The sequence below is a fragment of the Triturus cristatus genome, chromosome 5_2 (genome assembly GCF_964204655.1).
Source record: "Triturus cristatus chromosome 5_2, aTriCri1.1, whole genome shotgun sequence".
Classification (NCBI taxonomy): Eukaryota; Metazoa; Chordata; class Amphibia; order Caudata; family Salamandridae; genus Triturus; species Triturus cristatus.
This window is the reverse complement of record NC_140588.1, coordinates 1,116,787,777-1,117,351,068: the sequence shown is the minus strand read 5'-3', so window position 1 is coordinate 1,117,351,068 and position 563,292 is coordinate 1,116,787,777. Positions and strand designations below refer to the sequence as shown.

Genomic DNA, 563,292 nt, shown 5'->3' with positions numbered 1-563,292 from the left:
CGAGTTTGCGCCATATAAATCTGCCCCAAAAAATTATATTGCATTTTAGGCTCCACTATTGATCCACGTCAACTATTGTTCCCTTATTTAAAAAGGGTATCCTTTCAGAGCTGAGATGTTATCGACCCATCTCGCTCATGGAGTCCACTGTTTAAATTATTGGCAGAGTCGTATATAACAGATTGCGAGAATAGGTTAGTAATAACTATACACTAAACACTTGTCATTTTGGATTTAGGGGGTGGCTAGGCACAGTGGAGGAGTACCTAGATCTTATCTTTATTGTAGGTAAATACCCTTTAGGCAAGTACTGCCTGCTGTCCTTAGCATTTGTGTCCTTGTCATCCACCTTGGACAAGGTTAACTGCAACAAGTTGTGATTCATCCGTCTCCAATTAGATTTAGGATGAAATATTTTTTATTTTCGAACAATTAAGCAAACCACCTACAACCGATTCCGGGCCGGCCGCGAAGATCAAATGTTCACCCAGGAGCACGGCTTAAAACATCGGAGTTGAATGAGCATGATAATACACAACATGTCGCCACATATGGGAAACAGAGGAAAGAGGTCTCCCAGGTTAATCATAGACAGCTGAAGATATCAATGGCTGTAGCACAGTATTGCTGGGAGTGTTGGGAGGCTTTGCATGCCAAGAAAACAATAAAACAAAGAACATTTGAATTTGAACACAACCCACCCCCACCCTCCCCCATTCTGACTAGACCAAGCTAAGTTTATGAAGTTCCTGATTAAAACTGCTGTGAGTCAGGGACATGGGGACTATGGGGCCCGACCTCCCCCTGTTCAAGAGGCAGTGGTGTAAGAATACACAAGTAGGCTGGACAGGTCAACTCCCTGAAGTCTTTGGACAAGATGGTAATAAATGGAGACCATATCTTCACGTATGTTGTGGGGTCAGCATTGGAGGCCATCGATAATCTTTCCAAACCCAACAAGGATCAAAGCTGGTGAAGCCATTGTCTGTGATCAGGGATTTTGTCCGAACCCCAGTTTATCAAGAGTTACCTGTGCGCGGCATTAAGGGCCAAGGCTATTTGTCAGCATTGAATGGACCAGATTGGGTATGTGAGAGCATTGGGGAGCCCCAAGAGTATGTACGCAAGGAATCAAGGGAGCTCAGTGTTGAAAGTGCTATCCATATCATTCAGAATTGATTCCCAAAATCTTGTGAGCCTAGGGCAATTCCACAGGATGTGTATCAGAGTCCTTGGATTGCCATAACCTCGCCAGCACTTACCATCGCATAGCACATTCCATGTCTGAATGCGTACAGGGGTATAATATCAATATGAGCTGATTTTATCTGCTGTGTGGTGCGTCCTATAAAATATGTCTCCCCAATCTTTGTCATTAAGACTACAACATAGTTCTGCCTCCCAACGGAGCTAGCCCGGGGTCCTATGACTGAAGGGTACCTTAATTAAGAGGCAGTACATTTCTGAGATAAGTTTCTTTGAGGAACAGCCACTTCTTGAAATTGGTCATAGGTCTGATAGCTTTAGGGTTCATCACTGTATTGTGCAACCTGTTTGTTCTCCCATTGTAACTGACAAAGCTCTCTGGGTGGGTGAAAGAGGGGGAGTGTCAGAAAGATGAAAAGGGCCCAGAGCAGGACGTTCATTTTCACTATAGCTATTCTACCTAGCCAGGCTAGAGAAAGGCATCTCCAGTTAGCTAGGTCTGTGTGAATTGTGGTTCTGTGTCTAGAGTAGTTGGCATGTACAGTTTTAGTGAGAATCTGAGTCAGCACCAATCCCAGATAGGGGAAGCCCTGCCTTGTGCCCTTCTTCACCTGGAACCTGCTGGAGCTCACACCATTGACCAGAACTATTGCACTAGGTGTGCTGAAAATGCTATGCCCCCAGTTCATAAATTGCTCACCCATCCCGAAGCGAATAAGGGGAGAGAACAAGTAGGGCCAGTGCACTCTATCAAATGCCTTCTCAGCATCAATAGCTAATGAAAGAGCCTTTTCCCGGGAGTGCTTGACTTTGTCAATGAGGTGATACACATGCTTGGTGTTATTTCCACATTGGCATGAGGTAATAAAACTAGCCTGATCTGGATCAACAGGCCAGGCATCATAGGATTAAGGCAATAAGCCAGGATGCTAGAAAAAAGTTTTGTATCTACATTGAGCAGGGATATCAGGCAGTATGATCTGCACGGCCGGGGGTCTCTCCATGGTTTCGGAACCACAGAGATCGAGGCTTGCAACATGGTAACTGTCAGAGTACTGGTATCTGAGAAGGAGTTAAAAAGGCATGTGAGCAGGGGGGGCCAGTTTGTTACAGAACGTCTTATAAAAGGTGGAGATGAGTCCATCCGGGCCTCGTGATTTTATTGGCTTCAGTCATGCAATTGCAGATATCTCCACTGATGAGGTTGCGTGATCTCCCATGTATAAGTTAGCATAGAACGCCAGAAATTCCGCCATGATGGCTGAAGCATCAGATTCCACTAAACCCAAGCATGTTTGGATGTTTTTTACTGTTTTTGCGTATTGTTTGCTATGTAAGCAATGAGCTAGCATCTATCCCCGTTTGTTAGACCATATTTAAACTTAATGCTTGAGACAAAGCATTGCATGTTAAGCTCTGTCTAAATCAAGGCGTTTGAGCTGAAGCCTCTTCTGTTCCAGTTTGAGCCAGATTCTAGGAGCCCCGGTGCGCTTATGGATGGACTCTAGTATCAATACCAACTTCTTATCTTTCAAAGCCTTGTTGTCATGGGCTGCTTTTGCTATTAAGGCACTTCAGACAACCAGTTTAAGGCCTTCCCAAATTGATGACAGGGGGACCTCACCGGAGTCATTAATGGTCAAATAGTCAGTGATCGTCTGTCAATTGAAGACACCACTTCAGGATAGTGCAACAGCGTTTCACGTAAACGCCATGGTGACCGTTGGGAGGGGGACAGGTGAAGTTATAGTAAGTGTGATTGCCGCGTGGTATGACAGGGAGCGGGGTTCCATGGAAGAAGCCGTTATATGGTCCAATGCTGAGGAAGTAGCTAAGAAATTATCTAGGTGGGCATCGGTTTTGTGCGCAGCTGGATAGAACATGCAGTCCTGTTCATCAAGATGTTGTAGACACCACACATTGCATAGTCCAGAGTCAGCCAGGCAGTCCAACCCTTCAGGGGAAAGGACCTCCGCATGTCCAGTTCTTTGCCCAGAGTGATCCCGCCCCTGTCCATGACTATATTGAAATCTCCTCCCACCAAAATAGCCTGATCTGGGGACTGAATGACCCCGGTAAGCGCGTCAATGATCAAGTTCTCCTGTTGTTCATTGGAAGCATAGAGTGAGACTATCGTAAAACGAAATGTGCCTATTTGCACCCAGATTGCTAGCATGCAGCTCTTGATCTCCTGACATATACCCAGGATCACCCCTTGGAAGCATCTGGAGAATAGGATTGCCACTTCCCCCTCTTCCCCCTCGCCGGTGACCAAAATTGGTGTGGGAATCTCCTAGAGTGCATTCTGTAAGTGTCTTGCCCGAGCAGATGCATCTCTTGAAACAAACAGATGTCACCTTATGAGTGTTCTAAAAAGGAGATGTTTGCAGACCTCTTTGTGGGGTTATTATGCCTTTCACATTAAGACTGAGGTATTTTATCTTCAGGATGTAAAAAGGACTTAGCAGATGTTAACTGGAAACACAAGGGGTTTGTTGTAGAATGTAAGGGAGCCAGACAACCGAGGTAAGGTCATAGCGATTCGGTGGTGTATCGTCTCGCCCCCCATAGTCATTCAGAAGGGGAACCCCCTAACAAAACCTAAACAAGAAATAGGAAATTAGAAGAAACTTGAAGTCCATAAAGTCTTTTGTGACTTGGAAGTCCGGGTCCGAGGGGTAACCAGGGCACATCGTGCCAACGTTAAACGGTGTTATTTAGCACACCTGCCCCCACCCTATGAGAACATCCCTTCTGCCCATGCATAGTACCTTATGAGGGGAGTTCAACGTCAGGCCTGCTCCTGCCAGGGAGGGAACGCAGTACTTCAGTCCTTTCTTTGGCTATCGTGGCTGAGTCAAGGCGATGGAGCACAGGTCACAGGCCTCGCCTGGAACCGCGGCTGTTCCTTCCTTGGACTCTCTCCTCCATCAGGGGGCATTAAGGATCTGAGGCAGGAAGTTCAAGATTATGGATTTTGCAAGCCTCCGCGAGGGAACGCAGTAGATAGGTCCTGCCATTCAGCTGAAAAATAAGATGAAATGGATGGCCCCAGGAGTATGAGATGCAGGGTAACTGGCAGAAATCCTTTCCGTTTCAGGAGGGTGGATGCTGCCAGGTCCTGGAATAGCTGAAGAAAGTGGCCTGGGGAGGCTGACTCTGTGACATCGGTCTAACTTGGTAGGACTTGACTCATTTTCTCCAAGGATGCTTCCGAAGAGGGCTTGGACATAACCTTCGAGGTCCATACCTTCTGGGCCCATGGGTGATCCCTAATGTGTGTGTTGTTCCTTCTCGACCCGTTTCCAGGTCTTTGGCTTTGGCCTGAAGATCTAGTTGCTAATCCTGCAAACAGATGATTTCCTGTTGGAGGGCTTCTATTTCTGCATCCCTGGTTAGGGAGCTCTCCTCAAGTGCCACCACTCTTTCCACCATTTCATCGATATCTCGACACACTTCCCTGATTTCTGTCATAAGATCCTTTTTAACCATCTGCAAATCTTCACACAAGGTTGCGAACAGCGCTTCCAGGAAATCACGGGTCACAAAACTCTTAGGGTTGTCGCCTCTGCCCATATGCTTAAAGTCCTCCATGGGCAATTTTTCTTGTTGGGATTCCGTCGTGTTTTTAAGCAGCATGTCCTTGACGGATCGGTCTTTTTTTACTTAAGCTGTGGCCATATCTCCTGTACCCAGACATAGGTACCAGAAGGTGATAACTACAGGAGGGGGCAGCCAAAGTCACAACCAGAGCACAATCCAGGGGAAAAAGGTCACAGGGCTACAATGCACCACACAGCATCCTACCCCAGCTCTCCACCAAATGCAAGAGGCACGTGTCCAAGAGCCACTCAGTGACCCCCAGGGTTGCATCCAATGGACCCCGGCGAGGCTGGAAAGGAAATTAATGCCCTCGCTGCAAGAACAGTCCAGCAGTCCTATACCCCACTGGGGTCTCAAAAGGTGGCTCAACACTATTGTTGCTCTCTGTGGCAGGAGGTGACTGAGGGCGATGACTTTGGGGGATCCCAGGGCCCTAAGAATGTTGCAGATTGTCAAGATGGGGGGTGGCCAGAATGTGGAATGCGCTGTTGAGTGAAGCTGGCTGGGTTGTTGGCCAAATCGCAAACAGGACTCACCCACGATTGAAAGCCTAAGTCCAGGGAACTGCCCCCGCCCAGGGAGAGGGCCTCGGTGTGGCTCGACGTGCTGCCGAGGGCCTGGGGTGGTCCAGGCTGTCCACAGGAGAACCTCTGGGCAAATTCTAGTGGCAGAGTGCTGCCTCCCTCGGCCCATAGCAGGCCCCTGGCCTGACGCCTCAAACTCGCTCTGGCAACTGCACCAGTGTATGTAGCTGAAATCAATATGCTTTATTGCAGTCTGTCGACCCCCCACTGGGGCCCAAGGGGTGCTGTAAATTTTTAAATGTGAGAGGCCGGCTGTCGGGTGCAGTATCAGGGGAGCAGGCACCCGGAGGTCCAGGCGTATGTAGGGCACACCCACAGTCAGAGGCCTAAGTCCCAGGGATAGCCCCCTGAGGAGTGGGCCTTCAACTACTTTCATCAGAGTTCGGGTGTCTGCAGAGGTCCACACGCTGATGCGATGACCTCTGGGCCAATGCCACAAAGTAGCTGCTCCTGCTTCAATCACTTAAAGGCTAAAGGCCAAGGTGCCACGGCGCACTGGCCGATGCTTAGACGAATTGCGTTCAGGGTGGGGCACAGGCCTAAGCGTCGATCTGCCCATGGGTGCCACCATATATTTACCCCCCCTGGTGCTGTCCAAATCCGGGGCAGTCAGCCCATGCTTCACAATACGCAGTCACCCCAGGTGCTTACTAACTGGGGGGCCGCTGAAACCTCTGCCCCTCTCTGCTGACACTTAAGGACTGTACAGCGCGCTTTCAGTGCAGGCTGCATTGCAAGCAAACTTCAGGCACCATCCGACGATCACTAATGTGGCTTTGGCTGGTCCCCGGGAGTTCAGGACTCGCCCCAAAAGCAGTTAAAGGGCTCACTGTGAGTATATCCAGCCGGGTGGATTGCGATTATGGATACTTTGTCCCCGGCAGGAAAGGCCATCAGCTCACCCCTCCATCTTGGCCACACCCCCTCAAACTAGAATTAGATGTTGCATATGTGATTATTATTTTAACAGAACTTCATGATAATTTGTCAGCTATGGATAGTTTTGGTCCTAGAAGAAGGCTATGGGATCTTGTTTAAACTTTGTGGGATGTGTTTCAGGGATGTGTTCTCACCCATCTTCAGTTTATTCCATATATTAATAAACTTAGTCCTGTATTAGCCTCTGCCTACTTGGACATCCCGATGGCAAACAGTGTCCCTAATCCTGCATTATTATGTGCGGATGATCTGACCTTTGATGGCTTGTACACTGAAAGTTCTGTGATGACTAGTTAATTCTTTTACACAGTTCATGAAGGAAGGTGCCTGCATTGCACGCAGGATTGCTTTGTGCTGGAAGGGGCACATTCCTGCACAAAAGCAATCATGGGAGGCATCATCCTCTTTCTATGTGTGCTGCAGAATGAGGAAGAAACTTAGAGAAATAGAGCTATTTCTCCTCTGCACGCCGGTGTATGTTTTTGGTGCATTCCCAGGTTTTTAGGCTCTTGTAAATCTGGGAGTTGCATGGGAACACCCACACAACACCCAAGAAATACCTCCTGAGGGCAAAATATTGCAACATAACAATTGCACTGCTTTTTGTTACTCCAGATTATTTCAGCCGCTCACAGCAACTCAAAGTGGCTTTGCTTGGATTCAAAAATCTGTCTCAAGGTTTGCGTCACTCTTCACCACATTGCGCAATGCAGGAGCGAGGCGAATGGCCTCATGAATAGGCCCCTAAGGGAGCATGTTTTAGGGTGGGGCGCTTTTTGAAGTCAGCAGTTCATTGTAGAGAGCCAATGCGTTTGTAATTCTCTGGGCTTGCGTGCTTTATTTGTCAAATTACTTATGAATGTACATTTTTTGCATTTTCTGAAACTGGTAATCAACAAAACAAAGACATACACTATGGTATGTGGGCCTAAATTAAAGAAATGCTAACGTTTTTAAATTGATATTACTCCTGTAGATACTGTCAACATTTTCGCTACCTGGGAGTAACTTTTTCAGGTAGTGGTAATGAAATAGCTAATGTTCAATCAAAGATGAACAGGAGTGCACATGTTTTTTTTAGGTCTCGCCTACGCAGCGCGCATGTGCTGCATAGGAAGAAACCTTTGGAAATCGGTCCGGTTTTGCAGGCAAAAACGTGCACGCGTTGCATTGCTTTGAATGGCAACGCGTGCACGTCTGGCGATTGCCTTGCGGGAGCAAGCGGCACCGTCTGGTAGCAATTATCGTGCTCGCTCCCGCAAGGGAAACACTGCCTGCTCTTGGCCGCACTCCCCCCCACCCTCTACTTGCGCGAGGAACGCGCGCTTGGTCTACGAGCCTTTGTCACCCACTCCTGACTTAAACATGAACTACTGCTAAATATCCAGACAGTGGATCTGCTTACTCGTGGAAAGAGTGAGCCTGCCTCTAGCAAGGTACAAGTAACCAACATTTCTAAATCCAAGAGGCCAAGTTCCGTAAGGTTGCAGAATGCTCAGAGAGACCCGGGTCTTTGGAGGGTTGCAGCTAGCGCTGAGAGGCACAGAGGTCCGGAGCTCCGGACGGTCGCAGGCAGTGCCGAGAGGTGCACGAGTTCCAGAGGGTTGTATACGTAGGTCGCGCTCAAATGCACAGCGGCCTGTAGCTCTGGAGTGTCAGAGGCAGTACTGAGGTTCAGAGGTCTGGAGCTCCGGGGGGTCACAGCTAGCACTGAGAGGCCCCAGATGCAGCACTGCAAAGCCGGCGCTGTGTTAATTACAAAAATCTGCAGACAACATTGTTCCCCCCCTCCCTCACCCATCTACCTTAACTCCGGTTGCAACCTGTGTCTTAGTTTTATTATTTTATAACGCCCCCTTTTGTTGCGTTCCCATGCTAATCTATATATCTACATATATTTTACGCTACCGCAGGATGAGATCTAATGCATGCTCTCCTTTCCGACAGCCTATGGTACTTGTGTTCACAGGGGGTAGACTGTGCGTGGTAGGAAATATTAGATCTGCCGAGCTTTGTTTGTGTCCGTTATTCTTTGCGTGCCTGCTCTTTTCCAGTTCATGAAAAGTATGGCCAGCGTTCTCACTTATACGGGAAAAGTATGGCCAGCGTTCTCACTTATACGGCTTGGTGTAAACCCCTGCTAAACCTTCATGTTTGCATTCAAGCCTCCACTAAGCTCTAATTATCCAATGCCGTGGGCGACAGAGTGTACACAGAACCACCCAGACGCCGAAGAGAATCTCTTTACACAGCATCATAAAACATTCCCACACCCACTAGGGGCACGTGATGTTTATTTACAAGGAGAGCGGATGTGCGTGTATATGGTCGCTCTTTTGTTTTCCTTGCTATGTATGCTATTTTTTAGGGGGTTCGATGTTCGTATAAATGTAATTGCAGTTGGCCCAGCAGAGATTTCTTCATGCACATTGTAACCCACTTACAGCACATTTCTACATTTCAATGTGGAATTGAAGTGAAATGAATGTAAATACATTTTTTAATTTATTTATTTTGACTTTATTTTTATTTTTGTTTGTTCTCGTCTACTGAATGCATTACTTACTTGTTTAGATTTGTGACAAAATTAGGCAACTACCTAATCAAGAATATGCTTGAAATGTATAAGGGTAGATCTCTTGCCACCACCGTGTATGGTGCAGGGTTGTGGTGCTACCACTGCAGTCAGGTATTTCAGCGTGAAGAAAATTCCTTCCCAAAGCGTCTTGTAAGTTTACCTCCTTCAGCATCCATTGAGATTATACACTGCAAAGTAGAATTACAGTACCTATAGGATTTGATGTCATTGCGAACATCGCTGCTATGGAGGTCCATCTGGGCTAAAGATGAGACACATTTTACAAAGTCAATTATCACGGAGTGCCTATCTCTTGATAAAACAATGCGCATTCCTATGCTAAGATATATCAGTAATACATAGGGCAAGCTGTTCAATCTATGAATTCAGTTGAATCCTGTACAGATGATTACATTAACTAAACAAGTTTTTAAGGACGTTTTTATGAACTATAAAATGAAATCTTGTATGTCCGGGGAAAAATCGACTTTTAAATTTTACCAATCGATCAAGCCTAAGAAGTATTTTCAAAACTATTTAATCCAGGTTACAAAGCCAACACATCGTTTTAAATTGACCAGACTTAGACTTGAAATTGTACACCATCTAGTCGCTTTCCCTGTAATGAAATCCTGCCCTCATGCTTCGACCCCTTGTCCATGTGACGAGCAGTCCAAGCAAAGCACAGTTCACTTTACGCTCTATTGTGATTTTTATTCAAATTTTAGGCATGACTATTTAAAATCGATATTTTAAAAACAAAATGTTAGAACGCATAAAGTTGCAATTAAATTATAAGCTGATCTGGATGATGCAGGAGTTTGTTTGAATGTTGCCTTATTTATTCTAAAAGCTATAAATGTGAGGTAAAGTATTGCTCCCTAAAAGCTAATATGCATCTGACAAGGACTCGTATTTATGTCATTTGCTGCTAAAACCTTTTAAAATGTCAGTTTTTTATCCATGCACTGTTATATTATAACTGCTTTTATGGTTGTCTGTAAACACCGAATAAAGCTTAAATTCAATTGAATGGAACTGAATTGAATGGAGTTTTCATATTTGTATGTACTGCTAAGTATGCCTCTGACACCTGAATAAAGAATGATTTGATTAATTGAAGTTGTTTTGAAATTTTGCTTGTGAAATGACTTTTGTTGTTGCACGTTGTTTCTGTTTTAAATATTGATATAAATTATGTTATTTTGTAAATTTTTGTAGCAAGACAAGTTAAGGTTGTTATAAGCAATTACATGTTTTATTTTAAATTTCAATCTTATAGTATTTCCTTTACTATGTACTATTATTTAATTTTTATTATTAGTTATCAATATATTTTTTTAAATGATTAGCAATAACTATACTCTTTAGTAAAATAAGTTTTGGGGGATTAATTTTGTACTCTTAAATGTTGTAGTCAAATTAATTATTACATTTTGTAATAAAGTAGTTTACAGTGCATCTATCTATCTATCTGTCTGTCTGTCTGTCTGTCTGTCTCTCTGTCTGTCTGTCTGTCTGTCTATCCATCCATCCATCCAACTATCCATCTATCTATCTATCTATCTATCTATCTATCTATCTATCTATCTATCTATCTATCTATCTATCTATCTATCTATCTATCTATCTATCTATCTATCTATCTATCTATCTATCTATCTATCTATCTATCTATCTATCTATCTATCTATCTATCTATCTATCTATCTATCTATCTATCTATCTATCTATCTATCTATCTATCTATCTATCTATCTATCTATCTATCTATCTATCTATCTATCTATCTATCTATCTATCTATCTATCTATCTATCTATCTATCTATCTATCTATCTATCTATCTATCTATCTATCTATCTATCTATCTATCTATCTATCTATCTATCTATCTATCTATCTATCTATCTATCTATCTATCTATCTATCTATCTATCTATCTATCTATCTATCTATCTATCTATCTATCTATCTATCTATCTATCTATCTATCTATCTATCTATCTATCTATCTATCTATCTATCTATCTATCTATCTATCTATCTATCTATCTATCTATCTATCTATCTATCTATCTATCTATCTATCTATCTATCTATCTATCTATCTATCTATCTATCTATCTATCTATCTATCTATCTATCTATCTATCTATCTATCTATCTATCTATCTATCTATCTATCTATCTATCTATCTATCTATCTATCTATCTATCTATCTATCTATCTATCTATCTATCTATCTATCTATCTATCTATCTATCTATCTATCTATCTATCTATCTATCTATCTATCTATCTATCTATCTATCTATCTATCTATCTATCTATCTATCTATCTATCTATCTATCTATCTATCTATCTATCTATCTATCTATCTATCTATCTATCTATCTATCTATCTATCTATCTATCTATCTATCTATCTATCTATCTATCTATCTATCTATCTATCTATCTATCTATCTATCTATCTATCTATCTATCTATCTATCTATCTATCTATCTATCTATCTATCTATCTATCTATCTATCTATCTATCTATCTATCTATCTATCTATCTATCTATCTATCTATCTATCTATCTATCTATCTATCTATCTATCTATCTATCTATCTATCTATCTATCTATCTATCTATCTATCTATCTATCTATCTATCTATCTATCTATCTATCTATCTATCTATCTATCTATCTATCTATCTATCTATCTATCTATCTATCTATCTATCTATCTATCTATCTATCTATCTATCTATCTATCTATCTATCTATCTATCTATCTATCTATCTATCTATCTATCTATCTATCTATCTATCTATCTATCTATCTATCTATCTATCTATCTATCTATCTATCTATCTATCTATCTATCTATCTATCTATCTATCTATCTATCTATCTATCTATCTATCTATCTATCTATCTATCTATCTATCTATCTATCTATCTATCTATCTATCTATCTATCTATCTATCTATCTATCTATCTATCTATCTATCTATCTATCTATCTATCTATCTATCTATCTATCTATCTATCTATCTATCTATCTATCTATCTATCTATCTATCTATCTATCTATCTATCTATCTATCTATCTATCTATCTATCTATCTATCTATCTATCTATCTATCTATCTATCTATCTATCTATCTATCTATCTATCTATCTATCTATCTATCTATCTATCTATCTATCTATCTATCTATCTATCTATCTATCTATCTATCTATCTATCTATCTATCTATCTATCTATCTATCTATCTATCTATCTATCTATCTATCTATCTATCTATCTATCTATCTATCTATCTATCTATCTATCTATCTATCTATCTATCTATCTATCTATCTATCTATCTATCTATCTATCTATCTATCTATCTATCTATCTATCTATCTATCTATCTATCTATCTATCTATCTATCTATCTATCTATCTATCTATCTATCTATCTATCTATCTATCTATCTATCTATCTATCTATCTATCTATCTATCTATCTATCTATCTATCTATCTATCTATCTATCTATCTATCTATCTATCTATCTATCTATCTATCTATCTATCTATCTATCTATCTATCTATCTATCTATCTATCTATCTATCTATCTATCTATCTATCTATCTATCTATCTATCTATCTATCTATCTATCTATCTATCTATCTATCTATCTATCTATCTATCTATCTATCTATCTATCTATCTATCTATCTATCTATCTATCTATCTATCTATCTATCTATCTATCTATCTATCTATCTATCTATCTATCTATCTATCTATCTATCTATCTATCTATCTATCTATCTATCTATCTATCTATCTATCTATCTATCTATCTATCTATCTATCTATCTATCTATCTATCTATCTATCTATCTATCTATCTATCTATCTATCTATCTATCTATCTATCTATCTATCTATCTATCTATCTATCTATCTATCTATCTATCTATCTATCTATCTATCTATCTATCTATCTATCTATCTATCTATCTATCTATCTATCTATCTATCTATCTATCTATCTATCTATCTATCTATCTATCTATCTATCTATCTATCTATCTATCTATCTATCTATCTATCTATCTATCTATCTATCTATCTATCTATCTATCTATCTATCTATCTATCTATCTATCTATCTATCTATCTATCTATCTATCTATCTATCTATCTATCTATCTATCTATCTATCTATCTATCTATCTATCTATCTATCTATCTATCTATCTATCTATCTATCTATCTATCTATCTATCTATCTATCTATCTATCTATCTATCTATCTATCTATCTATCTATCTATCTATCTATCTATCTATCTATCTATCTATCTATCTATCTATCTATCTATCTATCTATCTATCTATCTATCTATCTATCTATCTATCTATCTATCTATCTATCTATCTATCTATCTATCTATCTATCTATCTATCTATCTATCTATCTATCTATCTATCTATCTATCTATCTATCTATCTATCTATCTATCTATCTATCTATCTATCTATCTATCTATCTATCTATCTATCTATCTATCTATCTATCTATCTATCTATCTATCTATCTATCTATCTATCTATCTATCTATCTATCTATCTATCTATCTATCTATCTATCTATCTATCTATCTATCTATCTATCTATCTATCTATCTATCTATCTATCTATCTATCTATCTATCTATCTATCTATCTATCTATCTATCTATCTATCTATCTATCTATCTATCTATCTATCTATCTATCTATCTATCTATCTATCTATCTATCTATCTATCTATCTATCTATCTATCTATCTATCTATCTATCTATCTATCTATCCATCCATCTATGCTATTTTGTCCCTAAATTGGTGTTTTCTTATTGAGCATTTCATAATTATATTACATTTGTAAAGTTGCTTTCCTTTAGGTTTTAGGTACGTACGTGAGTATTCTCAGTATTTTAGATCAAGTGTGTTTTGCATTCTGAGAACGTTTTCCTTGATTTAACTTATGTTTTTCATAATGCATTTATAAATGTGTCTTTGAGGTTTAGTCTTTCTCTCTCTCTCAGACAGTACAATAGTTTTAATACAGAAATGCCATCTTATCCTTGTGACTATCTGGATTCTGTATTTAGTGTTTTTATGCCTTTGTCTTGCAGTTTTTGAAGTTGCACCTTCTTAATTAAACTGCTAAAACTCTCAGTATCAGTTTCCATGGCTCACATGTCTGTTTCCTTCATTTTTAGAGCAAGTGTTCCCAGAAACCCCGGCTCAAATTAAGGTGCCCCTTTTGTCCCTAACTCACTCCCTCAATCACTCTGTGAAGGCTCCAAGAGCTCTGTACTCAGCCCCCTGCCCTCTTGACCCTTAAATAAAGCTCCCTCCAACATTTATGGTCAAGTGAGTGGGTGTGTGAGTGGCTTTATTGAAGATAGTCTATGTGAATGACTGTATGGGTGAGTAATCAGATATGTGAGTGCTTGTATGGATGTGTGAATGGGTATGTGAGCGGTTGTGTGGGTGTGTAAATGAGTGAGTGTGTGAGTGTTTGATTGGGTGAGTGAGTGGCCATGTTCAGAGTTTGTATGGGTGAGTGAATGGGTGTGTGAGTGACTGTATAAATAAATAAATGGGTTTGTGAGTAGATGTATGGGTTAGTGCGTGGCTATGAGATTAGCTGTAGGGGTGAGTGACTGGTTGTCTGAGTGGTGATATGGGTCAGTGAATGGTTGTGTGAGGGGCTGTATGAGTGAGTGAGTGGATGTGTGAGTACATCTATGGAGGAGTGAATGGGTATATGAGTACTTGTATGGCTCTGTGAGTTGGTCTGTGTGTGTGTGGGAGTACAAGAGGTTGTATGGGGTGTGAGTATATGTGCGAGTGTTTCTGTGGATGATGTCATCACTGATATCATTTAAGATGTGATCAGTGATGCAATCAGTTATGTCACTGATCAAGTCATGAGTAATGTAATGTGTAAGGTCATAAGCAGTGATTGAGGTGGCGGAAGTTATAGTTAGCTCAGGTACTTGTAACTATTGATTTTTACTGGTTTTGCACAAGTAAAATCTAAGCATAACTATAACTTCCCTTTAATATTTGTTTTTTAGTGAATTGTAACCTATGTTATTTAAGTGAAATTCAAAGGTTCTTCAAATACTATTTCCTAACTATGATGACCCTGTATCCTTTAGTTTTTTACCTGAATGTCCATGATTTTTTAACTAGTTGTCATATCTGCAGAGTGGTAGAGAAAGAGGGAGGGGCCTCTGACCAGCTTTCAGGCATCCTATTGTGTTGAGCCTACTCGTGGTAATAGGAGGGCTTCTGGACCCTAAAAACCCTCTGCATTCAAAAGGACATTATCACCCAACCAGCAGTGTGTCAGGAGGCACATTTGCAGAGTGGTGGAGAATGGGGGAATGGCCTCCAAAGACCTCTCAGCAATTCCTCTGCGTGGGACTTATCAGAGGTAGCAGAAGGGCTTGTTGCCCCCAGGGCACTCTAGAGCTGAGGGTACCTTTTCCCCCAACCAGCAGTGAGCCGGGAATCACAGTTTGCAGAGTGGTGGAACAAGGGGGCATGGCTCCCAAAGTCCTCTCATCAATAGCACTCTGTGTGACTCACAGGAGGTAAAAGAAGGGCTTGTTGGCCCCTAAGGACCCTCAGCATCCACGGATATTTCATCCCCCAACCAGCAGGGCACCAGGAGTCATGTTTGCACAGTAGTGGAGAAAGGGGGTGTGGCCTCTGAAGTACTCTAAACAATTCAACTCTATGAGACTTACTGGAGGTATCAGGAGGGCTTGTTGACCCCCAAGGACCCTCCGGAGCAAAGAGGTCTTCATCCCTTGACCAGCACTGCACCAGGAGGCACTTTTCCAGAGTGGTAAAGAAAGGGGGAGTGGCCACTGAAGACCTCTCAGCAATCCCGCTATGTGGGACTTCCTAGAGGTAACACGAGAGCTTGTTGGCCCCCAAAGGCCTTCTGCAGGCAAGGGGCTTTATCCCCAAGCAGCAGTGTGACAGGAGGCACATTTGCAGAGTAGTGGAGAAAGGGGGCAGGGTGTTTTTACTTTTTAATGTGTATTTATTTTATCAGGAGGGGGGCTGCATGGAACCCCTCCCCAGGCCAACTTTGGGTCGGGGACCCCATCCCCCATCTGCTATCCCCGAGGCCTGGCCTTTCTCTTTTTATTTATTTAATTATATTAAAGGGAGTGGGCTCCCATCCCTGCCTGATTCTGGCCCAAAGGGATCCCATCCCCTGTGGCCCGGCCTCTGCTGTGGGCACCCACTCCCACCAAGGGCACCTACTTTTCACTAATGGGGACCATGAGGGAGCCTCAATGCTCTCATGGTCCTAGGCAGGTTTCTGCATCCTGCAGGAGAAAGCATTGCTTTTGTAAAGAGGGAGCTGCTGAACATAAAGCACACTCTGTCCAAAAGCAAATCTGCTCTGCTTTCAGGAAGCTAGAGCATTTTCATTTGCGATGGCTTGGCAGGACTGGTAATACTCATGCCAAGCCATGGCAAACTGCAATGTCCCAGAGGTGCGCACTTGGGCACATTGCAGGAGCTGGCTTTTGGAGGTGGTGTTCCCCATGGCCACCTATGGCGCTAGGAGGAGGGTCCTCTCCTTTTTTATAATATGCCCCAGGGAGGTGGTGGTCCCCAGGGCAGCAGGGAGTCCATGTGGCCCCTGCATCAGTTGGCATTAAAGCCCAGGGAGGTGGCAACCCCCAGGGCTGTGCGGGTTCTGTGTGGGCCCCCACATTTTGCAATCATTAAGCCCAAGGGAGGTGCCAATCCTCAGGGCTGGAGGGGTCTGAGAGGCCCCCCACGGAAAAACCCTCCACCACTCAGCAAACGCGACTACTAGGTAAAATAAAACTGAAAAATTAACAGGGTAAAAAACAAAGGTTACAGGGACATTATAGTTAGAAATTACCATTTAAAATTCAACAGTTATGGTTAGGTGAGCTAACTATAACTCACACCCCTGCAATGCACTGCTTATGACCTCACATCTTGCATTACTCATGACATGGTCAGTGACATCACGTAAAATGTAAATGTAAATTGATACTTGTATAGCGCACTACTCACCCGCAAGGGTCTCAAGGCGCTTGTACGAATACCGCTGTGGAACCCATCCTGGCTTTCCCTGTGAGGCGTCCACTCCTGGGCACCCCCAAGGTGGAGGCCAGGCATCCTTAGCGTTGTGGGGGCAGTTGTGGAGATTAAGCAAGCTATTGCCCAGAGTTGCAGAGTGGGACTCCATGATTGGAATGGCACCGAGGCGAGAATTATCAGGTCCGTGGAATATTTGAGCCCAAGACCCGCCGAGGCGGGGAATTGAACCCTGGTCCCGGGCTAGACCTCTGCATCAGGGTCTGCCGCTCTAATCATTGAGCCACACTTCTCCACTGTGACATCACTGATGACATCTCAAATGACATCACAATGACATCATTTATTTGTTTTTAATTTATTTATTTGAAAAGTTTAATATAGCACTGGCTAGACCTTAAGGTATCAGAGCGCTTTACATGAGATAGAACAGTGCATCAAAACATTGTTACATAGTTACGTCAGTTACTTATTAACGCATACACACGTCTTATGGGGAGTGGAAAGGTAGAGGGGAGAAGGCGAACAGAGGTAAGGAATGCACATAAAAAACACAATGGGGAGGCGAGGAGAACAATGTTCGAAGTCCTGCTGGGTAGGTGCCGGCCAAGGGGTGAACCAGAGCTAAACTCCTCTTTAGAGCTAAACTTCTCTTTAGCTGCAAGAGACAGCTCCACAGGGCATCAGTCAAGGTTGCTTGAGCACCGCGGAAAATAAAGACAAGTTCAGGTTTCCGCCCAGGAGGCATCGTCAAAAGTTCCATCAAACGTATCAGTTAAGGTGTTGTTGGAGGGTAAATGTCTGAACTGGAGGTCTCGTTAGGGTTCATTGCCTTGTGATTGGTGGTTTTGTTACTCAGTTGCAGGTCGTCCTCTTTAAGGTCATGCAGACCGGTAATCATGGCTGTTCTCCAGTAAGAGCTTCTTGAATCAAGAGCAGTAGAAAGTATGCCCCTAACTTCGAGGAGATTATGTTTCCCTATTAAAATTTCTGTAGAGGGGAGACAGAGACTCCCTCCGATGTCCACAATGTGAATCGCGGATTCAGAAGGACTACGTGCTCTCAGATGTGCTCCCCATTATGTAGCGCATCTGCTCACTAAAAGGGGGGTGATTTGCCCGCAACGGGATGGTGAGCAAATTAGTGCCGGTGACAATATATTCCCCAGCCAAGGCTCCGTCTCTGGTGGGGGCCCAGTCGCTGGAGGGCAGCGGACTCAGTTTCATGGGCCCTTCCCCCTCCGTTTGTATTCGTACCTTGCTGATGGTGCAGGCAAGTGGTATTCCCATCCAGGAGTTCTCTCCCCCGGTCAGCTGGCAGAAACCTGCTTCGAAAGAGGGCAGGCCGCTATTGGATGTAATAGTGGCAGCCGGCGTCATGGCTGTCAACTTCTCCTGGCCCCGGGATGTTTTCTCACAATTCCCCGGGTGCCATATTCGTTCGTTTCAGTGCAGGGATGTCGCGGATCATATATTGGCGAGGTGGGAACACAGAGAGGCGGTAAAGTATTCAGAATGATCTGCCAGTGTTCTGATTGCAGAATTGTTAAATTAGGCAGAATTAGGACGCGGCGAGGTGCCTCTCAAGATGCCGGTATGTGGGTTCATCATGGAGCTTCAACACCGAGCGACCATCATGGCCATGGCTCCTCCTCCTATCTCACATTAACACAATGAGCTAGAGAACAGGCTATACTTACCCCCATGGTTAGTTTGTTTGCAGGTGAGGGTGTATGTGCTGCAATGTGTGCTCCTCAGTGGACTCCTCAGTGACTTGAGTGACTCTTCCACAGAACATCTGATGTACCTACTTACATCCCAATAAAACCTTTCATACATCCACTCCAACTTCCACACTACCACTTTCAAAGCCATTGATGCACCCATACCAGTACTTACACAGCCACTCACTGATTCATATGTCTACACACACAACCACTGTTAGAATTGGCATCTTTTAGCATGATTCCTCTGAGTTTTTGCTTTCTGCCCTCCCAGTTTTGACTCTGTTTTTGCTGGCGTAGTGTTTCTGTGCACTTTTCTCACTGCTGATCAGTGATAAAGTGCAAGTGCTCCTTTGGTAAATTGTGTTATGGATTGTTTTTTCCATGATTGGCCTAATTGATTTATATGTCAGTCCCTAGTAAACTCCACTGCGTGTGCCAGGGCCTATAAATCAAATGCTGCTGCAGCACTGGATTTTGCCACCCACCTAAGCAGCCTGTAAAGTGTGGCTCAGGCCTGACATTGCAGACCCTGCGGGCAGTCTGGGACAGGTCTTGTCTTAAGTATATAAAAATATCGGATATTTTTTCTAAACTGGTGTGGTGTCCTTTTGTAGTGCTTACACTGTATTACTGTTAGTTATGTGCAATGCTTTTCAAACTGTCTCTGAGATACGCCTGACTGCTCGAGCCAATTTACCAAGGGTGTTGAGCAGATGTTATTTTAGGAGTGTATCTCCCTTATCCTGACTAGGAAGAAGGGTCCCTATTTGGACAAAAGTGCAAGCCCTTGCCAACTAGAGACCACCATACACCCATTTCTAACAACCACTCAGTCAACCACACAGCTACTCATACATCAACTCACTTACTAATACAGCCACTGATATATCCACTCATACACCCACTCATGCTGCAGCCCATCTGCCCCCCTATTTACAGCTCATGTGTACTGTCGGTCAAGTATAGAGCTATCACACACCTTCTCACTCATCCAAACAGTCAATCACAGAGCCACTTAGTCAGCCATACAGTTACTCACTTACTTACTCTTGCAGATCCTAACATGTACTCGCTCAGCTATACAGCCACTGACAGAAGCACACACACCCATACACCCACTCACATATTCACTCACTCACCCATACAGTACCCCATAACTCACCTATTCTGCTTTTCACATACCCAGTTACTTGCCTATATACAAACGAAACATCCATGTACCCACACTGCCATATAAACACTCACTCACCCATACAGCCCCATTTACACATACTCCTTAACCCATACAGTCACTGATTCACCCACTTACTGAACCATGCAGACAGTCACACACCCCCTCACCCACCCACATAGACAGACATACACCCATACAGACATCCAATTAATCACCCATACAGCCACTCATACAGCATACCCTCTCCCAAACCCTTCCAAACACCTAGACACAAACTGACACACTGACACAAACATTCACAAAACTGACTCACTCACTTATACATTTACTGAGACACCTAATCAATTAATTATATAGTCAGTTACACAGTCACTGAATCATCCATACAAACACTTATATGCCCAGTGATTCTTCAATACACTTTACACTTTGGTATATGTATTTAACACATACACTCTTTAAAAACTCTAAAAAGTCATTGGATGATGTCATCAGTGATGTAATCAGTAATGTAATTTGAGATGTCACTGACTATGTCATGAGTGATGTAATACGTGAGATAATAAGCAGTGCATTGCGGGGGCCTGAGTTACAGTTAGCCCAGGAACTGGAACTGCTGAATTTCAATGATTTTGTACGAGTGAAACCTGATCCTAACTATAGGCCTGGGCTAAATTTCCGTTCCGCTCGCGGAAATTGTGATAATTTGACATTTTCACGTTCCGCGGAGAGCGTGAAAATGTCAAAATTTCCGCATTCTGTAGCGTAGCGATAATTTGTTTCTTGCTCGCGCTGTAAAATAATACATTCTCGCGCGCGCGCGATCACCTTACCTGAATCCCCGCATTCGCCGACAAGTTTTCCCGACCTGGTCGCGTTCTCCACGAGATGTTGGATTGTTGGTAGCCATTTTCGCTGTCTCGCGACAGTTCGCGCCCGCAGTAATGTCATTGGTCGTGCGATCACGTCTTTCTTCTCGCGATCATGCACCGCGAGAAGAGTGAAAACAAGATGGCCACGCCTGCGAGCAACCGCATGGGTAAGTTGGCGAGCCGCGACCACGCAGAAAATACCACGAACGGGCGGGAAAAAAACTTCTGCATCTTCGCGATATTTCCGCGTGTTTGCGGAGATTTTTAACATTTTCACGATAATTTGCGAAAGTCACTTTCGCAAATTCCGCCCACCCCTACCTAACTATAACATCCCTGTAACCTTTGATTTTCTTAAATGAATTTCTAAGTTTGTCTTTATTCCCTTTTCTATCTGTAACATCCCTATAATATCTGCTTCTTCAGTAAATTTCTAAGGTTTTTTAATTGCTAATTACTAACTATAAAGTCCCTGTAATTTTATTTTTTTTGGTGAATTTCAATGTGTTTTTTTAACTAGTAGTTGAGTTTACAGAGTGGTGCAGAAAGGGGGCTGGGTCTCCGACCAGCTCCTAGGCATTTCACTGCATAAGATTTACAGGAGGTGCCAGGAGGGCTTCTTGGTCCCAAAGGTCCTTCAGGAGTAAAGTGGATATAATCTCTCAACCAGTAGTTACCCTTGAGCTGCGGTAGCAGAGTTGTGAAGAAAGGGGGAGTGGCCTCTGAAGACTTCTTATCAATCCCGCTGCATGGCACATATGGGAGACAACAGAACGGGTATTTGGCCCCAAGAACATCCTTGGGGGCCGACTACCCCTCTTGTTACCTCCAGTAAGTCCCACACAGCCGAATATCTGACTGGTTATCGGAGGCCTTGCCCCCTTTCTAACCACTCTGTAAACATGCCTCATGGTGCTCTACTAGTAGGGGGATGAAGTTCCTTTGGCTATCGAACGTCCGTGACGGTCAACTAGCCCTTCTGATACCTCCAATAAGACTCACACAGCTGGATTGTTGAGAGGTCATCAGATGCCATGACCTCTGTCTCCCACACTATCCAAACCAGCTCCCTGGCATTCTACTAATTGGATTAAGAAATCCACTTTAGTCTTGAGGCCCTCAAGAGTAAAGTGGAAATCATTACCCAACCAGCAGCACAGCTGGAGGCACATTTGCATGGTGGTGGTGAAAGGGTACAGGTCCTCCAAGACCTCTCAGCAATCTCTCTGTCTGGGAGTTACTAGAGGTAACAGAAGGAGCACCTTGACCCCATGGACCCCCATCATCATAGAGTACTGCATCCCCCAACCACATCTGTACAGGCAGGCAAGTTGGCAGAGTGGTGGTGAATGGGGCATGGCCTCTGATGACTTGCTGGAGGGTTTATGCTTTTATTACTTTAAGGGAGAAGAGCTCTGTGGCCCACCTTCCCTAGTCCATTTTTGGACCCAGGGGCTCTATACCCCAGAGCCAGAAATGTTTTCAATGGGTGAGGAGGTCTTGCGGCCCCATTCTTTGGCCAATTTTGGTCCTGTGGACCCCATCCCTCAGGGCCCAGCCTTTTCTTTTTTCAATTTCAAGGGAGGGGGCCGAGCCGCACTATTCCTAGGTCAATGTTAGCTCAGAGACCCAATCCTCTGGGTCCTGGCATGAAGTGTGGGTACCCAGGGCACCTACATTTTACATGTTGGGGACTGTGGGAGGAGCTTGAAGGCCCCCACCATTCCTGGTCAGCAGCCTTTCTCCTGCGGGTGCCAGCATTGCTTTTTACGCACAGGGAGCTACTGACATGTAGCTCCCTGTGTGTAAAAAGCACAATGCTCTTGCTTGCTCAAAACTGTATACTGTTTACTATAGCATAGCGGGAGTGGTTCTCCCACCATGCCATAACAAACTGCAATGTCCCAGGGTGGGCAACCCCAGGACATTGCTGGAGTTGTCCCATGGCGTGGCGGTCCCCAGGGCCAATGACAGCTCCAGGATTGGGGCCATATAGACCCCATCCTTCCTTGAATAGGGCCTGCCCCAGGGGGCTGGTGGCTCCCAGGGCTGGGAACAGCCCAGGAGGGGGGCCACAGGGATGTACTCCCATTTTTTAAAATTACAGTTTGGTCCAGGGGAGGTGGTGGTCCCAAAGGGCCGGGGAGTCCATGAGGCCTCCCCACATGAATATTTTAAAGCCCTGGGGAGGTGTGGTGTCCAAGATGGGGTTTCCTCGAGGGAGGTGGCAGTCCCAAGATGGCTGCCAACACTTCCTGGTTTTAAGTGTTGGCAGTCAATCCAATCTCAGGCACGAGATCAGAAGGGGTTACTGATCCACCACAGCCCTCAGGCCACCTGTTCCACTAATTTGCGTTAGGCATCCCACTTGGGAGGTATATTTCTGGACTACTGGTTACATGATTCAATGGGGCTCACCTGAGCCAGACTTCCTGTTTAATTAAAATAAAAGGTGGACTAAATGACTTCCTGCTTAATTAAAATAAGAGGTGGACTAAATGTAGCCCAGTTGTTTGCCGCATTTGTTTGCTGGGATCCATGATTAAGGGATACTCTCTCCCGAAACGCGTCGGATCAACGCTTTGAAGGGGGTGTGTACTGATCTCCACTTACCTGGCAAGGCCTTGAATCCTATCTACCCGGGAGTGCTAGCCACATGGGTGTTCATATATATATACATATATATATATATATATATATATACATATATATATATATATTTCCTACTGGCAGTCTCCAGTAGGTAGTTATAGTTAGGACCTATTTTCCATAGGAAATCCGCAACATTCTATTTGGAATAACGTTGGCGCAGATTGACGAATCTTTGCAAAAATTCGCAAACTTTTGGCCAGCTCCGGTCCGCTCCTATCCTGAAAATTTGTCAAGCGGGGGACGAGAAAAAAGGGGGGTCCCAAAACTCGTTTTCCCCATGCATTTTCCCATAGGACCTGTTGACGCAGCTACAGCCCGAACTGCTGAACGTAATTACACCAAATTTGGCAAAGAGGTAGCCCTCAGTTCAGACTCGTGCCTTTTGCTTAAATGGTGTAAATCCGTTCAGTAGTTCCTGAGAAAATTAGAGTTAAAAATATAGATATATCTGGGCGGAGCCTAACCACACATCTCTTCGTGAGATCTGATTGGCTGTCAGTACTTCATCCAAGAAGTGTTGGCAGCCATCTTGGGACCAATATACATGATAGCACCACATTATAAAGCATTGCAGTTAATAGAAGGTGTTAAGACTTTAGTTACATTTTAATCATTTGTTGATGGTACCATACTCATTTTAGGAATTGTGGTGTGTTCTAAGGTGATTTTACCATGTGAAAAAGCCTTCTGCTGTGATATCATGAATCATGTGTGAGAGAAAACTATTTTCTCATGCTTGTCCCACAGAGGTTTGGAAGGTGATCTATAAGCTACACTGAGAGCATATTTTCTGTAAATTCACATTATCTTTCTCAGTCATGTGAGAATGAAGTCTGACATTCTCAGTAATACATGTACATCCAACAAGGGTAGAGACTGTCAGTTGATTACTTTGTGTTCTACTGCAGCTTCCCAGAGTGTTCTAAAGAACAACCAGAGTGCTAACAGTCCTACTTATGACAAACGTATTGCACACCTGAAGCCATCTTGATTGGAATAAAGTGGTAACTCTTAAAACATTTAATTTAAAAAGGAACAACATGAGGGGGTTCACTTTACCATAGAAATTATGATTAGTGCTGCAGAAAGAAAAATTAGGACACATTTCGACTTCTCAAATCCTCTTCTATTTCATAAAATAATTCTGACATTCAGACTGAAACATGCACTTTGAATACCAGCAGCAGACTTCCTGGTGAGCAGTAGCTTTACTACAGTGATCTAAGCAGTAGAGTTCTAACATACAGAATTTATGGCAAATATGTGACACATCTGAATGCCTTCTTGATGGAACCAAAGTAAAAAACTGAAAGTATTTCCTACTGAGGAGACTGCAGTAAATGAGGAAATTAGGAAACTTCATAACAAATAAATCTCCCAAGATGGCCACCAGAGATAAAAGAGCCCAAATGTAGCTCAAATATCACCCAGATGTAGCCCAAGTATAGCCCAATGACCGAATGTCTCAGAGTGATCTTAAAAACAACTAGAGCGCTTACTGTCTTACTTATGACAAAAGTATGGCACACCTGAAGCCATCTTGAGTGGAATAAACTGGTAACACTTAAAACATTTAATTTAAAAAGGAACACAATGAGGGGGTTCATTTTGCCATAGAAATTATGATTAGTGCTGATGAAAGAAAAATTAGGGCACATTTTGAGTGACTTCTCAAATCCTCTTCTATTTCATTAAAAAATTCTGATATGCAGACTGAAACATGCACTTTTAATACCAGCAGCAGACTTCCGTGGTGAGCAGTAGCTTTACTACAGTAATTTAATGAGCAACTAGAGTGCTAACATTCAGAATTTATGGCAAATGTGTGACATATCTGAATACATTCTTGATGGAATCACAGTAAAAAACTGAAAGCATTTCCTACTGAGGAGACTGCAGTAAATGAGGAAATTAGGAAACTTCATAACAAATAAATCTCCCAAGATGGCCACCAGAGACAAAAGAGCCCAAATGCAGCACAAATATCACCCAGATGTAGCCCACATGTAGCCCAATGACAGAAGTGTGCAAAACACTTATTTTTTGTGTATTTGCAGTTTTATATAGTGCAGACTTGTCAGGTATTGGAGTGCTTTACATGAGCATTGGTTACATCACACAAGATTTAATTCATTTTGGTTGTAAACATGGGGAGATTAAGTGATTTGACCAGAATCACAGAATGTTGAGCTGAAGCAGAAACTCCAACCTGGTTCCCCAGTTGCAAAGTCTGCAGCTCTGGAAGTAACCCCACATCCTCTCCCCTAGGTGCAACATTTAATCAAGTGGTCAACTGGATAAAAAAACATAAAGATTACAAATAATTTAAAAGTTCTTTGTCGCTGTTTGAAAACTCAGAACATATGTCCTCATTTTAGATTTTTAGAGCACTAACCATAATTTGGATGCAAATAAGACCCTCTCATATATGTAATTTCTAAAGGAAATGCTTAAGGTATTACAGTTTTGATTACATCAAGATGATGTCAGGCGTTCCACACTTTTGTAATAAAAATAGAATGTTAGCAATCTAGTTGTTCATTGGGATACTGTTGAGAGGCAGAGGCCAGGGGCACGGACTCTGAAAATTGAAGGCAGGTAGGAGAGTGCAGAGGCAACAATTTGACCACACTGGGCAGGCAGGAAGGGCAGTGGCAACACAACAGACTATGGAGGGCAGTGGAAAGGGGGGCAGAGGCAACAAACCAACAATGCAGGACTGGCAAGAGAGGCTGTGGCAATATAATAGACCATTGTGGGAAGAAGTAAGAGACAGTGGTAGTACAACCATTCATGCCAACAGACCCATTTCAGCCAGGAAACGTCCAATGTTTTCAAGCTCAAATGGGCTTTATTTGATCTGTCTCCTGTCTACAATCTCCTCTTTTTCAATGTAACTCAAAGGTGAAAATCAATACCCCAGTTTTTTTCAAAATCTCCCTCTTACCAAGTTCAAAATGTTCGCAAGTATGGTACATTGGATCATGGTAGGCAGGAGGAATTGGGGTAGGGACATGGACTCGGATAATAGAGGACAGGAGGGACATGGAGAGGTGCAGCAAACTGACCCTACAGGGCAGGCATCAGGGTTTGCAGCAGAACAATACATCACACAGGGCATGCGGGACGGGAGTGCAGCACAACTATCCATTGCTAGCTGACCATAATGGACAGACAGGAGAGAAATCTGCAGCATAACAGACCATAAAGGGCAGGAGGGTCCCATCAGGGGCATTACAGACGAACAGACGAGGCAGGAGGGAGGGAATAGGGGTTTGAACATGGAAACAGAGGGCTGGGTGCAAGGGGGCAGGGCAGGAGCAGCAATATGACCATGGAGGTCAGGCAGGATGGTCACTAGAAACAAGACAAACCATGGAGAGCAACAGGAGGGAAGGTGGGAGGGGGTCACAGGCAGCTAGCTGACCACACATGGAAGGTGAAAGGGGCCATGGCAGCACAGAAGACCATGCATAGCAAGCATGAGGGTTAGTGGCAGCACAATGGCTATGATGGGCAAGAAGGAGGGTGCAGGGGCATGCACAAAGGACCATGGAGGATAGAAGTGAGGGTCAGGACCTGGGCACAGACAAGAGAGTTCAGGGGAAGGGGCCTCACAACAGACCGCGCGGGGCAGGCAGGAGGAGAAGTTGCCTCACAACAGACCAGGGAGGGCAGAAGGGTGTGGCAGTAAAATGGACCATGGAGGACAGGAGGAAGGGGATAGGGGCATGGCATGGGGACAGGCAGGGTGGAGGTGGCAGGGACAGGTTACAGTCATCTGACAATGCTAGGCCGGTGGGAGGGGAGTGGCATCTCCACAGAACACTCAGAGTAGATAGGAGGGGCAGGTCCATGGAACATGGTGGGCAAAAAGGATGGAGCAGGGGCATGCAGAAAGACATCGGAGGGTAGGGGGAAGGAGAATAGGGGCAGCAAGCTAAGCACAGGATGTCAATGATGGGCGATAGAATTGGGCAATGGGGGCAGGAGGAATGGACTGGTACATCATACTAAATGGAGGGCAGTGGCAGCACATCAGACCATGCATGGCAGGAGGGAGGAGGCTAGTCCATCGATTAAGACAACAGAGGATAGGGAGGAGGTGGATGGGGCAGCAAGCTAACTGTTCAGAGAAGGTGGGTATTAGGAACTTTATTGTTTTTAAAATGTGTGTCTGTGCGAACTACTTAAAATATGAACAAGTATGCAGCATAATCTCACTTTTATTCAGGAAGAAGAGGACGTTTGTGACTTTGACTCCGGGCTCACTTGGCAGAAACACCCCCTGACCCTCCACCCCCATCACAAAATGTAATGTCCGTGAAAAGGGTAGGTGGACGCAGTGATATATAGAACATAGTCCTGAGAGCACGATTGAAAATGAAAACTAGATATAGTTTATGGTATAAACTATGCACCAAAAAGTGTGATATAAGATGAACCGGGGCTTGAAATATAATATGCAATACATTGTGCGCAATGACCGATTCATTGGAGAGCGCGAGATACCACAGGCACTAGCGCGTGCTATGCGATATGCACCATAGAGTGTAATATGCACAGGGCAGTGTTGTGTAACCTAACTAGTCTCTAAAGTTGTAATATAAAATATGTGCTGGGGAGTGTAATGTTGCATATGCACTGTGATACAGATATGGATCCCAGATTGTAATATGTATGGCATAGCGCTGTGCGTTATAACATAGGCATAGAGGAAGGCACGTTAGATGGGGCAATATAACCCGTGCGAAGACAAGTGTAGCATGACATATTCACGTGGTGGTGTTACAGTGCACATGGGCTAGAGAGTGTCATAGCATACGCACTAGCTGGTGGAATACAACACAGAGGTGTGTGGCACTCGGTGGGCCTCTAGCGGGTGTAACAGAGTATTGGGCTCAGCCAGGAGCACGCTGTGAATCTCAAGTGAGGTTCGTCTCCTTTCCAGAGAGTAAAATAAAAAGTATTACACATCCGGCGGTGGATGTGTGTTTTATTAACTGTGAGGGGGGTTTCTTGCATAGTTTGGTCGAATTTTTGTCGAATCCCCTTTGAATGGCTTGGTGTGTGTGTGTATTAAATGTGCCAGTCAATAGCTACCAATGTTTGTATAAATAAACGACAAGGGTGTCTACTTGGAGAGTACCCACCAGCGGGGGCGCCAGGATTAGGCACGGTAGGGCATCAGACACGTCAGAGCTTCACTAGCAGTGTAAATACATTCCACGTGGATTCATTGTATGATTGGTCGCCTTTTAATGAATATCACGCAAATTGTCATGGTGATAGGTACACACTGTTTGTCCAGCATGTCCTAGATGTTTCTATAAATATATATATTTTTTAAATATTATTAAACAATGGCCGGCCCCGGGGGATGCGGTCCCCGGGGCCATAAGTGGCCTGAGGAGGGGGGCAATGCAGCCCCCCTCCTAAAGAATTAAAAAAAATAAAAAAGGCCATGACCCGGGAGTTGGGGTCCCCCGGGCCGATTAAGGCCTTGGGAGGGCCACATTAATATTTTTCAACAAAATAAATTAGGGTGCAGGCCCTGGGGGATGGGGTCCCCAGGGCCAATAAATTAGAAAAAGAAGGGGGGCCTCACAGCCCTCCTACTTAAAAATATAAAATAAATAAAAGACCGGCATCGTGCCGGAGGCCACGCCCCCTTCTTGCAGCACTCTGCAAACACGCCCCCTGGCCAGTTGTAAGTTGGGGAATTAATTCCCCTTCAATACTGAGGGTCCCTGAGGGCCAACTAGCCCAACAGGTATCTCCAGTATGCGCCAGGGAGCTGCGTTGCAGACAGGTGTTCTGAGGCCACGCCCCTTTTTACACCTCTATGCAACGCAGCTCTGTGGCGCTTACTGGAGGTACCTAGTAGGCTAGTTTGACCCTAGGGACCCTTAGGATTCAAGGGGACTTAATCTCTCAACGTAGACCGGCCACAGGGCGCGTTTACACAGTGGTGAAGGGAGGGGACGGGGCCTGAGGTGACATGTGCAAACACACCCTGTGGCGTGTTTTAAGTTGGGGAAATAATTCCCTTCGAATCCTGAGGGACCATGGGGGCCAACTCGTCCACCAGGTGCTTCCAGTAAGCGCCACTGCTCTGCGTTGCAGAGAGGTGGTGCAGGCCATTCCCTTTTTTACACCTCCCTGCAATGGCGCTTACTGGACCTACATAGTGGGCTATTTTGCCCCTAGGGACCCTCAGGATTCAAGGGGACTTAATCTCCCAACTTAAAAAATGCCCACAGGGCATGTTTACACAGTGGGGAAGGGAGGGGACGGGGCCTGAGGTGATGTGTGAAAACACGCCCTATGGCACGTTTTAAGTTGGGGAAATAATTCCCCTTCAATCCTGAGGGCCCCTGGGGGCTAACTAGCCCACCAGGTTGTTCAAGTAAGCACCACTGAGCTGCATTACAGAGAGGTGGACCAGGCCGTGCCACTTTTTACACCCCTCTGCAATGCAGCTCTGTGGAGCTTATTGGAGGTAACTAGTGGGCTAGTTTGACCCTAGGGACCCTCAGGATTCAAATGAACTTAACTTAAAAACGGCCACAGGGCTTGTTTACACAGTGGTGAAGGGAGGGGACGGGGCCTGAGTTAACGTGTGCAAACATGCCCTGTGGCGCGTTTTAAGTTGGGGAAATAATTCCCCTTCAATCCTGAGGAAGCCTGGGGGCCAACTACCCCACCAGGTGCTTCCAGTAAGCGCCACTGCGCTGCGTTGCAGAGAGGTGGTCTAGGCCGTGCCCCTTTTTACATCTCTCTGCAACACAGCTCTGTGGCGCTTACTGGAGGTACCTAGCGGTCTAGTTGGACCCTAGGGACCCTAGGGACCCGAAGGATTTAAGGGGACATAATCTCCCAACTTAAAACGGCCACAGGGCGTGTTTACACAGTGGGGAAGTGAGGTGACGGGGCCTGAGGTGACGTGTGCAAACACGCTCTGTGGCGCGTTTTAAGAGATAGTTTTAATCCCCTGCCCTATTATATACTAGGGGCTTACAGAGGAGGTCATGCTAATCACAGGGGGACCCCAACGCATAGTGTTCCCTAGTGTACGTAGGTGTTTTCACTGTATTCCGAGTGTCTTTTAACATAGCACTGGCTCTAGGACTGGTTAGTCAGACTCAGTTACCACCAGTATCCGTCTGAAAAAGTTGAGGGTACAGGATGATTTTGCAACAAGGCTTCTTTCTGCTCTTCTGTTTGTTCTTTCTGCACGTTATCCTTCTTCCTGCACTTTTCTTCGTCTTTGAGGACTTCTGTTGCTTCTTTCTGCATTTCTTTTTTTTCTTTCTGTGCGTTTTCTCTTCTTTCTTCACATGTCCTATCTCTGTAGGCATAGTTAGAAATTAGCATTTAAAAAACCTTTGAAATTCACTGAAAAAACCATAGGTTTCAGGTACATTATAGTTAGGAATTAGCATTTAAAAAACCTTAGAAATTCACTGAAAAAACCATAGGTTTCAGGGGCGTTATAATTAGCTGGACTTTTCACTCGTACAAAACCATTGAAATTCCCCCGTTATAGTTAGTTCAGCTAGCTATAACTCGCGCGTCCGCAATGCACTGCTGATGACGTCACATATTACATCTCTCATGACATTGTCAGTGACATCACTCATGACATCACTGATGACATCATTGATGACATCATTGATGACATCACTGATAACATCATCCTTGTGATAGAGTGGCAGACCTCCTCTCCCCCTAATATAACCTTTTTATACACACATTCAAAAATAGAAACTAAAATTTTCAAAGCAATGGACATACCAATACCAGTTACAACAACCTATTCAGTAATTCCAAGATCCACATACACATCCACTCATTCACCAACAGTCCTATACAGTCACTCATACATGTACTCACTCATCATATATACTCATACACCTATACATCCTGTTACACAATGCCACTCATCCATAGAGTTACTCACACACATAGTCACTCATGCTAGTAAAGAATCAAACATCCATTTACTTGCATATACAGTTATACACACACCACCACACTTCCTTCTACAGAAACTTACACATACTTAGTCTTTTAAACAATCACTTATAGAAACACATACTTATTCATACTGGAACTCTTTCAATCTCTCACTCTCACATATACTCACTTATATACAACAAAAGTCGTATATACTAGTTTAAAACATATGTAGTTACTCATAAAGAAACTATTGAGACAGTCATTCACTCACTAACACACCCATGCACACACTCATCCACCCATAAAGTCCTGCACACATGCTGTCTTCAACACATATAAACAGTGAGTCACTCATTCATGCACCTATGCACTACGTAATACCCCCCACCGAACCATACAGACACTCATACTGATACTCAAAAAAACAACTAATAACCTATATAGACACTCATGTAGCTGCTCACCAACCCATGCAGCCACTTATATACAAAGTGAGAGACTGCTACAGATATTTACATATTTAAACATTACTCACCAAGCCATGTACACTTAATCAGTCAGTTATACAATCAATTTTTCAAAAACAAATCATCCATTTAGACACTTATATACCCATTTATTATTCCATCGACCTTGAGATATACATATATAAAACATATGTAATTTTCAGAAAAACACACATTCACTGGATGATGTCATCAGTGATGTCATCAGTGATGTCATTTGAGATGTCATCAGTGATGTCATGAGTGATGTCACAGACCATGTCATGAGTGATGTAATATGTGATGTCATAAGCAGTGCATTGCGGGCGCGTGAGTTATAGTTAGCTGAACTAACTATAACGGGGAATTTCAATGGTTTTGTGCGAGTGAAAAGTCCAGCTAACTATAACGCCCCTGAAACCTATGGTTTTTTCAGTGAATATATATATATATATATATATATATATTCACTGAAAAAACCATAAATTTCAGACATGTTATAGTTAGGAATTAGCATTTAAAAAACCTTGCAAATTCACTGAAAAAACCATAGGTTTCACACACATGAGGTTCTAATTTTATCCTTGAAGCATTTAACGTCAGTTTTGTATATGTGCACAACTGCTCATTCTATAAATTAAATAGCAACACATAGCTATTTTAGCACATCACATTGTTCATTTCTGGATTTTTCCTAAGTTTCTACTTAACATTAATTAACCAACATTTTGCTTAACAGACTGAAAACATCAGAAGACCCACAAACACATATTGAGCTCATTTCAGACATAAACGGAAAGGGGGGTCAAACAGACAATACAGCGTGCTTTAGCCATTTTTCATAAATAGCGCCGTCGCAATTTACTTACGGAAGTTGCACTAATGAGAACACCACATAGACATTTAAACACACAGTTGACTTGCAAATCAATACGCATGACAGAAAGAAAGAACAGCTCACAGACTATACTTGAACCAAACCATTTGCAAATACTAGTTGTAAGTCATATTTACAAGAAACGCTTCTCAATAGTATTCCAAAAGGCTGCATAAACAGCCCAACAGAAAGATGTATGTCCAAGAAGTAGTGAGTGCGCTCAATTCACTAGCTTTGCCTAGCAGAACACCACACAAAATCGTTCTGCATATCTTTATTCATGAAACTGCGCAGAACGAAGGATCCTTGTTTTGTATTATGTCATATTTTAATTCCCTGGGGATACAAAATCACCAAGGAAGAAATATGTTTTCAAATCTAACCGATTTTAACTATGGTACCGTCCAAAAAAGCAACACATTTTTCCATGTGAGCTTACAAACAGGCATGCAACTAAACCAAATGGAGAAATATCTCCTCATTACCTGCCTACTCAAATTGCAATTCGCATATCCAAACCTATACAAACCAAAAGTTGGCCAACACAAATTTCTACATTTCAAACTTGCTAAGATCAGGCATCTTATAGCTCACTAATCTAACTTCAAAATTCAAGGGGTTATCTCTATCAATACACTCGCAAATATACGAGACCCTTGGCTATGGTAATTGCAATGACCAAATTAAAAACCAAGAAACCAACCCCTCGGCTTTGGTAATTGCGATAACCAAATCAAAGACCCAAAGAACCAAAGGAGTGGGAGCGACCCACTTATACTTAACTCTTACTTTTATTAATCAAAAGGTTATCCAAATTTTAACTGTCAAGTTCTTCATAACAAAACGTCTTTTATAATACTCACGCCAAAAAGGGTTCTAATCGTACTTTTACCGTACGCGCTCGGTGAGCTTAACGTGCGCGTACGGTTGGTCATGTGATCAAGAAACAACACTTTTGATTGGTTTAAACTACTTTCAGTTCCAGAATGTTCCTACACCACACCCATTCCCCTCATTACTGCTTGTGATTTCTTAGGAGAAGGAGCTGAATTGTCTTTGGGATACAATGGCAGAGCAGCAGTCCTCTTCTGAGAGTGAGCAGGGCAGCATCATCATCAGACAGAGAGAGAGGAAACAGAAGAGTTCTTTTATTTGGGTGTATTTTACATTTCCTGAGGAGCAGAAAAAGGTAAATGCTCCTTTAGTTACCTGCTCACTTTGTGAGCGTGTGTTATCTAGAGGTAATCCAAGGAAGAAGTATTCCTTTGGTAATTACACTATGTTGAGACACCTTAGGGATGTTCATCCAAGGACTTTTGCTCGACATACTAAAGCAAACCCTTCAGTAAGTCACCCGAGCACATCCGCAGAAGCTCAGCCGAGTACATCTTCGGCAGCTCAGCTGAGCACTTCCTCTGCGGTGGGAGCATCACCCTCTTCTGCTCCTCTGGAAACGAACCCTCGATTTCAGAGGGTACAAATGAGGTGCACCAGATGTTATGGTCTAATTGTTCATGGGGAGACCAGTATTTCCCTAATAAACAATAAGATAGACCAGCACATCTGTGGTCCTTGTTAATATTCCCATTCTTTCTTTCCTCTGTCCCTGTATTAACACAACGGCTCTTTTAAGAGCCAACCTTACCTCACAACATTTTTTTACATTTTTTGATACATTTTTTAATTTTTTTTTTTACCGTACGCACATTTAAAACAAAAAAAAAAAAATGTCACCCTACAAGGTCCTTGAGGGAGTACAACGGAAATGAGAAAAACAGAGAGAGGAGAACACAGCAGATTATCAGAGTCAGAATCTCAGAGATGTACACCTCTCTCCTCTCACCAGAACCAGTAAATGGCAATGTTTCCCTCTCTTTTTTCACACATATACATGTTAATTACAAATCTCAGTGCTTCCCACATTTTTTCAAATGAAATCACACATTTCTATTGCTTGAAAACTTCAACCCTTTTCCAAATGAACCCTTCCCCCAACTTGACTTCTGCCTGCTACCATAGCAACAGCTCAGGGAACACTGGTGTAAGCAGAGAGGTCAGAAGTTCAGCACACAATGTTTCTATTCCAAGAGCAAGATTGCTTCACCTGTCAAACCTAACAGCAAATCCAAATTAATCTTCTGTGGGAACACAATTTTCTGAACCAATACAAAACATGCTTCTAAAAATGTACACATACAGCCTAGTTTTAACTGTAAAATGGTTTGAATCAGCCAATGAGTTCTTTTTATTAAAAAAAAATATGTATGCCTCCATTTTACAACTGTCTTTCATTTCATATTGCCATTCTACTGAAAGACACCTCCTGAGTGCATCCAGATCTCCTTGAAAGATGTTCACAGTGTGGATTGTAGGTCACAGCTATGTTTTCTGGAGTGAAAAGTATGCAGAAAAAAGAGGTATGGTGAGAGACCTTGCTTTGCCAAATGTAGACATTAAATGGATTGGTCAGAGAGGGTTAAAGTGGCACCAATTAATGCCTTTGGTGAAAACCTTTCTACATCTCCCACAGCCTAACCTTATTATTGTGCACTGTGGTGGAAATGACCTAGGCACTTTAACTGGGGTAGGTCTGGAAATGCTTGTTAAGGACACCTTTGTGCAATTGATGTCGCTTTTTCCTCAATCTGCCTTTGTATATTCTAATATATGCCAAAGGCAAAAGTGGAACTGGTCCAACCAATTTTGTCCACAGATTGACAAAGCAAGAAAGCACATCAACAAATCTATTTCTGCTTTCCTCAGAGACTATGGTATGGGTTCTATATACCACAACAACTTGCGTTACAACATGCAAGGCATTTATAGAGGAGACGGTGTACATTTCACTGATGAAACAGAGTTGTCTTCTTGAACTTTAGACTCTGCATCGGTACTTACTTGTAGACTTGTAGGTACCACAAAAAAAACACTTCATAAACACAACGGCTCTTTTTAGAGCCCCCTAATATCTAAACACTTAAATTTGATTTTTACTTCTATTTTTTTATTGTTTTTTTTCTGCCGTGCGCGTACGGTAAGCTTACCGTACGCGCACCCCGCGATTTTTTGTAAAAAATTTTAAATGTATTTTTCATACTTTTGGGACCTTCTTGGACCCCCTGACAAACGCTAGGGGGTCTGCAACTCTCTTCGTTGCCCCCTTTTCACGTTCTCCACCTTTGTTTATCAGTGTGAGACACACAAAATGGCGGCCGACACTTTGTGATTTCGACCGATTCGAATGTTTACAGTCATGTAACCACCAATCAGAATTAAGCTCGCGCACGGCAGCGTGCGCGTACGGTAAGCTTACCGTACGCGCTCGGAGCGCGCTTATAGATATATATATTGATTTAAATGCTATTTTCTCAGGAAATACTGAACAGATTTACACCAGACCTGCAGAAGGCACATCCCTGACCTGAGGACTACCTCTCTGCCAAATTTCAAGTAATTCTTGAAATTCTTGAATGAAAGGTCCTATGGAAAAATGCATGGGGAAAACGCGTTTTGGGACCCCCCTCTTTTCTCAGCCTCCCCTTGACGAATCACCACGAGACTTTCAGGGTAGGAGCGGAGCGGAGCGCCCCACCTATTTTGAAAAATGACTCATTCATGAGGAGGTATCGTATTTAAGGTGCCAAGTGCATAATTCAAAGTGTCAAATGTTTCATAGACATAAAATATAGTAAAACTTGTATGTCAAAGAGACTATAGTCCATTGTGTAAAATACATATGAACCTAAAAAAACATATTTAAGAATATTCATGTCCTTATTTGTTAAACGGCAGAAGGTACAAATGAAAAACAAATATAAATGTAAAATACATTATATGCGCTTAAAGAATTTTTCAAAAATGTTAATTGTCATCTTTCATTCGTAAATTACTGAGCAATATGGCCTTATTCAAATCGTGATAAGTTTAACATCATAGATATAAAATAATTGGACCCCAGTGGGTATATAAATATGATGATAAAACTTAAGACCAATGTTGACTGGCTAAGAGACGGCTAAAGTAATATACATTGTGATATACCCATATAAATATATATAAGTGTCTAAAAAGATTTGATATATATACACAAATAAATAAACACATAAATATATAAATACATAGCCAACATCTCTGTATAACTGCAGTTGGATATCAGAAAATACATGTATAAAAAATCAAATAAGATCCAACATCAGAATCAATAATGCAGTAATACCTTGTCCCAATATATGGACATTGCCAGCACTAGCCGAATGAATAAAACTGCGCATATTTATTTACAATTTGTGCAACCACTGCCTAATATGACAAATCTATAATGTGACGCTAAAGATTATGAATGTTAAATGATTAGTGTAAATAATTTGGAAAAATAAAAAATGAATAATTATGTGTACCTCAAAAATTACACATGGTAGGAGCAGGCATTGTGGGTAATGGATCTAAAATTCAAGCACTGTGTTAAAATTCCAATGGTTAAACAGACTATGTTATAGGCATGTGTAAAAATCCTCACTAGCGTTGAGCCCATTGGGGGTCTTGGTATCTATGATCAGACTGTAACAAGTTTCCAACGCTCGAAGGCGAGCTTCATGATCACCGCCACGTCACAGTGGCATGATGGAATCAATCACAAAGTATCTAAGGAGTTCCGAGTTGTTATTATGGAACTCCTTAAAATGACGAGCCACCAGATAAGTAGTGTCGTTACTTTTGATGGCCCTTATGTGCTGGAGTATCCTCTTGTGAACCTGCAACTTGGTGCTGCCAACATAACGCAGGCCACAGGGACACTCCAGCACATAAACTGCAAAATCAGTCTTGCAGGTGAGCAGCTTTGGAATGGAAACGGGGGTATCTTTGAACGGAATAGAAACCGATATTTTGTTCGTGCCCTGCCTGCAAGCTTTGCAGGTGGTGCATTTAAATAACCCCTTCCTGCAATTGATCCAGGATCTATTAGTCAACAATTATGGGCTGCTTTTGACCAAGGCATCGCTCATAGATCTAGCTTCGCAAAAAACGATGTCTGGTGTAGCAGGCATCATCCTGCCAATGACAGGATTATTATGCACCAGGGTCCAGTGATGTCATCAGTGATGTCATTTGAGATGTCATCAGTGATGTCATCAGTGATATCACTGACCATGTCATGAGTGATGTAATATGTGGCGTCATTAGCTGTGCATTGCAGGGGGGCGAGTTATAGTTAGCTGAACTAACTATAACAGGGGAATTTCTAGGGTTTTGTACGAGGGAAATGTCCAGCTAACTATAACGCCCCTGAAACCTATGTTTTTTTTAGTGAATTTCTAAGGTTTTTTAAATGCCAATTCCTAACTATAACGCCCCTGAAACCTTTGGTTTTTTCAGTGAATTTTAAAGGTTTTTTAAATGCCAATTCCTAACTATAACGTGCATAAAACCTATGGTTGTTTCAGTGAATTTCAAAGGTTTTTTAAATGCTAATTTCTATCTATACCTTATATCTAAAGATATCATGTTTATTGTTTTTCATTGGATTTCTATATTTGTCAAATTCAGTGTGTCAATTACATTAATTATATTTCTTTGAAATTCTTTTTTATCACCATTTTTTAAATGTATTTTTTTAATTAATACTTTTAAAAACTTAAAAAGATTATTTCTTTTTATTGGGTTTTTCAAACTTTTTTTTATATTTTTAAAAATATTCCTTTAACTATGTTCAAAACTTTATTTTATATATTTTTTCTCCATGTTTTTGGATCCAAGCACCCTATGCGCACCGTTCTCGATCCCTACGCGTTAGCATCCGCGCATGGTATGCGTTGGGTACGTGTTTAGTGCGCGATCGCAATGCGACTGGCACGTGACTCCCAGCCTATACGCGACACGTTCGATGTACTTAACGCGACGTTTACGCACTTCCGCGATGCGTCATCTGCGTCTATGACTCAGTAGGTGCGCGGATCCCGCGAAATATTTAACATTTAAAAAAACATATATATATATATTTCATGTGAATATTAATTGAAGACAAATTCTAAACTAGTCTTAAAACTAATATATTTTTGCATCTAATCCTATAATTTTTTTTTATTCAATTTCGCGGATGCGCGCTGGGTGCGTGCTGCCTATGCGCAGGGTGCGCGGATCCCATGTGACCTGCAAACTTCCTGTTCTAACTATTGAAAGACCCCACCCAATTCAATCATTCTTCTTTGACCTTTTTTGGAGGAGCATCTCTTTGCAGAGAAGAAGATTTTTTAGACTAAGTTTACACTTAGTTCTAACTTTTTTCATCTAAAAATGGCTTCAGGGCAGCAGGCATCACCTGCATCTCCTCATACATCTGAGGATGAATTTTTGGAGGAGGCACCACGCAAAGAACGTTTTTCTTCAGTGGTGTGAACATTTTTTACTTTTCCCGAGGGGCAGAATAAGACCAATGCCACCTTGGTCACAAGTAAGATTTGCAAAAGAGTGCTGTCGCGAGGGGATCCTAACAAGAAATACTCGTGCGGCACGGCTAGTATGATGAAGCACCTAAGGACCCTTCATCCAAACAATCTTGCACGAGAAGAGTGTAAACAGATGAGAAACACTCCTGCTCCTGCGCCTTCCACCTCATCGCAGCAGAGCACTTCAAGAGTGCAATGCGACTTTGTGCTACGGTGAGCAGTCGATCGATCTCATCTGCCGCCGGCAAGAAAGTCACATTTGTTAGGTTTTTTTTTAGTTTTCTTTATTGTTCCCTGAAGTTCATTGTTTGGTTCCTCCTTTTATGTTTTGGTTTTTTTTTTACAAAAAATCACAAAATTGTTGGAAAAACCAAAAAAATAAAAAACAAAAAAGAAGAAAAAAAGAAGTTCTTGTAAGAACTAACTTTCCTGGTTTAAAAAAAGTCCTACATTTCTTTGTTAGTGTGTGAAAGTTTAGATGAATGTATGTGTAGTATGTAATTGACTGAATGAATGCATTAGTAGCGTGTGTGAATGTATAAGTGAGAACTATGAGGAAGTGCTGCAGCATCACACAGTAACCTCTTTAACTGCAGTGTACTGTAGTACTTCCAAAGCACAGGGATGCAACATATGTACATAAATACGTTGCAAATCTATGCTTCTCTCTGCACGGCTGTTTAAACTGCAGCCATGAGGTGACACAGGCACCCTTGCACCATAGTGCAAGGATATCTGTGTCATGTGCTGTTTGTTTTTGTTCAGGAAGACACACCTTCCTGCACAAAAACAATCAGTAAAGGCATTTTTCTCTTTCAATGCATGCATTGAAGATATAAAAATGTGGAGAAATGAAAACAATTCTCCTTGTTGTGCTTTCCTACACCAATTTTAGAATGGTGCAGCATTCACACACATATCGAGATGTATGATTTCTGATAAATCTAGACATGTGTCTTGTTCTATGTGTATTCAGTGCAATCATGCACAACAACACTTATAGAACACCCTTTCAACGCAAAGTTGTGTGCATAATGAGGTTGTATTTACATGGAGTGTAAAAAGTGCACAGAGTGCCTTTTCCTCTCTTTGTAAATATGAAAGAGTGTTTTGCGCAATAACTATGTTACAAAAAGTGACATATTTCCGGTTTTAAAATTCCTTGCGAATGATAGAAGGTAAGCACAGAGTTTTGTCTGCAAAGATGTTCAAAGAAGAATGAATGAAATGATTGCGGTCCTTCAATAGGTACAATGGGAAATATTATGAACCCCTCAAATCTCTTTTTTTGCAGGTCACATGATATCTGATTATGGTCAGATTTCAAAACTACATGGGTATAAACAGAGGGTTTTTAGAAACGTGTTTCAACTTTGTAGCTTCTTGCAGACCTCCTCATTCTGCATATTGAGACTTAGTTAAACTTACCTTCACAGTAATAGGAATAAAAAATGGTATACATTTTTTTCAGATTTTCATTAAAATCAAAATTCATATAAATTGCTTATTTTAAAATTTGGATCTGTGGAAGAAAAGGAAAAAAAATGATAACTTGTAATAATACATTTTTTACAACACAGCATAATTTCCACAAAGTATTTTGTTTGCCTTTTTTGCTGTTCTCAGAATATATTGAATTTCACTAAAAATATTGATTTCAATCGTATTCATCACTTAACAGCTTGCAAAAAAAAAAAAACAATCAGAAAGATTGTTAAAAAAAAAACAAGATGCTATTCTCAGCAAAATACCACAAGATACAAATCAGGGATATATAAAATGCTTACGGCCCACAAAATTTTATAAGTTTAACTTACAAAAACTGTAAATGTTTCCGCTTTAAAATATTCACCGAATCTGAGGATACATTTTTGGAGAAGGCACCACGCCCACAACGTTTTTCTTCAGTGGTGTGGACATTTTTTACTTTTCCCGAGGGGCAAACAAAGACCAATGCCACCTTGGTCACGTGCAAGATTTGCAAAAGAGTACTGTCGCGAGGGGATCCTAACAAGAAATACTCGTACGGCACGGCAAGTATGATGAAACACCTAAGGAACCTTCATCCGAACAATCTTGCATGAGAAGAGTGCAAACGGATGAGAAACACTCCTGCTCCTGTGCCTTTCTGAGTTTCTTTTCTTTTTCTTTTTTTTTCCGGCATGATTTCTCTATTTTTACGTTGAAAAACAGTATCTGTAAAAAAGAATCACAAATAAATGTATATTAATAACTTTCAAATTTATACTATTTAACTATAGCCCTGAACCACAAGTGTGACGATTGTTAAAACACTACATGCATAGTGCATACTACTTTGAAGCAGTTCATGCCCTAAAGTGTACCTCACTAAAAGACTACATGCTAACTGACTGAATGATTACAGTACTATAAGGAGACACACTGGGTGAGTGACATGGTGTTTGCTAGAAGTGTATGAATACTAACTAGGGAATTGAAGGTGGTTAGAGGACTGCATGCATACTGGATAGGCATTTGAAGCAGTCCATGTGCTAAGGCCTGGCTCAGTGCATGAATACTTAGGCACTGACTTAATGATTAGAGTACTGCAAGGAGAGTACCTTGGTGAATTTATAAGTGTTTGGGTTTTGGCACAGTGAATGGATTAGTACATGGTGCTGAATGGGTCACTAGAGGACTGCAAAGGCAGTCACAAGTGCTGGACTATATGGATACTGACCACGAAATTGAAGGTGTGAAAGACATGTGTCTAGGTGGTTACAAGACTACATGCATAGTGCATAGGGGTTTGAAGCAGTCCATGTCCTAAGGCCTGGCTCAGTGTATGAACACTTAGGCACTGACTGAATGATTAGAGTACTGCAAAGATAGTATCTTGGTGAATTTATAAGTGTTTGGGTTTTAGCACAGTGAATGGATTAGTACATGGTGCTGAATGGGTCACAAGAGGATTGCAACGGGAGTGACAGGGTATTTCCTGGAAGTGTATGGATACTGACTAGGGAATTGAAGGTGAGAAAGACAATTGTGTAGGTGGTTAGAGGACTGCATGCATAGTGGATAGGGGTTTGAAGCAGTCCATATACTAAGGCCTGGGTCACTGAATGAGTACTTGGGTACTGACTGAATGATTAGAGTACTGCAAGGAGAGTGCCTGGGTGAATTTATTAGGGTTTGGCACAGTGAATGGATTAGTACATGATGCTGAATTGGTCACTAGAGGAGTGCGAATGGAGTGACAGGGTGTTTGCTGGAAGTGAACGGATACAGACTGGGGAATTGAAGGTGTGAAAGATAAGTGTGTAGGTGCTTAGAGGACTGCATGCATAGTGGATAGGGGTTTGAAGAAGTCCATGTGCTTAGACCTGGCTCAGTGCATGAATACTTAGGCAGTGACTGAATCATTAGAGTACTGGAAAGAGAGTGTCTTGGTGAATTTATAAGTGTTTGGGTTTTGGCACAGTGAATGGATTAGTACATGGTGTTTACCAAAAATCATTCACTACTGTGGAAGTGGTAAGGGAACTGCACACAATCTACATATTTCAGAACTGCACTTTTGTGTCAAAGCCTAACTCATTTAATCAACGCATAAGCAAAGACCGGCTTCTAATGCTTCTAAAACTTGACAACATGACAGGTTTTAAAAAATGTATCTGTCAGAAAATACATGATGTTACCAAATGCTTCTCTCACAGTGATTCCCAAATGCACACATACTCACTGTGTGATTCTAGACAAACAACACTATCCCTTGCACGAGAAAAAAGAGGGGTCCCAAAACGCGTTTTCCCCATGCAATTTCCCATAGGATCTGTTGTTGCAGCTACAGCCCGAACCGCTGAACGGAATTACACCAAATTTGGCAAAGAGGTAGTCCTCAGTTCAGATTCGTGCCTTTTGCATGAATGGTGTGAATCCGTTCAGTAGTTCCTGAGAAAATTAGAGTTAAATGTACATATATATCTATGGCCGGGGAGGATCCGCGCACCCTACCCGCACCGTAAGCGCACCCTCCCCGAACGGAGCGCACTCCCTCCCAATCGCGCGCAGAATGCTAATTGGCTGTCGAGTGTCTGTCTACATTCGAAACCAGGAACTGTTGGCGGCCATTTTCTGCCTCAGTAGAAGCGAGGCTGAAGAAGCAAGGGGAATAAGTGTGTAAAACATATTAAGGGGGCAGAGTGGAAATACTCTGAACCTCTAGAGGTGCTTAGGGGGTCCCAGAAGGACCCCCTGGGGCCCCCTTTTTAAGAAAAAAAACGGCGATTTGTGCGCAGGGTGCGCACATCCTATCGCATTTGGTGCATGGATCCTCTCGCGTTAGGTGCGCGGATCCAAAAACATGGAAAAAAATATATAAAATAAACTTTTAAACATATAGTTAAAAAAAAATATTTTGAAAAATATTAAAAAATATGTTTGAAAAACCCATTAAATTCAAATAATATTTTTTAATTTTTAAAAGAATTATTTGAAAAAATAAGTTTAAAAGATGGTGATAAAAAAGTATTTAAAAAAAACATAATTAATGAAATTGACACACTAAAATTGGAAAAATATAGAAATCCAATTAAAATCATTAAACATGATGTCTTTAGAGATAAGTTATAGATAGGAATTAGCATTTAAAAAACCTTTGAAATTCACTGAAAAAACCATAGGTTTTATGCACGTTATAGTTAGGAATTGGCATTTAAAAAACCTTTGAAATTAACTGAAAAAAACAAAGGTTTCAGGGGTGTTATAGTTAGGAATTGGCCTTTAAAAAACCTTAGAAATTCACTGAAAAAACCATAGGTTTCAGGGGTGTTATAGTTAGCTGGACATTTCCCTTGTACAAAACCCTAGAAATTCCCCTGTTATAGTTAGTTCAGCTAACTATAACTCGCGCCCCCGCAATGCACTGCTGATGACGTCACATATTACATCACTCATGACATGGTCAGTGACATCACTGATGACATCACTGATGACATCTCAAATGACATCACTGATGACATCACTGATGACGTCATCCATGTGATAAATTAGTGCATCTTCTCACACCCTAATATAACCTTTGATACACCGACTCAAAATTTCAGACGGCCATTTTGAAAACCATAGATACTCCAATACCAATAACTACATACCCACTCATTAACTCTTAGGTCTACATACACCTCCAGTCACTCACCTGTACAGTCACTCATACTTACAGTCACTCCGTACAAGACTATCATATGCATTTATACACCTATATAGACACACACACACCGCCAATCATCCATTGAGATACTGACACACCTAGTCAGTCGTGCAAATAATTAAACACAGTCCAATTTACTCACCTATACAGTTAAACACACTCAAGTTCACTTACTCATCAAATAGTACCACATTCTTACGCTCTTATGCAATCATTGATACAAGCACACACTCATCCATTCAGCCACTCTCACAATCACACACTCTCACATATACCCACTTATATACTCTTACACACATATATACTGCCTTTCACATATGTAGTTAGTCACACATGTACCACTGAGATATACATTCAATCCCTAACACACCCATACATACACTCACCCGACCATACAGTCCATCACAGATGCACTCTTAAAACCATGCACCCATAGAATCACCCACTCACACCTCTATGCATAGAGTCACACACACCCTACCCACACAAACACTCAGGCACCCATACAGATACTCAGACAACCAATCAATAATCCATATAGACACTCATATAGCTATTCACAAAACCATGCAGCCACATATACACCAACACACAGACACATACAGACATTCACACAGTTTAGTCACTAGTCTGCAGTAAGATACATTTAATGACTCACTTATAGACTCAGTTACGCACCTAGAAAATCATCTATTCACACACTTGTACACCCACTCATTCTTCAAAAGACCTTTCCCTATATATATTAAACATATTAAAACTGTACAGAGACACATACACACTGGATGATGTCATCAGTGATGTCACTGACCATGTCATGAGTGATGTAATATGTGATGTCATCAGCAGTGCATTGCGGGGGCGCGAGTTATAGATAGCTGAACTAACTATAACAGGGGAATTTCTAGGGTTTTGTACGAGGGAAATGTCCAGCTAACTATAACGCCCCTGAAACCTATGTTTTTTTCAGTGAATATATAGATAGATAGATAGATAGATAGATAGATAGATAGATAGATAGATAGATATGTACCTAATGGATCTATAAGACATGTTAATAATTACATGATTATACTAATCAGTACCAGAATCTTATTCTAAATGAGCTCTACCGAAGGTTCATAAAGATCTACAATGGCCCCCTGAAAGACCCATAGCTGCATCCATAAACAGTCTTCTTGAGAACTGTTCAATTTATTTGGATTCTTTTCTTGCACCTTGGGTAAAGAACCTTAGTTCCTACATTGGAGACACTCAAGACTTCCTAAGAATAATTGAGGGTGTTAAATGGGAATCAAATATGTTGCTTATTACACTTGACATTACCAGCTTATATACTTGTATTAATCATAATCAAGGTATCTCATCTGTTAAGTGGTTTCTAGGCAAACGTCTGTTAAAGTAAACATAACAAAATGCTTTTGAAAATGTTGACTTTTTGTTTGGAAAACAACATATTTATCTTTGCTGGCCAACTATACAAGCAACAACGCGGTACAGCGATGGGCACGTGCTTCACCCCCAGCTGTGCGAAACTTTTCGTTGGCTGGTGGGAGGAGCACGTGGCCTGGAGGGAAGTACCGGAGAGGTGGATGGATCATGTGGCATTTTGGACCCGTTACATAGATGATCTTTTCATCATATGGAAAGGTTCACGCTCCTCGGCTGAGAAGGTAAGGTAATACTTTATTGTACAGTTAATAAAAACCATTACAAACCAACGTCAATAAAAAAGTTTTTGTGTCTGTAGCAGCATAGAAGATTATATTAATACTGTGGTAAGATATAAAAGGCTAAAATTAAAAAACAATTACTAAGTCTAAAACTATAAAACCATAGCGGGAAGGGAGATTAGCCCACTGCTAGATCAGTTCTATCTTTACCATTGAGGAGCTTTACATAATTGAGCTGGCCTGCTTTCCTCTTCAAGATGCATTTAGTTGTTACAGTTCGTAGTCTGGATGGGTAGCAAGACATTCTCATCCCCATATGCTTATTCTTTGTGGCATTAAGTTCCAGTGGGCTCCTAGGTGCCAATTGGGCCCCCATTATGATCCGAGTGTTTTGGCTCTGAGGATGCAAGTGATGCACTGGGTTCCATCAATTTAGCTGTTTCAGTTTATTCTTTCTTTTTATTAAGGCGGACTTCTGCAGCTTCAATCTCTTAAGGATCTATTGGTTTATAGTCACTATGAATCTAAAACTAGATCCAAAGAATCAGTAAATGGTTTCTATCCCTGCATGAAATGCAAGGCATGCAAATATAGCTGCAAAAAACCGACTTATGAGTTCTCAGGGAAAGGTACAAAGATCTCTAGAACTATCAATAAGCTATTGAATTGCAATTCCGAATTTATAATGTACTGTTTGGCATGTTCCTGCAAGAAAAAATATATTGGTAGCACCATAAATGCAGCTAAAAAACACGTGCTAGAGCACATGCGGGCGATAGCCAAAAAAGACAGAAACTATCCGGTGGCTTGCCGCTTTGAGGACTGTCACATGAGCAATAAAGATCTTTTAGCTTTTTACTGTTTGGATCAAATACCCAAAAACAAAAGAGAAGGAGACAGGATTAAAAATCTACGTGCCTTAAAATCTAGATATATCATTGATTTAGGCATAATGACCCCTCAGGGTGTTAACAATGATGAAGAGCTGTGGGCTCATTTAGAATAAGATTCTGGTACTGATTAGTATAATCATGTAATTATTAACATATCTTATAGATCCGTTAGGTACATATCTATCTATATATCTATATCTATATATCTATATATATAGATATTTATAATTCTGTTCTGTTTGGAATCAAGTTTCCCACCATATTACGGAAACAACACATGACGTAAATACCAAGGTGGGATTAAATGAAAGGTGGGCCATTGTGTCTAATGTCCCCCTTCAGTCTGTTTTCTGTATAACTTCTACTTTCAGACTGTCACTTGATTTCTAATAGGTTCTTTCATCTGCGAATTGTAAACTATAAATATTTGTCTGGATAAGAAAAGAAAAGAACGTGTATTTTTTTTAACGTTTTTAGCACTAAGTGATATTAAGCACTTAAATTGATCTAGCTTCCTCTCTGCAATTCTGTTATATCAAATCTTTGTATATATATATATATATATATAGTACATGAGTAACCCTCTTGTTTTGCATTGTGAATGCCCATTCAGGGCATGATGGTTTGACAGAGTATCCCCGCTTTTATAAAGCTGTGTAAAACTGATGAAATTTATAACAATGTCAATTCCAAATGAAAAAGAAAAAAATTGTTTGGATAGACATAAAAAAAGAGATAAATATTATTCATAAAATATAAATGAATAATTTTAAAGAGGGGATGCCAATTGTCTTGTTCAATGCACACGGAGGAAAGGAAAAAACAACACTCATGTATTTTCTGTTGATGCTGCACTACATGCTAAGATGGCCGACATGAAGACATTGCATTTAGCATATATTGTGCCATCTTTTGTGTTTACCATTACATTTCATTGCACTTGCACTTTTGTAACTTTAAAATGGTGGTACTTTACATAACTCACTGACATTGACAAAGCTAGAGCGACGAAACGCGTCTGTCAGTGCTGAGGGGGGGATCCTCAATGAAATAAACACACATTTTCACGGATTTGGCGTGTCTGCTCCTGTTTGTGTCGGCCGGCGCATAATGTGGCTCTGACGGTGAAATACTGTGTAACGCGGCCCACCACCGCGTACAGAAGGCACCCAGGACGTGTGGATGCGATGACAAAGGTGAAACTTTGTGTCTGCCTATATATAATATATATATATATATATATATTTACTGAAAAAACCATAGGTTTCAGGGGTGTTATAGTTAGCTGGACTTTTCACTTGTACAAAACCATTGAAATTCCCCCGTTATAGTTAGTTCAGCTAACTATAACTCGCGCGCCCGCAATGCACTGCTGATGACGTCACATATTACATCACTCATGACATGGTCAGTGACATCACTCATGACATCACTGATGACATCTCAAATGACATCACTGATGACATGACATCATCCTTGTGATAGAGTGGCAGACCTCCTCTCACCCTAATATAACCTTTGATACACACATTCAAAAATAGAGGCTAACATTTTCAAAACAATGGACATACCAATACCAGTTACAACAACCTCTTCAGTAATTCTAAGATCCACATACACATCCACTCATTCACCAACAGTCCTATACAGTCACTCAAACATGTACTCACTCATCATATGTACTCATACACCTATACATCCTGTTACACAATGCCACTCATCCATAGAGTTACTCACACACATAGTCACTCATGCTAATAAAGAATCAAACATACATTTACTTGCATATACAGTTATACACACACCACCATACTTACTTCTACGGAAACTTACACATACTTAGTCTTTTAAACAATCACTTATAGAAACACATACTTATTCATACAGGAACTCTTTCAATCTCTCACTCTCACATATACTCACATATATACACCAATAGTCACATATACTAGTTTAAAACATATGTCGTTACTCATAAAGACACTATTGAGACAGTCATTCACTCACTAACACACCCATACACACACTCATCCACCCATACAGTCCTGCACACATGCTGTGTTCAACACATACAAACAGTGAGCCACTCATTCATGCACCTATGCACTACGTAATACCCCCCACCGAACCATGCAGACACTCAGACTGATACTCAAAAAACCAACTAATAACCTATATAGACACCCATGTAGCTACTCACCAACCCATGCAGCCACTTATACACAAAGTGAGAGACTGATACAGATATTTACATATTTAAACATTACTCACTAAGCCATGTATTCACTATGATACACTTAATCAGTCAGTTACACAATCAATTTTTCAAAAACAAATCATCCATTTAGACACTTATATACCCATTTATTCTTCCATCGACCTTGAGATATACATATATAAAACATATTTAATTTTCAGAAAAACACACATTCACTGGATGATGTCATCAGTGATGTCATCAGTGATGTCATTTGAGATGTCATCAGTGATGTCATGAGTGATGTCACTGACCATGTCATGAGTGATGTAATATGTGACGTCATCAGCAGTGCATTGCGGGCGCGCGAGTTATAGTTAGCTGAACTAACTATAACGGGGGAATTTCAATGGTTTTGTACAAGTGAAAAGTCCAGCTAACTATAACACCCCTGAAACCTATGGTTTTTTCAGTGAATTTCTGAGGTTTTTTAAATGCTAATTCCTAACTATAACGTGCCTGAAACCTATGTTTTTTTCTGTGAATTTCTAAGGTTTTTTAAATGCTAATTTCTAACTATGCCTACAGAGATAGGACATGTGAAGAAAGAAGAGAAAATGCACAGAAAGAAACAAAAGAAGTGCAGAAAGAAGCAACAGAAGTCCTCAAATACGAAGATAAGTGCAGGAAGAAGGATAACGTGCAGAAAGAACAAAAAGAAGAGCAGAAAGAAGCCTTGTTGCAAAATCATCCTGTACCCTCAACTTTTTCAGACGGATACTGGTGGTAACTGAGTCTGACTAACCAGTCCTAGAGCCAGTGCTATGTTAAAAGACACTTAGAATACAGTGAAAACACCTACATACACTAGGGAACATTATGCGTTGGGGTCCCCCTGTGATTAGCATGACCTCCTCTGTAAGCCCCTAGTATATAATAGGGCATGGAGATTAAAACTACCTCTTAAAACAGGCCACAGGGCGTTTTTGCACACGTTAACTCAGGCCCCGTCCCCTCCATTCACCACTGTGTAAACACGCCCTGTGTCCATTTTTAGTTGGGAGATTAAGTTCATTTGAATCCTGAGGGTCCCTAGGGTCCAACTAGCCCACTAGGTACCTCCAGTAAGTGCCACAGAGCTGCGTTGCAGAGAGGTGTAAAAAGTGGCACGGCCTGGACCACCTCTCTGCAATGCAGCTCAGTGGCGCTTACTGGAAGCACTTGGTGGGCTAGTTAGCCCCCAGGGGCCCTCAGTATTGAAGGGAAATTATATCCCCAATTTAAAACGTGCCATAGTGCGTGTTTGCACACGTCACCTCAGGCCCCGTCCCCTCCCTTCACCACTGTGTAAACGCGCCCTGTGGCTGTTCTAAGTTGAGAGATTAAGTCCCCTTGAATCCTAAGGGTCCCTAGGGTCAAACTAGACCACTAGGTACCTCCAGTAAGCGCCACAGAGCTGCGTTGCAGAGAGGTGTAAAAAGGGGCTTGGCCTCAGAACACCTGGCTGCAGCGCAGCTCCCTGACGCATACTGGAGATGCCTGTTGGGGGCGCGTTTGCAGAGTGCTGCACGGAGGGGGCATGGCCTCCGGCACGATGCCAGTCTTTTATTTATTTTAGTTTTTTAAGAAGGGGGGCTGTTTGGTTCCCCTTCTTATTCTAATTTATTGGCCCTGATGACCCCATCCCCCAGGGCCAGTCTCCTAATTATATTTTTTTGACCCCAATCCCCAGGGCCGGCCACTGTTTTTTATTATTTTAAAAAAATATATATTTATAGACACACCTAGGACATGCTGGACAAACCGTACGTACCTATCACCATGACGATTTGCGTGATATTCATTAAAAGGCGACTATGCATGCAATGAATCCACGTGGAATGTATTTACACCACTAGTGAAGCTCTGACATGTCTGATGCCCTACCGTGCCTAATCCTGGTAGACACCCTTGTCGTTTATTTATACAAACATGGGTAGCTATTGACGGGCACATTTAATACACATGCACACCAAGCCATTCAAAGGGGATTCGACAAAAATTCGACCAAAACTATGCAAGAAACCCCCCTCACGGTTAATAAAACACACATCCACTGCCGGATGTGTAATACTTTTTATTTTACTCTCTGGAAAGGGGACGAACATCACTTGAGAGTCACAGCGTGCTCCTGACAGAGCCCAATGCTGTGTTACACCCACCGTTGCCTGCCGAGTGCCACACACCTCTGTGTTGTATTCCACTAGCTAGTGCATATGCTATGACACTCTCTAGCCCATGTGCACTGTAACACCACCCCGTGAATATGTCATGCCACACTTGTCTTCGCACGGGTTATATTGCCCCATCTAACGTGCCTTCCTCGATGCCTATGTTATAACGCACAGTGCTATGCCATACATATTACAATCTGGGATCCATATCTTTGTCACAGTGCATATGCAACGTTACACTCCCCAGCACATATTTTATATTACAACTTTAGAGACTAGTTAGGTTACACAACACTGCCCTGTGCATATTACACTCCAAGGCGCATATCGCATAGCACGCGCTAGTGCCTGTGCTATCTCGCGCTCTCCAATGAATCTGTCATTGCGCACAATGTATTGCATATTATATTTCACGCCAGGTTCATCTTATATCACACTTTTTGGTGCATAGTTTATACCATACACTATATCTAGTTTTCATTTTCAATCGTGCTCTCAGGACTATGTTCTATATAACACTGTGTTCACCTACCCTTTTCACGGGCATTACATTTTGCGATAGGGGGTGGAGGGTCAGGGGGTGTTTCTGCCAAGTGAGCCCGGAGTCACAGTCACAAACGTCCTCTTCTTCCTGAATAAAAGTGAGATTATGCTGCATACTTGTTCATATTTTAAGTAGTTCGCACAGACACAATGTTTTAAAAACAATAAAGTTCCTAATACCCGCCTTCTCTGAACAGTTAGCTTGCTGCCCCATCCCCTTCCTCCCTATCCTCTGTTGTGTGAATCCATGGACTAGCCTCCTCCCTCCTGCCATGCATGGTCTGATGTGCTGCCACTGCCCTCAATTTAGTATGATGTACCAGTCCACTCCTCCTGCCCTCCATTGCCCAATTCTATGCCCCATCATTGACCTCCTGCTTAAACTCTGTGCTTAGCTTGCTGCCCTATTCTCCTTCCCCCTGCCCTCCGATGTCTTTGTGCATGCCCCTGCTCCATCCTTTTTGCCCACCATGTCCCATGGACCTGCCACTCCTATCTACTCTGAGTGTTCTGTTGAGCTGCCACTCCCCTCCCACCTGCCTAGCATTGTCAGATGACTGTAACCTGTCCCTGCCACCTCCACCCTGCCTGTCCACATGCCATGCCCCTATCCTCTTCCTCCTGTCCTACATGGTCCATTGTACTGCCACACCCTTCTGCCCTCCCTGGTCTGTTGTGCTGCAACTGCTCCTCCTGCCTGCCCCGTGTGGTCTGTTGTGACGTCCCTTCCCCTGAACTTTCTTGTCTGTGCACAGGTCCTGACCCTCCCTTCTATCCTCCGTCGTCCTTTGTGCATGCCCCTCCACCCTCCTTCTTGCCCATCATAGCCATTGTGCTGCCACTAACCCTCCCACTTGCCATGCATGGTCTTCTGTGCTGCCATGGCCCCTCCCACCTTCCCTGTGTGGTCAGTTAGCTGCCCCTGACCCCCTCCCACCTTCCCTACATGGTCTGTGTGTATGCCATCACAGTCTCACTGTTGCTCTTCATGGTGTGTCTTGCTTCTAGTGCCCATCCTGCCTGACCTCCATGGCTATCTTGCTGCTCCTGCCCTGCCCCCTTGCCCCCAGCCCTACTCCCTCCCTCCTGGCTTGTCTGTTCCATTGTAATGCCCCTGATCCGTCCCTCCTGCCCTTTATGGTCTGTTATGCTGCAGCTTTCTCTCCTGTCTGTCCATTATGGTCAGCTAGCTACCATTGCCTCTTGCCCCTCTGTTCTCTGTTGTCCATGTGCATGGTCCTGTCCCCTCCCTCTTTCTTTCTATGGATTGTTGTGCTGCACTCCCGTCCTGCATGCCCTGTGTGGTGTATTGTGCTGCTGCAAACCCTGATGCCTGCCCTGCAGGGTCAGTTTGGTGCACCTCTCCATGTCCCTCCTGTCCTCTGTTATCCAAGTCCATGTCCCTATCCCATTTCCTTCCATGATCCAATGTACCATACTTGCGAACATTTTGAACTTGGTAAGAGGGAGATTTTGAAAAAAAACTGGGGTATTGATTTTCCCCTTTGAGTTACATTGAAAAAGAGGATATTGTAGACAGGAGACAGATCAAATAAAGCCCATTTGATCTTAAAAACATTGGACGTTTCCTGGCTGAATCGGGTCTGTTGGCATGTATGGTTGTACTACCATTGCCTCTTCCTTCTGCCCACAATGGTCTATTACATTGCCACAGCCTTAAAGGAGGGTAGATTTTGTATCACAGGGGGCCCCTGGCCCATTCTGTCCACACCTGAAGTATGAGACCCTTGTCCTTGCCCTGCCAGCTGCATTTGTAGGCCGTATTAAATTGACCAGCGGGTCCTGTGTTGCTATATAATTATCCTGAGACATCCTTACCACTCAGCCAGCATAAAACCCCTGTGTAGGCCCTTCTGTTCAATATGTAGGCCTCTTTGTTAAATTGACCATAGCTCTGCAATTTTAGTGTATAGTAGTCCGAAGGCAGGTCTGCGAGGCCTTCTGATCCAAACTAGTAGCCCCCACCCTACCCGAGTGCTCCGTGCTCGGTATCAAAGTTCAACATCCCCCTGAAGCTGTCGACATACAGTAGGCTGCATCCTGGACTGGTACTTGCTTCCTGGGCAGGTTTCCCGCTTTTAAGGAAGTGGCAACCGCAGAGCGTCAAGTTAGGAGAACTGAGGAGATTTTATACATGAATATATTGAATTCCCGTACAATACCCATTATTTTCTGCTTGCTCTATGGAACTTACGATAAGCGATTGGCCTGAGAGACTGACCTTTTCACCCAGTCCATTGTCAGCATTAAGTGGGTAAATGACGAAATGTCTGGTAAAATCTGCAGACGAAGCTTTTGGGTAGCATACGTAGGTAGATGTAGCGTGCAAAGGAGCCCACAAAATGATATAAAAAGGGAGCACCCACAGATATCGACGGACTACCTCGCCGTCTGTATGTAGGTTAACAGGCAGTGCAGGTTTTCCCCAAGAGCTGGGAGCTCTTGTCTTCCTTTGCTTAAAATGTCTTGCTCTGCTTTGCTTGAAGTATCTTATTCTATTTTACCTATATGAAATGTCATGTTATGTTTAACCATTGTTCTCTTTACTTTTGCATTTAAAAGATTTTGTATTGTAATTGCAGGAATGCTTGCTCTAAGAGTAAACGTGAGTGTTCCTAGGTAACATTTTCCTTGGTGTGTCTTGTTTCCCATGATGCATTTATAGATGTGTTTTCTCTCTCTCTCTGTCAGTACATTAATTGAGATACAGAGAATATTATGACAGCTGTATGATTATCTGGATTCTGTATTTTGTACTTTATGTCTCTATTCTGTGGTTTCTTTGAAGTTGCATCTTCTCATTAAACTGCCATTGTATTCTGCCTCCAATTCCATGTCTCATATGTCTGTTTTCTTCATTTTTGGAGCAAGCGTTCCTAGGCACCCCGGCTCAAATTAAGGTGCCCCTTTTGTCCCTGACTCACTCTCCTGCTCAGTTCTGTGGTGGCTCCCGGGGATCTGGGGACCGCCCCTAGCTTCCTTGACCCGTAATAGATCTTCCCTCCAACAGCCTCTCTTGCAAGTCCTGTATTGTTGGTTTGTTGCCCCTGCCCCCCTTTCCACTGCCCTCCATAGTCTGTTGTGCTTCCACGGCCCTTCCTGCCTGCTCAGTGTGGTTGAATTGTTGCCTTTGCACCCTCCTACCTGCCTTCAATTTTCAGAGTCCGTGCCCCTGGCCTCTGCCTCTCAACAGTATCCTAATGAACAACTAGATTGCTAACATTCTATATTTATTACAAAAGTGTGGAACGCCTGACATCATCTTGATGTAATCAAAACTGTAATACCTAGAGCATTTCCTTTAGAAATTACATATATGAGAGGGTCTTATTGGCATCAAAATTATGGTTAGTGCTCTAAAAGACTAAAATAAGGACATATTTTCTGAGTTTTCAAATAGCGACAAAGCACTTTTAAATTATTTGTTATCTTTATGTTTTTTTATCCAGTTGACCACTTGATTAAATGTTGCACTTAGGGGAGAGGATGTGGTGTTACTTCCAGAACTGCAGACTTTGCAACTGGGGAACCAGGTTGAAGTTTCTGCTTCAGCTCGACATTCTGTGATTCTGGTCAAATCACTTACTCTCCCCATGTCTACAACCAAAATGAATTTGTTCTTGTGTGATGTAACCAATGCTCATGTAAAGCACACCAATACCTGACAAGTCTGCACTATATAACACTGCAAAAACACAAAATAATAAGTGTTTTGCACACTTCTGTCATTGGGCTATATTTGGGCTACATATGGGTGATTTTGGGCTACATTTGGGCTCTTTTGTCTCCGGTGGCCATCTTGGGAGATTTATTTGTTATGAAGTTTCCTAATTTCCTCATGTACTGCAGTCTCCTCAGTAGGAAATGCTTTCAGTTTTTTACTTTGATTCCATCATGAAGGTATTCAGATATGTCACACATTTGCCATAAATTCTGAATGTTAGCACTCTAGTTGCTCATTAGATCACTGTAGTAAAACTACTGCACCATGGAAGTCTGCTCCTGGTATTAAAAGTGCATGTTTCAGTCTGCATGTCAGAATTTTTTAATGAAATAGAAGAGGATTTGAGAAGTCACTCAAAATGTGCCCTCATTTTCTTTCTTCAGCATTAATCATAATTTCTATGGCAAAATGAACCTCCTCATTGTGTTTCTTTTTAAATTAAATGTTTTAAGTGTTACCAGTTTATTCCAATCAAGATGGCTTCAGGTGTGCCATACTTTTGTCATAATGAAGACAGTAAGCGCTCTAGTTGTTTTTAAGAACATTCTGGGACATTCTGTCATTGGGCTATACTTGGGCTACATCTGGGTGATATTTGGGCTACATTTGGGCTCTTTTGTCTCTGGTGGCCATCTTGGGAGACTTATTTGTTATGAAGTTTCCTAATTTCCTCATTTACTGCAGTCTCCTCAGTAGGAAATACTTTCAGTTTTTTACTTTGATTCCATCAAGAAGGCATTCAGATGTGTCACACATTTGCCATAAATTCAGAATGTTAGCACTCTTTTTGCTCATTAGATCACTGTAGTAAAGCTACTGCTCACCAGGGAAAACTGCTGCTGGTATTGAAAGTGCATGTTTCAGTCTGCATGTCAGAATTTTTTAATGAAATAGAAGAGGATTTGAGAAGTCACTCAAAATGTGCCCTAATTTTTCTTTCTGCAGCACTAATCATACTTTTTATGGAAAAATGAACCCCCTCATTTTGTTCCTTTTTAAATTAAATGTTTTAAGAGTTACCACTTTAATCCAAGCAAGATGGCTTCAGGTGTGCCATACGTTTATCATAAGTAGGACTGTTAGCGCTCTAGTAGTTCTTTGGAACACTCTGGGAAGCTGCAGTAGAACACAAAGGAATCAACTGACAGTCTCTGCCCTTGTTGGATGTACATGTTTTACTGAGAATGTCAGACTTCATTCTCACATGACTGAGAAAGATAATGTGAATTTACTGAAAATAAGCTCTCAGTTTAGCCTATAGATCACCTTCCAAACCTCTGTGGTAAAAGCATGAGAAAATATTTTTCTCTCAATCATGATATCCCAGCAGAAGGCTTTTTCACATGGTGAAATCACCTTAGAACATACCACAATTCCTAAAATGAGTATGGTACCATCAACAAATGATTTATAATGTAACTAAAGTCTTAAAACCTTCTATTAACTGCAATGCTTTTTAATGAGGTGCTATTATGTATATTGGTCCCAAGATGGCTGCCAACACTTCTTGGATGAAGTGCTGACAACCAATCAGATCTCAGGATGAGATGTGTGGTTAGGCTCCGCCCACATATATATATGCTTTTAAATGCTATTTTCTCAGGAAATACTGAACAGATTTACACCAGACCTGCAAAAGGCACTTCCTTGACCTTATGGCTACCTCTCTGCCAAATTTCAAGTAATTCTGTTCAGCCGTTCGGGCTGTAGCTGTGTCTAAAGGTCCTATGGAAAAATGCATGGGGAAAACGCGTTTTGGGACCCCCCTTTTTTCTCGGCCCCTGCTTGACGAATCCCCCCGAGACTTTCAGGGTAGGAGCGGAGCGTAGCGCCCCACCTATTTTGAAAATTTCGCGAGGATTCGTCGACCGGCGCCAAAGTTATTCCAAATAGAATGTTGCGGATTTCCTATGGAAACAGGGTCCTAACTATAACTACCTACTGGCGACCGCCAGTAGGTAATATATATATATATATATATGTTAGAATCCGGGGTCTCTGGTTGGCGCAGGTATGCACTTGCGACAAGCAGGGAACCTTTCCTCTAAGTCAGGGCAAAGGATCACCTCTTTAAAAATAACCCCTGCTCACCCTCTAGGTAACGTGGCGCGAGCAGTCAGGCTAAATTTCCAGAGGGCATCCAGGTTAAGCGTTCAAATTGTCCCACACAACAATCACCTCCCCACCACACAAAGTCACAAGGCTGTATTTATCAAAAATATGGTTCTTTATATAAAAGGTCTTCTTTCAGGCAGGTTGCATAAATACAGTTCACTTGGCAATATTATGTTCCAGTCACTTTTGTAGGCTTAAGGGCAGTCCATAGATCTTAAAAGGCCACACTTGGGTTTCAAAGGAAGTCTTTAGAGTATTCCTACGCTTTGTAGTGCTTTCAGCTGCTTCTTACCGCTATTTTTCAGCCGCCGTGCCGTTTCCCACGCTTCTCGCGTGAGACGCGCAACTACCGGCCTTGAACCACACGGGCCGTACTCCAGAGAGGGCGCGTCGAACGTACGCAGGCCAAAGCTCCCGCTACTCGCGTGAGCGCCGCTGCGGGCTTCACGGAAGGCACGGTCCGTGCAGGGTGATCGACCCCTCCTTCCCGGGTGACTTTGTGAGGCTGATCCGGTTCACTCGGAGCACCAGCAGGCAGGTGAGAGGCGAACGGCCTCACTGGGCAGTTCAGGGCGGCGAAGCTCAAGGTGAGAGCAGACCCGCTTCCGATGCTGGGCTGGCAGTAGGCTGCGCGTCAAGCACGCATAGGGCGCGAAATACTCTGTTCATTGGGGGCAAATGTTCGCTGCGGTCTGCAGGGGTTGCACACGAGTGTCCCACGTCGCGTCTGGGTCCCGGCTCCTCCGTGGACCTGGATGCTTCGTGGGGGCACTCTTCCGCGGCGACACACCTACCCACGGGGTCAGAAGTCGAGGGCAGCCTCGGAGGCACTTTGTCAGCGCGTCGCGCTGTCGGCTGAGTTCAGGAGATGCTCTGTGCGTCGCAGGTCCTCACAGGGGCCTCCACACCCGGGGGTCGCAGAGGCTCGGCGCTTGGAGCCTGGTCAGTTTCTTCTTCGCTGGGCGAGCTACGGCTCGGGGGGCAGTTGCTTGCTGGGCTCGGGCCAGTCAGGCCTTTACGGTGCTCACAGCAGCCCCGGTGGGCGGCAGTCGCAGTGCTCAGATAGAGGGGGGGCACACAGGTACTCGGGGGCCAGCGTTCAAGGCCACCTCCAGCAGCTCCTCTTCTTCTTGGAAAGTAGCGCCCACTGTTCCTGGGGCGCCGATCAGGGGGCAAGTTCACACGCAAGCCCTTGGAGAGTGTTTGCAAAGGCACAAGTTGAGTTCAAGTCTTTTTCTTCAGGCTTTCTTTCTCCTTCCAGCAGACAGGCACCCACTGCAGGCCAGTCTCTCAGGCAGAGAGACAGTATTCCTCCTTCAGCTTCTCCAGGTCCTTCTCCTTCAGGCAGAGTTTCTTCTTGGCGCAAACAGGATCTAATTTCTTAGGAGCCAGGCTCCTACTTTTATACACCAATTCTTTTGTTCTTTAGCGCCAGGGGGCCTGGGCCTGGCTCAGTCCAGTTTTTGGAGCACTTTGTTGTGGTGACTCTGCGCTTTCCTTTCAGCAGCAGGGCAGAGACATCAGCCGCTCCACAGGGGGCGGCGCCGGCTTTGTGCTGGCAGAGCACAGGTCTATTCAAGAGTCAGGGTGTACTCCTCCCACCCATCCTGGTGTAATCTCTCTACCCACCACCTGGCAGCCAACCTGTCTCTGGGGTTTCCCCAACCCTGCTCCTTACTGTTGCTAGGCAGAACACACACACACACAGCGCAGAGGCGGACTGAATGGCCAGATCAGTAAATACTAACTTTCTAAAAGTAGTATTTACAAACACAGGATATTAAAATAAACTTTACTAAAAGAAGTATTTTATTATTCTGAGTTCAGGCATACTAAACATGACTTTCTACCATGCTCTATGAGTCCACTGGGATTACAGGGTGTAGTAATTCCAGCAGCCCATTCTGGCCTATGGAGAGCAGGTAGCCTTCAATAGTGAAAAACGAAAATGGCTGTAATTCACTATTAAGACATGCCACACACATCAGGGCATGTCCTACCTTATGCCTACAATGCACCCTGCCCTTGGGCCTACCAGAGGGGTGACTAATATGTAGTTAAGGGAAGGTTTAGGGACTGGCAAGTGGGTGCACTTGCGCAGTCAGCGCGACAGTACCAGACTGCGCGCAGGTTCTGCAGTGGCAGATCCTAGACACATTTTACTAGGCCGCTTTTGTGGGTGGCACAACCAGTGCTGCAAGCCCACCAGCAGCATTTGTATTTACAAGCCCTGGCACTCCTGGTGCACTTTACTAGGGGCTGACAGTAAACCAAATGAACCAATCATGGACACCAATCAATGTATACATTTTTAAAAGGGAGCACTTGCACTGTGGCACTGATCAGCAGTGTCACAGTGCTCTGAGCAGCTAACACCAACAAAACACAATGAGGCACATCAGCAAAAAGTGGAAGGGAGACTCACGCCAAGGTGCCAGGTCTAACACGTGTCCCCTCCAGCTGAAATGTGGGGGGAACTACCCTACCCCAGGGAGTTCCTCTTCACTAAGGCGGAAAAACCTGGACAGACCGTCAGCATTGGCGTGATCTGTGCCAGGGCGATGCTCCACCGTAAAGTCCATACCCTGTAGGGAGATGGACCACCTCAACAGTTTTGGGTTTTCACCCCTCATTTGCATCAACCATCTGAGGGGCCTGTGGTCGGTCTGAACCCGGAAGTGAGACCCAAACAAGTAGGGTCTTAGCTTCTTCAGCGCCCAGACCACAGCAAATGCTTCCCGCTCTATCGCACTCCACCTTTGTTCCCGTGGAAGTAACCTTCTACTAATAAAGGCTACAGGTTGGTCCCAGCCCTCCTCAGTCATCTGTGAGAGAACAGCCCCTACACCATGCTCTGATGCGTCTGTCTGTACTAGGAATTCTTTGGAGAAGTCAGGAGCCAAGAGCACGGGCGCCGTGCACATGGCAGTCTTCAGGGTGTCAAAGGCCTTCTGACAGGTGTCAGTCCATATCACTTTTCTGGGCTGCTTCTTCGAAGTCAGCTCTGTCAAGGGGGCAACGATGCTGCCATACCCCTTGACAAACCTCCTGTAGTACCCCGTGAGTCCTAAAAAGGCCCTCACCTCCGTCTGGGTCTTTGGGGGCTCCCAAGCCAGGATGGTTTCTATCTTGGGTTGTAGGGGCGCCACCTGGCCGCTCCCCACCTGGTGTCCCAAGTACACCACGGACCCCTGCCCGATCTGACACTTGCTTGCCTTGATCGTGAGGCCTGCCTTGCGCAGTGCCATCAACACTTCCCAGAGATGTTGCAGGTGTTCTTCCCATGTGCCGCTGAACACTGCGATGTCATCCAGGTATGCTGCGCTGAACTCGGTCAGTCCAGCCAACACCTGGTTGACCAACCTCTGGAAGGTGGCAGGGGCATTCTTCATCCCAAATGGCATGACACGGAACTGGAAATGCCCATCTGGTGTGGAGAATGCAGACCTCTCTTTGGCCCCATCAGTTAAGGCGATCTGCCAGTACCCAGACGTTAGATCAAACGTGCTAAGGTACCGGGCAGCCCCTAACCGATCGATGAGCTCATCAGCTCTGGGGATGGGGTGCGCGTCAGTCTTCGTGACTGAATTGAGTCCTCTGTAGTCCACACAGAACCGGAGTTCGGGTGTGGCACCCGGCGCTGCAGCCTTTGGGACCAAGACCACTGGGCTGGCCCAAGGACTGCTGGAGGACTCAACCACCCCAAGAGCAAGCATCTTTGAGACCTCCTCTTTGATGCAGGCTCTGACCCGGTCAGTTACCCTGTAAGCCTTGTGCTTCACAGGTAAGCTGTCTCCTGTATCCACATCATGGACGCACCAATCTGTGATACCAGGAACCAGGGAAAACAGGTCAGGAAACTGCCCCAGCAGCTGGCGGCAGTCATCCTGTTGCTCAGGGGTCAGGGTGGGTGAGAGGTTAACTCCATCCACTGACCCGTCCTGCTCAGAGGCTACCAAGAGGTCAGGAAGAGGTTCTGACTCCTCCTCCGTCCCATCGTCGGTGGCCAAGAGCATGCCCACTTCGGACCTCTCCAAGTGGGGCTTGAGGCGATTGACATGTAGGACCCTTAAGGGGTTCCTAGGAGACTGCAAGTTCACCAAGTAGGTGACAGAACTCTTGCGCTCCACAATCTCAAAGGGACCTGTCCACTTGTCCTGGAGTGCACAAGGCTCCACAGGGGCAAGGACCCATACCTTTTGACCAGGTTGAAGCTCAACCAGAGTGGCATTCTGGTCGTACCACCGCTTCATTTCCTCCTGGCTGGCTTCCAGATTTGCCTCAGCAAGTTGCCTGAAACGCCTAGTCTGGTTCCTGAAGGCCAGCATGTAACTAAATACATTCTGGGGAGGTTTCCTGGGAGATTGCTCCCAGCCTTCCTTGACCAGACTCAGAGGTCCACGTACAGGGTGACCATACAGAAGCTCAAAGGGACTGAACCCCAGAGACTTCTGTGGCACCTCACGGTACGCAAAGAGAAGGCATGGTAAGAGGACGTCCCACTTACGCCTCATTGGTCCTTCAAGGCCCATGATCATGCCCTTTAGGGTTCGGTTGAACCGCTCAACCAACCCGTTTCCTTGTGGATGGTAAGGGGTGGTGAACTTGTAGGTCACACCACACTCTTGCCAAAGGGATTTCATATATTTCGATATGAAATTGGTCCCCCTATCGGACACCACCTCTAGAGGGAATCCTACTCGTGAGAAAATCCCCATCAGTGCTCGTCCCACCACGGGGGCCGTCACTGTCCTCAGAGGGATGGCTTCAGGGTACCGGGTGGCATGGTCCACCAAGACCAGGATAAACCTGTTGCCCATGGCTGTCTTGGGGTCCAGTGGCCCCACAATGTCAATCCCCACTCGCTGGAATGGGGTACTGACTACAGGGAAAGGTTGGAGTGGAGCTTTCAGCTTCCTTCCACTCTTGCCACTTGCCTGGCAAGTCTGGCATGTCCTGCAGTGAGTATCAGAACTCCTGCGCATTTGGGGCCAATAAAAGTGGGTGACAAGCCTTTCAAAGGTCTTGTCCTGCCCCAAATGCCCTGCTAATGGCACGTCGTGAGCCAGCCCCAGTAGGAAGGTTCTGAACTTCTGGGGTACCACCAGCGCACGGGCTGACCCAGGTTCAGCAACCTTAGGCTCTGAGTACAGGAGGTCGTTCTCCCAGTAGATCAAGTGAGTTCCGGACTGATCACCATTGGCCTGGGCTGCAGCCTGCTGCCGCATACCCTCTAGAGAGGGGCACTCTTTCTGCTCCCTGCAGAATTCCTCCCTGGAGGGGCCTCCTTCTTGCTGCCAATGGGTCAGCTCAGGCAGGTCCCCCAGTTCGGCTATCTGTTCCCCGGTAGGCTCCAGGGCATCCCCCTCAAGGTCTGCTTCCTCCTGGGCCGTGGGAACTTCAGGAGCCGGTTTCCCGTGCCTCCCTTGCCCTCTCTCTAAAGCCGGTTCCTGGGCCTCTCCCTCAGGCTCCAGGGTCCCTTCAACACCCCTACTGGCTGCCATTGACCGGGTGGTCACGCACGCCCAATCAGGTAAACCCACCATCCGCAGATGGGCTGTCTTCTCCACCTTTTCCCAAGGGGAGCTCTCTAAGTCATTCCCTAGGAGACAGTCTACAGGCATGGCAGTTCTCACAGCGACTTGCAGAGTACCAGAGACCCCCCCCACTCAAAGGGAACTTGAGCCATTGGACAATGACTCTCCGTGTTGTCAGCATTGACAACCCGACAATAGGCATGGGGTACGACCTGCTCTTGAGATACCAGGTGCTGCCGCACTGCAGTCACGCTGGCTCCTGTGTCTCTAAGAGCCTCTACCTTCTTCCCATTGACGGTCACCACTTGCCCATATTTCTTAGTGTTAGAGGGCAAGTTGGCTTGGGGGACCATCTCACTGTCTCCTAGTGAGACTAAGGTCATCTGGACGGGGTCCCACCCACCTTGGACTTCTACCTCCTCCCCAAAGGCTACTGTAGCCACTTGCCTGGGTGGAGCACCAGTGGGTGCGGGTTTCACATATTGGCGACACTTGGGATCACTGGCAAAGTGACCTAGTTCACCACATTTATAACATTGAGGGGGCCCCTTGGGAACAGGTTTACCTGTCGGGGCCCCTGTCTGCTTCGGGGTCGGGGGAGGCTGAGAACCCTTCTGCTGGTTCCCTTGGGGATTACTTTGGGGGCCTTTTTGGAACCCTTTCTGTTTTCCCTTGTCCCCCCCATTCTTCTGCTGGGGACCCTGCCCACTCTTGGCGGAGTCTCCCACGGGACCCTTGTGGACCCTGGTGCTGAGCCAGCGATCCGCCTCCTCAGCAAGCTTCCTAGGGTTAGTCAGCTTGCTATCTATCAGGTGTTGGCGTAGCTCAGGAAAACAATTAAGCGACAAGTGCTCCCATGCAATTAGATCAAAGAGACCTTGGTAATCATCTACTTTACTACCCTTCACCCAGCCATCCAGTGCTCTGCAGAAAAAGGTCACATACTCCACATACGTACCCCCCGCAATCTTGGTACACCCCCTGAACCTCTGCCTATACATTTCAGGAGTTAGCCCATATCTGGTCATTAAAGCTTCTTTCATGTGGGGGTAAGAATTCTGCATGTCTAAGGGCAAATCTAAAAGTGTGTCCCGCCCCTCACTGAGGAACCGCCCCCACAACCCCGCTCCCCAGTCTTTCTCAGGGACCCGGTGGGAGGACATGGCTACCTCATAGGCCCGGAACCATTGCCCTATGTCATCATTCCTGTAGAACTCTTTAACTACATCTTTTGGGATGTACTCCCTTGACTCTACCTGCACCGGCGTTGCGCTGCCACCAGAGGGAGTGTTTTCCAAACTCTTCTCTTTTATTGCCAGTTCCCTCATTCTGGCGTCGTGCTCCATCTGTAGCTTTCTTTCTTCAAGAGCCATCTTCTTGCTCTCTAGCTCCATTTGGCCATTCAATTTCAACTTTGCCAAAGTAACCTCATGATCTCTTGCGGCCTGTCTGTCTGCCAGCTCCTCTGGCGACAGGCCTCTGCCAAAACTGTGGACACTCTCTGCTAGCTCCACTGGCACAATCCCAGGTACAACATCATCCGCTGCATTCCTTGATTCCATCCAGGCTCTCAGCGCCTTTTGGAGTTGTCCTTTGAGCTTGCACCCTCTGTGTGGAACCTTGAGTTCCTTGCAGAACCGCTGGAGTTGGGTTTTGGAGTAGCTGTCCAGTTTTGATGCATCCCATTCCTCTTCCATTCCAGAGGCTTCAGATGCTGTTTTCTCTGTGATGTTTGAGCCCGGCATGGCTTCAAACGCAAGGGATCTTCTTTTTTCTTGGCAAGCGAAATTAAAATTCTAAAAGTTCTGTGGCTTAAGCTACTGGACTATCCACTGTGCAATGGTTAGCAATCACTGCGCAGACAATAAGAACGCAAATCCGTAAATCCGCACCGCTGCCACCAATGTTAGAATCCGGGGTCTCTGGTTGGCGCAGGTATGCACTTGCGACAAGCAGGGACCCTTTCCTCTAAGTCAGGGCAAAGGATCACCTCTTTAAAAATAACCCCTGCTCACCCTCTAGGTAACGTGGCGCGAGCAGTCAGGCTAAATTTCCAGAGGGCATCCAGGTTAAGCGTTCAAATTGTCCCACACAACAATCACCTCCCCACCACACAAAGACACAAGGCTGTATTTATCAAAAATATGGTTCTTTATATAAAAGGTCTTCTTTCAGGCAGGTTGCATAAATACAGTTCACTTGGCAATATTATGTTCCAGTCACTTTTGTAGGCTTAAGGGCAGTCCATAGATCTTAAAAGGCCACACTTGGGTTTCAAAGGAAGTCTTTAGAGTATTCCTACGCTTTGTAGTGCTTTCAGCTGCTTCTTACCGCTATTTTTCAGCCGCCGTGCCGTTTCCCACGCTTCTCGCGTGAGACGCGCAACTACCGGCCTTGAACCACACGGGCCGTACTCCAGAGAGGGCGCGTCGAACGTACGCAGGCCAAAGCTCCCGCTACTCGCGTGAGCGCCGCTGCGGGCTTCACGGAAGGCACGGTCCGTGCAGGGTGATCGACCCCTCCTTCCCGGGTGACTTTGTGAGGCTGATCCGGTTCACTCGGAGCACCAGCAGGCAGGTGAGAGGCGAACGGCCTCACTGGGCAGTTCAGGGCGGCGAAGCTCAAGGTGAGAGCAGACCCGCTTCCGATGCTGGGCTGGCAGTAGGCTGCGCGTCAAGCACGCATAGGGCACGAAATACTCTGTTCATTGGGGGCAAATGTTCGCTGCGGTCTGCAGGGGTTGCACACGAGTGTCCCACGTCGCGTCTGGGTCCCGGCTCCTCCGTGGACCTGGATGCTTCGTGGGGGCACTCTTCCGCGGCGACACACCTACCCACGGGGTCAGAAGTCGAGGGCAGCCTCGGAGGCACTTTGTCAGCGCGTCGCGCTTTCGGCTGAGTTCAGGAGATGCTCTGTGCGTCGCAGGTCCTCACAGGGGCCTCCACACCCGGGGGTCGCAGAGGCTCGGCGCTTGGAGCCTGGTCAGTTTCTTCTTCGCTGGGCGAGCTACGGCTCAGGGGGCAGTTGCTTGCTGGGCTCGGGCCAGTCAGGCCTTTACGGTGCTCACAGCAGCCCCGGTGGGCGGCAGTCGCAGTGCTCAGATAGAGGGGGGGCACACAGGTACTCGGGGGCCAGCGTTCAAGGCCACCTCCAGCAGCTCCTCTTCTTCTTGGAAGGTAGCGCCCACTGTTCCTGGGGCGCCGATCAGTGGGCAAGTTCACGCGCAAGCCCTTGGAGAGTGTTTGCAAAGGCACAAGTTGAGTTCAAGTCTTTTTCTTCAGGCTTTCTTTCTCCTTCCAGCAGACAGGCACCCACTGCAGGCCAGTCTCTCAGGCAGAGAGACAGTATTCCTCCTTCAGCTTCTCCAGGTCCTTCTCCTTCAGGCAGAGTTTCTTCTTGGCGCAAACAGGATCTAATTTCTTAGGAGCCAGGCTCCTACTTTTATACACCAATTCTTTTGTTCTTTAGCGCCAGGGGGCCTGGGCCTGGCTCAGTCCAGTTTTTGGAGCACTTTGTTGTGGTGACTCTGCGCTTTCCTTTCAGCAGCAGGGCAGAGACATCAGCCGCTCCACAGGGGGCGGCGCCGGCTTTGTGCTGGCAGAGCACAGGTCTATTCAAGAGTCAGGGTGTACTCCTCCCACCCATCCTGGTGTAATCTCTCTACCCACCACCTGGCAGCCAACCTGTCTCTGGGGTTTCCCCAACCCTGCTCCTTACTGTTGCTAGGCAGAACACACACACACAGCGCAGAGGCGGACTGAATGGCCAGATCAGTAAATACTAACTTTCTAAAAGTAGTATTTACAAACACAGGATATTAAAATAAACTTTACTAAAAGAAGTATTTTATTATTCTGAGTTCAGGCATACTAAACATGACTTTCTACCATGCTCTATGAGTCCACTGGGATTACAGGGTGTAGTAATTCCAGCAGCCCATTCTGGCCTATGGAGAGCAGGTAGCCTTCAATAGTGAAAAACGAAAATGGCTGTAATTCACTATTAAGACATGCCACACACATCAGGGCATGTCCTACCTTATGCCTACAATGCACCCTGCCCTTGGGCCTACCAGAGGGGTGACTAATATGTAGTTAAGGGAAGGTTTAGGGACTGGCAAGTGGGTGCACTTGCGCAGTCAGCGCGACAGTACCAGACTGCGCGCAGGTTCTGCAGTGGCAGATCCTAGACACATTTTACTAGGCCGCTTTTGTGGGTGGCACAACCAGTGCTGCAAGCCCACCAGCAGCATTTGTATTTACAAGCCCTGGCACTCCTGGTGCACTTTACTAGGGGCTGACAGTAAACCAAATGAACCAATCATGGACACCAATCAATGTATACATTTTTAAAAGGGAGCACTTGCACTGTGGCACTGATCAGCAGTGTCACAGTGCTCTGAGCAGCTAACACCAACAAAACACAATGAGGCACATCAGCAAAAAGTGGAAGGGAGACTCACGCCAAGGTGCCAGGTCTAACAATATATATATATATATATATATATATACACATTGCAATGCTCCTGGAGCTGCCAGCACTCATGGGCATTGGCCGCAGTCATGAGGGTGGGCTCACACAAATCAATCCAATACTCCTAAAGAAGGACCAATACTCATGGAGTACTTGTAAAATTCTTTATTTCGAAGAGCCCAAAGAGCAGCCATGTTTTAGCTATGTGCCTATGTAAATGTCTATGGGACTTAATTATACACATTTATGCGTCAATTCATTGGCTGTTACTTTTCACAGCAATTTAATACGGACTATACACTGATTTGCTCACCTCATCCTAGCAGCAGCCATCTGAACACTATTATTATTATTTCTTTTCATACTGGGAATAAGTATCGATACTTATTTGTCACTTGCATCTTTACTTAGCTCCATCTTAACATATGCTCTTCATATATATTCTTTCTTAAACTGTACACAAACAATTCATTGTCATAACTTGTGCTGCACTTTGTTATTGGTGTTGGCTCTGGTAATTTGCCATGCATTAAAAATGATCTGTATAGTCTGAGCTGTGCCTGGTATTACATCTTTAGAGCATTACGACACTACATAGTTTATTTGTCTTCTCACAGTGGTCCAGTGCCATGAATATCTGCATATCGTAATTTGAAAGCATGTGTCTAGTTTGAAATTAGAATTAGCATATTTAGGATAACCATATCCCCACATGAGCTCGTTTATAGATGCTTGTAACATATTCAAACCAGGGTAAGGCTTAAGACATTCATTCTGCTCTGAATGGGTTCTAGGTTAAGGGCTCAGTTTATATCTCAAATCACAGCTTAGGACTTATATTATGTTTGAAGAAGGTCCTGAACCATTATTATGCCCTGGATGGGTTTACAGACAATTGCTCATGGTGTGATTCAAGTTTAAAAAGGATATCCTACCTCTAACACATGCAGTAAAATAACATGAATATTTAGCCCTGGATGGATTTTATCTTGATAGAACCACCACTGTCTAGATACTTTTGTGATAATTCATATTGACATATTCAAAATAAAAATAACGCACCCACGAGCCTATTGCTAGAAACTCAAAACATATTCTAAACAGGGCAAAGCTTAAGACAATCAATACACCCTCTCTGGGGTTCTGGACCTATTGCTCAATAAATATTTCAAACTGAGAAAAGGCCTGCTTTCATCCCAGTTTGCTGCTTATAATGCTTTAGAATAAGGTCCTGAACCATCAATACACCCGGATGGCCTTACACCAATTGCTCATGATGTGTTTTTATGTTTAAAAAGGACACTCAACGCTACTATTGCCACCTTTAACAACTTTGAACAAAACAAAAAAATAAACAAAATACAGAAAGATATAAAAGAATTACAAAAAAGATCTGACTTATCCTTATCTATCAGACACATTTTACATCCCTACCAACCACCGAGAAGTAGAAACTGGGGTAGATACAGAAACAATTAGATCATCACTTTTTTAGATTCTTCCAACACATCCATTGAAGACACAGACCCGAGTGAGGGCACTAGCACCAAACACCAACAGAATAGAGGTCACCCACCACCACTCATCCCTACCATTTTTTTAGGTGTGCCCCGCAGACCTGGCCACCAAAGACAAAACTATGACTTTCAGTACGCGGGGGAACGACAAACCTGTCGCAAGTTTTACCAATGGGGTCCCCAGCAATGATAACTGCACCACCTTTAATTAATCCCCTACACACTCCAAGGTTGAACGCCCTGACTACGTCAGCCACAGAAGCTTGTGTGAATAACATCGACACCGACCATTCCTTGACATTGATGTTCCCTTCGGAAGTGCACAAGGGTCATTTGCAATCTTTCACAAGCGATCAGACTACTATTCCCATTTTCAACTTATCCAAAAATATTTGATCTACCAATGAAATTGGTATCCTTTCTAAGGGTCTTTCCTTTGTCCCAGCAGACCGTAGTAAATTTTCAAACTTCAGGAGGACTTACTCTTGTTTTTCAGATGCATTCATGTGAAGCATTTTTTTATAGACAAACCAGACACTGATAAGCCCTATGAGAAACAATTTAATTTACCATCTACCTTTCTCCCTCCTACCTCTAGAATGCCACCTGAAATCTTGAGCTTTGAAAGACTTGTGATGCATGAGGTTAGGGATCTACAACACCAACCTGAGTTTGTCCCTTATAATTTGCAACTTTCAGAAAAACATGCCATAAACAGCCTAAGTGAGAATAAAAATATAGTGATAAAACCTGCCGATAAAGGCGGTGGCTTAGTTGTCATGGGCCTAGAAAAATATGATGTTGAGATCCTAAGGCAACTCAATAATCACGCACATTACCAGGTTTTGACATCGGAACCACACCCTAACATCCGTGACAGAATACTAACGGTTACCAATCAGGCCCTCGACTTATCCATCATTTCTAAAAAGGAGCACGCTTTTTTCAACAACCCCTACCCTAGAACACCGGTGATCTATGTACTGTCGAAGATCCACAAAAATCATGCTGAACCCCCAGGCCGCCTGACAGTATCTGGATGCGGCTCAGTTCTAGAACCTCTCGGCAAGTACATTGACTCCATCTTGAAGGAGTTTGTCCCCCTCACTGACACTTTCTTCTGTGACAGCACCCACTTGATTGATATCATTGAGGATTTCCCATTCAATGTCAAGACGGACCTTATGGTCGATCTCGACATTGAATCTCTGTACACCAACATTCCCCATACTGAGGGTCTCACTGTTATTAAATATTTGTTGGATACCCGTCCCAGACCCTTTTGCATCCCCACTGATTTTATCATTGACCTTCTTCACATTGCCCTTACAAACAACTATTTCCTCTACAATGACACCTTTTATCTCCAAGTGAAAGGAGTTTCAATGGGTGCTTCTTTTGCCCCTAATTGCGCTGTCCTTTATTTAAATCACTTAGAGACTACACACATTCTATCCACCAAAACCCTTTTTTGAATAAGATCACATTATGGCGTCGCTATTTTGACGATATCCTTCTACTTTGGCATGGCCTAAGTGATGACCTAACAGCGTTCATCACCTGGCTCAATAACTGTCCACCCCACCTTACTTTTACCTCTGACATAAGAAGAAATGATCTACCCTTCCTAGACCTCACTCTACACGTAGAGGATGGCACCATCGGTACTACACTTTACCGAAAACCCACAGAGCGTAATCCATTGTATTTTGACATTTTTGCTTCTACCTTCATTTCCCCAATAAATTCGCCCCACGACAAAACCGAAGACAGCCTGGCACACTTTAATCAATCCACCCTGGCTGCCATCGACCAGTTTGCCCCGAGAAAAAAGAGCTCATCCAAACCGATATCCCCCAAGGCTATATGGTTCTCTCCTGAACTCCATAAAGAAAAAAACAGGTGTAAAAACCTTGAAAGGAAATAGCGCCACACCAACCTTGCAACTAACAAAGAGAAGTACAAAACCGCCCTGGCCCTTTATCACAAAAATATTAAACGCACTCGCAAACTTCATATAGCCCTCCAACTCAGCACAGCTAAAAACACCCCCAAAGCTATGTACCAAATTCTAAAAACCTTCACCCATCCCATAGCATGCAAGACTGCAGAAGTCCCCTCCCAAACACTTTGCGATAAAATAAGTAACCACTTCATACAGAAAATCAACACCATTGATAACAACATCATCTCTTCAAAGAACCCCCCATCTTCAGACACCGCCCCAGATATCCCCCTCCACTCTCCACCCAACCTCACTACCCTCCTAAACTTCCCACCACTTACACAGGAGGGCACCGAGTCCATAATGGCTAAAATAACATTCGGCTCCCCCCTGGACATTATACCAGCCAAGATCATGGCATCCTTAGCAAATCAGCTCTCTCTTCTCATCTGTTCCATACTAAACCAATCACTGGAGGAAGGACACTTACCCCTTTCCTGGAAAGCTGCTCAGATCATCCCCATCAGGAAAAATACTAACTTCCCCTCGGAAAATCTCTCTAACCTCCGCCCCTTCTCCCTCCTCCCTAACCTGAGCAACGTCTTAGAAAAACATGTGAATAAACACCTATCCGACCATATCGAAGCAACTGGCTACCTTGCCCCGGCCCAATCGGGCTTTCGTCCAAACTATAGCACGGAATCTGCCCTCGTGGCCGTCACTGATAACATCAGGTGCACCCTAGATCAGAACCAGCCCACCCTCCTTGTGCTATTAGACCTCTCGGCAGCGTTCGATACGGTCGATCACCAGACTCTGCTCACAAGATTTAGGGAGACAGGAATCGGGGGGATGGCCCAGAAATGGATGACCAGCTTCCTCTCCAATCGCTCCCAGACTATTAAGCTCAGGCCCTTCCGGTCTAATCCTCACGGCCTAACCAAGAGGGTGCCACAGGGTTCTTGCCTAAGCCCGACTATGCTCAACATATACATAGCTCTCCTGGCCACTTTACTAAGACACTATGGATTCATCCCAATATCCAACGCAGATGATACAAAACTCACATTCTCCTTTAACTAAATCTCTCAGACTGCCCAATCCACATTCTCCTCCGGCATGATGGTCATATCTCGCTGGATGGAAAGCAACTTCCTCCAGCTGAATGCTGGAAAGACGGAAGTTATGCTCTTCGGAGATGCCCCTCTCCTGTGGACCCCTCAGGGGTGGCCTCCAGAACTGGGCACCCCCTCCACCACGGAAACCTCAGTCAAGAACCTCGGGGTGCGCCTCGAACAGTCCCTCTCTATGAAAAAACATGTATCCCACACAGTGGGCTCATACTTCCACATCCTGAGCATTCTAATGAAAGCTTTTCCCTATCTCCCCGACTCCACTAGAAAGACCCTGACCCAGACCCTAGCGCTGAGTAAATTGGATTACTGCAATGCGCTCCTGATCGCAGCCAATGAGGCCTCACTAGACTGCTTGCCGGTGATACAAAACACCGCTGCTCGCCTGATCTTAAATGCACCCTACAGATCAGCCTCTCTCCCTCTCCTCCATCAACTTCATTGGCTGCCCATTCGACAACGCATAAAATTCAACATATGCTGCCTCACCCACAAAGCGATTTGGGGAAACGGCCCCTCCTACCTGGCAGAGAGACTCCACCACTACACTCCACACCGGTCCCTGCGCTCCAGCTCCAAATCGCTCTTAAAAGATCCCAAGATTAAAAAAGTAAGAACAGGAGGAAAATGCTTCTCCTACCAGGCCCCTCGCATATGGGACCAACTCCCGCTTGCTTTACAACAATGCCCTGACCACTGGAAGTTCAGGAAAGCTCTGAAAACTGCCCTGTTTCTAGCCTGAATCCTCGATCAATGCTTCACTGCTACTCCCGAGCACTGAGATACCCTCCCGAGGGTTGATTCAATGCGCTATATAAACAAATAAATCAAATCAAATCATATCATTGTTACTGTACTCTAGTTACCATCCCCGCAGTTTATGCGATGGCTTACCCTATGGACAGTTTCTCCGCATCAGGAGGAATTGTAAATGGTGTAAAGACTACTTCCGTGAGGCTGCCACCCTATCTGAGAAATTGATCATTAGAGGATATCCCAAACACATAGCCAAGAGGGCCTTGAAGAACCAGAACCTTTTGGACCTGGCGGCGCAGGGTACGCCTTAATCTCCTGGGTTCCCCTGCTTCAGCTAACAGAGACACGGGGACACTCTGTCGGCGTAAAAGATCAGATTTTATTAGCTGCAGCTAGTACAGTTGTCCTAGAAGTACACACGGTATGTTCTCAGGAGACTGCCACTTCACTCCGTGGCGCACAATCTTATATAGTACATAGATAACATATACATTAACAAAGAACACACCTAAAACATACATGGAGGACCAATAAGGTAAAGTTAAAGACGGAACGTGTCCGATAGGAAAGGTTGAAAAACAAAGATATCGAGTAACTCGAAGAAGCCTCTCCTCCAACGGTGTTTGCTATCCCTCCCACAGGTTAAGGTATTAACATGTCTGTAACTGACTTGCAGGTGGCGAGATACGTTCGTGTGTTTTGGAGGACAGTTGTGAAACAAGAGAATACGAGCGGCGGACAGCGAAGGCCAGAAGATAAGATAAAGTCAGGAGAGAATAGTTTGAACCAACAGATAGTTAAGACAGGGATTAGAGGAACCAGACAGGGATTAGTGTACTCGGCCAGTCTCTAACACCAGCTTCGTAAACAGAGGCACAAGGCTATTTTGACACAATATTACAGGAAAAGCAGAAAAGACTTCGTTCGTCGTGCTGCCTGAGTGAGGGCAACACAAAATGGCTGCAGAGCACAAAATGGCGGTTCAATGCGATCGTGATCGAAAATCGAATTTCCTCAGACCCTCCTTTTGCCAGAACTCAGGCAAGATACATAGACTCACGTCAATCTGAGTCGATGTCGATGGCCATGAGGTCATCAAGCTGTTGCTGTAACATTATTCTAATATTCTCTGTTCTTTGTGCTTTGGGTTCTAGGATGCACATAGTAGCACAAAGGTCGCAGATGGCGGGACCACAGTGCATACAAAGACAACAAGAGAATATGATGGCTAAAACCATACCAAGGAATGTTAGCACTTTCCAACCCCATTTGGACAGTAGTCCCCAAAACCATCCCAATACCGATCAATCTCCTTCGTCCTGAAGAACAGACTCAGAGATTATATGTAATTTAGAGATGGCCTGGTATACTGTCGGAGCGTCATCAGGTATATAAATACAGCAACTCGATTTGATCAATTTGCAGACTTCACCACGATCTGCAAGAATAACATCTAGGGCAACTCGGTTCTGTAAAGTCATAAGACGATCCGCCTGTAGTTCCGCTGTAATTTTACTTAAAGCTCCTACAGTAATGTCTATAGTAGTCTCTACGACACGAACCGGTTGCCTCATATTCCTGCTGTTTGCCATAGGACCCCAAAAAAGGAAGAAATCCCTTTAGGAAGTCTCCTCCCTCTTGACCTGCTGTGTCTTTGGAATCAATAATTTCTCTGCCATATCTGTTTTTATGAAAATTTGGAGAAGCAGTTTATGTCGGGGGAAGAAGAAAAGCTATATAGCAAGTACCAGAAATACCAGTCGGCAACCACGTATAGGCTCTATCATGACAGATGAAATATGTGCCCTGAGATGGCACTAATGGCGGCGAATTCTGAGAGGAGTGGATGTAAATATGAGAAAAAAAGCTTTTTCTCTGTTCGGGGTTAGTAGTTTGGCCATTGATTTGCAAACAGAAATTGCCTTGATGAGGTACAATCCAAATCGGTGGAGATTTTCCTTGTTTAACCTTATCATTAAGACTTGTGATGTAATGAGTGACATTCCAATTAGCGTATGCTTTTCTCTCATCAATAGCAATTTTGCTATTTTCCATGATTTTAGCCATAGCTACCATTCCCTTTATCAATGAACTATGACTGAAATCTGGTCCACCAATATAAGAACTGACAGGTCGTTTGAATCGGCTTTGATAGGCGTTAGAGAAAATTACAAAATAAGCCCAAGCGGAACCTTCATAAGAGAATGGAAGGACTAAATATGTCATCCCTTTTTCTGTGGTATGAGGCATTAATCCACACACCCAACAATCGGTTGTATTAATTACTAATTGGTGTTGGTGTAATAATTGAATAAACAAATTGTTGTAGTACTCGATTCTTCTTACGAGTTCATGTTGAGGAAGTGTATGAAAGAGATGCGTAGAGATAGTAGAATAAGAAGGCACAGTACCAGAAGAAGGGACAACTTTTTGCTGCATAGCATAAACAATCCAACCTATACATGCCAATAGAATACACAATAATATGAAAACACATAAGGTTACACTCCAACGACTGTATACTATTCTACAATGATTGTCCTTCATTTTTTTCTTTCTCTCTCTTTCGCCTAATGTAGTTTCCATCTTCTAAATGGATGCTCACGGCAATCTTCCTTAATCACTTGATTATGATTGTCTGCCGTCCTATGACACTGCAAGTCCTGCAGGCCTATTGCCACTACTCAGGTCACAACCAAGACTCCTACCGTGACCCTGCAACCGGGATAGAAACTACATAGAAGAGAGATTCTCAAATGTTCTTCTTCAGTCTGGGTCTCAAATCGTAATGGGTCTTATCAGGTACAGTCTGATCCTGAAACAATGTTCGTGGATTTGTGGTGTTCAGACGAAGATGCGGTGGTACAGCTTCTTGGAGTATGTCGTCGTTTTCTTTTTCCGACAATGTTCCATTCAAACGTGCATCACTAAAGGGTACAAATCGGGAACCTTCTCGCTTTCAGAGTCACTTATACCCTTACGGACGCACTGATCAAAGGGCAAAGGCAAAGGAACCTTCTTGCAGTGTTCGCTGTGAATCCAGATTTTCTTTCCTTTGACCTTCACTGCTGTACGGGTTGTTAGAAGAACCCGACGGGGCTCCCTCCAGCGAGGCTCCGAATTCTTCGTCCTTTTAAAATTCTTCACACAAACCCAGTCACCTGGTCGGATGGAATGACCTGAGTCTGTGGAAGCCTCTGGCAGAGCGCTCTGAACCTGTTGATGCAGAACACGCAATTTAGTTGTGAGGTCATGCAAGTAATCAATCAACATTGGGTATGGCAAGTCTGAATACTTTTTAGGGCGAGGGACTCCCCATATATTAGCTGGGCGCCCAAAAACTACCTCATAAGGGCTAAGTCCCAAACGAGAATGCTCAGCCGTTCTGGATAAAAGAGCCAAAGGTAGTGCATCGGGCCAACTAAGGCCTGTACTAGCCTGTACTTTAGCAAGCTTGAGTTTGAGGGTGCCATTATAGCACTCCACTAGACCCGCTGATTGTGGATGGTTTGCCGCATGGAATTTTTGTCTTATACCAAGACCTGCACAAACCTTTTGCATGACTTGGCCCACAAATTCGCTCCCATTGTCACTCCAGACAATGTGCGGCAAACCGAATCTAGGGAAAAACTCTTTTAGAAGTACTTTGGCTGTAGATAAAGCAGTATTGTCTTTCAGGGGGTATGCCTCTATCCATCGGGAAAAGGCACATACCACCACTAGAACATATTTGAGATTTTTGCATCGTTCCATGTGAATGTAATCGATTTGCAACACCTCAAATGGATAGGTCGGAGGAGCAAAGTGACCTGCTGGAGTTGGAGTTCCCATTCCCGGATTGTACATTAAGCAAACAATGCAATGTTTCACTACATTATCTGCACACTTCGGTATTCCCTCGTTTTGCCATAGTGGAGCCAGAAGCTTGCATATTCCTTTCGCACTTAGGTGGGCTGGACCATGCGCCATAGTAACTACAGGTAGTACATAAGCATCTGGTAACAGCCAACGTTGATGCTCGGACAATTCCACCCAACACCCCATCTCATCTAACATTCCTGTACTTTCTTTCTACCTACTCAATTCTTTCTCTGTAGCCTCTTCTTGAATTGATTTCACACTTTCTACTGTATCCTCATACATTCCTCTTTCTCTGACCCAATTTGCAGGGCCCACAACATACATGCGACTTGTAGCATCTCTAGCTGTCTTTTTCGCTACCTCATCTGCAAATGCATTCCCGCAACCAATATCGTCAGTAATCTTCCTGTGTGCACTACACTTCACAATTGCTATTTGGGTAGGCAAAGCAAGTGACTCAAGAAGATCAGTCACCAACTGACCATGTTGTATCTTAGTCCCGTGGGAGGTAAGGAATCCCCTTTCTTTCCACAAACGTCCAAAATTGAACGCTACACCAAAAGCATACTGACTGTCGGTGTACACGTTCACTCTTTTTCCTTTGGATAACACACACGCTCTGATTAAGGCTATCAGTTCAGCTGCCTGAGCTGAGTTATGTCGGATGCGAGCTGTTTCCACGACTGTATGCAAGGTAGTAACAGCATAGGCTGAAGTTGCTTCTCCATTAGAAAGCTTAAAACTAGAACCATCTACCCATAGCGTTCCATCCACATTCACTAATGGCGTATCTGTTAAGTCAATTCTACCTTTTGTCTCTTCCTCAGTATGAAAGAAACAATCATGTTGCTCCTGAACACCTTTCTCTTCTGGAAGAGGCAACAGAGTAGCTGGATTTAAAGTATTACATCGTTTGATGTGCACGTGACTAGCCAAAAGCGTCAGCTCGTATCCAGTCAAACGAGCACTCGTAAGATGCTGTGTTTTTGTTCTGTTTAGCAAAGTATCCACTGCATGTGGCACCATAACAATGAGAGTATTATCTAGTACTACTCCAGCAGACTGTCGAATATAAATTGCTGCTGCTGCTGTCGCTTTAAGACAACTAGGCAATGCTTTAGCTACTGGATCTAACGTAGCCGAAAAATAGGCACCTGGCCGCTGTTTATCTCCAAATCGCTGCGTTAAAACTGACACCGCACTACCTTCTCTTTCGTGAACATAGAGCGTAAAAGGCTTACTGTAATCAGGAGTACCTAGTACAGGAGCAGAACACAAAGCAGCACGTAAATCAGTAAAACTCCTCTGACATTCGTCAGTCCATGGAAGGGGCTGAGGCGTATCTTTCAAAGTGAGTGCCAACAAAGGCTTGGCCAACAGGGAGAAGTTAGGGATCCACTGCCGACAATAGGAAGTAATGCCCAGGAAGGCACGTACCTCTCTTTGTGTGGATGGCACAGACATTTGCGCAATAGCTTGGATACGTTCTGGGGTTAATCGTCTTCCCTCCTTTGATAAGAGATGACCCAAGTAGGTAACCTCTTGGCGAACATATTATAGCTTAGAAGGTGAAACCTTATGATTAAGATCGGATAAGTGTTGCAACAATACAACCGTCACATTCTTGCATAGATCCTCTGAATCAGCAGCGATTAACAAGTCGTCCATGTACTGAATGAGAGCAGCACCAGACGGCAAAGAGAAAGCATTGAGATGACATTTCAAAGCTTGACTGTAAATAGAGGGACTTTCACAATAGCCTTGAGGTGCGCGCTTAAACCGGAAGCTTCGGCCTCCAAGAGAGAAGCCAAAAATATCCCTACTTTCTTCGGCAATGGGAATACTAAAGAAAGCATTTTTCAGATCGATAACAGAAAACCAAACCGCTGTAGAAGGTATCATCGTTAACAGCGCAGTGATATCTGGGACAACAATAAACTGTGGTATAACAATTTTGTTTACCTCCCGAAGATCAATTACAAAACGATACACAGGAGGCTGAGAAGGATCAGTGCGTTTAAGAACAGGAAGAATAAGGCTGTTACATATGTTACCTCTCGTTTCCTCAACCACATCTTTCTGAATCAAGTCATGAATGATTTCCAAAAGCGCTTTTTCACCTTCAATGGAAATTCTATATTGAGGAACACGTGGCAATTCAACATTGGGCTTGAGAGTGACAACATATGTTGGAATTTCAAGACAACCAACATCATTTGGACCCGTAGCCCAAAGCATTGTAGGAAGAGAGAGCAATTCAGGAGGAAATTGATCTTTTGACAAGTACATTGGAGAAATCAGTTTTTGTCCTAAGGTGAGATATACACCAGAAGGAGAACAATATATCGTTGCATGTAATCTTTTCAATAGATCCAAGCCCAATAGATTCTCGCCGCAACCATTCGTTAAGAGAAGCGGAACTTCTAAATCATAAGGTCCAATTGAAAATGCAAAGGGCAAGAAACCAGATTGCGAACTGGGGCGCCAGAAAAACCTACAGATATATTTGTTAAGCCAGACAAAGGTGCCCCAGGGAGTTTTGAATGAATGATAGAACTTCTCATCGCACTAGTATCTAAAAGAAATGGCTCTGAAACACCCATTGTAGTGACATTAACATAAGGTCCATTCTGATCTACTGGAATCGACACAACTCCCTTACTTTGTCCATGGCTGTCCTAGTTAGCATGAAGACTTTCATTCCCGTCTTCAATGTAATAATCCTCATTGTAATACTGTGTAGATCGAGCGTTTTGCTGATCAAAGTGGTTCACGGAACTAGAGGGAGGAAGGGAACGCTGTTCTTGGGTCAATATACCTCGACCTCTACCTCTGTTTGCTGACTGGAGGCCTGCACGACCTCTTGGAGCAGATAGTGTCCCATTTCGCTGCAATAAAACCGGACAACTATTCTTAAAATGACCTTCCACTCTACAATAGGCACATTGATTAGGACCTAGCAAAGGTCGCGGAATATATGGCTCAGGTTTTTGATACACCCTCTGAAACTGCGGAGGCTGTTGAAACTGGGGCTGAGCATAACGAGGTGGATAAGCCAGTTGCAAGAGAACCTTAGTTTTCAATTCTTTAGTCTTTTTCTCTTGCTTACCTTTTTCTTCTTTATCTCTATTTTCATAATATTGAGCAGTAGCCAATATCTGAGCTGAAGAAGAAACAGCCCATGAACTTTCGGAGTATTTTAACTTATGCGATAGCTCGGGAAGCAAATTAAATACAAACTTATCTACAAATAACCGCTGTCCACCCTTCGTAGTCATGTCCTGACCACTGTGATCAATGAATGTCTCCTCGAAACGAGTGAAGAAATTCGGAAACACTCTCGTCTTTCTTCTGCTTACATGCGGCTAGTTTATCCCAGTTAACTCTCAAGGCAGGCATCATCGTTTTCATTAATGTAATAATCCTACCAGGGAGTTCTGAAATCAAAGCCTCAGGCTTCGCACCACCCACTTGGTCTTTATCTGCGGCAATTATAGCATCCCAGTTTCCACCTAATTCTTGGGCATGATTCTCTTTACGAATCCTAGCCCATAACGCTTGTGGAACTACATTCCCCATCAACATATCGATATCTGCTAAATTCATGATGCTGGCTTCAACAGTTTGTGACAATTCTTTATAATAACCTGCAGGGTTTTTACGAGGATCCGGTAGAGACTGTTTAAGGGCTAAAACTTCAGATCTTTTGCAGAGGACATGTACCCATATTCGTTGGAAGTGAGCAGGAATAGCTGGATTAGCACCTACTGCTGCAACCTCTTCTCCCCATACCGGAGGAACCTCTCTCATTGGATAATTTTTCAGTGTCAACCTAACTGAAGGATCGGAATCTAGAAAAGTCTGTGAGGTAAATAAGGTTCTATAGGAAACAAGTGTCTTTACAGCGTCCTCAACCTTAGGACCCACAATGAGTCCCTTATCAAAATCAGCCTGAATAACAGACCCTGAGGAACCGAACCCAAGTCTATATCCTCCCATCCTTTAATAAGAGGATCACACATAGCATTGAAAACATATCTCTGCGTAGGCGCATTCCACTGTGAGAAGGTAGGCAAAATGTCGGGTACACTATAACGAGGACCCTTCTCAATCCATTTACGAGCAAGAGAGTCCAACTTTTCTCGTTCTTCAGAAGCTGGAAACTGACTACGAGACTGTCTTCGAGAAAAAGCCGGAGACACATTTAATGCCTCAAAGAAAGGTGATAAAAGACCAGAGACCGTTTCTGTGAGTCGTTTACGCATAGACGGAGAATTGGACATAAGGATAGGGGACAAGGTATTAGGCGAACTAACTGAAGGGAAATCAGTAATTACCGGAGGATCGGAAGGCGAAGAAGATGAAGGTAAAGGAGTCGAAGGCGAAGCTGGCAAAGGCGGCAATACTTGAGGGGGCAAATGTGGAAGAGCCGGAGCAAGCGGAGGCGCAACTGGCGGCTGAACAGGCTGTAACAACGGAGGTGCATTAGCACCTTGTACATAGGGCGGAGGCAATCTCAATAGGTGAGACATTAAGGAATCTTCCTCTAAATCCTTTCTTTTATCAGAGGGGGAAGCTGGCAACATCGGATAGCATTTATCTATCGCCATACGATGCTGTCTCTCTGAAATTTCCTTCGTATTATCAACTTCATCATCTATAAACTGTTCAGCAGCCTGTATGATTGTCATCATTCCCTGTGCTTTCTTATCTCGTTTTTCTTGCTTAATTTTTCTCTGTTTGGCTTCCTTACGCCAAAGGCGGAAAGAGTCAAACATTGCCGGCCGGGCTTTTCTTTTAAATAAAATAGCTTCCAAATTATCTAGTATGTCAGGCTCAAAGCTACCATTTTCTGGCCATTTTAAAACACCATCATTCTTCGTGTATCGGATCCATGCCTCGTTAAAGGCAATGGGGCCAACACCATGTTTAGAATAGAGCTCATAAGTGGGAGTTCCAACCGAAGGAATCGGACAAGAGTCCTCCAGCCGGGAATCCCTATTACAACCAAGACAACAAAGTTTCTCAAACTTAGTCAGACCAGGCATGTCGTGATTTCACTGGACTGTTCACAAACATCAAGGGGGTTAAATACTTAACACAGCACAAATGTACTTACCCCTCGGCTTCGGTTATTGCAATACCCGAATCAAAGAACCTAAGAACCAAAGAACCAAAGAACCAAAGAACCTAAGGACCAAAGAACCAAATGTGGGAGCGACCCACCAATACTTAACTAAGATGTCTTCTTACACCAACAGAGGCCCCGTCTATCGTCTCGCCTTACCATACATCATCGAAAAGAGGGCCAAGGCAGGGCGACAGTCAGGGCAGCAGTAATCAGTAGCCGTCAGGAAGGAGTAACCACGCTGCAAAAGACCTTCGGACCACTTTCGACATACAGGGGTCGCTTGACGTGGCTCGCAATTCCTCCAGAATTTTCTAGCGGGGTTCCTCATGACCTTCAGGCAGAACCACTACCTCTGAAGCCACCCCGCGTTGGGCGCCAGTTGAAGAACCAGAACCTTTTGGACCTGGCGGCGCAGGGTATGCCTTAATCTCCTGGGTTCTCCTGCTTCAGCTAACAGAGACACGGGGACACTCTGTCGGCGTAAAAGATCAGATTTTATTAGCTGCAGCTAGTACAGTTGTCCTAGAAGTACACACAGTATGTTCTCAGGAGACAGCCACTTCACTCCGTGGCGCACAATCTTATATAGTACATAGATAACATATACATTAACAAAGAACACACCTAAAACATACATGAAGGACCAATAAGGTAAAGTTAAAGACGGAACGTGTCCAATAGGAAAGGTTGAAAAACACAGATATCGAGTAACTTGAAGAAGCCTCTCCTCCAACGGTGTTTGCAATCCCTCCCACAGGTTAAGGTATTAACATGTCTGTAACTGACTTGCAGGTGGCGAGATACGTTCTTGTGGTTTGGAGGACAGTTGTGAAACAAGAGAATACGAGCGGAGGACATAAGATAAAGTCAGGAGAGAATAGTGTGAACCAACAGATAGTTAAGACAGGGATTAGAGGAACCAGACAGGGATTAGTGTACTCGGCCAGTCTCTAACACCAGCTTCGTAAACAGAGGCACAAGGCTATTTTGACACAATATTGCAGGAAAAGCAGAAAAGACTTTGTTCGTCGTGCTGCCTGAGTGAGGGCAACACAAACCTCAAAGAGAGCTTGGTATAACCACAGAGAAATACTGCTGACACCCTCTACCAAACGCATAAACTCATACATTCCATTCGTTTCCACCTACAGCCCCTGCAGCAATAGGGTAAACAAGATAATCAAAAATATTTGGACGGTTACTTCGCAACATTGGACCATTCAAAGAAAATCCCTTGTTCTCATAAAAAAGAGGCAACAACCTCGCAGTCAAACTAGTCTAGGCTATCACTTGGCCCCAAAAAGAAAAAGGCCTGCAGTCTGTGACCACAATGTGGGGGTTGCCCCCCGTCATTGGACACTATAAATGCCAGATTTGTAAAGTCTGTGATCTTACCAGCAACACAAAAGTGTTTGTTACCCCGATCACACCTACCAACTCAAACAGTTTTCTAATTGCCGCACTACTAACGTCAGCTACGTGATATGCTGCCCCAGTGACCTGCTATATATAGGCCAAACCACCCAAACTGTTAAACAGCAGATTGCTCAGCACAAAAACCGCATTAGATGCAACGTTGAAACAGCACCACTAGTGACACATCTCAAAGAATACAATCATTCTGAAACTGATATGACATGGCAGGTCATTGACCGCCCCAAATTGCCTATTCGAAGTGGTAATCTACAACTTCTGCTGAATAAATGCAAGTGTAGGTGGATTGCACATTGTAACTCAGTGACCAATGGGCTCAATTCCCTTGATGAGTGGATTACACTTATTGCAACCCCCTAGAATTCTTTATTATCCAGATCCATCCTAACCACACTTATATGTTTAATTACTATACTTATTTACATATATGCTGAATTTCTGTCTGTACTGAATGATTATTACATGCGTTGTCACTATCACTATTTTACATGCACAGTCACTACCATTCCTATGTTGCATAATTTATTTTGTTATCCTCTATGTGATATCAACGAATGCGTCCTTCTCTGCATGCTGTTTTTTTAAATAATTGCATCCTTAATAATAGACGTATCATAGTCACTGCAATTTTCCGATAATAAAGACTGATTGGCCATCTTGATAATCAATTCCCTTCGATATCTACAATACATGATTACATATGTTTTTGTTTCAACTCATATATCGCATTACATGGCCTAATTTGCATTGCCTCTTATAATATTGATATCGTTCCCAAGTTACATGCCAATTTACAATCATGTCCTCTTCATTTGTTGCTCAGAATTTTGTACTTGTTCTCATGGTTGAATTTGTCCTTTTTCTATGTCAAATGTTTTAGTTATTATGCTGTATGACATGCCACTATTCTCTTTATGCCATGACTACTAATTTGACCATTTATGTTTACTTTCTACAATTGTAAGATCGCTATATGTTCTATCCATTAAGGTTTTAATTGACACAAGATTTGTCACAGCCTTTGGGTGTCTTTACCGGCCTCCATCTTGCTACAGGCGCTTCTTACTCCTTACTGTCCCCCAGGGGGACCTTTCATTGACGCTATACATGCTACAGCAGTTCAGATTGCTCACGCCACGCTCCAGTTTACCGTGGTGATAATTACACCCGGCGCCTCCTGCAACCCCTGAAGACTCTTTACTCATCGCTCCTGATTTATTCTCATTTGCAGCCCGATTCAAACCACCAACTGCCACGACACTTCATGGCACCCTGCGCTTCGTTATTCATTTCGAACCACTGCAGCTTGTTCCTCGACAATTGCTAATGCCCAGGTAAAGGTACACAATTTACGTTCCGAGTTGTACTCTATTTATGCCCCCCTCCCACCGGTTCACCTAACTGGCCCCCTGCCCTTTCCATTTTTATCCTTTAGGTTCAACGCGCCTCCTTATCCTCCTTGACCAAGTTGGAATTTGTTTGTATTTCCAGTACAATACACAGGTACTTGATCTTGCCCTTCTCTTCCATTTAGGCTCACACACTTCTCAGTCCCTCTTCATCCCTTCCTGATCCAGTATGCTCTTTTCTTCCCCAGCGACCGCTTTATTGATTTCCACTTGTCGCTTCCTTGAACAGCGATTACTTCACTTCATGTTACCAGGTAATTCTTTCCTAGTTACCAGCCTGGCGCCTTCCTTCTCATCTATTTGGGCTTTCCACATTTTTACCTCTCCTCTTCTCTTTTTCCTTCTTCTCACACAGCACTACTTATGAACTTTGTAACCAACGTCCTGATGATGACCACAACTTAGACTGGTCGAAACGCCGTCGGTTTAACAGCGTTAACCGTGGCCTCTATGGGGTCATTTGCAACTAATATCGAAATTATATTTCCCTTTATCCCAATTGTATATATTTTTGACCCCTTATAATTATTTGTGGCTCACTGTTCCTCGCCGTCCCACGCTGTCCATATCACTTGTGTCACTGCGCCGTTCACTGTCACTAACACGTCCAGTGCACATTTGGTTGTTTTGGTTACCTCAATCCAATTGTAATGTAGTGCTGTTTAACTACCTGCAAATAACAACCCGCTTTTTCTAAATCTTATGGTCTCTCTCCTTTTGTTTTCCCCTCCACTCACAAGACTACTTCCTTTAACTGTCTTTTTAAATGATTACCGGTTGAGACATTGTTGTTTTGATATGTTTCTCTTTGTTCGGCACAACTCCCCTTAGGGGATCCTCCACTCCAGTTTCCTTGGGTTGTTACTCCTGGCATGAAGCAAGAAGTTCCATGCTGTGGGCTTCCTGAAGAGGCATACACACATCCTTCTATCTGCCACAAATACTCTTAAATCAAGGAGAGTAACAGACTCTGCACTGATCTCACTTCAATCTTAAGTTTATATTATTATTGTTTACAATCAAAATACACTTTAGCACACACTGTCTGCTTCCTCTCTAAATGATAGAAATATCATTTATGTACTGGGCCCACATAATGTTATTGTTATTGTTATCGACACTTATAAAGCGCTCTATCAGTCTGTCACCCAACAGGTACCCTGGCGCTGTCATACGTGTGCCCAACTGAACCCGTAGGACATAGAGCAAAGTTGGCAGAAGGTAGCTAAGACAGTGAAATGAATCATGCTCTGGGATAGAGCCATATCTTCAGCCTTTTTCTAAACTGAAGAAGATCTTCCAGCTGTCTCATCTCAGGTGGGAGATTGTTCCACAGCCGCGCAGCTGCGGTGCTATAAGTCTTACCTCCTGATTTTGTTCTTTTGAATCTTGGCACTTTCACCTGCTTGGCATCAGAAGAGCGAAGGCTCCGGGTGGGGGCATACCAAGCAAATTTTTTCTGCATTGGTTTAGGTCCAGCACTATGCAGAGCCTTGAACACTATGCAAAGTAACTTAAATTGTACTCTTTGCAGTACAGGGAGCCAATGCAGTTTCGAAAGAGTCTGAGAGGCCAATGATCGTTGTGGCCTTCTCAAGGCTAGCGTAGCTGCCATTATCTGGATCCTCTGGAGTATCTCAATCAAATATCTTGGGGACTGCAGCAGCAAGGCATTGCAATAATCCAGTCTGTTCAAGATGGTACTTCTTACTATCAGCGCTCAAGCCTGTGCTGGTAGTAATGGCAGAATCTTACGGAGGGCTATAATAATGAAGAAGCAGCTCCCCACTGTTTTATTTACTTGTGTTTCTAGGCTCAGTCTGTCATTGAACATAACTCCCACGTTACAAACTATCTCAGAGGGAGCCAGTGGGGTGGCTGTGGGTATGGGCCAAAAGTTAATAGGAAGTGGGGGCAGTCTAACCGGCTGCACAGTAAAGGACTTCAGTCTTATCAGCATTGAATTGTAAGGAGTTCTCTCTCAGCCAATGGGCAATATCCTGCATACAGGCGTGAAAGTCTTCCAAGGATATAGACTGGTCCCCCTCTAGTGATAGAATAAGTTGGGTATCATCTGCGTAGTTAACAAGGTTGACATGATAAGCCCTTATGACAGCAATCAGAGGGCTCATAGAGATGTTGAACAATATTGGACTAATCGCAGATCCCTGAGGGACACCATGCAGAATGTTGGTAAACTCGGATTGATAGGGGGGAAGGCCACTGCCTGTCACCTATTAGATAGGTAAGATTGAAACCACTTTAACGCTGTGCCCACTACGTCAACCTCTTCGAGTCTGGTCAGAAGGACCTCATGGTCGACAATGTCAAATGCGGCAGACAGGTCAAGCAAAATCAGTATAGCTGATTGTCCCCTGTCTGCTCTCATTCGAAGTTCATCCAACACGGTCACCAGAACGGTCTCTGTTCCATGTCCAGGATGGAGGCCAAATTGCACATTCTCCAGAATGTTATTGGTTTCTAGTAACTTGGAGCGTGTCTTACTGACCAGTCGCTCTAAGATCTTTACTGGGTAGGTTATAAGAGAGATGGGTCTGTTGTTTTTTGTGCAAGGTGGATCAAGCGTTGTTTTTTTCAGAAGTAGTGTCACCAATGCTTGTTTCCAGCAAGCCGGTACTGACCCGCTGGTCAAGGATTGCTTACAGATCTGCCAGAGTATCAGGAACAGTTCTGGACCCAGTTCCTTCCGAATTTTGTGTGGTAGTGGGTCCATAGGTGATCCTGAGGAGACACCCAGAGCTGCTCTGTTAAAATCCTCCACGGAGAGTATCTCAAGGTGGTCTAGGGAGCTCGGGATCTCCATCCCTTCCCATTTCATCTTTTTTGTATATAATGAACCTCTAGTATTACCACTGTGATCTTCTTCCTCAGGCATATTGCCCATTTTGAGTCCATCAATGATCTTTCTGATTTTGTCCTCAGAAAAGGTTGGTAGGCTATCACAGAGGTCCTGAATAGGATGAATTTTGTTTTTAGAGCAATCCAGGTTGCAATATCATTCATTATTTTAAAAATACATCTTGTGCTGTTGAGAGCTTTCAAAATGGTATCTGCAAAGTACTCTGCCTTCGCTATTAAAATTTCTATTTTGTAGTTAATTATTGCCACCTTCCAGACGGTTTTATCCTCATCTGCATAAACCGTTCTCCATTTCCTCTCTGCCTGATTGCATCCCTGTTTCAAATTTTTTAATTTCTCATTAAACCATGGAGCTGAAGGTCTACCTATTTTTTAATGATTTTTTAAAGAGGTCCAGCCTAAAAGTTATCTGTGGACAGAAAGCCACATAGTTTTCTACCACCTGCTTGTGTACATCAAAGCACCCATTAAGGGGGAATACAGGGGATAGTGTTGCCTTTTTCAGGAGCCCCTTCCAGTCCCTGCTTAGAAAATTATTCACCGCACTAATGGCCGGGACGCTCATCTTCGGGTTATATACCCGGAATTTGATCAGGTGGAGGTCAGACCAACCCACTGGCAAGATTTCCACTGCTCCTATGACCTGCTTTTCGGAGAAAATTAAATCTAGTATATGTCCTCCCTTGTGTGTTGGCTCAGTGACCCATTGTTGTAGGTTTAGGCCTTTACAGGATTGGAAGAGAGTATTGTAGCCTGAGTCCAGGATTCCATTTAGCCACAAATGAAAATATCCCACAATGAGCAGTCTGGAGTGAGTAATCGCCATATTGCTAAGGACCTCAATCAGCGCTTGCTGTTGTTGGAGACCGAGAGCCCCGGGAGGCCTATAGCATACTATGCCAGTCAGCACATGTCCCTTAGGATCCTTTAATGAAAATCCTAATAGTTCAATGCCCTCTATCTCATTGGGGCAAAGTCCCATACCTTTATAAAAATAATGCCTACTCCACCTCCCCTGCCACTAGTTCACAGTTTATGAAATACTTTAGATCCCGGCGGGCAGGCCAGCCCTGGCTCTAAATCTGAGTCAGGGTGTGTCCATGTCCCCGTCATAAATAATGCATCCAAGTCATGAGTTTCCAATAGTAATTGAGTCTCCAAGTGTTGTTTAGACAAGGATCTGACGTTAAGCAGACCACATATAAAGGTATCTCTTCTGGTAAAGTCCGACTTAAGTCCCGCAGTCTCCTCAAGCTTGTACTCTCCCATCCCACCTCCAATCTCACCTATATCCCGTTGTTCTTTGCTTGTATAGCTTATGAGGTGGTATCCTTTGTTAGTTGCCTCGTGCAACCCCAAATGGGCAGCATGGCTGGCGATGTGCGCGACCGGTGCGCAGCCAGGCGCAAACGGGCTTGCCTTTGGCACACAGGTAGCGCACCGGCGGCTCCTAGGGGGGCTGGTAGTATGTTTATGGATTTTGGGCAAATGGTAGAAAGTTGGGGTCTGAGGGTGTGGGCATCTCAAATATTGATATTCTTCCACATCTATAATTCCTCTTTTATACCATTGTAGTAGCATGCTGGGAAAAGCCAACATGTGTTTTACATACTCGTCCCTCTGGACAGGGAGATAACACGATTCATCACTCAATTGTTGCAATGCCTCTTCAAAATTAAACTCCTTTGTTGAGTAAGACTATTTTGCTCCCTTTGTCGAGGATTTAATTACAATGTAGTCATCTTTTCTCAGGATTTCCAGTTCTGACCATTGCTCATAGATATATATTCACAAAAGAAGATTAAAGTAACTTTATAGTTAGGGGACTTTCTCAGTGATAACGTTAATGATTTGAAGGAAAAAACATAGAAATTTAACAGATAAAGTCAGTAACACTAACTATAACTTGCGCCTCTGCCATGCACTGCTTATGACCTCACATATGACATAACTCATCACATGTTGTATGACATCATTTATGATATCAGTGATAACATCTCAAATGACATCATTGGTGACATCACAGATTACATGTTATGTTATGTTATGTTATATGTGATTTGTACAGCGCACGGCTACTCCAAGGAGTGTCCCGGCGCTAGAGCTGACCACAGACAACCAACAAAAAATGGGAAATACCTGCCCTTAGAGGCCAACCCCAAGAAGAAAGAAGGGGGGGGGGGCTAGAGCGTAAAAAGCCACGTCTTCAGATTACGTCTGAAGGACAAAAGATCAGAATTCTGACGGAGGGAGATAGGAAGACCATTCCAAAGGCGAGAGGCCATAACTTGAAAGGATCTTCCTCCAGTCCGTGAAAGCCTGAATTTAGGAATTACGGCGAGAGACTGAGAGGAAGTTCTTAAGGAACAATGAGGAGTATAGGGCTGCAATCTATCTTGTAGGTACGGGGCTCCAATCCCGTGAAGGGATTTAAAAGTCAGAACCAAAGCCTTAAAGTCAATTCTTTTCTTCACTGGAAGCCAGTGAAGTGAAGACAACAATTGAGAAGTATGAGTTCTAGGCTTGATGAGAAAAATAGACCTGGCTGCCACATTTTGGATAGTTTGTAACCGACTTAATAAATACTCAGGAAGACCCAGGTATAGAGAGTTTACATAATCAAGTCTAGACAACACCAATGCCTGTACCACGGTTTTCCGGTGCGATATAGGGAGAAGAGGAAGGAAGTTTTTCAGCATCTTTATTATCCCAAAGCAAGTGCCGGTGACAGTTTGAATTTGCGTCTTCATGGAGAGAGCGGAGTCAAATTTAACTCCCAGGTTCTTTACGAGTGTCACTTCAGAGAGCCGGGGGGGACATGTCATGTGGCCACCAGGAAAGCCAGGCTTTCTGAGCTTGGGGGCCAAAAATAATAATTTCCGATTTGTTGGAATTACATTTTAATTGGTTATCATTAAACCAAGTAAAAATCTGCCCGAGACAGTTTCTAATACATTCCCCATCAAAATCCAAACCCTTTTCACAGGTGAATAGTAATTGAGTATCGTTGACGTAAGATACTATTTTAGCTCCGTATTTTTCAGCCAAAAGGCCAAGGGGGGCAATGTACAGATTAAACAACGTGGGGCTAAGGATAGATCTCTGTGGAACCCCAACATTCAGGACAGGAATTTCGGCTGAGAAAGGTGGTGCCCACACTGTTTGACTCCGATTGCCAAGAAAAGATCTCAACCATTTCAAGACCAGTCCTCCGATCCCGCCCCTCTTCAACCTTTGAAGTAAAAGGTTATGAGGGACGGTGTCGAAGGCCGCGGAGAGGTCGGACAGCACCAACACTGCACTGCCGCCCCTATCCAGCACAGCTTTGACCGTATCAGCCACCTCCAGCAGAGCTGTTTCTGTGCTGAAGTTGGCTCTAAAGCCGGACTGACTAGGGTGGAAAAGATTATTAACTTTGGAGAAGTCAGTGATAACTTTATTTGCAAACTTTTCCAGCACTTTGGCGAAAAAGGGTAATAAAGAAATAGGTCTGTAATTGTTAACATTGTTGGGGTCGTCCTTAGGTTTTTTCAAAAGAGGTAAGATTTTTGCGCTTTCCAGGTTTGCGGCATAAGACCCTCCTGTAAAAGAGAGTTTAGGATAATATTCACCGTGGGATTAATCACTTCTGCAATAGCTGAAAGATTTTTAGAGGGACAAGGATCAGAGGGCGAGCCAGACTTAAGGCTCTTCATAATAGAAAGGGACTGATTGAGGCTGATATTAAGGAATTTCGTTAGACTTATGGCTTGCCCCTAATCCGGAGTTTTTTCTTCACCAGAATTCCTCCTAAAAGAGTTTTGGATGTCCATAATTTTCTCATGAAAAAATGTGGCCATCCGTTTGGTCCAATCATTTGAAGGAGTGAACAAGCATCTCGTGGAGGAAGGGGAGGAAAAGTCCTTTACGATTGTGAAGAGTTCCCTACTCTTGTTAGCTGCAAGATCAATTTTTGTCATTAAAAACGATCTTTTCTCCTCATGTACTTTCTTATAATATTCCTTCAGGGCTAGACTGTAAATTACTTTATCTGCAGGATTATAGTGTCTACGCCATAGCCTTTCCAGATGTTTACAAGCGCTTTTACTTATTTTTAAGGTAGTAGTAAACCATGGTGCTGAAACTCTAATAGAATTTTTCACCTTCATTTTGGGGGGTGCCAGAGTCTGAGCCTGATGGTTTAACCAGTTTTCCAATAAGGATACATCTTGATCCGGCTGACCACACAGTAGGGGAGGGCACAGACTTAAAGCCTTCTTAATTGCCTCAGGTGTTATCAAGTTAAAGGCTCTAAAACTACTCCGGAGAGGAAACTTTCCTGTGGGCCCTACTTTATTGAGCTCTTTCCTAATAGTGAACTTTATTAGATAGTGGTCTGACCACGTCAGGGCGAGAGGGGCCTCAGATACAATCTCCACAGAAGAAAAGACCTGATCTAAAACGTGTCCTTTTTCATGGTGGCTTGTTTGAGGTTGGGGATAAGATTAAGAACGTCCAGAGATTCGTACAATTGCATAGTAACAGGGTCGTGACGTGAGCCTTATCCATGTGGATATTAAAGTCGCCCAAGACTAGACACTGGCTATAATAATTAGCCGCAATAGAGGCCGACAACTGACCTATAGAGTCAAGAAATCCATTGGTCGGGCCAGGAGGCTGGTATAGCAAAACTCCTGCTATTGTTTGATGAGCTGAAATATTCAGTAAAAAAAACTGACTTTCTGCACTGTCTAAATCGGGTAGATCTAGAGAGATACAGGTAAGGGAGTTTTTGAAAATAATAGCTAAACCGCCGCCCCTCCCCAAGAGGCAATCTTTCCTCATAATTGAATACCCAGATGGAATAGCATTAGCAATCGTGGGATTCGAGGTTTCCGTGAGCCATGTTTCGTCAAAAACATAACATCAGGATTAGAATCGATAAAAACATCATGAATCTGAAATTCATGTTTCTTCATTGAACGAGTATTTAATAGGGACAACTTTAATTGGTTGTCCTTGTGTTCCTGGACAGAACCCTGTATCGTAGATGCGTAGTGTTCATTCAGTGGTTCCAAACCACATCGAGGAGTCCAGTCACAGTCATTACATCTCAAAACCAACTCGAAACATCATGAAAGCTTTTATGTACACAGTGCTCTATGAACAAGAATAGCTTTAGAGCAGTGGTTCCCAAACTTCTCATTCCTGAGGACCTCTATTGCGTCACAGCTGGAAGTCGGGGAGCCCCAAGCAATTTGTATGATTTAAATGTGAAACATTAAAACTGTAATTCGAAAAAAATAAAGACACGTGTGCACATCAAACAAAAACTAGACTTGAAATACTAAAGATTTTAGTATTTTTATATTAAAAATATTTGCAAAAATTGAAAAGTCTTAATGAGAAGGTCGGTGCTGCATCTAGCAACTAACTTTTCATTGTTTGGTATTATTTGGCTGCCCGAGGCTCCTCCTCCTGCAAAGCCTGGACTGGAAACCTAAAGCTGCTCTGGCAAATGTTGTCAGACTAGTCCCCGTACAGTGCACACCAAGTGCATCGAGTGAGCCTGACCACTACAATGAGGCTTTGGGGGGGTCTCCCCATAGAAACGTTGGGGGGAAATGGTGCATTTTACAAGACATTTGACATTATATAATGAATTGTATTAGGTTTTAAAGCTTAGTGAATAATGACCTTACTATGCACCAGGATACTACAATCTATTGTCAATCTTCAGTGATTGACAATCCTCAATGATTCCCTCACTACTACCCTCCAACTGTGCCTCTCATCTTTCCATAGCACATGTATGTAATTTATTTTATAGCACCGCTCATACCACTGTAGATGAGTTAATAGAAAAGGTTCAATAAGGCAAACGGGACTACAAGGTGTAGGATTCGCAAGTCATCAATGCTGGTAAGCGTTTTTTAACACCTTGACCGCAAATTCCGCCGCAGTGGTGATGATTTATTGAGTGGGCGGCGTTCGGACGGCCCTTGGACGTCCTCGGCACACGCCCACTGTGATGTCGGACAACCGGGGGCCGTCCGACGCATGGAAGTGGTTAAGAGTGCTTGCTCTGGAGAAGCACACACACAGGATTCAGAACATAACACAGGGGTTAGCGTTGACTTTAATAATAAGGATTTATTTCTACCCAAATAAACCTTTTTAGCATCATCAGGAAAATGAAAGTCTAGGAAAAAGCATAACTTACTAACTTGTACCATGCAGTTTGCATGCAGCTCTTTGATGGCAGTGCTAGATTATGATTGGAATTTGTGAACTGCACAATAACAAAATAATCTCTGTGGCAAAAGAAGGAACCCACTGAGCTCTACACAAAACAAAATACCGTTTGTTTTAATGCATGGTAGACATTCTGTGCAGCAGGCATATTAACCATCTGCACTTCCTTAGATGAGTCAAAGCTGCCACTGGACAAAACCCCCATCTCTCTCCAGCATGTACATTAATCACCGAAGTTATCTTGACACTTTTATTGCTGCCCAAAAACTGTTCATTATACAAGGAACTTTGCAGTGCTTTAAAAACTGCTGTCTGCGGACCCCCTGGGTATGTGTCTGCGGACCCCAGTTTGGGAACCACTGCTTTAGAGCTCTAAATGTAATTGCAAAATAACTGAAAAGAAATTAGCAACAATTTAAGTGGAGGAAAAGGAATGATATAATGACTGTTGCCCCCCCATGGCCTGACACAAGCTACACCTGATTCACCACTTTTCCTTTCTGAATTTCTGAATTGCACCCTATATCACACCCAGGGGTTGCGTGCATCATTGTCTTTTGCCCAGCAATACAAGCAGAGAAAAAAAGGAGAACACATCTCACTTCTTTTAGATGCTACAAGTGTGGAATCGATAGCAGTGCTAAAATGTTTGTGACTAAAAAAATAAGCTTTCAGATGTTAGCTATATATCACACTCAGAGCCTATGGGTACTGATTTGCCACTAAGCCCATCAGTCTAAGCTATCTCTTGCTAATACCTGAGGACCAGGTGAAACCTGTTCTACTCCAAAGTTCAGGCCATCACTTGCAAACACGCATGGTTAAGCAGACCCTGTTCAAATCCCAAGGTCAGCCAATCCCTTGCTAAAACCCGGGGACAAGGTGGACCCCGGGCTTCATGCCCAACGTCAGGTAGCTACCTTTGATTTCTACTTGCATGCTGACAATGGGGAAAAACGAATGTGGTCTACGTGCTTGTCTTAATTTGATGTATGCCACGTTGCGAGTAAGGATAAGATTTAGTTTCTAACCTTATAACATCTGTCTCCAGACAGACCTCCAACCCATGGATTCAGCAGAACTTCTTATCAATTATCAGTCAGTCATAGTTGGTACAGCGTAGCTACTCACCCACAAGGGTCTCAAGGTGCTGGGTGGGCAGCTCCATTGAGTGCTGAGGTCATCCAAAGAGTTATGTCTTGAGGTCCTTCCTAAACTGGTGAAGTGTGTGGGCTTGCTGGAGGTAGAGGAGGAGGTCATTCCAGGCCTTAGCTGCTAGGTAGGAGAAGGGCTTTCCTCCCATTCTGGCCTGGTAGATGTGTGGGACAGTGTCCAGAGAGAGTATGTCTTTTGGGTGTGAGGAAGGAGAGGCGGTTCTTCAGGTATATTGGTCAGGTGTTGTGAAGGGTCTTGCATGCATGGGTGAGAAGTTTGAAGGTTATTCTCCTTTTGACTTGGAGCCAGTGGAGACTCTGGAGGTGTTGGGTGATGTGGCTGCGTCTGGGGATACTGAAGACCAGTATGGCTGTTACGTTTTGGATGGTTTGGAGTCTACAAAGGATTTTCTTTTGATTCTGGCATAGAGAGTGTTGCTGTAGTCCAGTCTGCTACTGATGAGAGAGTGCATGACAGTTTTTCTGCATTCAGATGAGACCCACCTGAATGTCTTTTGAAGCATGCAGAGGGTGCTGAATCAGGTAGATGATACTGTGATGATCTGGCCGTTCATTGTGAGTGATGAGTCTAGTATGATTCCGAGGTTTTGTGCGTGGTCTTTCGGGGTGGTGGATTTTCGAGGGCAGGGGGCCAACAGGAGTCGTTCCATGTGGAGAGACTAGAGCCAAGGAGTTGAGTTTCAGGCAGCTGTTCTTTGGTATTGTGGATGTTGGTGAGGTTTCTGTCTTGGAGGGATTTTTTCCTTGTGGATTTGATGAGATGTTTGTGGTGGCTGCTCTGTAGAGGGTGGATGATTACATATGTTTTTGTTTCAACTCATATATCGCATTACATGGCCTAATTTGCATTGCCTCTTATAATATTGATATCGTTCCCAAGTTACATGCCAATTTACAATCATGTCCTCTTCATTTGTTGCTCAGAATTTTGTACTTGTTCTCATGGTTGAATTTGTCCTTTTTCTATGTCAAATGTTTTAGTTATTATGCTGTATGACATGCCACTATTCTCTTTATGCCATGACTACTAATTTGACCATTTATGTTTACTTTCTACAATTGTAAGATCGCTATATGTTCTATCCATTAAGGTTTTAATTGACACAAGATTTGTCACAGCCTTTGGGTGTCTTTACCGGCCTCCATCTTGCTACAGGCGCTTCTTACTCCTTACTGTCCCCCAGGGGGACCTTTCATTGACGCTATACATGCTACAGCAGTTCAGATTGCTCACGCCACGCTCCAGTTTACCGTGGTGATAATTACACCCGGCGCCTCCTGCAACCCATGAAGACTCTTTACTCATCGCTCCTGATTTATTCTCATTTGCAGCCCGATTCAAACCACCAACTGCCACGACACTTCATGGCACCCTGCGCTTCGTTATTCATTTCGAACCACTGCAGCTTGTTCCTCGACAATTGCTAATGCCCAGGTAAAGGTACACAATTTACGTTCCGAGTTGTACTCTATTTATGCCCCCCTCCCACCGGTTCACCTAACTGGCCCCCTGCCCTTTCCATTTTTATCCTTTAGGTTCAACGCGCCTCCTTATCCTCCTTGACCAAGTTGGAATTTGTTTGTATTTCCAGTACAATACACAGGTACTTGATCTTGCCCTTCTCTTCCATTTAGGCTCACACACTTCTCAGTCCCTCTTCATCCCTTCCTGATCCAGTATTCTCTTTTCTTCCCCAGCGACCGCTTTATTGATTTCCACTTGTCGCTTCCTTGAACAGCGATTACTTCACTTCATGTTACCAGGTAATTCTTTCCTAGTTACCAGCCTGGCGCCTTCCTTCTCATCTATTTGGGCTTTCCACATTTTTACCTCTCCTCTTCTCTTTTTCCTTCTTCTCACACAGCACTACTTAAGAACTTTGTAACCAACGTCCTGATGATGACCACAACTTAGACTGGTCGAAACGCCGTCGGTTTAACAGCGTTAACCGTGGCCTCTATGGGGTCATTTGCAACTAATATCGAAATTATATTTCCCTTTATCCCAATTGTATATATTTTTGACCCCTTATAATTATTTGTGGCTCACTGTTCCTCGCCGTCCCACGCTGTCCATATCACTTGTGTCACTGCGCCGTTCACTGTCACTAACACGTCCAGTGCACATTTGGTTGTTTTGGTTACCTCAATCCAATTGTAATGTAGTGCTGTTTAACTACCTGCAAATAACAACCCGCTTTTTCTAAATCTTATGGTCTCTCTCCTTTTGTTTTCCCCTCCACTCACAAGACTACTTCCTTTAACTGTCTTTTTAAATGATTACCGGTTGAGACATTGTTGTTTTGATATGTTTCTCTTTGTTCGGCACAACTCCCCTTAGGGGATCCTCCACTCCAGTTTCCTTGGGTTGTTACTCCTGGCATGAAGCAAGAAGTTCCATGCTGTGGGCTTCCTGAAGAGGCATACACACATCCTTCTATCTGCCACAAATACTCTTAAATCAAGGAGAGTAACAGACTCTGCACTGATCTCACTTCAATCTTAAGTTTATATTATTATTGTTTACAATCAAAATACACTTTAGCACACACTGTCTGCTTCCTCTCTAAATGATAGAAATATCATCTATGTACTGGGCCCACATAATGTTATTGTTATTGTTATCGACACTTATAAAGCGCTCTATCAGTCTGTCACCCAACAGGTACCCTGGCGCTGTCATACGTGTGCCCAACTGAACCCGTAGGACATAGAGCAAAGTTGGCAGAAGGTAGCTAAGACAGTGAAATGAATCATGCTCTGGGATAGAGCCATATCTTCAGCCTTTTTCTAAACTGAAGAAGATCTTCCAGCTGTCTCATCTCAGGTGGGAGATTGTTCCACAGCCGCGCAGCTGCGGTGCTATAAGTCTTACCTCCTGATTTTGTTCTTTTGAATCTTGGCACTTTCACCTGCTTGGCATCAGAAGAGCGAAGGCTCCGGGTGGGGGCATACCAAGCAAATTTTTTCTGCATTGGTTTAGGTCCAGCACTATGCAGAGCCTTGAACACTATGCAAAGTAACTTAAATTGTACTCTTTGCAGTACAGGGAGCCAATGCAGTTTCGAAAGAGTCTGAGAGGCCAATGATCGTTGTGGCCTTCTCAAGGCTAGCGTAGCTGCCATTATCTGGATCCTCTGGAGTATCTCAATCAAATATCTTGGGGACTGCAGCAGCAAGGCATTGCAATAATCCAGTCTGTTCAAGATGGTACTTCTTACTATCAGCGCTCAAGCCTGTGCTAGTAGTAATGGCAGAATCTTACGGAGGGCTATAATAATGAAGAAGCAGCTCCCCACTGTTTTATTTACTTGTGTTTCTAGGCTCAGTCTGTCATTGAACATAACTCCCACGTTACAAACTATCTCAGAGGGAGCCAGTGGGGTGGCTGTGGGTATGGGCCAAAAGTTAATAGGAAGTGGGGGCAGTCTAACCGGCTGCACAGTAAAGGACTTCAGTCTTATCAGCATTGAATTGTAAGGAGTTCTCTCTCAGCCAATGGGCAATATCCTGCATACAGGCGTGAAAGTCTTCCAAGGATATAGACTGGTCCCCCTCTAGTGATAGAATAAGTTGGGTATCATCTGCGTAGTTAACAAGGTTGACATGATAAGCCCTTATGACAGCAATCAGAGGGCTCATAGAGATGTTGAACAATATTGGACTAATCGCAGATCCCTGAGGGACACCATGCAGAATGTTGGTAAACTCGGATTGATAGGGGGGAAGGCCACTGCCTGTCACCTATTAGATAGGTAAGATTGAAACCACTTTAACGCTGTGCCCACTACGTCAACCTCTTCGAGTCTGGTCAGAAGGACCTCATGGTCGACAATGTCAAATGCGGCAGACAGGTCAAGCAAAATCAGTATAGCTGATTGTCCCCTGTCTGCTCTCATTCGAAGTTCATCCAACACGGTCACCAGAACGGTCTCTGTTCCATGTCCAGGATGGAGGCCAAATTGCACATTCTCCAGAATGTTATTGGTTTCTAGTAACTTGGAGCGTGTCTTACTGACCAGTCGCTCTAAGATCTTTACTGGGTAGGTTATAAGAGAGATGGGTCTGTTGTTTTTTGTGCAAGGTGGATCAAGCGTTGTTTTTTTCAGAAGTAGTGTCACCAATGCTTGTTTCCAGCAAGCCGGTACTGACCCGCTGGTCAAGGATTGCTTACAGATCTGCCAGAGTATCAGGAACAGTTCTGGACCCAGTTCCTTCCGAATTTTGTGTGGTAGTGGGTCCATAGGTGATCCTGAGGAGACACCCAGAGCTGCTCTGTTAAAATCCTCCACGGAGAGTATCTCAAGGTGGTCTAGGGAGCTCGGGTTCTCCATCCCTTCCCATTTCATCTTTTTTGTATATAATGAACCTCTAGTATTACCACTGTGATCTTCTTCCTCAGGCATATTGCCCATTTTGAGTCCATCAATGATCTTTCTGATTTTGTCCTCAGAAAAGGTTGGTAGGCTATCACAGAGGTCCTGAATAGGATGAATTTTGTTTTTAGAGCAATCCAGGTTGCAATATCATTCATTATTTTAAAAATACATCTTGTGCTGTTGAGAGCTTTCAAAATGGTATCTGCAAAGTACTCTGCCTTCGCTATTAAAATTTCTATTTTGTAGTTAATTATTGCCACCTTCCAGACGGTTTTATCCTCATCTGCATAAACCGTTCTCCATTTCCTCTCTGCCTGATTGCATCCCTGTTTCAAATTTTTTAATTTCTCATTAAACCATGGAGCTGAAGGTCTACCTATTTTTTTATGATTTTTTAAAGAGGTCCAGCCTAAAAGTTATCTGTGGACAGAAAGCCACATAGTTTTCTACCACCTGCTTGTGTACATCAAAGCACCCATTAAGGGGGAATACAGGGGATAGTGTTGCCTTTTTCAGGAGCCCCTTCCAGTCCCTGCTTAGAAAATTATTCACCGCACTAATGGCCGGGACGCTCATCTTCGGGTTATATACCCGGAATTTGATCAGGTGGTGGTCAGACCAACCCACTGGCAAGATTTCCACTGCTCCTATGACCTGCTTTTCGGAGAAAATTAAATCTAGTATATGTCCTCCCTTGTGTGTTGGCTCAGTGACCCATTGTTGTAGGTTTAGGCCTTTACAGGATTGGAAGAGAGTATTGTAGCCTGAGTCCAGGATTCCATTTAGCCACAAATGAAAATATCCCACAATGAGCAGTCTGGAGTGAGTAATCGCCATATTGCTAAGGACCTCAATCAGCGCTTGCTGTTGTTGGAGACCGAGAGCCCCGGGAGGCCTATAGCATACTATGCCAGTCAGCACATGTCCCTTAGGATCCTTTAATGAAAATCCTAATAGTTCAATGCCCTCTATCTCATTGGGGCAAAGTCCCATACCTTTATAAAAATAATGCCTACTCCACCTCCCCTGCCACTAGTTCACAGTTTATGAAATACTTTAGATCCCGGCGGGCAGGCCAGCCCTGGCTCTAAATCTGAGTCAGGGTGTGTCCATGTCCCCGTCATAAATAATGCATCCAAGTCATGAGTTTCCAATAGTAATTGAGTCTCCAAGTGTTGTTTAGACAAGGATCTGACGTTAAGCAGACCACATATAAAGGTATCTCTTCTGGTAAAGTCCGACTTAAGTCCCGCAGTCTCCTCAAGCTTGTACTCTCCCATCCCACCTCCAATCTCACCTATATCCCGTTGTTCTTTGCTTGTATAGCTTATGAGGTGGTATCCTTTGTTAGTTGCCTCGTGCAACCCCAAATGGGCAGCATGGCTGGCGATGTGCGCGACCGGTGCGCAGCCAGGCGCAAACGGGCTTGCCTTTGGCACACAGGTAGCGCACCGGCGGCTCCTAGGGGGGCTGGTAGTATGTTTATGGATTTTGGGCAAATGGTAGAAAGTTGGGGTCTCAGGGTGTGGGCATCTCAAATATTGATATTCTTCCACATCTATAATTCCTCTTTTATACCATTGTAGTAGCATGCTGGGAAAAGCCAACATGTGTTTTACATACTCGTCCCTCTGGACAGGGAGATAACACGATTCATCACTCAATTGTTGCAATGCCTCTTCAAAATTAAACTCCTTTGTTGAGTAAGACTATTTTGCTCCCTTTGTCGAGGATTTAATTACAATGTAGTCATCTTTTCTCAGGATTTCCAGTTCTGACCATTGCTCATAGATATATATTCACAAAAGAAGATTAAAGTAACTTTATAGTTAGGGGACTTTCTCAGTGATAACGTTAATGATTTGAAGGAAAAAACATAGAAATTTAACAGATAAAGTCAGTAACACTAACTATAACTTGCGCCTCTGCCATGCACTGCTTATGACCTCACATATGACATAACTCATCACATGTTGTATGACATCATTTATGATATCAGTGATAACATCTCAAATGACATCATTGGTGACATCACAGATTACATGTTATGTTATGTTATGTTATATGTGATTTGTACAGCGCACGGCTACTCCAAGGAGTGTCCCGGCGCTAGAGCTGACCACAGACAACCAACAAAAAATGGGAAATACCTGCCCTTAGAGGCCAACCCCAAGAAGAAAGAAGGGGGGGGGGGGCTAGAGCGTAAAAAGCCACGTCTTCAGATTACGTCTGAAGGACAAAAGATCAGAATTCTGACGGAGGGAGATAGGAAGACCATTCCAAAGGCGAGAGGCCATAACTTGAAAGGATCTTCCTCCAGTCCGTGAAAGCCTGAATTTAGGAATTACGGCGAGAGACTGAGAGGAAGTTCTTAAGGAACAATGAGGAGTATAGGGCTGCAATCTATCTCGTAGGTACGGGGCTCCAATCCCGTGAAGGGATTTAAAAGTCAGAACCAAAGCCTTAAAGTCAATTCTTTTCTTCACTGGAAGCCAGTGAAGTGAAGACAACAATTGAGAAGTATGAGTTCTAGGCTTGATGAGAAAAATAGACCTGGCTGCCACATTTTGGATAGTTTGTAACCGACTTAATAAATACTCAGGAAGACCCAGGTATAGAGAGTTTACATAATCAAGTCTAGACAACACCAATGCCTGTACCACGGTTTTCCGGTGCGATATAGGAAGAAGAGGAAGGAAGTTTTTCAGCATCTTTATTATCCCAAAGCAAGTGCCGGTGACAGTTTGAATTTGCGTCTTCATGGAGAGAGCGGAGTCAAATTTAACTCCCAGGTTCTTTACGAGTGTCACTTCAGAGAGCCGGGGGGGACATGTCATGTGGCCACCAGGAAAGCCAGGCTTTCTGAGCTTGGGGGCCAAAAATAATAATTTCCGATTTGTTGGAATTACATTTTAATTGGTTATCATTAAACCAAGTAAAAATCTGCCCGAGACAGTTTCTAATACATTCCCCATCAAAATCCAAACCCTTTTCACAGGTGAATAGTAATTGAGTATCGTTGACGTAAGATACTATTTTAGCTCCGTATTTTTCAGCCAAAAGGCCAAGGGGGGCAATGTACAGATTAAACAACGTGGGGCTAAGGATAGATCTCTGTGGAACCCCAACATTCAGGACAGGAATTTCGGCTGAGAAAGGTGGTGCCCACACTGTTTGACTCCGATTGCCAAGAAAAGATCTCAACCATTTCAAGACCAGTCCTCCGATCCCGCCCCTCTTCAACCTTTGAAGTAAAAGGTTATGAGGGACGGTGTCGAAGGCCGCGGAGAGGTCGGACAGCACCAACACTGCACTGCCGCCCCTATCCAGCACAGCTTTGACCGTATCAGCCACCTCCAGCAGAGCTGTTTCTGTGCTGAAGTTGGCTCTAAAGCCGGACTGACTAGGGTGGAAAAGATTATTAACTTTGGAGAAGTCAGTGATAACTTTATTTGCAAACTTTTCCAGCACTTTGGCGAAAAAGGGTAATAAAGAAATAGGTCTGTAATTGTTAACATTGTTGGGGTCGTCCTTAGGTTTTTTCAAAAGAGGTAAGATTTTTGCGCTTTCCAGGTTTGCGGCATAAGACCCTCCTGTAAAAGAGAGTTTAGGATAATATTCACCGTGGGATTAATCACTTCTGCAATAGCTGAAAGATTTTTAGAGGGACAAGGATCAGAGGGCGAGCCAGACTTAAGGCTCTTCATAATAGAAAGGGACTGATTGAGGCTGATATTAAGGAATTTCGTTAGACTTATGGCTTGCCCCTAATCCGGAGTTTTTTCTTCACCAGAATTCCTCCTAAAAGAGTTTTGGATGTCCATAATTTTCTCATGAAAAAATGTGGCCATCCGTTTGGTCCAATCATTTGAAGGAGTGAACAAGCATCTCGTGGAGGAAGGGGAGGAAAAGTCCTTTACGATTGTGAAGAGTTCCCTACTCTTGTTAGCTGCAAGATCAATTTTTGTCATTAAAAACGATCTTTTCTCCTCATGTACTTTCTTATAATATTCCTTCAGGGCTAGACTGTAAATTACTTTATCTGCAGGATTATAGTGTCTACGCCATAGCCTTTCCAGATGTTTACAAGCGCTTTTACTTATTTTTAAGGTAGTAGTAAACCATGGTGCTGAAACTCTAATAGAATTTTTCACCTTCATTTTGGGGGGTGCCAGAGTCTGAGCCTGATGGTTTAACCAGTTTTCCAATAAGGATACATCTTGATCCGGCTGACCACACAGTAGGGGAGGGCACAGACTTAAAGCCTTCTTAATTGCCTCAGGTGTTATCAAGTTAAAGGCTCTAAAACTACTCCGGAGAGGAAACTTTCCTGTGGGCCCTACTTTATTGAGCTCTTTCCTAATAGTGAACTTTATTAGATAGTGGTCTGACCACGTCAGGGCGAGAGGGGCCTCAGATACAATCTCCACAGAAGAAAAGACCTGATCTAAAACGTGTCCTTTTTCATGGTGGCTTGTTTGAGGTTGGGGATAAGATTAAGAACGTCCAGAGATTCGTACAATTGCATAGTAACAGGGTCGTGACGTGAGCCTTATCCATGTGGATATTAAAGTCGCCCAAGACTAGACACTGGCTATAATAATTAGCCGCAATAGAGGCCGACAACTGACCTATAGAGTCAAGAAATCCATTGGTCGGGCCAGGAGGCCGGTATAGCAAAACTCCTGCTATTGTTTGATGAGCTGAAATATTCAGTAAAAAAAACTGACTTTCTGCACTGTCTAAATCGGGTAGATCTAGAGAGATACAGGTAAGGGAGTTTTTGAAAATAATAGCTAAACCGCCGCCCCTCCCCAAGAGGCAATCTTTCCTCATAATTGAATACCCAGATGGAATAGCATTAGCAATCGTGGGATTCGAGGTTTCCGTGAGCCATGTTTCGTCAAAAACATAACATCAGGATTAGAATCGATAAAAACATCATAAATCTGAAATTCATGTTTCTTCATTGAACGAGTATTTAATAGGGACAACTTTAATTGGTTGTCCTTGTGTTCCTGGACAGAACCCTGTATCGTAGATGCGTAGTGTTCATTCAGTGGTTCCAAACCACATCGAGGAGTCCAGTCACAGTCATTACATCTTAAAACCAACTCGAAACATCATGAAAGCTTTTATGTACACAGTGCTCTATGAACAAGAATAGCTTTAGAGCAGTGGTTCCCAAACTTCTCATTCCTGAGGACCTCTATTGCGTCACAGCTGGAAGTCGGGGAGCCCCAAGCAATTTGTATGATTTAAATGTGAAACATTAAAACTGTAATTCGAAAAAAATAAAGACACGTGTGCACATCAAACAAAAACTAGACTTGAAATACTAAAGATTTTAGTATTTTCATATTAAAAATATTTGCAAAAATTGAAAAGTCTTAATGAGAAGGTCGGTGCTGCATCTAGCAACTAACTTTTCATTGTTTGGTATTATTTGGCTGCCCGAGGCTCCTCCTCCTGCAAAGCCTGGACTGGAAACCTAAAGCTGCTCTGGCAAATGTTGTCAGACTAGTCCCCGTACAGTGCACACCAAGTGCATCGAGTGAGCCTGACCACTACAATGAGGCTTTGGGGGGGTCTCCCCATAGAAACGTTGGGGGGAAATGGTGCATTTTACAAGACATTTGACATTATATAATGAATTGTATTAGGTTTTAAAGCTTAGTGAATAATGACCTTACTATGCACCAGGATACTACAATCTATTGTCAATCTTCAGTGATTGACAATCCTCAATGATTCCCTCACTACTACCCTCCAACTGTGCCTCTCATCTTTCCATAGCACATGTATGTAATTTATTTTATAGCACCGCTCATACCACTGTAGATGAGTTAATAGAAAAGGTTCAATAAGGCAAACGGGACTACAAGGTGTAGGATTCGCAAGTCATCAATGCTGGTAAGCGTTTTTTAACACCTTGACCGCAAATTCCGCCGCAGTGGTGATGATTTATTGAGTGGGCGGCGTTCGGACGGCCCTTGGACGTCCTCGGCACACGCCCACTGTGATGTCGGACAACCGGGGGCCGTCCGACGCATGGAAGTGGTTAAGAGTGCTTGCTCTGGAGAAGCACACACACAGGATTCAGAACATAACACAGGGGTTAGCGTTGACTTTAATAATAAGGATTTATTTCTACCCAAATAAACCTTTTTAGCATCATCAGGAAAATGAAAGTCTAGGAAAAAGCATAACTTACTAACTTGTACCATGCAGTTTGCATGCAGCTCTTTGATGGCAGTGCTAGATTATGATTGGAATTTGTGAACTGCACAATAACAAAATAATCTCTGTGGCAAAAGAAGGAACCCACTGAGCTCTACACAAAACAAAATACCGTTTGTTTTAATGCATGGTAGACATTCTGTGCAGCAGGCATATTAACCATCTGCACTTCCTTAGATGAGTCAAAGCTGCCACTGGACAAAACCCCCATCTCTCTCCAGCATGTACATTAATCACCGAAGTTATCTTGACACTTTTATTGCTGCCCAAAAACTGTTCATTATACAAGGAACTTTGCAGTGCTTTAAAAACTGCTGTCTGCGGACCCCCTGGGTATGTGTCTGCGGACCCCAGTTTGGGAACCACTGCTTTAGAGCTCTAAATGTAATTGCAAAATAACTGAAAAGAAATTAGCAACAATTTAAGTGGAGGAAAAGGAATGATATAATGACTGTTGCCCCCCCATGGCCTGACACAAGCTACACCTGATTCACCACTTTTCCTTTCTGAATTTCTGAATTGCACCCTATATCACACCCAGGGGTTGCGTGCATCATTGTCTTTTGCCCAGCAATACAAGCAGAGAAAAAAAGGAGAACACATCTCACTTCTTTTAGATGCTACAAGTGTGGAATCGATAGCAGTGCTAAAATGTTTGTGACTAAAAAAATAAGCTTTCAGATGTTAGCTATATATCACACTCAGAGCCTATGGGTACTGATTTGCCACTAAGCCCATCAGTCTAAGCTATCTCTTGCTAATACCTGAGGACCAGGTGAAACCTGTTCTACTCCAAAGTTCAGGCCATCACTTGCAAACACGCATGGTTAAGCAGACCCTGTTCAAATCCCAAGGTCAGCCAATCCCTTGCTAAAACCCGGGGACAAGGTGGACCCCGGGCTTCATGCCCAACGTCAGGTAGCTACCTTTGATTTCTACTTGCATGCTGACAATGGGGAAAAACTAATGTGGTCTACGTGCTTGTCTTAATTTGATGTATGCCACGTTGCGAGTAAGGATAAGATTTAGTTTCTAACCTTATAACATCTGTCTCCAGACAGACCTCCAACCCATGGATTCAGCAGAACTTCTTATCAATTATCAGTCAGTCATAGTTGGTACAGCGTAGCTACTCACCCACAAGGGTCTCAAGGTGCTGGGTGGGCAGCTCCATTGAGTGCTGAGGTCATCCAAAGAGTTATGTCTTGAGGTCCTTCCTAAACTGGTGAAGTGTGTGGGCTTGCTGGAGGTAGAGGAGGAGGTCATTCCAGGCCTTAGCTGCTAGGTAGGAGAAGGGCTTTCCTCCCATTCTGGCCTGGTAGATGTGTGGGACAGTGTCCAGAGAGAGTATGTCTTTTGGGTGTGAGGAAGGAGAGGCGGTTCTTCAGGTATATTGGTCAGGTGTTGTGAAGGGTCTTGCATGCATGGGTGAGAAGTTTGAAGGTTATTCTCCTTTTGACTTGGAGCCAGTGGAGACTCTGGAGGTGTTGGGTGATGTGGCTGCGTCTGGGGATACTGAAGACCAGTATGGCTGTTACGTTTTGGATGGTTTGGAGTCTACAAAGGATTTTCTTTTGATTCTGGCATAGAGAGTGTTGCTGTAGTCCAGTCTGCTACTGATGAGAGAGTGCATGACAGTTTTTCTGCATTCAGATGAGACCCACCTGAATGTCTTTTGAAGCATGCAGAGGGTGCTGAATCAGGTAGATGATACTGTGATGATCTGGCCGTTCATTGTGAGTGATGAGTCTAGTATGATTCCGAGGTTTTGTGCGTGGTCTTTCGGGGTGGTGGATTTTCGAGGGCAGGGGGCCAACAGGAGTCGTTCCATGTGGAGAGACTAGAGCCAAGGAGTTGAGTTTCAGGCAGCTGTTCTTTGGTATTGTGGATGTTGGTGAGGTTTCTGTCTTGGAGGGATTTTTTCCTTGTGGATTTGATGAGATGTTTGTGGTGGCTGCTCTGTAGATGGTGGATGATTCTGGCATGTTGTTGTTTCTCCATGTCTTTTCTAGTTGTCCACAGGAGCGTTTGGATTCCTGTAGTGCCGGGGTAAACCAGGTGGCTTTTTTGATGTGTCTTTCTGTGACTTTCTTGAGGGGGCAAGTGTGACGGTGCAGTTCATGATTCAGTGGTGGAGGTCACATGCTGCGGTGTTGGCGTCCGGCATAGTCAATGGTGGGGTGCTGCTGAGGGCAGAGGTGAGCTGGTTTTTGGTGCCTTTGTTCTAGCTTCTGCGGGGAAGGTGGTGGGCGTGCTTGTGTACTGTGGATTTTGTGAACCAGAAGTGGATGCAGTGGTGATGTGTCCACAGGAGGTCCGTGGTATGGTTGTAGGAGAAGCTGTTACTTACTGCATGGATGCTGTCAAGTGTGTGTCCCACTGTGTGCGTGAGTGCAGTAACCAGTTGCTTCAGTCCTAAGTTGGCTAGGATCTCTAGGAGGGAGGCAGTGTTTGGGTTGTCTCAGTTGTCCAGTTTACATCTCCAAGTAGGATGTAGTCTGTGGAGGCGAGGGTGGGGGATGCGATGAATTAGTGATGGCATTAGTGAAAGGAGCATGGGGGCCAGTGGGCCTGTAGATGAGCATTCCACGAAGAGTTGTTTGAGGTTACGACTGGATCTGGAATTGGAGGTGCGGCATGAGTATCGATGTGTCCTCTGGGATGGTGGTCATCACACGGAGGATGCTTTGTGTGTACAATGGTGATGCTTCCTCCTGGGTGGGTGCGGCTGTCCTTGTGCAGGATCTTGTATCGGGCAAATAGGCGTTTTGGAGGTCCCAGATTGCTATGGTGTGCTTGTGTAGAGAAAGTAGGTTGAGGAGAATGCAGTGGAGAGTCTTGTGAGTGGTGAGGTCTAGAAGGCTGGGGCTGCTGCTGGTATCTGGAGGTGGCTGATGGGGCAGCGGTAATTAAGACAGGAGAGAGATCCTTGGGTGTTGTTCTGCCTCAAGAGCTGGCAGTTGTTTCTGCTTCCAGGGTTTAGAGCGTGGTGGGTGCAGGGTCACTGACTCTGGTTGTGGTTGGGTCGCAGCCAGGCTTGCCTTTGGGTGCCAGTGGCACACCCACTGCACGTGGCTCCCTTTAGGTAGGGATGAGTGGGTCAGCTGGGAGGCGGGGTAGAGACGCTGAGGGGGAGGGGCCACATGGGCGGCAGCAATGGGGAAAAGCTCAGGGAAAACAGCGAGCACAAAGAAAACAATAAAGAGAAGGAAGAGAGCAAGATGAAGCAGAGAGGCAGAGAAGGAAGGGAAAGGTTAAGAAATAAAAGCAATAAAACATAAAAAATATGAGAAAGAGGAATTGGAAATAGGGGTAGAACAGTGTTCTCCCACTAGACCACCAGGAATGAGGTGCAGGCAGGTGCATGAGGGTAGAAGAGGGCCTTGAACACCCTACAAACAAGAGCTCAGGGGTTCAAGGGGCAGCACTGGGTGATGGAGCTGCATGGGGTAGAGCAGTCACATTAACCTGCTCACAGATCTTTTCGTGCAGATGGATCCATTTGGGCCGGGGTTCTTCCTGCGACACCAGTCGGGCTCGATCAACCATTATCTCCTATCTGCCTCACCAAAATGTCAGTCAGATATGAATGTACCTTAAATGAATGAAAAGACAAGAGGGTTTGGCAAAACAAGAACACGTTGGTTTAATTAAATGCTGCGGCCGGGAGAGCCTCAACAGAGTGAGCCTGATCAAAGTCTCTTGATGTACAAAGTTTTGACAGCTGTTATATACAGTTCATGAGGTACAATAAAACAATTTTATATATTCCATAAAGAATGTTGTAAATAAACAAGTGCAGGCATCTCATAAAGACACAGGTGGCTTTCAACCTCAGGGAGAGCTAATGTGGGCCTGTGTGTGTATCTAGATGCCCGGCATGAGGAGCAAGTGATCACTACACGTGGTGTGCATGTTATTTTCTGTCCTGATTGGTTGAGTATTACTATCTATGTGACATCTAGCTTTGAGGTATTTGAGAGGCGTGTGTGTGTGTCACAGGACCTGTGTAACCACATATATCTCACTCAGGGTTGATGTGGAGGTTCCCTTGGATGAATCAGACAGCAATGATATGAGTTCATTGGCACTCCAAAAACTAATATGGCAGTCACTGTTATCATTTCTATCGACATCCTTAATATTGTGTATACAGTTGTCATAGCATACATTGACATTGTTCTTGCTGTTATTGGAACAGTTACGTTTTTTTAAGTCATAACGCACATCAACACTGTTTCTATTAGCAACAGTATCATCATTTGTGCATTAATTGTGCCATACATTGTTCTTGATATTGAAGGTGTTAGCGCCATTGTGCGGGTACAGGTTATGTATTACATTGATGTTATATTGACAGGTATTGGCATGGTCCTGCTCGCACAGTTTATGGCATACATTGATATTGCCTTCACTGGTATTGTCATTGTCGGGTGTGCACATATCATGGTCCTGCTTGCACAGTTTATGGCATACATTGATATTGCCTTCACTGGTATTTTCATTGTCGGGTGTGCACATATCATGGGATTTATTGACATTGTAATCACCCATTCCAACACACTATAAGTGTGGGTATCCATATTTTCTAGTGCCAGGATTAGAGCCTTTATTTCTGCCAGCTGTACTGTGAAGTCATCAATATGTATGTATCTGTATCTTGTATTGGTAAAGCGCAAACTAAACACCCCTGGGGTCTCAAGGTCCTGGGGGCCGTTGGGGAGATTAAGTAAGCTATTGCCCAGAGTCACAGGCTGCTGTACTGCGCTAGCACTAGAGATTGAACCGTGAGTCCCATGCTCCGTAGTCAGCTGCTCTGGCCGTTAGATCACACCTCTACCTTAAGTGACTAAGTGACTATGTTTAGGTTTTCTAAGGAAGGAATTCTCCATCATGCATGCACCCTTTCACAATTGTGCACCCTGATGAGTATTGATGTTTTGTCCCTACTGCAGGATGGCTAGAACTATAAGAGGCAGGATGTAATCATAGTGTTCTAGAGCATTATGTAATTAGGCAGAGGATAGTCTTGCTTGTTTTGCAGATTTGTAGTATAGAATCAAATCTGAAATCTACATCTGTTGGATGTAAAGCTTTAGCTTTTGGAACGCTTGATCTGGTGACAGCCTCTAAGGTCGGTATCAGGGTCACTCCAATTAATCATTTACCTTGAGCTAGAATTGCTCTCTCACCACTTGGATGCTTGTTTATGGTCCAGGGAGGACCTGGCTTGGCAAGTCAGGCTGGACTGTTCCCATGAGGTACAGAGTCAAGACTAATTTGTATATATCCAGGTCTAAACAGGGGGTGGCAAGGTGAGCAAAACAATGATGGATTTAACCCAGATCTCTTGACTGGGGCTGAATGTTTTGATTTGTTCTGCATTCTGTCCATCAATTGTGTGTCTTTTGCTTTCTTGCCATAAGTGCACCAGGTATGCCCAGACGTGGATCCCGGGCTCACTGTACCACTGGATTAAAGATATCCTGGCTGATGAGGGGTGAAACCCGAAAACCGGTTCTAGGATGCTTGTTTCTGGTCCAGGAGGACCTGGCTTGGCAGTTTGGGCTGGACTGTTCCCATGAGGCACAGGGTAAAGACTGATTCGCATTTGGCGAGGTCTAGTCTGGGGGTGGCATGGTAGGCAAAAAAGAAAGATTTGACCCAGATGTCTTGACTAGGGGTGAATGTTTTGATTTGTTTTGCATTCAGTCCATCAATTGTGTGTCTTTTGCTTTCTCACCCTAAGCATGCTGGGTATGCCCAGACGTGGGTCCCAGGCTCACTGTGACACTGGATTCAAACTATCTTGGCTGATGAAGGGGGAAACCCCAAAACCACACCTCGGATGCTTGTTCTGGTCCAGGGAGGACAAGGCTTGGCAGTTCGGGCTGAACTGTTCCCACAAGGCACAGGGTCAAGACTGGTTTGCATATGGCATGGTCTAAACTGGGGTGGCATAGTGAGCAAATGAATGATGGATTTAAACCACATCTGTTTACTGGGGCTGAATATTTTGATTTGTTCTGCATTCCGTCCATCAATTGTGTGTCTTTTGCTTTCTAACCCTAAGTGCACCAGTTATGCTCATATGTGGGTCCTGGGCTCACTGTGCTGCAGGACTCACTCTATTGTGACTCACAAGGGGTGAAACACCGAAACTGGTCCTAGGATGCTTCTTTCTGGTCCAAGGAGGACCTGGCTTGGCAGTTCGGGCTGGACTGTTCCCACGAGGGACAGGATCAAGACTGATTTGCATATGGCCAGGTCTAAACTGGGGTGGCATGATGAGCAAACGAATGATGGATTTAACACAGATCTCTTGACTGGGGGTGAATGTTTTCATTTGTTCTGCATTCAGTCCATCAATTGTGTGTCTTTTTCTTTCTCTCAGCAGTCAAATGCATTTCGGCATTAGTGTATAAATGTTATTTATATGCAATTGGTGATGCCGACGTGTTTCGATTCCCTATGTGGTTTGTGGGACACCTGCCTCCCAGAAAGGTGGTAGAGTGAAGCAGAGCGTGGACTGGTTTATCTGATTGAATAGAAAAATTAATTTGCACATTGCAGGAAAGAAGAGGCAAGTTAAAATATGGAAGGCACGATTTGCGCCAGACGGGCGGTGCTTTTATGGAAGGTATGAGAATGCTTGCTGTCGGTTAAATGTAAACCTAGTTGTACTTTGGTTTGACGACTTTCGCCATGATATGTTTTCTTTGATGCTTCCTTTCAGCTCTCAGTGGGATCAATATCTGAACATATAGCTTAAACACAGCTGCTCCGCTGCAAATTTCACAAAGCGGTAATAAGAGTTACTTCCTTTAAACTTCACACAGAAACGGACCGCATTGAGTCTCTTTGCAATCGGCTGTGAAGGTCATCTAATGCCCAGTTTCTCTCTCCTTGGGAATCGAAACACATCTGCATTACACAATGCGGGGACTTTAGCTTTTAAGTAGGTTCCCCCCAGTAGAAATGTTATTTGACTTGTCTCACTACAAGGCCTCATGTCTTTTTCCCCGTGGATAGCAGCTTCTTGAATTTGTTACACAATGTGGATGCTAAAGGTTGTCCTCACAGCTGCTCCATTTCTGAAATAAGGCTGGTGATATAATGTTCAGATAATTGTTGTTATGTATCACGCTTCATGTATTATTTGTTACATCACATTACTTCATCACAAAGTCTGTATGTCTTTGTTTTATTTGTTGCCTTGATATGTATAATTTACTCTAATTTGCTCTTGACTGAAAATGTATCTGCACTTACCTGACCCATGATTAAATGTGGAGTAAAGTGTACAGAATGGAGTAGCAAATAAATGTTTTCAAGCCAATATCAATTGAATTGATGGCCTTTAGTCTGTTAAATTGGTTTAGCAGCATTTGAATGTGACGGCTAGGACACCCCCCACCTTTTTCTTAGTGGATTGTGTTTTGTGGCATGCATTAGTTGCCACTATCAGGCACATGCATCAAAGGAAAAACCGGTCGCAAACGGACAGATTCTCAGAATCTGCCCCTTTGCGACTGGTATTTTTGCATTTGGGATGCATCAACCCAAATGCAAAAATCGCAATTGAAGGAATCTCTAAATTGCGATTACTTAAATTGCGATTGCATTTAAGGAATCCCAAATTGAGATTCCTTAAGTGCAATGCATTAAAGTAAGAAAATTAGCGATTTCGCTAATAGGGGGAGCAAATTACCATGAAGTTCAACTTCATGGTAATTTGCAAAAACTTTGAAAAATGCACTTTTGTGCATTTTTCAAAGTTTCATGTTGCGCACACACATGCCCTTATGGCATGTGTGTGTGCAACATATGTGCACAGATCAATTTCAAGGGTGCAATAGGGTGTCATTTTGATACCCGTGCACCCTTGAAATTGCATGAGCAATTTGCGAGTACCTACTGGTACTCGCAATTTGCTCATGCAATCTCCAAGTCAATCCTATGGGCCTGGAGGCCCATAGGAATGATTGGGACGGCATTCCTTAATTGCGACCCGCAATTTCCGAGTCGCAATTATGGAATGTGTAGGGATCGCTATTTTTATAGCGATTCCGACATGCATAGGCTTTTTGCAATTCCTTAATTGCGATTCCTTAATAATCCCAATTAAGGAATCACAAAAGCCTACGTTGATGCATGTTCCAGTATATTGATATGGGGCATCTTTATTTGTGCACTTTCTGCAAGATTGTTGAAATATACTGATACATTAGGATGTCTTTCTTTAATTTTATGTGTGATCACACTTTATACTTGGAATCTCAGTGTGTCATGATGAACAAATATGAAACATTTCTAGATTTGGATCAGTCTAATGTGGACCACTACAAGACAGAAGAAGCCTATCATTTACGGAAACTAGTCAGCCCCACCACACTGTGTTACAGTTTTAGAATTAAAGAATGACTTTGGTTTTTGTTGAATCGTTATCTCTCTTGATCCTTACACACTTGTCATTTGGGTGTGAACTAGAGATATTCTCTGACATGTTCACTCTAATCCATTTTCGGATGGTACAACTTTGGCATCGTATGACTCAAGAGGCTTGATCATTTCTTATTATGTTTCGACAAACCCTTGGAGTTTATGATGGCTTACATTATCGTCTGCTTATTCATCATACATAGACTCTGGTCATAATGTACTGTTTTTATAGAGACATATGGGATTATGCTGTGTGAGCATTTCCCTCTGAACAGAACGTCAGTATTCGCACCACATATGCATCAAATGCACTAATGATGTACACAAATATTTTGAAAGGATTTGTATAATTGTCATGAGTGCCTCTCAATGTAGCTTTGAGAATGTATAGAGAGGACTTTCTATGCGAGTATTTTACACCTTTATATGTATTTTTTATTTGTTTTATATTCAGAGCATCATACAGCTGTGATTACGACATAGTTAAGTGCAAATTCTGGTACATCCCCATTCAAATTATTTTGTCCCCTAGGTGGGGGAGCAAATACCTTTATATGTATTGTTAAATGTGTCAATAGTTTTGTCTGTTATTCCTCATGGATATTTTAAATATTATATATCCTTTCTCTGTAACAACCATTGAGAATACATGTGCATAGATGTTTGAGACTGTGATGAAATTGTTTCCATGTCTTTATGTTATTCTTATGTGTATTGTCAAATATGTTGATAGTCATGTTAGTCATGTTTACAGCCCTGAAGAAGTCCGAAGTGTGGGCGAAACATGTTGGCTGTACAGAAATGTTCATGTTTTTAGGCAAGAAAGGAATATAGAAGGAAAGAATTTAAAAAAAGAACAAAGACCTCCTGCATCGTACTTATGTTATCTATCAGAACACTTGGAATATTAATATTGTTTGAAAATCTCTTTATATTTGCCTCTCTTGCTCTAGTTTATAGGTTCTGGTGAACTATTATGAATTCTGCTGTGCTGTCCAGCATTGTCAATGTCCATTCTCTGCTCAGAAGCAGAGTCCTCATTATCCAGGGCACGCCTGACCTTAAGCACAGCTACATTATTATTTTTGAAATGAGGCTTGGAAGACGTTGCTTTATCTTCTTGTTTAATTATGTAATCAACAAGTGTCGTAAGTCCTTCTTCATTTTCACGTGATCTTTCAATCTGCTCTCTGACCATCCACCTCTCTCCAACCATTTATCGGATGACTCCTGAAAGGAACAAGATGAACGTGCATCAATATCCTGATACTTGTCAGGTGGTCTAATATTATCACGGTTTGTAAAATGATAATGTTTTTCAGTGGCTTCCTGTTGAGGAGACCCACTCTATGATATAATTTTGTCTTTAGTTTTTTTGTAGTTTGTCCCACCACTTGGTTGAAGAGTCGGGTGCTGGCTTAGAGTTATCCTTTTCAGAAATGCTCTTCAATTGTGGTTTACCAGTTTAGGATGCCAAATTATCTCTACCTAGTGTAGCATAGCTTTCTTCTTTCAGCTTTTGCTGCGCAGGAGCCAAATATCACATATGCTGGCATGTAGCCAACGCTGCTGCTTCCCCCTTTATGTTGCTTAAAATAATGCGGATAGTGAGGCAAAATTGTTTCAGTTTCATACCCATGCCCCATACTCATTCTGGATCTTTTTTACCACTTCAGCCAAAGCAGCCAGGGAAGGGGTGCCATGCATTGTACAGTTTTCCACAGGGGAAACCATCCCCATCAACAAGCAAATAGTTAAAATTATTTGTTTTTATAGCAGGCCCATATGGGGAAACACTGCGTCAAGCTGATTTGTTTTTGTGCAATCCAGAACGGACCCTTCTCCCGTCTGATAGGAACTTTATCTATTTAGCGTTTTCGAACTGATGTCCAGAGTAGACATTTGCTGTTGTGCAGCTTGTGCAGTGTTAAGTGTTAATGTTTGCATAGCGAACTGTGTATTCTATATCATTACTAAATCTCTGTATAGTGTTCACACCTCTGCTGCTGGTTAATTATAAACATTAGGATGCAGTGTGTAGCCGGCTAAGACAGGTCATGTTGCTCCCTCATTGCTGGGAGGACCGAGTCTAATGTTTGCTGTGGTGTGTGGGAGGATACCTTTAAACTAATTTATATGTTCTAGGTATGTTACAGGTATATATATCTCTTCATGTGGAGTACAATTGTCTGATATTTCATTCTCAGTGTAGGTGTGAAATAGTTGGGTTATGTTGTCTGCAGCTAGGAATGTAACCTAAGAATGGAATACCTCTGTCCTAAATGCTTTATGTGCCTCAACCACAAAGGTCCCATCTTCAGCCATAGGTGTGAGATCATGTTGTAATAGTTTCAGAGGAACCATGTGTCTGCATTTCTCAGCAATGTTTAATCCATGAGGATTTTTGTTGTCAGACATAATTATAAATGAATTGCATAAAGGGTAACAGAGTGGGAATTAGATCCTTTTAAGAGTTTGAGGTTGAACAGCCTACATCCAATACAGTTACCTATTCAGCTGACGAGGGCGTTCCCTACCACCATGAATGTCTCCAGTTAGGAGGTAAGTAGGGGTCTCTGAGAAGGCAAGATTTACTACTCAGTTGAACCCTAAAATAAGAACCCAACCAACGTTGATGTCACCATGTTGTATAGTTTCCACTCTATGGTAGGATCTGCATGTTTGTGGACAGCATAGCATTCACCCCCTCAGGATATGTCATCAAATGGGCCAGCTAGCTCACCCTGCCACCATAAGCCCCCTAACCCTAGGCAGGTAGCAAATGGTTCTGGCAACCACTGAACATGACCACCCTGATCCCCAGGAATTGTGATAACAGATTTTGAACCTTTGCTAAGTCACTTGTGCTTTCTTTCTCTCAGAGAAATATACAGGAATTTCACAGAGGAGTGTTTTCAATATTTATTGAGCTAGCGTGATTCCCCAATAAAATATATGTGTTGCAATTGTTAATAAACAGAAGCAAATTAAATTTACGAGAAGTATTAGAACAGTGAACAAAATGAAAAGTTCCACCATCGTGTTAAAACAATGTATATATGCAAATAAATCAAACAATATAGATTTCTTGCATACATCTACTATGCATCCTCTAGCCTAAGTGTTTAAGGTGAAGCATTAGCATGTAGGGACCTCACCAATGATAGAAAAGTATTACTCTGCCAACACCCGGAATCAGATGTTTATTTATAACAAAAGGCATTCTTGACTTGGGCAAAGATCTTGTTCAGGCTGCAATTGATTATGTGTTATAGATAGCTCTGTTGCAATACGTTTTAAACAAATAATCACATTTGCACAATGTATGTATTAACCTTGAATGTGATATGTCAAGGCATCATGATGGTGTTAATACAAAGTTGGTTTGTAAGCAAATATAATTTCCTTGAAACTAATATGCATTGCCATGGTTGTAAATGTGTGGGAAAAAGTCATTGTGTGAGAGTAAAGGCAACTTTGAGAAGAAACCCTTGTACATGTAAAAATGGCTGTGTTTTCCTATAGGCCTAGGTCAAACCTCCCCACTTTGGGCCCCCACTCACGCTTAAACAGGTGAACTGTGCCCACTTGTAACCTCCAAGTGCCCCCTCTATTTACACTGTGTCCCCCACCAGTCCTTGCTCTATATTCCCTGTAGCTCAGGGCCTAACATGCCACACATGCGTCTAGATTTGGACCTACGATGTAAGGCTTAAAGTTCTAGGTCCCCATCAAGTCACCAGTCAAATGTCTCCCCGCTGGTACACCTTTGATCCTATTCTTTCCCATTCATCCCCTTGCCAACCACAGGGTTAGGATTCTAGCCTTCCAAACCTCCTATCCATCCCCCATCCCTCCCCCCTTGGTCCCTCCTTGCACGGGGTCCACACTTTTCCAAACTTTTTTCCATTTTCTTTTCTTCTTCCTCTCTCTCTTTTTCTCTTCACCTGCCCCCTCTTGGACTCGTCTTCTCTTCTTCTCTCCTCCCTGTTCCCTGCCCTCCTCTGTGTTTTGCCTCTTTTCCTCTTCTCCTCTCTTCCTTCCTTGCCCCCTCCCTCTTTCTTATACCCATCCCATACTACCTGTGGCCATGATGGGTCATCCCGTACCCCAACATACCTCTCCTTGAATGTGCCTGGCCTCACACACATCACTAGACACAAGAAAATACCAGCATACCTCCAGTCCAAGTGTGTGGATGTGGCCCTACTCCAGGAGACCCACCTGTCACCAGAGGAGGTGGAGAAGCTGTGGCATGACTGCGTAGCCTTGAAAATGCAGAGTGGCAATCGTCCTATGGAAATCCCAGCCCTTTATGTTGCTCAAGTCATGGATCAATGCAGAGGGTAGGTCTCCTTTATTCAACTTTGTCTCTGTGGTAAGATGCTTTGCATAGGATCTGTATATGTGCCAATGGGGCCCAAACATCAGTTCTTCCTCCAGCTCCAAATGAAAATAGATGCTACCCACTGGATTGTGGAAGGGGACGGGAACCTGGCCCTAACCACTTGACATGGGCAACAATGTGGGCCGGACCATCATGGTAAACATGCCAACGGACCATGTCCTCATCGAGCACTGGCGCCTTTCCCACCCTTTGGGACCGGGAGCACACCTTCCTCTTGCCAGTTGGCATGCAATTCTGCTTAGGCTCCTTCTTGGTCTCCGAACTGATGGTCACTCTCTCAGGCAATCAGTAACCTCATGAGCCACAGGGTCCGTGGGGAGGGTGGCTTCCCGGCAGATATTTATAAATTGACAAAAGGAGGAAATGGTGGACTCCCTTCATGAGGCCTTCCAGGAGGTGGAACAGACAGGATCCCCTGGCCTCATCTCGAACATGGCCCTGATCGTCATCCTCCCCAACCCAGAAAAAGATCCCCTTCTCTGTGGCAGCTATAGACACATCTCTCGTCTTAACAGGGTCATCAAGATCACTCAGGTGGGGTTTGTTCCTGGGCTCACATTGTGCAACCATCTCTGCATTTTGGCCCATGCTCTGTGCTCCACAAGGGACCTTCACCAAGTGACCCTTGCCCTTTCCCTAAATTCTGAGAAGGACTGCACAGCAGCACTATGACTTCCCGTCCAACAGGTCAACTGCAGGGAGTTCCACTTGGACTCCTTTCTAGTCCAAGGGGAGATGTGACAAGACTGCCCGTTGTCACCCCTTCTCTTCCTCCTGACCTTTTAACCTCTAGTGACTGCCATTCTCCAGTCCCAACTGTTGGTGGGGAATCTCATCCAATCTCTGCCAGAACGTATGTTGACCATCTCCGACTTTGCAGAGAGCTCAGGGTAACAGGATAAATTGGGGGAAGAGCTGAGTCCCTGCCAATTTCGTGAGTGACCACATATGCAGATGTATTCATCTGACACTTTCCGTGGAATTCCTCCCGCCTCAAATGCCTGCAGATTCACATCAACCACCTGTCTGTCCCGCGAGTGAGGCAGGCAGTCCAACCCGCCTACCTTCTCCATTCCTGATCTGAGGAGAATCCAACGCTATCCGCCAAAATGGTGAACTTCATGGTAGACCAGATCCGGGCTATCATGGACAAGAAGGCTAACATTCAAAACATGTCAGTGATTGCACACGTAGACCCCTTGTCAGCAAAGCTGGAATCATCACTTCTGCAAGTGCAGGCAAGACTCGTTTCACAGACACCAGAAAGAAAGAGCAAGAAAGATGCATCACCATCGAGTCAAAGTAAGTGCAGGAAACTGAAGAGTGTTACCAGCTTCGGACACTAAGAGTTTAATTTCCCATTAGGAGCCCGCTCTTTAAAACGGTATTTTCCAACTGTGGGTGCCTGTTACCCCAGGTGGTGCAACATTTTATTAACCGGGTTAAAAGCTTATTTTTGGTTCAATTTCTTCCCCTGCAATACTGTATATTCTCAAGATGGCTGACAGGGGAAAAGCTCTGGCCAGGAGGTTACCTTTTTTGACTTTGTCCACTGGAATCCACCCCTCCTTGGACCTTTTTGCACACTTGGGCTTCTATAGACCATTGTCCTCTGATCCACCAATTTTTCCACGAGTGGTGGAGTAGAGTCTTGCCGGTGGCAGTGGCAGGCTCTATCCGCTTGCGCTGTGTCATCTTGGAGCTGTGAGTTCAAAGGCTAACGCTGCTTCACAGCGTGATATTTTAAAATTGTACAAGTCGCTACATTTTAAAAATCATTGTGTGTTTTATTTGTAATACCTGTTTCCTGATACTCACCTCACTGTTAACTCCCGCCCCGGTCCGCCGCGTCCATTATGGGCGATTGATGCGGAGGGTGAGGAGGAGCCAGCACTTCCGGCTCGAGCGGCCAGGTTAGCGCTCTAGTTGCCCCTACTGCCTATTAATGTGTGTGGGCCAGCGACCGCGCAGCGGACGCGTGCAGCGGGCGCGCCGGAAGCGCGCCGAAGTCGAGCCAAAGTCTAGCCCGTCTGCGCCCGTCCGCGGCCGGACGGGGCGCGGGGCCAGACACCCTGGCCTCCACATACAGTATGATCAACATACTTTGTTGAATCTCCGCCCTACTACACCTCTACCATGCTTACACTCTATGCAGGCTTTATCACTACATAACTGCTCCATGTGCCCTTTTACTCCTGAAATGGGCTCCACAATAGTCCCTCCAAAAAAATTGATAAAAGCCGCTCTGCTTAACTGTAGATCTCTCAGTAAGCACTGCAATCAGATCTACAACCTACTTGAGGATGAGGCATTGGATATACTGCTGCTAACTGAGACCTGGCTTGGCGAATTTTCTGACCCAGACATCATAGAGGCGTTGCCTCCAAGATACTCTCTCGCCAGGCTCGACAGGCAGGAAGGTAGGGGTGGTGGAATAGCTATTGCTGTTAAGGCCCCACTGGAGTGCTCCCTACTCCCCCTAACTATTGACCACTGCGAAGCTGCTTCATTTAGTATTTCACTGGGACCTCAACATTCCCTTTCAGGTATTCTTATATATCGACCCCCAGGTAGACTATTTGATTTTACAGCTAGTCTAGTAGAGGCGACAGCACATCTCGCCCTGAGGAAATCCAAACTCCTGGTTCTGGGCGACATGAACATTCATTTTGATGATGTCCAAGATAAGGACGCCTCCTATATAAAAGATGAATTACTCTCCCTGCAGCTCACTCTTAAGAACCAAGAGCCTACCCACAAACAAGGTCATCTGATCGACCCCATATTTGGTAATTGGAATGGAGTAGAAACGCTTCCTCCAATACCCGTGCCTTGGTCGGACCATCTTGTCATTCCCTTACGAATTTGGCTGTCCGAGCCTGAAACTAGGAGTGATAGTACGCAGCTTTACCAATGTCGTAAGTGGAAAAATTTCAACATAGATACTTTCATCGACATTCTTGCTGCGGCTGAACCTCCTGGAGGGTCAGACTGTGAGGCTGCCTATTCATGCCTAAAGAACCATGTCATAACTGCCCTAGATAAGACTGCTCCTATCCGCAGTTCACGAATCACCAGGCAAACTAGAAAACCTTCCCCGTGGTTTACTTCGGAACTTCAGGTGGCAAAATCCGCCTGTAAAAAACTGGAACGAGAATGGCGCATTAACTTCTGCCCCAAAGCCAAATCTCAATATAAAATAGCGCAAGCAGGATATTACAAACTTATTCGTTCCTCTAAAGCACGGTATTATAAGACCCGCATTGGAGAGGCTGAGAACTCCTCAAAGGAGCTCTTTAAAATCTTTAAGGAGATTTCGGTAGTATCTAGTGAGAGTAATACCCAGAATGACTCTGTTGAAGCATGTAACGATATTGCGAGATACTTTGCTAGCAAAATTACTAACATCTATGCTAATTTTTCAAAGGATCTGCCCTCGGGCTCTGCGTTCACTGAGAATCTGGAGATCACGCAGGATATGGCATGCCTTGATCGCTTTACTGTTCCTTGCACTAAAACCTTAATGAACATCTGTATAAGCATTAAGTCAGGGTCCCCTCGTGATCCTGCGCCTCCTAAGATCTTAGCAGCTAGCCTTAAAGTCCTGGAGCAACATTTTAGATATATTCTCCAACTCTCCTTTTCTACGGCCTTCCTCCCCACGGAGTGGAAGCAAGCCATTGTGCTTCCTATAAAGAAGAAACCCAACCTAAGGCAGGATACCCTTGAAAACTTACGGCCTATCTCGCTGCTACCGTATCTGGCGAAGGTGGCCGAAAAAATAGCTAACAACCAACTCATGGCCCATCTAGAGTCGAATAAGGCCTTCCACAGCTCTCAATCTGGGTTCAGGGCAGGTTTTTCCACAGAAACCGCCCTTCTGAGAGCAACCGAAACTTTACGTGCAGGTGCGGACGCGGGCCAGACTATGGCTTTGATTATGCTTGACCTTAGCGCCGCGTTCGACACTGTGGCACATTCCATCTTGCTGCAGTGTCTGAACAAAGCCGGGGTCACCCAGGAAGCGCTGGGCTGGCTTAAAGCCTTTCTTACAAACCGATGCTTCCAGGTTCAGAGAGGCATACATCGCTCTAATAGTATAACACTAGAACAGGGGGTACCTCAGGGCTCTGCCCTGAGCCCCACCCTGTTCAATCTCTATATGGCCCCGCTGGCGGAAGTGGTTGAATCGTACGGCATTGAATTAGTTTCATATGCCGACGATACCCAACTCCTGCTCTCCCTGTCTCAAGCACCCTCCACTGATGCTAACAACTTTAAAACCTGCATGCAGGCTCTGGCAGGCTGGATGACCCAGCATTGCCTAAAGCTTAATGGTTCAAAAACGGAGGTTCTGGTAATTGGGGGAAGGGAGGCGAGCTGGACCAAGGAGTGGTGGCCATCATGCCTGGGACCGCTGCCTACTCCCTGTAAAGCAGCTAAGAATCTGGGTATCTGGGTTGATCCCAGACTTTCTTATGACAACCACGTACATAAAGTGGTTGGGAAATGCTTTGGGATAATGAAGACCCTGAACCGCACCCTAGATCTTCTCCCCCTGGAAGCCAGGCGCATCATGACCCATGCTTTAGTGACCTCGAGGATAGACTACGGCAATGTGCTCTTGCTTGGAACCTCACAAAAAAATTTTAGGAGACTTCAAGTACTCCAAAATACAGCAGCACGCCTAGTCCTTAGACTTCCGAAAAGGTCAGCCTCTATGCCAGCCCTAGCCACTCTGCACTGGCTACCAATAAAAAAGAGAGTCCTATTTAAAGCGCTTCTAACCTGCTATAGGATTATCTCTCACAAAGCTCCCTCTTATATGACAGATCTGGCTATTCCATATGAGCCTACTAGAATTCTCCGCTCGGGGGGAACTGGTCTGCTTAAAATTCCCCGCGTCAAGAAAGCCAGAATGGGCGGATGCTCCTTTCGTGTTATGGCTGCAAAAGAATGGAACTCTCTTCCCATGAATATCAGGCAAGCGGATTCAGAGCCCTTATTTAGGAAACTTTTAAAAACCTATCTGTTTTCTTCCTAAACTACCCTATCTTGGCTCTGACTTTTCTCCACAGCGCGGGGACACGCCGAGATGGCGTCACCATGCGCTTTACAAGCTTCTTTATATATTATATATTATATATAATATTTCGTGACCTACCTCTGAAGCCTTTGTGGAGCCTGGAGTGTTCTGCCGACCGTTGGAGACCTAGCATCGTGGCTGATGCCCAGTGGAGCTACCCTGATAGTTATAGGGGAGATTGGCAGTGGATCACCCCTCAGCCATCACCTACCCAGCCAGCCATCGGGCACACTTACCTTTGTCTCTTCGTTTGTTGTCTCCTTCCTGCCCCGACCTTTCCGACGACACACTGAGGATTCAGCCAACAGCGAAACCAGTTTTAGCACTGCCATTTCCGATGGAGATGCCTGGGTGGCTGTAGTGCAGATGGGCTGAGGGTCAGCCCCCGGGGGGTTGCCTGCTTTCCGAGCTTTGCTGCTTCTGCTTGTCCCTTGCTTTGCCTTCTGTAATGACATCTGGGAAGCATGAATTATGTTTTTCCCCCGGCAGGTGTAGATCGGAGGGAGTTCCATGGCACTGCTGACTATTGCCCCATAGCTTGTTTTCACCTCTCGAATCAGGGGAGGCACGGCCTCCTGACCCCCTGTTGTTGCCCCCCTTCTCCGGAGCGACTGCCGCGGAGCCGGATCTGACTTGGCGTCATGCCAAACTTTGACTCTGCTGCCTTATAGCCCGAGCATTTTCTCGTTTGGCGACCCAACTGTGTTTGGCGATCCCCAGCCCCTTTCACTCCTTGCTCCTGTGGCTGCCGCCCCTCCACTTCAACACTGCTCTGTGGAGCGAGCTCCCTTGTGATTTTGTTGATTGTTTTTTGCGTTATATCGTCATTTTGTGACTTTGCCGACGGTGCCCGCGACCCGGGCCCTCCATCTTGGCAGGTCCAACCATTTCACATGCTGCAGGACTACACCCTTTGTCCTCCTAACAAACCTTTACCCAATTTGACCCCCCCCCCCCGGTCTCCCTCTCCCCTCTTTTCTTTTCAGTCACTGGGACTCCGTATATTATGTGCTGATCCGCCAGACAGTTACTTTGACTTTTCTAATTGTTTTCTGGTTCCCTTTAAGTACTTCTCTCCTTGCCAATTCCACCTGGCCCAATCTTCTTTCCTACCCATTTTTTTCCTTTTCCTCCTTTTCTTCTATACCCCATTGGAGATGTGTATTTTTTTTATATGCTATAACTACTCATGTTATTGTGCAACACTGTTTTTTCCTGTCTAGACTTTGCTCGTGTAACTGATTTAATTTTGTAAGTCAGGCATCCTCATGTAAAGTGCTCGGATACCTCAGGGTCTAACCAGCGCTAAATAACACTGTGAAAATAAATAAATAAATAAAATAACTAAACAAATAAATAAATGAGGGCCTGAATTGAATGGTGGCAGACAACCTTGACCCAATGCTGGATCGCACAAGATTGCACTGTGAAAAGTGGTCCCACCCATGTTTCTCACTGTGGGCGAGAGGACATGGTTAAGGTGGTGACACTGCAGCACTTCACTTATGTCTTGGGCATGCTCCCTCCTATTATGCCCCTCTTGCTCCTGCACTCGATGGACAGGGATGTCAGTTATTTTGTCTGGGGATTGTTCCACCCCTGTTTGGCCAGTATTTTGGCCTCATAGGCCATCGTTCATGTGGGGACCTTGGTCTGCCCTAGTTGAGCATTACACCACGACCTTGCACCTGGCACAGTTCACCGAAATGTTCCCATAGGCCTCAGAATCTCTGTTTTGTGTCTCAATTGAGAGTACCCTCCTGGGTTGTATCCCATTTACTACTGTCAGGCCTCTATCCCCGCCTGCAATAACCCAATACCTCAGGCCATGGTCAAATCCTGGCCGGGTGCCTTCCACCTACTCTCAGTGGACACCTATCTCCATGAAAAAGTGGCTCTGTGGTGTAACGCCAGCCCCTGCATCAGTCATGAGGTACTATGGTGAGTAGCAGGAACCCTTGCCCTCCATCCGGTATGCCCCCAAGGTACCCTCAAGTCATTCAATGCACTATGGAAGGAGCTCGGCCTCCAACTCAGTTAATACTAGCAGTACCTACATTTGTGTCACTGCTTCACCTCTCGAGGGGGCCTATCCTTTCTGGGGTTGATGTCCACCATCAACAGCCTCTAGACCCAACACTTAAACTTGACACCCTTGCTGGACAGCTTTCATACCAAATAGCAGTCCCATCTCCAGGTGGAGTATGAACATGAGGACTGGGCATAGCTGCTGTTAGCCCTGGAAAATGGAGCCAGGAGGCCTGGCTGAAGTTCTGCTTTTTAAAGCTATTGATGGGTAGCTACTCCACTCTGACTGCTGGATCTGTGACAATCCCCACTGTGATCTGGCCCATGTCTTCTGTGACTGCTTCACAGTCTCCCATTTCTGGCAGGCAGGTGTCATCATGCTTGTTGAGGGTCTGTTGATCCCTGTACCGCTGACAAGCACATGATAGTTCTTCATGACTTCATAGACTCTCCAAACGTGTCTTTTTGTGAGTGCTGGTTGCTCCCAATGGCCTGCAGGACAACGCAGACACCTTTCTCTCCATCTAGGCACCATGTCTCCAAGGGGCCAGGGGTGGAATGCCTTGAATTCCCTAAATCAAGTGCATGATGCATGGTCCAACAGAATCTTCTGGATTTTCCAGTCTTTGACATTATTATACATTTCTTTATTTGCATTTCAAGAAATATGACTGTATACAGATGTTTGCAGAAGAAACGAAAACAGCACTTTCACATTTCGGATCAGTGCCTCTCCTTGGACCATAGTCACTCTTGTGGTCTTGTCTCTCCCTGACCCAGCCCCACTGTGATTCCTTTTGTACTTTTCATGTATGCTTTTCTAGCCCTTCCCTTCTCCTCACCCGCTACTTCTCTACCTTCATCCCCCCAACCTATTTTCCCTTTCTCTTCCTTCGACTTCTCTATTTTGCCTTCTCTTCCCCTACTCTCTTTTCGGCCTCCCCTCCTGTTTCTTACCCATCCCCCCACCTTGGTGCTGGGGCCCCCTACTTCGATCATTACGTCTACCTCTACTACTTCTTTTCCTGTCCCTAATTCTACTTCAATCAATCAATCAATCTGTAGATTTGTAGAGTGCTTCTTGTCACCCGAGAGGGTATGCACGTCCTGGATACCTCTACTCCCCCTCCTGCTTACACTTCATCTTTCAACTATTCTACCTCTTCCTTTCTCCTCCCTCTCTCCCCATTATTGCCACCTCTCCCCATCCCCTTCTCCCTTTTTTCCTCACTATGCACCTTGATCCGCCAGCCCCTGATTAGATGTCCTGGTCCCGGATTCAATCGCTGCACTCTGTGCTACATTTGTATCATGTATGCTCTTGTACGCTCTGATGCCTAAGGGTGGCCAAAGCATTGCACTACCTGTTGTATCCTGTTGTTACCCCCCTATAACATCTGAATAAATAATTGTGAAACCAAAAAGCCTTTGAGCTGGGGGCTTCGCACTGGTGTGGATTTGCTCCTTTCTAGATAATCAAGGCCAAGTGGTTTGGATGCCCCCATTTTCATATGGTTACAATATGCTTATATTTTAAGCAATTTACACAAAATAGGAGGGGTGAGGGTAACAGACTCACCTACTCAGGACCCCCAAGCAATAATTGTATACACCAGAAGCAGTAGGGAGCGTCTCTGTGTCGTGGTGACAGGTGCCGTGTGTCTTAATACTGCCCTCACTCACACAGTTGTGTGACATGCTTCCTCATAGGGCTGCTACAAAACACCCCTGTGTAGCCAACACCTGGGGTGGAGCAATAGGGTAGGAGGAAGACAAACAAAACACAAAAGTGAAACAAATGATTTCTAAAGTGACTGAGATCACTGGAAGTAAAAGTGCAGTGTTGATTAAAACTAGCTCGGGGGTGTCGCTGTGCCTATACTTTATTCCTGGACCCTGCGGCCAGAATTAAAAACATGAAGGATGGTGGTGATTGGGAGATGTAATGTGCTCCTTGCACTCCTCCTTACTGCCAAATCGTCAACATGGTTCGGCCCTATATATGTGCCCCTTTCTTTGGGGTCACACCAGCCTTCTTCAGGACTCTGCTGGTCCCAGATGAGCCGTCCGGAGGAGCACCCAACTTGCTGTAAGTGTGACTACAGGGGGTCTCTCCTTGCCTCTCGCAATTTTTAACATGGTGTATGGGTAAATTCAGACATCAACAGAGTACTGTCAAGGGAATACCTCGGTACCTGGACAAGGTTTTCTGACACCCTCATATCTCAACTCGAGGTGAGAGAGATACACAGAAAATCTGGGACCTGCAGAGTCCTGAAGAAGGCCAAACAAAGGGGCACATATTGACGGCCGAAACATGTTGACAATTTGACACCATAATTCACATTTTTAATCCTGGCCGGAGGGTCCAGGAATAAGGTATAGGCACAGCACCACCTCCGAGCTAGTTTTAATCTACACTAAATATTAAGTTCTATTGGGCTGATGTTTAAGCTCTACTTTGACCCCTCTGGTGGAATCCTTTGGAGTGTGGATAGTTCACTATGAAAAGAATATAAAGTTGTATCTTTCAATACACAATGGATACACGGGACGCTTTCAATAACTGCTTGGGAACTGTTTTTGGATGGATGTGGGTCAGCAGTATTCAGTGTAAGACTGATAACATTGAAATCTTGCTGCTTGGCTCCCTCACTCAACCTAGTTGTAGGTACTAGTTGTAGGTACCTACCTGCACCTACTAATAAACCATCTTTCAAAAAGTAGTTTGATGTAGTGGTTACAATACTAATGTAACTCAGGGGAACCTTTGTCAAGCTTTCACATGTCTTGCAAGGGTGTCTGTGTTGCAGGCACAATTGATTTTGTGCAGGAAGGGACACTTTCCTGCACAAACACAATCCTAAGAGGCATTTTCCTCTATATGTGTTGCAGAATGCAGTACACATAGAAGGAGGAAAACAAATAGGATAATGATATTTATCCTTGTTACGCCTCACCTGGGTGGGGGGGCATGTTGACACATTTCCATGTCTACTGGTAATGGTAAATCTGGGAAAGAGGCAAAAATCTGATGCGCGGTGCAGCGCTGATCACCCATGAAATGTCTCCCGGGGCACAAGGCGGCCTTGCATGGCTAAATAAATATGCCTCAGTTGTTGCATTACCCTTGCTCCCCCATACAAGGGTGATGCAACTAAATAGTAAATATGCCCAGCAATATATATAGCATGCAGTTTTGTGACCCGTGATCTGTCTGAAGAATGTCATATTATTAAGAGGATGGGAAGGAAGGGGTCTTGTCCTTTGCCCTATCATTGTGTCTCATGGTGTGTACTTGCGGCCTGACCTTGTTTATGGAACATCTTGGAGAGGTTTTTTCTGGTGATCTGAATGATAAGAAAGTGACCTCTAAAGTGGTCTTGCATCATGTTTTGAGTTGGGTTGGAAGACAATGGCTTGGGAAAATAAATGGATTGAGTAGGGGACCAACGATATTTGAGTTTGTCTTCATGGAGGGGTCCACTTTCAATAAGTCCGTTGAGGCTGGTGTCACTTTTGGCATCATCTTTTGATAATAAGGAAAAATCTTTCTTGGATCCCATCAATCCAATAGGGGAGTCCTCTTGAGTTTCCTATTATTCCAGGTCACTCCTCCCAGAACATATGTTAACTTGGAGATAGAGAAAAGTATACTTCAAGGTAGGCTCCAGGTTGAAGAAACTTCTGGGGTGGGCAACAGAAATAAAGCCCTAGGAAAGATAGGGTCCCCCCCCTGAAGTGGACCTAACAAGGTTCTGTGATAAAAAGGCAAAAGACACCTACATGGTTGACATGTTTATACATTGTGGAAATGTACATTAATTATGCAAAATCTGTGGGGTTGTTTGTGGAAAGTGATGTGAATAAATGGAAAGTGAATAACTGGAAGTGTCACGTCAATGATTACAAACTCTAAATAGAGATTTGTTTGGGGATTTGAGCATAGAGGTCACATATCAAAGATAAGGGATAGTGTTCATGCACCAGATACAGCCATTGATACATTTGACTGCTGATTTTGGGTGACGAGATGTCACAATAATAGCAGCATGAATTAAGCAACATACCAGGATAGTTGACGCCAAATGGGGTCGCAAACTATGCACCAGATATGTATTACAAGTATCTATTTTTTTATATTTAACTAACCTATGTGCTTCTAGGTTGGTTTGTAGAATATCCAGGGCAGTGTGTTCCAGAACAACAAGATTAAAGAATTCTAGTTATACAGGTCACTATTTACAATAATTGTGAACACCCTGTGACTGGTTACAAACACAGGCATGGTGACCTGTATTTCTGTTTACATTTTCTTTTTTTTAAGTGGTCCATGTTCAGTAACCCATTCCATGCGAACGACGGGCAGGAGCCATCGTGCACAACGATGCTCTTGTGCGCAGGATGGCTCCCTGCCATCCTGGCACACGGCACTGGAAATCCCTCTGGTGCAGACATCAGAGGGATTTCTTTTTCATCCCCAAAGTCTTCAGGAGCTGGGAAAGAGCTCTCTCAGCTCCTTCAGGCTCATTTCAGTTTCACTTTCTATGTGCTCAGGGGGCTATATCAGCCCCCTGAGCACGTAGAAAGACAGGAAAGGTATCATTGGAAAGGGGAGAATTTCCACTTTCCAATGGTACCCCTCCCCAGTGGATCACTGCTTAGGGATTGCCCCAGGAGGGCGATCTCCAAGCAGGGATCCACCACGAGACACTAGGGAGGGGGAAGCAGCCCCTTGGGCAAGAGCCTTTGCTCCCCCCCCCACAAATTGGCCAAATTCAGTCTTTCTGCCCTCTGCCCACTGGATGCAAGGGATTTTTTTTTGTCAATTTCAATGAGGGTGGGGGCTGCCAAAAACGGGCATGCCACTGCCCCCACCCCCACCACAACTACAGCCTTTCTGCCCCCCAGGGGGCAGAAAGGCTTCCTGTAGATCATGCGGAGGGTGTTGAAGCAGGAGGAGGAGACAGCGTTGATTTGCTTGGTCATGGAGAGCGAGGATGATTTCCAGGTTGCGTGGGTGGTCGGTGGGTGTCGGGGCTGCCCCCAGTGCCGTCGGCCACCAGGAGTCATCCCAAGCTGAAGGGTTAGAGCCGAGGATGAGGAACTCCGTCTTGTCCGTGTTCAGCTTCAGTCGGCTGATCTTCATTCTGTCGGCAATGGCCTTCATTCCTTCGTGAAGTTTGGATTTGGCAGTGATGGGGTCCTTGGTGAGGGAGGGGATCACTTAAGTGTCGTCGGCATAGGAGATTATGTTGAGGTTGTGCTGTCGGGCGACGTGTGCTAGCGTGGCCATGTAGAAGTTAAACAGTGTCAGGCTGAGGGAAGATCCCTGGGGTACGCCACAGATGATTTCGGAGGCTTCGGATCGGAATGGGGAGAGGTGGATGCTCTGGGTTCTGCCGGAGAGGAAGGAAGTGGTCCATTCCAGAGCCTTGTCTCAGATCCCTATGGAGTGGAGGCGTGGGTGTAGTGTGGCAGACAGTGTCAAAGGCAGCGGAGAGGTCCAAGAGGAAGAGGGCCGCGGTCTCACCGTTGTCCAGAAGGTTCCTGATGTCATCGTGGCAGCGATGAGGGCAGTCTTGGTGCTGTGGTTGCGTGGAACTCTGACTGGGAAGGGTCTAGGATTCTGTTTTCTTCAAGGTATTGGGTTAGCTGTCTGTTGACGATGTTCTCGATGACCTTGACCAGGAACGGAAGCAGAGAGATTGGCCGGAAGTTCTTGAGGTCTCTTCGGTGTGCCTTTGGTTTTTTGAGAAGGGCGTTGATCTCGGCGTGTTTCCAGCTCTCTGGGAAGGTCACGGACTCGAGGGAGAGATTGATGGCGTTGCGCAGATGGGGTGCGATGGATCTGCTGGCTTTGCTAAAGATGTGGGAATGGGTCTGACAGGGTCTTGATGGTGTTATCGAGGCTCACGTTGGCCCCGGCTAGCAGGGGGTCGTGGTCGATGGTGTGCTGAGAGTCAGTTGTGTTAATGTCTGTTGGGGCTGTCTGGGTGTTGAAGCTGTCGTGGATGTCTGCTATCTTGTGGTGGAAAAGAGTGTCGAGGGAGTCACACAGGGCTTGCGACGGAGGGATGTCGTTGCTGTTGGAGCTGGGGTTGGAAAGTTCCTTCACGATGTTGTAGAGCTCTTGTGTGCGTTGTTTTTGATGCGGTCTTTGAAGGAGGTCCTCTTGGCAGTCCTGATGAGGTGATGGTGGTTGCGGATGGTGTCCTTGTGGGCTGTGTGGCAGTCCGGAGTCAGCTCACGGTGCCATTTCTTCTTTAGTTTCCGGTAGGCTCGATTGGAGGCTAGGAGTTCTGAGGTGAACCAGCTGATCCTCTTGTTGGTGTCTCTGTAGGAGGGGTTTTTCAGCGGGGCGAGCGTGTTGGCACAGTCGTCGATCCAGCGTCTGAGGCTGTGGGCAGCGTTGTCTGTGTTGGAGGGTTCGGTGGGTGGGCTGAGAGCGAGGTTTGCATGTAGTTGGTCTTCGGTGATTTTGCTCCAGCAGCGGCGGGGATCTGTTGGGTGAGGTGGTGTGTGGTGGGTCTCTGGAAGGTGAAGTGGATGCAGCTGTGGTCAGTCCAGGGGAGTTTGGTGGTGTGGCTGAAGGAGACTTGGGAGCTTGAGGAGAAGACGGGGTCGAGCGTGTTGCCGGCAGAGTGGGTAGGTGATGTGACGAGTTGCTTTAGTCCGAGGTTGGCGAGGTTATCGATCAGGGTGGTAGAAGCTGGGACGATGGTGATTTCAGTACCACAATCCCTTTTTTGATACCATTTGCAGGGAAAAAACAGAAACTTTCCTCTGTAGCCCTTTTTTCCTATATTTCCCCCAAAAACACAATTTAGCTGTATTTTGGCTAATTTCTGGTTCCCCTCCAGGGGAATCCACAAACCCTGGGTACCTTTAGAATATCCATGATGTTGGAAACAAAGGACGCAAATTTGGCATGGAAAACTTATGTGGTCAAAAAGTTACAGGGGCCTAAGCGCGTACTACCCTGATTAACCCAAAAAAGGCTTAGCACGGGGGAAAAGGCCTAGCAGCTAAGGGGTTAAAGGAACCAGTGGTGCTTTAAAAAATAAAACAAAAGTTTGTGTTTAGAAAAACATCAGGGGAGCAGGTAGTGGTATGCGTCACAAAACTCATGTCATTAAAAATAGCTGTTTTGTGGTTGCTTTGTAAATTGTAGAGTCTCTAACTGCAAAATTGTTTAGAACATCTGACCCAGATGTATTGTATTTAAGGCTCAGTTTCATGGGATTAATATGTTGAACGAGTTAGAGCCAGACTGGGGTGAGAGAGGCTTCCAGTTTGGAGATTGTTAGTTGAGAAACTCCTTAGGTCTTGGGCCCATGCCACTGAGCTCACTGAGACCGGATGTCATGTCCTGGTTGGCCTGGTACAGACACATTGATTTTCTGTTCATTTTATGATGTTTACAAGCTGAAGAGTCAACACCTAAAGGAGCATCAGACGAAGCTCAGCACACACATAAAGAATATCGCCTGGAGAAAAAGCGTACTTTGCAAACAGGTTTCACTGTTCAAAGCAGGGTTGTGTTTAATCACACCCCTGCAGAGTATTCACCAGTATAATTAGATATTTGTACGATGGACATGGAGGGGGAGAGTTGTCTTTGGAGGAAAGAAGAAGGGAGCTGTGCTTGCTCTGCGCAGAGCACAATCCGTGCTTCTCAGAGCCATCACTCTGGGAGGTGTGGTGCAGTGGCCAGAGCGATTTACTCCGGAGTGTGGGGCTTATGATTCAATCCCCAGCGCTGGCGGAAGATCAGCTCAGCATCATGTGACTCTGGGCATTAGCTCGCTTAATCTCCCTGACGGCCCCCGGCACCTTGAGACCCTTAGGGGTGATATGGTTGTGCTTTACAACTATGAATTATTATTATCACTGCCTCTGTGGTTAGGATGTTTGACACTGAAAATCCACAAAAGACATGTTTTCGTAATTGTTGTGCAGCATGAACCTCATATTGCAATAGAGTTGCCACTTTCAGTGCCATAATCAAGTAATGCTTAAGAAGTTCTCAGCTATTCATTTGACCCAAACAGATGTATCCAAACCTAAGGATAGCAGAGGTCCCATAGAGCAGACCCTGTGACCAAGCTGGATTGTATGAACTGTTGCGGTGGCGATGAAGCACCCTGGTGCTCGCAATACATAGGGAGGGCAATCTTTGCTTTCCTTTTATTATTCACTGTTATGCATTCAATTAGACAGATTGTTTCAGTTGTTCAAATCTGAACTACACAACCAACAATTCACAATGTAAACACATTAGAGTCGCGACAAGAAGCTTTCGGTGAAGCTTATTTGCTTACCATGTCTACTACTGATTTGCATCATACCACATACATGTTTGAATGAATATGAGAGTGAAATTAAATTGGTTGCTGGTGGGATCACTAGGAACTGATTACAAACACACAGGGGCATACTTACCAATCTTTCAGGCAACACAGGGCAGCAATCTAAGTTGCTGCATTGCATTCCAGGGAGAGAGAGCAGAAATGTAAAGATATGAAACATTTCTGCTCCCTCGTTAAACTGGCCACTGTGTGCTGTCTAGTGCAATGCAGACACCCTTTCACTATAACGCAAGGGCACCTGAGTTACATGCAGAGTAGCTTTTGTGCAGAAAAGGACAGCTTCCTGCTCAAATATAGTCCCTGAAGGCATTTTCCTATTTCCTCTGTGCTTGCTGCTGAATTTAACACACATGGAAAGAGGGAATAACAAGGAGAAATAAATTATGTTTTCCTTGTTCTGCTCATTGGGAAAGGTACAGCATTCTGACCCATGCTCAGGTTTACTAGGGACTTCTAGGAAAATGTGGTGTGTCCACGTTGAGTTTTTGGCTGTTTTTTGGTCGCGGGCACTAAATCTACCCACACAAGTAAGGTACCATTTTTCTCTGAAGACTTTGGGGAATGCGGGGTGCTTGGAATTTTGTGGATCTACACAGATTCCAGAACTTTCCACTATACAAATGATTGATTGATTGATTGATTCAGGGACAAGCAGAATTTTGTCAGAAAATCAAAATGTAGTTTTGGCATTTTTCTGGGACATAGCCTATTTTTGCTATTTTTTGTGCTCTCAACCTCCTTCTAGTTAATGGAAGAAATGGGTATGTGAGAAATGTGAGGAAAAAGTGTTTTTTTGGGACAAATTCTTAGGTTTGCAAGAGATTCTGGGTAACAGAACCTGATTAGAGCCAGTCAAGTCACCCCATCCTGGATTTCCCTGGGTGTCTAGTTTTCACAAATGTATAGGTTTTCTAAGATTCCCTAGGTGCCGGCAGAGCTAGGGTTAAAAAACTACCACTAAGTACTTTGCAAAAAAAGAAAATTTCTCCCAGTCAAAATGTGGTGTGTTCACATTGCGTTTTGGGCTGTTTCCTGTTGTGGGCACTAGGCCTACCCACTCAAGTGAGGTACCATTTTCTTAGAAGACTTTGGGGAAGACTTTGGGGAATGTGGGGTGGGTGGAATTTTGTGGATCCACGCAGATTCCTAAACTTTCCACCGGAGAAATTTGAGGAAAAATCGTTTTTGGGAAAATAAATTAGGTATGCAAGGGATTCTGTTAACATAACCTGGTGATAGCCAGTCAATTCACCCCATCCTAGATTCCCCTTGGTGTCTAGTTTTCAAAAATGTATAGGTTTGCTAGGTTTCCCTGGGTGCTGGCAGAGCTAGGGTTCAAAAACTACAGCTAGGCACTTTGCAAAAAAACGGTAATTTTTCAGTGTGAAAATGTGGTGTGTCCAGGTTGTGTTTTGAGCCATTTCCTGTTGTGGCACTAGGCCTACCCACATAAGTGAGGTACCATTTTTATCGGGAGACTTAGGGTAACACAGAATTGTAGAGCAACTTTTATAACCTATTGACTTTCGATGCATTTCTGCCTTCCAAATGAAAGACAATGTGTAAAAAAGACGTAATTTTGAAAAATGACCTATAATTCTCATGCTAGTATGGGTACTGCCAATTTTGGAAATGTGCAAATATCTACTGTTTCTAAACTCTATATTTTGTTCCCATTTCAGAAATACAAAAGTGTCTTTCATAGCGATTTTTCCATGTATACATTTTCATAAAAATAATTGTTATATACCTGGTACATAATACAAAAATATTGCAAGACGCTGCTCAGTTATTGGCTCTTGGTTTGTCGGGTTCTTGGTGAACCTACAAGTCCTATATATCCCCACAACCAGAATTATCCAGCGAATGTAACGATATATTGCTTTTAAACCGTTGTCATAATTAGATGAAGTTACAGGTGAAAACGTAGACATAAATGGCTGTTTTTTTCAACTACATTTTAATTTTTCCTATATTTAACTGTAAGATTCTATAAAGAAACCTTGAAGGATCTACACAAATGACCCCTTGCTAAATTCAGAATTTTGTCTACTTTTTTAAAATGTATCAAATTCTAGGATCCATTATTGCTTTCATACGCATTTCTTCCATTAACTGGAAGGAGGTTGAAAGCACAAAAAATAGCAAAAATAGGCTATGTCTCAGAAAAATGCCAAAATTGTGTAAAACATTTTGATTTTCTGACAAAAGTCTGCTTGTCCCTGAATCAATCAATCAATCAATCAATCAATCAATCAATCAATCAATCAATCAATAATTTGTAGAGCGCACTACATACCCGCGAGAGTCTCAAGGTGCTGGGAGGGGGGGCGCTACTGGTCAAACAGCCAGGTCTTGAGTAGCCTCCTGAAGGTCAGCAGGTCTTTGGTTTGTCGTAGTCTCAGTGGGAGGGTGTTCCAGGTCTTGGTGGCGAGGTGGGGCGAAGGATCTTCTTCCGGTGGTTGTTCTACAGATGCGAGGGACGGCGGCAAGTGTGAGGTCGGCGGAGCGGAACTGGTGGTTGGGGATGTAGAAGGAAAGTCGTCTGTTGAGGAACGCTGGTCCGGTCTTGTGGAGTGCCTTGTGTGCGTGAAAGAGGAGCTTGAAGGATATCCTCTTGTTGACGGGGAGCCAGTGCAGGTTTCTCAGGTGGGGGTGATGTGGCTGGGCATGGTACATCGAGGATCAGTCGTGCAGTGGCATTTTGGATGCGTTGCAGTCATTTGATGAGCTTGGTCAGGGCTCCCGCATAGAGGGCATTGCCGTAGTCGATTCTGCTGCTGACGAGGGCCTGGGTGACTGTTCTTCTTGTGTTTGTCGGGATCTACCTGTAGATCCTGCGGAGCATGTGGAGGGTGTTGAAGCAGGAGGAGGAGACGGCGTTGATTTGCTTGGTCATGGAGAGCGTTGAGTCGAGGATGATTCCCAGGTTGCGTGGGTGGTCGGTGGGTGTCGGGGCTGCCCCCAGTGCCGTCGGCCACCAGGAGTCATCCCAGGCTGAATGGTTGGAGCCGAGGATGAGGACCTCCATATTGTCCATGTTCAGTTTCAGTTGGCTGATCTTCATCCAGTCGGCGATGGCCTTCATTCCTTCGTGAAGGTTGGATTTGGCAGTGATGGGGTCCTTGGTGAGGGAGGGGATCAGTTGAGTGTCGTTGGCATAGGAGATTATATTGAGGTTGTGCTGTCGGGCGACATGTGCTAGCGGGGCCATGTAGATGTTACACAGTGTCGGGCTGAGGGAAGATCCCTGGGGTACGCTGCAGATGATTTCGGAGGCTTCAGGTCGGAATGGGTATAGGCGGACGCTCTGGGTTTTGCCAGAGAAGTAGGAAGTGGTCCATTCCAGAGCCTCGTCTCAGATCCCTATGGAGTGGAGGCGTGGGTGTAGTGTGCAGTGGCAGACGGTTTCAAAGGCGGCGGAGAGGTCCAGGAGGAAGAGGGCAGCGGTCTCACCGTTGTCCAGAAGGTTCCTGATGTCATCGTGGCAGCGATGTGGGTAGTCTCGGTGCTGTGGTTGCTGCGAAACCCTGACTGGGAAGGGTCTAGGATTCTGTTTTCTTCAAGGTATTGGGTCAGCTGTCTGTTGACGATGTTCGCGATGACCTTGGCCAGGAACGGAAGCAGAGAGATGGGCCGGAAGTTCTTTAGGTCTCTTTGGTGTGCCTTGGGTTTTTTGAGAAGGGCGTTGATCTCGGCGTGTTTCCAGCTCTCTGGGAAGGTCGCAGTCTCGAGGGAGAGATTGATGACGTTGCGCAGATGGGGTGCGATGGATCTGCTGGCTTTGTTAAAGATGTGGGAATGGGTCTGACAGGGAGCCGGAGTGGATTGTGCTCATGGTCTTGATGGTGTCATCGAGGCTCATGGTTGCCCAGGCTAGCAAGGGGTCGTGGTCGATGGTGTGTGGAGAGTCAGTTGTGTTGATGTCTGTTGGGGCTGTCTGGGTGTTGAAGCTGTCGTGGATATCTGCTATCTTGTGGTGGAAAAAAGTGTCGAAGGAGTCGCACAGGGCTTGCGACGGAGGGATGCCGTTGCTGTTGGAGCTGGGGTTGGAAAGTTCCTTCACGATGTTGTAGAGCTCCTCGCTATTGTGTGCATTGTTTTTGATGCGGTCTTTGAAGGAGGTCCTCTTGGCAGTCCTGATGAGGTGATGGTGGTTGCGGATGGTGTCCTTGTGGGCTGTGTGGCTGTCCGGAGTCAGCTCACTGTGCCATTTCTTCTTTAGTTTCCGGCAGGCTCGCTTGGAGGCTAGGAGTTCTGAGGTGAACCAGCTGGCCCTCTTGTTGGTGTCTCTGTAGTAGGGGTTTTTCAGCGGGGTGAGCGTGTTGGCACAGTTGTCGATCCAGCATCGGAAGCTGTAGGCAGCGTCTTCGGTGTTGGAGGGTTCGGTGGGTGGGTTTGCATGTAGTTGGTCTTCGTTGATTTTGCTCCAGCAGCGGTGGGGATCTGTTGGGGGCGGTGGTGTGTGGTGGGTTTCTGGAAGGTGAAGTGGATGCAGCGGTGGTCGGTCCAGGGGAGTTTGGTGGTGTGGCTGAAGGAGACGTGGGAGCTTGAGGAGAAGACGGGGTCGAGCGTGTGGCCGGCGGAGTGGATAGGCGTTGTGACGAATTGCTTTAGTCCAAGGTTGGCGAGGTTATCGATCAGGGTGGTGGAAGCTGGGAAGATGGTGATTTCAGTACCACAATCCCTTTTTTGATAACATTTGCAGGGAAAAAAACAGAAACTTTCATCCGTAGCCCTTTTTTCCTATTTTTCCCCCAAAAACACAATTTAGCTGTATTTTGGCTAATTTCTGGGTCCCCTCCAGGGGAATCCACAAACCCTGGGTACCTTAAAATATCCATGATGTTGGAAAAAAAGGACGCAAATTTGAAGTGAAAAACTTATGTGGTCAAAAAGTTACAGGGGCCTAAGCGCGTACTACCCTGAATAACCAAAAAAATGCTTAACGGGGGGAAAAGGCTTAGCAGCGAAGGGGTTAAAGGAACCAGTGGTGCTTTAAAAAATAAAACAAAAGTTTGTGTTTAGAAAAACATCAGGGGAGCAGGTAGTGGTATGGGTCACAAAACTCATGTTATTAAAAATAGCTTTTTTGTGGTTGCTTTGTAAATTGTAGAGTCTCTAACTGCAAAATTGTTTAGAACATCTGACCCAGATGTATTGTATTTAAGGCTCAGTTTCATGGGATTAACATGTTGAACGAGTTAGAGCCAGACTGGGGTGAGAGAGGCTTCCAGTTTGGAGATTGTTAGTTGAGAAAATCCTTAGGTCTTGGGCCCATGCCACTGAGCTCACTGAGACCGGATGTCATGTCCTGGTTGGCCTGGTACAGACACATTGATTTTCTGTTCATTTTATGATGTTTACAAGCTGAAGAGTCAACACCTAAAGGAGCATCAGACGAAGCTCAGCACACACATAAAGAGTATCGCCTGGAGAAAAAGCGTACTTAGCAAACAGGTTTCACTGTTCAAAGCAGGGTTGTGTTTAATCACACCCCTGCAGAGTATACACCAGTATAATTAGATATTTGTACGATGGACATGGAGAGGGAGAGTTGTCTTTGGAGGAAAGAAGAAGGGAGCTGTGCTTGCTCTGCACAGAGCACAATCCGTGCTTCTCAGAGCCATCACTCTGGGAGGTGTGGTGCAGTGGCTAGAGCGATTGACTCCGGAGTGTGGGGCTTATGATTCAATCCCCAGCGCTAGCGGAAGATCAGCTCAGCATCATGTGACTCTGGGCATTAGCTCACTTAATCTCCCTGACGGCCCCCGGCACCGTGAACCCTTAGGGGTGATATGATTGTGCTTTACAACTATGAATTATTATTATCACTGCCTCTGTGGTGAGGATGTTTGACACTGAAAATCCACAAAAGACATGTTTTCATAATTGTTCTGCAGCATGAACCTCATATTGCAATAGAGTTGCCACTTTCAGTGCCATAATCAAGTAATGCTTAAGAAGTTCTCAGCTATTCATTTGACCCAAACAGATGTATCCAAACCTAAGGATAGCAGAGGCCCCATAGAGCAGACCCTGTGACCAAGCTGGATTGTATGAACTGTTGCGGTGGCGATGAAGCACCCTGGTGCTCGCAATACATAGGGAGGGCAATCTTTGCTTTCCTTTTATTATTCACTGTTATGCATTCAATTAGACAGATTGTTTCAGTTGTTCAAATCTGAACTACACAACCACAATTCACAATGTAAACACATTAGAGTCGCTGACAAGAAGCTTTCAGTCAAGCTTATTTGCTTACCATGTCTACTACTGATTTGCATCATACCACATATATGTTTGAATGAATATGAGAGTGAAATTAAATTGGTTGCTGGTGAGATCACTAGGAACTGATTACAAACACACAGGAACATACTTACCAATCTTTCAGGCAACACAGGGCAGCAATCTAAGTTGCTGCATTGCATTCCAGGGAGAGAGAGCAGAAATTTAAAGATATGAAACATTTCTGCTCCCTCCTTCAACTGGCCAGTGTGTGCTGTCTAGTGCAATGCAGGCACCCTTGCATCATAACGCAAGGGCACCTGAGTTACATGCAGAGTAGTTTTTGTGCAGAAAAGGACAGCTTCCTGCTCAAATACAGTCCTTAGAGGCATTTTCCTATTTCCTCTGTGCTTGCTGCTGAATTTAACACACATGGAATGAGGAATAACAAGGAGAAATAAATTATGTTTTCCTTGTTCTGCCCATTGGGAAAGGTACAGCATTTTGACACATGCTCAGGTTTACTAGGAACTTCTACTTTCTACTTGCTTTAGAGACTCATCCTTGTGTTTGGAGCTGTTCTGGATTGGAGTACCTTGTGGAAAGAGAATGGAAGCTTGGTTTAGGTAAATGAAAGACACAATACAATTCCTGACTTTCTTATTGCGAAGCCTAATCTTTGGTTTCTAGGACAGTTATCAGTCAGTAGTAGAGTACTATCTCTCTGTTGGACCTGGTGTGTCACAGATCTCAAATAATATTACACTTTAATTGCATAGTCAAGGTCCCCCTTTTTTATTCTCCTCTTTCGTATGGTACATTTTCTGCACAGTTAAGCAGAAACCAGGATGCTGCAGATAGATTTGAGCACACAATATGGCAAACCATTGTCCAGTCAGAACTGTTACTCAGAAAAAAAGAGTAGAGAAGAAGCTCATGAACCCTATCAGAATATTGGACAATAATATATTCATTGGGGAAAAAAATGTATCCTGGCAAGCATGTATGGGTTTACCAATGCACATTACCGCATCAAGAGAATAGTGAAATGCACAGTGGTAACTTTTCTGCAAGGGTGGGAAGTACTGAACAAGGTGTGATATAAGCAATATTTAATACCCACTATTATGCCTGGTTGTCCACGTTTTCCAGTGGCAATTCGCAGATGCCAATCACAAGCTCGCCTCCTGCCTGCCTAGGGTGAAGTGTGAACAACTGCCAAGAAGGGAACCAATGGAGGTCTGCCCTAGGAAGAGGTGTTATCTCTCCCTTGCCAGAATCCACATGAGGTGAGAGCCTAAAAGATGAGCTTTATAGGGGAAGCAGCCTCTTAAGATCAACTGGTAGACACACACGAGTAGGGCTTCTCTTTTGTTGGGTAGATAGATTGACATAGGGTAAAGACAGGTGGAAACAGCTGCCAAACCCTTTTTTGCGTGGGCGTGTAGCCCTCAGGTAGTCACACCTCTAAAATGAGATATTAAGCTCCATACAATGAGAGAGGGGTTCTGCCATATTGAATGTGGGCAGAATTCTGGGCTAGTTAGTTGCCACACATTACAGGAAGTTCGTATCAGGCAGGAAGGGACCTCATGGTCCAGTGGCTGGAAACTGCTGCATCCCAGAGGGCCTTTCTGGGCATAAATACGGCACTCCTGGCACCTAGACCTCAGATCACATATGGACTGCCCTCCTGTACCCTGGACCTGGCAAGAGAAGGTACAACATAGACTGGTCTGCACTTGCTTATCCCTGGGCTAGCAAAAGAGAACTATGACTGTGGTGCTTAGACTGAGTACGAGTGATCCGACCCCCATACAGACGTGGTGAACTGTTGGCTGACTTCCTGTTACAACTCCAGGGCCACACAAGCTGAAGAGGCCCACCTTGGCTAGTGAGTAGCACAAACGCTTGATCACAACTGACCGGATATGTGCAGCCTGGAAAAGCAAGTCCCAATGCTCAAACATTGCACCAGTTGGCTGGACCTGGGGAAGTCATCGGAGTGTAGTTTGTTCACCAAAGGATGAGCCTCGCCTACTTCAAAGGTAACAGCTAGTTTTGTTGGGACTGGAGAAAAGTCTTCCAGTGGCAATTGGACTTTTGATAGACTACAAATTCCAGGCACATTGACCCGTATGGCCAAAGTGTTTCCACCAAGACCATCGACTGAGGAGCAGCCTCATTCAGCCCCTTGTCGACTGCACAACATTCTCAGCATCCTACGACATCTTCATCTTTCTTGAATCAGGACCACTCCATTGATGTCTATGCTGGTTCGGTCATAGAGCTTGGCACTGGGCTTGAGACGGCTTTAGTGGCAAGATAACTACTCTACAATTGCTCACTGCCCACCGCGACTTGCTTCCTACAGCAGTTCATTGCCTAAGTAGGCCGGAGTAACCAAACACAACGTTAGAAAAGTTTCACCAAATTTCCAAATCCTCTGCTAACCACAGTAATTGCCAATGCTTTTTTAAATTTCAAGTAAAAAGCAGTGGTTTATGTTTTGCTTAAAAAATCTATAACGCAAAACCCCTTGGGTGGAATCTTCTCATTTTGGTGTATAAAAATTCATTAAAAAAGATCTATTTTTATAGATTGGTGTAAGATTTATTTCACATTGTGTGACTTTCCAATTCAGTTGTTTTGTTATTTCTAAATGTTTTCCACTTGTTCTTTGTTTTTAGTCTAATTGCTCAAAGCCACAGCTACCCAGGGTTGAATTGAAGGTTTTTCAAATGAGCATAACCGGACCCAAAATGATATCATGAGTGCCTCACAACCACACCATATAATACACCACTTTCCTCATAAACATGAACTATAAACAAGATAAAAACAAGTATATCAGACATATTCAGGGGGAAATAAAGGTACCAGTCATCATGGTTGAATGAGCTGGCAACTGCCAGAAAAAAGCAGTCCCTATCTCGCTGCTGGAACATTCCTGTTGCATGTCGGGCCGGGAGCAAGAACACTTCAACTTTGGCTGCCGGAAAGTTGCCCAAGGAGAGATATGCAAGCCTCTTGTCATCAAATAATGGAGAATCCTGAGCAGTCATATCTGGGCTGATGTTTTGCCTTGTTAGACAGGATATAACGCTGCATGTGAAGTACTGGGTATTTTAGACCCAGCGGTGCAGGGGCACACACCCTATGACTTCTGGGTTCACCCTGTTCCAGACCTACAGAAACACAGAGTCTTCTGGGTGAAGTCAAAGATTCGTTTATTGGCTGCAGACCAATGACAGGTATCCTAGAAGTACAACAGCGTGTATGTTCTCAGGAGACTGCTGAAAATCATAGGAACGGACTTCTCCTTAAGTACAAAATATCATGCTCCAGGCACACATTCCTTGGTTTACGATATGGTCATATAAAGGTATACATTACAAACGAAAAAGCAGAGTCATGATGACCATCCCACATTCCAGTTCGGCCAGCCCACAATGATTTACACAGTAAGGTTCAGATCCCACGTTTGATGTAAAGAGACCCCCCAATAAACATGAGCATCTCCTGTTTTGGGAAACAAGTCATAAAGCAGGAACAAGCAGGTGTAGAAGAGATTAGCCGGGGGATTGTATAGAATGAAAGGGCTTTATGACGGGTCAAACCCTGATGCTAATCACAGGTGGACGGAGGAAGGGGAGCTCGTGAGACCGGTTTGACCCGGGGGCAGCAGAGCCAGCTGCCCAGGTCACAGAGAAGTCAGAGGGAAAGCCCATGTACTGTGAGGCCCGTATTAACTCCATCATAGCCTATGTGAGGGCAATGACAAGATGGCCACTGCTTCCAAAATGGAACCCGCGTAGTGAAGCTGAATAACGTGTACACAGTGCATTCATAGCTAGAACGATATATAAAGCACTCGTACATGCCGCAATTACCATTTGCGGTTCGCTAATACCAAGGTAGACAGGGGTAGGGCCCTGTCCCCTACGCGGTCCCGAATATTAAAGTACGACAGACCCTCCTTTTGCCCTTACATAGGCAATCACTATACTCATCTTAATCCGAGTCTAGGTCAATGTTCACAAAGTCATGGAGATGTTGCTGTAGCATCATTCTATTACTTAGCTCGTCCCTCGATACAGGTTTCCTTACACATAAGGTAGTACAGAGACCACATATCGCGGGAGCACACTGTATACACAGACAGAACAGGAAAAGAATGGCTAAGATCATTCCAACGACCATTAGAACTTTCCAACCCCAGGCAGATATCAATTCCCAGAACCACCCCACTAGTGACCAATCTCCCTTATCCACGTGTATGGCTTCAGATATTTTATGGAGTTTGGAGATGGCTTGATACACTGTTGGAGCATTATCTGGTATGAAAATGCAGCAACTGGATTGGATGACCTTGCATACCCCACCGCGGTCTGCAAGAATAACGTCTAGAACCATGCGGTTCTGCAGAGTCATAAGGCGATCCGCTTGGAGCTCAGCTGTCAGATTACTAAGGGCACCAGCCGTTACATTGACAGTGGATTCAACCACACGAGTCAGCTGTCTCAGGTTCCTACTATTGACCATAGGTCCCCAAAACGGCAGGAAACCCAAGAAGAAGTCTCCTACTTCTTGACCGGCAGTATCCTCCTTACTAATCACACCTCTCACAACTCTGGTCTTGTGATAGTCAGAGGCAGCAGTAAATGTCGGCGGTAGCAAGTTCGCAATATAACATGTGCCCGAGAAATCAGGGGGCAGCCATGTATATGCTCGGTCATGACAGATGAAATAGGTGCCCTTGGCAGCCAAAAACGCAGGGGAAAACGGTAACGGGAAAGTGTACGTTTCAGTACAGTCACTTCTTCCCAGTTGAGCTCTAGGATTCTGACCATTACCCTGTAAGCAGAACCGACCCATGTGGGGTACGACCCAGATTGGAGATGAGATTTTTCGCTGTCTTTCACCCAGACTAATACTATACCCCGTCGCGTTCCATCCTACATAAGGTCTCAACTCTTCTTTGGGAATAGATGAGTATGCATTAATATCCCTACTCATATCGGCAACTCCTTTCATCAAAGCCTTATTATTGGTGATAGGTCTGATGGAACGCGGTTGGCGAGGGGAGTATGTATCTAGAGCATAGAGAAACATGGTTTGGAATGCCCATGACGATCCATTGTAACTGTACGGCAGCACCAGGTAGGGAATACCCTTGTTAATGGTATGGGGCATTAACCCACACACCCAGCAATTGGTCGTATTCATTACCAGTTGGTGCTGGTGCAAGAGCTGGATAAACGAGTTATTTACGAACTCTGATCGTCTGGTCTGTTCGTGCTCAGGCAAAGGGTGAAAAGAGTGAGAGGAGGCAGTAGAAAGAGATATAGGCTGTTGAGTGGGTTCAATGGGCTTTTGAGCGGAGAAAAACACAAATCCTACAATAAACATTATTATGCTACACAGTGTAAAAAGGCACAAAAAGACAAAACATTTACTTTTTACAATTCTGCACATCCTTGCGTAAAAGTTCATTTCCTCAATCGGTCTCTCCATCTTAAAAAACTCCATCCTCTACTCGGGCCGCTCGCGGTGGATGAGTTTCTTCTGCTAAAGAGTACGCCTGTCAGTCCAGGGAAACGCCCTAGACCAACCAGAACCGTCGACCTAGCGTCTTCGGCCTGTACCCCAAAGTCTTGGCACCGCGACCCTGCGGCAGAACCCGGATGGTGGTTCGAAAAACAAAAATCAAGAAAGTCCTTCAGATGGGAGAGCAAAAATGTCAAAAGGGAAATAATGAGGAAATCTTTATTTGTCCATGGGCCTAGGTCTCAAATTATAGCGGAGACGGCCAGGTGCTGTTTGGTCTTGAAACAAAAGTTCAGGCTCAGTGGTGTCCAGTCGACTTGATGGTGGCACAGCTTCTTGCAGAATATTGTCACTCTCTTGGTCTGAAACTGTGCCTCTTAAGCGTGCGTCACTGAATGGTACAAAGCGAGGTACAATGTCTGTCTCTGAGTCGGCGATACCCTCCTTGACCCACTGGTCATATGGCAGAGGCAAGGGGACTACTTTGCAGTGGGTACCATGAATCCAGTGCTTCTTCCCTTTCACTCGCACTGCTGATCTTGTCGAAAGAAGAACAAGATGAGGGCCGATCCAGCGAGGCTCGTCGTTGCTCTTGCGCTGGAAATTTCGGACTAGCACCCACGTACCAGGGTTGATAGGGTGTCCAGGAGGTTCAGAGGCTTGGGGAAGGGTATCATGTACCTGTTGGTGCAAAACACGCAGTTTAACAGTCAAATCATACAGGTAATCGAGCAGTACTGGATGTTCTATCTCGCTAAATTTCGCCGGTCTTGGCACGCCCCATACATTAGCCGGGCGGCCAAAGACGACCTCATAAGGGCTAAGCCCCACTCGTGAGTGTATGGTCATTCTGGTGGACAGGAGTGCTAAAGGCAGAGCGTCAGGCCATTTAAGACCGGTGCTCGCCTTGATTTTAGCCAGCTTGAGCTTTAAGGCTCCGTTGTAGCGTTCTACTAATCCAGCTGATTGGGGGTGATTTGCAGCGTGGAACTTCTGCTTTATCCCTAGCCCTTCACATACATTCTTCATCACTTTACCCACAAACTCACTTCCGTTATCACACCACACCATTCTTGGCATCCCAAACCTAGGGAAAAACTCCTTCACAAGGGCTTTGGCTGTGGATAGGGCAGTGTTATCTTTCAGAGGATAAGCCTCTATCCATTTAGAGAAAGCACAAACAACCACCAGTACATATTTCAGGTTGTTGCATCTTTCCATGTGAATAAAGTCCAGCTGCAAAACTTCAAATGGACATGATGGGGGTGCAAAGTGACCAGCCGGAGTTGGGGTTCCCCTACCAGGGTTGTACTTCAAGCATACTATGCAATTCTTGACCACGTTCTCTGCACACTTGGGAATCCCAGCATTCTGCCATACTGGAGCCAACAACTTGCATATACCTTTCGTACTGATATGTGCCATTCCATGTGCCATAGTAACCACTGGAAGCACATATGCATCAGGCAACAACCATCGCCTATGTTCTGTCAGATCAATCCAACAACCATTCTCATCCAACTTACCCATACTTTCTCTCCACTTGCTTAACTCTTCCTCTGTGGCTTCAGCTTGAAGCGACTTCACACTCTCTATTGTGTTTTCACACATTCCAACATCATTAACCCATCTTGCGGGACCTGCAACATACATTCTAGTCTTCACATTCTGTGCTGTTTCTTTCGCGGTCTCATCAGCAAACGCATTCCCACGTCCAACATCATCTGTGACTTTCCTGTGCGCACTGCATTTCATGATCGCAACTTGCAACGGTAGGGTCAGTGACTCAAGGAGATCATTCACCAACTTGCCATTCTGAATTTTAGCTCCATGCGACGTCAGGAACCCACGCTCCTTCCACAAACGCCCAAAATTATGGGCCGCGCCAAAGGCGTACTGGCTATCTGTGTATATGTTCACTCTCATTCCTTCAGACAACACACATGCTCTCGTGAGGGCGATTAATTCTGCTGCTTGGGCCGAATCATGTGGCACTCGTGCAGTTTCCACGACTGTGTGCAAAGTCGTGATAGCATATGCAGCAGTCGTGTTACCATTAGGGAGCTTAAAACAGGACCCATCTACCCATAAAGTGCCATCACACTCAGTCAGGGGAGTATCTTTTAGATCTACTCTTCCTTTCGTCTCTTCTTCTGTTCTGAACAGACAGTCATGCTGCTCAATCTCATCTGAGTCTGCTGGAATTGGCAACAATGTAGCTGGATTCAGCGTATTGCATCTTTTTATGTGTATGTGATTAGCTAACAGTGTAAGTTCGTAGCCCGATAATCGTGCACTAGTTAAGTGTTGTGTCTTGGTCCTATTTAATAATGTGTCTACAGCGTGTGGAACCATGACAATCAATGTGTTGTCCATTACCAAACCAGCAGATTGTCGGATAGACATCGCTGCAGCAGCTGTCGCTCTCAGACAGCTTGGCAATGCCCTTGCTACAGGGTCCAAGGTGGATGAAAAATATGCGCATGGGCGCGGTCTGTCACCGAAAGGCTGTGTTAACACTGACAATGCACATCCATCTTTCTCGTAAACATACAATGTAAAAGGCTTACTGTAGTCGGGAGTACCCAACACAGGTGCTGAACATAATGCATTACGCAATTCCACAAAACTTCTCTGGCACTCTTCAGACCTAGGGATAGGATTCGGTGTGTCTTTGCATGTTAAGGCTAACAAAGGTTTTGCCAATAAAGAAAAACTAGGGATCCAATGCCTACAGTATGAAGTGATGCCCAAGAAAGCACGCACTTCTCTCTGTGTTTTTGGCACACTCAACTGTGCAATAGCTTGAATTCTTTCTGGGGTCAGTTTCCTTCCCTCCTTCGATAAGAGATGACCTAAGTAGGTCACTTCTTGTCGACAATATTGCAGCTTAGAGAGAGACACTTTGTGATGGAAAGCGGATAAATGGCGCAACAGTGACAATGTGGCTTCTTTACAGATCTTCTCAGTATCCGCGGCGATCAGTAAATCGTCCACGTACTGAATCAGGATAGCGCCACTAGGTAAAACAAGTGCATCAAGCTGCGCTTTCAAAGCCTGACTATATATGGATGGACTCTCACAGTAGCCCTGGGGAGCGCGTTTGAAGCGGAAGCTTCGGCCTCCCAGACTAAAACCAAAAATATCTCTGCTCTCTTCTGCAATTGGGATGCTAAAGAAAGCATTCTTCAAATCGATCACTGAAAACCATGCAGCAGAGGCTGGAATCATCGTTAACAAGGCAGTTATATCAGGGACAACCGGAAACTGTGGCACAACAATCTTATTAACCTCTCTAAGATCAATCACAAATCTGTAAACAGGTGGCTGTGAGGGATCCGTTCGTTTTAAGACAGGTAAAATCGGGCTATTGCAAACGTTGCCTCTTGTCTCTTCTATCACCCCCTTATTAATCAAGTCGCTGACAATGTCTAACAATGCTTTCTGCCCTTCATTAGAGATCTTGTACTGGGGAATACGTGGCAGTCTGACATTAGCCTTTAAAGTCACCACATATGGCGGTATCTCCAAAAGGCCCACATCATTGGGACCAGTAGCCCAAAGGGCATCCGGAAGGGATGACAATTCAGGTGGCATCGTGTTTTTAGACAAATACATTGGGGAAATCACTTTCTTACCTAATGTAAGTTGTACTCCTGAAGGAGAACAATACAGTGTAGCGTGCAATCTTTTCAACAAATCTAATCCCAGCAAATTCTCACCACAACCTGTTGTCAGAATCAGGGGTGCTTTCAGCTCACAAGGTCCAACAGAAAGTGACATAGGACTGGAAATCGGGTTCCTAACCGGGGCGCCAGAAAAACCTACTGAAACATTTATATCGCCAGACAAAGGTGCGCCAGGGAGTTTTGAATGCATGATTGAACTCTTTGCAGCACCAGTGTCTAGCAGAAAAGGCTCCGTTACATTTGCTGTAGTCACCTCAACATACGGTCCACTCTGATCCACTGGCACTGAAACAACTCCCTCTCTCTGTCTACGGCTGTCCTAGTAATCATTATTTTCTGCATCACCGTCCTCTGCATAATAATCATTATTATAATACTGTGCCGTATTACTAGTCGCGTTAGCTTGCTGATCAAAACTATTGATGGTACTTTGAGGCGGCAGAGGACGCGCGTTCTGGGGAACACTTCCACGCCCTCTGCCTCTAGGAGCTTGCTGACCACCCCTACCTCTTGCGCCATACATATTACCGTTCCGCTGCATTAATTTAGGGCAACTGTATTTAAAATGACCTTCCTCTTTACAGTATGAACATTGGTTGGGACCTACAGGGACACGTGGTTGGTAATACCCGTTCATTTGCTGGTTTGTCTGAAACTGTTGGGGTTGGTGATAGACACCTTGGGGTTGCCTATAATTATTACCACCTCCACGTGGCGGATAGGCCTGCTGTAAAAGGACCTTTGTCTTCAGTTCCTTCGTTTTCTTCTCCGTTCTATCTTTCTCGTCTTTATCTCTATTTTCATAATACTGTGCAGTAGCCAGTATTTGCGCTGAAGAAGAAACAGCCCAAGAACTTTCTGAATCTTTTAACTTTTTACACAGGTCAGGAAGTAAATTCTGCACAAACTTATCCACAAACAGCCGTTGGCCACCCTCAGTACTCATATCCTGCCCACTGTGGTCGATAAACGTTTCTTCAAACCTAGTAAAGAAGTCTGACACTGTCTCATCTTTCTTCTGCTTGCATGCAGATAACTTGTCCCAATTTACGCGCATCGCAGGCATTATTGTCTTCATATACGTGATTATTCTACCAGGCAATTCAGCTACTAAAGGTTCTGGTTTCGCACCACCAGTTTGTCTAGCGTCAGCAGCAACAATGTTAGTCCATGTATCCCCTAGTTCTGCATTGTGATCTACATTACGAATTGATCCCCATAGAGGCTGTGGAACAACATTGCCAAACAACATGTCTATATCGGCCAGATTCATAATGCATGACCCTGCCGTCTGTGACAACTCTTTATAATAACCTGCTGGGTTTTTACGGGGATCAGGCAAGGACTGCTTAAGCGCTAACACCTCAGAGCGCTTCCATGGAACATGCACCCAAACACGCTGGAAATGCGCTGCCACAGCGGGGTTACCACCGACAGCTGCAACCGCTTCCTTCCATACCGGGGGAACTTCTCTCATAGGGTATTGTCGCGCTTTTGCCTTTTTCCCCACAAGGACCTCTTGTTCAAACAATGACTGTTGGCAATCGTCATTCCTAAAGGACAATACAACCGCAACTGCTTTATCTACTTCGCGGTCCACAATTATATCAGTTCCAAAATCGAACCTCACTCTACACAATTCCTGCGGGTTCGGATTTCTACCACTATCCTCCAATTCTTCACAGAGAATTTCGCACATTTTCTCGAACACATATCTCTGTTTAGGGGCATCCCATTGATGGAAAGTGTTGACAACTGATTCCACATCATACAGTGAAGGGAAAACGATCCATCTACGCGCCATGTGATCTATTACCTTTTTCTCATCGGGGTTAGGCAATTGGCTGCGCAACTGCTTACGCTGTAAACCAGGAGTTGCACCAGATGACCCAAAGAGAGGAGACATTAATGTAGTAACCACATTAGCTAAGCGCTGTCGCGCTGAAGGAGAAGCTGAGGCGAGAACAGGGGGAAAAACAGAGGGAAGAAAAGAGGATGTAGAGACAGGTACTGGAGTGGTGGAAGGAAGAGTGTTAGGGGAGGCAGTTACTGGATTAGGCAAAGTCGCAGGAAGTGCGGGGGCAGTTGGAAGCACAACTGGAGGCGCTTGAGAGGGCTGCGTTACAGGAATAGGAACTGGCTGCAAAGCAACTGGCGGTTGCGGCAAGGCTTGCAGTATATGCACTGGAGGCGGCATATTTACAAGCTGGGGAGGCGCCGTGGCAGTTTGAGCATACGGGGGTGGCGAACTCAACAAATGTGACATCAGGGGATCTTTCTCCTTTTCTTCTGACTCATTCTGCTTAGAATGTGGCAAAGCTGGGTAACATTTGTCAATCCCTAACTTACGCTGCCTGTGCAATTGCTCATTCATTTGCTCCTCTTCATTGTCTTTAAATTGTACAGCTGCTTGCATTACTGACATACCTCTCTCTCTCTTATTCTTTTTTGCTAACTTAATTTCCTTCTGTTTGGCTTCCTTTCGCCATAAGCAGAAAGAGTCAAACATCGCCGGCCGGGCTTTCTTCTTAAACAATTTAATTTCTAAATTATCTAAAATATCAGTATCAAAACTACCATTTTGGGGCCATTTTAAAACACCATCTTTCCTGGTGTAGTGGATCCACACTTCGTTATATGCAATGGGGCCTACGCCATGTTTTACATAGAGCTCATAAGTTGGAGTTCCAACCGGAGGAACCGGACATGATTCCTCTAGCTGGAAATCTTTTCCACAACCCAAACAGAATAATCTTCCAAATAGTCCAGAACCAGGCATCTTTGCTCACTAGTCTAGATCCAAACGTCAAAGGATTATCAATTACGATAGCCTCGTGAATACACGAGTCCTCTGGTTTTGGCGTTTGCAAACTCCAAAGTACCAATTCAAATGATCCCGAAGGATACCAAAACAAATGGGAGACGCTCCACTTATACTTAACTGAATATTGCTGATCGATGGCGTCACCAGAAGACTCTCTCGATTGTTTCGCTCTCTCAAACTCGTCAAGGGTCCAAAACAGGTCGATTAATCAGGGCAGCAGTCCTTCGTAGCCGTCGGGACGCGGAGAACCTCGCAGAAAAGACTTTCGGACCACGTCGACATGCAGGGGTCGATGAAGTGGCGGCCTTCCTCCGGAATTTCCACACGAAGCTCCTCACGAACCTCTGGCTTGGACTGGTACCGCTGAAATCGTCCCGAGTTGGGCGCCAAACTGAAGTACTGGGTATTTTAGACCCAGCGGTGCAGGGGCACACACCCTATGACTTCTGGGTTCACCCTGTTCCGGACCTACAGAAACACAGAGTCTTCTGGGTGAAGTCAAAGATTCGTTTATTGGCTGCAGACCAATGACAGGTATCCTAGAAGTACAACAGCGTGTATGTTCTCAGGAGACTGCTGAAAATCATAGGAACGGACTTCTCCTTAAGTACAAAATATCATGCTCCAGGCACACATTCCTTGGTTTACGATATGGTCATATAAAGGTATACATTACAAACGAAAAAGCAGAGTCATGATGACCATCCCACATTCCAGTTCGGCCAGCCCACAATGATTTACACAGTAAGGTTCAGATCCCACGTTTGATGTAAAGAGACCCCCCAATAAACATGAGCATCTCCTGTTTTGGGAAACAAGTCATAAAGCAGGAACAAGCAGGTGTAGTAGAGATTAGCCGGGGGATTGTATAGAATGAAAGGGCTTTATGACGGGTCAAACCCTGATGCTAATCACAGGTGGACGGAGGAAGGGGAGCTCGTGAGACCGGTTTGACCCGGGGGCAGCAGAGCCAGCTGCCCAGGTCACAGAGAAGTCAGAGGGAAAGCCCATGTACTGTGAGGCCCGTATTAACTCCATCATAGCCTATGTGAGGGCAATGACAAGATGGCCACTGCTTCCAAAATGGAACCCGCGTAGTGAAGCTGAATAACGTGTACACAGTGCATTCATAGCTAGAACGATATATACAGCACTCGTACATGCCGCATTTACCATTTGCGGTTCGCTAATACCAAGGTAGACAGGGGTAGGGCCCTGTCCCCTACGCGGTCCCGAATATTAAAGTACGACACATGAACTATGTGGTCATCTAGAATGCCACTTACCAAGGCAATCTCTTTGAATTACATGTTTCATGCATTTGAAGTGGTGAAATCCTTAAACAACCCACTTGTGCAGCTGTGATTCCAAATGCCGGCAGCCCTAGCAATCACTTTCTATAATTGGGTATGCTTTGTGGGTCATTCTAATGGAAAAGTGATGCAGCACATAAAGTCACCTTACTGCACTTGATTGTGTCACAGGGAAAGGGCGGGAATCTCCTGTATTTATCATACTATGGCACATTCCAGTCTTTTGTCCAGTGATGATGACCAATGAGCTGCATAACGCTAATGCAGGCGCCTTTGCACCATGGTGCAAGGGTGCCTCCATTGCAGGCACCTTCCTGCACAAAAGCAATCACCAGAGGAATATTTTTCTTTCTATATGTGCAACCAAGCTCTACACACTGACAATGGGCTTTACAACTCTCTTTCTCCAGGTGGAGGTGATGCTAGTAAATTTTATTCCATGTGTACACCACACACATTCTATTAATCCAATGAGCTCCACTCATCTTTAGGTGTGCATGAGGACATGATGCCACATAGAAATTGGAAGTCACAAGGAGAAATAAAGACATTTCTCATTGTTTTGCCTTCCCTGGGAATGGGTAGCATTATGGTGCATTGCCAAGTTTATCACTTCTTGTACATCAAGGAATGGGTCAAAGTCCATGAGAGTGCATGGGAATGCCAGGGCCCATTTGAATAGAGAGAGGCATAAAGCAGCACTGCGCAGGATAGTTCTGAGCCAATTCTTTTACCTTTGTCCTATAATCCTCCATACCTTTGTATTTTTAGAATAATCTGATTAAGTTATAGGTCAAAATATATTGCCTTTTAACCACATTCCATCACAGGCAAAGATAGATATTTGATAAAGAAGGGCTAGTTAGTCCATCCCTGATACAGAACCCTAGATAGCCCTATAGTGTAAGGCCTCCAAATCTCTGGTCCTGGCAAAGGCCATAGATTAGAATGGGATGTTCCAGGCTGAAACATGTCGACCCACTGATACACTAGGTGCCATGTGTGGAAATATGGATTTTTCTGGTCAGTTATGTCCCCTATCTTGGACCCCAACGGTTTCATGTATAAATCACAAGTACATGTATGTTTCCTCCAGTTCCAGTTATGAAGACGCAAACACATGTGCGTCCACCGCCAACATGTCCTCTTTCAGATCCGCCATGAATGGGCTGGATATTCCATTCCTAAGTATGAAAGGCCACCGCCTTTATATGGTTCACTTATGCCATTTTACAGTCCAGGCAAGTAGGCCCTGATTCTGCCATCAAGCTTTTTCTGCCTTCTGCCTCTGAAAGCTTCAGTCTGAGCTCGCATCTGTATCCATGAACTTTGTCCTACTCTCTGCGCGGTTAACGGTGCCTGACTCCAGCCTGTTGCCTGCCAAAAACCGTATTTCACCTTGTGATTATCTGCTCCGCTCCCTATCCAATGCATTCCTGTCTAGTAGTTTAAGTAAACATTCTTCCAGCTACTGAGCAAAAGGCCCGGCTTCTCTGTCTTCATGCAAGTAATTCATAGCCCTATTACTATGGAAGATTTCTGTCCTCGCTTCTAGTGTAGACACTTAGACGCTCGTACACGCACTAACAGTCAGTATAGTCAGTATAGAATAAGATTCTATCCTAAGAGACCTTTCTTTTTGGATAACACAGTTCTTTAAACATAGGATGTTAGATATGATTCGGGATTAGGTTGACTTGACCCTCCAGACTTCTGTCGCCACATGTAGAGCTAAATGTCAAGTCCCCTTCACCCCCTAGTTGCACGTCAATCACACGTCATGCTGCTGCGCGCGCATCTCTGCCAAGTATTTCTGCTGACATTGCGAAATTCTTTCATGGAACCACCCTATTATGACATCATATCTGATGACGTTCTTTAGTTACACCCAGTTACACCCACTTTTGCTACGCATGTATGTTTTATCTTTACTATCAATTGTTACGCCTCCTCCATCTGTTTCACTGTAATGCCTACTGTATATAAATGATTACTTGTCAATAAAGGGGGTTCTTCACTTCCTGAACCTTCGTGGTGATGGAATATGGAGCTCCTCAATTTAAATTGATTCTGTAATAAAGCCCGTTCCGAACCTCTAATACCACGGATTCTGCCTCTTATTTTACTGAGCTATTGTTATAGATTTTCCGCATCAAATTAAGTCCCGGTAATTAAATTATTTACCACATAAATGGCGCCCGAACAGGGACACTTTCTCATCTCACGCGCCGGAGGTGCGTTGCAGGCCCGGTCTCCTGTCACGGCTGGACGGACAACAACGCGTACCCACAGGATTTCCTGTATCTCCCTCCTGCCGAGCGGGGGTAACTGAGGCTGCGATCAACACCCAGACGAGGCGGTGAGAAGTGCGAAGTATCCCGACCAGAGCCTAGCTGAGAGAGCAAGATCCGAGGTATACAGAGGCCCACCAGTTCCGAAGTTCCGAAGTTCCGAAGTATCGAGTCGAGTCCAGTCTGGTCCGAGTCCAGTTCAGTTCAGTTCCGAGGCCTTCCGTTCCGAGCTACCCGGTGAGTACCATTGTCGGGGAGGCGTTCTGACGTGCACATAGGTTGTGCCGGTCAAGACGGGTTTGGGTACACAAATCCGGTCTGCACTGTTTCAGCAGTGTATCTGTACTGTTTAGCAGTATATCAAGTATGTCTAGTATATGAAGTCAGAATTATCTAGTTAGTATCGAGTATTATGCTTAGTGAACGGCCATCATTGTTGTTCATTAAATGTTAAATGTTAAATGTTTTTTAAATACGTTCTGCATATTGTGGTATGAATGACTGTTCATTATTGTGTTTCGTTGTATTAAACGTGTTCAAAATTAAGGTATCAGATTAGGTCAGTTCTCAAAATGCCGCTCTTTTCGAAATTAAGACAGATCAAAACTAGAAAAGGGGTACTCGAAGAAGCTGTTCCCATTCCTCCTAGGGACACTCCAGGGTACTTTATGTATCATAAACATGGCCTAGACGCCATATTATTTCTTGATTTATGGGTAGACTACACCAAGGAATTACCAGAAAGTCAGAGGTGGCCCGCAGCTGGGACCTGGGATGCAGATTGCATCGTGAAAGTAGAGGAAGAATTATGGAAAAAGAAAGCTAGACAATCACAGAAAGACGCCATTGAATTATGGCGTAAAGAATCGTATAGACGTACAGAAAAAGCACGTAGACAGGAAGAGAAGAGTAAGGAGAATTTAAATAAAGTTCGAGAAAATATATTAATTGAAGAAGGTACTCGAGTCAAATCAGAACAAGTAGACAGACAACGAAATGCCCTTATGAATGGTATGTATCCTCTTCTGGCCGAAGGACTACCTAAGGCTACTCTGGAGATACCAAAAGACTTGCCACCCCCATTGTTTCCGATAAAAGCACATCCCAAAGGGCATCCAAGAACCGCAGAAGATGTTTTTCTTTCCTCTTATTTGGACGACGCAGCTCCCGAGTATGCTAATGCTGCGCCACATAGACCGCCTGCAGAGGGGGTTCAACGCCAAGACCCTCTTCCGTCTGTACCTCCACAACAGCAAACTCCGACACAAGTTCAGGCAAGCACATCTGCTTCGACATCTGTATCCACACCTATAGTGGCTATATCACGTTCAACGAATCCTTTCACATCCAGCACCCCAGGTGGTGCTACCAGAGGTACATCAAGCATTTTTTCTACGCCACCCAGAACAAATAAACTTTCCTTTCAAGAAGTAGCCCACCAACGTACGCCCAAACTAGTAACTCCCAACACGCTCAAGGAACTTCTAATAGACTGTAGATATGACCCTGTGCCCGGAAAAGGGGACGAAATGATGCTGGCATCATTACGTATCCGACGAGCTGCAATATATTTAGGGAAGCTACCAGGAATGACTGCACATTTAGAAAATATATATCATTTTGTTCAGTCAGGGCGAGACCCTGAGAGTATTAACAGAGCCATGGAGTACCAAAAGGTGGAAATACAGGGGGAACTGTTACGTTTCCTCATAAACTGTGTGATCAGAAATCAAGATCAACCAGGGGTAAATCCGAAAGAAATGCAAATTCTTACCACATGGAGTCAGAATATATCAGAGGGAAGACATGATAAACGATCATGTATAGTAGCTATGTGCCGAAAGATCCGCAAAGAAATAGAACGAATACACGAAGAAAGATTAGCAGTAGACGAACCTGAACAAACCGAAGACGAGGAAGAATTAGAACTGCCCACAGGACAGTTAGAAACCATGGCCTATGTAAGTAGAGGAAGATCTTGCAATAATACTAGATGCTTTACTGATCCGATACGTCCGATGCGTCCAGATAATAACAGCAAATTCCAAACTCCTATAATAAATATAAGGTCCCCCGAACATTCATTCCAAGCCGCTGACAAATTACTCCGAGAACGAAGGGGTTATCATATACTCGATTCTATGGACGAACAAGAATTGGCCAGGTCAGCCGTTCACTGGGTTGATAGTCCTGGAAAATATGGTGATGATACACTAGCACACACGTTTTTGAACCTCACCCCAGATGAACAGCGTTTAGCTGGTGTCTATATGATTCAACAACTCCTTATATTGTATAAAAGCCAACATTCCGATCCTGGTCCCTTACCTGATATATTGACTGAATTACTCACGAATAAATGGAGAGGTTCCGGTACTGAGTTAATTAGAGAAATATTAGAATCCAGAAAGCAGTATATTCTTTTTGTATGCCCCGAACATGTCTCACTGCCCATCAAGGGAAGAACGACGTATTACATGGATAGACAGAATCCCTTACGCGAAGTGCACCCGATAAAGGGTGATGACAATGAGTTTAAACGTGTGTTTGTATACACACCCATATCCAAAATAGAACTATTAGAAATGAAGAAAGTGGTACCCAGTCATGACAAAGACCCAGCGGGTTTCCACCGAGAAATTAAAGACATGTTGCTCATGGGAGAGTATACCTATCCAGACATTATGACAATATTGAAGGTATTAATGCCTGCGGGCATTTATGAAAAACTCAAGGAAAAGGATTGGGAGGTGGGAGACCAGAAGATAGATTGGACAGCATTAGAAAACGAAGAAAAAGCTCGAGGTCCAGGTTCAGGGCTCGGGGACAAGATCAAAGCACTACCAGGTTTACTAGTACAGGTACTGCCACGTTTATTAACTACGAAAAAGGAAGACTGGGGAGCAATCTCAGCCTGTAAACAAAAATCAGATGAAGACACTAGTGATTTCTATTCCCGATTTGAGAAATGTTTTGGTATAAATAGTGGAATAAAAGCAAGTAGCGAGTCGTATCCACATCTGTTTGTGACAAAGTTAGTTGAAAATTCCTTGCCCCAAGTTAAGAATAGAGTATTGAAGTTCGAGAGTACCTGGCAAGGTAACACTCCGTCACAAATGTTACAAATGCTACAGTACCATCACAATAGAATAAGAGAAGAACAAGAACATGAACATAGACGCATGAAAGACACGAAAATGAAAATGCTAGTTTCCCAGACAGTGCCAGTTGACAGTCATAAAAAGGGTATGACACAGTCCAGTGTTTCAACAGGTCCTGTAAAAGGGACATGCAACTATTGTAAACAGCCAGGTCATTATGTACACGATTGCCCAGTTTTAAAACATAATATCGCCATAGGTAATACTAAAGAAAGACCACGACCACTTAGACAGGATCAGAACCAACAAGGAGCTCCGCAGCATGCACAGGCCATGCCAGCCCTGCAACAGTCTATGCCAGCTCCACCACCGCAGCCTATTGCTGCTACACCAACAACGACACGACAGATGTACCAGACTGCACAGTATGATTACCCTGATTATCAACGATACTCATGAAACAGCCTAGAGAGGGAAGTTGGCTTACCCCTTATTGAGGTCCCTGTAGATCAAGAAGGACCTTATGTACACAGTGAACTATTAGGCCAAGATAGAAAATTTTTACTTGATACAGGGGCAAGCCGAACAACAATAAAACGTAGTGAAGTTCCAGGGGCACCCCTCTCAGGCTCACAGAATATTTCCCTTGGCTTTTCAGGAAAACCTATCGTTAACGAAGTATCACAGCCTCTTCCCCTTACGATTGGTCCTTTGACACGAACTACAGATTTATTGCTTACTAAATCATGTCCAGAAAACCTGTTAGGTATCAAAACATTGAAAGCTCTAGGAGCTATAATATGTTGTTCTCCGGAAGGAGTAAGATTGTTTTTACGTGATTTCAAAGGGCACTATGTGTCCCGAGACATGGATCCCCGACTGCAGACTTTACCGACGCATTTATGGGCACAAGGCCCTACAGATGTTGGTTGCATGAACATTACACCATATCGAGTCACACTAAAGGCAGGAGTGGTACTACCACGAATGCGACAATACAAGTTACCCCCAGATGCTGTAGTGGCTTTACTGCAAATCATTGACGAGCTCATTGGCCAAGGAGTGGTTGTGGAAACCGACTCCAATGTATGTAATTCGCCGATAATTCCGATTCTTAAACGAACTGATCCAACAGCCCCGCCAGTATACCGATTGGTTATTGATCTGCGCGAATTAAATAAATGCATAGTACCACAATACCCCGTAGTCCCAGACATTTCTTCATTACTGACAGCCATTGACTCCGAAGCAACATTCTTTACTGTAATTGATCTCAAGAATGCCTTCTTCAGCGTCCCAATAGATCCGGAAAGCCAATACTTGTTCGGATTTAGTTTAAATGGACGAAGCTTTAAATTCACACGCGCACCTCAAGGATTCACAGAAAGCCCCAGCATCTATAGCCAAGCACTGAAACGAGAACTTGACAGTATACACATGCCAGTCAACACTGCCCTGCTTCAATATGTCGATGATCTGCTGATCACCGCTAGAAGCGAACCTGAATGTGAAAAAGCCTCACTGACGGTTTTACATTTTTTGGCCGAAAAGGGGCACAAGGTGTCCCCTTCTAAGCTGCAATTCTGTGTCCAGCGAGTTGTTTACCTTGGTCACTCGCTGTCCAAGGAGGGAAGGCAGCTTACACCAGATCGCATCCAGCTAATTGCTAACATGCCAATACCCAAGACACAAAAGGAGGTGCGGGCTTTTATAGGCCTCACTTCATATTGTAGGCAGTGGATCCCTCAGTATGCATTTCTAGCAAAACCACTCATTCAGTTGACAACACAGGAGGCAGCCACATCGACTGTTCTCCCTTGGACTCAGGAACATACACAAGCTTTTGAAAGCCTAAAGAAAGCTTTATGTCAAGCACCCGTTTTAGCAACACCATGTTACTATAAACATTTTACACTCTTTGTTACAGAAAGCGAAGGTACTGCTTTGTCAGTACTCACACAGGAACAAGCAGGATCACACAAACCGTGTGCTTATTTTTCTAGTACATTAGATCCCGTAGCTCAGGCTCTTCCTGCGTGCCTGAAATCAGTGGCAGCGACAGCTTTAGCAATTAGACAAAGCGATGCCATAGTGTTAGGACACCAATTGACAGTACAAGTACCACATGCAGTAGAGGTTCTCTTGAACCGCACACAAACACAACACTTGACTATAGCACGACTCACTGGTTACGAATTAACATTGTTTCAGCCACATATAGAAATCAGACGTTGTAGTACATTGAATCCTGCCACACTGTTACCAGTAAACGGAACAGACCCACTTGCACATGATTGTATTGAAGTTATCACTATCACGACGAAACCTAGACAAGACTTGACAGACGTCCCATTGTCAGACCCAGACCTGACGTTGTATGTAGATGGGTCATGTATGAGAACAAGTACAGGAGAGTTAGTGGCCGCGTATGCAGTCACAACAGATACTGAAGTTATTGAAACAAATCGCATAAATACCTTGTCCGCTCAAGTAGCAGAGCTCGTCGCTCTGACACAAGCCTGTATTCAAGCCACAAATAAAAAAGTCAACATATATACTGATTCACGTTATGCATTCGGAGTTGTACATGACTTCGGCGTACTGTGGCGAGAGAGAGGTTATTTAACTTCTCACGGTACCCACATTCAGCACGGACCCCTCATTCATGCTCTATTAGATGCAATACATCTACCCGCTGCAATATCAATTATGAAATGTAAAGCTCATACGAAAGTTACTGATACCATTTCCCAAGGCAATGATTTAGCTGACAAAACAGCTAAACAGACTGCTCAAACTCACACATCTGACATGACAAAGACAATAGTTCCGACACCAACACATTGCATGATGGTTAAGGATCCCGCTCTTGACGTAATTGACATACAGACACATGCTACACCAGAAGAAATAAAGAAATGGACTGAATTAGGAGGGATCCAAACTGATCAAGGATGGATGACGAAGGAAAAATCTGTGTGGTTCCTTCCTGATTCAATGGTCCAAGTCGTTATTAACACTGTACATAGTCCAGCACATCTAGGAGAAAAAGCTATGCTAGACAGCATCCAACACATTTGGTTCAACAAACATTTACGAGCAGCAGCTAAACAAAAAGTCCATACCTGTATGATCTGTTGTCAGTTTAACCCAGGTAAAAGCATTCCCTTAGAACAGGGTGGATTTCAGCCTCCTGATCACCCTTTTGAAGTCCTCCAGATGGATTATATCCAGATGGAACGATGTCGAGGATTCAAATACGTTCTTGTAGTTGTCTGTGCTCTTTCCCGTTGGACAGAGGCATACCCGGTTTCAGATTACACTGCCCCGACTACTGCCAAACAGTTAGTTCGAGAATTCTTCCCACGGTACGGTTTACCACGTGTTGTCTATTCAGATAACGTCCAGCTGTTCGCATCCGAACACGTTTCACTTTTGTTAGGCTATCAGTGGAAATTTCACTGTGTCCGACACCCCGAGGCAGCAGGTCTCGTGGAAAGACATAACCAGACCCTGAAAATTAGATTGTCCAAAATATGCAGAGAAAAAGGTGTCGATTGGGTAGTAGCCTTACCCGTTGCACTTTTTTACATGAGAATGGTAGCACACTCTCGAACAGGGCTATCCCCTTATGAAGTGATCTTCGGTAGACCACCAAATATGTGGGGGACGCCTATACCACGCAAATTAACTGATATTGACTGTAATATGCTGACAGATTACTTGGCTTCCTTGATGTCTGCACTACAATCTTGTCGTTCACAGGTAGCTGCAGCCTTTCTCGACAACACCGAGGTGAAACCCCATGACGTAATTCCAGGGGATTTAGTTCTAGTGAGGAACTTTGATCGGAAGTCTCAGCTGGATCCTAGGTGGAAGTCGCCTCAACTCGTATTGCTAACGACGAGGACAGCCGTAAAGATCGAAGGACGAAAAGGCTGGATACATTCAAGTCATATCAAGAAATTTCATGGACTACCGTCAGACGTAAACGACACACCTTGTGTGTCTTCCCCGAGTGACTCTAAACTTCCTTTGGTTGAATTGAATAACCATGAACAATACAAACTAAAACTTAGGTCTAACAAGTCAGGCAATTTGATTGTTTAAGTCCTCTCCAAGGTGAATCGGTCGAATTTGTCTCTGACATGTATCCCTTAGACCTGTATAGAGAAAGAAACAGAAGGATAAAGTTGAAACGACATGCATACTGTAAATCACTGCGTAGTCATTGCACAGTGACGTTATTAATTTTGTTTTTCCTAAGTCTTTTAATAATTACTGCAAGTATATTGTTGCACACATATTATCCTATTTCTAGACATGTTTACAATATTACTGCTGAACATTCTTTTAGTGAATTACCTCCGCATGAATTGTCTTATAGATTTGCGCTGCGCAATAACACTTTTATTAGTATGTTACATCATTCCCATCAGGTTAGCAATGCTACAAATTGTTGGATATGTGGCCGACTCCCTCCCTATCAGAACTATAAAGGAATTCTACCTCTCTTTCCATACCCGTTCACACACAACGGCTCCTGTGGAGCATGGTTTAGTTTAATTAATTCCCTAGATTCGAATTCTGCAGTTTACCAGAATAACTGGGTATGGGGAAATCTGAACTCAGTTTTACTCAAAGTCTGCCACCCCAACAAGGAGGGACTTCCCAAAAGAACAGGAACTGATCTAGAAAATGAAGTATATGGATTAGGTAATTTTACGCTCAATCTCATGATCTTGAATGTCGAATCCGAAGCTACTCCAATTTTGCCCGTCATGTCAGTATTTCCAGTAAAAGGTGAATTATGTGTAAGAAAGAATGGTTCCATACATATGGGCCATAGTAGATGCACCACTGTAATAGAGTTTAGTGATCAAGGCAAGTCTACATTTAGAGCTTCTCGCCATTCCTACTTCATATGTGGTCAGACGGCATACATACGTTTGCCACTAGATTGGGATGGTACCTGCTACATCGGATTCCTTTTGCCACCTGTTTTCCTAGCTCCTCCTGATTATCACAGAAATACTCATTTAGTACATAATAGAGAAAGGAGAGATCTCCCAATAGTCGATTACACTGAGACAGCATGGGAAAAATATACAGATTTCAATAAAGGTCTCTTTCCCTATATAGGTACAGTTACCAATAGTAAGCTGATACGTAGATTAACCAGAACCCTTGAAGCAGTAGTGAACGAAACTATCTCCGCCTTAGGCAATTTAACAGAAGAGCAGTCTGCTATGCGGATTGTTGTGCTTCAAAATCGTCTTGTCCTTGACGTCATCCTGGCCGATAGGGGCGGAGCTTGTAGGGTCATCGGATCAAGCTGTTGCATTTTCATACCAGAAAATTCGCCATCTGTATATAAAGCCATAACTCGTCTTCATAAGATTGTAAGCCAGATACACCAGAATCCAGGCACCTGGACTTGGTCCGGTTGGTTTTGGAGTGTATTATCTACCTTTGGATGGAAGGTCCTATCCTTCCTAGGTATTGGCTCTCTCATACTATTCAGTTGCTGTCTATGTCTACAATGTGGACCAGCGATCTGTGGTCTGTGTGCCACATCGTGTATTCCACCACCAAGATTTCATTCATCACGGAAGAAGAAAGAAGAACAAATGATGCTATATGAACAGATCGATGGATTAATGAAGATTGATATCTCTTGACGGGCAAGTAGGGGACAAGGAGGGAATGTGGAAATATGGATTTTTCTGGTCAGTTATGTCCCCTATCTTGGACCCCAACGGTTTCATGTATAAATCACAAGTACATGTATGTTTCCTCCAGTTCCAGTTATGAAGACGCAAACACATGTGCGTCCACCGCCAACATGTCCTCTTTCAGATCCGCCATGAATGGGCTGGATATTCCATTCCTAAGTATGAAAGGCCACCGCCTTTATATGGTTCACTTATGCCATTTTACAGTCCAGGCAAGTAGGCCCTGATTCTGCCATCAAGCTTTTTCTGCCTTCTGCCTCTGAAAGCTTCAGTCTGAGCTCGCATCTGTATCCATGAACTTTGTCCTACTCTCTGCGCGGTTAACGGTGCCTGACTCCAGCCTGTTGCCTGCCAAAAACCGTATTTCACCTTGTGATTATCTGCTCCGCTCCCTATCCAATGCATTCCTGTCTAGTAGTTTAAGTAAACATTCTTCCAGCTACCGAGCAAAAGGCCCGGCTTCTCTGTCTTCATGCAAGTAATTCATAGCCCTATTACTATGGAAGATTTCTGTCCTCGCTTCTAGTGTAGACACTTAGACGCTCGTACACGCACTAACAGTCAGTATAGTCAGTATAGAATAAGATTCTATCCTAAGAGACCTTTCTTTTTGGATAACACAGTTCTTTAAACATAGGATGTTAGATATGATTCGGGATTAGGTTGACTTGACCCTCCAGACTTCTGTCGCCACATGTAGAGCTAAATGTCAAGTCCCCTTCACCCCCTAGTTGCACGTCAATCACACGTCATGCTGCTGCGCGCGCATCTCTGCCAAGTATTTCTGCTGACATTGCGAAATTCTTTCATGGAACCACCCTATTATGACATCATATCTGATGACGTTCTTTAGTTACACCCAGTTACACTCACTTTTGCTACGCATGTATGTTTTATCTTTACTATCAATTGTTACGCCTCCTCCATCTGTTTCACTGTAATGCCTACTGTATATAAATGATTACTTGTCAATAAAGGGGGTTCTTCACTTCCTGAACCTTCGTGGTGATGGAATATGGAGCTCCTCAATTTAAATTGATTCTGTAATAAAGCCCGTTCCGAACCTCTAATACCACGGATTCTGCCTCTTATTTTACTGAGCTATTGTTATAGATTTTCCGCATCAAATTAAGTCCCGGTAATTAAATTATTTACCACACATGGATCAGTGACTCATCCATTGATCACAGGTTTTGTTTTTAGTCCGATCCCTATCCTTTTTTCAGCCAATAAATATTTTCCTACAGGATAAAAGGTCATTTTAACTCAATAACCACTGTCAACATCCAGACAGTGTCCCTCATGGTGGAGAATGGGACTATCAAGTGACATAACCTATGTTGATGCTAGCCATCACACCACACTAAGCAGTGATTACATACACCACAAACTGTTAACATGTGGTTGAGGGTCTCCAAGACCCTATCCCTGAGACTCTGATATTGAGACCTATGTGGTTCATTCTCCCCTTCTTTTGATTGAAAAGGAATATCACTTGGAAACTGGATGAACTTCTGCTTTTTTCTACCTCTATTGTGTGATTCAAACAATGCCCATGCAACTCCTTCCCGGGGCAGAGTCACTCAATGCATTGATTTGCGTTGTGTTGCATTATTCCAGATTTATGAAGCCACTCAGGGCCATGCAAAGTGTCCTTGTATGGCTTCATGAATCTCATTTATTTATTGCATCATGCATGCATGATGTTATGCAGTACAAGTGATACAGAACTGTCCTCATATATATGGCCCTGGTGTTTTCCCCTTCTGAGTCCCTTAGTGAGCTCAAATGTTTCCCAATAATTGGTAAAAAGACAGAGAGAGAGCTCAAACTAGGATGGGGTATGCTAGGACCTTCAGCCCTCCATAGACTATGCTGTATGTACAATCTACTCATGAGGTAAGTTTTGCATAGATGGCCTTTCCAGAGTGCTAATTGTGTACAGATATCAATGCCCTTTTCTAACAGAACGTTTAATAACAGCTCTGCATATTGCTACTACTGATGCAGAAAGCCATGGAGATGCATTTAAGGAGAGCAGATTGTAGACATTGATCCATGGAATTCAGAAACTCATGAAGGAAGTGACAGAGGTGTCATGGATTTCTTAGATTGCTGCTTTGGGAAATATTGTTCATCCTTGTTGCTTGTGGCATCATGGACAGAGAGAGGGAAGCTTCTAAACTGTTTTTTTCATGGGCGCCTAGCCCTCAAGTAACCACACCTATTGGGTGGGCTACCAAGCTCCACACACTGCCAATGGGTTTTACATCTCTCTTTCTCTAGTTGGAGGTGATGCTAGTAAATTTAATTCCATGTGTACACCACACACATTCTAATAATCCAATGTGTTCCACTCATCTTTTGGTGTACATGAAAACATGATGCCAGGTTAACAGATTAAGTATGTTCTTCAATTTGGGACTATCCATTTGTAGAATATACATTCATGAGAATGAGCTTATTTTAGCTGTTTCTTGGGATAGGGCCTATCCTTGGAGTCATCTGTAGTCTGTCCGTGGATATATGGACCCTGTTCTTGAGCAGGTCTATCCGAGAAGGTTAGAAGACTGTTGTTGTGCAAGAAGACTCTTTGGTAACAGCTTAGTGTGGGAGGCACAAGACTTTTGTTTACCAGGACTCTTTGGGGGTCATTAAGACAGTGTGCATTGTATTTTAGAGTGGAGCATCTAAAGGTTCCATGTGAAACATGTCCTTGCAGTGAAATGGCCCAAAAGGCTAGCTGTCCCCTAGCAAAGCATTGTGATACAGTACTACATTTATTATTGCTATCACCACTTAGTTACCAGCTACAGAGCTCATTCTTGGATTGTTTTAAATATGTTTAACCAAATCAATTCATTGCTGAAGTTGGAATTGTAATAAATATTTTCAAACAGTTATTTTCAAAAAAGTGTCTGTTGCCGGCCTAGAGCCTCCAGAGACCCAATGCCTTCTTAGCTTTCAGCTATCACCAAGGAGTTGAACAACCCTCTTAATGAGGCATGAACTTTCTCCTGGAGCTGGGATGAAAGCTTTGGGTGTGGGGAGGTGTTCTAGTTCTTTGACAGGCTGACTATCTGGACTGTGGCCGGAAAATTAATTAACTTCAAAGGGGTCATCCCTGTCACAAGCAGATATATCTTGTTTGGCCCTTCATTTGTTCCTGTACCCTGTCAGGCAGGAGGACCTGTGGGTGAGGAGCTGCGTCTAGAAGGGACAACAGGGGAGAGGTTGCTCACTTCCCTAGCACAGGCTGGACAAAGGCAAATACATGTCCTGCCATCTAGGATTCAGATCTAGGATTAGAAAGGGGCACTATGGAGTTGTTTGAAGTAAAACATACAGTAAGATTAAAAACATGAGTTTGGTGACCCCTGGGAGCTTTTACCTAACTGGGGAGCAGCAAGGTGTGTCCCAGAGATATAGGCTAGCACTGTGAATAGCTGGGTATAACCATCCCTACTGTAGTCCACTCAGATCACTTCTCGTCCTGGTAAAAAAAAACAGAAGAGGACTAGACTTGCTGTCTGTGACCTGAGGAGAGGCTTTAAGACTGGACCTTTTTCCCTCCTGTATCCAGGACAAAGCAGTCAGATGAAACTTGGAAGACAAGTACATTTCCCTCTAAATGTTTTAGGCAGGGAAAAGGTAACTTTCTAAAAATACATCTTGCTTAATTGTTATTACACTTTTGATTTTCCAATTGAATTTGACTTTGAATAACTGTTGAAAAGAGTATTTAAGTTAAATGATAATCTGTTTCCTAACTACAATTAGCATTATTAACTGCAATAATGTAATTCAGTGTTTTCCTATAGAACAGCCAACATTGCTGGAGTGAAAGGAAATCTTGGGCTTTTTCACTGTAAGGACATGTTTAACATTAAACATATAGATGTCCTACTTTTATATACCATGCCCCATGCCTTGTGGATAATAAGGCTTACTTGGTGGTGATTTATAGTTTTTTAATAGGTATCATTAACCTGTCAAAAGCGGTTATTCTGATTTGTTGAATGTTTAGTTTAAATTTGCAACAGCAAGAATATAAATGGTAGACCTGCAGTACTGTTTGTAATGTCACTGTAGCTGATGGCTCAAAGGTGCAGCAGTTCACTAGTGACATTTAACTTTCAGTTCCTTGGTACACATTGTATCAAACATTAGGGGCTTATAGGTCAGTTAAGTATGATAGATCGGATATGGAAACGTAATTAGGTTGAAAGTTAGAACACAAGCACTTTCACCCCTGAATAATCAAGGAGCACAGAGCTGTATTATCAGCAAAACTAGTCAAGGCACATATCAGGAGTTATACCCTGCAAAGATGTTCATTCTCTACCCCTCTTGTGTCCTACCCAGGATAGTCTGACCGCTGCACTCAATACCCGCAATACTGGAAGTGTAAACAGGGCTATAGACCTACCTGTGGTAGCCTGACTCCTGCACCTAATGCGCCGCCTGCTATGCTGGCAGTGTAAACAGGGCTATAGACCTACCTGTGGTAGCCTGACTCCTGCACCTAATGCGCTGCCTGCTATGCTGGCAGTGTAAACAGGGCTATAGACCTAGCTGTGGTAGCCTGACTCCTGCACCTAATGCGCCGCCTGCTATGCTGGCAGTGTAAACAGGGCTATAGACCTACCTGTGGTAGCCTGACTCCTGCACCTAATGCGCTGCCTGCTATACTGGAAGTGTAAACAGGGCTATAGACCTACCTGTGGTAGCCTGACTCCTGCACCTAATGCGCCGCCTGCTATACTGGAAGTGTAAACAGGGCTATAGACCTACCTGTGGTAGCCTGACTCCTGCACCTAATGTGCCACCCACAATACTGGAAGTGTAAAGAGGGATATAGACCTACCTGTGGTAGCCTGACTCCTGCACCTAATGCGCCGCCTGCTATACTGGAAGTGTAAACAGGGCTATAGACCTACCTGTGGTAGCCTGACTCCTGCACCTAATGCGCTGCCTGCTATGCTGGCAGTGTAAACAGGGCTATAGACCTACCTGTGGTAGCCTGACTCCTGCACCTAATGTGCCACCCACAATACTGGAAGTGTAAAGAGGGATATAGACCTCCCTGTGGTAGCCTGACTCCTGCACCTAATGCGCCGCCTGCTATACTGGAAGTGTAAACAGGGCTATAGACCTACCTGTGGTAGCCTGACTCCTGCACCTAATGCGCCGTCTGCTATACTGGAAGTGTAAACAGGGCTATAGACCTAGCTGTGGTAGCCTGACTCCTGCACCTAATGCGCCGCCTGCTATACTGGAAGTGTAAACAGGGCTATAGACCTACCTGTGGTAGCCTGACTCCTGCACCTAATGCGCCGCCTGCTATGCTGGCAGTGTAAAAGAGCTCCAAACCTTGCTAGGGTAGCCTGACTGCTGCAACTACTCTGCCACCCACTATAGTGGCAGTGTGAGCAGTGCTCCAAACCTGCCCAGGGTAACCTGACCGCTATAACTAATGTGCCACCCGCTGTAGTCTGACTGTTGCAATGTAACCGCTGCATTGTGCTGAGGCAAAATAACCCTTTTTGACATGAAAAGTCATCTCTTTAAATAAGTCAACACTATGTAGGTATTGTTCCACATAAGACATGGTGCATGGTGTTGGAAAGTGAGACAAGTAGAACATTTATATCATGTCCCTACAATGACGAGGGACACAAATCTATTTTCACTGCTGCAGAGTAACGATTAAAAAATATAAGGGGAAGTGTAAAGTGGAAAATTACCCTTTACCTGCCTAAACTGTCTGCGGCCTAATTTGCATTCATTTATGCCAGTTCTTAGCCTGTTCTCAAACCCAAAAATAGAAGTGAAAGAGGTGGAAATATGTCACATGAGCTGACTTGAATGGTGGGAGATGACTCCTCTGTACTTTATATAATATTCAGAGTGGGGCTTTGGGCATCCTGTGACACCACTCTGTCAAATCCCGCTTGGCAGGCCGGTTGAGCCACATGCAATGCTTGTGGTGTATTGTCTTTGTCTGGCCGCTGAAGGGACCTGATTTTGTCTGACCAGACTGCTGCCTCAGTGTCAGGGCCGGTGCTCTTCTGAATCGCTCGGGAGCAGAATGTCGCTGTTCCCAATGCCCCTTCCCAGCTTTCTGGACCACACGCCTTTAGATAAGAGTTGGCCCAAGAAACCTAAGGGGGGGAAAGGGGATGGGACAGAGAAGAGACAGTCACTACGTCTTTTTCTTTCTTGAGTGTTGTCGCTCTTTCTATCTTCCACTGCGGTGACAGTAGTGTGTATACTGTAAAAGAAGTAATCACATTAGTAAGTACCCTATTCTTACACTCTACTCTATCTATGCTCAGAGTGACCTTTCCTCTCTAATACCCACCCTGTCTTTAGTGACAGATGCTCCTCTTCTGTTGTGTGGGGGTGGTGTTGTCTTGGTGTGAAGTTACTGTAATGACAAAAGTCCTTTCTTTTAGAGTTGTCTTACTCTCTCTACTTATCTCATTGTTCCTTATTTCTTTTCCCTCCTATAGGTTCTCTTACCCAAGATACCACTGAAGGTGCCTCAACTGGATTCTGGATTGGTGAGTACTTCTTCTTAAAACTTCCTGAGTAACTGCTATCATAGTTTTCCTTTCCTTTGTGTCTGCGTAGTCGTTACTCTGTACTTCCGTAATTCTTCCTAATAAGGAGATTCTGTGGTGTACCCCTAACTAGCTACACTCGGGTATGCTCGGGTATGCTCTCCTCACAAGGACTTGGTTCTGTGTACTGTCCTGTTTGACGCTCTGAGGTAAGCTGTCTGTGCAATTTATGAACTCTCCGCTGTGATACAGTAAGCCGGGCTCACTTCTCTGACAGAAACAAACTGGAATTTCTCCTGTGACGCTATAAATAGTTATTGTCGCTGAACATTCTCCTCATGATATATCGCTCTTGTGGTTTGTTATGTATTGTTGCCCTGAACAACGATTCAAAGGGGAAAGGAGGAATGCTCGCATTTGCTTTTCCTTCTCTCACAAGTTTTTTGAGGAAATAACTCTTCAAAAATATTCCGCGCTGAGCAACAGAACAGTCTTACTGAATTTTCTGGAACCAGGAACTCGACTTTTCTACTACTTGACGAATATCTCTCCTCACAAGCGCGCGGCACACAACAGGTGACTTTCTCTCCTCATGACTCCGGTGAAGTGCGCCTCTCCACCGGGCTGACACCTGGATCCTACTGATTACTATGGAACGCTAGAGCGCTAACCTGCTGCTCAAGCGTTCCAACTGCAGCGGCCATCTTAGATTCTGGTCTTACTTTATTTGGCTTAAGGTTCGCTGTTGAGTATGGTCTGCTGGTCCTGACACTCAGCTGTGTTGTGGGTGTTTATACTGCTTCAAACTGGAATTTAGTTTTAAATGTGGAAAAACAATAGGATTGCCATAGTGCACACCCCACTCACACCCCCTACCTCACAACCCAAATTTAGTATGGCCAAAGTTCTTTGACATTTTGGATTTGCCCAGACACATTGCATTCTGGGCCAATTTGAAGAAATGCAAACAGGAAATAGTAAAAAAAATGGGTAGATCATGGACTGAGAATTTATTCCATTAGTCAGAGAGGAACTAAGAGTGTCTTAGGGGGTCCCCTATCACATGCTGGTGAACCCTACAAAGTTGGACTCTTACCTAGTCTTACTCAGAACACTTCTGGGTATGTGGAAGAAAAAAAAAGAACTGGACCTGCAGTCTGTGACCTGAGAGGAGTCCTGAAGGACTGAGTCAGATCACAAAGCAGTGGAATCCTGAGTTCAGTTGACTGACCTCCTGTATGTTTGTAGGGACATCAGAATGTACAAGATGCCTTTTTCCTAAAATGCTTTGGTGACGAGTGGTAACTGGACTAGGACTGAATGCAAAAAGTGTAGGTAAATCAATACTTTTCTTAAACTATGCCGGTCACACTTGGAGTCCAACAAGGATCCTCTCTTTTCCCACTTCAACCTATTCATGGAGCAACTACCAGAAATGCTAAGGGAATCCAACATTCACGTTCATCTTTACATGAATGCCATCCAGTTGCACTTGAAAATATCATACCTGAAGACATCCAATTTCTCAATAGTATTCTTCAAAATCCCCAAAACTGTCTCACACGTAACCACCTCAAACTTAACACAGAGCCAGATGAGAGGACCATAGCCTCCTCGCTGGATTGTAGAAAAGAATAGGTTAAGCCAGGTGTCCCAGACCAGTATCTTGGAGAGCCCGAAACATCATTACCAAGACTTTAAACATAGTTCTCTTCCACACTGGGAGCTAGTGCAGAGAGGAAAGATGACTTGAGGACCTTGCTTTCTTAGGTAAATTCTATAAGAGGCGTGCAGCTGGGTTCGGAACTGCGTGCAACCTATGGAAAACATATTCTGGAAGGCCAAGATATAGGACACTAGCTTAGTCAAGGCGAGATGTGATGAGAGCCCGGATAACTGTTTTCTAGCAGTAAAGGAGAGAAGAAACAAAACATTTGTCAATGCCCTTAATATGCCAAACCGCACACCAGTCACTGTGCTAATCTGGGGTAGGAAAGATAGAAACCTGCGAAACTTAACTCCCAGATTCCTGACCGTGTCTGTGTGGGACTTAAGTGAAATGAAAGCTAATAAGCATGCTACAAAACTAAAACCTTTCCTCCCTCAAAAAGACTTCAAGTCGGCCATGCAATCACTCGTGATCTCCAGACTGGAATATGAAAGTGCTACTCACCCAGGCCTGGCTAGAGCCCCAACAGCCCTGTTAAGGGCCTCACTCAGATGTGCAGCAAGACTCATTACTGGGCAAAAATGTTTCAATCATATCTCACCTGACCTGAAATCCCTCAACTGGCTCCCTTCTGAAGTAAGAATTAAACTAAAAATGTCATGTATGATGCTCAAAGCTCTGCATTTCAACACCCCAAGTTATCTCGTCAACAAGCTTGAGCTGTCTGGATACTCTAAAAGGACCAGCACCTTGCTGCTAAAGCCAAAACATTTCAGCAGGATGAAAACCTACAACAGAGCTTTCTCTGGTATCTCCCCCAGAATCAGGAACTCTCTGTCCCCTGATATAAGACTGACTCACTCTACTACCTCATTCAACAAAAAAGTCAGCTTCTGATATTGAACAAATTCTTGTAATAGATAGTTAGATTTCTGACTCTTGACTTTATTGTTCTCCTATCCCATATGTACTTTTACTGTGCTTAAAGATTTGTATATCATTGTATATCATTGCATCATTTACTTGTAAAGCGCACGGGTCACATTTGCAAAATGAAAACCTTTTCAAATAAATAAATACCAGCACAAACCACTTGGAACATCTTAGCAATGCTTTTCAATTCACCAACTATTAAAATTTCAGGAAGCCTAGTCAATTTTCTTTTTCTGCACTCGGTGGAGGAATTTCAGCACTCGGGCGGAATAGCCACACAGAGCTTTGCAGAGTGTACACCATGTGCAGATTCAAACCCTGAGACTCTACACTCACAATTTTACGGGTTGTAAGTCCCTTTGTGAATCAGGCCCAGCATGTAGTAGGGAAAAGTCCCACCCTCATACATAGAGATGATGGTCCACCTCTTGTGCACTTAGGTAGGTGGGGACTTACTTTTTTAGTTTATGGGGCGGTAATGGCAAACTGTAACACACCACTTGCTTCTGCAGCACTGGTACTAAATGTGTGCCAGTGACTCTGCAAATCATGTTTAACTACCCTCTGTACCTTTCCTGCCATGTATACCTTCATGTTCTTCATGCATACCTTCATGTTCCACCCTCTGTACCTTTCCTGCCAAGCATACCTTCATGTTCTTCATCCGTACCTTCATGTTCTTCATGCACACCTTCATGTTCCACCCTCTGTACCTTTCCTGCCATGCATACCTTCATGTTCTTCATTCATACCTTCATGTTCTTCATGCATACCTTCATGTTCTTCATGCATACCTTCATGTTCTTCATTCATACCTTCATGTTCTTCATGCATACCTTCATGTTCTTCATGCATACCTTCATGTTCCACCCTCTGTACCTGTCCTGCCATGCATACCTTCATGTTCTTCATTCATACCTTCATGTTCTTCATGCATACCTTCATGTTCCACCCTCTGTACCTGTCCTGCCATGCATACCTTCATGTTCTTCATTCATACCTTCATGTTCTTCATTCATACCTTCATGTTCTTCATGCATACCTTCATGTTCCACCCTCTGCACCTTTCCTGCCATGCATACCTTCATGTTCTTCATTCATACCTTCATGTTCTTCATGCATACCTTCATGTTCTTCATGCATACCTTCATGTTCTTCATGCATACCTTCATGTTCCACCCTCTGTACCTTTCCTGCCATGCATACCTTCATGTTATTCATGCATACCGTCATGTTCCACCCTCTGTACCTGTCCTGCCATGCATACCTTCATGTTCTTCATGCATACCGTCATGTTCCACCCTCTGTACCTTTCCTGCCATGCATACCTTCATGTTCTTCATGCATACCTTCATGTTCTTCATGCATACCTTCATGTTCCACCCTCTGTACCTTTCCTGCCATGCATACCTTCATGTTCTTCATTCATACCTTCATGTTCTTCATGCATAACTTCATGTTCTACCCTCTGCACCTTGCCTGCCAAGCATACCTTCATGTTCTGAGGTTACCATTATTTATCTGTTGTTAATTGTTCATTTTATCTAACATGGTAAAGGGTTATTCAGTTCATTGACCCCTTTCCCTTGTTCTTTGATGCCTGTAAACTGGATTTTGATTATGAATGTCCTTTTGAAAACCCTAATAAGGAACATAAATAACATATGAAAGAGAGGTATGAGGTGGACTCCAGATTTAATAGCCTTGGTGTTAAGGAACCACAACATTCTGGAGCCTCAACAGTGGACTTCTGAGAAAAACTTTGGGCACTTTTACAGATTAAGGACTTTGTAATGTATTCATTTTACAGAACCATCCCATATAGTGAAAAACACTTCCCTAGCTAATAAGATGTATGCGCTATCATATTCGATGTAGCGGTATTAGGTGCCTAAAAGAACGCATTTAAGATTGTGTTCTACACAGTAGTAATAAAACACCCACTACTCAGAATGTTAGAACTGTTTGAGTGTGTATTTCCCCAAAGATGGCTCATGAGTGTGTGAAAAGATAGATGCCTGAAAGAATAAATGAAATCATTCATGTATGAGTGAATAAACAAGTAAATGAAGGGATTTACAATAGCATGGACTTAGAGCTGAGAAAGTGAGAGGACACTATCATGGGAGAAGAGCTTCTCAGGGGGTTGCATAAAGGAATCATGCTTGTGATTACCACACATGCAGTTACAACGCAGTGGTTACCACATGTCACCATTTCCACGCATATCTTAACTCAGAATATGCCTTTACCATGCATGCCTTTAAAACACATTTAGTTGCAAAGGCTTGATCGGTAAAGGCAGATGTGTCTTAAAGGTTAAATGTGGTAAGAGTACGCACTTTGCAACCACTGGCACCTGCCACGGCCCCTCCCACACCCAAGCCCAATCCACCACTCCTCCTCTCTTCCCCAGCCCTGAGCACTAAAAATGGGACCTCAGCCCTAAAAAATGACCTCAACCGCAGCCGTGAGCCCTAAAACCGTCCTCCCGGCACTAAGAACACACCGCAGCCCTCCACCCATAGCCCTAAGACCCATCCTCTGGCCCTGAAACCTACTCTCCAAGCCACATCCCAATCCCTTCGATGTCCTGACACCTTTGTTTTAAACACACCTTCCAATCATTCCCTCCAAAGCTAAAGGGATGACTACCTGTACCGTGCACATGCCTTTACCGCTTTTACAATGAACATCGTAAAATCATGCATGGTAAAGGCATAATTGGTCAAGTCAAATTTGTTAACACTTGCGTTGTAATGGCATGCATGGTTGAGACCACATGGTAAATGCTGCATTCCCTTAAAAACCATGAAACTGCCAAGAAGGTGTCTCCCCGGAGTCAGGCCCCTGGCACACTAGGTGGCATTTGTTGGTCAGTGTGGATCACTGTGAGGGCTGGAGAGGCGTCCAAAGACAGGAACCGCGAAGAGCTGGTGTTGGGGTGTGAGGGGTCAGCTTCGGTCCCTGTGCAACAATGCCAGCTGAAGAAGCGTTGATATGTGACATTCATATTCCATTCTGAATCCACCAATACCAGTGCCAGGCCTCAAGATATGAATTCATCCAGAACTTTGCATAAGCCTCAGTCAACCAGGATGGACAGATGACAGAGCAGAGGACCAGAGGAAATGGAGCAGTCAAAGGACTGGAAAGGGCTCACTCACCAAGAGTAAAATCAAAGTAAGCTTGCATTTCCCTCAGCTGTGGGATGTCTCTGCAATTCTCTTCTTGAAGGTTCTAGATATTCTCATGATTTTTCTGATAACCAGTCCGGCCCTAAACTCTTCTAAGGTTCACATGGAATTGAAGGAAGAGGTTTGTCCCCAGTGGACAGAGAGCGCCTTCCCAGCTGACTCCTGTGGCGCTGCCTCCATCACGGCTGAGAGGATTCCCCCGAAGAGACCTTTATAGCAGTGGCTTACACATTGCTACACACAGCTTTGTGATTTTGTAAACTTCTAATTAGTATATGACTCAAGAAAAATGATTCAAGATAAAAAACTCCAAAAATCGAAACATTACAAAAAAGGAAATAATGGATGGCGTTTGAAGAAAATAACATTTACTGTAGCAGAGGGACAGTGAAACAGCATCACTCAGGTGATGGGACACTTCTTTCTACTTGCCTCACTTTGTCTGTCTTATGATTACATAATTATGTTTGTCAAACAGGATGAGCAGTTCACAAGCTTCAGTCAGTTGCGAACTGTCAACAAGCTTTTGGGCACATGACTATTAAAGCTGATGTATGCCTGTTTTCAATAATCTGCAATTTAAATTATTTAGTATAAATCTGGGTGCACAGGTCATTGGATTATTTTGTCACTTTCTATCATCCAGAATGGCAACTTTTGCTGCCCTGAAAGAGATCCATGTCCAGCACCTGGATCCGAAGAAAGTGGTTGATTTCTACACGGGGAAGGTGTCCCAGTTCGAGAGAGATTCCATCAAGTCGCTACTTGTTCGTCTGACTAAAGCCTTCTCTTCGGGTGAGCGACCCTTTGCACCCTCATCTTTGCTTCAGTTACTCTGTAGTTGGAGAGGAGCTACAGAGAGGGAAACATCGTTTACAACGCGGGGATTACATCGCAATGCCATTACATCGCGGTTTTTACAACGCAAGTCGTTACAACGACTTGCGCTAGATGGCGCTCTAGGACAAGGAATAGTATAATTTACTATCCAACACCTTCCCTACTGTACGTAGACTGGAGTTGGAATAGTAAATTATACTACTCCTAAGTCCAGCGCCCTCCAACGCAAGTCGTTGTAACGACTTGCGTTGTCAAAACCGCGATGTAATGTACCGCGATGTAAATGTATGCGTTGCAACGTCATACAATCTACAGAGAATATGGATACATTTCAAATACAGTCAGAAGGTTTGGAGAAACATTTCTGTTGTGGAAACATGTTATTCATTGAATGCTATCCAAGACTGGGGGAAATCTCTGTGGTTCAGGAATCTTGAATTACCTTGGAAGGGATTGAGAAATTAGGCAAAGTACAGCAAAATGTTGTTTTTTTGTTGGAAAAAATGCACCAAGTGCATCGAGTGAGCCTGACCACCACAATGAGGCTTTGGGGGGCTCTCCACATAGAAAAGTTGGGGGGAAATGGTGCATTTTACAAGACATTTGACATTATATATTGAATTGTATTAGCTTTTAAAGCTTAGTAAAATATGCACCAGGATACAACAATCTTATGTCAATCTTCCGGGATTGACAATCTTCAATGATACCTTCACTACTACCCTCCAACTGTGGCTCTCATCTCTCCAAAGCACATGTATTTAATTTATTTTACAGCACCGCTCATACCACTGTAGATCAGTTAATAGAAAATGTTCAATAAGGCAAAGGGAACTACAAGGTGTAGGATTCGCGTGTCATCCATGTTGGTAGGCGTTTTTTAACATCTCGACCGCAGCACGAATTCCGCTGCGGTGCTGGTGATTTATTGAGTGGTCGGAGTTTGGACGGTCCCTGGCCGTCCTCCGCACACACCCACTGTGAGGTCAGACGGCCAGCGGCCGTCCAACGCATGGAAGGGGTTAAGAGTGCTTGCTCTGGAGAAGCACAAACTCAGGATTCATAACATAACACAGGGGTTAGCGTTGACTTTAATAATAAGGATTTATTTCTACCCAAATAAACCTTTTTAGCAGCATCGGAATAATGAAAGACTGGGAAGAAGCATAACTTACTAACTTGTACCATGCAGTTTGCATGCAGCTCTTTGACGGCAGTTTATAGCTCACTGTGCTAGATTAGGATTGGAACTTGTGAACTGCACAATAACAAAATAATCTCTGTGGCAAAAGCAGAAACCCACTGAACTATGCACAAAACAAAATACAGTTTTTTTAATGCATGGCAAACATTCTTTGCAGCAGGCATATTAACAATCTGCACTTCCTTAGATGAGTCAAAGCTGCCACTGGACAAAACCCCCATCTTTCTCCAGCATATACATTAACCACTGGAGTTATCTTGACACTTTTAATTGCTGTCCAAAAACTGTTCATTATACAAGGAACTTTTCAGCGCTTTTAAAACTGGTGTCTGCGGACCCCCTGGCAATGTGTCACGGAGCCTGGGCCTCCGCGGACCCCAGTTTGGGAACCACTGCTATTACTGTTACATCTCGGGACCCTTCTGCTTGTGGAGATATATGAGGCTTGTAGGTACACTAAGAACCCGAGGTACCCACAGCCAATTAAAATGTTGGAGTGAAAAATTGGTTTCAAGGAAGAGATGGAGTTTAGAAGCTGTGTTTTTTTGTGCACTCTGAATTTGTGGGTACCCGTATTAGCATGTCAATGAGAGGGCATTGTTCAAAATTACTTCTTTTTTACACACTGTCTTACATTTTGGAGGCAGAAATGTGGTAATAACACTTGTTCTACTTTTCTGTGTTCCCCAAAGTCTTCAGACAAAAATGATACTTCACTTGTGTAGGTAGGCCTAGTGTCTGTGACATGAAATGGCCCAAAACACAACTGAAAACTGACCTTTCTTTTGCAATGTGGCTAACTGTGGATTTTGGGGCCTAGCTCAGCCGAAACCTAGGAAAACCTAGCAAACCTGTACATTTTTTTAAACTAGACAACCAGGGGAATCCAGGATGGGCTGTCTTGTGTGAAGAATCCTAATTTTAAGGCTTTCGGTATTCACAGAAGGCATTTAGGAGTCCTAAAGTTAGGACTCCTAACTTTTGTGAATACCGAAATGAGTAAGTGCCTTCTGTGAATACCAAAATGAGTAAGTGCCTTCTGTGAATACCAAAATGGTAGTAAGTTTAGGATTTTGTCTTAAGTTATTTCTGTGAATCGGGCCCTATATTTATAAAAAAATATATAGCGCTTAGAGCTCGCTGTGCTATCCCCTCAATCTCTATGTTCTTAACCTTTCCCAGTCACCCACCCTTGTCCCAACCACACAAGTGAGGTATCATTTTACTCTTGAGACCAAGGGGAATGCTAGGTAATATGAAACTTGTGTCTATGCAGTGTTTCCAGACAGAAATCTGAGGAAACATTTTGTTTTTTAAGCTAAGTTTGAGGTTTACAGGGGATTCTGGAAACAAACATATTGGGGGATCCATGTAAGCCACACCTCCCTGAACTCCCCCGGGTGTCTAGTTTTCAGAAATTTCTGGGTTTGGTAGGTTTCCCCTGATGGCCACCTTGCCCAGGACTAAAAACGCAAGTGCACCCCCTCCTGAAACCAAGTAGTTTTGTGATAGATAATTCTGATGTCTAATGTTGTTTTTTTGTTGGAAAAAATGGGAAAAAGTATGTCTGTTTTTTCTTTTGCACAGGCATCAACAAATGGTTTGTGGTGCTAAAATCACAATCTTCTCAGCTTTCAGGAACAAGCATACTTTTGTCAGAAAACCAAAAATTACTACATAGTTTTGCAATTTTACTGGGACATAGCCTATGTTTACTATTTTTTTATGCTTTCAACCCTCTTGCAGTTAGAGGTAGAAATGAGTGTGAAACAAGTAATGAACCCTGTGGCTGTACATTTCTACGAGGTAGACAAAATACTAAATTCAGCAATGGGTCATTTGTGTAGATAGAGTTGAAATAAAAGAATATTCAAATTTAGTTGAAATAAAAAACTGCCAGTTGTGCCCACATTTTCACCTGTAACTTTTTCTAACTATAGTAGATTTTTTAAAGCTATATTCCAGTGGTTCCCAAACTTTTCATTCCTGAGGACCCCCATTGAGTCACAGCTGGAAGCCGGGGACCCCCAAGCAATTTGTATGATTTAAATGTGAAACATTAAAACTGTAATTCAAAAAAAATAAACACACGTGTGCACATAAAAAAAAACTAGACTTGAATTACTAAAGATTTTAGTATTTTTATATAAAATATATTTGCAAAAATCGAAAAATCTTAATGAGAAGGTTGGCGCTGCTTCTAGCAACTAACTTTTCATTGTTTGGTATTATTTGGCTGCCCGAGGCTCCTCCTCCTGCAAAGGCTGGACTGGAAACCTAAAGCTGCTCTGGCAAATGTTGTCAGACTAATCCCCGTACAGTGCACACCAAGTGCATCGAGTGAGCCTGACCACCACAATGAGGCTTTGGGGGGCTCTCCACATAGAAAAGTTGGGGGGAAATGGTGCATTTTACAAGACATTTGACATTATATATTGAATTGTATTAGCTTTTAAAGCTTAGTAAAATATGCACCAGGATACAACAATCTTATGTCAATCTTCCGGGATTGACAATCTTCAATGATACCTTCACTACTACCCTCCAACTGTGGCTCTCATCTCTCCAAAGCACATGTATTTAATTTATTTTACAGCACCGCTCATACCACTGTAGATCAGTTAATAGAAAATGTTCAATAAGGCAAAGGGAACTACAAGGTGTAGGATTCGCGTGTCATCCATGCTGGTAGGCGTTTTTTAACATCTCGACCGCAGCACGAATTCCGCTGCGGTGCTGGTGATTTATTGAGTGGTCGGAGTTTGGACGGTCCCTGGCCGTCCTCCGCACACACCCACTGTGAGGTCAGACGGCCAGCGGCCGTCCAACGCATGGAAGGGGTTAAGAGTGCTTGCTCTGGAGAAGCACAAACTCAGGATTCATAACATAACACAGGGGTTAGCGTTGACTTTAATAATAAGGATTTATTTCTACCCAAATAAACCTTTTTAGCAGCATCGGAATAATGAAAGACTGGGAAGAAGCATAACTTACTAACTTGTACCATGCAGTTTGCATGCAGCTCTTTGACGGCAGTTTATAGCTCACTGTGCTAGATTAGGATTGGAACTTGTGAACTGCACAATAACAAAATAATCTCTGTGGCAAAAGCAGAAACCCACTGAACTATGCACAAAACAAAATACAGTTTTTTTAATGCATGGCAAACATTCTTTGCAGCAGGCATATTCACAATCTGCACTTCCTTAGATGAGTCAAAGCTGCCACTGGACAAAACCCCCATCTTTCTCCAGCATATACATTAACCACTGGAGTTATCTTGACACTTTTAATTGCTGTCCAAAAACTGTTCATTATACAAGGAACTTTTCAGTGCTTTTAAAACTGGTGTCTGCGGACCCCCTGGCAATGTGTCACGGAGCCTGGGCCTCCGCGGACCCCAGTTTGGGAACCACTGCTATTACTGTTACATCTCGGGACCCTTCTGCTTGTGGAGATATATGAGGCTTGTAGGTACACTAAGAACCCGAGGTACCCACAGCCAATTAAAATGTTGGAGTGAAAAATTGGTTTCAAGGAAGAGATGGAGTTTAGAAGCTGTGTTTTTTTGTGCACTCTGAATTTGTGGGTACCCGTATTAGCATGTCAATGAGAGGGCATTGTTCAAAATTACTTCTTTTTTACACACTGTCTTACATTTTGGAGGCAGAAATGTGGTAATAACACTTGTTCTACTTTTCTGTGTTCCCCAAAGTCTTCAGACAAAAATGATACTTCACTTGTGTAGGTAGGCCTAGTGTCTGTGACATGAAATGGCCCAAAACACAACTGAAAACTGACCTTTCTTTTGCAATGTGGCTAACTGTGGATTTTGGGGCCTAGCTCAGCCGAAACCTAGGAAAACCTAGCAAACCTGTACATTTTTTTAAACTAGACAACCAGGGGAATCCAGGATGAGCTGTCTTGTGTGAAGAATCCTAATTTTAAGGCTTTCGGTATTCACAGAAGGCATTTAGGAGTCCTAAAGTTAGGACTCCTAACTTTTGTGAATACCGAAATGAGTAAGTGCCTTCTGTGAATACCAAAATGAGTAAGTGCCTTCTGTGAATACCAAAATGGTAGTAAGTTTAGGATTTTGTCTTAAGTTATTTCTGTGAATCGGGCCCTATATTTATAAAAAAATATATAGCGCTTAGAGCTCGCTGTGCTATCCCCTCAATCTCTATGTTCTTAACCTTTCCCAGTCACCCACCCTTGTCCCAACCACACAAGTGAGGTATCATTTTACTCTTGAGACCAAGGGGAATGCTAGGTAATATGAAACTTGTGTCTATGCAGTGTTTCCAGACAGAAATCTGAGGAAACATTTTGTTTTTTAAGCTAAGTTTGAGGTTTACAGGGGATTCTGGAAACAAACATATTGGGGGATCCATGTAAGCCACACCTCCCTGAACTCCCCCGGGTGTCTAGTTTTCAGAAATTTCTGGGTTTGGTAGGTTTCCCCTGATGGCCACCTAGCCCAGGACTAAAAACGCAAGTGCACCCCCTCCTGAAACCAAGTAGTTTTGTGATAGATAATTCTGATGTCTCCTCAATAAGTTGTGGTCACTTCCCTGCCGCAAATGCTTGGCCCACCCACACAAGTGAGGAACCATTCATATTGGGAGACCTGGGAGATCACTGGGTGGTAGGAAATTTGGGTCACCCCATTAATCCCACAACTTTTCCACACTGAAACATGGGGAAAATGTATTTTCTTTAGCAAAATATGAGGTTTACTGGTGAATCTGAGTAAGAAAATGTTGGGGGTTCCACACAAATAATACCTCCCTGAGTTCCTCCGGGCATCTAGTTTTCAGAAATGTTTAGGCTTGTTGGCTTTCTCTAAATGACCGCCGATCCCAGGACCAAATATCATCGCCATCAAGTAACAGTCCAACCAGGACTCCTAAACTGAGAAAAATCCTAATTTTAAGACTTTCGGTATTCACAGAAGGCATTTAGGAGTCCTAAAGTTAGGACTCCTAACGTCTGTGAATACCGAAGTGAGTAAGTGTCTTCTGTGAATACCAAAATGAGTAAGTGCCTTCTGTGAATACGAAAATGGTAGTAAGTTTAGGATTTTGACTTAAGTTAGTTCTGTGAATCAGGCCCAACCTTTATTGAAAGCTATACTAGTGGTAGCTATGGAGAGCATCCTTCAGGCTAAGTCTTGAAGGAATGTAAAGCAGCTTGTTTTACCAGTCTATAATCTCTTGAATGACCAAATGAAAGGACAACCACACCAGGTATATATTTAAAATATATGTGTTTAAGATAAAACACACCCCTCTAGTCTCTTTATGAGGCTGGAGTTCAAAGTACTTAAGTTACAAGTCAGTATTCAAAAATAAAAGCACAAATACACGTTTGAGCCCGAGGGGCATACCAAACCATATACCAATAAAGTGGTATAAGAACCACGACTGAACTAGACACATAGCCTAGAGCCTTTAGAAGCATTTGGTCCCCAAGGAACCACCCGAAGAAGTGACATATGGGACCCACGGGGGACACGTGCAGTGTTAGACCACAGGCGCGAACCGCTGTTGACTTCTATGGGGAAAGTCGCGGTTGGAAAATTACAAGTTAAGGACACTTAGAGGATGACTACAAGCAAACCATTTTGGACTTAGAGGTGTCTAGGGCCAACACCCACGGGAGCACCAGAGTACTCGAGTTACCTCACCCAGGGAAGCCGGGTGCATAGGTGTCTTTTGGTGTCGGGTCGCGGTGTTGTTTTCAATGGAAGCTGGCAAAGAAGTGCTGCTGCCGTGAAGAGGAAAAGTGTCAGAAGAGATCTAATCCTGGATCGAGGATGGAAGGAACCTGAAAGCAGAGGGGACAGAGTCTGGGTCACGTACCAGTGACCAGAGGCACGATAGTCCAATGCCCACAGATGTCTGGTGCTTCAGGTGAGTTGTCGGGTGTCTTGACTCTTCATCCACGAGGTCCAGGAGGCGTCGACAATGATCAGGAGCTGGATTCGAGCTGTCTCATGAAGTCTGTCGAGTGCTACGGTGTCAGCGTCCAGAATGGACCCAAGAAGCCTTGGCAACGGCAAGTCAAGTGGAAATAGTAGAAAGATGTTGGTGCAGACCAGCAAGGTCTGGGGGACTCACCCAGCGAGGGTAAGTCAGGGCACGTCTGGAACAACCAGGAAAGCCCAAGCAAAAAAGGAGTTGCCTTCGTGGGGACCCACTAGCCAATGGGCTAGTGATCACGAAGGATCCTCGAGAAATCGCACTGGAAACTGGCCAACGGGTCACACGTGGAGTGGAGGCCAAAGATCTTTGGTGCAGTCAGTGCTCAAGGCTGGGGCTACTCAGAGCCCAAAGCACAACTTTGAGGAAGACCAGGAAGATGATGTACTGGCAAAAGTTCACGGTGTCCAGGCGTCCTGGTTCCACATCACCCACGATAGCCACGGGCCTCAGCTATGCTGTGGACTCAGGGTAGCCTCGGCGAAGTCTGGAAATCCACCTCTGGTGATGCAAAGACTTCGGCGTCCGGAAGGAGCTTCAGAGGTGCAGCCCGGACAGTTGCTTCTTTGGTGTCTGCCAAGCAGGGGAGTCACTCCTGACCCCAAGGGATATTTCTTCAGTCTTTTAGTCGAAATAAGAAGTCGAAGGTCCAGGATATATGTTGCAGAGTTTTATTCAGGGTAATCCAAAGTCTCAAGGACAGGGTTCCTATACTTATACTAAGATAGGGGGTTGGACATACTTTGGGGACCCACCTATTGGAGGGTTTGGAAAGAGGTGTGGTTACACCCATTTCCTTTGACCAGTTTCATGCCAGAGCAGGGGCAGGTAGCCCCTGCAACCAGTTTGAACTGGAATATACACAGAGACACCAAGTGTGCCCCCAGTGCAGGACTTCAAAGCACCAGAGAGTGCTCCCGCCCAGGCCCAATACACATCTGCCTGTCTGGGGAGGTGGTTACACCTCCCTTTGACTGGAAACCTATTGTCGAGGCCTCCCCTGCTGGAGTTTTGGTCAGCAGCAGGAGGCCATACACGAATTTATGGCAGTGGCATCCATTTTGTGATGCCTGGGCTCTACAAAGTCTTTACCAGTTAGACCAGTGGGTACATGACTCTCCCTCTAGAAGGTTGGAATGCTACCCCAGCTGCCAGAACTGGCAGAGGGGGTAGTATTCCAAAGTGTTTGACACCAAACACAACATGTTTCTGTGCAGCCAGTCCAAAGTTAGCATTTACCCCGCGGTTATAATGCACTTAAGAGTATATAGTCAGGCTGCATCACAAACAGCATCAGAGGAGGTACTCTGAATGCTGCAGAGGGGCTCTGCTCATGCAGGGGTACCCTCTCACATAAAAACCAAGCACTCTGCCTTCAGGATTGTAAAGGCCTGCCATAGGATTGACTTATAGGATTTAAATGTGTGTGCAATGGTAGTGGCATAGGCAGGCTATACCACAGTAAGGGGTGCATGCACCACCTTACCCAGGCTGCAGTAGCAGACCTGTGGTGTCATTTTGGAGTGCTTCCCAGTGGTGGCATAATACATGCTTCAGCCCCTGGTAGGCCTCTAAGGTACCTATGCCCAGGGTACATAGTATACCATATACTAGGGACTTATAAGGCTCTTCAGAATCCAATTAGAGATGTACCTAATGGACATGGAAACCATTTTAGAGAGGTAGCAGCTAGGCTGGGATCCTGATTAGCAGGGCCACAGCCAGACTAAGGTCGAAAAACTGTGAAACACCAGCAAAAAGTGGGGGTACCCATGTGAAGCAGATCCTACTCTCCTACAACTGCACAAACTTATGTTAAAATAAAACACAGCACAACCTTAGATTAAAGTAAAACATAACACAGCTTGTGCTAAAATAAAACACAACACAACCTTAAATTAAAATAAAACATAACACAGCCTTATTTTTTTTACAAGCACAATACACATATATGTTAAAAGAAAACACAGCACAGTCATATGTTAAAATAAAACAAAACAAAACACAACCTTATATTAAAATAAAACACAGCACACCTTGTGTTAAAATAAAACACAACACAACCTTATCTCAACATAAAACATAACACACCCTTATGCTAAAATAAAACATTGTTAAAATAAAACTAAATATAACCTTGTGTTAGAATAAAACCTTGATAAAATAAGCAAATAAACAACTTTCTGTTAGGATAAAACAGAACATGTTCTGAAGGTTGAAAGACTAACATATGTTTAATTGAAAACTATCAAAAGGTTTAGCAAAAAATCAGATGGCCATTGTCACTGCATCTGGCTGGAGCTCACCCAAAAGCCCTTTTAGACCTGTGATGCTGAAACTCATGCAGCTTTGAATGCTTCTTAAACACATGTCCATGGAGAATACACACATTGCAGAACCTGTTACTTCAACAAAAACTAATGAACAGGAGGTGGGATCTCCTCACGGAGAGAATGTGGGAAGTTCTTTACATGAGGAGAACGACTGATCAACACACTGCTGAATTCAGCGTTTTCCCAAAATCATATTTCTGTTTGCCACCCTTCAAAGTGATGTTATGCTGTTCTAAAAGATGAAAGATGTGTGCAGATGGACGACAGCCAGGGTCGGATCAGTAAGGCGGGTACTTGGATCATTGGAAATGGGCTGGTATCGGAGATGCAGCTACAAGCTGCTTTTTTACCCAGAGTGGTGGCCGATTTGAGCTGTGTCTCTGCTGTTCAGATGCTACCAGCAACCCAGGCTGGGACTGAATGTCCTTTCTGGAGGCAGATGGTCATCTTTTACCTCCCTTTTACCAGCAGGGTGGAGGTTTCATTCTTAGTCTCTCGCTGGTTTGGCCCATTAATGAATGCAGATTGAGTTGGGGCGGGGCCGGAGCAGAAGTGGCCTCACTTATATTCATGTGTGGTTCATAATTGAGTCCTGGGAACATTTGTCTTTTTTTATCTTAGTGAAGTTAAGAAAACATGCCTGCTAGACAACCTCGCCAACCTCGGACTCAAGCAACTGGTCAACACCCTCACCCACTACACCAGCCACACGCTTGACCCCATCTTCTCCTCGAGCAACCACATCTCCCTCAGCCACTCCACCAGACTGCACTGGACCGATCACAGTTGCATCCACTTCAACTTCAGGAAAACCATGACTCACTTCCACTGGCAGCAAGCCCCCCGTAGATGCTGGAGCAAGATCACCACCGACCAGCTCACCACCTCCCTGAGCCAAAACCAACCCACCAACATTACGGACCCCAATGAAGCAGCCCGCAACCTCACACAGTGGATCACCAACTGCGCCGATGCCCTTCACCACTGAAGAACCCTCCAAGCAATCCCGACAGCAAGAAAGCCTCATGGTTCACCGACGATCTCAAAGACTCCAAGAAATCCTGCCATACCCTTGAAGAAGCCTGGCGCCACGACCAGTCAACAGAAAACATGACGGCCCTCAAGAATGACATCTGCAAAAACCACCAGCTGATCCGCACCACCAAAAGGACATCATTCAGAGACCGACTGGACAACAACACCCACAACAGCAAAGAACTCTTCAGCATCGTCAAAGAGCTCTCCAACCCCAGCAACAACGACATCACGCCATCGCAAGAACTCTGCGACTCACTCGCCACGTTCTTCCACCGCAAGATCACCGACATACACGACAGCTTCAGCGCCCAGACTGCATACCCAGCCACCGAACCAATGCCCCCCACAACCACCCTGTGCACCTGGAACCCCGTCAGCACGGAAGACACCACCCTCACGATGAACACCATCCACTCCGGCTCCCCAGCCGACCACTGCCCACACCACATCTTCAACAAAGCCGACTCGATCATCGCACCCCATCTCCGGGACATCATTAACAACTCACATCCGCCACATTCCCGGAGAGCTGAAAGCATGCAGAGATCAGCGCCCTCCTGAAGAAACCCACCGCGGACCCCACAGACCTCAAGAACTTCCGTCCCATCTCGCTCCTCCCCTTCCCCGCTAAAGTCATCGAGAAAACGTCAATAAACAGCTGACCACCTTCCTCGAGACGACGGCTCCCTCGACCGATTGCAGTCCGGATTCCGAGCGAACCACAGCACCGAGACCACCCTCATCGCAGCCACCGACGACAGGACCCTGCTCGACAACGGTGAAACTGCCACCCTCATCCTCCTCGACTTGTCGGCCGCATTCGACACTGTCTGCCATCGCACCCTGACCACCTGCCTCCACCACGCCGGGATCCAAGGGAAGGCCCTGGAATGGATCACCTCCTTCCTCTCCGACAGAACTCAGAGAGTCCGTCTCCCGCCCTTCCGCGCAGCGGCCACCAAGATCATCTGCGGCGTACCCCAAGGATCCTCACTCAGCCCCATGCTCTTCAATGTCTACATGAGCCCCCTCGCAGCCATCGCACGCAAACACAACCTCAACATCATCTCCTATGCCCACGACACCCAACTGATCCTCTCCCTCACCAACGACCCGCCACCACAACAGCCAGCTTCCAGGAAGGAATCACGGAATGGATGAAGCTCAGCCGTCTGAAACTGAACTCAGACAAAACGGAAGTATTGATCCTCGGACCATCCCCCTCCGCCTGGGACGACTCCTGGTGGCCCCCTGCTCTGGGCACCACCCCCAAGCCCGCAGACCACACACGCAACCTGGGTTTCATCCTTGTCTCCTCCCTCACGATGACCAAGCAAGTCAACGCCATTACATCTTCCTGCTTCAACACCCTCTGCATGCTCCGAAAGATCTTCCGGTGGATCCCCACTAGAACCAGGAAGACAGTCACCCAGGCCCTCGTCACCAGCCAACTGGACTACGGGAACGCCCTCTACGCTGGGATCACCGCCAAACTACAGCAAAGACTCCAGCTCATTCAGAGCGCAGCTGCTCGACTCATCCTGGACATTCCCCAACACAGTCACATCTCTGCTCACCTGAGAGACCTGCACTGTCTCCCCGTCAGCAAGAGGATCACCTTCAGACTCCTCACCCACGCACACAAGGGTCTCGACGACGCGGGCCCCGAATACCTCAACACCCGCCTCACGTTCTACACACATAACCGCCAGCTCCGCTCCACCAGCCTCGCCCTCGCCACCGTCCCACGGATTCACAGAACCACCACCGGAGGAAGATCTTTCTCCTACCTGGCGGCCAAGACGTGGAACTCTCTCCCCACCCCCCTTCGACGGACCCAGGACCATCTCACCTTCAGGAAGCACCTCAAGACCTGGCTTTTCGAGCAGTAGCGGCAACCCCCCTCCCAGCGCCTTGAGACCCTCGCAGGTGAGTAGCGTGCTCTACAAATGTCCTGATTGATTGATTGATTGATTGAACCCCCACCTTCTTTTCCTACTTAAAACATTGAATCAGTGTTTTGCGAAAAGGAGAAACCTGCAAATATGGCCCACTTGTTTTTATGGAGCCCGGGCGTATTTTTGATCCAAATCCAACCCTTACCAGAGCACATGAAGTGGCTTCTAGACCTGCCGGAATCATGAACTTCACTTGCATCATGAACACTTCAGGGTAATAAAACCAATGCGAACGTCTAATGTACAATCAAACCATACATACACCTCGGCAATGTTAGTAAAAAAAAATTATTCAATGTGTTTAAAAACATAATAATAACATATTTAGGTATATTTTCTGACATAGCACACAATAAACTGATGACAGAGAAATTATGTGGGGTCAGAGACTTGGGCAGTGTTTAGAAATGTACTTTAGAGACCAGATGATGTGGGTTCGAGCCTTCTGTGATAGACACCGAGGGATCAGTCATCAGGTGCTCCTTTATGAGGCTGGGGATATTTCGTGACCCCTGCAGGTGCCTGAAAATGCAGAGATAGAGGATGTGAGAGGCAGGGGGGCCTTCTTCTTGAAATTACATTCCTCACCTAGGTTTTGTTCACTTTTTGAAGTGGACATATCCCTTGAAGAGGAAAACAATGTTCCCATTTGAAGAATGACATTGGGGAGGGTCAACTGGCCTCCTTCCAGTAAGGTCATTAGCCTTCAGGCACTGAGCAGAAGTTGTACCCCTGTTGGTTACCATCCGAAAGCTCTAATGACGAGTTGCACAGTATGGAGAACATGTGAGTTACTGGGTACAGCATTACCATTACTGGCCGCTATTCCCATCTGGTAATCTCAATCTTCAGGAAACAATAACCTCTATGAACCTATGAGGGACTGCTCCATCATTATGTCCTGAAGTATCTTATAGTCACAGCTTCAGATCTAGAGAACCTACCTGACCAAGCAAGGGGTCTAACACCATGCTATGTTATGTTATATCACGTTATGGCATGTCATGTTATGTTTGATTATGCTATGTTATGTTACGTCATGTCATGATATATCATGAGATGCCATATCATGCCATGTTATGCTAGGCTAAGTTGCGTTTATTTATTTATTTTATTTTAGGGAATTTATTGAGCGCACGTTCACCGAAAGGTCTCTTGACCCTGAGTTGGAAGCTGTCCCGAGATACAGTCTAACAAAAGGCCTGAGTGAACAGCCACGTTTTCAGCTTTTTCCTGAAACACATATAAGGCCGCGTTTGTCTGATAACAATTGGTAGAGAGTTCCAGAATTTGGGGCGTAGCATAGAAAAACGTGAACCACCCATTCTCTTGCCCTTAAATCAGCAGATTCATCGTAACTCATCTAAGGTTCTTTTTGGGGAGATACGGTAAAATCTTTGTATAAATAAAGTTGGGGGCCTTATCGTGGAATGCATTGAAAAGCATGCAGCCTGTCTTAAACATGGACCGCTGAACCACGGGAAGCCACTGAAGCTGCTCCATCAATGGCTTCGTATGGCCGTGTCTTGGTTGCTGAAAGATCACTCTGGCAGCTTGGTTCTGTATCAACTAAAGCCTGTGAGTTTGCTTGGCGGGAGACTTAAGTAGATAGCATTTGCACAATCCAGCCTGGACATATTCATGGCCAACATGATCACCACACTTGCTTCCCTGGTACCGAATCACAATTTGGAGTCTAAGGCTTTTTACAGAGTCATTAGGGATAGGTTGAATGCCTAATGTAACTGGCCGTGTCCTGTTGTCAAATGGTGGAGTCTGTTGTGTGATATGACTATCTCTGTTTTATCAGAGTTGAGTTTGAGAGGGTTATAACTCACCCAGACTTTGATGAATAACATGGTCTCGTCTATTGGAAAATCAACTGCATATCGTCTGCATAGGCTAAGGCCTTAACCCTCCTACTTTGGGGAGAATGGATCGAGTGCAGATATAATGGTTGAAAAGGTGGGGGGACAGGGAAAAGCCTTGTGGTACCCTACAGGTGGTATTGACCCTGGCCGAATGATAGGAGGGCAGCCTAACAGACTGGGTGAGATCCGTCATCCAGTCCAAGGTAGTTCCACCCAGACCTGCCGCTGCCATTCTATCCGCTAATATTGTGTGATCCACAGTATCAAATGCGCACACCCCTCGTCTGCTCCCTCCTTCAGGTCATCCACTACACTTAGGATGACTGATTCGGTCAAGTGTGATGGCCGAAAGCCTGCTTGACGAGAGTTCAAAAATGTAATCTCTTCAATGAAGGCGCATAGGAGTTTTGCTACGCGTGCTTCAAGTATTTTTCCAGGATATGAGAGAAGCGAGATGGGTCTGTAGTTGCTCATTTGTCTGGGATCTATTCTGACTTTCTTTTGAAGCAGGAATAACACTGCCTCTTTGAAATCCTGTGGAACCACACCTTGCTCCAGAGATACATTTAGGAAAGTGAGGATGGTATCTGGAAAGCGGTTGAGAATGACTTTTTGTATAGAAGGACAAGGGTCTCTAGGTGAGCCAGATTTTACTTTGTTACTTAGTTCATTAAGACGGTCTAGGGTTATGTTCTGAAAGGTAGCGAGTGTTACCTAATTTGTGAATTGCTGGTGTGATTTCCAGTCCTGTGAACTAGGAGTGATGGAATCTTTTATTGTCTTAATTTTTTTCACAAAGAAGTCATTCAAATCGTCACATAAGGCCTGAGAGGGAATGATGGCAGGTGTCACACAGTCCGGGTTGGATAGTTCTTTAACTATATTAAAAATGTCTTTTGATTTATTTTCTGAGCTTAGTACTCGGCTCGTAAAGAAGGCTTTTTTGTCTCCAAAATGGCTGCTTTATAGTCTGTAAGAGCTTTTATATATGTTTTCCTTGTTGCAGGAGAATAGCTGCTCCACCTTTTGTGTTCAGCCTGGCGAGTTTATAGCTTTGCCAATTTCAGATCTGTGGTGAACCACTTAGAGGGCTCATACCACCTCAGGCAACTCTTTTTCCTTTGTAATGGGGCATGAATCTCACTCGCTCTTAATTGCCAGGTAGTAATTGCTGTCTCAAACTCATCAACATTGTCTATTCTAGGCGATAGCATATCTTCCAGGGTATTATGGAACTCTGGCAAACTGATACAATTCCAGTTCCCAGTTAGTAGTTTATGGCCGGCTAAGGGTTTAGCTAAAGATAGACCACTTAATGTAAAATGTATTAAGTGGTGGTCTAACCAAACACATGGTTTAACAGTTAAGCTGTGGAACAAGAGGCTAGTGGTCCATAGCTGGTCTAATGAATGCCCTTTAATGTGTGTGGGCTCGTTTATGTGTCCTTCTAGAGTCACATTCTTCAATAGGTCAGTTAGCTCCTTAGAGCCCAGCTCCCCTCTTCTTCATGTGACCAACAATTCAGATTTCCAACTAACAATGTTTTCACATAGTCTATGGTTAAAGGGGCAATATAATTTGCCAGTTTGCTGGTGAATCCCCCCATTGCAATAGGGGGGGCAATAAATCAGGACACACATCAATGTGGACATCGGAGAGTTTAAATATTTTATCGTGAGGCTATCCACCTATGACACTTCCAATAGGGCAATGGTGGTGACAGAAAGGTCCTTTTTAGGTCTCGCTGAGACAGCGAAAGCTGTCTCTTTGAGACATTTTGTAAGTGGGCTTTCAAAAGTGCTACCCACATGGTTTTGCTGGCCTAGGGCTTGAGTGCATGATGGCGTGCACATGCACAGCTGCTCCTCTGCTCCTTGCATTCCCCCCTCCCTTCTCACCCAGCCCTTTGATGCTCTGCTCAATTACTTTCACTTTTGCCGCTTTGACCCTTGCATTCCCCCCTCCCTTCTCACCCAGCCCTTTGATGCTCTGCTCGATTACTTTCACTTTCGTCGCTTTGATGTTTGATCGCAAACGCGATCACTTCCGCTTGGCATAGCCTCTACTCGTTCTCTTTGTCCTCACATATGCTCTTCCCTCTATGTTTTTCTCTCTGGTCTTACATGTGCTATTCCCTCTGCATTTTAACTCTGCCCTCACATGTGCTTTTCCCTCTCTATTTTTCTCTCTTTCCTCACACACGCTATTCCCTCTGTATTTGTCTCTCTTCCCTCACATGTACTCTTCCCTCTGCATTTTTTCTCTATGCTCTCACATGTGCTCTTCGCTCTGTATTTTTTTCTCTGCCCTCGCATGTGTTCTTCTCTCTATATTTTTCTCTCTGCTCTCACATGCTCTCTTCCCTCTATGTTTTTATCTCCGGTCTAACATGCGCCCTACCCTCTGTATTTTTCGCTTTGCTCTCACATGAGCTCTTCCCTCTCTTTTTTTCTCTCCTCCCTCACATGGACTCTTCCCTCTGTATTTTTCTCTCTGCCCTCACGTGCTTTTCCCTCTGTATTTTTCTCTCTGCCCTCACATACTCTTCCCTGTATGTTTTCCTCTTTGCCCTCAAGTGCACTCTTCCCTCTGATCACATGCATACACAACTATGCACACATACAAACACACACATGCATTTACACACACATATGAACATATACAAACACACACAGACATGCATAAACATATGCATATACATGCACACCAACACACCAACCCCACATACACATATAAACAAGCACGCTCACCAACATACTCAAACACATATACATACACACAAACATGCATACACAGACATAGGTATACACACAAACATATGTGTACACATCCATGAAGACAAATGAACACAATGACACACCCATACTTGCACACCAACACACACATGCATACACACACATATACACATACAAACACACACACATGCATACACACACAGATATATACATATAGACACACACACTATGCACACACACGCATCTCCTGTACTGTCTCAGGGGAAGAGTCGGTGTCAGCTGTCTCCTAGAGGGAGATCTCGCATGAGACATTAAGACTCAGAGACATGTGGCGGTGGGGAGAGACAGACATGCCTCCCTTTAATTGTGTTGTTGCAAGATGGTGACTATCTTCTGCCACTGGTGCATTCAGATAAGCAGCAGGAAGTTCGTCGGACACATGCACTGGTTTCAATTTCGAGAAAGTGGGGTGAACGTTTCACAGATCGGGAGTGTGTGTCAATACGTGTTTCTCCTTCACGGCAAGGCCAATCAGTACGTTTTGTTTAACCGTGTGGTCATGAATCCTTTAATTGCATAAGTGAGCGGGTATGGATGTAAACAAAAATGTAACACTAATACCACATTTTCTGTCACTCTTGTGAACAGGTTTGCGGTGAATGTATGAATGAGAATGGCGTTTTAGAATACGTTGCATGGAAAAGGGTCAACATGGTGTATACGTGTTTTTTGGTGTTTTAGTTTATTTTTTATTGCATGGTTAACGTCATGATAGACTGGATTCGGATGCTTCATTGCAGATCAGTTGTTTGGCCCGTGGTTATTTACGAGTTTGGAAAATACTTTTGTATTGTTTCGATTCTTTTTGTCTCTGCCCTATCTCTTGGCTGCGTCCTTACTCTCTCCACCTCTTTGCTACATGTTCTCTTGTAATGTTTTTCCCCAACTCTCCTCTTTACTCTCTCTAATTCTTTTTTTGCTCCTTTTCTGTCTCTGTCCCTTCTCTCCTCTTTCTCTCCCCACCTGTCCCTTCTCTAACCCCACTCCTCTTCCTCTGCCCACCCCCCAATCCTTCTCTCTCGCAGTACTGCAGCATAGGCAGCACCAGGTCTCTGATGCCTTCTCAGTGTTGCCCCTGGGGGTGGAGGAGGTAAGTCAGCCCCCCAAGTGAATCCCATTATCAACAGATAGTGAACCTCTATTTACCAACAAGTACGGAGTGGTCTCAGGTGACGGCTGATGTGAACAGTGATCTGCTTTCGGCCCCGGCAGGGCCTGTGGGGTGGGGGCGTTACCTTACACTAGGAGAGGAAGTAAAAGTGATATCCTCCCCTCCCCCCCACTCCACCACTGTTTCTCCTCACCCTCCACCTCTCTCTCTCCTCCACTTCTGATTCCCTTCCAACTCGGTCTCTCCTTACCCTCCACCTCGGTCTCACCTTACCCTCCACCTCGGTCTCTCCTTACCCTCCACCTCGGTCTCTCCTCACCCTCCACCTCGGTCTCTCCTCACTCTCCACCTCGGTCTCTCCTCACCCTCCACCACGGTCTCTCCTCACCCTCCCCCTCCGTCTCTCCTCACCTTCCACCTCGGTCTCTCCTCACCCTCCACCTCCATCTCTCCTCACCCTCCACCTCCGTCTCTCCTCACCCTCCAACTCTGTTTCTCCTCACCCTCCACATGTCTCTCCTCACCCTCCACCTCACCCTCCTCACCCTCCACGTGTCTCTCCTCACCCTCCACGTCTCTCCTCACCCTCCACGTGTCTCTCCTCACCCTCCACACGTTTCTCCTCACCCTCCACACGTGTCTCTCCTCACCCTCCACACGTGTCTCTCCTCACCCTCCACACGTGTCTCTCCTCACCCTCCACACGTGTCTCTCCACACCCTCCACGTCTCTCCTCACCCTCCACATGTGTCTCTCCTCACCCTTCACACGTGTCTCTCCTCACCCTCCACACGTGTCTCCTCACCCTCCGCCTCACCCTCCACATGTGTCTCCTCCTCACCCTCCACATGTGTCTCCTCCTCACCCTCCACAGGTGTCTCCTCCTCACGCTCCACATGTGTCTCTCCTCACCCTCCACACGTGTCTCTCCTCACCCTCCACACGTGTCTCTCCTCACCCTCCACACGTGTCTCTCCTCACCCTACACGTGTTTCTTCTCACCCTCCACCTCGGTCTCTCCTCACCCTCCACCTCGGTCTCTCCTCACTCTCCACCTCGGTCTCTCCTCACCCTCCACCACGGTCTCTCCTCACCCTCCACCTCCGTCTCTCCTCACCCTCCACCTCGGTCTCTCCTCACCCTCCACCTCCATCTCTCCTCACCCTCCACCTCCGTCTCTCCTCACCCTCCAACTCTGTTTCTCCTCACCCTCCACATGTCTCTCCTCACCCTCCACCTCACCCTCCTCACCCTCCACGTGTCTCTCCTCACCCTCCACGTCTCTCCTCATCCTCCACGTGTCTCTCCTCACCCTCCACACGTCTCTCCTCACCCTCCATACGTGTCTCTCCTCACCCTCCACACGTGTCTCTCCTCACCCTCCACACGTGTCTCTCCTCACCCTCCACATGTGTCTCTCCTCACCCTCCACACGTGTCTCTCCTCACCCTCCACACGTGTCTCTCCTCACCCTCCACGTCTCTCCTCACCCTCCACATGTGTCTCTCCTCACCCTTCACACGTGTCTCTCCTCACCCTCCACACGTGTCTCCTCACCCTCCGCCTCACCCTCCACATGTGTCTCCTCCTCACCCTCCACATGTGTCTTCTCCTCACCCTCCACAGGTGTCTCCTCCTCACGCTCCACATGTGTCTCTCCTCACCCTCCACACGTGTCTCTCCTCACCCTCCACACGTGTCTCTCCTCACCCTACACGTGTTTCTTTTCACCCTCCACGTGTCTCTCCTCACCCTCCACATGTCTCTCCTCACCCTCCACGTGTCTCTGCTGCACACCACACACTGCTGCACGCCTCACACTGCTGCACGCCTCACACTGCTGCACGCCACACACTGCTGCATGCCGCTGCACACCACACACTGCTGCACGCCTCACACTGCTGCACGCCACACACTGCCACACACTGCTGCACGCCGCACACTGCTGCACGCCACACACTGCTGCACGCCGCACACTGCTGCACGCCACACACTGCTGCACGCCACACACTGCTGCATGCCACACACTGCTACACAAACCATTGCTGCACGCCACACACTGCTGCATGGCACACACTGACGCAACCGGCACACTGCTGCCCGCCACACACTGCTGCACACTGCTGCAGTACTCACTGCTGCATACTGCACAACACTGCTGCACGAAGCACACTGCTGCACGCAACACACTGCTGCACGCCGCTGCACGCCACAGTGCTGCATGCCTCACACTGCTACACGAAACACTGCTGCACGCAGCACACTGCTGCATGCCGCACACTGCTGCACGCCGCTGCACGTCACAGTGCTGCATGCCTCACACTGCTACACGAAACACTGCTGCACGCCGCACACTGCTGCACGCCACACACTGCTGCATGCTGCACACTGCTGCACGCCTCACACTGATGCACGCCGCACACTGCTGCACGCGGCACACTGCTGCACTCCACACACTGCTTTTATGCAAGTTTATGCTACTGACATTGTAAAGACAATGCCTTTTATTTGTTTTAAAACCAAAACATAAATAAAAGGCATTGTAATTTTACAATGCCAATAGCTCAAACTCTTATAAATGCGAGACCTATTGCATTGCAAATGCTTGTTAACAACTGCTGCTACACCGCCTCCTGTTTCTTCAGGAGGTCAGTTAGTGTGGAAAAGATGGTAGTTGCCAGGTAGCGCTTCTAATATACCAGAGGTAGATCCCATAGCTAGCCATGTTTCTGTGAGCTATAATATCTGGGGCTTCGGTATCTAAAAAGATTGCAGATTTATGGTTGGTGCTTGCCATGGCACGTGTGTTTAAATACACTACATGGATCTCTTTTCGTGCCAAGGGCTTAGTCCTCGCTGTTGCGCATTCGTGCTGATAAGGATGGGGTCCATCGTCCGGTATGCCTTGGATGCCAGAGATCACCGCACTGTGGGATTGCATTTCAAGTTTAGGATGCTTCGAAGGTTGCAGGTTTGCTTCTGATAACCCGCACTGTGGGATTGCATTTCAAGTTTAGGATGCTTGGAAGGTTGCAGGTTTGCTTCTGTGGTACCCCGCACTGTGGGATTGCATTTCAAGTTTAGGATGCTTCGAAGGTTGCAGGTTTGCTTCTGTGGTACCCCGCACCGTGGGATTGCATTTCAAGTTTAGGATGCTTCAAAGGTTGCAGGTTTGCTTCTGTTACCCCACACTGTGGGATTGAATTTCAAGTTTAGGATGCTTGGAAGGTTGCAGGTTTGCTTCTTTTACCCCAGACTGTGGGATTGCATTTCAAGTTTAGGATGCTTCGAAGGTTGCATGCTTGCTTCTGTTACCCCGCACTGTGGTATTGCATTTCAAGTTTAGGATGCTTGGAAGGTTTCAGGTTTGCTTCTGTTACCCCACACTGTGGGATTGCATTTCAAATTTAGGATGCTTGGAAAGTTGCAGGTTTGCTTCTGTGGTACCCCGCACTGTGGGATTGCATTTCAAGTTTAGGATGCTTCGAAGGTTGCAGGTTTGCTTCTGTTACCCCGCACTGTAGGATTGCATTTCAAGTTTAGGATGCTTCGAAGGTTGCAGGTTTGCTTCTGTTACCCCGCACTGTGGGATGGCATTTCAAGTTTAGGATGCTTTGAAGGTTGCAGGTTTGCTTCTGTGGTACTCCACACTGTGGGATTGCATTTCAAGTTTAGGATGCTTCGAAGGTTGCATGTTTGCTTCTGTTACCCCGCACTGTGGGATTGCATTTCAAGTTCAGGATGCTTCGAAGGTTGCAGGTTTGCTTCTGTTACTCCGCACTGTGGGATTGCATTTCAAGTTTAGGATGCTTCGAAGGTTGCAGGTTTGCTTCTGTTACCCCGCACTGTGGGATTGCATTTCAAGTTTAGGATGCTTCGAAGGTTGCAGGTTTGCTTCTGTGGTACCCCGCACTGTGGGATTGCATTTCAAGTTTAGGATGCTTCGAAGGTTGCAGGTTTGCTTCTGTGGTACCCCGCACTGTGGGATTGCATTTCAAGTTTAGGATGCTTCGAAGGTAGCAGGTTTGCTTCTGTTACCCCGCACTGTGGTATTGCATTTCAAGTTTAGGATGCTTGGAAGGTTGCAGGTTTGCTTCTGTGGTACACCGCACTGTCGGATTGCATTTCAAGTTTAGGATGCTTTGAAGGTTCCAGGTTTGCTTCTGTGGTACCCAGCACTGTAGGATTGCATTTCAAGTTTAGGATGATTCGAAGGTTGCAGGTTTGCTTCTGTTACCCCGCACTGTGGGATTGCATTTCAAGTTTAGAATGCTTCGAAGGTTGCAGGTTTGCTTCTGTGTTACCCCGCACTGTGGGATTGCATTTCAAGTTTAGGATGCTTTGAAGGTTGCAGGTTTGCTTCTGTTACCCCGCACTGTGGGATTACATTTCAATTTTAGGATGCTTCGAAGGTTGCAGGTTTGCTTCTGTCACCCCGCACTGTGGGATTGCATTTCAAGTTTAGGATGCTTCGAAGGTTGCAGGTTTGCTTCTGTGGTACCCCACACTGTTGGATTGCATTTCAAGTTTAGGATGCTTTGAAGGTTGCAGGTTTGCTTCTGTTACCCCGCACTGTGGGATTGCATTTCAAGTTTAGGATGCTTTGAAGGTTGCAGGTTTGCTTCCGTGTTACCCTGCACTGTGGGATTGCATTTCAAGTTTAGGATGCTTCGAAGGTTGCAGGTTTGCTTCTGTGGTACCCTGCACTGTGGGATTGCATTTCAAGTTTAGGATGCTTGGAAGGTTGCAGGTTTGCTTCTGTTACCCCGCACTGTGGGATTACATTTCAATTTTAGGATGCTTCGAAGGTTGCAGGTTTGCTTCTGTCACCCCGCACTGTGGGATTGCATTTCAAGTTTAGGATGCTTCGAAGGTTGCAGGTTTGCTTCTGTGTTACCCCGCACTGTGGGATTGCATTTCAAGTTTAGGATGCTTCGAAGGTTGCAGGTTTGCTTCTGTTACCCCGCACTGTGGGATTGCATTTCAAGTTTAGGATGCTTCAAAGGCTGCAGGTTTGCTTCTGTTACCCTGCACTGTGGGATTGCATTTCAAGTTTAGGATGCTTCGAAGGTTGCAGGTTTGCTTCTGTTACCCCGCACTGTGTGATTGCATTTCAAGTTTAGGATGCTTTGAAGGTTGCAGGTTTGCTTCTGTTACCCCGCACTGTGGGATTGCATTTCAAGTTTAGGATGCTTTGAAGGTTGCAGGTTTGCTTCTGTTACCCCGCACTGTGGGATTGCATTTCAAGTTTAGGATGCTTTGAAGGTTGCAGGTTTCACTTCCGTGTTACCCTGCACTGTGGGATTACATTTCAAGTTTAGGATGCTTCGAAGGTTGCAGGTTTGCTTCTGTGTTACCCCGCACTGTGGGATTGCATTTCAAGTTTAGGATGCTTCGAAGGTTGCAGGTTTGCTTCTGTGTTACCCTGCACTGTGGGATTGCATTTCAAGTTTAGGATGCTTCGAAGGTTGCAGGTTTGCTTCTGTGTTACCCTGTGCTCAGGCAGCAGTGGGGGTCAAATGGACTTTACGCACACCATCCTGAAGTGTAAAAATCTTTGCAGCTTGAGGGCATTGGTGTTTTCTGTTATCAATTCTCATATGATACGTGCAATAGAATGTGAACATTGCAACCACCTCCATTGACCAAAGAGAAACCCATGCAACATTTCTCATGTAACTGTCTAAATTGACGTGTCCCACACCATCTATATTTCCTTCACCTTCTTATCCTTTCCTCTCACCCCATGGGTTTCGGGGAGGCAGTCTGTCAGTCATGGTCATTTAATCAGGGTCCAGCAACCCTAAAAACACCCAAGCCCCTGAGCCCTGAAAACGTCCTGACAACCTTTTTTAATCTTTTTTTTCTTGAGTTCGGCTTCACCCCATTCCCCCGATGTAAGGTAGCTGTCTGATATGGGAAAAAATGCAGGTGCACTCACTTTATCAAAGGAGGTTATCATGCCCCACCATACAGCAATCCACCCGTTTGGTGCATCTGGGCCTCTTCCTGCTACCAGTCTGGATGTCTCATTAGACCTTTACCAGGGAGCGGACCTGTCCGTATGTGCTGAGTGTCTCCTAGGACTCTTTTCACCATTGTTCGTCCACTGTAGGGATATATGTTCCAGTACCTCTCTTTATTGAGTACGCACTCGCTGAAATATGGGGTCGGGAACTCCTCTCTGTCCCATTTCCCTTGGGTCTAGGGTGTTTAGGAAGTGTTCTAGATCAGTGGGTCCTTCATATTCTCTGGTTCACCCCTCCACAGTTATCAGCCTTGTGGCTAGCTCATTTCTGATGCCTTGGTTTGTGTCTTGGTTTGTTAGTTCTAAAACTCTGATTCCACTTGAGATGTGTTTCTTGAGAGAAATGTGCAGTCAGATACATCTGTTGATTCTTGCATTGGGCTTTTTTTTACATTTTGCATGATTTATGCTTTTCACGTTCAATTTTCTTTGTACCTCTTTTATTTTAATATCCATCTGAAAAGTGTGGGGCGTGGGTATAATGCATGATTTACAAGAGAGGTGAGTGCTGTTAGAGTGTTTCTATTCACGGTTACATCAGTTTGGCACTAAATCTAATTATGAAAATTTTTCCAACCAGGTGGTGTGGAAGGAAAGACTCTGATCATGTTGTCCATTGCTCCTTTCCTCCAATACCTCCTTCCAGTCGTTGAGTGTTTCACAGAGATCATTATTGGTGGCTCGACTGATAAATGCATCTCAGAGATAGAAAAATGGAGGACAAATGCTCCTGGGGCTATTGACTTCAGCTATGCTGCCAAGATTATGTGTGAGATTCAAGGCAACAGGTATGTGTTCTGTACTGATTGATGGATTATAGCCTATGTATGTATGAAAGTGTAAAGGTCTGGGCTGACTTCTACCCCTCCAAATGAATGTACAGTTACACTTTTCTGCCACTATAAAACATGTGTGACAGCATGCTTGGAAATCCATACAAGGTGCACATGCCATTCAACTTTTCGGAGTTTGGCTATTCCCCATGTTTGGGAAAGTACATAGGGGCCTATTTAACAAATATTCATGCAACACAATTCCACATGCCACCTTGCAGTGCTATATGAAAAGGAGAAGGCAAGAATGTGCGATCTTTAACATTATGTGACATATTCCGCTCTCTGCCTGCTCTTGTGTACAAACTGATGCCTAATGACAATGCAAGTACCCCTATGCCATGGTGCAGGGGTGCCTGTGTTGTAGAATGTAGAATGCAGTACTCGTGGAAAGTAAAAAATGAGGTGAAATAAATATTTTTCTCCTCATTATACCCCCCTGTGGTGAGAGCACCCATGCTTCACACATAGAATGCCTCTCTGGGGAAGACAAACAAATGGCAGGGACTTGAGCAGTCGTGTGTTACTCCACATTTACCTGGACATGCAGGGCCATACAAGGTGGCCCTCCGTGGCTTGGTAAATCTCATTCTAGGTTTTGCATCACCCTCTTGCCCCCTTACGCGATGGAAAACCATGATGAATATGGCCCTAATTGTGCAATTTCACAAATTGGGAGAGACAACTAAATGTGCAACAACAATTTTTTTCCCTGCAGGCTAATCACTGTGCCAGCAGAGAACGTTTTTTGAGAGAATGTTGTTGTCATGCCTTCAGGATAGGACAATCACTAGGATTATACGGTTGGAAAGTTATATGATTAATGCTGTCCTTATCAGCTCTGGGAGAGACTTCTCTGGATCAGAACCCAGAAGCGATGGGGTTCCAGCGTGTGGTGTTATATGAAGGTGAGTTGTACACGATGGGGCACTAAGGGGAGCCTTAGACCACCACCATCAAGTGGGACATTGCCAGTCATGGGTTTCAGCGTCCCAAATGAGATCTTTGATGTCTATGGAGTGCAATGGCGAAACCGGAAACAAGAGAGGGAGCATATGTAGGACACATGTGAATGTGGACAGGCTTACCACCATGACAGATCATGTCCTACTACATAGCGAGAGATTAAGGAGTGTACATTTGGTGTATTCAGCCCAGGCACAACCTATGTAATCTAGTGTCATGCGTTCCAGGCGCCTTTTAACATAGACTCTCAGGCATTTGAGGTGAGACGGCTTTCAGAGATATTGATAGCCCTGTACGGCAAACATCATAGTTGTCTTGAAAGGGGTAGGGCTCTACTCTTATATCAGTTAACCCTACATCCAGCCATCTCTGGAAATGCTGCAACAAGACTCAAGAGGGCTGGCAGGGAATAGAGAGGTCAGTAAAGTCAACAGGATGTCGTCTGTGTAAAGAAGCATGGATGAAGGGCCTCATGGTGTGGGTATGCCCGCAATGTTTGCTGATTTGTGGATGACTTTGGCCAGGGGCTCAAGGACGAGTAAGAAGAAGAATAGGGAGAACAAACACTCCTTTCATGTCCTGCATCATCCCGTAAAGGATGTTGATAAGAAACCATTGCGTTACCTGGGAGAGTCATATCATCCCAGAACCATGCTAAATAAGTTGTCTCCTTAACCAAATTTCTGGAAGACCGCAAAGAGATCCCCCCATAATATCCAACCAAATGCCTTTTGAGCATTAAGGGACAGGGCTAGCGCTCTTCTGGCAAACGTGGGTCAAAGGTGGTTACGGGACATTCATCCTGGGATGAAGCCTACTTGCGTGGTGTGAATGAGGGTGGGGTTAACCTTTTTAAGACAGGTCACTGTCATGCTGGCCAGGGTCTTGGTAAATATAATAAGGAGGAAGATGACTGTGGGGGCGTCACAGGATGCCAGATCCTTCCCTGGTTTGGGAAGTCCTGTTATTATGGCGTTTTTGGATATTGGCATTAGCCTGTAGGCAGCATAGAGAGAGTGTACTATGTTAGGTGCCATTCATTTGTAGAATTCGGATTGGAAGCCACCTGCCCCAGGAGCCTTGCTATAGAGCAAGGTAGCGATAGTTGTGCAACGTTCTCCCAGGGAAACTCACCCGAAAGCAGTCCAGGCTTTCCTTGTAAGACTGATGTCTCTGAAGAACCTGTATATATGTGCCTCATCAGAGAAGATCTCAGGGGCTTGGAGGTCTTTATAATATTCTGCAATGGAGTCTGCTATACCCTAGGGGTATATGAAAAATTGACTGACCCAGCTCCTTATTGCCACAATGGCACACACTACCTCTTATTTGTGTTTCAAGCATACTGCCTGCTCATTGTGATGGTTTGTGAAGTGCAAACTCATCTTTGAAGGTGAAGATGGCATTAAGGTCCTTTTTGGCCTTCTCCAGGACACCTGATGGTGTCTGTAGGACATGATGAATCTGATCAAGTCAGGTCACAGATTACTCTTCTCAGTGAGATCTGTTGACTTGTTCTTTGTTTATTATGAAGGGCTGCATCACACATGATTTGACTTCAAAGAGTTCCTTTCACTGCTGCCCACAACATCTGTGTGAATACAACCGGTGCTGAATGATGGTCCAAACACGTTTTGAAATGGGATTGGAGGAGCATTTTCCTCTCATGCATCTTGTAATACGAGGTGATAGGGAGGCCAGATTTTAGGATCGGATGTCTCAGTTCCAAGTAAAGCAGTAAACTTGTTGGGGATTGGTCCGAGAGTCCACCATCAAGAATGTGCACATCCACAGCCACTGGAGTGAGGGATTGAGATATGAGAAAATAATCTAATCTGATTGAGTGCCGTGAACAGGGGACAAAGAGATGTATGTCTTCTTGGCCAGAATGAAAGGGCACCAGACATTGAACAATATGTGATCCAACAGTGAATCCCACAAGACTGCTCTGTCTACTTTTCTGGCCATGCACGTCCCAGCTACCTCTCCATACTCATTGACATTATGCTTGTCTTTGACCCAGTATATGTCGGTAACATGCACATTCTACCATGTTGATGCTGTATGCTGTTTGATCTTATTTCAGCCAGTATACAACAAATACAATTTATACAGAAGTACCAGGGGTATTGAAATTCAAATCGAATATATGTTCTACTTTATCCTGTCGATGAATTGATAGATATTATGCCCCCAGCCCCTGGCTGTGCAAAAGTAGAGTCATTTGATTTTGAATATTATTAAGCAACATTTCAGGAAAACTGCAAAAAACTGTGAGTAATTACATTAAATGCAAATCCTCATATTTTAGCACAAACTGCTTTTACCATTCCAGGTACAGTATTGCAGCTGTGGACTGGAAAAATGCCACCCAAGCCATCCTGGGATGGATAACAGCCTCTCACACATTTTTCATTGTTATTAAAGATCATCTGAGAAATATATAAATAGCTTTTTCCAGACTTAAGGGAGCAACCAGTATAAACTAGCACAATGCATTGTAGGGTTTGCAGTTCACATAAATTATGCAAAATAAAGCAAAGAACCAGGGTAGGGATACTCACCCCTCCATCCTTTGTAGGGGCTCCCAGGGAAACAAAATAAAAAAAGAAAAATAGTTTTGTAATCAGCCGTCCCTTCCACTGGATTGCAGCATAAAACAAAAGGAAAACGCAGACTGGTGTTTTTTATTTCAAAATTTAAAGCCCCCTTGGTTGGCCAGGGACTGTGGGTCATCATTCTAAAATATTTGGTGAAGAGGGTGTGAATGGATCCTCCTCACTGAATCACTCTTGAGCCCTGGAGACCCTTCCTTCATCCCCCGTGGTTGAATATTAAATAAATGTGAGGGGGGCATGAGGTCCACTCCTCGACCCACTATTGGAACCTGGGACAATGCAGGGGGTACACAAATTTCAGGGAAGGGGGCATACGTGCACCTCCCTGTGCCAGTAGTGGGTCCTTTTATCCCACCCACTCAGATCTTATACTAAAAAAGAAGTGGGAGTTAAGCGACCCTCTCCTCCTGAGCAACTATTGGGCCCCCAGAGTCCACATGCGCCAGGGTTGATCTCTAAAACAAGTGCAGGGGGCATGTGGACACCCTCCGCAAGTCACTTATGAGCCCTGGAGACCGCATATTTCAGGGCCAAATTACTTTAAGAAGGGAAGGGGCTCATTGACACCCTCTGCGTCCTAGTACTGGTTCTGGGGACATGATTCTTCACAGTATCCCGGGGAGCATACCCCAAGACTCTGTGGTTCCCTGACTGGGGGAGCGTGTGCATACCCTGCCCGCAGTTTTTCTGGACTGGGACCTCAACTTTACTCCCACCTACCAGGAGAGCTAGCTGCTCCCACCTGGGAAGCAGCTAAGACAACATGCCTTATACTGCTACCAGCCAGTATGGTGCTTGCTGGGAAGCACGCTTAGGCCACAGGAGACCTGAGGTTCCCCTTGTGACCTACAACACCACTTTGTAAAGCTTTCACACACTAGCACTGTGGGGACTGTGCTATTGTTTCAATAACTACATCAATATTACTTGTACACACCATCACAGTGAGGATTTTAACATTCTTAGAATCATACACTGCTTCTGTGGGGACTTGAACATCATTATCTACACATGCTAAGTCTATGGGGAACTTAGTCCATGCATGTAGCCAGCATCTCTGAATAGAATATGGTACTATTATGATCACGTCAGTGGGCAGCATCAAACACCATCCCTAGGTAGACAGTAACATGTGGTCTCATAACTAATGAAGGTGAGCACACTTAGTTGTTTACATTTCTTGATTCCATCCTTTAATGCATCCATGTGTTAGTCCTCAGCTCCTAATACTTTTGACACTAAGCATAAAAGGTACACACAGTCTGAATTCCCCTTTTGTAATCCTCCCTTATTTAGGATATTTTCAGATACATTGTTGATATAACCCATCTATTGTGTACTCCTAGGATATGTGCCACCATTCAATTAAGAATAGATTATGATGGTATTTTTGTATATTGCTCATAAAATAAATACTTAGCCCTGTGACCGTGGCTGTATTCCAACACAAATGATAACTATGGCATAAGCTCCCACAGGGATGGTAACACACATTCAAGTCCCCACAAGGATGTTTCTATGTGCTTGTTTAAATAACAACATATTTGCACATTTGAAGCAGGATGCTGTATTATGAATTTCTTCTTAACATTATTCTGTTATTGGCATATTTTTGAAACATTATTCATTGTTTTATCAACAATGTACTCTTGCATACTAGTTTACTTAAACGTTATAATTGCAACTGAGCTTCAAAAAATGTACATGTGATAACAAAAAAGACATGGTGGGCAATGTGGAATATGGTACACACTTTCTCTCTGTCTCTCTGTATATATAAATGTATTTGGGTATATGTATTTATATTTTCATATATCTATTAGTTTTACATCGTATAACCTCATCAGGACCTTCTTGGTATAAGCATGCTATTTATTCAACAGTTTATGGGAAATATCCTCTTTCAGTGTTATAGAATATAACTTAGGGACATGAGATCAACCAATGTGTGATACCTGCTATTAACTGTACATATATCTTCATTTTTAGGGATGCGTGGGCTGAGAAGCTAGACATTCTGAAAGAAAAAATCAAACAAGTTCACAAATATGATCTTATCAAATGCAACCCCTTTTCTCCCACCTCCGTGCCCCCGGCTGACTGCCTCTTTTTAAAACATTGCTTGGAGTGTGAGGTGACCAACGAAGAAGAGTTCAGGAGTTCCCTAAAAAATGTATCATCGCTGTTAAAAAATGGAGGTTGTCTCATACTTATGGCGTGCCTTGAACAAACATATTATTTGGTTGACGGCTTCAAGTTTCCAAATCTATCCATCAAAGAAGGTTTTGTGAGGAAAGCTCTTGAGGAGGGTGGGTATGAAATTGAGGAGTCAGAGGTGCTGCATAGGACAGTTAATCAGTTATATGATTTGGCAGATTATACAAGTGTTCTTTATGTTAAGGCCCAAAAGAAATAGCTCCTTAGTCTACTGATGAATCTTAATTGAAAAACATACATGACAATCAGCAGAGGAAACTTTTTTCCATTCCCATTTTTGTAAAACTCATTAATGATGGTACCAATTGTACTTTACTTTGTCCCTCTTTTCTTACTGCTTAACTATTTACACTTTATCTGTTATTAAATTGCCTTCCTGCTACCAGGTTCTGTTTTATTTAATTTCATCGTACTCTCCACCCCAAATTCATGTGGATTGTTGCTTTGATAACTTTATTTTCAATACATTTTATAATTGTGTCATTTTCCAGTTTCTTTTGCATATTGAATATTTTGTGTTTCTTTTGTAATGCCGTAATTTTCCAGTGCTACGTCTATGCATTTTGACATCATTTATTGTTCTCCTAGCACTTGAGCCCTCTGTCAAGAATTAATGTGCTCATCTGCATCTTAAAATACTTGCAATGCTATCTAGAGAACCACCTGTTAAAGGTTTGGTAAACAGATAACAATAACACTGATGTTTAATCCTTTATGGGGCAGATTAGCTGAGATTTCTGCTAAATCATAGCTCAGATAGTACTAGTGGTGGCCATAACTCATGTAAATCAGTGCAGTATAATTGCATGAAATTGCCTGAAAATTCTGTAAGGTTATGCATAATTATGCAAGAAGAGTAACTCTGCGTTGAGTGCTATTTCTTACAGAGCATTTTGTGCTAATATAACGCAGCTACATGCAACAAAACAGTAATTGCGACCACACAGTCGCTCATTCTCACTAAATATGCTCTGGCTCTAGGATTTATCCTCCCAAAATGTCTTATAATAGAGCAAGCAGGAGTAATCACATATATCACTAATTTTGTGTCAAAGAGTAACAGGTATTTACCTAAATTAAAAGTGGTATTCCAGAGTGCGATATCAAAGACACAATTATAAGTGACCCTGTGTGACTACTAAATTAAAGTCTGCACAATTACTCCCAATTACTTGCTTTTTTATTAGGTAATACACATTGGTGGACATATACAGCAGGGATCATTAATTCTGGCCACCCTCTATCTCACACCTAACTACATCTGACTCAGAATTGGGGCCAAAGTTTTCCACAGACTATGCCATTCAATGTAGTCTACCTCCAGAATTATGATCTCTTTACCTAAAGATGCGGTTCCAGAAGAGGACATATGGAAATGAGCAGCTATTTTCAGAACATGAAGACGAAGAATGTAGAAGCACTGTAGTGACCCTGTGCACCAGAAGAATACACCATCAAGATGCTGTCAGCCTGATGGAAGAGGAATAGCTCCAAATATCTCCTCCTAATGTTGCCTTATTGCGTTTTATGTACCGTGCTCTAAAGCCAGACAGGATTCCATAAGAAACCTTTCCAAATGTGCTATTATCATTCACATGAAAGGGCTGCTAGACTGTTGTGGGGTACAACAGGGCCTGAGTGCGAAATCGCCATTTTAGTTACATGTTCACATTTTACATACTTATCCAATGGTAACTTTCTACATGCGGTGCACGTACACGGTGGCATACATAGAATTGGTTCTCCAGGCAGTACATTTCCTGGAATGCTTATTATCAGGTGCCTGGTACACTCTGCTCAAGGCTAGGGACATTGAGTATGATAGGTGTCCGGATGGATACAGCTCTGAGTTGCGAAGGCAAACAACTACATCAGCACTGCATCTCTGACATAGTGTGATTACAACAGTGAGTTTTTCTTATATCAACCACCTCAGAGCTTCATGCAGCAGGGGTAGGACTTCCATGGATTATCCTGGACTCTGTGACTGAGACACAATTCATGGTTGTTCAGTGCATATCTTGCCAACGGCGGCCTACATGCACCAGAATGGCTGACTGATACATCTTACGCAGGTCATCCAAAGAGATCTGGCCGAGAGTACTCTCGCTGTGATCCTGATAATATAGGTAGGATCAGGGTAAGAGTATTCATAGATTTAGCTATGTATTATTATGCAACCATATAATCACACGATATTTTCATTATGGTTGAATTGGTAATCTTTTTCATGATTCTTGTAAAGCTAGAGACAATGCAGCTCATGTTTACACAAGCATGCCATTGCTTTAATAAATGTTTGAAGCAAACAATTACTACATTTATTAAGTCTTTCTCTGGGTATGCTTGAGTGATAAACAAAAGGGTATAATTATTTTCACAGTTCCCATGGGGACTCAGAGTAGTCATGTGCTGAGGTTGCAGGTACCATCTAGTAACCTGTTATGGTTAGGGTTCTGGATAGGTCACAGTGAGCAAGCTCGGAATAAGGGCAACATTCTCTGATGGATTGGACGGACTCAGTCCACATATTCAGACGTTTGTGTTGTTGTAACACACAGTCCTACTTAATTCAAAGGAACTATACAACATGGGGTCACCAACGTTTTAGGTCAGATACCTATTTCATGGGTCTCCTGAGTAGGTCATACATGTGCTCACACTCCTTAGTCACCTTATATAGAGACATCAGTGGTTTTAGGAATTACACACCCCTAAGCTAAATAGAAAACCCTATTTCTGTCTGTAGGTTGTTCAAACTTGAATTTTAAAAAGGATTACTTCACTATAGTCATTACCTTCTCAGATTTCGATTAATTAAATATGTTGATGCAGCACCAGTGTTTGTTCCGCTTAATTGCAAACAAGTAGGAACACAGAAGTTACAAAAGCATGGGCTCCCTCTCACAGAGATAGATGTTAACCTTTGTGGTAAAGGCCCAGCCAGCATACAAAACAGAGGAATTCCATTCATGGGTCACATTTCTTGCAGCAGATGCATATGAACAAACGTTCCACTAATACACTGACCCTGTAGCATCAGCTAATGAAGACTTACAGATAGCATTAATATTTCAGGAACATACAGATAAGTTCCATGGCGCCTTACCATATCTATTACATAATGCAAGATAGGCCCTCTCAGTAATGAGGGAGAGACCTGGCTTGTCCTAGCCGGATATACACCGTACCCAACATTAGGTCCATTAACAGTTGTAGAGCTCTGTGCTCTATACTCAGGATAAGTTAGATTATACAGAATACTAACACAGTTCATTATGAAAACAATCACAGGAGCCCCAGTGAAGGCCGTTCAAGCTGCACAGCCACATATGGCAGCACCTGCAATTAGTTCAGTGGCTTTTAACACAATAATGGATAAAATCCCCACCAGGCGGGAGGAAATTCCATTAAGGATTGTACAAAAAACAAACCAGCTTGAAGCAGTATTTTCCTATGCCTAAAGGGTAAAACTGTTTTATGACTTAATACTTCCAGACTTCTCAAGCACATATTGGACACCAGAACAAACACAGATTCTGTAAAACACTGCAAACAGGCATGTTTGCATTCAGAATCTTAAACACATGTGTAAACACAATACATTTGGTGATACGTATAGAATTCTTACAATGTGCTTACCATTTGGAATGGGCCCCTAGTTGATGAATGCGGCTCATGTGACACAGTTAATGCTGCAATATATACCATAACACATGGTGCACTATCAGTAGTTGTCTTGCTTGAAGTAAAAAAACAGATTCAAAATTAATAGGTGGCTGCCCTGGCCCTGGACATGGGGAGGAAACATATTGGCTACTATGCCACAGTCCCCTCAATTATTTAAGGCAACATTAAAGTGAAAGCAGCAACTTTGGTGTTACGCTATTGCCTCACACAAGTTCCATTAGTGGATCAGGAGTGCAAATTACAAAACATTATTACTGAAACCTATACCTCTACAGGTCAAGAAAATGTGGGGGCCAGACCAATAAACCACAACTTTTAAAGATAATTTAAAAGAGGATAACTTCAAACAGGTAATTGAGTGTTCTAAAACATGCTGGCATAAACAAACTAAAAAAAGAAAAGATAAAGTCATCAGGTGGATCTCCCCAACTGAAGTCCTCTGCAAAGTATAATTACTTGGTCAGCTGTGAAAAAACTAAACAGCCTGATGTGTATCAGTATACTGATACTTGTCCTTCTCATTCCTTTCAAGACTTACCCAACAAATATTCGGACAGAAGAGGCCTATCAGAGTGTAGACCAGAGAAGTATAATAAAGCAAGAAGGGACCCCAAATGTTAATCTGACATTATCATAATAAATGATGAAAAAGTCTCAGTTCAAACAGAATAACGCAGCAGATATTTCTGTCTGCTATACCACACTTCTTCAGAACAAGGAGTGGTCATTGGCACTGCTACACAGTGCAAGAGAGGTCAATACAGTTTGCCAGACTCTTCAAGATTTTCTGGCTGTAAAAACAAATAATAATTTCATATCAATCAATCAATCAATCATGGGTTTGTTAAATCGCGACTACTCAACCATAAGGATCTCTAGGCACTGGGGGGAGTGGGGTGCAGGTTCCAGTCGATCAAGGAGGGAGTCTGTCGAAGAGCCAGGTTTTGAGGTTTCTCATGAAGATGGGGAGTGATGTTTTTATACAAGTGGAAACACCAGATCAGCAGGTTAGCTTTTTATTTGGACATTCAAATTGTGGATGATATCACTTATACAATTTTTTGGGAAAATGCACTAGGGCTGAAAGGGATTGGAAGAGGAAGATATAAGAAAATCATCTTTTTCAATCCTCATTCCTAAAGCAATTAAACAAGTGCATGCCACGGGGTGGGTGTTGCACAAGCCCCGGCATTATACAGCAATCATGTAGGCTGGGAAAAAGATTATCCTTATCCAATAAATCCTATAAGGTCCAGTCCACATGTACAACCACAATATCATATTAAGCACGAAATGAAAGCTCCAGTTAGAAGAATTCTAACACAGCTAGACTATAAAGGCATCATAGAGCATGTATCTTACCAGTAAACAGTCCTTTGTTCCCAGTGATGAAACCAGACCATTCACATCACCTAGTCTTAGACTTCTGACATCTTTAAGCAGTCAGACATGCACATTTGCAATGCAAAATACAGACAATGCATCACTGATAAACAACAAAGTGTGTACAAAATACAAGCTACTTTGGATATATATCAACTTACATTTTCTTCCAAAACATTGCATCTGAAAGCAGGGATTTAACAACATTCTGTGCATTGGGGTACCAGAAAAGATTCTATTGACTCCCTCATGGGCATAAGGACAGCCCTGGTCTGTTTTCTGCCCATGTAACATAACTTGTACAAGACATTGACACAGAAACACTGTCTTGTGTCAATGACATTTACCTTATGGATGATGATTCAAAAACACACTTAGCCAAAAAAGACTGCATAGTAATGGAATTTTCTAAAAAAGGCTACAAACTTCCAGAAAACAAAAACTGCCCAGTTCTATTCTTGGCCGTGGGATCAATCAATGTTGCCTCAACAGGTGCCAGTTTCTCTCCACCTTCATTCTCATGTTCCATCCAAAGGGAGGAGCTAAAAACTCTGATTGTCAGCTCTCTGTTTTTTGTTCTAAAGAACAGGACACGTAAGCCTAGGCGGACATTTATATTTACACCAACAAATGATCTTCTTCGCATGTTGTTTAATTTTCTTCTTTTCAATTTTCTTTATATCATCATTTCAGTGGGAAGGATGCATAACCATGGTTTACAGGGCTAAACACTATCACTGATTCCAAAAGTTATACAAGGGTTTCCAATCCCCTTCAGGAGCCAAGTTAAAACAACTCTAATTGTTAAGTATCTCTATCGAACGTTTGCCAGTGAAGAAAACCTACTAGTGTTTTTTTGTTGTTGCATTCCTTGGGAATTATGTGGTTAGCTGTTTTATTCCCTTGCACCCGATGTGCTACAAATGTCTTCTCCTTTCCCTATTCAATTGCACTCCATGTCAAAGTTAAAAATTCTAGAAAGCAATATCGGGAAAGGGAAAGAGAGCGAAAGAGGGAGGGAAAGAAGAGGATGAGTTATGGAGAGCGTTTGTTCCCCTTCAATGTGCTGTTCACCTATAGACCGGCTTAAGGATCTGCCTTAGAAGATTAAGCTTATCTTCAAGTTTTGGCTTTAGAGGGAAGGAACCTTTTCACTGGACTTTCAGCTTGTCATTACAACTATCGAAACAGAAACTCTAAACAACATTTTCATATTCCAAAATTAACAGTGTCATGTCTTTTAACTTCTTGGCAGTGCGGAATACTAAGTCTGCGACTATAGGGAAGGTGTAACGCGCAAGGACAATTGTATGACTTTTTTCCTGTGCTTTAGCTAACAGCTCTATTAAAAAATATGGAAAAGACAATACATGTTCTTGGAGGTCAACAGTTTCTCGGTGCTTTCAGTGGTACTCGGTGCACACAGTCAATGAGGTAATGCAGAAATGTTGATTTATCATCTCCCATTTCATCTCTCCCTACCAAATAAATGACCACACTCTCTCTTCTAGTCCCGGGTCAAGCCAATCAGACCTCTCTGGATCCCAGCTCTGCAGAGGTTTGTGCATCTAGATCTAGTTTCTCAGTCTGCATGCCTCTTTTTAACAGTCTTATGTCTCCCCTCATGGTGAGTAACTGTTCACAATATCTTTGAGCTAAGTACCTCTGCCCACTACTGTACCACAGACCTCTGCAAGGGCTTCAGTCTTTCCCAGAGTGTCATCCATCTTTTCATTGGAGAGATTCAAACTTGAAAGAAGGCTGTATTTACATTGATTTTCTCAACATTACTTTTTTTTTTTATACATTTTTATTGAGGCAATCTCACATTTCAAATACAAACATATAATATATAATTCAGATGAGGTAAATAAAACTCCAATTATTCCTACAGAGGTTAACTTACAATTCCTTATGAAAAGATTACTCACATGTGCACAGGGAAAACAAGAAAGGGAGAAAGACTAATTATAAAGAATAAAGAATAAAATAAATGAAAGAAAAAAGAAAACAGGAGAAAAAAAAGAAAGAGAAAGGATGAGCAGAACAACATTAATTTCATATTATTCATTCATGTATTCAATCATTGGACCCCAGATTGACAATCCAAGTTTCTACTTCTGTACCCCCTTCAACGCATATAAACTATACTCCAGATTGAAAATAACCAAAAATCTAGGTCTCCAAATTGCAAAATTTGGAACCTCTTTTTGAAGCCATAAAGAGGCTATGCAAATCTGGGCTACCCCCACTGCTATGAAAATTAAGTATCTAAAATCAAAAGCCAATTGTCCTTCCCTTACATCCCCCCTATACCCATTAATAACAGACAATGCCATTTTAATTTTAACTCCCGTGATTTCTGAGAGAAACCTTTCACTATGATCCAAAAGTTGAGTCAGTTTCCTACATGTAAAAAAAATATGCATAATATCCGCCCCATCCGTCCCACATCTAAAACATTTCCCATCAAAGAGCCCCCCCCCCCCCATTTCAACATCTTAGCAGGGGTATGGTATAGATCAAAGATTGTTTTAAAATGTTGTGTTCTTAAATTGGCTGATATTAAAATTGTCCCTGCCATAGCAATTGATTGTTCTATGCATTTTCCTGTTATTTCTACATCTTATGTTTTGGGTTTCCAAATCACCTCTCTGTATGTCCAAAAGACACCTGTAAATTACCCCTATACGTTTTTCCCATCAAACAGCCTCAACTAATAAACATGGCTCTATTATCATTTGTTTTTTCAATAGAAAGTCCCTCATCTGTAGAAATGAAAAAAATTCCGTCTGACAGAGTTTAAATTTATCAGCTAACATCTGAAAGGAGAGCAGATCTCCATCTTTATATAATTTACCTATAGATATAATTCCCTTTTCCTTCCATATTTGAGCTACTCTGTCAGTGAAGACAGTAGGGAGTAAGATGGGTGAATTTATTGGAGTGTAGAAACAAATGCCCTCAATTTGTAGCTTTTTCCGCACTCCTCTCCAAACCTTGTGGGCAGCAATTGCTACCTTAAAGCGCGTCCTCTTAAAATAGTTATAGTCTAATTTTTTAAACAAACAATTTCTTACTTCTGCCCCTAATCCCATCTGATATATGGAGGGGTATCTGCAGGGTTAATAATGTCTTCGCCAGTAAGCATTTTCCTGATGTTTTGCAAAATACATGTGTAATAGTACAATATGAAATCAGGTACTGCCCATCCACCTTTCTCTTTTGTTAAGGACATATAGTGCATCGCCCTTCGCGATTTCCCTTGGGCCCAAAGAAATCTCATACAACACGATTGTAGTTGCTGTAGCTGCACCTTAGATAATTCCAATGGGACAGACCTAAAATAATATAAAACTTTAGGTAAGATTACCATTTTTAGGACATTGCATCTTCCCACCATTGAAAGGGATAAACATTCCATTTTATCTAGTTGCTTCTTAACACTAGAAAGGATAGCATTCCAATTAATTTTAACCAATTCGTCCAGACATACCCTGATTTTAATCCCGAGATAACTAACTTCATCTGTCACTCTGGGGTCTTGAGAACCGGTGCATAATATTTGTGTTTTAGATGTATTGAGCTTGTATCCAGAAATCGTTCCAAATTTATGTGCCATTGATTCAATCTCTGGGATTTTTGAGGCCGGGTCTTTTGTTACCACCGCTACGTCATCCGCATGTGCTAATACTCTCAGTTGTTCCGTTCCGCATTCAACTGCTTTAATTCTTGGGTTACGTTCTAACATGGTAAAGAATGGGTTTATATATAAGGCAAATAATAGTGGGGAGCACAGGCAACCCTGCCTCGTGCCTCTTGTTATATACACCGGTGCCGACTCTACCCCACTGATGCAGATTCGAGCTTTAGGGGTCTTGTATAAAGCTTGAATTGCTTGAACAAAGCCATGGCCAAACCCCATAAATTGCAAAGTCCCTCAGAGAAAGCTCCAAGACACACGGTCAAAAGCTTTCTCAACATCTACTACCCTATTGATGTGATTTACCGTCCCCCTCATAGGTATAAACCCGTGCTGTCTCAGAGATACTAGTGGGGTGATAACATTAGCCAGGCGAGTAGCTAAATTTTTTTATATATCTTCCAATCGGCATTTAGTAGAGAAATTGGCCGATATGACCCTGGGAGCTCTGGTGGTTTATCCTTCTTTCTGAAAACAATAATATTTGCTTCTTCCCTTGATGCGGGAGCTGCCCCCATCTGTGCCTGTTGCAGAGTGGTCAGTAATTCAGCTTTTAATTCCAGGGGTAACTTGTCTGGACCCGCAGCTTTATCGTTATTAAAATTATTTATTGCCGTTTCTAATTCTTCCATCGTAATAGATTCATCTAGAATCTGCGCCTCTGTTTGTCCCAGTTTGACACACTCTATATCTTTAAAGAATGTATCTATAAACTCATCCCCTTGATTGTTGTCTGTATATAACTCTTTGTTAAACAAGTGAAAAGTTTCAAGTATTTCCTGTGGGGTTTCCACTATGTTACCTTGTGTATTCCTCATCCTTAGAATTCACTGTGTCACCTCTTTAGACCTTAACCTTTGTGCCAAGCACCGCCCAGTAGTTTCAACAAATTCATATCTCTCTCCCTTAAACTGGTTATATTTTAAAGCAATTTCTCTACTCCAGTGAAGGTTCATTCTTGCTTTACATCGAGCGACCTCTGCTTGTGACTGGACAATATCCCCCCCCGTTGCGATCTTTCGATTCAATGCTATCTCTGCCAACCTAAACTTCCCATAGAGATCTTGAACCTCAGCTCTAAGTTGTCTCTGCTTATGAAGCCCATAGCTCAGCATCTCCCCCCTAAACCCTGTTTTTAGGGCATCCCAAACAAATGATTGTGAAGTCGAATTATTATTGATTTCCAGGAATTGACGAATCCAATCTTTCATATGATTTATGTAATTGATATCTTTTATAAGTTTATGATCAAACGAAAAAGATCTCAGTAAAGAAGCATTACCATTACAGCGGATTGGGATATCTATCACTAATGGTCCGTGATCTGATGTGATTGTTGGGTAAACTTGTATGCTGGCAACTGTTAGTAATGTCGGTGGTATAAACAAATAATCAAATCTAACCACTTTATTGTGAGGATAAGAGAAACAAAAAAGTAAAGCCTGGGTCTGTTATACCATACATCTTTCAAACCATGATCCTCCACCAAATGTTGTAACCCCTTGAAAACTCTTGGTTTCCTGCCTGTATAGCTTTCCCGTCCATTCTGAAGGTCATGCCAATTTAGGTGAATATTGAAGTCCCCACATAGAATCAAAGGGGTAGGCCATAAAGATAACTCTAAATTAAGACCTTCTAGCACTAGGGCTTCGTCCAAATTAGACCCATATACCGAACAAATAGTAAAAGTTAGATTCTCCCCTCTTACATTCCGCGATTGCCCAGCGGCCTTGGTTATCGACCATTGTTCTACCAGTGCTTTGTATCTCCCTTTTTGCGAAAATAGCTACGCCACGAGTAGTGGTGGACTGTCGTGTACAGGCAAGTACTATAAACCCCAATGTGTGAAGCATTTAGGACCATACACAATAATGCAGGAAAGACGCTACAAAATAGACGCCACAAGCAGTTATAAAAAATAGTTATCTTTATATAGATTAAACACGAAACAGAGAAATGCTCAAGGAACCACAATGTACGTAATTACAGATTTGTCTCACGAGTGATGAAAGCACTTGTGCATGCGGGTGGAACAAACTTGGTTCGGGCCGGGATCTATGCAACCCGGTGATGCACAATGTACAAGGTATTTAGGATATAAAGGGGCACGGGGCACAGCTCCTCAGGGAAGGTGCGGGATGGCAGGTGGACCCCCAGCGGCCACAGTTCCTGGGAGGTGGCGATCCGCAGCGTGCACTCACGATAATCCTGGGGATGGGTAAAACTGGCACCCAGCGGTGCAAGCAGAAGTTGGCAAGGCTCTTGATGTGGGGCTAGCGTGGGCACTCAGCGGTGCAGCTCTTTAACTGCACCGGCCCACGATAGCGATAGCGATGATTCTTGTGGCAAAGTAAGGATGGGTACTCAGCGGCACAACTTCTCAATGGCGGCAGCCCAAAACAGTGATAGTAAGGACTCTTGTAGCAAAGCCAATGCGGGCCTGCAGTGACACAGCTCCTCGGGTGCAGCGGCACTCAGTGGCTGTGGTGGTACTGATTCTCGTAGTAGGGCAAATGCGGGCCTTTAGCGGCACAGCTCCTCAGCGGCATCGGCCCTCAATAGCGACAACAAGGTTTTTCGTAGCAAGGCCAAGGTAGGCACTCAGCGGCACAGCTCCTCGGCTGCTGTGGCCCACAATGGCGTCAACAATGGATTTTACAGCAAGGCCTATGCGGGCACTCAGCAGCACAGCTCCTCGGCTGCAGCAGCCCACAATGGCGATAGCAATAGTTTCCGTAGACAAGGCAAAGGTGGGCACTCAGCAGCACAGCTCCTCAGCTGCAGCTTCCCACAATGGCGATAGCAATAGTTTCCATAGGCAAGCAAAAGCGGCGTTCCCCACAGTAGATCCAGAGGGCTTGGATTTCTCGATAGATGCCTCACCTGTGAGTAGGATTTCTCTCAATAGGAATCCAGGCTGCTGATGAATGAAGTCTAATTTCCCTGAGACTTCGGCAGGAGGCAAGCTCAATTCAGGCCCTTGGATGGTTGCTTCAGTGGATGGCTGAAAGTTTCAAAGTCCTTTCCCTCTAGTTTCTACGGCCAGAGGTTTGTCTTTGCATTCCGAAGTTACACACCACAAAGGGGTTTCAGCCCAGATCTTTATACCCCCAAAGTCTTTGTTATTGAGAAGGTCACAAATCACTCAACCTGGCCAGAACCAGTTTGATATTGACTTGCGTCACTTTATTTACGAGGCTGCATCCTCCCTTTCAGGGATAGGGGCCCACCATCAGACACCCAGTGGGAGGTGGAGCCATCATTCACCTTGCCAGGCACAGCCCTGCTCAGATGAAAGGGGTCACCCCTCCCCATACTTCAATGGCAGATTGCTCTGTTCGACCCAGGTCAGCCCCAGCCTGCCCTGGCCCTCTAAACCAGACGACCAATACACATACCAGTGAAACACACAGAAAGACTTAGACAAAAAGATACTTACTTTCCAAAAGTGGCAGTTGCACATGCAAAATATAAAGACAATCACTACGCCCAGAACATCTAACATCAGCAACCATGAAGAAGACAAAAATGACAAAAATGGAAGGTGGACCTACGCCTATGGTGCCAAATCTAACACTGAGCTAATGGCTTGCTAATACTCATAATTAGGGTGTCCGGTTTTAGATTTAAACCTATAATACCTGATAAAACCTCACCAGATAAACACTGAAAAAACACCTGCACAACCACAAACTAAATGCCATTCAAAGAAAGAAAAAAAGAGAGTAAAAGAGTCCTGTGTTTCTCCCTGAAGGAGCCAATACAATGTAACTTTGTTATACAAGCTAGTAGTAAGACAGACTGGGTTAACATTATTCTGCTTGAGTTTTGTTGTTTAGGGATGCCACTAAAATAGTGTTTCTTCTTTTCTTTGCTTTTTTCAGTTGTGTGGTCTTTGGTCTAAAGATGCAGGGTTTAGAAGCATGTTTTAGGTCTTGCAACTTGGATAGTGGTGAACACATGACACCAGACGTTTGGAAAAATGAAACGCAGTGTCACTTGGAATGCTCTGCAAAAAAGGTTCTTTCCATGTTCAACAAAGATTTAAATTATATTCTTTGTGTTTGCAGTGATTCATCTATGTGTATGATAAAGTTGTGTGATGACCTGCCCTGAGAATCACAAACTTCAGGTGCACCAGTATTGGCATGGAAAGCTATGTCAGTGGCCAGAGTTAACAAATTGTGTACTGGCTGTTTTGGCATTGCCCGTCTCAAGTGTCATTGTTGAGAGGGCCTTTTCACAGAAGTATTGTATGGTGTACTACAATAATTTAAGTTTCAAAAATCTATTTGGACCTCATATACTCTAAACGTACAGTGTCTATATACCATGAGCTATCGGTGCAGAAAACAAGCAATAATAAAAGCAAAACGTTCCATAAACAACGGAAAAACACTGTTTCTGTTGTTTTTAATGGCACAAAAATGTGTAACCACTGATACCCACTGTTTTTTTAAGGTATTGAAATCACTTGAAAACACTGAAAAAACCCCACCAGAATTTACCAAAAATAGAAAATGAAAACTGGAAAGCCTACTCATAATAGAGTACTGAGGTGTTTTTCGGAAATTGAAAATCTTGTGGAAATTGATCCACACAGTATTCCGAAGATTACCATGCTGGATGCATACTATCCAAAACAGAGTGTCTTTATGAAATACTTTAAAATTATACATACAGAAATATTCTCAGTGAAAACATAGGAGATGGTGAATCTGCTGTTGTTGGATGTGAAGGATGTTTGGCCAGACATAACAAAGGAAATGTAATAAACCATTAAAAGCTAAGTTGGTAAACTCAAGACAAAAGAGAGTTTTAGAATTTAGCCCTGTGGCAGTTGTTAAAGCCAAAGTGAACTGAAAGTAAGCTACTTGGAGAACTTGACTGTTATGAAGATTCATCCAACTCTGTGAGAGATGAAATTGAACAAGAAAAAATCAATGCTGCTGAGAAAGCAAGAGAGAGTTCTCAGAGCAGCCACAGTTCATTACCTGAAAGACAAAATCTTCTTGGACAATCAATCATTCAAAATGAAGCTGCAATAGCCATGAATGAGGTGGAAAATAGAATACAGCAGGCAAGACTAGAAACTGCAGATGGAGAACAACTAATATAGCAAATGATAGAGATCAGAAATAATCTTTTGAGGAAGTAAAACGTAAAGTAGAACATGGATTTCTCCATGGGTAAAACGTGTGTGTATGTTCTATGTATAAACCAGTTCTATTGTACATAAGTGGTCAAGCTGGAACTGGGCAAAGCTTATTGCTCAAAGTACTGACACATTATCTGCAGAAGACAACAGATTCCAATGTGTCATTTGTATTTACTTTACCAACAGTCTTAGCTGCATATAATAGTTAAGCAGTTATCCTTCATTGATTATTAATGCTGCCTGTTGAACACGACAACAAATTACAATAGAAAAATGTTATCTGGTGATGCTTGTCATGTAATTGCAAGAGTATTAAAGAAATTAAAGCTACTAATTATTGATGGAATAAGAATAGTGTCTACCCTAATGATAGCTTTTATACTTTTAAGAATGCAGCAAATTTTAAAAACTGATTACCATGTGCTTTTTGGAAGAAAACACTTAATATTCTTTGGAGACTTGCCACAAATAACTCCAGCCAAAGGACAACTTGTATTCAAGACACTACTAGATGATGAAACAAGGAATTCTCTAGAAAGTATTGGAAATGTAAACATTTTAGGAAAACTTTGAATACAAAGATGAATTATAAATCTGCGGCAAGCATCAGGTATACAATACAGAGATATACTAAACGACATAAGAGTGGGAGTTCTCACTACAGAAGGAAAAAGAACGTTGAAAACCCATCTAATCAAAAATCTGTCTCCAACTAATGTTTCAACTACAGAAGTAATCTATCATTTTGTCAAGAAACAGAAGTCTATTGTTTGTTTGATGCCAACCCTTGATGAGTGCAGTAATTTCAATTAACTAATATTGCAATTTTAAAAAGAAGAGCTCATCAAAATTAGACCAAAAGATAAAATATAACATTAGGGAGTTACAGTGCTATCAACAGAAAAACTGCAATCAAAATTGGATAGGTTAGAACAGACTGTGTTGAAACTGTAGGATTAGAAAACAGTTACATAACTGTAAAAATTGTTGTGTAATCTTACAACATAATTTAAATGTTGAAGAAGGGCTAGTGAACGGTGCAACGGGTAAAGTGATGACAGAAATTATCTGGCTTACTTAGTTAAAAAATGTGAATATATTGCTGAAGTTAAGCAGATTGGTAGATGCGTTGTATGTTTCTTACGTGTGAAAGATTTGAATGTCCAGCAATACCAGTTCCCAGTAGCTTTAGCGTATGCAGTAACTATTCACAAATCGCAAGGTCTAAGTGCAGATACAGTTCTTGTTAAAATTGGTAGTAGTGTATTCAAACAGGGAATGCCATATGTAGCTTTGTCATGAATTAGAACATTGTCTGGTTTGTTTCTGATTTATTTTAATGAGAAAAAAGTAAATGCTGACATGAGCCGTGTAAGGGTGTATGATTGGTTAAGAGCTCAATATGCTCCTCATTTAGGCCAGTATTCTGTGTTGATAAACAGCTAGTGTGTCCAAAGCATAAAATATCAGCTGAAGAGAAAGATAAATAAAACAAAAACACAACAATACTGTTAAATGTATTATACCATTTGCCTTATTTTTCATATTCTATTAAAGAAAAAGTAGATAAAAGAATGCCTTCACAACTATGTAGTTACTTGAAGAATTAGGAAGTGACATAACTATTAAACATTCTGCTTCTGGAATAAGAAATCTTACAGATTAGTGTACTGGATTAGGAGTGCATTCTAAAAATCTTCAGAAGGATGCTCAAGAATTCATAATGTAATGTTAGGACTATCAGATTAAGAAGATGTGAATATCAAAGAATGATTAGGTTAAACTTAACCCTTTCCCTTCTAGTCCTCCCCCGTGCTAAGCCTTTGTTTGGCTATTTAGGGTAGTTTGTGCTTTGGCCCCTGTACCCTGAGGATTCTAAAGGTACCCATAATTTGTGGATTCCCCTGGAGGGGACCCAGAAATTAGCCAAAATACAGCAAAAACATTTTTTCCAATGGGAATTGCTGCAGTTGAAAGTATGTGTTTTTTCCCTGCAAATGGCATCAACAAAAGGGTTGTGGTTCTTAAATTTCCATCTTCTCAGCTTTCAGGGACAGGCAGACTTTTGTCAGAAAACCAACAATTTTATACAGATTTGGCATTTTACTGGGACATGGCCGATTTTTCCTCATTTTTGTGCTTTCAACCTCCTTCCAGTTAGTGGTAGAAATGGGTACGACACCGATAATGGATCACAGAAAGCTATACATTTCTGAAACTTCTCAAAATTCTGAATCCAGCAAGGGGTCATTTGTGTAGATACTTTAAGGTTTTCCTTTATAGAAACTAACAGTTGAAAATAGAAAATATTAAAATTGAGTCGAAAAAAACTGCCATTTGTGCCAATGATTTCACCTGTAACTTATTCTAAGTATGACAGATTTTTGCAAGTAATATATCTTCACACTGGACCCAGGTAGTTGGCATATATAGGATTTGTAGGTTCGCCAGGAACCCGAGGTACCCAGAGTCAATGACTGAGCTGCATCATTCAATGGTTTTTCATTGTGTACCGGGCATATAGCAATTCATTTGGTAACATGTAAAGAGTGAAAAATAGGTACCAAGGAAACCAATCAATTTGCAAAATGGGAACAAAATATAGAGTTTATAAGCAGTGTTTTTTTGCACATCTCAAAACAATTGTAGTTACCCACACAAGCATATGAATTAGAGGTCACTTTTCAAAATGACTTCTTATTATTTACAAATTGTCTTACATTTGGAAGGCAGGAATGCAAGGAAAGTCAAATAACACTTGTTCTACTATTCTGTGTTTTCATCAATTTAGAAATAAAAACGCTACATCACTTGTGTGGGTAGGCCTAGTGTCTGTGACAGGAAATGGCCCATAATGTTATGTGGACACATCAAATTCTTTCAGTAAAAAAATTACCCTTTTTTTTCAATTTCCCTTACTGTGGATTTTTTAACCCTAGTTCAGCTGGCACCAAGGGAACCCTAGCACATCAATACATTGTTTAAAGCTAGACACCAAGTGATGTCCAGGATGGGGAGAAGTGGCTCTCACCAGGGTGTGTTACCCAGAATCCCGTGCAAACCTCAAACTTTGTTAAAAAAACACATTTTCCTCACATTTCTGTGATGGCAAGTTCTGGAATATGCTTGGAACCACAAACTTCTACCACTCCACATTTCCCAAAGTCTCCCGATGAAAATGGTATCTCACATGTGTGGGTAGGTTTAGTGACGCAACAGGAAACGGCCTAAAATGCAATGTGGACACACAACATTTTTACAGTGAAAAAATACCCTTTTTTTTCAAAGTGCCTAGCTGTGAATTTCAAACTCTAGCTCTGCCTGCACCTAGAGAAACCTAGCAAACACGTAACTTTTTGAAAACTAGACACAAGGGGAATCCAGAATGGGGTGACTTGTGTGGTTCTGACCAGGGTATGTTACCCAGAATTCCTTGCAAACCTAAAACATTTGTTGTAAACCAAGCTTTCCTCAAATTTCAATGATGGAAAGTTCAGTAATCTGCGTGGATCCACAAACTTTCACCACCCCCCATTCCCCAGAGTCTCCAAATGTAAATGGTACCTCGCTTATTTGGGTAGGCCTAGTACCCAATGACAGGAAACAGGCCAAAATGCAACGTGCACACACCAGAATTTTTACAGTCAAAACTGACCCCTTTTTTGCAAAGTGCCTATCTGTGGATTTTGAACCCTAGCTCTGGCGGCAACTTTGGAAACCTGGCAAACCTATACATTTTTGAAAACTAGCAACCTAGGAGAATTAAGGATGGGGTGACTTGTGTGGCTCTCACATAATGTTTTCCTAACCAGAATCCCCGGGGATGATTTCACTTGGTAGACCAAGGGGAACTGTTGGTGGTAGGACATTTGTGTCTTTACTGTGATCCCACAAAGAAATGTGAGGAAAATTAGATTTTTTTCCTGCTAAATTTGAGGTTTGTAGGGGGTTCTGGGTAGGAAAACATTGAGATATCCATGCAAGTCATACCTCCCCAGGACTCCCCTGGTTGTCTATTTTTGAGAAATTTGTGGGTTTGGTAGTTTTCCCAGGTTCCCCCTTGCAAAACCAGGTTGTTTTGTGATAGATAGGTAGGCGGTAGGCATCAGTGTTTTTGGTCCGGGGCTTTCAGACATCTATGGAAACCTAAAAAACCCAGACATTTCTGAAAACTATACACCAATGGGAGTCCAGGCATTTGTGGCTTGCGTTGATTCATCAACATTTTACTTCCAAGAATCTGCTGCAAACCTCAAATTTAGTGGGAAAGTTGTGGGATCACCGCAAGGCACAAATTTCCTACCAATCAGCGTTTTTCGCAGTCTCCCTTTAAAAATTATACCATACTTGTGTGGATGGTGCCAAGTGCCTATGACATGGAAGGGCTAAAAATGTGTAGAGATTTAAGGGGGGCCCAACGCGGGTCCAAACGTGCCGTTTGTGTATACATTTTTAGGTTGATGCTACTTTGGGCACACATACAAATGAGGTATTGTTTTTCACGGGAGACCAAGGGGAATGCTGGGTAGCAGGAAATTTAGCCTTCATGTGATCCTACAACTTACCTGCATAGAAATGTGAGGAAAATGTGACTTTATATGTAAATTTGAGGTTTCTGGGTAAGAAAATGCTGAGGTATCCATGCAAATGTATTTTTCTGTCTAAGCTGAAGGATCAAATAATACCACTCTTCAAAGAATTCCCCAGTGCTTATATTTGAAAAGACTCTTGTCACGCTTGCTTGAGAAAGTTAAAGAGCTTGATTAATTAAAGTAACTTAGTAATTTTCCTTTTCACCCTGTTTGTTAAATTCATGGGAAAGAGATTAGTCATCCACTTGTCAGCAAGGTTAAAAGGGTCAACTAACTCTTAGTTGAAATTTATTTGTGTTAAAGAAATCTCCAGCTCCTAAATAAAGCAAATAAGATGGAAGCACAAGCTTGCACAGACAAATTAAATTAGCACAGTTTCCTACAATTCATTTAATTAACTACTGAAAAGGAGTTAAAGAGAACCCTATCCTTTCTTCTATACTAAAAACTTGTGAAGAGCTCTTTTATTCATTCAGAAGAAAAGAAGAATTAAAGCAGCCTAATAAGAATTGAACTGATAAGATAAAGGAGCGTCATACACAGTGAGTACAGTAGATGAAGGGCAGAATAAATATAATATAATATAATATAAATTTTAAAAAAAAAAGGAATACTAAGCAAACACTTACCGCAAACTTTCTTGCATCATAGCCACAAGCCAGAATCTGCTGCAGGACGTTCCTGAAGTAGAAAAAGAAAATAAACAAGCTAAGTAAAAACTTTTTATCTCAACCAGACAAACATCACAAGAAGTAAGAAGAGTAGCAAGCTTCCCAAGTTTCCCGGGTAACCTAAGTTATCTAATATAAAAAGAGAAGTTGGTCACAAGTAAGTGCTCAGTAAATGCTAAAGTTGAATTGTGTGCAGGTCTGCAAGAAGTAAGAAAAAAAAAGACCTTGCAGAACAGGCAGAACACAGGAAGCTGTCTCTTCTCTGTCCCCAACCCCTTTCCCCCCTTTGAACTTACCTGCGATGGAATGCTAAAAGGCCTAGCATGGAAGGTTCTGAGAAGGGCATTGTAACTAAAGTCATTCTGCTCCTGTGTGGTTCAATAGAGGAAAGACATTGGCCCTGACACTAGTGGGCTTTTGCCCCCCTGGGGGGCACAGAAGGTGCTAATCCCCTATCTTCCTCCTGGGGGGGAAAGATTGTTTGGGGGTGGGGGCATTAGCATGCCCATTTAGTGCAGCCCCCACCCCTATATACATTAAAAAATATCCCTGGTGCCTAGTGTGCTTTTTGTCTCCTAAGCTATTGGCCCCATCTGCCTCCCGGGGGGGGGGGGGGGCAGAAAGGCTGTGGTATGGTTTGGGGTAGTGGGGGCATTGGCATGCACATTGTGAGCTGCCCCGCCACTAAATACAATAAAAAAATGAATCCATGGCATCCAGTGAGGTTTCTGCCCCTCAGATGGCGCATCAAGGCTATTGCCCCCATCTGCCTCCCAGGGGGTGCAGAAAAATTATGGAAGTTTGCAGGGGAGAGTGGGGACATTGGCGTACCCACCTCAGGCAGCCCCTACCAATAAATACAATTTTTTAAAAAAGAATCCCCGGCATCTAGTGGACTTTCTGCCCAGGGGCTACTGTCCCATCTGCCTCCCAGGGGTGCAGAAAGATTGTGGAAGATGGCAGGAGTGGGGGCCTTGGCATGTCCATATCGGGCAGTCCACACCCCTAAATGATATAAAAACAATAATCTCTGGCACCTAATGGGTTATCTGCCCCCGGTATGGGCAGATAGGGGGCTACAGCCCCATCTGCCTCCCAGGGGGGGCAGACAGACTGTGCAAATTTGTGGGGAATGGTTGGGGCATGAGCATCTCGGGCAGCCCCCATCCCTAAATCCTATAAGTAAAAGTATCCCTGGCATCTAGTGGACTTTTTGCCCACAGGGGCAGAAAGACTGAATAGCCCCAAAAAGATTTGAGGGGAGCAAAGGCCCTCCCTCGTGTCCAGTGGGTGGATCCCTGCTTGAAGACCACTCGACCGGGGCGATCCCCTAGCAGGGGTCCACTAGGGAGGAGTACCATTGGAAAGGGTAGATTCTAGCCTTTCTATGTGACTGGGGGGCTGAGATAGCCTCTTGAGTATGTAGAAAGGGGAACTGAAGTTTTGGTAAAAGAGAAATGACATCAGTGCACCGTGCACGCTGATCGTCATTTCCCTGAAACCAGCAGAGCAGCCTCAGCTCCTGAGGTTGTTCAGGGCTCAAAGAAATCTCTCTGGTACCGGCACAAGCGGGATTTCTAGTACCATGTGCGAGGACGGCCGGAAGCCATCCAACGCACATGAGCACTGGTCTGTCAGATGGCTGCCAGCCATCTGACGCACCGAAGGGATTAAATATTGATCCATCAGTGTGAAGATTGTGAATTCACATCTAGCGCTCAAATCAATTTGGGATGATTCTTCTACTTGGCATTACCTGATTGTAAAGCTCTGCTCTTTTCAAAATATAGCTAAAAACACCCATCATACTATGATCTGTCCAAACTGCAGATCAGAACTTAGGTATACTTTGGTACTACAAAGGTTTGAAAATATGTCATAGTTATGCTATAACTTTGCAGAGTGGATGGTACTAAATAGGAAACTGAAATACAAACTTTATAGCTGGACAAATTTCCATTTTAAAAAGAAATTTCACAACAATTTCATTCATATTTTATGTAGGAGTTAATATAACCTTTGAACACTACACAATACATTTATGATTTCAAACAGGATGGACAGTGTGCAATAACATACAAGTAAAGACTACCTAAAAATTACTCATAGCTGCTATTTGTAGAACTAAATTTGTAAGGACAATTTAGGGAAAAAATGTAGTATTGTGTTGACTATATGGATTATGTGTTTCTGAGATATGATTCGGCCAATTAGGGTTTTGTCTACAGCAAGCTGTTAGAAATGAAAGACTCTTTTTAACTGCAGGAAAAGTATTTATAAAACATTATATTGCTACATTTAGTTTCAATAGATAAAAACTAAATGCAGGCTCTATAATACCAGCAGCCTTAAGTTGAATCTAAGAAGTATCTTCACCAATTGAAAAAAATGACCGCTTTTGTTTCTGCTACAGAAACTTCTAGGTAGTACTGTGTGTTATGTTTTTCTTACATGGACCACAAAAGTTTTAGACATCATTTGGCTCAACAGGGGATGATGTTTACAAAATGATATCCAAAATGAAGACTGCCTCATAACTGTTGTACATTTTATACCAAATTTAAATAACATATAGTTGCTTTTGTTAAGGTATTAACCTGTCAGCAAGACAATATTAACCAACTTATAGTGAATGGAACGCACATTATCACATAGATATAAGGATGAACTGTCCTCATTTTTTTTTTTTTTTACAATCCATTGTTTGTTTTTCCCTACGGTTTGATGATGATTCTTAATACAGACCACTGCTGAAAGTGAAGAAGTATGAAAGCTGAAAACAAAAAGAGTAAACTATTTTACACTTTTTGGAGAAAACATATTATATTTTGCTTTTGTTGTCTAATGTTGAAAATGAAACCATGAATAATTTTTCTTTGTTTATATTTTTTCACAGTGGTTATAGATCGGGATTTATTATAGCGATGGATTAATCGAGTCACTACTCATCCCATCATCCAGAAACTACACTTACACTCATTCACCCACACACTACATATGCACTTATTCAAACACCCAGGCACTACTGATGTACTCATACAGTCTACAAATACACTCATCTAAACATACACACTACTCATGCATTCAATCACCCAGGTAGAAACCATGCAGTCTTCCAGTCACCCAAGCACTACCCATGCACTCGTAGAATCTCCCAGGCACTGCCCTTGCTCCCATCAAATCACCCAGGCACTACTCATGTACTCATCTAATCACCCTAACACTACTCATATACTCATCTAATCACAAGGCACTCATCTAATCAACTGGGTACTACCCATGTAGTAATACTGTACCCATACACACATCCAATCACCCAGGCACGTTTGCAATCCCCCATATAGTACCATGCAGTCATGCAATCACCTCAACACTACGTATGCACTCATCTTTTATGTCGTAAAGTCTAGTCCTGTGATATGTACCCCTATTACATACATTTGCCTCGTCATACCTGGTGCTTGCTGCTACTGCCGCCAGTGGTCTTCCCGATCCCTCGAGCCCGCGAGGGGGAGGCCACTTACCCGGAGGGTGCCAGAACAATAATTCCTAGCAGTGCAAGCGGCACCTGTGCCGCCAACATCAGCTGAACAACCCAGGAGGCGCTTAAATTGTGGCTGGGCTCCCGCAGGCGGGAGCCTCATCATGCCTGCTGCTTGCCGCAACTGCCGCCAGTGAACTTCCCGGTCCCACGAGCCCATGAGGGGGAGGCCACTTAACCATACGGTGCCAGAACTATCATCCCAGCAGTGCAAGCGGCGCCTGTGCCGCTAAAGTCAGCTCAACGCACCAGTAGGCGCTTAAATTGCGAAGCCCGGGCCAAGGGCGGGTCCATCCGCTCCCGTCAAAGCCCGGATAAGGCTGGCTGGGCCCACTCCCTAATTCTAGCCTATTGGCTCAAACTCCAACGTTCATTCTCTCCCAGGAACTGTTGCAAGTGAACCACTGGGACTCTGGAGAAGCCTACCAACTGGCAAGTAAGACACTCAACTTCTCTCTACCTTGACTTGACTTGAGCATTATTGGACCATGGCTAAAGTAAGGCGGGTGGATGAGAGGGAGGGTACACCAAGGTCTATGCAGAACTCAACCCTTGACAGTTTTTTAACGAGTGCTGCAAACGTTTTACATAAGGAAATACTTGTGGTTCAACGTCGTCTATCAATAGAGGGGTGTCTGATATATGCCTGAAGCAGGATGTAATGACTGATGGGCAAAAAAGGGTAACTGTATCAGAGAGTCATATTTTAGAAGAATTGACAAATGACCTAGTTAGCCCTGAGTTGCCCTCGCATAAATCCCAAGGATTAACAATATCCGACCCCCCTGCTAAAAGAAAGAAGACGCTTAAACATTAGAGCCTGAATCAATAGTATACACTAGATCAAAGAGAAAACAGAGAGAGGTCCCCACTGGGGATAGTAATATGACTATTGACGTATCATCAGTTGAAATAAGCCCCCCCCTCCCATGATTCTGTCCCCCACAATTGTATCCCCACAAGACATCAATGTCCTTAAAGATGGGCTGGATGAAATAATGCAAAAAAAATTATCACACATCCTGAATAGGCTTGATAACTTAGAAAATAATGTGGAAAGTGTAAAAAAGATACTTTCATCTCAAACCAGGGAACCAATTAACTGGCTAATTAGGCTCTGTGTCTGAAAACCAATGAGGAAATGATAAAGGGGGTGAAGCTACCAGGAAAGTTAGCAATAAGGCTGAAAGGCACCATGACAACTTAGTGCAACCTTTAGTGAAGGCTAGGGAGCAAACGAGCGACCAGGCCAAACTAGTAGATAATAGTAGGGATACTTCCACGTGACACAAACATGATGGAGACACAGATCCTACCAGCACTAGTTTGACACGGAATAGGAAAGAATCGGTCTTACCCAGGCAGTCAAATATAATATTGAATGATGCTCCTTTATTCAAAGGGCGCGATAATGTCATAATTCTTCATCTTCCTCCAGACTGCTATCCTTATGTGATGATCTTAACTAATGAACCACCACTTAGAGGAGAGAAAAAGGAATCTTTTACTCAACTAAAGAATAAGGCTTGTCACTGGCTCACACAGAATACTGATCTTTCTAGTTCCGGCTTCCATGATATCCTTTATATTCGTAGAGTGCACTGGGTTGGTCCCTTACAGAAGACAGCAAAGGGAGAATGTGTTGTGATTAATTGTAGATCACCAGACCTAGCAAGGCAACTACTCAATAGCTGGAGGAAACAACCTAGACAAGAACCATATAAAATTGAGCTTCTTCTATAGGCATTTCAAGCAGACCAGGCCAAATCCCCAACAAATTGTCCATCCATTTTATAACCTAGTATGACGGCAATTCCACTCCCCCCTGGAAGTCAGTCATAGATTTGAAGCTCTCACTGACTTAGATAGTCCCGACTGACTAAATAGAGAGAGAGAGGGGCCCGTTAGATAGTGCATACTAAACCATGTTGAGGGAAACACAGTCAGCGACAACACGGAGGGCAAGAAATTAGCTACTACCCCAACCACAAGGTACAACACACATGAAAGAGCCCAGATACCTATAAATGGTAACTCTTTACCGAGACAATGGCAATGGGGAAGTGAGTGTAATGAACAAGCTCTACTGATTATATCATGGAACATTGCATGTATTGGATCTAAACTAAATGACCCAGAATGGGGTAGGATGGTTGATGGTCACCACATATGCCTATTGCAAGAAACCTGGGCAACAGAGCTGGTACACAGGGTGGGGTTCACAACATTTAGCATCGAAGCCAAACCATCAAAGGTGGGATGACCCGTGGGAGAGCTGATAATCTGGGTCAGGACAATGTTGAACTGTAGAATCAAGAACCTGAAAGTAGATTCACAGGTGATTCTAGGTATTGATTTGTCATGGCCAAAAATGAGTGTCCAATTCAGACTGATTAATATCTACAATAGGTTCAGCATCCAATATAAGTCCTCAGAAACAATAACAAAGTTAGTTGACTATCTAGAGAAATGCAATGGAGGCCCTTCTCTCATTCGTCCAGGTGATTTAAACACGATTTATGAACCGGTGGAGTATATTCCTATATATATAGGAAGAAGAGCAAGCTAGGGGTGTTATAAAATTACTTAATCCTCCCATTAAAAGGCTCACTTAAGTAGGCCAGCAGGTACTGTCCCTTACCCTTGCACAAGAGGTGCATGCCTGTAATGGGCGGACACCAGCTGATGAGGAATTTACTTTCAAAAGGGGTAGTACAAAAAGCAGGTTAGACTAAATCATGGTGGACCTTGACATGTGGCCTTACGTCAAGGATATGACTTTTTTAAACCGTGATGATGGTGACCATAATGCCCTCCGTTTGGAGATAACTGGCCTGCCAAACTTCGAGAGACAAATCCCTAACAACATAGCACCTATTGTTATGATGAACAATAACAGACATATTAAATAGCCTAGTGTGGTAGCTGATGGGCAATTAATCACAAAAAATTATGATGAAGTGGCCCAGACCCTTGCGGTACTCAGCGATTTAGACCACAATGAAGATGAATTCATTTTAGTTAGTTACCAGAAGTTGTCCAATAGCATTAAGCAATATTTTTTAAATCTATTAGTTTTAAGACTTTAAACGAAGCAATGCCCCATGGTACAATGAGGACTGTAGATTAGCAAAGGCTATCCTAACAGAAAAAGAAAAACATGGAGTTCAAGAGGCCATCACACATTGTAGGAAGTCCGATGAGAGGGTACAGGCTGGAGCAAAAAAGAGCTGGGAGGCTAATAACTGGTGCACATTGGATGAGGCCTCCAAACAGAAAGATGGCCAATCGTTCTGGCACCTACTTGCTAAAGTCTCAGTTAGGAAGGACAGTGAAGATGATTTTTACATCCAGCCACAGGTTTGGGAAGATTATTTAAAAAAACATTATACTAGATTGGATCTTTCGTGTTAGAAAAAGAAACCATGGTAGCCTTAGGGGAAGTCAACTTGGCGTCAACAAAGGAAATTGCTGAAGGGTTTTCCCTAAAAGAAATTACAGCAGCAATCAGCCTACTTCAGGCAGAAAAAGCTCCTGGTTTAAACTTGTACAAAGCCAAGCCTAATATTTGGGGCACTATGTTTCAAAAGGTTTTTAACGCCATCCAGCGAGGGGGGATATTCCCGCGACATGGAAAGGAGCAGAAATAATACCAATCTTTAAAAAGGGAGAGAAAGGGGACCCCTCTAATTATAGACCGATAAGTCTTATAGATGTCTCCCAGAAACTATTTTGCAAAGTTATTCTGCTCCGTATCCAAACTTGATGGAAGATAATAACATCATCTCCCAATAACATCATCTCCCACCTGCAGGCTGGCTTTAGGTCATCTACAAGCACCCTAGATCAAGCATTTAGATTGTTGTTATTAATTTGGAAGGAAGTTATTTTCTTGAAGGGTCATCTATGTATTGTTTTAGTTGACCTTAAAACAGACTTTGACTCCATTGATCGTAATAAACAATTCCACATTAAGGAAACTAGGACTGCCACATGATCTTCTCCAGTTACTAGTTCGCCTGCATGATGGTAATTATGCAAGAATAGGGTGGAAGTCAGATGGCAGCCTTTCAAATAGTATTGGAATCTTCAAAGTGGTACGCCAGGGGTGCATGCTTGCCCCAACCCTAATAATTAATGGGCTGATCCAAGAGCTATATGGTTGCGGAGGCGATCCTCCTAGACTAGCGGGAAGTCTCTTACCCTCCTTGTTGTTTGCAGATGACACACTCCTTATTTCTAAGACTCCGAAGGGTATCCAAAACACCTTAAACAAGTTTGCAGAAGCTTGTAAAGACTGGGGCCTTGAAATGAATTGTTCTAAAACTAAATATATGGTCTTAAACCCCTATAATCGTTCAAGGGGAAGTTGATATTGGGCACCCAACAATTAGAACAGGTTAAGGTCTTTGACTACCTGGGAGTCAGAATTAGTGACAACTTTGCATGGATTCCCCAAACCCAAAAGAATGAGTCGTCATCACAACTAGTGGACTGCGCAATAGCAAGGAGGCTAAGAAGTTCAACCTATCGCCCAATTTCACTTGTATTTGAGATACGTAGGGCCAAAGGATTAGGTGCAGCTTTGTATGGTGCCGAACTGTGGGGCTTGGAGAACACTAAAAAGCTAGAGGTAGTGGAAAGCAAATTCCTCAGGGCAATACTTAGTGTTCCAATCAACACCCCATTTTTACCACTGCGCCTTGACCTAGGAGTTTAATCTATTTCACACTTTGCTGTTCTCAGAGCACTGACGTTTTGGATCAGAATTTGGAATAATAATATGAAGATCCATGTTAAAGATGCAGTGGTGTAACTATTAATCTGACAAAGACAAAAAGGAGAATTGCTCTGGTTTGAGAGGGTTAAAGAATGGTTGTATCACCTGGGCCTGGATAAGATGTGGGTGGCCCCTCTGCTAAAGAAGAGGTGCAGGGATTTTATCAACTCCTCTAGTAATCATGACACTTTCACTTTGCAATTTTTAAATGTTAAGACTTGTTTTAATTTTGACATGTATATGAATGAAATCGAACCACCACAGGCACGAGCACTTTATATGCAGTTCAGGCTTGGGACTCTTCCCCTAAATGCTTCGAAAAGCAAATGGGCCAATGCTACTATCACTTCTATGTGCCCTATGTGTCGGTCTGTACAAGAGTCAATCGAGCACTTCTTTTTTTTGTGTCCTGCATACAGTAACATAAGAAAAACATGGATTATCCCAGCCTGTCGATTGCTCTCCTTTTCACGCCCATTGGAAGCGTTACGTATATTTTGATCGGACACAACGCAGCGGCTTGTCTTTGCAATTACAAGATACTTGTTATATGCCTGGTGGCAGAGATTGAAAGCTGTGCTGTGAATTATTGCCTGAGATGGACTCATTTGAACATGTCTTCTTATGTTTATATAATTATTTCTAAAACTGTAAATCCAAATTCTTTTTTTTAACACTGAACGTGTTTTAGGCATGGCTACAAAACCAAAATTTGATGAAATATTTTATTTATCTACTAGGGGACAATGTGTATTTGTATTCTGTTTATGCTGTTTTATGATCATGCTATTGGTTGATTAATAAACTACTACTACATGTGTCCCATCCACACAACAATAACGATTCTAAACAGGTGACCTTTTACCTAGTAGTTTGCTCCTGTCTCTTCGACACCAGGCTCTCGGTACTCTACCATTATCCATGTACCTGACATACATAAACATGTCCTGAGGCACAACAGAATTATTCTGTATAAGGGTCACCACTTTTTTCATCCTTGGGAAACAGAAAGCTGTGCTTGATCGCATTTGGTTAGAAAAACATTGGTGATTGTTTTCAAAACATTTATGATTGTTTTCAAAGCATCCATGATGGTTTTCAAAACATATTGATTCTAGAAAAAACCCTGGAGTCACCACTTTAGTATAAAAGACCCTACTCCCCCATACAAATTAGAGGAGAATTCCATCCAAGCTGAAACGGAATCCTGCATGCTGAATCTCCGACACACAGCAGTCTGACTTCCCTTGCAGGGTATCATCCTCAATGCAGAGACTGGGTCCTTCATTCTCAACCATCAGGTGAGGGGGATGGTTCTTCCCTAGGGGTTTCAACGCTGCAGATACACATAGCAACATGCATATACATGCTATACATACAGATCTTGGCTGGGTACATTTAGGCAAATTACTTAGGGCACGCATCTTAAGAATATGCAAGTGCTACTGTTTTTATCTGAACTGCTTATATTCATCTTATTAGCACTTGGTAGAAATGTATCTGCTATTTACTATATCAGTTCTGGCAATCTCTTTTGTATGATTCTGTCTCCTGATTGTTGCTACACATATGTTTTACACAAGACTGACGCTGGACCAGTGTATTTTCTGAGAGTAAGCAAGCACAAGTGTCTGAGCGAAACGTATTGTACTTTTTTCCACGGATCCCTGAGGAATCAGGATTGTCATTTTCTGTGGTTGCCAGAGACTACCTTCAACACAGCAGAATACAGCGGGGTGGTAGGTGCACTGTGGAGCTAGTTGACATATCATGTGGAGAAGTGTGGCTCAATGGTTAGAACAGGCAGACCTTGATGCAGAGCTCTGGCCAGGGACCAGGGTTCGATTCCCGCCTCGGCGGGTCTCGGGCTCATTAATTCCTCTGACCGGATATTCTCGCCTCAGTGCCTATTCTAATCATGGGTCCCACGCTGCAACTCTGGGCAATAGCTTGCTTAGTCTCCACAATGGCCCCCACAATGTGAGGGATGCCTGGTTTCACCATGGGGGTGCCCAGGAGTGGACACTTCACAAGGAAAACCAGGAAGGGTTCCCTTGCGGTATTCGTACAAGCGCCGGGAAACCCACTGCGGGTAGCTGTGCGCTATACAAGTACAAAAACATTTACATCCTGTGGGGGTGTCCGGAAGCGGTTGGGACACCAAGACCTCAGTTTAGGTGATCCAAAATGTGCCGGTCCTGGGGGACTCCTAGGAACTACACAACACATCCAGTCACCCAGGCACTACCCATGAACACATCCAATGACACTTGCACTACCCATACACTCATCCAATTACCCAAGCACTACCCACGCACTCATCCATTCACCCAGGAACTACCCATGCAGTCATCTAATTGCCCAGGCAGTACTGATGCACTCATCCAATCATCCAATCACCGAGTCACTGCCTATATGCAGTTATCCAGTTACCCAAATAATACCCATGCAATCATCAAATCACCCTAGCACTACCCATGCACTCAGTCAATCAGCCAGTCATGACCCATGCACTCATCCAATCACTCAGGCACAACCCATATATTCATGCAATCAATTATGCACTACCTATATACTCATCCAATCAACCAAACACTACCCAATCAGTGATTCAATTGCCCAGGCACTACCCGTACACACATCCAATCACCAAGGTACTACTCAGGCATCCATCCAATCACACTGGCACTACCCAGAGACTCATGCAATCACCCATACACTACCCAAGCACTCATTCAATCACCATGGCACCACCCATACACCCACCCAACCACACAAGACCTACCTATGAACTCATCCATTGACACTGGCACTACCCATACACTCATCCAATTACATAAGCACCACCAATGCACTCATCGATCCACCCAGGAGCTCCCCATTCAGTCATCGAATCACCCAGGCAGTACTGATGCACTCATCTAATCATGGAGGAACTGCCTATGCAGTCATCCAATCACCCAAATGCTACCCATACACTCATCCAATTACACTAGCACTACCCATACACTCATTCAAACACCCAGACACTATCTATGCACTCATCCAATCACTCATACACTACCCATATATTCATGTAATCACTCATGTACTACCTATACACTCATCCAATCAACCAGGCACTACCCAAGCAGTGATTCAAGTACCTAGGCACTATCCATACACACATACAATCACCCAGGTACTACTCAGGTATAGATCCAATCATCCTGGCACTACCCAGATACTCATGCAATCAACCAGGCATAACCCAAGCAGTGATTCAATTGCCCAGGCTTTACTCATACACATATGCAATCACCCAGGTAGTACTCAGGTACTCATCCTGTCACCCAGATACTGTCTATGCAGTTATGCCATCACCTAACTACTACCCATTCAGTCATCCAATCACCCAGGCACTACCCATATACTCATACATACTGATGTACTCATAGATTCACCCAGACACCACTCTTGCATGTATTCTAACATTCACAAACGACTTACACACTTATTCAATCATCCATGCACCACTAATGTACTCATTCTAACATCCAAATACCACTCATTCATCATTGAATGTATCTTTTTTTAACAAGAAAATGTGGTTCAGAAAACAAATTTTGTTTTTTTAATTTTTCATTTTTTATATTTTTTTCAAAAATAAAATGGCAATGAAAATAACGTAATTATAAGCACTAACTAAAAAGTTGTAGTTGGAGTGCTGCAATAAAAAAAACAAAAATAAGGAAACTGCTAAATTACATCCACAGACTGATCCCCAGCTGCTACAATGATGTTATGTTATGTTAGGGGCACTTCTAGAGCACGCGACTCACCCGGGGGCATCTTGGCGCTATACTTAGTTATTCACTGAGAGGGAAAAAGTAGGAAGAAGAAGCCACGACAAGTACTAAGGATTGAGAAATAGAAAAGTTTTCAATTTTTTCCTAAAGATTGAGAGAGAGGGGCAGTTTCGAATGGCGATAGGAAGCGAGTTCCAGTAACGCGGCGCGAGACATGAGAAAGCCCTCGCCCCTTGATGGGAGCGGCGGATTCTGGGAATCTTCAGAAATTCCATGGCGTTAGACCTTAAATTAAGAATGGAGGTCTTTTTTATTAGTTTGTTTGCCAAGTATTTAGGCCCTATACCGTTCAAGGCTTTATAAGTAAGGCAACAGTTCTTAAAGTGGGATCGTTTCACAATCGGGAGCCAATGGAGCTCTAATGGGAGAGGGGCTGATGGCGTACCTGCCGGACGATCGAGAATCATTCGGGCAGCGGTGTTCTGGATGACCTGTAGTTTCTTTAACGGGACAGGCCAAGATCGGCGAGCATAGCGTTGCCGTAATCGAGGCGACAGATCACCATTGCCTGAACTAGAGTTCTTCGGTGCTTGATGGGAAGATAAGGGAGAATCTTCCGTAAAAGCCGCAGGCTAAAATAACAGGTGCTGGTGATTGTAGCTACATGGTCTTTCATCGAGAGGGCCTGATCAAGTCTGAACCCCAGATTCTTCACTACTTGCTTAGGAACTGGGGCCGTCCCAAGCTCTTGCGGCCACCAATCCTTGGACCAAGAAAGAGAAGCTTTCCCTACTAATAGAATTTCTGTCTTGCGCGGGTTCAACTGGAGAAGATTCTCGATCATCCAGTTTGAGATAGTGGTCATTCCTGCTGCAAAGCGTAGGTGTTCTGACGTTGCATTTGGGTTGATTTTAAAGATAAGCTGGGTGTCGTCCACGTATGAGATGATCTCAAACCCACAGGATTCGGCTATTTTAGCTAAAGGGGACATGTATAGATTGAATAAGGTAGGGCTGAGACATGATCCCTGAGGGACGCCTCTATCCAGGCCACGTTTGTTTGATCGGAGTGGACCTAGCATAATTGTTTGATTTCTATCTGCCAGGAAGTTTTGTAGCCATTTCAGAGCTTGATCTTGTATGCCACAGGAACTCAATCTCTCCGACACCTTAGAATGGGATATCGTGTCAAATGCTGCGGAGAGATCTAAGAGAACCAGAATGGCTGATCCTCCCGCATCCATTTCTAGGCTCAGTGAGTCAGTAACTGCAAGAATAGCAGTTTCAGTACTGAAGCCTGGCCGAAAACCTGATTGCAATGGGTCTATCAGATCATTTGATTCGAGGTAGTGGCTCAGCTGTTTATTTATAGCTGCTTCAAGTGATTTTCCCTCAAGGGTAATAATGATATGGGCCGATAGTTAGCGAGCGTGAGGGGATCAGCTGTCGGTTTTTTCATAATGGGGCGAAAAAATGCTTCCTTCCAGATGGAAGGGATAATGCCCGACTCAATGGAACTATTGAAGATTGCTTGGACTTCCGAGGCACAACACGGGGCAATAAGGGCCATGATTCTCGGGGGGCACAAGTCACTAGGAGAACAATGATGTTGCAGTCCTTGCAGAAGGTAGTGAAATGTTTTACTTCTGGTGACATTTCACTGCAAAACAAGCAATATTTGTGACGACTGACATCATCGCAACTATCTGGTATCATCGTGAACAAGGAAAATGCTTTTTAAATGTACTTTTTGCTATAAATATATACAAAGGGAAAAGTTCAATCAAAAGCTTACTAAACAGCTAGACTCAAACTTTATATAAAATATGCCTATATATGTGTTTTCCACTTCATCAAAAATATGCAGTATTCATTGTGTGACCTTGGCAACCAAAAGTATTTTTAAAATAAATAGATGATAAATACAACAATAAGTGGTGCACAATGCATATGTAATGTTCAACAACTAATTTTGGAAAAACAATACAAGGACAATATATTTATGAGATAGAATTTAAAAAACATGGAAATTCACTGAAAAAAACAAAGGTTGCAGGGACGTTATAGTTAGGAAATAGAATTTAAAAATCCTTAGAAAATCACTGATATTTAGGCTGTCCGGTTGTAGGTATAAACCTATAATAACTGATAAAACCCTACCGAAAAGGAAATAGCCCTCACCAGTGTTAACCCATAAACACTGAAAAAACACCTTCACAACCACAAATAAATGCCTTTCAAAGAAAGGAAAAGACAAGTGAAATAGTCATTTTATTTCTTCTTCCTGAAGGGGCCAATACAATGTAACTTTGTTATACAAGCTAGCAGCAAGAAAGACTTGGCTTATATTATTCTGCTTGAGTTTTGTTGTTTAGGGATGCCACTAAAATAGTGTTTCTTCTTCATTTTTCTCTTTTCAGTTTTGTGGCCTTTGGTCTAAAGATGCAGGGTTTCGAAGCACGTTTTATAAAACTGTAGAGAATCATGAAATATCGAAACCATATTTGATATTTTGGCTGCATTTGATTTTTTCAATGATTAGTAAAATGGCTGGTTTCATAACAATATTTCACAATTTTTGCCATCATATTTACCCACAGAGAATGTGTAAAAACCCTTGATACATCAGTCCCCAGTTTCCAGTGATAGCAGGTGCATTGCCAACACCTCAGGCTTTAAACATTCAATGCAAGGTACAGTGACAAGTACATGTGAAAAGAGTGCTATCACCAAGCATATGGGATAGTGGTGAAAACATGACACCAGACCTTTGGAAAACATGGAATGCAGTGTCACTTGGAATGCTGCTGCAAAAAGGTTCTTTCCAAGTTCAACAAAGATTGGAGAGATATCGCTTGTATTTGCAGTGATTTAGCTACTCATATGAAAAAGTTGTGTGATGACCTGTCAAAATCGATTCCTAAGCTGAAGTGCTTCCTTCTAAGACATCCTTGCCACTTGTTAGATGGTATTCTGAAAGTTTCTACAATCTTCAGAATTAATGAAGAATTCTATTGACTTTTTAGTCCATTCTGGTGCACTGTTTTGTTATGCACGAGAAGTAAAACGCGAATATTTCTCATTTTGTGCTTTGTGTGACATCAAAGAAAGAGTCATCCCAACTCTGTCATTTAGCTGATGGTTCTCATTCCAAAGGGATGTGAATGCTATAATATCCATGTGGCAACCGTTACAGACGTTTATCTGGGAGATGATGGCAAAGGCAAGAAATGGGAGGATCTGGGGCTTATATTGATAGTGATGTGCAAAAAGTACACTGTACTGCATTCTTAGAATTTTACAGAAAAACATAACTGCTGTGGGGGACATAATAAAAAAACTAGAGTCTGAAAACACCCTTGTCTGCCTAGTGTTTAGCATAATTGGAGTATATGAGAAACATTTCCTTAAGAATAGACTGGGCGACACCTTTAGTGACTTTGGCACTGCAACATGTTCCATGTCAGAGTGCTTGCTACTTGGTAAGCAAAGCAATGGTGAAGAGCAATTCAGGAACATTTATTTTACAATGTATGAGAAATGGCTGCGATAATGAATAGAAATGTCCCTTTACCCACCATGGCATTTGAAGTCAATGAAACATTACTGTGGTACTCTGTACAAGATCCATTCCGTAAAGGGGAATTTTTGTAGTAGTTTCAAAAGTGCTGCTTCATTTTTCACCGCTTCGAATACTCTGAGGGCATAACCGTCCAGTTCAACGCAAATGTCGCAGAACCTGTCCATAGAATCACAATCTTCAAGTGCACCAGTATTGGTATGGAAAGCTATGTCAGCGGCCAGAGTTAGCAAACTGTGTAGTGGCTGTTTAGGCATTGCCCGTCCCAAGTAACAATCTTGAGAGGGCCTTTTTCACACAAAACGTTTACATGGGAAGGAAAGAGGAAGCACACATGATCTAAGACTCAGTGAAGAAGTATTGTATGATATACTACAATAAGTTTAATTTGCAAAAATGTATTTGGACCTCATATACACTGTACGTGCACTGTCTATGCTATTAGTGCAGAAAGCAAGCAATAATAAAAGGAAAATGTTCCATAAAGTCCATAAACATCGTAAAACACTGTTTCTATTGTTTTTTATTGCGCAAAAATGTGTGACCACTGATAACCACCATTTCTTAAGGTATTGAAATCGCTTGAAAACACTGAAAAAACCCCACCAGAATTTACCAAAAATAGAAGCTGAAAACGGGAAAGACTACTGATATATATATATATATATATATATATATTTTTTTTTTTTTCGCCAGTAGATAGTTATAGTTAGGACCGAGTTCCCATAGGAAATCTGAAAATTCTATTTTGAATAACTTTGGCGCCGGTTGACGAATCCTCGCAAAATTTTCAAAACTAATGGGGTGCTCCGCTCAGCTCCTACCCTGAAAGTCTCGGGGTGATTCGTCAAGTGGGGGATGAGAAAAAAGGGGGTCTCAAAACGCGTTTTCCCCATGCATTTTCCCGTAGGACCTTTAGTCGAATGTACAGCCCGAACGGCTGAACAGAATTACTTGAAATTTGGCAAAGAGATAGTCCTCAGGTCAGGGATTTGCCTTTTGCATATATGGTGTCAATCTGTTCAGTAGTTCCTGAGAAAATTGCAGTTAAAAGTACATAAATATCTATATGCGCGCACCGTGCGCGAGCGTAATTCTGATTGGTGGTTAGATGTCAGTCAACATTCGAATCGGTCGAAATCAGGAAGTGTCCGATGCCATTTTGTGTGTGGCAGTGAAAAACAAACGTGGAGAACGTGAAAAGGGGGCAGGGTAGAGAGTTCCTGACCCCCTAGCCTTTGTCAGGGGGGTCTCTGAAGGACCCCGAAGGGTGAAAAAAACATTTTATTTTTTTTTCCAAAAATTGCGGGAGTGCGCGCACGTTGAGCGCACGGTGCGCGCATGGTGGAAAACCCTTAAAAAAAAAAACATTTTAAACGAGCCATTCCATATTACAGGATACAGTCAATCTATAACTATATACATAGGTAGTTTATTGTAAAATAAATATATAAAAAATATAATAATACATACATAAATTAGCATTTAAAAAACCTTACAAATTCACTAAAAAAACCATAGGTTTCACAACACACGTTATAGTTAGAAATTAACTTTAAGAAACCTTGCAAATTGACTTAAAAAACCATAGGTTTCACACACGTTATAGTTAGGAATTAGCATTTTAAAAACCTTTCAAATTCACTGAAAAAACCATAGGTTTCACACATGTTATAGTTAGCTGGACATTTCACTCGTAAAAAACCATTGAAATTCCCCCGTTATAGTTACTTCAGCTAAATATAACTCACGCGACCGCAATCCACTGCTGATGATGTCAAATATTACATCACTGTATTCACTAAGATACTGTTAATAAGTCAGTTATACAATTAATTTTACAAAAAAACATCCATTTAGACACTTATTTGCCCATTTATTCTTCCATTAACCTTTAGATATACATATATAAAAAATAATTATTTTTCAGAAAGACACATATTCACTGGATGATGTCATCAGTGATGTCATTTGAGATATCATCAGTGATGTCATGAGTGATGTCACTGACCATGTCATGAGTGATGTAATATGTGACTTCATCAGCAGTGTATTGCGGTCGCGCGAGTTATATTTAGCTGAACTAACTATAACGGGGAAATTTCAATGGTTTTTTTACGAGTGAAATGTCCAGCTAACTATAACATGTGTGAAACCTATGGTTTTTTTTTCAGTGAATTGGCAAGGTTTTTAAAATGCTAATTCCTAACTATAACGTGTGTGAAACCTATGGTTTTTTCAGTGAATTATATAGATGGATATATATAGATAGATATATACTTTAAGAAACAAAGGATACAGGGTCGTTATAGTTAGGAAATATAATTTAAAAAACTTTAGAAATTAACTGACAGAAACAAAGGTTACAGGGACATTATAGTTAGGCTCAGATTTCACTCATTTAAAACCAGTAAAACTTTAGCAGTTATAGTTACCTAACTAACTATAACTTACGCCTCTGCAATGCATTGTTTATGACTTCACATATTACATCACTCATGAAATGCTCAGTGACATAACTGATGACATCACTCATGATAGGTTATAGAAAAAACGGATAAACAGAATAACACCAAATTTAGTAATACACAAGATATAGGTTTGCAGTGTGTGCTTTTTTGTGAATTGGTGTACATCCATTGAGTAGTTTCTGATATATAAAGAGTAGCAAATAATTGTATATGTTGGCAGCTGGGCTCACCAAAGCCTCTGCGACTCTAGTTGGAGAGCCAGTTTAAAAATGGAGCATTCTGATTGGCCCAGGGAGCTTTATTTCCCATTAATTCCATTGGGAGGCATACTCCTGTGTGAGCAAGCAATCTGATAGTCTACAAGCAATATGAGTCCCCTGTCCTGAAGTTCTTAAATAAAACAAGTGATACATGGGGATATGGTAGGGATTCCCTGACCCATGTGGGGAACCCAGAATGACTGCACTAGGGCCAAAATAGAAAAAGAAAACAGCAGAAAATGCTGCAATCCTATGCAGGATTGTAAAGAACTCAAAATAAATGGCCACCAGGTCACATTACATGGTGTAAGCCCAGGATGTGTTTAGAAAGGGGAGAGTGACTGCATGTACCCTTCTCTGAGCCATTAGATGGACCAGGGGGCCCACCCCATGGCCAATCTTATTATTTATTAGAAGGGGGCTGCATGACTCCCCTCTCTGTGACTCAAGAGGCCCAGGGGAACCACCCCCAGGGCAAAAAGTATGTTTATGAGCAGGAGAGCGTTAAACCCTGTCCCTGATTCTAAGAAGGCCTTGGAGAGTCCACCTCAGGTCCAAAAATACACACATTGTGGAGGGGACCACACAGCCCCTCTCCTCAAGTCTGACATTTTAACTCCCTCCCTGAGCCATTAATGGCCAAGGAAACACATCCCTGTGTTGGCTCAGCAGCCATGTATGGTCACGCTTGGCAGGAAAAATTATAAATCTCCCCCAAGTTGGAGCCCATATCAAGTCTGCTCTCAGCAGATGGGAGCTTTAAAAATGCTATCACCTGCTGGGAGCGGACTTACAATCAGTTTACCTGCCTATAGTTGGGAACAATGCTGGCTCCCCCTGAATGCTCAAGCCACGGGGCTTTGGTCTACCCTCTGGTGTCCAACAATACTATGGTGTGTGCCCTGGGTTGGCACCAGGGCACCCACATTTTACTGCGATTGGCTCCAGCGAATGATGTCCCTGGGCCAAAATAGGTTAGGGGAATGGGGCCACCTGCCCCACCCCTTAATTATGATTCTGTGTCCTGAGGGTAGAAATCAGCCGGATGTAGGGATCCACATGTCCCTCTCCCCCTTGAAAATTGCTCCGGAACACAGAGGATAGGGTCCCAGAGGCCAATTTTAGCACAGGGAGGAGTATGACTGGATGATATTGGTGTCTTTATGCTCCCCATAAACATTGTGCCAGACTCCACAGGGCATGGGGTCCCTGGGGCTGAAATACACTTTTATCTCACTGACACCTCTCCCCAGTCTAACAACTGGGCACAGTAGGCTACGGAGAGAGACTGGACTCTCCTGTGATAACCAGTATGTAGAATAGGGTTTAAAGAGACACTGCCTCTCCACGCATCTTTCCCCAGGCTCAACAGCATGCATAGTGGAATCGGGAAGATAGCAATACCTCACATGTAGGATATTACTATTCCATGGTAAGTATAACAGGTACTGGCCTCTTCACTGAGACTTCGCCCCAGGAAAATAACGATCTATAGTAGGGTGTGGAAATGGATTTGATTGTCCAGTCACTGTTCTCCAGAGGATGACAGACATATGCAGGACTATGTTGGGAGACATTCTCCTTCCCACTAACACCTATCTCCAGAATGACATGGAAGTGCAGCGCAGTGTTTGTTGGCAAGGAGTTTCCTAGACCAACAGGGACATGCAATGGTTTCTGGGAAGGGAGTGACCAGTCCACTAACAAATCTTGCCAGGGTGAGAGGTGCCTATAGTAGGGTTTCAGAGAAATGTATATCTCTGCTCATACCTCTTCTTATGATGACAGGTATGCATAGTAGACTGTGGGGAGCAAGTGCAGTATTTGCTGACACAGCTCTCTTGCATATGTTTTCCTAATTGTCCCCTCTCCTGTACCCTGTGCTTTCAATGATAGGTGTGGAAATTAGGCTCTGAAAGCGAGTTTACCGCTCTGGTCACAGCTCTTCCCAGCATGAGTTATGTACAAGTAAGGTGTAGGGGTGAAATGACTGCTATCTTGAGAAGTCTGCCTTTCAAAACAACTATAGCATCTATGATATTGAAGCACACTCTCCTGTTAGCTGAGACATATTCACAGAGTTACCTATGTGCAAATTGGACTGTGATTACCTCATAATGATGAATGTCCATAGTATAAAACTGAGAATCTTCTCTGAAGAAAACTGTGTCTTGCACAACTGCTATCCATATTTGATTGTGGGGACATACACACCTCTCTTTCAGACATCTCCCAATGGCAACAGTCATTTGTAGTATCGTGTGCACCGCAGCTGATCGGAGTGCATATTAGAGTATGAAAATGCACTTCTCTGAGTGCCAATACCTCTCTTTTCTATCAGACGTCCCTATACTACATGGTGGACGAGCACGGATCTCTCTACTGACACCTCACTGTCGCATGACAACTTACCACGCCTGCATAAAAAACAATTGGGTTCTCTCCATTACCAAGTATTATTAGAATAAAATAGGTGCCTACTGCCTTAGAGATACATATACATGCAGCAGGATATTTACAGTTCCCGAAGATTGAACTGCCAGTTTTGGTGATTATTGCAAGACTAAAATAAAACTGAAATTTACAACAAATATTAAGGAAACAATTCAAAAGTAACTTTAAACTTTTCTGTTAAAACAAAACAATTTAACAACAATCAACAACTACCGCAACTATATTTGCAAACTATATACACAACTAATAAACAAACAACTATATATAAAAAAAAATACACTCATTAGCAGGTGCCAATGTCTCACCCCATTTTGGGTTATTTGCCTTCTAGATTTGGATTCATGCAGCATTTACTTTCAGTTTTTAAGCCACCTTAGCCTGACAAACAGTCTTCCATTTACTTGTATTATATTAGCAGACTGGGTGTCAAGAAGATCTCAGCAAGGCAACATATGTATAAATTGCAGGCCACAAAGCCTAGTTCATGCAGGGTAAGATCATGCAATTATACCACACATCTGTTCAGTCACTTCCATATCCTTCTAACCTGAAAACACTGTGCTTCAAAAGTATTTATTGATGAATAATCCTGCTTGTGTTAACAAAGCTGTATCTCCTGCTTATGTAAGCAGATAATCATTTCCTCAGAAACATTTTCCTCCTAAAAAAAGACAAAATAACAAAAAATAAGAAAGTTATATACTAATCAATAAGTAGTAACAATGATGCATCACTATATCGTCTAACTTTTGCTTCATTTTTCACACTGATTAACATATTTATTCTAGTGCACCAGTACTCCTGGAAAATATCAATCCGTCAACCGGTCAATTTTTGTATTTTTGCAATTAAATTATAATATGCTATGAACTCAGATTCAATAACAGTGCAAAGATCAACGCATTCATCTTCACTAACCTTTGCTAACATCCATCACAGTGTTTCACACTAGACATAGCAATATCGCCAACCAAACAAATCATAGTATAAAGTATATGAATAGTGAGGTTCAGAAAAACACTGGTGCTTGTTTTTCCACATGCCACAGTCTTTATGTTATAATTTGAGAACCACCGCTTCCTTGTCTTACAAGTACATACAGTTGTAACACTTCATTTTTCAACACAACCTACAAGAGATATACCTTCCCCAAACAGCTTTTCACATTTGCAAATGGTGTAGAATAGGTTTATCAACATTAGTTCACTTACTGAGACTTCACAACAAAGTTTATAAACTATAATATTAATTAAATGAACTTCAAGTTATTTATTATATGCATATGAAGACCACAGATTTTTTTAGCTCCACATAAATTCACTTCTGCTGAGCACAACTGAAACAGACATCTTTTTCCTCCAAAGCACCAGGGAGAAACTGGGATAAATCTAGTTCTGCACCCAATCACATCACAGCATTTCTTCAACCATGGTAACTATTGGTTGAGCCGTGGTCCTTTTTTTAATTCTCCCCATTTGATTTTGTCTCTTGCGGGATCATAAAACACTTCATGGCAGGTCCAGTCATTTTCCATGTTGGTCTTGTGAGTGTCCCACATGATTGCACGAGCCTCATGCAGCAAGCCTCACCCCCAGAAGCTTGGACTCTACTCTCACGACACTGTCCTGGGATTGCAGATTACTAGTAAGGAAACAGTGGTATGTGTTATGTGTAAGGGTATAGCCTCTTTACTGAGATAACTTTCTTCCCTCTCCTTTCAAACCTTTCTCTCAAATGAAAAGTATGAATAGAAGGGTATATCGAGGGATTGGCCTCTCCGCTGAAACTTGTCTCTTGTATGGCAAGTGCACATAGTAGGGTGTGTGGAGGACTAGCTTTCCTTTCAGACCTTTCTCTCAGATGATGGGTGTGCTTAGTAGGGTGTGTGGAGGGTCTGCCCATTCCTTTTAGACATCACTCTCAGATGATGGTTGTGCATAGTAGGTTTCATTGAGGGACTGGCCTCTCCTTTCAGACCACTCAGATGATGGGTATACATAGTATGGTGCGGGAAGGCACTGACCTCTCTGCTGAGACCTCTCTCAGTAATGATTGATCCTTATAGTGGGGTGTTGGGAGATACTGGCATCTCTTTTCAGACCTCTTGCTCAGATGATGGGTATTTGTTGTAGGGTGCGTAGAGGAACAGGCCACTCTGCTGAGACATCTCTCTATAATGATAGGTGTGTATCGTAGGGTGTGGGGGGACTGGGTACTCCTTTTAGACTTCTCCCTCAGATGATGGGTGTATGTAGTAGAGGGTTTAGAGGGACTGGCCTTGCTGCAGATGCCTCTCTGTGTAATGATGAGTGTGCATAGTCTTCAATTCTCATTGACTCTTCATACAATGCATGACATATGCAAATCCTATCATAAAATATTCATGTAGTGTTCCGTTGTAATGGCAAATGTAACATAGATTGTTTTGTTCTGTGTTTCTGTTGTAGCGTGACGCAGAAACTTTTTTGATCTGTTCAACAATATATAATGATGTTCCCCTGAAGAAGGGTTTTTGAACCCGAAATGCATTGAGAGTTGCATCGTAATGTTGTTTCCATGAGATACAATCATTGAATTGTCTTTAATCAGCAATTGTAATGTACAACATTTGTTATCGGATGTACCTACTATGAAAGTCACATAGAGACATCTTTTGAATTGATTTGATTCACTTGTATTGAAGAGAGAATACAAGCATACTTAGAAACTTTATGTTAAGTGTTTCTTATTAGGTCTCATTAGTTTTGAATATAGATTGAGATAAAAATTATTTAAATTGTTGAAACCTCAAAGGACACAGGCAGTGCACCTCACAGGTCTGGGAAACCGTGTCTTTTTCATTGGAAGAATAGATCTCTCATTTTACATCTCTCTCATAGATGACAGGTATGCATAGTAGGGCCTTTCAGCAAAGACCTCACTCTTTAATGATACGTCTATGTAGTAGGGTGTGGGGAGATACTGGTCTTTCTTTTCAGACATCTCACTCAGATGAAGGGTGTTCATAGTAGGGGGTGCGGAGGGACTTTCCTCGCTGCTGAGAACTCTTTCTGTAAAGATTGGCCTATGTAGTAGGGAGTGGAAAGGAACTGGTCTTTCCTTTCAGACCTCTCTCTCATATGATGGGTGTGTGTAGAAGGTTGTATAGAGGGACAACCTCTCTGGTGAGACCTCTCTCTGTAATAATAGGTGTACATTGTAGGGTGTGGGGAGGGACTGGTCTCTCCTTTCAGACCTCTAGCTCAATTGATGGTTGTACATAGTAGGGTGTGTGGATGTCCCTTAGCTCTACTCCCCAACCTTCTCAAACCAATAACCATAAATGGTAGAGTCTTATAAACATCATTTCCAGTAAAAGCATTCCTACAGTAACAAATGTGCATGGCAGAGTGTATTCAAACATCACCTATGTCTTCCTACATTTTATGAACATGTGAAAGTCTAGAAAAGTCTAGCAAGAAGAAAATACTTTATTTTTGATTAATACAATCATTACAAACATGAAGTATAAAATAATTTAAAATGTGCATGGGACATACTTGAATAGATTTGGTCAATCAATTTTATTATCTTCCAGTAACAAAAATACATGATACGTTGCAGAGTATAAAATAATATCGGAGATACATTACTTTTCAATTCTGAGTTTTACACAGAACACAAGAGACAAAATTAATACATTAAAATGTCATAGATAAAGTGCCATAGTTAAAGTGCAACTGTGCATTTCTTTTCAAGGAATCCAAAACAACATTCTTTATAATTAATTTAAAAAGGTGACAACCTCCTCACAAGGGAACCTACACCGAACAAACAATTAATTTGAGATTGGGATTTTACCCAGATATTGCAAACAATTAAAATGTTTTAAAATTTCAATTTCTATGCCATACGTGCAAATTCAAGATCAAATTGTGGGGATACAGTTGACAACCAGCATATTTAGTACAGACAGCATCATCAAGAGAAACCGATTATTAGTTATACAACATACCTATAATATCAGGTGACACACTCTGAAGTTAACTTTTTTCTGCAATAAGAATAAACTTTACAAACTGTGCGGTTAGACGGGCCGATTTCCCAGAGAGACAAGTTATGATTGCTTGTCTACATGTTCTCAACCCAATTTAGAAAAAAAAAAAACTTTAATAGGGCTTTCCTCTCTTCTAATAGTTGAGGACAAATAGATAGAATATGCAAGAGAGATTTATTATGAAAAACACATAAACCTACAGCTGTTTGTGGACCAATTTTGTTCCCAGGTGGGAGTTCCGTCCTTTTGTGGGATATCTCCCAAATTGTAGCACCATAAATTTAAAAGGGTAATAAGATACGATTGTGGTTCCACTTTGGAGAATGAGTTAATAACAGACTGAGCATGTATTTTTTTTCGCAAACTCATCCTTATCCAATAGAGTCACCAGGAGGTTAACTGATTGATTTAATGTCTGTCTAAACACAGCTTTGTTTCTGGCTACATTTTCAAAGGGATGAGACTTAAAATCGTTTAGGCTCTCCGTTCAATAAGATCTCCATCCCCCAGCGTGCTCATGCCTCATTATTTCCTGCTAGCAATGGTTTGTGTTTCGATTTAAATGCCCGTACATAGGTTTCCCTGAATCATGTCCTTATATAGGCATAATTCGCATTGCCCTTATTTAGGCATAGAATCCCAGTCCTTATTTAGGCATTAGCCATGCTCTCAAAATACAGGCATGGTCACCTACATCTGTCCATCCCACATCACAACGAGTTCGTAGAAACCAGACCCTTAAGCCATCGGGACTTTCCCTAGCTAGGATTATTGATTTCTCCAAGAACTCATCTACTATGCATGAACTAATATTCCTTCGGGGTTCATTCATGACGTCTTCCTCTGCCCGACTTTACGTCAATGCTAGCATTCCTAAGCACCTTCCAGGTATAAATATACCTTCTGTTACCATGGCAAGCACCGCTCAGCTCCACTTGCCTTCACAGCTCGATATGACTTTCCACGGCAAGTTTGGAAGGAATTTGAGTTCCCGCCTGACGCACTGACCAGAAGCTGTCATCCCTGCTCGCAGAAAATCCAGCTTCCAGTGTTCCGACTCCCTTTGCAGGGTGTTGGAGTTTGAGATTCGGAAAGAGATTCCCATCTCTCTCGTTTAAAGGTATGGAGCTGACTAGAATCTAGAGGGACTCTTGGCAAATAAACTTAATATATATCATACCATAGAAAACAGCACCTACTTCTTACCTTGTACTACATTTAGGTTAGGTACACTGAGGTAAAACTATTTAGAAGCATCAGACGAGTATTCATTTTTTAGCCTGTGTTATTTATGTATGTATATATGAACATATGTCATAGCTAAAAGACAATGTTATTGCAGTATTATTTCTTATTACTGCTTACGCTGTGGGTATTATACCTTGCTTACTGTCTAATGATTGTAATAGCTCATATATCTTACACGAAAAACAAGACTGTTCAATAAATCCTTTTATTGAAACGCCCGTCTATCTATTTCTGTGTAACTGTGAAGAAACTAAGCATGCACGATAAACTGAATGAAACTGTTATGAATTGTTTCCATGATTCTGAGACACGTTCCAATTCTAAGGGAAACAAAGTTATCATGTTTATGCGGTTGTCAGAAACTATTCCCTTCTTGTTTATTCGAGACGTATCTAGTGACCTCTGAGTTAGCTAGTATACAAATAATTAAGTTTAATGTACTCGATAGAGGCCTAGGCAAAAACTATAATTTATATTATTTCAATGTGCAGAGCCTATAAGGGAAATAGGAATTACACTACATGGCGCCCAACATTTGGTAAGGCACTAATTTAACGCTAGATACTGAAGTAACTCAGTCGTGCTTTTCTCAGAGACGTCTAATCATAATTCTCCATAAGACGTCTGGAGTGGGTAGGGTTAATATCGGCCATAGCTGAGTAGGGCGAGAATCATATGCATTAGCTGTTTGGTTTGTTCAACATTGAAGGAGACAGTGTTCCAAAATATTGTGCACCTTATCTTTGTTCCCTTGAAACTTGTTCTACATTTTTCATTAAACAAATGTCCCTTAACGGGGAAACAGAGGCTATGACTGATCCAGTCGTAACATCTTTTAATACTACAGGTTTACATGAAACCGATAAGGGTGTTATAAATATCCCTCTAAACTTAAGGAGAGCCATCACTCTAAAACCTATAAAACATGGCCTAACACCAAGAGGTGGTAGAGCAGTTTTTGTGATAGAGGCACATGAATCTTTTCAGACAGAGGTATTCTATTCATGTATTACATTCCCAGAATCAAATCCAGTAGCACATGTGTTTCACTTCTTCAAAAAGGATGAACCACCTGAGGAATACATTCCCTTCAAGGATGTTGAAATTCCACTCACATACCAGGAGCATCAGCTCTGGTTTAAAGGCACCCTAAAACATTACAATCACATTACCAGGCTCGGTCCGCTGGGTAGACCAGGAGCAACATGGCCGATTTTAGCCAGCTACACACCTCAACCTGACATTGAAGCAATGTCAGATGAGAAATTACTCACTCAACTAAAAGAGTTAATAACAATTTACAGACAATTAGTCCAATATGGCATGTGGACTTTTACAGTCCAACCACAAACAACCATTCCAAATCAAACTCCTCATCATGGGAATACACTAAAAATTACTCTACAGATGTTACACGCAGTCATGGGTGAAATGCCCACAAAACATGAACAAATTCCTTTCTGATAAGCTCAAAAAATTACTCAAATCGAAGCAGTATTTCCAAATACTAGCCCTTATGAGGAACACAGAATCCTAACAATCTGTCTACCAATGGGGATCCCACCACATCTGGAAGCCTGCACCACTTGGGGCACAGTCTTTGCTGCCATCTATACTAAAACACATGGTGTTTCATCTATTGTGGTAATACCTGATGTCCTGAAACAAATTCAAAACAAATACGGGGCAGAGCCTGCTCTGAATTTAAGTATCAAATTTCTAAAGAACTTCAACCAGGTCTCAACAATATTATCTAATATTAAAGGGGAGGCAGCAGCATTGGCGATCCGCCAACGATTAAGGGAATTTGATGTAACAGAACATCAACAAGAGCTACCCAGAATAATAGTAAAAATCCTATGAAGAATTAGGCAGAGACAGTTTAGGTGGAAAACCAGTTAAACCACAACTGTTTGAAGGTCCTGAGAAGGACTTAATTAAACACAATCCTACATCTTCTAAAAAGAAGTGGGAAATGAACAAATAACATTCAAAAGAGAAACGTTCTCAATCCCGAGGTAGGTATCCTCAAAAGGAGCCCTCTGAAAGGAGGTATAACTTCAGGAATAGGGATAATTTGAAAAAACCTAACAGGTATCAAGATACTGATACACGTTCCTCTCGTACCTTTCAGACATCTTAACAGACATCCAAAAGAAGAAGATGGTCAGATCACAAAGAAGAACGCGTGAAGTCCAAAGACGATCAACTCATTCAGAAAAACAAACCAAACCTCAATTCACTAAGAAAAAGGTAGCAGGTCTGAAGATCAGACATGCCGAAAATTCTGAGAACACAACTCAAGAATGGAGAATGGGCTCAGACAATGCTGGACAGTGCAGCAGAAGTAACAATAGCTCGCCAGAACCTGAAGGAACTTCTGGAGATAGTGGACTTGAATGAGTACTTCACAGTTGAGACTGTAGACACTAGGGTTAGTTCTCCACAAAAGTTATATGAAATAACACTATGGATGGAGGGAGACATAAAAAGAAAAGTGAAAACATTCTTTTGGGAAAAGCTTTCAAGGGGTTATGACCAATGTTCCCTCTAATTTCTTTCCTCTGTGTGCGGCAGTGGAGGATCTCTGTGCGCTGCAACCATGGCTATGTGTGCCAGGAACCAGACCGCGCGTATGCGCGGCGCCAAATGTCACTCAGAACGTTTACTTTAAAAAGTGAAAAGATGGTGCATTTTCACACATACAGTGCCACAACTCCCATTGTTTTTCTGTAGGTTATTAATCAAATATTAAGAGAGAAAACAGATATCAAAAAGTGGAAATATTCTATTGTGTTAATATATCTGGGCGTGTGTGTGTACCAATGAGATTTCTAAAACAAGTTGTCTTCTTTTTTGCTCTTTCCCTCGATTTCCTCTCTGCAGTGAACAGTCCCTGTATGATCATCCACCTATAACACGTACCTAGTATCCAGAGATCCATAATGTCTCTGAATTTGATTATTCTCAAATACATCAGACATTTCATACAGCAGCATAAATAGTGCAATACATTTGTAAAAAAAACGAAAAACATTTATAGTGTTTCAGAATCAATTTAACAAAACCATGCCTTTCTTTGTGAATGATCCCTGTTTTAATTAAGTCATTAATTTGTTCTTCAGAATCAAAAATTCTGGGCAAATCACTTAATCTCCCCGTGCCTAGCAAAAATGAATGTGTTCTTGTGTACCGGAACTGGTGCTCATGTAAAGCGCTCCGATACCTTCGGGTTAAGTTTGTGCCTTATATAAGTATGGGAAAAAATTGATTATACATGAGCAGGTGTCCAAAATATGCCAGTTTGTGCATTTGACCAAATTTAAAGTGCAGCCACAATACCACATCTCTGACCCATGATTATGCCCACTATTTCCAGATCATTTGAAATGTACTTCTACATAATGTGCACGTGCAGCAAAGACAACACGCTAGGCATCACAGAATATCACTTCTGCTTAGTTTTGTGAATTAGGCTTGCTTCATTCATGCATGCATTATGATTTTTCGGAGTCTATAAGTTTTCGTTGATTGCAGGGAAGCTAACCTTAAGGGATTGTATATCTAATTTTAATTAAGCATTATTTGAACTTCCAGGTAATCTTAAAATAAAATCTTGTGGTCAAACAACTGTACGCCTCCCCGCCAACCAAATTCCAACCATTGTACATATCTTTTGCATTCATTCCATTTTTTGACTTGATTCTGTATTTTTTCAACCATAAAAGTATACGACACATAGGTGGATATACATATAATGAATACATTTAAAAATCCAGTTAAAAAAAGACATCAAAACTTTAACTACCAACCAATCATACATTACAAGTTCAGCTCCATAGAACAAATTTATGAAAATGTATACTAAAACAGCGAATCTCAAAGTTGAGCTATAAAAAGCGACATATCTAGAGACATAACAGAGTCCGCACAGGGAGATTAAGTGATTTGCCCACAACCACAGGATGTGGACGCGACCTCGAGGCTCGAACTCTGGCACCAAAGTTCATCAGAATGCCACAATAGTCCCCGCACCGCGCTTTACTAACAAAAATAGTAGAGCCAGTTTCAAAATACAGCGTGTACTTTCTGAAAGTACACGTTGTGTTTTTAAACTGGCTCTACTCTTTTGTTAGTAAAGCACGGTGCGGGGACGATTGCGGCCTTTTGTTTATGTATTGATGGTAATCAGAACCCCTTCACGGGCTGTGATTACCATCAATACGTAAACAAAAGGCCACAATCTGCCCCGCACTCTGCAGCCACAAGCCCCCAAGCCGCCACAAGCCCCCAAAGCGATACCAAAGGGGATGATGGACGGAGCGTTTGAGCAAATCAAACACTCACCCCCAGTCAACTGATCTGGGTTTAATCCATCAACATTCTTTAGCTCACTCCACAACCCCAGTTAAGACATGGCCATATGCAAATCAGTCTGACCCTGTGCCTCATGGGAACAGTCCAGCCCGAACTGCCAAGCCATGTCTTCCCTGGACCGTAAACAAGAATCCTGGGACCGGTCTCGCGTTCATAGCCCTCATCAGCCAGGCTATCTTGAATCCAGTGGCAAAGTGAGCAAGGGACCCACGTCTGGGCATACCCTGCCAACTTATGGCAAACAAAGCGATACCAAAGGGGATGATGGACGGAGCGTTTAAGCAAATCAAACACTCACCCCAGTCAACTGATCTGGGTTTAATCCATCATCATTCTTTAGCTCACTCCACCACCCCAGTTCAGACATGGCCATATGCAAATCAGTCTGACCCTGTGCCTCATGGGAACAGTCCAGCCCGAACTGCCAAGCCATGTCTTGCCTGGACCGGAAACAAGCATCCTGAGACCAGTTTTGGGTTCATAACCCTCATCAGCCAGGCTATCTTGAATCCAGTGGCAAAGTGAGCAAGGGACCCATGTCTGGGCATACCCTGCCAACTTAGGGCGAACAAAGCGATACCAAAGGGGATGATGGACGGAGCGTTTGAGCAAATCAAACACTCACCCCCAATCAACTGATCTGGGTTTCATCCATCATCTTTCTTTAGCTCACTCCACCACCCCAGTTCAGACATGGCCATATGCAAATCAGTCTGACCCTGTGCCTCATGGGAACAGTCCAGCCCGAACTGCTAAGCCATGTCTTCCCTGGACTGGAAACAAGCATCCTGGGACTGGTTTCGGGTTCATAACCCTCCAAGCCGCCACAAGCCACCAAGCGCGACTCTCTTCTCTTGCGGGACATCCTGGCTGCGTTGTGCGCGCTCCATAGACGGCAGTGCGCGATGACATCAGGGGAGATGCGTGTACGCGCGCCTTAAAGGGAACGGTGGTTATGACATGCTTCTAGCAGAACTGGACTGGCCACCAACATTTGTCTGGGAGTGCCCACATGGCAAGGACATCGTTATGCCAGCCTTCTCCAACCATGTTCCTATACATTTAAAATATACATATGCTAGGAAATGGGCAACAGCCCAGGCCCCGGCATTATACAAAAATCATGTAGGATGGGATGAGGACTCACCTCACCATAAAATCCAATTAAAATGTCCATCTACTGCACAAAGACAGTATCCAATTACGCAAGAAGCTAAAAAAGAGGTCAGGGAGATCTTAGATCAATTTGAATAGCAAGGGGTGCTTGAAACATGCACCTCATTGATGAACAATCCTTTGTTTCCTGTTTCCAAACCAGACACGCACATATCATCTAGTTTTGGATTACAGACCCCGGAACACTTGTTCTAAGACAATTGCAGTGCAAAATGCACACAGTATAGAATTAATGAATAACATTGTGCGTAAAAAATATAAAACCACATTAGATATTTCAAATGGTTTATTTTGTCAAAACATAGCACCTGAAAGTAGGTAATTGACAGTTTTCTCAATAAAGGGGACCCAGGGTCACTTCTGTTGACTCCCACAAGGGTTCAAGAATAGCCCGGGGTATTCTCAGCAAGAGTAACAGAGTTACTACAAATTTACGATGACGAGGCATTGTGATATGTCGATGATATCTATCTGACCGACAATGACCTGGATAGGCACTTGAACAGGGTAAATACCATTTTACTGCGCTTTGCCTCTGAGGGCTACAAATTCAATTTAAAAAAAATCAAGAATTGCCCATCTCAATGTCCGTTTCCTAGGATATGAGCTTTCAAGTGAAGGTAAAAGCCTGGCAGCTAACTTTTTAGAATAATGTGCGCTGCTCCTAACCTCCAAAAACGCTGAAAATTTACAGTTGATTCTAGGTTTCCTAAATTTTGGAAGAACGTACATTCTAAATTACACAGGAAGGGTTAAACCTCTTTACGAATTAATCAAACCTGATTTCAGAAACACAGGAAAACACAGATATCCTACTTACACTACAAGCTGACATGGTAGCAGCAAATCACTTACAAACACGCGTAAATACACGCAATTTAGTGATCTAAATAATTCGGGTCAATGCGGATTCACGTACTGTGGTAAATAAAAATTCCTTTACCTGGACTGAATTTGATACAGAATCATAATAAAATAGCTCAGTATAATGAGAGGCAGAATCCGTGATATTAGAGTTTCTGAATGGGCTTTATTCCAATAATCGATTATAATCGGATGCTTCAAGTTCCATCACCACGGGGTTCAGGAAGTGAAGTACATACTTTATTGACAAAAAGTAACTTTTATAGTACATACGTTATAGGGAAGCAAATACAGTAGGCGTAACAATTGATAAGGAACTTGACGTGGTACCTGCGTAACCGAAAATGGGTGTAATAAGGAGTAAAAAGACACATGATTGGTTATGATGTCCTGCATAGGTGGATCTATAAGATAATACTTGGCATAGATGCGCGCGCAGCAGCATGACGTGTAATTGACGTGTAACTAGGGGGTGAAGGGGACTTGACATTAGCTCTACATGTGGAGACGAAAAGTCTGGGGGGTCAGGTCAACCTAATCCCAAATCATATCTAACATCCTATGTTTAAAGAACTATGTTATCCACAAAAGAAGGACTCTCGGACAGAATCTATTCTATACTGACTGTGCGTGTGGGTACAAGCGTCTAAGTGTCTACACTGAATGCGAGGGGGTAGGAATATTCCATGGTGACAGGGCTATGAATTACTTGCATGAGGACAGAGAAGATGGGCCTTTTTGCTTGGTAACTGGAAGAATGTTTACTTAAACTACTAGGCAGGAATGCATCGGCTGAGGGAGAGGCAGATAATTCGAAGGTGAAATACAGTTCTTGGCAGAGAATAGGCTGATGTCAGGCTTCGTGAGCCGCGCAGAGAATGAGACAAAGTTCATGGTCACAGATGTAGGCTCAGACTGGAGCTTTCAGAGGCAGAAAGCAAAAGGAGTTTGATGACAGAATCAGGGCCTACTTGCCTGGACTGTAAAATGGCATGAGTGAACCATATAAAGCCGGTGGCCTTTCATATTTAGGAATGGAATATCCGGCCTATTCATGGCGGATCTGACAGAGGACATGTTGACGGTGGACGCACATGTATTTGCGTCTTCATAACTGGAACTGGAGGGAACATACATGTACTTGTGACATGCTCATGTAACCGTTGGGGTCCAAGATAGGGGACATAACTGACCAGAAAAATCCATATTTCCACAGTACTTAACTTTTAATGAAGGTGAAAAAGTACCAACTGCATACAAATCACATTTATATACACAAGCGGAAATGCGATTCACTTCAACAGAATTCTTTTTTACAGCAGTTCAAACCGCTGTAGCAAAAGAAAGAGCCCTAGCTCAGGGGAAACGCATTATTGTTGTTACTCCGGTACCAGCCTTAGAGGCAGTTACAAAAGCGAGCATTCCAAATGCAAAAGCTTTACATCCAAGATGGATACAATGGGTTAATTCTCTTGCTGCAACGGATGTTGAATAAGTTTTTGATCCTTATTTAAAAACACAAGCATTCCTGTAATATGAACACAAATGTCCTCTGCCTATTGAGATTCTCCCTCTTGACCAGTATGAATTTATAATTTATACTGACGGATCAGCACAACCCGCTACGGAGAGTAAGCAAGCTTACATTGCAGCATGCGCGATCGTTAAAGGTTGTATACAAAATGGTACATTCCGACCGATGATCACAAAAACAATATCTCTAGGAGATAGTACAGCTTAGCGAGCTGAATTATAAGCATTCAAATTGGCACTTGAGAATACGGAACGCAAATTCCCCACACTTATAGTGTGCGATTCTTTTTACTGTGTTCAATCCTACAATAAATATTTACAGAATTGGCTTCAAACTGGTTTCAAAGATGCAATAGGTAGCACAATCAAGCATAAAACGCTTTGGGAACAAGTAGTTCAGTTGCAAGACGGACTACAAAATACTCACGTGATACACACGCTGAGTCATCCACGTGATGGTGTTCACATTGCAGGGAATTCATTGGCTGACGAAGCCACAAAGGTGGCTGTGCAAACGGCTTCCGTAGCTGCGATCACTCATTCAAAAACGAGAATAGACAGTGAGATATTGTTGGCTGACAATGCTTCAAGCAAAGGCAGTGGTGCAGCGTTACCTAAAAAATTTCCACTCAAATACTCGTATATAACTGATGCGAACAACGTTCCGTTTGCTCGAATCCCTGGAGTGAGAGATAGGGTAATTTCAAACATGGAACGTAGAGCAGCTTTGATTTATGAAGCACATCTGGGAGAGGGTCTGTCACATCAGGAAATCTCTAGAACTATATTAATATTAAAAGAGATGTACTGGTGGCCTGGGATGAACACACTAATTAACATCTTCATCAATAACTGCATAGACTGCAATGGACAGGGTAAAGCAAAATACCACCAGACATCAGACTACGAAGTAGCCTGCCCAGTACAGACACCATTGTTAGACAGCATCAGACTATCTACGTGCAGGCGTCCTCTTGGACAAATGCAATCCCACAAACACTAAGTCATGGTTACTATGGATGTTGCCTCAGAGCTCGGCTGACGCTCGAACTGATTTGCGAGTCTTTATCGGCACACAGGCAAAAGGCATGCTACACTCTGACTAGGGCCCTGAATATAGCTCTCTGGCTTACAAAGAAGCCATGGCCAGTTTGGGCGTTGCATTGCGCTACTCCTCTCCATTCCATCCTGCGGGAAATTCTGTTGTGGAAAGGAAAAACCGGGACATAAAGCGGTCTATAACAGCTAGAGTATTAGGTTCGGGTAATGGGTGGGTCAAACATTTTTATGGGGTCCAACACTCATTAAACAATTTGCCAAGAATTTCTCTAGGGGGGTCACTCTATATGAGGTCCTATTTGGGACAAGAATGTGCGTTCCTGATCTCGAATGTAAAGGCACAGTGGTGAAAAATAAACCATTTGATATCAAAAATCGTTTTGCTGTTTTACAGGACTTAAATGAACTAAGATCAAAACAAAGCAACGTGTTCCTGAAACTAATCACCACTTGGGAAAATCCAGACGTCCCAGCAAGGCCTGACTGGATCCCAAAGCTTGGGGATCTAGTCAGAGAGAAGATCGCGGACAAGAAGTAATTTGGGCCTTCTTACAGACAACCCATACCTGCCCTAGCCATCCACGGAACAAGAACAGCACTTCTGCCACCCCTTGCTGGTAAAAAGGAGAACTGCGTCTGGCTATTTCATTAACTTTGAAATGTTTTCTGAGGATCCAACTAGAAATGACACCATCCAAAAGAACTTTCAAAGAACAAGCACAAGACTTCTTTCATCACTTGAAAAAGACTTATCTGATTTCACAATGTATTGAACTATAGATTATTTCTGGAATACTGCTCTTTCTGCTTTAGCTAGCTTTAGTAATGACTCTGAGCATGCTGATAAATGGAAGATATATTCATATGGACACAGGAAGCAAAAATGTGAACTTACTTTTGAAACCACACAAATTATCCCATCGTGAAGCAAGAGACTTGTCAGCAGTGAGCATCACAGCCATTCCTATACAAGATGGTATAGTTTGGGACACAACGGATTATGATATATTCGGCCCGTCTGAACTTTTGAGGATTCCACACTTATTTAAAATTTCATTAAGTGACTTTATTACCTCCAGTACCTATTCTGATGATTGGGACTTTGATACTGTTAATAACATAATGTCTGATCTGGAAAGGTCTTCTGCGTTCTCTAACTATGAATACTTAGAGGGTTCAATACACTATGAACAGCTTTTTTGTTACAACCACTATGGTCATCATTTCTTGCATAGATCTTCAACACCTAAAAATGTAATTATGTATAACCAATGGGAACATTGTCCTACACCACCAAGGGGTAGCTCAAAAATGTTTTCAATGAAGTTTCCATATTTTTCAGGGTACAATGCATCCAATCCAGAAACGTTTTACTTTAAAAATGTGAACAAAACAGGAACAAAAAATATGTTAACCAATACGAAACAGATTTATTCTGCAGCCTTCATTGCCCAAAAATCTAGACAGGGTTTTAAGTTTTGGAAAAACACAATTGACAAAAAATATGTCTGGGGTACAAAAGATTGGCAAGTACAGGGGATTGAAGCTTTGTTTAGAGCCTGCATCATCCCACAGCAGATAATGTTTTTGAATGACACTGTCCAACAAACGTCTTGCCTTGGGTTAGCCAAGATCAAAGACATGTACCAACCCCAGCTAGTAATAGCACTGAACAGGGAGCGGTGACAGTAGACAAACTTTTACAAAACAACAGATCAGATTCGGAATGGAAAAAATGGTTGCTCTGGCCCACAGACACAAACATCTGTCAAGAAAGATTCCCTAACAAAATACAGGGTTTTGATATCAATAGGCAAGACTCACGCTATGTTCAAAGACAGCATCCAGGGTTAGTAAAAACATACAGTGTAGAAAAATTATGCCTTTATTGGCTACATACATCTAGACTAGAGGATGTGAAACAACACTTATCTTTACTTAAGGAAGACGCAAACCTTAGGGATTTTTTGCTAGGTCCAAGAAAACTGTGTCAAAAACATTTCATATATGGCGGCATCTATGCTGCTTATAATGAAATATGGAAGGTTACCCAAGCAGACGTCGCAGAAAGAATAGGAGAAATTGATCATATTAATTTAGAGAAATCTCTTTTTGTGATAGACAGTGGGTTAACAACTCTGTCATCCAGGATATATCCTCTGCTATAGACATTGTAGAAAAAGATTTGGTCCTGCTGCGACAAGGCCAGTCTCAATTACGTTCTATTCTGTTATTATGCTAGTCGCTACAAAACTTGCGTTCAGGCGATGTGCCTTGGCGTTTCATCAACACGTCGTCTCTGTTTTCAAAATACAATCTCACTGATAAACAGATCGAACTGGCACAAAGGGGAGCAAAGTATACAGTGCTGAGCATTGAAAAACTGGAAAAACTGCCATTTACGGTAGCAGAAAAACCAACTACAGAATGGATCATTCAGGGCAAAATAACTCTGCCTGTAACAACTTTCCATTTTCAGTATTACCTCAAACACATGCCAACAGGCAAATATGAAAGGTAGGGTAGAGAATACATCGGGAAATTCTGGGATTTACCTTACACACACAGATGTTGGAGTGGGGGCGTGAAGTGTTTCTTAGCGGTATACCCTGTGAAAATACACTGAGCGGTTCACTCATATGTCGGGATATTAGTTTACACGGGGCCTGTAGTGGTTCCACTGCAAATTTATCCTGCCACCTGCAAGGTTCACCGGCCGCTGTGATTAATTCTAAGTTTGGACAACTTTCAAATGGGAGTTACCTCATGTTGAATGATCAGAACTGTTGTGGCATGTTGCCAGGTATCCCATATCTAGTAACGGATAATTCCAGCGTCACTTGCTGTATGCAAGTCTTGTTCTCCCAAATAGACACAGTCAGGGAGTCGACTTTATGGCCTTCACTGAACATCTCTTCTATACGAATTGATACTTTAAGCAGAATAAAAGCCATTCTTTTACAACAAACCGTGCCTTTGACCTTGGCCAAAGAAACCTATAATCTACAAGTTGCTAGAACTTCGACTGAGATATAGGCTGCACAAACTGCCCTGCACATTTCACAGAAATGTTAGGATGTATCTTAAACATGTCTGATATGAGCATATTGTACATGTATTTAAGACCATATGTTCAGGACTGTTGACACCTTTTCAAGCGGGTCTTCGGAATCATTCCAAACTTCATGCACTCGGTGTTTGGTGGTCTGCCGCTAATTCTAGCACTCGTTGCAGGAATCCTATTATTATTCCTATTACTACGCTATGGCAAGCCTATCCACCAGCATCACTCCCTGCGACTTGGAGAAAGCTCTCCTGGAGAGGAAGGGCCCGATTCACAGAATTAACTTAAGACAAAATCCTAAACTTAGTACCATTTTGGTATTCACAGAATGCACTTACTACTTCTGGTATTCACAGAATGAACTTACTACTTTTGCGATTCACAGAATGGATTTACGACTACTAACTTTACGTCCGCACTCGGGCCAGAAATTCCGTCCCGGAGGCGGAGCTTCCGGCCCAGAGGCGGGGCTTCCGTCCCGGAGGCGGGGCTTCCGGGCCGGAGGTGGAGCTTCCGGCCCGGAGGTGGGGATTCTGGCCAGTGGCGGAGATTTAACCAAGGCCAAAATCTCCACCGCAGGGCCGAAAATTGCTGAAGACATTCATTAAAAAATGTACTATAGGACGGGACTGGGCCCTAAAAAAACAAATCAGAGCAAGGAACTCCACCTATTCCCGACCTGCCAAAGAATATTCCCAGTTCAGACTTGGTTACACTGTACCTCCATTTACCATATCGAGGATGACCCAAGTACGCTAGCATCTTTATGTAACAGACTTTAACATGTATCTGGCTATCTTTGCAGGATGTGGCACTGGCCATCCAACACAGCTCAGGCAGAAAAGCCCAAGGTCTATTTAGTGAAATGTGTGATTGAGACATGGTGCCCCCTCATTACTAGCACATTCAATTCCTTCTTAACAGCTAATCTATTGCACGTTCTTGTTCCACTGCCACAATTGTGTCAATATTCAAAAAGAGTGATTGCATGTGTCCTGAGTTCTACCGCCCTATTTAACAATACAATAAAAGTTATCGGCAGAGTAATATATGATCAATTACTTAAGTATGTAGCTAAAAATTGCATTTTGTTTCCATTTCAATTTGGATTCTGACCACACTAATGCACTAATGAGCAATGTCTGAACCTGCCTTTGTTAATCTCTAAGTATGCCCACTCTAGGCACTGCCCTATTTACCTTTCTTTTATGGATCTGTCAACTGCTTTTGAGTCAGAGACCAGAGTCAAGTTGTGGATAATGTTGCTGGATCAAGCAGTGGACCCTCCTTTGGTAAACGTCCTGTATTCGCTACACACTCCGGTCTATCCATGGCATAAGCAGCAGGATTAAGTAAAATCTGTAGCCTGCAATGTGGCCAATGAAAGAGGCAGCAGCCTACTGCCTAAATCAGTGTTTCTTAACCTTTTGGCTTCTGTGGACCCTCACTGAATTGTTTGGAATCTGGGATTTATTATTCAAATCCTGAGACCTCCATCTAAGCAATTTTGATGATTTGTACTGCAAAAAAATACTCAAAAATACCGAAGCAAACATTAATTGAACAGATACACAGATGCCTAAATATTTCAATTAATTCATGAAAAAATATTTTAATAAACAATTCTTTTATTAGATATTTTGGAGCTTTAAATTCAATTTAGTCCATTCAATGTCCGCAATGTTCTCTGTTCGATGCACTTGCACTGATCCCATAATATCAATCTGATGCTCCCAAGTAAATTTCAAATTCCTTCAAATTTACAAAATGTTTTAAACGTTTCTGGTTTACAAATTGCTTTTTTATTTATATACACATAATTAATGAGTTTAGAATATTTAATTTTCTAAGCAGCCACAGACCCTATAAGTAGGCATCACAGAACCGTAAAGGTCCCCAGACAACAGGTAAAGAACCCCGGGCCTAAATTATATTTTCAAGTAAGCTCAGGTATATTTTCTATTTATGTATTTTGCGTATTCATATACTGCATACTGTATGGTGGAGCAGGACACTCAGAGGCAAGGAGGAGAAGAAAGGATATCAAAAGCGAGACAAGGAGGAAGGGAAGAAGGACCTGAGGAAGGAGAGCAGAGAAAAGTGAAGCTGTGAGGAAAGGAAGGTGACATTTGAAAGTATCTCAATTAGCTTTGACATTGAATTGCGGACTCAACTGCTATCCAGTTGTATAATGTAGAGTTAATGGGTCAGATTTTTAACAGACAACAGAAGGAAAGAAGCATTTGAACAGTTCTGATTTCAGTACACAAAGTGTTCCAGAAGGTGGAGGCAGCTCCTTAGAAGGAGTGTTGCAGAGCATTTAAGGGCAAATGTGAGTTAAACTTGAAAGCAACTGGGAACTAATTGAAGAATGATCCTAGCTAACCTTGGGAGAAATTCACTTTAACATGTCTCCATGAATTAAAAAGTGAATGTTTGTGTGAATTTTATGTGAGCCACTGAATATGCTTTAATTGCTGTCCATGTTCAGCTCTTGCACAGACCTGATACGTTTAGACAATCTGTGTCATATAATGTTCTAAAAGGATTTTTTTTTTTTTTTTTTTTTTTAAACCGTTTATTGCAATCTCAAATATATACAGGTATGGGCCTACAACCTTCCGGCCGGCCGCTAGAGTGACAGGAGCATATGACATACATACAAAAAGGCTCTTGGCGTTGCAGAGAGGTAAATCAGGAGGTATCAATGACGTGGGCCACATGACTCCGAGCCCACAATACGGTTTCATTTTATAAGAACACAACAACACAAAGAACCACACCCGCAAGGCAACCCACAATCCGAAGTAACAGTACGTGCTCCTTAAGTGGGGGACCCCAACCATCCACAAGAATCTAAAGAGGGGAATGGGAACAGATCAGGGACTGGGGAACCCTGTGCCCGGGGCCGGGGGAGGGGGTCAACTAGGGGGACGGAGCTGGTGAGGCAGCCGGCAGTAGTGGTGGCTCACAAATACCCCAGCGGTATGCGTTCCAGGGGCCCCAAACTTTCACCCACGCCCCAGGCTTACCTCTCGCCACATACACCACCTTTTCTCGGAACATGCACCAATCCATGTGTTCTTTCCAGGCCGACACCGCCGGGGGCCTCTGGGATCCCCACAGCTGCGCGATATCACGCTTAGCTATCATATATCCCAGAGTCACCCATCGTGTCTGCGGAACCGAGTAGTCAGTTGGTTCCCACACATTCAGCAAGCATCTCCTCGCTTCAGGCAACAGCGCGACACGCGTAACCACTCGCAGGACCTCATGCACACCACGCCAGAATCGCTCCACCTTCGGGCATTCCCACAGAATATGCAAAAAAGTCGCCAAAGCACCACACCCACGCTTACACAGCCCATCCTCGGCATAGCACATACGCAGAAGCCTTGGCCCCGTCATGTAAACCCGGTGGAGGATCTTTAGCTGGACGAAGCGAAGGCGAGCCGGTATGGCCACCTCCTTCGGAGAGGCCACCGCGGACATCCAGTCCTCGTCGTCCAACTCCAGCCCATCGGCAACCCAGGCCTCGCGGAGGCCAGTCAGCAAGCCCGAGCGATCATTAATCAGTTTTTTGTATATGAGGGAGATCGTGCTGTCCGGAACATGGCCATCCAGCACTCTATCCTCCAGGGGGGAAGACTCCGGAATGGAGGCGACGTCTGGGAAGACGGAGCCCAGTGCGTGACGGACCTGCAAGTACCGAAAGTATTCACTGCCCTGCAGCTGAAACTCCGTCTGCAGCGTCTCGAATGTTTTAAATCCCCCCCTCGTCCAGAGATCCCCCACTGTACTGATGCCGATCGTGTCCCACTTCTCGAAGCCCTTCGAGGTCCACAGGGAGCCCAACCTCTCAGACGCATATAGCGGTGACGCCCGGGTCAAACGGTCCTTCCACCCCATAGCTGCGTTAGCCGCGTGCCATACTCGCACCATGACACGCGTAGGTCCCGTCAGGCGGGGGTCGGGCGCGCCAGAATAGAGCGCTCGATTGTAGTCGCCACCAGGCAGGAGCATCTTGTCCATTTCAAATGCCGGGTTTAAGGCGGGCCCGTAGAGGCCATGATTAATTGCAGCTAGCTGGGAGGCCCAGTAATACCGTTTAATATCCGGGAGGGCAACCCCCCCGTCGTACCATGGGAGCGTCAACTTCGCCAAGGCAATACGCGGCCTCCCGTCCCAGAACAGGCGACGCTGTAGACTCTCCACCTCACGGAAGTAGCGCGCCGGGACCAAGTCCATAGTGTTCTGGAGAGCGTATAGGAAGCGTGGCAACGACATCATCTTAAACAATGCCGCCCGGCCGAGCGGCGAAAGCGGCAGGCGCCGCCAACGCGCGACGTCCTCCTTCAAGTGCTGGAGGGGGGGAAGCAAATTCCGCTCGTAGCGGGCCTCCGGGTCCAGAGTAATATAGATACCCAGGTACCGAAACCCCTGAGAGGCAATCTGGATCGGACAGTCCCGCGGGAGGACGGGAGCCTCCCCGGAAAGCACATACACACATGATTTAGCCCAGTTGATGACAAGGCCTGAGTTGCGGCCGAATGAGCGCAAAACATCAACCAGGACAATCAGTGATTTACGCGGGGAGGCGAGGTACAAAAGGATATCGTCAGCGTATAGGGACACGCGGTCCTCATACTCGGGGGTCCAATGGAGACCACGGATGGAAGGGTGCCACCGCAGCCACTCCGCCAGGGGTTCCAAGGCCAGTGCAAACAGGAGAGGCGACAAGGGGCAACCCTGTCGCGTGCCCCGTCCCAGCGCGAATGGGGCCGAGACTCGTCCATTCACCACCACCTGCGCCAATGGGCCCGAATACAACAATTTGACCCAGTTGATGAATCCCGGTCCAAATCCAAATTTCGCCAGCATCGCCCAAATGTATGGCCACTCGAGTGTATCAAACGCCATGGTGGCGTCCAAGGACGCCAAGATGGCCGGCTCCCGCACAAACGGAACACGCGCGAGCACCCCGTGCAGGCGCCGCAGATTAAGGGCCGTGTTGCGATGGGGTATAAAGCCGGACTGGTCCTGGTGGACCAGATCGCCCACCACGCCGACCAGCCGGTTGGCGAGCACCTTGGCGAGGATTTTGGGCTCCGCATTCAAGAGCGAGATAGGCCTATAGGATGTGACCCGTTCTCGGGGTCTCCCCTCCTTGTGGATCACCACGATTGTAGCCAGACGCTGGTCCGGCGGGAGGGAGCCCCGCGAGTGGGCCGCCAGGAACATCGCGCGGAGGTGGGGTGCCAGTACATCCGGTCGCAGCTTATACAGCTCGATAGGGATGCCGTTTGGGCCCATGGCCTTGCCAGATGCGACCGAGCGTATGGTCTAAAAGGATTTAAGTATCTCATTGTCTGAAATATTCTAACATTTTCACCTGAATCGTTTTAGTGTGCATGTTGAACAAAGTACCAAGGTCTGCATAAAAAGGAGTTCAGTAGTGATCTACCTCCGGCAAGCAGGACCATTCTTTTTATCAGCGTGACCCGATATACCTTGTGAGCGCTTTTTGGTGCTATTTTCACAAAACTCTTTGAAAAATCATAACTCTAGTTCTAGTGAATGGATTTGTGTCTCTTTGGTGTCAGATAATGTATTTACATGTACTCTATTTTCCTAAATTAGTTGGGGATTTTTATTGTGTTGTGTTTTCACTTTATTACTGTTGCTGAGCTGCATAAATGCTTTACAATTTGTTAACCCTAACTGCTTTTTGTTGCAAGCTATCCAGGATTAGGCAAAGTTTAATTTAGTGACTTTTTATGATTCACCCTGCAAGGGATTGTGGCTGTTGCTTGATGAGGACACACACCTAGTCAACCAACAACCCAATTCAACATGTTGGTGTTAAGTGGTGGGGTTCAGGACTTGTTTGTGCAGTACCATACAGTGATTTACACAAAATCTAAGTTGAATGAATTGACTTTTTTAAATTGTTGTTGATTGTCAATTTTATTTTCCTTTTTCCAAATATGAGTCCTGTCTCACATTCCTGTGCCTGTGAGTTTTGCCTGCCAATATGGAGTTGAATATCAATGCCATTGAAAGCTCCATCACGGCTGAGCTGAGGATGTTGTGCAGGGAGTGGGGACTGAACATCCATGACCGTCACCCAAAATTGGAATACCAGATTGCCCTTAGTGCCTGGGAGAAGGTCCACAGAATGCAAACTGCAGCACAGGAGGATGATGATGAGGAGAATGTACGTGATGAGGAGAAGGATGTATTAGATTCTGAGGAGGACTGCTTTACAAAAGCTCTAGGGCTGAATAGAGAGGAGTTTGTTTTTTCCTTGACCCCTGAACCAGAAGAGTGTGGGAGACACACAGCAGTGAGGTTTCCTAATGGGCCCAGTACAGGAAGTAATATGTATTTCCTAGCCCTGCATCCTAAAGTCTAGGAGTACAGGAGAGTAGGAGGGAAGTGCCAGCTTCAGCTGGCCGGGCTTGAACTAGCTGAATAAGCTGCAAAGTCAGAGGTTGAGAGGATCCTAGCTCTGAAGGAAAAAAAGCTAGCTCTGGAGGAAAACAAACTATTATGGGGTGATGAACTGAATCTCAAGGAGTTGACCTGAAAGTGAATAAACATCTGAGAATCGAGAAGGAAAGGGTTACTCCAGTGTCCACCACAGAGGTGTCAGTCCACATGCCACTAGAACTGGTGAGGAATTACATGGTGGGAGATGGCATACCTCGATGGTTTTCTGCATCTTTGGGAGCCCTAAGGATACACAAGGTCCCAGAGGAGAACTGAAAGCTTTTGGAAACACATGCCTACAGTGGGGAGGGACACACTTCACACACTTGAGGTGGGTGACAAGATAAAGTATGCCCCCATGAAAGCCATACTTGTTGCTAAGTTTGAACTGACTCCTAAAAAGTACTGTCTGAGTTTCAGGGACAGCAACAAACTCCCAGGCCAGTCCTGGGTAGATATTGTGGACTTATTGTCCAAGGCAGTGGGTGGTAAAGGCTAGTGAGGTAAACACTTTTGAATGACTTTACAATCTAACTGCAGGATAGAACATGTTCAGTTATTGTTTGCCAGAGTTAGGGCATCACCTTGTTGACTGCATGTTTACTGATACTACGGAACTTACAAGGGAGGAAGACTCTTGGGTGAGTATGATGGTGTTTGGAAAAAAAATCAAGATAAATAAATATCATGTCAAGAATATCAGGAGTTCACATATATTGTGAACAGGTAAGCATATTGTTTTTAATGTTGTTTTCAATATATTTGTGAAGAATATTGATGTAGGAAATAATGTTGTAAATAATGAAGTTTCTTAGAGCCTTCTTATGACTACAGTGGTCCATGGGATGGCCACAGTCGTAGTAACCGTCAGAACACCACCACAATGCAGAACTGCCTGCAGTATTATAAGTATGGCAATCAAGGCTCCTGCAGCATTCTGGTAGCGATTCAAGGTCAAAATATGCTGGTTGTGCCGTAGCTGCTCCACTGAGCATGTTTTGAGTTGCATTGAAAAGGGTGGCAGTTAGGCAACAAAGGTGGCCCTAAATGGCCCCCTGTTTTCTATGTGCCTGGAGCTACCTGGAGGGGGGCATATGTAATGCCCTCTATAAATCTGCACCCTCAGTTACTGCACCACTTACATGATAGGAAACAGTCTGCTGGTACAGACAGTGGTTTAGACAACCCACATCTAAATACTGTTGGCGGGATACTGTCAGCTTGGTGGAGTACTTTTATACTCTGCCACAGAGGGATGGAGTAATGCCACCAAAATCTAAATCAAGCCCAATCTCAATGTATAGGCAAAATGTCATTTTTATTTTACCACTTAAGAAAAGTAGACTAAAAAATTATCCATGACACTAGAGGTAAAAGATACTAATCATTATGTCTGTAGCCCAGAAATCCCTGATTTCTCTGGGATATCCAAAACCGGGTCTTATCCATGTTCCACATTACACAACTCTGCACACAGCTTTCACAAGTCCTCAGATCAGCCCATGATCTCTCCATTGCCGGAAACCATTTTCAGCTGTGTGTGCTGCAGACTTATATATTTTGAGTTTGTTTTCCATCCCCTGAGGAGGACCAGCTGAAGAGCCAACATCCTGCAGGAAAAGCACATGATGCCAGGAAACAGATAGGCGAGCACAAAAGCATGATCTGTCTGTGCAAATAGATTTATTTAGGCAGTTTAATGATGTGTTTAATAGGATTATGATAGGGATGTGCCTTTGGAAGTAATAATAATAAAGGATCTCGGTTTAAATTACAGTGTGTGCCTATGAGTGTCTCCACTGGCTGTTTTGCCAAGAAGCGCTACTGGAAGCCTTTCACAGCACGCCATCATTTTATTACAGAATATATTCATGTTTGTGGTGTAAACAAGACACACGCTTTGCTTAGAGTGGCCAACAATTGTTAATGACATAACAGAACTGCCCTATGTGAAGTTCTCAGCAAATTTTGAAAAAGAACAAGTTCAGTGAAAAGGGTGGTGTTGAGGCAAGAAAGGCGGCCCTATATGGCCACTTTTGCCTCTGTGCCTGGAGGTGCACGCTGGGGAGCACATGTAGTGCCCCTTGTAAATCTGCACACCCAGTTCCTGAATGCATACCACACCATGTAGGCAGGTGCAGGCAATGCTCTTTAATGGGCCTGACAAACAGCTGCTCTCAGACCGCCACAGGACCGCCAGAGAAAACTTCTGTTCTGTCGGGCAGTCCAACCACCATCTGCTTTACGACTGCCAAACTCGTACTGAGGCCCTTAGTGTTAATTAGTATGTAATGTGTTGTATTTATTTTTATTATATTTGTTTATATTTTTGTTAGGTTGTTTTTGTTTTAGTTTAATCTTTTTTTTGAGAATACGAGTATAAATACAACTCTACTGCCATTCCTCACAAGAAAAATATTATCATATGCAGAAAAAATCAATTAAAAACAATAGAAATATGAATGTGAATCATTTTAGAAGAAATATGTTGATGGATGTCAATTTTAAGATAAAGTCAGAAGAGGAGGAAAGAAGTGAAGAGACAGAAAGAAAAAAAGGATGAGGGGAGACAAACAGAACGTGTCTTCATAAGTAATATCTAAAAGCAATACTATGTCAAAAAATTACAACAGTACTTCATACAGGTAAAATCTACATTAGACTTTCATAATGAACACAAAGAAATAATTGACAAACGTCAAAAAGCATATGGGTTTGCTACATTAGAAAGGTAGGTAGTGAGGATTCAACATAGAATATCTAATTTAACTGATATTGGAAAAGAATATGTATTATATCAGTACATCAACTCGGGGGGAAGCAAGATGGCGTTCCCAGCACCATGACCAGTTGAGATCCCGATAAACCAAGAGCATGCTGCCAGATATATTAATTGCCCTTGCACAAAATCTACGAGGTGTACACCTATGTGCAAGGTGGTACCAGGTCAGTAGGAGCTATTGCTTGCCTGTAGGAAGCTCTGCCACACGTTGGACGGCTCTGACTGCTACTGTTCCATTTTCCACTTACACGTAGTGATGGAGCTAAAGTTGGTCCCTTGCTCAGCGAGACAAAGGACAAGTGCTGCCCCCACCAGTGGTGTCATTTCCATGGACACCATCCCTGTAGTAAGCCGGATCGTCTGTTCTCCAGCCAATGTGGATGCTGGTGGAGAGGCTGCTTCGCAGCAACATGGGTGTTGCCTACCGAAGGCAATCTTGATGAAGGGGGAGGGTGGGGCAGTGCTCCAGCAATACCAGCCAGGCCCCACAGTAGCAGAGCTACTCAGAGAGGCAAAACCAGCCCCCGGACCCACAACTAAAGCTGAGTCAGAAGCAGCAGGGGAGAGAGGAGATGTGGCCATCAACGGACCTGCAGCAAAGGATCATGAAGATACGGAAAAGGCTAAAGACAAGGAAGGCCAGCAGGTAACCTTTGGAGTAATCTACTGCTCAGGGGGTGGCACATATGAATACTCATTTGGGCTATTGAAAGAGGATAAACTCAACTCTATACAGACTGCAGGCAATAGGGAAACGATTGGAGCTGGTGCAATTAGCAAACCAGGCACAGGCGATGGCAAAGGCACTAAGGTGTATCCTGAACTACAAAAAAACCCTACTATAAGAGGTGGCGAGGAGTCAGGGGATGAGCTCAAAAAGCTCCAACAAGCAGTCAATAACCCTCCCTTTGAAAGGGTGGAATCTATGGTGTCATGCATCGATACAAACTTAGGATACAGAGAAGGCTCTTAATGAAATTTATACTGAGGCAACGGATTGTTTCTTTTCTATCTCTGACGAGACCTGGTCCCCAGATGACTCAGTGTCAATATCAGAGACAAGCAAGAGGGAAAGCCTACCAGACACCAGTGGGATGGACTCTGCTGCAACTTTGCATAAAGCAAAAAAGGGAGATAGGGTGATCAAGTAAAGTCAAAGAGAAGGAGCTGAACTGGGATTATTCACCAACTAGCCAACAGGTTGGGATCGGCTGAGGAACAGTTCAAAACATGGTAGCGCTATCTCATCCTTTCATACCGTCCTACAGTACATTATGTTGCATCATGAGGAAACACGGAAAGATAGTTGACACTCCCAGGCAGAGATCTGCAAAGTTCAAGGCACTGCAGCACAATGAGCAAACATTTGTCAGGTTGGATTCTAGAACCAGAGACCTCGCAAGCACACAGGGCAAGACAGAGGTGCACAAGTCTAGACTGGTGGACATCCAGAGGAAACTTGAAGACCAGCGAAATCGACAACGCCAGAACCATTTGCAATTGTTAGGCATTCCCGAGAACAAGGAGGGCTCTGATATGCGTGTCTTCATATTTGGATTTGAGAGGCTGAAACTGGGCTCAAGAGATTCAGCGCGACCATCAGGGCCCTCTTATGCTAAAACAATCTGCAGGACCGGACAATAAATCTTCTTCGGCATTGAAAAGGCAAAACAGTAAGCCAAACGCACAGTGGATGATGCCACATTTTTTGCCCGATCTGACTTCTGCCACACAACAGTTGAGAGATGCTGGCGACTATGGCAGATGATTAATCTATTGCAGGCAAAGGGTGCTTAGGCTTTTTTGATGAATCCAGCAAAGCTGAAAGTGGGATTCAGTGACTGGACCCGATTCTTCACATCAGAGATAAAAGCAAATTAGTTTTTGTCTGAGTTTCGGGGCTAGGCGAACTGCAACCTGAGCTGGGTGGCAGGCTAATAAACTAAGAGATAAGATTAGCAGACTCTTGGTCATTGGAGATGGGGTAATGAACGGATTCATATATGCGCAGATTTTTTACTCTGTCTCTTGCCTTTTCTCTCTCTCTCTGTTTCTCTTCTGTTAAAGGAAATGCAGCCTGTAAGAAGGGGAGATAGAGGTTCAACTTGAATTGTGTTGCACTGATTGGGGTCTCACTGGTCTAGAAGTAGTGTTGTTTCATCTCTTACTTAAACCGAGTGGGCGGTTAGCTTTCATGGGCAGGGGGGTTGTAGGGAGAGGTGGATGGCCTGGAGGGAGGGAGGTTGGACGGGAGAGAGTAGGGGGGTTGGTGGTGGTAGGCTGGTCGGGAACATGGGCAGAGGGCAGGTGTAGGGGCGTAATTTGAAAATCTTACCCACAGATGGAATTATAGTAAATACACTGTATCTCTACTTAGCAAAGATATGATTAAGAATAGCATGGTATATTGATTCCGGGCTAGATGGGTAGAATAACCATATGTTCGGTAAATGTGGGAGGGCTGAATGACAAAACCCAACGCTCAAGGGTGCCGGAGTTGTGAGGACAGTTTCCCCTGATATGGTGTGCATGCAGGAGGCGCACATTCCATTGTATGAAAGGGAGTTGTTGGCAATCCCAATGATTAAGGCTATACTTATTATTCCTGCCCACACAGAAATATGTTTGATTTGATTACTTTTTAACATCAGTAGGTCTGCTAAACAAAGCCGATATCTGGAAGCTTCCAAAGATAATGTCATAGCCGGCTGATTTTGGAGGTAGAAGTCATAGGGGCATATGTATCAAGAAAGCGTTTTGCGAGTCCTTAATAGTGAATTTTAGCGATTCACTATTAAAGACTCACAAAAGGCAATGTCTGTAGGATTCGCAATATGAATTGTGATTCCTATGTATTCCTTAATTGCAAAACGCAAATTGCAATACGCAATTAAGGAATACCTTCCCATTCATTCCTATGGGCCTAGAAGCTCATTGGAATGAATGGGAAGACATTTGCAATTTGCGAGTACCCATTAGGCTTTATTGCCCATGCTAAAAGACAGTGCCAGGCTAAGAATGAGAGACTTTCGGGGGAACTAGCTGATGCTGATGCTGATCAAAAACATGTGACAAGGATCACATGGGGGCTAGCAGTGGCGCAAACACAGCTGAAAATTATAGCATTAAAAGCAGAGATAAATAGTTGGTTTACTCAGAGACTGGCTGAAGAATTTCAAACACATATGAACGGAACATATGAGTATGGAGAATCAGTTGGGAGAAGGCTTGCACTGCACACATGGCAGAAAACAGTAAGTAGCAGGATGACCTCAATTAGGAAGGATGGTATAATATGTTCAGAGACCAAGGTCATACTCCATGTGTTTCAAGAACTTTATCAGAAATTATATAAGGTAGAAAGCAGTGTACTCCCGGATGTCTCACGAGTAGTGTCAGAGGCAGATCTCTGGGCCACCCTCTATCAATCTGTTAGGATTGAGCCAGAAATGGACATAACGTTCGAAGAGGTTTTAACTGCTTTATATTATCTATCCTCTGTGAAAGCTGCCAGCCCCGATAAAATACCCCTAGAATTTTATACAACACTACAATCTGAGATAGCTCCTTTTCTACTAGACCTGTTTCTGGTGGTACCGCACAATGGGCTCCCGCCGGAGTCTTAGAAAGGTACGAACATTATTATATTCCCCAAGAAGCACAACCCCTGGAAAACCCGGCCTCGTATCGGCCGATATCACTGATAAACCCGAAAACTAAGATATATTCCAAAATGCTGGCGGGTCCGTTGTGGTTGCCCTGGCTGGATGGTTTTATACCCGGCAGAAGCATAACTGACCACATAAGGTGGGCCATAGCACTTTTTGATATCACAAATGAGACAGGGGGGCAAATGACTATGGCCCTCCTTGATGCGGATAAGGCTTTTCATTGGGTGGCTTGGGGTTTTCTAAAGGGAATATTAGAACTAAAGGGCTCCGTCCCCAGAATGATCACCACTATTAAAGTCATGTATCTTGACCCATACGCTTGGCTCCAACTAATGGGTAAAGAGCTTGAAATTATAAAGGTGTCGAGGGGGACCAGGCAGGGGTGCCCTTGCTCTCCCTTTGTGCATGCTCTGTATCTAAACCCATTGATTGAGAAGATTCTAAATAATCAGGGGATAAAGCTGATTATATGTGAAGAGCATGAGACCAAGATGCTCACATACACTGATGACATTGCCATTTTCACCACTGATCCTGAGGGGTCAATCAGAGAAATCAAAGCCATTGTTGGAGAGTTTGGGCAAGCCTCTGGCTACACATTGAACAAGGAGAAAACCTGAATCATTTGCACAGATAATCTTACCTTTCATAACCTGTGATGTGTGGATACAGCTGTGTATCTCGGCATTCGCATCAACCCCAAAGTAGATATTATAGGCAAGATTAATTTTATTCTCCTGGAAAAAAAATTCCACTGATCGGTAGGGGTAACATCCTCAAGGTGACAATGCTTTCGAAGATTCTATTTCAGTCACTGCTGGTAGCTAGAGATGAATCAATATTGAAGATGCACAGGGAAGAGGTGGGTTATTATTGGGCGGTTCTTCAACAACAAATGAGCATAATATTTTTTTGCGGATAACAAAGTGACAACTCAGGAAAGCCTCAGTGCCCTTACAACAATCTCTGAGCTTGCTTTAGGGAGAAAGGCTGATGGACTGCTGCTGTGGCAGCTGGAGCGAGTTATTTAAAAAAGTCCAATTCAAGGTTGTATATTATGCATGGAAAGAATGGAGCAAGGTTTGTAAATTTATGAAGATCTGGAAAAATGTAGGTATGGACCAGTGTGACACTCTTCCCTTTTCCCACCCGTATTTTATGATTTAATAGGAAGGCAGTGGAAGTAGCATGGCCTTACAAAAATAGGGGACCTTTATGTATTAGGTCAGATCTGCCCCTTTACACATCTGCAGCAAGGATTCGGCATCTCAGACAGCCTATACTTTAAATACATGCACTTTTGTGAATTTTTTAACAACTCTAGGATGGCCTCATCCTTAGATAAAATTCCTCTCCTGGAGGCAATGACTTGGACCAATTGCAAAATAAGAAATATCTATGTTTTTTTTCTAGACAGCTTGACGGACGACCTCAGAAATATCGAAGCAAAATGGGCTAGGAAGCTAAGTGACCCTGATGCTGATTTAGATAAGGCAATCGCAATAGCCACAAAAATGTCTTGTCCACTAGCCTGAAGGTGCAGCTTTATAAAACCTTATATAATCTTTATTTTACCCCAACCAAACTGGTTGGGTGGGGTAAAAGAACCGATGACATGTGCTCCAGGGATGGGGAAGGCCCAGCCACACTGATGCACAGGTTCTATGACTGTGCTGGATTACACCCTTTGAAGGAAGGGCTGGAACTCTTCTGGGAAGAATTATAAGCCTTAGCCCTACTATGATGGTTTTGGGCCATGATAACAATAGCGGCTTGGGTACTACTCAGAAGTATTGTTTTTATATCTGTATTGCCAGATTGTTAATTGCTGCTAGATGAAAGGCCCTTGAGCCTCCCTCGTTACAGATCTGGCTAGCCTGGCTGCTGGGTATTTTTATTCAAGAGGTAGCTCTTAACCCCTTTGATGCGTCGGATGCGCATGAGCCATCCAAAGCATCAGTGCTCATGTGCGACGGACAGCTCCCGCACGTCTGACGCCATGGCACTGGGAATATCTCTGGTGCGGGCACCAGAGGGATTCCCTTTACCCCCCAAGAGCCTCGGGAGCTGGGGAAGAGCTTCCTCAGCTCCCGAGACGCCCTCAGGATTTCCCTGAAATGACAATCAGCACTCACGTCGCGCTGACGTCATTTGAGTGAAACCGAAAATGAAATGAGACAAGAGGCTCATTTCAGTTTCCCTTTTTACGTACTCAGGGGGCTATATCAGCCCCCTGAGCATGTAGAAAGACAAGAGAGGTATCGTTGGAAAGGCGAAAATCTCCCCAGTGGATTTCTGCTTGGGGATCGCCCCAGGAGGGCGATCCTCAAGCAGGCATCCACCCACTAGGCACCAGGGAGGAGGAGCGGCCCTTTTGCCAATGGCCTTTGCTCCCCCATATTAAAATGGGCAAATTTAGTCTTTCTGCCCCCCCCCAGGGAACAGATGGGGCAGTAGCCCCTAATCTGCCCCAGGGGGTCAGAAAGCCCACTAGATACCAGGGATGTTTGTTTACATATTTATTAGGGGTGGGGGCTGCCCAATATGGGCATGCCAATGCCCCTCCCCGGGCTTAAACTTACAGTCTTTCTGTCCCCCCTGGGGGACAGATGGGGCAGCAGCCCCCAATCTGACCCCTGGGGGGGTAGGCAGCCCACTAGATACCAGGGATGTTATTAAAAATTATAATTGGGGTGGGGGCTGCCCAATATGGGCATGCCAATGCCCCTATCCCCCTGCCGCAAAGCGACAGTCTTTCTGCCCCCCCGGGGGCATATCTGGACAGTAGCACCCAATATGCCCCCCCGGGGGCGCAAAAAGTCCACTAGACATCAGATTTTTTTCCCATGAAGAATTTAGGGGTGGGGTTGCCCAATAACCCCATACCCCCCACAAAATTCCAGTCTTGCAAAAATAAGGGTCAGTTTTCACTGTGAAAATGTGGTGTTTGCACGTTGCGTTTTGTGCCATTTTCTTTCGCGGGCACTAGGCCTACCCACAGAAGTGAGGTACCATCTTTCTCAGAAGTCTTTGGGAAACACGGGGTGGGTGTAATTTTGTGGATCCACGCAGATTCCAGAACTTTACACCACAGAAATGTGAGGAAAATGTGTTTTTTTGGACAATTGTTTAGGTTTGCAGGAGATTCTGGGTAACAGAACCCTGTCCAGTCACCCCATCCTGGATTCGCCTGGGTGTCTAGTTTTAAAAAATGTATAGGTTTGCTAGGTTTCCCTAGGTGCCAGCAGATCTAGGGTTAAAAAATTACAGCTAGGCACTTTGCAAAAAAGGGGTAATTTTTCATTGTTAAAATGTGGTGTGTCCACGTTGCATTTTGAGCCATTTCCTGTCGTGGGCATTAGGCCTACTCACACAAGTGAGGTACCATTTTTATTGGGAGATTTATGGTAACACAGAATTGTAGAGCAACTATCATTACCTCTTGACATTCAATGCATTTCTTCCTTCCAAATGAAAGACAATGTGTAAAAAAGAAGTCATTTTGAAAAATGACCTACAATTCTCATGCTAGTATGGGTATTCCCAATTTGGAAAATTTGCAAATATCTACTGTTTCTAATCTCTATATTTTGTTCCCATTTCAGAAATACATAGGTGTCATGCATACTGATTTTTCCATGTATACAATTTTCCAGAATAATTGCTATATACCCGGTACATAATAAAAAAACATTGCAAGTCGCTGCTCAGTTATGGGCTCTGGATTTGTCAGGTTCTTGGTTAACCTACAAGTCCTATATATTCCCACAACCAGAAAGGTCCAGCGGATGTAACAGTATAGTGCTTTCAAACAGCTGTCATAATTAGAAGAAGTTACTGGTGAAAACTTTGACACAAATTGACTGTTTTTTTCAAACAATTTTCAATTTTTCCAGTATTTAACTGTTAGTTTCTATAAAGAAACCTTGAATGATCTACACAAATGACCCCTCGCTGAATTCAGAATTCTGTCTATGTTTCTAAAAATATAGCTCTCCAGGATCCATTATTACTTTTATACCCATTTCTACCATTAACTGGAAGGAGGTTGGGAGCACAAAAAATTGCAAAAATAGGCTATGTCCCAGAAAAATACCAAAACTGTGTAAAAAATGTTGGTTTTCTGACAAAGTCTGCTTGTCCCTGAAAGCTGTGAAGGTGGTGCTTTCAGCACCATGGCCCCTTTTTTGATGCCATTTGCAGGAAATAATCAGACGCTTTCCCCTGTAGCCTGTTTTCCCATTTTTTCCCCAAAAAACAAAATGTTGCTGTATTTTGGCCAATTTCTTAGACCCCTCCAGAGGAATCCACAAACTCTGGGTACCTTTAGAATCCCCATGATGTTGGAGGAAAAGGACGCAAATTTGGCTTGGATACCTTATGTGGTCAAAACGTTGCAGGGGCCTAAGCGCGAACTACCCCAAATACCCCAAAAAAGGCTTAGCACAGGGGGGAAAAGGCCTAGCAGCGAAGGGGTCAATGAACAAAGGGGTAGACAGGCCAGGAAGTTGGGGTAAAAAAACTGGTCTCCTATCATGGCATGGAAAATCTACAGAGGCCTGTGGGCTGTCTATAGTTATTTTATCAGCTTTTATTTATCCACTAACATATAATAATTTATAATCAGGATATTTAGTTAGCATATGAATGGCTGCTCTTAATACTGAGGATATTTTCTACACAGATTTTATTTCTGGGGTTGCCCAAGCTTGGTTTCCCTAAGAAACTGCAGCTGTCTGATATAATGTAAATATGGATTAAATGTAATAATCAAGTTGCTGTTATCATTTCTATTCTTTTAATTTATTTTTTGTTTCTATTTAAGCTATAATTAGATGTTTTACATTGTGTGTCTTGGATCCAGTCGGGAGTCTTGTTTACCCTATCTGGTTGCGCCTGGTCCGGCACTTGCCCAGTATTGTTTTTCATTCGTCTGTACTTATATAACCTTTGGTACAATCTACGTACACCGTATACATTTTGGATTTTGCCCAATTTGGGGAATTTAGCCCTGTGGCAATCTGTCAGGAACCGCCTGTCACACTGGGATCATTACTTTGGGCACAGGCCCAGTATTAATGACATCTCTTCCACCATCACACCTGTGTAACATAGCTGAGGATACCAGTCCTACTACGAAATGTGAGTGAGTGATTGTGATGCCCACATAGAGATTCTTTGCATGGTATCTTCGCACATATATTCTAGGAAATTTCTGAGTTCCTGCATGTCTATGACACACTGGGTCCATAGTACTTCTCCCTCTAAGATACATATTATTTATATATTTTTCTCTATTGAACTTATTATTCCACACTGGGGATTACACATGTTATGATGCCAACATTTGTAAGTGGCTTTAACGGGCATGATCTATGATTGAATGAAAAAAAATGTATTGATGAATTCTGTTATTATTAACAGTCTGAAGAATGTTGCATAACAGAATCTATGTATTACACTCTTCGATTTTCCTTAATACTTTATGTTTTACATATGTGTTCATACCTGAGCACACTAATACTCATGAGTCATATCATTTTTAAGATGGCCGACACATGTCTTCTGAACTGTGACATGCATTAAATTTAGAAACTCTGTACTTATTTCATTCACAATGTTTGGTTTTCTACGTTTGAGCAAGGCTGCAGGTCAGCCGAAACACGTTACGAGGAGCCACTAAATACTAAATTCTTGGGCATTTTATGTGGTTGTGCGCCCTGAGAGGGAGTTATTCCCATTGAGGGGTTTGGACGTCTAAGTCTATGATTATGACAACCTGAAATCCATCATTGTTTAATGTTGAGATGGTCTGCAGATTTCCAGTTAGAAGTAATCACTTGTAAGCCAATCGCTAATAAACGATCTACAAATGTACCAATCATTTTGTTATATGACCATAAAGAATGCAACCCACCAATAGAATAATTGCCATTGCTGGAATTTCTGCATTGTTTTACCTTGATGAAATATTTCTTGGTGAATTTTTTAATATTTTAAAAATTAAAAAATATATATTTTTATATTATATACATTTTAAAACAATTTATTGAGTATGTTTTAGTAGCGGGGTGTTGGGTTATTAGGAGATAATGGTCATTTAATTATGTATTTATTTAAAGATATTCACTTCATTATACTATCTTATAAAAACACATTTTATATTAAATAAATATTTTAATGATAATTACTTACGTATGTTTAATTAAAGTTTTGGAAGGATATCATTTAAAAAACTTGCATTGGATATTTAAATGACAGCATAATTAATGCATTGGTTTTTTTAATAGTTGAAAATCTATTACAATTTGCAACTTATTTCGAACATTTAACAAATTTGGATTTTATCATTTGAAAAACAAAATTTAATGTTACATTCTTTATAAAATGTGCATTGATAATTTATTTATTAATATTATATAATTGGAATCACAAAAATGTCTGATCGGTAGGAAATTTTTATATAAAGATTAGTAGTTTGAAATAGTGTACTTGAATAAAATATGTTTTTCTTTTACTGAAAAAATTCAAATGTTTAGCAGTAAATGTATATTTTTGATTTATAATATTTTAGGCACTCAAGTATTATTTTGTACTAGATTTGTACATTTTAGTGAGCAACGCCTTTTCTCAATTTTGTGTAAACTGGAGTGGGAGTAGTAAATGTCACACCTATTGTGTCCAACACATTCCCCTAGTTGGGTTAAATTGGATTGTGAACAGTAAATGTCACCCTTTTTGGGTCCAACACTTTCCCTAGTTTGGTTTGGATTGGAGTGGGAATACCAAGTGGAACCCTTTTTGTGTCCAACACTTTCCACAAATTGATTTAGATAAGAATGGGAAAAGTAAATCTAATCCCTACCACAAGTTAGATTGACCTCTAGACCTCAAGACTCTCAATTGAGGCCGTAGTGTCCAATACCTTCCCCAAATTGGTTTTGATTGGACTGGAAACAGTACATGTCACCCGTTTAGTGTACAACACTTTCAGCAAATTGATTTAGATTAGAATGGGAATAGTAAATCTAATCCCTTAGTGTCCAATACCTTCCCTAAATTGGTCTAGGTTGGAGGGAGAATAGTAAATAGCACCCCTTTAGTGGCTAACACTTTCTGCAAGTTGATTTAGATTCAAGTGGGAATAGTAGTTATCACCCCTTTAGTTGGTAGAATGTTTTTTTTAATTTAGTATAATAATAAAATGCCAAACATTTTTTTTTTTTATTCTGTTTATAGTTTGCAATGTATTGCATGGTTTTAATATTTCTTATAAGTAAAAAATGTTTTCATGTACAAAGTGACAAGAAAACAATACTTTTTGATATTTTTTATTGTGAAAAAAAGAAGTGCATCATTGTTTATATCAGTGATCCTCAAAGTACAGCCCACGGGCCACTGGTGACCTCCTGACCATCCAATCTTCCCACCTAGTGAACAGCAGCTCTGGAATGCTGTTTACTTCAGAGAGTAGTGACTTTCAGAAATATGGTAAATAAACAGACAAGAATTTATTTACAAGACAACCAAAGTAAAAGAACAGAAGCAAAAAGAAATGGTATCCTACACCACTATACTTTTGGAACACATTGATTTTTAAGACATCTTGCAACAAAAGTGTATAAAAATCACAAAGCTCCTTCAAAATTCAAAAAATGTTTTATTTACCATGCATAAGCGTTTCACCATGGTATATTAGATTATATCAGGGAATTTGGAAGTAGTTTTTAAAAGTGATAGTTTTTTTAAATTAATGTCATTTACATTCATGCCTCCTCACACCATGGCAACAATGCCGATAGTGAAGTAAGAGGCAATCAGTTGTCCTGTTGACGCCTCTGGGTGGATTGGGTTCTAACTATGCATGGACACTATTATTAAAGCAAATTCATTAGATTTGTATCATATATATCCTGAACATGGATATTTCAAGGTGCTCTTACATGTGATATGAATAAAAAGAAGGCAAAGTGAAATAAAACAATTGCATAGGATTACACAATTTGGTTGAATGGGGAAACCGGGAATGATCATTGGTTGTTTTAGGTTTAGTATTGCGAAATGATATTACATTCCAATTCAACAATAAAGTTACTTATTTTTTTACACTTGACTCTCCTGAGGTAGTGATAGCAACTCGAGAAGGCTAGTCAACCCCTTCGCTGCGGCGGGAATTCCGCCGCAGCGCTGGGGGGGTTTGGGGGCAGCGCGGTGGCGCTGTGCTCATGACAGAGCCACTCCGTCATGAGCCACGGTTGAGCTGTGCTCATGACGGAGTGGTTCCGTCATGACTCCGCCCACGGCGCTAATCGCCCGCACAGGCGGGGAATTAGCGCCGCGTGGGCGGAGCGGCCGCCAACGGCCGCGGCATGATGGAACCACTCCGTCATGAGCACACGGCGACCGTGGCTCATGACGGAGTGGCTCCGTCATGAGCAGGGGAGGGGTTAAGGGATAGCAATACAGAAATTATTTAGCACAGTATTGCCAAATCTATGACTCTTCTAGAGACTAGGGTTTTCATTTAGAGGGCAGTATGGACTGAAACTCTCAAAATAACTCCATGACTCGATGACCACACTATGGGGCTCATTACGATGGCGGAAGGACCGCCACCGCCAGCCATGCTGTGGCTGAACTTCCGCCATCCAACTGTGATTTTCCCACTGCTAAATTAGGATGGCGGTGGGAACAGCTGTCTGACCTTGGCGGATGCAATGACCATCCGCCACGGAACCGTCACAGTCAATCATATTGATTGCCTGGCGGATGGTCCAGATAACATAAAAAGGTGGCGGTGCCTATCAGGCACCGTCCTCCATATTATGATGCTGGCTCCAGCCAGCCTTTCAATGGTGGCAAAACCGCCATGGAAAAGCTGGTGGGGTTTGGTTTTGGGAGCCCGTTGCAGGCCCCCGTTGTGTTGCAGGGAGGTGTGGATGACATTTCACCGCACCAAGTGGCACAACATGCACTTTTAACATCACGGCGGGTGCTTCTGTCAGCAGCACACACCGCAATGTCAAAATGCAAAATGCGACCGGCATGGTGACGGTCGCATCCTAATTCGTGGTGCGGGACCGCCGCATGCATGGCGGATGATCTCGGTTTACACCAGGATGGAGGACGGACTCCAGTCCATCTGCCATCCTAATGAGCCCCTCTATACATGCTTTGCTTCTCCAGCGTCTATATTACACACACCCCACAAAGCCCCACTCCCATTCCACTGGCATCAATGAGGCCCTCTGGACACCAAAGACCATATTTTTTGGCTCCTGGGAAAATGTTTGTGAGTACACATGGTTTATATATTCATATATAATGTACATTTGCAATTGCCATGTTTCATTTCTAAAACATTTTTTACATGTATTTATTTTTAAATATATTTAGTAAATTATGTTTACATGTTTTATTAGTATATATTAAATGCTTGTATATATGTTATACAATATTTTATTTTATACTTTACATTGCTTGACAAGTTATACATTTTGAAATATGCGTTACATTATTTATCCATTTATAACATTTCTAAATACATTTGTTAATATTATTGTAACATAATTATTATTAGTATATAATAAATGATTGTATACATTATATACTGTTATTTAACGTATACTTTGCATAGTTTATAACTTTTAGTCAATATTGCTTGAAACGTTTAACATATTAAAAGATGTATTACAATTTGCCACATTTAATAAATATTTTCCATAGAATTTTAAGTTGCGTTTGGCGGCATTGTTTTTACTGCTAGCTGTAGTTGTGTTTTGCTGTTCATTGGAACAGAACACATATTAAAAATAATAATATACAGTTAACATATATAATATAATATCACAATTGTCACCAACACAAAATAAGTACAAAATTAAGCTTACAGTATTTTTCATGTCCACAAAAACAGAAATATAGTAATCCACAAAAAAGAAGAAAATCTGAAAGCAAGAAGCCCCAAAAAATGCAAACATATGATCAATCCAATCAAAATCTCCCAAAGCAATACAAAATCTGTAGTATTCTGAAAAAGAACCATAACAGGAAACCCCACCAATAAAGGAAATGTAAGGAAACGTCCATAGAAATCGTTTGGGTGTAAAAACCTGTGCAACAAATAATAAATACCCATCAGCATAATAGATTGCAGTCCAAAACATACAGATAAACTACACTTAATCATCAAAATATACAAAACATCACATCATGTAACAAATAATATTCATATATTAATATCACATTTTAAAAAATGCAAAATGCCAAAACAGTGCAAAAGACTAGGAAAAACACATCTTAATCTACAAAACCTATACGCAACTTTTTAACATACTTCCTAAATCCCCACTACCCTCAAAACCCTTAAATAATCTTTAAGAAACAGTTCATTTGAAGTTCGGTTCACTCAAGAAGATTGGCGTACAACATGCAAATAAAGAGCCAGTATCTGGCTTGGCCTCACTGTCTTCTATGGAATTCAGCAATGCAATAGAGCCCTCCTTTGGTGCGGCAAGTCCTGCTTCTCCTCAGACTATGGACATGAGTACACCAGCAATAAATGAAGCACTATCACTGGGGGCTCCTTCTGAAGGCAAGCAGCTGTCATTGTATCCCCTATTTGCAAATTCTAATGTGAAGGAACAGCAAACATCCACCCGCTCTATAGCATTCAAGAAAACTGTCAGTTCTGAGATGCAGGGAGAATTATCTCTCGGTGAGACAACTCCAAACATATTCATGGATTCCTCACTATTCACCACCTCTGTGGAAGCTACGATTGGGGCCTTAATAACGGTCACAGTACCAGGAAGGAGGTCTGCACCACTTCAGATCCTACATCAAGTTCAAAATGCGTAAAACATCGATGGGCAATCAGACTCTAATGTCCTGTTACAACAGATCTTGATGGAGCTAAAAAATATGAAAATATCTCAAGAAGAGGCGTACACAAAAACTGTGTCACAGCCATACACAATCCAATCCCATATTCAACAGCTCCTGTCCCGCATCCTTGACGCAGAGCAGCAGATTTTACATCTTGAAGGCAGCTTGCCAATGGTCCAGGTGACTAAATTACAAACTAAGCTGCCCGAGCTCCAAATCAAAGTTGACTATGAGAAAATCGGTCACAAATATCAAATTTGCATATAATAAGAGAACCCATGGGACTTGAAAATGGCCATTTGGTAGTAGCTGTTGTATCAGATCTTATTTCCAAATATGTATGCCTAAGACAGCAGCTCAGCAGATTGACCTTACAATGACACAAGCTCACTGTGTTTCAGCAGTCTAGCATCCTAATGCGAAGTATCCTTGTACTTTTATTTTAAATTTTAAGTGAAGGAATGGATTTTGGCATGTGCTGTTTGAGACAAGGCATATCAGACCCTAGACAACGTTTTGTTTAAGCTGTTTTAGATACGTCCGCTTTTTTTTCACCGTGCTAGAATGAATTTAGATGCAAAAACAACAGTTGATGGACAGAATAAAAAACAATGTCATACATTCACCCCAGTACAGGGATCTGGAGCTAAATCCATTGTTTGTTTTGCTCACCATGCAATTCCAATTTGAAACCAGTCATATGCAAATCAGTCTTGACCCTGTGCCTCATAGGAACAGTCCACCCGGAACTGCCAAGCCAGGTCCTCCCTGGACTGGAAACAAGCATTCTAGGACTGGTTTCGGGGTTTCACCCCTCTTCAGCCAGGATAGCTTGATTCCAGTGGCATGGAGAGCACGGGACCCACGTCTGGGCATACCCATCGCACTTGGCGTGACAAATGCAAAAACAACAGTTGATGGCCAGAATGCAGAACAATGTCATACATTCATCCCAGTACAGAGATCTGGGCCTAAATCCATAGACTTTTTGCTCACCATGCCATTCCAGTTTGAACCCAGCCATATGCAAATCAGTCTTGACCCTGTGCCTCATGGGAACAGTCTAGCCCGAACTGCCAAGCCAGGTTGTCCCTGGACTGGAAACAAGCATCATAGGACCGGTTTCAGGGTTTCACTCCTCTTCAGCCAGGAGAGCACGGGACCCACGTGTGGGCATATCCGTCCCACTCGGGGTGACAAATTTAAAAACAGAACAATGTCATACACTCACCTCAGTACAGAGATCTGGGCCTAAATCCATCGTTTTTTTTGCTCACCATGCCATTACAGTTTGAACCCAGCCATATGCATATCTGTCTTGATCCTGTGCCTCATGGGAACAGTCCAGCCCGAACTGCCAAACCAGGTCCTCCCTGGACTGGAAACAAGCATCCTAGGACCGGTTTCAGGGTTTCACTCCTCTTCAACCAGGATAGCTTGATTTCAGTGGCATGGAGAGCATGGGACCTACGTCTGGGCATACCCATCCCACTTAGGGTGACAAATGCAAAAGCAACAGTTGATGGACAGAATGCAGATCAATGTCATACATTTTTCCCAGTACAGAGATCTGGGCCTAAATCCATCGTTTTTTTGCTCACCATGCCATTTCAGTTTAGACCCAGCCTTATGCAAATCAGTCTTGACCCTGTGCCTCATGGGAACAGTCTAGCCCGAACTGCCAAGCCAGGTCCTCTCTGCAATGGAAACAAGCATCCTAGGACCGTGTCATGGAGAGCACAGGACCATTTTAATATTTTGTAATTAATAGGATCCGGATAGTCCCATGCAACACTAACGGCATCAATAATCACAATACATTTAGATCTATTATAGCATGGCTGAAACAATCAAAGGCACAGGTTAACTTACTTCAAGAGAACAACTTGAAAGCTTCGGCCAAAGCTCTGCGGATGCCACAATGTATATCTCAGGCATTTTTGGCGTTAGCTAGCACCGCAGTATGGGGGATTTCAATTATTTTTCCAAATACATTTGTTGGGGAAATTAAACAGGTCATGCGAGATCCCAAATCTAGATGGATTAGGGTCAGCTTGTAACTTTTCGATCAGGTTAATAATTTGATCAGTTTAAATGGACACATTGGAAACAAGGTAACATCACTAGACGAAATTTACAGCACGTCGGTAGCACTTACAGGACTTCATCTTCATTCAAGAATTCAGAAGGAACTGCTCTCGTTCTATCAAACATTAGAATAAACCAAAATCAGCTCTGGTTTTGGCTAGCCTTTTGCAATATTTTGCACTAGTCGATACATGGATAGCAGACTACCCTACCAGATGTGAATATACCTGCTTCTCCAAACGTTTTCACTCTGCATCACATATTGACTATTTTTTAATATCACACAATTGGCAAAAGGTGGACACTGGTATTATTGAAAACCCCTTTTCAGACCACTCTGTCCCATTTGTAGATCCCAAATTATGTGACTCCTCTATGGTAAGGCCACGCAGGTCCTTTGATAAATCCTTACAGGCAAAAGGGGGTTTAATTGCAGTCATACACATTCGTCTGGTGGAATTTTGCAACATAATGCCATTACTGCAACCATCCACTCTATCTGTTGGGCTTGTAAATCACTTTTAATAGGGAGGTCATATCTTATACTGCTCAGTGAATAACGCAAGACACTTACAAATTCTGGCTCTTCCATCTGAGCTTGAGCACCCTAGGCGGCTGGATGTCAGGGTTTGTACGAAAGCATCCAAGGATAGATTGGCCGAGGCTAGCCAGAGGCTACATGAATATTTCATTCTCAGTATATAGTGAACCAGTGAACTTGCTTTCAGAAATGTTATGAAGATTATGAGCATGCTGGCCACCACCTACCATGGTCATTAAAAAAGAATCGGAATTCAAAACTAATAAAGAGATCTGGGACAGAATTTCTAATTCTAAAGTTTCAGACTCAACCAGATCAGAAAGGTTTTAATGGAGCATTATGGTCAGCTCTATACCTCGGACTGCATTCCTTTGTCCCATGTCATTGAGGCCTCTCTTTAACCTATTGTACTTCCTTCTCTCGAAAATGATAACCAGCTAATGATTGAAGCCCCCATTACAAGGGGCACTGTTTTAGAAGCTATACAACTATTCCTGAGTACTAAAGCTTGTGGCCAGGATGCTATCCCATCTGAGTTTTATAAAAATCTTTGCACACCAGATTGTCGTTTTTAAAAATATTATTGTTTAATGACTTTTTAACCCCTTCGCTGCTAGGCCTTTTCCCCTCCTGTGCTAAGCCCTTTTTGGGCTATTTGAGGTAGTGCGCGCTTAGGCCCCTGTAACTTTTTGACCACATTAGGTATCCACGCCAAATTTGCGTCCTTTTCTTCCAACATCTTGGGGATTCTAAAGGTACCCAGGGTTTGTGGATTCTCCTAGAGGGTTCCCAGAAATTAGTCAAAATACAGCAATTTTTTTTTTTTTTTGTGAAAAATGTGAAAAACGGGCTGCAAATGAAAGCTTCTGGGTTTTTCTCTGCAAATGGTATCAAAAAAGGGTTTGTGGGGCTGAAATCACAATTTCTCCAGCTTTTAGGGAATGACAGACTTTTGTTAGAAAACCAACATTTTTTACACAGTTTTGGCATTTTTCTGGGACATACCCTATTTTTGCTATTTTTTGTGCTTTCAACCTCCTTCCAGTTAACGGTAGAAAAGGGTAACAAAACAATAATGGATCCTGGAAAGCTATACATTTTTGAAAAGTAGACAAAATTCTGAATTCAGCAAGGGGTCATTTGCGTAGATCCATCAAGGTTTCTTTATAGAAATTTACAGGCAAATAAAGGAAAAATTAAAAATTTGTTGAAAAAAGCAGCCTCTTGAGTCAACGTTTTTACCTGTAACTTCTTCGAATTATGACATCTCTTTGAAAGCAATGTACCGTTACATCCGGTAGACCTTCCTGTTTGTGGGGACATATAGGACTTGTAGGTTCACCAAGAGCCCAACGAACCCAGAGTAGAAAAATGAGCAGCATTTTGTAATGTTTTTTTTTTTTGGTCCGGGTATATAGCAATTATTGTGGGAAAATGTATACTTGGAAAAATCGGTATGAAAGTCACCGATGTATTTCTGAAATGGGAACAAATTACAGAGTTCAGAAACAGTGCATATTTGCACATTTTCGAAATTGGGAATACTCATATTTGCATGACAATTATTGGTCATTTTTCAAAATGACTTTTTTTTTACACAATGTCTTTCATTTGGAAGGGAGAAATGCATCAAAAATCAATAGGTAATAACAGTTGCTTTACAAATTTGAACTACCCTAAGTCTCCCGAGAAAAATGGTACCTCACTTGTGTGGGTAGGCATAGTGCCCACGACAGGAAGTGGCTCAAAACCTAAGGTGAACACACCACATTTTCACACTGAAAATTTACACTTTTTTTGCAAAGAGTCTAGCTGTAGTTTTTGAACCCTAGCCCTGCCGGCACCTAGGGAAACCTAGCAAACCTATACATTTTTGAAAACTAGACACCCAGGGGAATCCAGGATGGGGTGACTTGACTGCCTCCCACCATGGTCTGTTACCCAGAATCCCTTGCAAACGTAAAAAATTGACAAAAAAAACACATTTTCCCCACATTTCTGTGATGGAAAGTTCTGGAATCTGCGTGGATCCACAAATTTCCACCCACCCTGCGTTCCCCAAAGTCCTACGAGAAAAATGGTACCTCACTTGTGCGGGTCGGCCTAGTGCCCGCGGCAGGAAACGGCGCAAAACGCAACGTGGTTTTGCAGTGAAAAATGACCCTTTTTTTGGCAAAGTGACTAGCTGTAGATTTTGTACCCTAGCCCTGCCGGCACCTAGGGAAACCTAGCAAACCTATACATTTCTGAAAACTAGACACCCAGGGGAATCCAGGATGGGGTGACTTGACTGCCTCCCACCATGGTCTGTTACCCAGAATCCCTTGCAAACGTAAAAAATTGACAAAAAAAACACATTTTCCCCACATTTCTGTGATGGAAAGTTCTGGAATCTGCGTGGATCCACAAATTTCCACCCACCCCGCGTTCCCCAAAGTCCTACGAGAAAAATGGTACCTCACTTGTGCGGGTCGGCCTAGTGCCCGCGACAGGAAACGGCGCAAAACGCAACGTGGTTTTGCAGTGAAAAATGACCCTTTTTTTGGCAAAGTGACTAGCTGTAGATTTTGTACCCTAGCCCTGCCGGCACCTAGGGAAACCTAGCAAACCTATACATTTCTGAAAACTAGACACCCAGGGGAATCCAGGATGGGGTGACTTGACTGCCTCCCACCATGGTCTGTTACCCAGAATCCCTTGCAAACGTAAAAAATTGACAAAAAAAACACATTTTCCCCACATTTCTGTGATGGAAAGTTCTGGAACCTGCGTGGATCCACAAATTTCCACCCACCCCGCGATCCCCAAAGTCCTACGAGAAAAATGGTACCTCACTTGTGCGGGTCGGCCTAGTGCCCGCGACAGGAAACAGCGCAAAACGCAACATGGTTTTGGAGTGAAAAATGACCCATCTTTTGGCAAAGTGACTAGCTGTAGATTTTGTACCCTAGCCCTGCCGGCACCTAGGGAAACCTAGCAAACCTATACATTTTTGAAAACTAGACACCCAGGGGAATCCAGGATGGGGTGACTTGACTGCCTCCCACCATGGTCTGTTACCCAGAATCCCTTGCAAACGTAAAAAATTGACAAAAAAAACACATTTTCCCCACATTTCTGTGATGGAAAGTTCGGGAACCTGCGTGGATCCACAAATTTCCACCCACCCCGCGTTCCCCAAAGTCCTACGAGAAAAATGGTACCTCACTTGTGCGGGTCGGCCTAGTGCCCGCGACAGGAAACGGCGCAAAACGCAACGTGGTTTTGGAGTGAAAAATGACCCTTTTTTTGGCAAAGTGACTAGCTGTAGATTTTGTACCCTAGCCCTGCCGGCACCTAGGGAAACCTAGCAAACCTATACATTTTTGAAAACTAGACACCGAGGGGAATCCAGGATGGGGTGACTTGACTGCCTCCCACCATGGTCTGTTACCCAGAATCCCTTGCAAACGTAAAAAATTGACAAAAAAAACACATTTTCCCCACATTTCTGTGATGGAAAGTTCTGGAATCTGCGTGGATCCACAAATTTCCACCCACCCCGCGTTCCCCAAAGTCCTACGAGAAAAATGGTACCTCACTTGTGCGGGTCGGCCTAGTGCCCGCGGCAGGAAACGGCGCAAAACGCAACGTGGTTTTGCAGTGAAAAATGACCCTTTTTTTGGCAAAGTGACTAGCTGTAGATTTTGTACCCTAGCCCTGCCGGCACCTAGGGAAACCTAGCAAACCTATACATTTCTGAAAACTAGACACCCAGGGGAATCCAGGATGGGGTGACTTGACTGCCTCCCACCATGGTCTGTTACCCAGAATCCCTTGCAAACGTAAAAAATTGACCTAAAAAACACATTTTCCCCACATTTCTGTGATGGAAAGTTCTGGAATCTGCGTGGATCCACAAATTTCCACCCACCCCGCGTTCCCCAAAGTCCTACGAGAAAAATGGTACCTCACTTGTGCGGGTCGGCCTAGTGCCCGCGACAGGAAACGCCGCAAAACGCAACGTGGTTTTGCAGTGAAAAATGACCCTTTTTTTGGCAAAGTGACTAGCTGTAGATTTTGTACCCTAGCCCTGCCGGCACCTAGGGAAACCTAGCAAACCTATACATTTCTGAAAACTAGACACCCAGGGGAATCCAGGATGGGGTGACTTGACTGCCTCCCACCATGGTCTGTTACCCAGAATCCCTTGCAAACGTAAAAAATTGACAAAAAAAACACATTTTCCCCACATTTCTGTGATGGAAAGTTCTGGAATCTGCGTGGATCCACAAATTTCCACCCACCCCGCGTTCCCCAAAGTCCTACGAGAAAAATGGTACCTCACTTGTGCGGGTCGGCCTAGTGCCCGCGACAGGAAACGGCGCAAAACGCAACGTGGTTTTGGAGTGAAAAATGACCCTTTTTTTAGCAAAGTGACTAGCTGTAGATTTTGTACCCTAGCCCTGCCGGCACCTAGGGAAACCTAGCAAACCTATACATTTCTGAAAACTAGACACCCAGGGGAATCCAGGATGGGGTGACTTGACTGCCTCCCACCATGGTCTGTTACCCAGAATCCCTTGCAAACGTAAAAAATTGACAAAAAAAACACATTTTCCCCACATTTCTGTGATGGAAAGTTCTGGAACCTGCGTGGATCCACAAATTTCCACCCACCCCGCGTTCCCCAAAGTCCTACGAGAAAAATGGTACCTCACTTGTGCGGGTCGGCCTAGTGCCCGCGACAGGAAACGGCGCAAAACGCAACGTGGTTTTGGAGTGAAAAATGACCCTTTTTTTGGCAAAGTGACTAGCTGTAGATTTTGTACCCTAGCCCTGCCGGCACCTAGGGAAACCTAGCAAACCTATACATTTCTGAAAACTAGACACCCAGGGGAATCCAGGATGGGGTGACTTGACTGCCTCCCACCATGGTCTGTTACCCAGAATCCCTTGCAAACGTAAAAAATTGACAAAAAAAACACATTTTCCCCACATTTCTGTGATGGAAAGTTCTGGAATCTGCGTGGATCCACAAATTTCCACCCACCCTGCGTTCCCCAAAGTCCTACGAGAAAATGGTACCTCACTTGTGCGGGTCGGCTTAGTGCCCGCGACAGGAAACGGCGCAAAACGCAACGTGGTTTTGCAGTGAAAAATGACCCTTTTTTTGGCAAAGTGACTAGCTGTAGATTTTGTACCCTAGCCCTGCCGGCACCTAGGGAAACCTAGCAAACCCAGGCATTTTTGAAAACTAGACACCCGGCGGCTTCCAGGGAGGTATGGCTTGCGTGGATCCCCCAACGTTTCCTTACCCAGAATCCCCTGCAAACCTCATTTTTTGCTCAAAAAATCACTTTTTTCACACATTTTGGGGTGGGAAAGTAGTGGCATCACCGGGCTCACACAAATTTACCACCACCCAGCGTTCCCCCAGGTCTCCCGGTAAAAATGGTGCCTCACTTGTGTGGGAGGCCCAAGTACCTGCGGCAGGCAAGGGCCCCAAACGTAGTGAGGCGACATCAAGATGGCCTATCGCCAAACCACCTGGTTTTGCAAGGGGGGTTACTTCGGTTTTTGGCCCGGTGCGCGGCGGCCATCTAGGGAAACCTACCAAACCCAGGCATTTTTGAAAACTAGACACCCGGCGGCTTCCAGGGAGGTATGGCTTGCGTGGATCCCCCAACGTTTCCTTACCCAGAATCCCCTGCAAACCTCATTTTTTGCTCAAAAAATCACTTTTTTCACACATTTTGGGGTGGGAAAGTAGTGGCATCACCGGGCTCACACAAATTTACCACCACCCAGCGTTCCCCCAGGTCTCCCGGTAAAAATGGTGCCTCACTTGTGTGGGAGGCCCAAGTACCCGCGGCAGGCAAGGGCCCCAAACGTAGTGAGGCGACATCAAGATGGCCTATCGCCAAACCACCAGGTTTTGCAAGGGGGGTCACTTTGGTTTTTGGCCCGGTGCGCGGCGGCCATCTAGGGAAACCTAGCAAACCCAGGCATTTTTGAAAACTAGACACCCGGCGGCTTCCAGGGAGGTATGGCTTGCGTGGATCCCCCAACGTTTCCTTACCCAGAATCCCCTGCAAACCTCAATTTTTGCTCAAAAAATCACTTTTTTCACACATTTTGGGGTGGGAAAGTAGTGGCATCACCGGGCTCACACAAATTTACCACCACCCAGCGTTCCCCCAGGTCTCCCGGTAAAAATGGTGCCTCACTTGTGTGGGAGGCCCAAGTACCCGCGGCAGGCAAGGGCCCCAAACGTAGTGAGGCGACATCAAGATGGCCTATCGCCAAACCACCTGGTTTTGCAAGGGGGGTCACTTTGGTTTTTGGCCCGGTGCGCGGCGGCCATCTAGGGAAACCTACCAAACCCAGGCATTTTTGAAAACTAGACACCCGGCGGCTTCCAGGGAGGTATGGCTTGCGTGGATCCCCCAACGTTTCCTTACCCAGAATCCCCTGCAAACCTCAAATTTTTCTCAAAAAATCACTTTTTTCACACATTTTGGGGTGGGAAAGTAGTGGCATCACCGGGCTCACACAAATTTACCACCACCCAGCGTTCCCCCAGGTCTCCCGGTAAAAATGGTGCCTCACTTGTGTGGGAGGCCCAAGTACCCGCGGCAGGCAAGGGCCCCAAACGTAGTGAGGCGACATCAAGATGGCCTATCGCCAAACCACCAGGTTTTGCAAGGGGGGTCACTTTGGTTTTTGGCCCGGTGCGCGGCGGCCATCTAGGGAAACCTAGCAAACCCAGGTATTTTTGAAAACTAGACACCCGGCGGCTTCCAGGGAGGTATGGCTTGCGTGGATCCCCCAACGTTTCCTTACCCAGAATCCCCTGCAAACCTCAATTTTTGCTCAAAAAATTACTTTTTTCACACATTTTGGGGTGGGAAAGTAGTGGCATCACCGGGCTCACACAAATTTACCACCACCCAGCGTTCCCCCAGGTCTCCCGGTAAAAATGGTGCCTCACTTGTGTGGGAGGCCCAAGTACCCGCGGCAGGCAAGGGCCCCAAACGTAGTGAGGCGACATCAAGATGGCCTATCGCCAAACCACCTGGTTTTGCAAGGGGGGTCACTTTGGTTTTTGGCCCGGTGCGCGGCGGCCATCTAGGGAAACCCACCAAACCCAGGCATTTTTGAAAACTAGACACGCGGCGGCTTCCAGGGAGGTATGGCTTTCGTGGATCCCCCAACGTTTCCTTACCCAGAATCCCCTGCAAACCTCAATTTTTGCTCAAAAAATCACTTTTTTCACACATTTTGGGGTGGGAAAGTAGTGGCATCACCGGGCTCACACAAATTTACCACCACACAGCGTTCCCCCAGGTCTCCCGGTAAAAATGGTGCCTCACTTGTGTGGGAGGCCCAAGTACCCGCGGCAGGCAAGGGCCCCAAACGTAGTGAGGCGACATCAAGATGGCCTATCGCCAAACCACCTGGTTTTGCAAGGGGGGTCACTTTGGTTTTTGGCCCGGTGTGCGGCGGCCATCTAGGGAAACCTAGCAAACCCAGGCATTTTTGAAAACTAGACACCCGGCGGCTTCCAGGGAGGTATGGCTTGCGTGGATCCCCCAACGTTTCCTTACCCAGAATCCCCTGCAAACCTCAATTTTTGCTCAAAAAATCACTTTTTTCACACATTTTGGGGTGGGAAAGTAGTGGCATCACCGGGCTCACACAAATTTACCACCACACAGCGTTCCCCCAGGTCTCCCGGTAAAAATGGTGCCTCACTTGTGTGGGAGGCCCAAGTACCCGCGGCAGGCAAGGGCCCCAAACGTAGTGAGGCGACATCAAGATGGCCTATCGCCAAACCACCTGGTTTTGCAAGGGGGGTCACTTTGGTTTTTGGCCCGGTGCGCGGCGGCCATCTAGGGAAACCTAGCAAACCCAGGCATTTTTGAAAACTAGACACCCGGCGGCTTCCAGGGAGGTATGGCTTGCGTGGATCCCCCAACGTTTCCTTACCCAGAATCCCCTGCAAACCTCAATTTTTGCTCAAAAAATCACTTTTTTCACACATTTTGGGGTGGGAAAGTAGTGGCATCACCGGGCTCACACAAATTTACCACCACCCAGCATTCCCCCAGGTCTCCCGGTAAAAATGGTGCCTCACTTGTGTGGGAGGCCCAAGTACCCGCGGCAGGCAAGGGCCCCAAACGTAGTGAGGCGACATCAAGATGGCCTATCGCCAAACCACCAGGTTTTGCAAGGGGGGTCACTTTGGTTTTTGGCCCGGTGCGCGGCGGCCATCTAGGGAAACCTAGCAAACCCAGGCATTTTTGAAAACTAGACACCCGGCGGCTTCCAGGGAGGTATGGCTTGCGTGGATCCCCCAACGTTTCCTTACCCAGAATCCCCTGCAAACCTCAATTTTTGCTCAAAAAATCACTTTTTTCACACATTTTGGGGTGGGAAAGTAGTGGCATCACCGGGCTCACACAAATTTACCACCACCCAGCGTTCCCCCAGGTCTCCCGGTAAAAATGGTGCCTCACTTGTGTGGGAGGCCCAAGTACCCGCGGCAGGCAAGGGCCCCAAACGTAGTGAGGCGACATCAAGATGGCCTATCGCCAAACCACCAGGTTTTGCAAGGGGGGTCACTTTGGTTTTTGGCCCGGTGCGCGGCGGCCATCTAGGGAAACCTAGCAAACCCAGGCATTTTTGAAAACTAGACACCCGGCGGCTTCCAGGGAGGTATGGCTTGCATGGATCCCCCAACGTTTCCTTACCCAGAATCCCCTGCAAACCTCAATTTTTGCTCAAAAAATCACTTTTTTCACACATTTTGGGGTGGGAAAGTAGTGGCATCACCGGGCTCACACAAATTTACCACCACCCAGCGTTCCCCCAGGTCTCCCGGTAAAAATGGTGCCTCACTTGTGTGGGAGGCCCAAGTACCCGCGGCAGGCAAGGGCCCCAAACGTAGTGAGGCGACATCAAGATGGCCTATCGCCAAACCACCAGGTTTTGCAAGGGGGGTCACTTTGGTTTTTGGCCCGGTGCGCGGCGGCCATCTAGGGAAACCTAGCAAACCCAGGCATTTTTGAAAACTAGACACCCGGCGGCTTCCAGGGAGGTATGGCTTGCGTGGATCCCCCAACGTTTCCTTACCCAGAATCCCCTGCAAACCTCAATTTTTGCTCAAAAAATCACTTTTTTCACACATTTTGGGGTGGGAAAGTAGTGGCATCACCGGGCTCACACAAATTTACCACCACCCAGCGTTCCCCCAGGTCTCCCGGTAAAAATGGTGCCTCACTTGTGCGGGAGGCCCAAGTACCCGCGGCAGGCAAGGGCCCCAAACGTAGTGAGGCGACATCAAGATGGCCTATCGCCAAACCACCTGGTTTTGCAAGGGGGGTCACTTTGGTTTTTGGCCCGGTGCGCGGCGGCCATCTAGGGAAACCTACCAAACCCAGGCATTTTTGAAAACTAGACACCCGGCGGCTTCCAGGGAGGTATGGCTTGCGTGGATCCCCCAACGTTTCCTTACCCAGAATCCCCTGCAAACCTCAATTTTTGCTCAAAAAATCACTTTTTTCACACATTTTGGGGTGGGAAAGTAGTGGCATCACCGGGCTCACACAAATTTACCACCACCCAGCGTTCCCCCAGGTCTCCCGGTAAAAATGGTGCCTCACTTGTGTGGGAGGCCCAAGTACCCGCGGCAGGCAAGGGCCCCAAACGTAGTGAGGCGACATCAAGATGGCCTATCGCCAAACCACCAGGTTTTGCAAGGGGGGTCACTTTGGTTTTTGGCCCGGTGCGCGGCGGCCATCTAGGGAAACCTAGCAAACCCAGGCATTTTTGAAAACTAGACACCCGGCGGCTTCCAGGGAGGTATGGCTTGCGTGGATCCCCCAACGTTTCCTTACCCAGAATCCCCTGCAAACCTCAATTTTTGCTCAAAAAATCACTTTTTTCACACATTTTGGGGTGGGAAAGTAGTGGCATCACTGGGCTCACACAAATTTACCACCACACAGCGTTCCCCCAGGTCTCCCGGTAAAAATGGTGCCTCACTTGTGTGGGAGGCCCAAGTACCCGCGGCAGGCAAGGGCCCCAAACGTGGTGAGGCGACATCAAGATGGCCTATCGCCAAACCACCTGGTTTTGCAAGGGGGGTCACTTTGGTTTTTGGCCCGGTGCGCGGCGGCCATCTAGGGAAACCTAGCAAACCCAGGCATTTTTGAAAACTAGACACCCGGCGGCTTCCAGGGAGGTATGGCTTGCGTGGATCCCCCAACGTTTCCTTACCCAGAATCCCCTGCAAACCTCAATTTTTGCTCAAAAAATCACTTTTTTCACACATTTTGGGGTGGGAAAGTAGTGGCATCACCGGGCTCACACAAATTTACCACCACACAGCGTTCCCCCAGGTCTCCCGGTAAAAATGGTGCCTCACTTGTGTGAGAGGCCCAAGTACCCGCGGCAGGCAAGGGCCCCAAACGTAGTGAGGCGACATCAAGATGGCCTATCGCCAAACCACCTGGTTTTGCAAGGGGGGTCACTTTGGTTTTTGGCCCGGTGCGCGGCGGCCATCTAGGGAAACCTAGCAAACCCAGGCATTTTTGAAAACTAGACACCCGGCGGCTTCCAGGGAGGTATGGCTTGCGTGGATCCCCCAACGTTTCCTTACCCAGAATCCCCTGCAAACCTCACTTTTTGCTCAAAAAATCACTTTTTTCACACATTTTGGGGTGGGAAAGTAGTGGCATCACCGGGCTCACACAAATTTACCACCACCCAGCATTCCCCCAGGTCTCCCGGTAAAAATGGTGCCTCACTTGTGTGGGAGGCCCAAGTACCCGCGGCAGGCAAGGGCCCCAAACGTAGTGAGGCGACATCAAGATGGCCTATCGCCAAACCACCAGGTTTTGCAAGGGGGGTCACTTTGGTTTTTGGCCCGGTGCGCTGCGGCCATCTAGGGAAACCTAGCAAACCCAGGCATTTTTGAAAACTAGACACCCGGCGGCTTCCAGGGAGGTATGGCTTGCATGGATCCCCCAACGTTTCCTTACCCAGAATCCCCTGCAAACCTCACTTTTTGCTCAAAAAATCACTTTTTTCACACATTTTGGGGTGGGAAAGTAGTGGCATCACCGGGCTCACACAAATTTACCACCACCCAGCATTCCCCCAGGTCTCCCGGTAAAAATGGTGCCTCACTTGTGTGGGAGGCCCAAGTACCCGCGGCAGGCAAGGGCCCCAAACGTAGTGAGGCGACATCAAGATGGCCTATCGCCAAACCACCAGGTTTTGCAAGGGGGGTCACTTTGGTTTTTGGCCCGGTGCGCTGCGGCCATCTAGGGAAACCTAGCAAACCCAGGCATTTTTGAAAACTAGACACCCGGCGGCTTCCAGGGAGGTATGGCTTGCATGGATCCCCCAACGTTTCCTTACCCAGAATCCCCTGCAAACCTCAATTTTTGCTCAAAAAATCACTTTTTTCACACATTTTGGGGTGGGAAAGTAGTGGCATCACCGGGCTCACACAAATTTACCACCACCCAGCGTTCCCCCAGGTCTCCCGGTAAAAATGGTGCCTCACTTGTGTGGGAGGCCCAAGTACCCGCGGCAGGCAAGGGCCCCAAACGTAGTGAGGCGACATCAAGATGGCCTATCGCCAAACCACCAGGTTTTGCAAGGGGGGTCACTTTGGTTTTTGGCCCGGTGCGCGGCGGCCATCTAGGGAAACCTAGCAAACCCAGGCATTTTTGAAAACTAGACACCCGGCGGCTTCCAGGGAGGTATGGCTTGCGTGGATCCCCCAACGTTTCCTTACCCAGAATCCCCTGCAAACCTCAATTTTTGCTCAAAAAATCACTTTTTTCACACATTTTGGGGTGGGAAAGTAGTGGCATCACCGGGCTCACACAAATTTACCACCACCCAGCGTTCCCCCAGGTCTCCCGGTAAAAATGGTGCCTCACTTGTGCGGGAGGCCCAAGTACCCGCGGCAGGCAAGGGCCCCAAACGTAGTGAGGCGACATCAAGATGGCCTATCGCCAAACCACCTGGTTTTGCAAGGGGGGTCACTTTGGTTTTTGGCCCGGTGCGCGGCGGCCATCTAGGGAAACCTACCAAACCCAGGCATTTTTGAAAACTAGACACCCGGCGGCTTCCAGGGAGGTATGGCTTGCGTGGATCCCCCAACGTTTCCTTACCCAGAATCCCCTGCAAACCTCAATTTTTGCTCAAAAAATCACTTTTTTCACACATTTTGGGGTGGGAAAGTAGTGGCATCACCGGGCTCACACAAATTTACCACCACCCAGCGTTCCCCCAGGTCTCCCGGTAAAAATGGTGCCTCACTTGTGTGGGAGGCCCAAGTACCCGCGGCAGGCAAGGGCCCCAAACGTAGTGAGGCGACATCAAGATGGCCTATCGCCAAACCACCAGGTTTTGCAAGGGGGGTCACTTTGGTTTTTGGCCCGGTGCGCGGCGGCCATCTAGGGAAACCTAGCAAACCCAGGCATTTTTGAAAACTAGACACCCGGCGGCTTCCAGGGAGGTATGGCTTGCGTGGATCCCCCAACGTTTCCTTACCCAGAATCCCCTGCAAACCTCAATTTTTGCTCAAAAAATCACTTTTTTCACACATTTTGGGGTGGGAAAGTAGTGGCATCACTGGGCTCACACAAATTTACCACCACACAGCGTTCCCCCAGGTCTCCCGGTAAAAATGGTGCCTCACTTGTGTGGGAGGCCCAAGTACCCGCGGCAGGCAAGGGCCCCAAACGTGGTGAGGCGACATCAAGATGGCCTATCGCCAAACCACCTGGTTTTGCAAGGGGGGTCACTTTGGTTTTTGGCCCGGTGCGCGGCGGCCATCTAGGGAAACCTAGCAAACCCAGGCATTTTTGAAAACTAGACACCCGGCGGCTTCCAGGGAGGTATGGCTTGCGTGGATCCCCCAACGTTTCCTTACCCAGAATCCCCTGCAAACCTCAATTTTTGCTCAAAAAATCACTTTTTTCACACATTTTGGGGTGGGAAAGTAGTGGCATCACCGGGCTCACACAAATTTACCACCACACAGCGTTCCCCCAGGTCTCCCGGTAAAAATGGTGCCTCACTTGTGTGAGAGGCCCAAGTACCCGCGGCAGGCAAGGGCCCCAAACGTAGTGAGGCGACATCAAGATGGCCTATCGCCAAACCACCTGGTTTTGCAAGGGGGGTCACTTTGGTTTTTGGCCCGGTGCGCGGCGGCCATCTAGGGAAACCTAGCAAACCCAGGCATTTTTGAAAACTAGACACCCGGCGGCTTCCAGGGAGGTATGGCTTGCGTGGATCCCCCAACGTTTCCTTACCCAGAATCCCCTGCAAACCTCACTTTTTGCTCAAAAAATCACTTTTTTCACACATTTTGGGGTGGGAAAGTAGTGGCATCACCGGGCTCACACAAATTTACCACCACCCAGCATTCCCCCAGGTCTCCCGGTAAAAATGGTGCCTCACTTGTGTGGGAGGCCCAAGTACCCGCGGCAGGCAAGGGCCCCAAACGTAGTGAGGCAACATCAACATTGCCTATCCCAAATGTCGCCTCACTACGTTTGTTGTCCTTGCCTGCCGCGGGTACTTGGGCCTCCCACACAAGTGAGGCACCATTTTTACCGGGAGACCTGGGGGAACGCTGGGTGGTGGTAAATTTGTGTGAGCCCGGTGATGCCACTACTTTCCCACCCCAAAATGTGTGAAAAAAGAGATTTTTTGAGCAAAATTTGAGGTTTGCAGGGGATTCTGGGTAAGGAAACGTTGGGGGATCCACGCAAGCCATACCTCCCTGGAAGCCGCCAGGTGTCTAGTTTTCAAAAATGCCTGGGTTTGCTAGGTTTCCCTAGATGGCCGCCGCGCACCGGGCCAAAAACCAAAGTGACCCCCCTTGCAAAACCAGGTGGTTTGGCGATAGGCCATCTTGATGTCGCCTCACTACGTTTGGGGCCCTTGCCTGCCGCGGGTACTTGGGCCTCCCACACAAATGAGGCACCATTTTTACCGGGAGACCTGGGGGAACGCTGGGTGGTGGTAAATTTGTGTGAGCCCGGTGATGCCACTACTTTCCCACCCCAAAATGTGTGAAAAAAGTGATTTTTTGAGCAAAATTTGAGGTTTGCAGGGGATTCTGGGTAAGGAAACGTTGGGGGATCCACGCAAGCCATACCTCCCTGGAAGCCGCCGGGTGTCTAGTTTTCAAAAATGCCTGGGTTTGCTAGGTTTCCCTAGATGGCCGCCGCGCACCGGGCCAAAAACCAAAGTGACCCCCCTTGCAAAACCAGGTGGTTTGGCGATAGGCCATCTTGATGTCGCCTCACTACGTTTGGGGCCCTTGCCTGCCGCGGGTACTTGGGCCTCCCACACAAGTGAGGCACCATTGTTACCGGGAGACCTGGGGGAACGCTGGGTGGTGGTAAATTTGTGTGAGCCCGGTGATGCCACTACTTTCCCACCCCAAAATGTGTGAAAAAAGTGATTTTTTGAGCAAAAATTGAGGTTTGCAGGGGATTCTGGGTAAGGAAACGTTGGGGGATCCACGCAAGCCATACCTCCCTGGAAGCCGCCGGGTGTCTAGTTTTCAAAAATGCCTGGGTTTGGTAGGTTTCCCTAGATGGCCGCCGCGCACCGGGCCAAAAACCAAAGTGACCCCCCTTGCAAAACCAGGTGGTTTGGCGATAGGCCATCTTGATGTCGCCTCACTACGTTTGGGGCCCTTGCCTGCCGCGGGTACTTGGGCCTCCCACACAAGTGAGGCACCATTTTTACCGGGAGACCTGGGGGAACGCTGGGTGGTGGTAAATTTATGTGAGCCCGGTGATGCCACTACTTTCCCACCCCAAAATGTGTGAAAAAGTGATTTTTTGAGCAAAATTTGAGGTTTGCAGGGGATTCTGGGTAAGGAAACGTTGGGGGATCCACGCAAGCCATACCTCCCTGGAAGCCGCCGGGTGTCTAGTTTTCAAAAATGCCTGGGTTTGCTAGGTTTCCCTAGATGGCCGCCACGCACCGGGCCAAAAACCAAAGTGACCCCCCTTGCAAAACCAGGTGGTTTGGCGAGAGGCCATCTTGATGTCGCCTCACTACGTTTGGGGCCCTTGCCTGCCGCGGGTACTTGGGCCTCCCACACAAGTGAGGCACCATTTTTACCGGGAGACCTGGGGGAACGCTGGGTGGTGGTAAATTTGTGTGAGCCCGGTGATGCCACTACTTTCCCACCCCAAAATGTGTGAAAAAAGTGATTTTTTGAGCAAAATTTGAGGTTTGCAGGGGATTCTGGGTAAGGAAACCTTGGGGGATCCACGCAAGCCATACCTCCCTGGAAGCCGCCGGGTGTCTAGTTTTCAAAAATGCCTGGGTTTGCTAGGTTTCCCTAGATGGCCGCCGCACACCGGGCCAAAAACCAAAGTGACCCCCCTTGCAAAACCAGGTGGTTTGGCGATAGGCCATCTTGATGTCGCCTCACTACGTTTGGGGCCCTTGCCTGCCGCGGGTACTTGGGCCTCCCACACAAGTGAGGCACCATTTTTACCGGGAGACCTGGGGGAACGCTGGGTGGTGGTAAATTTGTGTGAGCCCGGTGATGCCACTACTTTCCCACCCCAAAATGTGTGAAAAAAGTGATTTTTTGAGCAAAATGTGAGGTTTGCAGGGGATTCTGGGTAAGGAAACGTTGGGGGATCCACGCAAGCCATACCTCCCTGGAAGCCGCCGGGTGTCTAGTTTTCAAAAATGCCTGGGTTTGCTAGGTTTCCCTAGATGGCCGCTGCGCACCGGGCCAAAAACCAAAGTGACCCCCCTTGCAAAACCAGGTGGTTTGGCGATAGGCCATCTTGATGTCGCCTCACTATGTTTGGGGCCCTTGCCTGCCGCGGGTACTTGGGCCTCCCACACAAGTGAGGCACCATTTTTACCGGGAGACCTGGGGGAACGCTGGGTGGTGGTAAATTTGTGTGAGCCCGGTGATGCCACTACTTTCCCACCCCAAAATGTGTGAAAAAAGTGATTTTTTGGGCAAAATTTGAGGTTTGCAGGGGATTCTGGGTAAGGAAACGTTGGGGGATCCACGCAAGCCATACCTCCCTGGAAGCCGCCGGGTGTCTAGTTTTCAGAAATGCGTGGGTTGGAAAGGTTTCCCTAGATGGCCGCCGAGCCCTGGGCAAAAAACCAAAGTAACCCCCCTTGCAAAACCAGATTACCTATTGTTACTACAGCGTGAGAATTTAGGAATAATACTGCAAAGAAAATGTGGCAGACAATTTGAGGTTTACAGGACAATGGGGATAAAAAATATTTTTCAAATCACTAGAGAGACATCACCATGAACTCCCAAGTGTAGTGAGTTCTCTCTGAATACGTACAGGCATTGTTAAGTTAGCATAACCACGTTAGATGTTAGAAAGCCATCTTTTTGCTTTTGCACACGGCACTGCGTTTACATGTTATTTCTTAAAACAAACTGCTGACTCGAGACTTGCTTCACACAAGCGCGATCTGTTGTTACTATCCCAAGCTCTGCGCAGCGACCTTGGTCTGTACATGGTGTGACAAACAGTCTGGGTTATTACACAATGCATGTTTTTCACTCTAGGTTGATCGGCCCACTATTTAGCCATAACACACGCGCAGCTGCAAATGCCTGAAAATTAGTGCTTTTAATATCACAGACATCATGTTTATTATTCAGACCGAAGACGAGCCTTCCTGCGAGAAGACTCTGATGCTCCTGTGATGTGATTTCACTAAGCTGATCTTTGAGGTATGGGGTCCCCTATTCAAGCCTAAGAGACCTTCTATTAGCATAATAATAATATTAGCTTCTTAGTAAAGGGAAGGTGGTAGTATCCACTGTCATTATAATATGATCACCCCTTTTATATTCTATGGTATTGTAACTATGTTGCTGGTTTTGATATTAATCATTTGTCTGCTTGTATTAGCCAAAGTACTGCATCTTAGGACACGTGGTCTATAAAAATAAATCCCTTTTATTTACAACGTGTCTCTGTTGATTATTGTTGTGGACTGATGTGAGAATAATATACGAACAGGTATTTCCGATTCCCACCATTCCTGAGTATGTACTGAGTCGCTTGTTCTGGGTTGTCTACACATTGGGACCGCCGAGCTAAATCTCGGATAACGAATGGGACACTTATGCTAGCCGGATACTGGGTTCTGGGTTCTGAGGTGAGTTTCTGGTACACCACAATTCACTGAGGTCCTGGGGTTCTTCGCATAGTTCTGTGTATCAGCAGAATCCCTGCAACATGGCGCACCTAACGTTTGGTCTATGAGTTGAAACGCCTTAGTAGTGCTTACATTTAGTCCACAGCACCATCATTCTTGTTTCCGGATAACAAGTCTGACGGATTTAAACCTACCTAGTTCTATTGATATAGGTTCCTTCAAGCTTGATCATTAAAAAGGTTATTGAACCCTTGTGCTACTGAATACTTGAAGTATAGCTTGTCCTTATGGCAATTAATATTGCGGCGCATAGCCGTGCGGCCCTGAAACGTCACTTGACGCAGTATGGGGTGCCGGACGCGGGCATGGACGTCATCTTTGTGGTGGGAGCCGATGCGGCTCACCCCTTTGAGTTGTTCTACTCTTGGGTGACGATTCCGGCAGTCAGTGGTAATGATAATACATTTCATTCTTACACTGCCACTGCCGTGCCTGCCGCCTATGCGCCTTATAGGACACAGGAGATACCAATATCTGCTTGGCAACATCAGATTTGGTTTAATGGCGCCCTCCCCCATGTGGTTATACCGCCGAGAATGGGCCCTTTATCAATTGCGGGGGCCACTTGGCCGGTACTAGCCGGATTTACGCCTCATCCCCGTTACCTCACGGTGACGGTGGATGAATTGCGTGTACTACACACTGCCCTTATAACGGTATATAGGGCGTTAGTGCAGTATGTGTCGCGCACTGTACAGGCGGGGGCGCCTGTTAGTGCGGGACAACCTAGTGATCGTCACGCGGTGGTCATTAGTCCTGTTATGGTCAATTCTGTTGTGGGCAAGCGCCCCCTCACAAGGGATGATTATCCTTTTTGGCTTGCTGAAAAATTTGACCAAATAGAGGCGGTTTATCCGCATACAACTCCTGTGGAAAAACACAGGATCCTCACCATTAGTTTGCCTAAAGACTTAGTTCCCCATATAGATGACTGTGTATCCTGGGGTAAGATTTTTGCTGCGACGTACGCGCAGTGCTTCGGCACTCCGTCTATGTTACAGCTGCCCTCCATCATTAAACAGGTTCAAGAGGACCATGGAGCGGAGTCTGCGATAGAATTGGGGATGCGGCTCCTCGGAGATTTTGGCCTGGTGGCTACCATGATAATGGGAAACCTTAAGGGTGATGCGTTGCACTTTCAGGTTCGTAATGAACTGAAGAAAGTTGCTGAAGAGGACAAGCCGCAGGAATTTGCTAAAATAATTGCAGAAGCATATCGTGATTTGGGTCGTAGCTCTTTAGGAGTTAAGCCTGTGATCAAAAATCCCGATTCTAAGCAGCAGGGTAAGGCAGAAACTTTTGGTAAAGATGGTCGGCCAATTTTTCCAAAACAACCTTGGCGGACTAAACAACAGGGGAAGCAGCAGCAGAAACAGGGCTCTCGGCCTGCCTCTCCCGTTCAGTCAAGTAGTGAACGCACTTATGATCTGCGAGATCGTGCTACTATTAAGTCTCCTGATAGATTTCAGGTTTCTGAACCGCGCTCTCCTCGTTCTTCACAGGACACATCGGCTACACAGTCTGGTGGCGGAGGCGGTGGCAAAGGTCGGGGTGCTCCACAACAGCGTGACCAACCCCGACAGACTGAGGGTAAAGGCAAGCAGGACGAGTTTGCTCGACAAAGACCCCCGTTTCAGAAGAAGAAAGTGGCGGCTCTGACGGCAAAATATGCCTCAGATAGTGCGGACACAGCTTCAGAACCGGACATGGGCGCTGACGCTACTGGACAGCGCGGCAGAAATTACCATAGTCCGTCAAGCACTGCGTCCATTTCTGGCGGCGACAGCAACTGATGTGTTGGTTACTGTTGAAACAGCTGACACCAGAGTGGCTCCCCCTGATAGACTTTTTGAAATAGTCTTATTAATAGAGGGTGACATACAACGTACTATAAAAGGGATTTTTTGGGATAATCTGACCACCACCTATGATATCCTCCTAGCGGAGGCAGATTGGCCCCCGGCCTTCATTTTGGAAGCTCCTAGAGGGGAGGAGAAAATCCTCCCGTCCTTTGCGCACACGGTGCCTAAGGACCAAGCTGAAATGTACGCTGGTGAGTGGGCGCTGGCACTTGCGCCAGCGGTGTATCGTACTCAGGTGGGTTGGGACCGGTTGTCCCCCTGCCATGAGATTCCATTGCGGTCTATGCCCCAGCCACAGCCCCAATATCCCATGCGTCGTGAAGCTAGACCTCACGTCGCGGCGATCCTTGAACAATTGGAATATCAGGGTGTAATTGAAACATGTGTGTCCCCTATGAATAACCCTTTATTCACTGTAACGAAGCCTGACGGCTCGTACCGTTTAGTTTTGGATTACCGGCACCTAAACTCTCATTGCCGGACCTGCGCGGTACAAAATACACATAGCTCGGCTCTAGTCGACAGTCTCGTGCGTAAACGGTTTAAAACGACACTTGACATTTCCAATGGCTTTTTTAGCCATAACCTGTCCACACTGAGTAGCCAGTGGACAGCGTTTACTTCGGGCGGTAAACAAAAACAGTTTACGAGATTAGCCATGGGCTACAAAAATAGCCCTGGCGTCTTTTCCGCTCGCGTGGTTTCTCTCTTAGAAAGAATAGACCCCGAGGCATACTCCTATGTTGACGATATCTACCTCACGGATGACGAGCTGTTGCCGCATCTGTCTCGAGTCGACAATATTGTAGTGAGTTTTGCTGACTATGGCTACAAATTCAATTTTGCGAAGTCTCACATCGCGGAATATACAGTGTTGTTTTTGGGCTACGAGCTCAATAATGAAGGAAAGGGGTTAGCTCCCCACTTTCTGGAGAAGTGCGCATGCTTGAGTGCGCCAACGACACTAAAGAAATTACAATCTCTGCTGGGCTTTCTGAATTTCGGCCGTACCTACATTCCTGATTATGCCCAGCGTATCAAGCCGCTTTACGCCTTGGTACAACCCACATTTTCGAAGTCTAGCTGGCAGCTGGAACATTCTAAAATTTTACAGTCTTTACAGGCTGACCTTCTTGCTTCACAATATTTGCTGACACGTGATAACCGCACCAACCTGGTAATAAGAATAGTGCCAGGCGCCGTGGGTTTCACGTATTTGACGTTTAATGAGGGCGATACAGTCCCCATTGCGTACAAATCCCACTTGTACACCTCTGCTGAATTACGTTTTTCCGCGGTCGAAAAAGTTCTGACTGCTGTACAGATGGCGATCCTTAAAGAACGCGCACTGTCACATGGGAAACAGATTCTGGTTGTAACACCCTATCCCGCCTTAGAAGCGGTGACAAAGGCAAGTGTACCAAATTCTAAAGCTTTGCATCCCCGGTGGATACAATGGGCCACAACACTGACGTCGCCAGACGTCACCTACATCTTTGATGCCTCATTACAGACTCAAGAGTTCTTGCAGTATGAATTCGTTCATCCGGCTCCTCTGTCTTTGCGCCCGCTCGAAGAATACCATTGTGTCATATACACTGACGGGTCTGCGCAGCCCGCAATTGGATCAAAGCACGCCTACTCAGCGGCTTGCGCAATTGTCGTAGGTACTTTCGTAAATGGTGAATTCCAATCTGATGCGGTGCATACGCAGTCATTGGGCGATTGTACCGCGCAATTGGCGGAGCTTCGGGCTCTAGTGCTTGCACTGGAGTTTGCTGATCCCCGAGTCACTACTCTAATAGTGAGTGATTCTTTTTACTGTGTCCAATCCTATAATGACAATTTACACTTCTGGTCTCAGAATGATTATCGAGACACAAAAGGTGGCACAATTAAGCATAAAACGCTTTGGGTTCGAGTGGCGGACTTTAAAGAACGTCTCCCACTCGTGAATGTAATTCACACTCTTGGTCACCAACGACTTGGTGTCCATGCTGTCGGCAACAGCTTGGCTGACGAGGCAGCAAAAACAGCAGTGGCTACATACTTAGTGGCAGCAGTAACCAGATCAAAGAGTAAGATTGATGATGACATCTTGGCAGCTATTGCTGCTACAGAAAAGGGAGGCGATTACCCGAAGGGTTTTCCTTCTCGTTACATTTACCATTTAAGTCCTGATAATGTCCCATTAGTGAGGATTAACGACGTTGGTGACAGAATTATTCCCAACGCGGACTGCAGACCCGCACTGATTCTGGCTGCTCATGAGGGGTTGGCGTCAGCCCACGCCGGAGTGTCAGCCACTATATCTCTGCTACAACAACGTTACTGGTGGTTCGGTTTATATAAACAAGCGCGCGCTTATGTTCTCGATTGTGACATTTGCCAACAGATTAAACCTTCTACTGTTGCGCGCCCATCACAAACACAGTTGTACATATCCAATAAACCATTTGGTTGTGTTTATTTGGATCACTGCGGTCCTTTTTCTTCTGATACTGCGTACAAGTACATCTTGGTTGCAGTGGATTCGTGCACACGTTTTCTGTGGGTATGGCCACAAAGGAGTGCTGACTCGCGGACTGTCATCAGAGATTTGCGTGTCTTTGTGGGAACTTTTGCGTGTGGTACCTTCCATTCTGATCAGGGCCCTGCGTTTGCCTCTAAGGCTTACAAGGAGGCTATGAGAAATTTGGGGGTCCTTGTCAAATTTTCGTCCCCCTACCGACCTGAGGGTAATAGTGTGGTGGAGTGAATGAACCGTGACTTAAAGCAATCATTGACAGCCCGTGTTTTAGGCACAGGCCGAAACTGGCTAGCCCATTTGTATAACGTCCAACGTGCACTTAATAATCTCCCTAGAAGGTCTCTGGGTGGGCGGACCCCGTACATGATGCTCTTCGGAATCAGAATGTTTGTACCAGACCTTGATGGTCTAGACATGGCGGCGTCGACCGCACCCTTTGACGTAGATGATCACTGTGCTGTTTTACAGACTCTACAAGAAGCCAGAGACACTCTATCGAAGGAACACTTGCCCTCCACATCTGAAGTTGAAGTTCAGGTTCCGGTAGTCGGCTGGCTACCCCGAGTTGGAGATCTGGTCCGTGAGAAGGTGGAGAACAAGAAGGAGTTCGGCCCCTCTTATCGTGCACCAGTTCCAGTGCTTGGAGTGCAGGGTACAAGAACAGTCATTTTACCTCCACTTCCTGGTCGCAAAGAAAACAGGTACATCTCTATTGACAATGTCAAACTTCAGCGAGTGGCCGATACTTCTTAGCATGACTCCAGCAGTTTCATGCCAGACGATGCAAAGAAATTCAATGTTGACTCTTGCTTCTAACACCTTGCCTGATGTTACCATCGAGATGCAAACGGTTACTGATCCCTTGTTGATGCCATCGGCAGGTGGTTTGCCCGAAGAAACTGAGTATGCTTATCCTACACGTGGTCCCTCGCCTGTTTTACAATCTACGGCACTTGGCCAGTCCCGTTTCTCCTTTGACACTAACTCATTGCCCTCAAGCCCCCCATCGAACATTGCAGTTTTTTTCAGCTGGTTTAAGAGACATTTTTTGATTACCCCTTGGACATACATTTGGCTGTTGCTTTTCAGTGTTTTTTTGTTTATGTCCATTGGATTTGTGATAGTTTTTTTCCGTCTTGTGGATGGCCACTATCTGAGTGAGAGATCGACAATTAGACTTATCAATGGAACTTTGGCCCCCCACTCCTCGTCCCACATCATGAAGAGGGACCAGACTTTTGTGAATATTACTGCCTGGCCCGTCTTGGATGGAATCGCATGGGATGCTGTTAAATTCCAAATTCATGGGCCTACAGAGGTCATTAATGTACCTAATGTATTTCGTGTTTCTATGGGTGATGTGGTTAGGCAGAACATACGTTCTGATGATTGGGATGTACACGCCATTGAATCACTGTTTTCTGATTTAAAATATTATGCCGCTTTTGATGCTGAAGATTTATATGAAAATGCGGTTAATTATGCGGAACAGTATTGTTTTCAACATTATGGCAATCATTTCCTGCATAAAGCTAATACATTTAGAAATTTTGTAAATTATACCCAATGGGAACACTGTCCTACTCCCGAATTCGGAAGTTCACAAACACTAATTAACAAGTATTCATATTTTACCGATTTCAGTGTTTCCAACCCGGCAGCGTTTTATTTTAAGGTGCTGCCTGAGTCTGCCGCAAAGGTTAGACTGACACACACGAAGCTACTTTATTCTAAGTCCTTTATGGACGAGTTGTCAATCAAAGGTTATGATGTATGGAAGGCTACTATTGATCTAAAGTCGGTTTGGGGTTCCAAGCCGTGGCAGGTACAGGGTACAGAGGCTTTACATCGTGCCTGTCTTATACCAAATCATATTTTATTTTTAAATTCATCCATCTTCCAAACCACCTGTTTTGGATTGGCTACTTCTAAACAATTAAAGTCACCTTCTGTGCCAGATCTGGGCGCTTATCCCAATTGGGATAACCACACAGATCTGTCCCTTGCTGCTTTGCAATCCTTAGTTTCAAATACATCTTTCAATATTTCGAAAGTTAATAGTGAGGGTTGGTTAATTTGGCAAAGCAGTTCAGATATCTGTCAACGACGTTTTCTGGGGCTGACACCGGGGTATACTCAGGAACGCGTAGACCCTCGGTTTGAGTCGTCACATACTGTCACTACATACTCTGTGGGCAAGTTATGTCAATCTTGGCTGCAACATTCCACTTTGGCGTCTGTCAAAGTTCATTTATCACAATTACATGACAAAATAGATTTGAATGATTTTGTTAAGGGTCCTGTGGGTGGCAGAACCAAGAGGTGGGCGTATGCTATTTACAACGAAGTCTGGAAGTTGTCACAGATTGAGGCGGCTTCCAGATTGCGAGCTATTGACCAAGCAAACATGGAGAAGGTTTTGGCCGTTATAGATAATAGCATTAGTACTCTCTCTTCTAGATTTATACAGTCCCTTGGGACTATCTTAACACTACATCGTTATTCCTTCCCTTTAACCTTACTGACAAGCAGCGATTTATGTCCATGAAGGATGCTACATTTTCATTGTTACATATTGAAAAATTAGAACCATTGCCTTTTTCTGTAGCGGAGATCAATTCAGCTACGTGGTTAATCCACGGATTGATAACTCTCCCGTTTGCACTTTTTAAGTTTACGTCTTGTATGAAACATTATGCTTTGGGTAGATATGAACCGCTGGGCACCGCTTTCATACATGAGGTTTGGTCCCTCCCCTTTACGTATAGATGTACTAGGGACGGGACTGAGGTTTATTTGAAGGGCGAGGAATGTACCACGTCACCTGACCATTCCTTGGTATGTAGGCACATTCAATTACACGGCGCATGCAATGTACAAGCACCGAACTTAGCATGCATCTTACGAGGTGTCCCAGTGCCTGTGATTACGCCTTCTTTCACACTGCTTGCTAACGGTAGTTATTTGATTTTGAATAGTGAAGCTTGCTGTGGGATGTTAGTGGGAATCCCGTATATTGTAACTGTCTCGCAGAAAGTGGTCTGCTGCAATAATGTTCTCTTTCCACCCCCGCATGGGCGGCTGGATGCTTCCATCTGGCCTTCGATTCCAACCTTGAAAGCAGAGTTCAACAAGTTGAGCAGAATAAGAGCCCTATTGTCCCAAAAAGAGGTGTCTTTGACTTCATCACGTGAAACATTCGACCTTCACGTTGCTAATACGCGCACTGAGGTACAGGCGCTTCTGAATACTGACCTCCCCCTGCATTTCGGTTCTTTGATCCAAACTATTTTCAATGCCTCGTCCACGACCGGCCTGGCTCATTTTTTTAAACTTGTGGGCTCGGGTCTCGTGACCTCTTTCCAAACTATTTTTGGTGTGGTTCCGGGCTTTTTTCATTCACTTTTCTCGAGCATCTTTGGAGGTGTTCCGCTGCTTCTGGCACTGGTGGCGGGTGTGCTGCTTTTCCTTTTCATACTACGGAATGGCCGCCCCTTCTGTGCCACACGTGCACCTGTCCCGCCTGCATCTTCTTCGGGATAGGATGCTTGACTTTTATGGAACTCTGCCATTGGCGACGTTAAGCCTGGCATATGGATTATCTTTCCGGTATTGCTACTTCACCTGCGTGCAGCCTGTGCTTCACTGCCTGGATTGTCCCTTTGAATGGCCTTTGGATTTGTGCTTGACCAGCCTGGTGTCTCCGGTGCCGGATTTCGATCGACTAATGAGGCCCTTAGTGTCTCACGAGTTGACCTGTTCTGGTGTCCGGATAATGGCTTGCGGAGCGGCACATGGGATCCTGGGTAATTGGGACATCTCTACAGCTGCCTACAACTTCTTGGCTATGAGCTATTTGGAGGAACATTCCGGATGCCCTCTGGTCGTGCTGGAAGCTCCGCTGTTTGACGAACACGTGTGTTCCTTCTCGTTGATGGATTGGATGGCTGAGACTTTCGCTGGCCCTGCGAATGATTTTTTGTTGGAAGCGGTTGCCACATATGCTGCCTATACATTCATGGACTGACTGCACTATCGTCCTTGGCGCCTGTCGATCCTGGACAGCACCCTGCCGAGGCATTTACATTTTTCTTTTTGCTCTCTCCCTGATGGTTGTTTTGAGTTTTTTTTTATTGATTATATTTTTTTTCCGGACACCACAGTTTCCCCTTTTTGCTTTTCAATTTTTTCGTTTCGGACTTTAACTCATTCTGAACCTTTGGATTGGTTACGCCTTGTTCTGCTCTGACGAAACTGAACTCTGCGTTCTCTCTTTTCTTGCCTACTAAATAGTGCTTCGATCAAGGGGGCGTGTAGTGAGTTCTCTCTGAATACGTACAGGCATTGTTAAGTTAGCATAACCACGTTAGATGTTAGAAAGCCATCTTTTTGCTTTTGCACACGGCACTGCGTTTACATGTTATTTCTTAAAACAAACTGCTGACTCGAGACTTGCTTCACACAAGCGCGATCTGTTGTTACTATCCCAAGCTCTGCGCAGCGACCTTGGTCTGTACATGGTGTGACAAACAGTCTGGGTTATTACACAATGCATGTTTTTCACTCTAGGTTGATCGGCCCACTATTTAGCCATAACACACGCGCAGCTGCAAATGCCTGAAAATTAGTGCTTTTAATATCACAGACATCATGTTTATTATTCAGACCGAAGACGAGCCTTCCTGCGAGAAGACTCCTGATGCTCCTGTGATGTGATTTCACTAAGCTGATCTTTGAGGTATGGGGTCCCCTATTCAAGCCTAAGAGACCTTCTATTAGCATAATAATAATATTAGCTTCTTAGTAAAGGGAAGGTGGTAGTATCCACTGTCATTATAATATGATCACCCCTTTTATATTCTATGGTATTGTAACTATGTTGCTGGTTTTGATATTAATCATTTGTCTGCTTGTATTAGCCAAAGTACTGCATCTTAGGACACGTGGTCTATAAAAATAAATCCCTTTTATTTACAACGTGTCTCTGTTGATTATTGTTGTGGACTGATGTGAGAATAATATACGAACAGGTATTTCCGATTCCCACCATTCCTGAGTATGTACTGAGTCGCTTGTTCTGGGTTGTCTACACATTGGGACCGCCGAGCTAAATCTCGGATAACGAATGGGACACTTATGCTAGCCGGATACTGGGTTCTGGGTTCTGAGGTGAGTTTCTGGTACACCACAATTCACTGAGGTCCTGGGGTTCTTCGCATAGTTCTGTGTATCAGCAGAATCCCTGCAACACAAGGGTTTTCGACAATATCTACAGTTGGTGGGTTATTCTTACATGGAAAGTGTACCTTGGCAGAGAAACAAAAGACAAAGATTCCTGCACAACCATCTATTCCTCAAACACACACACATACTGGTTGGATTTGGCACGAGGGCAAGTCATGGTTCAGTGCATTAAATTTTATTAACAAGAGATTTCACAAAAATGAAATGCACTGTCAATAATTAAATTCACAAAAAACCAAACCAATGACTTGCAGCTTGTGAGCTGTAAAGCCACGTCAAGGCACCAACCGCTTTACAGGCCATTCACACACCTTTCATACGTGATACAAACAAGACCATTCGCACCACCAGGTACAAAAGCAACACAGTACAAAAATCACCAAAAAGGGACAAGGTACACCCTGCTTCAGAAAGACAAATATTACTGCACAGTCATCTAACCCGCAAGCACACACACATACTGGTTGGATTTGGCACGAGGGTGAGTGATGGTTCAGTAGATAAAATTGTATTACCAAGTGATTTCACAAAACATGAAATGCACTGGTAATAATTGAAAGGGCAAGAAACTGAACCATTGACTCACAGCTCGTGAGCTGTAAAGCCACGACAAGGCACCAACCTTTACAGGCCATTCATACACCTTTCATACGTGTGAGACATACAAAACCATTCACACCGCCAGCCGCGGGCCCATCACATAACAAAACTCACACCAGCACACAGCGCCATTCAAGGGCCCATCACTTTCACACGCCCACAATCCAGACACAGCAACTACACAGGCTGAAGGATTGCGTGGAGTGGCACTCAGCTAGCAGTGTGTGTAGTGACCAGCAGAAAGTCACTACTCACACACAGCCAGCCAAGCACCAGTCGACACACACCGCTAGCCAAACGCCAGTCCACGCACACCGCTAGCCAAGCGCCAGTCCAGGCACACCGCCATCCAATCGCCAGTCCAGGCACACCGGCAGCCAATCGCCAATCCACCTACACCGCCAGCCAAGCTCCAGTCCACGGACACCACCAGCCAAGCTCCAGTCCACGGACACCACCAGCCAAACACCAGTCCGCACACACCACCAGTCCACACACACCGCCAGCCAAGTACCAGTCCACGCACACCGCCAGCCAAGCACCATTCCACGCACACCACCAGCCAAGCACCATTCCACGCACACCGCCAGCCAAGCACCATTCCACGCACACCACCAGCCACGCACCAGTCCACGCACACCGCCAGCCAAGCACCATTCCACGCACACCACCAGCCACGCACCAGTCCACGCACACCGCCAGTCCATGCACACCGCCAGTCCACGCACACCGTCAGCCAAGCACCATTCCACGCACACCACCAACCAAGTGCCAGTCCACACACACCAACAGCCAAGCGCAAGCCTACACACACCGCCATCACATTTTGGATTTTTTTAGAAAAAAATAAAAACACAAACAAATTGCAAATAGATACAAATCTTCTAACAGAAAATCAGCAACTAAATACATTGCACTAACACCAACCTTGAAACAGAATCATATTTTCCAAAGAATACAGACCAGGCAGTTCACTTTACCACTCATGAATCTTCCCAGAAGTTTTTACGCGTGTGGTACGCTCGGAAACAAGCAGAGAGACACAGTGCAGGATGAGAGGGACAATCGGGGCAGTACATACGACTCTCCTTCCGCAAACCTCTTCGCCAACAGACTCTACATCTCCTACTGGGAAAATCTTTTGCGGGTGTGGGAGGAATGTGATCTGGAAAGTGGCGTTCTTTCAATCTAGCAACATCCTCCACCAGTCCAACTCTAGGAACACTTGCCTGTTCCACTACAACAAGGCTGCCTATTACAGACTCCTGAAACTTAGCAAAAGTCATCTTTGACTCAGGGCAAGAATCCTGGAACACAACAAAAGCATTAAACATTGCCAAGTGGAAAAGATGGATAGCCAACTTCTTGTACCAAATGTAAGCCTTACGAAGAGCAGTGTAAGGTTCCAACCTCTGATCTACTCTGTCAACACCACCCATGTGCCTATTATAGTCTAAAATGCACACAGGTTTGCGCGCTTCAGCGACCTGACCCCAAACAGTCACAGGTGCAGTGCTTTCATCATGGATGGAAGTCAGCATGTATACATCTCTCCTGTCTGTAAACTTCACAGCAAGAAGCTCCTGGCAACGCAACGCACTGCACTGTCCCCGCACAAGCTTTTGACAAACAAGTTCTTTCGGAAAACCTTTACGGTTACAGCGGACTGTGCCACAAGCAAAAGTGTCCACTTTGGCCAATTCCCTGAACAACCGTACACCAGTGTAGAAGTTATCTACATATAAATGGTGGCCTTTGTTAAAAAATCCTCTACCAAGTTCCCAAACAATTTTCTCAGTCACTCCAAAAGTGGACGGACAACCAGGGAGGTTAAACCTAGATTCCTTACCGGTGTACACCCTGAAATTAGAGACATATCCAGTCCTACTGTCACACAGCATATACAGCTTTATTCCATAGCGTGCCCTCTTACTAGGAATGTATTGCCTAAAAACCAAGCGGCCCTTGAACAACACCAAAGACTCATCCACTGCAATTTCTCTACCAGGGGCATAAATCTCAGAAAATCGATCAACAAAGTGATCAAGGACAGGCCTAATCTTAAAAAGACGGTCACAATCAGGGTGATCTCGTGGCAACGCTAAACCATTATCTACAAAGTGCATCATCCGAAGCAGAAGCAAATACCTGTCACGAGTCATGACTGCCGGAAAAATAGACGTTGCCATCAAGGGACTGCTAGACCAATATGAAGCCAATGATGGCTTCCTTAGCAAGCCCATCAAAAAAGTTAAACCCAAGAACTTCTTCATCTCTTCAACATTTGTGGGAGTCCACCGGGTAGCTCTAGAGTGTGGCTTAAGACTGGCACTGTTGTCCCTCAAAAACTGTTCGGCATACAAATTAGTCTGCTCAACAATCTCTGCCAAAAACACATCGTCCATAAACAACTGAAAAAAATTTACAGGCAAAAAGTTCTCGGTATTCACTCTAGACCCTGGAACACCAGTAAACTCAGGAAATTCCGGCTGCACCATGCCAGGGGCAACCCAGAGGTCATCAGTTTCAACGGGAAGACTTGCAGCCCCAGCCTGCAGCCCAGATGTCTCTTGCCGCACTACACCAACGGAAAGGCTTGCAGCCCCAGCCTGCAGCCCAGATGCCTCTTGCCGCACTACACCAACGGGAAGCCTTGCAGTCCCAGCCTCAGCCCAGATGTCTCTTGCCGCACTACACCAACGGGAAGCCTTGCAGCCGCAGGCTGCAGCCCAGATGCCTCTTGCCGCACTATCGGCACATCAGTCTCCTCCTCTAACACAGGCACTTCATCCGCACTAAGAGTATCTTCATCATCCGATGACCCCATACGGAGAGAAAACTCACTGCCAGAATCGTCCCCTGCCCCCTCTCCCTCAGAAGCAGAGTCAGTCTCTGACCCAATATCAGAGGAAGACTCAAACAGCAAACCAACAACCTGCTGAGCAGTCATCCTGCGGCTAGCCATTATACCTACTAAGATAGAAGACTGCACAAACAAGTCAACAACAACCAACAATGTGCAAACCAAGTAAGTAAAGAAATGTGTACCTTATATCAATAAGATCAATGTACTCAAAAACTATACAATCCAAAATCAAAAGAGACAGCTGCACTCACCAGAAACAAACTCTGCAGTGACACAGCAAAGACCAACGATATCAAACTAGAAAGAAGAAAAAAAAACAAATTACTCACAAGACAACAAAATACACATCGTGCACCAATGCAAAAAGTTTTTGAAACTCAAAAACCAAACATACTGCTATTATTACACCATTTGCAAAAAAAAACAGGCAGAGAAATCAAACACATTTGCATTGTACAAAAAAACAGTCTCTTACCAAACTACACAAACAGCAAAACCACCAGAACCAAAACGTCACCGTGAACAGAAGAAAAGCCTTCACCTAGAACAAAAAAGTAAACAAAAAAAACATTACAATTGGAAATCACAAAAAATATAACAATAAACATTATAACATGCCATGTCACTACCCAAATGGTCAATCGGTTTGTGTGCCAGGTCAGGCAGAAAACAGCAGGAAAAAAAAGGCTATTCAGTCCCGGGGCAGGTGAGCCAAATACATATAACAAATTGCACCCTGGAAGCGAGGGGTCACTTCTATTTCTAATTGAACTAATTCCCTGGTGTCTAGTGGGCTTTTCTGCCCCCAATGGGAGCAGAAACGGCAAAAAAATAAAACCGATCTGCCCACAGAGGGGGCAGAAAAGTCTTCAAAACATTTAGGGGCCCAAGGAAGCGACCCTTGCCCAAGGGGTCGCTTCCTACAATAATATTTATATCCCTGGTGTCTAGTGGGCTTTTCTGCCCCCCCCCCTAGGAGCAGAAATGGACAGAAAGACGACCAATCTGCCCCCAGGGGGGGCAGAAAAGTATTCTAAATAATTAGGCCGCAAAGGAAGCGACCCTTGCCCAAGGGGTCGCTTCCTACATAAAGAAAAAGACATCCCTGGTGTCTAGTGGGCTTTTCTGCCCCCCCTGGGGGCAGAAACGGGCAGAAAGACGACCGATCTGCCCCCAGGGGGGGCAGAAAAGTCTTCTAATCACTTTACCACCCTAGGAAGCGACCCTTGCCCAAGGGGTCGCTTCCTACATAACGAAATAGACATCCCTGGTGTCTAGTGGGCTTTTCTGCCCCCCCTAGGGGCAGAAACGGGCAGAAAGAAGACCGATCTGCCCCCAGGGGGGGCAGAAAAGTCTTCAAATTATTGGGCCCCCCAAGGAAGCGACCCTTGCCTAAGGGGTCGCTTCCTACATAGTAAAAACGACATCCCTGGTGTCTAGTGGGCTTTTCTGCCCCCCCTGGGGGCAGAAACACGCAGAAAGCGGACCGATCTGCCCCCAGGGGGGGCAGAAAAGACTTCTAAAAATGTTGCCCCCAAGGAAGCGACCCTTGCCTAAGGGGTCGCTTCCTACATAGTAAAAACGACATCCCTGGTGTCTAGTGGGCTTTTCTGCCCCCCCTGGGGGCAGAAACGCGCAGAAAGCGGACCGATCTGCCCCCAGGGGGGGCAGAAAAGACTTCGCCAAATTTTTATCCCCAAGGAAGCGACCCTTGCCTAAGGGGTCGCTTCCCAAATTCGAAATACCAAATCCCTGGTGTCTAGTGGGGCATCCCTACTCCACGATCGCGACGCTGTGCGCGATCGTGGAGCAGGAATGCCCTGTATTGAGACATCGGGGGAGAGGAAATACTCTTTCCTCTCCCCCGATGCCTCAATACTACAGATTTCACCGCCGCGGCCCCCACCGGACTACAAACACCTACCTCTGCTCCCTTGGACGCGCTGGAAGAAATGGATTCCAGCGCGTCCAACGCTTCCTGATGACGCCGGCGCGCGCTGTGCGCGCTGACGTCATCAGAAAGCGTGGGGGGGCTCGGGGGGGCTCGGGGGTGGCAGCGGAAGCTCTTCCGCTGCCACCCCCGTAAAGGGGGTGAAGATCGCTGCACAAGGGGGGGGAGCGCCAGCGCTTCCCCCGGGGGCTGTCCTCATGACGGAACGGTTCCGTCATGAGCACAGCCCAACCGATGCTCATGACGGAACCGTTCCGTCATGAGCATCGAAGGGGTTAAATAAAAGGCAAAATTCCTGCAGAATTTACAGAGGCAGTGGTTGTTAGTTTTCTAATGAAAGAAAAGCCATCCAAAGAACTTGGGTCTTTTGAATTCTGATTATAAGGTATTTGTGAAGATAATCACGCAGAATGGCCCCCGCTGCTTTGTAACTAGTACATCTAGACCAAAACTGCTTTGTGCCTGGAAGAACTCTATCAACTAACACCACCTTTTTAATGCAAACAATAGGTTATTATTCTGACAACAATGTTCTATCTGTCACTATTATATTAAACTCCGAAAAGGCATTCAACCGTGTGAAGAGGGATTTCCTTTTTATGATCCTTTGGTGGATCAGCATCTCCCCCAAAGTGGTTAATCTAGTGAGGAATCTTTACTTTAAGGCCTAGGCTTAGATAATGGTGAATTCACACTCAGCTAGTGTTATTTCCATCTCTTGGGGCATGAGGCAAGGGTGTTCAATGTCATCTGTACTGTTTGCTCTTATTGTCAAACTTTAGCGGCATCCCTTAGGCAAGATCCTAAGATTTGGCCACCATTGCCTGATGCTCCTATTCTGAAGTTGAAAATGCTTAAAATACCCACATGCTCATGGTATAAAATTCCACATATAGTGGTAACGAGGTTTTGACATTTACAGGTTTCCGTTGACCCAGTCGTCTGTACCTTTATCATAAATTATTATTTTAAAATTAATATTGTAGACTTATCCCTTCTGAATAGGATTTTCTGAAAAAGGGAAAGTCAGGGTATTGGGTTTTGGATAATTTTCGTTATGTGCGAACTTATATTCTCCTTCCTTCAAATTTATGAACATTTCCAGAAATATGCCCAGACAGCTGATACCACCAAAGATTATATCAGTAGAGCACATTTTGGAAGGAAGCTTGTCAGCGTCGGCTGCTAGTATGAACTGCAATATATGTACGTTCATGAAGGAATGATGGATCCAGGCTGGCAGCTGTATACTCTAAAGGCTCATAAAGCGATTCGTGAGGCCAATTTCAAATGTATGGCATTCTTTTCTTAAATGGGCCCTATATTGACCTTGCATCGCATCAGCTTAATGTACCCATTTGGGTTGGCTTACTGCCATAAAGTCACATCTATGGGGATTGGTTCCACACAATATTTCTCTGTCCAAAATTAATTACTTTCAGGAGAAAGGTTAAAGATGGGTTAAGTTCCAAATTACAAATATTATTCAAACCCAACTTACAAGGGACTCTATTTGTGATCCTTCCCACTGAAGGCTCGTTAACATTATGACAACAATTTATTTTATATAGGATTACTAATAGCCAAATTGTTGATCTTGCAGAGATGGAAATCAGTGGATATGCCATAGTTTGAGCTTTGGTATGATAACATGAATTGAGTCAAGAAACATGAGGAACTTTATACTCAAAGACTTGGCACAACCAAATAAGCTATAGGAATATTGGCTTCATTATAGGGGTGTTTGAAACTAAGGGGGCTAAAAGTAAGGTAGTGGTAGCAAAAAGGCTTCAAGTTTTCCATTTGAATTTCGATTCTGTCCTGATTTTCAAAATAAAGATTTAAAAACAAGTATAAGAAAGTTATCAAAGTGTATGCTGCAAGCACCTTATAGGTAACTCATTATGATTGCCCGGTATTGTGATTGTACATGTCACTGGATTGCATTATTCATGTTGACAGTTCTGATGACTGAACCACAATCTTATTCCCAGTTATGTTCTGGTGCTAGAGAACTCCATTAAGGAGGGGTGAGAATAGTCATGCAATGCCATCAAGAAGTGTTACCATCAGCTTGTGTGTACTTGTAAATTTATGCATAGTATTGGGTGGTGTGTTTGTAATAAATGCACTTTCCCTGTTCCAAAAGATGAAGCACAGACTGGACAATCATTTATTGAGTGTTAATATTGTGTAGCTGTGAACGGTGATTGCTATCCCACACCACCTCTGTTGAGTAGGCCTTGGACTGCTTATCTTTGCTACCTTGTGAGAGTGAAGATTACTGACCTCACAGTGTACACAAAATAAATCCAGGTCAAAATAGGTGCCCTTATAATAAATTAGACAACATGGACAAATGTGCCTCCAAGACTTGGAGATATGTCCCTTGGACAGAAAGATACAGACCTATAAGACAGAGCAGATGCACTCTTCTTGTAGATACATGTGAACCGTAGAAGAATGTAGGCACTGGACTAGTTGTCAAAAACATCATGAGAATTTCCTGAACATGAAAAAAGAGAAGTGTAGTGGCATCCCACTGTGGAAGGAGGTCCACGCTTAAAGACAAGCTCAGCTTTATTTTAGTATATGGTGAGTTGGGCCTTTTCCGTCCTTTGACTGCTCCATTTCCTCTGGTCCCTCTGGGTAATGGAAAGTAAGGAACTCATTTTAGGAAAACAGAAGGGGCCACACGTTAATATAGCAGTGGGACCATCAAACATCACTGCTTTTTCTGCTCCTGCTAAGGTGATGGGACCTTTCTGTTTGTCTTGCTCTGTCTGTGTCATGAGGCAAATAATAATGTTTGGCAAACAGAATGAGCAATTCACAGCTGCTAACTGTCAACAAGTAAGGGATTAATTCTCTGTGAATTTAGTGGCACATGAATATTAATGCTGATTTATGTCTGCCCTCCGATAATCTGCAATTTAAATTATTTAGTATAAATCTAGGTGCACAGGTCCCAGAAGTAGTTTGTATCTTTCCATCATTCAGAATGGCGTCTTTTTCTGAACTGAAGGCGCTCCATGATCAATACCTTGATCCAAAGGCACTGATGGAGTGCTTCTTCCGACAGGAGTCAGACTTTCAGGAAGATTCTATTTATAGGATATTTGATCTTTTGAATAAAGCCTTCTCCTCGGGTAAGTGGCTCTTTGATTCATTACACCCTCCTCTTTGATTCATGCGGGGGCTAAATAAAGTCTGGCTGATCAGGAAATACAGTCAGAAGGTTTGGAGAAACATTTCTGTTGTGAAAACATGTTATTCATTGAATCCTGTCCAAGACTGGGGGAAATCTCTGTGATTCAGGAATCTTAATTCCTTTCTCAATTCTGATTGCTAGAAGATATGTATAATCAATGTATTGATTACAGTGATCTTTCAGAATCAAAGAAAGGACAGTTGTTGAGATTTGGGACTAGAATCAGAATCAGGAAGAGGAAATAGAAAGTTTGGGTGTGATCAATGTTTCTTCTTTGTGCTATTAGTGGAAATATTGAAAGGCTGAATCTGCACCTAAGCAATGCATTGTGTGTGGTATAATGAATCATCTATTGCCATAGCCTATGTTAAAATAAAACTCAACAAACCATATGTTAAAATAAAGCACAACACAGCATTATGTTAAAATAAAACACAACACACCTTGTGCTGAAATAACACACAACACAACCTTACATTAAAATAAAACACAGCACAACCTCGAATTAAAATAAAACACAGCCTTATTTTAAAATAAATGAAAACACAGCCTTAGGTTAAAAGAAAAGACAGCACAGCCTTATGTTAAAATAAAACACAACACACCTTGTGTAAAATGAAGAACAACACAGACTTATATTAAATAAAGAACAACACAGTCTTATGTTAAAATACAACACAAACATTGGGTAAAATAAAACACAACACACCTTGTGTTAAAATGAAAAATGCAACACAAAAACAACCTTATCCTAAAATAAAACACAACACAGCCTTATGTTAAAATTAAACACAACACAGTCTTTTGTGATAATGAAAAACAGTACAGCCTTATAATAAATAATGGACGACACAGCCTTATGTTAAAATAAAACACAAGCTTATGTTGAAATAAAACACAGCCCAGCCTTATGCTAAAATAAAACATAACACAGCCTTATGTTAAAACAAAACACATCACAGACTTATGTTAAAATAATTTGCAGGGTGAGATAAATCACAAAGGAGCGGGGAAAAGGAAGGGAGACCACAGCGTGAGCTAAGGGTTGAGAGATTAAAGTGTTTATACAATTCTGTAAGTAGTTGAGAAGCACTACAGTACAAATATTTGTACAATGACCATAACACACAAGGTGGGCACTGAACGTGCTGGTGAATTGTGAACGGCGCTGTGACACAAAGGTGCAAGAAACAGCATGAACGGCACAATGGGAAAGAAATACAGTGGTCAACAAGCAATGCAGATATATACAATTATGTACAAAATTATTTAGATGGTTTAGTTGACCACAAAATTGCCTGAGTTCTAGGCTGTGTAGCCGACGGCGTTTCAACCTGGATAATTTCAGGTCATCATCAGGACATAGGTCATTAATTAGGGGGTAGTGCTTCTAAAGAAACGAAGGGGAGAGAAAGGGGGAGGTCAGAGAAAATTGGCCCAGGGGACAAGAAAAGCGGAAATAAAGGATGGGGAGCAGGGTAAAAATACCTGGTAGAAAACAGAGGCGTGTAAGGTTGTAGATATATTGGTATAAGACGCTGTGTGATTCAAATTGGTTCTGTAGGCAGAAAAAAGGGGGGAGGAGAGTATGAGAGAAGGAAGTGCCTATAATGATCGAAACAGAAGACACAGGTCCAATAATTACAGAATGCAAAGGTCCAATAATTACCCAATATGAAATTACAAGGGGAGGAGGACGTGTAATGGCAGGACGGCCAAAGCGTGTGATTGGAGGGGAGGAGCGGGTCCAAGGGGAACAGGTACTGGGCGCAAGGGAAGAGTCTGAAAGGGAACGAGCAGTGAAACAGAATTAATCATAGGACCACAATAGTGATGGTCGATGAGGTCCGTGGCAAAGGGACAGGGTGTGAGCTGGACTTTCTTTTAGATGCGTCCCATGTGGAGCGTGGTAAAACAATCCAGAGCGGTAAAGGAGAATCAATCAATCCTAAAATGAGGAACGAAACCTCTGTGAAGCTGGCGGATAGTACAACGTCCGATGCAGCCGCATCCGAGACGCCGGGAGTCAGAAAAGGAGTTCGGAAGTGGAGCACGTGACCAGCCGGTCACGAGGGGAAACAACTAGAGCAGGGAGGGAGAGTAATGGAAGGGGACAGAAGGAGGATTCCGAGCAAAACGGAGTAGGGAGTGTAGAAAGAGAAGAAGGTACAGAGAAAATGGGGAGGATTGGGATAGCGACTTCCAGAATTGTACATGATTATGTGTACATGAAATGCTCAATGGGCATTTGTAACCAATGAGTTACTTCACAAGCGGTAAAGTCATGTATGCAAGCCTTAATACAGGGTCAATGGTAACAATGATCAAAGTGCAGTACAATTGGATATCACATCTGCAAAGATAAAATCTAAAAAATAAGGGGCGGGAGGAAGAGGGATAAGAGGTCAACCAATGGGAGGCAATTGAACATAAAATCGGAACGAATACAACAGTGTATATAAATTGAAACATACAACCGGAATGTCAATCTAGAGTAAACTCGACTTAATTAAGAGGAGAACAAAACTGAAAACAAATTGTTAAATCATAACAAAGCTGTAAGACAGTAGCAAATGGGTAAGGATGAGAGACAAGGAAGGTGGTGGGGGGCAGGATAGGGTAACTCGAAACAAGGGGGATGGGTGGTCCACAAGGAATACATCAGGCATAGAGGATAATTTATTACAAAAAATGTATTACAAAAAAACTACAAAAAATTACAAAAAATTACAAATTGGCAAAACAAGTCGCAAGCAGCGGCGGTAGGAGCATAGTGGCAAGGAGTACTCATGTAGCTGTAATAACCGTTTTCCATTCATCAAGAGTGTTAAGCCCTTTTTCCGCTGTGTTACATCATGCAATCCATCTGCATTTGCATTAATTGAGAAGCAGTTGTAGGTTGCCCCCCCTGAGTGGTAGTTTGGAGAATCAATCACCTGCCAGATGAAGTCAGTGTCCCCGCAGGAGCTGCCCGGTTTCCCGGTTTAGTGAGCCGCAACTTCACCACAACTGTGCCACAACTGTGGAGTCTTGATGGCAGCCTGAGCGGGTAGAGCACAAGACAGACTCCCTGCTCCCCCGCAAACCTCACTTGTCATTTGTCCACGACCCTCCACTGACGCCGGCAGCCACAGAGGATTACAGCAGCCCAACATGACGAGGTAAGGTGGCAACGCTGGGCAACTGGGCAACTGCTGGAAGGTCCACTTGCTGAAGGTCCACTTGCTGAAGGTCCACTTGCTGGAGCCTCGGTTCTGTCTGACTGCCTGTCCGCCCCCCTCAGTGGAACTGTTGGAACCAGGCTGGGTCTGGACTGAGCTGTGTCTAGACAGCCGGCGAGCCTTCAGCTCTCCATCTTTCTTCTCTTTGACCATTTCTTTGACCGCACTGGGTTGGTCACTTGCCTGGGCCACCCCCTTGGGCATTGCCTTGACTCACCCCGTTTTGTTGACTTGCTACCTTGTCGCATTGACAACCCTCCTTCTTCCTCCAACAACTAGCCCCCACAGACTGTCCTGAGGAGGAGCAGAGAGGGGCAATGGAGTATTAGTAGACACACTGCTACAATTAGGTCACAATCAGGATTGGCCCTCCACTCTGACCCTTCAGCCTTCTCTGGAAATAGCCGTCTGGGAAATTATTGAAGGACATTTGGACACCCTGAGGGGAGCACAGCCACACAGCATGTGATTAAACAGGGTCAAATCAGGCCAAATCAGCAGCCCTAATGCCCTCGCCTGAGGCCCAGCTAGTTTGGAGAAATCACTATCTCCACAGAGTAGCCAAGGGCCCAATCTACAAGGCATCAAGGAGGGCACTTCTTTTTCTCCAAGGATGGAAGTCCTCTCACAGAGCATTCCACCAATGGTGAGCTTACACTCTAAGACACGCAACTCAAAACCAAAAAACACTTAACGTAGTGGAAGCGCTGATGACAACTTTAGACGGATCATGTACATCCTTCTCCCTCAGTGGTGTATCCAATAACCCTGGGCGTAGTTTGCAGTGTAGCGCTGCGCGTAGCTACGCGAAGAGCACATCGCACTATGCGAGATACGAGTAGCGCTACGCGAACTGTGTAGTGCGCTGTTCGGGATGATTGCACAGTGCCGGATGCTTGTCCGCACTGTGTAATCATTGAAAACGGCATCTCGTACAATGCGAGCTGTTGTTTTGTCTGCCGCTCAAGTACATTTTTACTCGAGCGGCAGCTTTCTCAACGTGGACTGGTATTTTCTCATCGTGAGCGGTCGTGAACATACACGACCACTCGCAATAGAAACCTGACCTCCCCGCATTGAGAATCTTGCCAGGAGGTTTATTTTCCAAGCTCGCGATCGCCAACTTGATGTTGCTGATCGCAAACGAGGAAAAAGTCTCACCGGGATGTCTTTTTGCTCGCTCGCGGTCGCCAACTTGACGTTGAGGACCACAAGAGAGGAAAAAATGCCAACTATGCTACGCTACATGTTTTTGCACTGTGCTATGTGCAATTCGTGTAGCGCGAAGTAGCACAAACGATGCAAACTACGCGAGCGTAGCGTAGTTGGCCGCCCAGGGTTAGTGCCCAAACTAAGCCTCAACCAGACAAACCAACCACCCTTGGAGAACCTGGCAGCCGCTAAATCCATCAAAGAAGGAGATTGCGTAATCCCAATAAAACTCACATACACATCTATCGTAAAGGCACGCATGGATATTAAAAGGGCCAGCTATACCAGTAGCGGAAGCCCTTCAGAAATGAAGAAAACCTCAATAATGGATTTTTTTTTTAAATCCCCTCAAATTACTCAGCCAGCCCATCTGGACAACTTGGACACCTCAGACTCAATTAAGAAAAAAGAACCCAATGAAGGCCCAGCAGCTACAGTATAATATCTCTCATAACTCCGTCTCCCACAATAAAGAGTATGCACAACCAGGCGCAACCATACTTAATAAATAGTGCAGTTATTGATATATCTTCTGGGAGTCCCTCGGACAGCCTGTTGGCGGACATTGACTTAACAACTAGTATGACGGAGAAAGACCCAGGAGTCGAAAAGAGAATTTGCCTCTCAACACCCAAGGATAGCCCGGAGAAAGCACCACCCCATGTTAAACTAAACTGTATAACCACGGCTGCACACATTCACAGCTCCATGGAAATAGGTGCAGGAGTTACAGGACAACAGGCTGCCTACTGATAAATATGAAGTGGTAAATATGAAGTGGTAAAAATGAAAATGACATGTAGGAGCACTCGGTAATTAAGAAATCCAAGAAAATCGGTAAATTAGAGTCGGTAATTAACACGGATTGAAAGCAGGTGGTAACCATCAACAGTGCAGATAAGCAATCCCAAAATGCAACAGCGTGGACAACATGCCCGCTGTGTACGTCATTGCAAGGCGCCTACATCTACAGGCAGCAGGACTGAGGGTTTGGCGACGGGAGGAACGCATGTACAGACAGCGCATCACACTAGTCCAGCTGACTGATGCAGTGATACATGAGAGGTACAGGCCACACCCCGAAACCATCATGGACTCAATCAGGGACCTGCACCCACTCCTGGACCAGCCAATAAGAAGGGCGCACGCCATACCCCCACATGTGCAGGTGCTCTGCAGCCCACATCTGTTGGCATCCGGCAGTTATCAGGTGGTGACAGCTGCAGTGGGTGGTGTATCCCAGAGTTGCCCGTCCCGTTCCCTCAGGAATTTCCTGGATGCCATGATGCAGAGAATGCACCACTACATCAGCTTCCACAACACACAGGCTGCACTGCAGTAAACAAAAACAGACATTTCTCACATGGCACAGTTCCCCCATTTCATTGGCTGCATTGATGGTACACACATCCCAATCTGTCCACCAGCTGACACAGAGCACATCTACAGGATCAGGAAGTCCACCCACTCCATCAATGTGCATACCGAATTGAATGATTTTGGGAATGGTCCTGTGGGTGGCAGAACCCAAAGGTGGGCGTATGCTACTTACAACGAAGTCTGCAAGTTGTCGCACAGTGAGGCGGCTTCCAGATTGAGAGCTATTGACCAAGCAAACATGGAGAAGGCTTTTGCCGTCATAGATAATAGCTTTAGCACTCTCACTTCTAGGATTCATACATGAGACAATAGGCACATGCAAGTACACGGCGCATGCAATGTACAAGCCCCGATTTTGGCGTGCGTCCTACGAGGAATCCCAGTGCCTGTGATTACACCTTCTTTCACTCTGCTTGCAAACGGTATTTATTTAATTTTGATTAATGAAGCTTGCTGCGGGATGTGAGTGGGAATCCCGTACATAACTGTCTCGCATAAAGTTGTCTGCTGCAATACTGTTCTTTTTCCACCCCCGCATGTGCGGCGGGATGTTTCCATCTGGCCTTCGATTCCAACCTTGAAAGCAGAGTTCAACAAGTTGAGCAGAATAGAGCGCCATTGTCCCACAAAGAGGTGCCTTTGACTTCCTCTCGTGAAACATTTGTCCTTCACGTTGCTAATACGCGCACTGAGGTACAGGCGCCTCTGAACACTGACCTCCCCCTGCATTTCAGCTCTTTGATCCAAACTATTATCAATGCCTCGTCCACGACCAGCCTGGCTCATTTTTTTTAACATGTGGGCTCAGGGCCCCGTGACCTCTTTCCTAACTATTTTTGGTGTAATTCCGGCATTTGTTCATTCACTTTTCTCGAGCATCTTTGGAGGTGTTCCGCTGCTTCTGGCGCTAGTGGCAGGTGTGCTGCTTTACCTTTTCGTACTCCGGAATGGCTGCTCCTTCTGTGCCACACGAGCACCTATCCCGTCTGCATCTTCTTCGTGATAGGATGCTTGACTTCTATGGTACTTTGCCATTGGCGACTGTGAGCCTGGCTTATGGATTATCCTTCAGGTATTCCTACTTCACCTGCGTACAACCTGTATTACACTGCCTGGATTGTCCCTTTGAATGGCCTCTGGATTTGTGCTTGACCAACATGGTGTCTCCGGTGCCGGATTTCGATCGACTGATGAGGCCCTTAGTGTCTCACGAGTTGTCCTGTTCTGGTGTCCGGATCATGGCGTGTGGTGCGGCGCATGGTATCCTGGGTAATTGGGACATCTCAGCGGCAGCCTACGACTTCTTGTCCATGAGCTATTTGGAGGAACATTCCGGGTGCCCTCTGATTGTGCTAGAGGCTCCGTTGGTTGGAGAACACGTATGTTCCTTTTCTTTACTTAATTGGATGGCTGAGACTTTTAGTGGCCCTGCAAACGATTTTTTGTTGGAAGCCGTGGCCACATATGCTGCCTATACATTCATGGATTAACTGGATTGTCGTCCATTGCGCCTGTGCTACTGGACAGCACCCTGGCGCAACATTTATTTCTCTTATTTCTCGTTTTTCTCTTCCTGATGGTCGGCTTGAGTTTTTTACTATACTTGCATTGTGTTTTTTGGAATTTTATGCTGCAATGAATTGGACTTTAGGACTTTGGCGCTGCATTGGTTACGCCTTGTTCTGCTCTGACGAAACTGAACTCTGCGTTCTCTCTTTTCTTGCCTATTACATGTTGCTTCGCTCAAGGGGGCGTGTAGTGAGTTCTCCCTGAATACGTACATACATTGTTCAGTTAGCATAACCACGTTGAATATTATGTAGCCATCTTTTTGTCTTTGCACACGACACTGCGTTTACATGTTCTTTCTTGAATAAACTGCTGACTCGAGACTTCCTTCAGACGAGTGCATTCTGTTGTTCCCATCCCAAGCTCTGCGCAGCGACCTTGGTCTGTACATGCTGTGACACACAGTCTGGAATTTTACACGATGCATGTTTTCCACTCTAGGTTGTTCGACCCACTATTTAGCCATGACACACGCGCAGCTGCAATTACCTGAAAGTTGGTGCTTTTCATATCACAGACATCATGTTTATTGTTCAGACCGAAGACGTGCCTTCCTGCGAGACGGCTCCTGATGCTCCTGTGATGTGATTTCACTGAGCTGATTTTTGAGGTATGGGGTCCCCTATTCAAGCCTGAGAGACCTTCTATTATCACATGATTATTATATTGGCTACTTGGTTAAGGGAAGGTGGTAGTATCCTCGGTATTTTCCGATTCGCTAAATACCACCTCGGTATTTACCGATTCGGTAAATACCACCTCGGTATTTACCGATTCGGTGAATTCCGATTCGTGATTACCGAATGTTACCGAATCGGTAACTGTTACCGAATTTTTACCTACATATAACTTACCTATTCTAATTTACCGATTCGGTACGGCTCGGTATTTAAGAACCAGTAAAATTTATTTACCTACATGAGGCCCCTAGAGGCTTGGGCAACAACAAATGCAATAATTCCTTTCTGCCAAACTGGCTTTAGACCCAATTCCTCCACATTGGATAACATAATCACCTTATCCTATCTTGTCCACCAGGCAAAAAACCAGAAGACATCAGTTCTCTATGCATGCTTCGTGGACTATTCATCTGCTTTCGATCTAGTTGACAGAGGTATCTTATGGAGAAAACTCCAGGCATGGGGTATTCCCAGCGGCTTTCTCAACGCCATCATAGCGTTATACACATCTACTTGGGTGAGGGTCAAGTTGTCAGACACCGCGTTACCTAAGAAGATTAACACCAACCAAGGGCTAAACCAGGGGTGTGTCCTTGCTCCAATGTTGTTTAACTTATGTACAGCGGACGTGTCCCGGGCACTTACAAACGCTAACCTAATCTCCCAAAAAATAGGCAATACTAAGATCACAATATTGCAATATGCGGATGACAACGTCCTACTTGACAACTCAAAAATAGGACTCCAGAGAGAATTAAATTCTCTTCACTTATTCAATTGTGTAAACAAGATGAAAGTAAATGAAGCCAAAACAAAGGTGCTATCCTTTGGAAGGACGCTACAAAAAACAAGTAATAACTGGTCCCTGGGTCCCTTGAAAATCTCTGGCGCCAAATCGTTTAACTATCTGGGCACATGGTTTTCTGCAAATGGTGCATCAACAACAAACAAGCGCCATCTGAAGAACAAGGCAGCGTTAATAACTACTAGACTCTGTCAATTATACACAGCCCTTAAAAGACCCTCCTCAGCGCCAATTAGAAAGGTGCTTAGGGCAGTATTACCAAGCTGCAATTACCTACAGCAGCAAGGCCTTTCTAGGTCAACTCACCAAAACCATTGAAAAACGACATCTAAAAATATATAAAAGAGTGTTTAAATTGCCCTATTATACCAGGGGACCCTTGGTGAGACTTGAATTCGCCCTGGAGGGCATCGCATGGTCTAGTATGGGGTCTTTCATAAAGTACTACCATAGATGCATTACGGCAATGCTGGGCACCTTGAAATTCATTTTGCAAGACATCTTCAAATATAAAATCAACCCATGGTCCACCTATTTAAGGACGGCAGTAGCAACTTTACAAATCGACCTGACCACTCTAAATACTTTCTCACTTACGTCTACTGCAATAAAAAGCAGAATGAAAAAACAGACTAAACTACTTTTCAAGAACACACACTTGCAAAAAAGTAATTCTACATCACCATTAAGAGCCCTGGCAGCATCATACAACAATGACAGCCAAGTCGGACTTAGGGCACAACCTTACCATAACTGCACAATAGGGAAAGCTTTCCTGACCAAAATCTTAGCAGTAAGGATGCTGCCATTACAAATCAAAGACTTCAATCCTAACTGGCCGCTGCTGTCCAAAGTAGTCAAGTGTAGACTATGCGGCTAAAAATGTGAAATTTTTCAACATCTACTGTGCTGCTCCCGCCGATCCTTACTAAAGCCACTCTTCTTAATTCATGGTATAAGAACATGCAGCCATGCAATGAACTGGATTTTTACCACTATGGTGCCCCTTGAACTGGTAAGAATAGGTAAATTCTTCAAAGCAGTACAGGATTTCCTTAAAAACTCACAACAAAGCACTAATATGGCCATGAACTGTTAACTCTTAGCTCTTGGATCACGGACGTTATTGCATTGCAGTTTGACCACATTGTAATCGAGTTTTTTTTTTCTTAACAGAAACACTTAATCCATTTTGTGGTGGATTTTTAACTCATTTATTATTCCCATAAAAGGCAAGGGAAAGGGAAGAAGGTAGAGAGAAAGCCTGTATTCCAAGAGCTTACTTTTTTTTCGGGCATAACATGCCATCTATACTATATGGCCTTGTAAGGAATCATTATCCTCTTCTGCCTTTGTATATTAGGTTTCTTTTTTTAAAAAAAAAGGTTTTATTGTCATGATTTTAAGTAATCTACACAATAAATTTAGCATTGATTGATTGATTAAAACATAAAATAGCACATGAAGGAATTTTGCTGGCATAGCACACAATAAACTGATGACACAGTGAGAAAAGTAAATGGGAATAAAATGTAATGCAGGGTACAGTGAAAGACCAGAGGGCAACACAGTCACCTTCAGCATCAAAACACAAATAGACTACTGCTATATTTGTACTGGTGATAACCTGTTTTTTTGTCACTGATTCTAAGGCAGGGGTCTCCAACCTTTTCTGAAGTGCGAGCTACTTCTGCTCAAGGAAAGTCTTCCCAAGCTACTAGCAAATTCTATACCTGTAAAATAGTGACTACACTATGACCACCCAAAGCAAGATTTACAGTAGTTACCACCCAAGTATACCATGTGCGGTTACCAGCAGAAATGCTGGGAAAAAGTTCTTCAATATTAAATGCCTCCCTTTAACTTATGAAGTAACATTCAAATCTTAACATGCCCAGTGGTACAAAGGACATAAGCACAGCAGTACGTCTCCCCAGCTCAGCTTGAATTATCATTCACCAGTTTCTGAAAATGCACATTTTTCTATCTAATACTACTTTCCCACTGGGGGAGAGTGTCGACGTTTCAACCCTGGTGCAATGAGGGTAATTTATATCCTCTGCAGACGGGTCTTTCTCTGGACGGGGGAAGGGGAGGCAACCTCGGGTAAGGTACAGTCAGGATACACCCCCTGAGGAAGACCCGCCTGCAGAGGATATAAATTACCCTCATTGCACCAGGGTCGAAACGTCGACACTCTCCCCCAGTGGGCCTGTACCTGATATCATCACAGCCTGCCTTTTCACAGATGAATGTTCTCTGTGCATCATCAGAATATCATGAAATTAATATTTGTAAATCCATAAGGGACTGGCCTATCTGTAAAACTGGTGCCACTATGAACCACAACCAGTTTTAAAAAGGATAACAGAATGTGTAATTGATTGGTTATTGAATATGCCTTTTGGATGCCCCTCCTTTATATCTGTCCTACCTCAAAAGCACTTTCCTTTTTCACACTCCCCTTGGAGCAACCTCTTTCTCTTTTTGGAGCATTGAATATGGTGATCTGTTATAAAAGTAACTAAATAATAAACAGTCACTATTGGAGCGATATTTGGTGCCTTTGTGTCTTTTGAGGATATACTTGTTTGCATTGCAAAGAAAATGGTGGTACATTAATGATACAATGCTAATTCTATAGGTACCGGATGCCCTTTGACTAATGAATGTTTTTCATAACTGAATTGTAGCTTTAAAGAAGTCTAGTACCATTGTTTTCTATACCAATCACTACCCAGGTCCGTGGACAATTGTGGGTTGCCCCATTATATCATAATGGATGCTCACCATAGCACCACGGATGCCTGGATTATGCCAGTAATGCTCACCATTATACTAGGGCCACAGTTGTGCCAAGGCTGGAAACCAGAAGGATCAGAAATAAGACCACATATCAGTCATGACCATTAAGATGCCAGGAATGGGTACATATAGGCCAGTCATGCTCAGAGTGGGTCTATGATGGCTGCCAGCATACCACAACTAGACCAAAAACACTAGTCAAGGATGACCATAATTATGCCATTGGCACTATTATGTCAGGAATGGACACAATTATGCCAAATATAACACTCTTATGATAGGGCTAGCATATATAATTGGTGGTTCTTGACACCAGGCATAGTTTCAGGAAGCAATAGTGTTTATTATGGGCACGCACATAAATGTTGATGAATCTCTTAATTTTCTCTGGTCTGGATCATACCCTGTTCTCCTCAAGTCTTGAGCTGATCATGCATCTGACACATTTTCACTCTGACTCCTGTAGTCCCGCACTTTGGTGGGTTAGCACTGATTACAGCTCAGGATACTGCTGCCATACTTTTTTGATGGTGCACTGTTCACACACATGTTGTGACTGATAAAGGAGGGACTGCAACATGGTCAATCTCCTTGTGGCTTAATTATATTGAGATTGATACAGACTGTCATATAGTAGGTCTTATAAGCTGGCACAGTGTGTGCTTGAGTGTTAGTAAGAGTTACTGTGATAAGTTTGGCTGGCTGTCACTCTTAGGGTCTTGAGATTATCAGTGCTGCCTTCTTTAATAGGCACCTACTCCGAAATTGATACTGGGCTTGACTTCACCTCAGTGAGCTACTTTGAAGGTACTGGCGAGCTACCAGTAGCTCCCGAGCTACTCGTTGGAGACTTCTGTTCTAAGGAGATCCCACAAAGACCTCAACTGAAGGTCATGTAATAGTCACTGTGAAATGGGCAGTTAAACAGTAACGTCTCTCAGGGATGTTCAACAATCACAGACAGATACTACCTTCTTTAAGTCTCATGGACTTGTAAGCGTGTAACACTAAACTACAGGCTGATCTTTGATGGGTTCCTTATGTGTGCACACATTATTCATCGCACGCCATCAAAGTGGCGTGAGTTGTCTATGTCCACGGAGGTAATTTTTAAAGGCTGCTGTCGAGTAAACCCTAGGCACTGAAATGAAACTAAAGGTTCACTAGTGACACTGTAATATAACCAAAGGTTCACTAGTGACACTGAAATAAAACCAAAAGTTCACCAGTGACACCGACATAAAATCAAGGGTTCACTAGTAACACTGAAAGGAAACTTAAGGTTCACCAGTGGTATCGAAAGAAAACCAAGGGTTCACTAGTAAATCTGAAATGAAACCAAAGTTTCAGTAGTGATATTTAAATAAAAACAAAGGTTCACTAGTGGCCCAGATCTCTGTACTGGGGTGAATGTATGAAATTGTTCTGCGTTCTGTCCATCAATTCTTCTTTTTGCATTTTTCACCCCGAGTGGGACCGGTATGCTCTGGAGTCAAGCTATCCTGGCTGATGAGGGCTGAAACCAGTCCTAGGATGCTTGGTTCCAGTCCAGGGAGGACCTGGCTTGGCAGTTCGGGCTGTACTGTTCCCATTGGGCGTAGGGTCAAAACTGATTTGCATATGGCTGGGTTCAAACTGCAACGGCATGGTGAGCAAAAAAACGATGGATTTTGGCCCAAATCTCTGTACTGGGGTGAATGTATGACATTGTTCTGCATTCTGTCCATCAATTGTTCTTTTTGCATTTGTCACACTGAAATATAACCAAACATTCACTGGTGACATTGAAATAAAATTAAGGGTTCACCAGAGACACAGACATAAAACCAAGGATTTACTAGTGATACTGGAATCCCACAGATGAAATGAAAACTTTGGCTGTTCTTAGTTTTTAAAATGTAAATCTACTGTTTGCATTAATAAATCATACATGAGTGGTTGTGTAATGTCCCTAACATCCAACCACAGCTCATTCATGTTCCCTGGGATCTCAGGAAGAAAAAGAACAAACCCTCATCAATTCTAATGTCGAGGCTTGTTTGTCAAGCACAGGAAGTGCACTCTAAGGGGCACATTCACAAGAGAGTCCATAACAGGGAAAGGGCAGGAATGCAACCTACTTAAAAGACAATGGTGCCTTCCTGCCTTTCCCCTGCCCTGGTGCTGTTGTGGCTGCCTAGAGCCAAAACAGGCACTTTTGCACCATGGTGAGGGGCACCTTTGTGCAACAAAAACTCTCCTGAGGCATTTTCCTACTTTATGTAGGCTAAAGAATGCAGCACACATAGAAATAGGAAATACAGGGAGACATTTATCCTTATTAGGCCTCCCTTGCGAAGGATTAGCATTTTTGCCCATTCCATGGTTTACTAGTTCTGGTAAATCTGGGAATGCATCAAAATCCATGGGATTTGCATGTAAACACCCATGCTTCTCAGGGCTGAGTAAGGCAACACAGTGATTTACACTGCATAGCGTTACTCCATATTTATGGAGTCCCTCAGGGCCATTCAAAGTGAACTTGAATGGCTTCATAAATCACAGTTGAGGTTTGTGTTGCACATGTACCACATTTTGTGATGCAAACATTACACAAACTGGCTCATAAATATGCCCCCTATCATCTATGTCTGAGGGCAAACCTTAAAGGGCTCACCTCCAGGGGTGCTGCTAACAATACAGAAAATGTTCCGGCACTGGTGGGTCTGAGTAGTCCAGGTTCTTGCTGCAGATTGAATGTTGAATCAGAAAGGGTGTCATCTCCCACAAAGGTATTGCTCCATCTGATTCAGTGTCAATCACCTCCACTTGTTTGCAACATTAATTAAGATTGCAAACCACAGATACAAAGGTTTGAATCTCAAAAATAGGAGTCCCACGATTGAGCCACAACTGCCATTTTGCAAGCTAGTAGGGCTTTTCAGACTCACAAAATGGCATGTGTACATTGCAACCAGCGACTTCATTGCTGCAAAGCCTCTGATTTGTGTATCCCAAGCATTGCAACCACTAAAACCACTTTGGACCTGATTTAGGGAATAGTGGTCATGTCACCCCATCACAATCTCTTAATATTTAGTAGAAAAGGGTCATAACCTAATTCTGCCTAGAGTTACACCTGTTCATTTTAAAACTGACAAACAAAGAGAGAGCAAGGGAATAGGTGGCAGAGAAGAGGAAAATGAGAATGAATTATATATATTACCACCAGATCTCAGTGGATATTCAGTAAACCATTGATCGGATTTGACCTACGATCTCCTACCGGCAGATATTGTTTCAATTTTCTTGTATTTTGCACTTGCGTGGGAGGTGCCTGGCTCCTGAATGTGGGTGCCATATTAGATAGGGTTTGTTTAAGCATTTGCTTTCTCATTTTAGACTTTTTTTTTTTTCTTATAATTGCACCTTAAGTGCACTCCAGAGGTTCCTGTCTCCTGCCACATGGGTGCCATATTTAACTAGCGTTAAACTGGTGTTTTATCTTGTTATTTATTTTTTCTTTTAAAAACAATATTTTAAATTTTGCGTGTCAGCTGGATAGGTGGGTGAGCGCGTTAGTTGCTCTTTTTCTCATTGGCTTGAAATCAGGGACAGAATTGGGATATGCCCCCTCCCATATGGGTGAGTACTTAAACATGGCCACAGAGCATATGTAAAAGTTAATGTAGCTAAACATAGGAGTTTTTTAAGAACAATAATTTGCACCTTATCTAACACCAGATCACTAGTTAAGCATAGTCACAAATGTGCTGAATTTTTAGAAAGCCATGGCTGTGATTTAATTTTCATCACAGAGACATGGACTGATGTGGCCTCTGGTCCCAGCCTAGCTGAGGTAATGCCGCCAGGTTAAGGGATTTTTACACTTGACAGGAAAGATAGGAAAGGCGGGGTTTAGCCATTCTCTATCAAGAATCTTTTGTCACTACTTTTTCCTCTTTAACCTTGCCTGGGTGTGAAGCCCTATCATTTACTGTACAACTAAATGCCCAAGAACATTTTAAGGGCATTTTAGTGTACCAACCGCCGGGCCAAAGAGGTACTTTTATAGATAATCTTCAAAACCTGTTAGAAGATCTGCTAGCTGCCAATAGCATCACAGTGTTAGAGGATTTTAATTTTAACTTTGAAGCTATGGTGGAGGTGGATACTGCTAACCTCCTGGACATTATGGAGAGTTTTGGGCTCCCACAATGGGTGAAGGGTATGACTCATCGGGTGGGACATACACTTGATGGGATCATTTTAAACAATCTGTTAATCATAGTTAAAGACATCCTGCCACTTGTCTGGTCAGACCATTAGGCCATTATGTTTTATGTTGGACCACTAGACACCGAGTCGGTGTAGCCAGAAGCAGAGTGGGGAGAGCTTGGAACAGAGTTAATCAACAGACATTTCAAGGGAATCAAGTGAGGTCCCAACCAGAGTATGGGGAGAATTCAGAGGTAATTGCCCACCTTTACAACCTCTGGATGAAAAAAATAGCTCACAATTAGCCCCTTGATTTTCCGATAAGTTGAATTAATTTGTAAAAAAACAAGAATGTATTTGGAGAGTAGCTTATGATCCTGCGGAAGGGATAAAATACAAACATAGGTTGAGTAAATATAAGGAAATAATTAGGAGTGAAAAAACGATATATTTTTTCACAAAAAATCAATAGTATAACAAATTCTTCCAAAGAACTATTTAGCACCGTTTTGATGCTCACCTCGCCTTCTATTCCTTGTGTGACAAGACAGCTAGGCACTTTGTTGATAAAGTGGAAAGTATTTTTAATGAAGTAGGTAGCTGTAGTACTAGGGAGAACTCCATCAGCTCGAACATTGAACCAGCAGTAAACAGTTTAGCTGGGGAACCTTGTTTTTGGAATTTTGTTGACCTCCATAAGGAGCAAGTGATGGACCTTATTGTTAACTCAAAATCAGGCTCACCTATTGATCCTTGTCCAATGATAGTGGTAAAACTGGCACAAGATATTTTAGCTGACAATCTGATCAAAGTGTTTAATGTAATTTTTTTAGACAGTGTTTCCAAATCTATGGAAAAGGCCATCAATTTTGCCCATCGTGAAAAACCTAATTTAGATGCTGCAGATGTTAACAACTACCGCCCTATATCACTTTGCCATTTCCTGCTACACTCCTAGAGAAGGCCATGAATAAGCAACTGATGGATTATATTAACCGATATGGCTGCTTAGATGAGACACAACATTGCTTTAGGACTGGGCACAGCACTGAGTCGGCACTAATTGAAACGAAATGAAATTAAATCTGTAGAGGAAATTAAGAAGGCTCAAACATTAGTGGAAGGGCTACCCTTATATTATAAGACCTATTGGCGGCCTTCAATACTGGGCACCACTCTATTCTGGTCTATAGGTTAGCCAGGTATCTGTGGGCCATATGTAGGAAGCCAAATTGCGATCGCAAATGCTGTAATTCGCAGAATTTCACCGTTTGCGATCGCATTTTGGGCAGTGTGCTATGTAGCACACAAAAACCCACATGCAAAATAAGGAATCGCAAAATTTGCGATTCCTTATTTTGCGAATGGATTTAAGGAACCCCAAATTGCGATTCCTTAGATGCAATGTAGGAAGCACCCAAGTTGTGCGATTTTGGCTTAAGGAATCGCAAATTACCACCAGCTTCAGGTTGGTGGTAATTTGCGGTTTCTTTGAAAAATTCACTTTTTTGCATTTTTCAAAGTGCCATGTGGCGCACATACATGCCCTTAGCGCATGTATGTGCACCACATGTGCACACATGTTTATTTCAGTGGTGCAAAAGGGTGTCCTATTGACACCCTTGCAACCTTGAAATTGCATTCTCAATTTGCGATTCCCTAATTGAGAATCGCAAATTGAGAATGTCTTCCTATTCATTCCTATGGGCCTTCTAGCCCATAGGAATGAATGGCAAGGTATTCCTTATTTGTGAATCTCAATTCGAGATTCGCAAATAAGGAATAGGTGGGATTCACAAAATATTTTGCTAATCCTACCTACATTGCATTTTGCGATTATCTAATTGCGATTCCCTAAAAATCGCAATTTGAGAATCGCAAAACACGTGTTACGTACATATGGCCCTGTGTGCATCTGCTGAAATCATTTTTAAAAGATAGATTTCAATTTGTGGCGATGGATCCATTTAAATCTAACCCTTTTCAGATCCTGTGTAGAGTGCCACAGTGTTCTTCTATAAGTCCCAATCTTTTTAATGTCTATATTGCAGCCCTGGCCCCAATCATAATATCTTTCGGCTTTGCCATAGCCTTCTATGCCGACAATACTCAAATCTTTGTAGCTGTCACAAAACAACCGTCTGCCATTAGCAAACAGTTTAGTGAATGCTTGTCAGCTGTAAACTTATGGATGAGTTTGCATAGTTTAAAATTGAATTAAAATAAAATGGAAGTGGTTCTCTTTGGCAATGACCCTTCTTTCTGGTCCCTGGAGTGGTGGCCAATGGATTTAGGGGATCTACCGAAATCTGTTCAAAAGGCCAAAAAGGCTTGGTGTCCTTGTTCACAATAGGCTTACCTTTGCTAAACAGATTAACACCCTTACCTCGTTCACGCTTTTCCTTTTAAGAACAATTTAAAAGATTTTGCCTTTTATTCCAGGAAATTATAAAAAAACTTGTCATATCAGCTTTGATATTGGCCAGATTAGACTATTGTTATGGCCTATATCATAATATGCAGGCCCAACATCTGAGTAAACTTCAGGTTTTGCAAAATACAGCTGCAAGAGTTCTTACTCGTGCGCCAAGAAATGTCTTGGTCAGGAATACTATCAAACAGTTACACTGGCTGCCAGTTAGGGAGAGGATTCAACTCAAAGCCTTGCGTACAAGGTTTTGCATACTATATAGCTCAGTACTATAGATGGTACTTGCCCAGTACAACACTTAGATCCTCTAATTCTAGAACCTTGAGGGTACCTAGATTTAAGAAATCAAGTTGGGGTGGCAGAGGTTTCCATCTGGGTACCATCATTGTTTGGAACAAACTCCAGTTGTCTATTCACGCGGCCTCGTCTCGACTGGAATTTAGACGAGAGCTGAAAACTTGGCGTTTTAGCACATCAGACTACAGGTAAGATTCCTGTTTTTTCCAGGTTGGGATTAACGGTTAACGCCAGGACACCATTTGGTAACAGTTTGCTCTACAAGTCCCATTAACATATAACATTAACCATGCACCTGTCACTCATAATTAAATGAATTTAGAGACATAATATAGGAATCCTAACTCTGAGAAATAACCTACACATTGAATAGAATTAATGAATTTATTGTCAGGCGGTAGGTCAGGGGGCATGGCTAACCACTAGAAGTTTCAACAAGGTGTCAGCTGACTTCTGTGAAGCTTGGCAGACCACCAATATCCTATATCGTATTTCCTTTTCTATGTTTCTACTACTGCTGAACATATTCCTATTGTTTATGATCATTAGTGGAGGCAATGAAGGACATAAGAGTACACCACTATCTTTTGATCCTGAATTCAAGGCGAGTGGTCTCAGAAACCTATTTTAATACACTTTACCTGACCAGAACGTATGCATATTCCTTGAACAACAGAGAATTGCTTTCAGCCGGCGCTATCCTTAGCTCCCTGAGTGGCAGTGGGGAAACACTTTACATTACTGAACATGAACTTGTGCTGAGCAGCAATCTCTCCTTATACCCAGTCCTGCTATATCTCCCCAGATAGCAGGGCAGTGAGAAGTTCATTTTTTGTTGCACCTAATCTCCTGGGAGACATGAGGTGCAACTGTGATGCTGCCCTGATCTGCAGACATGTATGGACACAATCACGAATGTGGCCTCTTTTTTCATTTAAATCATTAAAAGGCCATAAATATAAAATTTTTCAAAAAGTTTACAAACAAATACGTGAAGTAGGTAGCTTAGCAACTACACATACCACAAACAAAGACACACACTAAAGTATACAAACCAGTGATGGATTAAATGCTTGAACATTGTTCACCTGGTTAGGGTTGCTAAGAGCAAGGAATCAATCCTAAAAAGTGTACTGTGTACTCCAGACATGAACGTGTAATCACTATCTTCAAGAAACAATAAGCTCCATGAAACTACGAGGGACTGGTCCATCATTATGTCCTAAAGTGTCTTATTGTCTTGTCACAGTTTCAGTTCTAGAGCACCTGACCAACCAAGCAAGGGGTCTAACACCATGCTATGTTATGTTATGCTGTTTCATATCATGTCATGCTATGTTATGTTATATTATGTTAGGTTAGGTTATGTTGTCATGTCATGTCATGTTATGTTTTGTTATGTCATGTCATGCTACGGTATGTGATGTTATGTCATGTTTTGTCATGCTATGTTTGGTTATGCTATGTTGTGTCATGTCATGCCATGTTATCTTAAGTTGTGTTGTGCTGTGTTATGTTATGTTATATCATATCATGTCATGTTATGTGATGCTATGTTTTGTTATGCCATGGTATTTTATGTTATTTTATGTTATGGTATGCTATGCTGTGCTATGTTATGTTGTTACGTTATGTCAAGTCAAGTCGAAATAAACTTTATTCGCCCAAGGGCCATAAAAGCACACATAAGATAATAAAGAATAAATGAAAAATGTAATATTATACAAAAGTCATATAGAGTACGTTATATCATGGTATGTGTATTTGTAAAGCTCACTATCACCCGTTAGAATTCCATATTGAAATCAATCTCAATTGTAACCCGTGTTTCTCCAAAAGAGTCAAGGAGTCTGGAAAGAACCAGGAGAAGCTCTCTTTATATCCCTACAGGGGCATAAACAGAGTCTGCAGTAATTCTGTGTCTTTCATTGACGTTTTGCAAGTATTTATTCCACACTCATCCTTGCACGTGCACACAACATGTACGGGTGGAGGAGTGTGGCTCAATGGTTAGAGCGGCAGACCCTGAAGCAGAGTTCTGGCCAGGGACCAGGGTTCAATTCCCCCCTCGGCGGGGCTCGGGCTCAATTTCCTCGGACCTGTCTATTCTCGCCTCGGTGCCTATTCTAATTACGGGCCCCACGCTGCAACTCTGGGCAATAGCTTGCTTAGCCTCCACACCGGCCCCAACTGTGCTAAGGATGCCTGGCTTCACCCTGGGGGTGCCCAGGAGTGGACACTTCACAGGGAAAGCCAGGAGGGGGTTCCACAGCGGTATGAGTATCAGTGCCAGGAAACTGCAAAGGCGGCACCGCAAGGTGGCCGTCTGGTGACAGTGCGCTCTATAAGTACCTTCACATTTACATTTACAGGTAATGATTTACATCTCGGGGGCTACTCCCCTTTTTACAGTGTTTGAATGAAGTCATCTGCACCCAGTGGTGGCCGCCACAAACAAAGGGTTGTGGGGGTGGAGGAAATGCGGTAGGGGGAGCGTGAGAGGGGAAGCACAGGGGGGTCAAGAGGGTCGCACTGGGGTGTTATAATAATATTTAGAAAATAACTTATCTGAAGCCACCCACTGCATTGCGTTGCGCCTCCTGTCCTCTTCCTGGTCCCAGCAGCCCCTGGGACAGACTCCCATCCTATCCCTGTGCTGCTCTCATGCTATGAGAGCATCACAGGAATTGGCTTGAGCAGGCTGAAAAGAAAAGACTCTCGCCTCAGATCAGGGTGTCTGTGGGGTTTCTCTAGCCCAGCTGTTCAATGCAGCAGGGCTGGAGAAACCTAAGTGTGCATGTGTGTTTGCCAGGCCTGAGACGGCCGGCCAAACACATATGCATACCTAGGGAGTGCACTCCTTCTAACCCTTCCCATGACTTGGACCTGCCATTCCTTACAGCGCCGGCTCATTTGCTTGCTCTGAGCCAGGCAGTGAGGCGATGCTCCTCCGCCATTGCAGAGGAGCCGCCGCCGTCTGCACCTACAGAGAGTGGTATCTTTACCTATCCTGTCACATCTCAATGTTTCACCTTCTACTGTAGTTAAGTTTGTTTCTTTTAACAGGGCTAGATCTGGGTGCTCTGACTTTAGAAACAACAGTGATTTTTCCACTTGATAAAATGTGCTCGACAATTAACTTTAGGAGACACTGTGGCTAGAGGCCTTGCAGATTTTTTTTTTATATCTGCATATGCTATGTGATTCAACTTAATAAGTATGACTGTGAGGATATTTCAAAGTGCAGGGGCATTTAAATCTGAATCCTGGTTCAGCGACATAGAAAAGTAAAGATAATTATGGGATTGTATTGGAGTTTTTATGTTACTTTGGGTTGTAAAGTTCTGGTGCTGAGCATATTGTCCTCAAGTGTAATTATCTGATCACCTTGAGTGTATTGGGGTTTTCTATTATCAATTCTCATATGTGAAGGGCCCTAGAGTGTGGACATTATAACTAATTCTATTGAACAAAGAAAAAATATATGCAACATCCTGCCCCCTCCTACCATGAGTTTTGGTGCGGTAGTCTGTCAGTCATTCCCCATTTAATTAGGGTTCTGCATCTAGTGGGACATTTTCTGAGTGCGGGCTCATCTCCTTCTCTATGTTTAAGATAGCTGCCTGATATATAAAAGTGCCTGTAATCTCACTTTGACAATTGACATGTTATCATACAGGACCCTGTAAACAGAAGGAGATGATGGACGGAGCGCTGAATCTTTTCAGACACTCACCCCCAGTCACAGATCTGGGTTGAATCTATCATCATTCTGTATCTCACTTCGCCACCTCAGTTCAGACCCAGCTATGTGCAAATCAGCCTTGACCCTGTGCCTCATGGGAACAGTCTGATTAAATGTAAACAAGGGAGCCCACATGGGTATCAATTATCTACGAAAAACAATTGGTCCTTCAAGCATTCAATTTTAAAATAATGATAAATGTAGACCAGTATCAGTACTATATTGTATTGAAGATGTCCAGCCGTTAAGGCAAGAATTTGTTTATCAGCGATCAAGGTAAAATTACCACGGTGACTGGGTCCGAAACCTAATCGTAGGACTGGGTGCCGCCATACACGGATGGAAGGATGGTGTCCGATTTAGTGGAGACGCTAGCTTTGTGCCGATCACACTATAAGCCGGTAGCGTAGGCCGATCCCAGGCAGAGTCCCTTCATATCAGCCAACACAATGTTCTTGTCTCAGAACTCTTGTTCCATGTGTGTGTTAGTGGCTCACAGACTCATCTATATCGTATGACATGTGTTCACATAAACAACAGCTGCATTCTTGTGTTATGTATATGGGCTAGTGCCTAGCAAGTAAGAATAACAATGGACATTGTTTTTTGACCTTGTCAGTGGTTCTCAGAATAAATCCCAGGAAAAGAACAGAACACCTAATCATATGCAGGTTCCCTGTGAAAGTACAATGTGGCACACAAGCAAGCATGTTTATATTGTAACTTGTGCAAAGTAAAACAAGGTCTACAATGTGCACAATTAGGTGAACATGGGAAAACTACAGTGGGACATGCAGAAAGCACATGGTAGTACTTCAGTTTGATTCCACTCGATGTTAGGTTACCAGCCCCAGTCATGTTATGCCCCCTTTGTCTCAACTGTTAACAAAGGGGGTAGACCTGGGATTAGCATTCTTTTATAAAGTTACAACCTGCTCAATGGAGGGAAGCGTCATCATATGATGATCACTGATCGTTGTAGAAATGCCCAAACTAAATAATGACATCCTCAGCATTCAATCAGAGATCTCTTTCTAGGTCTTGTACAAATCAGTTCTGTTGCTCTGAATTGCTATCATCAATACCATGGTTAGCTTGAAGGTATTACAAGCCTTCTCTGTTCCTTAGCCCCCTCCATTTCGCAATACCTTTTTTCTGCCTCCTACAGTTATTTTGAAGTGGTATCAATGACTTTGTGCATCGCAGTAGATTTACTCTTCCCATTGGTTGGGTACTGAGCCTGCTTACACGGATGGGTGAGTTAGAGGAGGATGGAAAGCTGATTCTCAACTGCAGCCTCGTTTCAATCTGTGGTTGCCACCTGAGCCATAATTTTCCCGACTTTGCTGCATTCTAGTCTCTGGAGGAGGGAGATGAGGGGTCTCTTCTCTAGATCAGTGATTCACTGAGGTGATCTGACAAATTTTGCTATTATTGGCATTGAGATGATTTCACTCGGGAGCTTCAGAAACCTGCAGAGATGTTTGAAGCTACAAGCTCTACATCCCCTACACATTATTTTGCATTTTGCATGATTTAGGAATTTCATATTCAATTTTCATTCTGTACCTTTTATGTTACTACTAATATGAAAAGTGTGGAGCTGTTTCATAGGGTGTTTATATTGACTGTTTTCTTAAGATTGATACTATTTCTAATTTTCAACATGTTTCCAAACAGGTACTGTGAAAGGAAAGACTCTGATCCAGTTGTCCATTGCTCCTCTCTTCCAGTACCTCTTTCTAGCCAGTGCGTATTTCGAAGAGATCATTATTGGTTGCTCAACTGATAAATGCATCTCAGAGGTAGAAAAATGGAGGACAAATGCTCCTGGGGCTATTGACTGCAGTCATGCTGCCAAGTTGACTTGTGAGCTTCAAGGTAACAGGTATGTAGTCTGTACTGATCAGTGCATTATAAAAAGTGTGCACATTGTATGTATGAAAGTGAAAAAGTCTGGGCTGCTTTCAACACCTCCAACTGAAATAATCTATGCACTTTTCTGCCATTCAGAAACATGTTGTAGCATGCTTGGGAATCCAAGCAAGGTGCAGATTTTCAGGCGCCCAGTTGCACCAGCCATTCAACTTTTTTGAGCTTGTCATCTCCTCATATACGGAAATGTAAATAAGGCCTATTTATCAAATATTCATGCAACTCATGAAGACACCTTGCTGTAATGCATGAAAGGGAGCGTCATGTGTCTTAGTTGGGCCCACGAAGAAGTGCTGCCATCTTTCACCTTGTACACTTTTCTTTGGTTGCCTTGGCTTTCACACAATAATCTCTTATACACATTTGCGTGTGTGAAAATGCTGTATTAGTTTCACTTACAGATTCCACTTTAATAGACCATTATCATGACTCCTTGAAGGCCATGTACCAAGGCCTTGACATATATTGTGCAAATGTTGTTCTATTTTTTTATCTACGAGTTGACACAGCAATCTATAGACCACAACAGGACTTTGCCTGAGGACTTGCAAGGATGCTTGTCTTTATAAATAAACATTTATTTCCGGGTGTTGGCAGAGGAGTGCTTTGCTGTCATTGGTGAGGTCTCTACATGCTGAAATTTTGGATAAAACAACTTGGTAATATCTCTGAGAAGAGTGTCCAGACTATGACTATGACATGGACTTACAGCCTTTCCTTTCAGGTAACAGGGGTTGGATCATCCGTATACGGAAACAGAACACACACACACTCCTTAATCATTTTGATTAGTGGATGCATAGTAGGGGTACACCAGTATTCTAGATGGTTTTTATATGCTTGAATATATTCCATGTTTCAGCATCATGGTGGAATGTTTTATTCTGTTTGCTGTCCTGGTACTGCTAACAAATATAATTAGCTTCTGTCTATTAATCATTGCAGCATATATATTTAATACAAGAATCATGATGGTTAAATAAACATCGAAAATGTCCGACTCTGCATTACTTGTATATTTCCCTGAGAAATGGAGAGCACAAGTGACTGAGAATAAGGGTTCTACATCTGTAAAAAGATTCTTGAGGGATCGGGGTTGTCATGTTTAGTGTTTACCAGAACCATTTGCTACCCGCCTAAGCTCAGGGGTACTTATGCTGGCATTGTGAGCTAGCTGGCCTAAAGGACAACCTTTCCTGAAGTCTAGCACCATCCCAACAGTTATGCCGTCCACAAACATGCACAGGCAGATTTACAAGAAACTGATACATCTCTGCATTATAGCAGAGATGCGTCAGTTTCCTTGCGCCATGCAAAACAATCCTTGCGCCACAATGGATTGACACACATCTGTTGACACAAAGGTCATGCATTGCTGGAGTGGTTTTGCAAGCACGAAGCCACTCCAGCAATTTTAAGGAAGGCCTATACCTTTTGTGCTGCATCACTCCTTATGCCTGCTTCAAGCAGACTTACGGTTTTAATGCAGTGGCATTGTAGAAGTGGCGCAGTGAAATCTTGTAGATTTCACTGCATCACTTTTCCGAGGCTTTCCTGCATTGGAATGCCCACCCTGCATACATTATACCGGATGGAGGTATAATGTGGCGCAGGGCATTACAACGGGACACATCTCCCTAGATGTTTTTGTTTATGCTGCCGCAGCATCACAATCGTGACACAACTGTGGTGCAAAAGTGTTGCAAGGGGCTTGTAAATCTGCTCGCAGTTCCTACAGTCTTGTTTATTTTAATGGTTGGCCTGTTCAATCTTGCTTTCTTGGGGATGCCTACTCACCTCCTAACTGGAGAAGTCTGTGCTGAAAGCTTAAAATCCTCCTCAGCTTAGAAGGTAACTCCTATATATTGGCTGTAGGCTGTTCAAGCTTAAACTCCTAACGGATCTACTTCCAACTGTGTATAACCTCTGTGTAATTAATTTCCTATTGTATCTGGAGACTATGGTCCTTGGGCATTGAACTTTGTAAAGAACTGCAGAAATGCAATTCCTCTGAAACTATTACACCACAGTCTCACACCTAGGGGTGAAGATATTACCTTCATAGTTGAGGCACACAAAGCATTTAGGACAGAGGTGTTCTATTCTTGGGTTACATTCCTGGCTGCAGACATCGTTAAACAATTATTTCACACTTGCACTGAGGATGAAATACCGGATAACTATACAAATGAAGAGATAGAAATATTTCTCACTTACAAAGAATACATAAATTGCTTTAAAGGCGCCCTACCACAAACAAGGGCAAATGTTAGACTCGGTCCACTCAGCAAAGAAAGAGCAAAATGGCCAGTCTTAGCTGGTTACACACCACATCCTAATGTTAATTATTTACCAGCAGACGAGGTAAGAAGATTACACAAACAGTTGGTAACGATGTATAGATGTATTACACAGTTTGTTAATGAAACTTTAAGACTTAATTCTGAGTGGACTACTCAAGCTAAACAACCACAATTGGCTACTATGGGCATCAGCCCACAAACACTAAATGCAATCATGGGAAAAGCTTCTGTCGGACAGGAGGAGATTCCATTCTGGATTGCAAAACAAGAATTCATATTATACCAGAGTTGTTAAGCGCAGCTTATAACTCCTAAGGGTATCCAGGTGCTGGGGGCTGTCGGGACATTAAGTGAGCTTGAGCCCAGAGTCACATGATGATGAGCTGAGCTGCTGCTGAGGATCAAGCTGTGAGCCCTGTGCTCTAGAGTCGGACATACTGGCTGTTGTGCCACATCTCTCCAACAAGCTAGTTTGAAGCTATATTTTCCCATACGGGCCTGCTGGAGAAACAGAGAATTTTAACTGTTTTCTTGCCAATGGGGATGACTCTCCCTGTGTGAAGAGTGCACAACTCGGTAGCCCTTCCTTGGCTGTTTTGCCTAAAGTCCTGAAACAGCTCCAGAATGAGTATGGGGCAACACCTGGCCTTGATTTGGGATTGAAACTGATGGGCAATTTTGCCACAGTATCCACCAGTTTGTTAGGAAACATAAAGGGGGAAGCAACAGCATTGGCACTGCATCAAAACATCAAGGATTTGACTCCGGTAGAGCTGGACACAAATTATCTAAAATTATCAGAGAAACCTATGCTACGCTAGGTAGAGATAGTTTGGGAGCCAAATCTGCTAAACCACAATTAAAGAGTAATTCTTAAAAGTAAAACTTTTAAATAAATATTTAATTTTCCCTCATAGGCGTCTCTTACCTGCAGCGGCTGCGAGTGATGGAGTGTCCAATTCGGGAAACTGTACCTTGTTCCAGAATCAGTAAAACAGTCATACACCAAGGAATGGATGTTAGCACTATCTCCTGTGTTATACAGTAACCATGTGGGGTGGGATGCTGGTTTCCCTTATCGCAATATCCAATTGAGGATGACCCCAAAAGCCTCAAGACAAAACCCAATTAAGCATGATGCTGAAAAACACGTTAGGGACACCAAGATGTAATAAAAAGTTGCACATCATCTATGAATAATCCTTTGTTTCCAGTAATGAAAACAGAGCATTCATATCATCTAGTAATTAGACTATAGACACTTAAACACATCTACTCGCACATTTGCAGTACAGAATGCACACAGTGCCACACTAATGAACGACATTGTGTGCAAAAAAATACAAAACAACATCTGATATCCTAACTGAATTTTTCTGCCAGAATATAGCAACTAGAAGCAGAAATCCAACAACATTTTCAGCACTAGGCTCTCAGGGGCAATTTTGTTGACTGCCCCAGGGGTATAACAATAGTCCTTGGTTGTTTTCAACTCGAGTAACAAAGATGACCCAGCATTGTTGTTTGTTGATTAGATAAACCTGATAGATGATGACCTTGTGGAATACTTGACAAAAGTAGTCATTTAATTTTAGGTTTTGCTCCCATGGGCTACAAATTCAATTTAAAAAAAATCAAAAATACCCACCTCAATGTCCATTTTCTAGGATATGAGCAGTCAAGTGAAGGCAAAAGACTTGCAGCACACTGTTTAGAGAAATGTGCACTGCTTCAACCTCCAACAACATTGAAAAGAGTGCAATTCATTTTCACATTCCTAACATTTGGGAGAACATATATTCCAGATTACACAGAACGGATTAAGCCATTCTACAACTTGATACATCCAGACTTCTCAGGCACACATTGGAGACAGGAACATACCAATATTTTGCGTTCCATACAAACTGACATGATATCCTCCAAACATTTGCACACACATGCGAACACAATGAACCAGGTGATCCGCATCATCAGAGGAAAATCAGGGTACACTTACACAATGTTCAATGCAGGTGACACCATACCAATTGCATATAAATCTCATAAACTAATGCTGAAATGTGTTTTGCACCTACTCAAACCATCCTGACAGCAGTACAGAGTGCTGCAGTGAGAAAGAGACCTCTGGGTAAATGCATAATTGTTGTGACTCAGGTGCCAACTTTATAGTCTGTCACCAAAGCATTCCTAACACCAAGGCTTTAAATCCACAATGGATACAATGGGCTAAATCACTCACTGCAGCAGATGTAGACTACAGATTTAATTCTACACAGCAAACACAAGCTTTTCCACAGTACGAACAAGAATATCCTCTATCTAATGCAACAAACCCTCTAGATCGCAATGATTACATCCCATATACTGTTGGGTCTGCCCAGCCTGCTGTAGGGAATAAGCACCAAAACTATGATGCATTTGCAATTTTGAATGGGCACATGCACGATGGAGAATTCAATCCTGAGAAAACCTACATGCAGTCACTTGGTGATTGCCCAACGCAGCTAGCATTACTAAAGGCTTTAATTCTGGTACCAAGAAATATCGATCCTAGATTCCCCACACTTATAGTTTGTGATTTTTATTACTGTGTCAAGATCTATAATGAATACCTACACTATGGGAGCCAGAATGGATTCAGATGCTTTGGGAAAAGGTGGCATTGCACATATTGAGTCATCAACGTGTTAGAGTTTATGTTGCAGTTAATTCCATAGCTAATAAAGCTGCAAATGCAACAGTTTGCACTGCTGTGGTTGCTCTGCTTACTTGTTTGAGCACAAGGATAGACAGAGACATCATGGTGGCTGTCAACTCTTCAGTCAAATATACACACCTACTTAAAGGCTTGCCACCTAAGTACTCCTACAAGTTAGATGCACAGATGATACAATATGCTCACATTCCTGGAGTGAGGGATACATAAATCCCAAATACTGATTGCAAACTGGAGTTGATACTAGCTGCACACAAAGGTCTTGCTTCTGCACATGCATGGGTGGCTGCTAAATTTTAATTATTGAAGCAGCGCTATTGGTGGACAGGTCTTTATAAATGGACCAATGGCTTAGTCCTTAAATGCAACATCTGCCAGCAGATGAAAGGTTCCACTGTAGTGTGTCCACCCCAGATACCCAGATATTTCAACCAAGCCACTGGCTTGTGTCTTTTTAGACCATTGCAGCCATCTGTCATTAGATGGGGCTTACAAGTACATTGTAGGAACAGTGGATTCCTGCTCTACATTCCTGTGAGCATTGTCACTGCAGTCGGCTGATGCCAGAACTGTTTAAAGGATCTTCGAGTCTTTATCGGAACATACGCAATATGTACATTGCAGTCAAGCCAGGGTCCATCATTTAGCTCTAGGGATTAGATTATAAACTGGTCATGGGAACTTGGGTATGACCCTGCATTTCTTGTCTCCATACCATCCCGAGGGAAATGCGGTAGTGGAGAGGAAAAACCATGAGTTAAAGAAGTTGTTGCAGGGATTCTGCACAAATACAGAACTATGTGCAGGAATATGGGACCTTGGTGTATAGGGACTGAGTCTTACTACCACCTTAGTACCCATGAGCCCTGGACTGACTTGCTAATTTGTCTCACTTACTCTCCTTCTCGCTCACAGAGAAACAAATGATTAGACACTCCAGAACAAAATTCTCCTATATCTCTTAGGAATCGCGGTAACAAGACACACCCTTTCACTCTAACTCTTGTACTTATTCACAATATTATCTGACAGAGACAAATTATTATATTATTGTATTATTTTAACTAGCATGCCCTAACATGCAGTATACTTGCCACAGCAAGCAGGAAAATGAGTAGTACAAATACAATCAGCATAGCAACTAGTCCATAAATCTTTAAGGTAGATGTCTTCATGGGGAGAGAATAGAGCCTAACCTCTCTCCCCTTGCCAAGAAGCAGTGTTATTATATATTAGAAGATATCTGAGCTTTGTCAGCAGAACTTATACCATAACCTATAGATGGTAGATCAACATCATAGGTGCTGTCTCACTCTTCTCCCTGGAAATGATCCTCTCCAAGTGAGTGCTACCTATTTGTGTATTCTAATATAACCAAAGTACATTTGTCCAAACGACAGCTGCATCGGTATGTTTTGTCTAAGGGCTAAGGCCTGGCAAGTACAAAATAACAGGGGCATTGTTGTTCGACCTTGCGTATAATGTTCAGTCAAAATCCCAGGAACATGCAGACAGTGAACACAGAGATGAGTTCTTATGTAAAAATAGTCATTGAAATTATTGCTAAAATAAAGACGTGTAATAACGTGTGCAAAAGCAGCAAGCAAGCTGCAGCGTGCTCATGCTAACTTAGTGAAAAGAACAATGTCCCTACGGCCCACGTGACACACTCTTTAACAGCAAGGGTACTAAGCTCAGGTGCAGTTGGGCTCATCACCTATATGGAGTCAAGCAAGCACTCAAAAACATGCAGAGAAAATCCCTGGATGGCCGGATGCCCTATGAAATCCTGTTTGAGGCAAAGATGTGGGTCTCAGACACTATAATCCCAGCACATTGGTGGCGGAAACACCATTTGACATCAGTGATCGTTTAGCTGTTTACCATGAACTAGTTGAATTCTGGGACAAACAAAGCAATGTACAAGTAAAACGCACTGCCACTGGAGAGGTTAAGGTAGTCCCGATGAGGTCTGACTAAATCAAAAAGATTGGGATCTGGTCAAGGAAAACACTGAACGAAAACGAGTTTGGGTCTTCCTACATAGTGCTTATACCTGTCCTGGCTGTTGAAGGTACCAGAGCTGTACCTCTCCCACCTCTTGCCAGTCACAATGAACAAATAGTTGTCTCAATTGAGCTGATCAAACAACACTATGTGGCCAATTCCCAGCAGTAGGTGATGTGGGATCCTGGGTAGTTACCTGCCTCCTCTCACTACAGTACAGGAAGTTCAAATGGAAGCTTTGATGATTGAAGAAGCATCCTTTCTTTTTCAAAAGTGAGCTAACAATAAAAAGCAACAAAACATGTCTTCTACCAGTTACAATTACAACAACTGTACAATCAACTAGTACAGAAACAGATTTCAATTCAGAAACCATACAAAACACGGTCTATGTCAATGTAACACAGATCGAGTCATTACTGGGTTCTATAAAACCTGCTGAGCTGCCAGAAATAGATCAAATGGCCTCTGGCTACTTCAATGACTTTAATAACATCTCTTCTGATGCATCTGTCTACCAACACAACAAACGCCTCTCCCTTCCAGGCTGAATGTCTGTGTTTTCTATCTTTGGTTGAAAAGGACATATTTTGTTTATCATTGGTTACATCTTCAGATTACAATTGGATTACTTTTCCTGGTCCTTTGGATTGGGTTGGTACTTCTATATAGACACTATCATCCAGAACACTTTGCAGTACAACTGGTGAACTTGGTACTCAAACCACATGCATCATCCCACCTTGAACGGAGACCTTTCCTTGATAAACATTGCAGCAGTTTGAGTTCACAAGGGTATTGTTTTGGACAGGGTATCATATGATGTGTAGGGTCCCACCAAGCTTTAACATATTCATTATTTGTTAAAAATGTCTTTGAATTATTTCATTGCCCCATATACTGTTTCTGATGATTGGGACATTGATACAGTGCATGACCTGCCGGAAGATCTAGAGCATTCAACTGTGTTTTCCTCTGAATCAGTTTAAGATGTACATCTAATTATGACAACATGTTCTCTTTTCAACATTATGCTCATCATTTTCTGCATTAAGCAAGCGTTAACCTGCTATTTACAATTACACTCAATGGGAACAGTGCCCCAAAACACCACAGAGTAGTTCAAAAACATGTGTACAAAAGCCTGCTCATCTTTCTGGTTCCAATACTTCTGACCTAGACCTATATTTCTATAGACTTACACCATCACCTGCTTCTTTTCTTCCCAGATGTCTGCACAAGGTTCAACATTTGGAGGGACACGTTAGATGTAAAATCTGTTTGGGGGACAACAGACTGGCAGGATCAGGGAACTGCAAACGTTTTAGAACATGCCTGATGCAAACAAAACTGTGCAACAAGCAACATGTCTTGGAATAGCTAAGATGAAAGATTTTTTACATACCACAAATTCCCACATTTGCACATTTTGAAAACTGGCAACAATTTACTCACTGCAGTGAGGATACATTAGATACCATGCTGCATAATAGCACATACAATTCATCTGACCCCAATCGGAAGGGATAGGTAGTTTGGCTACTTGACACTAACGTATGTCAGGAAATATTCTTGGGTAATACCAAGGGTTTCAAGATTAACAAACCTGACATGCGTTATGTGAAACCTGAACACTATGGGTTGGTGACAACTTGGTTCAGTGACTAAATATTGAGGGACATAATATAGAATGCCCAAAATATTGACTCCAAAATATCGAAGTACAGAATATAGAATCCCTATCTGCAAACAGGTAAGTACTAAAATATCGATTCCAAAATATAGAATGTTAAAATATAGTTAACTAAAATATCGAATTTGTTAAATGTATTAATAATAATATAAATGTAATTAAATATTAAAAACAATTAAATAAAACATACTTAAAATAATATAACAAAGCTGAGAATGTAAAAATAATAAATGTAATGTAAAGAAAAGTAGAGATTTTCTTGGATACTGAGAGCGTAAAAATTACTATTCCCACTCCAGTGGGTGCAACAGTAGGGAAAACGTTGGATAGTGTAGGGGTAAAAATTACTATTCCTACTCCAGTGAGTGCAACAGTAGGGAAAGCGTTGGATAGCATAGGGGTAAAAATTACTATTCCACTCCAGTGAGTGCAACAGTAGGGAAAGCGTTGGATAGCGGGAGAGTAAAAATTACTTTTCCCACTCCAGTGAGTGCAACAGTAGGGAAAGCGTTGGATAGCGGGAGGGTAAAAATTACTATTCCCACTCCAGAGAGTGCAACAGTAGGGAAAGCGTTGGATAGCGGGAGGGTAAAAATTAATTTTCCCACTCCAGTGAGTGCAACAGTAGGGAAAGCGTTGGATAGCGAGAGGGTAAAAATTACTATTCACACTCCAGAGAGTGCAGCAATAAGGAAAGCGTTGGATAGCAGCAGGGTAAAAATTACTATTCCCACTCCAGAGAGTGCAACAGTAGGAAAAGCGTTGGATAGCTGGAGGGTAAAAATGACTATTCCCACTCCAGTGAGTGAAACAGTAGGGAAAGCGTTGGATAGTGGGAGGGTGAAAATTACTATTCCCACTCCTGAGAGTGCAACAGTAGGGAAAGTAATGATTTAATATTAAAATAAGATTAATTTAATTATCAATACCAATAAAAAATTAAATAAAAATAATTACCAATTAATAAAAATGAATAATCATTGAAAAAAATGAATTACCAATTAATAAACATGAATTACCAATTAATAATTAATTATCACTTAATTATCAATACATATAAATACAAATTCATATTTACTTTATTACAATTAAATTACTTCCCACCCAATTCCCCTATAAACCCACAACCCGCTCCTAATAATAAAATATACATTTAACATAATTACCAATTAATCAATTAATACAAATTAATTACCAATTAATAAAAAATAATTACAATTAATAAAAAGTAATTACCAATTAATAATTAATTATCAATCAAATAATTATCAATACATATAAATAAAAATTAATATTTAATTTACTATAATTAAATTACTTCTCACCCTATTCCCCTATAAACCCACAACCCGCTACGGAATTAAACTAAGCAAAAATTAAATTACATAACATTCATTAGTTTAAATAAATGAAACATACATTACAAAAATAATACATAATTTTAACACATATACTACCATACATAACACTAAACAAAAATCGATATTATGGAAATCTATATTTTAAATTCGATATTATGGAAATCGATATTTCATACCCCAATTTCGATATTCTGTCCTATCTATATTTTGGAGTCAATATTCTGTCCTGTCTATATTTTGGATTCTATATTTTGGTCGTTTACCGACAACTTACAGTGTTGGTAAGTTGTGCCTTGATTGGCTAAAAACATTGGCACTGTATCAGGTAAACAACACTTAACCCTTTTATCTGATGACCTGTAAATCAGGGACTTTTTATTCGGTCCCCAGGAACCAAATCAAAAGTGCTTCTTGTATGGCATATACAATGAAATATGGAAGGCCTCTCAGCAGCATACTGCTGAAAGACTGTGCAAAATTGACAAGGTTAGTTTAGAAAAGGGGTTAGCTGTGGTTGACAATGGTATGACCACCTTATCATCTAGAATGAACTCTTTGGGGAACATAGGGCAAATTTACGATATATTCAAGCGGCGCATTGCAGCAGACAGAAATGCTGCACTGCTGAGAGAGGAGGAGAGTGGCATATTTATAGAAATATGGCACTATCCTCCCCTTTCCCCAGCGCCAGCATTAAAATCAGCTTCAGTGCGCCAATCAATCAATAAATCATTTGTAAAGCTCACTACATTCCTGCGAGGGTCTCAAAGTGCTGGGGGGGGGCGCTACAGATCGAACTGCCAGGTTTTGAGTATCCTCCTGAAGGTCAGCAGGTCTTGGGTCTGTCGTAGGCTCAGTGGGAGGGTGTTCCATGTCTTGGCGGCGAGGTGGGAGAAAGATCTCCTGCCGGTGGTTGTTCTTCGGATGCACAGGACGGTGGCAAGTGAGAGGTAGGCGGAGCGTAGCTGGCGGTTGGGGATGTAGAAGGAGAGCCGTCTGTTGACTAAATGAGCGTTGGATTCCAGATCTCTGATGTTAAAATCTCCTTATAACAAAACTTCGGCAGAAACAAACTCAAGTAAAAGCTCTTCCAGATGTTTGACCAAAAGAGCTGTTGCCAGTGACTTTGAAGTTTTAGCTGTGTTGTGGTAATAGTTGATTAAAAGCAAAGGGAAGGCCCTTGTAGGAGTTGAAAGATTGGTGATTAATACAATTTGCCCTGCTGTTGAGTTCCGATAGAGGGGGTAGCTGCGATCTTGCACCTATGTTTGATGAAAATGGAGAGGCTCCCAGGTCTACCATAGGAACTAGGCTGGGATGCTGATTGAAAGAGTTCATAGTAGCCATGGAGAGCCGATAGAAACATAGACCAGGTCTCTTGAAAACAGATAATGTCACTTTTACTCAGATAGTCCACTGCTGATTTCGATGAAAGAGTTGACTTTAACCCAGCAGCATTCCAAGAGGAGATGGCAAGTTTAGAATCTGACCACTTGACTGAGCCATTAGGAAGGATACTGATGGGTTCAGGGGGTTGAAGGCCCTCGATGGGAGTACCCATGGCGGCTGTAAGTATTATGGGAGACAGAGAGACTTGGTTTACAGCTCACCAAGTGATGATTGTGATTATATGAAATGTTTATGAGGTTATCCGCTTTTGATGCGTCTGGCAGCCAAACATGGGTTGCACCCCGTGACCCTTTCAGAATGCTAGTGTACGGACTCACTGGGTCATCCTGAAGAAGAACGTGGGGATATTTTTTTGGGGGGGCCCAGAGTTCTATACTCCAGCCTTCAAAGAAAGTGGCTTCCCCAAAAACATAATCCCTTAGGGATTCTCGTGACCATGTTGTGACAGTTGCTTCCGAAGACCCTTTGCCTGGTATTAAGGCAAACTTGACTGATGTAAGATCAGAAGAAGTAATCCCAGAGAGCGCCGGGACATGCTTGAATAAGCAAATTAGGTTGTTTCTATTAAGAGTGTCATGCAGGCCCCTGTGGGCAAAGTGAGGAAAGAAAACAAGTTCAGCATCTTTCTCCGGACCTTGGTATTTCTGACTCCCAACTGTTTCAGGCGGAGGCAAAGGGTCCTTAAAGTGTAGGGGTATAACTTCAGATTGACCATGATTCCCCTCCAATTGACTTTGCCCTTCTGAGGCCTGTATAAATTGAGAATGAGAAGGCTTCTGCATTTCTGTAGGGTAGTCCCAGATGGTTTTGGTCAGTTTACCTGATAGGTAACGCAAAGAAGGGCCCATCAGAACGCCGTCTGTTGTGATTTGGGAAATGACGGTAGTATTGTTTACATTTTCTTAGCACTTATTTGGACCTTTCCATGTGTTTGAGACTTCCCTTAAAGGCTGAGCTATGATGTCTTGCCTGCCCAGCCTTTGGCCTTGAGAGGCTATCTCTTTGATTTTTGTTGACAGAGACCCGTGCTTCGTAATGGTAGAGTATAGTTCGGTGACACCGGGGGGCGGGGTGTACCCTTGGAAGCTTCCTGAGTGAGTGACCGGGGGTTATCGATGGAGTCATTATTATCAATGAGCGTCATTCTAGTCTCAGAGGTTTTCATTTGGAGTTTTAAAGCCTGGTTAAAAATAACCACTCACTTCAGAAACTGGCATGATAGTGACCCCTGTCCCGTCAAACTTCGATCTCCGTTTTGCAAGACATTGTTTTTTGGTTTGTTTTTAAAGTTTTTTACTCTCCCTCCTGGACAATGGTGGATTGTGGGGAGATTAGAGGGCAGGTGGGCGACATTTGAAGGAGCTGGGTCAGTGAGATCAGGCTGCGTGGTCGCTAATGAAGTGGTCATTAGACTGATGGTGTTAACGGTCACCAAGCCAGCTTTGTGATTACTTGTTCCGGTCGCCGATGACTGACAAGGCGAGGACGTTGAGTTTTTGAGGTCTGATTCCAAGGGGAGGGAAATAATTATTCTCGTTGATGATAATGAATCTAATGTTGCTAGGCACAGGGACTCTTCAGCAGGAGAGCCGGTTTGAGCCTCTTGAGTATATTTAGGTTTTCGCTTGCTGTTGGTAAAGAGCTTCACGCTGTCCAAAAGTGAGCCCAGAATTTCTGGAAGGGATGAGAGTTTGTTAATCAGTGGACAGCAGGAACAAGAGTTCAAACTATCGGGAGGCCCTACAGGCCTTTCGAGAGCCTGGAGCCCAAGTCGAACAATGTTGAGGCCAACGTTTGAATTAAGTCGATCTGTAGCTACTCATTACTTGTTTCTGCCTATTTTGTAAATTATACTTTCTAGGTATAAAATTATAGAATTACATACCCTCAAACTAAATTTTGTTCAAACAATTATTCTTACAAACAGTCACATATTCACTACTTTAGTCATCCAGTGTATCACTCAAACACTTGTCTAAAATAATCACTAACAAAGCCATTTACTCACTCATACTGTACTCATACACTGTCTAGGTTACTGAGTCAGATCTTACATATAGGCATATATCATATATATATATATATATATATATATATATATATATGCAAAAAGGAAGGAGAGCACTACAGGCACAGTATTATAGCTTTGGATTGGTGAAATACCATCCAAGCCAACCTGAACTGAACTGAATAAAAGCAACCCCTGACACGTGTTTCGCTGCCATTACAGCTCTTCAGAGAGGTTTAGCTTTGTCCAGACACAAGGGAGCACCCTGTATAAGTCAAAACAATTCCCTTGCAGGCATAGAGTGACGCTTAAATTATGCAAAAAAGACGGAGAGAACTCTGGGTAGTTCCCAAGATTAGGTGGATGGCAGCTCGTGTACAGAGCACCCTCAACTCCAGCTACACTCTAAATTTGCTCACCTCAAATGTCTGCTTTTCTATCAAAGCTTTTAAGCATAGGATTAGCACAATGCTATCCACGCCGAGATAGAAATGGACAAAGTCTTTTCCCATTTATACAGCAAAGTCTTAAAGCATAGGATTAGTAGAGTGCTATCCATGCCGAGCTGTAAAATGACAAAAGCCATTTATCACTCCAGGCACAGTATTATAGCTTTGGATATATATATATATATATATATATATTCACTAAAAAAAACATAGGTTTCACACACGTTATAGTTAGGAATTAGCATTTAAAAAACCTTTCAAATTCACTGAAAAAACCATAGGTTTCACACATGTTATAGTTAGCTGGACATTTCACTTGTGAAAAACCATTGAAATCCCCCCATAGACTTGCTTCATTCTGACGATATTGGAGATTGTGTTTTGACTCAGTTGATTTACACATGAGCTCATTGTTGAGGGTTTATTTCATGGACCTTAGTTCTGAAGTGAACTGTTCTGCCCTAATCTGGCCTATCGCATGTTTAGTTGGATGCTTAGGCGCTAATGTTGAAATGAGAATGTCTACAATTGCTTCCCAAGCCTGTGCCAGGAACATCCTGTCTTCATGGCTCAGAGAGTCTTGATTTAAGCAGGTGGTGATGAAGTTCATGATTGTCTCTGTCATACCTTCTTTCCATTTAAGGCACTTTAAATTGAAAGGTTGTATGACTGAGAGCAGACCTTGTGCTTCTAGAGCCCAGGGAGGTATAAGTTCCAGGGTAAAGGTTTCTTTTATATTAAAATTGGTGATGCCACGGAACAAGTCAGAGTCTACCAAGGTGAAATCTATAGTACAGCATGCCGTATCAGTCACTCTTCTGAAGGCAGACGGGTTGCCCATTGGACAAGGCCTCAAGCACAGAAATACGTTTTTTGACAGGCAAGTCACATCTTGTTTGGTTGCCAAGGACTTCCTGGGTTTGACCTGGAAGCTTGACTTCTGTGCCCTGTAGTAAATTCATATTGAAAACATCCGAAAATATGATGTTAGCTTGTGAATATTTTCATTTATTTCATTTATTCCATTTGTAACGCGCTCGGCTACTCAAGAGTGTCCCGGCGCGAACCAAAGGGGGGGAAAGAGACAATCATACAAAAAGGAATGTTTTAAGCTTTTTCTTAAAAGATGCGAGCTCCTGAGTGAGGCGAAGATCAAGAGGAAGGGCATTCCAGGCCCTACTAGCTCTAACCACCAAAGAGCTACCTCCCATCCTCTGAAGCTTGAATCGCGGGACGAAAGCCAGGCGGAGGGCCGACGAGCGCAGGGCCCTTGCAGGAGCATAAAAGGCAAAGCGTCTTTGCAGATAGAGAGGGCCCTGTCCATGAAGAGCACGATGTGCCAGGACCAAAGATTTAAATTTGATCCTGGCCGCGATCGGCAGCCAATGTAGAGATTTTAAGTGCGTGGTGACGCTCGACCTAGATGAAAAACCTAAGACTAGCCTAGCCGCCGTGTTCTGGACCACCTGCAACTTCTTGACCAAATAACCAGGTGACCCAGTAAACAAGGAGTTGGCATAGTCTAGCCGGGAGAGAATCAGAGCGCAGGTCACGGTTACTCTGGCTGCCTGCGGGATCAGTGAGAAGAAGCTCCTGAGTGTTTTAATAAGGCCAAAGCAACATCCGGCCGTTTTCTTAATGTGGGTAGAGAAGGACAGGTTCTCCTCAAACCAAATGCCCAAGTTCTTAGTGGGCTGTCCTTCCGAAAAGGGAGGAGGGAGCTCTTGAGGCCATAACTGTTGACGGAAGTCCGTAGGAAACGTGCCGAAGAGCCAGATCTCGGATTTCTGCTCATTACACTTGAGCTGAGCATTAGCCAGCCAGGAGAAGATGGTTCGAAGGCACTGTTGGGCGGCCAGAACAGAGCTGGAGGTCTTATCCCACGTAAAGAGTAGCTGGGTGTCGTCAGCGTACGCCAGTACCTTAGCCCCCAGATCCTCAGCAAGATGAATCAACGGTGTGACGTAAATATTGAAGAGCAGAGGGCTAAGTGCAGAGCCCTGCGGGACTCCCGTAGTGACCAAAGGAGGGGAGGAACTAAACGGGGGGATCCAGATCTGTTCGGCCCTTTCCTCAAGAAAAGACCTGAGCCAGCCCCACACGGCCCCAGAGACTCCAATCTCAGTGAGACGGGTCATCAAAAGGCCGTGTGGGACCGTATCGAAGGCCGCCGAGAGGTCCAATAAGATCAGGGCTGCTCTGCCCCCATCATCCAGGCATGTTCGAACCGCCTCGACCACCTCAACAAGAACCGTCTCGGTGCAATGGCCAGTCCGGAACCCCGATTGTGCTTGATGTAAAATACCCTCCGTCTCCACAAAATCCGACAACTGTTTGTGCACCACCTTCTCACAAACCTTAGCAATGGCTGGCAGGAGGGAGATGGGCCGATAACTGACCGGATTGAGCGGGTCCAAAGACGGTTTCTTAAGCAGAGGAAGAATCTTGGCCTGCTTCCAGACCTGAGGCACCACCATAGACTGAAGGGAAAGGTTGATAATCAAATTGACCTCCAGATAGATACAGTCAGCAGCCTCTGCTAAGTGTCTGGCCGGGCATGCATCAGCAGGGGATCCCGACTTGAGCCCTTTAAGAATCTTCAAAGTTTCCAAGGGAGGGACCGGAGAAAAAGCAGACAGTAAGGTAGAGGGGGTGGGCAGAACAGTCCTTGCACCATCCCGTACATCACTGTCAGGAAAAAAAGATGCCTGAATGGCCAGAATCTTATCTCTAAAAAACTCAGACAGAGTATTACACCAATCAAAAGAAGAGGGTGTGGCACTTTTCTGAGCCGATGGAGAGATGAAGCTCTGAACTATAGCAAAGATTTCTTTGGAATTGTTCCTGGCCACCTCAATGCGGGCCGCATAAAACTGCCTTTTAGCCGCAGATATGGCGTCATAATAGGATCTTTGCATAGTACGTAGTTTTGATTTCGCCACAGGGCAGTAATTACTCTTCCGCCATGCCCGCTCCAAGATTTTACAGTCGTGTTTAAAAGCTTTGAGAGCCGGGGTAAACCATGGTTTAGAAGGGGATGCTCTGGCCGGTTTTATGGGCTGACGAGAGGAAACAGAGATCACAGCTTTGGACAGCCAATCCGTGAATCCCGTCATACATTCTTCTAAACTCCCGGACAGTACCGGCCTGGTGGAGTCCAAAGCGTGCACAAAGTCCTGGGTGTCAATTTTCCCCAAGACAGGTTTCGAAAAGCCAGGCAACCAAGCCTCTGTCCTGGAGACTGTCCAGGAGAAATAAGATATATAGTGGTCAGACCACGTCAGAGGGAGAGGGTCATTAACCGCGATGGAAAAGTTGGAGCAAATAGGATCCAATAGGTGACCAGCCTGATGAGTAGGCAGGCGGACAAGCTGGACAAGTTGGGCCATGGCTAGATGATCCAATATGTCCATCACCTCCCTCTCATGAGGCATATCCAAGTGAAAATTCAGGTCTCCCAGCACCAAATAATGAGAGAACCTGACCGCCCTAGCAGTAAGGGCATCTCCCCAAGTTTGGAGAAAGGAGCCAGGAGGGCCCGGAGGCCGATAGATCAGAGAGGCCCCAAGAGTGAAGTGAGCTGAAAGTCGGACACTAAAGTCCAGTACCTCACAGCCTGCCCAATCCTGAGAGTCACCCAAAGAAAGATCCCAGCATTCTTTGTAGATAACAGCAACACCTCCCCCTCTTGACCCTTTACGATCAGCTCTCAGGATCTTATAGCCCAAAGGGGTAGCCAACGCGACTATGGGGGCCGCAGAGGAGTCAAGCCAGGTCTCCGTAAGAAACAGCATATCCAAGGCCCCATCCTCTAGCAGCCCATGAACTTCCGCATGATGTCTTTTTAATGAGCGAACATTGATGAGTGCAGCTGAAAGCTGCACCGGGTTAGTACCCCTTTTAAAACCCGGGGTTAGTTTAGGGGGAAGCGCATAGTCCAGCCCCAACTGGAAACCACAAGAACTACATGCTCCAAGCGGAATAGCTGTCACATCCCACGAATGTGGATGTCGACAGCCTGTCACATTCAGGCCCCTGAGAGCGGCGCCAGAGTATACCACACGACCGGCAGTAGCCAGAGAGCGCACGGATCGTGGAACAGCGTTTCTGGCGCTGGTCGCTACCGGGGCGCGGACGGGCGCAGACGGGCTTGCCTTTGGCGCGCCAGCGGCGCGCCCGCTGCGCGCGTCCGCTGCGCGTCCGTGCGACGCGCATTAAATGCGTCCTGGTAAAAACAACTAGCGCGCTGACCTGCGCCAGTAGCAAGATGGCGTCGCGAGGGAAGGAAATGCCCTCCAACCCTCGCCGCGACCAGCAGATCGGGAGATTTGAAAGAGGAATGTGCAAAATAGGCAATTTGTAAGCTTTTAAAGTGCGGGTATGAGGAAAATGAAAAAAGCAGCAGGCAAATGTTAAAACTCGTAATTCAATAAAAACATCCCAACATATGCAGCATAAGCGAAAACACACATTCACAGTACGTGTCTCAGCCCGGGAAACCCCTTCAGGCGCTGCGCGTCCGTGCGACGCGCATTAAATGCGTCCTGGTAAAAACAACTAGCGCGCTGACCTGCGCCAGTAGCAAGATGGCGTCGCGAGGGAAGGAAATGCCCTCCAACCCTCGCCGCGACCAGCAGATCGGGAGATTTGAAAGAGGAATGTGCAAAATAGGCAATTTGTAAGCTTTTAAAGTGCGGGTATGAGGAAAATGAAAAAAGCAGCAGGCAAATGTTAAAACTCGTAACATCATGTAAACCTCATGGCTTTGAGAGCCCCTATCCAGGACTGCATGTGTGCGCCATTCATTGTGTGGCTCTGTCTGTGAGGCTAGAATGATTTGGAGCTCTGTCTGCCCGGTAAATGGAATAAGTGCTCCTCTTGCCTTGCAGCATCTTTGTCTATCGTTGAGCCACCGATTTACAAATGGGAGTCTTTTGTCGAGACTCCTTCGCTTCTCCCAATAGTTTTGTCAAAGAATTGAGACTTAGCTGATGAAATGGACTTAGGAGAATCTCTCAACAAACAGCTGGGTCTTCCTCTAATGCAGCATTATCTAATTGATTTGGAGACTGGGTGGGCTTTTTATGTGCCTGATATGTCAAAGGTAGGTACAGTGAGTTCCATTGCTCAAGTACCCGAGCCTCTACCTGGAGCAAAGGCTGGACCTGAGTTGCCCCCTGTGATTCTATGGCGGAGTCAATTCTTGACATCGCTTGAAGTGCTGAAGTCTGCTCCAGCCCTCTTGGGCATCTTGTCAAGTTAATTACTGGCTGTGAAAGTTGTGGCAACTGTTTGTGCTTGGCTGTGTTGTATAGAGCCCTCTTCTCGGTGGATTGGTCATTATCACTTCCTAACCCATGTGTTTCTTGAGATGTGGAGATGAATCACATATGGTACATGGTTAAGAAATCTGTTATCTTCGTTTACTATATGTGGAAAATGGAACAGTACATTCATAACAGAATTTGCATAGCAGTTGAGCCCTGAAATATTTTCAAACTGGGAACTTCTGCATCATTGACAAGTTTTTCCTTCTCTCCTTCCTTTCCTTTAGCGTCCATACCATGTTTTGTAATGTTCCACTTTGGACAGATAAAATGTTTGTCATAAACAGTGTACTAGCATAAATGAGGAGCATATATACTTCTTAACCAACTGATTTACCTTACACAGCTTGCATCAGCGACTAACTTTCTACTCTTCAAAACCAATCAAGACTAAATCAGACAATGTTGTAATTTGCGACAATGCTACATATGACAGGACTTCTTCGCAAACAGTAGTTCAATATCCACAAAAGCTGCAGCTGATAGATAGATAGATGTAAAGATAATGACAGTACCAAAAACATTTTGTAAACCATCATCATTTCCTAGGCTCCTAGGATCATGAGCCAAGTCAGGCAGCTAGATATTTTGCAATTATGCAGCAAAAATACAAATTATAAGTCAAAACATCTGGCAGTATTATTTTCATTCATTAAACCTAGAATATCTTTTTTTGTGGAACCTACATAATTTGCAAACTCTGTGGTGTCTGTGGCAAAACCAGTAAATCCGAAACTATTTGACAAATGTGACTCCCACTGAAATTAATAAATCCTCTTGTTTTTCTCCATTCTATTATTTTATCAACAATGTATTCTTGAATGCTAGCTTAACCTAAACAATCTAATTACAATTGAACTTCTTAAAATTGACATGTGATATAAAAATTACGTAGTGGGTAATGTGTAATATGGCACATGATCTCTCTCTCTCTGTCTTCTCTGTACATGTAAATGCGTATAGATGTATTTGTATTTTTATCTACATTATATATGTATTAATTTTAGGTTTATATACTGTCATCAGTACCAATATGACATAAGGGTGCTATACATTGGACAAGTGGGATACATCAGTTTATTAAAAATATATTGTTTTAGGGCAATAGAATAAAATCTAGGTGGTGGTGAGATCAACCAATGAATAAAAGTTGGTATTAACTATACAAATATCTTCATTTTTAGGGATGCATGGGCTGAGAACCAAAACATGCTGCAAGGAAAAATCACACAGGTTCTTGAATATGATGTCAGCAAAAGCAACCCCTTTTCTCCCACGTCTGTGCCCCCAGCCGACTGCCTCTTTTTGAAGCATTGCTTGGAATGTCACACGACAAATAATGCAGAGTTCTTCAGCGCCCTAACAAATGTTTCATCGCTGTTAAAAAGCGGAGGGCTTCTCATAATGATTGCATGCCTAAAACAAACATATTGCATGGTTGGGAGTTTCAAGTTTCCGCATCTATCCATCGATGAAGCTTTTGTGAGTAAAACCCTTGAGGAGGGCGGATATGTCATTCTGGAGTCGGAGATGCTGCCTAGGAAAGTGATTCGATTATATGATGTGGTAGATTACGAAGGTGTTCTTTATGTTAAGGCCCAAAAGAAATAGCTCCTCAGTCTCCTGGCGAATGTCAATTGAAAAACATATATGATATTTAGCCTTTTTCCATTTCCATTCTTGTAAAACTAATTATTGATGATACCAACTGTACTTGACGTCTCCCTCCTTTCTCACTGCTTAAATATTTACATTTTATTTGTTAATAAATTACCTTCTTGCTACCAGGTTCTATTTAATTTCATTTCACCTATTCTCTTCCCAAGGTCCTATGAATTGTTGCTTTGCTTACTTTAAATTCCAATATATTGTTAAATTCTGTCTTTTTTCAGTTTCTTTTGCAGATTGAATTTTTCTTACTTCTTTCTACAATACCATTTTTGAAGCATTAATATTCAAGATCTACTTCTATGTTTGTTGATATCATTTATTGTTCACCCAGCACTTGTCAATAATTCTTCCTTTACGGTGCAGGCTAAGGGAGATTTCTGCTCCATCATAGCACAGATAGGAGTAGAGGTGGGCACTATTCTGGGCGAAGTGTAATGCTGCTTGTACTTCTATTTCTTAGAGCAAAGATGCCTCCCTACATCTGAAATGGGTGAGGGTGGATTTTGTGCTAAGAAATAGCTCTAAATACAACAGAACACAAATATTGATCACACAGCCACTCACGCTCTGTAAATGTGGACTCTCTGCAGGATCTCCCCCACAAATTACTCCTTATAATAACAGCAGAATTAATCACATAATTATCACAAATTCTCTGTCAAAGAGTAATGGGGAGCTACCTGACTTACTCGTATGACTCTGGCATAATTGAAGTTCCGCTTGAGCCTAGGTAGTACCCAAATGCAGGTTGGACAGAGTGGTCTCCCCGAGTAACGTATCGCTCCATCTAAATGTAAGAAGCCTTGTGCTCCTATTAAATTCAGGTCAGCACAATTAGTCCCAGTTACTTTCTTTTTTTTTTATAGTTTGATAATAAACATAGGTGGACATATACAGATGGGATCATTAGTTGTGGCCACTGCTATCTCTCAAGTGAGAAATGCTTTTTAGTCTTCTACAGAGTATGACATGTAATGTAGTCTACCTCCAAAATGATGATCTGTTTATTTACAGGTGCAGTTTCAGACTCAAGAGGACATATATTCAGATAGGCATATGTTCTCAGAACAGAAGGCAGAATACAAAACAGTAGTGACCCTAGCTACAGAGGAAACTTTCAAGAGCTGTCAGTCTAGACTGATGTATGAGGAATATGTGCAAATATCTGGCTCATTTACTCTTGATTGCCACAGTATAAAAAACAGACAAGAATCAACAGGAATCCTGTCCCAATTTGCTATAATCATTCCCATTAAAGACCTGCTGGACTTTCAGCCTGCCACAGGGCCCTAATGCCGAACCCATTGAAAGATGAAATGGGAGCTCTGTCAGTCTTGCAAACCTATTGGTTCAATCACAATGGGCCTCATATATTTCCTTCACCTAGGTAATTAGTGTGCACTTGGTAAGTACTAATTGCATGGGGTTCACAATTTGCAATGGTCACAATTTGCACCCTATCTCTCTATGCTTACCTGGGAATGGTGCACCTTCTTTCTCTCTCACAGCTCCTCAGACATCCAGTGTTTGCAAGTTGAGTTGGAAGTCGAATAATCAGTTGGAGAATGTGCCCAACTCAGTCCTACTTGGGCCCTAGTCTCCTGATATAATAAGGACTGACTACCGGTCAGCACCAAGAGAAACATACTCAGTGACTGATTATACCAATAAAAATCACTTGTGTTTTATGGGTTTTTTGTCTGTGCCTGATTTTAATCTGCTACTCACTTTACTGATCAACAAAGCTTAAATTTCAAAGCTCTCATTTATCTTTGAATGTATAAAAAATAGAAGAAAATCAATGAATTAATCCAATGGCTTTGATGATGATTAAATACCTACATTGATGGATGTTCAGTGAATCCAGACAGAAGGAAACTGTATGTGAGGACAAAAGACAAACATCCATTTTGTGTGTCACCAATTTCAAATTGTTATGGCAATCCAGGATTATAAGCCTTTGAGAGCCTGACTGAGGGTGTGTGGGGAATTGAGTTGCTGGCTGAGAGGGGTGTTAACTAGGGGTGGGCGGAATTTGCAAAAGCGACTTTCGCAAATTATAGCGAAAATTTGAAAAATATCCGCAAACACGCGTAAATATCGTGAAATGTGGAAGTTTTTTCCCGTCCATTCGCGGTATTTTCTGTGTGGTCGCGGCTCGCCAACATACCCATGCGGTTGCTCGCGGGCGCGGCCATCTTGTTTTCACTCTTCTCGCGGTGCTTGGTCGCGAGAAAAAAGACGTGATCGCGCGACGCATGACGTTACTGCAGGCGCGAACAGTCGCGAGACAGCGCAAATGGCTACCAACAATCCAACATCTTGTGGAGAAAGCGACCTGATCGGGAAAACTTGTCAGCGAACGTGGGGATTCAGGTAAGGCGATTGCGCGCGTGCGAGAATGTATTATTTTACAGCGCAAGCAAGACACAAATTATTGCTAAACTGCGGATCGCGAAAATGTCAAATTATCGCAATTTCCGGGAGCGGAATGGAAATTTAGCCCAGGCCTAGTGTTAACCCTGCTCAAGCAACAGCAAAAAGTTATGTCAGGGTAAACCACTAAAGTATTTAATTAGCCTATGTTTAACCCTTTCATAGCTTAGAACAAAATGTATAAGCTATTTATGAAGCACACGATTAGCAATAAATTAAAACACAAGAAAAACTCCACAATATTTTTGAAAAATAGAATATCATTTGATCAATTTTTTGGGTGCTTAAAATGCGCAAGAGCGGGTCCCAATAAAAAAAAATATGGCTGACTGCGATGGAGTGTGGGTCAGATTCAAGAAGTGGATTCGGTCCACTGGTGCTCACCTTTTACTTAAATGGAATTTTGTAGAAACATTTCTCGGAAAGTAAAGTTCACCAGGACAAGGCTCAGGCAGTGTCCCGGGATGAGGGAGGAGGGATTGTCATCAGGGAGCCTTTGTGCAACATTGTCATGAAGATTTTCAAATTCTGACTTAGGGACTGATTACTTGTTTGGCAGACAAGGTTACTGCGTCACAAATATGTCAGCTCTCCAGGCGACCAAATTACAATTTCATTATCATCCGCCAAGATCGTAATTAGGCCCTTAGTCTCCATTTTGGAAGTCAAAAATCTCCAGCGTGACACAGTTGGAGGTTGTAACTAGCAACAGCTCCACAAGTCCGGATATCCCATCTGGGAGGACTGTTAAACAGGATTTGCTGCTACTGAACTGCACATAGAGGGTACTACAGCGTAATCAGATGGACCAGTGATGCACCTTGAGCAGATCGATGAGGAGGTAGGTCACATTCTCCTCTCTGTTCCGTAGAACATTTTAGCCAAAAAGGCCCAAATTTTGGATTCTGGTTATCTAGACAAATTTAGCACATCTACCAAGGGTCCAGGACTGAAGAGGCTACACTTGGAGGGTTAGGATAGTTGGAGCCTTTTCTGTCCCCAAGGATTTGACCGGGAGGCCAGGCAGCTAGCCAATGGAGTCACTCTGGTAGTCCTCAGTTCACGGAGTGCATACGGCTCACGCAGCAGGGACGGTATCAAGCAGCAAAGCCGTCCTTCCAGTTGCAGCAAAGCAATCTCCAGAAGTTCACGTCAGCCAGCATCAGCAGGTGGGCCTCTGGGAGTCCTTACTCAGGTCAAGAAAGTGAACAAAAGAGTGGGTTTGAGGGTCCTATTTTTATAGCTGGGCATTTTTGAAGTAAAAGAAGTTTGCCGAGTTTTTCTTTCAAGTGGTTGAAGTTCCCTGACTCCACTGTTCAGGCTCCAGCCTGACTGCATGAGCAATGGAGTAGTGTGCAGCCCTTTGTGCCAAGACAGAGTACAACCTATTGATTTGCAAGTGGGGCTGAACCCAATTCCCCTCCCTATTCTGCTAGTGTTTGCCCATCCAGAAAAACCTATTACCTCCTAAGTACAGCTGGCAAGAACACTGAGTCTTGTGACCCAGGAGCAAGCTACAGACACAAAACTGGGCAAGAACATGTCAATGTTCTACAAGTAAACAGGTAAAGAAATAGCTGTGGTGCACTCAGTTGAACGTTAGAGTAAACTTGTGTTAAAAAATAATCGGTATTGGTGTGCTCTCTCTGAGGTAGTTCCACCTGACCACCGATTCAGAAAGATGAAATAATCTATTTATTTATTTTATTTTATTTTAAAGGTTTTATTTAGCGCTGGCTAGACCCGGAGGTATCAGAGCGCTTTACATGAGTATAAGATCATAGTTGCAAGTTACATCGTTACAAAGGTTACACAGTTATTAGAGCATGGCAACATAGTTACTTGTAAGGTCGAGATAAACAATAAGCACATATACGTAAGGGGAAAAGCAGGCAAGTGGAGAGATTCAGGGTAGGGGGTTAGGAGCAGGGGAAGTAGACAGAGAATGAAGGAGGGAAAGAGGAGGGGAGGAGGAGAGACACAGTGTGGAAAGAGGGGGGGGAGGGCGATGAGGACACAACCCGGAAGACGAGTCAAAGCTGCGTCCAAAGTCCAGTAAGCTGTGATCATAGGGGAAGTGGTATCATTTCCCCATCTCTGTTGCGAGAGGCTCCCTTTACGTAGTGGACTCTCTCAGAGGGGCCTCTGAGACTCCAAGGCCTACATACTGGATCATTCCCCAAAAAGGGGAGAGGGAGTGCTTTGGCAAGGGGGGCCAAACCATACCTCAGTTGTGAGTGGCTCCATTGGCGCTGTGGACTCTCTCAGCGGGTTCGCTGAGAATCCAGAGTATAAATATTGGATCTTTCCCCAACAAGGGGAGAAGGAGTGCTTAGTCAAAGGGCACAAAGGACAGGGGGCTAGGCGGTATAGCAGGTAAGGGGAGAGATTCGGGGGAGAGGGGATAGGAGCGAGCGTTTTACATGAGGAACAGTAATGTTACAATTTTACAACAGTAACAAGTTTCATAAGTATCACGAAAAGCATTTAAATAACATAGGGGACAAGGTTAATGGAGCAAGGAAGGGTAAGGGGATAGGGTAAAGGGGTAGGAGGAAGAAAGGACGTAGTGCCGAGACGAGCAGCGCAGGGCAGGGCAGGACTGGCACAGCAGGCTGCACCCCTTGCCGCGCACCCAGCATCGTGCAGCGGGGGCCAGTTAGGGCGCAAGAGTTAAAAAGTGTCAGCAGGAGTTTCCGCATCCCAAGCAGCCGGCCAGACCTGCTAATTATGTGGCCATCCATGGCTGGATCTTGTGCTGGGGTGGTGTCCGCGAGCGTCTCAAATGGAAGAGTTCTTTGCTTTGGGTCTTTGCGGCCCATTCCACGCAGAGCGATGTTGCCGTGACCCACCAGGCCCATCAGCGGGTATTGCCAACGTGTTCGATCACTCCCGCCTCGCTGTGTGAGCCGGCAGGCACCAATAAAGGCCAATCTAGGGCCTAACTGTCCTAGGCAAAGTGAGCACTACCTGTGACACTCAGCAATGAGTATATATCACATTATATTACCATTATTATACACTATTGACATATCATAAGGAACTAATCGTCATAACCACAAGTTAAATCACTGTAAATCCAACAATTCAAATAAAACTGCAATTCCATCCAGCATTGTTCAATGATTCCTTTTATTCCGAAGCAGAGTTCTTGAATGATGAAAATTTCAAAATGTTTCATAGTCTCTTGACAATCATGAGGAAGACCATTCCCAATGCATTTCGGGTGTGTCATACACCCTTCTTCAGGGGAAATTTACAACAAACATGTGCATTATGAATGTACACATTTGCCTTCTTTTTTATAAATTATAACTGTGAAGGCCTCCAATTATTCGGAAGAAAAAACAATATATTAAAAAAAATAAATGAATGAAACTGAGAACGATGGAGCCGAAGAAAAGTAAAGTGGTATTATCAGAGATACGCTTCAAAGTCCGTGTAAGTGGCAGGAGTTAAACAGGAAGAGTCAAAAAGAGTAAAAAAAAATAGAAAAGAAGAATAGTAACCGTACTGCCACCCAAGTGAACCGAATGACTGTGGATGCTTTGTGAAATAAATCATTGTAAAAACATCATAACACTGCCCATTTACGACTATAGCATACATTTTACCTCCACTGCCCTGAGACTGTCAGTAGTTACTCGCAACTCCCTTTAGTTGCAGAAAATCAGCGTGAACAAGACACTCAGAAAGGACCCCGTGATATGTCCTAGAACATAAAGAACCTTAATCCAATCTATGTTTTGAAAAAGAATGAGTATAGAATCTCCTAGGTTATATAAGGGTCTCACCTACCACTCAAATGTCAAAAGTCTGGGGCAATATGTATCTCAACCCCCAACAAGGTACTTTGAAAAACTTCTGGGTCCTACTAGCCCCAGAATGCAAACCAAATAGTGCTCAGCATCATGAATTGTGTTAGAACAGTAAATGCCCCAAGCCACCACAGTGACCCAAACAGATAGGTCTCACCTTTCAGGCAGAAAATCCTAATGTGCGATGACTGAAAGAGCGCAAAACGGAAAGACTGTCGCTTGCCTGCGTGAAAAATAAAGTATAACTAACGGTTGCTTCATACGCGTAACGAATCACAAATTGTAAATATCTATGTTATGTAGAGAACTTACTAAGTATCCGATCATAAATTTCTGGGCCAAATCTTCTCGAATGCCGCTCACCGACATGCCAAAGTACCTGTAGCTATGCCAAATTGTATCGCGTCCCACCTGCGAACACCATAGAGTTCTCAAGTGGTGTAAAGAATACAAGACGTAAAAGAAGAAGTCACGTGTCTACAAAAAGATTTATTTGCTGGGCTAGTAATAATAGTGTGAAAACCTTTGAACTACCCGAAACGTGATTAAGGAAGTACGAATAGAAACAGTAAGAAACACAATTAATCCTGTGAAGTGAAATCACAATTGATTGATAAGCTTCTAAATCAAAAATCCACATTGTTATAGATATCCTAGTAGCACCTAGTCTAAGCATATCCCTCTTCATCAATGAAATGTTGGTCATTCTGAACGATTCCTGAAAAATCAACATGTGTCCTATTGACTAAACGGGCATCATTGTGAATACACGGGTCCCGCTTTTGTGGAGTTGCTGCCTCTATTCTGCCTGGTCTGCAGTTCACCGCCAGAAGGGATGTCCAGGAGGACTTCACTACCCAGCTGTCTCACTTCGCCGCATCATCACCCAGCGCCCAGAGGCGCTTTAAATCATGCCGCGGGCTCCCGCAGTGCGGGTCCCGCTTTTGTGGAGTTGCTGCCTGTATTGTGCCCGGTCTGCAGTTCACCGCCAGAAGGGAGGTCCAGGGGGACTTCTCTACCCAGCCTGCCTCGCTTTGCCGCATCATCACCCAGCGCCCGGATGCGCTTTAAATCGTGCCGCAGGCTCCCGCAGTGCGGTTCCCACTTTTGTGGAGTTGCTGCCTGTATTGTGCCCGGTCTGCAGTTCACCGCCAGAAGGGAGGTCCAGGGGGACTTCTCTACCCAGCCTGCCTCGCTTTGACGCATCATCACCCAGCGCCCGGAGGCGCTTTAAATCGTGCCGCAGGCTCCCGCAGTGCGGGTCACACTTTTGTGGAGAAGCTGCCTGTATTGTGCCCGGTCTGCAGTTCACCGCCAGAAGGGAGGTCCAGGGGGACTTCACTACCCAGTCTGCCTCGCTTCGCCGCATCATCACCCAGCACCCGGAGGCGCTTTAAATCGTGCCGAGGGCTCCCGCAGTGCGGGATGCGCGGGCGTGCCAGGGCAAAGCCCGGGCCATGGGCGGGCTCGTCTGCGCCCGTCCGCGTCAGGTCATGGCATGGCAGGGCTACCTTCCCCCGAGCCCCTGGGCACCAGGTTTATTTATTTCCTCCGCTCCAGCAGCTGTGGCAAAGGATTCATAAGGTACTTTTATATTTGTAGCGAACATTGGACTGTTATCCCCTGTTATCCCGCTTTCCTGCTCAACTGGGCGTGTGGCTAAAGTTCCACAATGAAATAGCATGAATTATCAAAGTACTACCAACAGCTATACTGGTTACATTTGGCAGCTTTTAATGTGATGTGATTATTTGAGACAAATGTTTTTTGTTTAATATTGTAAGTTTGTGTCGCCACAAACGAGTGTAACCTTTGGTGCATTAGAATGGGGAAAAGAAAAGCTGTGGATAGTGGGGAGAGTGGTCACTTAAAGAAAGGCAAAAGAGCTAAAAAACCAACTAAAACACTGAATAAACCTCATGCTGTTATGGATCGCATTGCCAACCTTGTTGGAGAATGCGAGGAAATCCTTCTCATCCACCCAGGTTCGTGTAGTTCCCCTGCTGTGGCCTGTGAATCCTCACCTACACTAATCACAAGTAAAAAACAACCTGTTTCAGTTATAGCAGATATGTTTAAAAAGCAGCTTCCAAAGGGCCAACAATCCTCCAACTCGGCCCATAGTTTACATGAAGATAGTACCAACTCTTCCCTGCTTAGCCCCTGTCTTTCGCCAACTTGTGCAGATGAGCTCACCATTTCCTGTTCGAATCGCTTTTTGCCTTTACTGCAAATTCCCCAGGAAGAGACTGCCCAGTCAGTATCTCTGGGGATCGAAGATGTAAAATGTTCTCGTTCAGCCCAGTTTAGAAACCAGATAAACGATCTAAAAGATCAGACTAGGCATCTTACGATGGAAGTCAAAGAATTTAAGGGAATGCTGGCCAGCCTAAATCTAGCATTAAAAACAAGCATCGATAAAGAGTATTCAGCTACCCAAGATTCGCCCCATACTCAAGCCATTAGTGTATCAAATGTCAATAAAGGAAACCTTAATCGTCCAACTGATAAGAATGTAGCTAACGTACAAATGGAAAGAGTTTCCAAACAACCCCCTAGCGATTTAAAACCTATGTGGAAATGAACAGTTACAAATGAAGTAGCAAGTAGATCAGGTAAATTGCATAATATACCAAATAGAAGGGAAACTCAACCCGCGTACGTTCAGTCAAGTCTGACTTGGTCAAGCCCCCTCACAAGAGCAAGTCTTATTGAGAATTCTCGCCCCGGGCCTATAAAGCCACATATTTTTCTAACCAACGTTCCTAAGATCCAGCCCTGTCTAGTCAGGGAGGACGAACAGTCCCTGATTAACAATATTATTCAGTGGCTACAACATGTTTGTAAGTGCAGATCACTAATCAGGGAGGATATATCCTCTGCTACAAGATATTGTTCAAAGGATGGAGACACCGATTATGTGTGCCTTACCCTCGTCTCGCCATTGTTGGTAGATAATCTGTTGATTTTTGAGTTAAGAACTTCACATCTTATCCATACAAATATTAGATTGAAATTGAACCCTCCAGATTTTGCTAATCATTTACCATTCAATACCCTTGAAAGAATGCTAAATGGGGATTCATCCCTTCAAAATATTGACTGACCATTAATCGGTACGAATCTACAGGGAGGATCCCTGATTGCCAGCACTAGGAATGGTATTGTAAGCTCTTGTACGGGCCGTCCCTCTGGTACCGGTTCAGCAGGGGTGGATTGTGAAGATGATTTGCCATTGACTTATTCGAGAACACTGGGAGCAGACCATTCTAAATTGGGAAATCTAAACCTTAAAGTAAAGCACTCTCCAGCTTTAGCCATTCCTGCAATAAGTGTACCATCTGTGGCTAGCTCAGGCAATAATTTGGAGAACCGCGATCCATCCCTACTGAGATTTGCATCGTGGAATATAGCAGGATTGACCAGTAAGATTAAATCATCCGACTGGACAGACTTTATTGACACACTAGATATTGTAGCGTTCCAGGAGACTTGGGCGATGGCACCGGTCTTCCACCATGGCTACCTTACTTTCCACAATGCTGCAGTGGGCGGACATAAGGGAAGGCCCTCTGGAGGCTTAATAATGTGGGTGAGGCAGTCCGCCGCTTTTAAGATAACTGAACTTGAGACTGATAATATGGATATCTTGGCGCTGCTCATTTGTACTAAAAATCTGCCAAAAACACTTATAGTTAACGTCTATGCTCGGGGGTTGGTAGACTATTACAGATCTTAACAATTTTTTAGTCAGCAAAGGTGAAGGGTACAATATAATTATTGCTGGTGATTTTAATGCTACTTTTGAGCCATTGGACTACGAGGAGATGAAAACGCTCAATGGTGTATCCCCCAACTGGAAATTTCACCAATCAAAAAATGGACAGAGGCAGCCCTCCAGTTGAAAGCCCTTAGTTTGGAGAGGGGTGTGCGAGCAGTAAATGGTCGTACTCCTTCAGACCACTCAGGATCCCCACACTCACAATAACGGCCTGAGAAGTAGCCGTATTGATTATATTTTTATTAACGTAGAGTTATGGTCTTCAGGAGTAGATATGAAGGTTTGTACTAGGATCGAAATCGATCATAAACCATTACTGCTAGACGTAAAAGACCTAGTCCAAGTAGGACCCTTGTCTCCAATAGAGATAACTGAGACTGCTGTAATTAGTAACGATATGAGGAGGGTTAAGTGGTCTCGGGTAATTGAAAATGAAAGTTCCATCATAAGTATGAATGTTGAGTTGGAAAAGACATTAGATCTCCTTGAACAATATTCAAATCAGGACGAAATTAATCAAAATATTATACATATACATGAGTCCCAGTTTGAAAATATCAGGAGTTTTTTTACCAAACCTTACGAAACCCCAAAGAGATTGTACTTAAAGCGTGACCATTGGTACAATAAGGCATGCAGGATAGCATACAAACAGCTGTCCTGGGCTATAAAATCAAAAGATATAAATTTGATAAGATTAGCCCGTAAGCAGTATAAATCTATACAACAATCAGCAAAACGGGCCTGGGATGAACAAAGATGGAAGGATCTTCTGATAGCAAGCAAAAGGAAAAACCCTCAATCATTCTGGCAGCTTGTCAAATGGGGACGAGGAGGCCAAGGAAATGCCCCGTCAAACCACATTGCCCCAGATCAATGGGTATCATTTTTTGAGCACCAATTTGCTGTCACAGGAAAAGTATCCCCATTCTTAGCCCCAAGTGTAGAGACCCTGGTAAAAAAAATTCTAAGGGAAGTCGAAATAGCTGTGAAGTCGGCTCCTATAGGTAGGGCACCAGGTCCTGACTGTGGCCCAGTCTATTTATTCTTGTCTGATAAAGAAAACTGGTTTAGGTACATATTGTTTCTTGTAAATGCAATTGCTAATGCAGCATCTATTCCTGACTCATGGCGTGGGGCGGAAATCCTCCCCATTTACATGAAGGGGGATCGTTCGAGCCCCAAAAATTATAGGCCCATCAGCCTGATTGATTCTACGCAAAAGATCATGGCCAGATTGGTGCTGAATAGAATACAATCATGGATTGCGGAGAATAACATACTATCCCCCTTCCAAGCTGGTTTTAGGGCTTACGTGAGCACGATAGACCAAGTCTTTTATTTTGTATTAATCTACTGGCGTGTTGTACTGCTGGCGGGTGGAACCATCTACGCTACTTTCGTAGATCTCAAAGCAGCTTTTGATACTGTACCGAGGAACAAGCTTTGGTCCGTATTCAGAGACCTAGGAATTCCATCTGAGCTAGTGCAGCTGGTGATTAAATTGCATGAATCAAACTATGCGCAGGTTCGATGGGGTGGCCAAGGGAATACTACAAACAAATTTCCAATCTCTAAAGGGGTACGACAAGGATGTGTGCTGGCCCCAACCCTGTTTTCATTATTTATAAACGGTCTGGTTAGTTATTTTTTTGATCACCCTACTGATGCTCCCTCTGTTGCGGGCATCAAAGTACCTATACTCATGTTCGCGGACGATATTCTGATTTTATCAAAAACCCAAGCTGGGCTGCAGAAAACCCTGGTACGGTTTGAGGCTTTTTGTTCCGAACATGAACTATTGGTAAATGTGGATAAGACTACATTTATGGTGCTTCACAACCACGAAGTCATCAAGTCAAGGGTTGTTATGAATAACGAGTCTTTAGAACAAACAGACTTATTCACTTACCTTGGAGTAACCATTAATTGTAAGATGAATTGGAAGCCCCAAATAGAAATAATGGCGCTTAAACATTCACAAATAGCAGGGTGATTTTGAAAGAACACAGGCTATCTCAAACCAAGCCCGTTGGCCCCGCACTTAAGATTTACCACGCTAAAGTTATGGCGTCTATTTTATATGCGCAGAACTCTGGGGGTTCGAAAATTTGTTCCTATTAGCTCAGGCTCAAAAAAGTTTTCTGAGAGGTCTGGTTGGTCTCCCCCAGAGCACCCCTCCTGTCCCTCTATATTTTGACATGGGGTGTCATCAGCTAACAGTGGTCACAAGGTTCAAACCATTGGCTTACTGGAGAAGGCTTTGGTCTACTCCGGAACTAGCCCATTATGCCTCAGCCCTTATGGACATAAGAGGAAACAATATGTCCCACAAGATCAGTTGGTTACAGCAGGTTAAAAGATCCCTGGTGGACATGGGCATGAGGCATTTATGGTTTGATCCAGCTCACAATATATTTCCCTCTAAAATATAATTCAAGGATGCGTACTGGTTTATGATTAGATCCGGTATTTTGAGTTATTCCTGGGTCTATATCGTTGACCAGTGCCTTCTTGGATCATAAGCTGGATCCTCTTTATGAAGAATTCTGGGACACTATAGTTAAGCCATTGGATAGAAAACGCTATTTCCAGTTTAGGTTTGGATCATTGCCTACCAAAGTCTTTACTAAATCGTGGCACCCGTCTCAAGATAGTAAATGTTTATTTTGTGAAAGTATGGATGAAATGATCTCCCATATACTTTTTATGTGCCCAGCATATTGTTCTCCCCGAAAAAAATGGCTCAAACTCGTTTGTCTGAACCTTGGTACTAGGTCAAGTGTGGTTGCGCTAAGAATTTTAAAGTCCGGTACCCAAGAGGCAATTGTAATAGCCATAGTGAAGTTTCTGGGATGGGCTTGGAGAATAAGGCAACAGTTCAAAAAAAAGCAGACTGCGACAGTGATTTCTAATGCTCTGTCTTCTGCTTAGTTTTTTGGTACTGTTAAATATGGTTTATATATATTGATAAATGTTTTATATCTGTATATCTGCACAGGGGCTTGCTGGTACTGTCCATTACAAAAAATGTTCCTTTTTTAGTCTGTGCTTTTTAAATATTTTTTAATAGGGGTTTGGACAGCTTTTTAGTGGATACTCGCTGTTTTTTTAAATATGTTTTTTAATATGTACTATTATATTTTTGTAAAAGTCTCCAATGAAAAATGGATTTTATCTATGTGATGATGTGAATATTTGTGTCTTTTATGATCAATTTGGTCGAAATAAAGACTAATAAAATAAAAAAAATAAAAAAGAATACACTGTAAATGTACATATAACGTATTTCATTATTTGAATTACATGAACATTGAGAGTCTGCATGTTTCAATATCATTCTGAACACATGGTACAATATAAAAAATGGCTATAGCTCATGATTAATAACTGGTGCTAATATACATGCAACCTTGAGAGTTTCTGCAATCGCAATTAACATAGAGTTCTACTGGAGCCAAAATTCTGGCTGAGAACAGTTCTCTAGTGGTGTTGCTAATGGATTCTGAGTTCAATTTTACTTTACAAGTAATACATACATTGCTTGCTTTCTACTACATTGTGTCGTGAATATCGTAATATCCCAAACACCAAGACAATTCAAAATTAAACTAACTAAATTAATGATTGACCACTGTTAGGATTCTGTGAAAGTGAAACAACAATCAGAGAAATAATATTTGCTGCACAGACATTCCCCACTATACCTCCGATACTACCACATGGAACATGTAAAACAAGGAAGTTATTCTGAAATCAAATTACTGTTTACAGTTTCGGGGTCAATTTACATGGCTAGCCCTAAAGGAAACATGCTAACTCTAATCTATCATTTAACCCTTTCAGAATATTGGTTTCCAGAGGTCTAATCCAAAAGGTTTCCCTCTGAGTAATGTGTTTAGTCATGTCTCTATCATTTCGATGTGCCACTACCTCTAATACTGTGAATCTGTGTTGAGCTATAGAGTGATGTGCGTCTGTCCAATGACTAGCTAAGGGTGAACTCAATGCTCTTGTTCTGATGCTACTCTTGTGTTCTGTTATTCGTGTCCTAAGTAATCTTCCTGTCTTCCCTACATAATGTAATGCACACAGGCAGCGGATGATGTAAATAACACTCTGAGTATTACAGTTTGCACTGAATCCTAGTTCTATGGGTTTCCCTGACCAAGGGTGGGCTATAGATGTCTCAGTGAGAACATTATTGCAATGTGAACCATAGTAGCATTTTTGTATGCCTTTATGCTGCTCTGCTGCTTTCAGAGGTTTTTTTGTAAGTAGCTCTTGGAGATTATTAGATCTTTTATACGCAAAAATAGGAGGATCCCGAAAAAGATCTCTAAAGTCAGGCTCTGTTTGTAACAGATCCCACCGGCGTAGGATAATTGTTTTTATAGCTTGCGATTGGGTCAAAAAATTGGATACAAACACGTCTCATTTGTGTTCTGTTTTCTCTTTTTTCGCAAGTAATGACTCCCTCGAAATCTCTTCTGCCCGTTTCACAGATGCCTCCACTATGTTAGCAGTATACCCCTGTTCCATGAAATTCTTCTAAGATTCTGTAAGTGCTTCAATGTGCTGATCATCATTTGATGAAATACACTTAATCCTCAAAAATTGAGAGTAAGGGAGATGTATTTTTAAGGTCTCAGGATGAAAGCTACTGAACAGTAGCGTGTTGTTACGGTCTGTCAGCCTCTTGTACACCTTAGTAGTGAAGTCTATACCATGTAATTCTACAGTGACATCCAGGTATGAAATTCTCTTAGCATCCAAAGTGTAAGTAAATTGGATTCTAGGATTTATGTCATTCAACCCCGTGAGTTTGTTTTCCAAGCTATGTTTGGAACCATGCCAGATGATAAATATATCATCGATATATCTGCGATACATAATCAACTTGTCACACTAAGATGAATCACATAGAATGTTTTCTTGTTCAAATCCCATCATGAAAATATTAGCATAACTAGGTGCCCCTGCAAAACCCATACAAGTGCCATTTGTTTGTAGGAAGAATCTTTCTTTCCAATTAAAATAACTGTTAAACAGACTAAACTGCAGTAATTCCAGAAGAAAGACTTTGTTAGCCTGTACATTTTCTTGTTGCAGTAGTGCCCACTCTATTGCCTCAATGCCCTCAGAATGAGGTATCGAGGTATAGAGTGACACTGCATCTACTGTACCTAACCAAATCTCTTTTGTAGGTCGCAACATGACTTCTTTGAGCAATTTCAAAAAGTGGGTAGTGTCCTGTACATATGTCGGTCCCGATTGTACAAATGGCTGCAAGACCGTATCGAGATATTGTCCCAGTGGTTCGTGTATCGAACTACACCAAGATACAATGGGTCGAAAAGGAGGATCTGTGAGATTTTTGTGTATCTTAGGCAACATATAAATTATGGGCCTGCGAGGAAACTTTGAGTATAAATAATCCTGTGTCTTTTCAGAAATCCATTTCATGTCTAGAGCATCTGTCAATAGTTTCCATAAAGACTCCTGAAACTCTAATGTGGGATCCTGCTTTAAAGGAAGATACGTGGTTTCATCTGAAAGCATAACTTCTACTTTTTTCTCATAATAGATGCGGTCCTTTACAACAAATGCTCCCCCTTGTCAGCCGGAAAAAAGACAATGGACTCACTCATCCTCAATGATTTAAGTGCTCTTCTATCTGTGGGTGTTAAATTGTGTTGTTTACTTCATTTTAAATAAATGCTCTCTAGACCTAATTCTTTTAATAGTAGAGGAACTATCAAATGTCATGGTGGGTTTAGAGCAAGAGATACACGAACTACAAAACTCTTTTAAATCACGGATGGAAGGTGAAGATTGGGCATACCAAAAGACAGGCACTACCTCTTCCGAAGAGCATTTAGTTTCCATCAGAGAGACCCACACAACACACTCACCTGTGATAGCACTGTCAGAAACCATGCAAACTGAGATACCTTCAACATCTACCTCTAAGGATTCTTTTTTAGAAATAAGTCCGGCAGCAAACAATGCACTGACGGGCACAGTAGTAGCACAGACAGGGCAACACTCGTAGAGGTTGCGGACAACGCAAAACAAACCAGCACCAGTCGCAGACAGGAGAAGCGCTAGTGGTCAATATTTCCTCATCATCATTAACAAAAGCACAAACAGAAGTATTGAACAAGGGCATATCATCTGTACCTACATTTCACACTAACACTCTGAAGACATAAATAGAATTATACAAATGTATATGTTTGTTGTAGATTTCCCCTGAAGAAGGGTGTATGACACACCCGAAATGCATTGGGAATGGTCTTCCTCATGATTGTCAAGAGACTATGAAACAATTTGAAATTTTCATCATTCATGAACTCAGCTTCGGAATAAAAGGAAGCATTGAACAACGCAGGATGCAATTGTAGTTTTATTTGAATTGTTGGATTTACAGTGATTTAACTTATGTTTATGATCATTAGTTCCTTATGATATGTCAATAGTGTATAATCATGGTAATATAATGTGATATGTACTCATTGCTGAGTGTCACAGGTAGTGGTCACTTTGTCTAGAACAATGTTCTACAAGTGGCATTTTTAAAATTGAAAATTAAAATCCAACTTTACCATGAAAGAGTATTTTAAATCCTAATTTTTCAGACACAAAAAGCGATAGTCCTAATCGGTACCAATCAAATGTTAGCACTTATTAAATGTAATAAGGCAGAAAAAGGCATCAAGGTAGTGAAAAATGAATCTAGGAGTTTTTCATTACCAGGACCAGGACCATGTACAACCTTCTAATTACATTGCACCCTGCCCTATGGGTGCCTATGTGTGACCTTAGGGGTGACGTTTATGTAATAAAAGGGAAGTTCACGTCTTGGGAAAGAGGTTATTTTCCAAAGTCCAATTAACATTAAATCTAACCATAAGCCTTGAACCAAACCTAATCCTTGCCTCAAACGTTCTTAAAACGTACTTAAAACTTACTGGATAATATTTTGATGACAATTTGACTCCAGGTATCTTTTAGATGACAGTATAATGCACTTAATATAGTTATATTTGAAATATTTAGCCCTCAATACATTTGCTCAATTATATTCACACATCTTCATTGTGAGTGTTCCATCTGAAAGGTGGTTGGTATACATTGAATTGCTAAGCCCTTTATAGAAGAACACGATCACTGAGCAAAATTAGGAGGAAAAGTTTAAACTTTTGAATTTCCTCTCAATGATAGAGGCAAATTCTCTCTCTTCTTCGGTATTAGAAACCTCATGGGAAGAACGATCACTTGTCACATGAATAATCCTTTCATCTTTTTGTACTTCAGTTCAGGCTAAAGCAGTATTATCTACTGGCGGTCGCCAGTAGATAGTTATAGTTAGGACCGTGTTTCCATAGGAAATCCGCAACATTCTATTTGGAATAACTTTTGCGTCGATTGACGAATCCTTGCGAAATTTTCAAAATAGGTGGGGCTTTCCGCTCCGCTCCTTCCCTGAAAGTCTCGGGGGGATTTGTCAAGCGGGGGCTGAGAAAAAGGGGGGGTCCCAAAACGCGTTTTCCCCATGCATTTTCCCATAGGACATTTAGTCCGCGCTACAGCCCGAACGGCTGAACAGAAAACCTTGAAATTTGGCAGAGAGGTAGTCCTCAGGTCAGGGATGTGCCTTTTGCAGGTCTGGTGTAAATCTGTTCAGTATTTTCTGAGAAAATAGCATTTAAAAGCATATATATATATATCTATAGGCGCGCACCGTGCGCGTACGGTAAGCGCACCCTGCCTTGCACGAGCACAATTCTGATTGGTTGTTAGATCTTTGTAAACATTCGAATTGGTTAAAACCAGGAAGTGTCGGCCGCCATTTTGTCTCTCACAGTCCGAGGGAGGTGACAAATAAAGGTGGAGAACATGAAAAGGGGGCAGGGTGGACAGTTCCTGACCCCCTAGCCATTGTCAGGGGGTCCCCAAAGGACCCCCAAGGGCCATAAATGTTTTTAATATTTTTACGAAAAATGGCGGAGTGCGCTTACCGTGCGCGCACGGTAGAAATGTGAAAATTACGCGAACGGCGTAACGCGGGAGCGCGGTGCACGAAGTGCACCGTGCGCCCACAGAGCGCGCACGGTGTGCGAAGCGCACGGTGCGCGCACGGTACGCGCACGGTGAAAAACCTTAAAAAAAAAAAATAATTTTAATAATAATTACATAACAGCATTTAAAAAAACGTACAAATTCACTGAAAAAACCATAGGTTTCACACACGTTATAGTTAGGAATTAGCATTTAAAAAACCTTGCAAATTCACTTAAAAAACCATAGGTTTCACACATGTTATAGTTAGCTGAACATTTCCCTCGTGAAAAAACAATGAAATTCCCCCGTTATAGTTAGTAAAGGGAACTATAACTCACGCGACCGCAATCCACTGCTGATGACGTCAGATATTACATCACTGATGACATATGTGTCTTTCTGTAAAATAAATATTTATTAAATATGTATAGCTAAAGGTTAAAGGAAAGAAAAATGGGTAAATAAGTGAATAAATACAGTGATGTAATATCTGACGTCATCAGCAGTGGATTGCGGTCGCGTGAGTAATAGTTCCCTTTACTAACTATAACGGGGGAATTTCATTGGTTTTTTACGAGGGAAATGGAGTCTCGTGTTGGTGTCCAGGTACTAGGAGGGAACTGGAATTGGTGTAAATATATATTTTCTTCTACCTTATGGGTTGAGGGTGTCCTGAATGAATGAACTGATGCCGTACCCTGACGGGCAAGTGTCCGTGCCTACTTCAATGGTTTTCTCTGTGGGAGTTGGATGGAGTTTTCATATATATTCACTGAAAGAACCATAGGTTTCAGGCACATTATAGTTAGAAAAAAGCATTTAAAAAAACATAGTAATTCAGTGAAAAACCATAGGTTTCAGGAACGTTATAGTTAGTCGGACATTTCAATCATACAAAACCATAGAAATTCCGGTGTTATCGTTTGTTCAGCTAACTATAGCTCACGCCCCCACAATGCACTGATGCTTACGTCACATATTACATCATTCATGACATGGTCAGTGACATCACTGATGACATCACTGATGACATCCCAAATGACATCACTGATGACATCATGCAGTGACTGTGTGTTTCCGTAAAGTATACATGTGTTTTATATATATGCTATGCTGTATTAAAGAATGAGTGGGTCTATAAGTGTCTGTATGGAGGATTTAGTAGGTAAATGGCTGACTGTATAAGTGCGTGATTAAATGTGTCTTTCTGAATGCATTGGCTAATGACTAAAGGTTGTGAAAGTCGGTATCAGTCAGTCTGTTGTTGTATAAGCTGCTGCATGGGTTGGTGAGTAGCTGCATGAATGTCTATATGGGTTATTGATTGCTTGCCTGGGTATTTGTATGGCTGCCTGAGTGTGTGTGTGGGTGGGAGATGTGTGAGTCTGTGTTTAGATATGTAAGTGGTTGATTCACTGGGTGTATGGGTTCAAGCGTGCATGTGAAAAAAACTGTATGGGCGGGTGAGTGTGTGTATGGGTGTGTTGGTGAGTGAATGGAGGTTTCAGTGGTACATGTGCAAGTAAGTACATATGTAAAAGGCAGTATATGTGAGTGATGGTGTATATAAATAACTATATGTGAGAGTCAGTAATTATGAGAGTGGCTGCATGGATGAGTGTGTATTTGTATCAGTGTTTCTATAAGAGAATAATTATGGGTTAGTATCTGTATGAATAAGTGAGGTGGTGTCTGTATAACTGTATAGATGAGTAAATGGAAGTATGATTGATTCTTTACATGACTGACTAGGTGTGTAACTCTGGATATGTGGCATTGTGTGAGTGTATGTATAGGTGTATGAGTGCATGTGATAGTGGGGTATTGATGAGTGACTGCATGTATGAGTGACAGTATGGTGAATGAGTGTATGCATGTGTAGACCTAGGAATCAGTCAGCACGTATTTAGTAACTGGTATTGATGTGTTTATTTTTTTTTAAATGGTAATCTGTATGAGTGGGTGCATCAAAGGTTATATTCACGTGTGAGGAGGTGCATCAGATTTTCACGTGGATGATGTCATCAGTGATGTCATCAGTGATGTCATTTGAGATGGCTTCAGTGATGTCATCAGTGATGTCACTGACCATGTAATGAATGCTGTAATATGTAACATCATCAGCAGTGCATTGCTATAACTATATAACTATAACGTTCCTGAAGCCTATAGTTTTTTCAGTGAATTTCTATGGTTTTTTAAATGCTAATTTCTAACTATAACGTGCCTGAAACCTATGTTTTTTTAGTGAATTTCTATAGTTTTTTAAATGCTAATTTCTAACTATAACGTGCCTGAAACCTATGTTTTTTTCAGTGAATTTGAAAGGTTTTTTAAATGAAAATTTGTAAGTCTAATGTACCTCAATCCTATGTTTTAAAAAAAAAATCCATACATGTATATATATATTTAAAAAAATTGTGAATAATTTTTAGTTAGGAAAACTATATTCATTCTTTTTTTGTTGTAATACTATACAGAAGTCGCGCACCCTTCACGCATTCTACACAATGGGTGCTCGCATTACGTTAGCCATTTTAAAAAGTCATGTTGGGCTCGCGACTTTGCCGCAATTTGTAAAGTATGAAATATCTTTAAATTAATTATAAATACATTTTTCCTTTAAGTGTTTGTCTAAATTTATTAATAAAAGTATTTTTAAAATATTATTTTCAATTTAATTTTGAGAATGTAAAGTTACGAAATGCGCGGTGTAGACGCTTAATGTGCGCAACATCTCCCCACGCTTATTTCCGGGGTCGTGCCGTGATCACGCTGAGATCGATCCGAAGTCGAGACTTTGGCGTACTTTTAATTTTGAAAAAATGACTATAGAAAGTTTGAATATGATATTAGACTGAACAGTTTTGCTAATACACGTATCAAAAGTTTACAGAAATTTTTATTTGTGCTGAGGGTAGTATTTCAGGGTGTAGGGTACTGCAGTAGTGTTTGGGTAGTGTAAGGGATCGTCATGCTGGGGTAGTGTTTTAGGGTTTAGGGTAGTGCAGTGAAGTTTGGGTACAGTAGGGGTCTAGCTGGGGTAGTGTTTTAGGGTTTAGGGTAGTACTGTAGTGTTTGGGTAGTGTAGAGGTCATGCTGGGGTATTTTTTTTAATGTTTAGGGTAGTGCACTGGTGTTTGTGTAGTGAGGCATCTCATGTGATGCGTCGCTAGGCGAGACCTAAAAAGCATTGCTCCAAGATGGCTGCCAACACTTCCTGGATTGAAGTGTTGACAGCCAATTAGAGCCAAGCGTGTGCTTGTGTAGTTAGGTACCGCCCAGATGCATAAAGATTTTTCCCTTTAATATCTCAAAAACTACTGAACGGATTTACACCATTTAAAAAAAGGAAGCTTTTTGAACCAAGCAATATCTTTTTGCCAAATTTGGTGTAATTCCGTTCAGCAGTTCGAGCTGTAGCCGTGTCTAAAATTTCCTAAGGGAAATGCATTTTGGAACTTTTTTTTTTGTTTCTCCGGAACTACTGAATGAATTTACACTATTTAACAAAAAGGTCTCTTTCTGAACCAAGGTCTACCTTTTTGCCAAATTTGCTGTAATTCCGTTCAGCAGTTCGAGCTGTAGCCGTGTCTAAATTGTCCTATGGAAACTAACATGGAAAAAATATGTTTTGAGACGCCCTTTTGTTCTCGGCCCTTGCATGGCAAATCAAACCATAACTTTGAGGATAGGAGATGACCGGAGCGGGCCTTATGTTTTGAAAATGTTGCGATGATTCGTCAACCGGCGCCAAAATTATTGGGAAAACAAAAAACGGTTTTCCTATGGAAACTAGGTCCTAACAATAACTATCTACAGGCGACCATCAGTAGATAATACTGGAGACCGCCAGTAGATAATATATATAGTGTAGGGGGTCGTGATGGGGATAGTGTTTTAGGGTTTAGAGTAGGGGTGGGCGGAATTTGCGGAATTAACCTTCGCAAATTATCGCGAGAATGTTTAAAATTATCGCAAACAAGCAGAAATATCGCGAAGATGCGGAAGTTTTTTTCCGGCATGTTCGCGAGATTTTCTGCATGGTTGCGGGTCGCCAACTTACCCATGTGGTTGCTTGCGGGCGCGGCCATCTTGTTTTGAGTTGTTCTCGCGGTGCATGATCGCGAGAAGAAAGACGTGATCGCGCGACGCATGACGTCACTGCGGGCGCGAACTGTCGCGAGACAGCGCAAATGGCTAAAAACAATACAACATCTCATGGAGAACGCGACCGGATCAAGAAAACTTGTCGGCGAACGCAGGGATTCAGGTAAGGCGATCGCGCGCGCGCAAGAATGTATCATTTTACAGCGCGAGCAAGAAACAAATTATCGCCAAGCTGCGGAAACCGGAATTTTTGACATTTTCGCGCTCTCCGCGGAACGCAAAAATGTCAAATTATCGCAATTTCCGCGAACGGAACGAAATTTTTGCCCAGGCCTAGTTTAGAGTAGTGCAGTGGTGTTTGGGTAGTGTAGGGGGTCATGCTGGGGGTAGTGTTTTAGAGTTTACGGTAGCGCAATTGTGTTTGTATAGTGTAGGGGGTCATGCTGGGGGTAGTGTTTTAGGGTTTAGGATTCCGCAGTCATTTTTGGGTAGTGTAGGGGGTGGTAGTGGGGTACTGTTTTAGGGTATAGGGAAGCGCAGGGGTATTTGGGTAGTATAAGGGGTTACGCTGGGGATAGTGTTTTAGGGTTTAGGGTACCACAGTGGAGTTTGGTTAGTGTAGGGGGTCATGCTGGGCATAGAGTTTTAGGGTGTAGGGTACTGCAGTGATGTTTGGGTAGTGTAGAGTGTCATGCTGGGGGCAGTGTGTTAGGGTTTATGGTAGCCCACTTGTGTTTGGGTAGTATAGGGTGTCATATGGGGGTAGTGTTTTAGGGTTTAGGGTAGTGCAGTGGTGTTTGGGTAGTGTATGGGGTTGTGCTGGGGTAGATTTAGAGTTTAAGGTAGTGCAGTGGTGTTTGGGTCGTGTTTGGGGGTTTGTGCGCGGTTTATATTAGTGCAGTGGTGTTTGTGTCGTGTAGGGGTAATGCAGAGGGTAGTGTTTTAGGGTTTAGGGTAGTGCAGTGGTGTCTGTGTAGTGTAGGGTGTAGAGTTTTAGGGTTTAGGGTAGTTTAGGGGGTTTGTGTGGTATAGGGGGTCATGCTATGGGTAGTGTTTTAGGGTTTAGGGTACTACAGAGGTGTTTGGGTAGTGTAGGTGGTCGTGTTTTAGGGTTGATGGTAGTGCAGTGATGTTTTGGGTAGAGTAGGGGGTCATGCTGGGTGTAGTGATTTAGGGTTTAGGGTAGTGCAGTGGTGTTTGTGTAGTGTAGGGTGTCAAGCTGTGGTTAGTGCGTTAGGGTTTAGGGTAGCGCAGTGGTGTTTGTGTAGTGTAGGGGTTCGAGCTGGGGGTAGTGGTTTAGGGTTTGGGGTAGCGCAGTGGTGGTTGGGTAGTGTAGGGGGTAATGCTGGGGTAGTGTTTAGGGTTTAGGGTAGCTCAGTGGTGATTGTATAATGTATGGGGTCATGCTGGGGATAGTGTTTTAGGGTTTAGGGTAGCGCAGTGGTGTTTGTGTAGTGTAGGGTGTCGTGCTGGGGTAGTGTTTAAGGGTTTAGGGTAGCGCAGTGGTGTTTGGGCAGTGTAGGGGGTCGTGCTGGGGTTAGTGTTATTGGGTTTAGGGCATCGCAGTGATGTTTGTGCAGTGTAGGGAGTCATGCTGGAGATAGTGTTTTAGGGTTAGGGTATTGCACTGGTGTTGGGGTAGATTTAGGGTTTAAGTTAGTGCGGTGGTGTTTGGGTCGTGTTTGGGTGTTTGTGCGGGGTGTAGTGATTTACAGTTTAGATTAGTGCAGTGTTGTTTGTGCAGTGAGGGAGGTCATGCTGAGGGTAGTGTTTTAGGGTTTAGGGTAGTGCAGTGGTGTCTGTGTAGTGTATGGTGTAGAGTTTTAGGGTGTAGGGTAGTGTAGTGGGGTTTGTGTGGTGTAAGGGGTCTTGCAATGGGTAGTGTTTTAGGGTTTAGGGTACTACAGAGGTGTTTGGGTAGTGTAGGTGGTCGTGTTTAGGGTTGATGGTAGTGCAGTGATGTTTTGGGTAGAGTAGGGGGTCAAGCTGTGGTTAGTGTGTTAGGGTTTAGGGTAGCGCAGTGGTGTTTGTGTAGTGTAGGGGTTCGAGCTGGGGGTAGTGGTTTAGGGTTTGGGGTAGAGCAGTGGTGGTTGGGTAGTGAAGGGGGTAATGCCGGGGTAGTGTTTAGGGTAGCTCAGTGGTGATTGTATAATGTATGGGGTCATGCTGGGGATAGTGTTTTAGGGTTTAGGGTAGCGCAGTGGTGTTTGTGTAGTGTAGGGTGTCATGCTGGGGGTAGTGTTTAAGGGTTTAGAGTAGCGCAGTGGTGTTTGGGCAGTGTAGGGGGTCGTGCTGGGGTTAGTGTTATTGGGTTTAGGGTATCGCAGTGATGTTTGTGCAGTGTAGGGAGTCATGCTGGGGATAGTGTTTTAGGGTTTAGGGTATTGCACTGGTGTTTGGGTAGTGTAGGGGTCATGCTGGGGATAGTGTTTTAGGGTTTAGGGTACTGCAGTGATGTTTGGGTAGAGTAGGGTGTCGTGCTGGGGACAGTGTTTTAGGGTTTAGTGTAGCCCACTTGTCGTTGGGTAGTATAGGGTGTCATGCTGGGTGTAGTGTTTTAGGGTTTAGGGTAGTGCAGTGGTGTTTTTGGTAGTGTAGGGGGTTGTGCTGGGGGTAGATTTAGGGTTTAGGGTCAGTCAGTGGTGTTTGGGTAGTGTAGGGGGTCATGCTTGGGGTAGATTTAGAGTTAAGGTTAGTACAGTTGTGTTTGGGTAGTGTTTGGGGTTTCCTTCTGGGGGTAGTGTTTTACAGTTTATGGTAGTGCAGTGGTAATTGTGTAGTGTAGGGGGTCGTGCTAAGGGTAGTGTTTTAGGGCTTAGGGTAGTGCAGAGGTGTCTGTGTAGTGGAGGGGGTAGTGTTTTAGGGTTTAGGGTAGCGCAGTGGTGTTTGTGTAGTGTAGGGGGTCGTGCTTTAGGGTTTAGGGTATTGCAGTGATATCTGGGTAGTGTAGGGGGTTGTGCTGTGGGGTAGATTTATTGTTTAGGGTAGTGCAGGGTAGTGCAGTGGTGTTAGGGTACTGTAGGAGTAGTGCTGGGGTAGTGTTTTTGGGTTTAGGGATTGTGCAGTAGTGTTTGGGTAATGTAGGGGGTCGAGCTGAGGGTGGTGCTTTAGGGTTTTGGGTATTGCAGTGGTGTTTGGGTATTGTAGGGGTTTGTGCTGGGGTGGTGTTTTGGGTAGCACAGTGGTGTTTGGGTAGCGTAGGGTGTCGTGCTGGTGGTAGTGTTTTAGGGTTTATGGTAGCGCATTGATGTTTGGGTAGTGTAGGGGGTTGTCCTGGGGGTAGTGTTTCAGGGTGTTGGGTAGACCAGTGGTGTTTGGGTAGTGTAAGGGATCGTCATGCTGGGGGTAGTGTTTTAGGGTTTAGGGTAGTGCAGTGATGTTTGGGTAGAGTAGGGGGTCGTGCTGGGGTAGTGTTTAATGGTTTAGGGTATTACATTAGTGTTTTGGTAGTGTAGTGGGTCATGCTGGGGGTAGATTTAGGGTTTAGGGTAGTGCAGTTGTGTTTGGGTAGTGTAGGGGGTCAGGCTGGCGTATTTTTTAATGTTTAGGGTAGTGCAGTGGTGTTTGTGTAGTGAGGCATCTCATGTGCTGCGTCGCAAGACGAGACTTAAAAAGCATTGCTCCAAGATGACTGCCAACACTTCCTGGATTGAAGTGTTGGCAGCCAATTAGAGCCAAGCTTGTGCTTGTGTTGTTAGGTCCCGCCAAGATATATAAAGATTTTTTCCCTTTAATATCTCAAAAACTACTGAGCAGATTTACACCATTTAAAAAAAGTAAGCTTTCTGAACCAAGCACTACCTTTTTGCCAAATTTGGTGAAATTCCTTTGAGCAGTTCGAGCTGTAGCCGTGTCTAAAGTTTCCTACTGGAAATTAATTTTTGGACCTTTTTTTTTTATTTCTCAGGAACTACTGAATGAATGTACACTATTTAACAAAAAGGTCTCTTTCTGACCCACAGGCTACCTTTTTGCCAAATTTGGTGTAATTCCATTCAGCAGTTTGAGCTGTAGCCGTGTCAAACTTTTCATCGGCAAATCACCCCGTAACTTTGAGGATAGGAGCTGACCGGAGCGGGCCATAAGCTTCGAATTTCGTGATGATTCGTCAACCGGCGCCAAGGTTATTGGAAAAACAAAAAACGCTTTTCCTATGGAAACTAGGTCCTAACAATAACTATCTACTGGCAACCAATAGTGAAGACCGCCAGTAGATAATATATATTGTGTAGGGGGTCGTGCTGGGGATAGTGCTTTAGGGTTTAGAGTAGTGCAGTGGTGTTTGGGTAGTGTAGGGGGTCATGCCGGGGGGAGTGTTTAAGGGTTTACGGTAGTGCAATTGTGTTTGGGTAGTGTAGGGGGTCGTGCTGGGGATAGAGTTTTAGGGTTTAGGGTACCGCAGTGATGTTTGCATAGTGTAGGGGGTCATGCTGGGGGTAGTGTTTTAGGGTTTAGGATACCGCAGTCATGTTTGGGTAGTGTAGGGGGTCGTGGTGGGGTACTGTTATAGGGTATAGGGTAGCGCAATGGTATTTGGATAGTATAGGGGTCGCGCTGGGGATAGTGTTTTAGGGTTTAGGGTACCACAGTGGAGTTTGGTTAGTGTAGGGGGTCATGCTGGGGGTGGCGTTTTAGGGTGTAGGGTACTGCAGTGATGTTTGGGTAGTGTAGGGTGTTTTGCTGGGGCAGTGCTTTAGGGTTTATTGTAGCCCACTCGTGTTTGGGTAGTATAGAGTGTTGTGTGGGGGTAGTGTTTTAGGGTTTAGGGTAGTGCAGTGGTGATTGGGTCGTATTTTGGGTTTTGTGCGGTGGGTAGTATTTTACAGTTTAGAGTAGTGCAGTAGTGTTTCTGTAGTCTAGGGAGTCATGCTGAGGGTAGTGTTTTAGGGTTAAGGGTAGTGCAGTGGTGACTGTGTAGTGTAGGGTGTAGAGTTTTAGGGTTTAGGGTAGTGTAGTGGGGTTTGTGGGGTGTAGGGGGTCATGCTATGGGTAGTGTTTTAGGGTTTAGGGTACTGCAGTGGTGTTTGGGTAGTGTAGAGGGTCGTGCTTTAGGGTTGATGGTAGTGCAGTGGTGTTTTGGGTAGTGTAGGGGGTCATGCTGGTTGTAGTGATTTAGGGTTTAGGGTAGCCCAGTCGTGTTTGTGTAGTGTAGGGTGTCATGCTGGGGCTAGTGCTTTAGGGTTTAGGGTAGCGCAGTGGTGTTTGTGTAGTGTAGGGGAAAAGCTGGGGATAGTGTTTAAGGTTTAGGGTAGCGCAGTGGTGTTGGGTAGTGTAGGGTGTTGTGCTGGAGTAGTGTTGAAGGGTTTAGGGTAGCGCAGTGGTGTTTGGGTAGTGTAGGGGGTCGTGCTGGGGACAGTGTTACTGGGTTTAGGGCACCGCAGTGCTGTTTTCATAGTGTAGGGGGTTATGCTGGGGATAGTGTTTTAGGGTTTAGGGTAGTACAGTGGAGTTTGGGTAGTGTAGAGGGTAATGCTGGGGATAGTGTTTTAGGGTTTAGGGTACCGCAGTGGTATTTGGGTAGTGTAGGGGGTCATGCTGGGGATATTGTTTTAGGGTTTAGGGTAGCCCACTTGTCATTGGGTAGTATAGGGTGTCATGCTGGGCTTAGGGTAGTGCAGTGGTGTCTGTGTAGGGTGTAGAGTTTTAGGGTTTAGCGTAGTGTAGTAGGGTTTGTGTGGTTTAGGGGGTCATGCTATGGGTAGTGTTTTAGGGTTTAGGGTACTGCAGTGGTGTTTTGGGTAGTGTAGGGGGTCATGCTGGGTGTAGTGATTTAGGGTTTAGGGCAGCGCAGTGGTGTTTGTGTAGTGTAGGGTGTCATGCTGGGGGTAATGCTTTATGGTTTAGGGTAGAGCAGTGGTGCTTGTGTAGTGTAGGGGGTCAAGCTGGGGGTATAGTTTTAGGCTTTAGGTTAGCGCAGTGGTGTTTGGGTAGTGTAGGGAGTCATGCTGGGGTAGTGTTTTAGGGTTTAGGGTAGCGCAGTGGTGTTTGTGTAATGTATGGGGTCGTGCTGGGGATAGTGTTTTAGGGCTTAGGGTAGCGCAGTGGTGTTTGGGTAGTGTAGGGTGTCGTGCTGGGGTAGTGTTTAAGGGTTTAGGGTAGCGCAGTGGTGTTTGGGTAGTGTAGGGGCTCGTCCTGGGGATACTGTTATTGGGTTGATTATTATTTAATTTTTATTTTAAAAGTTTTATATAGCGCTAGCTTGACCCGTAGGTATCAGAGCGCTTTACATACATACTGTAAAGAAAAACAGATGGAATTTGCATTACATAGTAGGCAGTAAGGAAGCAAAACCAGGGATAAAAAAAAATATATCATGGAAGAAAAGGGGGTTAACACAGTCCGGTAGCCAAACTATCCTTGAATGTCAAGAGAGAGGAGTAAACTCGGATATTGAAGTCTAGGTTAGTTGACGTTGGTCAGGAAAGTATTTGTTAAGGAGATGGATTTTCAGGTCTCTTTTGAAACAGGAGAAGGAGGGGTTGCATCTGAGGACTCTAGGGAGAGCATTCCACATCCTGGGAGCATTGTCAGAGAACGATCGTTATTGTGTGGTTTTCTTATTCAGTTTCGGATGAATAAGAAGGAGAGATTTGGAACTTCTCAGCGATCTGGATTGACCTGCTCTTACCAGTTTTTTGTTCAGGTAGTTGGGGGCCGGAGGGTGGAGGGTTTTGTGTGTGATGCAGGCCAGTTTGTAAATACACCTCCCTTCCATGGGAAGCCAGTTGAGAGAGTGGAGAGCTGGAGTGATGTAATCAAATCTTTTTACTCCAGATACGAGTCGAGCGGCCATGTTCAACACTGCCTTTAGAGGGGCTAGGTGAGCTTTTGGAGTCCCTGTTAGGATGGCGTTCCCGTAGTCGATTTTAGAGAGAACTAGGGATTGGACTACTGTCTAGATGTCATCATGGGGAAGAAAAGGGTTCAATTTCTTGAGGTGTGTTAGAGAGAAAAGAGCACTTTTTGCAGAGTTTTTGATGTGAGCCTCCAAAGATAAGTTCTTGTCAAGGGTGATGCCTAGAGACTTAAAAGAGTCGGATAGGACGATGGGGCAGTTTAGGGCTACCAGATTCTTGAGCCACTCTTGGATTGGACGATGGTTGCTTTTTGGAGAGAATAGGATTAGTTCTGTTTTATCTGGATTGAGTTTTAAGTGGTTAGCGTTGAACCAAGTTTGGATCTCCGTTAGAGTGGCATTGAGGTGTTGGATGTCGCTGGGAGACTTGATTTTGCAATAGATTTGGGTGTCATCAGCGTAAATGTTGTAATTCACTCCAGCTTTTTTCAAGATGATTGTGAGGGGCTCCATGAAAAGATTAAAGAGGGCCGGGGAGAGGATTGAGCCTTGCGGAACCCCAAGTGTGACTTTTGTTGGCTTCGAGAGACAGGAGTTGATTTTAATTTGTTGCGAGCGGTGTTGAAGGAAGGAGGTGAACCATTTTAGTACTGTGCCATTGATGCCGGAGCGCTTCGACATGGTCTCCAGAAACGCTGGATGATTTACTGTGTTGAAAGCCGCAGATAGGTCAATAAGGATGAGTAGGCAGGCTTCACCTTCATTTAAAGCCTTGTGAATATCGTCAGAGACGTTGAGCATAGCTGTTTCCGTGCTACAGCCTTTCCTGAATCCTGATTGAAAGGTGTCGAGGAGGTTGAACTCATCAATGTGTTTGTTGAGTTGGTGAAGAACGCATTTCTCCAATGTTTTTGCAAGGAATGGGAGGTTGGAGATAGGTCTGAGCTTGTTGAGATCATGAGGGTCGGCCCCTGGTTTTTTGAGAATTGGTCTGATTTGTCCAAGTTGAAGGGAGTCAGGGACACAGCCTGAGGTGAGAGAGGCGTTGATGATTTTCGTCCAGAAAGGGGAAATGGTGTGGTTAAGTTCTTTTATGATTGTGGATGGGATGGGGTCCATAGTGTGGGAGGAAGCTTTTAGGTTAGAAACTATAATGAAAACCTCATTATCCGACAATAGCTCAAAGTCGGACCAATGCACATTGTTTAGGTCTCACGAGCCAAAGGCTCGAAGAGACATTTTATATGTGGGCTTCTCAAAGTGCTGCCGTGGCCTAAAGCTACAGTGCACGTGGACGTGCACGCGCGCAGCGCCATGTGTCTTTCCTCCGTAGCGATCGTAATCACGATCACTTTCGCGGGCTCCTCTGTTCCCCTTCCCGTCAGCTGCGACCGCACCACTGTGCCCGCCCCCACTCCCCCTCCCTCCTCGTCAACTTCAGTGCGCGCTTGTTTTTTCTTCATTTCAGGTCAATCTAGAGCAGGCGCGCAACGCCAATTGGGCTTAAAAGGCTTCAGTCCCCCTCACCCCCTCTGTCGTGTGTGTCAGCCCGGCTGAGACAGCTTCCCGGCATACACACACACACCGTTTTTGCGCTGTTGTGGGCTGGCGTCTGTCTTCTTGCAGCCGCACCCGAGCACTTCACAGGTCTTTAAAAGACCCTTTACTTGTTAACAAGACTTTGCTGTTTTTCACCCCTCCTTAAAGCCCCTGCATCTCCACTCAGCATATTGCTGAAGGAGTCACCCAACCCCACTCCTGACATTTTTAGTAGCCCATACACCCCCCCCCCCCTCGAAATGTGTCTCTACTTGCGCCTCTGTTCTAGAGAGACTTTGTGGTTCTTATACCCATCTCCTACGCGAGCCGGCCCCTTATTTTTGAATTGGGCTTAAAAGGCTTCAGTCCCCCTCAGCCCCCTGTCGTGTGTGTCAGCCCGGCTGAGACAGCTTCCCGGCATACACACACACACCGTTTTTGCGCTGTTGTGGGCTGGCGTCCGTCTTCTTGCAGCCGCACCCGAGCACTTCACAGGTCTTTAAAAGACCCTTTACTTGTTAACAAGACTTTGCTGTTTTTCACCCCTCCATAAAGCCCCTGCATCTCCACTCAGCATATTGCTGAAGGAGTCACCCAACACCCCCCCCCTGACATTTTTAGTAGCCCATACACCCCCCCCCCCTCGAAATGTGTCTCTACTTGCGCCTCTGTTCTAGAGAGACTTTGTGGTTCTTATACCCATCTCCTACGCGAGCCGGCCCCTTATTTTTGCTTATATTACGGTTCCTAATAGTTTTCCCCAAGTTTAATTCTGTTAGACATCTACAGGATCACAAATAGGACAAATTAGGACCTTGGGATACTGGGAGATGCATTCAATTGCTGAGAATCACAGAAATGTGTGATTTTAAACGTTAACCTGGGTCCTCGGCCAGCATAATAATTAGTTTTTCGCTCCCGGTGTGGCACGAAAAAGTCTACCAGAAATAAAGTTTTATTCATGCAATGCGGATGGCGGAAGGAAAAGTTGCAATATTCTTTAAGTTTTTGTTTTAATTTTTTATTTATTTTTGACAACATTGCTTGTATTATTTAATGTCAAATTAGTATTACTCGTTTATTTGGTGCTGACTGCAAAATACATTATTATTAAACAAAACAAAAAAAACAGTTTGCATGTTTAATACACGTATATACGTGCACACTCTGCCCTGCTATTGGCATCGTTGTGGCAATATCAGCCACAGTTACTAATAACGTTTTTTTGGCGTCTGGGAGAGGGTGGGGTGAATTTAACGTGAGAAAATTGGTAAGAAGGATACATAAAAAATAGTTAACACTATTTGTTGCTTCGCTTTGTGTGCTGTCCCCAGATCAACGGCCACAGAAAGCAAAACTGCCTCCGTATTTAACAACAAACTCAATAAAGGTCCGTAAATTGAGTTGAGGTATCGATTATTTAATTTTTATTTTGTATCGTTGAGATTTGAAAATATTTTTTTAATAACAACATTAGTCAGCTGGCTCTAAGTCTGGTTATTAATAGAATAGATCACTTCCGCAAACAGACGTAGCCTTCTGCCCTCCTCTTCCCCCAGGGTTCATTGCGCACTTCTGCGGCACACTTCCGGCCATTTGTCAGCGCAGGTGGTCTTACGAATCGCCTGCAGTCTTCATTCCCCTTCTTCAAGCTGTCAGTCATTCACAAGGGCATCACTTCTTGAGGGGAGGCTTCCAAGGCTCTGTGTCAAAGGAGGTGGCGTCTTGAAAAGCTCTAGCCCAATATCCTTTCAATGCCACAGCGGACGCGGGGACTTCCAACTCTCTGCGCCAACGTCCTGCCAACTCCAGGGAGAACTAGGGGGCTTTCAGGATGCTGTGCCAATGTCCTTCTAACCCACCGAGGACGAGGGGGCATGCAAAGCTCTGTGTCAATGTCCTTCCAATGCCACGCGCTAATATTCTTCCAAAGCCACCGAGGACGAGGGGGCATGCAAAACTCTGCGCCACTGACCTGCGCCAAAGTCCTTCCAATGCCATGGAGGGAGGGGACTTGCAAAGTCCTGCACTAATGTCCTATCAATGCCATGGATGACGAGGGTGTGTGCAAAACTCTGCGCCAATGACCTGCCAACGCCATGGAGGGAGGGGACTTGCAAAGTCCTGCACTAATGTCCTATCAATGCCATGTATGACGATGGTGTGTGCAAAACTCTGCGCCAATGTCCTTCCAATGCTACCAATGCTGTGGAGGACCCAGGGGCTTGCAAAGCTCTGTGCCAGTATTCTTCCAATGCCACTCAGAACAAGCACTGGCATCGCAAATAAGTCTCGCTTTTGGGACCTTATAAGTATTTAGTTATGCAGCACAATATCCTTGGTGCAACAACATCATGGCTAAACACTTATGAGGTCCCAAAGGCGAGACCTATTGGCTATGCCAATGCTTGTTTTTAACTGGTGGCAGACCTGTTTGTCCTTGGTAAGAACTCCTACTGAATGATCAGGGGTGGTTAGAGTGGGGCAGGTTAAGAGGGAAGGAGGGTTAGAGTTTTGGATGAAGGATTGATCAATTTTCGAGACTTTATTAGTGAAGAAGGTGGCAATTTCTTCACAACGTTCATTGGTGGCTTTGATTTCTTGAGAGGGAGTGTAGTTAGTTTGGCTTTTGACAATGTTGAAGGGTTCTCTCGGTCTGTTTTTTTACCAGATCTAGTTGGCTGCGGAAGAAAGACGCCTTTTCACTGGAAATGTGTTTTTTGTATGCTTGCCGAGCAGATCTAAGTTGTGCTAGGTGTAAGGTCGAAAGGTTTAGTCTCCAAGACCTTTCCATTTGTCTGAGTTGACGCCTTTCCTCATTCAGAACCACGTTAAACCAGGGTTTAGATTTGGTTTGCCTCAAATGTTTGAGTTTGAGAAGAGCTACTTGGTCTAAAACCTCTGTCATTTTTTAGTTAAAGTGTGTAGTGAGGTCATCGGCCGTCGATGATGAGGGTTGGAGTTGAAGAAGGGCATGAATCTTGGATTTGAGTTCAGATAAAGGGATTGCTTTGATATTTCTGGTCCATTGCTTAGGTTTGTGATCACAAATAGGTTGGTGGTACACAAGTGCATCAATCTTGAACAGAATGAGGTGGTGGTCGGACCAGTCAATGGGAGAAATCGCTGTCAGAGAGACCCGATCATTGTTGGTAATGATCGCATCCAGTGTTGCACCTTTGATGTGAGTTGGTTTATTGCAGAATTGTTTTAGGTTATATATTTCAAGTAGGTTGGATAAGTTCTGGGCAGTGGAGTCTTCAGGGTCATTCCAGTGGATATTGAGGTCACCCAGGAACACGTCTTTGGTGTCTGTCATGGAGAACAGTAATATTAGGTCAGTTAGTTCTTCGGGGAAAAGGGTACGCTCTCCAGAAGGGTGGTAGATGGTGTGGAATTTGATGGGTGAGGTGCCCTTGGCACTGAGTTTGACACCCATGTATTCAAACGATAGGTATTCTGCAGGTTTAAGTTTGGTAATCTGAATTTCTGCCTTGTGGACGATAGCAATTCCCCCCCCCCCGTTTTGATCGGTCTGTCTTGTCTGATGATGGTGTACCCTGGAGGGGTGAGAATGTCAAGAATGGGTGTGGAGTGGACATTGAGCCAGGATTCAGTGAGGAAAGCGATGTCAATTTCTTCAGCGAGTAGAGCTTCAGCAATGTCTGTGGCGTGTTGTACTGCTGATCTGCAGTTGAGGAGCATGCAAGAGAGAGGACGGGGAGCCTCGATGATGGGGGAGTGAGGTGGATAGAGGAGTATTGAGCAGGAGGTCTAGGCGAGTGGACATTTTTTGGGATTCTGTTAGTGCCGATAATAACAGGGATGGGGAGAGGGGCTGACTTCTGGCTCAAAGTGAGGTAAGAGTCGTTGAACTCATCAGGTTTCGGTATCGAAAAGGGTTGGCGATCCCGGTTGGGTTGAAGTGCCTGACTCGCTGATGGACTGGAGGGACGAGGGGTGCACTGAGGGGCCAAGGGAGCGGTATTGAGGGGGGTGGGAGGAAATCTACCCGGGGAGAGGGAGCACGGTGGCTTGGTCCTGTTGAGAAGATCTTGTTGTAAGTATAGGAAATCGGCAGCAAGGGAGTTAATTTTCAGCTCCATTCTGTTCAGTTGCTGTGCTATTGAGCTGAGAAAGTTTAAGGTTTTAGGCATGGGCCGAGAATGACTTGGGTCTTTGGAGGGAGAGTGAACAGGGGTCGTGGATTGGACAGAATCAGTGGGGTTAGGAGAGGGGAGAGGTTGGACGCGGGGAGCCGGATTAGTAATATTCCCATTCAAGGGGTTCAAAGGAGGAGTAGAGGGTCTACTGTCCAAGTGAGGAGGAAGAGAAATTCTAGGTAAGAAGTCAGATTTCCGGGGAATATCAATGAGATTAGCGGAGGAGGCAGGTTGTGTATGTGGGTGTGCGACGGCGGATGGGAGCGTGTAGTGATAATAGGGGGGAACGAATTTAAAGGATTGGTGACGACATTGGCCATGGGGATGTCGCGGGGATTGTCAGTGAGGTAATCGGTGGAGACTGGTTGAGTCTGTGGAAGTGGGACATCGGCAGGGGAGTGTGCAGTGGTAGTAGGGGGGAGAGAAACCACTGGATTGAAGGTGACGTTGGACATGGGGGACGTAAGGGTTGGGGGAAAAGGGTCTGTGTTGGAGGACGAGGTAGTTTGTGAGGGAGGGTGCAGATTATCACGGGTCGAGCGGAGAGTGCCTGTGGGGATTTCAGTTATAGGGGGGAAGAGGTTAGAGTCCGAGCTGTCAAGATCTAGATCGGTCTTGTGGTGTTTGTTAATTGTGAGTTTGTTGTTCCTAGTGTGCTCAGTAGATGTAATAGTTGTGGGTGTTTGGCGTCGGTGAGTAATGATAGGGGTAGTGTGATTATAGCGAGTGATGGATGATGTCCATGAGTTGGAGAGAGGTTCTTCAGGGCAGGGAGATGGGATCGGTTCCACGTTATTAGTAAGGGTGATGGTGGGTTGGTGAGATATGGTTTGACGGCTCAGTTGAGTTAACGAGGAAAGAAGTGTGGGGAAGTGGCGGTCAAAAGTGGTGAGGTGCGGGTCAGTGGCCTGTATTAGAATGGTTCCAGTTCTGTAGATGGAGATGGTGAGTTCCCCTTTGAAGGTTGGGGAGATGGTAGTGGAGATTTTTTCACCATAGGGAATGATTACTGACTTGGCGACTTGAAGGTGAAGAGAGAAGGTGTTTTTCCATTTAGCCGGGCGAAAATGAAGTTAGTTTTCGTGTTGCCGCTGGTCGCTGTGTGGTAGCTATCTACAATGAGTGTTTCAGGGTGTTGTTTTAGAATACTATGTTTGAAGTTCTTTTTTGCATTACTGGTCATTTTGTCTGGGTAGTTAATGGACCAGGAGTTTGGTCCGTAGCGCACAAGATTCGAGTTCCGGGTGGGGTAAGGTCGGCGCATGGTTGAACGGTAGAATTTCCGAGATACAATCAGGACGCAGGCCGAAGAAGAAATGCCGAAATGCCGAGGCACAGTCCGGAATAAAGCATAAGGCAGGGAGGTAGTTATCATACAATTATATGCATTAAATACACTAAACGTTAAAGTGCCATATTAAATGTAGTGTAAAACATTTCTAGCAGTGTATCTCCTAAATCACAAGAGGTCAGGGCCCCACCAACCATGTTTTTACAGTATCTGCTGTGCCTTCGGGGGGGTGAGGGTGCAATGCAGGCCTCTCAAGCCTGGGCGAGAACCTCAAGCGAACTCCAAGTCCACACCTGGACCAAGTCTCGTCATGCACTCCAGCCAGCCGAGCCCTCACCCAACGGCAGTGCCACCTGGGCCACACTCGAAAACAAAGGCTCAGTCTCACCTTGAGCCGCAGTCACCATCATCGATCCAGGGATGCTGCGAAAAACCAACTACCTGCCGGGGCACCTCTCCTGTCCCTTCTTGAAGCGTCCCGGCCACTGGCAGTGAGTCCTCATTCAGATAGGTTCCCCAGCATGGGTCGAATGTTCCGGTATCGGCTCGGGGGTCCAATGTACGGGATACGATTGCACTGCAGTGATGTTTGCGTAGTGTAGGGGGTCATGCTGGGGATAGTTTTTTAGGGTTTAGGGTAGTGCAGTGGTGGTTGTGTATTGTAGGGGGTCGTGCTGGTGGTAGTGTTTAGGGTTTAGGGTAGTTCATTGGTGTTTGGGTAGTGTATGGGGTTGTGCTGGGGTTACTGTTTTAGGGTTTAGGGTAGTGCAGTGGTATTTGAGTAGTGTAGGGGTAGTGCTGGGGACAGTGTTATTGGGTTTATGGCACCGCAGTGATGTTTGCATAGTGTAGAGGGTCATGCTGGGGATAGTGTTTTAGGGTTTAGGGTAGTGCAGTGGGGTTTGGGTAGTGTAGGGGTAATTCTGGGGATAGTGTTTTATGGTTTAGGGTACCACAGAGGTGTTAGGGTAATATAGGGGGTCATGCTGGGGATAGTGTTTTAGGGTTTAGGGTACTGCAGTGATGTTTGGGTAGAGTAGGGTGTTGTGCTGGGGACAGTGTTTTATGGTTTAGGATAGCCCACTTGTCGTTGGGTAGTATAGGGTGTCATGCTTTGTGTAGTGTTTTAGGGTTTAGGGTAGTGCAGTGGTGTCTGTGTAGTGTAGGGTATAGAGTTTTAGGCTTTAGCGTAGTGTAGTGGGGTTTGTGTGGTGTAGGGGGTCATGCTATGGGTAGTGTTTTAGGGTTTAGGGTACTGCACTGGTGTTTTGGGTAGTGTAGGGAGTCATGCTGGGTGAAGTGATTTAGCGTTTAGGGTAGTGCAGTGGTGTTTGTGTATTCTAGGGTGTCATGCTGGGGGTAGTGCTTTATGTTTTAGGGTAGAGCAGTGGTGCTTGTGTAGTGTAGGGGGTCAAGCTGGGGGTAGTGTTTTAGGCTTTAGGGTAGCGCAGTGGTGTTTGGGTAGTGTAGGGTGTTATGCTGGGGTAGTGTTTTAGGGTTTAGGGTAGCGCAGTGGTGTTTGGGTAGTGTAGGGGGTCATGCTGGGGATAGTGTTATTGGGTTTAGGGTAGTGCAGTGGTGTTTGTGTATTGTAGGGGGTCCTGCTGGTGGTAGTGTTTAGGGTTTAGGGTAGTGCATTTGTGTTTGGGTAGTGTAGGGGGTTGTGCTGGGGTTACTGTTTTAGGTTTTAGGGTAGTGCAGTGGTGTTTGGGTAGTGTAGGGGGTTGTGCTGGTGGTAGTGTTTTAGGGTTTAGGGTAGTGCAGTGGAGTTTGTCTAGTGTAGGGGGTCATGCTGTGGCAAGTGTTTTAGGGTTTGGTATAGTGCAGTGTGTTTGTGTAGTACAGGGGGTCGTGTTTTAGGGTTTAGGCTGTTGCAGTTGTGTTTGGGTAGTGTATGGGGTCATGCTAGGGGTAGATCTAGGGTTTAGGGTAGTGCAGTTGTGTTTGGGTAGTGTAGGGGGTCATGCTCGGGGTAGTGTGTTAGGGTTTAGGGTAGTGCACTGGTGTTTGGTTAGTGTAGAGGGTCATGCTGGGGGTAGTGTTTCAGGGTGTAGGGTAGTGCAGTGGTGTTTGTGTAATATAGGGGGTCGTGTTTTAGGGTTTAGGGTATTGCAGTGGTGTTTGGGTAGTGTAAACGGTCGTGCTGTGGTGTAGATTTATTGTTTAGGGTAGTGCAGTGGTGTTTGGGTACTGTAGGGGGTAGTTCTGGGGTAGTGTTTTAGGGTTAAGGGGAGTGCAATGGTGTTTGGGGAGTGTAGGGGTCATGCTTGGGTAGTGTTTTTGGGTTTAGGGATGGTGCAGTAGTGTATGGGTAATGTAGGGGGTTGTGCTCGGGGTAGATTTTATGGTTTAGGGCAGTGCAGTGGTGTTTTTGTTGTGTAGAGGGTCGTGCTGGGGGTCGTGCTGGGGGTTGTGTTTTAGGGTGTTGGGTAGTGCAGTGGTGTTTGGGTAGTGTAGAGAGTCGTGCTGGGGGTGGTGTTTTGGGGTTTTGGGTAGCACAGAGGTGTTTGGGTAGCGTAGTGTGTCAAGTTGGTGGTAGTGTTTTAGGGTTTACGGTAGTGCATTGGTGTATGGGTAGTGTAGGGGGTTGTGCTGGGGGTAGTATTTTAGGGTTTAAGGTACCACTTTGATGTTTGGGTAGTGTAGGGGGTCATGCTGGGGGTAGTGTTTTAGGGTTTAGGGTAGCACAGTGGTGTTTGGGTAAATTAGGGTGTCATGCTGGTGTAGTGTTTTAGGGTTTAGGGTAGTGCAGTGGTGTTTGGGTAGTATAGGGGGCATGCTGGGGGAGGTGTTTTAGGGTTTTGGGTAGCACAGTGGTGTTTGGGTAGTGCAGGGGGTCATGCTGTGGGTAGTGTTTTAGTTTAGCACAGTGGTGTTTGGGTAGTGTAGAGGGTCATGCCAGGGGAAGTGTTTTAGGGTTTAGGTAGCGCAGTGGTGTTTGTGTAATGTAGGGGGTGATGCTGGGGTAGTGTTTTAGGGTTTAGGGTAGTGCAGTGGTGTTTGGATAGTGGAGAGAGTAATGCTGGGTATAGTGTTTAAGGGTTTAGGGTAGTGCAGAGGTGTTTGTGTAGTGTAGGGGGTAGTGCTGGGGGTAGTATTTTTGGATGTAGAGTAGTGCCATGGTGTTTGTGTAGTGTAAGGGGACATGCTGGGGGTAGTGCTTTAGGTTTTACGGTAGTGCAGTTGTGTTTGGGTAGTATAGGGAGTCGTGCTGAGGGTAGATTTTATGGTTTAGGGCAGTGCAGTGGTGTTTTTGTTGTGCAGGGGGTCGTGCTGAGGGTTGTGTTTTAGGGTTTTGGGTAGTGCAGTGGTGTTTGGGTAGTGTAGGGAGCTGTGCTGGGGGTAGTTTCAGGGTTTAGGTAGTACATCGGTGTTTGTGTATTGTAGGGGGTCGTGCTGGTGGTAGTGTTTAGGGTTAGGGTAGCGCATTGGTGTTTAGGTAGTGTAGGAGCTGTGCTGGCGGTAGTGTTTTAGGGTTTAGGGTACCGGTTTGATGTTTGGGTAGTGTAGGGAGGTCATGCTGGGGGTAGTGTTTTAGGGTTTAGGGTAGTGCAGTGGTGTTTGAGTAGTGTAGAGAGGCGTGCTGGGGGTAGTATTTTAGGGTTTAGGGTAGTGCAGTGGTGTTTGTGTAATGTAGACGGTCGTACTGGCGTAGTGTTTTAGGGTTTAGGGTAGTGCTGTGGTGTTTGTGTAGTGGAGGGAGTCGTGCTGGGGTAGTGTTTTAGGGTTTAGGGTAGCGCAGTGGTGTTTGGGTAGTGTAGATTGTCGTGCTGGGTGTAGTGTTTTAGGGTTTAGGGTAGCGCAGTGGTGTTTGGGTAGTGTAGGGAGTCGTGCTGGGGATAATGTTATTGGGAAATCAAAAAATGCTTTTCCTATGGAATCTAGTTCCTAGCAATAACTATAAACTGGCGACCGCCAGTAGATAGTACTGGAGACCGCCATTAGATAATATATATAGTGTAGGGGGTCGTGCTGGGGGTAGTTTTTTAGGGTTTATGGTAGCGCAGTGGTGTTTGGGTAGTATAGGGGGTCGTGCTGGGGATAGTATTTTAGGGTTTAGGGTACGGCATTGATGTTTGCGTAGCGTAGGGGGTCATGCTGGGGGTTGTGTTATAGGGCTTAGGATACTGCAGTCATGTTTGGGTAGTGTAGGGGGTCGTGGTGGGGTAGTGTTTTAGGGTATAGGGTAGCAGAGTGGTATTTGGGTAGTATAGGCGGTCGTGCTGGGGCCAGTGTTTTAGGGTTTAGGGTAGCCCACTTGTGTTTGGTTAGTTAGGGTGTTGTGTGGGGGTAGTGTTTTAGGGTTTAGGGTAGATTAGTGGTGTTTGGGTAGTGTAGGGGGTCTTGCTGGTGGTAGATTTATAGTTTAAGGTAGGTCTGTGGTATTTGGATAGTGTACGGGGTCGTGCTGGTGGAGATTTAGGGTTTAAGGTAGTGCAGTGGTGTTTGAGTCGTGTTTGGGGGTTTGTGTTGGAGGTAGTGTTTTACAGTTTAGAGTAGTGCAGTGATGTTTTTGTAGTGTAGGGGGTCGTTCTGAGGATAGTGTTTTAGGTTTAGGTTAGTGCAGTGGTGTCTGTGTAGAGTAGGGTGTGGAGTTTTAGGGTTTAGGGTAATGTAGTGGGGTTTGTGTGGTGTAGGGGGTCATGCTATGGGTAGTTTTTTAGAGTTTAGGGCAGTGCATTTGTGTTCGGGTAGTGTAGGGGGTCGTGTTTTAGGGTTGATGGTAGTGCAGTGGTGTTTGTGTAGTATAGGGTGTCATGATGGGGTTAGTGTTTTAGGGTTTAGGGTAGCGCAGTGGTGTGTGTGTAGTGTAGGGGGTCGTAATGGGGTATTGTTTTAGGGTTTAGGGTAGAGCAGTGGTGTTTGGGTAGTGTAGGGAGTCATGCTGGGGTAGTGTTTTAGGGTTTAGGGTAGCGCAGTGGTATTTTGGTTAGTGTAGGGTGTCGTGCAGGGAAAGTGTTTTAGGGTTTAGGGTAGCGCAGTGGTGTTTTTGTAATGTATAGGGTCAGAGCTGGGGATAGTGTTTTAGGGTTTAGGGTAGAGCAGTGGTGTTTGGCTAGTGTAGGGTGTCGTTCTGGGGGTAGTGTTTTAGGGTTTAGGGTAGCGCAATGGTGTTTGGGTAGAGTAGGGGGTCATGCTGGGGTAGTGTTTTAGGGTTTAGGGTAGTGCAGTGGTGTTTGGTTAGTGTAGGGGGTCGTGCTGGGGGTATTGTTTTAGGGTTTAGGGTAGTACAGTGGTGTTTGGGTAGTGTAGGGAGTCATGCTGGGGTAGTGTTTTAGGGTTTAGTGTAGAACAGTGGGATTTTGGGTAGTGTAGGGTGTTGTGCACGGATAGTGTTTTAGGGTTTAGGGTAGCGCAGTGGTGTTTTTGTAATGTATAGGGTCTGAGCTCGGGATAGTGTTTTAGGGTTTAGGGTAGAGCAGTGGTGTTTGGCTAGTGTAGGGTGTCGTTCTGGGGGTAGTGTTTTAGGGTTTAGGGTAGCACAATGGTGTTTGGGTAGAGTAGGGGGTCATGCTGGGGGTAGTGTTTTAGGGTTTAGATTACACAGTGATGTTTGCATACTGTAGGGGGTCGTGCTGGGGTAGTGTTTTAAGGTTTAGGGTACCGCCGTGATGTTTGGGTAGTGTAGGCTGTCATGGTGGGGTAGTGTTTTAAGCTTTAGGGTAGTGCAGTGGTGTTTGGGTAGCGTAGGGGGTCATGCTGGGGATAGTGTTTTAGGGTTTAGGGTACCGCAGTTGTGTTTGCGTAGTGTAGGGCGTCATGCTCTGAATAGTGTTTTAGGGTTTAGGGTAATGCATTGATGTTTGGGAAGAGTAGGGTGTTGTGCTAGGGACAGTGTTTTAGGGTTTAGGGTAGCCAACTTGTCGTTGGGTAGTATAGAGTGTCATGCTGGGCATAGTGTTTTAGGGTTTAGGGTAGTGCAGTGGTGTTTGGGTAATATAGGGGACTTGGGCTGGGGGTAGATTTAGGGTTTAGGGTAGGTCAGTGGTGTTTGGGTAGTGTAGGGGGTCATGCTTGGGCTAGATTTAGAGTTTAGGTTAGTACGGTGGTGTTTGGGTAGTGTTTGGGGGTTCGTGTGGGGGTAGTGTTTTTCAGTTTAGGGTGTTGCAGTGGTAATTGTGTATTGTAGGGTGTTGTTCTGAGGGTAGCGTTTTAGGGCTTAGGGTAGTGCAGTGGTGTCCGTGTAGTGTAGGGGCTAGTGTTTTAGGGTTTAGGGTAGTGCAGTGCTGTTTGTGTAGTGTACAGTGTCATGCTGGGGGTAGTGTTTTAGCGTTAAGGGTAGTGCAGTGGTGTTTGTGTAGTACAGGAGGTGGTGTTTTAGGGTTTAGGGCATTGCAGTGGTGTTTGGGTAGTTTAGGGGGTCGTGCTGTGGAGTAGATTTAATTTTTGTAGGGTAGTGCAGTGGTGTTTGGGTACCATTGAGGTTAGTGCTTGGGTAGTGTTTTAGGGTTAAGGGTAGTGCAGTGGTGTTTGGGGAGTGTAGGGGTTTGTGCTGGTGCAGTGTTTCTGGGTTTATGGTAGTGCAGTAGTGTTTGGGTAATGTAGGGGGTCGTGCTTGGGGTCGTGTTTTAGGGTTTAAGGTAGCGCAGTAGTGTTTGTGTAGCATAGGGTGTCATGCTGGTGGTAGTGTTTAATGGTTTACGGTAGTGCATAGGTGTTTGGGTAGTGTAGGGGGCCATGCTGGGGGTAGTGTTTTAGGGTTTAGGGTAGTGCAGTGGTGTTTGGTTAGTGTAGGGGGTCGTGCTGGGGGTATTGTTTTAGGGTTTAGGGTAGTAGAGTGGTGTTTGGGTAGTGTAGGGAGTCATGCTGGGGTAGTGTTTTAGGGTTTAGGGTAGCACAGTGGGATTTTGGGTAGTGTAGGGTGTTGTGCACGGATAGTGTTTTAGGGTTTAGGGTAGCGCAGTGGTGTTTTTGTAATGTATAGGGTGTCGTTCTGGGGGTAGTGTTTTAGGGTTTAGGGTAGCGCAATGGTGTTTGGGTAGAGTAGGGGGTCATGCTGGGGGTAGTGTTTTAGGGTTTAGATTACACAGTGATGTTTGCATACTGTAGGGGGTCGTGCTGGGGTAGTGTTTTAAGGTTTAGGGTACAGCAGTGATGTTTGGGTAGTGTAGGCTGTCATGGTGGGGTAGTGTTTTAAGCTTTAGGGTAGTGCAGTGGTGTTTGGGTAGCGTAGGGGGTCATGCTGGGGATAGTGTTTTAGGGTTTAGGGTACCGCAGTTGTGTTTGGGTAGTGTAGGGCGTCATGCTCTGAATAGTGTTTTAGGGTTTAGGGTAATGCATTGATGTTTGGGAAGAGTAGGGTGTTGTGCTGGGGACTGTGTTTTAGGGTTTAGGGTAGCCAACTTGTCGTTGGGTAGTATAGAGTGGCATGCTGGGCATAGTGTTTTAGGGTTTAGGGTAGTGCAGTGGTGTTTGGGTAATATAGGGGACTTGGGCTGGGGGTAGATTTAGGGTTTAGGGTAGGTCAGTGGTGTTTGGGTAGTGTAGGGGGTCATGCTTGGGGTAGATTTAGAGTTTAGGTTAGTACGGTGGTGTTTGGGTAGTGTTTGGGGGTTCGTGTGGGGGTAGTGTTTTTCAGTTTAGGGTGTTGCAGTGGTAATTGTGTATTGTAGGGTGTTGTTCTGAGGGTAGCGTTTTAGGGCTTAGGGTAGTGCAGTTGTGTCCGTGTAGTGTAGGGGGTAGTGTTTTAGGGTTTAGGGTAGTGCAGTGGTGTTTGTGTAGTGTACAGGGTCATGCTGGGGGTAGTGTTTTAGCGTTAAGGGTAGTGCAGTGGTGTTTGTGTAGTACATGGGGTGGTGTTTTAGGGTTTAGGGCATTGCAGTGGTGTTTGGGTAGTTTAGGGTGTCGTGCTGTGGAGTAGATTTAATTTTTGTAGGGTAGTGCAATGGTGTTTGGGTACCATAGAGGTTAGTGCTTGGGTAGTGTTTTAGGGTTAAGGGTAGTGCAGTGGTGTTTGGGGAGTGTAGGGGTCTGTGCTGGTGCAGTGTTTTTGGGTTTATGGTAGTGCAGTAGTGTTTGGGTAATGTAGGGGGTCGTGGTCGAGGTCGTGTTTTAGGGTTTAAGGTAGCGCAGTAGTGTTTGTGTAGCATAGGGTGTCATGCTGGTGGTAGTGTTTAAGGGTTTACGGTAGTGCATAGGTGTTTGGGTAGTGTAGGGGGCCATGCTGGGGGTAGTGTTTTAGGGTTTATTGTAGCACAGTGGTGTTTGGGTAGTGTAGGGGGTCATGCTGGGGCAGTGTTTTAGGGTTCAGTGTGGTGCAGTGGTGTTTGGGTAGTGTAGGGGAGCATGCTGATGGAGGTGTTTTAGGCTTTTTGTTAGCACAGTGGTGTTTGGGTAGTGCAGGGGGTTGTGCTGGGGGTGGTGTTTTGGGGTTTTGGATAGCGCAGTTGTGTTTTTTAGTGTAGGGGTTCATGCTGGGGGTAGTGTTTTAGTTTTGCACAGTGGTGTTATGGTAGTGTAGAGGGTCTTGCTAGGAGTGATGTTTTAGGGTTTAGGTAGTGCAGTGGTGTTTGGGTAGTGTAGCGGGTCATGCTGGGGTCGTTTTTTAGGGTTTAGGGTAGCACAGTTCTGTTTGGGTAGTGTAGGGGGTCGTGCTGGGCTAATGTTTTAGGGTTTATGGTACCGCAGTGATGTTTGCATAGTGTAGGGGGTCGTGCTGGGGGTAGTGTTTTAGGGTTTAGTGTAGCGCAGTGGTGTTTGGGTAGCATAGGGTGTCATGCTGGTGGTAGTATTTTAGGGTTTACAGTAGTGTCAGGATCGCTAAATTCCCGCAGAGGAAGAGACAAACTGTGGGTGTAATCATCCGCAAAACTTGTTTTAAAAGAATGATGGCTCCAAGAAGGTTGAGGAGGCGATTTATAATCGCCCCTAAGATGGCGGCCATCGGCAGACATCAAGAGTAATACGTTCGCGCTCTAACATGCGGCTGCAATCTGGAATGTCCAGGTGCTGAGCCCGCGCTGTGGCGCCCTTCACCTGACTGGGAAGAGAAAACGGACGTCGACCTTAGTTTCTGCAGAGTCGTCGGGCGAAGACTCGACGAGAAGAAACATTATCAGAGTTTCTAGAGGAGTTAGAGATATTTGAAGTAAGACTGTTCCGTGTATTGGGCATGCGCAGAAAAGTAACAGAACACATTAGAGAGTAGCGCTCCAGTGCGCTCTGGTGTTAGAGGATAGCATGCGCAGCTAGTGAGAAAACTATCATTTTAAGAGGAAGGATATGAGAGTCAGCACAAGCAGCTAGGATTATACTTAACTACATTTTTTAAAAGCCAGAGATATATAAAGACATAAGCAAGGAAGGGCAAAGATAGGAATAAATCTAGGAAAAAGGGAACTACGTACCAAGAGAGGAAAAAGAAAAGATAATAAGGCGTAGCAAGACAAACACTTACTGAGTATTCATTCAGCATCAGCAGTGAAAACACGAGTGGCAGCATATAAAGCACAACAAGAGAGAAACACATACCTGAGAAACCTTACATCGTCTGCAGTGATAACGTGAGGTGAGGAATCTGAAATAAAATAGAGAGAGGGAAAGAGAGGAAGTTAATAAAGAGGATAAACAAACCAGGAGGGAAATTAACGCACATATTTTGTTTAGTTGCAGCATTCAATCACAAGTATCACTCAGACAGAAGAGGAGCCAGGGTCACACCTCCTTAGGGTAGGTTTTGAACTAATGGGCAAGGAGTGGGGAGAGCTTGGAGTTAGTTGGGAATTAAGTGTTAACCTTTTCCTTCTTAGCGAACAAGAATTGCCGAAGGAAGACGTCTGAAGCAGGAAGAAGAACCAGACGAGTGTGCCTGTCTCTTCTCTGTCCCATCCCCTTTCCCCCCTGGGGTTTCATAGCATTGTGTATCAAGCACCACGTATTGCTGGAAATCTTGGAGGGGCATTGGGAAAAAAGCGACATTCTGCTCCCATGCCTCGTGACTGCACAGCCTCTGACAGGTAGTGCATTGGTGCAGTGTAGGGGGTTGTGCTGGGGGTAGTGTTTTAGTGTTTAGGGTACCGCTTTGATGTTTGGGTAGTGTAGGGGGCTATGCTGGGGGTAGTGTTTTAGGGTTTAGGGTAGCACCGTTGTGTTTGTGTAATGTATGAGGTTGTGCTGGGGATAGTGTTTAGGGTTTAGGGTAGCACAGTGGTGTTTGGGTAGTGTAGGGGGTCATGCTGGGCTAATGTTTTAGGGTTTATGGTACAGCAGTGATGTTTGCATAATGTAGGGGGTCGTGCTGGGGGTCGTGTTTTACGGTTTAAGGTAACGCAGTAGTGTTTGTGTAGCATAGGGTGTGGTGCTGGGGGTAGTGTTTTAGGGTTTACGGTAGCGCAGTGGTGTTTGGGTAGTATAGGGGGTCGTGCTGGGGATAGTGTTTTAGGGTTTAGGGTACCGCATTGATGTTTGCGTAGCGTAGGGGGTCATGCTGGGGGTAGTGTTATAGGGCTTAGGATACCGCAGTCATGTTTGGGTAGTGTAGGGGGTCGTGGTGGGGTAGTGTTTTAGGGTATAGGGTAGCACCGTGGTATTTGGGTAGTATAGGGGGTCGTGCTGGGGACAGTGTTTTAGGGTTTAGGGTATCACAGTGGAGTGTGGCTAGTGTAGGGGGTCATGCTAGGGGTAGTGTTTTAGGGCATTGGGTACTGCAGTGATGTTTAGGTAGTGTAGGGTGTCATGCTGGGGCCAGTGTTTTAGGGTTTAGGGTAGCCCACTTGTGTTTGGTTAGTTAGGGTGTTGTGTGGGGGTAGTGTTTTAGGGTTTAGGGTAGATTAGTGGTGTTTGGGTAGTGTAGGGGGTCTTGCTGGTGGTAGATTTATGGTTTAAGGTAAGTCTGTGGTGTTTGGATAGTGTACGGGGTCGTGCTGGTGTAGATTTAGGGTTTAAGGTAGTGCGGTGGTGTTTGAGTCGTGTTTGGGGGTTTGTGTTGGAGGTAGTGTTTTACAGTTTAGAGTAGTGCAGTGATGTTTTGTAGTGTAGGGGGTCGTTCTGAGGATAGTGTTTTAGGTTTAGGTTAGTGCAGTGGTGTCTGTGTAGAGTAGGGTGTGGAGTTTTAGGTTTTAGGGTAATGTAGTGGGGTTTGTGTGGTGTAGGGGGTCATGCTATGGGTAGTTTTTTAGAGTTTAGGGCAGTACAGTTGTGTTCGGGTAGTGTAGGGGGTCGTGTTTTAGGTTTGATGGTAGTGCAGTGGTGTTTGTGTAGTATAGGGTGTCATGCTGGGGTTAGTGTTTTAGGGTTTAGGGTAGAGCAGTGGTGTTTATGTAGTGTAGGGGGTCGTGCTGGGGTAGTGTTTTAGGGTTTAGGGTAGCGCAGTGGTATTTTGGTTAGTGTAGGGTGTCGTGCAGGGAAAGTGTTTTTGGGTTTAGGGTAGCGCAGTGGTGTTTTTGTAATGTATAGGGTCTGAGCTGGGAATAGTGTTTTAGGGTTTAGGGTAGAGCAGTGGTGTTTGGCTAGTGTAGGGTGTCGTTCTGGGGTAGTGTTTTAGGGTTTAGGGTAGCTCAATGGTGTTTGGGTAGAGTAGGGGGTCATGCTGGGGGTAGTGTTTTAGGGTTTAGGGTAGTGCAGTGGTGTTTGGTTAGTGTAGGGGGTCGTGCTGGGGGTATTGTTTTAGGGTTTAGGGTAGTACAGTGGTGTTTGTGTAGTGTAGGGGGTCGTGCTGGGGGTATTGTTTTAGGGTTTAGGGTAGAGCAGTGGTGTTTGGGTAGTGTAGGGAGTCATGCTTGGGTAGTGTTTTAGGGTTTAGGGTAGCACAGTGGTATTTTGGGTAGTGTAGGGTGTTGTGCAGGAATAGTGTTTTAGGGTTTAGGGTAGCGCAGTGGTGTTTTTGTAATGTATAGGGTCTGAGCTGGGGATAGTGTTTTAGGGTTTAGGGTAGAGCAGTGGTGTTTGGCTAGTGTAGGGTGTCGTTCTGGGGGTAGTGTTTTAGGGTTTAGGGTAGCGCAATGGTGTTTGGGTAGAGTAGGGGTCATGCTGGGGGTAGTGTTTTAGGGTTTAGATTACACAGTGATGTTTGCATACTGTAGGGGGTCGTGCTGGGGTAGTGTTTTAAGGTTTAGGGTACCGCAGTGATGTTTGGGTAGTGTAGGCTGTCATGGTGGGGTAGTGTTTTAAGCTTTAGGGTAGTGCAGTGGTGTTTGGGTAGCGTAGGGGGTCATGCTGGGGATAGTGTTTTAGGGATTAGGGTACCACAGTTGTGTTTGGGTAGTGTAGGGCGCCATGCTCTGAATAGTGTTTTAGGGTTTAGGGTAATGCATTGATGTTTGGGAAGAGTAGGGTGTTGTGCTGGGGACAGTGTTTTAGGGTTTAGGGTAGCCAACTTGTCGTTGGGTAGTATAGAGTGTCATGCTGGGCATAGTGTTTTAGGGTTTAGGGTAGTGCAGTGGTGTTTGGGTAATATAGGGGACTTGGGCTGGGGGTAGATTTAGGGTTTAGGGTAGGTCAGTGGTGTTTGGGTAGTGTAGGGGGTCATGCTCGGGGTAGATTTAGAGTTTAGGTTAGTACGGTGGTGTTTGGGTAGTGTTTGGGGGTTCGTGTGGGGGTAGTGTTTTTCAGTTTAGGGTGTTGCAGTGGTAATTGTGTATTGTAGGGTGTTGTTCTGAGGGTAGAGTTTTAGGGCTTAGGGTAGTGCAGTGGTGTCCGTGTAGTGTAGGGGGTAGTGTTTTAGGGTTTAGGGTAGTGCAGTGGTGTTTGTGTAGTGTACAGGGTCATGCTGGGGGTAGTGTTTTAGGGTTTAGGGTAGAGCAGTGGTGTTTGTGTAGTACAGGGGGTCGTGTTTTAGGGTTTAGGGCATTGCAGTGGTGTTTGGGTAATTTAGGGGGTTGTGCTGTGGAGTAGATTAAATTTTTGTAGGGTAGTGCAGTGGTGTTTGGGTACCATAGAGGTTAGTGCTTGGGTAGTGTTTTAGGGTTAAGGGTAGTGCAGTGGTGTTTGGGGAGTGTAGGGGTTTGTGCTGGTGCAGTGTTTTTGGGTTTATGGTAGTGCAGTAGTGTTTGGGTAATGTAGGGGGTCGTGCTCGGGGTCGTGTTTTAGGGTTTAAGGTAGCGCAGTAGTGTTTCTGTAGCATAGGGTGTCATGCTGGTGGTAGTGTTTTAGGGTTTACGGTAGTGCATAGGTGTTTGTGTAGTGTAGGGGGCCATGCTGGGGGTACTGTTTTAGGGTTTTTGTTAGCACAGTGGTGTTTGGGTAGTGCAGGGGGTTGTGCTGGGGGTGGTGTTTTGGGGTTTTGGATAGCGCAGTTGTGTTTTTTAGTGTAGGGGTTCATGCTGGGGGTAGTGTTTTAGTTTTGCACAGTGGTGTTATGGTAGTGTAGAGGGTCTTGCTAGGAGTGATGTTTTAGGGTTTAGGTAGTGCAGTGGTGTTTGGGTAGTGTAGCGGGTCATGCTGGGGTCGTTTTTTAGGGTTTAGGGTAGCACAGTTCTGTTTGGGTAGTGTAGGGGGTCATGCTGGGCTAATGTTTTAGGGTTTATGGTACCGCAGTGATGTTTGCATAGTGTAGGGGGTCGTGCTGGGGATAGTGTTTTAGGGTTTAGTGTAGCGCAGTGGTGTTTGGGTAGCATAGGGTGTCATGCTGGTGGTAGTATTTTAGGGTTTACAGTAGTGTCAGGATCGCTAAATTCCCGCAGAGGAAGAGACAAACTGTGGGTGTAATCATCCGCAAAACTTGTTTTAAAAGAATGATGGCTCCAAGAAGGTTGAGGAGGCGATTTATAATCGCCCCTAAGATGGCGGCCATCAGCAGACATCAAGAGTAATACGTTCGCGCTCTAACATGCGGCTGCAATCTGGAATGTCCAGGTGCTGAGCCCGCGCTGTGGCGCCCTTCACCTGACTGGGAAGAGAAAACGGACGTCGACCTTAGTTTCTGCAGAGTCGTCGGGCGAAGACTCGACGAGAAGAAACATTATCAGAGTGTCTAGAGGAGTTAGAGATATTTGATGTAAGACTGTTCCGTGTATTGGGCATGCGCAGAAAAGTAACAGAGCACATTAGAGAGTAGCGCTCCAGTGCGCTCTGGTGTTAGAGGATAGCATGCGCAGCTAGTGAGAAAACTATCATTTTAAGAGGAAGGATATGAGAGTCAGCACAAGCAGCTAGGATTATACTTAACTACATTTTTCAAAAGCCAGAGATATATAAAGACATAAGCAAGGAAGGGCAAAGATAGGAATAAATCTAGCAAAAAGGGAACTACGTACCAAGAGAGGAAAAAGAAAAGATAATAAGGCGTAGCAAGACAAACACTTACTGAGTATTCATTCAGCGTCAGCAGTGAAAACACGAGTGGCAGCATATAAAGCACAACAAGAGAGAAACACATACCTGAGAAACCTTACATCGTCTGCAGTGATAACGTGAGGTGAGGAATCTGAAATAAAATAGAGAGAGGGAAAGAGAGGAAGTTAATAAAGAGGATAAACAAACCAGGAGGGAAATTAACGCACATATTTTGTTTAGTTGCAGCATTCAATCACAAGTATCACTCAGACAGAAGAGGAGCCAGGGTCACACCTCCTTAGGGTAGGTTTTGAACTAATGGGCAAGGAGTGGGGAGAGCTTGGAGATAGTTGGGAATTAAGTGTTAACCTTTTCCTTCTTAGCGAACAAGAATTGCCGAAGGAAGACGTCTGAAGCAGGAAGAAGAACCAGACGAGTGTGCCTGTCTCTTCTCTGTCCCATCCCCTTTCCCCCCTGGGGTTTCATAGCATTGTATATCAAGCACCACGTATTTCTGGAAATCTTGGAGGGGCATTGGGAAAAAAGCGACATTCTGCTCCCATGCCTCGTGACTGCACAGCCTCTGACAGGTAGTGCATTGGTGCAGTGTAGGGGGTTGTGCTGGGGGTAGTGTTTTAGTGTTTAGGGTACCGCTTTGATGTTTGGGTAGTGTAGGGGGCTATGCTGGGGGTAGTGTTTTAGGGTTTAGGGTAGCACCGTTGTGTTTGTGTAAAGTATGAGGTTGTGCTGGGGATAGTGTTTAGGGTTTAGGGTAGCACAGTGGTGTTTGGGTAGTGTAGGGGGTCATGCTGGGCTAATGTTTTAGGGTTTATGGTACAGCAGTGATGTTTGCATAATGTAGGGGGTCGTGCTGGGGGTCGTGTTTTAGGGTTTAAGGTAGCGCAGTAGTGTTTGTGTAGCATAGGGTGTGGTGCTGGTGGTAGTGTTTTAGGGTTTACGGTAGTGCATTGGTATTTGGGCAGTGTAGGGGGTTGTGCTGGGGGTAGTGCTTTAGTGTTTAGGATACCGCTTTGATGTTTGTGTAGTGTAGGGGGCCATGCTGGGGGTAGTGTTTTAGGGTTTATGGTAGTGCAGTGGTGTTTGTGTAGTGTAGGGGGTCGTGCTGGGGCAGTGTTTTAGGGTTCAGGGTGGTGCAGTGGTGTTTGGGTAGTGTAGGGGAGCATGCTGGTGGAGGTGTTTTAGGGTTTTTGTTAGCACAGTGGTGTTTGGGTAGTGCAGGGGGTTGTGCTGAGGGTGGTGTGTTGGGGTTTTGGATAACGCAGTTGTGTTTTTTTAGTGTAGGGGTCATGCTGGGGGTAGTGTTTTAGTTTTGCACAGTGGTGTTTTGGTAGTGTAGAGGGTCATGCTAGGGGTGTTGTTTTAGGGTTTAGGTAGTGCCCTGGTGTTTGGGTAGTGTAGCGGGTCATGCTGGGGTCGTTTTTTAGGGTTTAGGGTTGCACCGTTGTGTTTGTGTAATGTATGAGCTTGTGCTGGGGATAGTGTTTTAGGGTTTAGGGTAGCACAGTGGTGTTTGGGTAGGGTAGAGGGTCGTGCTGGGCTAATGTTTTAGGGTTTATGGTACCGCAGTGATGTTTGCATAGTGTAGGGGGTCATGCTGGGGGTAGTGTTTTAGGGTTTAGTGTAGCGCAGTGGTGTTTGGGTAGTTTAGGGGGTGATGATGGGGGTAGTGTTTTAGGGTTTAGGGTAGTGCAGTTGTGTTTGGGTAGTGTATGGGGTCGTGATGGAGTAGATTTACGGATTAGGGTAGTGCAGTGGCGTTTGTGTAGTGTAGGGGTTCGTGTTTTAGAGTTTAGGGTAGTGCAGTGGTGTTTGGTATTATAGGGGTCATGCTGGGGTAGATTTAAGGTTTAGGGTAGTGCAGTTGTATCTGTGTAGTGTAGAGGATAGTGCTGGGGGTAGTGCTTTAGGGTTTAGGGTAGTGTACCAGTGTTTTTGTAGTGTGGGGGTAGTGTTTAGGGTTTAGGGTAGTGCAGTGGTGTTTGGGTAGTGTAGGGGGTCATGTTTTAGGTTTGAGGGTAGTACAGTGGTGTTTGCATAGTGTAGGGGTTCGTGCTGGGGTAGTGTTTTAGGGTTTAGGGTAGGGCAGTGGTGTGTGGGTAGTGTAAGGGGTTGTGCTGGGTTTAATGTTTTAGGGTTTTGGGTAGCGTAGTGGTGTATTGCTAGCATAGGGGGTCGTGCTGGAGGTAGTGTTTTAGAAATTAGGGTAGCGCAGTGGTGTTTGTCTAGCGTAGGGGGTTGTGCTGGGGTAGTGTTTTAGGGATTAGGGTAGCGCATTGGTATTTGGGTAGTATAGGCGGTCATGCGGGAGGTAGATTTATGGTTTAGGGTAGCTCAGTGCTGTTTGGGTAATGTAGAGGGTCGTGCTGGGGGTAGTGTGTTAGGATTTAGGTAGCGCAGTGGTGTTTGGGTAGTGTAGGGGGTAGTGCTGGGGATAGTGTTTTATCGTTTAGGGTAGTGAAATGGTATTTGGGTAGTGTAGGGGGTCTTGTTGGGGAAGGTGTTTTAGGGTTTAGAGTTGCACAGTGGTGTTTGGGTAGTGTAGGGGGTTGTGCTTGGGGTAGTGTTTTAGGGTTCAGAGTAGCACAGCAGTGTTTGGGTAGTGTAGGGGTAGTGCTGGGGGTAGTGTTTTAGTGTTTAGGGTAGCACAGTAGTGTTTGTGTCGTGTTGGGGCTAGTGCTGGGGGTAGTGTTTTAGGGTTTAGGTTTGCACTGTAGTGTTTTTGTAGTGTAGGAAGTCTTTCTGGTGGTAGTGTTTTAAGGTTTAGCGTAGTGCAGTGGTGTTTGGGTAGTGTAGGGGGTCATGCTGGGGGTAGATTTATATTTTAGGGTAGTGCAGTGGTGTTAGTGTAGTGTAGGGGGTCATGCTGGGGGTTGTGTTTTATGGTTTAGGGTAGTGCAGTTGTGTTTGGGTATTGTAGGGTGTCATGCTGGGGGTAGTGTTTTAATGTTTAGGGTAGTGCAGTGGTCTTTTTGAAGTGTAGGGGGTCATGCTGGGGGTATTGTTTTATAGTTTAGGGTAGTGCAGTGGTGTTTTTGTTGTGTAGGGGGTCGTGTATTAGGGGTTATGGTAGTGGAGTTGTGTTTGGGTAGTGTCGGGGGGGTCGTTTTATTGGGTTTAGTGAAGTGCAGTAGTGTTTGGGTGGTGTAGGGGGTCATGCTGGTTTAGTGTTTTAGGGTTTAGGGTAGTGCAGTGGTGTTTGTGTAGTGTAAGGGGTAGTGTTTTAGGGTTTATGGTAGTGCAGTGGTGTTTGGGTAGTGTAGTGGGTGGTTCTGTGGTAGTGTTTTTCGGTAGTGCAGTGGTGTTTGTGTAGTGGGGGTATATTTATGATTTAGGGTAGTGCAGTTGTGTTTGGGTAGTGTAGGTGTTCATGCTGGGGGTAGTGTGTTAGGGTTTAGGGTTGTGCAGTGGTGATTGGTTAGTGTAGGGGGTCATGCTGTGGGTAGTGTTTTATGGTTTAGGGTAGTGCAGTGGTGTTGGTGTAGTGTAGGGGATCGTCGTGCTGGGGGTAGTGTTTTAGGGGGTAGGGTAGTGCAGTGATGTTTGGGTAGTGTAGGGGGTCGTGATGGAGTAGTGTTTAATGGTTTTGGGTATTACATTAGTGTTTTGGTAGTGTAGTGGGTCATGCTGGGGGTAGATTTAGGGTTTAGGGTAGTGCAGTTGTGTTTGGGTAGTGTAGGGGGTCATGCTGAGGGTAATGTGTTAGGGTTTAGGGTAGTGCAGTGGTGTTTGGTCATGCTGGGGGTAGTGTTTTAGGGGTTAGGGTAGTGCAGTGGTGTTTGGGTAGTGTAGGGGATCGTCGTGCCGGGGTAGTGTTTTAGTGTTTAGGGTAGTGCAGTGATGTTTGGGTAGTGTAGGGGGTCATGCTGAGGTAGTATTTTAGGGTTTAGGGCAGTACAGTAATGTTTGTGTTGTGTAGGGGTCATGCTGGCGTATTGTTTTAGTGTTTAAGGTAGTGCAGTGGTGTTTGTGTAGTGAGGAAGCGCATGCGCTGCATCACTAGGTGAGACCTAAAAAGCATTGCACCAAGATGGCTGCCAACACTTCCTGGATTGAAGTTTTGGCGGCCAATTAGAGCCAAGATTGTGCTTGTGTAGTTAGGTTCCTGCTAGATATATAAAGATATTTTCCCTTTAATATCTCAAAAACTACTGATCGGATTTACACCATTTAAAAATAAAAGCGCTTTTTGAACCAAGCACTACCTTTTTGCCAAATCTGGTGTAATTCCATTTAGCAGTTCGAGCTGTAACCGTGTCTAAAGTTTCCTATGGGAAATTTATTTTTTAACCTCTTTTTTTTTTATTTCTCAGGAACTATTGAACGGATTTATACCATTCTTTCTGAACCAAGGGCTACCTTTTTGCCAAATTTGGTATAATTCCGTTCAGCAGTTCAAGCTGTAGCCAAAGACGATTGCTTTTCCACACGGGGAGCTGCATCTTAGCAGCTCACCATGTGGAAAAGCAATGCCGGCTCCCGCAGGACGCGGGGAGCCGGCAGGACCGTGGGTTGATTTGGGACCCCCCACGGTCCCCAAAAGAGAGGGCCAGCCCCGGGGGATGGGGTCCCCAGGGCTAGAAGTGGCCCGGGAGGGACATTTAAAAAAAAAAAAAAAAAAGGAAGGGCCGGGAATGGGGTCCCCGGGTCCATAATTGGCCTAAGGAGGGGAGCTATGCAGCCCCCCTCCAATGATTAATGTAAATAAAAATAAATGGGATGCCCGGGGGGATGGTGTCCCCAAGGCCAATTATTGCCTCGGGAGGGGGGCGACGCAGCCCCCTTCCAAATTTGTATTGAAAATCAATAAAATAGGGGTCAGGCCCTGGGGGATGGGGTCCCCAGGGCCAATAAATTAGAAAAAGAAGGTGGGCCAAATAGCCCCCTTCTTAAAAAAAAATGAAAAAAAAGACCAGAATCACTCTAATTCTTGTTGAATACTGGGGGTCCCTGGGGGTCAACTAGCCCACCAGGAACCTCCAGTATGCATCGGGGAGCTGCAATGCTGAGAGGTGTTCTGAGGCCATGCCCCATTTTAAACCTCTCTGCAACGCAGCTCTGTGGCGCCTATTGGAGGTACCTAGTGGGCTAGTGATGTCATTTGAGATGTCATCAGTGATGGCATCAGTGATGTCACTGATCATGTCATTAGTGATGTAATATGTGACGTCATCAGCAGTGCATTGCGGGCGCGCAAGTTATAGTTAGCTGAACTAACTATAACGGGGGAATTTCAATGGTCTTGTAAAAGTGAAAAGTCCAGCTAACTATAACGCCCCTGAATCCTATGGATTTTTCAGTGAATTTCTAAGGTTTTTTAAATGCTAATTCCTAACTATAACGTGCCTGAAACCTATGGTTTTTTCAGTGAATTTCAAAGGTTTTTTAATGCTAATTTCAAACTATGCCTACAGAGATAGGACATCTGAAGAACGAAGAAAAAACGCACAGAAAGAAAAAAAAGAAATGCAGAAAGAAGCAACAGAAGTCCTCAAAGATGAAGAAAAGAGCAGGAAAAAGGATAATGTGCAGAAAGAACAAACAGAAGAGCAGAAAGGCGCCTTGTTGCAAAATCATTTTGTACCCTCAACTTTTTCAGATGGATACTGGTGGTAACTGAGTGTGACTAACCAGTCCTAGAGCCAGTGCTATGTTAAAAGACACTTAGAATACAGTGAAAACACCTATATATTAGGGAAAACTATGTGTTGGGGTCCCCCTGTGACCTCCTCTGTAAGCACCTAGTATATAATAGGGCAGTTGGATTAAAACTACCTCTTAAAACGCTCAACAGGGCGTGTTTGCACACGTCACCTCAGGCCCCGTCCCCTCCCCTCCTCACTGTTTAAACACTCCCTGTGGCCATTTTAAGTTGGGAGAATAAGTCCCCTTGAATCATGAGGGTCCCTAGGGTCCAACTAGCCCACTAGGTACCTCCAGTAAGTGCCACAGAGCTGCACTGCAGAGAGATGTAAAAGGGGGCATGGCCTAGACCACCTCCCTGCAACGCAGCGCAGTGGCGCCTACTGGAAGCACATGGTGGGCTAGTTGGTCCCCGGGATCCCTCAGGATTGAAGGGGAATTATTTCCCCAACTTAAAACCCTCCACAGGGCGTGTTTGCACACGTCACCTCAGGCACCGTCCCTTCCCTTCACCAATGTGTAAACGCGCCCTGTGGCCATGCTAAGTTGAGAGATTAAGTCCCCTTGAATCCTAAGGGTCCCTAGGGTCAAACTAGCCCACAAGGTACCTCCAGTAAACGCCACAGAGCTATGTTGCAGAGAGGTGTAAAAAGGGGCGTGGCCTCACAACACCTGTCTGCAATGCAGCTCCCTGGCACATACTGGAGATACCTGTTGGGCTAGTTGGCCCTCAGGGACCCTCAGTATTGAAGGGGAATTAATTCCCCAACTTACAACTCGCCAGGGGCGCATTTCCAGAGTGCTGCAAGGAGGGGGCGTGGCCTCTGGTGCGATGCCGGTCTTTTATTTATTTATCTTTTTTAAGAAGGGCAGCTGTGTGACCCCCCCTTCTTTTTCTAATTTTTTGGCCCTGGGGACCCCATACCCCAGGGCCTGCCCCCTAATTTTTATTTATTTTTTTAAATTAGGAAGGCAGGCCCCTCCCAAGGCCTTAATCTTCCCCGGGGACCCCAACCCCCAGGGCATGGGCGTTTTTGTTTTTTTTACTCTTTAGGAGGGTGGCTGCGTTGCCACCTTCCTCAGGCCACTTATGGCCCCAGGGACCCAATCCCCCGGGGCCGGCCTTTGTTTTTTAATATTTTTTTTATATATTTATAGAAACACCTAGGACATGCTGGACAAACTGTACGTACCTATCACCATGACGATTTGCGTGATATTCATTAAAAGGGGACTATGCATACATTGAATCCACGTGGAATGTATTTACACCACTAGTGAAGCTCTGACGTGTCTGATGCCCTACCGTGCCTAATCCTGGCACCCCTGCCGGTGGGCACTCTCCAAGTAGACACCCTTGTCATTTATTTGTACAAACATGGGTAGCAATTGACAGGCACACTAAATACACACGCACACCAAGCCATTCAAAGGGGATTTAAAAAACATTTGACCAAAACTATGCAAGAAACCCTCCTCACGGGTAATAAAACACACATCCACTGCCGGATGTGTAATACTTTTTATTTAACTCTCTGGAAAGGAGACAAACCTCACTTGAGAGTCACAGTGCGCTCCTGGCTGAGCCCAATGCTGTGTTACACCCACCAGTGCCCGCCGAGTGCCACACACCTCTGTGTTGTATTCCACCAGCTAGTGCGTATGCTATGGCACTCTCTAGCCCATGTGCACTTTAACAACACCCCATGAATATGTCATGCCACACTTGCCTTCACACGGGTTATATTACCCCATCTAACATGCCTTCCTCGATGCCTATGTTATAACTCACAGCGCTATGCCATACATATTAGAATGTGGGATCCATTTCTTTGTCACAGTACATATGCAACATTACACTCCCCAGCACATATTTTATATTCCAACTTTAGGGACTACTAAGGTTACACAACACTGCTCTGTGCATATTACACTCCATGGTGCATATGGCATAGCACGCGCTAGTGCCTGTGCTATCTTGCGCTCTCCAATGAATCTGTCATTGCGCACAATGTATTGCATATTATATTTCACGCCCCGGTTCATCTTATATCACACATTTTGGTGCATAGTTTATACAATACACTATATCTAGTTTTCATTTTCAATCGTGCTCTCAGGACTATATTCTATATAACACTGCGTTCACCTACCCTTTTCACAGGCATTACAATTTGCGATGGGTGGTGGAGGGTCAGGGGTGTTTCTGCCAAGTGAGCCCGGAGTCACAGTCACAAACGTCCTCTTCTTCAACAATAAAAGTGAGATTATGCTGCATACTTGTTCATATTTTAAGTATTTAGCAGAGACACACATTTTAAAAACAATAAAAATCCTAATACCCGCCTTCTCTTAACAGTTAGCTTGCTGCCCCATCCACCTCCTCCCTATCCTTTGTTGTCTGAATCCATGAACTAGCCTCCTCCCTCCTGCCATGCATGGTCTTATGTGCTGCCACTGCCCTCCATTTATCTTGATGAACCAGTCCACTCCTCCTGCACTCCATTGCCCAATTCTATAGCCCATCATTGACCTCCTGCTTAGCCTCTGTGCTTAGCTTGCTGCCCCTATTCTCCTTCCCCCTGCCCCCCGATGTCTTTGTGCACGCCCCTGCTCCATCCTTTTTGCCCACCATGTTCCATGGACCTGCCACTCCTATCTACTCTGAGTGTTCTGTTGAGCTGCCACTCCCCTCCCACCTGCCTAACATTGTCACATGACTGTAACCTGTCCCTGCTACCTCCACCCTGCCTGTCCACATTCCATGCCCCTAGCCCCTTCCTCCTGTCCTCCATGGTCCATTTTACTGCCACACCCTTCTGCCCTCCCTGGTCTGTTGTGCTGCAACTGCTCCTACTGCCTGCCCCGCGTGGTCTGTTATGAGGCCCCTTCCCCTGAACTCTCTTGTCTGTGCCCAGGTCCTCACTCTCCCTTCTATCCTCCATGGTCCTTTGTGCATGGCCTTGCACCCTCCTTCTTGCCCATCATAACCATTGTGCTGCCACTAACCCTCCTGCTTGCCATGCATGGTCTTCTGTGCTGTCATGGCCCCTCCCACCTTCCCTGTCTGGTCAGCTAGCTGCCCCTGACCCCATCCCACCTTCCCTCCATGGTGTGTGTGTATGCCCTCATAGTCTCACTGTTGCTCTCCATGGTGTGTCTTGCTTCTAGTGCCCATCCTGGCTGACCTCCATGGTCATCTTGCTGCTCCTGCCCTGCCCCCTTGCCCCCAGCCCTCTGTTTCCATGTGCAGACGCCCATTCCCTCCCTCCTGGCTTGTCTGTTCCATTGTAATGCCCCTGATCCATGCCTCCTGCCCTTTATGGCCTGTTATGCTGCAGCTTTCTCTCCTGTCTGTCCATTATGGTCAGCTAGCTACCATTGCCTCTTTCCCCTCTGTTCTCTGTTGTCCATGTGCATGGTCCTTTCCCCTCCCTTTTGCTTTCTGTGGATTGTTATGCTGCACTCCCGTCCCGCATGTCCTGTGTGGTGTATTGTGCAAAACCTGATGCCTGCCCTGTAGGGTCAGTTTGGTGCACCTCTCCATGTCCCTCCTGTCCTCTGTTATCCGAGTCCATGTCCCTACCCCAATTCCTCCTGCCTACCATGATCCAATGTACCATACTTGCGAACATTTTGAACTTGGTAAGAGGGAGATTTTGAAAAGAAACTGGGGTATTGATTTTCCCCTTTGAGTTACATTGAAAAAGAGGAGATTGTAGACAGGAGACAGATCAAATAAAGCCCATTTGTGCTTAAAAACATTGGACGTTTCCTGGCTGAAATGGGTCTGTTGGCATGTATGGTTGTACTACCACTGTCTCTTCCTTCTGCCCACAATGGTTTATTATATTGCCACAGCCTCTCTTGCCAGTCCTGTATTGTTGGTTTGTTGCCCCTGCCCCCCTTTCCTCTGCCCTCCATAGTCTGTTGTGCTGCCACTTCCCTTCCTGCCTGTCCAGTGTGGTCAAATTATTGCCTCTGCACCTGCCTTCAATTTTCAGAGATCGTGCACCTGGCCTCTGCCTCACAACAGTATCCTAATGAACAAGTAGATTGCTAACATTCTATATTTATTACAAAAGTGTGGAACGCCTGATGTCATCTTGATGTAATAAAAACTGTAATACGTAGAGCATTTCCTTTAGAAATTACATATATGAGAGGGTCTTATTTGCATCAAAATATGGTTAGTGCTCTAAACAACTGAAATGAGGACATATTTTCTGAGTTTTCAGATAGCGACAAAGCACTTTTAAATTATTTGTTATCTTTATGTTTTTTTATCCAGTTGACCACTTGATTAAATGTTGCACTTAGGGGAGAGGATGTGGTGTTACTTCCAGAGCTGCAGACTTTACAACTGGGGAACCAGGTTGGAGTTTCTGCTTCAGCTCGACATTCTGTGATTCTGGTCAAATCACTTAATCTCCCCATGTCTACAACCAAAATGAATTTGTTCAAGTGTGATGTAACCAATGCTCATGTAAGCACTCCAATAACCTGAAAAGTCTGCACTATATAAAACTGCAAAACCACAAAAAATAAAAAGTGTTTTGTACACTTCTGTCATTGGGCTACATGTAGGCAACATCTGGGTGATATTTGTGCTGCATTTGGGCTCTTTTGTCTCTGGTGGCCATCTTGGGAGGGTTATTGCGTTGCAGAGAGGTTTAAAAAGGGGCGTGGCCTCAGAACACCTCTCAGCATTGCAGCTCCCTGATGCATACTGGAGGTTCCTGGTGGGCTAGTTGGCCCCCAGGGACCCCCGGTATTCAACGGGAATTAGAGTGATGCCGGTCTTTTTTTTATTTTATTTTTAAGAAGGGGGCTATTTTTCCCCCCTTCTTTTTCTAATTTATTGGCCCTGGGGACCCCAAACCCCAGGGCCTGACCGCAATTTTATTTATTTTCAATAAAAATTTTGAAGGGGCCTGTGTCGCCCCCCTCCCGAGGCAATAATTGGCCCTGGTGACACCATCCCCCTGGGCATGGCCATATATTTTTATTTACATTAATCATTGGAGGGGGGCTGCATAATTCCCCTCCTTAGGCCAATTATGGACCAGGGGACCCCATTCCTCACGGGCCACTTCTAGCTCTGGGGACCCCATCCCCCGGGGCTGGCCCTCTCTGCTGGGGACCGTGGGGGGTCCCCAATCAACCCACGGTCCTGCTGGCTCCCTGCATCCTGCGGGAGCCGGCATTGCTTTTCCACATGGGGAGCTGCTAAGATGCAGCTCCCCGTGTGGAAAAGCATCGTCTTTGGCTTCAGCTCGAACTGCTGAATGGAATTACACCAGATTTGGCAAAAAGGTAGTGCTTGGTTCAGAAAGCGTTTTTATTTTTAAATGGTGTAAATCCGTTCAGTAGTTTTTGAGATATTAAAGGAAAAATATCTTTATATGCAAAACTCTTTCATGAATGCATGATGGCAGTGAGTCGTTGGATGGCAGAAAACTGCTTGAAGCTGAATTCTGATAAAACAGAGGTGATAATTTTCGGAAATATGCCCAATTTTTGGAATGCCATCTGGTGGCCTGTTACTATGAGGAAACTCTCTGCCGCGGTGCAAAAAAGTGAAACATTTGGGAGTAATTGTTGATGATAAATTGAATCTGGGTACCCAAATTAATTCAGTGTCTTCCTCTACAACTTTTGTCTTGAGGACGGTGAAAAAAATTCTGCCTTTCCTGCCAGCAGGGAGTCAGAAAACAGTGGTCACTGCCCTGGTGCTGTCAAGGCTTGACTACTGTAACAGCCTCTACCTAAATATTCAGGAACGTTTCCTGAATAAATTACAAAGACTTCAAAATGCAGCCGCCCGATTACTTACCGGGGTCCCTAAGTTTGCGGCTGTTTTCAAGGAAATTCAGAAGTTGCACTGGCTACCAGTCAGGTAGAGGGTACTTTTTAAAGCTTTGAGCACCGTTTTTAAGGCACTTCATGGGACTGGTCCAGAATATCTACAGAATCAATTTAAGTGGTACACACCCACATGAAATTTGCGCTCCTCAGGTGCTAAAATGGTGACTGTCCCGAAGATAAAAAAGGTCTCCTGGGGAGGCCGAAGATTTGTATTCGGCGCAGCGAAGGCGTGGAATGGTCTTCCGGCTCAGCTTAGAAATGCACCGCATCTGTTGTCTTTTAGAAGGGCACTTAAGACTTGGTTGTTTATTCATTAGAATTTCTCCACTGCCACTAAATAGTCTGACTCTTCTTGGTAACGGCCAGTAGGAAAGGTAACTAGCGCCAGGACACCCCAGGGTAACCGTTGCGCTTTACAAATTATTTAACATAACATAACATAACATAACATAACATAACATAACATAACATATCTGGGCAGGACCTAACTACACAAGCACAATCTTGGCTCTAATTGGCCACCAAAACTTCAATCCAGGAAGTGTTGGCAGCCATCTTGGTGCAATGCTTTTTAGGTCTTACCTAGTGATGCAGCGCATGCGCTGCTTAACTACACAAACACCACTGCACTACCTTAAACACTAAAACAATACCCCAGCATGACCCCCTACACAACCCAAACACTACTGTACTGCCCTAAACCCTAAAACACTACCTCAGCATGACCCCCTATACTACCCAAACATCACTACACTACCCTAAACACTAAAACACTACCCCGGCACGATGATCCCCTACACTACCCAAACACCACTGCACTACCCTAAACCCTAACACATTACCCTCAGCATGACCCCCTACACTACCCAAACACAACTGCACTACCCTAAACCCTAAATCTACCCCCAGCATGACCCACTACACTACCCAAACACTAATGTAATACCCTAAACCATTAAACACTACTCCAGCACGACCCCCTACACTACCCAAACATCACTGCACTACCCTAAACCCTAAAACACCACCCCCAGCATGACGATCCCCTACACTACACAAAGACCACTGCACTACCCTAAACCCTAAAACACTACCCACAGCATGACCCCCTACACTAACCAAACACCACTGCACAACCATAAACCCTATAACACTACCCCCAGCATGACCACCTACACTACCCAAACACAACTGCACTACCCGAAACCCTAAATATACCCCCAGCATGACCCCTTACACTACACAAACACCACTGCACTACCGTAAAACACTACCACAGCACCACCCACTACACTACACAAACACCACTGCACTACCCTAAACCCTAAAACACTATCCCCAGCATAACCCCCACACTACCCAAAAACAACTGACTACCCTAAACCCTAAAACACTACCCCCTACACTACACAAATACCACTGCACTACCTTAAACCCTAAAACACTAAACCAGTATCACCCCCTACTCTACCCAAACATCACTGCACTTCAGTAAACCCAATAAAACGACCACCTACACTACCCAAACACAACTGCACTACCAAAAACCCTACAACGCGTCCCATACACTACAAAAACACCACTGCACTACCCTAAACTCTAAAACACTACCCCAGCATGACCCCCTACAATACCCAAACACAACTGCACTACCCTAAACCCTAAAACACAACCCCCAGCATGACCCCCTACACTATACTAACACCACTGCACTACCCTAAAATATAAATCTACCCCAGCATGACCCCCTACACTACCCAAAAACCACTGCACTACGCTAAACCCTAAAACACTACCACCAGTATGAATCCTACACTACACACACACCACTGTGCTACCCTAAACCCTAAAACACTACCCCCAGCACTACCCCCAACATGACACAACCACCACTGTGCTACCCTAAATCCTAAAACACTACCCCCAGCACTACCCCTACACTACTCAAACACTGCTGTGCTACACTGAACCCTAAAACACTACCCCAGCACAACCCCCTACACTACCCAAACACCACTATGCTACTCTAAACCCTAAAACACTACCCTCAACAAGACCCCCACACTACCAAAATACCACTGCACTACCCTAAACCATACAACACTATCCCCAGCACTACCCCCTACACTACCCAAACACCATTGCGCTACACTAAATCCTAAAACACTACCCCCAGCATGACCCCTACACTACCCAAACACCACTGCGCTACCCTAAACCATAAATCCACCCCCCGCATTACCGCCTATACTACCCAAACACCAATGTGCTACCTTAATCCCTAAAACACTACCCCAGCACAACCCCCTATGCTAGACAAACACCATTGCGCTACCATAAACTCTAAAACACTACCTCCAGCACGACCCCCTATGCTAGCAATTCACCACTCTGCTACCCAAAACCCTAAAACACTACCCCCAGCACGACCCCCTACACTATGTAAAACTAGGTGTTCAAAGAGGCAAGAGGGATGCAGAAAGAGGCAAGAGAAGTGCAGAAAGAACCAAGCAAAGTGCAGAAAGAGGCACAACGTGTGCAGAAAAAGGCAAGAGAGTTGCACAAAGAGGAAAGGGGGTGCAGAAAGACAAGATGGGTGCAGAAAGAGGAAGATAAGTTCAAAAGAGAAGCAACAGAGGTGCAGAAGGAGGCAAGGGAAGTGCAGAAAAAGCAAGAGAGTTGCAGAAATATGTGAAAGAGGTGCAGAAAGAGTAGTGCAGAAAGAACCAACAGAGTTGCAGGAGGCAAGAGGGGTACAGAAAGAGACAAAAGGCGTGTAGACATTTGCAAGGGAGGTGCAGAAAGAAGCAAGGGCAGTGCAGTAAGAAACAATTAAGATACAGAAGGAGGCAATAGTGGTACAGAAAGAGGCAAAAGAAGTGCATAAATAAGCAAAAGACATGTGGAAAGAGGCAAGAGGGGTGTAGAAAGAGGCAAGAGAGGTGCACAAATAGGCAAGAGAGGTGCACAAAGAGGAAAGAAGGGTACAGAAAGAGTCAAGTGAGGTGTACACAGAAGCAGGAGAGGTATTGAAAGAGGCAAGAGAAGTGCAGAAAGAAGTAGGAGAGGGGCAGAAAGAGACAAAAGAAGTGCAGAAAGAAGGTGCAGAGGTGCAGAAAGAGGTAAAAGGGGTGCAAAAAGAGGCAAGACAGGTGCAGTAAGAGGTAAGAAGGGTGCAGAAAGAGGCAAGCAGGGTACCGAAAGAAGCAATTGAGGTGCAGAAAGAGGTATCAGGTGCAAAAAGAGGCAAGAGAGGTGCAGAAAGTAGAAAAGATGTGCATAAAGCGGCAAGAGAAGTGCTGAAAAAGAAAGAAATGTGCAGAAAGAAGCAACAGAAATGCAGAAAGATAATTCCTATACATTAAATACCACATACTTTCTACCCACATAAATTTGCTTCACAACCTACTACATAATTCCACAAAACACAACCTACATCCACTCCCCAAAAAATTGTAAAAAACGTTTACGTTTACATTGCCAATAGCTCTTACTCTCGCAAATGTGAAACCTATTACATTGCTTTAACTAGTTGTCACATTTGCAGAGTGGTGGAGAAAGCGTGCTGAGCCTCCGACAAGCCCTTAGGATTTACACTGCGTAGGACTTACAGGAGGTACCAGGAGGGCTCCTTGGCCCCCAAAGTCCCTCAGGAGTAGACTTCATCCCCATCCCATAGTCTGCAAAGAGGCGTGTTTACAGAGTGGTGGAGAAAGGGGGGCATAGCCTCCAAAGACGTCTTAGCAATCCCACTGTGTGGGACTTACTGGAGGTAACCAGAGGGGTAGTTGGCCCCCAAGGACATCCTTGGGGGCCAACTACCCCTCCTATTATGTCCAGCAAAGTCCCACACAGCCAGATTGCTACATTATCCTCGCAGGGATGCCCCCTTTGCCCAGCAATCTGCAAATGCACTCCCTGGTACGCTTCTGGAATGGGAATTGAGGTCCCCTTTGCTGCTGGGGGTCCTTTAGAGGCCAACTAGCCTACCTCTTACCTCCAGTAAGCCCCACACAGTGGGATTGCTGAGAGGTGGACACAGGACATGCCCCCTTACTCCACTACTATGTAAAGCAGCCTCCCTGTGTAAATTCATCTGTGAGCAGGCCTAGGGGGTCAGGGTGTTTCTACCCTGCCCTCTTTTCTTGTTTTTTACCTTTGTTTTAACTTTACCTTTTTACCGACCTTAAGATATACATATATAAAACATATGTAATTTTCAGAAATACACACACTGGATGATGTCATCAGTGATGTCATCAGTGATGTCATTTGAGATGTCATCAGTGATGTCATGAGTGATGTCACTGACCATGTCATGAGTGATGTAATATGTGACGTCATCAGCAGTGCATTGCGGGCGCGCGAGTTACAGTTAGCTGAACTAACTATAATGGGGGAATTTCAATGGTTTTGCATGAGTGAAAAGTCCAGCTAACTATAACGAGTTAGAGCTATTGGCAATGTAAACGTAAAAGTTTTTTACAATTTTTTTGGAGTGGATGTACGTTGTGTTTTGTGGAATTATGTGGTAAGTTTTGCAGCGAATTTATGTGGGTAGAAAGTATGTGGTATTTAATGTATAGGAATCATGTAGAGTGGGATTATTTGTTATGGAGAGTAATTATGTGCTATGATAGTCTGTGTTGTGGAGTGGTAACCTCAGGTTTAGTCTTCCTCGTTTCTATAGAAGCTCAACTAGGAACTCAGTGAGATAAAAAATGAAAGAATCACTGAGGAGCACTTTTGGACCTCGTCAGAGGTATTGGCGAGGCCACTGGAATAATGTGGTTGTTGGACTGCACCGACTTTCGCACAATTATACATTTTCTGCATTAGCCGCATAATTCATCATCTGCTCCCTAATCTGCAAATTTGAACAAAAAAAGCCTTGTTTCTAGCTCAAACGGCTCAAGCGTTACCAAAACTGCAGTGACAAATGTTACAGCGTGGCGAAAGGCCCTTTGCAAGCCTAGAATGGTCGCCTGTTACTTGTTGCTAAATGTGGGTGGTACTAATGGTGTGCAAGCCACTCTTGCTTCCTTCTACACCTCTCTTTCCTCTTTCTGCATTTCTGTTGCTTCTTTCTGCACATTTCTTGAGCCGGGAAACTCTGAATAGGGTAGCTGTGCGCCTAACAAATTTAATAATAATAATATTAATTTCTTTCTTTTTTTGCACTTCTCTTGCTGCTTTATGCACATCTCTTCTACTTTCTGCACCTCTCTTGCCTCTTTTTGCACCTGTTACCTCTTTCTGCACATCAATTACTTCTTTCTGTACCCTTCTTGCCTCTTTCTGCACCCTTCTTACCTCTTACTGCACCTGTCTTGCCTCTTTTTGCACCTCTGCACCTTCTTTCTGCACTTCATTTGTTTCTTCCTGCCCCTCTCTTACTTCTTTCTGCACCCATCTTGCCTCTTTATCCACCCCTCTTCCCCCTTTCTGCATGTCTGTTGCTTATTTCTGCACTTCTCTTGCCTCTTTCTATACCTCTCTTGCTTCTTTGTACACCTCATTTGACTCTTTCTGTACCCTTCTTTCCTCTTTGTGCACCACTCTTGCCTATTGTGCACCTCTCTTGCCTCTTTCTACACCCCTCTTGCCTCTTTCCACATGTCTTTTGCTTATTTATGCACTTCTTTTGCCTCTTTCTGTACCACTATTGCCTCCTTCTGTATCTCAATTGTTTCTTACTGCACTGCCCTTGCTTCTCTCTGCACCTCCCTTGCAAATGTCTACACGCCTTTTGTCTCTTTCTGTACCCCTCTTGCCTCCTGCAACTCTGTTGGTTCTTTCTGCACTGCTCTTTCTGCACCTCGTTCACATGTTTCTGCAACTCTCTTGCTTTTTCTGCACTTCCCTTGCCTCCTTCTGCACCTCTGTTGCTTCTTTTTTGCACTTCTCTTCCTCTTTATGCACCCATCTTGTCTCTTTCTGCACCCCCTTTCCTCTTTGTGCAACTCTCTTGCCTCTTTCTGCACACTTTGTGCCTCTTTCAGCACCTCTGTTGCTTCTTTCTGTACTTCTCTTCCTTCTTTCTGCACCCCTTGTGCCTCCTTCTGCAACTCTGTTGCTTCTTTCTGCACTTTGCTTGGTTCTTTCTGCACTGCTCTTGCCTCTTTTTGCATCCCTCTTGCCTCTTTGAACAGCTAGTTTGTTTCTTTCTGCACTTCACTCACATCGTTCTGCACCGCTCTTGCCTCTTTCAGCACATCTGTTGCTTTTTTCTGCAGATCTCTTGCCTCTTTCTGCACTTCACTTGCCAATTTTCAGCACCTCTGTTGTTTTTACTGCATATCTCATGCCTCTTTCTTCACCCCTCTGTTCTCTTCCTGTACCTATCTTGCCTCTTTCTGTACCCCTGTTCACTCTTTGTGCACCTTTCCTGACTGTTTCTGCACCTCTCTTGCCTCTTTCCGTACCTCTGTTGCCTCTTATGTGCTCTTTCTGCACCTCTGCTTCTTCTTTCTGCACTTCTATTGCCTCTTTCATCACCTTGTTGCTTTTTTCTGTTGATCTCGTGCCCCTTCCTGTACCTCACTTGCCTCTTTCAGCACCTCAGTTGCTATTTCTGCAGATATCTTGCCTTTCTGCACCCCTCTTTTCTCTTTCTGCACCTCGCTTGCCTCTTTCTGTACCCCTGTTCCCTCTTTCTGCACCTTTCATGCCTGTTTCTACATCTCTCTTACCTCTTTCTGTACCTCTGTTACCTCCTTCTGCACTTCTTTTGCTCTTTCTGCACACTTTGTGCCTCTTTCAGCACCTCTGTTACTTCTTTCGGCACTTCGCTTCCTTCTTTCTACATCCCTCCTGCCTCTTTCTGTACCTCTCTTGCCTCTTTGTGCACCCCTCCTACTTTTTTTCTGCACCCCTCTTCCTGCTTTCTCTTGCTTGTTTCTGCACCTCACTTGTGTCTTTCTGCACCTCTGTTGCCTTTTTCTGCACCTCTTTTGCCTATTTGAGCAACTCTCTTGCCTTTTTCTACACCTCTCTTCTCTCTTTCTGCACCACTCTTGCCTCTTTCAGGACCTTTGTTGTTTTTTTCTGCGGATCTCTTGCCTCTTTCTGCACCTCACCTGCCTCTTTCAGCACCTCGGTTGCTTGTTTCTGCACCTCCCTGCCTTCTTTCTGCACCCCGTGTGCCTCCTTCTGCACCTTAGTTGCTTCTTTCTGCACTTCTCTTGGTTCTTTCTGTACTGCTCTTGCCTCTTTCGGCATCCCTCTTGCCTCTTTGAGCACCTCTTTTGCTTCTTTCTGTACTTCTCTCTCTTCTTTCTGCACCACACTTGCCTCTCTCTGCATCTTTCTTGCCTCTTTCTGTACACCTGTCTCTTCTTTCTGCACCTTTCCTACCTGTTTCTGTCCCTCTCTTGCCACATTCTCTAACGTTGTTGCTTCCTTCTGCACTTGCCTTGCTCTTTCTGCACCCTTTGCGCCTCTTTCAGCACCTCTGTTTGTTCTTTCTGCACTTCTCGTCCATCTTTCTGTACCGCTCTTGCTTCTTTCTGTACCTCACTTGCCTCTTACTGCACCTCACCTTCCTCTTTCAGCACCTCTGTTGCTTTTTTTCTGCTGCTCTGTTGCCTCTTTCTGCACCTCACTTGCCTCTTTCAGCACATTTGTTGCTTTTTACTGCAGATACCTTGCCTCTATCTAGAACCTTCTTTTCTCCTTCTGCACCTCTCTTGCCTCTTTCTGCACCCCTCTTCCCTGTTTCTGCACCTTTCCTCCCTGTTTCTGCACATCACTTGCCTCTTTCAGCACTTCTCTTTCCTCTTTCTGCACCCCTCTTGCCTCTTTCTGCACCACTGTTGCTTCTTTATACACTTCTATTGCCTCTTTCTGTACCTCTCTTGCTTATTTCTGTATCCCTGTTCCTTCTTTCTGTACCTTTGCTGCCTGTTTCTGCACCTCTCTTGCTTCTTTCAGCACCTCTGTTACTTCTTTCTGCACTTCTCTTCCTTCTTTCTGCACTCCTCCTCCTGCCCCTTCTGTACCTCTCTTGCCTCTTTCTGCACTCTTGTTGGTTCTTTCTCCACTGCTCTTGCTTCTTTCTGTACCTCACTTGCCTCGTTCTGCACTTCCCTTGTTCTTTTCTACACCTCTGTTGTTTCTTTCAGCAACTCTCTTGCCTCTTTCGGCACTTCTCTTCCTTCTTTCTGCACCCCTCCTGCCTCTTTGTGTCCCTCTCTTGCCTTTTTGTGCAGCTCTCCTACATCTTTATGCACCCCTTTTGCCGCTTTTTGCACCTCTGTTGGTTCTTTCTGCACTGCTCTTGCTTCTATCTGTACCTCACTTGCCTCTTCCTGCACTTCTCTTGCTTCTTTCTACACTTATGTTGCTTCTTTCAGCAATTCTCTTGCCTCTTACTGCTATTCTCTTGCTTGTTTCTGTACCTCTCTTGCATCTTTCTACACCTCTGTTGCCTCTTTCTGTACTTCACTTGCTTATTTCTGCACCTCCTTTGCCTCTTTCAGCACCTCTGTTGCTTATTTCTGCACTTCTCTTTCCTCTTTCCTCTTTCTGCACCCCCCTGCCCCATTATGTACTAGGGCGTGACAGGGAAGGTCATGCCAATCACAGGGGTACCTCACCCCATACTGTACCCTAGTTTATGTAGGTGTTTTCACTGTAGCCTGTGTGTCTTTCAGGATAGCACTGGTACCGAGCCCGGTGAGTCAGTTACCACCAGTACGGAAAAATGTGAAGGAACAGGATGACTATGCAACAAGGCCTCTTTCTGTACCACTGTTGGTTCTTTCTGCATATCTCTTGCTTCTCTCTGCACCTTTCATTATCTTTCTGGAATTCTGTTGCATCTTTCAGCATTTCTTTTGCTTCTTTCTGCGCTTTTCATCCTCTTTCCGCACACGTCCTACCTCTTCAGGAACAGCTAAAAATTAGCATTTAAAAAACCTTTGAAATTCACTGAAAAAAACATAGGTTTCAGGGGAGTTATAGTTAGGAATTATGTAGAAATCAAAGAAGTCTCGTAGACAGCTCTTCATGTTAGTGGTTTATTGTCCAAGTTACATCTTAGTAAGTTCCAATATACGTCCAACCAGGAGCAGCCTCCTCGCTGCTCAGCCCATCTTCTCCAACTGCTATCTCACCAGTACAAACATTCCTCACATTCCAAATGACATCATATTGTAGAGCATCAGGAAGAGAATAGGGGCAGGGAAGGTCCATTACTTAACAAGCTGATTACTACACATCTTCCCCCTTATAATGATTATACAAAATCAAACAGTATACAGATATTTAAAAATAGGATAAGAAGATAAGCATTCCAGAAATAAACGTAATAGAACACAGTACAGATATGGGAGGAAACTATCCTCATGCAATAATATTAATAATGTAAAATGTAATAATAGTAATACAAGTAATACATTGCCTTCTCAATGTAATAATAATAATAATAATTATGTAATAATAATAATAATAATAATAGTAATTCAGTAATAATAATGTAAGTAATAAACAGTAAAATAGAAATCTTAAACATAAACAAATAGCAGGGCCAGGGAATATCACATGCACTCTACTGCACACACTGTAATATACTATATACTTTCTTACCCCTACTGCATACTTTTGCAAGATCAGGGACTCACACTCCCGCAATAAAGATACTGCATTCCCAATAATACCCTGTTCACATACTGCAGTCCCATGCAGTACCAGTAACTTTATAAAACACTGTAATAATAATAATAGAAATGCAGTAATAATATTGTCAAAGGGGAATCCACCTCCCTATAAACCACACACCGCAGTAACCTCCCAAATCATTGTAAAGGGGGAATCCACCTCCCTATAAACCACACACACACACAGTAACCTCCCAAATCATTGTAAAGAGGGAATCCACCTCGCTATAAACCACACACATGCAGTAACATCCCAAAGGGGAAATACACCTCCCTATAATACACTGTAAAATGAAAGTACACATCAAATTAATGAATGACATTGGACTTCACAGTTATCTCAATACGACATCGAACCGATGAGTGGACTAGCATCTCAACATCAACTCATATGCAACAATTCTCCACTTCTGGAACATTTGTCCCCAATTAGGGCAGTTGCGGTTCAAGCTCTAGGACCTTAATCCCCACATGGGATGTTCATCCCCATTATTTGGGCTCATCATCATGGTTCAAGTCCTGGGACCATTGTCCCCAACAATTGCTCTCAGACCCGCTTCTGGAATCGCTCTCCCGCTTCTGGGCTTATTCTAGATTTATAATTCATACTGTTCTGGTTTCTTGGCTCTCTGACTCATTGTCAATCTTCACACAGCTAACCATTCAATACAAAGACTTAACTCAAAATAGTTCCTCAATCGGTGCTCTAAATTTCCATATCTTGGTGCAATGGCGCTAAATAGCCAGAAGATGGTGCTGTTATACTAGTTCTAAATTTTCCACAGTGACATTCACGGTTATATGGTGTTTCAATTAACTTAAATGATAGTACCTGTGACTCCTTGACGGTCTTCAGGCAGCAGCGCTCACAGCAATCTTCACCTTAAAATACAAAATGGAGGCACGCATATTAATGTAGAACCGGGTGGTTTATGACGGTAAGCCGGGTGACTGTCGGCATGTCCGTGCAGTACAGCATGAAACTGCAGGACTCTGCGTGAAAAGAATACTTGGCTCGCGCTGATTAAAAGGCTGGTGAGCACCAGCTGAAACTGTTCGGGTGAGTGCCAAACTGTCATTTCCTTTTTTCTTATTAAACGCTGTTTTCACATCTCTGTAATCTAGAAATCCTCATTCGTGTCAAGACTCTTAGATGCCAGTAATGAACACTAACATTTTCCACATCCCATTAGCAAATGAGTGATAACTTTCCCTTTCCCTGCTTTGCGAGATGACAGGCCAGCTATTGCCTTCACGATCTCCTCGCCAAATAATTTACATATGGATAAGTCATTGTACCGCTGGTTACCACAGAGCAGGAAACTAAACACTTCACTTTCCTTGCTGCCGATAATGATATTGCTCAGTCAGATGCCAGAATCCACAGTTGATTAAATATATAAGAATTGTCCTATTCACCTATGTGGGAAATTATTTTAATATTGGCTCACAGAATACGGTTTGAGAGTTGAGGTTTTTTCATGGTATAATGTATTAAAATGAAGGCTGTCGTTATGCTCTTTTCTTGTTTGTTCTTCTTGTATACTATAAGTGCGTGGGTGTGCGCTTATAGGTTGATAATAAGGGGCACACCTAATCAGACGTGGTGATATTTATTCTGTGACAATTCTTATATATTTAATCAATTACCTGACAATTCTTTTTGAAAGGAAGTGCAACGAATCAGAATGGGCAACAAGGGGAACGAGATGAGACCAAGACAGGATACTAAAGGAAAACCAGGAGAGGGAAAAGGGGTGGAAGAAGAAGCAAAGGAAAGAGAGAGGGTACATTCAAGATCATGGAACAAGAACAGATAATGAATTTTGAGCAGGTGGAAGAGGTACAAGTAGTCAATTTATCAAGTAATACTATATGTAAGGATTTAATTACAGCTTTAGAAAAGGGGATGAATTATTGTACAACTTGGATATATGATGTTACAGATGTTAAGAACAATGTATTTAAATTTGTGAGACAATTAAAAAAAGTATTTTTAGCAATACCCTAAGCCTACTGTACCTCAAGCTTGTGAACAGGTTTTTGGGGATTTCTCAATTCATGATGTACATAATGTGACAACGCTGTTATCTCTGAATGAGGACGGAGATGCGCCTGTTAATGTTCTTGATGTGGCTTCTGAATTAGATCATTCTACTAATCTGAGTATATATAGTGGTCTCAGCAATAAGTCTCGCTGGACCCCTCAACTTACCAGTGGGAACAATATTGACCTCTTTCATAAAATGGTCAATATAGAGATTGATAAGTGGGACAAACTCATGATCACAAGTAAATATACACCTAGAGCACGCAATCTGACTTTTAAGGAACGTGAGGCACTTAACGACTGAGCTATGGATACGGTCCTTATAGTAAGAGAAGCCGACAAGGGAGGCAATATGGTCGTAATGGACAAATCTAAATATGACATGGAGATTTTATCACAGTTGAACAATCAGACTTGGTACAGAAAAATTGACAATAACCCTATGCTTGCTATAGTGAGATTGGTTAATTCTGAACTGCTTATATGGCGTGAACGGTGCCTTCGATTCCTTGAGGAATACTCATTTCTTAAGACAGAGAAACCTATATATCCCTGTATATATACTCTTCCAAAAAATCACAAAAACTTGACCACCCCTCCAGGTAGGCCCATAATATCTGGTATTGGAGGCCCTACAGAGAAGATCGTAGAATTTGTAGATACATTCTTACAAATATATGTGAATAACCTTCCATATTATATCAGGGATATTAAACATGTACTTAACATCCTTAATGATCTTACATGGTATCATGGTATGAGATTTGTTACAATGGACGTTGTCTCATTGTATACCAACATATTACATGAACATGGCATTCAGGCACTGACATTTTTTTTGTATCGACGTCCAGTTGAGTTATTGGAGCATTAAGAGATGTTGATCAAAATGTCCCTTCTTATCCTCAAGAATAATGCCTTTATCTTTAATGAGGAATGGTACTTACAAATTTGTGGTGTGGCGATGGGTTCCAGGTTTGCTCTGTCTTTTGCCTGTCTCTTTATGGGATGGTTTGAGGTGGAGCATATCTGAGGCCCATCAGGGTCCAGGTGGCACGAATATATCTTGTACTACGGTCGATATATTGATGACTGCCTGCTTATTTGGACTAGCAGCAGTGGGGACCTTGCAGAATTTTTTGAACATCTGAACACTAACATTCATAATATGTCTTTTACTATGACATCGGATCTGGAGAGGATCATCTTTCTCGATCTTGAACTGTTTCATCATGGAGGGATCATACACAGTAATATGTATCGAAAAACTACGGCATGTTATTCCTTATTACACGCAAGTAGTGCTCATCCGAAGAGTCAGATTAATGCTATACCCTTTGGCGAAATGCTGAGGGCCCGCAGGACTTGCAGCAGAGATGATGATTTCAACAAAAATGTTAAAGATATTGAAATGAAGTTTCTTGCTAGGGGTTACCCAGAGGAAACGATCCGTAATGAAAAAGATAGAGCCATGCGACTTCAACGTTCTGACACTCTGAAATATACCCCTAAAAAGCACAAAGAAAAAAGTACTGCTGTAAGATTGGTGACCAACTACAATCTATGGTCACACAAACTTTATGGGATACTCAAAGATAATTGGTCACTACTGGCCGCGGATAGATCTTTGGAAAAATATATTTCCAAATCTCCAAGTATCACATACAGGAGGGGTAAAGCAATTCAGAGTATTATAATTTATTAGTCCCAGCTATCCAAAACAGTCACCAACCAAAGTGACGTGGCTAAGACAACTGAATATTGGATCCTACGCATGCGGCAATTGTAGCATGTGCAGGTTTGCCAAGAAGGGTACAAAAGACTTTGAATATAATGGTTCACGCAGACTCCAGATTCATGATCATATGGACTGCCTGACAAAATTCATAGTTTATATGATTCAGTGTAAATGTAAGAAAATGTATGTGGGCAGTACCATTCGCCCACTTAAAGAACGTATGGCTGAACATTTTCGTGCCCTGAAGTATCTGGATACTAGATACCCAATAGGTAGTCAGGCTACAATGTGTCAGGAACAGGGAACATCACTTGGATTCCAATTTCATGGAATTGAAGTTGTTAAGATTGACCCTAGAGGAGGGGATAGAGAGTTAAGATTACGACAGTGTGAGGTACGTTGGATTTCTAAACTACGGGCAGTGGAATTTGGAATTAATGTCGATCATGAACTACATTATTTCTTAGATGTCTGAATAACTATCATGTTATGATGGTTACACTTTTGCTCTGTGACTTCCTTACATGTAAGTCTGAGATTCCATTGTTAAGCCTTCATATTTCTTGAACTCTGCTGAATTAAAAATATGTATTATGTAATCAATTTTGTAAGTTTACCCATATTCTTTGGAGTAGACTAAATATCTCTCTCTTTTTTACCATTCTAGCAATATCATTGCATTATTATGAAAATTGAATTTGTGCTTTTTGTGAGTTTTGTAAGTTTCTTACATCTATACTTGTGGATTGTAGTTTGTTTTCCTGTCACATTTCTGAAACCCATTTATCTAGCTTATTAACCCCTTCAGTGCCACGCCCTTTCCCCCTCCTGTGCTGGGCGTTGCACTAGTGGGTGGGGTTCATGACGAGATAGTCTCGTCATGGGCACAGCGCAACCGTGCTCCATGACGAGACTATCTCGTCATGGGCATTGAAGAGGTTAACTACTCAAAAACCTTCCTTTATCTATTATTTAAATAATATGGTTTTATACTATTTGGGTCGTTTGGCTCTTTTTGTCATGAATCCATTGGATATAGTATTTCTTTACTTTGCATGATTTACTACAATTTTTGTTCTCTGGTGTGTTCTTTCAAGTAAGGTCTTATTGGCGCTTTTTGAGAATTACTAATTTAATCTACCTGGGCTCTGAAAGTAGTTATATATGTTTGGATTAGCTTTGAGACATCAGAATGAAATAATGAAATAATGATATAATGCCTTTATTTAGTTGGGTCAGTAACTTGAGCGCTTAATTAGACAATAATAGCGCTACGTTGGTCAAGTGCCGATATTTTATGAAGTTTCTACTCACTGTATGACAACAATATGCATGAGCGGTTTAAACATGCCCCTTGAGGCTGTGGTAAATATGAGGCCTTTATATTTATAGGTTACCTGTGTTTCTTAATTGGGACATATATTCCCTTTTAATTGACTTTTATTGGCCTCTACGATAGTTCTAATGTTTGTGGTGGTTTGCAATTGATATTTCTAGATAAATACTATAATGAGGACCGATTTTGTTAGTATTTATCACTCTAAGATGGCGGCGATTGCACATGCGCTTGATATGGAGTCCTTCTTCTAACCACTGAATAGAGACGTGAGCACTTACGTATGGGTGTATAAATACGGGAAATTAATGGCGCCCGGATTCACACAAATATTAGGCGTCGATTACGATTGGAGTACTCTCCGTTTTCTGGTAAGAGTCCTTGTGAACTTTATTATCTTATTATTGAACTTGACTTCAATACCTTGTTCCACTAATATGGAGGCTAGTAATTAGATTGGGGCACCATTTGCCCGCACTTGGATTTATTAATGTTGTGTATTTCCTTACTTTTCTACATTAGGAGAATATTTAGCGAGTATTTTTGGTTGCACTCTTTACTTGGTGTCTCCTGTCACCGGGTGTAAATCTGATTTATTTTTTTACTCTGAGCATTTCGGGTTCCTCTTTTGAGATGGTTTTTAAGATAGATATACAAAGTTTGATTGCTATTCTTGTACCAAGTATCATTTTTTATAATAATTTTTTATAATTTAAATGATATACTGTTTTGAAGAGAATTTTAATTATTTTGTAGCCCTGAGGAAGTCGTTGGGCCATTTACCCAAGACGAAACACGTGTTGGCTACAACATCTATTGTTCAAGATTGCATTAATCTCTTAGCATGAGCTGAAAGCCATTTTGTACTTGGCAGCCATTTTAATTAGCCATGTGCTGGACATTTGCTGTTTCCCTCTCCCAGAGTCTTGCACATGCTCAGATGGGCCCAGCTAGTAGAATGCACCTGTTCCTAATATAGAACTGTCAGGCTGTTCTAACTGATGTCAGCAACGTATTACTCCTCCTACTTGTTGACTGTGCAGTTTCTGTATGACCATCTATGTGCATAACTCTTCTCATGTGTACTTGTACTGCCTTTTTTCAGCCCCTGTGTGGGTATATAATGCACCTGTTCTCTGTACTCCTTAGAAATGTCTCCTACAGTGATTTGAGAATTCTGTATGAAGCATTGTTCTCTCTTTAGAGGTTAAATGAATAAAAAGATGTCTTTTATATTACAGCTTCTGTGCCAATCTCTTCTTTGTTGGTTAAAAAGGACCAGGTGTATCAGTGAAGCACCAGATTAGGTTTTGATTTCTGCAATTGGTGCCCTCTGTAAGGCTCATCAGAGAAGTGGCTATCCAAGGGAGGGATCCTGATGGGAGACAGGAATCTACTGAGGAGGACAGAACAGGACTCTAGTAAAAAGGTACCCTAAAACTGAGATTCTGTCTCTGCAGCCCAGTATATTCCTGGTCTTCCTGATTGGACTCCTCCAACTGCTTACCACTCCTGACTGAGAACATTTTTGGCGTGAGTATTCTAAAAATGACCGTTTGGTCACTCAGAACTTGGCAGTTAGAATCTGGAAACTTGTGCTTGGTAAGGTCGTTTGTTACGACGCTTCTTGGATTTGTATGGAAATTGGCCAATATTTGGAATTTGGAAATATGTAAACTGCAGTTTATGTAGGCAGGTAATGAGAAACTTTTGTAAACTTGAACGGCACACTTTGAGTTAAGTGCTACTTTGTGTATAATAGTGTATATGCTGCAATATTTTTGGCATGCCTGTTCGTAGCACACATCGTAGAATGTGTTGCCTTGGTTTGTAGGTACCCTTGGAACTTGTATTGAATTAGCCGGCTCCCCTAGAGGGGATACTTAACTAGGTTAAGGTATAGAAACATATTTCTTCCTTGGTGACTAGTACCCCGAGGAACTAAATATTAGGCCTGGGCAAAAATTTCGTTCCGGTCGCGGAAATTGCGATAATTTGACATTTTTGCGTTCCGCGGAAAGCGCGAAAATGTCAACATTTCCGCATTCCGCAGCTTAGCGATAATTTGTTTCTTGCTCGCGCTGTAAAATAATACATTCTCGCGTGCGCGCGATCGCCTTACCTGAATCCCCGCGTTCGCCGACAAGTTTTCCCGATCTGGTCGCGTTCTCCATGAGGTGTTGGATTGTTGGTAGCCATTTGCGCTGTCTTGCGACAGTTCGCGCCCGCAGTGACGTCATGCATCGCGCGATCACGTCTTTCTTCTCGCGATCATGCACCGCGAGACAACTGAAAACAAGATGGTCGCGCCCGCGAGCAACCACATGGGTAAGTTGGCGATCCGCGACCATGCAGAAAATCTTGCGAACGTGCGGGAAAAAAACTTCCGCATCTTCGCGATATTTCCGCGTGTTTGCGGAAATTTTTAACATTTTTGCGATAATTTGCGAAAGTGAATTTCGCAAATTCCGCCCACCCCTACTAAATATGTACGTAGAAAGGATCCTGGTCTGTGCACTTAGTAACATTCATAAGTGGTGATATGCAGAGCGTTTTTTCCTGGTGTTCTGCCAGCCAAATCTAGTGAATATGACTTACAACTAGTATTTACAAATAGTTTGGTTTAAGTACAGTCTGTAGGCTGTCTTTTGTTTCTGTACTAAGTGTTGATCTGTGGATTAAATGTGTGTTTAAATGTCTGTGGTTTGTCATTAGTGGTACTTGTAAGAAGCGATTGCGCTCTTGGTGCAAGAATGGCTAGCCTTAAGTGCCCTGTATTATGTGTATGACACCGTTTTGAAAATGTCTGGAATGAGCTCAATGTTTTTTTTTATCATCATTCTGTTATGCCAAATATCATTAAAATAAAATACATTTTAAAAGAATCCAGCAATCAATTATATAATATATGCTAAATAGCTGCACGCTCTCATTAAATTGACAGAGTAAGACACTATATATGTGTGCAAATTGCCACAATGTTAAAGATAAAATTAGAATCCACATTGAATAGGAATAAAAAAGCTTCAAAAAACGAAATTGTGTGTTTTGCAATAGATACAATTAAGATACAAAATGTCACAGCATTTATCCTTCTGTATTAGGTATTAAAAGGCATTCACATTATCTGAGTGAGTTGGTTGTTGCTGAACTAAAATACACATTACAGAACGACAGATTTGTGCAAAGGCTGACTTGAAAGGCGTGTGAATTCGACGCCTTTACGTGTCAAGCAGCTGTGTCAGCATGTGGGTATTTCTGACTCCGGCCACAGAAAACAGCTGAAGTCAAACACGGTGTAAAATCCTGCATTTCAGACTGCTGTTTTAAAAGTTAGAAATATAGTTTCATTATTTTTGATAAACAGAGGACAGATTGACAGTAGGGATTTCTTTTCTTAATGCCTTTTTAAATAAGGATAAGAGTGGTGTTTGATGTTAAATAATAATGACTGTCCTTTATTTAAAAGTGGCGCAGACTTTCAAGTTTGGTTTCTGTTCTTAGGGCTATGAATGAATGTGTTAAATATGATAGGCAAAGGGATGCAGCTTGCTTTTCATATGTGGACTCATCAAAATGATTAGATTTATAAAAAAAAAAAAAAATATATATATATATATATTTTGATTATATAAAGAATGTTATTTAAAATAGGTGCATTAAATTCGTTTTTTAATATTTAAGCCATGCTATACAGCAATAGGGGGTCACTTACATGTGAAACGTCACTTTACCCAGGCCTAAAAAATGTATTTTTATAAGGGTATACATTATACATTTCTGATGCCACATCTCTGGGATATGTAGAGGACATTCTGGGGATGGCTATTATGCAAAAACATTGTAGGATATTCATTTTTAAGTGCACCAAACATCAACGTCGAAATTGAGTAAAATTCACTATTTAAATGAGGTTATTCCAATCAGAGCAGCTTTTAAACTGCCTTAGGCTCCAGTAAATGCACATTTGTAAGTTTAAAATGAATAGCTGACATCTATACTGCTAGAGAAGCACTCCGCACACTGCTTACAAATATAAATATGTACAAAAAACTGGCAGAAGTTATTAAGCTTACCTCTGAATTGCTGGTAAACAGGAATGGAGTGGGTTGTTGCGCTCTCAGTCTCCAGGGTCACTTTGAATTTGTAAAACTGCATAAAACCTTGCCCGCAAGATGGGACAGCTGCAAAAAGGGTAAAGGTCAAAGTTCTACATTTAGAAGCAGGGCTCAGCGCAACATTTGCTTTGACATTTCGACATTTGAACGACGAAATGGCAGGGCAGGAACAGAAAGAGGTTTTGCTTACTTTTTTGGGCAAAAGCAAGTTTTTGTTCACTCACATGAACAGATTGAATAATAATGGTATATGTGAGCTCTTATTAAGACAATGGCTCTGCCATATGTATAGCACTAATGCTTTCAGGGCTGAATTAAGGAAGCAATGGGATTTAGTTTGAATTCATGTGCCCTCGTGTTACACTTGTACATTTGCTAAAGGAATATGTTCTTTAGCTTGCTCAATGTGCTATTTAGCTCCTCAGAGTTTGTTTATGCCCAGTTGCTACAAATTGGGGTTGATAGTGTTGACTGAATGAAACCTGTTACAGGTTTCCTACTGTCAAAAATGGGGGGAGGAGGCTAGCTCCTCTACAAATTTATGTTTTCTCTCTCTTTTTCTCAAATTCTTTTGAGCCTGTCTAAACTGTCTGTGAAATAGCCATGAGACATTTAATTGGCTATTCAGTAATATTGTTTTAAACATTATTAGCATTAATAAAATGAATAAATAAATTTGCTATGTTACTTCCCATCCTGTCTGATGAAATTATGAAAGGATGAGTAGTCTAGATTGCTGTTTCCTTATTTGATCTTTAAGGGGAACTAGCTGTGGGTAGTTTTTGTTCTAAAATTCTCAGGTGATAACACCACTATTGTTTGTTATTCTCATGCTACATACAGTTTTGCAAGGGCATTGCTAGTTTTTATTAGCTTGTCTGTGTAAATAAACTGACAGTTCTTACTAGAGCTGATGTTGCATAGTTTGGATTGTGAAAAGTAGAATGCAGGAAAGATGCCCATGTGATCCTTAGCACACATTTTTGAGGAAAATATTGTTTTATAGGAATCTGTTTGTCACAAGATGTTCTGCTGGAGAAAATGTACCCATTATGTTGAAGTTTTTAGTTCTTTATGTAATAGGAATCCCTGTTAAAGTAGCAGTTTTAGATTTTCCTGCTGCTCCTATAACATGAGAGCATGGTCCTAAGCATACAATGTAGGTGCTTTTATTAAGAGAAATCATTTTAGAAGTGTCTGCAGTCCGGTACAAGTAATGCAACGTCTATGAGTAAAAGTGTAGAACATTTCCTTTTTTCTTGAGGGTCTTTAGATGATTAAGATAGGAATATACAGATGTAAGGATTTGGAGTATGTCTGTATTATTTTTCTCTTTTCCTCAGAATTTAGTAAATGAACACAGACTTCCTTGGCTGCTTGGGATTGGGTGACGTATTACTCTTGTCAGTTCACCAAAGAGTTCCTTTTATACTTGCCAATAGGTCGAGGCTGTTGTTTTTTTTACTCTCACATAGATGAAAGTGGTTCTTGGGTGCCTTGCTAATATATGGGGCGTCCCTAGACTAGGAAGTATTCTGAGACTAACCTTTCTGTTGATAGATTATTTCTGTGCCTTGTCTAAAGACCTTTTGTTCTGTCCACCAATAGATATTTGCTGCCTTACAACCATTGCCAGAGGGGCGCGGACATCACATCCAGCTTGGAGAGTCAGCACCAGTCCAGCTTGAAGTCAAAGTGAAGGTAACCAGCACAGGCATTGCTGGCAACCAGGACCTCATTGAAGGTAGAAGGCCAGGAGCACTGGGATGTGAAGTGTGTACCCCTGCCACTGTCTTGGGCGAAAGACGGGGTCACCAATCAGAAAGGAGAAATCGTGGATCAAGTTTTTGCTGCCCAGCAGAGAGTCACAGACCGACCAGGAAGGCGAGAAAGTTTTTGCTTGAGGTAACACCCTTTGAAACAAGGGTTGCTTCAGAGATCCTAGCATCAGGCCTCTGAATCCTGGTCCCAAAGTGACTGTAAAGTCTTCACCTTTGTTGGTCAAGAGATACCTGGGCACACTGAATGCAATCTATGGCCCCAACGAAAGAGCAGTGTGCCAGCAGAGCAATACAGGAGTTAGGGAAGGACTTGAGTTTAGGGTACAGGTGCTGTGTCTCTGGTGCCTGTTAGATTAAAGTGAAGAAAACTGGTGCACTGCCTGAGACACTGGACAGGATCGCTGAGAGCATTTGCCCTGGTGGGTGATTGCCCTATCCTGAAAGAAGAAACTTTTCCCTCGAAACTGGGCCGTGATTCCTGAGTTGCGAGTTGTGCAGCTCCACCGTGGGAACAACAAGAGCCTGCCTGTGAGGTTCAAACGGACACAGGGAGAAGACTCCCCTATGGTTGGTTGTACAGCGGCTTTAATTTCCCAAGGACTTCTTTTTCTTTATTGTTGAAAATGTACCCCATTGGTCGTCCCATTTTTGAGGAGGAGCAGCCCTTTGCAGCTCTTCGTCCTAATCCTCATGGTCCTGTGTGGTCCTCCTGGTCCTCTGGATCCAGGATCATTTTTGTAATAATATGTCTGACTGCTTTCATAATTGTATTAAGAATAATGTTTATTCTGCGAGAGAAAAGTTCATCTGAGCAATTGACAAATGTTACTTTACCCTTTCTTGGATTGATACTCTTACCCTCATAAAGGAAACACTGGAAAAGTCTAGTGAAAATGTTTTTATTAGATATGTGCTGTTGGCTATTTTGAAGTTGAAATTGATGGTCACTGAAATGCATAGGAGCCTTGAAAATGTTTTCACTGGATGGTTCTAGGATTTGCTTAGGACTAGAAAGCTAATAGTTCTGTTTCTGATAATAGTAATTACTCTCTCCTGCTAGCTGCATGACCCAATGCTCTGTTCCCTTTGTACTCCTGCTTATACCTTATACATACCCGCTTAACAATATTTAGAATGAGAAATGCCCACCTAGCAATGAATTAGGATATTGATAAATTTGTGAAAAAAAATTAATATGCATATTTCCTACTGGATTATGGGAATGTCTTTAGCTCGTGCTAAAAGGACCATCTGTTGAAGATTGCATTAATCTCTTAGCATGAGCTGAAAGCCATTTTGTACTTGGCAGCCATTTTAGTTAGCTATGTGCTGGACATTTGCTGTTTCCCTCTCCCAGAGTCTTGCACATGCTCAGATGGGCCTAGCTAGTAGAATGCACCTGTTCCCAATATAGAACTGTCAGGCTGTTCTAACTGATGTAAGCAACTTATTACTCCTCCTACTTGTTGACTGTGCAGTTTCTGTATGACCATCTATGTGCATAACTCTTCTCATGTGTACTTGTACTGCCTATTTTCAGCCCCTGTGTGGGGATATAATGCCCCTGTTCTCTGTACTCCTTAGAAATGTCTCCTGTATGACACATTTTTCCCTCTTTAGAGGTTACATGAATAAAAAGATGTCTTTTATATTACAGCTTCTGTGCCAATCTCTTCTTTGTTGGTTTAAAAGGACCAGGTGTATCAGTTAAGCCCCAGATCAGGTTTTGATTTATCCTCTATGTGTCTGCAGTGCCGGAGGAGTATTGGGACGTGGGTGGCCATTTCCCTTTCTGTTCCCTTGAGCATCTTTTCCGCTCTTCTCATACAATCACTAATTTTGCGCAAGATCAACCTAGCCACGCTTCGAAGTTTTTACTTCATCTCAGGGGTTTGCCTCCGCTCATCACAAATAATGTGTCAACACCGGGGCTCGATCGGGTCAAGTAATTGCCACATATGTTCTCTTTCCTACTGAAATGTAAATCGCCAACAGCTGTGCAGAGGTTGAAATATCTGTCACATATTTAGCGTAGGTAAACACAACACCATCAGTTCTCAATCGATATTTGCTGGCACATTCTCTGAAGATCATGACAGATTTACTCTTATGCCCCCATTTGACATTTTCACAGTAGTTTAATCACTTCACACCGGGGCTCAATGCTAGTCTCTGTTACATCTTAAGGGTCATAGGCTTCAACATCAGGTTGACTGTCCCAAACAAGGCCCCTGTGTGCCCCTGACCTCTTCTGCTTACGCTTCATTCACAACGGAGCTCGATGAGTGCCCCCGACTGCAGTTAGTCTTTACAGTCTGACACCTCAGCAGTTGATACAGGGCTCGCACTATGCCCTTATCAACGCAGGTGGATCTGGCACTCTTTGATCTAAGGCGACCGTTATTGGGGTCACTGGTGTGGCGGAGTGCCAGATAACTTTAAACGCATGCTTTTAATTTATGTAAAAAGTCTTTTACCTTTGAATTTCATATGATTTCCGTTAATGTTCCTTTGAATAAATTCTCACTGGCAATTTCAGCTTTCTTTAAGTAACACATGTAGGTTCTTGCTTCTTAATCAACGCCAGTGTAGAAATCAAAGAAGTGTTGTATACAGCTCTTGATGTTAGTGGTTTATTCTCCAAGTTACATCTTAGTAAGTTCCAATAAACGCCCCACCAGGAGCAGCCAGTCAGCCCATGTTCTCCAACAGCTGTCTCAGCAGTACAAACATTCCTCACATTCCAAATGACATCATATTGTAGAGCATCAGGCAGAGAATAAGGGCAGGGAAGGTGCATTACTTAACAAGCAGGTTACTACAAATTAACATTTAAAAAACCTTTGAAATTCACAGAAAAAACTATAGATTTCATGGGCGTTATAGTTAGAAATTATCATTTCACTAGACCAGAGAAATTCGGCGGTTATAGTTAGTTGAGCTAATTTTAACTTACGCCCCCACAAAACACTGCTGATGATGTTGCTGGAGCGGGTAGTGCAAAAGTTTTGTATACCCTCCCCATTTTGCATGTTTATACTAATTAGAATAATTAATTAATTATAATCATATTAATTGTTTGGAGTGAGAAGAACTAACCAACCTTATTAATAAATGAATTACACGTGGGATTTGCATTTGCATGGCTTAATTAATACGTAAACTAAATTATGTACGTATACTAATAGTAGAGAAATTAGAATATTGCATGATATACGTTGCTTTGGTGATGTATTGGTGATTTGTGCTTTATTAAGTGAGTATAAACCGCTTTGAGTGTCGCTTCTGCTAGATAAATATACACATATATGGGTATTAGTGAGGGAATAACATTTTATTAGCCATTTCTATGTTTTAATTACGTTTTTGTGTTTCTTTTGCTTAAGTTGCCCATTCCGGCCTAGACAAAATGGCAGAACGAGACATTGAACGTGACTGCCATGACAACTTGAGGTTCTGGGTGAAGTGCGTCACCGCCAGCAGCAGTGGCCTGGACCTTACCCCGGGAGAACATGTACCCTTCAAGGACTCTCCGGGAACTTTGCCAGGAGAAAGGACAATGGACAATTTAAAACCGGAATCATCTAGTGTGATGAGTTCATTAGTTTAACACCCTGAGAACCTTTCCTCGTGACCCCAAGTCGACCAATCCGGACCTTCTAAACCCCGATCTTGATACTTTTTGACATAATTTTCATTATAAATGCAGGTAGGGAATTGAACTAAAAAACTTATGCTGACGTAGAGGACGGTGACACTGCTGGACAGCTGTTATCCTGAATCTTTAAGAGACTGAATTGCGGCCCAACTTTGCTGATTAAAAGATTATCTCCTTGACCTGACTGACTTAGAGGACGACTTTTAGCCAGATTAGGTATATATGATGTGCTGCTATGCTTATGGTGATTTCTAACGATTTTGCAATATTTCTTAGATAAAAGAATATTTGATTAATTGACAAATGTGTTGTGTTGATTATTAAAAGAAGAGTGTTTATTTAGTATGTAAGTGAAATCATTAAACCAAAGATTACAACTAAATTATCCATCCCCTTATGAGAGGAATATTTTAGGTTTATAGTCAATGTATCAGGGAAAAAAGGTATAGATATTCCTTTCATGCCAGCGTTTGGAAACATATTTCCCTCCGAGAACAGATCAACGGAGTGTAAGTGTTGGTGTTATGGGCCCCACCAATGAATGTATTTGAGTGAACTTGATGCTGAGGTAGTTGGTCTGTGCCGAAGGGAGGGGAGTTTGGTATTCCATGCTGGAGCAATGTCACATATTAGATCATTCATGACATGGTCAGTGACATCACTGATGATATCTCAAATGACATCACTGATGACATCATCCACATGATAATCTGATGCACCTCCTCATTCCCTAATATAAACTGTGATACATCCACTCTAAAATATAGACTACCATTTTTGAAACTATAGGCACACCAATACCGGTTACTACATACCCACTCACGGATTTGTAGGTCTACACACACATCCAGTCATTCACCCATACAGTCACTCATACATGCAGTCACTCATCAACACATGCAGTCACTCATCAAAACAGCACTATCATATGCACTCATGAACCTATACAGACACTTACACACGGCCAGTCAATCATAGAGTTACTCCCCCATCTAGTCAGTCATGCAAAGAATCAATCACACTCCCATTTACTCACCTATATAGTTATACACACACCACCTCACTTATTCATACAGATACTAACACATGCTTACTCTCTTATACAGTCACTGATACAAGCAAACACTCATCCATACAGCCACTCACAATCACTCACTCTCACATATAGTCATTTCTATACTCCAACACTCACATATACTGCCTTTCACATATGTACTTATTCACACACGTACCACTGAGACATCTGTTCACTCACCAACACACCCATAAATACACTCACCCGCACATACAGCCCTTCACGCATGCAGTCATGAACCCATAAACCCAGTGAATCACCCACTTACACATCTATGCACAGTTACACACTCCCCACCCACCCACAGACACAGATACTCAGACAACCAATCAATAACCCATGCATGCACTCATGTAGCTACTCACCAACCCATGCAGCTGCTTACACACCAACTAACAGACTGATATAGACATTCACACAGTTTAGTCACTACCCCTGCATTCAGTAAGAAACGTTTAATCACTCACTTATGCAGTCAGTCAGTCACCTACGAAATCATCCATCCAGACACTCATTCTTCAATTCACCATTGTATATATATATATATATATATATATATATATATATATATATATATATATATATATATATATATATATTATCTACTGGCGGTCGCCAGTAGATAGTTATAGTTAGGACCGTGTTTCCATAGGAAATCCGCAACATTCTATTTGGAATAACTTTGGCGCCGGTTGACGAATCCTCGCGAAATTTTCAAAATAGGTGGGGCGCTCCGCTCCGCTCCTACCCTGAAAGTCTCGGGGGGATTCGTCAAGCGGGGGCTGAGAAAAAAGGGGGGTCCCAAAACGCGTTTTCCCCATGCATTTTCCCATAGGACCTTTAGTCCGAGCTACAGCCCGAACGGCTGAACAGAATTACTTGAAATTTGGCAGAGAGGTAGTCCTCAGGTCAGAGATGTGCCTTTTGCAGGTCTGGTGTAAATCTGTTCAGTGGGTCCTGAGAAAATAGCATTTAAATCAATATATATATCTGTAAGCGCGCTCCGTGCGCTTACGGTAAGCTTACCGTACGCGTACGGTGCCGTGGGCGAGCTCAATTCTGATTGGTGGTTACATGACTGTAAACATTCGAATCGGTCGAAATCAGAAAGTGTCGGCCGCCATTTTCTGTCTCTCGCACTGAAAAACAAAGGTGGATAACGTGAAAAGGGGGCAACGAAGAGAGTTGCAGACCCCCTAGCGTTTGTCAGGGGGTCCACGAAGGACCAAAAAGTACGAAAAATACATTTAATAATTTTAAAAAAAAAATCGCGGAGTGCGCGTACGGTAAGCTTACCATACGCACACAGCAAAAAAAAATAATAATAAAAAAAAAACGAAATAACAATCACATTTATTAAATAAATTGAAGGACCCGCAAGGGAGAAAAATATACTTACCCTACCAGTGAATCTTCGCCTGTGTTGAATGCTGCAGCCAGGAACGAGTCGCGTTTTTTCTTTGACTCCCATTCAACATCGACTTTGACCCCATCAACATTTGCTATTTTTATCTCCTGGTTTAAACACACTTATTTGGTTCCCCCTTGGATATATATTTGTCTAGTACTCACCTTAATTTTTTTATTCATGTCGATTGGATTTGTGACAGTAGTTCTTCTTTTGATCAATGGACACTACCTTAAGGAACGCTCTGCTGTGGAACTGGTAGATGGAACTTTGGCCCCGCATTCTTCATCGCACATCATGAAGAGGGACCTGACTTTCGTCAACATTACAGCCTGGCCAGTTACGGATGGCATAGATTGGGATACAGTCCCGTTTCAAATTCATGGTCCAACAGAGATTATTAATGTTCCAAATGTACTTTGTGTCTCCATGGGTGATGTGGTTAAATATAACATACGTTCAGATGACTGGGATGTGCGAGCAATACAATCTGTTTTCAGATTTAAAATACTATGCAGCATTCGATGCTGAAGACTTGTATTTGAATTCTGCAAATTATGCTGACTTATTTTGTTATCAGCATTATGGCCACCATTATTTGCATAAAGCAACTACTTTTTTAACTGTTTTTAATTACACGCAATGGGAACATTGTCCCGCCCCACCAATAGGGAGTTCATAGACCCTGTTGAATAACTTTACATATTTTACGAGTTTTGATAACTCAAACCCTGAATTTTACTATTTTGAATTAAATTCTAAATCAAATACAAAAGTTATGCTTACCCACACGAAATTGTTATACTCTGATTCCTTCATCCTTAAATTGGCGGTGGGCGGCCATGATCATTGGAAAAATACAGTTGATTTAAAATCAGTTTGGGGTTCCAAAACCTGGCAGGTGCAGGGCATGGAAGCTTTGTATCGTGCATGTCTTATACCAACACAAATACTGTTCTTGAATGATTTCATCTATCAGACTACTCGTCTGGGCTTAGGTACGGGTAAACAACTGAAGGCTCCTGCTTTTCCTTCCCTTGCTGAATATCCGGACTGGAGTGTTACTACCAATTACACTTTTGAGGAGTTGCAATCTCTATTTACAAATGCAACATTTCATATCTATAATATTGACTCTATGGGGTGGTTGGTTTGTCAGACCAGAGCAGATGCATGCCAAATGCGTTTCCCTGACAGGGCTCAGGTTACAGGACAGGCCTGATCCATGATTTTTGACTACACATTCTGTTACAACGTATTCTGTTGGTAAATTATGTCAAAATTGGTTGCAAAACTCTACCCTGTCTTCTGTTAAACAGCATTTGTCAATGTTATCGAATGATGTGGATTTAGAATATTTTATGAAAGGCCTGATTGGCCCTAGGCCTAAACGGTGGATATATGCTGTTTACAATGAAATGTGATAATTGTCTCAAATTGAAGCCGCTTCACGTTTAGGGGCTATAGACCAAGCTGATCTTGAAAAAGTTCTTGCTGTGGTAGACAACAGTATTAATACTGTTTCTTCCAGGATATACACATTGGACAATATTGTCGCTTCAGTTGTTGATATTGTACAGGATGATGTATCTGTGTTATATCATGGTCAGGACCAATTGTGCTCTATTATGCAGTTAGCATGGACCTTGCAGACGCTTAAAATGGGTCGTGTTCCATGGGACTAAGTAAACTCATCAACTTTGTTTTTAGCTTTTAATTTGACTGACAGACAACAGTCTATATCCATGAAAGATGCAACCTATACACTCTTACAAATAGAAAAATTGGACCCTTTACCATTCTCAGTAGCAGGAGCAAACTCTGCTGTTTGTCTCATTCACGGGGTTATAACACTGCCGTTCTCATTATTTAAATTTACATCATGCATGAAACATTTTCCCCTAGGTTGCTATGAACCATTAGGAAACTCGTTCCTTCATGAAGTTTGGTCACTCCCCTTCACATTTAAGATGTTTGCATGATGACACAGGGGTGTATCTGACTGGTCAATCTTGTGATTCTTCCATTGGACACTCCCTCGTGTGCAAGAACATACAATTGCTCGGCGCCTGCAATTTAGGGGTGCCTAATTTAGCGTGCATTTTAAAGGGATAGCCCGTCCCTCGATTAAACCAACATTCACACTGCTTTCTAACGGTAGTTATTTACTTCTGAATAATGAACAATGCTGCAGCGTGTTAATAGGCAGACTGTACATTGTGACTGTGTCACAACGTGTAGTTTGCATCAAAAATGTGCTGTTTCCTCCAGCCCGTGGGAGTCCCGATATCTCAATTTGGCCTTCCATTCCGACCTTGAAGGCAGAGTTCGACAAGCTGAGCCGAATAAGAGCTTTTTGTCCCAGAAAGAAGTTCTCTCACTTCTGCCTGTGAGACCTATGTCCTGCAGGTGGCTAATACAAGAACAGAAGTTCAAGCACTTTTAAACACTGACCTCCCTCAACATTTTGGTGAGCTAATTCATTCTATCTTCAATGCTTTGTATACAACGGGGCTGGCTCATTTTTTTAACACTGTGGGCTCTGGCCTTGTAACATCTTTTCAAACTATTTTTGGTGTGATCCCGACTTTCATTCATTCTATTTTTGCAGCGTCTTCGGCGGGGTACCACTAATACTCATTTTCGCAGCCGAGGTCTTCATATTGATTTGACTGCTCCGAAATGGCTGCCCCTCTTGTGGTCGTACACAACCCGGCCCGGCTGCAGCTGCTTCATAGCCACATGCTTCAGTGCTACGGTACCTTGCCACTGGCCACACTAAGCGTGGCTTATAATCTGTCTTTCCGATTTCCATGGTACACTTGCGTGCAACCAGTTTTATCCAGCTTGGAATGTCCTTTTCAATGGGCTTTGGATCTATGCCTCTCAAAAACAGCATCTCCTGTCCCGGTATTTGCCTTTCTAATGGGCCCACTAGTGTCTCATGTACAGGACTGTTCCGGTATTGGTTTGATGGCATGTTCGGCTGCACTAGGGGTACTACCTCAGTGGGACATCGGTGCAGCAGCACCTGATTTCCTGCAACAAAGTTACATTGAGTACCACGCAAGTTGCCCACCGATGGTGCTGGAAGCATCCATCGTTAATGAGCATGTTTTCTCCTTTGAATTACTTAACTGGATGGCGTCTACATTTTTTAGACGATGACAATGATTTCCTGTTGGCAGCTGTCGCCACTTTTTGCGCTTACACAGTGACGGATTTGATAAGACCAGGCCGCACAGACATTTTAAAAAAATATATTTTTTCCTTTCTATTGCTTTTTTAATCCCCTACCAGAAGGATATTTTTTTTAAAGAACATAACTATACCCTATTTCTCACCCTATTGACATTCTTCACTTCCAAGTCGCATAAGCTCTTGTTGCTCAGTCTTTATTAGCTCTGTTCGATCACTGTGCGTAGGACTGCCCAAGGGGAGGGTGTTGTTAGGGTTTGGGGGTGCCTGTGGACGTTGCTAATTTAGCATTAGTTTGTGCGTTGCATCACCGCCATCTTGCTGCTTAGGCACACAACACTACATGCCTTGGTTCCCGTAAACACTTTTGCCGGTGCTGCTTCACATGGGAACTGTCTGCCTTTCACTATTTCTGTTGTGCTCTGAGTTCTCGTCTGTACTTCGTGTTCAAGGCCAGAAAAAAACTCCACTGGTTAATCGGCTTTGGTCCTTCCCACATACATTTAGATCTAACATGGAACACAGCTGCGCTTCTGACTTTCTGGGTTCTTTTAATATTGCACGGGATGCAAGTTAACAACACTTGGAGAAAACCTTTCCAGAGGAAGAGCTGTGCTTGTGCGGAGATGTAAATCCTATCTTTTAAGACTTGAGGTAGAGGGTTCCGCTGTCCAAGCCCAGAGGTCTTCCACTGATATAATAAACATAGCTTATAGTACGGGGAGGGTGGTTATGTTATGTTATGTTAAAAACATTTATAAGAGCGCACATATACCCGGAGGTGTCTTGGCGCTAGGACAAACAGTAACCAGCCACAACCTTACCCCTAAAGCTGAAAGAGCCAGGTTTTTAATTGCTTTCTGAAAGCAATCAAGGAACTAGCATTCCTGAGTTGAAAGGGAAGAGAATTCCACAGTTTCGATGCCCCATAATAAAAGCTGCGGCCACCCCAATGAAATGAATTCTAGGCACAGCCAGCAGTCGTGCCCCCAAGGACCGAAGCTGTTTTGTGGGTTGGTACCACGTAAAAAGATCCTGCAGAAAAGATGGACCTACATGATGCAGAGCTTTAAATACAATACATAAAATTTTAAATTCAATACGCCGAGATGCAGGGAGCCAATGAAGATTACGAATTTCATTGGAGACTGAGCAGTGTCTAGGGATGTCCACTAGCAGGTGAGCTGCTGAGTTCTGAATCATCTGGAGTTTACTCAGACACTGCTTCTGGGCGCTGAGGTATAAGCCATTACAGTAGTCCTGCTTAGATAAAATAAGAGATGAAACTACTGTTTTCCTGGTGTTATCGGGAATGTAAGGAAAAAGTGCTATACGGTTTAATCCACTGTAATTATAATATGCTATCCCCGTTCGTATTATATGGAATTGTAACCATGCTGATTATATTGTTTTTATACATTTCTTTGCTAGTGTTCGCAAGTGTACTGCATTACAGAGCATGTTAGTTGAAATAAACATTTCAAACTATACAGTGTCTCTGGTTACTCACATTGCTAACAGGTATCTAAGCAAAAGAGTGTCTTGTTTCCATGAATTCTGAGAGGCCCTGAGTCGCATGTTCTAGGAGATCCAATCATTGGTAGCTCCGCTGTAGTACGGAGAATGAATAGGATACTATAGCTAGCCGGATAGGGGTTCTGGGCACTGAGGCGTGTTTTTTATACATAACAATACACCAAAGTCCTGGTTTCCTGTGCATAGTTCTGTATATGTGCAGAATCCCTGCAACAACTTCGCAATGGTTTATTCTCCTCAACTGGCTGTTGAGCGATAAGTGCCTGTGCAGTGGTTTTCAAGACCTTGATATTCGTTAGAGGAGGTACAAATTCCAGTTGTTGGATTTGAACCTGAATTTTTCTCTGATCATCGTAATAAGAGATTGACGTTTCATTGCTAAGATGTTTCCCCTGTATGGGTCATTGGTCTCAGGAGTAATTTTTCATGATTACCAAGAGATATAATCAATAAATCAATCAATCAAGTGGCTTGTAAAGCATGACTACTCACCTGTAGGGGTCTCAAGGTGCTAGTAAGCAAGTAAGAGATAATTTTAAGGCTTGGTTGTTTAAAAAAATAGATCCCACTCATGTGGTCTAATCACCTCCTGCTGGGATTTGCTCTTGCTGTAACCCCAGTGCAGTGCGACCTGCCACTCCCTGAGGTAGGGGGGTATGCAACAGTAAATCTAAGACCAATTGTGTCTTGGGAATGCTTGTGTTGTTTATGGAGCCCATAATAATTTTGTTGGTAACCATGTTAATCATGTCTTTGTCGATTGTTGTCTCCTCTGTGAGGACCCCTTCATCTCCCATAATGTCAGCTGGCTCTTTGGTGTTTGTTGATGATTTACACATGGCTTTTCTGAACCTCTTTTGCTGCCTTTTTGTAGGCTGCGCAGAATCTACAGGTGAAAAAGGGATGGGGCAATAATTGTTACAGGTTCACTAGCCCCAGATTTTCGTTTTAAAGCGTTTGAAGCTGAGTCCCTTCACTACCATCCAGATTACTGAGATGCTTGCTAATAGAAGGCCTTATAACAGTATTACCCTGCAGATCCAGTTCCAGAACGCTCAATTCAACAACATCCCCAGTAGCATCTTTATCAGTTAATTTATTTTTGAAAATAGCTTTGTTGTTAAAGATGGATTCAGTTAGTTTACTGTTTCCCAGGGTTTGTCGTCAATGTAGCAGTTGATTCCTTATGTTGCTGTTGGGAATTTCCTGCTGTTGGACTTTGGAGGCACTATTGGCACAGTTGATTGATGTTGGTATATCCAACTCCTGTGACTGTTTTTAGTTGAATATTATTATCTATTAGCATGGAATCTAAAATACCTGGAAGGCATGCCAATTTATCTACAAGAGGGCTGCATGCAAAGGACGAGACAGTTTGAGCGTTAACTTGTGCCCTCTGTACCAGCATGTTTAATGCACCGATCTTTGAATCAATTGCAGTAATGTAAAGAGCCATTGTGTTAAGAAGGTCCACCTTGAGATCGAACTCCATAGACTGATATGTTAGAGCGTCAACTACAGCTTGAAATGAATGAAGCAGAATGTCCCATGAATTGCTGTCTCTTCCTACCTGTTGAGGTGAATTACTATACAAGGTGTCCGCTTGATGAGAGGTATCTGGGGTAACTGATTAAGGTGAGCCAGCCAGGTGCATTCTTTCCTTCTGCAAAACCACTGACTCCATCTGAGAGATTTCAAATACCACATTCAATTGAACCTCTTCCTCTAAAGATGTTCTTATATTTAGCTGGGCTGTGAATAATGCACCCTTTATTGTTTGCTGTGCAGGACCCGGAATGGGATCATGACCCACCAATCCTGACAGGTGAGACGTGTAGCTTCTGTTATTATAGGAAGAGTAATGTTACACCTTGACTTCTGCCTGAGTGCTTCATGAGGCTCAGTGCTTCATTTGGCTAATTCACGTCCATTTGAACCTCACCCTCTAGAAGGTATCCAACTGTTAATTGTTGTAGTCTCTTATGCCTGTGATCACCTTATCTGTAAAACTTGAACGCTCCCTTTAGCCCAGGATTTTTTGCAGTCCTTGGAATGCACTTCACAGCTTTAGATACAAAATTAGAGGCAACATTTAAATTTGCGTGTAATGGGTTTTGAAGTCTGTTTATGTCTTGGTTGTATGAGAGCAGTGTATCCACAGGGTCCTTTAAGAATACACATGTTATCTGCAATTTCCCCAGTGATTTTTGGCTCTAGATCGTAGCCTCTGGTGGAATAATGGGAACCTGCCTTCTTCTTCTGTCGAAGCTGTCATGGCCACTATTGGCTCATGTGGGTCTTTATTGAAATTTGACACTTTAAAGCGCATCTGTCTACGCTGGGCAATTGTTGGAGCTCCTCTTGTCCTCCGCAAACGCATGATGCGTTTGGTAGTAAGTGTTGTTAATTGATTTCCAGTATTTGTTGGCAATATTACCTGGAGAAATGAGAAGATTACAGTAAGGGTTGTATGGGGGCACGATCTCCAAGCCCCATGCTTATTCGCCTCCTGTTTTACCTGCGACACAATAAAGAGCCGTTTAAGCCCTTGCAAGCTGCACTTGGTCTCTCCTGACTGCCTTCACAGGAGGGGAGTCTTTGAAATGCCCGGGAAGCACCACGCACGTTCTCTCTGCACTGACTTTGCAGTTGCAGAGAGCAGGAAAAAGGGAATCAGAGAGTACTGTGTCTTAATTCACACTCCCCACAGTGCTCCAAAGCTCACAGCCATCGTGCTTCTTTTGGAACAAACGGAACCCCAAGGGGAGCCGACACAGGAACAAGGGCAGTGGCAGCAGTGGAGAGACAGACCGTCCCAAAAAGTACAGACCACCAAGCCAATGGAAATGATGTCCTGCAGCGTCACGGTGATGGGCGGTCTGCCCATCATGCACAGACCAGCAGATGCTGCCCCCAGTAGTAGCTTAGGCAGGTAGGTGTGCCGAGTTTTAAAAGTTATATTGAAAGCCCCTGTGATCTGCATGAAGGTGAGCAGGTGGGAAGGCAGACAACGAGCAGCAAAGATTTCTTCAACCCGATGCAGGAGCTTACCGATTGCAGAGGAGTAAAATGTTCTATTCCCACTCCAGTCTATGCAACACTAGAGAAAGATTTGGACGCAAAAGGGGTAAAAATTACCATTCCCACTCCAGTTGATGCAACAGTAGGGAAAGGGTTGGACTCAGAAGGGGTAACATTTACTAGTCCTACTCCAATTTGTGCAACATTAGGGAAAGCGCAGGACTCAGGAGGGGTCAAATTTACTATGCCCACTTCAGTCTGTGCATCAGTAGGGAAATGGTTAGACTTGTAAGGGGTAAAATGTGCAACAGTAGGGAAACTGTTGGATTTAGGAGGGGTACAACTTCCTATTCACACTCCAGTCACTGAATCAGTAGGAACAGTGTTGTATTGTGGATGAGTATAATTTACTATTTCTACTCGCAACAATAGAGAAAGTGTTGACATTTTATGATACCCCTCTTTTGTCTGTAGTAGTAGAAAAATCATTAGACTCAGGATGGGTAAAATATATAATTCCCACTCTAGTTTGTGAGAGAGAGTAGTTCACTTCAAAAAAATAAAATAGTTTATCAACTATATTAAATAAGAATAAATATAGATATTGAAATATAAAATATAAATATATAATTTGTATATAAATATATACATATATATATGCTTACATTTAAAAATAAAATACATATGTATTTTAATGTTTAATAAATATTTTAAATTAAAATAAATAATATTAATATAATTAAAATACCACACTATGGGCCTGATTACGATGTGGTCTGACTGACTTCTGTCAGTAGTGGGCAGACCACCGTGGTCAGGTTGGAAGCGGTCAGCCTGAGTGCCGTATTACAATGCATGTGAATATGCAATTTTCCGACGGCTGTGGACCTCTTACTCTGGCAGGAAATTCACACCGAAGTGGTGTCAGAATGGAACAATGGAGGCTGTCAGAGAGAGGAATGCCTCATTATCTGGATGCCCAGTTACGATGTGCCATTCTGATGATGCAATTGTGGCTGTCCCACTGGCTCATCAGAGCTGGCTGAAAGGAAGGGAGAGGAGGGCCTGTCTTTCCTGTACACAGCTTGCATGTCCTGTGCCACCATGGAGCCCATCACACACAACCATTATACCATTATACTTCTCGACTAGTCCTGCAGACTGAGGGTGGAACACGGCGTGGAACTTCTGGGTGATGCCTAGGCCCTTCAAGACATACTTTATAACATCTGCTACAAAGTGAGGGCCATTATCACTCCACAGAAGTCTACAGACGCCGTATCGGGGGAAAAACTCTTTCAGCAATAGCTTCGCTGTAGTCATTGCAGTATTGTCTTTCGCAGGGTACGCCTCAATCCATTTACTGAAGGCGCAAACTACTACTAGAACATACTTCAAATTGTTACAGCGCTCAAGCTGGATGTAATCCATCTGCAGAACCTCAAAGGGTGCAGTGGGTGTCGCAAATCCTCCTGCTGGAGTTCGCGTGCCTTTCCCTGGGTTATACTTCAGACAGATCATACAGGTCTGCACCACCCTCTTTGCCATGCTAGCAATCTCTGGATGCTTGGGTAAGCAATTTCACAATTGCGGAAGCTCCAACATGTGCTAGCCCATGTGCCATCTGGACCATAGGTTGTACAAAAGCCGTGGGTAATTTCCATCTATCCATCTGCTTATTTCTCCAGCAACCCTCGTCATCCAGTTCTCCTTCGCTAGCCCATTGTTCCCGCTCTTTGTCAGAAGCGGTCTTTTGTATTTCTCGCACTTCCTCCTTCGCATCATGCCATCTCTCCACCTGTGACTTCACTACATACATGGCAGTAGTACCGGGCTGCATCGCAGTCTCCCGTGCTACTTGATCCGCTAACGCATTTCCTTCTCCAACCTTATCAACCACTTTCCTATGGGCGCTACACTTAACAATGGCGATTTTCTTTGGGTATGTCAATGCAGTTAAAAGGTTGTGGACTAACTCCCCATGCATTATCTGTACCCCATGTGACGTTAGAAACCCTCTCTCCTTCCAGAGTAGGCCGAAATCGTGCGCTACTCCGAAGGCATAGCGGCTGTCTGTGTAAACATTCACACACAATCCTGTACTGAGCTCACACGCTCGTGTTAACGCTATCAGTTCCGCTGCTTGAGCTGATTTCTGTGGTATGCGTGCTGTCTCCACTATCGTCTGTAACGTGGTAATTGCATACGCTGCTGAAGTCGTACCATCTGGTAGCTTCAGGCATGATCCATCCACCCACAACTCTCCATCTACATCTGAAAAGGGCGTATCCTGGAGATCAATACGACCCTTTGTTTGTTCCTCAGTCACAAGAATACAATCATGCGCTTTCTGTGCCTCAGGCTGAGTCTCGGGGTATGGCAACAATGTGGCCGGGTTTAATGGCACGCACCTTTTTAACGTAATGTGAGGAGCTAAAAGCGTCAACTCATATCCCGTTAAACGGGCACTGGTCAAATGCTGCGTCTTTGTTTGATTAAGCAGGGCATCAACAGCGTGGGGGACTAACACCAACAGTTTATGGGATAACACAATTCCTTCACTCTGCCGTATTGACACAGCTGTCGCCGCAACCGAGCGAAAACACCCTGGCAATGCTCGGGCGACAGGATCAAGTACAGCCGAAAAGTATGCACAAGGGCGTTGCTTATCGCCGTGCATCTGCACTAAGACTGATAATGCACATCCATCTTTCTCATGCACATACAACGAAAAGGGTTTTGCATAATCAGGGGTCCCTAACACTGGTGCCGAACAAAGGGCCTGTCTCAATTGCTGAAAAGCAGCGTCACACTCATCTGACCAGGGGATCGGGATGGGCGTGTCTTTTGTCAAGAGCGCTAGTAATGGCTTAGCTATGTGTGAAAACCCCAATATCCACTGTCTACAAAAAGAAACAAGACCCAAAAATGCACGCACATCCTTCTGCGTGGATGGCCTTGGTGTGTCCAAAATTACTTGGATACGATCTGGTGTGAGTGCACGCCCCTCCTTAGACAAAAGGTGACCCAAATAAGTCTCCTTTGGTCTACAGAATTGCAATTTCTTCCTAGAGACCTTGTGATTGTGGGATGCTAAAAAGGAAAGTAAAGCTATCGTGCTTTTCTCGCACAACTCCAGGGTGTCAGCCGCCAACAGGATGTCATCGACATATTGAATGAGGGCGACCCCCTCGAGTAAAACAAAGGAATCCAACTGTCGCTTCAAAGCCTGACTATAAATACTAGGGCTTTCTGTATAGCCCTGGGGAATTCTACAAAAACGATAAGATCTATTGTTTAATGTGAACCCAAAAAGAAATCGGCTATCAGGGTGAATGGGAATAGAAAAGAAGGCATTTTTCAAATCAATCACTGAGAACATGGTCGCCGTAGGCGGGACCAAGGTAAGCAACGTCGTGATATCGGAAACCACCGGATACTGAGGGATCACGATCTTGTTCACCTCCCTCAAATCAATTATGAACCGATAGACCCTTGCATCCGTGTCTTTTTTCAGAATGGGGAGAATCGGACTGTTACAGATATTATAGGGAACTTCTTCCACTACTCCTACTGCGATCAAATCTTGCACAATCTGTATGAGAGCCTCCTCGCCCTCCTGGGAAATACGATACTGTGGGAGGCGTGGTAGTACCGCCCCCTCCTGGACACTAATGTGGACCGGAGGAATCACCATTTGTCCGACATCCGTGTCCGAAGTCGCCCATAAAGCTTGGGGGAGGGTAGCCAACAACGCATCCTCTGATATCGGACACATCCGCCCAGATCGGGGGTAGTTGTCATTTAAAATCACCCTCACACCCTCAGGGGAACAGCGAATTGTAGCCCTAAAATGCTTTAACATATCGAGGCCCATAATGTTATCCGGTGTGTACGGAGCAAGCAGAAACGGACAAGGCGCAGAAAAACAATCAACTTTAAATGCAAGGGGCTGTGAAAGAGGGCTTCGGGAGAGTGTACCGTCAAACCCTACCGATGTAACTATTGAGCCGGATGGGGGAGCCCCCGGAACCAAGTACCTAGACAATGCACTACGTGTCGCTCCTGTATCCACTAGGAACTGATCAGTAGAACCTAAAACCTCAGCCGATACATAAGGACCCGTCTGATCGACCGGCACCTCAACTGATTCGGACCCCCATCCTACGCATTCCTATGCATGCTGAGAATCATGATATCCCGATCGATCGATGTCCGATACATGATACTGGTGCTGGCGATCAAAAACATTTGAGCTATCTCGGTGCTGTCCAGCAGTATCGAAACGGACATTATCGTTGGAATTCCCTCTAAAGTTCGAGAAGCCCCCTCTACCTCTCGGGCCACCCGGAGTGTGCCCCTGACGCGAAGCACGCAACGCTGGGCAATCCCTGGCCCAATGGCCCAACTGCTTGCAATACGCACACTGGTTCCTATTCAAATCAGATCGGCCCGAAGGGGGACCATAAGATCCACCCCTTCCCCTATTATTATTACCCCTGCGGGGCGGGCCATATACTTGTGCTAACATCACTTTGGTTTTAAGATCTTTCGATTTCTTCTCCTCCTGGCCCTTCGCCTCGTGCTCCTGACGCTCATAATACTGGGCAATGGTCAGAAGGGCCGTCGGTGTCGCGGAGGACCAAGAACTCTCACTCGCTTTTAACCGGGCCGCAACTGCCGGCAGCAGATTAGCCACATATTTGTCCGCGAAAAGGTGGCGGCCCGTGTCGTCAGTAAGCGACTGGCCACTAAAATCATGGAACGTTTCCTCAAAACGCGTAAAGAAGTCCGCGACTGACTCGTCAACTTTCTGTTTACATGCTGCTAACATATTCCAGTCAATCTTTTTAGGGGGGATAATCGTCTTCAACTTAGCCACAATAGCCGCAGGGAGATCTAAAATATTCTGGGGTGGTTTCTGTGCGGGCTTCCGTTCCCTATCCTCATCCTCAAGGTCAGACCACCGGGCCTTGAAGGCAACCGCATCATCTACCTTTCGGACAGAGCGCCACGTATCCGGCGGTAGGATAAGGCCAAAGAACAGGTCTATATCCGCCAAGGTCATAATGCAAGAATTCAAGGCCCCCTCGACTTCTTCATAGAAGGCCGCTGGATTCTTGCGGGGGTCAGGCAGCGCATTCTTTAATGCCATAACATCGGCCCTATGCCATGGAGTATAAACCCAATTATATACAAAATATCCCCTTGCATCGGCGGAGTTAATATCCGAGCTAGTCCCCGCTCCCTTAGGAGGAACATACAAAGGCGCCGCCTCTCGCATTGGTTTAACATGCACTATGTCATCCTTATCTGACTGGGAGGCGGATGGGTGGCCCCCTGCTGCAGACGAATCCGACTGCTTCTCCTCCTCCGTTTGTTGACGTGCTTTCTCTCTAAGGGCCAGCACCTCGTCCCGCAAAGCGAACAGGCGCCGAGCCGCCTCAGAAGCCTTAGGGGGAGAAAAAACACCATTACGTAATGCTCCGGCATCCGAAGACACATCGTCAGGCTCAAGGACACTAGAATATTTTCGGAAAGCTGCAATTACTTCTTCTGAAAAATGAGACAGAAAATACACCCTCTCTCTATCTTGCCACGACCCCCAAGCATGGAACAACTCATCCATAGACATCTTGCCCTTAAGTGCACGGAGGGAAAGTTTCCGAAGCTCAGCCATATGCTCGGCCGATAACATGGACCGTGTGTCGACCTTACCCGGAGCCGGGCCAGAATCTTGCGGCCGTGGAGCAGATGCGCCAACATAAGGGGGCGGAGAGCGATCTAGTAAATAAAAATCGTCATCAGGATTATTAAGGACAGGATAAAGCGGCTGACGAACAACATATTGACCCGAAACTTGTAGCCTACGCTCTTTCTCTTGTCTGTCCGTTTGCTCTTTGTCCTCCCGACGCTTCGCTTCCTGCGCTCGCATATGATCATTCTTTCGCTGCTCCTTATCAAACAGCGCTTTCTCACGTTTCTCTCGCTCACGCACTTCCTTCACCCATAATCGCACACACTCAAACATATCCTGACGAGCACGTAGCTTACACATACACTGTTCCACATACTCAATCTTACGTATATCAAACGATCCATACAAAGGCCATCGCAACTCAGGATCCTTCTTGGTGTATTTCCTCCATAACGTGCTGTACATTATGGAAGAAAGACCATGCTTCACGTACATATCCCTATTAGGAGTCCCCTCTGGGGGAGCTGGAGCAGATTCCTCGAGGTTCAACCGGTTCCCAAGACAGCAGCACCACTTACGAAGTGCGCTAAAAGCAGGCATGCTAGGAATAATGCAAAATATGCAGTATTATCAAGAAAAATGGCACTTAATCGTTGCGCCGTTCAAAGTTTACACAGCTCCGGAGAAATTTCTCCACATTACCTGCCTATATGTGTTGCAACGCATATATTTTCACAAAGACAAATTCAAAATATGACTAGTCACCATCAATCAAACTCAAATAGCCAGACCAGGCTTCAAAACTCGGAGCAAGTACCGTACAACGGTTCTTACCAATCAAGAGTCCAGGTTCCAACTGCCAAGTTCCACAATCGCCCAAACGGCTCTCACGGCAGGACCGACAGAAGAGGTCTCAGTCGATGACCGGCGCCACCCAGATGGTCAGCTCGGAAGGGAAGGAAGAAAAACCTCGGGATGCCAAGGCTAAGACGCCGCTGGCAGTGATCACGTCCCCGGCCAAACTCCTCACCTTCGTCGCGACCAGTCCTTCGAGCATCCGAGTCGCCGATGAGCCCCACGTGACGGGCGCCAATTGATGAATACAAGCCCCAGCTAGGCCCGCAAGAGACAAGGGTTCGCTCTTCTGTAACGAAATCTATAAGGAAGTTGGCACGGAAACTGCAAAGTACAAAAACAACGTTTATTAACCCTTAAGGGTGGTCCTACAATCCATACAACACTCTTCAGTATTGCAAGGAGTAGCACAAAGAACTTGCATACACAGTCCCCTTTTATACACAGAAAAGGGGCTCATGAGTGGGTGGATACCACAGAGTTGAAGAACATTACCATTTAGGGTCATTCTCGATACCGAATCAATACATGGGCGGAGCTAACACACTCCTTGGGCCCGTGAAAACACATGGTCAAGCAAAGCTAATTATAACAGATGTGGTCAAGTCTGGGCATGCGCCAGACGGACAAGGGAGAGCTATTTATAACCTGTTGCTAGGCAGATTACAAGAGCAACTAACACAGAGGTCGGACTCTCCTCGTGGTGAACACATGGCAGCATGTCAATACAAAATGGAGTCCGGAATTCGGCCAACATAATGAGGAAAACACGATAAAGGGAAACACTAATGTTTTCAGTAAATGCTTAATCACATTCTGCCTTAATTTACAACAGGCCTACTCTATAGGAGGCTAGTTTGGGGGTGGACCACAGGTGCCGCCAGTATGGTAAAGGTCTGAGGGCAGCTTCTTCCTCAATGGGTCTAATTCCCAAATCCATACTATTAATGGTGTACTGAGAGGCAGACCCATGAGTTGTCTTGCAAATATATTCTCAGAGCGAGCTAGCTGGCCAGTTGTACAGTGCCCCCAAAGTTCAGCTCCATAAAGCGCAGCCGCCCCAGCCTGGGCCTTGTAAATTTCAACCGCAGGACTCACCCATTTGTCAGTGCAAGTCCTCCCCCGTAGTCTGGGATAGTTTCAAGCCTGATTCATTGATTTGGGCTCCCCAATCCATTCTCTCCGTCAGTGTGATTCCCAGGTACTCAAATATTGGTACCCTCTCTAAGGAACTTCCATCCAGAGTAGGGCTTGGACGGGTGGTATTACCTACATTGAAAATAATGTACTTTGTTTTTTGCAGGTTGATTTCTAATCCCCGTTGTTTGCAGAAGATGCCAAAGTTATCCAGGGTTCTCTGGATTCCCATAGGTGATTTAGCAAGCAAGAGGGTATCATCTGCAAACATGAGGGCAGCAATAGTGCGTTCCACCAACCTGGGAGCATCTCTGTTTAGTAACAACCAAGAGTAACCAGGGTCAAAATGCAGAAGCCAAATGTTGCAACAAACAAAGCCTTAATTAGGAAGGAGAAGGCACAATTTGTGAGCAAAAACATTGATATTGAATCCCATCAGCCACTATGAATAGCGCATATCATCATCTAGGATTCAGCCATACACATGACTCTTGTGCTAGAGACACGTATGGTGTATGAAACCAAGGGAAAACAATGATATTCACAACCCTTCGTATAGTATGATGTCGCTAATGTGTGATTGAGAGTGGTGGATGGTATTGACGCAGTGCAAGAAAAACAATATAGGTGAGGGCAGATGTTTAAAAACAGCTACTGGGTCAGTACAACTAATTTATTCATAACTAACCGAGTGGTGTAATTAAAAACAGTGCAGAAAGCAGTTTGAAATAATAACTGCTATTGTCCTAAAGTTGGTCTACATGTTTCAGCCTTATGATTGTGTGCCAATCAGGCTTTCGTCAGGACCAGGTGTAAACAAGCTACTGCTAATTGGTGTGGTAATCCAAAAAAAAAAAAGAAAAACAAGACCTACTTGGATGGAGGTACTGGAACAATCCCGAGTATACGTGGAGTGTTATTCAAATCCTAAAATAGAGAAAAATTATCAATGACAAGATTTACACTTGAAAATATCAATGTAGTTCGCAGGCTTTGTCTCAACATTAATGTAAAGCATTATTGGCGTACAAGAGGCTCTCTTTGTTAGTTAAACTGACTGAGATTTAGTAAATCTAACACAAAATAAAACAAAATAATTCGAATTTCAAAATTAATATCACCAATATGAAAACTAAATTGGTAAAATGCTTACCCCTCAATGTAGGGGGTCACGCCTCACCCCACCTGGCATCCGCTCAGATGAAAGAGGCCCCACTCTGTATCAGAATAAACGGGTATGACAATGTGTATGCCGAGCAAAAGTTGCTGGTAAAATTAAAATCACTACGCACTTATTCTAACAATAGGAACATGGCGGAAAACAATCATGTGACTTGCTTTATAGAGTTAGTCTCAAGTGTGGACATAACGAGACAGAGAACGGCAGCGCTCATGTTTCTCTGGAGTATTAACTATAGGACTGCACTGCTTACGTCTTGCTCAATTGAAAATGCAGCTATAGACAGAGACCGAGACACCGCAGTATGTGTATGGAAACCAGATCATAACGGCATCAATGGAGACCAGATCATAACGTCATCAATGCGGCAGCGCTAGTATTCGTTAGATCACTAGCTGTGAGACTATGCTAATGGCGTCTAAACCGATAGGGGAGTGCAAATAAATGCAGCGACAGAGACGCCGCATAGTGTGCATGTAGACCAAGATCAGACTCAGCTATAGGACTTGTTTTGGCACGAGAGTAGACGTGACGACACTAATGTGACAACGTGATGTCAACTCGCTGTGAGACTGTGCTAGTGGCGTATTACTCAGTGGAGAGTACATATATAAATACAGAAACACAAACAGCATCTTGTATGTGCTTACCTATCCGTCGGTACCTCCAGCTGTGTTGAGCTGGACGGGGAGGCACCGACGCTTGTATCTAGCGCGTGTAAATAGACGCGCGTCTCAATGACGCGAACGTCAGTGGCAGCAAAGACTTCTGGTCCTTGAAGTCTGGCACCAACTGTTTGAACACCTGAAATTCCATTCCATTCATTAGTCTTTATTATCGATGTAATTCATCATAAAAGACAGCTACAATACAAAGAAAAAAATACAAACAAAATACATAATGATAGCAAATCCAGGAAATCACACTAAAAGATAATCATATTAGCATATTTCGGCAACCTAATGCCTCTTGTTTCTAATAAACCAAACCCAAGCCAAAAATTTTGCAACGGCAACAGTAACGTATTCACTAGGGTCAAAACGCAAAATTTCAAGTGCTACTGACCCTTGTCTTGTTCCCAAGGTACGACATATTGGTTTGAGCCATTTAGCTCGGGGTGCAGCATAAGCGGGACATACAAAAAAAATATGAACAACAGAATCAATGCAGTCAGTACACCTTTTACAAGAATCACAGGAAGCACCGTTCCATTTTTTTGTAAAAGAATTGGTCGGAAGGGTGCCTACCCTAAATTGGTGGTAGAGTTTCCTGTCTCGGGGTCTAGTGATGATGTCCCTGTAGGCTTCAAGAAGAGGGATTTGTTTTTTGGACTAAGAACCGTCCTGTCAGAGACTCTGCAGAAGCTGAGATTAGATGTTTTTGCTGCACCAATAAAGGCCCTTAAAGTCTTTCTTAGAGGGAAAGGGGTTATTAGCCGGGTTAGTCCATAGAATACCCAACCCCATAAAATCCAGGAGTTGTTTAGTCTGTCTAAACCAAGGGATGTTGCCAGCCCCCAAGATGGATCGAACGTCAAGAAATGCCTTGGCATAGAGGCCTAACTCGGGGACTGTCCATAAACGCCTCCAAAAGGCCAATGGCTTGAACCTAGCAATGTCTTCAAAAGAATGACAGCCAAGATCCAACAAGAGCGGTTTTACTGGGGTAGAACAAGGAAGGCCCGTGAGCATTCTGAGGAATTTATGTTGTGCCTTGACCAGGGGAGAAAGATCTGCAAAACCCCAAAGTTCGGCGCCATATAGGATCGACAAATTAATCCTAACATTAAAGATTTTAATGGGGGGGCCTATCATTCTCGACTGGGATTGCTTTTGTTCTTTAACTAGGCAGCCAGAAAGCTGGGCAAATTTAAGAGTTAGAACATCAATTTGCGGCCTCCAATCCAGCTTGTTTTCAAATACTACCCCCAGATAGGTCATGACATTAGTTCGTTCAAGCAGGACGTTATCCATGGAAACATGACCCTTCACACCTCTCCCTTTGTTAAAAACCATATATTTTGTTTTGGACACATTAACAGACAGGTCAAAATCAGAGCAAAAGTTCGTAAAAACATTCAGGGCCACCTGTAGTCCGGACAAAGTCTGGGAAAGGAGTAGGGTGTCATCTGCGAACATAAGGAGTGGAACTTTAATACCACCCAACGTTGGGGCGTCCGTGGAAGTGGAGGAGAAATACTGGACAACACTGTTAATAAACAATAGAAACAGAGTGGGCGCAAGGACGCACCCCTGCCTGACACCCCTATTGACCCTAAATCTATCAGTAACCTGGCCCTGTTTCCCCCAGCGAACTTGCGCAAAGTTATTATCATGGAGCCTAATGATGATATTCAGGAGATCAACTGGGATCCCTAGCACCGCCAATACACTCCAGAATTTCGTCCTATTGACTAAGTCAAATGCTGACCGAAGATCTACAAATGCAGCATATAATGTGCCACCACACAGATGAACCGTTTTCCAGACAATCAATTGGAATTTGAAAGCCTGGACGATGGTACTAGTACACGGTCTGAAACCGGCTTGCAGGGGAGAGATGATGTCCTCCCGCTCAATCCAGGTCTGGATTCTTGCCAGGATCATTCTGGCGATGATTTTATGGAGAGAGTCAATAAGACTAATTGGGCGGTAGTTCCCCGGGCAGGAGCGGTCACCTTTTTTAAAGATAGGAAGAATCTCAGGAATGTCGGCCCCTCTGGCTATGGCATTAGCAAAATGTGCAATATAAGGCACCCAATTCCCAGGGTCAGATTTGAAGAGATCCGTGGGAACACAATCCATACCCGGCGCCTTACCACTTGGAACCTTACTTAAAGCCTTTTCAACCTCGACACAGTCGAAGATTAGGGTCGGGGAGGTGGACAGGTCCCTGGTTATTGCTGGGGCAGGCCCCTCGACCTGTGAGGAATCCGAAAACTGGGATTCAAAATGCGTCACCCAGGCATCCGGAGGTACATGGTTGATAGGGACCTGGCTGTTCTGTGAATTGCCCCACTTAACAATGTGCCAAAACAAGGTTAGGTTCCGGTGTTTACTGGCAGCCAGAAGGTCGTTGCAGTGATCATTGTCCCACTCTTGTTTGGCATTGACTTTGGCCTTATTATAAACTTTTCTGGCCAATCTGATATTGACCGGATCTTTGATGGTAATAGCAAGTTTTAATTTGCTATATGAATCTCGGCATGCTTTATTGTACCAGGTAGATGGTTTAAAGGTAACAGATTTCTTAGCCTTACAGGGTTTTGAGAAAAGAGTTTTGAGGCCAGAGAATAGGTGGTCATGTACGTGTGTAGCTTTACCAACAACATCCTCAGTGCTCTGGAGAGACTGTAAATCATCCAGAGCACAGGAGACCTTGAGGCTGATCTCTGATAACAATGTGCTATCAATAGCAACCTTGTCCCAGCGTACTCGCCGTTGATCATTAGTTAAAACGGCTTCCGCAGTCACTATATCAGAGGGTTTGATTCTATATGCTGGACAAAGTGAGAGACTTGAAACCAATGGGTTGTGGTCACTCTCGGGGCGGTCATAGACCGCCATATCACATAAAGTAGACCAAAACTCCACTTTGACAAGGGCATAGTCGATTCTGCTGTAACAACGTCGGCCATCTGAAAAAGTCATCTTTCCACCCTTATCAGAGGCGGTCCGCCCATTGGCGGCCCTGAAACCCCGCTCCATACATAATCCCATCCACTGGGTGGCAGACTCGGTCCACCTCTGGATAGGAGGAAGATCGAGAGGAGGGATATTTAGGATCGCGTCCACCTCCCATGTAAGTGAATCGGAAGCAGAGAGCAGGGGTTCAAAACAGCAATTTAAGTCACCCACAATAAAAACATTAGGGCATATATTGATAGTATCCAGAAACCCATCCAGTAGTGAAAAGGTATGAGTACCACGTCCACCTGGGAGGCCTCTATTATAGACATTTATAATCAAAAATTCAGGGTCATCGTGGTGTTGCAAAGAGATAATCAATAAATCAGGGCTATCAATGACCAATTCTTTAAGGGAATACCCAAGAGTTTGCTTAACCCATAGACAGAGGCCGCCAGACGGACGGCCCCTGGTGCCACGAGTGGCCCCATTGGAAAAATTACATACCTGGAAAAATAGATGGGATCCACAGCCCAGGTTTCCTGAAAAACCAGGATGTCATAGGTATTTACCCAGACTGACCAGTCTTCCGAGGTTACCCTACTACTAAGACCCGCAACGTTCCACGAGACCAAAGTCAGGGGGAGAGAACTAGATGGAATAATACACGGGGAAGCAGGGGCGGGGCCCATAATGGCTGGATGGGTTGCAATGTTATTGGGGCCCTTACACTCGCTTTCAGGGGGACAGGGATCAATAGGGGTGGAGGATGGACTGATTAGTAGAAAAGACGAGGTACTGGGAGACATGGTACCCAGACCTACTTGTTCCCCCCTTGAGCCACCTCTCCCTGTTAACCCCGAGATATCTGGGCCGGGACAGACCTCACGCACATTACCCAGATTTTTCTTGTTTGATGACTGTCAATCAACCCCATCTAGAGAGTTCAGGGGGGCATAAAAATTTGACAATGGGAGATAAAAATCCGGTCTTGTCTGTCGGTGAAAGTTCCTATTAACCCTTTCCCAAGCAATGGGTGTATCCCATGTTGATGCAAGGGGGTTGTGTGGATAAAAATAAGACAAATCCAAAGTGGATATGCCTGTCGCTCTCGAGATGTTAGGAAAAGAGCGAATGTGGCTCACCACCCTGGAGTCACGAAAATTTATAATCACACAATCACCCTCCACTTGTTTGGCTCTATTGCCCAACCAACATACCCTACGTACAGTCAAAATTTCAGCCCGTAGTCCAACAGGTAAAGGCCTATTACTATTTAACCAATGAGTGACTTTGTTCTTCAGCTCACTATGAGACTCGGGCTTTGCCTGTAGGAGCCGAGGAACCCCAGCCATTATAACTGTGTATGGTTGGGACTCGGGTGGAAGGTTAATACATGGGAATTTTTGAAGAGGGTCAACATCCTCTTGGTTGGGCTTACTGGTGGAGATATTGTTCATATTGGTGGTAGTGATAATATTACAACCTGATCGGAACATTAATATTGACATTAGGGCGGGGTGCTTCCACAGCCTGAACGTTGGGAGCAGGGATATTGGGCGGTGCTCTAACCATAAATACTTTAGCCGTGGGAACAGGCCTAGTTTTGTCAACTTTGTCAAAATTCGGAGGAATCTTAGGACTGATAGGAGACACTGTAATCATTTCCAACAGAGACGTGTTAGTAAGCACCATACCCTCTATCTTCTCAAGCGAAGCGGAGAGTCGGATAACTCTCTCTAATAAGGGAAGGAGAAGAGATTTAAATAACTTCTCTACAGGCTTGAGAAAATCAGAGGTGGTGGAGTCTGCGTTGGATTGGAGGGTAAAAAGGTGCTGAGACCTCGGACTTCCAGTTACCAAGAGGGAGCTATCAGACATGGTAGAATTGGAAGCGTCACAAATGTTTGCAGATTTATGTGATTTGGACACTTTTGAGGTTTTTACACGTTTCCCCTTGGGAGGAGCTCCCGTACATTTTCTTTTACTCGGAATAAGCCTAGGCTTGTGAACCTGAGTCAATGCTTCAGTAGGTAGTTGGTCAAATGTAGACTGTGGGAGGCTGGTGCTAACAATAGTTGATGAATCACCACTGGGCTCGGGAGTGCTAATTATCTCGTGCAAGTCAACCAACGGACAATGAACGGGTAAGTCCGACGGTACTTGTGGGGTATTACATGGCATGTTGGAGATTGGTTGGGGCTGGCTATTATCAGGCGAGACAGCTGTCATAATGTTACCGAGAGATGATCGTTTAGCGGACAATTCGAGGGACAATCTTTTTTCAGTTAATAAAATCTCATGTTCAAGAACACGAGCAGCTCTTGTAATAAAATTATCGAGAGTCCCTGTTACTTGACCCCCTAAGCTACCCCGCGCCTCCTTCCTACCGGACCTTAAGGAGGTCATGTTTTAGGGAAAGAGCAGACAGGCAATGGGGGGGTAACCGAAGAAAATAAAAAAGAACCTCTGGAATTTAAAAAAAAAAAATATATAAATATGTATATCTAAATCACACTAAAATGTTGGTATGCTAAATATGGGCAACAAATACTGAATGAGGCAGTCCACCAATCAGCAATTAAACAAGTACTCACGATAACAACAATGTTTGTAACTCGTTGGGAGAGACTCTTTTTCAGGGGGGGTGGCCCGCCCTGTCCTCAACCGACCACGAACGGCCACAAACGGCCCGCTCTTTGCCCGGTCTAGCGCGTTACAAGGTTGAGATGTTAATAACGAGGGCTGTTAACAAGGAGGCGGCAACGGGAAGAGCAACCAGGTGAGGCGGATCTGATTGGCGCTGGGCCCCTTGGTCCTCGCAGTCCCAGAGCTGAGCAAGGCAGCAGCCTTCCCCCTGAAGCAGCGTAGCGTCCGTGAAGGTCTGTTAGCTTCGTGGCACACAACAAGAATGAAGACTCATCCAGGGTTTTATGCTAACAAGGCCGGCGAGCGGCTCCCGCGAAGCGGGGGCCGCGAGGCGTTGATTGATGCTAGGAGGCGGCAACGGGAAGAGCAACCAGGTGAGGCGGATCTGATTGGCGCTGGGCCCCTTGGTCCTCGCAGTCCCAGAGCTGAGCAAGGCAGCAGGCTTCCCCCTGAAGCAGCGTAGCGTCCGTGAAGGTCTGTTAGCTTCGTGGCACACAACAAGAATGAAGACTCATCCAGGGTTTTATGCTAACAAGGCCGGCGAGCGGCTCCCGCGAAGCGGGGGCCGCGACGCGTTGATTGATGCTAGGAGGCGGCAACGGGAAGAGCAACCAGGTGAGGCGGATCTGATTGGCGCTGGGCCCCTTGGTCCTCGCAGTCCCAGAGCTGAGCAAGGCAGCAGGCTTCCCCCTGAAGCAGCGTAGCATCCGTGAAGGTCTGTTAGCTCCGTGGCACACAACAAGAATGAAGACTCATCCAGGGTTTTATGCTAACAAGGCCGGCGAGCGGCTCCCGCGATGCGGGGGCCGCGAGGCGTTGATTGATGCTAGGAGGCGGCAACGGGAAGAGCAACCAGGTGAGGCGGATCTGATTGGCGCTGGGCCCCTTGGTCCTCGCAGTCCCAGAGCTGAGCAAGGCAGCAGGCTTCCCCCTGAAGCAGCGTAGCGTCCGTGAAGGTCTGTTAGCTCCGTGGCACACCTGAAATTCAGAAGTCTCGTTTCGTTTATGTATATGTCTCTATAGAAAGCGAAAGGGCTCGATAACATGACATATTGAAATAGTAAGGCCGTGTAACATTCGGCTGGGGCTGAATTGAAAAGAAAGGTAAATGTCACTCGTACCAAAAGTAGTGTGAGGAGCGACTCATGAATATAAGGCAATCTAATCATAATCTCGGCGGGAGGTCAAACCATGGTATGGCTCAATCCATTCCACTCCCAGCAGGGTAAAAATATTGCAGTGTAGTAGGTATCAAGTAATCTTGGTGGATGTATAGACCCCATGAGTACAAAGGCTAGTCCACGGTATATCATCATTTAACCCTTGTGTGTCGCTATGGAGTAGATAAATCCATTTCTGTTCTTTTTTAAAAAGAAAGCGGGCAATATCACTGACATGTGACGGAATGAACGGCTGTTCTAACACTGTCCATTGGAGTTCCTCTGCTTTATGCTGGAAAGAAAGGAAATGTTGAGTCAATTTCATTGCCTGTTTCTTGCACCGGATGGAACTTTTGTGTTCATTGATGCGAAGCTTTATTTTGCGTGTCGTCATCCCGACATACCTCAATGAACAGGGGCAAGTAATGAGATATATGACTCGTTCAGAGTTACAATTGGCATGTTTAGTTAAAGCCCAGGGTTTCTGTGTCCCAATATCAATCTCTTTGGTTGGTGCGGTCTGTGGACAATCAGTGCATGTACCACAGGGAAAATGTCCTTGCACCTTCGGTAAGCCCATAATGTGTTAGTTCTAACAGGTGGAATGGTTTTAGGTCTAGTGTGCACAAGGGTATCTCGTAAATTAGTGCCTCTTTTATAAGAAAAAAGGGGTCTTGGGAGGGTGACTTGGCCGATGTTTAAAATCGACCAATGTCTGCGTATGCTTCTTTGAATCTTGATCGTCTGGGTACAGAAAGTGTGTACAAATGTAAGCCTCGACAAGGGTGGTTTAATTACAGGAGGCTCCAACAAGGCATTACGATTGTTGTTCAGTGCTCTCTTCATTGCCTTCTTCACTACATGTGAAGGATATTGACGCTGTTGCAGATGGACCGAAAGATTATGGCCATGTTTGTGAAAACTTTGCGTATCCGAACAATTTCTGCGGAGCCGCAGAAACTGTCCTACCGGCAAGTTCTCTCGTAATGCTCTGGGATGGTAACTTTGATAAGTGAGCAATGAATTTCTGGCCATAGGTTTTTTGTACAGCTCACAGCCTAACCCACCATCTATAGGATATACACATATATCCAAAAAAGGTAATTTCTCTTTGCTGTATTCTATGGTAAACTTCAGGAATGAATTTTGATTATTCAACCAGTCATAGAATTCTGAGACTTCTAGGGTGCTGCCTCTAAAGATGACAAAAATGTCATCAATATAGCGTTTCCACACTCTAATTTGATCTCGGAATGGATTGTCAGCATTCAGTACGTGATTTTGTTAAAACACGTGAACATACAGATTGGCTAACGAAGGGGCAAAAATACTCCCCATCGAAGTTCCTGAGACTTGGAGGTACAATTTGTCTTCGAACTTGAAAAAGTTTTCGGTCATTGCCAATCTTGCACATTCCATAATGAAAGGTATAGGCGTAATAATTTCTGGATCTTGAGGAGTAGTTTCCAGTAATTCACGTATGACCTCCAATGTCTCAAATTGTGGGATGGCTGTGTAGAGTGATTTAAGTCAAAAGACACAAGGAGATCTTGGTCTACATCAAATGTTGTTACTGATAACAATCTCAAGACATCCTTAGTGTCTTGAAGATAGGTTGGCATTTTCCTCACTAGAGGTTTCAAGAAAAAGTCGACAAAGGTAGACAATGGTTCCAGCAGGGAGCCTATTCCTGATATAATAGGGCGACCTGGTGGAGGTCTTTGTGCCTTGTGAATTTTAGGCAAGGTGTAAAAATAGGGCACAATAGGATATTTCGTAGTCAGAAAATCTGCTTCATTGGAGGTGATCCAGCCTTCCGCTTTGGCCTCTTCTACTAGTTGTTGAATTTCACTAGTTATTCTCTTAGTTGGATCAAGAGAGAGAAGACGATAAGCAGTAGTGTTGTTTAGTTGTCTTAAACATTCTTCATGGTAGGCCGTTGTGTCTTGAATGACAATGGCACCGCCTTTATCGGCGGGTTTTATTGTGATGGTGGTGTCATTTGCTAGAGTAGAGAGAGCTTTCTTCTCTCTTGAGGGTAAGTTCTGGTAAGATTTAGAATAGCGGTCTCCTAGACTGTTAATGTCTTCTAAGACAGCTTTCTCAAACGTTAGAACTTGATCTGGTATTAGATGTAGAGGAGGATTAAAACTCGAAGGTTGCTTCAAGCCAGTGTTGTTCACAGGTGACTCAATTGGGTCTACAATTCTATTTTTGAAGAAGAAATGTAATCGAATTTTCCTGAAGAACCGTGCCAATTCACATCTGATGGCAAAAGGATCTCCTGTGTTGGTTGGTACAAATCCAAGTCCTCGATTGAGATCTAAAAGTTCATCTTCAGTAAGAGGACGTGCACTCAAATTGACCACTAGGTCATCTGGTTGGTACTGGTGCTCGGTTGCGCTAGACCTGTTCTGCTCCTGGTGTTCGGAAGAGGAGGAGGGTCTTGTTCCCAATGTACCTGTGCCCGGCCTTTCCTCCTGTCTCGGTTTCTTCCATGACTTTGTCCTAAAAAAGTCTGGTCAAAAAACTGAGGCTGAGGTTGAAATTGTTGCATAGGATGTGGGTATTGTGGAAATGGATATTGCCATGGGGCCGGTGGCCACCAAGGTCCTGAAAATTGAGAGGGACCGAATCTGCCACGTCTACGATTTCTTCTGAAAGGAGTTGACATGCATCTACCCTGTTGAGTGTCTAGTGATGATGTCTCAGAATCACTGGAATATATATCTGAGCCTAAAGAAGAATAATTTGAGCCAGTGCATTTGCCCTTCCTGTTGAATTCAGGGAGTGTATACCCTTCTTTGGTATAAGGGTATACCTTTTCATGGGAGAAGCGTGCAAGGTCTTTTTTGAATTTTTCTATCTCTTTGTATTCTTTGTTGGACTTATTGGTCTCTTCTAAGTTCTTTTTAAAGAAAGTGTTGCTGACTGTGGTTTTAATTTGCCCTTCTAAGACCTGAATCTCAATCAGGATAGCATCTGCTGTCCTCTTGGCTGTGTTAATAATCAATATTAACCAGTCACGCGTGCATCGCCACGCGATTAATGACCAGTCTTTCATGAAGGGCTAATCTGTAAGGAACAGACGTGGTGCATTTGTCACTAGTAGTCCAGTGGGGGCACAATTCTCACGCAGATATTCAGTCATGATTGCCCCGTGAATAAACGTGCGAGAATGTGTGCGTTTCAGGTTGAGTAAAGTCGGCCAATCACTTGGAGTATTAGGTGTTGACTCTGAAATAGTGTTCAATATGCTAGGATTCTCAGTGAGGATAGTTTGCAGAACACTATCATCAAAGGAAAGTCCTGTATGTTCGGCCATGTTCAACTAAAGTCAAGAACAAGATAAATAGCGTAGAGATTAGAATAATCAATCTTCAGTGAAGAGATGAAAAGAAAGAAAGACCTGCAGCCGTGGCTGCTCAATACTATTCCAACAATAAATTTTAAAAGGAGGGCCAAAGGGAAATTTATTTACCGACCCTCTCTGTTTACCCCGGCATTCAAAGATTTTATTAGGCCATTAATATAGAGGCAGAAGAGAATTGGGTCCAGCACACAACCTTGCCAGACCCCTCTCTCGACTGGCAGGGGAGATGATAGTTCACCGTTTTTACCAAATCTAATTTGAGCAAAATTGCTCTGATGTTAACCTATTAATTGGTGGCAAAGATACTTTGGTACACCCATGTCTAATAGAGTTGCCCAGAGTTTGTCCCTTGGTACAAGATCAAAAGCTGACTTAAGGTCTACAAATTTGAGGTAGAGGCTGCCACCCTCTATACTAACGGTTTTCCAATAAATCATCTGTAGCCTTAGGATCTGGTCAGTTGTTGATGTTATGTTCCTCCATCCAGTTTTGGAGTCGTCCCAGTAAGACACGTTCAAATATTTTTTGGCTTACATATATCAAGCTAATCGGGAGATAGTTGGTAGGTAAAAGCAGAGAGCCCTTTTTATTGATTGGTATAATTTCGGCTCCTGCCCAGGTGGTGGGAATCTTGAAGAATTGCATTGAACAGGGAAGATAGGTAAGGGGCCCAAACAGTCGGCACAGAGCGGAAAAGATCACCGGGGATCTTGTTGAGCCCTGCGGCTTTTGCTGGTTTAATCATGCCTAGAGCCCTGGAACATCTCATAGCGAGATCGGTGAAATATTGTGCAATCGGAAGATAAGGGTCTGTAGACTTGACCTTCCCCATCATCAGGCCTTGTGTAGAGTGATTTAAAATTGGCCTTCCATACTTCTTCACTAATATTGGGTTCTATGTCTGATTTGCCCTCCAGAGACCCTGAGTTGATGATATTCCAGAAGGTCCTTAAATCGTGACTTCATAAGGCACTTCTGAGGTTATCCCACTTTTGTGATTCCCAACTTTTTTTAGCCCTGGTGTTGTAAATTGCAATTTCGATGTGATTAAGCATTTACTAAAGACATGAATTCTCCTCCCTTACACATGTTCCTTTTGTTATGTTGACTGAAGTCTGGACTCCATTTTGTATTGTCATGTCTCCACGTGCTCAGCACGAGAAGAGTCTTATCTTTGTGTTAGTTGCTCTTGTAATCTGCCTAGTAACAGTCTATAAATAGTTCTTTTGTCCGTCTGGCGCATGCCCAGACTTGACCACATCTGTTATCAGTTAGTCCTTGCTTGACCATGTTTTCGCGGGCTTAAGGAGTGTGTCAGCTCCGCCCACATATCGATCTTGTATTACAAATGTCCATAAAAGGTAACATTCCTCGTCTCATGTCGTATCCTCCCACTTATGAGCCCCACTGTTGTGTATAAAAGGGGACCGTGTATGCAAGTTCTTTGTGCTACTCTATGCAATACTGAAGGGTATTGTATGGATTGTAGGACCACCCTTAAGGGTTAATAAACCGTGTCTTTGTACTTTGCAGTTTCCGTGCCAACTTCCTTATAGGTTTCTTTACAGGAGAGCGAACCCTTGTGTCCTGCAGGCCTAGCTGGGGCCTGTATTCATCAATTGGCGCCCGTCACGTGGGGCTCATCGGCGACTCGGATGCTCGAAGGATTGGTCGCGACGAAGGTGAGGAATTTGGCCGGGGATGTGATCACTGCCAGAGGCACTTTAGTCCTGGCATCCCGAGGTTTTTCTTCCTTCCCTTCCGAGCTGACCATCTGGGTGGCGCCGGTCCTCGACTGAGACCTCTTCTGTCGGTTCTGCCGTGACAGCCGTTTGGGCGAATTTCGGAGCTTGGCAGTTGGAATCTGGACTCTTGATTGGTAAGAACCGTTGTACGGTACTTGCTCCGAGTTTTTGAAGCCTGGGTTGGCTATTTGAGTTTGATTTGTGATGACCGGTCATATCTTGTATTGATTATTGTGAGAATATATGCGTTGCAACACATATAGGCAGGTAATGTGGAGATATTTCTCCGGAACTGTGTAACTTTGACCAGCACAACGTTTAAGTGCCATTTTTTTGATAATACTGCATATTCTGCATTATTTTTGAGCATGCCTGCTTTTAGCGCACTCCGTAAGTGGTGCTGCTGCTTTGGAAACCGGTTAAACCTCGAGGAATCTGCTCCAGCTCCCCCAGAGGGGACTCCTAATAGGGATATGTATGTGAAGCATGGTCTTTCCTCCATAATGTACAGCACAGTATGGAGGAAATATACCAAGAAGGATCCTGAGTTACGGTGGCCGTTGTATGGGTCGTTTGATATACGTAAGATTGAGTATGTGGAACAGTGTATGTGTAAACGGCGTGCGCGTCAAGACATGTTTGAATGTGTGCGACTATGGGTGAAGGAAGTGCGTGAGCGAGAGAAACGCGAGAAAGCGCTGTTTGATAAAGAGCAACGAAAGAATGATCATGTGAGAGCGCAGGAAGCAAAGCGTCGGGAGGAAAGAGAACAGACGGAGAAACAAGAGAAAGAACATAGGTTACAAGTCTCGGGTCAATATGCTGTCCGCCAACCACTCTATCCTGTCCTTAATAATCACGACGATGATTTTTATTTATTAGATCGTTCTCCACCTCCTTATGTTGGCGCGTCTGCCCCGAGGCCACAAGATTCTGGATCGGGTTCGAGTAAGGTAGACACGCGATCTATGTTATCGGCCGAGCGAATGGGTGAGCTTCGACAGTTTTCCTATCGTGCATGTAAGGGCAAGTTATCCCTTGATGAACTGTTGGCTTCTTGGGAGTCGTGGCAGGATAGAGAAAGGTTGTATTTCTTGGGACACTTTTCTGATGAAGTGATTGCCGCCTTTCGGAAATATTCCAGTGTCTTTGAACCTGCTGATGTGGTATTAGATTCTAAAGCATTGCGTAATGGTGTTTTCTCTCCCTCCAAGGCGCCTGAGGCGGTTCGGCGACTGTTTGCGTTGCGGGATGCGGCAGCAGACCTTAAAGAGAAAGCGCGCCAACATCTTGAGGAGGAAAAGCGGTCGGATTCGCGTACTGGAGGCGGCCTTTCATCCACCTCTCAATCAGATAAGAGCGATCCAGTGCATGCTAAACCAATGCGCGAGGCGGCGCCTTTGTACGTTCCTCCTAAAGGAGCAGGGACTAGCTCGGATATTACCTCCGCCGATGCTAAGGGATATTTTGTGTATAATTGGGTTTATACTCCCTGGCATAGGGCTGACGTCATGGCATTAAAGAATGCGTTGCCTGATCCCTGTAAGAATCCATCGGCCTTTTACGAAGAAGTCGAGGGGGCCTTGAATTCTTGTATTATGACTTTAGCAGATATAGATTTGTTCTTTGGGCTTATCCTACCACCAGATATGTGGCGATCCGTGCGGAAGGTGGATGATGTTGCCACTTTTAAGGCTCGATGGTCTGAACTTGAGGATGAGGATAGGGAGAGAAAGCCCGCGCAGAAACCACCTCAGATTATCTTAGACCTCCCCACTGCTATTCTGACTAAGTTGAAGACCATCATTCCCCCTAAAAAGATTGACTGGAATATGCTAGCCTCATGTAAGCAGAAAGCCGATGAATCAGTTGCAGATTTCTTTACGCGCTTTGAGGAGACGTTCCATGATTTTAGTGGTCAGTCTCTTACGGATGATACGGGTCGGCACCTTTTTGCTGACAAATATGTGGCGAATCTATTACCGGCAATTGCAGCTCGCCTCAAAGCGAGTGAAAGTTCTTGGTCCACTACGACCCCGACAGCCCTCCTGACTATAGCTCAGTATTATGAGCGCCAGGAGCTAGAAGCAAAGGGGCAGGAGGAAAAGAAATCGAAGGATTTAAAAACGAAGGTGATGTTAGCACAGGTATATGGTCCGCCCCGACGGGGTGTAAATAGAGGTAGGGGAGGATTTTATGGTCCACCCTCGGGCCGATCTGATCTGAATAGGAATCAATGTGCGTATTGTAAGCAATCGGGGCACTGGGCCAGAGAATGCCCAGCGTTGCATGCTTCACGGCAGGGGCACGGTCAGGGACACACTCAGGGTGGCCCGAGAGGTAGAGGGGGTTTCTCGAATTTTAGAGGGAATTCTAATGATCACGCTCGTTTTGACCTTGCTGGGCAGCAACGAGATAGGTCTAATGTTTTTGATCGACAAAATCAGTATCAAGTGTCGGGGATTGACCGTTCTGGGTACCATGATTCTCAGCATGCATAGGAATGCGTTGGATGGGGGTTAGAATCAGTTGAGGTGCCAGTCGATCAGAGGGGTCCTTACGTATCAGCTGAGGTTTTGGGCTCCACTGATCAGTTTCTAGTGGACACAGGAGCGACTCGTAGTGCGCTGTCTAAACAATTGGTTCCGAGGGCTCCCCCATCTGGCTTAATGGTTACATCGGTAGGGTTTGATGGAACACTCTCCCGAAGCCCTCTTTCGCAGCCCCTCACATTTCAGGTTAATTCCTTTTCTGCACCCTGTCCGTTTTTGTTAGCTCCGAACACGCCGGATAATATTATGGGCCTTGATATGCTGAAGCACTTCAGAGCTACGATCCAGTGTTCCCCTGCTGGAGTGCGGGTGATATTAAATGACAATTACCCCCTGTCTGAACGGATGTGTGTGGTTACAGAAGATGCTGTGTTAGCTGCCCTCCCCCGTGCTCTGTGGGCCACCTCGGATACTGATGTGGGACAGATGGTGATTCCGCCTGTTCACATTAGTGTCCAGGAGGGGGCGATGTTACCACGCCTTCCCCAGTATCGTATTTCGCAGGAGGGGGAAGAGGCTCTTATACAGATTGTGCAGGATTTGATTAAGGTGGGAGTGGTGGAAGAAGTTCCCTATAATGTTTGTAATAGCCCGATTCTACCCATTCTGAAAAAGGATACGGATGCCAAAGTCTATCGGTTTATCATTGATTTGAGAGAAGTAAACAAGATCGTGATACCTCAGTACCCAGTGGTTTCGGATATCACGACGTTGCTTACTTTGGTCCCGCCTACGGCGACCACGTTTTCAGTTATTGATTTGAAAAATGCCTTCTTTTCAATTCTCATTCATCCCGATAGTCGATACCTTTTTGGGTTCACTCTCAATAATAGGTCTTACCGATTTTGTAGAATACCTCAGGGCTATACGGAAAGCCCTAGTATCTACAGTCAAGCTTTGAAAAGACAATTGGACTCCTTTGTTCTGCCCGAGGGTGTCGCCCTCATTCAATATGTCGATGACATCTTGCTGGCGGCTGACACCCCGGAGTTGTGTGAAACGAGTACGTTGTCCTTGCTTTCCTTTTTGGCATCCCACAATCACAAAGTTTCTCGGAAAAAGTTGCAATTCTGTAGACCAAAGGTGACTTATCTAGGTCACCTTTTGTCTAAGGAGGGCCGTGCACTCACACCAGACCGTGTTCAAGTGATTCTGGATACACCGACGCCGTCCACGCAGAAGGACGTGCGCGCATTTTTGGGTCTTGTTTCGTTTTGTAGGCAGTGGATATTAGGGTTTTCATACATAGCCAAGCCATTATTAGCTCTTTTGACAAAAGATACACCTATCCCGCTTCCTTGGACGAATGAGTGTGACACTGCCTTTCAGAAACTGCGACAGGCCCTCTGTTCAGCACCAGTATTAGGGACTCCTGATTATACCAAGCCTTTTTCGCTGTATGTGCATGAGAAAGATGGATGTGCATTATCAGTTTTGGTGCAGATGCACGGCGACAAGCAGCGCCCTTGTGCATATTTTTCGGCTGTACTTGATCCTGTTGCTCGAGCATTGCCTGGTTGTTTTCGCTCGGTTGCGGCGACAGCTGTGTCAATACGCCAGAGCAAGGGAATTGTGTTATCTCATAAGCTGTTGGTATTAGTCCCCCATGCTGTTGATGCCCTGCTTAATCAGACAAAGACGCAGCATTTGACCAGTGCCCGTTTAACGGGATATGAGCTGACGCTTTTGGCTCCTCATATCACGTTGAAGAGGTGCGTGACGTTAAACCCTGCTACATTGTTGCCATACCCCGAGACTCGGTCTGAGGCACGAGAAGCACATGATTGTATCCTCGTGACCGAGGAACAAACAAAGGGTCGTATTGATCTCCAGGATACGCCCTTTTCAGATGTAGATGGAGAACTGTGGGTGGACGGGTCATGCCTGAAGCTACCAGATGGTACGACTTCGGCAGCGTATGCGATTACCACATTGCAAACAATAGTGGAGACAGCACGCATACCACAGAAATCAGCTCAAGCAGCGGAACTGATAGCATTAACACGAGCATGTGAGCTCAGTACAGGATTGTGTGTGAATGTTTATACAGATAGCCGCTATGCCTTCGGAGTAGCGCACGATTTCGGCCTGCTCTGGAAGGAAAGAGGGTTCTTAACGTCGCATGGAGTACAAATATTGCATGGGGAGTTAGTTCATAATCTTTTAACTGCATTGACATATCCGAAGAAAATTGCTATCATTAAATGTAGCGCCCATAGGAAAGTAGTCGATAAAGTTGGAGAAGGGAATGCGTTAGCAGACCGGGTGGCGCGGGAGACTGCGATGCAGCCCGGTGCTACTGCCATGTATGTAGTGAAGTCACAGGTAGAAAGATGGCATGATGCAAAGGAAGAAGTGCGAGAAATACAGAGGACCGCTTCTGATAAAGAACGGGAGCAATGGTCCAGTGAGGGAGAATTGGATGATGAGGGTTGCTGGAGAAATAAGCAGATGGATCGATGGAAATTACCCACAGCTTTTGTACAACCTATGGTTCAGATGGCACATGGGCTAGCACATGTTGGAGCTTCCGCAATTGTAAAATTGCTTACCCAAGTCTGGGAGCATCCAGAGATTGCTAGCACGGCAAAGAGAGTGGTGCAGACCTGTATGATCTGCCTGAGGTACAACCCAGGAAAGGGGACTCGGACCCCAGCAGGAGGGTTCGTAACGCCTACTGCACCCTTTGAGGTTTTACAGATGGATTACATTCAGCTCGAGCGTTGTAGCAATTTGAAGTATGTTCTAGTAGTGGTGTGTGCCTTTAGCAAATGGGTTGAGGCCTACCCTACGAAAGACAATACTGCAATGACTACCGCTAAGATGCTGTTGAAGGAGTTCTTCCCTCGATATGGCGTTTGTAGACTTCTGTGGAGTGATAACGGGCCCCACTTTATAGCGGATGTTATAAAGTATGTTCTGAAGGGTCTAGACATCACCCAGAAGTTCCACGCAGTATTCCACCCTCAATCTGCAGGACTAGTCGAGAAGTATAATGGTACACTGAAGCTCAAGATCGCTAAAATTCAAGCTTCAACGTCTTTGACTTGGCCAGATGCTTTACCGCTGGCATTGTTGTCAATTAGATCGGTACCGCACTCTCGAATCGGTCTTACACCGTATGAGATTGTCTTTGGACGTCCAATGAATATTTGGGGTCCACCAAAACCTAAGACTGTGTATGATGTACCTTGTGTAATGATGAATGATTATCTGGCACAGTTAACGGATAACTTGGTTTCCATTCATCAACAGGTCCGGGAGGCGCTCCCTGATCGGTCCACCGGCGAAGGACATAGTCTCCGGCCTGGAGACTATGTCATGTTGAAAATCTTCGACAGGACGAACAGCCTGGAGCCGAGATGGGTTGGCCCTGAGCTAGTCTTACTGGCAACGAGGACGGCTGTGCGAGTTTCCAACAGAAAGAATTGGATCCATTCCCTGCACTGCCGCAAAGTACCGCCCGGATTGGTGGAGCCCGCTGTATTGACCGATCAACGAGAGATTCTGACCACAGAGAAAGGCCGTGCTGTGGAATCGAACGACGCTGAGGAACTCTTTCCGGACCACGCGACTCCGGGAGGAAGGCGATATCATCTGAGGCCAAGAAAGTGAATCCTTCAGTATCGGGACATGTTGTCAGAACGGCCCTTGGGTTAGTGAAACGGAGAGCCAATGAGGCAAGGGGGGGGGATCAGCCCTGCATTAGTGTAGCGACACCCGTCTTGGCCCGTTGGCGAAGAAATCGACCGCTGCCCAAGGGGAAGAGTTCTGACAAACCTTTAGTTTCAGGAAGATATTGACTTTCTATTTTGACATGGAGAAAAAGAAGATCCTTTGTGCAACAGGTTTTATGCTCACAGTAGCTATTGTTGGGATAACCACATGGTTTGTGGAGGATGTGACTCCTGCCCGAGAGTTGCTTGTGTTGACCACTCCAGTGCCTGCGGAGCACTATTTCTATACCCTTCCGTATCAAGAATTGAAGCATCGTCAGTCCTATTTGAATAACACTTTCATCCAGATGTTACATCATACCCATGTTGCCACCAATGCTACGAACTGTTGGATATGTGGTATGATGCCAGCTCATCAGAAGAAAGGAGGAACGCCATTCATACCTCTTCCTTTCTCTCATAATGGCTCTTGTAGAGCATGGTACACTTTGCTTTTTGCCACTCGGAAACCCACAGTGGGACGATTACTCTTCAGACTCAATAAAGAATGTCATCAGGATAAAGATGGATATCCGCAAGCGAATGGGACAATTTGGGAATGGGAAGAGTATCGACCAGACAATGAATCGATTCCATATGTTTTTACGAACACCAGAGACACTGTGGGAAAAGATAAATTTGTGATTCAAGTGGCACAAGCTCAAGCGGACCTGTGTGTCCAAAGTGTGGGTTATATTCCCGTCGGTGTTAGCGATTGTATTACCATATTAAACATCGATGGATTGAATAACAGTACTTTCCTAGCATCCCATAATACGTACTTTGTGTGTGGAACTAAAGGTTATTATCGTTTGCCAGCCGGTTGGTCTGGAGTATGTTATGTATCATTTTTGTTACCTCCTGTATTTCTGGCACCTGCATCCTATCATAAGGATTTAAAGTTGTTAAATAATGTGACTGTAAATAGGTATAAACGTACTTTATCAATTGATGATGTGGATCAGACTGACACCAGTTTACAGCAGTATATCGACTTCAATCTAGGATTGTTTTTCTTCGTTGGAGCTGCCCTAAATAGTAGGAAAGTTCGAAGATTAACACGAGTGGTAGAGGCTGTGACAAACCAAACCGCTGCTGCTCTTGGGAATCTTACGGAAGAATTACAGATTACCAGAATTGTTGCATTGCAGAATCGTATGGTGTTAGATGTTATGTTAGCTGATCGAGGTGGAGCTTGTAAAATTATCGGAAGTAGTTGCTGTGTGTTTATTCCTGATCACACACCTTCAGTCTATAATGCAATTAATAGGTTGCATAAAATTGCAGCTGAAATCCATACAGAAAACGGCACTTGGTCCTTTTCTGGATGGTTTTGGGCATTGATCACTGCTTGGGGTTGGAAGGTTTTGACTGGTCTCTGCATAATTATAGCAGTCCTGTTTTCTTGCTGTATCTGTGTTCAATGTGGTCCCTTGCTCTGTTCCGTATGTGTATCATTTTGTATCCCCGATAAGAAAACTATTGCCAATGTCACTTATCAGAAGCGTTTAGCTAAGGAAGTAGAAGAAATGATGATAATCGATATATATGATGATTATTCTAACAAGCCGGATGTCTTCAGTAAATGCTGAAAGGGTCGTCTGTTGTAAATTGCAATTTCGATGTGATTAAGCATTTACTAAAGACATGAATTCTCCTCCCTTACACATGTTCCTTTTGTTATGTTGACTGAAGTCTGGACTCCATTTTGTATTGTCATGTCTCCACGTGCTCAGCACGAGAAGAGTCTTATCTTTGTGTTAGTTGCTCTTGTAATCTGCCTAGTAACAGTCTATAAATAGTTCTTTTGTCCGTCTGGCGCATGCCCAGACTTGACCACATCTGTTATCAGTTAGTCCTTGCTTGACCATGTTTTCGCGGGCTTAAGGAGTGTGTCAGCTCCGCCCACATATCGATCTTGTATTACAAATGTCCATAAAAGGTAACATTCCTCGTCTCATGTCGTATCCTCCCACTTATGAGCCCCTCTGTTGTGTATAAAAGGGGACCGTGTATGCAAGTTCTTTGTGCTACTCTATGCAATACTGAAGGGTATTGTATGGATTGTAGGACCACCCTTAAGGGTTAATAAACCGTGTCTTTGTACTTTGCAGTTTCCATGCCAACTTCCTTATAGGTTTCTTTACAGGAGAGCGAACCCTTGTGTCCTGCAGGCCTAGCTGGGGCCTGTATTCATCACTGGCAATGGCATTCTTGTGTTTTGCCCTCGCGTCTTTAATCGCTGGCATGGCATTGCTTTTGATGGCGCTGACAAGGACATTTTTAGCCTCACGGCAGATTGAATTAAACCATGGGTGTTGGGATTCTCTCCTGCCACCGTTGGACTGGATCAGGCCTGTATCTGGAGCTGGCAATTAGGCAGATGGATTCTTAGCAAAGGGTGTATTATTGCTAGAATGAGGGTGTTATGGTCGCTATCATGGCGAGGACTCATTTTGAAGTCGAACACTTTATGCCATGAATTCACATCTACCATGATATATTCAATAATAGAAGTATGCCCCTGTCTATTAAAAGTATGAATGCCAGGGGAGTCTGATAAGGTGCGTCCATTACAAGCTCTTGGTGAGAAGTTTAATGTCAGGGTGCTTATCTGTATTGCTAAAGGGGTTCATACCCTTATAGGGGGAATGTTGGGCTCTGGGATGGACCAATAAGAATCCTATTCACACAGAGTGCCGGAGACGAAGCAATTCAGGGGCTCAAATTGGCAGTTAAAGTCGCTGCCAATGATTACCCTAAAATTAGCGGGATAGTTGTGAGATAAGTAGTTAGTATCTCGAGTGTGGGGGACTCTTTCCCTCTTGGTACAGGGTGAAAATATATGTAATTTAAAACTATGTTTGACCCCATATGGGAGGTAAGGAGTACACAGAGGATGTCACGGGAAAAACTCTCTAGCTGTTTTGCCTCGCAGCCCAGGTGTACTGCAACCCAGGTACACAGGCCGCCAGAAGGTTTGCCCTTCCCCACATGAGTGGCTGGAATACTAAATGATGTGTAGCCCAGTCTATGTGTTTCATCTTTGGCCCATGTTTCTTGGAACATGCATGCCTCGTGCTGCTCTATGAAGAAACCCCAGTCTGGACTATCCAGTTTAGAGGGTAGTCCAGCTACGTTCCAAGAGAGGATTTGTAAGCTAGCATGGACCATTTGGTATGTTGAGCAAGGGGAGAATTTGACTTCATTCCCCTGACTACCCAAAGGGAATTGGCAGTACTCCATTGGCTGTACTATACTAAATCCATTGGCTAGATTGTGGGCACCTATTCGAGTAGGTGAGGTATATGCTACATCCCTCTGTGCTGTGAACGAGGACTGTATGTCCTGCAGTAAAGGATCAGGGGTTAGAGAGTTGATGCTAGCTGTCACCTGTGTGCTCCTGATTGACCTGGACTTTCCTTCCTCACTTTCCGATACCAGCCCCAGGTTCTGCTTTGAAGATCTTTCCCTGTGTGCCCTGCTCCTTTGCAGTGCCCCTGGCTCACTGAGTTGGTCGAATACTTCTAGTGGGGGCTCCTCACTCGTGAGTCAATCTACTGCTTCCAGAGGGTTGAATCTGTTTGCTAACAGAATGTTAAAAAGTAGGGCGGATGGGTGGCCCTGTCCGGATGGAAGAAGTGGTTTTCCTGTCACCGATCTACCCTCCAATGACCATATCTGCTTCTTGCCGGTGGAATAAGGGCAGGGGCATAAAAATAGCCTAACAGTAAGGAACCAATACCTCCCTTGTCCCTCTGATAGAAACAATGCAAAAGGAATTCCACAAGCTTTATTCACCAGGAATGTCTTTGGGTCTCCAGCCTACCCAGTCCACTCTACGAACCATGATAATTTCATTTATGTCTCTATAGGAGAGTTGTTTGTGGCTGGCTAGCCATTATGAACATTTATTTTTTAGGTCCGAATATGACTCTCTTCCCCCCTTATTCAGCTCCGGATCACCAGCTAGTATAACTACGTAGGGAGTTGACTCCGGGGGAAGGTTTATAGATAGATGAGTTAACTCTGAGACTTGTCTGACCACCTGAGGACCATTTTTGTTCCCTGGCCTCTCACTACAAGTTTTGCTTGCTTCGGGTCTAGGTAGGGTCTGGGCGTTCTTACTTCCTGCCTGTGCCCCCTGTTTGGGTACCTGGTGATTTAAACTAGATCCTTTTCCTAGCCCTTCAGCATTTATTAAACCATTTCCCCCACCTTCCTGGTTACAATGGGTTGTTGGATTAGGGATTGGTGTACAAACAGTCGCTAGGGATTCTGGAATTATACCTAGCGGGCCAGGTTTGTATTTGCAGGATTAACCAGATCCTTTATCCTCAGGTCTGCATCTGTCTTGTCCAGCCATAGCTCGACTAGTTTTGTAAGCTTGTCTACCCTTTCCCACAAGTTTCTTAGTTCATTCTTCACAATGGTCCTCATTTGAACCTGTAAGTCCACCATGGCATCCATAACCCAGGCTGGCTGCTAAAGGTCTGGATGTAAAGGTGTTTCCAAGCCAGCCTCCCTGGAATCACCCGGCATTGCTTGGACCATAGGTAGTTTTTTCCTCTTTTGGCCCAAAGGAACCACACTTTTGGTTTTCTTGACTTTCGGGCGAGCACCCTCTCGATGAAGTACGTCTGCATTGACCGCCGCATGAGTCCTGGGGGGGAGGTTGGAAGTTCCTGAGGGATGGGTACTGGGGAGCCTGCTACATCATGCAAGCTAATGGGTAGGGCAAGGTCAGGAGTTCAAGACAAGCTTCTTTCAGTAAGTTCGATCTCAGTAGCAACTACTCCAATTGCTCTCTGTAGCATTCTGTCAATGGAGGTTGGTTGGAGTGAAGAGGACAGTTGTGGGTGAGCTATGGTTGATTTCACTCCACCGATCCGCCTACCCATGTTTATAGACAGAATGGGCTAACAATCAAACAAAAGATTCCTAGAACAGGAATAACTTACCTTGCATGATGTTTCAACTGGAGTCAAGATCCAAAGTGCTGTAGTGGTCTCCACAAAAATAGAATCCAAGAGAGATGGCCCAGCCTCTTCCAGCCTCTGACGAGTGCAGACGGGCCCAACCTTGGCCCGGGAAGGCCCGCGCGCGGCCCTAGCTGCGGGAGGGCCTCGGTGATTTTTATCACGCCTCCTGGCGCCCTGCCAGCGTCACGGAAGAGCAAGGGCCTCTGGGAGGTGTAGTTTTCGTCGGGCCATTCCCCTCACAGCCAGGGATGGAAGTGACCAGACGTTCCCCTCACGGCAGCAGCGGAGGCTGCTTGTTAGTGCCCCAGAGCCAGAAATGCTTCCAGCGCTGCGGGAGGGCCGTGGTGATTTTTATCACGCCTCTTGGCACCCTGCAAGCATCACAGAAGATCAAGGGTCTCTGGGAGGTGTCGTTTTTTCTGAGCCGTTCCCCTCAAGGCCGGGGATGGAAGTGACCAGCCGTTCCTCTCACGGCAGAGGCTGCTTGTTAGTGCCCCAGAGCCAGTTATGCAATTCATAGCCATACGGAGGGTAAAAGTTAAACCCACAGATAAAATTCATATACTAGACATAAAACATGAAGACTGGGGGAACATGCCATCAAATGAGGATACTAGATTTCAATACATGCCCTTGTTCTCACTGTGGATTTCAAATAACCCAAGATGAAAAAGATACAGTCTGCCTTCACTAGTTGCAGATCCAAGAGCGCTGGGCGGACCTGGGTAAAATGTTGCTTCTTTAAAAGGGGGGTTAAAAAATATCTCCGTGGTACCTCGTAAAATTTGCAAAATATCATAAAGTGTAGCAAGTTCTGCGGAGACTCTCCGTCGCAGCCGCAGGGTGCTAACACTTGACCTCTGCTGCACCCTTTTGGGACAGTGAGTAGCAAATGAAACAGATCCACACGAAATCTGACCAGTAAAAAATGCTCGTATGTGGACAAGGACCCCAGGAGATAAGGCTATGATGATGGGTTTGTTTTTAGCATCAAGAATTTGCGAACACTTAGATTTTGCACTATTAACTCATCTCTTTCTAGCTTCATTAAGCTGCTGAAAGCATTCTTAACAAACTCCACGTCCTGTTGTACAATCAAATCAGGCTTTAAGAAGAGTTTAGGGTGCCCCAGCTCTTCAAAGCAACCTCTCTTATATTTCAACCATGGTATACGAGACATGTGATCAAGGCTTAAACAATCGGTTATAATCCGCTGGCTGAGGACTAACTCCTTGTTCAGCCTACACTTGAGCCAGAACACTAAAGGGCGCGGAGCCAAAGTATCACATAGAAAGGGTACCCCCAATTCCTCCTGAGCCACAAGGTTCAATAAGCCGCTTGGCACACCCAGCAAGTGCTTTAAAAATATATTCTCGACCACTTGTAATGCATGTGTACCAATGCACCCCCAAATTTCACTGCCATAACAAGCTGTTGCTATGCTTTTGGCCTGGTAAACTTTCAACATAGCAGCAATCGGGCGCTTACCCATCTTTGCGGCAAGTTAAAAATAGCAGTGTTTATCCTGGTAAGAGCTCCCTTTTTCTTCTGCATGAGCGGCCCCCACTTCAGGTGATCATCCACTAAAACACCCAAATATGAAAAGACCGACGCAGAGGGACCGTCTCAGGGCCTACTGCAAAGACAAACTTTTTCTTGGGCCATGTCCCCACCTGCATTATATATGATTTAGTGTTATTTATTGCTAGGTCTCATGCCCCCATAAAATTAAAAAAAGTGTCAAGCAAGGATCGGAGTCCCCTAGCAATAAGGACTGCATCATCTGCGTATAGTAGAAAAGGGAGCCCCCGTCAACCCACATATGGGAAGTTTGCCCCTGTGTTAACCAACCCTCTATCCAAAATCATTTATATAGAGTTTGAACAAAAAAGGGGCCATGATGCAACCTTGCCATACACCCCTGTCAGTTTTAAAATCCCTAGAGACACGAAGATCCTGTGCATATCGAACGTTTGCCTTAGTGGCCCTGTGCAGATCCTCTAGGAAGTTAACGATGTTATCCTCCAACCCAATGGCCCTCATGGACTGCCACAGCTTGACCCGGTTGACACAGTCAAATGCGGATGAAAGGTCCATGAAAGCCAGGTAGATCGTACCTGGGCGGGCAATCGCATACTTACCGAGGATCATGTAAAGATTAAGGCATTGGGCCACAGTTGACTGCCCAGGGCGAAACCCGTACTGAATATCGGAGATTATATTATGCTCCTCTGCTCAAGTAGCTAATCTTTCTAGTATCACCCTTCCTATGACCTTTACCACTGAGTCAAGAAGGGAGATAAGCCAATAAGTGCTATTTTGAGCCCCCTTCTTAAAAAACGGCACTATAGTTGAGTTGGCCCAAGATTCAGGGCAACCATCCCTGGCTGCAGCATTAAACACGGCTACAAGAACCAATGCCCAGAAAAGTGGATCCAATTTGAAGAGGTCCGGTAGGATGCCGTCCGTGCCTGGCACCTTTTTACCTGTCAGGCTGGCAATCCCAACCTCAACCTCATTCTGCTTGAATACCACAACGGCGATATGAGCCGCCCTGACTGGTTGTTGAGATTGGTCCGTACGGCCCTTGAACATAGATTGGAAATGAGACACCCCATCTTCCTTGGTGATATGAGAACCTATGTCGCTATCTGTTTCTTTCTCAAACAGCGGTCTATTGTAAGCCTGGGCGAAGCACTACGCTACGCTCGCGTAGTTTGCGAAGTTCGCGCTACTTCGCACTACGCAAACTGCACGTAGCACAGTGCGAAAACGCGTGGCGTAGTGTTGCATAGTGCTGCGGTCATTTTTTGCTTGCTCGCGGTCCTCAATGTCAAGTTGGCGACCGCGAGCAAGCAAAATGACATCCCGGCGAGACTTTTTCCTTGTTCGCGATCAGCAACATCAAGTTGGCGATCGCGAGCATGGAAAATAAACCTCCCGGCGAGATTCCCAACGCGAGGAGGTCAGGTTTCTCATTGCGAGGGGTCGCGTATGCTCGCGACCGCTCACGATGAGAAACTACCAGTTCGCGTTGAGAAAGCTGCAGCTCGACTAAAAATCTACTCGAGCAGCAGAAAACTACAGCTCGCACTGTGCAAGATGCCATTTTCAATGATTGCACAGTGCTGGTTGCTTGTCCGCACTGTGCAATCATTGAAAACAACATCTTGCACAGTGCGAACATGTTACTACGCAGTTCGCGAAGTGCTACGCGTAGCTCGCGTAGTGCGAACTTCACTTTGCGTAGCTTCGCGAAGTGCTACTTCGCGAACTACGCCCACCCTTAGTCTATTGATGATACCCCAGAACCTTGAACTGTTACATAGCGTTCTCATCTCTAGCAGCTCCCTCCAGGCTTCCTCCTTCAGGGCAACCCTGCGTATGGCCAAAACATGTTTATATTATTTATGACAGGCACGTATCAGTGGTTGGTTTCTCAGGGTGACTTTCAGAGCCTCCTTCAGCTTTCGCGCCGCCTGAGAGCAGGATGAATCAAACCATCTAGGATTTAAATTAACTGCCCTAGATGCAGGTGCACTTAGGAGTTCCCCTACCCTACTAGTAATAACATTAAAGGCACTGAGGACATCCCTCGAAGAGGTGCCCAACGTGACTCAAAGTGCTAGTTCAGCAGCACATGAGATTTTTACCGTAATATGAAAGTCATCAGGAGAAACCTGTGTCCATTTAAGACGGCGCTTAGCGTCTGTTGGTCTTAATGTGCCCGGTATTACCACCCTAGTTTTGCTAAGAAAAAATGGGCCACTCAATTGCACGCAGAGGGGATTATGGTCGCTATAGACACTTTCCTGGATGGAAAACCCGCTAAAAAAGGACTGAAGGGTGGATGAAATTAGAATATAATCGATAAAGGAGCCGCTAGTTCTCCCTTTAAAAGAAGTAACAAAAGCTTTTCTATGTGGAGCAGAGAGGGACATTAATGTCATTAAATTGAATTCATTAAGTAAATTATTCAAAACTTCTCCCTGAGTCGAGTGCTCTAAGTGGAACTCCCTCATGCGGGGGCAGTCCAAATCAGCCATGCTAGTATACCTCGGATCTCCGCAGGGGTGTATGTTAAAATCACCCAGCACCATTAGGTTGTGTGATATAGAGCCACAGGTCTGCCTTATATATGAGCCAAGCTGGGCGATGTTGCATTGCCCCCTGGTTCATGATGTCACGTAATGGAAAATATTCGAACCCATACTGGAAGTCCCCTTCCTTAATACAATAGCCTGGAGACCTGACTTCATGGGAGAGTCTGAATCCTGCAATCCACTGCCAGCGATATATAGATAACCAGACCACCCTTAGCTCTACCACATGCTGATGGCGAAGCAGGGACGAAGAAGGCCTTAAATCCCTTCAAAAATAAATTACTATTCACCAAACAAGTCTCCTGGAAACAGATCACTGAAAATTGCCTGACAAACTGTAACCAGGTGGGATCCTGAAACTTACCAGCCGGACCTGCAATATTCCACAACAAGATATTATTATTGGCTGCACTGGGGACCAACAGATTTTGCTCTGTTGAAGGATAAACCTTCTGCCGAGCATTTATCCCTGTGGTGGTGTTTAGAGAATCATGTAGTCAATCACACTCCTCCAGCCTAGATAGTGTGGAAAATCTATTAGATAACTCCAAAGGGGGCACTGGATTGTGCCTGGATGGTTGAAATTGACTACGTGCAACTTGTGGGCACCATTGGAATTGTGCTGCATAGGGTTTTTGATACCATCTTTCTCGGGGAACATCCAGGTTACTAGTCCCTGGAGTATACCTATGTGTGTCTACTTTGTAGAAAAATCCTAACGGAAGTGCCTGTACATCAGACCCATGAATTAAAGGGCCTGAATTGAAGTCCCTGGACAGAATTGTTCTTGCAAGAAATGCTCTATTAAAGTTCATAATAACACAATCACCCCCCTAGATTTCCGTGAACTGCCTATCCAGCCAAATTGTTGCACCATGATGATATTTCGTTCAGACCTTAATCCCACTGTGGTATTATTGGATAACCAATGCAGTACTTTATTTTTAAGCTGGTAAAAATCCTCATTAATGCCCTTAGGGAGCGGTTGTAAAGGTAAAAGTGCCAACAAGGGATTTTGTTTGAAACAAACTACTTGGTTATATATTTCAAAAGATTTGATTGGTAGGTGTATTTAGATGAATTAACACCAGAAGGAAGTCAATCAACTGAACTAATCATCGAATATAGAAAAACACACACGGGGATTCTTATTTGTGAATTAAACACAAGTCTTTTTATATGTCAATCGAAAATAAAAAGGAGTACAGGTGAACCATTGGTTTGAGCAATACTTCATGAAAAAGGGGTAAATCAGATCCACAATTCATCAAAACGACATCTATTCCATTATGGTTTGAACAGAGACCAATCTCATTGTTGAGAAAATAATCAACTGTGCATAACAAATAATGTGAAAACAGATGATATAGTCGACGTTTCGGTCTTGGGTGATGTCAATCCATCAGACCATCTTCAGGACAATTATTGCATAACAAAGACTCATATATGAACATAATACAAACAGTTACACAGATGTAAACATGATTGTGCTATCAATATTTAATACAAAATCAATTTAAAACAACCCGTGTGCGAGAGGTGATTTTCTTAGTATTTTATCAAACATATCTTGTCTCCGTCTTATTGACGTTATCAATAGAACAGTTGTCATTATTTTATATTGAATATTCGCCTGCGCGAAAAGATAAATTCTAGCAATAAATGAAACATGCTTACTTTCTAAATTTTAGACATTTCACGAAACTTGTTTAAAATCGTGGTCTAGACGTTTCTAGTTGATGCTGTAACAAAAAATAGAGAGCACAGCATTTAACGAAAGTGAATCATTTATGATTATTTGAAAGAAAGAGGAGTCCAGGTAGTGAAATCAAATCCTACCGGGTAGTCTTCGAGATTTCTGACAGCAAAATAGTCTAAGCGCGAGGGAGTCCTTCCTCGTATGATTTCACAACTGTATAATGAAGCAAAAATGCCACAATATTACACAATGACTTATAACTGCACTGTCTGTTCTCTGTATATACAGCGATATCTATCAAAAGGGTAATTTTATTCCCAAAGTTCAATGTTTGAGTAATGCCTTTAACTTCTAGTGTCAGCTTGAGTGAAGATCGGCTAATCAGTGACAATTTTTATTAATCTAAATCACATGAATGTCTAGCTCATGAATTGGCTTTATTGCACTCGTGTGGTGGCATCAGAAAATTCATGCATATTAGCAGACCTATAGAGATGATCTGCAACTTGATCGATATCGTTCACACACCGCCGAGTATGGGTGTAACCACTAACTGCATATATCAGGGGGGATGTCAAATACTTGAGTGCTCACGTGTGTATACCTCACAATAGTGAGATGACAATCATAAGGCAAAACTGAATATTTATGCCTTGCATCCGATAGTCAACCAGGGGAAGTTTTAATTTGTAAGGTCGGACGGCAACCGGACGGGAAACTGACAAACACGTAGTGCAAAAATTAGACTGTCAACTTGATACCCGTGTTGGAGTCTCTTAGTCATTTCAATCATTTCAAAAAATTTGCTTGTGTATCCTAACGTGTATGACTGAGGGTCTTGGATACATATCTTTACTTTAAAGCAAAGATGTCAAAGACATAGTTGTTAAGAAGCTAGATTAATGATTAACAAAAGTGAGAAATCTCAGTAACTTAATACAAAGTAACGGACCGCGAGGGTAGTCGAATCAACTTACATGTCTTCTGCAAAAGTCGGAACACCGTCCAAGTCCGGGGAGCCTAATCTGTCTAATGACCATGGATTGGTTTTAAAGGCAAGCGGTACGACAAACGGAAGCCATTGTAATTAATACCGGAAATGCATCTAGTTGGTTAGACGATGCAAATGGGTGGCCATCTTTGACTACCTCAGTTATTATGTCTTAACGTGCAATCGGTCCCAATAATCATTACATCCTCATTATGATTTGAACGTTATTGAGTATTGGGTATCGGGTATCTCGAAGAACGAGTTTGGTTAGGTCCTAAAGGTCTGAGTTCACTTGTGATCGTTAGAATGATAATGCGTCCACCGAGTCTATCGGGCGATAACCATTTAAAGATGGAGTCTGGGAAACATTCAAGTGATGTAATGGGGCGACCATCTTAGACTGCCTCAGTTGTTATAAATATCATAACATTTGTATCATCGTTGAATCCCATATAGTGGGAAAAGCTTCTGATTAATTTACTACTCTCAAATTCTCATACATTGCTCAAGGTGGTCTTAGATATTAAGAATATAAAATTTTCGAAATCGAAACACAGTACATTTAAGACATATTACAGGTTAACAGTGATAATTATAACAGATGGTGATTTTGTAGACATATCATCATTATCAAATACTGTTTTCTGAAAAAAACATTTAAAGACACTGTTGTATGTTTTTTAACAACCGCATACATATATTCAAAATGGGTACATCTCAAGCATTCTAAATGGAGACGGCTTTCGTTATTATCTCTACAACGAGCAGTGCCTACACTATCATTTTGGCATTTAATTGTTGACATATCGATTATATGACAGAATAACTTTATACAAACTGGTATCAAACATCAAACTTTTATACAACCTTGATTGTACCATGTGTTTTAATGAACTGTCATATGTGCATTCAAGAGTGTGTGACCAGTTGTACATTTTGTATCATTAGAGATACCAGTTACAATATAATTACAATCATACTGGTAGCCAAATCATCAGATAGTAAGCAGTACATCTACATATGTTGGAAAAGATGTCACCATCAACAAAAGGCCAACCTATACTGAATTATGTACCAAAAGTGTAGTTGGTGCGGTGGCACATTCCCTAGAATCACTACACAGGGTGTGGATTCTGGTGGGAGATGAATAGCAGGAAAGCGCTGAAATTCTTCCGCTGTCTTCCCCTGTGAGCCTGCTGACCGACCGCCTATAGATAGGTAACCCAACCCATGCTGCTGTGTAGTCAAACCTCTACTAGGTACCTGGCTATCTCTAAGACCTACTGCCTCCCCGCAAACTGCATTAATCATTGGGTACTGACTATGTGGTTGTTTCCTGACAGCAATCTCTGGGAGTAGACAAACCCGTGTCAATTGCAGGGCTAGGTCCTATGTTATTACTACTAGGCATGCTTGGGATTGCGTGTTCATCCAGCTGATTTCGTGCTGCTAGACTTTTCTCGATCGAGGATGACCTCTTGAGGATGGGACCTAGCTTAATGTCCAATATACTATTCAGAATAGCTTGGAATGTTTCTGGTACCACCGTATTATATGGATTTGTGGCTACCGGCACAGAAACCACTGACTTAATTGCTGACCTGGGTACTAGCTTGGTGACTGGGTTAGATTTAGGTTTCTTAGCTTTGCCCCCTGTAGTTTGAAGTTTGCTTTTGAAACTCCCACTGGTCCCAGGAGTCCCCTTTGCGGGTGGTTGGAGACTCTTGCTGCCGGGATCTAAATGTGCAACTGAGTGGTTTTGTGTAACATTACCATCTTTCCTTTGTGAGCTATAATTGACACTACTTCCCCTGTTTTCTATTATAACAATAGGAGAGAGAGGCCTATGCGTGGCCTCAAATGGGACTTCTGGTAAGGAAAGTTACTCAACGTCGGCCTGAGAGCCATCACGAGACCCTGGGCAGATGGATAAGCTCAAGGGTTCCGTGATAGCTCCCACCAAGGGTGCACTGGGATTGACTGATAATGGACACAAACTACTAGATGGCGATCTGGAGAGACGCCTTTTCACTACTTCAATCTCTTTGTCAATTAAATCAGCAGCCCCCAGCAGAAATGATTCCATAGTTGTAACAGTGGCGTTGGTGCTAACATTTGCCCTTGTTGAGGCCAATGGTGTCTTCTGCCTCCCCATAACTCTTTGTTACTTTTTTGGTTTTTTTTAAAACCAAGTCAGTGATAATACAATGACACAAATAAATATGGTCAGGCAAATAGATGGATAATCCCGTTGTTATGGATCCCCGAGCTGTTAGTCCAATGATACTACCACAGCCCCCTACCGCTAGTATGTAAATGTCCATGTTAGTCTGTGTTTAACTGGCCAAGTTGATGTACACACGTCAAACTGAATGTGCCGACCTCCTTCAAACAATGTCCACGTGTCCTTAGAGTCCAGGTAGCCACATCGGTAGATGCTGGTCAAAGATGAAACAGTCAGGAGGGGTAGCCCAGCCCAGCCTCAGCCAGACACGGCCCGGGCATGCCCATGTGCGTCTCTTGCTGCAGGAGCCCTGTTTCTCTTTTGGGCGCCTTCTGGGGCTAGCAGCTGGAAATGTAAATGTAAATTGATACTTGTATAGCGCACTACTCACCCGCAAGGGTCTCAAGGCGCTTGTACGAATACCGCTGTGGAACCCATCCTGGCTTTCCCTGTGAGGTGTCCACTCCTGGGCACCCCCAAGGTGGAGGCCAGGCATCCTTAGCATTGTGGGGGCCGTTGTGGAGATTAAGCAAGCTATTGCCCAGAGTTGCAGAGTGGGACTCCATCATTGAAATGGGCACCGAGGCAAGAATTGTCAGGGCCGTGGAATTTTGAGCCCAAGACCCGCCGAGGCGGGGAATTGAACCCTGGTCCCGGGCCAGACCTCTGCATCAGGGTCTGCCACGCTAACCATTGAGCCACACTTCTCCACTGGTGTGCGCACCGCTTAGGATGCTGGGATTTGTAGTCTCTGGTCTCTGTCCTCCTTAATCGTGGCCAGAGAAACCAGCACTTTGACCCCCACTGACTCCGGCAACGGTGGGGAGGGAAAACCGACAGGCAGCAACCTCCTCGAGTAGGCAGTGAGCACGTCCAGGCAAGCGATCAGGTAAGCGTCCTACTAAAGAGGTTCAGAAAAGCAGCCAGGCACTGCCCAAAACCACTCAAATAACTACTGAATCACTATCAGCCCAGACACGTGAGCCCCCAATTCAGAACAAGGTTCCCCAACAAGATCTGGAGACTGCAAATGTTTCAGCTCTTAACTCTTCATTGCCTTTGCTGCCTTTGTGGCCTTTTCCAGCTGAGACAACTTTGCATCAGGTCTTAAGTGAATTACGCAAAGAGCAGCTCGAGCAAATCAATGAGAATCTCCAGCAACTATCCTCCTGCATGATCCAGGCGGAGCTCAAAGTATCTTCACTAGAGGATGTCAAATCAGTTATTCAGGGTACCAAGGGAAAACAACTTTTTAAACATTAATAGAGTCCTACTCTTTAGGCTGCACAAAAAGCCAGAATGGCAGCACAACAAATGACTTGCCTCATGCAATATTAATGGGGCTAATAACCAGACTAAATTTAAATCTACACTTCAGTGGTTGGTACCGTCACAAATCCAAATTATTTACACGCCATTGGCATGGAGATGGATTGAAGATTGTCAAAGATCCTAGTGCTAGGTGGATCATAGTAACCTGGAAGTTAGCTTTTACGGTCCAGTAGCCAATGATATAGCCACCATCATGGGTATTACGGATGCTCTTTGGCAGCTTCCCAGCTATATTATTTTAGGGGGCAATTGTTATTTACTGCAGAACTTTAAAATAGACTCCTCATGTAAAAATAAAGTCCAGAATAAACCTAGAGTAGCTAGAGGCGTGGCTACTCTAATGCAAGATTTTGCTCTGCTGGATCCTTGGTGAGTCCAGCATCGCCAGACACACAAATACACCTGTTTTTCTGAAAGATTCAACTTCGCGTCAGAATTTACTTCTTTTTATTATTGCATCACTGGGAATGGGGCAAGATCCATATTCTTTCAAATCCATTCTCTCACAATTCGGTTCCGGTGATAGAGATGATAGTCAATCTTGCTTGGCAAGAATACTCTTGGTGGACTTTAAATAAAATTGTATTAACCGAAGAAGAATGGGTTATGAATATGTGTGTTAAAATAAAGGATATTTTAGAAATAAATAAGGGGTCTGCCTCTTACATTTCAATCATGAAAGCTTGTAAAGCTTAAATTATAGGAGAGATAATATCTTAAAAAGCTAATGTATGTAAATTAAGGAAGATTACCACTATGGCCTTGTAGCATGATTTAGATCTAGCAGTTTGTAGATACAGGACCTACTATTCTCAAAACACAAAAAAGATTGGAGAAAGCCTGACATGATTTGAAAGCCTTATATGCGTTTAAGACTTTTGTCAACCAAAATACATGCTTTCAAAAATGATATGAAGAAAGTGAACATACTGGCAAGTATCTGGCCTAGTCTTTGAAAAAGAGAACTAATAATGCTTTGATTAAATCAATTTTCAATGAAATAGAAATCAATCAGTTGACCAAATGGCAGACATCAGGGCTGTTTTCTTCCATATTACAATATTTGTGGCTATCTTCACCTTCCTCGGCGTCCATAGTAGAATTTCTCCAATATATAAAGGTGCCAAAACTTAGCGATTCCCAGCAAGCCCATATAGTAGCTCCCATTACAGTCGAGGAGGTCAAGAGGCAATAAAGGAGTCCCCTAGTGGGGAAGTATGTGGATCCAATGGCTTCCCAGCTAAATTTTATAAGGTATTTATGTCCCAACTGGTAGAAACATTAGCTGAGCAATTTAATGCAATTCTAGTAGGAAGTCATGTGCCCAAGTATTTTTCTGAGGCAGCAATAATAAGCTTTGTTAAAAGTGACAGACCACCCAATAATCCAGGATCATATCGGCTGATTAGCTTACTGAATTGTGACAATAAACTGTTAACAAAGAATACCCATCTATGTTCAAGACGGGGGGGGGGGGAATTAATGCTAACTTTCTAATTTGTTGAAGAACTTGTACAGTAATGCAAAAGCCAAGATCATAATCAACTCCCAAACTATAGGCGTGGCACGCAGCCAGGGTGCCCAATGTCACCGGTGCTCTTTGCAGTATTTACAGAGCCTCTAGCATCTTTGTGATGACAAGATCTACAAATCAAAGCGCCCTTGCCGGGAGCCCCTGGGCTTAAGCTTTTCGCAGACAACATAAGTTTTTACCTGACTGCAGAGAAGCAAAATATCTTGAATGTCTTTAAAAGAATTAAATCCTTTTTGGATTTGGGGGCATACAAAATCAATCATTCCAAATCTGAGATTTTACTTTTTAATTGCTCCGACCACAGTGTTCCTTTTGATATGCGTCATCAGGTCTGTAGGAGCGGCTCAATGAGATATTTAGGGATAAATGTGATCTTTTGCAGCCCCATCCGCTCAAATACAAATCGCCATTCTTGAAGGCCAGAGATCTTTTCAAACAGTGGCAGGCCTTTACCCCTCTCTTTGATAGCGAGAAATGATAGTATAAAAATGAAGATTTTACCTCTTTTTCTTTTTTCGAATGTACTAATGGTTCTTCCAAGTTTTTTTTCAAGTTAGACCAAATGTTACATTGTTTTGTCTGGTCTGGCAAGAAACCTCGTCCAAAACTCGAGACTTTACAGCTTTCTATTCAAGAAGGTGGTCTTGCACTCCCTCACTTTAAAAAGTATTGTCAAGCAACCTGGTTAGATTGTGCACAAGATCAGTCTCTAGACGTGGTCTGGGAGGCAACTTCTATTTGAAGCAGATGCTTCTAGATCTGGCACCCAGCTTATTCCATTTATCAACATTCCTAAGCTCCCACAGCGTGGCAGAGATGAGACGCCTCAGAGTATTTCTGGTAGATCCTTCCAATTGAAACAGGAGAAGCAAGACAGGCCTCCACATAAGCCAATGAAGTTTAACAACTTGAGGAAAGGGAGTGATCCGTTGCTTTAGGGATCAGAAGGTATCATGAAATCTTGGAATCAAATGAAACGGGCTAACCCGGGACTCCCCTCTTCTTTCCTTTTTCCTTTTTTCAATTCCAGAATTGTTTAAGTAGCTTTCAATTTCCCCCAGATGCTCTGGCAAATCGGATTAGCCTTTTCTATTATGTGAAGGAGACCAGAGGGGAAGGAAACTGGTACCAGATTTTTCTGGATCAATTACATGAAAAAACTGTACAAGCACCACACAAGGTTCAGAGTTCTATAGGCTGGAGGGTAGATATGTAAACATGGAGGGCATATAATACCTGGGCACATAAGGCCATAAGGGGCTCCAATTTGAAACGCATGGCTTTTTTTTTAAGTTGCAGCTTTATTATACCCCAACTCATCATACAATGTATCCCGTTTTGAGAGCGTGCTTTTGATGAAATTACTCCAATGGGGATTGGTTTCACATTTGCCTTTTATGTCCGGCTTTAAATGAATTTTGGAAACAAACTTTTCACTGGCATAGCAACAAGCTCGAAATTTTTTTAGCTCCTGAACCGAACACTGTCCTCTTAAGAATTATTGATGCCCTCAGCCTATCTCTGTGACAGCAGCAGTATGTCTTTACCAGATCACTTGTTGCTAAGTCTCTGATCCTGCAAAAGTGGAAAGTGGTCGAGCCCCCAACCTTGTCTCGATGGATCCTCAAGAAGTCACGAATTGAGGAGAAGAAAAAATATATTCGCATGAGCAGGAGCTTTAGGTAAAAAAAATGATATCTGGGGTGGGGTGTAGGTTTATGTTTATTGATATCTTTGGAAGAGAGAGCGCTGTAGAATCAACTGGCAGCAAGGCTAGGCCTATATAGGTTTTTTTAATGTAAATTTGGCATCTATTTCCCATCTGTCATGTGTATCAATGATACTAGTATTTTGACGAACTTTCTATTTAAGCTTCTTTTTACAAACTGTAATAATAAAAAGAAATACAAAAAAGGGAGGGCTTGGATGTGTGTCACTGCGAGCTCCCACACTGAGAAAAAGGACATATGTGATGCACACATTAGGTCATCATGCTACGTCAGAGTGTGTGTGTGGGAAGTCCTACCTTATCCGAAACGTGGCACTATCGAATGGAAGACTCAAGCATCCCATTGTCCACATTGAAGGCAGGTCAGCCTGATACAGATGGGGATGAACTTCTGCACTGCATCTGCGGTGTACATGCGCCACACGAGCCAAGGTCCGGTGTGGGGAGGGCGGGGCGGGGGGGTGTGGCCAGGGCTCTGCTTCCGTGGTGGAATGATACGAGGCCACAGGTACAAGGCCCATGCATCCTCTGTCAGCTGTGAATTAACTCTTTGTGCGTTCGGGTTCTCTCGCCAGAGTCTTGCATTACTCACCAGTCTAGCCCACAGATGCTCATCTGATTCCCTTTTCGCCTGACAAATTGCTTTTTTCTTTTTTGATTTCAGTTGCGTTCGCTCCTGAAGAATAGTGGGATCTTGACCTGAATGCCGAAGTCTGCCTAGTTTTTTATTTATTGCATTCTTGAGCCTTCTAAGGTTGGGCATTTTCACAAAGTAAACTGAGCCACAATGACTTTTTATCTGGGTTACTAGGGTTCAGGCCACTGGCCCAGCAGTGAAATGTTTCTCTTTTACGCGCATGCTCAGACCTTTACACTGACATCATGTGTGTTTTTAAATGTGTTGTGTGTGTAACAGGGGTAACACATGCATCGTGTGAGTGAACCAGAGTAATGGTGGCCAGTGAATCCATTGTATGTACCCCTGGCCTGACCCTAGCCAAACCTAGCAAAGATGGAGGGCAAGGACAGTCCTCCTTAGCAATGAAGAGATCAATGCACACAACCATACACTGACACCATTTATACTGCAATCCTTTACATTCATTCAGAGATCTGCAAATAACCAAATATAAGCGTGCACAGCCTCACATACTGACACGCTTTAAGATCCACGGATTAGTGCCACTGGTGGCTGTAGCACTCATGCAGAATGGAGAGCAACAGCCTTGGAATTCTTGATTCTTCAAAAATTAATATTTCAACCTGCCAGGCAAGGATAGATCAACTGGCACATCTGCTTTCCCTGGAAATAAACATGTGTTAGTGCAGTACTTTTTGTCATAGTTGGATTTTTTCAAGATCCCACCTTCCAGAATAGGTTTTTCAGCGGCGTCCCAACGCTGCACAGCTGTATTGCTGAATACACGTCGGAAGATCTGGCTTCCCCATGCCATATGCTTCCCCGTCTAGTACATGAAAACTTCAGACTGTCTGCAACTCTTGAAAAATATGCCTCCTTGTTCAGAGAATGCTACGATACCTGACAGTCATTGTAACAGCTGAGCTGAGTGGTCAGTGTTTGCAGGCCAGAATTATCCTCATGATCAGGTAATATTGTTTGCTATAGTGTCTCTGGGGCTGACACCAGACCAGAGTGGACTTTGATCATCCACAGCTAACAGAGGCTGAGCACCCCTACACCCCCACACTTCTCCATCCTCAGGTCCATCCCTCTTCACCTGGAGCTCTCACTGCAACTTCTAACCTCACCTGGTGATCACCTTGTTATTTAGTCTTTACAAGCTCAATCTCTTCTTCTACTACTCTCCATTACCAGTCAACTGAATCTCTTCTTCTACTACTCTCCATTACCAGTCAACTGAATCTCTTCTTGTACTACTCTCTATTACCAGTCAACTGAATCTCTTCTTCTACTACTCTCCATTAGCAGTCCACTGGATCTCTTCTTGTTCTACTCTCCATTAGCAGTCCACTGTATCTCTTCTTGTTCTACTCTCTATTACCAGTCCACTGGATCTCTTCTTGTTCTACTCTCCATTACCAGTCCACTGGATCTCTTCTTCTACTACTCTCTATTACCAGTCCACTGAATCTCTTCTTGTTCTACTCTCCATTCCCAGTCCACTGGATCTCTTCTTGTTCTACTCTCCATTACCAGTCCACTGAATCTCTTCTTGTACTACTCTCCATTACCAGTCCACTGGATCTCAGTCACACATACTTCTCCTGCAGCTGTCGTCACTTTTTTCACTTGTCCTATAACCACCATCTAGCAGTTTATGGATCAGCGTGCTGTGAGACCTTCGTGGAGCACTTTGTAACATCATTCCTCCGACTCCTTGTCCAAGGTGCAATTAAAGTGTGTTTCCTTCATTCTCTGCCTGGATGCTGCACCTCCACCCTCTGTAAATGGTAAAGTAAGAGATGAAAACCCAAAATAATACATTTGCAGACCCCATGCAAACTGCAGGTGCGCACTGAGGGGCATATTTCAAGAACTGATCACCCCTGCAATGTAACATTTTTACACAATTTGGTGGCGATAAGAGCTTCACCTTATTTACAACGTGGCTTAATACAGACTTGTGAATAAGGCCCTTTTCACGCTATACTTAGAGTGAAAGGGGCAGGCAATGGGTGTTGTGGTGGCCATTCAACTGCAACACCAATTGATTTGGACGCTTCCACATATTTGCAAGGGTGGCATAAATATGGGGCAGCACCAAAATTAAGACCAGGGACAACCTGGTCTTACCCTGCGCAATTAGGAGAAATGTTTAATTTCTCCTCGTTTTTTATGTTTCTATGTGTGCTGAGTTGTGCTACACACAGAAACAGCAAAACATCCTGCACATAAACATTCATTTACAAAAGTGACATTCTGCATTAAGCAGCACACATAGAAGGTACGAAACGCCATTTCAGTTTCATTATGTGGAGGAAGGGACACCTTCCTGTACATAAACAATGTTCCCCTGCAATGCAAATACCCGTGCGCTATGGTGCAAGGGCTCCTGCGTTGGTGCTAGGTGGCTAAATTAGAGCCCATGCAGGGAGAAACACAGGGCCGCACTGTATCCTTGAAAATATGGTGCAGCCTCACATTTTGGAAGTGGCGGAGCACAGCGTTGAGCCAAGGAGGCTAACACCGCACTCTGACACATAAACATGCCACAGAGATTGCTATTCTGTGCAAGATGGAAACATGTATAAGTGAAAGACAGAAGAGTGCAAGACGCACCTTCCAAAGATGAATTCGAAATGAAAAGGCAATATATTTGTAATCTGTCAGGGATGTGATTTTAGTCTACTCTTGACAGACATTCTCAAAAGCTAAGGATCTTTGTGCGTTTCTTTTTTTGGCAAAGCTAAAAATTGTTGAGCTTCCCTGACTATATTTATTATTTTAGTTTGGACTGAACAACCTTTGAACAAGTGCACACAACCCTGCCAGTCCACTCACATACATATAGTGTGGACTGACCCAGGCCCAATACACACATGAACAGTATCAGTCACCCAAACAACCATACCTTCATATTGATGTATTCAGAAGACGCTCCACACACTGTTGACTTCCACAAATTCCATCAGATACCAACATCTGCAATCATATGGCCTGTCACCTTACCAGAAAACTATGTATAATTACAGATACTCATATAGGCAATAAAAACCAATTATGAGATGACACTAGTATACCAATGAGTTAGGCATATCAGTAAGTAAGTAAGTAATAGTTTATTAGCATAGTTAATTAAAACCATTGCAATTCATCCTTAAAAAGAAATAATAATAAAAAACACTAATGTGTACACAATACATTATTCATCACTTAATAAAATTACATTCACGTAGTAACTGTATTTTTAATTCCTTTTAAAAAGTTCATAAGATTTTATATGTTGATAGAGTTAAAATAGTAAACGTATTGTTCTAAATGTCCTCTGTGTTTAATGGCAAGGGGACAAATTCCAGTATTTACTCTTCTTCCACCTTCCATAGTTGATACAATGTAAATAGGGATCTGCTTATTTTAAGAGCCTCTAAGAATATGACGGTCGGTCAATTTTCTGCATCTTTGTTTCTACCACCTTCAAAAACTTCACAAGGCTACAATTCAACTGCGGGTCACTAGGTGTAAAACAGGCAAGAACTGCCTGCCTTCGTGAGCGTATTCCACGGTGGTTGAAGTGGTGTTTCAGTAACCGTTTCCTTTCCTCCAACAGCTTCTCGCAGGAGCACAGCAAATGTTCCATGTCTTCAGACGCCTTGCCACATAGGCGACAGAGGGAACCCCCATTAACCCTCAGCCACTGCGGAAAGTGGCGCGTGCATGGTAACACGCCTAGTCTGTATTTGAGGAACTTCAGTTTTATATGACGTGAGTAGCCGAGGTCAAGGTAACTCTGGTAGCCTTGTTTGGAGTAGGAGTTTAGGATGATCCACCCATGTGACCTCTTTGCAACACACGCTTTATCTTCAATCCATGAAAGATGTTTTATTGTTCTCTTTACTATTCTTTTGATCGTGGTGTGATTGGTAGGAGTATTCCACAGCTCCTGTAACCCTAGATTCACTAGGCTGCTTTTCAAGTATTTGGCAGCTGGCGATACCGGATACCGTTAGGCATATCAGACATTCATGCACAGCAATAGTCTTCCACAAAATAATATACACACATTTATGCAATAAGGCACACTATCACATACATGTACGCATCAAGGGGTCTATTTACTAAGATTTAACACTGTGTTTGTGTTACAAAGTGACTCAAAAGATTGCTAAATCATTTTTGCTAATTTACTTATCAGCACTAAACTAGTTCAGTTCTGGAAAACTCTCCAAAGTAGGGCTGCTTTGCATTGCTGTGTGCCAAGAGGGTGTAAGATGGGTGGTGCATGGGCATTGCTAACCACCCAACGTTTCTGATGCTCTACCCTATTTACTGAAAAAAGTAGATTGGGTTTAGTGTGGGAAAATAGCGCCCATTTCAATTAGGCGCTAAGAAGGAGAAATGCATTATTATCTAACTTTGTATGCTGCACTGTACAGCACACATGCAATGTGGGGAAAACGTTCAAGTTAGTCAAGCACAGTATTTTGTACTGGAATCATCCCCTTCCAGTACAAAACCTATGCTAGACTCACGGAGACACGTTTACACCAGGGAGCGGTGAGAAGATGCCATATTTCCATAAATGTGGTGCTCTCCTTCTCACGGAGCACTCCACTGCATGAGAATCTAGAAAATCCGCCCCCAAAACTCTTGCATACATAATGAGACAGCATCATACATGACCAGATACATGACTCATCCTCTGTGTGAAACCATTGAAAACTATGTGCTTTGATTCAGGATACCCCCAGACAACCTTGCCATGTGGCACAGCATTGTGCACCAAACATCCTTACTGCGCTCCTTGGCTACTCAAAGACAAACCTATCTGTGATCATTACAGCTGCCGCAGCTGCAGACTGCAGAGACTAGCAAAGTATGACTACCAGCGAGCCATCTAGGGCACCAGCTAAGACACAACAGAGAGAGAATATTTGTTCTTCATAGTGATTAATGCCTTTCTCATTAATGAGGGGTAATTTATTTGTATTTACTTTGTACTAGGAAATCCTTCAAAAGAAAAAAAACAGCACTTTTTTAAACTGTTATGCTGCTGCATTCATTCTCCCTCAATTACTTTTAGAAAGTTTGTGCGTTTGCTATTGGCGTTTAGTTTTATGAGAGGCATGTGCAGGAAATGGAATCAAATTAAAAAGCCATAGGGGACCATCAATGTATTGCTAGTGTGCCACCCAATACATCATTTTCAACAGGTTTTTTGCACAGAGCATTGTATTCAATCAGTCTTTTATCTTTTTAGTTACTCTTGGCCACCATTGTCATCGCGCTAGGATGTAGTAGTGCAGCTGCGTCACAAAAGCTAGAAGTGATTAGGGGTGACTACCAGTCGCTGTTGGCGCTGGAGGTAGAGGCAGCTAGGCCCCAGCATGCCCAGCTTCTTCTCAATCTCAACATCTACACCACAGTGCTCTGACAGCGGCCCACCACCAATCAATATTCACTGCTGCCCCACTAAGATTTCTATTTACTTCACCGCATCCTTTTGAGGCGTGCTGATGCAAGCCCTGCAGAAAAAAATGGAGAGGCTCCTCAACAAGCTCCTGAACCTGGCTGCCATGCCTAGTAGTGCCCTCTGCCCCTTTTTTGCTTTGTTTTTGTAGGTGGGACTTTATTGTTGTTGTGGGTGGAGAGGGTGGGACTGTGGAAGCTGGGATCGAGGCTATGATAGTTTGGTCTACTTTTTTGGGGACATTTAGGTTGGAAAATGGTTGGGGAGAGGGAAACTTCATTTGTTTATGGAGATCGTCTGGGCCAGTTGTTGTGGTGTGTTAAAAAAGTGGTTTTTTTTTATTGTTGTTGTTAAATCATAAATATTGATGTTACTTTATGTCTGCTTCAAATCTAGGATTTTGGGGGTGTTTCATTTTTCATTGCTGCCCTTTAGTGCAACCTGTTAACAACAGTGAGGTATGTGTTATCCCTATGTGGCGCCCTTGCCCTACAACTCTCCTAGTCTCTGCAGTCTGCAACTGTAGTGGCCAACAAAGGGGGGGGGGGGTTGCAATTGCCTTCCCTACAACAACTTAGTAGAACCATGAACCGTAGTTCTCTTACTGAATAGATGAAGCAAATGCTGCAGGGTTTCGCAAGGTGCCACGGTGGTAGTAGTAGCAGGCTAGCGCACTGACAACAGTGAAGGAACCAGTAGTGAGCTCCCTCTCCCACATAGGTAAACTCCAATTGTAGGATTTAATTCGGAAAGTTTATTTATTGCAGTCAACTAAACTGAAATGAAAACTGAGTTATTGGGTTATATATTATTATATCATAGCTTTACAAAATTACAAACAATTGAGACGAGACTACTACACAACAAAGAATACCTGATAGTGAAAATGTTTAGGAAGGTAGGATCCTTCTTCATGGTTACCCCACTTGTTGCTGCTAAGCTGTTTTTGTCTAGTCTGACTGGGATTCTGTTATCAGGACCCCAGTCCCTCTGCTTTCTCCCTTAAAGTGTTGTGGTAAGTACTTGAATACTGGGGTACCCTTATCAGTCCCTAGCACATGGTACAAAGGTGCCCAGTCCATAGGTACCCTAGAGGTTCCCCATGGGCTGAAGCATGCATTTTGCCACCAAAGGGAGGCCATTCAAAATGGAACTACAGGCCCTCCATTGCAGCCTAAGTAAGCTGGTGCTAGCACCACTTACTAAAGATATAGGTTTCCTATATCTAGGGTCACTGCACTTAAAATCTATAAGTCACTCGTATAAATGGGGTGGGAGGTATGATTCCAAGCACTGGAAGAGCCTTTCGTTAGGATCTCAGTGTTCTTGGTACCAGCCTTCTTGACACGGACAGCACAATATGGTTGCTGCAGACCACAGATATGATTCTGCCATTCTGCTGCTGAGCCAAGCTCGAGCAGAGGAAGGCAGAACAATAGGCATCCTGTTGCAAGGAGATGTGACCACACAGTTAAATTACACTACTACACAGTTGGCTTCAAGGGGAGACCAAACCATATACTAAGAAAGCGGTATAAGAATGTCAGGATCTAAATACTTATTGCTGTCTAAACCACACAGGAGCAGAATGATGCTAGATCCCAATACCCTTCTCAGAACCAACCCTGCTAGGTCTTTTAGTATTCCATTGCAGGTGAGTTCTAAGGGGGGAAAAGGGTTGGGACAGAGAAGAGACTGCGCCAATATTCTGCCTGTTCAGCTACATCTTCTTCTTCTTCTTACAGGACTGCAACATTAACATGTAAAAACCTTTATTTACTGTGCCTTTTAACTTACTGATTTTTCTATGGTGTATATATCACTTATCTTACCAGCATGTTTACTGAAGTTTACTTCTCTTCTACTTCTCATGTATTGTTTTCTTGGTTGTATGAGAAGTCTTCACTCAAATTTCTTTTCTTTTTGTTCTCAGGTACAATCTGCTCTTGATCCTGCTATTCCTTAATGTAAGAAAGATAAGGTGAGAATTTATTTCTGTATTCCTAATTTATGTATTATTTTAGATTCTCTTTCTTTCTATTAACTCACTGTTAAGAGACTGGAGTGGGCCTTGAACTGGGGTTTCTGAAGTAGGATGCCTGTCTTTAATTCGTTTTTAAACAATGCTTCAGAACTTAGGTTAAATGTTAAAAGGAAGCGTTCGTTTTATTCAGGCCTTCAGTTTTAATGTTTACTGGAAGCACAATGTATTCTGCCCCGGGTTTAAATATTTGCTGAAGAGTTAATTTATTCTGGCTATTTATCTTCAAACCTAACACTTGCATGAGAAAGAAATATGCCGGGCTTTTGACCCTGACTTTCATCTTTTAATTAATTCTCTGAAGAGTGAACAAGTTTCAGTCAAAGAAGACATGGTGTGTTGAAAGGTCACATCCGGGTCTGACAGATTCTGGAACAGCTGAATAAGACAGCTGATTCAAAAAGCGTTTTATTTAATCTTCTAGGCTAAGGAAAGCAATTACTGAAAGGTAGTTCCAGTTTTCCAACGAAGGAAAATATATTCTGACTTTGTTTCCTTTTTGAATAGAAATTTACCTCTGATACGATAACATATTGTGACAGAATGTTTTATTTTAGCTACATCGTTTAACACTATCCGGATTAGGGAGGGAATGTAGTTCCGATGAAGGTAACCCCAATTTTACCACAAGTACCCTAACTGACTTCCACGACGCTGGGGAAAACCGGTGTTCTTCCAATTATATCTTCAGTGAAGTGCGCATTGGAATGTTGAAGCACACTTCACCAGGTGTTCTGAAGCCTAAAAGACTAAACTGCTAACAGTGGTGTGCTGGTGTAGTATGTGCATGTTGGCAGCCATCTTGGAGTTCCATCGGTGCCAACAAGCACTCCAGTTTGAGGGATGAACTGACCTTTGATAATTTAGTAGGGAGTAGATGGTAGCCAGCGTTGCGTTAAAATGAGGATACCTCCCGTGAGTCCTGACAGTACCCCCTCACAACGGGGTTTTCTCCAATCGTGGTTTAGCAGGGAATTGTGCATGAAAAGCTCTAATTAATCGAGGGGCATGGACATTAGTACTCTTTTCCCAGGAACGTTCATCAGGTCCATAACCCTGCCAGTCAATGAGGTAGAAAAGTTCATTACGTATGAGTTTTGAATCTAAAATTCGTTTAACTTCATACTCTGCCTCACCATTAACAATCAGAGGATCAGGAGGAGAGGTCCTGCGCAACCCCGGTTGAATTGGTTTGAGGAGAGAAACATGAAAGACTGGATGAATTTTGGTAGTGTTAGGAAGAGATAGTTGATAAATGACTGGATTTATGAATTTCTCAATTGGATAAGGACCCTTATAACGAGGCTGAAATTTACGGGGACCTTTAAGTCTGAGATTTTTTGTACTCAACCAGACTAAGTCTCCTACATGAAGCTCAGGTTCTTTTTTATGTTTTCGGTCAGTGAAGTGTTTGTAAATGTCCTTCACGATCGACAGATTCTGGGTTAGTGAGGGATGGATCTTAGTTTACTGTAGGGCGATATTTTGAACAGCGGGGACATTAACTTCATCAAAATTAGCATGAGAATTGGGATGTCTGCCTGAGTTCATAAAGAAAGGGGAGTGGCCAGTGGATACATTGATAGCATTATTGTGAGCATACTCCGCAGTCCATAAATGGTCAGGCCAGTCACCCTCCTTGTCTAACAAATAAAGTCTGAGGTGTTGTTCTAAGTCTTGGTTAATGCGCTCAGTTTGAGCATCAGTTTCTGGGTGAAAACTGGTGGTATACCGATGCTCAATATTAAGGCCCTTGATGTAAGCCTTCCAAAATCGTGATAGGAACTGGGAGCCCCTGTCTGAAATGAGAACCCTAGGGATTCCACGAAGGCGGATAACTTGTTGATTGAAAAGTTGGGACAATTGTTTAGCAGTGGGTGTACCTTTGAAGGGTACATAATGTACCATCTTACTAAAGGTGTCGACAACCACAAGAATGGTATCATACCCATGGGAAGAACGTAGATCAACAATCACATCTAAGGAGACAGTGTGCCAAGGATATGGGGGAGTAGGCATGGGTTGTAGGAGACCTTTAGGAGCTTGCCTGTCCGATTTTCCCTGTGCACAAATCTCACAGCCTAACACATATTTACGGACGTCTCTGCACATATATGGCCACCAGAAACAATGTTTGAGTAATTCTTCAGTTTTCACAGCACCTTTGTGGCCGGCCAGAGGGTTGTCATGACATTCCTGCTTCACCTTCAGCTGTAGCTCCTTGGTGGGTAAATATAAGGTGGTGCCGAAACAGGGGAGGCCATTGCAAATGAAATGTTGTGGATCATCCGTGGCCCAGATCTCCATTTCAAGGTCGGACACCAAATTCCGAACGTGATGTTCAAAAGGTTCTAAGGAAATAGTTCCAATGAATTTTCCATCAGGTATGATTTGCTGATTTTCAATAGCTGAAGTTTGACTTTCTGTATCGAGTCTTGAGAGGACGTCAGCCTTTCCGTTTTTTGATCCAGGACGAAAGGTGATGACAAAGTCGAAGTCTGCAAAGTAAAGAGACCAACGCAGCTGACGTGGTGTGAGAGTTTTAGCAGATGGCAAATATCTGAGTTTGCGGTGATCTGTAAACACTGTTACCGTGTGTTTTACCCCATTAAATAATGTTTCCAATCTTTGAAGGCATCCTTGATTGCCAGGAGTTCTTTTTCTGTAATAGTGTAGTTGCATTCCGCAGGATTAAGTTTGCGGGACCGATATGCCACTGGGTGTAACTGTCCTGTGTCCTTGTGCCTCCGAGAAAGTATCCCTCCGATGGCTAGGTCTGATGCGTCTGTCTCCAGATAAAAAGGCTCAGAGGGATCTGCATGAAGCAACACTGGTGCAATGGTGAAACTGTCCTTCCTCAATGGGAAAGCCTCTTCTGCTTCTCCGGACCAGTGCAACCGAACTCCCTTCTTCAGAAGAAGAGTCAGCGGAAGTACCTTTTTGGAGGATCCGTAATGAATTGTCTGTAAAAATTAGAGAATCCGATAAAGCTTTGAGTTTGAACCTCTTTGATACAGGTAGGAGATTTCCAATCTGTTATCGCATTCACTGTTTGTTCATCAATTCGAACTCCTGCAGGCGATAACACAAAACCTAAGAATTCTGCGGTATCTGCGTTGAAAAGGCATTTTTCCAATTTAACGTACAGAGAGTTCTCTCGTAGATGCTGTAAAACAGCTCTGACCTGGTCGTGGTGTTCTTCAACCGTGCTGGAATAAATCAGGATGTCATCTATGTAGACTATAGCACATCAGTCAATGAATTCACTTAAGACCTCGTTGATAAAGTACTGGAAGGCCGCTGGTGCGTTACAGAGACCGTATGGCATCACAAGATACTCATAAAGGCCAAATTTGATCCTGAACGCAGTCTTCCACTCGTCGCCTTCCCGAAGTCTAATCAAGTGGTACGCTCCTCGTAGGTCTAGACAAGTGTATATCTTTGTTTCCTTCACTTGATCAATTAGTACCGAAATGAGAGGCAACGGATAACGATTCTTAACAGTTATCCTGTTGATTGCTCTAAAGTCAATACAACTCCTGAGATCTCCGTCTTTTTCCGGTATGAAAAAAGTGGGGAAGAGACAGTGGACTACGACGGTCGAATAAATCCATTCTCCAGATTCTTAGTTAGGTATTCCTTCAAATTAATCTTGTCCTTCTCCGTTAAGGTGTAAATCCTGCTGCACGGTAGATTAGCCCCTGGTTCTAAATCGATTTTGCAGTAATAGGGCCTGTGGGGGGGTAACGTCTCTGCTTTAATCTCATCTAAGACATCAGCAAGGTCTTGGTATTCTTCTGGTATTGTAGTAGTTTGGATCACACATATGGAACTTCCACCTTCACACAGCTGGGTAGCTGCGCAGGGCACAGAAAAATGTGTTTGATCATTGAAACAATGTTTGGTTCAGTAGTTTGAATTTAATTGAATAGTTCGGGCTCCCCAATCAATTAACGGGTTGTGCTCAGTTAGCCATGGTAAACCTAGAATCATTTGAAACTGGGAGGCGTCTATTAAATTAAATTGCAAGGTCTCTTGGTGTCCCTCGACAGTAGTCATGTGTACCAATGCTGTATGGCTGGTTATGGGCCCTGAAGTTAATTCTGTACCATCCACTGCTCTGACCTTCTCACTTTTCTCCTTCTTGATAGCTTGTAAACCAATCAGGTTAGCGAATTTGTGGTTGCAGAAATTACCTGTTGCCCCTGAATCCACCATGACGGTTATTCCTGTCAAAACCATACCTCTAAATCTTAATGTCACAGTCATAACCAAATGGGGAGAGGAGGCTTGTAGTGTATTTGCCAATTGGTGATTTGTTGGAGTCATTTTTCCATTCGCATCCACAGGTGCAACTCTGCTTACCTGTGGTGCCTCTTGATTTCCTTCTCCTTTGCGGGCAGCTTTGGTCTCCTTAAACAGTTCTTGACAAAATGTCCACTTCCTCCACAATATAGGCACAGTTTGTTCAGCCTTCTCTTTTCTTTTTCATCTTCTGCAGAGAGTGGACCTCTGACTACACCAATTTGCATGGGTTCAATTCCAGAATAACTCTCTACGGTCCGTGTGGATTCTGTTTTGACACGGTCAAAACGAGGAACACTTGGTCCAAACTCCTTCCGCCGTTCTCCTTTCCGCTCACTTTGCCGATAATCAATCTCTAAGGTTAAATCCACTAAGGCAGAGATATCAGTGGGGCGATTAGGGATTTGAGATAGAGCGTCCTTCAGTTCCTCTCGCAATCCTCTCTAGAATACTGCTGCTCTTTGATCCTCGGGCCAGTTGGTCTCGACCATTAGTTTATTAAATTGAGCTAGGTAAAAGACATAAGTTCTCAGTGTCCTTGCTTTAACTCCAACAGTTCATTGTCTGAAGCTTGAGATGCTGTTCTCCTATCAAAAATTCTGATAAATTCCTTCTTGAAGTCATCTAAACTGTACAAAATTGGGTCATCCTTGGTTATTAATGGCATGGACCATGAGGCGGCATCCCCACTAAGGTAGGACAAGATAAACGCCACTCGGGATTGAGCATCGGGGAAGATCGTTGAGCAGCACATAAAATGCAGGGAGCATTGGGTAAAAAAAAATTGCGCTTTCTGCCGGTCTCTATTGAATCGCTCTGGAGGGTCAAGAGGAATTACTGGGGATAATGAGTGGATTACTTGTGTGGGGGCAAAGGATGAAGTGCTGATGTTAGGACTCTGGGTCTCAAAGGAGGTTGTGCTTGACCTAGATCCCAAAACTGGTGTTCCCGTTTCAAAGGTAATTATATCCTGTCTTAGTATTTTATTTTCCTCTCTAACTGCCTCCAAGTCCCTTTGTATATTACTCAAAATCTCGCCCAAATATTTTAAATCAAGTCCTTCTGTCATTCTGCTCAGGTGCTTGTACCAACGTGGGCACTTCACTCTGTCAGGGTCTAAATACTTATTGCTGTCTGAACCACACAGGAGCAGAATGACGCTAGATCCCAATACCCTTCTCAGAACCAACCCTGCTAGGGCTTTTAGTATTCCATTGCAGGTGAGTTCTAAGGGGGGAAAAGGGTTGGGACAGAGAAGAGACTGCTCCAATATTCTGCCTGTTCAGCTACGTCTTCTTCTTCTTCTTACAGGACTGCAACATTAACATGTAAAAACCTTTATTTACTGTGCCATTTAACTTACTGATTTTTCTATGGTGTATATATAAATTATCTTACTTCTCTTCTACTTCTCATGTATTGTTTGCTTGGTGTATGAGAAGTCTTCACTCAAATTTCTTTTCTTTTCGTTCTCAGGTACAATCTGCACTTGATCCTGCTATTCCTTAATGTAAGAAAGATAAGGTAGGTATTTATTTCTGTATTCCTAATTTATGTATTATTTGGGATTCTCTTTCTTTCTATTAACTCATTGTTAAGAGACTGGAGTGGGCCTTGAACTGGGGTTTCTGAAGTAGGATGCCTGTCTTTAATTAGATTTTAAACACTGCTTCAGAACTTAGGTTAAATGTTAAAATGAAGCGTTTGTTTTATTCAGGCCTTCAGTTTTAATGTTTACTGGAAGCACAATGTATTCTGCCCCGGGTTTAAATATTTGCTGAAGAGTTAATTTATTCTGGCTATGTATCTTCAAACCTAACACTGGCATGAGAAAGAAATATGCCGGGCTTTTGACCCTGACTTTCATCTTTTAATTAATTCTCTGAAGAGTGAACAAGTTTCAGTCGAAGACACGGTGTGTTGAAAGGTCACGTCCGGGTCTTCCAGTTTTCCAACTAAGGAAAATATATTCTGACTTTGTTTCCTTTTTAAATAGAAATTTACCTCTGACACGATAACCTTTTCTCCTAGAATGTTTTATTTTAGCTACATCGTTTAACACTAACCTGATTAGTGAGGGAATGTAGTTCCGACGAAGCTAACCCCGATTTTATTGCAACTACCCTAATTGTCTTCAACGATGCTGGGGAAAACAGGTGCTCTTCCAATTATATCTTCAGTGAAGTGCGCAGTGGAATGTTGAAGCACACTTCACCAGGTGTTCTGAAGCCTAAAAGACTAGACTGATAACAGTGGTGTGCTGTTGCAGTATGTGCATGTTGGCAGCCATCTTGGAGTTCCATCGGTGCCAACAAGCACTCCAGCTTGAGGGATGAATTGACCTTTGATAATTTAGTAGGGGGGAGATGGTAGCCAGCGTTGCATTAAAAGGAGGCTACCTCCCGTGAGTCCTGATGAAGAACCACAACTCGAGTCAAGAGTGTCCAGATGACGTAGAATTGCTGGGACCACAAGGAACCACCAAAGGTGAGTTGATAGGGACCCCGCGGAGTGCGTGTGCAGTGTGGGAACATGACCGTGTGCTCCATATACATCTATGGGGAAGTCGTAGTTAGAGTTTAAGGGCCCTATTTATTTTTTTACAGAGATTTATATAACTCAAAATTGACCTGAAGGTATTGGTTATCAGAGTGCTTTACACGAGCACCAATTGCGTTACATGAGTACATATTCATTTTTGTTAGGCACCCTTCCTAGTGGACTTCAAAGAAATCTCATGGAAGACAGAAGGTTGGAGAGCTACCCTGCCCATGGATATCAAGCTACCCAAGTTACCTATCCCGCGGAAGCCAGGTGAATAGGTCTGAAGTGGCGTCAGAAACCACAGTCAAAGGAGGACTTCAACGAAGAACAGCTGCTGGAAGGAAGAAAAGTGTCTGTTGGAACCCAAATGTGTATTCTTGTTGAGAAGTACCTGAAAGCAGAGATAACACAGTCTGGATCACTTCAGAGTGACCAGGGGCTCGTTTACATGAATTCCCACCGATGTTGGGTGCTTCAGGTTTGTTGATGGCGTCCATGACTCTGCAGCTGCAGGGACCAGGAAACATCGAGGATGACCAGGAGCCATATGTGAGCTGTACCCTGAAGGATGTCAAGTAATGAGGGGTCAATGTCTGGCGGGAGTACCAACAAGCCTTGGCAACTGCATCCCACACAGAAGGTCAAGGAGGGGATTGATGCGGACCAGCAAGGCCCAGGAGTCTCACCACACACAGGGGAGTAGAGGCTAGCCTGGAGCAACAAGGGGAGCCCATGAAAGCAAAGGTGACCCTAAAATAGACCCACAAGCCGGAGGAACAGGTGTCATGAGAGGACCTAGCACAATTTTGCCAAACAATAGTCGACTGAGTACTTCATGTGAGGAGGCCAAAGTTCTTGGTAGGAAATGGTGGCAAAGGTTGGGGCTATAGGGAGCCCAATGCACTTGTCCAGGAAATGCCAACAAGCTTATGCACTTGAAAAAGTACATGGTGCAAATGGGTTTAAGTACTGCAGCCCCCACAAGGGATTCTGACCTCGTACTTGGTATGGGGGCAGCTTGGGCCTTGAGGGACGTAGAATGCCACCTCCTGTATTACCGGACCCTTTGGAGTCCATAGGAGCCTGGGATCACCAGACCAGTCAGCAGTGTTGAGGTGCCTGCGAATACAGGGGAGTGAATTTTTCACTCCAAGGGAGATTATCTTTGGTTTTTCTTGATGCTCCACAGGTTCTACATGGATCCGGTATGGTGCACATGCACAGACAATGCAGCAGACTGAGTGAAATGATGCAGCAGACTGAGTGAGATGAAGTCAGGCCCAAATGAAGTCCAGTGAAGTCCACAGTGTTCAGACAGTTAAAGTGCAGTGGTTACTTGTTCAGAATATTTACCACATTGAATCTAAAGTCCTACAGCCGGGTAAGCCCTTAAGTAACCAGGGAAGAGGGTTGGCAAGATTCATGGGACCCTCCCAGGGAAGGGTCTGGACAGTGGGGAGGTTACTCCCATGTCCTTTGTCCATTTTTGAGTCAGAGCGGAAGCCAATGGCTCCCAGGACTGGTCAAACTGGACTATGCACAGGGACAACAAATGTTCCCCTCATGCAGACTTTCAGCCGCTGGCAAGGGCATCCACCCAGCCCTAATACAGTGAATACTGTCTGGGAGGTGGTCACACCTCCCTGTGACAGATTGTCTATTGTTCTGCCTTCCCCTGCTCGAGCTTGGCTCAGCAGCAGGAGGGCAGAAATGTGTCTCTGGTTGGCAGCAACAATTTTGTGCTATCCGGGACTAAAAGACTGGTGCTGGGAACACCAGGGTTCTCACAAAGCTCACTTCTGAGGGGTGGAATCATACCTCCCACACCGGTTACCAGTGTGAGGGTATGAATCCAACATGTTTGACACCAACACAATAGGGTTTGTTACAGCCGTTTTAGAGTTGGTCATCACACTGTCGCGTAAGGCCCCTCTATATGTCGTATATGGCTGTATCACTGTCAACCAGGGAGAATTGTCTCTATAAGCTGCAGGGGTGTTCTGCTCATACAGTGAGACCCTCTCACTTAGAACTAAACACCCTGCCTTCAGAATTGTAAAGGCCTATATCTTAAGTAAGTGGTGCATGCACCAACTTACACAGGCTGCAATGGCAGGCCTGTAGTTCCATTTTGCATGGCCTCCCATGGCTGGCATAATGCATGCTCCAGCTCATGGGAGGCCTCTGGGGTACCTAAGCCTGGGTGCATGGGTACCATATACTAGGGACTGACAAGGGTATCCCAGTATCCAATCTTGGTTGTACCTAAGTACATAACATAACAGTTTAGGGAGAAAGCTGGTCAACTGGGGTCCTGATTAGAAGGATCACAGTCAGACTAGTCAAACAAAGTAATACATTTAGAAAAAAGTAAGAATAACCATAAGATGCAGATCCTACTTTCCTACAGACATCATATACAAGGCCAGCTTCTCACAAAAGGCAACAAGCAATACTAAAATATTCAAAGCAATGATGAGCTTGTATTTTGATCAAAACAAAATGGACGCTCAAATCGTGAAGAGGAGTCAAATTCCTGAGTGGACATGGTTATTGGTTAAGCGTTTATGTAACACAACACACAAGGCCTGAATGATGATGCTAAAAATGATGTTCTCCTATATCTATAAGATCGATCACTTTATGCATGGGTGGGTAAATGGGGCCAGTGTGGACTATTGTTTCAGTAATATGAATAGAACTGAGATCCTGCACTGAGTGGGTGTTGCTTTCCCCACATCTGCCCCACCAAGAGCATGTTCAATTAATGTTTTAAATTATTCCATCACATCTCAATAAATCACACAGCCTTGGGAAAGAGGGTTAGGGGTTTGATCAATGGATTGGAAAGGAGATTTGGGGAAGGTATGACGAAGACAAACATCAAACTGTTGTGGGAGAAAACAGAAATGAAGGAATGACTAGGACACAATTAACCTGAATGCAATGCAAACGAAAGAATCCATTAGCCCCAGAAAGACCCTAGTTATAATATTATATACCTAAATGTTCTATCATCTAGGTTAGAAAAGTAGTGAATATAAATTATGTAGGAGTGAAAAGAAAAACACACACAGTTTAAAAAATTTATACTGTATTACCAAATTGATAGGTGCATCTGCATTCTTCTTGGGTTGTCTGTCAATCGTGTGTGCCTGACCGATGCAGCTTGGTACGGTTGTGGTAAATAAAATATTACGGTCTCAGAATTTTAAAATATAAATAAGATCATGCATAAAGCAAGAGGCTGAGTCTGTGGTATCAGGTTCATAAAGGGCTTTATTCCAATAACTCGAGTCAAAGGGAGAATATTACCATCACCAAAAAGGATCTGGAAAGGGACTCAAAAGTATTCTCAATATTCTCAAAACATTATTCACAGAGTACAGTATATATACATTTCTCAATTGTACGTAAGCAAAAGAGCAAGAGAGAATGAGATAAGAGCATGTGGGCGTGTAAGTAGGCGTGAAGGTGGGCGTCCATGTGGGCGTCCACTTGATGATAATGGGTAATTTGTCATGTGTGGGTGGATACCTGGAGGGGGTTGCGTGATCTGCTGGAATTGTACTGGAACTTTGCCTTACTTGTGCTCAACTCGAGCATGACGTGTAACTGACGTGGGGAGGGTTGCTATGCAACCGGACAAGTCTGGAAGTGAGGCCTTCAGTGAGTGAGGCCTTCAGTGTCAGGACGACCAGCACATCTTGTATTATCTGATATCCGATGTCTGGAGCAGGGACTGATTTGTGACATAGGTTGCTCATCACCAAGAGCCGATGTGGCATCTATTTCTTCATTTACTTCATTTACTGCAGAGGCCTTACATGGGGGCTATGGGCTTTTTACTGACGTGAGCTTTGCAATCTCACAAAGAGAGACAGTAGGGCTGGGCTCCCTCCTTGCAGATGGGTCGCGTTCATTCCTCCTTCACCAGGCAAGAATGTGGTTTCAGTAAGAGTAAGCAGATAACCGTGCTCAATACTGTCTCGGCACCTCGGTCGGGGCCCCTTTGGCTGAGGCCCAAGTGTGCAAGGCCAAGGATACGTAGCTGCAGCTTTCAGAGCGTTCTGAGGCATGAAACCTCTTTTCGGCTCTGGCTGAGCCATAAACATGGGCTTCATGAAAATGCAGGAAAACATGATGAAAAACGTGTAGGCCTCAATACCGATTTGTCGTTTCTCTCATGGGAGACTGGATGATGGCAGGCCACATTATAGCATAAGCATCATGATAGAAAGGCCATGGAGGGGAAATACATAGGTTACATGTATGTGCACATAAGCGTTGGGGGGGGCACATGGGGACACATAGGCCTCATAGATTTTTATTTTCCTCATTCCCTCCTTGTACCCTAGTGAACCCCCTATGTAACGTCTATTTTCATGAGACAGTCGATCTGTTCTTGCAGCATTATTTTTCCATTTTCAATGCTTTGTAAATGGGGATGTGGAACACATGCAGTAGCACACAGGCCACAAATGGCCGGGCCACACTGCAGACATAGGCAACAACTGAATATCATTAATAGTATCAACCCACAGACGGTCAACACTTTCCATCCCCAAGCCGATATTAATCCCCAGAGCCAACCGGACCATGTCCACGTGCCTGGGTCTTGATGTATGTTTTGGGCAATCTTGTGGAGCCTTGTTATTGCTTTGTATTCTTTGGCATCACCGTTGATGGATGTCATTAAGGCAAACCATGCTCCGCAAGAACCATCATGGGAGAACGGAAAAGGAAAAAGAGGCAACACTCCCTTTACCTTCTGATACGGGGGAAATCGGCCACAGACCCAGCAGTCTGTAGCATTGCTAGTCTGATGTGAATGGTGCAGCATCTGAATAAAGGTATTGTTGCGTAAGGCAAGTCGATATGATAGCTCATAGGATGGCAGATCACTAAATGTGTGCTTTATGGTATCATTAGTGGAGGAGTATAAGAGTGAGGCAATAGGAGGAAAAATAGCATGTAGTATTAAGCTGATACATATTATCGTGATGCACAGAAGAGATAGAAACATTACAGTCACTATACATCTACCACGTAATATTTTACAGTATTTGTTTTTTATCAATGTTATTGTCCGAGATCTTATGCAAGCCAGAATACATGTTCAACCGCTTCACCACCTAGTGGACTTAATTGATCAAACGGGTTCTGACTTTTTAGATCTAAGTTTAGCTTTGTGGAAACTTCTGGGGAGTCTCCTCTAGAAAATGGTGTTCAAAGTCTTTCCTTTGTAAAAGAGTGGTGAAGGTGCAACCATCCTTTCCGCCCTTTGACTTTTAACGGCCGTCCCCGTGGTCCAGAGCACTGACTTTGGCGCCTTCCATCCAGGAGCGATGGAGTATTCTTTGACCTCTGTGTTGTCAGGGAAGGCGGCAGCAACCTGCGAACAACAAGAGAGTAGTGCAGACATCAAGGAAGCCAGGTAATCTGTCAGCATGTTACTATCAACATCAGTAATCTTTTAGGCATTGGAGTGCCCCACATATTTGGTGGTCTACCAAAGACCACTTCATAGGGAGATAAGCCTGTTCTAGAATGAGCTACCATTCGCATGTAAAAGAGGGCAACCGGTAGGGCTACCATCCAATCTACACCTTTGTCTGCGCAAATTTTTAATGTCCGATTATGTCTTTCTACAAGGCCTGCTGCTTCAGGATGTCGCACACAATGGAATTTCCAGGTATACCCTAACAGAAGGGACACCTGCTTCATTAGTACCAGGACATATTTGTAACCTCTACATCTGTTTATTTGGATATAATCCATTTGGAGCACTTCAAAAGGGTGGTCAGGTGGATGGAATCCACCTTGTTCCATCGGAATGCCTTTACCTGGATTGAATTGGCAACAGATCATACATGTTCTGACCTTTTGTTTCGCTGCTGCACGCAGGTGCTTGTTGAACCATATATTCTGTAAGCTATCTATCATTGCTTTCTCTCCTAAGTGTGCAGGACTATGTGCGGTATTTATAATCACTTGTACCATCGAATCAGGAAGAAACCATGTGGATTTGCCCTTATTCATCCAACCCTGATCAGTCAGTACCCCTCCTTGTTCCGACCATTTCTTTAATTCGTCCATAGTAGCATGTGTCTGTATGTCTTGTACATCCTTGGAAGGATCCCTAACTGTCATGGCTTTGGACAGTGATAGTATCTGTGATTTTGTCATGTCTAGTGGGGTCTGAGCTGTCTGTTTAGCTGTTCGGTCTGCCAGATCATTGCCTTGGGAAATGGTATCTGTGGCTCTAGTATGTGCTTTACATTTTAGGATAGCTATGGCTGTTGGTAAATGTATTGCTTCCAGTAGGGCTTGAATAAGGGGGCCATGCTGTATCTTGGCCCCATGAGAGGTCAAGAAACCTCTTTCTCGCCACAGAATCGGTGTAAATGTTTACTCTCAGGTGCTTAGCTCTTATGCACGCTTGTGTCAGGGCGATGAGCTCTGCTGCTTGTGCTGACAATATGTCTATTCTTTTAGTCTCTATTATTACAGTATCAGTAGTCACTGCATATGCTGCCACTAATTCTCCCGCCCCTGTCCTCATGCATGAGCCGTCAACTTATAGTGTTAGGTCGGGGTCTGGGAGTGCAACGTCTGTCAAGTCTTGTCTTGGTTTAGTCACGGTATGTATTACTTCAACACAGTCGTGTGGTGAAACGCTTTCTGTACTGGAGGGCAAAAGGGTAGCAGGATTCAGTATGTTACATCGTCTGATCTCTATGTGTGGTTGAAATAACGTTGGCTCATAGCCTGTCAGTCTAGCTACAGTCAGGTGTTGTGTTTGTGTCCGGTTCAAGAGAACCTCTACTGCGTGTGGTACTTGTACTGTCAGAGGGTGGCCCAGCACTATCGAGTCACTTTGTCTTATGGCTAAGGCCGTTGCTGCAACTGATTTTAGGCATGCAGGCAAAGCCTGTGCTACTGGGTCTAATGTACTAGAAAAATAAGCACAGGGCTCGTGTTTTCCTGCATGATCTTGTGTTAGGACAGATAGTGCTGTTCCATCCCGCTCTGTCACAAAAAGCATAAACGATTTGTTGTAATCAGGGTTTGCTAAAACTGGTGCTTGACATAAAGCTCTCTTTAATTCTTCAAATGTCACAGTGTGTTCTTGTGTCCAAGGGAGGACTTTAATAGAAGCTGTATTAGGGGCTTGGACTAATTCCCCTGAAAGATCACAATAAAACATGAGAAAAAGGGGAAAGCACCATACCTATTTCCTCGGCTTAATTTCTAAGGGGGCTAATTTCTAAGGGGCTTAATTTCTTAAGGGGCTAGCGGGAAGCGAACCTCCTCAGGGGCCAGCAGAAAGCCAATATTCTCCTCCTTCCCCCCCTTTTTGACAGGAGGAAATCTGAAACAGATTTCACTGCTGTCAAACACTATCAAACCCTGTGTCTTGTCAACACTATTAATCCCTGTGTGTAGCTACTGGGCGTAAGCAAAATTATAGGAGATACACAGCGTATTTGAAACAGCGAGAAATCCTTCAAATTAATGTACAAACCTCATTGTGTTAGCTCATAAGCTGGCCAAATGACATCTCATATGCAAATGTCCCTATTACATGAACCTACACCAACCTGAAGTCAATATTAATGCTAGGAGGCCCTAATAGGAATGCTAAATTACCTAAATATTTGGAAAACCAAGTTTAAGAACAGTTGTTAATGTTGATAATTAATAATTCATCTGCTAAAAAAATCAGTCATTTTGCAATAATTTCCACCTATACAATAAACAGCCTAATTTAAAAACAAGTCAACTTTTGGGGCCACCACTTACAAGAATGAGCTTACTAAAGCAAACTTTAAAAAGGAAATCCTGTCAGATATTTTCTCATTACCCTAAATACCGAGCCTCATTTGTCACTCTGGGGTGGCAGTCCTTATTTAAAACAGGCCTTTCAAGAGGTAAGACGCGAGTGCACAGATCATAATGGTTCCTTAATGTCCAATCTGGAAACATATGACCGAGGCTGCCTGTCTATAAGAGAAAGGCAGTCATGTGATACATATTTAAGTCTTGCATAACTACTTTCTTCTTTTATTCATCTCCAATACCAATTAGACATACACTGATAACGTGTTGTCCGCTATTTTGACAGCATGATAAAGGTAATATCATGTCTGTGAAATTTAGTAATTGTGAACAAGTTCCAGCCAAGCGCAGCGCAAAGATATACGTCGTCACGTCCATCTCTGTAACGCCCAGGAGAACTTGTATGAATGCCAAACATACTGGTCAATACAACACAAAAACAAAACATATATAAAATACATATGCCAAGCCATCAGTATACCAAGCACAGAAAGCATAGACAATTACACTAACATATATAAATGAGCAGCGATGCGCAATTATAGTACCTACAGCTCAGAGGCGAACATTCTGGCCTGCTTAATTTGTCAGGCTTATAATCAATAATTGATTTACCTGCCCTCGACACCCCCAACTGGCAGTGGGTCATCCCAATGATGACCAGCTGGCAGCTGAAACCACCGCGTCAAGTCTGACACACAGGATCAGCAACAATAATCAAAAATGAAGAACACACGAACCTGTCTTTGTTTTATAAAAATGAGCTATGCATCTATGTACACAATGTACCCTCATGTCCTAGTCGAAGATGCATCTCCCATCTCTCCTCACAGACCCGTAACCACTGGATCATTTATCCAATGCAACTGGTGGCTGCTTGTGGCCACAATTCAAAAATGTCTGAATTTGAAAATCGTTTTTATATAGGCACATAGCCCTTAAAATTCCAAGCAAGAGCAACATTTTACTTTCTGGCCAGAAGCAATATAACAATTGCTAAAAAATAAAACAAATCTTCTCCATAGACATTTCCTTGGGGCACTCGTTTTGCACAGAATAGAACAAGGGAATCTTTCTCGACTTACATTTCTCAGCTGCCCTGTCTTATCAGAGAAGTTAAAAATAGCCCCTCAGCGCGGCCTGAGCCTGGGCTGCCAGCCATCTTTTTTGTTTTTCCTACTCCTGGCCCCCAAGGCTCTCCGGCTGCAGGCATTACACAGATGCGATGTCAGAGAAGCTTTCTAAGCAGTGCCTCTGTTCCGCTCCTCTCACCGGCCCCCACCTACACTGGCTACAAGGTCAGAATCTGTCTCCGATTTCTGTATCACATTCTGCTCTACACAGCCCCCACCTTCTCCTCACTCTGAAGCTGTCAAAGACAAAAAGACTACTCAATTCCATAAAAACTGCAATAATTCGCCCATTTGAAAAATTATTTTTATATACAATTTGCTCTCAGGGGGTCATAATCTTACCGTCTTGACCCAGCACATTGGCTCACTGGACCACCAAGAACACAAACCTGTATTCTTGAACAATTTGCAAATTCGAAATACCCACAATTCTTTTTTCAAGCCAAACTTTTCACTAATAATTTTTTCGTTAACACTTTGTACATTAGGGGTGTCATCAAATCACAGGTGTTGCTCCTTCTCTAGCTACACCCCTCTCAATTTCCTATTGACAACGTAGTCAAATGTTGGACCATGTAAACACCAGCTATGCGCTGTTCATTTGGTGGGTGGCTCAAAAACCTTTGGGCTACTATATCATTATTATATGTATCGTGGTACTTGCGGTGGCACTCTAACTGGTCTTTCTACTGGGGCCACTATTGCTAGGTCCTCTGAAAGGACGGGATAAATACCAGCAACGTCAGTATTTCTTTCTCTGTCAGCCTGTGCTCATTTTACCTGCTCCACTTCCTCCTGTAACATCTTTTCCTTGGCTTTTCCAGACTCCTGTCTACTTCTCTCTGCTTCGTGAAACACTTACTCCGCCCCTCTATGTGACTCCTTACGTTTTCTCGGGCTTTGTCTAAATCCTCCCTACTTTTCTCTTCTTTTCTGAGCGCTTTCTCTGTGCGTCTATGCTATTCTTTACGCCATAATTCAATGGCATCTTTCTGTGACTGTCTGGCTTTCTTTTTCCATAATTCTTCTTCTACTCTCATGATGCAATCTGCATCCCATGTCCCAACTGCGGGCCACCTCTGACTTTCGGCTAGATCCTTGGTGTAGTCCACCCATAAATCAAGAAATAATACAGCATCTAGGCCATGCTTATGGTACATAAAGTACCCTGGGGTGTCCCTAGGTGGAATGGGAACAGCTTCCTCGAGTACCCCTTTTCTAGTTTTGATCGGTCTTAATTTTGAAAAGAACGGCATCTTTAAACTTTGCTACTTGATTTTGAACACAATAAATTACAATAAACACAATAATGAACACTCATTCATACCACAATTTTTAAAACATATTAAAACATTTAACATTTAACATTTAACGAACAATGATAATTAGAAAAAACTAGTTACTGACATAACACTAATACTAGAGAATACTGTATTATACACAAGACTTACTAGATATACTGCTAAACAGTACAGATACACTGCTGAAACAGTGCAGACCGGATCTGTGTACCCAAACCCGTCTTGACCGGCACAAACTAATGTGCACGTCTAAACGCCTCCCCAGCAACGGTACTCACCGGGTAGCACGGAACGGAACAGAAGGCCTCGGAAACTCTGGACTGGACTGGACCGGACTGGTGACGTAGGTACTTCGGAACTTTGGAACCTGGTGGGCCTCTGTATACCTCGGACACAGCTCTCTCGCAGGTGGGCTCTGGGTAGGACAATCTGCGTTCCTCACCGCCTCGTATGGATGCCTGGTCGCAGTCTGTCCCCTTCGTTGGCCTGAGGGAGTTGGCGGGAAGACCCGCGACGTGCGCGCTTGAAGTCCGTCACGGCTATGGAAAGGGGCAAAACTGGACCTTCATCTCCGGCGTGTGGGGAAAGAGATGTAACTGTTCGGGCGCCATTATGTGGTAAATGAAATATTACGCTCTCAGAATTTTAAAATATAAATAAGATCATGCATAAAGCAAGAGGCTGAGTCTGTGGTATCAGGTTCATAAAGGGCTTTATTCCAATAACTCGAGTCAAAGGGAGAATATTACCATCACCAAAAAGGATCTGGAAAGGGACTCAAAAGTATTCTCAATATTCTCAAAACATTATTCACAGAGTACAGTATATATACATTTCTCAATTGTACGTAAGCAAAAGAGAGAATGAGATAAGAGCATGTGGGCGTGTAAGTAGGCGTGAAGGTGGGCGTCCATGTGGGCGTCCACTTGATGATAATGGGTAATTTGTCATGTGTGGGTGGATACCTGGAGGGGGTTGCGTGATCTGCTGGAATTGTACTGGAACTTTGCCTTACTTGTGCTCAACTCGAGCATGACGTGTAACTGACGTGGGGAGGGTTGCTATGCAACCGGACAAGTCTGGAAGTGAGGCCTTCAGTGAGTGAGGCCTTCAGTGTCAGGACGACCAGCACATCTTGTATTATCTGATATCCGATGTCTGGAGCAGGGACTGATTTGTGACATAGGTTGCTCATCACCAAGAGCCGATGTGGCATCTATTTCTTCATTTACTTCATTTACTGCAGAGGCCTTACATGGGGGCTATGGGCTTTTTACTGACGTGAGCTTTGCAATCTCACAAAGAGAGACAGTAGGGCTGGGCTCCCTCCTTGCAGATGGGTCGCGTTCATTCCTCCTTCACCAGGCAAGAATGTGGTTTCAGTAAGAGTAAGCAGATAACCGTGCTCAATACTGTCTCGGCACCTCGGTCGGGGCCCCTTTGGCTGAGGCCCAAGTGTGCAAGGCCAAGGATACGTAGCTGCAGCTTTCAGAGCGTTCTGAGGCATGAAACCTCTTTTCGGCTCTGGCTGAGCCATAAACATGGGCTTCATGAAAATGCAGGAAAACATGATGAAAAACGTGTAGGCCTCAATACAGATTTGTCGTTTCTCTCATGGGAGACTGGATGATGGCAGGCCACGTTATAGCATAAGCATCATGATAGAAAGGCCATAGAGGGGAAATACATAGGTTACATGTATGTGCACATAAGCGTTGGGGGGGGCACATGGGGACACATAGGCCTCATAGATTTTTATTTTCCTCACGGTATGCGTAATTGTCCTGGTGCTTTTGCCTTTTTGCAGAATATAAAGCAAAAATTACATTTTAGAATCAAGGAGAAGGACAAAAGGTAAACGTCACGAGGAGTGCACCAAGAAGTTTCAGAGGCAGTGCAATAGAGAAGAATAGTACTTTGCAATCATTCATTTTATGACAGACGTGCAATCAATTAATTGAGTGCAATTAGAACAACCAACAATCACCATCTAGTGACCGCAAGTATCGGGATATTCAAATCCGCAACTGTCCTTAACATCATCATAATATGTAGCCTAGCGCATGCATAATGTGATAATCGCCACATGTCTGTCTCCAGTTGCCTTCAAGAACATGCCCCCACCCCACTACCACATAGTTTCAAATTTGAGCTAGTCAGCACACAGAATTAAGTAGGCTTCTTAGAGTCATCACCTTGTTGGTTTCTGTGAAGTTGATGGATTTCTTCTCCTGGCAGTTGTTGAAGTAGTCACGCCATGAGTCCTTCCATCATCCTCGTGACTATGAGTAATGTGCCCATCTTCATACTCCCAACTCAAATAAAATTGATCAGCCGGTAGTGTCATGCTGTTGATAAACAAGAGAAACATTGAGTCATTTTTTCTGTAAACAAGATTTTTGTTCGTTATCTAAAGGGACTGCTCAGTTCTTTAAAGAGTGTGAAGCAGAAAACAAAGCAGTGTGGACCCGGTAAATAAATCTCACAAAGTTTCAAAGTGGAAGGAAAAAATCCCCTTCAGGAAAGAAATGTATGCCCTTCATGAAACCACCAACATTGTAAATCGTCACAAACACAATCAAGCTTAATAGTTATAGTTAAACACCCAGTCTGACTGTCGGCCACAACATAAATTATCCAAACACACTCACAAACAACACTCACTCATAATATATTTCAACCTTGGGTGCATGTACATGTTCTACTTAAAGTGAAACATACATTGGCCAGTCTTGTTAATCAAATAATGGGGGGCAGTCTGCCTAGGGGAATGAAGAATTGATCGATAAGCATGGGATGTAGGTAGGCACATTGTCTCCCCAATGTCATTGAGGAGTATGGGGGGCCCTCTTCACTGTACATTGTTCCAACTCCAATCCATCAATACAATGTATATATCATGGTGGGGCTCATTAGTCAGTCGGACACAAACAAACAAAATATTATAATGTTCACCTTGCTATATATGTTTTTTTAGCAGGAAATCATTTTGGCGATAGACATAGAAGGTTCTATTGTTGGTGGCCCAGGCCTAGTAATCAGGGAAGTAGAGCTTGTCCTCAAACTGAGGTGGTTCACCCAGAAGTAGGTCAGCTAACACACTACCACCATGACATAAGTCTGACCAATCACCCTCTTTCTCCTCCTGTCAAGGTATATGTAATTTGTTGGTATAAAGTGCTAATGAATTTTTATCATAGTTAATCTCTTCATATTTTGGGGTGAGAGACTGTTTCTTCTCACTGTGACAACAGACCCTGCTGTACTGAACACACGTTCAGCCCCTGCTGTACTGAACACACACTCAGCAGACACAGTGGCTACCGCGAAACTCAGATTTGTTATTGCCAGACTGCTGAGCACTGGCCATTGGCGCATCTTCCCATAAAAATGGACTAGTGAGTTTTTATCAAGATAGACCTGTTGGAATATCCAGATAGACCTGGAACATCCTCTCAATAGTCATTGGCACTTCACCTTGCTCGGCCTTTTTTGCTTTTGCCTCTACAATTGACTTAAGTCCTGCTTTATAAACAAATCAAATGCAGAGTTTTGGACCACTGCTCCAGTTTCTATAGTTGCTGGTGTTCTTGTTGTTGGTTTTGGCTGCTGTGAGCCAACAACACTGACCTTAGGTTCTGGAGCTGAAGGTTGCACCACAGAACTTTTCCAATGGAGGAATGGGCCTCTAATTTCCAGCTGTTCTTTATCTAGGTCACTAGCTTGTTCAGCAATCCATGTCTTGTAGTTTCAAATATCCCCATTTTAAAAAAGGAATGAAAGTGGCACATAATTGTTTGTACTGTGGATCAAGAAATGTGGCAGACATGTAATGTTTGGATGCACAATGCCTCTTTGAACCCATGTATTATCAGATAAGCAAAGTGTTAAGCTCCCCACCAACTCATGTGCATCTTTTTTTCATTCACACCTGTGTATATTTCAGACACCTCTTTTAGCTAACATTTATAGCCTGCTTTGCATTGTACAAATTTGAGTGGTTGCATTCATAATTCCCCTCCGACCAAAACATGCCAGGAATAGTAAACTAGATCTTCTGCTTTTCTGGTGCCACTGATGCAGGCAACTTCTTCTTGATACTGAGAGCAGAAGGTGGTAGGTTTAAAGTGGGTCTCAGCAGGGCAGTTACTGTATATATTTATATTTAGCAATTTATAGAGCACCTATTTACACCGCTGGTGTGTTCCCGCACTAGTAGCCAAACAGATATCAGACCGTGAGGGTTGAGAGACAGGGAGAGACAATCATCTGCTTCTGGCCAATAGACAGGGGTTACAGGAAGGTCTAGTGACTGGCAGGTGGAAATAGCCAAGTTTTTAGTTTTCTTCAAAAGGTGGTTTCAACTGGCTCTGTTCTTATTTCAGCTGGTAATGTGTTCCATTGTTTTGCTGCTAGGAATCTAAAGAAACGGCTGCCCATCCTAGCCTTTCTGATTCTTGGAATTCTAGCTATTGCTTTACCCTTAGATCTTAGGTTTCTGTTGGGTATGTTGTTGCTATCAGGGTTTAAAGGTATATTGGCACTTTCTTTGCCAGAATACAGTGGCAGTGGCACATTGCTTTAAACAATATTCTCTTTTTGACTGGTGGCCAGTGTGGTCTTCCTAAGGCTTTTGATATGGATGCTTTTTTTGGGAGGTTCAGCACTAGGCAGGCTGCCACATTTGTATAGATTGCAGCTTCACTATATGCCCTCCCTTTGGTGTTTCGACCTGACTATAGTGGCATTGTGATGTTGCTGGTAATACTACTGCACTGCTGGACACAGGGATAATGTGTGTAACAAAAATGTCACCCTGCTTTTCACCTTCCACTGTAATCAGAGATTCAAATTCCCAGCTCCCACCACCTTCACCAATACAAATTATTTGGCTAAAGTGCTACTCTCAGTGGATTGTGTGGTGTTTTCTTAAAATGGTTGTTTTGTCTATGGTACAATAGTTTGTATCACGCTTACCCTGACTAGACTTGTTCTGCAAATGGAGCACATGACAACGAAGTCCCAAAAAGGGGGGGTCCTACTTTCTGACAATAGTGCTACTGCCAATGGCAGAAGAAGTGGGGGAAGGTAGGTATTTTGATGTCTATCTCTCTACAGTGCCTACCTATTCAAGGGTGATTTTGGATGTAGGTCACTGCTGGGCCTTGCAAATGTGGCAGCTGGTGGTAGTGGTATCTATTCCACATCCCTCAAAGCGGGTTGAGATGGGGGTACGGTCGGTCTCCTCTGGGGCTGGCTAACACCCATGATGACTGGCTCTTTGTCATTCTCCTCTTCATTTTCTGTAACTCTAAGGATTTTAGGAACCTTTCCTTTTCCCTAGCCTCTCCTGGCATGTCTCGGGGATCAAAGTGGATTCTTGATCATCAGAGGGGAGTCTTGGGGAAGAAGATAGTAGTGTAACTTTCCCTTTTCTTGCTGTAGATCTGGAGGACAATAGATCTTCTGAAAGAGTGGCTTCTTCTACTTCATCAGCCTCAAGCTCAATCACCTGAACTGCTTCAACTTTGGGAAGAGCTACATTTGCTGGCTGTGGCTATTGTTATTCACTCACCTGATATTCCTGCAACAATTGGGTAATACATCAATGTCATTTCTTGACAGCGTTGCCATGCTTAGAGTGGCTGCTTCTGTGCCAGGCATGGAGTTTGGCTTAGGTTGGGATAGGGCTGTTGATGCAGGAGTGCTGCTCCCCAAAGTCCAGTGTTGCAGGCACAAGTTTGCTGAATGGGTCTGTGGTCAACACACCAGTAGTAATAATTGGCTTCTTCTTCTCTGCCTGCCTGGCCACTTTCTTGGCAGCACCTTTCTTTGAGGACATCTTGAAGCTGCCCATTGGCAGTGGCACCTTGATTCCAAGCTGAAGAGATGTCCTTGTTGTGTGGTTGCACATCACGACGTGCACAGGCCTTCTGTCTGGCAGAACTGTGGGTTATGTTGTCTCTTGTGCACCTAAAAGCAAAGATAGAAGAAGATCATCGAAGAGACTTGGCATTGTTGCAGTTAAATGAGTAGTATCATTCAGTGTGGGTACTTAAGTTATATTTAATTAACAATAGATTGTATCCACTCGTAGAACCACACCAACATAAACTTTCATGTACACTCAGGAAAGATAAGAAGGAGCAACAATAACATGCACTGTTTGCTTTATGTGCATCACGTTGGGAATGGATTGTGGCTCTCAGAGAGGTGCAGGTGACAAAAATAAACTGGCAAAGCAAAAATCCTTAGAAAATGAATGTTCTTGTCCAGCTATACGCTGCAAATAGCACATAGGGTTGATGCTGGATTGTAGGGAAATGGGAAAAATAAATTAAAATAAATAAATAAAACAATAAAAAAAATGTTTTAAATATGTGTAAAACTATGGTAAAAAAGACTGCAAAAATGAACAAGAAAAATTAAAAAATATACAAAACAATTTAAAATTAAAGAAAATAATGAAATAAAATAATGAAATATTGTCAAAAAATACATATTGAAAAAATATAATTAAATTGCTGATATACTAGGAGAAGGGGCTACTACTTACTACCATGCAAATTGAATTTGGAATGCACTGGGATTTGAGAGACAAGGAGAGATACATATGAAAAATACAAAAAAGTATGTAATAATATATCAAACATTGGTCATACGGTGTATTAGTATGAGGATTGAGCTACTTGCCCTCAAGCATAACAAGCAAAGTGTCCCCCAGCCACATGGCCAAGCAGCAAGCAAGGAGGCATAGCCACAAACAAAAAATACATGCAGGTCTGTGACAAATCATACACAAAATAGCCACCAGCTATATGGTCAAACAACATGTAGACCTATCCGCACTGACTATACAAAATGGCCCCTGGTCACATGACATGGGGAACAAAGACAAATGGTGGCCTATGGCAAACATACTGACTCACTGGCAAAACAAAAAGTGCACAGCATTAATTCAGCTAAAACTGAAAATTAACTGGGCTAAAAGCTTTTACAACATCACACATCATCCAAAGGCATCAAATTTGTTGCCCCACCAAAACACTGCTTGTAGAACAAAATGTAAAATACCAAAAAACTAAAATTTGTAATTTAATCTCTTGGAAATGACTGTTATTGTGACGCTATTCGGTGCCAATAACATGACCTAAATGTTATTTCAATTCAACAGAAACAGTTATTTCATGCACAGATGTCTAGTATTGGGCCTATATACTGGAAGGCCACATAATAAATTCAATCAATACTGTAAATTTATTTTTTTTAAATTGAGAAAATGTACTGAACTCTGCAACATTTTTCCTTTGCAAAAGAAGAAAAATAACATGCACAAATTAAACTAGGACCCTACTGAAACTGCAAGCTACCCACTAAAATACATTTTAAAATTCAAATAAAAAAAAAAAAAATCATGGTGCCTGCCCTCTATCAATAAAACAACACCTTTGAACAACAGTTTTTTAACTTACTTTTGAAATCCTAAACACAAAGTCCTTAAATCCAATGGTATATATGCAGCCGACAAGGAGAGTGATCCTCCCAGCTCTAAATCCAAATTAAAAGTGACCAGGAGATGAACAAAGCACTGGAAAGAGCATGCTGGAAGGGAACAGGAAGTTGGAAACACTGGGGCATTTCGTTCCTGTTGGAAAAAAACACCTAAATTGTCATTTAGAGGAGATTTAGATGGTTTTTGAGGAGAGAATCTTCCCCAGGTTGCAGCCGAGGTCAATCGCGCTCACTCATGATTGAGTTCATCACAATATAAGAGCTTGTAGTCGCTGACCTGACTTTAAGATGCACTAGATGCAGCAAAATCTCATGTGAGCTCGCGGACAGTTACATAGTTTTGTTGGTGCTCGTGAGTACCGGAAAAGTCTTTTGTCATTTCCGCAAGCAAAATCACATTTTCATTGATGAGAAAAAAATAATCATACTCTGTTGCGCAGTGCAGAGTTAATTGGTAACTCTACGTTCTCTGTGGAACGTGGAGTTGCAGAATTCCATAAATTCCATGAGAAGAGCGCAGTTTTACACTTAGGCCTAGTCATTGCTCAATTATGACTTTGCTGGGGCAGCTTATTAATAGCAATATGGTATTCGCCAAATGGAAAGGTGCACCGTTCAAACAGGTTGGGGCCACTCGCCTCTGAGTTCAATACTCCAAAAACTCTGTTGCGAGGCCTGGACTGAAATTCAGTTGAGCGGAGCAGGAGCAACTATGTCATAGTTGGAGACCCCACATGGGACAGATGATGGATTTGTGGTGCCGGCCCAGGGAGAATGGGTGAAAAGTACTCACTGCCATGGGCCGAAGTGCTGAGATGAAGTTGGCCTTTTCAAGTCCTGTAGCATTTTCTGGGTGAAGTCATTCCTTCATCTCGCTCTGTCTTGATTTAATCTCACTGGCTACGGGTAACCAGTTCCGGTACCTATCAGAAACACTACATTCACTACATTCACAATGCGCCAGTACAATCTTCTACCCTTTGGTTTTCTCAGTGTTACAGCGCTGTGCTTCTTATTGATTCAGAGGTTGTGTTTTTTTTTTCATTCAATATTTTCCCTTTTATTGATTTTTGGGAGGAATGTATTGAGCAAGTAGGCTCAAATGTGTATGTTTTTCTCACAGTCACTATTTTAAGGTCAGGCATTCATTACAGCTAGTTTGGAGGGAGCATTCATATCTGCCACAAGTGACATGGGCATTGTCTGTTATATAAATAGTTGGAAGGGCTATTGTGAGAGAGATACTATCAAAAACCAGACATGCAATCTAAGCATTAACATAGAGGTGGTGTCTCCTGCCATAATTCGACAAGTTGGAATGTTTCAGATCAATGATTAACTGAGTATAGGACATATTGATTGAGAAAAAAGATACCTGGAAGGGTTCTGTTTGAAATTTCTTATTTTACCCTCAATCGACTGAGCAAACAGAGCACCGGCATAACTTCCCTGAATATGCTATGTAAGCAGTGAAGGTGGGTGAGCGCCAGGCATGGTAAAGAGCTACACTCCTCTGCTGGGGATATATCTTAAACCTAACTTCTTTGGTGTGGTCTTCCTACAAAACTTTTACATTCACACCTCTTGTTTCTGACATTTATTGTGTTTGCGCTATGACTCCTATCAGTGTTAAAGTGCTTGTGTTAAAGTGCTTGTGCTCTCACCATAAAACAATGTAAAAATGGCATACACCTGATTGGCAGATTTAATTTACTGATACTTTCCTAGTATATAGTTCTACAGGAACCCTGGGCATGTAAATGAAATGCTACTCATGCGCTTACAATGACTGATTGTGCCACCCACTAAAGCAACACTTAAAAGTACGACTCAGACCTGTCATTGTAACTTTAGGGCAGTTCTAAACTGCCAATTTGACCTCGCAAAATAAACCTTTGGCCAGGTGTAACCCTTATTTTTTTATGTACATTACTCATCCAAGAGGTAGACTCTAAGCATCCCATATGGCAGGTTGCAATGTTTTAAAAAAGAACAAACAAATGTGGGTTAAAGTTGTAATTGTCCTGGTAGTGGAAAACTCCTAAATATACGTTTTATTACCTTAAGGCTTATTTCTCTCCCATTGGATAACCATAGGTTACTTGATGACAGTTAAAAAAATGCTAACCTTTGATTGGGTGCAGATAGGAATGTCAAACCTGGACTGAAATAAAGTGTCACTTTCAATACTCTTTAATGGTAAAGTTGGATTATAAATTATACATCTGAAAGTTCCACTTTTAGGAAGTTGAATTTTCTTGCCTTAATCATTTGGTGCCTGCTACCTGTGCACTGGGTCACATGACTGAATACCATAGATGTCGCGCTTTGTATATTCCTCCCAGACAGTGAGACAAAAGGGTACTAGAAATTGGCAGGACAGGCCATCCTGCCTCCAGCAAAACACACAAGATGATGGACGAAATGTTGCACATTGGCAAAACATTCACCCCCAGTCACAGATATTTGTAACTGGGAACACATCTTTAATGGGTCCACAATCCAAACACTTCCCCTATCATTCTTCTACCCCCCCAGTTAAATGCGCAGACCATGAAAGTGATTGGTCATTTGTGAAACATCACAGCAGGGGAGGGATGGGGAGGGGCTATAATGTTCAGACAGTCCCCCAGAAATATCTATTTACACACAACAGATTTAGTGGTCTCGAGTGTGTGGACTGACTGCAGTTGGATGATGATAGCCTGTTGTCTTGTCCCCATCCTAGGATTGTAGATTCGCTACAGGGTGGTGAGATTGTGACCAGTGCCAATTCATACTGTCCCATTCCAGTACCCCATAATGGGATGAAAAGCCCTCACCAGCCAGAGGGGAGTAAAGGTCAAGAAAGTGTAGTGAAGGACCCATTAGCAAGTATAGCACATCACACTGGGATAAAGGCCCCCAAACAGCCAAGGGGTAACGATGTTGAGGTAAGCGCAGTGAAGGAACTCCCAGAAAGCTTCTCATACGTACCTGATATCAGTGGTGTAAAAAGGGATTGTGTTCCATCTGCTAGAGGGGCTACTACGCCAAAGGAGATGACCATACTCTCTTGGAATCTTGCAGGCCTAGCTAACAAATTAAATTGTACGGAATGGGGTTGTTTAGTGGACCATATTGACATCTGCATATTCCAAGAAACGTGGGCCAGAGAGGAATACCCTAGAGAGGGGTTTGCAATGTTCTATGTACCAGCAAGATGGGGCGGGAAAGGCCGACCATCCGGAGGCCTTGCTATTTGGGTAGCCCTGAACTTGGGGTTTTCGGCAGAGATTGTAGTTACAAATTCCAATGATCTCCAATGTTTAGTTTTAAAATGGCCAAGTTCCTTCAAATTGGCAATTGTGAATGTCTACTCTCGCCCTGTACGGTTGGCATGTGAATCATCTACTATAGAGGAGCGATCCCACTTTCCAACTGAAATGGCCTGTGATTCTAACATTGTGGTAGCTGGTGACGTGAATTGCCATTTTGAGCCATTCACAGGAATGAATGAGGGTGCGCTTATGGATGAAGATGATTATTGGGCAATTCCATCTTGCCAATCACCGTCCCCCAAAGTATGGTCCCCACTGGCAAATCAGATCTTGGCCCTGACCCTGAACAATTCCTTGAGAGCCTGCAATGGGCGCACACCGTCTGACACTTCTTCAAAGTGTACCTTTAATAAGAGGGGACAAGAGTCTCGCCTAGATTACATCATGGTTGAGACTAAGTTATGGTCTAAGGTCATCGACTTTAGGGTAATTCCTAGAGTTGAGAGTGACCACAATGCTCTCTGCCTGGAAATGGTACTACCAGGTCCTGTGGGCCCCCCATCTTCGGAGTTGGATAACTTGGGTGAAGGACTGTTGCTTTCTAACAATAGACGAAGAGTAAAATGGGCCAAAATTATAGATTCCCATGATGGAATAGCCAAACTCTATAATATAGTACTGCCCAGACTCCTACAGATTGAAAGTCTAATCATTGAGTACCCCAACGATGATTTTAATAGGAAATTAGGGGCTATTCATCGGGACCTGGTGTCTAGTCTAGCAGAGGTTACTAATCCTCTTATCCCTAAGCGGAGGAAATATAGAACCCCTGCCGCATCCTGGTATAATTCAACGTGCAGAAAGGCTAAGGCAGAGTTACTCCTGGCGGTAAAATCTGGGAGTGACAGAGTGAGAATCAGAGAATTAAGATCACACTATAAAGGGGTTATGGTCGATGCTAAAAAGGAGTGGGACACGGAAAGGTGGACCAATCTAACTGCCGCTCTGGAATCCAGGGATGCACGAAGATTTTGGTCTTTAGTCAATATAGGAACAGGGGACTTGAAATCAGCTGTGGAACCCAATATTGAACCATCAGTGTGGGAAGCACACTTTAGGGGCCTTTACACGGACGAACAGAGTTTGGACATTGTCCTGCCTCTGGCAGTCATTTCCAGCGAGGACGAGGCCCTAGAATTTACTTTAAGTGAGGTGACCACTGCAATCAACAAACTTGCAGCAGGAAAGTCCCCGGGGCTTGACAAACTCCCCGGTGATCTTTTTAGGCAGCAACCTGGGATATGGGGTCCCGTTTCCTTGTTTTGTTTAACGCCATACTGGGCGGTATGGAGATTCCCTGTACCTGGCTGGGAGCAGAGATAGTCCCGATTTTTAAGAAGGGCTCTCCTCTGCTTCCAGTCAACTACAGGCCTATCAGCCTTATTGACGTTTCACAAAAAATCTTTGCCCGACTTGTTCTGAACCACCTCCTGGAGTGGATGGAGGACCATGATGTCCTGAGTCCCTTCCAGGCGGGGTTCAGAAAGAATATTTCAACCATGGACCAGAACTTTCGGTTGCTCCTTTTATACTGGAAAACTGTCAAGATGGAGGGAGGCAGCTTATAAATGGTCTTTGTGGACCTTCGGTCTGCTTTTGACCTTGTACCATGGAGGAAACTATGGGCTGTGCTCCGGGACTTGGGTGTCCCACCGCATATTTTGAACATCCTAACGAGGCTCCATGATGAGAACTTTGCCCAGGTTAGGTGTGGGAGGAATGGTGCACTGTCCCCCAGGTTCCCGGTCAGAAGAGGGGTGAGACAGGGCTGTGTATTGGCCCCAACCCTCTTCTGCCTATATGTTAATGACCTAATCCCGTCTCTGAACGAGGTGCCTAATAATGATGCTCCACTATTGGCGGGCAGGAGGGTACCTGCAAATATGTTTGCCGATGACACCCTCTTGCTCTCCAAGTCCCCTAGGGGGATTCAACGGATATTGGACGGCTTTCGGGATTTCTGTATTCTGCGAGGACTAGAGATTAATGCAGACAAAACTAAATAAATGATCTTTAATCCCGCGGCATCCACACGCTCGACTCCGACCCTGGGCAAAGGGAATTTGGAAAGGGTAACTACCTTCACCTACCTTGGGGTTTTAGTACGAGAAAATATGTCATGGCGACCCCAAATTGCCAAATCCCAACTAAAACTTGCACAGCTGACAGTGAGCCCTGCCCTTGAGATTTACAAAGTACAAGCAAGAGCAGCAGTCCTCTATGGCGGGTAGTTGTGGGGTCACACGAAGGTAACAGCAATTGCCAAAATTGAAACCAAATTTATGCGACAATTGCTGTCCCTTCCGCAAAGTACACCCACCCTACCCCTAAGGTTGGATTTGGGATTAAATCCAATTGAAGATGAATTAGGGATCAAACCCTTAAGGTTTTGGCACAGACTCTGGTCAACACCCGAACTATCCAATTATAGGGAGGAACTAAAACAGTTACTTGCCTATAATGGGGCAAGGAAGATCCATTGGCTAGCATTCATCAAGTAGGAACTGACGAAAATTGGCCTTGAAGCCATGTGGGAAGACCCAGAAAAAGCGTGCAGTGAGATCTCGCGAAAAAACCTTACTAGGATCTACAAGGAGCATAGATTTAGTTCCACTTTTTGTGCCGTAACACTGGGTTCACTAACCACTTCTCTCCTTGACTTCAAAAATTGATATGCCTTTGAAAACTTTATGGATATTGTATATCCAATCTTTGTCAGGAAACTCTACATTCAGTGGAGACTTGGCACCCTTCCGCTCAAAGTCTTCACTAGCAAGTGGACAGCTTCCCCGGACATGTCATGCCCGGACTGTACCTGCGGCGTGGAGGATGAACCCCATGTCTTTTTTTTCTGTCCTGCATATATGAATTCCAGGAGATTCTGGCTGGTACCACTGTGTAGAAACTTGGGGTTCAAGCAATACCAACATGCATATAGAATTCTAAAGTCAGACACAGCGGGCCCTACAGTATTTGCAATTTGCAAATATCTCTCAGCCATGTGGCTTAAGCGGTGCAAATTAGTTGATATCCAATGCTAACTTGTAGCAAATTGAATGTTATGGAACTAATGGATTTTGACTCAGATGGTTTTAAGCAATATTATGCAATGAGATGTAATTTTTCTTTTTTGGTATTAATTATGGATTTTGAAAAGTGTTGATATATTGTTTATGTACCCTTTTATGACATGGTCGAAATAAAGGCTATTTGACTGACTGACTGCTTGTTAAATCGACTTCCTGCAAAACTGTCCATGTTATCTATTAGGAAGAACATTTTTATTGATTATTAACCCCTTCCCTGCTCATGACGGAACCGTTCCGTCATGAGCCACGGTTGCCGTGTGCTCATGACGGAACGGTTCCGTCATGGCAATCCTGTCGGCGGCCGCTCCGCCTGCGCGGCGCTGTTTCCCCGCCTGTGCGGGGCGACAACGCAAATGGGCGGAGTCATGACGGAACCGTTCCGTCATGAGCACAGCTCAACTGTGGCTCATGACGGAGCGGCTCCGTCATGAGCACAGGCCCGCCGCGCTGCCCCCCCGCACCCCCCCGCGCCGCGGCGGAATTCCCACCGCGGCGAAGGGGTTAATTTCTCCTGGTTGTGTTTTCACTTACATGGCAGCATTTGTCATGCACTTTCCCACAAACAAATGTGGTTTTGAAATGAATGATGACTTTTTGTACCTGCTTGCTACTTACATCTACCTTCTAAATTCTGACCAGGTCTGACAGAGGCAAGGGTTCTGGCAAGACATGTAGCATCTGATTTTAAGTTTTGCAGAAAGATTACTTCATCACAAATAGAATTCCTGGCTGCCTTTTTACAGACACCATAGGATAAACTACTTTTGTAGTAAGGCTGACATGATATCCGGCACATGCATGACAGAGTACCAAATTTACCAAACTCTCAATTATTTACCATATTCTTCATTATTTCTCCCAATGTGGTAAATATTTTTCATTCCTGACCGTAAATCCTAAAGGGTTAAACTGTCGACTAGGTTTATGTTTTGGACAGTTTTTTAAAGAATGGATTCATACTATTTGTGTATATAGTTTCAATAATGTTTAATATGCTCATATTTTAAACAATTAATTTATGTATTTAAAAAAATGTCATTTAACATATTTCCTATGGGGTTTTACCTTAAGTCCCTACTCCATTCCCTGATTGTACGAGAGGACTTTGCAGTACGAGTGGGTTGCCATTTGCAGTGCTGATCTTACTACATTTTGTGAATACTGAAATGTAGTAGCCCTACTCAAAAGTTTAGGCTACTTTAGACTGGTTCCTCATAATGTATTTTGATGGGTTTGGTCCCTTTTTGCTTACTAACCTTCTATTTAGATTCCTAAATTGATTTGGAATTTTAGTATGTTCTGTGCTTACTGTACAATTGTTGGTACTCCTTGAACTTAACAGACACTTAACTGAGGATTACCTTCTGCTTGTGGCATAGTTATCAGGCGTTGAGCAAAAATTAACTCAGAATCCTCCCAGAAGGGGGATGGAGGCACACTCATCTCATCCCAGCACTGATCACCCCGTGGCATTAAGGTGAATGCAGGTCACAATTAGCACTTACTTGAATACAGTGGCAGAAGCTGATGATGATATTGCTGTCCATCCATGGATACTTGTGTTTCAGATTTTTTCCCCCTCATCAGTAGAGATCAAAAACACATTTCATCAGGGGTTGCTGGGAATTTTTATTAGAAATCAATATTCTGGATATCCCATTCCTGCCGGAATTACATTATAGGAGGCGGATTGTGTATGTCTCTCTCTTTTTGAATGACAAATTAACAGATTGCATTATATATCAAAATCCTTTATTTATGCTACCAGGGAGATATGTATACTGGACCCTGGTGGTAACTAAGATTGTAAAGAATATCTGAGTTGTAAGAGGTGCAAGGTAGAACCTATGCATGCTACCTGGATGTTTGACACAGACAGCCAGTGCCTTTAGCATGATTCTATGACTATGCTGGCTATACTTCTGTCCACAGGTACTACCACAGTGTATTTAAGCAGACCCAGACTAAAGTGGGACTACCCTCAGCCTTCAAAAGTAAGTTAGGAAAGTAGGGGAATATAGGGAATCTTAGGTCCTGAAAAAAGTGGTAAAGCCCCATGCTAGGGCTATATCGAATTGGCAGGAACATGTTGACAAATATGCAGCTAGGAGGGTTGAGGCGCTATTAAAAATCCCTGAAACTGGGGTCGTGGTTGAACCGCCCACAAGATGGCTGCAGGATTGTGAGGCTCCGCACGGTAATGGGGGCCTTTCTTTATTACCGGCAGCCGTTTCTGAGCAAGACGTTTTTGTGCTGAAGGAACCGGTGGGTGAACACGCATTGGAGCCGGCTTCCTCTCCCCGGTCGCGTTACCATAGATGACACTACTATTGCTTATTAGAATCCAAAAAGCTCACAGCAACTGTCTTCAAATGACTCTTTGCTCATTAAAGAGAACTATTTAATGGAAAGGCTGACACGCTAGGTAATTCAAGCACTTAATGGCATAGTCTTCTAATTCTGTCAGACATACCTATGTGTGGAAATGAAGTTTGCCAGTAGTCTGCCAGACAATTATTTTTATATTTATTTTTCAGCACTGAGCTGATATGTTGGTCTGTTTTTGTCACTTACTCCTTTAGGTATTTTTTCTGGGTGTGCAAATAAACCTTTTTTACACCTTTTGCTGCAATATTCTTCTAATGCTTATGGAGTCCTCTCCTCCACACTTATACCCTCTGCTCGCAAAGACTCAAATACTCCTACTAAGAGCCCAAAAAATATCCTGGATCCCCTACAAAGTCTCCTTTAACTTTGACTTTGGAGGACCTCATGGAGGAAATTAAGCATTTGAAACCTTTTGTTATGGAGACTAAAGTCACACTTCAATGTATTGAGGAAAAGTAGTCCATACTGGATTCCAGGGTGTCAGATGTTGAACAGCGTATTCGTGAAGTACAAGATGCAGCTGCCAAAATTGATGGTATGAATAAAGAGATTGCGCTCCTGAAAGAACAAACAGAAGATTTAGAAAATCAGATCAGGCTGAATAATCTCCCAATTTATGGCATTCCGGAAGGAGTGGAGAGGTCTGGCATGCTTGCCTTTCTTGGGGTCCACATTCCTAAGCTGGTGGGCACCTCTCAACTTACAACGTGCTCACTGTATCAGAACTAAATCTACCAATGCCTCACGCTGTGGCTGCCCTTGGGGAATACTTGTTCTCTTTTTAGAGTATACTGAGCTACTTATATTGTTATCAGTGGTTAAGCAAAGGAAACAAATGCTATGGTCCAGTCAGGGAGTTTTTATATCCAAGGATGTAGCACGTGCCACTTTTGCTTGTCGGAAGTAGCTCTCATCCTTCCATCCTACTCTATAATCTATGAATGCATAATATGGATTGGTGCACCCATACTTCTTTAAAGTCACGTACAAGGAACAAAATGTCTCTTTTGACTGTCTAGATGTCCTGAGGAAATGTATTCTCCAACACAAGGGTGAAGTAATGGATTTTGGGAACGTCTGATCTCTTCATTTAGTGTCACCCAGCCTGTTCTATGCTTATGCTTTTTGTCCTTGTCTTTGAATTGAATTTACTTATGCTTCAAGGAGTTATATTTATTGTCATTTATAATAGAATGTTCATGGTTAGTGGTGTTTGTGATATTGTTGATGTTGTTTAGCTAATCTGTCCTCTTGTTTAACATTGATTTTTATTTATTCTTCTTTACAGCTGTCTGTTGTCTAATACGGATTCCCTTCTTTGATATGTTGTCCCCTAAACTCCTCCCTTCCAGAGCTCCTGTTTGCTTATTACCGTTGTAACTTGGTAAGTTATATTTATTTTTCATTTATGTGCAATGTACTCTAGTTGTCTTATTTGTACGTTTGTGTTATTGGTCATAAATCACATGAATAGCTGCTATGCTTTTTTCTATTCCTCTCTATTCTGTTTCTCTTCTCTTATAATGATTGGCTCCGCCGTTGAATTAGGTTATGCAACCTAATTCAACTTTAGCATGTTGTCCGTCTTTAGTTTTGTGTTTCTCCACTATTCCATCATATTTTTCCCACACATGATGTGTCTGACTTTCTTCATGATTGAAGTTTATTGGCTTTTGTCATTTCTATTGCCTGTATTAGGGTCAATGTCCCTTTCTTTACTCAATTTTTCTTCCTCCTTTTCTTACTTTTCTTGTTTCTTTTCTTTCTTCTTTTGCTCTTGTTTCATTATGCATTATAGATCTTTATCATCTATGAATGTTAGTTCATTTCTTAAGTTATATGTTATGTTATGTTACTGTTTGTTTTGTAGAGCGCTCAGCTGCTCCAAAGAGCGTCCCGGCGCTAAAGATCATCACACCAAATACCAGCAGCAAACAAACAGCCATAACAGAAAACATAACCAGAATTAACCATAACAGCATTACAAAGCAAACAGATAGGTTTTAAGTCCTTTCCTAAAAACCGAGAGATTGGTGCACACCCGCAACGTCAAGGGCAATGTGTTCCAGAGGCGGGGTGCAAGGTAACTAAAGGAGCGACCTCCACAGCGAGCACGCTTCACTGTTGGAACGATAGCCTTGGCCTGGGCAGCAGATCTCAGAGGTCTAGATGGAAGATAGAAATTGACCCTTCTCTGCAGATATTCAGCGCCGAAATTGTGAAGCGCCCTAAAAGCTGTAGTTAGGGTCTTGAAGAAGATACGCTTACGAATCGGCAACCAATGCAGAGAGACAAGGAGATTGCTGGCCCTAGATCTTCTAGTTAAACCGAAGATTGCCCTGGCTGCAGAATTTTGAACTATCTGCAGACGAGTCAGCAGATACTCAGGAAGACCTAAGTAAAGGGTGTTGGCGTAGTCTAGGCGCGAGCCAATTAATGCTTGCACCGTAATTTTCTTATGCTCCAAAGATAAATAGGGCAGAAACTTGCGCAACATCCTTAAGATGGCAAAGCACTTCCCAGTCAAGCCAGCAACCTGGGTTTTAAAGGAAAGAGTGTTATCGACCATCATACCCAGGTTCTTCGCTGTGACCGAATCGCTGGCAGGGGGAGACATGGCCGAAGGCCACCATAGCTTCCAACGTGGGTCTGCAGGACAGCCAAAGAACAATATCTCGGATTTATCGGAGTTGCATTTGAGGCCATTTTTCCCAAACCAGTCAAACACAAACTCCAAACACTTCCGAATGGCTGCTCCATCGAAGTCACAGCCCCTGTCACAAGTGAACAGGAGCTGTGTGTCATCTGCATAGGATATGATCTGGGCCCCTAGCTCCTCCACCCGTGCCGCAAGAGGTGTAAGGAAGATATTAAAGAGGGAAGGACTCAATATGGAGCCCTGCGGGACCCCTACCTTAAGCTGCGGCATCCGGGCGGAGAAAGGGGGAGCCCAGATCGTTTGTGTCCGATCGGCCAAAAAAGACTGAAACCATGCGAACACCGTACCCCGCAGCCCAATCTCCCAGAGTCTAATTAGGAGGAGGTCGTGGGGGACGGTGTCGAAGGCCGCCGACAAATCAAGCATGATAAGCAGGGCCTTTCCACCCCTATCGAGGGTCTCCTTCACAATCTCAGTAACCTCAAGAAGAGCGGTCTCGGTGCTCAGGTTAGATCTAAATCCAGACTGTGACTGATGTAAAAGGGAGTTGCCCTCTACAAAGTTGGTAAGGGTGGTATGAACACACTTTTCAGTGATCTTGGCCAGGGCAGGAAGCAGCGAGATTGGCCTATAATTAGAATGCAATTTAGCATCTGCATTTGGTTTTTTAATGAGGGGAAGAACTAAGGCCTGTTTCCAGGAGGAGGGGACTTTGCCCGACTTCAAAGATGCATTAATGAGAGGGTTGATGATCGGATTAAGGGCAGGTGCCAGGGTCGCAAGACACTTGGCGGGACAAGGGTCCAGAGGAGAGCCAGATTTCAGGCTAGACAAAAGGTCAAGCGAGGCCTGAGGCTCTAAAGAGGGAAAACAGTGCAGGGTAGGGCCCACAGAATCCATATGCATAGCTGGTGGGCATAACCAGGGGTTGGAAAGGCCATCGACCTCTGAACCTTTGCTCAAGATGATCTGGGTTCCTTGCAACGCTGACTGGATAGTACGTATTTTATTAGTAAAAAATACTGCAAGCTCCATGATCCAAGGTTCCGAGAGAGCAGATGCAGAAGTGCAGCAGGAGGGAGAGGTGAATTCTTTAACAATCTTAAAGATCTCTTTGCAGGAGCTATCTGCTTCCTCGATCCTTCTGGCCAAATAGGATTTTTTCTCTGCAACGAGCTCCCTGTGATATTCTTTCACTGCTGCTCTGTACGACTGCTTAGCCGATGTATCATAGTGCCTCCTCCAAATTCTCTCCAGCCTCTTGCAGTGCCTTCTCTTGGCCGCCAAGGCAGCAGAGAACCACGGGGCTGATGCTCGTGCCAGTTCAGATCTAACCTGGCGAGATGGTGCCAAGGCTTCCAAACGTGCAGTGAGCCAATTCTGAAAACACACCACATCATCCTCCAGACTGCCCGTAAAAACACAAGGATGGGTATCTAAAGCCTGGGTGATCATGGCCGGGGTGACTTTGTGGAAGGCTCTAGAACTACGTTTTAATACATGTCACTATTTATCACACGCCTGTTTCCATTCTTAATATTTAGGGTCCTACTGGCATTAATGTACAATTTTGGTAACAAATGTCAGTTGTTTTACACTCATGTTCAAATGCAAACCTAATAGTAGGTGGTGATTTTAACCATATTGTAGACCCTTTTTTAAATAGAAAATCTCAAGTTAAATATGTTCCTAATGAAATGCAGAAACATTTATACAATCTACTCATTCCAGAGGATTGGTTGACGCCTGAAGATTATATTCCCCAGACACATTGGACGACACCTTTTATTCACCAACTCATAAATTCCAATCCAGAATTGAATATTTATTTTACCCCCTCTAGTGACTGCACTCATGCATGCTTAAATTGGGTCACTATCAATTTCAGATCATGCACCAGTTATCATAGATCTGGATATATTATCTGAGACCTCTAAACCTAACAGATGGTTCTTCAATAATAGCTTATTGAAAGACAAAGAACTTGTGCAGAATGTTAAATGTTATCTACAAGAGTTTGTTTGTATAATATCACACCTGATATTTCATTTCATATTGTTTGGGATGCCTTTAAGGCTCTGCCTTAGGTTATATAATTAATTATGTAATGCCCAAAAAGAAAAACAATAAGGAATCATCATTACTGCTTCAATTTATTAAGCAGTTAGAGCATCATTTTTTCTAGACCAAGACTGCTAATGTGTTCCAATGTTTAATGAATGCTAAATTTGAGTTCAATGTAAAGTCAACAGAGGAAGCTGCCGGAACACTGGTAAAAATTAATTTCCAGTTTTATGGTGGAGGAAATAAAGCCAACAAATTACTTGCCAAGCACCTGAAAGTTAAATATTAAGGGGCAGATTTACAAGCCCCTTGCGCCACTTTTACGTCACTTTTCCCATGTTAAAAGTGACGCAAAAGTGGCGCAAGGGGCTTGTAAATAAGCCCCTAAGTGTCTAAAATAGTAAAGATTATAGACGAAATTGGAACTCCTCATGTCAAAAATGAAGTGTTTTTGTTACAATTACATGAATATTCACACACCGGATCATTTTGCAACAGATGATGCATTTGATTCCTATTTTCATTCTCTCCCACCTAGGCGGCAACAGTGACAGGATGTCTCTTTTTTAGACGAGCCTCTATCAATTTCTGAACTAAAGTCTGCCCTT

General features: G+C 44.0%; 2 protein-coding genes and 1 long non-coding RNA gene across 3 annotated transcripts; 2 read left to right on the top strand and 1 right to left on the bottom strand.

Annotated features, from left to right (window-relative positions):
* Positions 1–109,535: 109,535 nt before the first annotated feature.
* LOC146829843 (uncharacterized) lies at positions 109,536–380,249 on the bottom strand. The gene is made up of 4 exons (XR_014962301.1): positions 380,184–380,249; positions 249,763–249,876; positions 228,301–228,352; positions 109,536–115,586 (listed from the first exon to the last, which is right to left on the bottom strand). It is a non-coding gene; the product is annotated as an uncharacterized LOC146829843 (long non-coding RNA).
* LOC146829845 (nicotinamide N-methyltransferase-like) lies at positions 177,987–209,630 on the top strand. Its single transcript, XM_085608515.1, has 3 exons — positions 177,987–178,144; positions 203,092–203,299; positions 208,918–209,630. Exons 1-3 carry the CDS (start codon positions 177,997–177,999, stop codon positions 209,342–209,344), a joined length of 783 nt encoding a protein of 260 aa, XP_085464641.1. The 5' UTR covers positions 177,987–177,996; the 3' UTR covers positions 209,345–209,630.
* LOC146829844 (nicotinamide N-methyltransferase-like) lies at positions 328,319–373,885 on the top strand. Its single transcript, XM_085608514.1, has 3 exons — positions 328,319–328,485; positions 352,570–352,777; positions 373,286–373,885. Exons 1-3 carry the CDS (start codon positions 328,338–328,340, stop codon positions 373,710–373,712), a joined length of 783 nt encoding a protein of 260 aa, XP_085464640.1. The 5' UTR covers positions 328,319–328,337; the 3' UTR covers positions 373,713–373,885.
* Positions 380,250–563,292: the final 183,043 nt, after the last annotated feature.

Bases quoted from the DNA above. Each gene is read 5' to 3' on its own strand.
- LOC146829845 (XM_085608515.1), top strand. From the start codon at position 177,997: ATGGCAACTTTTGCTGCCCTGAAAGAGATCCATGTCCAGCACCTGGAT. The intron at 178,145-203,091 runs GTGAGCGACCCT...TTTTCCAACCAG, and splicing joins GACTAAAGCCTTCTCTTCGG to GTGGTGTGGAAGGAAAGACT. The intron at 203,300-208,917 runs GTATGTGTTCTG...CTTCATTTTTAG, and splicing joins TGTGAGATTCAAGGCAACAG to GGATGCGTGGGCTGAGAAGC.
- LOC146829844 (XM_085608514.1), top strand. From the start codon at position 328,338: ATGGCGTCTTTTTCTGAACTGAAGGCGCTCCATGATCAATACCTTGAT. The intron at 328,486-352,569 runs GTAAGTGGCTCT...GTTTCCAAACAG, and splicing joins GAATAAAGCCTTCTCCTCGG to GTACTGTGAAAGGAAAGACT. The intron at 352,778-373,285 runs GTATGTAGTCTG...CTTCATTTTTAG, and splicing joins TGTGAGCTTCAAGGTAACAG to GGATGCATGGGCTGAGAACC.